The 506,653-nt window shown below is 38.8% G+C and overlaps 43 protein-coding genes and 8 long non-coding RNA genes across 65 annotated transcripts; 24 read left to right on the top strand and 27 right to left on the bottom strand.

The window, feature by feature from the left end:
* Window positions 1–6,982: 6,982 nt before the first annotated feature.
* LOC135800774 (rho-related GTP-binding protein RhoE-like) lies at window positions 6,983–7,611 on the bottom strand. Its single transcript, XM_065314093.1, has 4 exons — window positions 7,435–7,611; window positions 7,270–7,372; window positions 7,081–7,198; window positions 6,983–7,026 (listed from the first exon to the last, which is right to left on the bottom strand). The coding sequence occupies exons 1-4, from the start codon at window positions 7,539–7,541 to the stop codon at window positions 6,983–6,985; spliced, it is 372 nt and encodes a 123-aa protein (XP_065170165.1). The 5' UTR covers window positions 7,542–7,611.
* A 12,251-nt stretch (window positions 7,612–19,862) lies between these two features.
* On the top strand, window positions 19,863–23,027 carry LOC135801097 (uncharacterized). The gene is made up of 9 exons (XM_065314464.1): window positions 19,863–19,887; window positions 20,803–20,845; window positions 20,900–20,989; window positions 21,049–21,290; window positions 21,356–21,469; window positions 21,529–21,642; window positions 21,693–21,876; window positions 22,150–22,407; window positions 22,468–23,027. Exons 3-9 carry the CDS (start codon window positions 20,914–20,916, stop codon window positions 22,686–22,688), a joined length of 1,209 nt encoding a protein of 402 aa, XP_065170536.1. The 5' UTR covers window positions 19,863–19,887; window positions 20,803–20,845; window positions 20,900–20,913; the 3' UTR covers window positions 22,689–23,027.
* Window positions 23,028–39,689: 16,662 nt separating this feature from the next.
* LOC135800701 (uncharacterized) lies at window positions 39,690–46,521 on the bottom strand. 6 transcript variants are annotated; one of them, XM_065314012.1, is made up of 10 exons: window positions 46,360–46,521; window positions 44,634–44,662; window positions 43,947–43,989; window positions 43,803–43,892; window positions 43,513–43,733; window positions 43,157–43,279; window positions 42,339–42,452; window positions 40,863–40,953; window positions 40,529–40,792; window positions 39,690–40,207 (listed from the first exon to the last, which is right to left on the bottom strand). In XM_065314012.1, the coding sequence occupies exons 1-10, from the start codon at window positions 46,478–46,480 to the stop codon at window positions 39,993–39,995; spliced, it is 1,311 nt and encodes a 436-aa protein (XP_065170084.1). In that variant the 5' UTR covers window positions 46,481–46,521; the 3' UTR covers window positions 39,690–39,992. The 6 variants fall into 6 exon arrangements, with proteins under 6 accessions (XP_065170084.1, XP_065170083.1, XP_065170080.1 ...); XM_065314011.1 differs by having other exon boundaries at window positions 40,529–40,795; window positions 46,360–46,520; XM_065314008.1 differs by having other exon boundaries at window positions 40,863–41,025; window positions 46,360–46,519.
* Window positions 46,522–50,115: 3,594 nt separating this feature from the next.
* LOC135800703 (leucine-rich repeat and guanylate kinase domain-containing protein-like) lies at window positions 50,116–53,295 on the top strand. Its single transcript, XM_065314013.1, has 8 exons — window positions 50,116–50,300; window positions 50,354–50,652; window positions 50,750–51,158; window positions 51,214–51,422; window positions 51,493–51,969; window positions 52,042–52,488; window positions 52,541–52,698; window positions 52,768–53,295. The coding sequence occupies exons 2-6, from the start codon at window positions 50,534–50,536 to the stop codon at window positions 52,199–52,201; spliced, it is 1,374 nt and encodes a 457-aa protein (XP_065170085.1). The 5' UTR covers window positions 50,116–50,300; window positions 50,354–50,533; the 3' UTR covers window positions 52,202–52,488; window positions 52,541–52,698; window positions 52,768–53,295.
* LOC135800698 (UDP-glucosyltransferase 2-like) lies at window positions 53,279–54,905 on the bottom strand. The gene is made up of 2 exons (XM_065314004.1): window positions 54,080–54,905; window positions 53,279–54,028 (listed from the first exon to the last, which is right to left on the bottom strand). Exons 1-2 carry the CDS (start codon window positions 54,896–54,898, stop codon window positions 53,300–53,302), a joined length of 1,548 nt encoding a protein of 515 aa, XP_065170076.1. The 5' UTR covers window positions 54,899–54,905; the 3' UTR covers window positions 53,279–53,299.
* A 410-nt stretch (window positions 54,906–55,315) lies between these two features.
* Window positions 55,316–58,077, bottom strand: LOC135800697 (UDP-glucosyltransferase 2-like). The gene is made up of 2 exons (XM_065314003.1): window positions 57,352–58,077; window positions 55,316–57,293 (listed from the first exon to the last, which is right to left on the bottom strand). Exon 2 carries the CDS (start codon window positions 56,934–56,936, stop codon window positions 55,350–55,352), a length of 1,587 nt encoding a protein of 528 aa, XP_065170075.1. The 5' UTR covers window positions 56,937–57,293; window positions 57,352–58,077; the 3' UTR covers window positions 55,316–55,349.
* A 673-nt stretch (window positions 58,078–58,750) lies between these two features.
* Window positions 58,751–59,326, top strand: LOC135800773 (tigger transposable element-derived protein 4-like). The gene has a single exon (XM_065314092.1). The coding sequence runs from the start codon at window positions 58,751–58,753 to the stop codon at window positions 59,324–59,326; it is 576 nt and encodes a 191-aa protein (XP_065170164.1).
* A 378-nt stretch (window positions 59,327–59,704) lies between these two features.
* mRpL46 (mitochondrial ribosomal protein L46) lies at window positions 59,705–60,842 on the bottom strand. The gene is made up of 4 exons (XM_065314945.1): window positions 60,658–60,842; window positions 60,424–60,601; window positions 60,096–60,366; window positions 59,705–60,034 (listed from the first exon to the last, which is right to left on the bottom strand). Exons 1-4 carry the CDS (start codon window positions 60,707–60,709, stop codon window positions 59,765–59,767), a joined length of 771 nt encoding a protein of 256 aa, XP_065171017.1. The 5' UTR covers window positions 60,710–60,842; the 3' UTR covers window positions 59,705–59,764.
* Window positions 60,843–60,954: 112 nt separating this feature from the next.
* Window positions 60,955–62,943, bottom strand: LOC135801438 (UDP-glycosyltransferase UGT5-like). Its single transcript, XM_065314940.1, has 2 exons — window positions 61,888–62,943; window positions 60,955–61,817 (listed from the first exon to the last, which is right to left on the bottom strand). The coding sequence occupies exons 1-2, from the start codon at window positions 62,806–62,808 to the stop codon at window positions 61,068–61,070; spliced, it is 1,671 nt and encodes a 556-aa protein (XP_065171012.1). The 5' UTR covers window positions 62,809–62,943; the 3' UTR covers window positions 60,955–61,067.
* A 769-nt stretch (window positions 62,944–63,712) lies between these two features.
* On the top strand, window positions 63,713–65,497 carry LOC135801439 (UDP-glycosyltransferase UGT5-like). The gene is made up of 2 exons (XM_065314941.1): window positions 63,713–64,836; window positions 64,897–65,497. Exons 1-2 carry the CDS (start codon window positions 63,795–63,797, stop codon window positions 65,400–65,402), a joined length of 1,548 nt encoding a protein of 515 aa, XP_065171013.1. The 5' UTR covers window positions 63,713–63,794; the 3' UTR covers window positions 65,403–65,497.
* A 559-nt stretch (window positions 65,498–66,056) lies between these two features.
* Pi3K68D (phosphatidylinositol-4-phosphate 3-kinase catalytic subunit Pi3K68D) lies at window positions 66,057–73,563 on the bottom strand. Its single transcript, XM_065314937.1, has 17 exons — window positions 73,421–73,563; window positions 73,189–73,354; window positions 72,874–73,126; window positions 72,434–72,812; window positions 72,081–72,339; window positions 71,824–72,020; window positions 71,648–71,753; window positions 71,211–71,587; window positions 70,704–71,151; window positions 70,270–70,648; window positions 69,391–70,210; window positions 68,643–69,325; window positions 68,192–68,587; window positions 67,924–68,124; window positions 66,902–67,089; window positions 66,580–66,824; window positions 66,057–66,505 (listed from the first exon to the last, which is right to left on the bottom strand). Exons 2-17 carry the CDS (start codon window positions 73,352–73,354, stop codon window positions 66,320–66,322), a joined length of 5,283 nt encoding a protein of 1,760 aa, XP_065171009.1. The 5' UTR covers window positions 73,421–73,563; the 3' UTR covers window positions 66,057–66,319.
* Window positions 67,131–68,196, top strand: LOC135801447 (uncharacterized). Its single transcript, XR_010550370.1, has 2 exons — window positions 67,131–67,484; window positions 67,555–68,196. It is a non-coding gene; the product is annotated as an uncharacterized lncRNA (long non-coding RNA).
* Window positions 73,564–73,829: 266 nt separating the features above from the next.
* LOC135801446 (microtubule-associated protein futsch) lies at window positions 73,830–84,121 on the top strand. The gene is made up of 6 exons (XM_065314948.1): window positions 73,830–74,233; window positions 74,489–74,673; window positions 74,732–74,928; window positions 74,982–79,357; window positions 79,816–82,695; window positions 82,762–84,121. The coding sequence occupies exons 1-6, from the start codon at window positions 74,089–74,091 to the stop codon at window positions 83,322–83,324; spliced, it is 8,346 nt and encodes a 2,781-aa protein (XP_065171020.1). The 5' UTR covers window positions 73,830–74,088; the 3' UTR covers window positions 83,325–84,121.
* Window positions 84,122–84,877: 756 nt separating this feature from the next.
* Window positions 84,878–86,562, top strand: LOC135801440 (cytochrome P450 6a2-like). Its single transcript, XM_065314942.1, has 3 exons — window positions 84,878–85,901; window positions 85,958–86,203; window positions 86,269–86,562. The coding sequence occupies exons 1-3, from the start codon at window positions 84,878–84,880 to the stop codon at window positions 86,421–86,423; spliced, it is 1,425 nt and encodes a 474-aa protein (XP_065171014.1). The 3' UTR covers window positions 86,424–86,562.
* A 161-nt stretch (window positions 86,563–86,723) lies between these two features.
* MED14 (mediator complex subunit 14) lies at window positions 86,724–95,010 on the top strand. Its single transcript, XM_065314091.1, has 12 exons — window positions 86,724–87,199; window positions 87,280–87,412; window positions 87,481–87,780; window positions 87,837–88,210; window positions 88,266–88,911; window positions 88,967–90,040; window positions 90,098–91,129; window positions 91,189–91,614; window positions 91,676–92,932; window positions 92,990–94,021; window positions 94,079–94,504; window positions 94,567–95,010. The coding sequence occupies exons 1-12, from the start codon at window positions 87,030–87,032 to the stop codon at window positions 94,942–94,944; spliced, it is 7,248 nt and encodes a 2,415-aa protein (XP_065170163.1). The 5' UTR covers window positions 86,724–87,029; the 3' UTR covers window positions 94,945–95,010.
* Window positions 94,954–97,956, bottom strand: LOC135801436 (ATP-binding cassette sub-family F member 1). Its single transcript, XM_065314938.1, has 6 exons — window positions 96,864–97,956; window positions 96,355–96,804; window positions 96,057–96,294; window positions 95,821–95,995; window positions 95,579–95,757; window positions 94,954–95,518 (listed from the first exon to the last, which is right to left on the bottom strand). Exons 1-6 carry the CDS (start codon window positions 97,820–97,822, stop codon window positions 95,024–95,026), a joined length of 2,496 nt encoding a protein of 831 aa, XP_065171010.1. The 5' UTR covers window positions 97,823–97,956; the 3' UTR covers window positions 94,954–95,023.
* Window positions 97,957–98,052: 96 nt separating this feature from the next.
* mRpL30 (mitochondrial ribosomal protein L30) lies at window positions 98,053–98,894 on the top strand. Its single transcript, XM_065314947.1, is given in 4 exon segments — window positions 98,053–98,297; window positions 98,351–98,477; window positions 98,534–98,705; window positions 98,708–98,894. Coding segments are annotated over 4 exon segments (531 nt in total). The 5' UTR covers window positions 98,053–98,172; the 3' UTR covers window positions 98,815–98,894.
* Window positions 98,895–99,121: 227 nt separating this feature from the next.
* Window positions 99,122–101,018, bottom strand: aft (cap methyltransferase 2). The gene is made up of 3 exons (XM_065314943.1): window positions 100,359–101,018; window positions 99,996–100,308; window positions 99,122–99,940 (listed from the first exon to the last, which is right to left on the bottom strand). Exons 1-3 carry the CDS (start codon window positions 100,797–100,799, stop codon window positions 99,306–99,308), a joined length of 1,389 nt encoding a protein of 462 aa, XP_065171015.1. The 5' UTR covers window positions 100,800–101,018; the 3' UTR covers window positions 99,122–99,305.
* Window positions 101,019–101,167: 149 nt separating this feature from the next.
* LOC135801443 (uncharacterized) lies at window positions 101,168–103,120 on the top strand. The gene is made up of 4 exons (XM_065314944.1): window positions 101,168–101,304; window positions 101,364–101,600; window positions 101,681–101,865; window positions 101,921–103,120. Exons 1-4 carry the CDS (start codon window positions 101,240–101,242, stop codon window positions 102,481–102,483), a joined length of 1,050 nt encoding a protein of 349 aa, XP_065171016.1. The 5' UTR covers window positions 101,168–101,239; the 3' UTR covers window positions 102,484–103,120.
* LOC135801437 (E3 ubiquitin-protein ligase UHRF1-like) lies at window positions 103,001–105,403 on the bottom strand. The gene is made up of 2 exons (XM_065314939.1): window positions 105,320–105,403; window positions 103,001–105,259 (listed from the first exon to the last, which is right to left on the bottom strand). Exon 2 carries the CDS (start codon window positions 105,247–105,249, stop codon window positions 103,063–103,065), a length of 2,187 nt encoding a protein of 728 aa, XP_065171011.1. The 5' UTR covers window positions 105,250–105,259; window positions 105,320–105,403; the 3' UTR covers window positions 103,001–103,062.
* A 761-nt stretch (window positions 105,404–106,164) lies between these two features.
* On the top strand, window positions 106,165–107,273 carry LOC135800771 (uncharacterized). The gene is made up of 6 exons (XM_065314090.1): window positions 106,165–106,221; window positions 106,280–106,527; window positions 106,585–106,684; window positions 106,741–106,830; window positions 106,888–107,043; window positions 107,098–107,273. The coding sequence occupies exons 1-6, from the start codon at window positions 106,165–106,167 to the stop codon at window positions 107,164–107,166; spliced, it is 720 nt and encodes a 239-aa protein (XP_065170162.1). The 3' UTR covers window positions 107,167–107,273.
* A 12,292-nt stretch (window positions 107,274–119,565) lies between these two features.
* On the top strand, window positions 119,566–120,281 carry LOC135800710 (uncharacterized). Its single transcript, XR_010550215.1, has 4 exons — window positions 119,566–119,767; window positions 119,826–119,925; window positions 119,982–120,071; window positions 120,129–120,281. It is a non-coding gene; the product is annotated as an uncharacterized lncRNA (long non-coding RNA).
* A 464-nt stretch (window positions 120,282–120,745) lies between these two features.
* On the bottom strand, window positions 120,746–121,361 carry RpS27A (ribosomal protein S27A). Its single transcript, XM_065314018.1, is given in 3 exon segments — window positions 120,746–120,972; window positions 121,029–121,249; window positions 121,252–121,361. Coding segments are annotated over 3 exon segments (468 nt in total). The 5' UTR covers window positions 121,349–121,361; the 3' UTR covers window positions 120,746–120,822.
* A 95-nt stretch (window positions 121,362–121,456) lies between these two features.
* Ip259 (NSA2 ribosome biogenesis factor-like IP259) lies at window positions 121,457–122,878 on the bottom strand. 2 transcript variants are annotated; one of them, XM_065314015.1, is made up of 2 exons: window positions 122,794–122,878; window positions 121,457–122,312 (listed from the first exon to the last, which is right to left on the bottom strand). In XM_065314015.1, the coding sequence occupies exon 2, from the start codon at window positions 122,288–122,290 to the stop codon at window positions 121,511–121,513; it is 780 nt and encodes a 259-aa protein (XP_065170087.1). In that variant the 5' UTR covers window positions 122,291–122,312; window positions 122,794–122,878; the 3' UTR covers window positions 121,457–121,510. The 2 variants fall into 2 exon arrangements, with proteins under 2 accessions (XP_065170087.1, XP_065170088.1); XM_065314016.1 differs by lacking the exon at window positions 122,794–122,878 and adding an exon at window positions 122,428–122,449.
* An 85-nt stretch (window positions 122,879–122,963) lies between these two features.
* Orc2 (origin recognition complex subunit 2) lies at window positions 122,964–126,381 on the bottom strand. 2 transcript variants are annotated; one of them, XM_065313777.1, is made up of 4 exons: window positions 125,065–126,381; window positions 124,796–125,008; window positions 123,485–124,471; window positions 122,964–123,425 (listed from the first exon to the last, which is right to left on the bottom strand). In XM_065313777.1, the coding sequence occupies exons 2-4, from the start codon at window positions 124,986–124,988 to the stop codon at window positions 122,992–122,994; spliced, it is 1,614 nt and encodes a 537-aa protein (XP_065169849.1). In that variant the 5' UTR covers window positions 124,989–125,008; window positions 125,065–126,381; the 3' UTR covers window positions 122,964–122,991. The 2 variants fall into 2 exon arrangements, with proteins under 2 accessions (XP_065169849.1, XP_065169850.1); XM_065313778.1 differs by having other exon boundaries at window positions 125,154–126,381.
* A 138-nt stretch (window positions 126,382–126,519) lies between these two features.
* Mapmodulin (acidic leucine-rich nuclear phosphoprotein 32 mapmodulin) lies at window positions 126,520–128,214 on the bottom strand. Its single transcript, XM_065313779.1, has 5 exons — window positions 127,858–128,214; window positions 127,380–127,543; window positions 127,022–127,326; window positions 126,801–126,965; window positions 126,520–126,743 (listed from the first exon to the last, which is right to left on the bottom strand). The coding sequence occupies exons 1-5, from the start codon at window positions 127,903–127,905 to the stop codon at window positions 126,685–126,687; spliced, it is 741 nt and encodes a 246-aa protein (XP_065169851.1). The 5' UTR covers window positions 127,906–128,214; the 3' UTR covers window positions 126,520–126,684.
* A 1,229-nt stretch (window positions 128,215–129,443) lies between these two features.
* Window positions 129,444–142,303, top strand: Amph (amphiphysin). 2 transcript variants are annotated; one of them, XM_065314005.1, is made up of 7 exons: window positions 129,444–129,775; window positions 138,988–139,123; window positions 139,180–139,370; window positions 139,706–139,981; window positions 140,043–140,211; window positions 140,334–140,759; window positions 140,884–142,303. In XM_065314005.1, the coding sequence occupies exons 1-7, from the start codon at window positions 129,707–129,709 to the stop codon at window positions 141,105–141,107; spliced, it is 1,491 nt and encodes a 496-aa protein (XP_065170077.1). In that variant the 5' UTR covers window positions 129,444–129,706; the 3' UTR covers window positions 141,108–142,303. The 2 variants fall into 2 exon arrangements, with proteins under 2 accessions (XP_065170077.1, XP_065170078.1); XM_065314006.1 differs by lacking the exon at window positions 140,334–140,759 and having other exon boundaries at window positions 129,446–129,775.
* Window positions 142,304–144,638: 2,335 nt separating this feature from the next.
* On the top strand, window positions 144,639–146,632 carry LOC135800708 (ribosome biogenesis protein NOP53). Its single transcript, XM_065314019.1, is given in 4 exon segments — window positions 144,639–144,931; window positions 144,994–145,435; window positions 145,438–145,689; window positions 146,021–146,632. Coding segments are annotated over 4 exon segments (1,404 nt in total). The 5' UTR covers window positions 144,639–144,788; the 3' UTR covers window positions 146,588–146,632.
* A 51-nt stretch (window positions 146,633–146,683) lies between these two features.
* On the bottom strand, window positions 146,684–147,874 carry LOC135800706 (transmembrane emp24 domain-containing protein 5-like). The gene is made up of 2 exons (XM_065314017.1): window positions 147,561–147,874; window positions 146,684–147,503 (listed from the first exon to the last, which is right to left on the bottom strand). The coding sequence occupies exons 1-2, from the start codon at window positions 147,729–147,731 to the stop codon at window positions 146,970–146,972; spliced, it is 705 nt and encodes a 234-aa protein (XP_065170089.1). The 5' UTR covers window positions 147,732–147,874; the 3' UTR covers window positions 146,684–146,969.
* Window positions 147,875–148,068: 194 nt separating this feature from the next.
* Window positions 148,069–149,354, bottom strand: LOC135800704 ((3R)-3-hydroxyacyl-CoA dehydrogenase). Its single transcript, XM_065314014.1, has 4 exons — window positions 149,038–149,354; window positions 148,645–148,967; window positions 148,278–148,587; window positions 148,069–148,221 (listed from the first exon to the last, which is right to left on the bottom strand). The coding sequence occupies exons 1-4, from the start codon at window positions 149,210–149,212 to the stop codon at window positions 148,136–148,138; spliced, it is 894 nt and encodes a 297-aa protein (XP_065170086.1). The 5' UTR covers window positions 149,213–149,354; the 3' UTR covers window positions 148,069–148,135.
* A 4,276-nt stretch (window positions 149,355–153,630) lies between these two features.
* On the top strand, window positions 153,631–154,080 carry LOC135800709 (uncharacterized). Its single transcript, XR_010550214.1, has 2 exons — window positions 153,631–153,680; window positions 153,795–154,080. It is a non-coding gene; the product is annotated as an uncharacterized lncRNA (long non-coding RNA).
* Window positions 154,081–155,123: 1,043 nt separating this feature from the next.
* LOC135800466 (uncharacterized) lies at window positions 155,124–164,168 on the bottom strand. Its single transcript, XR_010550162.1, has 3 exons — window positions 163,834–164,168; window positions 163,662–163,703; window positions 155,124–155,275 (listed from the first exon to the last, which is right to left on the bottom strand). It is a non-coding gene; the product is annotated as an uncharacterized lncRNA (long non-coding RNA).
* Window positions 164,169–164,659: 491 nt separating this feature from the next.
* On the bottom strand, window positions 164,660–166,121 carry mRpL1 (mitochondrial ribosomal protein L1). Its single transcript, XM_065313706.1, has 3 exons — window positions 165,877–166,121; window positions 165,037–165,818; window positions 164,660–164,980 (listed from the first exon to the last, which is right to left on the bottom strand). The coding sequence occupies exons 1-3, from the start codon at window positions 165,893–165,895 to the stop codon at window positions 164,738–164,740; spliced, it is 1,044 nt and encodes a 347-aa protein (XP_065169778.1). The 5' UTR covers window positions 165,896–166,121; the 3' UTR covers window positions 164,660–164,737.
* A 303-nt stretch (window positions 166,122–166,424) lies between these two features.
* On the top strand, window positions 166,425–167,780 carry LOC135800464 (uncharacterized). The gene is made up of 4 exons (XM_065313707.1): window positions 166,425–166,584; window positions 166,835–167,067; window positions 167,128–167,295; window positions 167,366–167,780. The coding sequence occupies exons 1-4, from the start codon at window positions 166,575–166,577 to the stop codon at window positions 167,684–167,686; spliced, it is 732 nt and encodes a 243-aa protein (XP_065169779.1). The 5' UTR covers window positions 166,425–166,574; the 3' UTR covers window positions 167,687–167,780.
* On the bottom strand, window positions 167,693–169,031 carry Nup43 (Nucleoporin 43kD). The gene is made up of 3 exons (XM_065313708.1): window positions 168,687–169,031; window positions 168,396–168,629; window positions 167,693–168,335 (listed from the first exon to the last, which is right to left on the bottom strand). Exons 1-3 carry the CDS (start codon window positions 168,930–168,932, stop codon window positions 167,730–167,732), a joined length of 1,086 nt encoding a protein of 361 aa, XP_065169780.1. The 5' UTR covers window positions 168,933–169,031; the 3' UTR covers window positions 167,693–167,729.
* A 75-nt stretch (window positions 169,032–169,106) lies between these two features.
* Window positions 169,107–169,980, bottom strand: mRpL43 (mitochondrial ribosomal protein L43). The gene is made up of 3 exons (XM_065313493.1): window positions 169,733–169,980; window positions 169,557–169,663; window positions 169,107–169,504 (listed from the first exon to the last, which is right to left on the bottom strand). Exons 1-3 carry the CDS (start codon window positions 169,867–169,869, stop codon window positions 169,170–169,172), a joined length of 579 nt encoding a protein of 192 aa, XP_065169565.1. The 5' UTR covers window positions 169,870–169,980; the 3' UTR covers window positions 169,107–169,169.
* A 112-nt stretch (window positions 169,981–170,092) lies between these two features.
* Window positions 170,093–172,859, top strand: LOC135800964 (uncharacterized). The gene is made up of 3 exons (XR_010550258.1): window positions 170,093–170,224; window positions 172,231–172,338; window positions 172,455–172,859. It is a non-coding gene; the product is annotated as an uncharacterized lncRNA (long non-coding RNA).
* Window positions 172,860–175,932: 3,073 nt separating this feature from the next.
* Window positions 175,933–229,693, top strand: LOC135800294 (protein couch potato). The gene is given in 9 exon segments (XM_065313490.1): window positions 175,933–176,578; window positions 222,526–222,603; window positions 222,672–222,725; window positions 222,784–222,846; window positions 223,257–223,398; window positions 223,960–224,186; window positions 224,249–224,478; window positions 224,705–224,885; window positions 225,144–229,693. Coding segments are annotated over 9 exon segments (1,074 nt in total). The 5' UTR covers window positions 175,933–176,512; the 3' UTR covers window positions 225,177–229,693.
* A 297-nt stretch (window positions 229,694–229,990) lies between these two features.
* LOC135800516 (E3 ubiquitin-protein ligase RNF181-like) lies at window positions 229,991–231,018 on the top strand. The gene is made up of 2 exons (XM_065313774.1): window positions 229,991–230,505; window positions 230,570–231,018. Exons 1-2 carry the CDS (start codon window positions 230,313–230,315, stop codon window positions 230,812–230,814), a joined length of 438 nt encoding a protein of 145 aa, XP_065169846.1. The 5' UTR covers window positions 229,991–230,312; the 3' UTR covers window positions 230,815–231,018.
* Window positions 231,019–231,480: 462 nt separating this feature from the next.
* LOC135800517 (rab-like protein 6) lies at window positions 231,481–234,549 on the top strand. The gene is made up of 6 exons (XM_065313776.1): window positions 231,481–231,984; window positions 232,043–232,364; window positions 232,423–232,563; window positions 232,623–233,749; window positions 233,830–233,999; window positions 234,312–234,549. Exons 1-5 carry the CDS (start codon window positions 231,846–231,848, stop codon window positions 233,997–233,999), a joined length of 1,899 nt encoding a protein of 632 aa, XP_065169848.1. The 5' UTR covers window positions 231,481–231,845; the 3' UTR covers window positions 234,312–234,549.
* Window positions 234,550–236,560: 2,011 nt separating this feature from the next.
* Window positions 236,561–239,878, bottom strand: LOC135800592 (uncharacterized). The gene is made up of 6 exons (XR_010550187.1): window positions 238,806–239,878; window positions 238,582–238,735; window positions 238,345–238,510; window positions 236,939–238,181; window positions 236,716–236,869; window positions 236,561–236,650 (listed from the first exon to the last, which is right to left on the bottom strand). It is a non-coding gene; the product is annotated as an uncharacterized lncRNA (long non-coding RNA).
* Window positions 239,879–248,113: 8,235 nt separating this feature from the next.
* LOC135800770 (transmembrane protease serine 9-like) lies at window positions 248,114–251,179 on the top strand. Its single transcript, XM_065314089.1, has 13 exons — window positions 248,114–248,273; window positions 248,333–248,368; window positions 248,427–248,530; window positions 248,586–248,692; window positions 248,746–249,175; window positions 249,243–249,463; window positions 249,700–249,722; window positions 249,801–249,845; window positions 249,906–249,965; window positions 250,038–250,132; window positions 250,197–250,303; window positions 250,355–250,784; window positions 250,845–251,179. Exons 1-13 carry the CDS (start codon window positions 248,198–248,200, stop codon window positions 251,013–251,015), a joined length of 1,905 nt encoding a protein of 634 aa, XP_065170161.1. The 5' UTR covers window positions 248,114–248,197; the 3' UTR covers window positions 251,016–251,179.
* A 4-nt stretch (window positions 251,180–251,183) lies between these two features.
* Window positions 251,184–252,842, top strand: LOC135800853 (angiopoietin-2-like). The gene is made up of 3 exons (XM_065314190.1): window positions 251,184–251,639; window positions 251,691–252,551; window positions 252,603–252,842. Exons 1-3 carry the CDS (start codon window positions 251,314–251,316, stop codon window positions 252,730–252,732), a joined length of 1,317 nt encoding a protein of 438 aa, XP_065170262.1. The 5' UTR covers window positions 251,184–251,313; the 3' UTR covers window positions 252,733–252,842.
* RhoGEF3 (Rho guanine nucleotide exchange factor 3) lies at window positions 252,784–282,935 on the bottom strand. 2 transcript variants are annotated; one of them, XM_065314179.1, is made up of 12 exons: window positions 281,290–282,935; window positions 262,341–262,443; window positions 260,137–260,240; window positions 259,922–259,986; window positions 258,961–259,189; window positions 258,788–258,893; window positions 257,663–257,842; window positions 255,743–256,022; window positions 254,640–255,685; window positions 254,364–254,577; window positions 254,060–254,299; window positions 252,784–253,994 (listed from the first exon to the last, which is right to left on the bottom strand). In XM_065314179.1, the coding sequence occupies exons 1-12, from the start codon at window positions 282,612–282,614 to the stop codon at window positions 253,852–253,854; spliced, it is 4,035 nt and encodes a 1,344-aa protein (XP_065170251.1). In that variant the 5' UTR covers window positions 282,615–282,935; the 3' UTR covers window positions 252,784–253,851. The 2 variants fall into 2 exon arrangements, with proteins under 2 accessions (XP_065170251.1, XP_065170252.1); XM_065314180.1 differs by having other exon boundaries at window positions 258,788–258,890.
* Window positions 270,237–270,841, top strand: LOC135800856 (uncharacterized). Its single transcript, XR_010550227.1, has 2 exons — window positions 270,237–270,319; window positions 270,400–270,841. It is a non-coding gene; the product is annotated as an uncharacterized lncRNA (long non-coding RNA).
* Window positions 282,936–286,570: 3,635 nt separating the features above from the next.
* On the bottom strand, window positions 286,571–310,766 carry LOC135800769 (uncharacterized). Its single transcript, XM_065314088.1, has 4 exons — window positions 309,674–310,766; window positions 289,919–290,117; window positions 289,546–289,776; window positions 286,571–286,753 (listed from the first exon to the last, which is right to left on the bottom strand). The coding sequence occupies exons 1-4, from the start codon at window positions 309,718–309,720 to the stop codon at window positions 286,571–286,573; spliced, it is 660 nt and encodes a 219-aa protein (XP_065170160.1). The 5' UTR covers window positions 309,721–310,766.
* Window positions 310,767–311,074: 308 nt separating this feature from the next.
* Window positions 311,075–313,371, bottom strand: LOC135800852 (U3 small nucleolar RNA-associated protein 15 homolog). The gene is made up of 3 exons (XM_065314189.1): window positions 313,183–313,371; window positions 312,865–313,121; window positions 311,075–312,326 (listed from the first exon to the last, which is right to left on the bottom strand). Exons 1-3 carry the CDS (start codon window positions 313,369–313,371, stop codon window positions 311,108–311,110), a joined length of 1,665 nt encoding a protein of 554 aa, XP_065170261.1. The 3' UTR covers window positions 311,075–311,107.
* A 61-nt stretch (window positions 313,372–313,432) lies between these two features.
* Window positions 313,433–314,157, bottom strand: rtp (MORN repeat-containing protein retinophilin). The gene is given in 4 exon segments (XM_065314191.1): window positions 313,433–313,744; window positions 313,812–313,851; window positions 313,854–313,997; window positions 314,088–314,157. Coding segments are annotated over 4 exon segments (477 nt in total). The 5' UTR covers window positions 314,113–314,157; the 3' UTR covers window positions 313,433–313,476.
* A 122-nt stretch (window positions 314,158–314,279) lies between these two features.
* Window positions 314,280–489,161, top strand: Atg16 (Autophagy-related 16). Of its 5 annotated transcripts, none has more exons than XM_065314185.1 (13): window positions 314,280–314,499; window positions 314,601–314,877; window positions 315,018–315,269; window positions 315,441–315,494; window positions 315,941–316,079; window positions 316,705–316,807; window positions 316,875–317,017; window positions 484,264–484,384; window positions 485,233–485,412; window positions 486,595–486,679; window positions 488,046–488,192; window positions 488,255–488,405; window positions 488,562–489,161. In XM_065314185.1, exons 1-12 carry the CDS (start codon window positions 314,400–314,402, stop codon window positions 488,367–488,369), a joined length of 1,716 nt encoding a protein of 571 aa, XP_065170257.1. In that variant the 5' UTR covers window positions 314,280–314,399; the 3' UTR covers window positions 488,370–488,405; window positions 488,562–489,161. The 5 variants fall into 5 exon arrangements, with proteins under 5 accessions (XP_065170257.1, XP_065170256.1, XP_065170259.1 ...); XM_065314187.1 differs by having other exon boundaries at window positions 314,281–314,499; window positions 488,276–488,405; XM_065314184.1 differs by having other exon boundaries at window positions 488,255–489,161.
* Window positions 324,685–386,472, bottom strand: LOC135800850 (ZP and PAN domain-containing protein neyo). Of its 2 annotated transcripts, XM_065314181.1 has the most exons (8): window positions 386,000–386,472; window positions 375,972–376,007; window positions 362,273–362,311; window positions 345,238–345,595; window positions 336,142–336,343; window positions 327,780–328,116; window positions 326,861–327,526; window positions 324,685–326,795 (listed from the first exon to the last, which is right to left on the bottom strand). In XM_065314181.1, exons 4-8 carry the CDS (start codon window positions 345,578–345,580, stop codon window positions 326,250–326,252), a joined length of 2,094 nt encoding a protein of 697 aa, XP_065170253.1. In that variant the 5' UTR covers window positions 345,581–345,595; window positions 362,273–362,311; window positions 375,972–376,007; window positions 386,000–386,472; the 3' UTR covers window positions 324,685–326,249. The 2 variants fall into 2 exon arrangements, with proteins under 2 accessions (XP_065170253.1, XP_065170254.1); XM_065314182.1 differs by lacking the exon at window positions 375,972–376,007.
* On the bottom strand, window positions 481,522–485,028 carry LOC135800855 (uncharacterized). Its single transcript, XR_010550226.1, has 2 exons — window positions 484,443–485,028; window positions 481,522–484,353 (listed from the first exon to the last, which is right to left on the bottom strand). It is a non-coding gene; the product is annotated as an uncharacterized lncRNA (long non-coding RNA).
* Window positions 489,162–506,653: the final 17,492 nt, after the last annotated feature.

Raw genomic sequence — 506,653 nt, 5'->3', positions numbered from 1 at the left:
GACGTAAGTACAATTTAAAACTATTGTACTTTAGGGGTGTCTGGCTAGGGTTGGAACCATACCAGGTCTCTGGTAATGAGCAGCGCATGTTATAATAATGTTACTAACAAAATATGCAAAAATGGAGTTTGCTAAAATAACGAAACATAGGTCATCATTTGTACATCTTTGTTGGCTGTTAACTGCCAAAGGAACCACGATCCAGGTTTCATAATTGGGGATCGTTCTTACATGTGTTGGAGAAACACATGGACAAAATTTCATCTTTCCTCTTAGTCTATTACAACCATTGACAAAATATGAAATCCACATCATTTCCGTGCCCGTTTTATTCTAACCCTAATATTAATCTTACTATTATTAAATTCATCATTATTTTTATCTGGTATTATTACTGAAATGGTGAAGCCATTCCATTGAGAGACAGTACTGAATTGGTCCATTAAAGTGTCAAAAATTTGATATCCTTTTTGGTTATTCATTTTATAACTTTGCAAATATTAAGAAATTTAAGCTTTTTTTTAAACAAATTATCCTTGTAAAACTCATTTTGTGAATGAGATATGTTTGCCTCATGTGGCATCTTCAGAAACTTTTAAAATGAGTAAATATTAAATTAACTTTAACGAAAAAATAATTGATTATAAACATTAAAGTAAACCTTGTGTTTTGATGACCGTTGAACACTTTTTTTCATCCAAGTGACTATTTATCAAATCTAATTGAACTAATTCTAACAGAATACTATCAAAAAAGAGAGTAGCGTATCGAATTCCCATTCCAAAAAATCATTTATATAAAGCGATCAATTCATTTGTAAAACAATGCGCATCAACTTAATTAAATGATCATTTTACTTGATCTAATTACCATGATACAAACATATAAATTACAATATAATTTATTTGTATTAACTCATGCTCCCATAGAAAAATATTAGTACGAGCGGAGACACCGAAGAGAATGTTCCGATATACTGCAGAGTCGTCTATAAACTTGCTTATCAATTTAATAGCGACTATTCATTTCCACCCTGATCAGTGCATTGCGTACTACAATGATGAAACAGCAATTTTTCCACAGAGAATTTCACCTTTATCACAACAATTTCCCGTAGTTATAAATGACTACGAATGCAAACATGGTTGCCGGCAATACATCGTTGAAAATTCGTATATGTACGACATTTCAGAATATAATCCATTCGGTAACTGCATGATCCAACAAAGAAACACCGATATGAAAGTAATCATTATTCTGAGCGAAAATTCTCTTGATATGTATCGCAGTATGCCCGGTGACTTTGGCATCAACGTGGTTATCATTATACCAAGTGAAAGTTACTACTATATTATTGGTCACGAAGATCTCACACAAACAGGACTTGTTCTATTGAATCGCTGGTCTATTATAGGGCATAGATTCACGAATGAACCGGGTATCGATAAGTTTTTCGATGCTAGATGGAAGAAAGATCCTAATGCCTGTATTAACCTTGAGGTTCACGCAGGATATCGTCACATATTTTATAGTATATCAGACAGTTTAACGGTATATAGCGTGGATATAAATATTGTGTATCATTTTGCGATGTATTTAAAAGTTCGGTTTTTGATTACAATGATAAATGAAAACATTTTGGGAGTGGCAGATCAAAGAGAAGCATTTTTATTAGCTGACAGGACCTCGAATCAAGTGCAATTTCCACAGACGTATCCAGCAACCACTTTTTCATATGTATACATTGTTCCTAAACCAGGGTAAGTTGAATAATCTATATATATATATATAAATGAAACCCGATTTGCGTTGTCAAGCCATAACATGAAAACGGCTAGACCGATTTGGCTGATTTTTTTTTGGCAGTTTTCTAATACTCTGTAGTAGGTTATTACGGAAAAAAATATTAGGAAAATGTCTCAGAAAGATTGAAAAAAATAAAACCCGTTTCCGGTTGTCACGCCATCTATGTGTGAGATTTCAGAACGCATATATAAACTTCGCATGACTTATTTAGTAATCTGTGGTAATTTGTGACATACCCGCCGCGCCAACAATATTTACCGGTTGATGTTTTTGTTTGGAGAAGGAAAGTCGCTTTCTCTGTCTGCCCCTTTGTATGCTTAAATCTTTGAAACTACGCAACGGATTTTGATGCGGTTTTTTACTTCCGTGCGAAGCCGGGGCGGGTCGCTAGCGATGCGACTGGCAGAGAATGCCTTACGGCATTAAGTCCGCCTTTTGTACAATATTATGTTATTGTGTAATAAAGTTTAAATAAATTAAAATAAATAAGGCAGTACGAAGTTCGCCAGGTCAGCTAGTAAAATATACAAAACTAGCTGTTGCCCGCGACTTCGTTCCGGCAGTGTTTAATAAAAATGTAATTCGTTTTTACTCTCTTGTCCTAGACATACTCGTAGTAAGAGTCAATTCTATCAATAAAATTAGCAATTTTAATTTAAAGAAATTAATTATATAAAGTTATGTCAATAATGCACTTCAGCGCGCCATCTCGAATTCAACTACTTAACTATAACTATGATTGAATCTCAATGTCAAATTTTATTCTATAGAAAAGAGCTGGTTTGAGGATTTTCCCGGCAATTATTCAAATTTTTGTCACCTTTTAAACCTTCCCTAGACCTCCACGAATAATTCAAGACCAAGATAAGATAAATCCGTTCAGCCGTTCTCGAGTTTTAGCGAGACTAACAAACAGCAATTCATTTATATATATATAGATAATAAAAATGTGTTGGGTAATAATTTTGTAATTTTTTAAAATTAAATTTTTTTAGATTAGCCAATCATTGGTTGCAACTCATACAAGTGTTTGAAATTCCACTATGGACATTAATACTACTTTCAGCAGTATTTACATTGGGATACTTTTGCTTAGAAATATTTCTACAGCAATCTATAGCAAACACACCAATTCTGATGGTTTTGCGTTTGTTTTTATTGCAACCATTGACTAACTATGAAATACCACGTCATTTCCGTCCCCGTTTTATCCTAGCCCTTGTATTAATGTTAATAGTAATATATTCATCATTATTTTCATCGGGTGTTGTTACTCAAATGGTGATGCCTAAGTATGAGCCAGGAATTAAAACAGAAGATGACATTGAGAGACATGGTTTGATAAAAATCGCTTATAACAACTATAGTAGTTCGATATTTGATCAAAATAGACTATTGCTTGAAGTAAGTTGGCTTATATGTTCATTAATAGCATTTTATATTTAATTATATTTAGAAAGTGGATGCGCTTAAAAAATTGAATCAATACAAAATGGAAATTGCGCAGAAAATAAGGAGTGGTGCTCGATTTGCCGAGCAAACAATTGTATCCGGAACAGGATGTACGCAATATTATCATTTTTATAATTTTTTGTAATTTTTTTTGAAACGAGTTAATTTCAGTATCAATGAATAGCAAGACATTGTATAATAATTATCAACAGCTAAAAGATGGTAGTCAATGGGGTTATACTCATATTATGGCACGGAACAGTGCGTATGCTTCTTTAATTCCCGAATTAAATGATTTTATCTTGAGATGCAGAGAAACTGGATTAACTATAAAGTGGGAATGGCAAATGTACATGGCACGCTATTATATGGAGGAAATTTTAATGTTTTTAGACAATAGCCCGAAAGCAATCGAACCAAAGAAACTAACACTGGAAATCTTACAAGCGCCATTTTGGTTTTATGCATTGGCATGTTTCTTGCAACTTGTATTTTTTTGATTGAAATATTGTGTTGTTTGGTTAAACATGTCAAAGGCTTAATTATTATAACCATATAAAAATTTATTTTAATCAAAATTATAATCTATATATATATATATATATATAAATGAATTGCTGTTCGTTAGTCTCGCTAAAACTCGAGAACGGCTGAACGGATTTATCTTATCTTGGTCTTGAATTATTCGTGGAGGTCTAGGGAAGGTTTAAAAGGTGAGAAAAATTAGAATAATTGCCGGGAAAATTCTCAAAACAGCTCTTTTCTATAGAATAAAATTTGACATTGGGATTCAATCATAGTTATAGTTAAATAGTTGACTTAGAGATGGCGCGCTGAAGTGCATTATTGACAAAACTTTATATAATTAATTTCTTTAAATTAAAATTGCTAATATTATTGATAGAATTGACTCTTACTACGAGTATGTCTAGAACAAGAGAGTAAAAACAAATTACATTTTTATTAAACACTGCCGGAACGAAGTCGCGGGCAACAGCTAGTTATTAAATAAATAATTACATGACAAAATCAAAAATTAAAAAGAAAATAAAAATGTGCAGGTTTCCGTTAAACTAAGAACATGCGCTTAGCGTTGTATTTGCATATTTATTTCTTGAGATAATTAAAAGGTTTTGCATTATTTATCCATAATTTACACATTTTAATTGGATCATTTTAGGAATTACTGTCACACTCTGGCATTAATAAAATAAGAAAGTTACTATAACGTCTAGAACTGCAAAAATTAGGCAATTGGAACACAAATTAAATTTGTTTCATGCCAATATCACAAAATGTAAAATCTGTGTAAAAGAGAAGTTAAAGATGAACTCGTCAAACTGGTTTCTTTTTAGCAAACATAATTGCTAGAATTAAAAACAAATTACATTAATCTCTAAGCTATATCACAGCTGTATTAAAATAAAATTTCCAGAGCAAACAGTGAATGATATTCATTTGTGTAAGTTAATTGATTTGTTTGGTTTTGTTTTCATTGTAATTAACTACAAACTTATTTGAGTATTATTTGATGAAAATGCTTTCTTTCTTAATTCTAGTTGACCTCCAAAACTTTTGAACTTTTGAATTAATCAACAACGAAATTTTATTAAATTGGTAAACTGTTTTAGAGTGTTTCTGTGGTTGTAGACTACGATAGACTGCTGTAATTTGTTGCTGTTGGTGCATTGCAGCAGTTATTATTGAGGCTATTATGCAGTCTAATAAATTCACTCCGGAAACTTTTCAAACAGTTCAAGTATTTAAACTGGAAGTGAATGTAAAACTTCATCATCGTTTGTCTGCCGCCACCATCACAAACAAAGCACGAGACATTGACAAAGGGGGAATACTTTCAAAATATTTAGGAAAAGTTTCGTGGGTGCAAGATTAACCTTTTCATCTTTTCGTCTTCAGAACTTTAACTTTTGAGTAATATTTTGTTCTATATAATTCATTCAAATTGGATCATTATTTCATCTGTATAATGCCAAATTTCAAATTAAATTATTTATTCTTAAGTTTTTAAAATACAATAATACGGAACTGTTGAAACAAGATCGCTACCGTATCTCACGAGAATTACATGCATCTGAGGCGTGTGTATGCGATTAATAAATGTGCGAAAATTGCGAAATAAACGCGGATGCGAGTCGGCTAATTACCGCATAACGTAAACGTATTTGTATGCTCGCCAAGGTCGACTCGGGTCAAATAAAGATTTACGCTGGCAGCTCCAGAAACAATAAAAATTAAGTCGAAATTTTTAAAATTTAAAAATCCGTGTAAATTAATCTTCCTCTATCTCCAGAATCATATCTGTTACAAAATACTTACTAAAATTTAACTTTTTAATAGAAAATTTTAATTTTTTGCACAATTAATACCAGATTTAATAAAAAAAATATGTTTTTATGATCTGTTATGCTTTGATAGTACATTTGTTGGCGTGTAATTAGTGTGAGTACTGTGAATTAAAATTAATCATCGATTAGTCATTGACGTGTTAATTACGCACACTGATTGGCCTTGTGTGGCGCTCAATCAAGAGAGAATTTTCATAATTCAATTTCATTGTTTTGCCCGAAATCGTAAATTCATGTGATTATTTCGCATTTACTGCGTGCGGCGAAGAACACAATGACATTAAACTTTAGCATTGAAATCCAATTAATCCACGCGCTAATTAAGTACCAACCAAAAACCACAAAACGGAAGAAATTTAATTCATTCCATTGCCAATATCATAACTTATTTTTATTTTATTTTGCACAAAATGCATTCGCAATCTGGTTAAGGTATCCTTGGTGTTCTGTTAATATCAGAAATAAAAACATGTTCCACCATGCACATGTCAAGACTTAATTCCAGTTTTATCAATCGCACGGTAATTAAACAGGCGCATGATCACATCGAAATTAACATGCATGAGGCGTTGTATGCGTACACATTTCTTAATTCCGCACACATGAAGTTTAATCTCACTGCGAATCAATCAGTAGGAGTAGAAATATCTAATTATCAGTTTAATGCACCACGGCTTGAAGATATTTAATCGTTTTTCATTGATAAATTGCCTTGTTAAAAGCGAGCATGGTCAAACACTATGCATTTTACTACATAACGCAAGTAATTAATTAATAAGCAAGTATTTAATTGAACTAGACACAATTTTTAAAAATTAATTTGCAGGAAATCACTGCAATTGCATATCAAAATCAAAAATTATTTTGTATTAATTATTTTATGACTAGCTTTAACCCTTGGCTTCGCTCGCGAATATCTAAAATATTAAAGTTGCTTCCGTATGCGTCTGTAGTCACAGAAGAAGTAACAATGAAGTAGAATGGCGGGAAGTTTAAAATGGCTGAAAGTATAGTCTATGGAAGTATAGTGTACAGTCTCCATAGTGTAGTCAATTGGATTTGATGTTGACGTAGCTGTCGGTAATACAGTGTGATAATACAGTGTGATGGTACTATAGTACTTAGGTTTGAGCTTCATTGCTGGAATGCTAGATGGCGTTAAAGTAGTCAAATAGCCAGATGCAGAGGTATTATTGGCAAAACAATTTCTTTATTTTATTTAAAAAATAATTTTTTTTATTAAATAAAAAGTAGCCTATAACTATTCGGGGACCACTAAGAATATGTGTACAAATTTTCATGATGATCGATTAAGTAGTTTTTGCGTGAAAGTGTAACAAACATCAGGACTTTCGCATTTATAATATTAGTAGGGATATTGAGTCCAAATCATTTTTACAACCTGAAATTTATTGAATTTTAATGTTTATCTTAAAAATTATGAGTAAATAATTACCAACTAAAATACGTATTGCATTACCGCAGTGTTCTTTGACTTCCGGCAGCCATTTGCTTTTCAAACTATCTAATGTACCGATTGTAGCCAAATTAAAACAAAACAAAATGATATCAACCTAAAAGAACATTAAATTCTTTCATTAACTTTTCTGTTTCTTGAAAATCAATAATAATTATTGATTAATACCTCTGCGTATTGTAAGAATCTCAGTGACTTAAATTCTGGTAATGCTGAACAGTCCCGAATGTGTAATTCGTGGTACTTTGAATATTTAACATATTCATTGATTCTGTAAACAAGAAAGTATAAATTTTCTCAATTTACTTTTAATTTTTTTATAAAATTACTTACACTGTAGGCGAATGATTCATCAAAAACGTCTCTTTGACATATCGTTCAATTAGGGAGGTTTTCCCTACGGCTTCATCACCGATAACCAAAATTCGTACTTGTTTCATGGTTATTTTAGTGTTTTTGTTACATTTTACAATGAATCACAAAGAATACTGAGTAGATTTAGGTGTAAAACATACAAACTGCACTAGATTTATAAGATAAGATAAGAGAGATAATTATTAGTAATTGAGAATGATTGTAATAATGATATAATTGATAAGAATGCTTGAAATGTGTGAAATTCTGTTTTGAATTGTGAAGGACATTACAGAGTTTTGTTTGGTAGAATAGTATGAGACTTGAGCGGCAGAGGGCGCTGCATGTATCAGCTGTGAGTTTATTCGGTGAGTTTATTTCGTGGCGTGATGTCGAGTTTTATCTAACGTGCAATGTATCAAAACAAAGATAACAGTGAAAACAAAACACAACGAATGCAGATATATAACAAAACATAAACGTGCAGTGTTTAGTTTTTAAGACGTAGTGTAGACGTGAGTAAGACATTTCGTTTTAATTATTTCTTTTACAAAACTTAAAATTGCTAGAATTTAAGCAAAAATATGACAATAAAATTGTGCGCGTGTGTGTGGTTCAATGACAAATTATCGGGTTCAATTAGAGGCGACTCATCACCATTAAATGTATGTATTTCAATTTATTTCTATTTATCTCTTGAGTGAATTCTTTTTACATTGCGGCCGTGTCGTATATTGACTATTATTTCGTCTGAAATGTTTCAGTCTTCATGTAGTAGTAAATGGTGTATAATTAGTTGCATATCACTATGAGTCTAATAAGTCTGCAGAATTTAAAAAAATATGTCAACAATGATAATTTATATGATATTTATAATGACTTTTAGCAATATATTTAAAAGTAATTTTGTGATATTATCCGGTGAAACACTAAAAATGTTTTGTTATCAAACAAAACAAGAGATAATATCAATAATTAATAATTTAAAATTGAATTATTCTTAATTATTGATATTAATAGTAATTTTCATCACTTTTTTCAATTTTTAACTCACAATTGATACCAAAAATGACAAATTCTATAAATTTTCGTAAATAATTACTAAAAATAATTTTAACAAGCAGAAAATTTAATATATTAACCACAATTTTTCCCAAATCAATTTTTTTCTCTGTTAATACGCCAGGATAATGATCGTCTGACCGAAAAGCGCATTTATTTTCTTCGCTCCCTCGACGTCTAGCTGTTTCTAAACGATAGACGTCTTCACTCACTGCTAAGCACCGCTTTCCTTTTCGTTATCATCATTATTATTAGGTTTACGTAGTGCACATTCGCGTGGAGCCCGGATTCATTCAAACGACTTTTCGCTACACAAAAGATTCTTTGTTGAAGCTCAACGAAAATTCAAACAAAAGTGGCAAAGGTATTCTGATATCAAACCACATTTAAGTGACATTCCACGCAGGGTAAATGTATTTAGAATTGTATAAACTAAAATTTTATTTTATTTATTTGCTTCTCCCAGCGGTTTAGGCACATGTTGTGTAAACTAGGATTGTACCCGAGAGAGCAACACTTTTTGCGCACGTTTCGATGTTCCGATCGTAATTTCAATAAATAACAAAATGTCCAATGCATTATTTATGTAGAAATTTACCAGAACACTTGACTACAAACTTGACTATGCGAATGTAATTCTTTTATCCGACTGCTGCCAGGTAGATAACTTGGAGCCGTGCAAAATTTAAACTTTCTCATCTTTTACTCAGATGCGGAGATACAGCAAGCACCAGGTCTAGGAGTATAATTCCCGACACTTACACACCTTTATTCAGAGCGAAATAATGAAAGAACGAGAGCACTCGAAAGGGCTCAAACCTTCGCGAGGAGAAAATAAAATAAAAACGATCTCGCGCTTCACTCGAGCGGATAGATAAATGAATGAAAAATTTCGCGAAAACTTTTCTAATTATAAAAGACAAAAGGCGCCCGCTTTCGTCCAGACTGCCGCCGGCGTCATATTTCAATCCAGTTCTTCTGTAACCGACTTTTAAGCTGAAATTAACGCTGCGTAACGAGCAATTAAAACACAATTTCCTTTGCTAAATCCTCAACAGATAAATTCAACATCTCTAGAAAATAAAAATAAAACGTTTAAATAAAAAATATCTAAAAATATTCCAGAATAAAAATTTTTCTTACCAAAATGCAATTAAGTTAAGTTTGTTCAGTATTACTGAATGCATGGTGAATTATGATGAAATATTCTCGTTAGTCGAGTGTCGCCCAAAACCTCGCCCCGGATATGAAAACGTCTAGGCGAGAGAAACCCTTTCTCATGCTAAAGTAGTATCCGTAACCGGAGGGCAAGCAAAAATTGCTGCGTTAATATTATAACCTTTCCTTCAGCGCCTCGCGATCATAAAGCGCCTCCGGCGTGTTCAGCCCACGCCGTAGTTCATGACTTTATGATCCTCCCACTCGAGTGCAACCCTTCGTTACTCTATGATCCGGGCGCCTACCGTCGAGAGCCGGCGATCAACCAGCCGAAGATGCGAGCAGCGTCAAGATGTGGTAATTAACTTTGATAATCGCGTAATAATGTGCTCGTAAACACTGACATTTTACTTTCGCCTGTAATGGAAAATAAATTTATATATGAAGCACTTTTTTATCGCAAAACTTATTTAAATTTGATTTGTTTTAAGAGGTTAGGGACGGATTACTCGTATGTTACTCGTGATAGTTACGGATTTCTTCGTTTCGGATAAAAACGTCGCTAGTGTCGATTTTTACAGTTTCCTACTATTCTACTATTAATACTGAGAAACACATGTCATAAACGAAAGATATTTTAATTACTAATTAGCAAAAGGTAAATTAATGTGACATTCGCAGCAAAGAATATCTTGTTTACTCATTACCGCTTCACATTTCGCTTCCTACGTAAGTATTGACCTAGTTACAGAAATGTCACCGCTTTAAGCTCGACGCTCGGCTTTATCTCCACTTCAATCTCTCATTACACGTTGTTTACGTGACGCAAAAAATACAGATCTTTAGTATTCATTAATTGCATGCTTTGTATTGAAATTCTCATTAAATCCGTAATGAAGTTGCTCGTTAAAGAAACGACATTTAATAGTATCTTGATGATAATACATCAAAATACGTTTTATTCAAAAAAAATATTGTTGCCAATTACATTAGTGAATAATTTATTTAAAAGCAGAGTTTAAGCACGTTCCTAAAGCTAGAGCTCATCAACGCAATTAATAGGCGCTCGTTATTCGTGCATTTCAATGACGGCTAATTAGTATCCTGTACAGTGTGCAATTATTGCGCGGAATTTACGTGTTAGAATTTGCACGATCTCTCATTCATTCACTCTGAAATAGTATAATCAACGTTTTGTCAATTAATGTTTATATATTCGTAGGAATTAATAAATCCCTACTAATATTATAAATGCGAAAGTCCTGATGTTTGTTACACTTTCATGCATAAACTACTTAACCGATCATCATGAAAATTTGTACACATATTCTTAGTGGTCCCCGAATGGTTATAGGCTACTTTTTATTTAATAAAAAAAAATATTTTTTAAATAAAATAAAGAAATAGTTTAGCCAATAATACCTCTGCATCTGGCTATTTGACTACTTTAACGCCATCTAGCATTCCAGCAATGAAGCTCAAACCTAAGTACTATAGTACCATCACACTGTATTATCACACTGTATTACCGACAGCTACGTCAATATCAAATCCAATTGACTACACTATGGAGACTGTACACTATACTTCCATAGACTATACTTTCAGCCATTTTAAACTTCCCGCCATTCTACTTCATTGTTACTTCTTCTGTGACTACAGGCGCGTACGGAAGCAACTTCATTATTTTTGAAATTCGCGAGCAAAGCCGCGATTTAATGCTAGTTACATATAAATGTTGAGTGGGTGCGCTTTTCGAATGAAATACAAGTTGGAATTAAAATTAATTTACGTGTCTTTTATATTCAGCTGGAAATTAAAAGTGTTCATCTGCGGTTGGCAGGACGACGTGATGCTATGCAAGAATTTCTTCCATTTCTTCCCCATGCATTATCTGACGAACCAAATGACAGTGCTGGGCGCACACGAAGTGGATATATTTCTGTCCGACACGCTGCGCGCTCTGCGAAATGAAAAGCGGTCGGTGAAAATACGTGAAAAATTACATTTTAAATACGTTGCGTTTGTGCCAGTCGGGAGCGCTTTGAATTAGAACCAAGACAAGAATGAGAATAAGAACGGAAGGACGAAAGATCCTGGGTTAAAGGAAAAAATTGTTGAGTGTTGGAATGAATCAATGAGTACGTGCTTGCGACGGTGTGAGAAAAACCTAAAAACGAGACGTGTACGACTCAAGCACGCAGAAAAAAAAACGAGAAAAAGAAAACGGTGAGTGAGTGAACGGGCAGTTAAAAAGGACTTAAACAAAATTGAACAATGGTGAATACGGGCGTATGAGTGACGGACATGAGGACAAAAAATACACTTACATGCAAAGCGGAATAAAAGGGAAAACGTTGAAAAACATGACGTTTTTTATTATTTTTTGCGTTTCTTTGAGGATATATTGGATTATTTGTAGGCAAAAAGTCATTTTTGTTGAATTTATGAATAACTGCTAAAAAAATAACTTCTGGCATCGCGCGAGCCATACCCGTGACTAAAGTACTTTACTCACGTCTTTAGTCATCCGTGTGTAAAATATCACTTTTTATGTCTCAAAACCATAAAAATTAACGTTTTAAACCTGAAAAACAAAAAAAAATGATCTCTGGATTGTAGCCAACCATCTATAACTATTAAATATTACTATTAGCATATACATTGTTTGGAAAGCATTTTAATAATGAGGATATTATTCAGGATGACCGTCATTAATATTCTTCCTCTGCGCGATTAGTCTGTTCCTGACAGGCCCATTTTTAACATATAACTTTCCATCGTCTAAATATTTGGCTTCTAAATACGCATCATTAATTTTATATATTAATCATCATTTACAAAATCTATAGTTACAAACTTTTGCGAGAAAGAAAATTTAGTGATTTTCAATCTTGCGTAGTCGTATCTTTGTTGGATATAAAGTTAAACCAAGTTTAATACATTCAATATCAGAACAATGCCGAGCCAAAGCGAGTTAGGATCCAGTTGAAGTTCTGAAAAGTTTATTCACGACATATCATAACATTGTATGCATTGGTGCACTGCAGTACGAGTATGACAATTGCAGTTGCAGACAAAGCAAGTTGCATGTCGCGTTTCACATTTCATCCAGCATCGTGCATTCTGCAACTTGCACACAAAAGACATCACGTTTCAGACGTTATCTTTAACAAATAACAAATAAATATTTTGTGGGTTAAAATATTCAAGTTGTTATTGAGTTTGAATTTTTTGATTTTAATTAATTTTGCTTTCTCAAATTATAAGACAGAGATTAAGCATTTATGAATTTCCTTTACTCTAGTCTTCAACCCATTCAGAATCGTTAGTGATTTGCTGTTCGTTTTTCTTTCTATTTAGTTCGACGCCTCGAAGGCGAATTCCAAGCGAAATGACTCTAGGCGTGAAGCCAAAAGAAAGGCGGAGAGGCGGAAAAGCGGAAAGACGCAAAACTTTTCCAGCTTCTCGGTTTTCCATCTTTGCTGCTAGATCATATTAAAGATGGCATCTCTCAGCGGAGGCTCAAGCGACGAGTAAATTATCGTCACCAAGTCGATGAGTTAGTTAGTCTTCCAAATTTAATTAGAAAGATAATTTAAAGTTGAATTGAAGTAACGTGAAGTGAACAAAACAACTAATGAAAATAGATTACATATCAACTCTAAAAACTAATCAATCAAATAAATTTAAAAAGAATTTTTATTTTATTTTTACGTATTTTTATTTCACTTACTAAAAGCAAACGTAATTTTCTTGGTTGCTGGTCGATAGATTCTTATATCAAGAAAATTGCTTTTCTTTTGTATGTTGCACTTTATCGAAAAAACGTAATTGGAAATTGTCGTTCAGCCTACATTTGTTTTATCGCAAACAATTGAAACAAATGTTGATGTTATTGTACTTGTACAAAAATACACCGAAATCTTGTAATTGATTCGGAGCGTAGAAAAAAAAACGCACGTCGTTTAATGTTTTGAATGGAAACAGCGCGCAGACAGGACACAATTTTTTTGCTGCGCTGTGAGGCGCGAGACGCAGGTCCGTTCTCGTCCTGCGCGTTTCTGCTCACTGCGCGTTATCGCCACAAGCAGCAATCAGCGTCAGTTGCTCGCGAACCTTTCAAGGGTGTAGGCTTATTCGTGCTGAAATTTTCGAAGATTTATACAAACGTTCGTATTGGATCTCACTCGGTGTTTATTTAAACAACAAAAAAACGTAAATTAATCATTTTGTGGGACTTTGAAGGAAAATCTGGATAATTGCAGGATTTAAGGTAAAAAAAATATAAAAATAAATAAATTTAATTCCTTATAGTACAATAATACAACATAATAAAACGAACTATTTCTATTGAAAAGATTTTTTTTGAATTTTCTGCCATTGAGTGCATAGCCTGCTGTGCGTCAAACATATAAATAAAATATTTGGGTCACGAGTCAGGATGCGGTCTGAAAAATTCCAAACCCCTTGGAAGCCTAACGTGCACCCCGTCGAATGTGACGGTAACATATGGCGACGGCCATCGGGGCGTCTGGTTGAATTAATTATCACGCGCCGGGGACGTTTCAAGGACTCACTCAGCGACTGCTTATTGCTTATTGCTCGGCGACGCCTGCAATTTTTAAAATTCATAGAATAATTCACTGCTTGTCTCAAGGCGTAGAAAACCATCATAGTTTTATAATTCGTTAAATACTGCGTCAGCAGAAATAATTGACATGTTTGACTTGACTCAAGACATTTTCTAATTAATTATTTCACACATGAATTTTAATTACATGTCAGAAGCAACAGAGTAATAATTAAGTTCTATTAATGTGTTGATTGGATTGCTAAGAGTATAGGGAATACAATAATATTGATATTTTATTATTATTGATTTAATTAATTCAATTAAGAATGATTAGATTTATTTATGAAGTATCCTGTATGTATAGGACAATCTAGATCAATTCCCAAACACAAAGGTCCCGCTTTAATCAACATTTGGCAAAGGCCACACTGCACTGATCACTCACAAAGGTTCTCAAAGGAAACAAACATGTATTCTAATTTTGATTTAGGATCAAACTAAATATCTTTTGTATTTATTCTCTAATCACGTTGAAATTTACACAAAATTATTATTTTATTAGCTTTAACCCGCGGCTTCGCTCGTGAATATCTAAAATAATGAAGTTGCTTCCGTACGCGTCTGTAGTCACAGAAGAAGTAACAATGAAGTGGAATGGCGGGAAGTTTAAAATGGCTGAAAGTATAGTCTATGGAAGTATAGTGTACGGTCTCCATAGTGTAGTCAATTGGATTTGATGTTGACGTAGCTGTCGGTAATACAGTGTGATAATACGGTGTGATAGTACTATAGTACTTAGGTTTGAGCTTCATTGCTGGAATGCTAGATGGCGTTAAAGTAGTCAAATAGCCAGATGCAGAGGTATTATTGGCTAAACAATTTTTTTATTTTATTTAAAAAATAATTTTTTTATTAAATAAAAAGTAGCCTATAACCATTCGGGGACCACTAAGAATATGTGTAGAAATTTTCATGATGATCGGTTAAGTAGTTTTTGCGTGAAAGTGTAACAAACATCAGGACTTTCGCATTTATAATATTAGTCGGGATTGTTGAATGAAATTGAAACATATATTTTTATTCTTTTCTTTAAACTTTGCTCTGTTTTAAGTGTGTTTTCTAAACGAGACGTGAGAACTATCTGTTATCTATTATCCTGCAATCAGAAAAATGTCCTGACTTCAAGCGGCTTTCACAATGAATCTCGAGAAAGCGTTTAAAAAGAAAAAAAAGCCGACCGAAACAAGCGAAATCAAGGAAATAACGATCGCCGCAAAGTACTGAAAATTTACAATACAATGCTCAACTTAAGAATTTCTCTTCGGAGTATAAAGCGGTCGTATTTCGTATTATTCGTTTGTGCGACAAGCGTGTGACTCACGTTCATAGTCGTTACATGTTCGTTTGGTTGCTCGCTTACGGTTTAACTTCACTGCTACTTTTTTTTGCGCTTTGCGGTTTTTTAACTTTTCTTTGTGTAATTTTTTATTTTATTTGAGTTGAACAAGTATATTCGTACACAAAATATAATTCTATCTTAAATCATGGAAACTTTGTATTTTCAAATAATATTTTTTTATGTTTTTTTGTGAAAAATAAGAGAAAAAATACTGTTTTTAATTAATCTCGGAAATAAAGTTTATGACACTGCTTTCAATGGCAGTAAATTTTCGCGCACCGGCGAAAATTAAAGCAATCTGTTATTTTCTGATTTCTGTTTACTTCCAAACCGCCCCACGCGCCTGTGTGCGGTGAGCAAAGCTAAATTTAGATAAATCCTTGAGCATTTAATATATTGACAAAGTAAAGTTATAATTATCCCGACTTTACCCATGGTTGAGGTCGAAGACGGCTCAAGTTATACAATATAAGACGGGGAAGACGATCAACCACCAGCTCAGCTCAAGTGGTGACAAGTGCTCCCCTCGGCTTGGAGAACTTGTTGGCGGGAGTGTTCTACTCCCCATGGGCCGCAGCCCCCACACTACACAAAAGTCGTCTATACATACTCATGCATTCATTGTGATATCCGCCGGGATGAGGTTTCAATACTAAGCGTAATTCAAACTGAATTATTCGTGGACTGTATGCATATGATTGAAACTTATCTTGTTTGCAGTTTGGTACAAATTTGAGATCAAAATTTCGCGAATCAACCAAGTGGTTAATTACACTGTCTTGTTTTGTGTGGTATGCAAATTGTTGCATTTGCATATGCATTTTGTTGTCATTTTCTATGAGTGAACAAACCAACTGGAAGTTGGAGTTGTAGGTTTGCGTTAAATTCAGTTTAGTTGTAACTGTAACTTTGGAAATAGTAATTTGTTGTGCATTATGTGCGAGTAATTAGTTGAACTTTGAATTATTAATGTGAAAATAATTAGATATTCATTAATTAATGATTTGTATGATGCATAAATGGAATTAATGACTATTAGGGTAAAAAATATTTAATTTTTCAGTAATTTTTGATAAAAATTATTTTTTAAATGCTTTTCACTATTTTTTACTATAAAAAGTTTATTTTTGTGTCTGCATGTTCGATTTAGTTCGATTTTTGCCTTCCCCCAGCAAATTCTTTTAAATTCGCCGAGCTTTGAGTTTTGCGAATCCGTTATTTCGCATTTATTCACAATCTTAAGGTTTGCCAACTCTTGGCAACTCTTAGCAAACTTCAAAGCGCCGCCTCGAATAATCCACCAACACCGATGTGGGCCAGGGCGGGCGCCATGCGTTTCCGTAACTGGTTCGTTGCTCCAAGAACCGAACGGCTTCGTTTCTTGGCGTTTCTTATCTGCCGCGGAGGCAAACCGGCGATATTGAGTTACTCCCCTTTGAACTATTCGCGTTTCGCATGAAATCAAAGATCCAACTAACTCAGCCACCGCCAGGAAGAAAAAGAAAACTTTTATTCATTTTATTTTACAATCGAAACTTTACAAGTTAAAATGCACAGTAAACAGTTGCTTTATTTCAAATGCAAAACCAATTTCCTATTGCTATCGATGAGGATCATTAACCGCTAGACCGGTTTGCAGATAGGCACATTATAAAGTTAGTCCTTCCATTAAATTATCCCTGGCGCTGACCGCCCACTTCGATCTTGCCGGAGCATTAAATTTCGGTTTACCCACATCCCGATTCCATAATAAATCATTGCTTTATGCGGTCGACGTTTACATATCGCATCGATACATTTGTATAATGCGTTGCGGCATCAACAAAATTATTGCACAATGCATTCGAAACACCGTAGAATTTATCTCTTCGAAATAAACGTGGCAATAAATATTTACATAATAAACATTCACAATTAGTAAATAAATTCAATATAATTTTTCCTATTCGTATATTGGTCACGTTTATAAAACATCAGGTGGATGTCATCCAATGTGCAGATCACGTTCGATTGCAAACTACAGGCGCCTCCACCAGAATTAATTGAATAGCGTTCTTTGCATGCACGCGCTGCAGTTTCATTTGAATTAAACGCGTGGCGCACGTGGCACACATTTGCTGATATAATGTAAAAACACTCTTTTTTTAAATGAGTATAAAAACTATGAAATCAATTTTTTTTTCTTTTTGAGTTTTTAATGAAAGTTTAAAAGTTTGAATGAAGCAGTCAAAAGAAAATGACTCGCTGAGTACCATTAAAAAGTTTATATTTTGTGTATTTCGGCACATCTAAATGTTTATTAGAGACTTTCTGCAAGCCGGAATTCAGCAAGATATGGGTCAACCACACAACATTTCTGCTTTAAAATATGTTACAAAATGTTTACACAACCAAATAATATTTCTTTAAATGATATTATGTATATGGAAAGTATAACTGCGTGTATTAAAAAAATTATCCTGCAATCTCAACGATGGCGTTTTATTAAATTTCATAATACCAGCTGCGTAGCTTTATGACTTGCTGAAAACTCAAACAGTTTGTTCGTCTGCTCACATCCAAATCTTTTGTTTACAAATCAGACATTATTATCATCATCAAAGCAGAATATTGGTTAGTTGTTAGTTGTATGGAGTCTGAGATGATTATAAATTTATGTTTGGTTAGCATTTGGTGAATGCGCGCTAGCGCCTAGGTGGACGATCTCTCGTTATAATGCGTACAAAGTTAACACGTCCGGCAGCGTTACTACGTTTTGCTTTCTACGAGTATAACGAAGCGGCGGAGCGCACCAGGCGAAGTCAAGTGAGCAACTTGCAACTCGTTAACGTTTTGGCAAGCAGCGCAGCGCGTCCAGACCTTCAGACCACCGACGAGGGTTAATTGGGGGCTAGTCTTAGTTGGTTTTCCACTTAGTTGGCATTCCGCAAAGGACCACATATTATAGACATTTCTACTGAATGTACCAGCAAATCACTTTATTTAATATATTTTATTAAATTTGTATTAAATTTTGATTAGTTTTCAGCATTTTAGCGCTGAAATGTTTTAATTTAGATTCAAAAAGATATGGAGTGGATAAATACAATTGTTTTTAATTGAATTTAACACTGGATTTGTTTGATTTTATGATTTTTTGATTTTAACTGTGCAAAACTTGTTTTTCAATTTTTCAATTTCAAACTTTATATACCACAAAAGTTTTTTTCGGAAGTGAACATTTTTAACCGATCATAAAATGTAAAATGTCCAAAATCAGAGACAGAACCTTTTTCAGCGCTTTCCAATCTATGTGCTAGTTTTATGGCCAAAGTTTGATAACGCCGAATTGGCATATAGACGAATCCAAACTGGCGTGAAAAAAAGAAGCTGCGTTTGCTGTTTTTACCTCTCAAAAAATCAATGTGTATGCAAAACAACATTTCGGCAATAAAAATAATAAAAAAACATTTTAGTCAATTAAATCTTTGCTAAAATTTATAACATTTTTATTAAATTCATTTATTTGTTTGACTGTTGACACTTTTCGCATTATAACCACGCAATGCGGTGGGATTTTATTTCTTGAAAGCGCAATTACCTTCGCACAATGGGAACATCGCGATTGCACCTCGTACGTTTCATTGTTGGCAGACATATTGACAAACGTTCGAATGCGTTTTTCGCGCGCACAAAAGGCGCAGCTTGTTTGCTGTCTGCCCAAGTAAACGCAATTTATTGGAAAATGTTCAAATTGCAAGTGCAATCCATCTAAACGTTGATATAAACAAAAAACAAAAATATATAATCGGTAAACACCTAGAAATAAAAACAATTAACTTGCAAAGTGTATTTATTGATTTGCAGTTGAATACTTGGAAGCACTCAACGTTTGATGGTCCATTGCTTTACTAAATGCCCGCAATAATCGATGAACTGACGAAGCATTAAGCATTAAACACTGCATTAAGCTAGCACAGCTTTTTGCTGTAATTAAGTGCAAATTTAGCAAAATCAACCAACAAAACACATTACAAGCAAACAAAATGTTTTACGACTTTATTTACGACTAGGTTTAACTGAAAACAAGTCAGTTAATATTTTGTAAAGAAAATAATTTAAAATTTCGTTTTGTTTTTTATATTTTTTTGATCAAACACGATCAGACGTTTTATTGACACCGTTGGCGTGCTGGGCCCAAAGTACTAACCTACTTTTATTATTTCCAGGTTCCCCGGAGGTCGTCCCGGAGACACTGGTAAGGTGCCACAATGCATACTAATCGCTTGGAAACCTCCCCATTGCGTTCTCAATTCTCCACCCACGCACAACCCGCTCCCCATCAGCGTTGCCATGGCATATTCTTCACATGTCCGCATACATTCGCACCGTCTTGCTATTTTTACATACCAACATCATCTTGATTTCTATGTATCATCAAACGCGAGATACATATCGATTTGGGAAGGACATCACGCATGTCCTCTACGGGAATTTTATTCCAGCGCGTGCTCGGCGATGAGCTGTAAAACGATCGGAACGATCACAATCACCCTTCGATCGGCAAATGAAAGAAGACGTTTCGGAGCGCTCAGATTTAACTATGCTCGTGATGGGATGCATACGAATTGGTTTTATTGATTTTTATTACGCACGGGTTTTATGGTGTTTGTTTATAAAATTATATAATATTTTGTTTAGTTTTAGTGTTTTTAAAAAAAAAGTAAAGCCGATTGAATAGGATTTGTTAGATTTAAGCATTCGTGCGTTAAAAAGCTAAAAATCGTATTTTATTGACGTGAAAATCAATTTTTAGACTTTATATCTTCTCAACAGGAGAAAAAAATACTACAAAACTATGAAAACCCGGGAAAATTGTAAAAAAATTAAATTCAAGTTTTTTTAAGAAAATAATTTAAAAATTATTTCGTCGTGAGTAGATCGAGAGTGTTTCCGACTAAATCAATCGAACTCCGAGAGCATTGAACGAATTCCCGGAGACTAAACTGTTAAGCGCTCGCGGATACGAAGCTTTAACGAAGAATAAATGTTACAGCGCTGCTTTCTCGCCAAACAGCACAGAATTTAAGAATAGAAACAGCTCCGACGAATTCGTAATTAGTAAACTTTTCTTTGCCCCGCACCTAAAACCCAAACAAATATTTTGTTACAGGATGCAAATGTGCGTGAATTAGAGAGTTTGAAGCAGACAATCGGTAACAATCAATAAAACTATCAATTTAAACTTTAATAAACTAAGAATACTTTAGGTAAAACATTGGAAATGATGAAAAGTCAATCTGGTATCTATACAAATATAAACGGACACGCCGAAAGTCATGTGGATACAAAATCAGAGGGTTGGTAATATTTGCAGAGCTACAAAACGGAAATAAACAATGTTTTATTGCATTATTAGTAAAACAAGACGGGCGACTGGTTGCTGGCGTTGTCGAACATGTCGATAAAGAGCAACCGAGCGCTGATGCTCCGGCAAGCGGAAGTCTGCGCATCGATGTCGACGTGCCCGAAAAGAACATCCACAAGTCAACCGTGCAACGGCTGCTGCCCGACATCCGGCCGCATCAGGAACAACAGCAGCTGAACGTAAAGCGTGGTGGATCTACAAGCAGCGAGCAGGAGGAAGACGTCTTAGCCACGGTAAGTTAAACAGATCGTAATTCATTCTTCGCTTCACCTGCAACAATCCTTTGTATTTAAATCAGGATAAAATCGGCGGGATTCAGTATACACCATTGGATATGGCTCAGTATGTTTTTTGGACTGGTGATGAGAAAGGTGTTACGTCATCTATTGAAGAATTTCTTCAAGCAGGAATTGTATGCTTTATTTTAAAAAAATCAAAAATTAAAAAATAATAAATTTTAATTTTATGTAGATGACACGTGAAGAGGCTATTAGTTATCTACAAGAAATCAAATATAATTTAGAATATTTGCAAATTCATTATAATAACCAGTTTTGGTTTAATGGAAACAGCGATCGGTCAAAGGTTATTTTTAAAAATATCACAAATATTTATTTTTATTAAGTGTTTTGTAGACTAATGCTGAATACATAGCTCAAGAGTTATCGAAAGCAAGAGGATCTATTAAACAATTACAGGAACTGCAACAGTTGGACACATCACAAGACGTATCAAAACCTTCTTTAAAAACCAACTATGATTTGACAAAGTTTAGACTTCAAGCGATGAAAAAAAGCACGCCAGCGTTTGACACAACTGGTAAGTTGTACAAAAAATGTTTACACATCTGTAAAGCGTATTTAGATTAAAACAGTGTTTTGATGTTCTCTCAAACAAACCACAAATGTCCCATGTTAATAACCCGAAACGCGCCGGAAGTTAACAAGCTTTTAGCCCGGGTTATTATCGTCCAAGTTAGTAATCCTGTTACCTTTGTAGTCATAATCTACCCGGCCACAATTTAATACAGCTTTTTAAACTGCAAGTCCACCTGAACAGGCTTTATTTGTTGTTTTATGTGTGAATTTCCAGAATCAGATATGCAAAAATCAGACAACTCAGACTCAGTGGACAATGATGAACTCATGGAACGTCTACGGGTTGCTGACTTTTTATATACCGAATACTCCCTGGAAGAAATCATCTATCAACTTGCGAAAGTAATGTTCACTCAAGGATTGACCAGAGGTAGTGCAGAAGCACAGCAAGCTCTACAAAAATTCACGAAATTCTTAGAAACTGAAGCTGAACAAGGTCATATCTCTCGAACACTAGAAAAGAAAGTGCTTGGTATGCAACCCAATATACATAACCAAATATTTCGTCTGCATGATTTAATTTGATTCGCAGATGTATTGATAGCGTCCTTGACGGACACGCTCAGCGAGCATCCCGAGATACAAACAATCCGTGAGTATTCCCAGGAAGAGAATCGTCAGAAGGCGCTGCGGCAAATTATGCAAATGATCCCGCAGGAGAAAGATCCGCACGCATCGCGTGTTGATATTCAATTAAAGGACAACAGCCGTGATCCTTTTGTTGATCTAGCCAAATATAAAACAATACGTTAATCAACTGCAAAGGAAACTTATCATAACCAAAGTCAATTTTTGTTTTTATAAGTAATGAAGTAATCACAATGTGTAAATGATTGTTTATTAATTTTTAATTATTATTAAGAGTCAACAAGTCTGGTTAACAATATTTGTACTCGAATATTTCGTTGAAACTTGATTGAACTATATTGTGCTAAGTTTATGAAAGCGTATGCATATTATATTTATACTCAATGAATGTTGAAATGAAAATGTAATACAAAGGAAGAAAGGAACAGCCAAAGGAAATGTAAATGTGTACAAAGTGGCAAAAAGTAATGTACAAAATATATCAATAAATGATATAACCTGAAATGCAATGTGTCTGTGTTTATTTTTACAATCATTTCAGAAATAAAAAAATTTAAAAAATAAAATTTTAAAAATTTAAATTCCGCTTTTGACATTTAAAATTAATCGATTTATAATGACAATGCACCGAGTGTGACTGTCATCCATCTATCTTAACTATACATAATACTCTTCTAATACAGGGTGTTTAAAATATTTTACGTTTGTCTTTCCCTAGCTTTATGTGTTGTACCTTTAAAGTTTTTCTGATGACATGTTACGAAGTCTTTGTATACGTGAGCAAATTTTGTATGTCATTGAGTTTTTCCAATGATGCTTCTTCCTTACAAGTCAGGACGTGCGCATCACGCGTCCAATTTCTTGCCCTAAGCGCACTCCCCGTCGGATATAAATCGGATGACACATGGGGAAGGATTTATGATCGGGAAACATGACGCGCTATATTCGTCAATTTGGCAAACCGGCGACGACGACGATGACGATGAAGGCGCGCATCCGTGAAACGGTATCCTCGCGAGCGCGCCATGTTTGCTTTATATTGGCTGGAAACAGTCGAGACGTGAAAAGCTGGAAACATCGCGTGGCATTCTCGACTCGTGACATAATACACAATCGGAACGTGTGCGCTTTTGTATAAATATTCCATGCTCTCGAATTCAAGTAAAATAACACATAAATAAACGTTGATATGCAGAAAATAGCAGTATTTGTGTTTAAAGTAGTTGTTTAGCTCCGCCCAGAGTGTAACTGCGCATGCGCAAATTTTTACTTTATTGGTTAAGCATGGAATTGCTGAAATTTATGAATTTATTAAATGATTCATATTAATGTGAGTTAGGCCGTTATACAAACCTACTTTTAATGAGATTTATGCTCGAAACGTAAATATTTGTTAACGTTTGCGTAAACGTATTGCTGGCGAGCATCGACAACGAGTGCAATGCTCCCGACTTCCTGAATTGGAACACTCACAAATTGCGCATGTTGATTTATTTCACTTCAATTCAAACGTAACGAATTGCCGCAGGTTCATAAATGGCCGCAGAAAAAAGCACAATATATATTATAATAAAGCAATAAATAAAATTCTAACTTAATGTGAGTTTGGTTGCATCAAAATTTATATTAAAATAAAAAAATAAATTTTTTCTCTTTCTTTGAAATTTTGTTTAAATTAAGCGATATTTTGTGAAAAAAATCTAATTTAATGTTTTCTACATGTAGCAATACGATTTATCTTGTTGGAATCAAACGTGACAGCGATCAGAGTGACATTTTAATTAGTGCTTTTCACGAAAGCAGCGCTTTTGGAATCGGTGCGTGTTCCGCAGCCAGCGTGCTGATTTCACTCCGCTTTCATTTGCAATCGGTGTATATGGGTGCGTGTATGTCGAAACCAGCGGGTGCACACTGGCGACAACAGGAAAACGTAAATAATTAACGCCTTCGTTTGCGCGACCACGACCCACATCTACATGCCTGAACCATATGCGTTCGGCCACAATCGCAATTCATTCAACTTGCTTTTTGTTTCAATTTTTTTTCAAAAATTAAATTTATTTTTAGCAAATCGCTTCAATGAAATAAAGCTGCATGATTGCCTCAGAGTTTCACGCTTGAAGAGGAAAATGTGAGTTGCGAGGCAATAACAATCTTCCGGCTAAATTGAAGTGCGCCAAAAGCGCTTATCACGTTATTGCTTTTCAATATATCACGTCTACGCAGCCGACATTTTCTTCCTCCAAACGCGTGAAAAAAATTACAAACGACATTACCACGGCATTTAAATAAAGGTTTTAGGAAGTGAATTCATTAAAAATAAAATCCCGGACGGACGTTCATTAAAATACAGGCGAGTGCCGCCTATTAAAAGCCCACCACCCACCACGTCAAGGGTTCTTCTTTAAAATGAGTCTTTTTTTTTATTTTTAATGAAAGCGTACTTTTATTAAGCTGTCACAACCGTTTTTTTGTGTATGACTACAATGTTTTATGCGTTTGCCAACAAATGATTTTAATCCTATCTGCATCTTTTAACATTATTATGTACATAAACAAATTTAATAGGCAAGTTTTCCAGCGCACAGCGAAGTAAATGTTTGACTAAACTTGCGTACAATGCTGCAAGAAAATTTTGTTTACGCTCATTTGCCAAAATACATTATTCATTACAGTGAACAACTTTGAATAATGCTCGGGTTTCATCATTCTAAGCTTTAGTTAAAAACATGTGCACAGGTTTTTTTTGCATTCATTCGAATAGGATTATAGCTTGTTAATGTTAACACGTATAAATATTTCATTGCTAATAAAACAAAATGTTTTTTCTGTTGTGAGATACAAAAAGTGAGTAAAGTACTTTAGTCACGGGGTTTAGTCACGGGTGGAGCTTGCGCATGCGCAGTAGTCCACGTCTGATCTACATTTGTCTAACCTTCATCATGTAATTTGTGCAATGCTACTGTAAATCCACAAGGAAATAAAGCTTAGAATTTTTTTCTAAATTAAAGTAATTTTACATTTTTACAGTTCTAGTTGACTCCCCGAGTAATATCAACTCTGAGCGCACTCACCACATAAAATATAAACATTGCGGAGAGGAAAATAAGTGCAACGCAACTTGGGGAATGTTTGGGGATGTTTTTCGAGCTGAGTGGCGGTGGCCGAGACGACGCAAAAACGCTGGAAACTAAAACGAGTTGTTTATGGCGCGCGTTAGGTTTCCGCTTAAAAGCACTCCCGGGCAATTTCCGTCATCCGTTGAAATACGATTGCATTTTTTCCCTGTATGGATTCTAAAGCGCACTGCACTGCGTAAACTGCAAGCAATAGCAATGATTAAATATTTAAGACGCACGTGATGAGATGACCACCGTTTACACTAACCTCTCTAGCCTTTGGTGAGGAATGTAAGGGAGAGTTCAACACATTGGTGAATTATGTAATCGCCGGTTTGCGCAAATTTAATGCGAGCTCTGATGCGTTTTAATAACTCGTGCACACGCAGTATTCGCTGGCAAGAGGGTAATGTTTGTTCAGCAACGCGCGCGTTAGTTTTAATCAAGGCACGAGAAGCAGGAAGCAGGTAAACCGGCTTCTAATGGAACTAACTGAAAGTTAGTGCGTGTAAGTTTGAATATATGAGGTGAGTTAAAATATAAATTGACCTTTAAACTTTCGTAGAGGTTTTGCTAAGCAAAGTAAAGTTATTTGGGGTTTCAGAGGACTTTACTTAAAATATAGTTGTGTTTAAGTAATTTTAGTAAATTTATTAAGTGAAGAACTGGAAATTGGAGATTATTAGATGGGATGCAAGTTGTCAAACCAATAACATTGTAATGCCAATCATGGAAACTAATTCCTTCGAATACAAATGTTGATGGTTATATAATAGCATTATCAGAAGGGCTTACACAATTTGCGTAATGAATTAATATCAATCAATAATATGTCTCATCAAATTAATTTTGACAAAATGTATTAAATTACCCCAATATTTACACAAATATATTTTTTACAGTTTTTTTCAGTTTTGAGACACAAAAAGTGGTACTTTAATACTTTAGTTACGGGCTTTAGTCACGGGCTTTAGTCACGAGATGCAGCAAGTCACTGACAATTTATTTTTTATTTTTTAAATTTTTATTACCTGCCTTAAGGTCACAAAATGCTACATTTTCTCTACAGGCATGTAAAAAGTATTTAATGCTTTACTTTGCCGGTAGTAAATGGACTTTTACAGCTTAACAAATGGTAAAACTATGTCAGCGGTCTTAAAATAACGAAACATTGTTGCAATGCGCTTAGATATTGCATAGATCAATGCACTTGCAATCAATTTATATTGTAGAATAGCATACTTACCTTTATACTATCTCACTTTATCGATAACATAACTTTAGAACTGTAAAACTTTTAAAATATTAGAAAACATGAATATATTATAAAGCCTTAGATGAAATGTTTGTAAGAATATTTTTGTGCGTGTGTAGTTTTCGTATAAATCTTTGTAGTAAATTTTATCTCCTGCTGTAATTGAAAATTGTACAAATAAGTAGGTCAGAGTAAGTTTTCGGAATCCAAGAGCTTTCTTCTTCCAAGAATCCGACTAGCTTTGCACCAACTTGGTTCTATTTGCTTTCGCAGGGTGTGCATTTCCTGAAGGTATTTGCGGGACTTCGCAGAACTAAAATGGCAATTACTTACACCTTACATCGAAGGCTTTCGAAGTTTAGCGGGATAGATAACACCAAAATAAATTATAAAAGTAAACATCTACAATTTATATTATATACACATATATTAAATAAATATTTCCAAGTATATCCTTTCACAAATAGTAAAAATTGCATTTTTCAGTCGCAGATGTTCAAAAATGCAAAAATGTAAAATTTTGCCTTTCTCTACGATTAATGTTTATTTTTATACTTCCACCTTTAAATAGTCAGTTTTTCCACGGTTTCAAGACACAAAAAGTGCTACTTTAAACACGGACAACCAAAGCCGTGACTAAACTACTTTAGTCACGGGTTTTAGTAACGGGCTGGAGCTTGCGATTACTGGATACTGAAAATTTTTAACAAACATAATATGCAACTCAAAAGTATAATGCATCTAATGTTTATTTCATGTTAATATGCACTGCGTTTAATTCATATCACAAAACCAAATAACAAAAATTTTTATTTGAAGCTGAGTTTGTGCGTAATGTTTAAAAAAGCGAAAAAAGTTTGCTTTGACAATTACACGAAACGTAGGTAGGTCCACATTTTAACTTTTTCCTTTTTCCATGTTTCATGAAGGCGCTGTAATTATAAAAAAAGCTTTGAGCTGACAAATTAATTAATTAATTTAGCATGAGACTTGTCACCCTCTCTCGTTTTGTGTCAGCATTGTACTAATTGCATTATTAGGCGAGCTTCGCGAGTTTTGGAAGTTTGTTTGACGCGCAACTGTCGGAAGCCAAACATTTCAATTAAGCTAATTAAATTTGCGCATAGTATAAATGCTGATTAATTACTACACAACATAATTATTTATTTAAATACAAAAAAGAGTTTTTTTTTTCTTTTGAATTTTTTATTATAAAAATAAAAGATTTCCGATTGTATAGTGGAGTTTTTCGGTTGTCCGAATCCAGAGACTTTATGACCGCGTATTTCTCATACACGGAGAAAAGAACACAGTAGTCGGATGTGAAGAAACAAAAGCGATCGCCGGGATGGGATAAAGACGGACCCTCTTCATATCAAACAAAATGTGAATGGATGGCCAGCATACGCACAATCGCACACGCACCAGTTTATTCCGCAAAGATGAATAAATTTAGATTAGATTTATAGCCGCCATTTGAAGCATCCACATGACCTTTACGTTCTTTTCTTTTTTTATTTGGTAAAACCACATTCGGTAATATTTTAAATGGGCTTTTGTTGATACAATTCGTGATAACCACGGTGTGTTGGTAATGTAAAGCATGAGTTTCCAATTTTTGTTTTGTTTGCACGAAGAAAAGTGGTTTGGCAAGCGAGCGGATGAAGTAAAAGAAAATATACGACCCACGTGGCGTATACGTTAACAGGATAATGGCATTCGCCCCGTTTGCCCTTTTTTTTTTCCTTCGCCAGTGTATGCAACTCCGTTGCGGTTCCTGCAACTTCGCTTGCCATTCGAACGTTGCGTCGATAAATATTTGTTCAGACACTTTGCCCCACTAGTTTATCGGCTTATATAAAAAATACGCCACATAAATATAAGACACGCACAGGGTCTGAAGAACAATGTGTAACAATTAGTTTATTTGAAGTTTGAATCATGAAATCATTGAGTTTTTTCAACTTTGCGTTGTTTTAATGACTTTTACGAGTTCGAGTAGTTTACGGAGTGAATCAATTTTAATTCGACGATTTAATTACTTTTTCCAGCGTGTTGGGGAACTTTTCTCTCGGAGTAATCTTGGATTCTTTTAATCCCGGATTTAATGACCGAACGAATACAACATGAGAATGTCTCACAACCATTGCTGAATTTATTGTGTTTGTGAATGGGAGGATTTCGCCTGCGATGTCGCAATTCGGGTTGGTGTGGCGTAATGTCGAGCGCGAAATCCCAGAGTTCAGTAAATGCAGACAGCAGAAGAAAGATCGTGATATTATGTGCGCAATTACTGCGTGTTTCGGACTTGATTTTAAATTCAAGTCCACTTGGGCTTCAATTACTTAAAAGTGGGGCGTGAAAATTTAAAAAACAATATTTTTAAAGAAAAATATAAAAATTTTGCGCAAATTTTAATTTTAAATCAAAATTTTATTGTTATTTTAGAAAAAGTTAATCAGAAAATGATTGAATGGATTGGTTTGCATGATTTAGACATCATTGAAGTGTGTCTGAAAGGCAAAACTTCGATTGACTTGTGGTGCACGCGCTCGCTCAACGATTTACGCAAAGTTTAAGCGCCAAACGCTTTCGACACGTTTCGGCACTCAAAACTCAAGCAGCGAAGTATGTAAGCGGTATTAAAGTCAAGTGCTGACTATTTAAATCTTACTAAATCGCAAATCGTTGAATGTTTAATCTGCTTTCCATCAACTTCAATTTAATATGCTCCCGATTTTCTATTTTAACACCCTCTAGCGGTGATTATATAGGTATCTATTTTTTCAATGCAAAAAATAAAAAACTTTGTTTTTTATTACGTTTGTGGAGATATTGAGTTATAAAAGAAAAATATATGCAAAGGAAAATTGCAGAATATTTTGGTGAAAAAATCTGCTTCCTTGTTATTTGTTCGCTTCTTATTATGCCAGGAAAGTTTCATTGTATTTGTAAGCAACGTTACTTTATAAATGCAAATGTAAACCAAACCAAACCAAATAACCTCATAAAAAGCATCGCTTGCATATAAATTAAAATAAAACTTTTTCAGACCGTAATATATCTATTTTTAATTTATTTCATCCCGAGGACAATTATTTATCTGTGGTACTATACGTGACAGACAAGGATTACGACATTAATGGCGTCGTTTAATAACACATCTTGAGGCCGGCGATCTAGTTCCAACATGAGGATGCGCAGGGTTTATGAGAAGGAACGGAAGAACGCGCGAAGCAGGCCGGAAAGGTTTGACATTAAGATTTTTGCGCGCCGGAAAGGTCGTTCGCAATATTTTGGGGCGGCGCGTGCACTCGAGTCGGCTCGCAATCAAGTGCGGAGTGGTTGAGACGGGTCGAGCACGTTTTATTACATCCCTTTCGAGCACACCGACGCGCGACGCCTTCGAACTATGAGGTTGCCTGCGGGGATGTATTTTCCATTTTCAAGTTTCCCATTCGATTATACCGTGTGTTCCAGCTGATATTCTATTCGGTAAATATTAGTTCTATATAATATTAACCGCTTTTGGTTAACAGATGGCGCTGTTTTTAAACTTTATAGTAAATTTTATAAAATAAATGAATAGATTTACAGATTTGTTAAATCTAGTTTTTATAATTTCCAACTTTCGATTTATACGCGATTGTTTTTTTTCTGTGTCTTTTGTTCTTGCTTCGCTCTGGACGTTCGAAGTTGTTTACTTGAAAGCGTGAACTCGCGTCGCTAGGGAACAAAATCTGCATGAATAAGTACAGCGAGACGATGCACGATCGCGATGGGAAAACGCTGTGCGAATGGAAAAATACCTTCGAATGCAAAAGTTTGCGTGTGAAGCGTGTGGGTTAGGATTGTGCAGAATTGTGGTTTGCACAACGCATACGTTTGCGCTCGAGCTCGCGCCGGATTTCGCGAAAAGTATGTGAACGGAAAGCGTAAGCTCGCAAATGTAATGAGACAAGTTTTGCATATATGACTAAGTTATTTCTGTATCAAAATAAACCGATGCTCTTATTTGAAATGCTAAATTTAGACGATATTTCCGAAAGTAACTTTATTATTATTTTGAGAAAATCTGACAGAATGCAAGAGTCAAGAAATACGTTTTCGCCGAAGTGAGCAAACGCCGACGTAAAATATTTGCTGAGTAATCGAGACGGTGCACAGTGCACATGTTGAGCTTATCGCGCAATTTCACCGTCAATGCCTTACAGAATGCTTTACTAAACGATTCCTTGAGCAAATCTTACAGTTGGGATTACTACCCAGCAATATTATTATAAATTTGTAAAACGTAGATAATGCCTTTGCTCAAAATGGCCGAAAACAAAGTCCTGGTATTTTTAACAAGCCCCCTTGGTGTTTGTATTTCCCAATGGAAATTCCAACAAGTGCTTCAACGTTTTTGCTAATATCGATTTTTCCGGCGAGGTAAACATAGCGTTCGCAGAAACGTCACCGTGACGATCCATGGAGATTTAAATCCGGCGGTTTGTGCACATTTTTTATCCCTGCGTGTATGAAAAACGAATGATAGAGGCCGCAGAAAAGGACGAACCTGTGTTTTATGTGTTAAATTTTCCTAATAACTCACAAATCAAAAATTTTAAATCTTTTATTTTTTACCTCAAAACTAGAGTTGATGTTTGTTTTCAATTAAAGTAGAATATAAAACCAAAAAGCATAATCCAATGTTGAATGCGACGATGTAATCGCACATTTATGATTAATATGTGTACATTCATGGGCAAAACCAAAGTTTCAATCTACATCTGAATGAAATTAAACTCCGCAATGGTATAGTTTTGATCGCTTGGTCACTTTGGTGCTATAAGCGCTTATATCCCGGCCCCAAAATGTAGAAATTCATAAGCGTGACAAACTTGGCGCGAAGAGTGGATAGTGGAAACTTAATCCCGCAAATGGTTTCCTCCGTAATTTCCACATTAACCGAACGCGGCGCGTGCAAACAACATGGACGCTCGATGGGATTCTGTTTGTGACTGTCGTTAGTGTTTCATTTATTCTCGTTATTCCGCTGCACGAAACTCCAACGATCACATTCGTACATATGAGCCGACAACATTTCAGCTATAATTATATTTCATTCAATGCATTCGCCATTTACATACCAGGACAGACATTTAACACAAATATTCAGGAAAAACGATTAAAACTCTACAAATGTTTTACTTTGATCCTGTGTTTAAAATGATTGAATGCAATTAAAATCATGACAATGCACTAATTATTTTACGTCCCCGCAGCGGAACATTTAATAATTTTAATTAAAATTCCTCGACCTGAAACACCGCTTCGCATACCTCGAGTGATGAAATGTTGGATTATTAATTAACGCGCCTAGAGAAATGCCAAGCATTTCACTGCGTTTTCTAGGATGATTACATTAAATATTAAAAAATATGAAATAAATTACTCAACTGTTTTATATTTAAACCAACAGTGTGAAACCTTGGCGAAACTGAGCGAGAGTAACACGGTTGTAAACATCTCCGAATGCTCTTTAAGAAGATTTATTGCGATGTCGTAGGATTGGCGCTGCGTGTTTAAGTATCTGCAGGCGAATGCATCGGGCTCGACCCTTTGCAAATGCGGAATGAAAGAAGAACACAAAACAAACAAATCATTACAAAAAGAAAGTGAAATCATCTGGATTCCAAGAGTTTAATGCTGGCTATTTGTCATTCGTGGTGCATTTGCACAATCATTTGCTACTGTAAGCTTTTTTCTTTTATTTTTGAGTGTGGAAATTTTGTAACCAGGCGAGCGACGCACGATATGCGGACCCAATTCTCCGGCTTTCTCTACACCCCCGCATGCTTTGCTTGCAACCCTCAAAGGCACAAACGCGACGCAACGTCAGTCTGCTGGATGTGCCAAGGGTGCGGTTACTCGGACTCGCACTCACGAATACCATTTCGCCAGGTGCTTCAGCAACGGTTTGCACACCGCTTCGTATGATGTTTTGTCTTCGTACTTTGTAATTTAGTGCTAAGATTATCAGATTACAAGATTATCTATATACAAAAATAAGGCGGAATTTATTTATTTATTTAAAAAAAACACAGTAAATTCAAATATAAATATTTAATATAGCATTAAATACATTTTGATATTTAATAAAATCATTTTATTCTATATTTGCCCGGCGCCTCCACACTATACCACAATGTTTTAAAAATTACACATTCTAGTTACCTACAATTTATTATTCTAGCTATAAAATAAATTTATTAATTCAAAATTGCATTTATTACATGTTTCCCCAACTTCAAATAAATATAAACGTTTTACTTCATGGTATTTATTTTTGCCTACAATTAATGATTTTATTTCAGCTAGCTCGTACTTGCGACTTCGATCCGGCAGTGTTTAATAAAAATGTAATTCGTTTTTACTCTCTTGTTCTAGGCATACTCGTAGTAAGAGTCTATTCTATCAATAAGATTTACCGTTTTAATTTAAAAGAAATTAATTATATAAGTTTGTCAATAATGTGCACTTCAGCGCGCCATCTCCGTTCAACTATTTAACTATAACTATAATTGAATCAATGTCAAATTTTTATTCCTACTATGAAAAGAGCTGTTTTAGGGATTTTTCGGCAGTATTCAATTTTTATCACCTTTTAAACCTTCCCTAGACCTCCACGAATAATTCAAGACCAAGATAAGATAAATCCGTTCAGCCGTTCTCGAGTTTTGCTTAGCCAGCGAACCGGCACCGATTCCATTTTTACATAGATAGATAAGGTGGTAAAAGAGTATTTTGAAGTAAATTTTTGGCATCCTTTAATAAATATGTAATCATTAGCACTAGCTGATGCGTTCCCGTGTTATAAATTGAATCGTTGCGGAACGAAAGCTTTATCTTCTTTTGTTCTCATCTTCTGCGAATTCCACTGTAGGCACATACAATGAAAGCACACACAATAGACATATTTTGGATCAAGCATTGTGCAAGCGAAATTGAACGTGAATAACGTAATAGAAGTTTCCCACAAAAAAAAATAAAGAAAATAAATGGTTAAGATTAAGACGCAGCCGGGATTAATGCTGGATATATTTTTATATGAACATAAAATCACAAAAATCATAAAAAATATAAACAAACATTTAATTTGTGTCTGGTTATTTGTATGGGTAAACAAATTAAAGCTTTTATTTATCACGCAAATATATTTTCAATTAATGCAATGATATAAATTGAAATCGCGTGTTATTCCCATCCAAATATTATATTGCCTTATGAATATTGTATTTATTTTCATACACAATATCAACTTTGGAAAAATAAACAATTCTAATGTAACAATGGAGAAAATTACACAATAAAATAAAATACTGTTCAATATTGCTGTCGAATGCGCAGTGGCATTGGCTAGTTATGCATATTATAGCGCGCGGCATGGCAGGGAAATTAGAAATTAATAAATAAAAGCCCGCCGGCGACGGGGCGGCACAGCTGCGACTATTCCGCACGACTGCCATCCGCATGAGTCGAAATTGAATGCCCCGTACTTGCTGTACTCTTTCATCGGGTTCTTGCGAGTGAATATCGCGGGATATTGGCTGCCATCGCATGGAAAATTGGAAATTTCTGCATTCAATTCGAATTCAATTTGCGCGCTCATATTCGATATCTTACGCTCGGTGATGAAGGTTTTAAATTACCAAACTAGTCATTTATACTTTTTTTGGAATATGATAATGTGTATAATAATAAATATGTGTGATTAATGTTGGTATTAAATATGAAAATTTATGAGTTTGAGAGTGAGGGTAGAGTAAGGTAAGTGATTTACCTAAACCTCATCTTGCTTTCTCCTTGTAACTTTGAGACTTAGAGTAGGTCATAATTTAGAGGATTTAAGACGCTTCATATATCATACTCAGGTTTATCTAGCCAAGGTCTACATTTATAGGTGTCTATTTATAATTTACACTTAGTTTATTTAAGATATGTGTGGTGATATTGTCTTTCGCAAATTTAAATAAACTTTTTTTTAAATAAACAAGAGTTTTATTCACGAGATTGATTGAAGGGGCAAAATAAAGTACTTTAGTCACGGTTTTGGCTGCCCGTGACTAAAGTACAACTTTTTGTATTTAAAAACCTTGGAAAAAGTGGCATTTTAAAGATAAAAGTTAAAAAAAATTATTTTCCGAATAAATTGTTTAATTAAAATATGATTTAAAACAAAAATAGTGTTTTTCAACCAATTTTTCGTTTATATATAGAATAGAGACGTCAAAAATTTGTCCAACTTTGAGAACGTGTTCGAAACTTTGTTCATAAATGCCGAAATCCGAAAAAAACCAACTCGTTTCCCCGTTCATCCAAAAGAATTGCAGCAGCAAAGTTTGAGAGATTGGAAATCTCAAATATTAGAAAAGTTTTTTCGCACGTCCAACAATTTTTCTCTATTCGTTTAAAAGCACTTTAAAACAAAATATTTTGATATTTAAATGAATCCAACCTAACATGCAAAACATAATATATACCCACTATTGTTCCACGCGCAGTTGAAATGTGCACGTTTTGCATAAACTCGGTAATTGTGTGGGTGTTGAGGTAATATGATCGGGGAGCGGAAGTGGAGATGTGTTGCTGACACGTTATTACCACCACGCCACAGTCGCGCAAATGACGTCATCCAATTCATACGTCGGCTAAGTGCTCTCATCTGCTCATATTGCTCCAGTAATCTTGTCGGATTGAAAACAGGTGGGATACGTTGATTCCAACTAAGCTCCTGTCAACTGTAGTGAGCTAAAAATAAACATTCCGCTTAAAATGTCGCCCGTCTTGCGCAAATATTTACTTAAAAATATTCGCCTTGGAATGGTAATATTTGTTTGAGATATTTTTCCGTATTATGCACCGAAACAAATTACGTAGGGATTCGTATTCTTTGCACCGGAATTCAGCAATTTCCTCAACTTCCACTCGGTCGCGTCTTTTCTCTTTTCATAACTCGCCAGTGCTAACAAAAAGCTCGTCGTCATTGTTCTGTTTGTTTTTTTTTGCATTCTTTAAGCCCCGAATGAAGCCAACTTGTTTCTCACTAGCTTTGTCAAGATATATAAAAACATATTTCATATTTTTACGGCGTATTTAAACCGTAGGCTTCTTTGTTGTTCAGTTATTTTTTACACCTCATCAAATCCAACGCGTAAAATTAATATTTCCGAGCCTTATTTCTCAAAAGTTCAAAAATCGTTTTTTGCGCGCTGAGGAAGCTTTTGCGCATTAAACTTCCGCGTTGATTTAAAAGATTGTAGCCGCCGTGTAAACGCCGTGATGAAGTCAGCACGGAGAAAGTTACTTCGCAATTTGGAAAGCGTTTTAGGGAAATGTTCCAACCGCCTGACACGTTTTGCCACTTTTGGCACTCAAGCAAGGTATTAGAAAGTCAAGCGCTTCGCTGAACAAATTCCTACGACTTTATCGCACAAATAACAAATTCGACATTTACAAAGGTACTTATCTAAAACTCTAAAAAAAGCAATACAAATATTAATTTATATGAACTAAGACTCCTGACCTGATTCAGGCTAAATTTTCTAAATATAGTTGAATATTACTCCATGCGAATAGGGACGCAGCAAGTTTGCGTCGCGCATTAATTATCCAGCAATTCTGCGCGCCCGGAAGTTGCCATATTATCCTTTCGTAATGATGCTCGTGCATGCGCGCACCACCCGTTCGGCGGCGGCAGCTGCATTCGATGTCGTGCCGCACCAGGTTTGAACCAAGGGGTTGTAAGGCTCCGCGCCATTGTCTCAGTTATTAGATACTTTACTCGGGTCGGGCACGCTCTTTAAGAAACTTGCCTAAACTAAACACTGCCAACATTTACAGACACGTATTTAGAATATTTATCATCCTTAGGAAGAAAAAAATATTTTTTGTTTTAAAAATAAATTATTTTTGATAAAAATTAAATAAATTGTATTTTTGAGTATAGATATAATTTTGGAAATACAATTCTGTTAATCAAAAGTTCACATTTGAATTGGTCGTAATTCACACCCTTTCGCATAGTTGCATTTGCATTTTGTTATCCGGCAGCCAACACAAACAACAATAGTAACCCAAAACTGTAAACTCTACACAGCAACTAAAACAACAAGAGATAAAATAAATAATACCGCAGTTAAATAGTTGATCAAGTTCTTAAACTAATTTAACGTATGGATTTCAATTGTTTTCAATAATTTAATATTGCGGAATACGGCGTGGAGTCGAAAAACATTCAACAAATGGAATAATTTATATGCAAAATTTATTAAAGCAATTTAATTAATCCTCGGCGCGTGTACCTTAATCCCGCGACTGAATTCACAATACAGATAGCATGCAAATGTAAGGGAAGGTAATGGTGGCGTTACCGGAGCCGACGGAATGTGAAAGCGTCATTTCCGCGCCAGAGTACGAATGCAAATCCCGTGGATGTGTTCTCGCCGTGAGCCGAACTCATGCTTAAACTCAAGCGCACGCAACTTGGAATTGCATTAATATCCTTACAGAATTGTAGGTATTAGGTAATACCTGCCCACACAACCCAGAGAAATTTCACTCTGTATTTCTTAGAGAAAGCGGAATTTTGTTTTTTAATCAGTCGCGCGAGCATATTTGTTGTGGTTTACTATTGTCAGAGGTTTTATAATATAGGATAAACGTGGAAGGTGCATTTGGTGACGCTCCTCGCATTGTAGAAGTAATGAATGCTAAGGACTGATATGAATTATTCAACGCATTCACTTGCGTGGGACGCACGGCATCACTATTCAGGTACATTTTCTTAAGGTAGAAACGTGAACTTAAAACTTTCATGTTTTTTTTTTGGGTTTTTAGTATAACGATGAATAATAATAGATGTTAAAGTTGTTTATTATTTTAAACTTGTATTTGTGGTTGTAGATTTAACATTAAATAATCTATATATATATATAAATGAATTGCTGTTCGTTAGTCTCGCTAAAACTCGAGAACGGCTGAACGGATTTATCTTATCTTGGTCTTGAATTATTCGTGGAGGTCTAGGGATGGTTTAAAAGGTGAGAAAAATTCGAATAATTGCCGGGAAAATCCTCAAAACAGCTCTTTTCTATAGAATAAAATTAGACATTGAGATTCAATCATAGTTATAGTTAAATAGTTGAATTCGAGATGGCGCGCTGAAGTGCATTATTGACAAAACTTTATATAATTAATTTCTTTAAATGAAAATTGCTAATCTTATTGATAGAATTGACTCTTACTACGAGTATGTCTAGAACAAGAGAGTAAAATCGAATTACATTTTTATTAAACACTGCCGGAACGAAGTCGCGGGCAACAGCTAGTAATTTGATAAAATATTTGACTGTTGAAATAGATTAATGCACAAAACATGTCTTTTCATATCAACACAATTATTATCTTAAAATAGCTCGCGTTTATTGCTTGAATTTGCTATAGATGAATATTTTATTTGCAAAAAAAAATAGATTTTAATACATTACCTAATATAATAACACTCCTGAAAGTTTTGAGTGATTTTCAGGTTAAAGTTTGAGTAAATTTTCGAAATCCCGTAAACACAAAACGCAATTAAACGCAATTATGCGCAATTAAAACACTTTAACACAACACCCAAGTGGGAGTTATGGCGCAGCGCTGAAAATTTGTAAAGACGCAAAACAAACAGCAGTTGTGGAAAGCAATCAAGAAAACAACGCCAAACACAAACGCTAAGCTGGCGCGGAGGCGAGTCACAGAAAGTTCAACGTTTGGCTGAATGTTTCGGTTTTCCACTCGCCTCATTCTATTCCCTTAATATCAGCGCTTACATTTTCTATTTGCAACGGCGTGGCGAGGCACTTGAAGATGCCTTGAGATCTCTTAAGGGTTTTATTGCTCTCCAAACGAGCACCTTATTATTGTTGTTATTAGGTAATAACTCGGAACAATTGCTATAAAATGCAAATTCCAAACTACAGCACTCAAGGCATTATAAAACGCAAAAATATTTAGAAAAAATAAATGAAAAATGGCTGTAATATATTTGCTTTTTAAGTTTTTGGTTTTATTTGTGGAAAAATGAATGAAGTTGGGCATCATTCCAAATGTGCAGTTACTACTTTTCATAGTTTTATTTTATTTTTTGCTTTGGTGACGTTGAACTACAGAATTTTAATTTTTTTAACGGAATCCCAAAACATTAATTTTTACTCACATTGTGTGCTTTTACGCAGTCGATAAGAACATTTATACATCGGGGAGATCCGGAAATCCGAATGATAAACTAGCAGGAATAACCGCAAACGACGCCGTCGAATGCACCAATGTGCAGCAATGTGCAACTCTTGAACCACTGGCGTCGCCAATCGCGGAAAACGTCGCGACGCTCTTTTTCGACGAGATTTATTATAGTGTCACCGGGGAGCCCTAAATATACGCCATGTCTTCATGTGGAGTATGAGAAAAAAACACGAATAGTCAAAAACACCAAGAATTCTGAAAAAAACGGTAAAATAACCAAAAATAAATTTAATTTTTTATTATTATACAAACCTGTTAATTAATCCCACTGTGCTTTGTCGGAACCTTCGCCATCAACAAAAACATTTCGACCCTTAGAGTTAAACGACAAAACACTCGGCAAGAACACGCAATTAAAGTTGAATTATTATCAGCGATTAATTACACGGCAAACATTTGCATAGTCATCTATTTCTGTGAATTCACCAAAAGTCAGACATTCCAACATTGAATCAGAAAGCATGCTTTCAATTTCTGATATATTTCAATAATGTATTTTGTACATTACAATCTGTCTCTTTATACACATTTACATCTCGTTATACGCAACGTTTAGTATGGAAATGTTGATATTTGTTTATATAATTAGAATTTTTCTATAAATTGATAACTAAATTCGCAAATTTAGTTATGTGTATCCAGACTTTTTTGTTTCCTTATTTTATAAATATTATTATATTAATTTACAATATTACATACAACATATTTTAAGTTTTGCTGTTGTTGGTAATATTTATGTTTATAATTTATGGATTTGAAGAGAAATTAATCGATTGTTTTGTATTGGGTCAACGAAGAGAAGGGATGTCGACTTTCGCCCTCTAATTGAATGTCAACACGCGGTGAGTGCAGGCTTTTATCCTGCGGGATCATCTGCGCGATTTTCCGAAGCAGATTTTGGCGATTTTCATGTGGAATTAGTTGCTTCTCAGACTCAGGGTGTTCACTGAGCGTGTCAGTCAAGGACGCAATCAGTACATCTGTAAAACATTTATAAACATATCAATTACATTAATAAATTGAATTTTTAAGTTGTTTTTTTTGTGAAAAGTTCAAAGCATTTTTCCTATACGCTAATTCCCATGTGTGCCACGTGTTGTTTGCTGTTAGTTGTTAGCACATGTGTTGGAAATCAATGGCGGTGCTGAGTGAAAAGTGCAGCGCGAGAAAAACAAACGATTTCTCAAGAGACATAAAGTTGGAATTCTACCAGCGCAATAAAACCCGTTTTTATTGTTATCGTGGAATATTTATACGCCGAGAAAAATGTTTTTGTGCCAAAGTTTAGAATGTAAACTTACCGAGCACTTTCTTTTCGAGCGATTTTGATATGTGACCCTGTTCGGCTTCGGCTTCCAGGAAAGCGGTGAACTTTCGGAGCGCCTGCTGTGCTTCAGCGCTGCCACGCGTCAAGCCCTGGGTGAACATCACTTTCGCCAATTGGTAGATGATCTCTTCCAGCGAGTACTCGGTGTAGAGGAAATCGGCAACGCGCAGACGATCCATTAATTCATCGTAGTCTTCGTCGACGTTCGATGCATCAATTAATTTTGGATTTTCAGACTCTGCTATATGGAAACATGTTATGTGAGATATATTTTTGTTTAATAGAATTTTATAACAAAAAAAACTTACTTTTTGTAAGACTAGAGCTTATTTTCTTAACGGGCTGATATCGTATTTGTGTCAAATCAAAATTTTTATTCTGTTTTGGTCTGGTTAATTCCTGCAATTCATGAATCTGCTCCATTGTTTGTCTGTACTTCATCAAGTCCGCGGCGATATTTTCCGTATTCGCCTATAGTAATAGTAAACTTATGTACTATCATAGTAGAACATGTTTTCGACATCAGCGAATGCCATAAATATCAAAATTTTATACAAAATGCAATTAAAATCTTACGGTTAGATGCGGTCGCACAAAACGTGGACAGCAAATGACAATGCAAATCGAATTATTTTTTGCGTTTAATTGAGTTACGCGCACAGCGTTCGACAAGCAAAGCTCATAAAAATGCTCGACCGAAGCTCGTTAATATGCATTGCATTCTGGACGCCAACGTTAACTAGAATCTGTCGTAATATAAAATCGATGTTGCGCTAAAGGTTTCAAAAGAAGTAGAGAAATAAAAGAGGAATTGTGAGTTGAAGAGAAAATAAACAGGTAAAAAGAAACATAAGAATACACCTAAAAAAGATAAACAATAAAGCTAGATGAGTAAAAAGAGTCAAGAAGACAGTAAATAAAAAAACAAAAGGGAGGAAAACGAGAAAACGAGAAGAAAAGAGTAAAAAATGATATGAATTGAAAGGGAAATGAAGAACAGGAAAAACAAGAGGAGAAAAAATGCGAAACTTGATGCATCTGCATCCTAGAAAGAAAAAAGTTGAAGAAGAAAATGAAACAAAAAAGGAAGGACTGAAAGTGATAAGATCATTTGTATGTTTGAAAGTAGTCATCTCAGAATTTCCCATAAAACATGCAATACACCCACGAGCAACAAATAAAAACCTGCGGCTTAAATTAAATGTTCACTTCTCAATTCCAACGACGTTTATAAAGTCGCTAAGCGATTTCGAATTTAAAATGAAGCCAAAAGTGCAAGTACGCCGGAGATGTGACATTCGGTGTGCAGCTGGTGAATTATAAACGCAGTTACCGAAACGACCACGGCAAAACGAACTGCAGCGGCGGCAGGAGACGAAAACAAAGAGAATAAACAAAATCGTTGTGTTTCGCTTGGCGGGCGCAAATAAAAACGTTCAGTGCAGTGCTTTATGGCGGGCATAATTTTTTAGCGTAAAAGCCCGCCGGGGTAATTCCGCGCGTCTTCCGACAGCTGAAAAACGAGTGCACTTTTTCGGCGTTTGCCTGCCACCCACGCTTGTAGTAGTTTTTAAAATCGTCAGTCATTTGAATAATTAATTCGGCAGTCGCAGTGCGTCTCTCATGAATTATGCACCAATGGCTGTTTAACGCGCGCCACAATTTTCAATTTTACCAATGCGACTTGAACAAAACGGCTTGTTTACACTGCCGACATAATTAACATGAAATTCATGCGACTTTCAGGGTAATGTATGGGATAAGTTGAAATGCGCCTAAACTACCTTGGAATGTTCCCCAGCGCCGTTCAATCTAAGTTGGGTGCTGTAATGGTTCTGCAAATAGTCTAAGTTGTATTTGATTTCCTGCAGAAAGACGATTGCCTCCTCCCTGGTCATCTGCAAAGTAATTTATGACTATTTACCTAACAAACAAGCAAAAACAATAATAATAATCATTTTAAATCCTCATTGTTACAACACAGGCGCGCGTATAAGTCTTCTTTATACTTTATCCCGATATAAATTGCAGTATTTAGGTCACGGAAAGCTCTCCGGACACTGAAAGTAACCTATGGCAACTGGCATCAAAGAGTCTCAATGAATTAATTATATCTGATACTGGTAGACTTTCATGCGCTTCAACTCGTTTCGTGCGGTGGAAAACTCATCGAATCCTGATCGGAATTTCTTAACATAACCATTATTTATCTTCTTTTATCAGTTATAATTCAAAAAATAATTTAATTTTAATCATATTAAAGTTTTTATAGTTAAAATGTCAAGGATCAAAGCGTATTGCGGAATTTATAACTTAGTTTCAGAGTTCGATGCAAGGGCTTTGATCAATTTGTGTTTAATATGCACTGCAATAGCTTCCGAGTAAGCTGCGTTACATCAAATTCCCAATTGGTAATTGTCTCTGGAATGTTTCCGCATCGACGCAACGCATAGTTTTTTACATGTTAATGCATAGTATAAATTTGATTGTATCACAAGTTGCATAACTTCCAGAGGCGTTTAATTACGAGTATACTGGAAATGTATGCAACCTTTGTATGCATAAATCAAATATTGTAACTTTATACAAGCACGTCACTTACAAGTCCAGCTTGCAGGAACTCTTCGATTGCGAGCGTAACGCCCTTTTCATCTCCCGTCCAGAACACGTACTCGGCCATATCCGACGGCGTGTATCGACTTTTACCAAACTTTTCCAGCTGCATCTGTATTATTTAAATAAAATAAATAAAACGTTGAAGTTGAAATTTTTTTTGCTGTGGTTATATAAAAATTCATTATCATTAATCTTGGAAGATACAAGCATTAAAAGCATCCGTATCTCATGCTTAGTCTGTGGCTCTGTCGAAATGATAATTTAGCTTCCTTTGCAGGTGAATTAAGCCCAGCGTGCGAGGATTCGCGCGACGCGAATGAATTATGAGGTTGTTTAACTCACCGGCGCGACGTCTTCGTCCTGGTCTCCGGCGTAGCCACGCTTGGTGTTCAGTTGCTGTTCATCCTGATGCGGCCGGATGTCGGGCAGCAGGCGTTGCACGCTTGACTTGTGGATATTCTTTTCGGGAATGTTGAGATTTTCTCTTGCTGGTGCATCAGCGCTTGGTTGCTCTTTATTGATATGTATACCAATATTAGATATTAGTTTCTCATCTTGAATAGCTAATAATAAAACGAATTTCATAATTTTTTTTAATTAATTTTAATATAAAACAAGTTAAAATTACAAACCTTGAGAATTGGTATCTAAATGACTTTCTGTGTGTCCGTTTAGGTTGGTGTAGATGGCCGATTGACTTTTCATCATTTCCAAAGTTTTTCCTATCAAAATTCTAATTTAAAACTTGTTTTATTTAACTTTGTTTATACACTTACCAATTGTCTGTTTTAAACTTTCCAATTCCCGTACATTTGCATCCTACAATATAATTTTATTTATTTTATCTTAAAAAAAGAAGACAAACATTGTTTTATATATTATTTTTCGAATAACGTTGTTTCAACTTGTATTATATGCTCTAATGATTAAAAATCTCCAACTTGCCCGAAGTTGTTTAATCACGAACACGTTCGCCGTTACTTTCTTCCACATTCTTACTATCCTATAACATTGTTCAGCTTTCCGGGCTGTAACTAGCGTTCATCCATCGTTACGGCCCTACATCCGCTCGAGCTTAACCGTAAGTTTCCTGAACTACGTCAGTCCAGCTTCCGGTTCGATTGATTTTTCTTACAACATCCAAGAAAATTTATTGCGAATGCAATCGAACTGATATTTTCAAGAATACAAACAAACTACAAATGTTTTTTTTTTAATTTTCTGATGGAAAATAAAATAACGCATTGTTTTTTGCACGTGCAATGGCTTAAAATATCACACTAATTACGACAATCAATTTCGCATGAAGTTGTCGCATGCTGTCGCATAATCTGAGTGCTTTTCTTTGTTATTGCAGCTTTTTGTGTTCAGCTACACGTTTTTGTGCTTAGTTTCGGAAATATTTAGGTTAATTGTACTTATATGTAGTATTCAATCAAGTGAATATCCAGAAATACACTCACCAGTGTTTCCGGGACGACTTCTGGCGAACCTGAAAGAAATAAAATATTTTAATGTTGTTGGGAAGTGCGAGTAAAACCGCATTTAGCGGATGTCAGGTTAGTGTGAGATTTGATTCTGTTAAGACGTCAACCAACAAAACCAACCCCAAGCGTGGCATGTCAACACGAAATCAGCGAAAAGCGACTGCGACCTTTTTCATCCACACTTTTTTTTTTCTAGTTTACTTCGGCACAAAGCGACTGGCAGTCGTTTCCTTGCCACTCGCCCTCGTCGCGTGTTAGTTGGCACGCTTGGGGTGCGATGTTCGTTTTTCGGGCGCACTTTAACACTGCGTTAGTTTGCCGTACTTTATTTGGTGGAAATTGCACGTTTTTAATGCTGAAATGCGGGGAATGCGGTCGTTTTGACACCGAATAAAGTTTTTCCTGATTAAAAACAATTTTATTTTGCATTCAATTATATTTTATCTAAATAAACGTCACCGATATTCTAATCGTGAATAATATCAGGTTCTTTAGTGGCATTGTAACATTCGCAAAATATTTTTCATTTATTTCAGTTATGCTTATCTTGCTATTCAACGCGTTCTTTTTGTTTCGCCTTTTTTTTGCTGCGCCGCTTTGTTGGTTGCCTTTTTCATAAAAATACAATTCTATTCTTTAGCGTTTCTGGTTTTTGTTCAGTTTCTCGTTATGCTGCAGCTGTTCAAAAGTGATTCGCTATTTATATTTCAATTATGATAATTATTTTTTTGCACACGCGTAAAAAACAATTTACGAATTAGTAAAATCTAAATTCCTATTTTAAAAACTAAAACTTAAAGTTTATTAAACGTCTCTTTAAAGCTATTAAAATTAAAATAAATTTTTAAATGCCTCTAGAAAAGTTTGAAAGCAAGATTTTCTGTTGATAACACTATGAATGCCTATAGAAAAGCAAAAAAAAGAAAACTTTCTTACTTTGATTTATTAACTCACAACTGCGTCATTCAATTCGGATTATTCTCGAGAAAGAAAACTATTTTTCTTCAGCAAGCAATCGATGCGAAGTGCATGGGGTCGCTGTCGCTTACTTAGTTATTTATATCTGCGAGTAAAAATACATTTACGAAAATGAAATCGAATCGAATCGAATTGAATTGAACCAAATGGAATCGGAGTGCTGGATTGCATCAAAGAACCTACCTTAAATCAAAATCAATACCGTGTGCACCTTTAAGTCTGCATGGATAAAAGGCAAAGGTTCGTGCCTTGCGCATCATTTCCAGCCGAATAGTCAAGCGCGTCAAGCCTTTGTTTGACCTTGTTAGATGCGTCCTTAGCTGACCTTCTTCTAGATTAAATTTTCCGCTCACCGCGTTGACACTGTGACCTTCTCGCTGTTTCAGTGCTTCTGCCAACACAAGCAACTTGCGAGGTGCTTCATTTAGAAAAATCGATACGTTCGAGCACGTGCGTTATTATCTAATCAAGCACGAACAAGCTTATTAAGCAAAAAAGGCAAATTACTCTTTGTGTTCCATTTTATCAGCACGCAGCTACATGGATTATGAACGCAGCCAATAACACAAGCAATTGAATGCATTACTGTCAAATTAAATCATCAACATTTTGGGGTATTGAATTTTTTTGAGTATTCAAGTGTTATGTATTGATTTCTTGATTAAAAATACATAATCTCGTTCAAGTGCTCAATCAATATTCGGACTAATTGTGCGGTAATTACCTTTCGGAGTAGATTTTTGAATTTCAGTCGGGGATGGCGTCGGTGCAGTTTCCACGAAGCTTTTTTCGGATGATATCGTCACCAGTAGCAGGCACGGTAGCAGGAGTTCTAGTTTTGCCATGTTGTTGTCTAAAAAATTTAAAAAATTCAAAATTTTGTAAAAATAATTAAATATTTGTTTGTCCTATAATTAAATGTAAAAAATAGTAAACCACGATAATAAACATAAAATTCTTAACAATACTGACATGTAAACACATAAAAATTAATTAATATCATTATATAACATGATATTACACAACTATAAATTATTTTAATAACGTATAATTATGATTTATATATGTATGCTCCTAAATAATAATATCAACATAAATAATCATACATTTCGTTACAATGGCCATTATTTTATTTCATCAGATAGTTGCCGAATGAATTATGCACGCGGCCATTAATTTTAATAATAGTGTTTATCTAAAGGTTCCATTTCCTTTGGAAAAAGTCAATGCGCGTAGAAATATGTGGCAATAATGAAAGTAATGGCTCGCAGAGGTGCGCATTAAAGTCATGGAAAACATTCCAGTGCCCGCGCACTGCCACCATATCGTACGCCACATCGCCGCACACGTTCGCATTTACATCGCGTTCCGAATGCGTGTTGCACATTCATTCGCAGGGTTTTCACGCAAGCCGCGCATAAATGCTTTGCATTGCCATCGAAGATGCATTGCAAACTGCCTACAAATTTACATTACAAAATCGTTATCCATTATAAGCTAAAAACCAGTCTATTACGTTGATTGGTATTGATAAAATCGAAATGTGAGTTTAATTTTTACAGAAATAAAAAGTATTTATGGGAAATTTGTTGTTAATAAATTAAAATTTAAATTACAATTGTAAATTTTATCCTGGTGAAGAAAAAAATTTGCATTTTGTTTTGTATACAGTTTACTTTTTGTGGTAATAAAATTTTTTCTCTTCCCTAAAAAATTTAAATGTTAAAAACATGTTTTTTCGCTTAAATTACAAAAATTTAGTTAATACTACAAATAGTGCTGAAGAGTATAAAAATAAAAGAGGTTATGTATGCAATAAGCATTATAATCACTAATCTACAAACAAGTGTGCAAAGTTGAGTACACATTGCGCCTGAAGGATAATCCATTTCGACGCACCGAACGTGCGCTCTTCGCGCTTCGAACTGCGAATTATGGCAGTCGGAAATAATCCGCAGCGCCGCATGAATATGCATGTGGATGAGAATCGTGTCGTTACGGTAAACCGTTAATACCAGCCCACGTTTATGATATCACACGAAACAAAACTACTGACAAACAATAGATTTAATTCTATTGTGTACATAATAATATTCATCTTGAATTTTACGATTCTAATTTATTTTTAATACAAAATATTAATTCAACACTTGAATAAATTCTGAACGGTGACGTGCTTCAACTCTCCAAAAGCGGAGAACTAGCGAAGTGAAGAGTGTTAAACAAACTAGAGTAAAATTAATTTAAACTTGGCGTAAATCTACTTCAACTAAATTTGAAGAGAATAATTTTCAACTATAAATTTAATGTCTACGATTTAATGTTTATATAATATCTGATCCTTACAGCGTCTTAATCTACGGACCAATCTCATCGAACTAGGACGTTAAAAGGAAATCTGAGATAATTTTAAGTCTTAAGAAAGAAAAATTGCCAAGGGGATTACTTGATACTTTTTCGACGATTTTCAAAAATTCATATCTGCTTAAACTAAAAGAGATAACTACCAACAGGTACTGATTATGAAAGATTGAAAAATTCCTATCAGATAAAAATATAAAAGTAGGTATAGTTTCCAACTTGGTAAAAGGTAAAAAAGCCACTAAAAATTTTAAAAGTGACATTTTTCAATTTTAGCCCATTTATTTGGTGCGAATATCTCATCAAATTAATAGAAATAAATAAATTTACAAGTGCCAGAGTCTTAATCTACGGAAAATTCTCTATAAGATAGGCTAGTTAAAGAGCAAATGAGAAAGAGGTTTTTCCTTTAAAATTAAAGGAGTTGAGAATTTGAAGAAGAACGATTTTAAAGCACTTCGCGCATTGTTTCCAGAGATTTGGCGGCAATAGCGTGTTGTTATTGGGTATGACTCAGCGTATCAAAATCTATCAGAAACAATACAAATACTCTAACACTGACCAGATTATGACCCGATTTCCTGCAATAGAACATTTAAAATAGGGAAAATTTATATAATTATAGTATAATAATAATAAATTACTTATAAACTTACTAGTGCCTCAGGTTGTGTAAATAGGCTACAACAAGAAAAACAGGTGTGTTTAAGACTCACACTATACTAAACTTCTTTACGTCATTCAATTCGTTGACGGACTTGAATTATCAACATTGCTCAAGGAGTATCAAATTTGTATACATACCTCTTATTTCCAAATTCCCAGCATCGAGGATACGAAATTGCAATAATCGTCGGATCACTAATACACAAATGAACACACGAGTTCTATATAATTATTTTACGCGTAACTAATCGATACTAAAACACTGTGGATATACAACCTATCACTGACTTCGATATTTATACCGGTAATAATCCAATGGAAATGTATTAAATTCTAATTTAACCGGAATGAAGTTAACTACACCACACCGCGTGCAAACACTAACTGCAAGAGCGTACAGACGTTCGTACAGGCTTCAGCATAGAAACCAGTTCGAAGCGATAGAAAGTTGTTTACAAACAAACTTCGATAGCGTGCAGGATGAAGAACGCGAAACTATCGATATAGCAGATGTAACAACTTTATAAGGGAACAGAAATACGCATCGAATAAGTAAAGATTTAGTACAATGTTTTGTATGAGAGTAAAGTATTATTATTTTAATCAATTTGCAATCTGTTATTTTTATTTATTTTTTTATTATTTTGTCATATGGTTATCCAATTTTGTTGAATTGGATGCAAACAGGGCATGAGCTCAAAGTAATTTTTACATGTGTACAGCCAATTCATTGCTTTTAAACAATACTACAGAAGAATCAGTGGCTGATGAAAACTTGACGACAGTAAGTTGAGTAGCATCACTAAATTAATGAAATGAACAAATATTATTAAATATTATATTGGTTCGCTAGGTGTATATAAAAAATAGAAATACTGTAACCCTCACAAAATATCATTGTGAAATATTATAAAAACCTTTGCAGATCATTTATCCCTATTAATATTATAAATTGCAATAGTCCTGATGTTTTGTTACACTTTCACGCAAAAACATAACGATCATCATGAAAATTTGTACACATATTCTTAGTGGTCCCCGAATGGTTATAGGCCCATTTTATTTAATAAAAAATTATTTTTTAATAAAATGAAGAAATTGCTTAGCTTCAATATTACACTCTGCATCGTATTTGACAGCTTTAACATATCTATATTTCACAGCAATGACTCAAACCTACATTTTCACTAGTACCATCACACTGTATTATCACACGGTATTTTTAAACAGCTACGTCAACATCAAATCCAATTGGCTACACTATGGAACTGTACCTAACCTTCCCATTGATATATACTTTCCAGTCATTTTAAACACCCACATACATTCCTACTTCATTTGTACTTCTTCTGTGACTACAGACGCGTACAGGAAGCAACTTCATTATTTTAGATATTCGCGAGCGAAGCCGCAGGTTAAAGCTAGTATCTTATACTTTTGTTTCCAGTTGAAAGTGATAACAAGCAATCATGTGCATCATTTGAACTGACCAACAATAATTACCAACATTTCACGCAAAATTACCCTTTATATAATAATACCCTGTCCGACGAATTGATTGAATATAATTCGAATTCTATTAGCGCTACTGCAAAACCAGGTTGTTACACATTAACGCGCTGTGACCTATCAAAACAGGTAATTGAAAATGTATTTAAAATTAATCTATGTACATATTTGTTTTGTTTTAGGGATTATCAAATATTGATATATTAAGATACCACAAATATATTACGCATTTAAATCTATCTAGAAATTATTTAACGGATCTTGACGCACTTGGATATTTGCCATTTCTAAAGTATCTTGATGTTTCTCAAAATCTATTAACTAAGTTACTGGATTTTGAAACTCCTTTGACTATTAAATACATGGACTATTCTTATAACTTGATTGAAAGAATTCCTAATTTGAGTCACTGTTGGTCATTGGAGCATCTTAACATCTCACATAATTTGATTGCAAATATTTCTGGTCTTGAAAATTTAAGGTATAAAATTAATATTTTACTACTAAATTTGGAATTTATAATTTTAATATTAACATTATTTTTATTATTATTGATATAATAAAATATTATATTACAGTTTGGAGTTTTTGGATTTATCATACAACTACATTCGCTTTATTGATGGATTAGTTTCATTAAACATGAACCACTTATGTTTGGACCATAACGAAATCGAAACAACTAATTATACTTCAACAAAGAGCTCTCATACTATATCAAGATGCAAAATACTTTCAATAGCATTTAACAAACTTGAATCTCTAAAGCCTTTTGAAGATATGCACAATTTAGAAAAATTAAATGTACACGATAATCAAATTAGCAAGTTGTCGGATCTATTATATTTATGCAATAAAACTAATTTATATTGTTTGGATATGCGCAATAATCCAATACAAGAAAATGTGAAATATAAAAATACTGCAATTTATTATGTGAATAAACTGCAATATTTAGATGGGAGAAAAATTCATTTTTACGAAAAAGTAAGTTGATTTTATTTCCTGGGTGAAGAGATTGATATTATTTATTAATTTACAGGGAACTGTCAATTTTAACTTTTGCAACAGCAAGGAAGTCACTGCCAGACATTATAATTCAATGCAGAACGTGTTATATAATATGGCTACCCCGTCAATTGAAGATGAAACAACTATCTTTGAAAAAAAGCAACTAATAATTGTTCTTGTGGGGTCAACGTCGGCAAGAACCCAACACCTGGCAGTAAACATAAAAAACAATTATCCCAAGTATGTATAGTCACTGATAAACCAATAAGCTGCATCTAAACATAAGTAAATTATTATTTTTTTATTAAAGAAACAAAGTTAAGTTGGGATTGGTCACCACCACTCGACCGCAGTGTAGCCATGAAATAGATGGTGCGGATTATTATTTCGTGTCCAGAATAAAGTTTAAGCAAGATTTAGAGAAAGGCAACTTTATTACTTGCGTGAAAGAGTATGGTCAGTATTTTGGTATCAGTAAAGATGAGCTGCACGACACTAATAACACCCACGCTATAATATTTGCCGTGGATTTAAATAGTGGTCTACAATTAAAAAACAGATTTCAAGATTCTAAACTAATTTTTGCCATGCCGAAATCCAAGGAAACCCACCGATCTTGGTTAATTCAAGATTTTCACACCAATGCGTGGATTTCAACTTATATTCAAGCGTATAGTATCGTATTTCAAGGAATTGGTCTTGATGCATTAAATGACCAGTTTAAAGATCAGAAAATGTGCTCGGCGATATTAGAAGAAATCGTCGACTATGTTGAAAAGATGCATGAGTATGTTGTTAATTGAATATTACGTTAAATTTATATTATAAAAATTATTTAATTATTTTTATATATTTACAGAAGAAAGAGTCGTGAAACCGATGAAATGTCACAGAATACAAAATCAATTTCGTATGGGAGCATGATGTCACCAAACCTGATTGCATCAGACTCTAAGATTGCTAGTATATCATCAAATTTCTTCCTGGTAGACTTGATTAGTGTTCAAATTTGTACTTAGTTACTAAGACAATTTATTTTATTTATTTCCTCATATTTTTATTTTCAGCCGTCCGTTTTATTTTGCTCACAAAAACTTGTAGAGAATCGTAATTATATTGATGATAATCATACATCATCTCCTAAGGTTGAAAGTCAAAATCAATCTAAATCAAACCAAAAAAATTCGGATGATTCACTTAATAAATTTATAAAATATCAACCAACTTCCTGGTTGAACGCACCTTCGGACGATGGAAGCTTCAATACCGTATGCGGCAGCTATACTACTGATGGCATATCATTACGGTTAGTAGGTATAAGAAAATAAATCAAATTATCATTATGTTATTTATTTAAGTTTAAGGCGTGAAATGTCGTCGAATATTAACTCGGTAAGCGATGAAGAGTATACTGATTCAAATTCGTCAGTCGAGTTTACGTTAAACTCCACGGATGATTCACTCCAGAGCGATGAAACACTCGTAGCTGATAACAAATCTACTTTGCCCAAGTCAGGTGTGTGTGCTAAAGCAATTACATACAAGTACAGTGGTTATTTTTATTAACATATATTTTTGTTTCCAGACTTAAAAGTTCAACCAAAATGCTTGAATTTGTTTATAGAAGATCAATTAAAATTACGTGATATTTACATGGAAACATTTGTTAACAACCCCGGACTGCATTATTATCAGGTGTTTACTGATGAAATTGAAGAAGCGACTAAGCATGTGTGCAATGTAATTAACCAGTGTTTGCATAGCAGTTCAAAGAAAAATGAAGAATGGAAAAAGAAACTCGATAATCTTAAGTATGACGAGATGGTACTTGCAAGAGAGAAATATATATTTCGTGTGAGTTCTTAAATTTTCTGGGAATAAATCAAAGAAGAAAATCTAAAAAATAGAATTCAAGAATGAATTTACATTATTTTACATCGCGCTGAATTGGAAACAGCTAGAATTCGATTTTTTTTAGGTTGTATTCAAATCCTTTGTTCAATAATTATTAAACACTCGAAATCAAAAACTTTTCACCTTTTCACATTTTTAACTTTTAAAATTTCAATCATTTATTACTTTCAACATCAAATAAATTGAATCTAAACTTGTATTTTTTATTCTCTTTTGTTTTTACCTTTTTTTATAAAAACCCTCTTCCTACACAAGTTTCTAATCGTACAACAAAGTTTTACTAGTCCCCAGATTAAACCGAATAACATTACCCCAATAAATGCAATTATGTCCAGATAATAAAATTGCCACATTGGTATTCTTGCCCCATTCAAATGTTGAGCTCCCTTGTGTCGTAAAACATACTCAGTCCACCACACAGCTTTCTCCAACGGCTTCATTGGTTCATCTTTTATAATCTCTGTAAGTTGCTTTATTCTGATCTTATACTTATCATTAGTAGCAACTTCCAACACAGCTGATTTAAAGTCTTCAACAGTCAGTGAACGATGACTTACTTCCAGACCTAAACCTTTCCTCACCACACTTCTAGCGTTTGAACCCTGATCACCAAAATATGGCATAACTACAACTGGCACACCAACGTAAAAAGCTTCTTCTAATGACTGTAACCCTCCTTGCGTTATAAACAGTTTAATATTTTTATGCCGGAGGACATCTTGTTGTGGGACCCACTTCGCAATCATTACATTCTCAGGCTTATTGGGCAATTCATCATCTTCAAATTTCCAGAGTATTTTGTATGGTAATTGCTTTAAAGTCTCTAAAATCACTTTGCGAGTATCAGGATGAATATTTTTAGATTTAACATTTGATCCAAGACTAAAATAAACTACACCTTTGGGAGCACTATCCAAGAATTCTTTTATATCCTAAAAAATACAATTTAAAAAATAATAAGTTTACTATTTGAGAAGTAAAACCGTAGGTAATTCCGATTTAGGTGCTTCATGTAAACCTCCTGCAAGTGAAATTGTAGCTGGAGAGAAAGGTCTGACCGAGTTAAACAACGGATTACTATTTGTAAAAACCATGTCCACTTGAACTTCCTCTCTCACACTAGGATAATCCACTTCTAGGACCTCTCTAATAATTGCATCTATCTGTGGTGTAATTATATAATACATATATGCTCTCGAGATCCTAACAATTGCGTTTGTAAGCAATCTTCCAACAAAATCCATCCCTTCACCAAAAGGCAAAAAATAATACGGATACTGAATCATATGATTTGGATTGCCCACCATCTCATGAACATCCGGATGCACATCCAATGAAGACATGTAGATAAGTGAAGTTTCTGCAAATCGATGTTTAAAGGCTTTTACCCCCAACAATACTGTTTCCAGCATTAGCAAATCAAAATGTTCGTTGGGGTTCTTAAACAGTTGTTTTACTTCTGGGTGAGACAGAAACAATTGCGTCATTAACAGTCCTATGCTTTGTGTCACTCGAATGCTGCTGAGTTTGTTCACCTTGATGATATCTTGAATCGTAACGGTTTTCTGATAATCGTACACATTACTGATGTCGATTTCTCGTAGGTTCGTAATGTTGTGATCTCGCATTGGGTCTGTTGTAATAAGAACAACCTCATGACCACGTTTGGCAAGTTCTTTCCAAAGTGGACGGAAGAAAATTTGATGGCTGTAGGAAGCAGTTGGAATTACGGCTAATATTCTTGATGCATCAGCCAAATAAATACTTGTCAAGGATATTAATAATGCAAATTTTAGTAACATGATGGCCGGTGAGTATGAGTTTCAAACTGGTTCAACGACACTAACTGAATATACATTTAAAATGTTCCTCGTAGGAACTTTTTATCGGAAGTTTAAATTATCTATAAATAATAGGTTCTTAAAATTTATTTGAAGTACAATTGAACCTTTTTAAAGTGTGACAAAGTTACGTAAATGGTTATTGATAAGATAAGGCACGTGTGGGTTACGAGTGTTCAGTTACAACTTTAAAATATTGTCACTTTCCCATATTTAAAAACAAAAAATTGTGTTGAAACAATTAAAGTATATTAAGTAGCAAGTGGCTAAACGGGAAGCAAAGCGCTGGCGCAAGCTCCACCCCGTGACTAACACCAGTGACTAAAGTACTATTTGTGTTTAAAACACTAGAACTTTGAATGTGAAAATAGAAAATAATTTAATGGTTACTGTTTATTTTGTTACATCATAGTTATTCCTTCTTACTTTTAGACTTTTTTGTTTTAATTGATGCCTTCATGTTCTTATTAACCATCCCGCAGATAAATCTCTTTACATAGCATGTAACTTTAATAAAAATTAACAAAATAACCCCTAAAACTACTCCAATAACAGCAAAAACATCCAAATAATAATACTGCCATAATGGTATTTGTGGTCCCTTTAAATGCCCTGCCCCCTTATGCCTGAGAACATATTCAGTCCACCACACTGCCTGTTCCAAAGGTTTCATCGGCAGATCCTGAATCATCGAAGCAACTTCAACAACTCTGTTTTTATATTTCTTATTATGTATCACTTCAAGAATAGCAAGTTTAAAATCACTTTTACTCATAGTTTTATGATTCAAAGTCAACCCTAATCCTTTCTGTGCCATACGTTGAGCGTTGACGTCCTGATCGCCAAAGAAAGGAATTGCCACCATAGGAACTCTAGCAAAAAGTGCTTCTTCTAAGCTTTGCATACCTGCTTGTGTTATAAAGAGTTTCACATTCTTGTGACGCAGTACATCTTGCTGTGGCAGCCATTTTACAATTTTAACGTTTTTAGGTTGATTAGGTAGTGTATCAGCTTCAAATTTCCATAGAATTTTATGTGGTAACTCTTCAAAAGCAGCAATGATTTGTTGACGTAATTTTGTTGATATATCTTTAGATTTAACGTTTGATCCAAGTGAGAAATAAATAACACCTTCAGTAGCGCCATCTAGAAAATCCTGTAGATCCTTTGGTAATGGTTTTGTTGATGTTTCATGTAAACCACCAGCTAGGGAAATCGTCGCTGGGCTATAAGGTCTCACAGCATTAAACAATGGATTAGTATTTGTGAAAACCATATCGATTTTATCAAACATTTGACTTGATTCAGGCATTACTGATTTTTCATCTTGAATTTCCTCGTCTAATATTTTCCGTACCTCAGGATACACCCAATAATCCATGTAAGCAGTTAAAACATTCATAGCAATCACAGTCAGCAAGCGATCCGTGAAACTCATCGGATTACCAACCGGTAATAAAAAGTTCGGATACAAAATATGATGTGTAGGATTACCCATTGCTGCATGTATGATATAATGCGCATCCAAAGATGTTAAACAAATCACCGGCGCATCAAATCTATGCGCAAAGGCAAACGACGAAGGAAAAACACATTCGATCATCACTAAATCAAACGTGATGCTTTTATCTAGAAATAGATTCTTTACATCTTTGTGTCCAAAATACAACCGAGTGTTTTTGTATAAAATTTCGATCATTTTGTGAATGGCCATTGTTTTGTCTGATTCGAAGATCTCTTGCATGTTTTCATTTTGTTTGTAATCATAAGCAACACTGACATCTATTTCTGTTAAGTTTTTAAGCGTTGGATCTTTCATTGGGTCGGTTGTAACCAGAGTGACTTCATGTCCACGTTTTGCGAGTTCTTTCCATAGTGGACGGTAGAAAACTTGATGGCTGAAGGATGCAGTTGGGATCGCTGCAAGGATTCTAGATGCGTCCACTGCAGCGAAGAGAAGAACAAACGTAGGTAACACTTTAAACGCCATCACTACCATGATATTTAAGTTTTAGTGGAGAAATAATTTGAGATCAATTCTATTGATTTATATAAAGTTGGAATTTGTGTAAGTAATTGCAAGTAAATGATTAGATATCAATTTGATAAGCAATCTAATCATGTTATGTAATATTTTGCCACCTAAACTTTTAAAAACTAATTGAAAAATGCATTCAAACTTGTGTTACAACCACCTCGACGCCTTCCACAGCAACCCCTTCAATATTATTGTTAGTCAAAGACAATTCAGCTTCAGGCATTGGCGATAGAGGTCGTAGGGGGACATTGCATTGCAGTGTGATAGGTGATTCATGAATCTGTTGTTGTTGCAATTGCATTTGAAACTGTCCAGAACCTAAATAAATAAAGACACACCACAAAAAAAATATTACTTACTCTACCATAAGACTTACTTGAATTCTTCTCTACTCTCGACTTTCTTGATGATTTCTTTCCAGTTGGTTCCATTTTGACGTTTGGTGATCGCATGCGTGATAATCCTTGAGCGCAAATATCTGATGTGCATGAATAAGGTGCATATCTATTGTTGTTCTTAGGTGCGCACTGAAACATTCTTCTCTTTGTATCGTATAATTCTTTACAGCGTTTAGCATAAAGCAGACGGTCTACTGCTACGAAAAAATCGCTTTTGCACATTGTCATCACTGTATGCAAAGTTGCAGGATGCACGCTGGGGAAAAGCTGCATCAATCTCACGAAGTGAAAAAATTCACTTGAAGAATTTTTAAATTCGGCAGTCTTTGTTTCGTCTAGTGAAATATCTGATAATGGAGCTGATGTCGATGGTGATGATGTATCGGTACATTTCATGTGGTGTTTCGCATCTTCTGAGACTTCTGCGTCGATTTTCGGGGAGGCTTGATCGCTTTGGTGGAGATTATATTGATGAGGCTGGTTTTCGTCCATTGGACATTCCACGATTATCTCTATATTTGAAGTCGCCAGGATTTTAGATAATGGAGGGAATTAATAATTATTGGAAAATTGCCTAATTATTCTATGACACGTCGGTGGTGATTTATGATTGTTTTAGGTACAGCAACCTTGATTTTTTTTTAAATATTAGGTAATATATTAGGGCACCTAATATGCAGGTCAATGACTACATATGTAAATGAAGTCATTATTGTAGTAGTAGTGTAGTAGTAGTGTTATCATTATTTTGGTAAAGACAAATAATACTTTCGAAAGTAGATTGAAAAGAAATAATGGTGGAGAAACATTTCACGGCGATTCGTCGACGGTGTGCTGTACAACCGACAAATGCCGATCATGAACGTGTTCTCCCGACAACTATTGTTAAACTATTTGTTTTAAAATCATATTAAGGGGCCTGCAACTACATGCAAGATTTAGCCATGAGTAAAAAGAAGTCAGATACATCTTGAAATTTCTTTAAAAGTATGCCAATAACACAGCAATAAACGAAGCTGTCACAAATTGTCAAGATTTGTGTAAGGACAGCATTCGAGTATAACGGGACGGGAAGTGTCAGCTCACTGTATATTTACCTAGCTACCTGCATTCCATTCGGTTTTTGTTTGTTTTTAGTCGAAAGAAAATAGAAACTGCATACTTTATCCTGTAGATTAAATATAAATTAAATTTCTCATATATGTATTGTATTATGTTAAACATGTGTTAAGTGTCTCTTTCATCAATGACGAATTTTGCTTCACACAAATCCAGACACCCATTAATTGTATAAATTGGGACCTATGATCAAGGTATTCTAGTAATACGCACCTATCTTAAATGTATCATCCATAAACCACACTTGAGAGCCTCAAGATGGTCAGTAAAAGAAAAGCATTACGTGTTGACGAAAAAGTTTGTATGATTCGTGCAATAGAAAAGGGAGAGAAGAAAAGTAATGTTGGACGACGTTTAGGGCTGAGTCCTTCTACTGTTGCAACTATTTGGAAGAATAAAGATGCAATTCTACTGGCAGAGCTGCAGGGAGGGTCTTCTAAAAAACTAAGAAGGCCGAAATTCGAAGATTTAGACAAAGCAATGTTGTTGTGGTTGAACAATGAACGCCAGAATGATAAACCCATCTCAGGACCAATTATTAAAGCCAAAGCAGAGAAGCTAGCTGAGAAATTTGGCATAACTGATTTTAAAGCATCACAAGGTTGGCTAGAAAAATTTAAGCACAGACATAACATTACCTATGGTAAAATTAAAGCACAAACGCGAACACAAACTGTCGATACAAATGTGAAAGAAGAGCACAATGAAGATGTAGAAAATGATCAAACCGAAACTGAAGATGTTGAATTACCTCCAACACTTCAAGAAGCACTGGATGCTGCCAAAGTTATTGAAAAGTTCTTGATGTTTAATCACATGCAAAGGCATATATAAAATACTTTCTTAAGAGAATATAAAAGAAATATATAATGCATTGACATATGATGTCAGGTGAAGTTAACAGACTATAAATGAAAGAGATAAAGTTAAATATTATTGTTGATTCGGTTATTTTTCTTTCTTTGATCTATCTAAAATATTTCATGATTATGTTCTTCCATTTTATGTGATGTGCTAAAATAAAATTGTTACAATCGAACTGGTAGCGCCATCTGTTGTAAAATGAAAAGAAATAAATATCTACCGAATGGATTCGATAACTTGGTAAAGACAAAAAATGCATTTCATTTTGACTTTTCGCAATTATGTGATACAAAAAAGATATCTGTAAACTTATAAACCCATTATCAATCAAATGTATACACAATACCATTTAAAACACAAAAAATGTTTATAACTCTAATGTTTAAAGTTCTACCTACAAAATTACAATTATTCATCAATTAGAAACATTTGAACTGCCTTATGATACTTTTCAGGCAATTCTTTTTGAAGTTCCGTGCGATCCAACCACATATGATTAACTTTTTCATTAATCACACCTCCATTATGACTAGCAAAATAGATAAATACCTTTGCTCCCACAGATGCATTCTGTGCTTCTTTTGGGTATTTATATTTATAGAAACCTATAGGTGCATTACCATAGATCTGTGTTTTCAATTCTGTACCTAATTGTTCTTTAATCACGCGATCAGCAGTCTGAAATAATAAATAACATTACTGTTGTTATTATTTTATGAAACAAATCAATTCTATAAACCTGTCTTAATGTTTCTCCATCATTTCTCATCCCTTGTGGCAGCAAATAAAAGTTTTTATCTCCAATTTTAGTCTGTGTAACCAACACCAGATTTTTGTTAAGTTTTCTTAGTGTGCTTTTGATATCTTTTTTGTTATCAGCCTCTGTTACAACAGAACCAAATTGAAACTTGTTTAATTCATCAGAGCTCATGTCCACAAAATCCTGGGCAGTTTGTTTTAATGCCAAGTCTGATTCTATATCTCCTTTCTTTAGGAGTTCCATTTGTTTACTAAAAGAATAAATAAATAAACTGAAGAAATGTATTAATAATTTATAAATTGCATACACATCTCTCTCATGTCGGATTTCATGTGCAGATTTCCAGCTTTTCTCAAACTCAACACTTTTCAGTTGGTCATTAAACTCCTTTTGAATTCCTGTTAAATCCGGGACTATTTGTGGTTTCCTTTCAATGCACACTGCTGTGAGGAGATCCCATTTCTCTTTTCCTGTTGTAGAGTTAACTATAAAGAAATAAAATGAAATGTTGGAAACATAAGTTTAGAAGAATTTAACTTACAACGAATCAAGAAATTATTATTGGGTATGTTTGATAGTTGTCGGCGTAGCATGGTGAGACCAAAATTAAAATAGTTCTAGCAAATTATTGTTGGTTTAATTCATGTATTGTAAATTCAATTTTCGAGAAAATTTGATGGTTAGACATAGAAATTTATATGTACGCTCCTATTTACTTACTCAGAAATAAACGAATATTAGGCAACTATATCTACACATGCGTAATAAATAAATTCAGTAAATAAAATATAAATAAAATAAAATTATAGCAAATATGTTAAAAATAAAACGAATATAATTAATCACAACTAATTCGTTTATATTATTACAAAAAAAACTTTGAATTTAATTTTTTAACTATGTTAATCAACTACAAACAAAAAAAACATGTAATAATCTCAATTTAACGCGTTAATTATTCTTCTTATGCATTTTATGCTTAACAGTTTTAGTTTTCTTGCAACACACCATCCCACAAATAAAACTATAGCATTTCTTGCAAATAAAATAGATTAAACTTAGTAAAATTGCAATAAGGGCACCCAGAAATCCCAAAACATCAAAATAATACTGCTGATAGAAAGGTATCTTTGGTCCATGCAAATGTTTAGCCCCTTTATGCCTCAAAACATATTCTGTCCACCAAACAGCACTTTCCAATGGCTTCATGGGTTGATCCTGTACCAAATCCGCCAACTCCTGCACCTTATTACGGTACTTATCATTTTTAATGACTTCCAAAACTGCTTCTTTGAATTGCTCAGTGGTTAAAGTTTTGTGGTCTAACTGCAAACCCAAACCTTTTGAAACAACATGCCGCGCATTGGTTTCTTGATCCGCAAAAAATGGCATTGCTACCAGAGGCACTCTAGCAAATAAAGCTTCTTCTAATGATTGAAGTCCACATTGTGTAATAAATACCAATGTATTTTTGTGTCTGAGAATGTCCTGTTGAGGCATCCATTTTTTAATCATTACATTATCAGGTTTTCCTGGAAGAGTATCATCTTCAAACTTCCAAAGGATTTTGTAAGGAAGTTGCGCAAAGGTTTGCATTATAATCTCCCTGGTTTTAGGAGATATTTCTCTTGATTTCACATTGGAACCGAGACTGAAATAAATCACACCTTCTTTGGCATTGTCCATGAATGCTTTAAGATCCTGTAATGTTAAGTAAAAGTTAGAAAAACAATGTTTTATAAGAAGACAATGAATTTTGACAATAAATTACCTCTGGAAGTGGTTTCACTGGTACTTCATGAAAACCCCCACCAATGGATATAGTTGCAGGTGTATAAGGCCTAATCGGATTGAATAACGGATTTGCATTCGCAAATATCATATCCACATCTAGACCAATTGTCGCTAAACTTGGAATACCTTCTCCCATTGTATCCCTCACAATTGCATCCAGTGTAGGTATCATTGTAAAATACCCAAATAAATACATGTAATTATCGAAGAAAACAGCCATCAATCTTTCAAAAAAGTTCAATTTATCGCCAAATCCAAGCATGTAATTGGGATACAACACAGAATGAATTGGATTTCCTACACAGGAATGACCATATACAGTGGCATCCAATGAAGACACTCCTATGAAAGGCACATCAAATTTATACTTGAAGATATTCATGGTTGGGAGCAGATATTCAACAAACAACAAATCAAAATGTTCGTCTGTGCTGTGATATAACTTCTGCAGCTCAGGGTTTGAGAGCTCAATCCGAGAAATGTCGTATAGAGTATTAAGCATTAGTTTAATGGCACCGACCTTATCATCGTTCAGTTTTACCATTTCCATTACGCTTGCATTCCAGCTACTATATGCTTCACTCAAATCAATTTCTTTCAGATTAGTTATACTAGAATTATTGATGGGATCCGTTGTAACCAAAAGGACTTCATGGCCACGATTGGCTAGCTCAATCCACAGGGGTCTGTAGAAAACTTGATGGCTGTAGGAGGTGGTTGGCACGATGGCAAGAATCCGGGCTGATTCCACTGTGGTGCTCCAGTAGAAGAGAATACAGAAAACAACGCGTAAGGAATACATTATCACTAGGGAGAGATACAAATCTATACTAATGGTTATAAGCAATGTACGAGTATTCCAGTGTGGCGTTGAATGACGAAATAATAAGTATAACATCTTTAAAAATCAAATTGATAGATATATCTTATCAGTTTGTTGTATAATGGATGTACTTTGCCTGCACTTCAAAATCTTCTGTTGCAGCAGATAGTATTTTTATATTACCCAACATACTTAAAAAAACTGGTTCATGATGTGTTGAAAGAAAGAAGTTTTCTTCAAGTTCATCAAGCTCCTCTTGGAATGAAATATTTAGTCTCTTTTTGGCCATTGAACGTGAAGAACGTGTTTGTACACTTGTTTCAAGCATCATTTTACCTGGTAAGAATAAAAACAATGAATTAGACAATAAATTAAGTCAATTCAACTTATTAGATCTAATCAAATAGTAATTTTTCTAAAAATACTTACAAGGACCCAGACCCATTCACAATTTATCAATGAAATTATGCATATCCGATTGGTAACAAAAATGTTGACACAATTGTGATAACGACAGGAACAATTAATTAAATCACAAGTGTTTTTATCCGCTGAACGTAAGATAATTTACAAAATCTACAAAAAAAATTGATAAAATCTTATAAAATCATTATTAACATAAGGATCAATGTGCAATCAAATTATTATTACTTCTAAGATGCAATTTTCCAAGTTTATAGACCGAATATCAAAACAAAAAAAGTTTTTGATCAAATATTACTTAATATTTTTTTTGGGCCATTGCGTCAATACATTTATTAATTGTAGATTCAGCACGTTTCATTTTTTCAAGTGGGCTAACGGATACGGGATTGTAAGTCTCAAGCACCACTCGAATCTCCAATTACCATAGTATCACGCATTCATTGATCACCACAGCGATCATTGTTCAATGCTTATCTTATCGCCTGATTGCTGAATGAATTATTCTATTTGATTAGTTTGATTGGATTTGTATATAAATGACCCGTCGGACACTGAAACACGTGTAGACATTCTCTTAACGCCATTGTTCTCATAGTGTCTCCGTGTATCACAGTGCAATAGGTACAAATACAACCATGAAGATTCATCTCCTCCTGATGTGCGTCGTTTTACTGGCTGTGAAGAATGGAGAATCAGCAAGAATTCTGGCTGCGATCCCCACGGCTTCCTATAGTCATCAGGTATTCTTTCAAATGTTGTGGAGAGAGCTAGCAATTCGTGGCCATGATGTCGTCGTGTTAACCACGGATCCAACTCATGAAAACCTGACGAATTTCAAAGAGATTGATATGAGTTCTGCGTACGCCGCCATGAAAGGAGCTATTAAAGATGTCATTGCTTTGAATGATAATAAAATGAAGGCCTTTGCGAGGTTTTCATCAGCTTTCCTTGAAATGTCAGAGCATGAACTTGCTTTACCACAAGTTCAAGAACTCATTAAAGATGAAAATCAGAAATTTGATCTTGTGATGTTGGAGTATCTGTATCCATCATTCTATGCCTTCAAACACCGTTTCAACTGTTCTTTTATTGGTGTGACATCTTTGGAAGGTACAAACACTGCTCATGATGTAATGGGTAATCCAACTCACGCCATTATGTATCCTACATCTTTACTGGATCTTGATGGAGACAAAGGCTTCAAAGACCGCTTAGTGAGCTTCCTCTTAAATCAACTTATTTACTTCACAAGAGGTAAAACCGTTAATCTAATCAACGAATTAAACAAAAAACATTTCGGAGATAATTATCCGGATATACAAGAGTTAGCACAGAGTGTTGATATGCTGTTTGTCAATGCTAATCCAATGTTTGCTGAAGTCAGACCTTTAACTCCAAGCACCATCTCTGTATCTGGTGGGATGCACATGAAACCACCTAAAGACTTACCGGTTGAATTGAAGAAGTTTTTGGATGAGTCCAGTCAAGGTGTGGTTTATTTCAGTATGGGTAGTAATGTCAAAAGTAAAGATTTGTCCAATGAAACGCGTAATGTCATCATGGAGACCTTCTCTCAATTGCCTTACAACGTCTTATGGAAGTTTGAAGCTGATGATTTGCCTGGTAAACCTGAAAATGTCAAAATTATTAAATGGGCACCACAACAAGATGTTCTAAGTAAGTTTCATCAAATTGTTTTAAAAACCCTAAACTAATTACGTTTTTACTTAATCTTAGGACATAAAAACATCAAATTATTCATCACCCAAGCTGGTATGCAATCTTTGGAAGAAGCTCTGTTCACTCATGTTCCCCTTATTACAATTCCATTCCTTGGTGACCAGGACAGCAACGCAGCAAAAGTCGCCGAAAAAGAACTTGGACTTCGTTTGAATTATAAAACCCTACAAGTAGATGAATTCAAAGCAGCTATTAATGAAGTAATCACCAATCCTAAATATAAAAACAACATTACAAAATTAGCGCTGCAAATTCAAGACCAACCGATGACTCCATTGGAAAAGGCTGTTTGGTGGACGGAATATGTTCTCAGACATAAAAGTGGGCAACATTTAAAAGGTCCTAAGATTCCGACATATCAGTATTATTATTTAGATGTGTTGGCTTTCCTTCTTGCATGTTTAGTATCAGTAACCATGTCTACTTTCTATTTATGTAGATTTGCTTATAGATTTGCGATTGGTTTGTCGCAGAGAGTAACTATTAAAATTAAGAAGGCTTAAGTAGGCAAATATGTGATCTCGAAATATGTAGATACTTTAGATTATATTTTTTTATAATAATGTGTGAAATATATTGATTTAGTAATTGAATGTTATCTGAATGTTGTATACTTAATTGGTTTTAATGATCACACGTGACATAGTTGTGTCTCTCGAAATCACTGCACGTGGTAAATGTTTCATCAGTATGAAAATCGTTTACTTTTTTCCATTAAACAATAACTATGTAACCAAACTAAATAAATGGAAATAATTATCTTAAAGTGTTATCTATAATAAATACATTGTCTAAAACGAAAATTCATGAACAATCAAATGTTTCGTGTGTGTTTGGTTGCGTATATATTCATTTTCCAATTGTACTCTTCTTCAATGTACGGACAGTAAATAAGTATCAAAATTTACTGAATAGTTAAGGCTATTACCACGTAGTAATAATGCTTTTGTGCAAAGTTAATTAACGAACTAATCATCCAATTAATCAATTAACGCTTCAAATTATTAAATTAAACATTGCGAAAGCTGTAATTAAACCGATCAACTTTTTAAATCTACATTTTATGTAGATTCGCTCCAAATTTGATTGCAATTCTCTCCAAAATGGCTTCACTACACCAAAGAATAGGTTAGGTTATAAGAATAACTCCCACCGCATTCCTTGAAATAATAAATTCGACATATTAAATATTATGAGCCTTAAAAAATAAATTACATATAAAAGTCTATGTGTTACATTATTAATCAATACATATAATATAACCATATGACCGAAAAAATTGCCACCTAGGTGCTGAATAAAAGTAGTGATTACATCGATCCTGCGCGGTGATAAACACTAAATATGAAAATAAATGCTTTGGTATGATGCAAATGTTGATGCGATAAGCGACATAAATTAAATCTCAATAGCCCTGTAATTAAGGCCTGTAGCGCGGCACCTGCCCAAGCGGATACCACTCGCTAATCTCATGCGTCAAATCAAATTGATTCAGCTGCAATTCAACGCCGCCCAGATACTCATTCTCCTGGAGAAGGTCATAACTCCACACAGTCGCCGTTAAAGTGCGGCTTTTCAGAATTTCCAACGGCATACGATATTCCAACTTTGAACAAACCAAACAATCAAACAATCAAATTGAGCAATAAAGTATTAAATGTTTGTTAGATGAGATCATACCATTTCCATGAAACTAGGATGACAATTCCGCTTGACAATCTTTGTCTTGCGTTTTGTTTCCTTGGTTGGATCAGGATGTAGGTATACTTTGACATAAGTAGAGGGTTCCTGCGCATTGCTTCCAACCAATGACAAGCCACGCACGTGTTGGACCATCACGTGAAACACGTCCCGATTGAATTGTATGGAGAGTTTCAGCTGACCTTTGAGCTTACCTACTTCACAACGATCTTCTGCTTTACGCGCTGATTAGAAACAAACAAAACATACAAAATGTAAAAAACAACTTAAAAAATTAATTGTATTTTAAATTATTAATTACCTGTCCTGTTAGGTAAAGGATCTTGCTGATCTCTTAACATTGGATGAAAAAATGTGTAAACCAAATCTGAATGAGCTATTTCATCCGCTGTTTTGAATAATGAATAAATAAACTGCTTGATTTCATTGTGGCGTTTTGCTGCAACTTGTTGTACATTAGATCTGCCCATTTGTAATCCACTGCTGAGGCTATAATATAATATACAATCATAATATAAAAATTAATAAAAATCATTACATGGCGTTAAACTCAATAAATTATAGCAAACAAGCAATACGCATTCTTTAGAACGCAGTGTCTTATCAGAATGCGCTTGAATTCGAGTTAATTGCTCAGAGATAAGAAACTTTATCATCGGCCGGGATTTATAATTACAGCTCATAATGTTAGTATGCTAGAAATTCCCGAGATTTGCCTCTAAACCGCTGAATACAGTACACAGTACACGTTTCAATTGCGTATTCAAATATGTGGCCATTTACAAAAAAAGAGGTGTTAATTGTTGGTAAAGAAGAGCCCGATCCGGATTGGGAAGGTATTGCCGGCTTACAATACATACCGACATCGGAATTTAACGTTAAATGTAAGTTATAATAATAAATGCGTAGAATGAACGTGTTGATAAGATCAAAACTGATTAAAAATGAATTTAGATGTGCCTCCGTCTAATTTTCACCATCATGATGAACCCTCTTCGCAGCCTACTTTTGAAAAAGTCGAATTAAGAACAGAAACGAATAAAACACAAACACCGAAAGTAAAGGCACCTGAACCACAACAAAACCGTAAACATATTTTGAATCATGAGCCCGTGAATGTGTTTAACGTTGACCTGGAGACCGAAAATAGTAACCTAGACTATAGTGATGAAGAAAATGATCACGCTCACGAGAATATTGAAGATTTTAGCTTCGTCAAGCATGAAGAACCCACCGGACGCACTGTCAGGTATTCTCAAAGCGCTCACATGGCTAACGCACTATATTGAAGGAAATAAAATATTCGCAACCAAAAATCATTACCTGTGTAACTTTGCTAGAGGAAACTGCAGACACAACTTCTGGTAGAACTCATAAAACTCCTTGTATGTACGGTACATCTTCATCGAATCAGTTTGTCCTTCACGGAACACGCTCAAAATGTACACGTAATATTTATCCGGGTCGTAGCACTTTTTGTAATTCTCTACTTGAACTTCAACGATCCTTCCATCTGTTACCATGCTATATATTAAAGAATGAATGTATTTGTTATCAATTGGACTTATTTATAAATAAATATGAATAATACCTGTAGGTATACGGTACGAAACTGAGTGTCTCACCCCCTTCAGCGCCATCTGTGTTGAATTTGAGCTGGGCTAAATTGTGCAGGAAGAAATTAAACTGTGTGAACCAGCTTTTCAGTGAGCTTTGAATAAGGCGTGCAAAGTACGCAGCCGCTTCAGGGTTGGATTGTCCTAACATTAAAGCGTCTCGTAAATTTGACACAGCTTCTGTTGTTACACCCTTCATTCCTGAAGACGCCATCAGTGTGAATAAATATAACATCAAGTTGCCATTGTTGCGGATGATGTTGAACGCCTGGCAGCATAAATCTACGAACTTGTGGAATTTCTCCGACGGGCGGTCGCCATTGTTGATGACGTAGGCCATGTCAGAGGTTAATACAAATGGCGACCGATCACTAAATATAAAAAAAATTATTTATAAGATTTTTTGGTTAGTTTGTGTATGTTTACCGTTTAAAATTGCCAAACTTTTGTGCATCACCCAAAAACTTCCCAAAGTCAATGTGGAATAAATGTCCGGAAGTTTTAAGCATAATATTATCATTATGCCGATCACAGATACCCAGAATGTAGGTTACTACGCAGTATCCTGCGCAAGACGCAGTAAAATTCTCCACAGCTCGGCCATATTCCAATTCGGATGGATTATGCTTCGCCAACCACTCCGCAATCGGTTTATCCTTGAAAGAACCTGTCAAACCGTGTTCCACTTGTATTTTTCGCAAAGTCTCCGCTTTTGTGACTAATTCAATTATCCCCCGCCTTTTACCAGTTGGCACACAGCCATAAGCAACTATTTTCAAATCCAACCCTTGTTTCAACCATAGTTTATCCATCAAGCGGATAATTTGCAGCGTGAGCATATCTTGTTGAAGTTCATCGCCGACTTTAAAGATGGCGGGGATGTTTGAGCCGTCCTGCGCGAGGAAGGATATTTTCAGCGGAAGCGTGTATGATGGGAAGTAGGAACACGCAGAAGTATTAATACCACAAACGCGTAAAGTTGGACTTAAAGGAAGACTTGTCGGACGCTCTGCTAGGAGAGAATGCACGTTGCGTAAAGAACGGTCTAGGAGTGACAAACGTTGAGAATCCTTGGTGTTTTGCACAGAAACCGCAACTTCAAACAATTCCTGTCAAAAAAATAAAATGGCGGATGTTGTGCAATAAAAGTATAAGAATTAAAATTTAAACGTACCTTAACTAAAATTTGTTGACTAAAGAAACACGTCCGCAGAGCATTACCACAAATTGCAAGTAAAGCTCTTAACATTAATAATAACCGGCGATGATATCTAACCTCGGCGATACAAGTAAAATCCATTTCTTCGCTGTCATATTCGTAATTCTGCGGATTTGCCCCGGGTAGGTTATGACTCAACAACCAAAACAAATGATGTGCGACTCGAGGAGATATCAATGCGCGTTCCAACAAAAACTTGGCAAGCGGAGAATCTTCGAAGTTTTCATGTCGTAGCGCAACAACCAGCTGCGGAAGGTAGTCAACCAACTCATCACTAGTCATCGGTGCTATCCACTTCACTGCATATTTTCGGACTTCCATATCAGGGTATGTTGGTAATAACAATTCAATTGCATCCACAGGTTTCAATGGCGCCCAAGAACTGAGCATGCCGTGTAATTCTGCAAGTTTAGCATATTCCCAACTCAACGCAGCCAAGAGAACTTTTGTTAATGCACGGGGTATTCTAATGAGATAATAGCGCTTCTCCCAGAGCACTTCACGAGTTTTCACTGGAATCTTGCATAACATATCCATATCAATAGCATCTTTTAATTCTTTCTGTGTTTGATGGTCTAGACTGTTCAGATCATAAACCTGCTGGGGTTTTGTTGGAATGACTGGTGGGAATATAGTTTTCGACGGGCCATCCAATTGAATGCATAATACTGGATGGTTTGCGTTTGGGTATGTTCCGGGCGAAGGCGCAGGACCAAATACATAATTCAACTCCATCGGCCATATTGATAATAAATTATTACCAATTGCCATTACGCTATATAAATGATGAAATATTGCGATTTACTGAATTAAAAGAATAATTTAAAGACTTACCCTGAATAATCGAAGAATTGCATTGATGCCCACCCAATTTCATCCTCTTTGAACTGCGGCATGGGTTGTTTCTTCGCGCTGTCATTATTCTCTTGTTCCGAGAGACATCTACCGCGGATTACCAACACTAAACGTGATTCTCTCGCCAGCGACGAAACCGGAAGTTGCATATCCATCCAGCAGTTAAACAATACCCTTGGATACATACCTTTAGACAACTCCACTGGTTGTGAATGCTCCCATTGACCCAATGGCCGCGTACCATGAAAGATCCGAGCACCGATGACATAACTGTCGTAGTTCCACGCGTTCGACGGGCGGTATATCGCGCAGATGCGGATTACAACCGAATGAGTAACAGCAGATACTAAACAAGACGCTAAAACATTTTATAAATCATTAGATATTCATTATTTTGTATTTTGGAGACTTACAATTGCGATCATCGTAGTTTTTCAACTCAAAATCCACTCGAAATGCTTTAGAATACATCCTAATCAACATTTTTAAAGCATCTCTAATCTTCTCGCAATTTGAACTTATAGAGTTGCTTAAATTGCTCAGTTTCCATTTTTCTGCGGTGCATAAATAATTCTGACACGTCGCTTCGCAAATCTCCAACGCTTCCGAAATCTCAATGGTCTCCAACGCTCCCATTAATTGCACGATTAATTTCACCGACTGTCGCAGGCTCTGCGTTTGCAACAGCTGTAAATCTTTATCACCTCTTTCAATCTCATCACAAAGATGAACGATTTTTTCCACCTCGCTTTCGAATGTCTCTAATAAAATCTTCAAATGGTCGTACGATATACTAGGATTCTGCTCCTTGGGTATTATATGCTCAATCTTAATCTCTTTATCACAGTTATCATCTTGTAACTAAGAAAAATAAATTTTCTATTAAACCACAAAATTAATTTAATATATAGGCAACTCACAGTCCGTTTTAAGGATTTATCTAAATCTCGATCTGGTACCAAAACTAAAACCACGTCCTGCTCCAACTTAATACAGTTGTGTACATACTCATATTGAGAGAGGAGAGTGGACGGTGCTAGATACTCGTTGTATTGCCACACTTTAAGCGTATACTGATCGGTGGAAGGCGCTTCTAGATCCACAGTCGATTGTAATGTGACATGTTGCACACTGGAAGTGACGTCACACGTAAAACTAATCGGTTTGCCCATATCAGCGCCCTCAAATTGCGGATAAACACACAATTTGATGCTGGTGTCTTGTTTGTATTGATAATCAACCATGGGGCTCATCACGAGTCCCATGTTGGTATTGGGCGAATCATATTTGAAATTATCTAGTAAAAAATAAACAATTTAAAATTGGTTATGAAAAGTTTAAGGTTATGTGCAATTACTTCGTAATTGTTGCACCATTTGATAAAACCCTGTCAGCTCAGCATCTGGATGTTGTCGACGATTCATCACTTTGATACAATCAACCAATTTCGATGAACGTTTTGTCTACATATAATAAATAATAAATACTCATTAAAATCATGTTTTATTATGTGGTGTGATGTGTGTTGCCTACCCATGTATCAACCTTGTCTTCCTTCTCCCTACGTTCAAGAGTACGAGCAGGCGGCACAGGCGGTGGTGATGTAGGAGCGCTGATTACGGATGCATACAGCGGATCCGATGTGCTGTTACTCCCCGAACCAGAATAAATAAAATCATACGGATCGAAATCATTGTACACGCTGTCACACACCGATGCACTGTCGTCCACTATAAATAACATAACTACAAATTATAATCATGCATCAAATAATGTTTGATACTATTTACCTGAACAATCAGGACTTATTGTTCGTGCTCCCATATCAGCGTAGTCACTAGTCGTATTTGTTAACGGATCAAACGCTTCTAGGATGCTTACACGTACACTATTGCGATTATCAAGATGCGTTGGTGTCAAATCGATCAAATTCCCTGTTGATTTCCTTGGTTTATAGTGTGAACTGGTCGATGGTGGCACCGGAGGCGGCTCACGTGTTTGATTCTTTGGAGGTAGGACGGGCGGCGACGGTGCTGACGGTGTTAGAGGCTTCAAACACAAGCAAACATTACAAAAAGAATGAATGAATAGAACAAAGGAATCATATATGTAACAATTCGTGCTGAATACGTAAAATATTTACCCGTGGTGGGCGAATGATAGACACACTGGCAGGCGGTGGTAATGACACCGGTGAGTGATGCGCAAATTGCTGCGTGATTGAATTACTCCTGAAAGTCAATGCATGATTCGTCTGCTGCTGCATCTGAGCATTTACCGCTGGTTTATTAAACGCTGTTTCCGAACTCAAGCCTATATTGTTGCACAGCATAACATTCTTCAATGTATTCACGTTTTTCGGTCCCGGTGGCAAGGAATTATTGAATTGTACATTCTGCCCGTAGAGTGACCAGCGCGGTGAGTTGAAAAACTGGTTGTTGGTGGGCATTGGTTGATTTATATAAGGCATTGATGGTTGATGGTTAGGGGTGGTTGGGACCAATGCCTGGTTAAGATTACAACTGAAACAAATTTAAAATAAATTATTTTAACAAAAAAATTCATAAAAATATAAAATTTTACTTGTAAAGCTCCATAATTTCATTTGTTTGTGGTGGACTGCTAAATGATATTAAATCTGGATGGTCCCCATCTGTGCTATCCAATGGAGAAGTAGCAGTACTGTTGCGTCTTGTTGTAGTTGGCGGTGGTGCAATTAAACTTTGATTAATAGGATTGCCACCAACATTTGTGCCTGGCCTTGGCCTGCCTTTGATTTGCACATCTCTTTCAGGTCTGTTTGAGTCGGATTCATTCATAGATGACGCCCGCACAACTAAATATAAGCAAAACAATAAGAAAATAGCTACAAAAACTTATCACATTTGTAATTTTTACCTGGTTTGGTTATTTTTCCTGCATTACTGGTATTGTTCGATATGTTGCGTTGTTGCAGATGCCGCTGCTTGAATTTCTCCAGTGCGAGAGACTCCAGGCTGAGTGCTTGGGCCCTTTCTAGGTCTTCTTTGAACTTTCTATCAGGGTCAAGTGTGTCTTTTGCCATCTAAAGCAAAACAATGCGATGTGGTGAAAAGTAAAAGTAACGTGATGAGTAGATAGGAGAACTTACATTTCCAGCCCTGAATTCATGTATTCCGATTAAAATTGACAATAGTACATCGATAAATAAATAAATATGCGGAAAGTTAACTATGTTAACAATATTTTCATAAATTGTAACCTCATTTATAGTTGTCAAAGCGTCAGAGGCTGTCAAAATTTTGTTTCATTTTTGACAGCTTGTAAAGTTTGAATTTTTGAATTTTTCTTATAAAAAAACAATCACAGGATTTTAAAGTATGGTTTAAAAACATTTTTCTTAAGAAACATCGAATGTACATATTAATAAATTTAGTACACACAGATTTGGTAGCAAATAAAGTTTCACTAAACTGTTTTTCCTAATGTGGGGTCACTGAGGTTATGTTGATAAATGACAACAACTTTGGCTCGCCAGCGCCAGTACCACGCTCAGCGGCCGCCGTCACAACCCGCGTCATTCGCCGACGGCTTGTTGCAAGCGCAGCTCTTCGCGTCCGTGGCCCGTGATCCTCGCATCGATTCGATATTATGAACAAACCACCGGAATTCGCGTACGTGCAGCATTCGTCGACCGCAGTGTAGTGAAAATCGTGCCCGGCGGCATCCATTTAGCGACCAACGAGTCTCTGTCGACTTGCGGGCGTCTTCGATCCCCTGAGTGCATCCAGCACGAATGGTTAGCGGTGGACGACGCAAATGGCGTCCGAAAACGAAGCGTCCTGCGACGCGGACCCCAACTTCGCCGTCGTCTGCGCCTTCCTCGAAAAGTTCGGCACGGCGTGCGGCCTTCAGGCGGTCGATTTCGTCGACCTGCAGCAGATGCTGGAGAACGTGAAGGAAGGTAAGCAATGTTCCTCCCGCGGTTGCGCCGTGCGATCAAGGACAAGCAAACCTTCAATCACAAATCACAACAAAACAAAAACAAACAAACGTTACATGCCTCTATTAATTCTCCAATTCATTTTTGTATACGTAGAATAACACACAATATAATAATCATTATGAAAGCGTTAAAGAATATAAACAAAGTTAAACAATAACAAAAGTAATCAACACTAACCTCAAATTTATATTTGCGTATTTGCGGTGGTTGCAGTGTCTCCGGTTTTAATCGACTTGCATATAAAGTTGATGCGAAAAGTGAAGAAATCCGTCACCGCCGAGCGATGGGAGCGTGGAGTTGTGAAAATTTGTCACACTTACAGCAATCAGGATGCTTGGGAAATTGAAAGATTCGGCTATAAAAAGTCTCGACTCTCCGTTAAATTAAGACTTCTCAAAGTAAGTTTTTTTAAAACATGCAATAATCACAAATTAACTAAAAATTAATTAATTTTAGGAACTATTAGAAATGCAGTTTGATAATAACACATCTTTCAAGAATAAGATCAATCTTATCACTGCAAAGGAGCTGAGGTCTCATCCAATTGGAAGAGATAAGTTGGGCAATGCATATTGGTATCAAATTGATGATAGTTGTCAGCTTAGAGTGTACAAAGAAGATCCAGATGAAGAAACATGGGCTTTAGTTGCAAAGTAAGTAATTAAAAATTTATCTAAAACAAAATATAATTATTTTTATTCAATAGGGATAGAGAAGGATTAGTAACACTAATCTCCAAGTTGAATGACAACCAAGATTCATCCAGTACTGATGCTGTTACCAATGAAGACAGCAATAGCAACAATGAAGAAACCAAAACAGTGTTGGACACAGGACAACAAGACTCCAATAGTTCAAAGAAGTCCTCTTCAGATGATGACAAACCACCTCAATTAACACAGGAAGTAGATGATGAAGTCACCAAAATGGAAGGTAAAGATATCCACGCGAAAATGCCGGATTTAATCACGCCGCAAGAAGATAAAAAGACGGAGTTAAGCGGAATTAAAGAGAAATACATCTGGAGTGATAATTTTATACAATCTAATCGCAAAGCGGTGGAAAGTGCTGGATTCGTTGATATTGGCATCACTAATGTTGATCTAAAACGCCCGTTGGATGAAGACCTAGATGAACCCAGTCTTGTGAAACGTCCCCGGACAGCAAGGCCTACATTATTAGGAAATAAAAAGAAGCCTTATCAGCAAGATGAAGAAGATTTCGATGATGAAGAGCTGGAAGAAGAAGAAATCGATGAGGAGGAAGAGGAAGAACATGCGGATGATGAAGATGATGATGATGACGATGAAGTTGGTGAAGCCATTGAGGAACCACTCATGTTAGTCACCGGCAAAGGCGCTGGTAGGGATAATAAGTGTGGGAATCCAATTGTAGGGGATGTCATTGAAGAGGAGGTGATGTTTGTGTATGGTGAAGGCAGTGGGCGGGAGTGTGAGACTGGTAATGAAGAGAAGAAGGAGGAGGTTGCTTGTACGAAAGGTGCCAACAGTTCTCCGGAGAAGGGGGGTATTAGGTCACCCACGAAGAATAGCTTTAAGTTGGGGACAATCATTGATTCGAAGACTGATGGGAGGGATAAGTCCCCGACGAAAAACGCGGCATCACGCTGGGATATCGGTAAACCAAATGATAATGATACGAATGAGGCGGATAAGCAGACGGTGAAGAGTTTAGTGGATAAGTTTGAGAGTATTAACAAAGAGGAGGTGGTTGTTAAACCAAAATTTTTCTTTGGGCCTGGGTCTGGGTTTAGTTTTAAAGCACCGCCGCCGGTGAAGTCTTCGGCGTCCATGGGATTTGGAGCTAATTCTTCTGCAAGTTGTAATGCTGTTTCACGTCAGGAAGTGAATGAGAAGGAAACGGTGGAGAATTCGACATCTGTTGCGAAAGTTGTAAATACGGTAGATAAGTTAGAATCTAAGATTGACCAGGTGATGGTTAATGTTACGCCTGAGAATCTTACTGTAAATGATAAGGAATCAAATGAAGCGAAAACAAATGAAAATGCTATCGTTGAATCAGAAGTTATTGAAAGTAGAGAGGAGGGAAATGTAAAAAATGTTAATTTAGAGGAAAAATCGGAAGTTGTAGTGGATGCTACTTTAAATACTGATGAAACTGATAGTATATCATCGAAAACTAAAGAAGAAAAGATTAAATCTATAGACGAGGGAAAAGTAGATAATAGAATTCCCGAAACGAATCTTGATAGTCCAATTAAACCGGTGGAACCTTCATCTTCTGTTTCTGAAACACCTGAAGCAGTTAATACTACTGAGAAACCTCAGATTGAAAAGGATACAAATCAAATTTCTGAATCTATTGAAATGGACGCTGTTTCCGAAGTTGAAACAACTAAATTGAAGGAAGAAACTGAAGTACAAGTTGCATTACCTCTTGTTGATTCTCAGGGTAGTAATGAATCGAAATCTATAGAGTCGACAGATACGGACATTACAGGTCCGAATTCAGTTGTAGATAATGACGTTTCCCATCTTCCTTCAGAAACTGTGAACATTACACCTTCGTTAGATGCTGAACCATTAACTGACAATAAAGATGAAGAATCGAGTAAAGGAAAAAACGTTGCAGAGCCGTTACAAGATAGTTCACTGGTGGAAACAAATGAGGATTTGCCTACCAGAAAAACCGATAATATTGAAGAAAATTCTACGATCCCGGCAGTGGAACAAGACAAAGTTTCAAATGCTTGCGTAGAAAATAGTTCTGAAATAGATTCTCCTATGCTAACACCACCGAATGATAATATAGAAGATAAAGCCGTTGGTGAAGATGATTCAATGCAGATAGCAACTGAGGATTCAAAGGAGCCGCAGTTGCCCGAGGAGGAAATTATTGCGACTCCGGTCGTTACAAGTTTATCTCATACAGAAGAACAACGCACTGAACAAAAATCTGAAGTTTCTTTAATCCGAACAGATGAAACTGTCAGCACGGAACCACTTGACGATATTAAATCAAAAGCTGAAGTCCCGGTGGTTATTTCCGAAGAAAATATAATTCCAGATGATAAACAATCGCAAGTGCCCGTCAATGACAAGGAGGATGTTTTAGAGACAACAGAAGTGAAAACAGATAACTCACATCAATTGGAGAAAGGATTACCAATTACTTCTGAAGTTAACATTGCTCCTAAAGAAGTTTCAGAAACCAATACAACCCAAGACAAAGAACCTGTTGAAACACTAGCAGAAGTATGTTCAACACAAAAAGAGGTTACACTGGACACAGAGTTTCATACAAATGATGCTATGATTACCGGTGAAGTAACTGCAACCATCACTTCAACAGACCCAGTAAACGAAAAAGTTTCAAAAGATATTCCAATTGTAGATACATCAGAAAAACCTGCTGATACAACCAAATTAATACGTGAAGAGATCGAGGTTGAAGTACCAGTGCCACCTTCTCATAGTATCAGTAAACTAATAAATGAAGTGCCTAAAGAAACACAAGTGCGTACTACAACAAGCGCTAAATATTTGTCTCCGGATAATATAGTAAATGAATCAATTGAAGAGCAATCGCAAACAATACCCACGCATACTTCCATCATACCAGCGCCACTTGAAGAATATATTATCAAAGAAAATCCCTCGGAATACAAAGATCAAAACAAAAAAGAAGCTATAATTACAGAGTCTTCAAAAGAAATATCCAAAGAGCCAATCATTGAAGATAAAGCAAATCCTGAAGAATTATTGGATTTAAGCTGTAGTAAAGGCCCTGGAATCCAAACCAAAGCAGATCTAGATATTCCTAAATTACATCCTGAAATCGAATATGCTGAGGATCTCTCCAGGCACCAACCATCATATTTTCCCCCTGCAGCATTAACAATGCCTGCGTTGCCTATGGAGATGCCTAAATTGATTCACCAATCACTTATGGACCTATCATATATGAACAAACCTCCGATTCTACCAGAAGTAGTACCTCCAATTACCACCTATGAATCAGCAGAACAGATTGAAGAAATAAGCGTTGCGAAATCATTTCTCATGGAAAATGAAGACAATTCAGTTACAAAGACACCAGAAAATACAGAGGACACTATGGATGAACCTGTTATAATTCAAGAAATCGGATCAATGTCAACCAGTGGGTATAATAAGCAGAAACCACCGGATGAGAATAATTTGCAAGAAATTGGTATTATCGAAAAGCAAATTTGTCCAATAGGCGAAGAGGAAGACATCGTGAAAATTCGTCAAGCAACAAATGCGCCTTCCGTGCTGGAGATTCAAGTTCCTAAACCCGGACCACAATTATCTGTCGGTGCAGAGTTTGTGGAACGTCCATGTGAAAAGCAGAACATCGCATTGCTTGGTTCTGATGATGATCACAGTGATGGTATGATGTGTGATGATGGCAACGTTTCGGAACCAATGGATTTGGAAGAATCCAAGGATGGGGAGATAATAGAACGCGGTGAATTTACTGACAAGCAATCTGTTTCCGAGGAAGTAAAAACAGATCTCTTAGCAGAAACTAGAACTGAATCTGAAGATAAAAGTGAAGAACCCAAAAAAGCTTCTTTGCAGTCGTTTACTCTGGATTATACTGGAGAAGCGCCTGATTTGAGTCATGTGCATGCCTTGGCGAGAAGATCACTTAAGCGTGGTGCCATTGAAGAACTTCCCAAAGAGGAAGAAGATGAGGAAGCTGGTGGAAAACGTAGAAAGGTTCGAGGAAAACGAACTTTCGATAAAGATCTACGCAAGAGTATTGAAGATGCTAAAAATAAAGACATAAGTAGTAGCGATGAAGAGAAAAAGAAAGATGAGTCACCTGCTGAAAAACCGGAGAAGAAACCCAGGCAGAAACGGAAACGTTTAATGATGGGGTTGGAGATTCCCGAAGAGGGTGTGGTACTTCCCACTGGTTTAAGGCAATCCAGACGAATTGCACAAATCAAAATCAAGGAGGAAGCCGAACGCCGTAAACTCGAGGAGATCGCTTTGGACGAAATGAAGAAATCCCAATCAAGGAAAAACAAAAAGGATGAAGATAAAGATTACAAAGCCGAGAAACGAAAACGTAATTCAATTCCCACCGAAGATGAAACCACCAACGACACTGAAATGGACGATAAAAAGTTAAAGAAGAAAAAGAAGAAACGCAAGCATAAAGAATTCGATGAGCAGAACCCTTGGAGAACCAGTTCGGATTCTAGTTCAGAGGATTCACATGTTGAGGAAGAAGAGGAGGAAGAGGAAGAGAATTATATAGAAACAGTGAAATCAGATCATGAATTTTCTCCAGAAAGTGATTTGGAAAATGCCGCTGATCCCCAACCATTGAAACGTGCAAGAACAGTGCGCAAAGAAGATGAAGAACAAGAAGAAATCGATGACACAAATTGTCAAAAGTGTAATAAATCTGATCATCCAGAGTGGATACTCTTGTGTGATGGTTGTGATGCTGGTTGGCATTGCAGCTGCCTACGACCTGCGCTATTGGTTATTCCTGAAGGAGACTGGTATTGTAAGATAAAGATTACAAAGCCGAGAAACGAAAACGTAATTCAATACCCACCGAAGATGAAACCACCAATGACACTGAAATGGACGATAAAAAGTTAAAGAAGAAAAAGAAGAAACGCAAGCATAAAGAATTCGATGAGCAGAACCCTTGGAGAACCAGTTCGGATTCTAGTTCAGAGGATTCACATGTTGAGGAAGAAGAGGAGGAAGAGGAAGAGAATTATATAGAAACAGTGAAATCAGATCATGAATTTTCTCCAGAAAGTGATTTGGAAAATGCCGCTGATCCCCAACCATTGAAACGTGCAAGAACAGTGCGCAAAGAAGATGAAGAGCAAGAGGAAATAGATGACACAAACTGTCAAAAGTGTAATAAGTCTGATCATCCAGAGTGGATACTCTTGTGTGATGGTTGTGATGCCGGTTGGCATTGCAGCTGCCTACGACCTGCGCTATTGGTTATTCCTGAAGGAGACTGGTATTGTCCGCCATGTCAACACACCAGTTTAGTAAAATTACTCCAAGATAAATTGGTGGAATTTGATAAGGTACAGAGTAAGAAAGAAGTCGAACTGAGGAGGAAACAGCGATTGGCTTACGTTGGAATTAGCTTGGCGAATGTATTACCTGAGAAGACTGAAAATGACGCGGCGAAGGTGAAGAAGGAGCGTATTAGAAAACCCAGAGTTAGGATATCCGGAGATGAGTCCTCTTCGGATTCTAGTGACTCAGCCTCACAATCAGGATCAGAATCAGGGTCATCCAGTGAGTCTGGTTCGAGTTCTTCTGATAGTGATGAACCTATTTATAAACTGCGGCAGAGGCGACAAGAGCATAGTTATCAGTTTAAAGAATATGATGAGCTTATCAAGTCTGCTACACAGGAAGATATTGAAGTGAAGAAAGAAAATGAACCTCAAATTAGAGGAAAAGATATGGCGACCATTGAGCAGGCTGATATGCAGGAACAAACTGAACCTGTAGTGAAAAAGAATGAAGAAGATGATGAGTCTGATGAAGAAGATATCAAACCTGTAAGGAAAGTGCTTGGAAAGAAGAAACACCGGCGATTGAATAGTCTGGATATTAGCAGTGAGGAGGATGAAGATTCTGATGAAGATTTCAAAGGGTCTTCCAGTGAGGATGATGATGATGATGACGAATATAATGAAAGTAGCAGCAATAGCAGTATTATTGGTAGGAAGAAGAAGGGTCGTGGTTCAGTGCGTAGATCTACTCGAGCGAGAATTCGCCGGTATGATCGTGAATTCATCAACGATGATTCTGAAGATTCCGATCAACCACGTGGGAAACGAGGGAGATCTGACTGGGAGGAGAGTGATGAGTCCGAGGAGGAAAGCGACCGCTCTTGGGGTAGGAAGAAGAAGCGCACCGGTGCAGCTAAGCCAAAGCAAGTAAACATATCTCAATCAAAACCGAAGAAATCGAAGAAGAAAACCATCGACGATTCAGATCCTGATGTTTATAAGAAAAAGAAACCGAAAATTAAGTTTAGTGGGGTGGATGATGATGATGGTGGCAAACGACGGACCAGAGGCAAGAAAATAAACTATCTCGATGCATTAGGTACGGATAGTGAAGAGGAAAGTGCACGGAGAAGAAACCAGGTTAAAGATGAAGAGAGCGAGGATGAATTTGTATTGAATGAGGAAGAAGATGATGTTCAAGATGAAGAGGGTCGTGAGGATAGGTCCAGCGATGATTCCAATATAGGTGGTTTAGTTCCAGCGGTGAAGAAAGGTTCTAAAAAGGGAAAAGGTAAAGGAGGTATCAAGCGGATAAAGCGAGCTCAAGGTGAAGAAGAAGAAGCACTATTCCCTCCTCTACCTGATGCTGAATCTGGTGATACACCTACAATTGAACAAATTAACAAGAATTTGGAGGCAATGGACGAGAAAGAAATCGGCATGATGATGGAGGAGGAGGAATACGCCAATAAACAACTGCAGTTGGTTGCTGCGCAGTTGGAGAAGGAAAAACGAAGGAAAGAAATGGAAGCACGAAGGATGGATGTATTACCACAAGCACCTGCAGCAGTTCCAGTACCACAGGAAAGAGTACCCGTGACTGGACCATCGGTGATACAAGCAATGCCAGTGGTCATGCCACCCCAAATGATGTCGCAACTACATCAAATGCATCCGGAGCAATTGCAACCCATTCCACCAATGCATCATCAACTTTCACCTCTACATCATCAAAGTGGTCAGATCTCATCACAACCACGGCAACATTTACTCCAACCTACACCCCCACCACTGCAACATCCAATTCCGATGATGTGTACAGATACTCCAAAGAAACGAGGCAGGAAACCAAAGTCCCAGCTAATGTCACCGGAAGTTAATCCTACACCACCATATTTACCCACACCATCTACAGGTGATAAATCAGATGATTCCGAGATGAGTTTCAACGCTGATGGTACACCTAAAAAGCGACGTGGACGCGGTAAAGGGAAGAAAACCCTGGAGAAGGAAGCCGCTGCAGCAGCTGCTTTAGCTCAAGTGTCACCTCAAGGACAAGGACCAGGACAAATTCCTCCACTTCCACAAATATCAGCTAATACAAAATCTCCAGAAACGAAAGAACCTGTGGAGAAACCACCAATGGATAGCAAATTAACTGCTCCTCCTGAAATACCACCTATGGTTGGTGGTAAGTTGGGTGTTGCTTCCGCACCACAACCATTTTCACAAAGCCAACCAAAACCATCGGTCATCACTCGAATGTTGCAAAACCAACCATGTCAACCAGCGTATCCAGTTGGAGGTGTCACGCATAATTTTGGACCTGATCGACCCCCGGAACCGCGTCCTCCGGGGCATCCATATATCCCAGGTGGTTCTCTTGCTATTTCTGGACCAGGAGGTAAGTCAATCTAATGAGTTTTCTAATCAAATTAAATTATTAATTACATTTTAATGAAAATTTTAGTATTACCACCAAGAGGTCTACACCCAGGCGCATTCCGACCTGCTGCTAATCACTACCCTGTTATCCGCAGTGGCGCACCACCAATAAGACCTCCTTTGGTCCCACCGCACATCTTCCATCATCCAATGGAGAACTCACCAGCTGTTGGCGGCGCACCTCCGTTACCTGAACGCAGCTCACCATTGCTTACTTCACCCGCGTCAGCATCACCTCTGAGCAACAAAAGTGACCCTACGCCGCCACCGCCACCTGCGTATATAGTTCGTCCACCGATGGTGCGTTTCCCGCCTACAACAGTCGCACCACCAGCAGGTTTACCACCGCGACATGCGCAAATGTTACCACAGTTGCATCAACGCCCGCCGTACAACTACCATTATCCACCTCAGTATCCCGAGGGAGGTGGGCCATACCAACCAGTCCCACCACAACCTTATCAAGAACAACAATTTGCTGGTGATTCTGACGCTCCTAAAAACTACCAAGAAGAAGAGGAAAATGGCGAATTCGGTGGGTTGGTTTCGTACTTCTCTAGCCAACGCGAAGATGACCTGGACACGTAACGTACTATTTTCTCAAAGGATAAAAATACAGACCAAAAATAAATTAATCACATCTACTATGACAGAAAACAGGTTATGTCAGAGGTACGCGATGAGCAAGATGAATTTTCTTTACGTTTTATTTTACATGGAATTATAATCGCACTGGGAGGAGTAAGTTTAAGTTTTGAGACAAAGAATTAGGTTGCAACATAAGATACTAAATTATTTCACATTTATATTTATATTATACGCGGTAAGCATGTAAATATTAGTAGAATTTTATAGATCTTAATTTTCCTAGAGATTGAATGCATACCTACGACTAAATGAAGAATACAGAAAACTAGCTATTGTAAATAAATGTACATAGATAAATCTACTATATATCTAATTATCATTATATACAATATATGAAATTATATACATTTATATATTGAAAGGCGAATTGCAAGATGAAGATTATGCACATTAGTTAGGTGCAAAGTTTGCAAGAAATGAAAACTTAACGATTGAAACGAGTAACGTTTCACTGTGTGTTTATTAACAATTAAATTTAAACGTTTAGGTCTCATTGTCTATGTATCAAAATGTATAAACAGTCAGGAGAGACGTTTGATGATTTTGATTCAATATGAAGTTTAGTTTGTGCAATGCGTTTTACAGGTGGACAACTCACAACAAAGAATCAATTCTGTGAGATTAACGATTAATATCTCACGTTTTGTCTAACTATACTTATTATACTTAAGGTTTCTTGACGAATGCATTACATTAAAATGTTTATTTTAATAATAAAAACAAAGAATTTATTTTTACTCTGCTGGTCATGTTTTATTAGTAATATTATACTAATTATGGGTCGAAAACAAGAAACAAGATAATATCTACAAAATGTATTAATAAGTATTAAGTTTATATCGCGTACGTCATCATTTTGAGGTTATGACTAATATACTTTTGAGACAAACAGGGGAATACCAATATACATTTTAAATTACGCAGAAATTAATTTAATTTGCTGAGGTTGATTTCTCCCCAAATTGTAAACACAAAAAGCACAAAAATGGTAACTTGGGTAGCGTATAACATTAATCAAACGATTAACAACATAACATAATTGTAAATAGCTGCATTTTGTGTTTAGACTATGAAATGAGTCATTGAAATGTTTTCCTTTTTGCTTATTAACCACTATCAACGCTTCTGAGTTGGAAATCAAGGTTGTTGCATTTGACAGCAAATTGATTAGGTCAGTTGTATTGCGCAATATTATGCACTTCATTTTTACACAATTTTGTTTAGTTTAGTAGTATACTATTCTGTTAAACTGTATTTATTTAAAAATTACGTGCCTATATTTTGATCACATAAGCATAAAAAGTTCTAGACAAATTCGTTCTAGACAACCCGGGGAATACCCTGATTCGTGACATTTTTATTAATAAATCGATTCGCGCTTGATTCTCAGCGCATAATCGTTTTCCCGCACGCAAACTTATTTTATTATTGCATGTGCATGAAGTCTGTTCAGAAACTTCAACGAAATATTATTCACGTCTAAAAAGTTCAAAATGATCGTGGTATTAATTGTGATTTGTGTGATCATCGCATGGATTTTTTGGGAAATTCAAAGCAGCTTCAAATATTGGTCCAATTTCAACATCCCGCAGAGTAAGCAGAATATATGGGCCTACCTCACCAATTGGCGTGTATCCTTCCACATGATGCAATTGTACATGATGTGTCGCAAGAAAAAATGGCCGTGCGTGGGTGCATTTCTCATAACTCGGCCGATTCTCTTCGTGGCTTCACCGAAACTTCTCAAGGAAATTGCTTTCACGCATTTCCAGCACTTTCGTAATCGCGGAAGTTACCACAACGGGAAAAGTCTGGAAAATTTGAATTTGTTTAATATGAAAAGTGAGGAATGGTGCAAGTGGCGTAAAAGTGTAAATTCTTGCTTCGCTCCAAATAAAATGTCACAATATACCAAGATATTTAACAAAATCATGAAACAAAGCATAATTAATTTGGACATGGATTTTAATCATGCTGAAATAGATTTCTTCAAGTTTGCAAATGACTATGCATGCAGTATCGCGCAGATTTTGTTCCTGGGAGAAGCGCAAACACCTGAAGAATTATTAGAAACCGAAGAATTGCAAACTGCCATCTTTAAACCGACGTTGTGCAGTAAACTAATAGATATTTTGAGTTATTATTGCCCTCGTTTATTACAGTTTTGCAATGCACCAGAGTTTCCACAAGGTGTGCAAGATAGAGTGAGAAAGTCTTTAAGATATACTCTGAATAATCACACTTACTTAGATGGTACATTCCCTCAACAATTTATGGATTTCCGTGCGAAAGACGATACGGTACAAATCGAAAAGATGATTGGTGTTTTGAGCGCCCTCTTTATCGGTGGTTTGAAATCAACGACGCCATTACTGACGTACGCATGTTACGAACTGGCGAAGACACCCGAAGTGCAAATCAAACTGCGCTCGGAGATCCTGGATGCAATTGATGCAAATGGCGATGTATCATATGAAAATTTAAAGAACATGCCCTACATGCAATGTGTATTGAATGGTATGCAAAAATAATTAATATAAATAATCAAATAATATGTTTTTCTAATATTTTAGAAGTGATGCGACTTCATAATGGCGGACCATTGATCTTTCGAGAGTGTCATGAAACATGCACGATTGAATCTATTGGCTTGACGGTGGAAAAAGGAGTTTTGGTTGCAGGATCACTCAGGGGCATTCTAATGGACGAAGAATATTTTCCAAATCCAGAGCGGTTTGATCCTGATCGATTCCTTGACCCGTCTTCTACGCATCATGAAGCATTTCATCCTTTTGGGATTGGTCGGCATAACTGCATCGGTATGATCTAAATATATAGTTAATATTTTAAATAATTATTATTGAATGTTAATTTTTTTTTTCAGGAAACAAATTTGCTTTGTTCCAAGCAAAGATATTTCTATCATTATTGCTCTCTAAGTATTCTCTAATAGTTAATGACAAAACTATGAAAACTTTTAAAGATAAAAATGCTAGGTTAGCGGCAAATGCTATTTATTTGAATATTTCGCCACTATGAATTATTTATTGCTTTGCTTTGATATTTAATATTAAATTTTGCGTGTGATAACTAATAATATATTTATATTTACTATTTACTGCACATTGATTGAAACTGTAAGTATTATAAGCAACTGTGTTATTTAAAAAACTAAAAACTTGTTATTTTTTCATCTCTACTAGTATATTATAAATCCACTTTTTACGTGTTTAAAACCGAAAACAAATAAATTTTCCGAGAGAATATTCAAAATGGTGTAGACATCAAAGGTAGGCTTCCCATAATACACCTCTGATGCGGCCAATAGCAAAAAGATGCGCACTGAATACAATCAAGCCTACGTGCTGCGCAAGTTCCCTTAGTGTTTCTAAAGTTTTTACTTAATATATAATTGTGATAAACTTATAATAATAAAGCTTGAAGCTTACAACATTCTAAGCATAATTTAACAAGTTCGTTTACCGAAACTAAACATAATGCAATATGTACACAGTGGGAGTGAAACCTGCAGACGATAACCTCAATCTACACAGATATTTTGGAGAGTTATTTACACATAGCTCTCTAACATTTATTATAAAAGATAAAAAATAATTTATTAACTAGTGTTGATTGATCGCAAATATGGCGCCGTTACCTCTGGAAGGAATACAAACGCCAGTGGCAAACAGCATGATGCAGGCAGGAATGGGTGGTCTGCAAGAGGGCAACCGTGGTGGAATGATTTCACTTGCAATGCTCATTGATTTCATTGTACAACGAACCTATCATGAACTTACTGTGTTAGCAGAACTGTAAGTATTCCAGAATATAATTTAATAATAAATAATTAAATATTAATGTGGATGTATTCAAAAAATTCATATATTTTAAGACTTCCAAGAAAAACCGACATGGAACGTAAAATTGAGATTTATAATTTCGCTCTGCGGACGAGACAGTTGTTCGTGCGGCTTCTTGCGCTTGTTAAATGGGCAAACAGTGCGTCAAAAGTGGAAAAATCAGCTGTAAGTTGATTATAATGATGCAATTCTATGTTTTTGTTGATTTTTGTTTAATTTCTTTAAATTTCTAGCGTATCATGGCGTTCCTGGACAAACAATCGATGTTATTCGTGGATACAGCGGATATGTTAGCGCGAATGGCCCGTGAAACGTTGGTACAAGCAAGATTACCCAACTTTCACATCCCTGCAGCTGTGGAAGTCTTAACGACAGGCACATACGGCCGGCTTCCATCTTGTATTCGTGAGAAAATTGTTCCTCCTGACCCGATAACAAACTCAGAAAAGAGGCAAACTCTACTGCGACTTAATCAAGTTATTCAACATCGTTTAGTAACGGGGAATTTATTACCTCAGATGAAAAATTTAAAAGTAATTGATTGATAATCACTTAAATTTCATTTTAAATTATTTTAAATTATTTTCAGATTGAAAACGGTCGTGTAACATTCCACGTGGAACACGAATTTGAAGTTTCTCTGACTGTTATGGGCGAAGGTCAGAACATACCTTGGCGTTTGTTAGAAATCGACATCCTCGTTGAAGACAAAGAAACAGGCGATGGTAAAGCACTCGTGCATTCACTGCAAGTTCAATACATCCATCAAGTAATACAGAGCAGATTAGTGGATAATCCTACACCGCTGACGGAGGTTTATCATTGTCTGCACTTTTTTTGTCAATCACTGCAGTTGGAAGTGCTCTACTCGCAGACGCTGCGATTGATGCGTGATCGTTTGGAGAAACACATTCATGTAGATGAATATGTTCCAGGCAAATCACTTACGATTTCATACTGGAAGTAAGTATAACGTTATTTATATTAAGTTTAATATATTTAATCCAATGCGTTATAGTGAGTTAACAAGTAAAGGAAAAGATTCCACTTCGAAAGATCCACGCTCTGAACTTGGTTATCGACTTACTGTTCAAGTCGATCCGCACGACCCAGCGCGCCCTCTAGCGGTGATGCATATACCATCTTTAGGTAACAAAGAATGCGAAATAGCCGACCGCGCTATTCGTTCCGAATTACTCTCCATGGAACGTTTACTCGTGCATACTATCTACGTACGTACAAAAAACCGTCTGAGTGATGTTAAGATAGAATTGCAAGGTATGATGAAAGATGTTGACTGCACGCTGCAAGGTTCACCCGCCATCTTGTCCGTCGCCATTTTGCAACCGTGTTTACGCGCTGAACAGTTGTTGATCACCGTTGATACACATACTGGTATGCTGCAGTGTCAAGTGCCGCAGTACGAACCACCGCTTATTCCAGAATTGAGTAATGTGTTGAATGGCGACCACTCTAGGCTACCCGTATTGCTCAGCGAGTTGCGATATTGGATCACACAGCGCAGGTGCGAGAAAACTTTGCAGCATTTACCGGCGACAGCACATGAAAAACTACCGTTGCTGTATAATGTTGATCATTCACTGAATAAAATCGGTAGACATCGAATGTATGTGCAGTTACATCGACATCCTAATGTTATTTTGGTATGTATAACAATTTTAAAATGAATTTTGATTAAAAGTTATTTGATTTTTTTAGATTACTGAATTCAAAGAGAAGGAATCTTGTCAGTGTGAAATTGACTGTAATTTTTACATGGTAGTAGTGAAACATTCAAGCATCGAGGATAATCCAAACGATGATTCAATCGAGACCGAAATTCCGAAGGTATATCTAAAAGTGCAGAGTCTAATTGAACTGGATACATTCGTGGCGACGCACGGTGCGTTCACAAGCGTTGACGGCAACGAAGATCAATACGAACCAGGTGCAAAGCGTAAGAGTTTATCACAAGCAGGCAAATCCGAAGCAGTTATTCGAAGAGCCAAACAACCTGCGTATTTTATCCCGGAGTTAGCGCATGTTGTAGCAATGTGTGATGAACGTCTGCCTTTCGTTGCGTTGGCAAACGAATTAACACGGCGTAATATTTTCCATCAAGGTCTGCAAGTTGAAGCAAACGCCACTGGATTAGTCCTGAAATTAATTCAACTTCCGCCACCTACAAAAGAAATCGGACAATCAGCTGCTTGGTATTCTTTATTGAAACGTTTACTCTCTGTGTCCATCCGCGTGCAGACAAAAGGCATAATGAAGAGTTGGATGTGTGAATTTGTTTTCTATTCCACTCCGCTGCCAAGCACACATCCAAAGGAGCAAGGATCACGTCGTCCGGTTTATTTTCAATATGATATGGGTACTACGGATCAAATCGGACAATGTGTCTCGAAATTATTGTACGATTGGGCACAGATTGTGCATTTGTATTCCCTGGCGCATGATCTTGGTGAGTACATGCTGATTGAGAAGTATAACCTGTCGAGCATGTTCAGCGTCAAGTCGTTTAGTTATAATAAGTTGGTGATTTGCTACGGGCCGGAGAAGGGTGCGATGATGTCTATTACATGGAGCAGTAGTGAGAAACAGTTTAAATTGATTTTTGGTGCAACAACGGCGTTGAATGCGCATTCTATGATCAAGGAACAATTGGAGTCGCATTTGAATGTGTCGAGGAATCTTGCGCAGTTGATTCAACTTTTGTATGAGACTTATGAACCGTTGATTTCTATTAGTAAGTTGCCTTCACTTCCACAACTTGGCGTTCATCATAGTGTAAGTTATACATTTATTTTAAAAAGTATTTTAAACTAACAGTTTATATACTTACAGCGTCCCTCGGTACCTGTGCAAACATTCATCATTATCCCACAAAGTTGTGCGTTGATACGCATGTCATATCAGGGAATGTATTGTCTGGAGTTGAGAATACGCGGTGCTGGTTTAGTTTCGCTAAGAGATGGCGCTTACAGTCGATTTGACCGCAGTAATGTCGTCGATGAGTTTTCGCCAACGCAAGGACTCAAAGCTTTTCTTTCGAAGTACGTGGATGAATCCGCGGTGTTTCGTCGACGATCACAGAGTGAAGACGACAATCCCCCTTCTCCTATTTCGATGGAAGTTGAAGGAGGTGGTTTTTTGGGTCATCATCGTGGTCCGCAATCACCTGCACAAGGACGTGAGCCTGGACTGCGTTTTAATCATCCATTAACGCCGCCGCCGGGTTCCAACCCTCATACACCTGCGTCTCCACATATGGGTGGACAAGCTGCACATGCTAATTTTGGTTCCTCACCTGCCACTTCCTTTAGTCCTACTTCTTTACAGACTAATGTAAATCCTAGCCCGCATATGCCTCATCCCAGTCCGGGTGGAATAGTAGCAAATTCACCCCTTAACCCACATGTACCTAGCCCTGGTGGGTTGTTATCCAACCCATCACCGGGACCTGTCACTAACCTACCCGGACACTCACCTGTGTCTAGTTTTATCGGAGGACACACGGACGGGAGTCCATTTCCAAGCTCACAAAGCATGGCATCTCCCGCAGCGTCTAATTGGCCTGGTTCACCTAGTGTGCCACGGCCGTCACCTGCAAGACCCGGGCAGTCTCCTGGTGGGCCTATTATGCATAGCCCACAGGCAGATCATAAAACAGGCGCACATTTGTCACGTGTACTACCGCAAAGGTCATGGGCCGGTGCTGTACCGACACTACTCACGCACGAAGCCCTGGAGACATTGTGTTGTCCTGCATCGCATCCACAAGGGTTCAGTGGGCCTGAATTGGCTCCATTGGAGAGGTTCTTGGGGTGTGTTTACATGCGGCGTCAATTACAACGATATGTTCAGAGTGAGAGTTATGTAAGTTATTTTATAATGTTTGTCTTCCGCCATTTTTTAATATTACGTGTTGCCTATAGTTGACCGCCATTAACACCAATGAACCCGGAGTGATACACTTCAAAGTCGCCGAAACTCTACACTGTAGAGTATTTTTAAATCCGCAGCATATGCAATCGTTACATTTGAAAATTACACCGTTGCCGGACCATAAAGACATCTGGTCCGCTGAAGAGCTGCAAATATTAGAAAAGTTTTTCGACACACGTGCCGCAGCGCCACCTTTCAAACCAAACTCAATGTTTGGGTTTTGCTGCATGTTGAACGTACCCGTGAACGTACTTAGAGATTTTATACAGATTATTCGATTGGATCTTATGCCGCAGCTTGCTGCTGGTATGAAATGGGCGGTACAATGGACGCTGCGAATACCTCCTTCAGCCACGCCTATTGTACCAACAGGAATGGCCAGTATTTTGGTTTATAAAACCAAAATCCTCTTCTTCGTAAGTCTATACCTAATTAATTAGTGAAAAAAGAAATTTAATGATTTTTTGTAATGTTTAGTTGCAAATCACGCGAATTGGAATGCAATATCAAAACAACGTGGAACCACCCTCGCTAGTATTGCCCCTAGTGTACGATATCAGCACTAATATAACACAACTAGCAGAGAAGCGTGATGCTGGCCCAGCGCCGGCCATGACAGCCGCCAGCCTCCTCCTCAAACACTTCGCGCAGTTCCAGACCAACCACTCGGAGTGCAGTCTATACCCAGCCGTGCGTGACCTACTCTCGAATCTCACGCTGCCTTCCGAGTCGCAACAATCCAACACGTCAGTGCCCATGCCGCAGATCCAATCACCCGCCATGCAAATGGGCCAGGGACAAGTGCAGAGTCTAATTGAACTGGATACATTCGTGGCGACGCACGGTGCGTTCACAAGCGTGGACGGCAACGAAGATCAATACGAACCAGGCGCAAAGCGTAAGAGTTTATCACAAGCAGGCAAATCCGAAGCTGTTATTCGCAGAGCTAAACAACCTGCGTATTTTATCCCGGAGTTAGCGCATGTTGTAGCAATGTGTGATGAACGCCTGCCTTTCGTTGCGTTAGCAAACGAGTTAACACGTCGTAACATTTTCCATCAAGGTCTGCAAGTTGAAGCAAACGCGACTGGATTAGTCCTGAAACTAATTCAACTTCCACCACCTACAAAAGAAATCGGACAATCAGCTGCTTGGTATTCATTACTCAAACGTTTATTATCTGTGTCCATCCGCGTGCAGACAAAAGGCATAATGAAGAGTTGGATGTGTGAATTTGTTTTCTATTCCACTCCGCTGCCAAGCACGCATCCAAAGGAGCAAGGATCACGTCGTCCGGTTTATTTTCAATATGATATGGGCACAACGGATCAAATCGGACAATGTGTCTCGAAGTTATTGTATGATTGGGCACAGATTGTGCATTTGTATTCCCTTGCGCATGATCTTGGTGAGTACATGCTGATTGAGAAGTATAACCTCTCGAGCATGTTCAGCGTCAAGTCGTTTAGTTATAATAAGTTGGTCATTTGCTACGGGCCGGAGAAGGGTGCGATGATGTCTATTACATGGAGCAGTAGTGAGAAACAATTTAAATTGATTTTTGGTGCAACTACGGCGTTGAATGCGCATTCTATGATCAAGGAGCAGTTGGAGTCGCATTTGAATGTGTCGAGGAATCTTGCGCAGTTGATCCAACTTTTGTATGAGACTTACGAACCGTTGATTTCTATTAGTAAGTTGCCTTCGCTTCCACAACTTGGCGTTCATCATAGTGTAAGTTATTCATTTATTTTAAAACGTATTTTAAACTAACAGTTTATATACTTACAGCGACCCTCGGTGCCTGTGCAAACATTCATCATTATCCCACAAAGTTGTGCGTTGATACGCATGTCATATCAGGGCATGTATTGCCTGGAGTTGAGAATACGCGGTGCGGGTTTAGTTTCGCTAAGAGATGGCGCTTACAGTCGGTTTGACCGTAGTAATGTCGTTGATGAATTTTCACCAACGCAAGGTTTAAAAGCGTTTCTTTCGAAGTACGTGGATGAATCCGCGGTGTTTCGTCGACGATCACAGAGTGAAGACGACAATCCACCTTCTCCTATTTCTATGGAAGTCGAAGGAGGTGGTTTTTTGGGTCATCATCGCGGTCCACAATCACCTGCACAAGGACGTGAACCTGGACTACGTTTTAATCATCCATTGACACCGCCACCTGGTTCAAACCCTCATACACCTGCGTCTCCACATATGGGTGGACAGGCTGCACATGCTAATTTTGGTTCCTCTCCCGCCACTTCCTTTAGCCCAACTTCATTACAAACTAATGTTAATCCTAGCCCGCATATGCCTCATCCCAGTCCTGGTGGAATAGTAGCAAATTCACCCCTAAACCCACATGTACCCAGCCCTGGTGGGTTATTATCTAACCCGTCACCGGGACCTGTCACTAACCTACCCGGACACTCACCTGTGTCTAGTTTTATCGGAGGACACACGGATGGTAGCCCATTTCCAAGCTCACAAAGCATGGCGTCTCCTGCTGCGTCTAATTGGCCTGGATCACCTAGTGTGCCACGTCCGTCACCTGCAAGACCCGGGCAGTCTCCCGGTGGGCCTATTATGCATAGCCCACAAGCAGATCATAAAACAGGCGCGCATTTGTCACGTGTACTACCGCAAAGGTCATGGGCCGGTGCTGTGCCCACATTACTCACGCATGAAGCTCTGGAGACATTGTGTTGCCCAGCATCACATCCACAGGGATTCAGTGGGCCTGAACTGGCTCCATTGGAGAGGTTCCTGGGGTGTGTTTACATGCGGCGTCAATTACAACGATATGTTCAGAGTGAAAGTTATGTAAGTTATTTTACAATTTTTGTATTCCGCCATTTTTTTATATTGTGTTGCCTATAGTTGACAGCCATCAACACCAATGAACCTGGAGTGATACACTTCAAAGTCGCCGAAACTCTGCACTGCAGAGTGTTTTTAAATCCGCAGCATATGCAATCGTTACATTTGAAAATCACACCGCTGCCAGACCATAAAGACATCTGGTCCGCTGAAGAGCTGCAAATATTAGAAAAGTTCTTCGACACACGTGCCGCAGCGCCACCTTTCAAACCAAACTCCATGTTTGGGTTTTGCTGCATGTTGAACGTACCCGTGAACGTACTTAGAGATTTTATACAGATTATTCGATTGGATCTTATGCCACAGCTTGCTGCTGGTATGAAATGGGCGGTACAATGGACGCTGAGAATCCCTCCTTCAGCCACGCCTATTGTACCAACAGGAATGGCCAGTATTTTGGTTTATAAAACCAAAATCCTCTTCTTCGTAAGTCAATACCTGATTAATAAGTGTAAAAATGAAATTTTATGATATTGTGTAATGTTTAGTTGCAAATCACGCGAATTGGAATGCAATATCAAAACAACGTGGAACCACCTTCGCTAGTACTGCCCCTAGTGTACGATATCAGTACTAATATTACACAACTGGCAGAGAAGCGCGATGCTGGCCCAGCGCCGGCCATGACAGCCGCCAGCCTCCTCCTCAAACACTTCGCGCAGTTCCAGACCAACCACTCGGAGTGCAGTCTGTACCCAGCCGTGCGTGACCTACTCTCGAATCTCACGCTGCCTTCCGAGTCGCAACAATCCAACACGTCAGTGCCCATGCCGCAGATCCAATCACCCGCCATGCAAATGGGCCAGGGACAAGCGGGTTACGCGGTGAACATGCCCATGGGTATGGGTATGATCGGCCCGCAATAAAATGCACTGTTCTTATTTCAACGTTAAGCCTTTAGATGATAAAAAACAATTATAATCCAAAACAAAGAGTTGTTTACAGTTATTGGAGTACAGCTGCATTTGCTGCTATGCTAGGATTATTGATAACCTCGCCGAGGCTATCCAAGAGTTCTTTCCGGTAGTCGTCGAAGTCACCGTCCACTTCGTTGATGGCCTGGTCTTCGATGACGTACAGCGCGCATTCTGTGTCACGGATGAGACGTTCGTCGTGGGAGACAATAATCACACCGCCTTGGTAATCGTTAATGGCGTCCGCAAGCGCATCGATTGATTCAATGTCTAAGTTATTAGTCGGTTCGTCAAGGATGACAACATCCGGCGCCATTAGACATAATTCCGCTAGTGCCACGCGTGCTTTTTGACCACCGGATAAATCTTTCATGCGGATTGTATGCGCATGACTGGATAACCCGAATGTACCAAGTTGTTTCCGTGCTTTTTCATAGGGAAGATCAAAGAGACGCATCAGGTATTCCGAGGGTGTTTCTTCAGCGGTGAGATGCTCACCGGAGTGCTGGTCAAATCTTCCAATACGCTATGAAGAAAAGAAATTTATTTTTCGGTTTTAAATTAGTTTAAAGTTTGAAAAACTTACCAATCGATAGTTTTTTCGAACTTCACCTTGCGAAGGTTGTATATCACCGGTAAGCAGTTTAAGGAAAGTGGATTTCCCGACGCCATTTGGTCCTACAATCGCGACACGACTGCTTAAGTCAATACCAAAGTCAGTGTTGATAAACAACGGTTTTTGTCCCTCGTATGAAAAAGTCACATCTAGTAAAAACACAAGATAATCAACATAAGTTACTAGAGTATTAGTATTGAGGTTAAACATACTATGCAACCCGAGAATCGGCGGCTGTAATGGCGGTGGCTCGGGGAACGAAAACTTAACAATGTATTCTCGTGGCCTCTGGAGTAATTCGGTCATTTGTGGCTCGTCTTCTTGTTTCTGTATTTTACTACGATTTTTTTCTTGCTTACGAGTTAACACCTCTTTCTGCTTCTTTTCCTGTATTAAATATCAGTAAATTTAAAAATCTTGTTTGCATGCGGCGAAAATGTGTACTAACCGCGGCCTTCTTTGACGTTCCGTGCATTTTCATCTCTTTGATTTTCTTTTCTTGCTTCTCGTACTCCTTGATCATCTCTTTACGTTTTTGCACGTACATCTTCTTGAACATAGAATAATTTCCTTTATAGTAATACAATTTCTGCTGATCTAGATGTATGATCTCATTGCACACGTTGTCCAAGAAAGACTGGTCGTGGGAAACAATCAGGAGTGTTTTCTTCCATGTTTGTAAATAACTACAAAAAAGATTTAATACTTCCTAAAATGCATGAAAAAAGTGGTTGAATATCACTTACTTATCTAACCAAATAACAGCATTCAAATCCAAATGGTTAGTAGGTTCATCAAGCAATAATAAGGTCGGTTCCATGTACAAAGCACGCGCTAATGACACACGCATGCGCCAACCACCAGAGAAATTTTTCGTAGCTCTATCTTGCATATCTTTACTAAAACCCAAACCAGCGAGAATCCTGCGGGCTTTAGGCTCTGCAGAATCAGCACCAATGGCTTTTAACTCATCATACACTTCATTCAAACGTTCTTGTGACTCTGTATCTGTTTTATCTTCTAATTTCTTAGCTTCCTCAAGCAGTGAAGTTCTTTTTACATCCGCGCGTAACACTGTATCCACTGCAGTGTAATCATCAGCAACAACTTCTTGTTCACAATACAGAATATCGATGTTTGGTGGGATAGCAAACGCACGTTGAGCAATATGCCGTAGAAGTGTTGTTTTTCCATGGCTAAATTTATTCATTTTAGTATTTTGACGGTTTTAAATCAAATTTTAAGATAAACTTACCCATTAGGACCTACCAGTCCATAATGTCGGCCATTTGCAATAAGTAAATTGGCATTAACAAACAAATCATTGCCTTTAGCAGAAATAGTAAAATTTTCGACTTTAATATCTACTGCATTCTCTAAAGCAGCCATTTGATTGGCAGATTTTTGTGATTGTGATACTGTGAAGTTGCTATCTAGGTCAGAATGTCCTTGTCCACCTTTTTTAAGCATTGTTTCCATCTGTTTGTCATACTCCTGTTGCTTCTTCAACTTTTTCTTCTCTTTGTGGGTTAATTTCTTCTCTTCTACTTTCATTTCTACTACTTTATCAGTCAATTCAGAAACTGCAGCATCTCCATCACCTTCTTCTTCAATCTGATTAGTTTTTTCATTGTTTTTCTCATTTTTATTTGTTCCCTCAACTTCAGGAATATCTTCTTCCTCTAATTCTTCATCTTCTGATGCAGGTTCTGGCTCTGGCACTTCCTTTTTGCTTTTCTTATTTTTCTTGTTTTTCTTGATTGGTTGGGCAACTTCTTCATCAGATTCAATTTGCAGGTCTAACTTTGTTTCTTTTTCATCATCACTCCAATCATCATTCTTGCCTTTTTTGCTGGTCTTACCACCAACTTTTTTCTTACTTGTTTTGGAAATAGTACTGCTAGAATTGTCTGATAATTCTGCTTCATCTTCAATTTCAATATCTATGTTTTTCTTTTTAGATTTTTTCTGGTTCTTTTTGGATACAGGTGCAGGTATGGATTCTTCATCCACTACCTGCAGATCCTTATCCTTATCATTTTCGTCGTCGCTCCAATCGTCCTTCTTTTTGCCTTTGCCTTTCTTACCTGCTTTGGATTTACCTGGGTTCGAGGTTATCTCAGTTTTTTCTTCTTTTCCAGGCACACTGATTGCCGGCTCTTCCCAATCATCGTCTTGGTTTTTGTTTTTCTTATTACCCTTCTTTTTCGACATATTAGCGTAAAATCGAATGGATATTTAGAATATCGGTGTGATTATTTCGAAAAACGTGTAGACCGTCTGACATATGTCAGATTTGGGACACGGAGCCGCAGTGAAGAAAATGAATCACGTGGAATTCTTGGACCATTTTAACATGTTTTTATAGGCAACCAATTTTACACTGCAGTATACTATTGTACAAAAGTCTATGTATATATACGTAGTTGTATGTACATAGCTTTAGATGTATTACGATATATACCCCAGTGTATATACGATCATGAACATATGAATGTATAACCTCAAAATTCAAGCCGATTTTAACAAGGGTTTATTTCTGTGGAGTTATCACCGGCCGCAAAATGAGTCTGCTAATACCAAATAATATCAAAACATTATGTGTAAGAAACATTGGCATAGCCCGAGGACGAAAACCTTTCGTTTATGAAGGCGGCATAAAATACCCAGGCTTTACCTACTATCCCAGGTAAACATCTATATATTCTTAATTTTACACATTATAACAATTTTGATTTAAAGATATCCAGATTTCAAGGATCCACCTTATGAACCAACTAAATTATTCCAAGTTCAAAGAATAAAACCTATCAAAGGTACTCCCTACTGGGAGAGAAATATCTTAAAACAATACAATTTAATGGGAAAGGTAACCTGCCATTTTATTTTCTATACTTTTTAAATTATTTTCATAAATCATTTTAGTCTAGTGATATTGCCATTGTAAAAAACATCCCAGAAGACAATGCGCGTCTATGGCGCATCAAACACTTGATTAAAATCACACCAATCACCTTCCCAAATGGATTCCCAAAAGATTGCAGAGGTACATATTTAAAAGAAAATGGAGAACTTATTGTTGCACAAAAACAGATGGCTCTTTAACACAACTACAAGCTACTGAAGCTTTCCAAAAAGATCCTAAAAAACTTGATGGAGATACCCTAAGAAGACAATCCAGGAAAAAGTGGCTTAGTGGATGGTAAATAAAAAATAAAAAAGTAATTTGCAATAGTTATAAGTGACTATTGTAAAAATGTACACAATTAAAGTAGATATTATCATACACACATTGATCAACCACTTCTAATACATCATTATCAAATTCTTCTCTTTTGGTGATGTTAACAACAGCATTATTTATTGATATTAAGCATTCTTTTGTGTGTTCATAGCCAATACTATCATTTTTACTTTTCAAGTAAATAAGTCCATGTTGATAAAAAGTAAATATCATATGCTTGTGAAAGTATAAACAGCAGTCCAACTGTAAAGTTGGTAATCAGACTTAAATTAATAATTAGAACATTTTTATTGCTATTGTTCTTAAATAGTGATAGAATTTGTCGTAAAATCATATGATTCTGATAAGTCTGATGTAAGTTTGAACTAGAATCACATGAAATTACTTCACAGGACTTATTTATATGATTTTTACATTGATTAAACAATGATAACTCGTTTAAAATATTAGTTTTTATATTATCGCGTAGATCTTCAACTCGTGCAAATTTTGAATAGAAAACCGTCGTAATCTTTTTCCCACAAACAAAGTTACAATTAATTTTCGTTTGTTTTGGTTATTATATAATTTAAATAAACCAGACTTTTTCATACATCCATTGCGCAAACTCATTAGTTTTAGCTCATGTTCAGGAACAATACGCGCTTCAGTGTCAAGTGATTGTATGGGATGCAGGGTTAAGAACTTGTTAACAATTCCAGTCTGATACTGAAACAGTTTGTAATTGTATTGTTTCGACTGCTGCCCGAAACGATTGATGTTTTCATGGATAGTGGTGATTTGCAGGCGCATGAAATAATCAGCGCACTCTGTAATCTGATTGAGAAAACTATCCGGTATGTCTGATAAAGCAAATAAGGCTTTTGTTTTGCAAGGATTTTTATAGTGGTTTAGAAGATGCGGCCATATTGTTGTGAGATAATCAATTCCTTTGAATGTTTGATTAACAACGTAAGTTTCTGAATTGCCACTCTTTGAAGTGATGGGTTTTATTATACATACTGATGTGAAAACGCAGTTGAGGAGATAAAGTAAGCAGATAGTTGAGTCCTCAAATGTGGTGAATATTTTCAGTACAAAATTTCCTCCTAGGAAAAAGTTAGTTTAATAGTTATTATTATATCATATTAGAATGGTTTTTACCTGTTTTTAACAGAGATAAAGCTGTTATGACTTCACAAAAATGTAAATGTTCCACATGAAGTTCTTGATTGCCAGGATCACTCATACAGTCTATACTGCCATCTGCAGTTATCAGATCTAATTTCTCTGGACATTTTTCCAGCACTTCTTTGGTGATGTGTATATAATTGTGGAATTTCATAATATCACCAGTCTGATCAGCCCCAAACAACCAAGATTCTTTGGTGTGAGCTATCAATCTGTCATCTGGAATCATTTGATTTGTAGGATTCCCCTCATATGAAGGATTCAGAGTGTTTGCATACCAGTGCAACTAAAAAATTAATATTTGTATAGATGTATACTGCAACTTTTTTTTATTACCTTTAAATTAATATATTTGGTGTTTAGGTAATGATTTAGAGCTGATATGAATCCACCTGGTGCTTCACAAAGATGCATACTGTTTAATGTACCCTTTTCAATAGCTTTGGGAGAGATTATATCAAATTTGGATAAACATTCATAAAATTTACACCAGGCCTGAGTGAGCAATTCTGGATTGAAATTCTTTCTTATTGTTTTTATAATCATAGTGCTTGGATCCCTTTTTTTCGTATGAAATGACCAGGCACTCAAATCATAGTTGTTAAGCATTTCTTTTGTTGCATTTAATTCTTCTCTTTTTGCTTGTAGTGCAGGTATTTGCCAGTGATCATCAGAAAAAACATTCATGGGTAATGACCAGTTGTTGTTATTGAATTTGTATCTTTTATCAAAGAAATCAATATGGCTGTTTGTGGTGGCCATCTTCTTTCGCTTCATTTTTTAAATTTGGTATTTTGTTGTACCCACAAGTTTTGATTTTGTTATTTATTACGCGTAGTACATAGGTTAACCATAAACAAAGTATATAGGTAACAAGAAACGATTTCGAAGCACACTAGCGCCACTCAAAAATATTCCCACATTTTATATTCGAATTTACTTAATTAAAATATGCCTGTTTGGTAACTCATGAATTCCAATAAATAGCTATTTAATTTTAGAGGTTTTTTTGAAGATATTTGAAAATATACGCTTGTTTACTTTAAATTTCGCTGCAAATCGTGGACGTCAACCGTCAACTTTGGCTTCAAATCGTGTCTTAACCAGTTAGGTTATTGCCATGCTATCCACTATTTGTTATTAATTCAAAGTGTTTATTATTACATAGATCTATCCATTTTAGTCAGTTAGTCAGTGGTGCATTCAAAGAATTTGCCATGGTTTTCAGTTGTATTTATTGTGGTAATTTTGCCAATCCTGATGAAAAGATTTCTTTACATCCGTATGTAACTTATAAAGTAGTTCTTTATCTATATTTATTATTGTTAAATAACATTTCAGCTTTCCCAAACGTGAAACACCGCGATTTTCTGCATGGATAAGATTTTTAGATATGGAACCACATAAAATTACCAGACATTCAAGATTGTGCTCAGCCCATTTTGAAAATGAGTGTTTAACCAAGCACAGAGTGAAAACTGTTTTAAAGAAATCAAGTGTTCCTACAAAATTGCTCACATACAAATTAAGATGCGTGGTTTGTTTTAAGAAGAGAAACTCACCAGGCAGATTTCATAAGTATTTATGTTTGATTATTGTTTTTATTTCTTCATTTTCACAGATAGACAACTTTGCAAACTAAAACGTTTAATATTTAGGTTTCCGTTTGCAAAAGATGAATTGTTGAGGAGATGGCTTTCATCCATTCCAGAGTATTGTGATAAAATAACTGAGCCAAGTTTTATATGTTCTGATCATTTCACTGAAGATTCCTATTTTCCGGGGGGCCAATTGAAACCTTTTGCAGTTCCTACTATATTTCCAATGGTGCACAGAATTAAAGGTTGTAGACATTTTTTTGTTTGTACTATAACAATAATAATGATTTGTCTTTACAGAAGAAGTTGAAGAACCTTCTCCCGAATCTCATAAATATAATGACAATGATATTGACGTAACAACGACATATATTACCAATTCAGCGCATGTTGCTTTTGAGCACAAATATCACGCTTCGCCACAATATTTGAGTGCGCAAGTTTCAACATTGAGACGGAAATTACAAATTGCACGCAGCGAAAATGCCCTGTTAAAAAAGCAACTTGCGCGTAATGCAAAGTCAATGTCGAGAATGCGTGATATTATTGAAACTCTAGAAATTGAGGCAAATTCAAAGTCAAATGTATTAAATACGTTACCAAAGGGTGTTGACGCTTTCACTGCGGAATTTTTACAACGTTTCTGTGATAATGGCAGCAGGGAAAGTATTACTCAAGACAAATATCCATCCGCCTTGCGTTCATTTGCATCAACACTTTACCTCTATTCTCCAAAAGCTTATAATTTTATCAGGTCAAAATTGTCTCGTGCGCTACCACATGAATCTACCATTAGAGCGTGGTGTACCACTGCTGATGGCGAAACTTCTTTTACCGAGGAAATAAATAACATAACAACATAAAACAGGTTGAATAATTTGACTGTTTGACAGCTTGCTCTGATTGGTCGCGAGCTTTATATCCGGTAATTTTCATGATGGCCGACCTCCATAAGAATACACGGCTTGTAACCATGGCAACGGCAAGTTTTCTTCAAATAATGCGTTGACCAATCAGTAAAGAGAATGTGCAAAGCGGTAACAAGGAGGGTGATTTTAAAAATTCAAAAACTCCTACCCGTAACACATGTGCATATATAGAGTTTAATTTAAATTTTGGAATTAGAAAAGAGATCTGCGGAATAAAGACACCCGGCAAACACTTTTTATATTAAAGTTTTGTTGTGTAAGTCTGTGGAAAGAATTTGTGTCCTGTTTTAGAAGGACTATTTGGCAATGAAAGCTCCGCCTGTAAAGCTGCAACCACACTTACATCAATTCATATATGTTGAAATCAATTTACTTTCCGCAAAAAAACCAAATTCTTAACAACTGTGATATAATTAGTAACGAAAAACTTCGTATAAAAGAAACACAAGAATACAATATTAAAATGAGACCATATATTAAATTATTGAAGACAGAATCGTAAGTAATACAAGATTAACGAGATTGTTCATAATTAGGAAACATGAATACTAAAGCACTTCTTAAATTCTCATTGACTTTTCCATTGTACGCTTTGCCTAATTCAGCGCGACAATACGGACAAGTATAGATTTCAGAAGCAAACGAACGCTTCAAACAATTCCTACAAATATTATGAACACATTCAGTCGTGATGGGTAAATGAACAACTTCCTGGCAGCAAATGCAAATAAAAATGTCCTGCACTTTCTCATAAAACTTAATCTTTCCATCTTTTAATGAATCTTTACACTGCTGCCAGTATTTTTCATTCACGGAATCCGATTTAATAAACTTTTTCAATTCCTCTGGAAGAACATAAGCTTCAACCTTGGCTTTTTTAGAAGGTGTATTGGTCATTTCTGCAAGTATTCTTTTAGTTCCTTTCTTCTTTTCTTGTTCTTTACTTTTATTTTTCTCCTGTAATTCTTTATAGCCTGGAGGGTAAATCATTTCATACTCTTTACCACCTTTATGCCATGGTGCTGGCGTGTCATCATCTCGTTTCAAGTAATATCTCCAAACAATGAAACCAGAAAGTCCTTTCTCCGGATAATACTTCACAACTTTATAGATTCCATCATAACGATTGCCTTCCTTCGGCGCGTATTTCGAGTGCTTAGCACCTTTGTAATTCCGCACAACTCTTATTGGCTTCCCAGCCCGCCAATCTTTCGCTTCCGCGCCGATTTTATCATTGAATTTCGCATTGCAGTTCATTGCCAGTGCTTTATTCATGCGCGTCAACTTTTGATCACAGGATTGTTCATTCACGCGTTTGTTCCCTGATAAATCTCTTCCCCCTGAACCAGTGTAATAAAATTCGTCGCCATTGTCTAAATCATCTTCATATCCTCCACTTAGTACTATACTATATGCAAAGTGTTTCTCACTGCCATGAATACCAGCCACCAATGGTCGATGTATTCCTGCTTCCGAGACTTGTTGACGATATAACCAACATGTTCCAACTTCCACTCCTGGTACAGGACCCAAATGATCCTTTTTAGCTATTGTGCATTCTTTTGTTCTACCTACACAAGCCATGCCCTTTCCCCAGTCGCGTTTTGATGTACTTGCATTGGCGCTTGGCATTTTTGCCTTTTTATTACTTTTCTTCAACTTGTCTCCTGCATTTACAATTTCATTACAATCAATTTTACATTGTGGACAATACCATTCATCTTCCTCTGGAATTTCTGTTAGAGGTGGATTTAAACAACCAATGTGAAATCCATTGTTACATTCATCACATAACAGAATCAACTCAACATTATTTTTTCCATGACAAATTCTGCAACCACACTCTTTGCATTTTCTATTAATATCATCTTTACACTTTGTGCAATTGAATGGTATCTTTTTAGTTGGAATGTCTTGTGGAACTTCATCCTTTTCATTACTAGTATTTAAAACAGGTTTTTGTATTCTGTAAATTTCATCAATCAACTTAATACTAATATCTTTTAATGGTGCTCTGTCTCTGCCCAAGAATAATGTGCCTTTAATACTTCTCTGCATCACAACTGATATTTTGAAATCATACCAGTATCCTCTTTCCTTTGGTTCATCCACATTATAATTAACTAAAACAGTCATGCCAGGACTTAACTCTTTTCTTGGATAGATATAATATGCTCTTGGTCTAACAATATCAAAAGTACAGTCAATTCTCACTGGATATCCTATGTTATCTTGTAAGCATTTAAAAAGCAAGTCTGGTTCTTTTGAAGGAATGTTAATATCATCAACTGTATTTGGATTCTTCACTATCTTCTCAATTGTGGCTTCAAACCATGCACCATTAATGTCTTGCATTTCAACTCTTTCACCAGTTGTATAATATTCACTGTCACTTGCAACTTCTTCAAGTATTGTCTTGATTTTAGGTTTTTCTTGATTATCTGTGGTTGTTTTTGAATCTGGCAGAATATCTCTCACCATTAGTTGTATCACATCATTTAGTTGGACATCATAATCAAATAATGCGTGGTCGTCTATTAATAATTTGCCTTTATAGAATAAGCGTTGTCTTTCCACTCCAATATTCAGTTCTTTCTCAATCATTTTGCGCATTTCTTGAATTTTTGATGTTTTGGATAATGTGAGGATAAGCTCAGGATCACCTGGCTTCGCGGCAAGGTTGCGAATCTTGATATACATGTTATAAATTCTGTAAATATCACAAAATATAATAACAAATGTAAACACACTTTAAAACTAATTGCAGTACCTTTGTAGTAACGTTTACTTGGTAAAATAACCGCCAAAAAGTTTAGGTTAAAATTAAATGTTATGACACGGGATAGAAGCACAGGGCCAAACAAGAAATGCTACTAGTCCCCACCTCAAATTGTACCCACGCAATGCAACATTCTTCAATTTTAATCATCTATTAATATTCGGTCTTATTAATCGCAGTAATGTTGTAAATTAATGCAATATTAGCATTAACGTAAAAGTACATATTCGTTATTTATTTATGAACTATTATAACTATGATAGTTCATTAAATACGTTAATATTAGTATTTTCGTGGTACTTTTGATCTATTCATGATTGGAAAATGATTCCTTTAGTAGTCAGGCCCACATCATTGCTTACACAAGCAAGTTGGTCAAAATAAAACACAACTCTGCCCTTTTCCAAGATACCACGATGAATATTCCAATCAGTCCAAAACATGCATTAGGCTTTCAAATATTGGATAAATATTATTCGCATCACCCAAATTCAATTGTTCTTGCACGAGAAATCATATTCTGGCTCAGCACGTTGTTATTTTTCTTTGGTAATTTGGGTTACCTGTACAAGCAAATCCATGATGGCGAAGCATTAGGAACCTATTCAGTAAATCTAGGCGCGCTGTTATCAGCAACCTTTTGTTCTTACGCTGTTTACACAGCCAAGACTAGTATGAGATCTATTCTCAACTTATTGCAAGAACTGGATAACAATTTACATTTTATTGTAAAACAGGCACAATTAGCAAAGAAAATTAATTGGCAAAACCGTTTGTTAGCATGGATACACCTCTATTTGTGTTTATTTAGTTTGGTAAAATGCGTATATGTTGAAATGCACAACTGTGACATCAATTTAAAACCATATTCGTGCGGATACATGATACCCTCTGTAAGTAATAACGAAAATATTAATTCATTACTATCAATCGAATACTTTCTGCTTTCAGTATTTTTTCATCGATGTGATGAAATCACCTTATCGCATCACGTATAACATGTTCATTCTGTTCTTCATAATATATGTAGGAGCTGGCACAGTGACGGTTGTCTCATTGCTTTATACGATGTACACGTATTTAGAAATGTTCGTAGAGGTGCTTGAATCAACCCTTGGTGATGTCAAACGTTCTCAAGATAGGAACATACGTCGGTTTAAGCTGATGATCGCATACAGGCATCACATATTTTTACTTAGGTAAGTCAATTATATCAATATTCAATTGAAAAAACAATTTTTTTTAATTTGATGCAGATTTTGGAAGAAAATTGAAGAATATTACACGTGGGGTATGTTACTACACATTGTGTTCAGTGGATTGGAAATGGCGCTGATTCTAATATCGGAGTTAATTGTAATTTACTTCAAAATACTTCTCTTACTTAACACTTATTTTCACAAACTTTTCAGCATTTTGACATTCTATTACTTTGTCATCTTACCTTGTATCTGGTGGGGACGATATATGTGGGCACACTAGGCGAATATTTAATTAGTCTTGTATTTAACAACTAAAATTAAATATGTTTCCTTTATAATATTACACCTTTATTTCAGGGAGATAAAATTCAAAACTCCACGTTTTATGCATGTCCATGGGATGGGGATATAGAAACTGTCAAATACCTTCATTTTATGAATTTGAATTCTAGAAAAGGATTAATCTTACGAGCTGGGAATATTGCAATTTGTTCCAATGCACTTGCACTATCGGTAAGTAATAAATAAGAATTTTTTTTAATTTTTTTAATTTGTATTAATTTTTAGATGTACAAATTTGCATACTCTGTTTTAATGTTATATATTAATACACGTAAGTCAAAAGGAACGCTTTAATCCTCACAAGGTATCGTTGTTGGCAATTGGATAGCAATTTCGATCATTAGATCATCAGCACCTCTACTGATCACATACTAATGTGGCTAATCGACCCAAATTTTAAGCGAGAAACATGTGTTGTTGTGTTTTTATTGTTGCAAATTGACAGGCTCGACTTGCAATACTATTAAATTCTACTAAAATTTGTTAATGTATAAGAATCTAAGTGCATTTACTGATTGAGACGCTTATTACAGAATTTGTGGATTTTATTTATGTGTTTCTGCGTGGGTGTTACGCAAGCACCATGGATTACTTTTCCCTATTATTCATTTTTCCTTCTACTAAAGCGTTGGCATTAAATAATTTAGTTTTTGTTATTGTGAGTTAACGACGTGTCGTACAAACCATAGCGTCGGATCTAAAGATGCAGAATTAAATTCTCTATTGTATTTAATTGTTGCAAGAAAAGCGCAGATTCGATACGATTTATGATTTAATATTTGAAACCAACTAGTAATATCTTCACATGCGCGCCACACTGTTTGAAACACTTTGTACTTATTAGAGGTACTAGAAAGAGTCCTCAGATGGCGCGACAGTGCAGGTTTAACTAAAAATATTACTGCGAGTGAATTTTGTTTTGTTGCATCGGTGCGATAACGGCGAGCACACATTCCACACTTTCGGCTTGTGTTATTCTTTGTTATTTGTTCGGTAAATCGCGTTATATTTCCTGATCGCCGGTGATAATTAAAGTTAATAAACGTGTTTCATCTTTTATCAGCTATTTATTGCGTGTGTAATCTTCGTAATTCTAAATTTTGCGTATTTAATTTATTCACGTGTTTGTGAGTCCGTTGCCGTCGGACGACGACCGGTGGTGTTTTGTGAACGCCAATAATTAATGAACTTGTGAAAAACATTTATATCATCAGCAGATGGTTATGGACTAATGTCTTACCTGGTAAATATTGTCATTCCTATCATTATTATGTGAATAAATGAAATTTTAATTTAAAACTGGGTTCCGACGGAACTCAGATTCATTTCAACATGGCACGAAATGCTGTTACTAATGTTTTGTTTCTAATTTATTTCAGTATCTATCAACATGTCTTCGATTTACGGTTTTGCATATCTGGTAAGTAAAATAATTTTATTATTTATAGAAAGAGTTTGCCGTGTACCTAGATTTCAGTTTAGTTCTACGTTTTAATGTTTTTCTGCCATGTTACCAAATGACAAAGTTTTTTGAAGGAAAATGAAGGGAAATTTGAAGTTTTATTTGAACAAGAATCAATAAGACATATGCCTCAACTTCTAATCTTTGTAAAATTAATATATCACTTAAATATTTGATGTAAAATCAGGTAATCTTTCAGCATAACAATTTATAATTACGTAAATTGAATTTTAAGTTATTATTAATTTTAATAAGTAATTTAAATTGTGGGAATACTACTTGTATTATTTATAGATGGCATTAGCATGAAGTAAAATAGATTTGTATTGTTTATTTCTATATTTATCAGCAAACGCGGGCATTCGACACGAGAATTGTGTTTGTTTACACTTTTTTATTGCTGTGCGAATAGCAACGCACGAAATTGCCGTGTGTTCTTGTTGCCATCCTTTCACATCTCGCTACGTTTGTGTTCTAGTAGTTTAAATCGTGCAGGTTGCGTGCCATTCTTGCGCCGGTTTTACACGTTCGCGCAGTAGGTATTCTTATCATGAATTGTCGCCACCTTGTTTGCTTGGCATTGGCATTTTAATACTTTGTCTTATAGAGAATTACTCGAAGATTAATAATTCTAGTTTAATTAATAATAATAGTTCCTCTCTTCCTACCATAAATTTACGAAATATTCGCGAACGAAAAGACTCATAAAAATAAAAATATGCTCTTTTTTGCACATTTATACACGATTTCAGAACCTCTAGACCTTTAATTTTAATTATTTTGTTGTCATTTCATCGTGGCGTTCAGAGATACGGAATTAAATCCTCTGTCGGGTTGTATTTGTTTGTTGCAGGAATTCAACCTGTAACCCGGAAAATTTGCATAAAATGATGATTTTTGGCACCCTTTCTCATGAAATGTTTGTATTTTTTCGTGTTTGTAGGCAGGATCTAGGTGGCCTACTAGTTTCACTGGCAGACTAGAGATGCAGAATTAAATTCTCTGTCGGGTTGTATTTGCTTGTTGCAAGGAATTCAACCTGTAAACCTGAAAATTTGCAAATGATGATTTTGTCAAATCTTTTCTGTGGTGAAATGTCGTATTTTTTCGTGTTTGTAGTATGATCTAGGCGTGGCTCACTAGTTTCACCTCCAAGTAAGTATCTGGAGATGCAGAATTAAATTCTCTCGTCGGTTAGACGGTTTGTTGCAGGAATTCGACCTGTAAACGAAATCCGCGAAAATTTGCATAAAATGGGGATTTTGTCACCCTTTCCTCGTGAAATGTTTGTATTTTTTCGTGTTTGCGCGCGTGATCTAGGCGGCTCAACACTCCCCATCGTGGCGTCCAGAGTATGCGTGAATTAAATTCTGTCCGGTTGTATTTCTTTTGTTGCAGGAATTGACCGGGTAACCCGCGAAAGTACCTATATGCTGCAAGCAAGGATTTTTGTCACCCTTCGTGAAATGCTTCTGTATTTTTTAGTGTTTGCGCGGATCTAGGCGGTCTACTAATTTCATCGGCGTCCAGAGATGCGTGAATTCAAATTCTCTGCTTTCCTATTTGTATTTCTTTGTTGTAGTGAAGGACCGGCAACCCGGTAATTGCACAAAAGGGTGATTTTTGTCACCCTTTCCGTGAAATGTTTGTATTTTTTAGTGTTTGCGCGTGATCTAGGCGGCCTACCAATTTCATCGGCGTCCAGAGATGGAAATTAAATTCTCTGTCGGCTGTATTTATTTATTGCAGGAATTCATCGGGGTAAATCCCGCGAAAAATTTTGCATAAAAGGGTGATTTTTTGTTTTTCGGTTTGTTTTAGGATTTTGCACCTGAGTCTGATATCGTAGAAGGACCATTCTGTACTGTGATTGTAAGCAATTAATTCCTTTATCATTTTCTAAATAACTTTATGATTATCGTACAAATGCTTGACCCCAAAATTGCATTTTTAAGTGTTCGGAAGGACTAATTCTTTTATGGTTTGTGGATTTTGCACCTGAGTCTGACATCGTAGAAGTTTAATCCATTTGGTATCAGGATTGTAAGTAATTAATTCCTTTATCATTTTCCTAAATAACTTTTTATGATTATCGTACAAATTGACCCCAAAATTGCATTTTATGTTCAGTTGACTAATTCTTGCTTGTTTTAGGATTTTGCACCTGAGTCTTCCGACATCGTAGAAGGACCATTCTTGGCATCAGATTGTAAGTACCACCTCTTATCATTTTTCTAAATAACTTTATGGATTATCGTACAAATTGACCCCCAAAATTGCATTTTATGTTCGAAGGACTAATTTTTGCTTGTTTTAGGGATTTGTGGCACCTGAGTCTGACATCGTAGAAGACCCATTCTGGTATCAATAGATTAAAGTAATTAATCTCTTTATCATTTTTCTAAATAACTTTTATGATTATCGTACAAATTTGACTTCAAAACTGCATTTTTATGTCTGAAGGACTAATTTCTTGCTTGTTTTAGGATTTTGCACCTGAGTCTGACATATCGTAGAAGGACCATTCTGGTATCAGATTGTAAGTAATTAATTCCTTTATCATTTTCTAAATAACTTATGATTATCGTACAAGTTGACCCCAAAATTGCATTTTATGTTCGAAGGACTAATTTTTATGGTTTTAGGATTTTGCAATCTGAGTCTGACATCGTAGAAGGACCATTCTGTATCAGGATTGTAAGTGCAATTAATTCCTTTATCATTTTCCTAAATAACTTTATGATTATCACAAATTGACCCCAAAATTGTATCACTTTTATGTTCGAAGGACTACCTCTTGCTTGTTTTAGGATTTTGCACCTGACCCTGTAATACATCGTAGAAGGACCATTCTTGCATCAGATTGTTAGTATTAAGTTTTATTATCTTAAATAACTTCTATTCTCTTTCATTTATGACGATGCCTCAGGGCGAAAACATGTCAAACTCATTATATAAAATTGTAAACTAATAAAAAATCTTCATTACGCCGTTGAGCATTTATAATAAATAAATAAATAACTTTTGGTGATTATTACACAAATTGACTCTGCTACAAAATCTTCTATGCCTCTGGGTAGTTTCTTTTATTAAAGAATATGTTTAAGTTTTTCTAATTAAAATTATTTCTGCTATTTTCCTACCTGATCACATATTTAACGCACCCCAAACTTATCAGTTTTCCGAACTTTCGTGATCCTAATATTCAATCTTTATTTTGTCGACTTTAGAGCAAACGGACACAAAATTTGACTCGAAACAGCCCAGAAACTCCTTCAGGCTTGCATTCGGATCTAAGAAAAGAGGAGGTAAGTAAATAAAAAGAGGCGGTAAATCAGTAATGGCGGGTAAAATGAATTTCCGTTTAAAAAATTTTTATTCAGTTAAATTTGGCTTTCGAATTTTAAGCGACTTTGACAACTAAGAGGGCTAGTAAATTAAGAACTACATAATCTTGATCCTCGAAAATTCTCTCTATAAGGTAAGTAATTACTACTATTGAAAAATCATCAAATGGCAATAAAAATTTTTAAAGAAAGATTTTATTAAAAATGGCAAAAGATTTCTTTTTGGTGGTCGAAATTAAAAGTAGGAATTTTAAATTTGTTTTCGAATTTGATAGACAATTTAATTCTAATCAATTATTTTGGTATTTTTTGCTAGCATTAACTGCTGGCCCTATTTGGTGTAAATTTTTATAGAAAAATTGGAAAATGTACCGGTGAAACAAACTGGAAATAATATATATAATAATTTGGCGAGAAACCGTCTGGTGTCCAATTTCTCTGCGTCTTGGCCATACAGGCTGATGAGCAGCAAATAATTCAGCAAATTTCTCAAATAAAATCTTGTCGAGAAATCCATTGAAATTGGTAACAAAAATTCTTTTGAATATTAGGATCGCAGAGTGCAGTAGGTTAAATCTCCAGCAACTGAATAGCGGCATATATAGTTACTCGTGATAGTAGTCACTAGTGATACCTTTTAAAAATTAACATTGAGTTACAAAATAAAATTGATTTGAACTATTTTCCATATTCAGCAGTGACATCGTAATAAAGTTTACATGGGATTAGTGAATTCACTAAAGGAGTAAACTATTACGAGCCAGTTCCCGCTCTGGAACAAATAAACAATAAAAAATGTATAAAGGATAATCTTTAACAATGCTGATAGGTGGACTCATCCTGAGAGGAACTGTGTACCCCAATCATAGAAGGTACGCTACTACAAATCAAAGGCCAATATATCTTTACTGTTACTTATTCAATAGAATACATATTTAGATTATATAAGCTTCAACCAAATACGTGCCGCCAAGTTGACTTACGACTCAAGGTAAATAGCCTATATTTTCTAGGTGATTGTACCGGAAACAAATATACAAGGTGCTGCAAATGAAAAATTTAATGTGAAAACAAAAACATTTTAAACTACAAATATCATCTGACGCCGGTGACTGACGCCATGTAACTGGAATGGAATCACGAAATTCTCCCAAAATTTTGGTTTCTTGTCTCTGGGATAGATAAAATCTGTAACAAAAAAAAAAATATTTTCTGTATTGCAAACACCTGTGATCAGTAAGTAAGTAAAGATGAGAAACGGAAATAAAATTGGCATTAAGTTGAGCGGAAGTGCGGGACAGGGTGCCACATTATTTCCACGAGAAAAGGACATGCTGCCGCCAATAATCAACCTTTTATGCAAATTGAGGCTGTATCGGATTCCTGCAAACAAACAACACAACCTGACGGAGAATTTATGACCTGCGATCTCTAGACGCCGCGTTGACGTTAGAGCCGCCTGATCGCGCGCAAACACGAAAAAATACAAACATTTCCCAGCGGAAAAGCGGGTGATTTTCTTGATGCAAATTTGCGCTGGGTCTATACGCCGCAGGTACCTGGAACACGAGAGCCACTTATACCGTTAACCCTCGTGTAAGATAATCTGAATTGAGCCAGTTCTACCGCCAAATACATACAACCAATAGAGAATTTAATTCCGCATCCTAGATACCCGCAAGGAAAATTAGTGAGCCGCCCAGATCGCGCGCAAAACACGAAAAAATACACATTCATGTTGCGCGCGACAAATCACTTTGGCAAATTCGCGGGTTGCTGCGGTCGAATCTTCCGTACAATTAAATACCACCGGACAGAAAATTTAATTCCGCATCTCTAGACGCCCCGCTGGAGTTACTACGCCGCCTAGATCGCGTGCAAACCTAAAAAAACACAAACATTTCACGAAAAAGGGTGACAAAAATCACCCTTTTATGCAAATTTTCGCGGGTTACAGTTCGAATTCCTGCAACAAACAAATACAACCCGACAGAGAATTTAATTCCGCATCTCTAAACGCCGCGATTAAATTAGTGAGCCGCCTAGATCGCGCGCAAACACGAAGAAAAACAAATAATTCACGAGAAAAGGTGATAAAAATCACATTTTTATGCAAATTTACGCGGGTTCCAGGTCGAATTCCTGCAAGAATTAAATACCACCCGACGAAGAATTTAATTCCGCATCTCTAGATGCCGCGGTGTAATTAGTGAGCCGCCTAGATCGCGTGCAAACACGAAAAAACACAAGCATTTCACGAAAAAGGGTGTCAAAAATCACCCTTTGATGCAAATTTTTGCCGGTTACAGGTCGAATTCCTGCAACAAACAAATACAACCCGACAGAGAATTTAATTCTGCATCTCTAGATGCCGCGGTGAAATTAGTGAGCCGCCTAGATCGCGCACAAACACGAAAAAATACAAACATTTCACGAGAAAGGGTGACAAAAATCACCCTTTGATGCAAATTTTCGCGGATTACAGGTCGAATTCCTGCAACAAACAAATACAACCCGACAGAGAATTTAATTCCGCATCTCTAGATGCCGCGGTGAAATTAGTGAGCCGCCTAGATCGCGCGCAAACACGAAAAAATACAAACATTTCACAAGAAAGGGTGACAAAAATCATCATTTTATGCAAATTTTCCGGGTTACAGGTTGAATTCCTGCAACAAACAAATACAACCCGACAGAGAATTTAATTCCGCATCTCCAGATGCCGCGGTGAAATTAGTGAGCCGCCTAGATCGCGCGCAAACACGAAAAAATACAAACATTTCACGAGAAAGGGTGACAAAAATCACCATTTTATGCAAATTTTCCGGGTTACAGGTCGAATTCCTGCAACAAAGAAATACAACCCGACAGAGAATTTAATTCCGCATCTCTGGACGCCACGATGAAATTAGTGAGCCGCCTAGATCGCGCGCAAACACGAAAAATTACAAACATTTCACGAGAAAGGGTGACAAAAATCACCCTTTTATGCAAATTTTCGCGGGTTACAGGTCGAATTCCTGCAACAAACAAATACAACCCGACAGAGAATTTAATTCCGCATCTCTAGATGCCGCGGTGAAACTAGTGAGCCGCCTAGATCGCGCACAAACACGAAAAAATACAAACATTTCACGAGAAAGGGTGACAAAAATCACCCTTTTATGCAAATTTTCGCGGGTTACAGGTCGAATTCCTGCAACAAACAAATACAACCCGACAGAGAATTTAATTCCGCATCTCTAGATGCCGCGATGAAATTAGTGAGCCGCCTAGATCGCGCGCAAACACGAAAAAATACAAACATTTCACGAGAAAGGGTGACAAAAATCACCCTTTTATGCAAATTTTCGCGGGTTACAGGTCGAATTCCTGCAACAAACAAATACAACCCGACAGAGAATTTAATTCTGCATCTCTAGATGCCGCGGTGAAACTAGTGAGCCGCCTAGATCGCGCGCAAACACGAAAAAATACAAACATTTCACGAGAAAGGGTGACAAAAATCACCCTTTTATGCAAATTTTCGCCGGTTGCAGGTCGAATTCCTGCAACAAACAAATACAACCCGACGGAGAATTTAATTCCGCATCTCTTGACGCCGCGCTGAAAATAGAGAGCCGCCTAGATTGCGCGCAAACACAAAAAATACAAACATTTCACGAGAAAGGGTGACAAAAATCACCCTTTTATGCAAATTTTCGCGGGTTACAGGTCGAATTCCTGCAACAAACAAATACAACCCGACGGAGAATTTAATTCCGCATCTCTGGACGCCGCGATGAAATTAGTGAGCCGCCTAGATCGCGCGCAAACACGAAAAAATACAAACATTTCACGAGAAAGGGTGACAAAAATCACCCTTTTATGCAAATTTTCGCGGGTTACAGGTCGAATTCCTGCAACAAACAAATACAACCCGACAGAGAATTTAATTCCGCATCTCTAGATGCCGCGATGAAATTAGTGAGCCGCCTAGATCGCGCGCAAACACGAAAAAATACAAACATTTCACGAGAAAGGGTGACAAAAATCACATTTTTATGCAAATTTTCGCGGGTTACCGGTCGAATTCCTGCAACAAAGAAATACAACCCGACAGAGAATTTAATTCCGCATCTCTGGACGCCACGCTGAAATTAGTGAGCCGCCTAGATCACGCGCAAACACGAAAAAATACAAACATTTCACGAGAAAGGGTGACAAAAATCACCCTTTTATGCAAATTTTCGCGGGTTACAGGTTGAATTCCTGCAACAAACAAATACCACCCGACGGAGAATTTAATTCCGCATCACTCGTCATGCCGGTCAAGTATATGTGACGCCGTTCGCGCGAAATGATTAAAAAGGCGTACGTGCAACGAGCACGAATGTATAGAAGAAGCAAGTAATAATACCATACCAGTATTTTATGCGTTCCAATAGTCCGACAGGGGCTGATGCACTTAGCAACTCGACGACTTGTGAGTTGCAATATACACCTAACCGGCATTTACGGACAATAAAGATGCAAATAGTAAATAACATTATTGTAGTCGCAAGTTAAAACTAAATCGTCTATTGAGGATCGAATATAATGCAAATTTAAATAGCACAAGTACGAACAAACGATACGAGTTGCGAGAAACACGTCTGGATTAACCATGGACCGGCACGACACTAAGCGCAATCCGCGGATAGTGCACGCCGTAGCCGAGCAAGCAACGACGCTACGCGACAGTTTACGATAAGAAAGCAAGAGATGCGCAAAGGCGGCGGCGCGTCGATGGTACTCGACCTTGTGCGCGAATTACAATAGGCACAATACTCGCAATCTAAACTAAACTAGAATATGCTGCATGCGGCGTGAGGGGTTTGCAACGACGACACTTGGGAATCTCATGCGATGCATTCCATACGGCCGAAGCGATAAGAATTCCACGTTCATGCTTGAGCCATCTTTGAATGATACAGCAGAGAGGAGTCCCGGAATTTAAATTATTAAATTTAATAAAAGATTTAAAGATTTTACATTAACTATTAAAACGGTGTTTTGCAATTTGTATTAATCACAAAATGTCTGCTGGAAATACGTAATACCAAGCTCCCACAAAGAAACAAATATCATGTTATAAAAATTTAAAACATGAAAAAATAATTTTATTATTTTCTAAGTTGAATACGTAATCCATGGTAGTAATTTATAAAATATATTTATGAATATAATTTGTGAACTTTCAGAAGTTTCTGATGATGCCCACAGGGCGAAACATGTAAAACTCGCAAACAAAACTGTAAAATCCAAGAAAATCACAAATTATATTAATAAATATATTTTATAAATACTATCACAGTCTGACGCAGCGCGCGCGGTGGAACCCGATAAAACAAAACAACGGAAATACAAACAATGTACGACCTGCAGAAATTAATACAGAAATACATAATTGAATTGTAAACATACCAATGCAAACTCATGTAGGACTCCCAAGCCACGGTAAATAAAAGAACGTAAGAAACGTAAGTAAAACAAAAAATATTTCATACAGGAATTTATTATAATAATCACACAGTGGAGAAAAAACAAACAATATGTGCTGTTTAATTAAAGTATCAGTACTTACACCAACTGGTGGTCATCCCTAATACTATCAAATCAACATGAAGGGAATACACTAAACCGACATTTTATAGAAAATAAGCAGCACGCAAAAGAAATACTTTTACTTTCGTCACGAATTAAAATTAAATAGTCGATTGATGATGTAATGCAAATTTGGAGAGTGGAAGTCCGTACGAACAATACGAGTCGCGTAAAATACGTCTGGATTAACTAGGTACCGACACGAAACTGGCTGCAAACTGTGCAAGCAACGAGGTGACAGTTTATGATAAGAAAGTAAGAGGTGCGCAAAGCCGGCACGTCGACGGCCCGAGACCTTGTGCGCGAATTACATTTAGCACGTTATCTGCGATCAAAACAAAACTAAGATGCGGCAACGTGCGGCGTGAGGGGATCTCATGCGCTGCATTTCGGCAGCGAATGCGGTAAGAAAGTGTGAGTTGTGTTCAAAACAAACACAATTCTCGTGCGAAATGCCTACGTTTGTCGATAAATAAACAATACATGACTATTTTATGATTTTCAGTTCACAATTTAGATATAGTAATGAAATTAATGTTGGATTAAAATTCGATTTAACTAATTCTAAACTGAACTAAACTAAAATCTAGGTTCAGGGCAAACACAATCTATGAAATAATTTACTTACCGGTCTATCGAACCCGGTAAATTGACAGCCTATTGATAGATACTGAAATAAAGGAGAAACAAAACATAATAATAAACATAATAAACATAATAATGATAGAAATGACAATATTTACCAGGTAGCATATTAGCCCATGATCATCAAACATGGCCGTGCGTCGGCCGACGGCAACGGATTCACAAACACTTGAATAAATTAAACACGCAAAATTTAGAATTACGAGGATTACACACGCGATAAATAACTGCCAATAGATCAAACATGTTTATTAACACTAATTATCACCGGCGATCAGGAAATAAAACGCGATTTACCAAACTAATAATAAAGAATAACACAAGCTGAAAGTGTGGAATGTGTGCTCGTCGTTATCGCGCCGATGTAACAAAACAAAATTCACTCTCTGTAATATTTTAGTTAAACCTGCATGGCCGCGCCATCTGGGGACACTTTCTGGTACTTCACAAAAACACAAAGTGTTTCAAATACTCTGGCGCGCATGTGTAGCAGTTTTATACAGGGTTTTACAAGGCTGAATCCAACATTAAATCATAATTCGCCCCAACGATTCTCGAGTAACAGCCCAATTTCCATTGGGTATTGCGAAAATTCTAAGATATCGTAAAAGTTTGAAGGCGACTTTGAGGCACTTCCCGGGTAATTGTGGGGGTGGTGGCAATGTCACATCTTATAAATTCACTCTCGCGATATATACATTTGAAAGTGGTTTGCGTAACATGTCTTTCGCACAGCCTCCTTAATGATATCGTATCTTCGCATTGCAGCGTACTTCAATTTTAATCATTTGTAAATGTTCGGTTTAATTTATCGCATTTTGTGACTAATTATTTTAATATTAGCATTAACGTGATAGTACATAATCGTTATTTATTTATGAGCCATTGTTAATAATCCATAAAATGCGTTAATATTAGTTTCTTTTCGTGGTACTTTTGATCTATTCATTATTGGAAAATGATTCCACTGGTAGTCAGACCCATATCATTGCTTACTAAAGTACTCAAAATGAAATACGACACTCCTATTTCCCAAGATAATTCAACAAGCAGTTTAAAACATGTGTTTGGCATCAAAATACTGGATAAATGTTATTGGTATCACCCAAATTCAATTGCCGTTCTTGCCAGAGAAATTATATTCTGGCTTAGCATGTTATTATTTTACTTTGGTAATTTGGGCTACGTGATCAAGCAAATCCATGATGGCAGAGCATTTGAAAACTATTCAGTTAATCTAGGAATGCTGCTATCGGCCACCTTTTGTTTCTACAGTATCTATACAATCAAGACTAATATGAGATCCATTATCGTCTTAATCCAAGAGCTGGAAAACAATTTACATTTTATTGTAAAAGATACACCATTTGTAAAGAAAATCAATTGGCAAAACCGTCTGCTAACATGGATATATGTCTATATTTGTTTGTTTGTTTTGGCAACATTCGTCTTTGTTGAATTGCAAAACTGCGATATAAAATCACACTCGTGTGGATACCTGATGCCCAGTGTGAGTGATAACTGAAATATTAATTTGTTACTATCAATCAAATGCTTTCTGCTTTCAGTATTTTTTTATCGATTTAATAAACTCACCTTACCGTACCCTGTACAACATGTTCATTTTGTTTTTTATAATATATGAAGGAATAGGTACATTGACGGTACTTTCATTACTTTATACGATGTACACGTATTTAGAAATGTTCGTAGTGGTGCTTGAATCAACCCTTGGTGATGTCAAACGTACTAAAGATTGGAACATACGTCGGTTTAAGCTGATGATAGCATACAAACATCACATATTTATGCTTAGGTAAGTCAATTATAGCAGTATTCAATTGAAAAAACAATTTGTTCTTAATGTAATTCAGATTTTGGAAAAAGGTAGTAAATCTTTACAAGTGGGGTATGTTACTACACATTGTGTCCAGTGGTATGGAAATAGCGTTGATTCTGATATCAGAGTTGATTGTAATTTACTTCGAATTACTTCTCTTACTTTACACTTATTTTTACAAACTTTTCAGCATTTTGAGATTCTATCGATTTGTCATCTTAGCTTGTACCTGGTGGGGACAATATTTGTTGGCACACTAGGCGAAAATTTAATTAGTCTTGTATTTAACAACTAAAGTTAAATATGTTTCCTTTATAATATTACACCTTTATTTCAGGGAGATAAAATTCGAAACTCCACGTTTTATGCTTGTCCTTGGGATGGAGATATAGAAAGTGTCAAGTACCTTCTTTTTATGAATTTGAATTCTAGAAAAGGATTCAATTTGCCAGCTGGGAATTATGCAATTTGTTCCAATGCACTGGCACTATCGGTGTGTAATCAATAATAAATATTTGTAAGTTACGCATTTATATAAATAGTAATTTTTTCAGGTGTATAAATTTGCGTACTCTGTCTTAATGTTGTATATCAATTCAACACAAGATACATTTTTATCAATTAATAAGTGATAATTATTTTGCGCAAGGTTTTTATCAGTAAAAATGCACAAAAAATAAATTAATGCATAAAAAAAGATTTGTGAGCAGATTGTGCTTAATCTTTTTTTGCAGAACTCAGTGTTTGGGATATTGCAGTTTTAAACTTTTGAAGGAGCTCCTCCAGTTTGTTCTGTAATAATTTTGTGCTTGTTGCATTTGTATATCATGTAAAACAGATGCTATTAATAATCAAATATGATAGAAATCAGTTCCGAAAGATGATGTTCGAAGTGTCTAAAGAAATTGTAAATATATAATAATAAATATTAGTATTGGAATAAATATTTCCATATTCCTCAAACCTTGAAACAATTTATTTATCTCAAGTGTTTATTTTCTTATGTTTTTATACAATAACATATTCCTCACTTATTTATCCTCGGGCTTGGAGAAAACTAAGGTGTAACCGCACTTGCCGCAGTAGTGACGGTCCTCCATTGCAGCCATGAACACGCCAGCGCCACACTGCTTGCCGGGGCATTCCCTCCTCAATCGGTGGATCTTGCCATTCTCATCAACCTGTTACACGCAAAATTATTATAAACACTGTTTTAAATAAACTAATTTCAACTTACTTTATAATATTTAAGCACTGCAAGCTTGACCTTCTTCTTCTTGTGCTTGATCTTCTTGGGGGTGGAGTAATTCTTCTTCTTGCGTTTCTTGGCACCACCACGAAGGCGCAACACCAAGTGTAACGTGGATTCCTTCTGGATATTGTAGTCGGACAGGGTGCGGCCATCTTCCAGCTGCTTACCGGCGAAGATCAGACGTTGCTGATCTGGAGGAATTCCTCCTTGTCTTGGATCTTAGCCTTGACATTCTCGATAGTATCAGACGGCTCGACCTCGAGGGTGATGGTCTTACCGGTGAGTGTCTTTACGAAAATCTGCATTGTGGCGTATCAGCTGCAAAATCACAAAAACATTTTAATAAATTGAAATAAAATAAAACAATAAAAATTAACTAACAGGATAACATGATGAAATAATAGCCACACCACTAAGAAGGCATTTGTTTTATTAAATCAGACAATAATTATTTTGAGTTCATTCAGTTACACTAGAAGTACAGCATTAATACACCCATCGTTTTCAGGATTGTTCGTCACCTGAGCGTATTTGCCCCAAACAACTTTACCAGCCTGTGTTACTAAACCTAATTCGGAAATGTTAACTTCGATCACAGTGCCCTTGGTGATGACACCCAAACTGGTGAACATAGGTGAGCTGGGATTTTTCTTAACGCCAATGATGGGCAGGCAAAAAGTTGCCTTCAATTCTGGATGTGTAACATGCGCCTTCTTGAAACGTAACGCCATGGGTCTGATGAACCTCTCGAACTTTGGTGGTTTACGCGTGAAACCTTCACCAACAAAGGTCACCTTTGTGACCATACGTTTCCAAGCTTTCCGCTTCGTTTTGCCTGATTGTATTACTTTGAAGACTTCTCCGTCGGCCTGTGCGCGCACCTTTGGAATTGGAACATCCCATTTACCAGCTTTTTCCTTGCGTTTCTGCTTTATCATGTTAGACAAAACCTTTGCCCGTGATTGAACATCGCGGTCGAGGAGATAGACTGGCAGAGCACCTTCAGCAACCTTCTCAGTAGTTTTCTTGACCTTCTTTTCTTCATGCGCCTTAATCTTGCGTTTCATTTGAATCTTCTCATTGCGACGTTCTTTATTGAAGATCTTAGCTTTGATACCTCTCAAAGAACGTGCAACTTGAGCGCGTTTGTGCGGGGCGCGAGCCTCCTTTTTACGTTTACGTTCTTCATAATCCAAGCGCCGACCATGCAGCTTGGTGCTACGCTCAATATATTCGTTCTGTGGCATGGTGATGTGTAGTTAAAATGTACTGCAACAGAGTGCAATTATTAATTCCCACTGTGTGTATAGTCACATTCAAATTAGTTATTATTAACTGCTCTTTGAATATGACTATTACACTCATATACAAACGTTGCACTTACCTTGATACACATCTGACCATAATAGTCATATTCATTGAGACAACAAACACACTTCAACAAGTAAAATTACAATACATAATACCGTAATAACTAACGCGGAAAGCATACCGAATCAAAATATTATTTTCATAATAAATCTGAAGTCACATGTAAGACTCGAATTGCAGGCTAGAGTACTCGTAAAGCACGCGGTATCTCACCTTGTAACAACTTCAATCTTCATTGCGGAATGAACGAATTATTCGGAGTAATATTACGTGAATTTAATATTAGAACTAATCACGACCATCACAAACAAATATATCTTCTTCTTGATGTATTAAATTAACTAAAAACTAATAAAATCGGGAAAAGTTTATAACATACCTTCTACTCCACCATGACACGCCGAGAAAAGAACAATATTACAAATGGCCGCATGAACGGAAGATCCGCCACCGAGTTAACCCGACCCCTCCCCTCTGCCGCACGAGTATAAACGAACCATAGAACACTTGGTTGCATACAGTCGTAATAAATTCAAAATGTATGATTGTAAAATTAGTTTTTATTTTAAAACAAAATTTACTGGCCCTGTTCACTCAAAAACTGTTGCAACAAATTGTTTGCGATCGAAATAACTAAGTACTCAGCTCCATCCGCCGACCGCTTCAACCTGACCATTTTGTGATCAACAAATTCAGTTAACTGCGCGCGCAACGCCAAATCTGAGCTGACCAGAAAAGCTTCACGACAAGCTGCATACAAATCTTTGAACAATAAACCTTGATAATACTGATTGGTGTTGTGTTCCAACTGATATTTTATAATAATCATGTAGATGCCCTTTGAATTTGATGTTAATGATAAAAACACGTTACGCAATGAAGATAAAGCTAAGTTTCCAGTGCGTTGAACCATCATGGAACTTTCAAAAGATGTTTCATCCATGTACGGCAAGAAGGAAGTCACATCAAACCATGCGAAGTTAAACTGACTTAATTTATTATGATCCCAAACTGAAAATCAAACAAAAAAATGAAATTAAACATTGACTAAATTAAAATCATAAACTTACTTAAAGGAGCATTGATGTGATCAATCGAAGCAATCAAATGTACTTTGGGAATAGCACTAAGTCTGCTAAGCACATTTTGACTCTTGTGGTTCCTCAACATGTCTCCCTCGATATTATGTACGATGATATAAATATGTGTGTCCATGTACTGAATTTCCCGAGAGATGGCATCAACGGTGTCGTACACGTTCGCAGAATTTTCGTTTAAACCCATAAGATCAATAGCAATAGCATCCAAAATGTCTTTCAATGTTAAACTTGGGAAAAAACCGTTTATAACAATAACTGGATGATCGCATAGAACTTCAGTGTGGAAATCGTTAAGCAATTTCTTTTTGGAGCCTAGTCCATAGAGTAATATGTTAAAATTTTCATGCAATAAGCATAACCATTTGCTAAAGTTCTCTTTGCTGTTTTCAGTTGTTTTAACAACAGCTTTCTGGTGAACTTTTGAGAGTTTCATGTGAGAAAGCAGCTTTTGCAGCTGATCTTGATTGAGTCTTGGTGTTTTCAACTTGTCTAATGTATGATTTGATGTTACTACTTTGTTATTGGAATGTGAAAAGTATTCCTCTGTTTTAATGATGTAATTATGTGCGGATTTTGTGTTTGCTGTTGATTTGATTTTTGTATTGATGGATTTCCTGGTTTCATATCTTGCTTGAGATTTCGGTTGTTCATGCTCACTTTCATCAGAATCACTTTGAGTAATATTAACTTCATCTTCTTCTTCATCTGGGTCTGAAGAGGATGAATTTGAAGGAGAATAGTCACTAGCGCTTTCAGCAAACGGTTCCTCATCACTGGATAGATTTCTCATTGAAGATTTAATTCCTTTTCCCAATTTTTGACGAAATTGGTAAGGAGTTTTTGGTAAAAGTGGTTTGTCTCTACTTCCTTTTTGTGGCGTTGACAATAAGCGCTCATGTTTCTTCACTTTGTTGAAACTGTAGATATCTTTGCCAGCAATTGCAGAATTTGTGGAAACTAAATTAAAATAAATTGAAATTAGTAAAAGAATTTGTCATGTTTTTCATAAGATTAAATAATTAATGATAGTTTAAATGATGTTGCTTTAATATGTAGCAATATAGCTCTAAAAAAACAGTTTTCCCAATTAATTAAATTTTTTAAATACTTAACTACACGGATATTGTGCAAAACATGTCTAACTCATAGAAAAACAAATTATTCATAATATACCTAACTATATATTCAAATAAATGAATATGTTAATGGAATAATTGAACAATAATTTAAAATTTAATTATTAGAACCAACTTAAAGCTTACAAAACATTTTTTAATTTACCTGTATCAGTCTGTTGAATATTATCACATGAATCATCATCAGAATCTTCAGATGTTTCCGAATAGGCTGGTCTGCAGGATTTTTTGGGTGATCTGTATGAACTAAATGCATCAAAATCCAAAGCTTTTGCCGTGCTTTTCCTCGGTCTCAAACTCCTCCGTGGCTGGAAAACTTCTGGAGAACACTCACTCATTTTAAATTAGTTGATGAAACCTGCAAATTATATTTATTTTGATAAACTTGAGAAGTTAAGTTATGCTATAAATAACCTCAAAAGTTAATTTTCGCGGGTTTTTACTCAATCCTTCAAATGTCACAACTTGAAGTCGCTAGCAATGCGAATGGATGAAGTACCTACCCCGTTATACACGGTTAATGTGTTTGATATGTACTATGAACATACACATGAAGCATAGTTTTCTTCCTGCTCCCACAGGGAAAGGAAGGAATTTGAAAAATATAATTCCGTTATCTTTAAACTAACGCTCTATTTACTTTCATTTAAAACATTTCTCATTTGTTTATTCTTTTGTAATTTTTATCTTCAAAATACTCTTTTATTTTCAATTGTTTTAAATGTGTCAAATCCAAGCACTTACACTTAACTAACAAAAATATAAAGAATGATACAATGAATCAACTTGTTTGATAATGAATAGACAAGCTACTGTAAGAATAAAAACGTGCTCTTGTAAACATTCTTTGTATTCGGCATCAAATTAATCATAGATTGCTCTAGAATTTTTCCTTTGCATCAATTGCATGCAGAACAAAACGGCGCACGGCGGACAACCGAGAAAGTTAGAATGCAAATATTGGGCGATTTTCGCGATTAACTTCGTCTGCCAAAATCACTTATACGGTTAGAATATAACGATAGATATTATGTTAAAATTAAAAATTAAAATCGACTTGATGCACTTTTACAAAACATTGAAGCGCAAAAAGTATCAACATTAGATCATATACTACTCTCATGATTTGCCTTTCTTTCTTCTTCTGGTCATAATTTCGACGACAAAAACGATTACACTGGCTGCTACGATTCGATTAATTGTACAATTTCATGTCTAGCATACAAAACAACATAAAAATGAAAAACTTAATAGTATTACATTCATCATCTGTCACATCGGAGATGTCGCTTTTAGTTTGAAGATATTTTCAATTATTTATCAAAGGTTTTGTAGTAAATTCTTTAAATTTCTCACAAGTCGTAAATTTGACGCATGGTAATATTATAATGCCTTTATGGGTTTTGCGCTCTTGTCACATCAACTTCCAAACACGTACACCTCAGTTGTAATCAGCCTGAGGAAGTTCATTTGTGAGAACAGGTAAACAACAAAAAACAAAATCGGGGTTCGCGATTTCTGTATCTCACGGATTTATCGATCATTTTAGAATCCATACGCTTTTGTGTGCAAGTCGGTGCCACTTAGAAATCGTTTGTTAAGAGCGAATTAAAGGAAACAACAAAGTGCAACTCAAATGAATACCTGCGAGTGGAAATTTGGTTTGCGCGGCAGGGTGGAAAATGTCACCGCGTCATGTTCCAGTCGAAGGTATTCATTACGAAGAATTAATTGATTTGATTTTCTCAAATTTAGAGTAGCACAGCCAGACGTGTGTCATCTCACTTGTATGTTTCTGTTTGTGTGTGTTGTGTGTGTGTACATAGATGTGTCACCAATTTAAAAAACTAATATAGTTTAAATAATTGGTCACGTTATAATGCATTTATTACATTTTTAAAAAGTTAACGTTTTTTTGTTTGTTATGTAACATTTTCTGCATGTCTCCCAATGATTATTCTTAAGTATTCTCTTTTTGTAAGTGTCGTTTCAGAGCAACTTTTTTATCCTTTCAATATAAATCACGCGAGTTATTCAATTGTTTTCGGCGGCTTCGCCATCTTCGTGTTTTCTCTTCTTGCCTCTAATGTGAGCTATAAACAAATCATTCATAATAAAACAACAGAAATAAACGCAATTATAAAACTTACCTTTAGACGGCGAATCGGCATCTTCTTCCTCCTCCTCTTCAATGGCATCTTCATCCTCCTCTTCCTCCTCGCCAGCTTCGTAGTCTTCTTCATCTGATAAATCATCCAGATTCTCTTGGTAAACCGCATTCAAGCCGACGCCATCATCGTCATCATCAGATGTTCCTAAAAATAACCAATCAAAATTTAGATTTAATATTATGAAAGACTTTTAAGCTTACCGTCATCATCATCGGAATCATCGTCGTTGCCGTTCACTTCTTCCTCGCTATCCAGCTCGGAAAGTTCACCCTCGCAATCTTCGGCGTCGTAACCATCCAAAAATTTCAGGTTCGGAATCATTTTGAAGATTTTATCCCGATAATTTTCGATGCTTGTCGCCTCATTATTGAAGAGGTCCAGGGTCCTCAAGTGCTTGAACTCCTTCAGTGGCTCAAGTGTATCCAGATCTTTGATTTTGTTGCCACTTAAATTCAATGATGTCAACTTAGCGCTTGTGCATAATAAATTCAGACCATTGTTAATCCTGTAATTTACAAATAAAATTAATTTTTATTATAACAAAAATAAGAAGCTTACCTGTTATCACTTAATTCTAATTTCTTTAAATTGGGCAACTTGGGAAAACCTTTAAGTGATGTAAGTCCAACATTAATTAAACTGAGACTCTCCAGGTTGCAGAACTCGTCGGTGAGGCCAACAATGGTTGTGCTCCTGCAGTTGTCCAGGTTGAGTTCCTTGATCTGCAACCGAACCGAATTTTTACTCAATTTCAAGGTCAGCGTAAAATATCAAGCGCGGAAATTAGGTTTTTATAATTATGGAGGCAAAGAAAGCGTTTGTGCGTTGAGTGCATGTGCGTAGTAGCGAAAAGTAACGCAAAGTTCTTTGGTGGTGCGTTGTTTGGCGAAATGATAGGACGGTATCCTCGTATCCATTATTATGATTACAGTACGCGAGGTGCACGCGGGTCGGTGCCGTCCAGCATGAAATTTTCCTGCTCCGGTGGCGTTCTGCGGCGCGCGCGATGATCAAAAATATCAAAGCGGATACTCACATCTTCTGGATTCTTGCCTCTCCGTTCCAATTCTATCCGCTTTTCCATTGCGGCGGACAAACGTAGGTATTTCGCGCGTCGACGGGTAGCAAAGAATCGCTGCGCGATTCACATCAATCGAAATCGGTAACCTAGCCGATTCAAAACAGTTTACATCGAGCACTCACTGGCACTGGCGCAAGGCGGTAGCGGCGGAGCACTCGAAGCACTCGGAGCAGCGCAGCGCTTTTCCTCTCACAACTGGCGACAGGCGTGCGGGGCACGTCGGCGAGTCGTCGGCGTGTACGGCGTATGGCGCGCGACGAGCGATTGTCGAACTAGCGATTCTAGCGATGGAAGCGACGAAACGAGCGGAACTGAGCGGAGCGCGGGAGATCCACAACAATCCACAGCGAGCGTGCGAACGGAGCGAACGGACGAATGACAGTCATCGATTAGCGCACGCATACAAGCTCCAGCGCGCCTCGATGCATGTGCCGCGCCGTTGCAAGTGCCAGCGGGTTGAATATGTACGTCGTCGAGAAAGAGACGCACGCGGACACCGCGCGTCTAATCAACGTGTATCAATGCAAAGCGCCGTACAAAAGTATGCCGGGTGTGCGGCGTGCACCCGACGCCGATCGCAGCGCATTCATTGCTGGGCTAGAGGGGTACTCATAATAACACTGGACGAACGCCATTTTCGTATTGGCGGGAAATCACCAAATGCACCTGCAACCACCATTTCCAGCTGACTGAATAAATTTATTCTGATAATCAAATTAATTTCGTTGTAGATTTCGCATTAGCATACTTTATTAAAATATTTTTCTCTCGATTATCTAATTTATTGTATATTTCAATTTTATTCTATTAATAATAATATTTTAACAAGATTAGAAGACTTAATTGTAACGCACAAGCTCAGCAATACTAAAATACACTTCTACATTTTACTTTTTGCGGTTTTTAAGCTGTTTTCTAAAAGAACATGTTAATGTACACCAAAGTTTTAATTCAACTATTTGAAACTTATTTTGTTTTGAGAAGAACAAGGTTTTCTTTAATATTAATTCGATTTTCTTTTAAAAATTTCGCTTCGTTTTGCTTTCTTCCATATTAAGTAATGTGGGTTGCAGCTATTCAAACTGCAACTAATGCCGGCGGTTGAGAACGCGCTTCGAAGCGACACCAGCGCCACGAAAAAGTTTATTATTGAACGATAGATATTTATGGCATAAATGCTTAAACTATATTTTATTGGCTAAGCGTACAAAGTGGAGAATTAATTTCTCAATCTATAAAAATAATAAATGTCTTAAATTATCAAATTAAACAAAGTAAATTATAAAATAGCACAATTTCTGTTCAGAGTTGTATGTACAAAATACATAACGCAATACAAACTCCTACGACACTAACGCCATCGCGTGTCTAAGTCGTGAACTATTCGTCGTCAATTGTTCTGAGAAGTAGTGCTGGTTGCATATAGCAGTTAACAATTTGCAGAAATAAATGAAGACCAGCGACGATCCACGGCGATTTGCTTTGTGGGGGCAATCGCCGAGAGTAAGCGGCGGTCGGTGTGCGTGGCGTGCGCACGGAATAGAAACCTCCGATCTGACGGCGCGGACGAATCAACGGCGAGGCCGCGTTTGAGCGACGAACCTGGGCTTGAGCGCCGCCGAGCCGCACCAGCGCGAGAAGTGTCACGAGTGAGTGTGTAGCGGACGCACGCGATAACGAACGCCCGATCCGCCGAGCGAGCCACCGCCGCCGCAGCCGCAGGTTATTTTTTAAAAATAGGTGTCTAGTGCACGCAGATAGTGTCACCACGAAGCTGCGCCAGTACTACGAGAGATTCGCTGCGATGGCCGAGAGCAGAGGTTCGCTGATAGCCAAATCGGTGCAGAAACACGCAGGGAGAGCCAAGGAAAAGGTCAGTGACATTTTATTTTTAATGCGAGACTCTTCTTCCTCCGGTGCGGCAAGGACCGCTGGGAATACTCACTCGAATAATTGATGAATATTGCCCACTTGCGCGGACTTCATCTTGTTTCAAATAGGAACAGACTCAAGTGTACTGAAGTAGTGCGCTAATTAAATCAAGGGTGCTTGCTTTGCATGTCACGACAAATTGCATGTGACGTTGTCCTTAGCAACGCAGTGCAAAAAAGGTAATAGTATTGGCGCTACTGCCAGTTATACGCACTATTTGTTTAACATTTGCGCTCGCGCGCCGCGGTGCATATTTATTTTGTCAACGTTGAAGTTTACACTTGAAAAACATTCATTTGTTTATTACGATTCGTGGATGGCGCACAGCCCACATAAAACACCTTTGGTAAAATGAATAAGTTACAAAAACGAGACAAGTCGACGGTTTGCACAATCACTTAGTATTAGTCGTCCACACATGACTATAAAAGGTCGGCGCGATGTAATAACTTCATGTGTTAACAAACGCGAGGGGGATCATCGACAGCCCACACCGGTAATTCAACATTTCGCCATTGCTAATTAAATTAGGATTGTTTAAAATTAAATTTCAGGTATGTGGAAGCAATAATTAAGCATCGCTCGAAGCGATCGGTGGCCCAGTGCATGGTAGTCGCACTTGTTGTGCTCGGCGCGAGGTCGAAAGAAAGCATTTCCCTACTTTCGTGCGTCGAGAAAGTGTGTCGAGCACGCAGCGGTGTTCTTCGCTGACATCAAGGTGTTATAATATTTACCTGCTAGTATATTAGCAACTAAAATTTTCGCACACTTGGTTTCTTTGCGATTTCGACGCTAAGAAAGCTGCAATCGTGAGTGTCTCGATGGCGACTTGCGACGAGATAGTTTTTGGTTTATTTATAAATGCATGCGGCCGCCACGTTGCGCCGCCGCCGCGTTTCCTAAATTCTAAATGTAAATGCTATTTTCACTCGGCGGCGAAAATTCGCGTCGACGGCCAATTCCACCCGAGCAACGTACGAGTACTTTACTCACACAACTGTCGCTTTGATGCTTAAATTACAGAGTTTTACTCGAATTGTTGTCTTGTTAAATCGCGCAGTGCATTTGTGGGGTTGGTATTGGGATATTTGGAGCATTTTGCATTGAGTATAATGTATTTTTACGAGCGCGACGAACGCAAACACTCCGACATGACCTACATTTTATTTTAGGCCATTAATCACGTATTATTGCAAGCTTCTTGTGGCTGGCGCTTGAGACGTTCGAACACCGTGTTTCCTGAACTCTCACAGCCTATGAGACGTGTTTGCATCATATGCAAACCGACGCATTACGAGAATTATTTTTAATAGGATAATACCTATTGTAACGGAAGTTGGTGTAATTTTTCTCACATTCAATATCAACCTACAGAGGAATAATGACAATTCAATATCAAATGTCTTCATATTCTTTGACTAATAATGAATTGAACATTTTTAATTCAAATATTATTATATTGAAGAGGATTTGATGAAAATTTTACAGAATTATTCTTGCGATTTATCTTAACACCCTGTATGTAAGTATAAAGTCGAATCTCGTCACTTTATTAGCTCCTGACGAGTTTAGTAACCGTAGCAGTTGAGCATAAATTGAGAGCGCAATAATTTAATTTCACTGCACAAGTTGCAAGTCCCATGATGATATAACGATGTAAAACGAATTAATAAAGTTCACAATAACGTGTGACGCAGTAAATAAAATTATTACTCAAGTGCAGCTGTCATATTTCAGAGGCCTTCACGCTCATTTCGGTGTGGCGCGCATGTAAAAAGTAACATTTCCGCATAAGAAGCAGGTTGAAATCGTTTCGTCTGGTATGCGGAGAAGGAGAGGAGAAGTATTGTGTACGAGTACTCCACTTCGGTTCACGAAAAAACACATCACAGAAGTGGGACGCCGAAGTAGAGACCGAGATGAATTTCTAACAGTATTATTTCACTTTTTTCTTCATTCACATTCAACAAATATGAAAAGAAAGATTATAGAGTAAAATACTTATTGAATAATTAACTAATTATATCTTAATTTGAATAAATTGTTACAAAAACGTAAAATATTTTGTTATGTGAATTGTAAGTGATGTGTTTTTGAATGTGCGACTTGTGGAGTAGAACTCAGCCATCGAAATTATTAATAAAACTCATTGGGTACTCCTGTCAGCCAGCTAAGATAGCTTTGGCCTTGAGCTGATTTCTGCCGGCAACAAATTGCATTTTTGCAGCCGGGTCACTTTATCAATGTGAGCATCCGTGCAAGATGCGAGCAGCAATTTCGGCGGCATTGTTGGCAGCCATAAACTGAAAAACCTTTCGAATCGCTGTGTTTTAGCATTAGTAGTTCATGTATTAATAGAAGTACAGTGCGTTACGACTGACCACTTTTCCGTAAAAGTAATAAACTTGCAGTAATTATAAACAATTAGTCATGAGTTGGAGTTGGAGGCGATGCGGTGTATAAACATCAACGTGCTTACTTTGTCGAAGTGTTTTAATTTGTTTAGTGTTATTGATTATGGGTATTTTTACCTACAACAAATATTTTACTAGGATGATAATAGAGTGGGTGAGCAATTGACATAGTGGGGAGTACGATTAGACGTCCCTCGATGAGTTTTTGGGGGAAATGTCATTTTTATGCAATATTTGTAATTATTAGTTGTATATTAAGGTATTAAAGGGCTAAACGTGAGTTTTGGTCACGAAATTGAGTAATAGTGAGCGTAGTAAACGTTTAATTCTCCACCAGTGACTAAAACCCGTGACTAAAGTACTTTACTCACTGCCTTGACCGTCTGTGTTTAAAGTATCATTTGTTATGTCTAAAAACCGTGGAAAAACTGGCGATTTAATGTTAAAAGTAGAAATATAACATTTTGCATGTTATTGTCGATTTATGCAGATAACCACGCACTGCTTGCTTCTGTCGTGTATTCGTACGTGACAAATAACATTTAACATTAGAATTAACATGGCAGCCCAGAATTGATCCATAAGTGTCAGTTGCAAGTTGGGACGCAAACAGTTAATGTTGACTTCGTGCATGAACAAAGCGAATAAAAGCATTACTTATAATAATGCCGAGTTATAAATAAAGCGTGGTAGCTAGGTATCCGTAAATAACAACGTGTTTGTTGTTATTGCGTCCTATCGCGTGGTATTTCTCCTGAATTTAACTTGCATAGTGTCTCTTCGAAGTTTCCTGTAAACGTTCAAACATTTCCGGTATAATATACGTGCATTGCATGTCAACATAGACATTAGTCTATGGGCATGTTGGTGAGGTCGTACGCCCTATACAGGGATGCCTTTTACACGTGAAATTTGCTTCTGAAACGTTGGTTTTTTTTATATTTTTATTAAAAAAAAAACGATTTAATAAAATTTAATAATAAAAATGTTCTAGTGATTAAATATTTCATACTTTGGCATTTTTTAGCTGGATAATTTGTATTTTCATGCGAAATTAAAGAAATATGAATTTCTATTCCATAAAAAATATTACAAACGCGATTGCAGTATTGGTTAGCGCCTTGCTTAGGTAATCTTGACTAATTCACTCGCGCAACGTTCGACACGCGGGTTAATATAATACTTACTTTTATTTTTCGTCATGCGCTGAGGAGCAGAAAGTGAATTCACGTTATAGTTATACAGAAGAAAGAGTCAATTGCGCTCGACGTACTGAAAAATTACCCAAGTTGAATGACGCTGATTACTGCATTGTGTTCCAATAAGAGGCAAGCAACTCAAAACTCGTGTCTTTGAAGCATAGCATGGCATAAAACTAAATGACTTTTTGATCACTCATAGTGTTAATTTTTCTGCGCTTCTAATTTGTTCAACATGTGTGTTGAACATATGCCGAAACCTGCTTACTCGAATAAATTAAATATTCAGCGCGTAGCACTTGCAACACATGTAGTAAATGTATAAATTAATGCAATATAAACTTTCCTATTGTTTTCTTACAGTAGTTTTATTTTTATATTGTGACTAGCTGTTGCCCGCGACTTCGTTCCGGCAGTGTTTAATAAAAATGTAATTCGTTTTTACTCTCTTGTTCTAGACATACCTACTAGTAAGAGTCAATTCTATCAATAAGATTAGCAATTTTAATTTAAAGAAATTATGCATATAAAGTTTTGTCAATAATGCACTTCAGCGCGCCATCTCGAATTCAACTATTTAACTATAACTATGATTGAATCTCAATGTCAAATTTTATTCTATAGAAAAGAGCTGTTTTGAGGATTTTCCCGGCAATTATTCGAATTTTTCTCACCTTTTAAACCTTCCCTAGACCTCCACGAATAATTCAAGACCAAGATAAGATAAATCCGTTCAGCCGTTCTCGAGTTTTAGCGAGACTAACGAACAGTAATTCATTTTTATATATATAGATTACAATCAGAAACTTTGAAATATTTTTTGGTATTGCTTGTGAGATCTTAATGAAGAGTTCAAATGTTTACATAGTAGTTTAAATATGTTTAACGTAATTTGTCGATTCTAATTTGAAGCTGCGTGTGATTGCCTCCTGGGCCTAAATCACACATTGAGTTAACATGACACTTTGTGTAATGGATCAATTACCATTGATTCCATCAACTGCCGTTTCACTGGTCACTGTAAAGATGGACGCAGTCGATGTTGTAATTATGATCGCGTCGTTAAACGGAATCACATAGTAACTAGTAATTATACCTATATTGCGCACAAAATGATGACATGCCGCGTGTACGTATAGGTAATTTTGTCCTGTTTTGTCATTCATCAAGTTTTTACCTTGTTTTGTTTTTATACACCTGCACAAAGTTCATTGTCGATTAAATACTTGTTATGCCAGTGCATCGTTTTCCTGCGTTGAGTGAGTTATTTATCTACTGGAAATGGTCTAGACATTGTATACATTAACTTGATTATAAGAGCAGCAACTTGATCTGTAAATACGAGTAAATCAATGTGTAACAAAGTGTCCACTTTAATTTGCAATTTTTTGCCTTAGGTATAGGCCTGGATGCAATGTTTGATATTTATTTTTAGTTAATTTATCATTCCCCACAAATAAGCAATACATATTTCAGTTTATGATATATGCATGTGTGCAGGAATTAATATAATATCCAAAATACTTCCTTTCCATGTTTTTAATAAATCCTCGCAAACAAATCAAGGTCGCCTAGAATGTGTGGCTGCCGCCTACATGCATGTCTATTTGCGACAATAGACGGATACGTTCAAATGTCAAATCTAAAGGGAATATAGCTACGGATTGGTTTGAGTTAAATACATATTTGAATACATACAGCAATAAATATTAAAAATAACTTTCAAAATTGCTACAACTTTTGCCTTCTGCAATAATTAATATTATTACACAAGTATGAGCAAAAGAAAATAAATTTTTATAATATTTAAGTTTAATAATTGCGTAAAAACATAATTTGTGTCTTGCCCTACAGAACTTCATCATAAGAAATAAGAATAATCCCTACTAATATTATAAATGCGAAAGTCCTGATGTTTGTTACACTTTCACGCAAAAACTACCTAACCGATCATCATGAAAATTTGTTCACATATTCTTAGTGGTCCCCGAATGGTTATAGGCTACTTTTTATTTAATAAAAAAAATTATTTTTTAAATAAAATAAAGAAATTGTTTAGCCAATAATACCTCTGCATCTGGCTATTTGACTACTTTAACGCCATCTAGCATTCCAGCAATGAAGCTCAAACCTAAGTACTATAGTACCATCACACTGTATTATCACACTGTATTACCGACAGCTACGTCAACATCAAATCCAATTGACTACACTATGGAGACTGTACACTATACTTCCATAGACTATACTTTCAGCCATTTTAAACTTCCCGCCATTCTACTTCATTGTTACTTCTTCTGTGACTACAGACGCGTTCGGAAGCAACTTCATTATTTTAGATATTCTCGAGCGAAGCCGCGGGTTAAAGCTAGTTAATAATATTACTTAAGTATGAGCAAAAGAAAATAAATTTTTATAATATTTAAGTATAATAATTGCGTGGAAACTTAATTCTAAGCATTGACTCCATATAGAAATTAAATTTTAAAACAATTAATGCTTTTTCTTAGAGAATTTCATCGGAAGAAGTACGAATAATTTAAATATATTATATTATTTGATGAGATACAAATATGTCACTATCCAACTCTTCACTAGGCTTATAATCATAGATATTAAATTACCGATGTTTCCATTATGCAAATCAGACAGAAAATATAATTACATTCCGCTGTGTAACATAATTGCATTAGGCATGGCTTCGAAAGGAATTCACAATGAATGAACGCATTATCCAATCGCGGCGCATATCTCTCGATTCTCAAGATCATTGCTCTCCTCTTTAATGAATCACAATTTATAATAACATTGAATTATCACTCTAATTATCGCACTTAACTGCGCGTTCGTCTGCATTTGATTGAATTTAAACAGTCAAAGCCGAGCGCGATTTTCTATTCGCAAAGATGAAAATAGCTATCCGGGAAATATTTTTACCCAGCGCACACGTCCAGTTTTAAATAGCCAGACGGCGCACGACGTCTTCGCCTTTTGCTCGCGCTTACTTCATGACCACAGCGCGCCTAATGTTATTTCGGTTGCGACAAATAATAGAGCACACACACGCCAGACTATTAGCGAGTGAATAATTCAGCCGAGTCGATTGTTCATTGAACTTAATCGCTGTCTATTTTCAAACACGATCATGAAGGGCGGCATAGGCGGCGACTTCTTCATCTATATTTGATTAGTTGACATTCTATTAAGTGACATGAACCTCAACTCGCAGGATAAAGGGCAATAATTGATAGTTATTACCGCGTTATGCGAGGAGGCTATATCGTTAATATTTCAGGTGTATACCTGTTACCGATTGTGTCATATTACTTCATTTATCGTGTATTCTAGAATATCTAGACCACACGTGGGATGGACAACTTACGTGCCCACTCAATTGTTTAATGATTTTAATTAAACATTACGAATTGCCATACGGTCATCAAATTTATTTTTGGAGATTAATCCGATGTGTTTTCTGTAAACAGATTGATGTTATATTGATTGAACAGGAGAAAAAAATGTTGTGTGAATGTTCGAAGAATTTCCATTTAAGATTTGATCGTGTAGCTCGGGCTCAACGTTCGAATACGGTATGCAAAGTATTTCGTAAAGGCCGTGTGGGTATCATCGGTTGTGGGTAAGGCGCATGTTCACATGGTCACCATATCCAGGTTGATTAAACAATGCAGTATGTTTCACATTTAATTAAATTGAGTATTTTTTGTTATCACAATTTCATATTGAATTCTATTTTTAGGCTGGTAATGCAGTAAGTGATAATCCTATTCAGGATTACGACATAAAGACGTTCACATGTGTTGTTAAGCTGTAAATGACGTGTCGGAATAATTGCTTCCTTTTTACGTTACGCAATAAATAGCAAGCAACTGAAAAGAATTCGCGAAGAATGCTTTCAGATTAAGATTAAGACTATCACTGCTATGGGAAATGTGTCAAGACCTTGAAGTTGAAGTCCTGTTTCTTTATCAATGGATTTTCAGATGTATTATAATCTGACCTTGATTGTGATGTAATGATTTATTTAGTATTTTGTGTAATATTTTGAAATGTTTGAGTTCACTGACATTTTCTTTTCACATAGCGTGCGTTTTTCTGCAGCACTCCCTGAAATTCTTTCTCTTAAACTTTAGCGAATGGCAGATCACGTATAAACATTTATGCACTCCTCTCGGTTTCTTGTGCTCTTCGGCGAAGAAAGGAGCTAAAATACTTGTTGCTACATTGTGCTGATTTCAAACGAGTTGAATGGAAAGTACGCGCCATGATACTCGTGTAATCTGCAAGTGCATGCGAACACAAACATGTTGATTGTCGTGATGTTGAACAGTTGAAGCCTTTTAGGCTATTATAGAATGCAAAAGCATCGAATCGCCATCTTCCTGGTTTGTTTTGTTTTATTTTATTAAATTATCGTAGCTTGCTGACATTTACAACTCGCAGATGTATTTTTGTTTGGAGTTGAAGTGCACTTGTTTAAAGGTTGCAATCATCTTCTCACATTCACTTTATACAACTTTTGAAGACGAGCGGTGTCTTCTTGGAAGAGTAGTACAAGTGGAAATATTCGGCCTATCCTAAAACCTAGCAACGGGACGAAAATTGTGAAACCCGCCGAGGAGCAGGTTCATTTGCATTTTCAATGGCGATTTGTGTCGCAACACTTTTGCTGAATGTTGCTCATGGCACACCGGTGTATATAGGATGTTCTAAAACACGAAAGTATGAAAAAGTGAAAAAGATTTAAGCAGGAAGTGATTTTTTAATTTAAAAAATTAACATTTTTAGAAGATTTGAATATGTTTTGGAAACAGCCCAAGTCTTAGATGCAGGAGGCAGTTACGCGAGTAAAACTAGCATGATCGTAAACGGGTATTTTAATAATGCATTTAATTTACCGTTAAGGTGCACATTGCTTTCAGCCTTGCTGCAGACAAGAAATTCCAATGCGGCAGGTTATTTGTACAGTTAATAAGAACGCGCGGTCGACTATGCTTGGCGCTGTTCACTTGGCATACAGCATCGTGGAATTATTCGTGTTTATTCTCCACTCCACTCAAAAATTACGCAATCAAAGCATTGCTTTATTCGATCTTTTTTTCTACAAAATTGTATTTGTATTATGGTTATGTCTTTTATAGATGCCACCCAAGACTTAACATTCATCGCAATTCGCAATTTATAAATAGCAAGCATGGAGAAAGAAGATGGTTAATTCAGGAAAACCATGCAAGCCGTAAAATCGGCGGATATTGCTCGAATATATAAATGTTTAAACTGTGAATAGTGTCCCTTGCCGGTTTCAACAGAGACTTTTCGAAACGTTGGCGTTCGTTTGCTGTGCTTGCCAAAAAATAAAAATAAGTTTCGACTCGGGCAACGCGCTCGCATTTATTTGTCAGCGTCATCTACAATTGAGTAATCCGCCTCCAATTATTGTGCTGCCTTCATTTACGATATTCTAATGCATAGCTTTTATAGTATCCTGAAATTTCCATTAACATTGATGTTTTTGTTTGCAGATTTTACAAAATCTTGGCAAAGTCGACCGCACTGCGGACGACATCTTCGACGAACATCTGCATAACTTTAATAAGCAGCAAACCGCTGCCAATCGCCTGCAGAAAGAATTCAACAATTACATTCGATGCGTGAGAGGTAGAATTTATGATTTTGTTATACCGGGTGTTTATGTTAATGCTGTGTTATTGCAGCCGCCCAAGCTGCCTCCAAATCATTTTTGGACGCCGTCAACGAGGTGTACGAGACCAGCTGGTCCGGTCACGACCTGCTCTACGTCCAAACGCAGTCCATCGACATGATGTACCAGGATTACAGTCACAAACTTGGCGAGCAGGTCCTCCTGCCGTTGAATACCTACCAGAGCCAGTTTCCAGAAATGAAAGTGAGTTTTCTATTCGAGCGTGTGTAGCAGTAAATTTCACATTTGCGACGTTTCGCGTAATTTCTAAAAATAAAGAAAAACAGATGAAAAAAGTGGAATATCTTGATTAAACTGATTGAAGTGAAATCTAAATCTAAAGAGAGATTTATCTTAATAATAATAGTTTTTCATATTTAGTTTTGAGCACGTTTACATTACATAAGTAATTAATGTCATCATAATGAGAACCGAACAAGGTCAAGTACGCACACGAGCATTGTTTTTGTTTCAACGCACCGCGTTATTATGAAAATTACCCGGAGTTATCTAACCATTGCATGCTATTGTTTTCACAGAAAAAAATCGACAAACGCGGACGAAAATTAGTTGACTACGATGCTCAGCGGCACAATTACCAGACACTGCAGGCGAGCATGACGAAGAAGCGCGACGACGTGAAATTGGCTCGTGGCAGGGAACTCCTCGACGAGGCGAAACGAACCTACGAAATGCTCAACTCGGAATTGCACGATGAACTGCCAGCTCTGCACGACTCCAGGATATTGTTTTTGGTGACCAATTTGCAAACGCACTTCAATACGGAACAAGTCTTTCATGCCGAAACTGCCAAAGTAAATCACAGCTTTTTAATTACTGAAACAAACAAAAATTAAAATGTTTTAATATCCATAGGTCTACAGTGAGCTGGAAGCAATCGTCGATAAATTGGCCACCGACAGTCAGAGAGGATCCTATACAATCAAGAAGAACGGCGCGAGCCTGCCACGCAAAATCACCAACGACAACAGCAACACTTTGACAATGAACAGCATCTCACCTACGAAGAATATCTTGAATATGCGTAAGTATACTTGGTTGCATGAATGTGTAGATCGTGAAGCGTTGGCTTGTTATTGCGTAACAATATAATCATTAATGCATGGCGTGTGTGTGGAAACGTGTGGCTACATTAATCGTTTTCAGCCGCGCCGGACTCGCCGGTCACCACCCCCGCGTCTCCCACAACGCCGGTCACGCCGACCAAGTCACCGACGCCGCCTAAAGAATTATCCACCCCCACAACCCCCGACGCGCCAACACCGAACGACTCTGTCGCAACGCCGGACTCGAGCAATTCCCATCCCAATCCATCCCCGCCGGCGACGCTCGAAATTACGCAGTCGTTGCAGGCGCAGCCAAAATCCGAAATGAACGGTAACACGGCGCCTGGGCGCACATCTCTCAAAACTGAAATCTCCACCGACAATGACGTCGAGAACTCGAATACTACTGACTCGAATGATTTGCCAAAGGGAAATAGCGAATCTACTACTACCACTGAATTGGTAAATAACGGCACCGCCGATACAAAACCTAAAAATGTTGAAGAATTATATGATATTCCAGTGGGTGAGTAGCATATGCCATTAACAACTTACTTTTACTCACAACCAGCACGTAGTTGTGTTAGTTTTGGTTTTATGTAATTCATTTGTTTTATCGATCAACTTGATTATGTTTTTGATGGTTTTAGGGGCGAGCACTGATAATCTACCACCAGGTGTGCTCTACAGAGTGAAAGCCACATACAAGTACAATCGCGAAGACGTTGACGAATTGTCTTTCGATGTTGGCGAGATCATCCAGGTGATTGAGTACGATGATCCCGAGGAGCAGGAGGAAGGATGGCTGATGGGCCAGAAGGACCACACCGGCGAGAAGGGCATGTTCCCAGCGAACTTCACCAAGCCCCTTTAAGCATCCGGCAGGTCGTCCTGCGTTAAGAACATCGCGATTCTCGGGCGGAATGAGCTCCTGCGTGCGCGCCGCGATTCATTGCTCATTCATGGATAACTGAAAGAGTCAGAAATAAGTGCCTTATGTAATTTTAATTGAAACTATGTTACTTAACGTTTAGATGACGCGGACCGGTGTACGGAGGGATGAAATCTAATCATTACATACGTATTTGCATGCGAAATGTTGTGCCAAATCGAACATGAATACAAAAACAGAAAACTGACGTGGTTAGGCTCAAGTATGGTTTTTGACAATTTTATACTTCCATCTTGTTATGTCTAATTAATGGACCATTATATATATATTGAAATCGAAATTCTATAATAACCGAAGTAAAACTGAACGCTAGGAAATAATGAATTATATATGTAAATAACTCGAATGTTACGTGAATCCTCATCATGTAATACTCGTTTTGCTTTTATATCGTATTGCATTTCGTATTTAGGACGACTAAACAATTTTAATTCTTATTCTGAATCAGACCCAGTCCATGAAGAAATTTACTCTACGACGGAATGTAATCATTTACTTGGTTGTTAAACAAATTGAGCATATACAATTAAGAAGTGAAGCAAATGTTATATATTATTATACAATGTCGATTGATTGTTCTATTATTTTGTTGAAATATTTTATCTTATGTTATTTATACTCTTTTAACTCTTACTACTATCAATACTTTGTAGTTAGGTACTGACTAAAGTGTTAATTTTATATTGAACCAGTTGAAATGTCAAATTCAAGTTGGGTGTGCTCCGCATGCGCAACATCTTGCGTCCGGATTCATTACAAATTGAATTTCCATTTGAAAATGAATAATTTATTATTGCTGCTATCAAGTGTCTCCCGATTATCACATAGGAAGGATTGTTTGTTGTGTTTTACTTAGACTTTATTAGGAGATATCAATTGTATTACGAAAATTTGAAAGTACTATTATATTGAACTAGGTATTATGTCATCATCGAATTGCAATATTGATTTTTACATATGTTTTTCGCGTCTTGCAGGAAGCCTATCATTTCACTCTGTTTTGCATCATCTGCTCATTCTCTATAAATCAGTATCTGAAATTTACTATTATGTATAGTATTAATAATACTATGTAAAATTCGATGAAGTATAATGCATAATAAATTGTTAATTATTTACTTTGTAGAGAAATGTTGGAATTCTTTTAAATCGGTAATGAAATTACCATCAACTGAAGAAAGTTTCCATGAAGTCGAGAGGAATGTGGCTTTTAATTCCCTTCAACATAACTCAATTTTCATGGAATATTAAGACACTGAAGAAAGTTGAAAATGCAAAAATTGGGCAGCAAGTTCTAAGAATGGTTTAGATCTATGGAAGAACCAGAGATAAGATTATAACCCAATTTTTTTAAAATATTTATTTTCCCTTCCCAGAATACATTTTATAATGCACGTGCTGTATGAACTCATTAACATGAAATGGGTCCTTATTTTATGTACTTAAATCTACTCACTCATATGCACTCGATAACGGTTCAATGTACGAGTATATTCAATTTGCGGCGCACATTGATTAAATCTAATTTACAATACCTTTCTAATAATAGGCCCTCAAGGCATGTTACAATCCAGGGATATAATAATGCAAAAATCGACAATCTATATCAGTATCTTATTGTAGTTTTATAATCATTTATTGCTATTGTGCATTATTATTAGAACTCTCCAGGCGAATATCATACCACCACATCTGTATGTAAAATAGAAGCAATTAAAAAATTATGTTTTTGTTGTAAGTGACGCATACATTGATCATTAGTCAAATGCTATAATTATTGATTAGGTGTTCAGATTCTAAAATGTGTTTACTTCTATTTAAACGTTCATGTTCATGATAACAAAACCGGAATTTCATTTGATCTTGATGTTTGACTAATGCGAAGAGTTTTCTTTCGTGTGTTGACTTTTTTAAGTTTTTCTTCTCATGAAATGACAGGCATTATTCAATAGGTTGTTGTTCAAGAAAAAAAAAGAAATATTTAACAGTTAAAAATATAACTTTAATATTAAACCATTATTATTATAATAACATAATAAATTATTTGAACACCGCTCAAAATTTGAGCAGCAGACAATAATTAGTATAAAATAGGCGACCATTAACAATAAATAAATACTTAACGAGTAAACAAACAGTAATTAGCAATTTACATTATTTGCATTTGCTATGATTAATACTTTTCAAACACTTAGTTGAATTTAATGTTGCCCATGGAATTGTGAGCAATCTGGGCCTCTTGGATAGCGCGGCCTGGCATTTTCGACTTGAATTGAAGAGTTTTCGATACCTTGATAAACTTGTTCGGTTGTTCTGCAGTCTCCCTCCAGTACACAGTCTGCACGGCGTTGCGGCCAGTGATGAAGCGGGTGGCAGAACCAACAAGGACTTTGGCACCAGTCATGATGATTTTTGTTTGTTTTGAAGATTCTAGTTGATAGTATTTAATATGCGCAAACTTGATATGTTCAAGTTCGAGTCTTGTGAGTAGTCTTAGGGTGACTGTGTTTAAATTAGCGAACGAGTTGCGCTTATATACTATCTCGGCAGCGAGAGATTGACGCACACTCATTGATAAGGATAATGGATCGCCGATTAGTCTGGGGCGAGCATTTGTATATAATTTGTTTACAAACTCACAATGGATGATATTCTATATTTGTCATATGGCGTGCACACTAGTGGAATTTGTAAAAACGGCGTGAACATGAGTGCGCCGCGCATTTTCACGTGATCGATTACGCTTTTTTTTGCCAGACTATTGATACATTTGCGCTCTGCGCGTGTTGCGTGATGATATGAGATATGGGAAATAAATATGTCGAATGGAAAAAATATGTGTGACATTTTTTCCACAACAATTTTTTAAATCTTACATCACGCGTCAATATTTTTATGGAATATTTTTACTTGTCCTGTTCATGATTTATATTCATGTAATTATATTCGCCTTGTGATTGATTATTTGGTTATTACTTGTTTAAAAGTTTCTTTGAGCGACTTAGCTCAAAAAAACAATCGGAAGATTCTGTCATACAGAATTCCTAACAAACCCGTTAGGAATGTAAAAATATGTATTTTACAACGCAGAATAGAACACGCCGAAACTGCATGCATTTCGCACGTTTATAGATATGTAAATATTTCGAAACCGATCAAAATATTATTATATTCGGTGAAAACTGGTTACTATTAATACATTTTATTTTCTACTCAGTCAGATAAACTTTACTGCACACATCTAGAATTAGTATATGCAACCCAATAAACAAATTTAATATAAATTCTTATTACCAACACTGTTTGACAAATTGTTCTTTAAAATTTACTTATTTACTTCAATATATATTTAAATTTAGTTATAAATTACTACTACATGGCCATGGAATCTTTTTAGTCTTCTTTTTCAATGCGCGTTTTTTTGTGACACAGAGAGGAAGGGGTTGACAAATGTATGTACATAATGTCAGTCTGTTCCATATACCTAACCTCCATGTTAACGTTACACGTGTTTCCAATGGTTTCGAATTTATTCATTGAATTCACTTATTAATCGTAATAATAGATAAGTAAACAATTGATACTTAGTAGCAATTAAGCAAAATGATTGCGATTAATGAAAATAAACCGACTGGTACAAAACGAAAACGTGTTTCGAAGAAATTGAAAAGTTCTTGGCGAAAACATGTTGACTTGACGGACGTAGACAACTTCCTTGAAGAACAGCGATTGACCGAACGTTTGGGGTATGTTAGAGCTTCAGATGAAATAAGCAGATATTATATATAAATATATTTTTTATTTTTAGTGATTATGCCAAACTTTCAAACAATGAACTCTTCACATTGGATACTCAATCAGTGCAGCCCACAAAGCTGACATCAAAGCAAGCATATCGCGAGAAACTCAGAAATGCCCCATTGAAATGTCTGTCACTATTACAACCATTGACTAAAGTACCAGATCCTATTGCTAAAAGAAACAGAGTTAGAACTAAAGAGGAAAGACAACATCCTCTTATAAAACAAAAGCAAGCTAAGCTTAAGGCACAAGGAATTTTTAAGAAGTCAGATTTGGAAAGAGTGAAAAACATGCAGTTGGAGAGAGAAAGAAGGGAAGCAATGGAGAAGGAAGGCAAGTTTGATTTCAGTAAAGATATTTGGAGTAACAATGTTAATACATTGTTACCCCACACCAAGACTTCTGCTGAAATTGATGCAGTGGTGGCCAATGATGAGTGGATCCAGGGGATGCTGAAAGGCACATTAGACATGGGCCTGGCAAATTACCAAAAGGCCCTCCAAAGAGCACTCATAAGAAGCCTTATCTCTTGAATGCCATTGAGCTTCCTCATCCTGGCATGTCCTACAATCCCAGCTATGAAGATCATCAGGATTTGTTAAATCTTATTGCTGAAAAGGAGAAGAAGATTATCAAAGAGGAGGAGCATTTGAAGAGGGTCACTGAGCTTATGTTTAAGAAAGTTACTCCTGCACAAAGAGATGTAAGTTTTTTTTTTATTATTATTATTATTAATTTGTACACAGAAAAAAAGTTTGGTTTTTTCGGTACACAAACGGAAATGTAAGTTTTAATCGTATTAATTGATATCCTTATCAGATATCGTGTTGTTACATGTGAATAGCGTGATTTATAGTGGAATTTGCATCAGAGGTTTTTTATTGATAGAAATGAAAGTGAAATTTAGAATGACTAGGAATTCTTTGTGATCTATCGTTATAAGCAGTAACTAGTTCATATTTTCCCCGCTAGAGTTCTTCGTTATAACAAAAAAACTTATAAAAAGTTTACAATTTTTAAATTTTTATTAACAGGCTAACTGGTTGGTAGAAATGACTGAAGGCCTCAAACCAGACATTTCAAATGAAGGTGTCAATGAGGATGATGAAGAATATAAACCTATCAACCCACCAGTTAAAAACAAGGAAAAATCAACTAAACAACGTCGTAAACAGAGGGAACAACAACAGTTACTCGAAAAACTTCACCAGGCAAAAATTGAGAAAAAGAAAGTGAGTGATTTGTACCGTCTTAAGGTAATCAACAAGGAGATAGACCGCGCTGCCAAGAAAACGAAGAAATTACAAGAAAAGCGTCTGAAGAAACAAGAGTATCAAAAGTATGAAGCCAAACGCCTTGGCTTGAATAAATATGAAGAACCTGATATGGAATTCAATATGAAAAAGGATATTTCTGGTAACTTACGCAACCTCAAGAAGGAAGGCAATCTGCTGAATGATCGTTTCAAGAGCCTTCAGAAGCGCAACATAATCGCTCCTTCGATTATCAAGAACCACAAAAAGGCGAAGGTTAAGGAGTTTGTCAAGAACGGCTATAAAGAGGACACGTGGAAAGCCGGATTAAGCAAGAAATTATCTTAACTTGTTGTGAACGCAGACGTTATTAAAGGCATTGTTTGAAATTTATTGCAGCTTTGCTCATTGATTTTAATGGTGGGTAATAATCATACGCCAGCGTTCTGGGCATTTAAAAAACGAATTTAATTGACATCAAGCTAAACTACAGGTGGTTTCATGGTTTAATATGTACAAATTTAACTTGCATTGATGACTAGCACATGGTATTTAGCTTATCAGTCGTTTGCTGATAAGCAAAATCAATCTTATCAATTTAAACAGAACAATTCTCTCTCTTTCTCCCAATAAACACTATTATTGCTTACTTTATTAGAGCAAGTCATGCCCATGTGATTCATTCATACAGTATTTGGAATTTGCTGATGCTAAAACTGATTGGGTAACATTATCTGGCACCAGGCATTTTCTTCCAGATACCATGCACTTTGGACTTATCATCAAATAGACTTCTCACCATGACTACTTGCACAATGCCCACAGTGGCCATCACAGCAATCTGCACCCATGAGAATGTGTTTACTTTGAAGTAATTCTCTTCTGCAATGTTTCTGTCTCTTGCCTCTGTTGATTTAATGGCGTCCTGTAGGTGTCTGATGCTTTTCAAGTTTACACGAACGCGATTAACAGCCTCTTGAATCTCCTCCACTGTTAATTCATAGGTTTCCTCTGGGATATTGCCTAGATTGGATGGGTTCTCCCATGAGTCATCATTATCTCTGTCAATAATCATCTCAAAGAAAACAGTCTTCACATTGAAGCTGCTGAAGGTGTTATCAAAGCAGAATTTGTAGTCGCCGTCCAGTTCGGCGTCTACCCGATGATTATTTTCGGATTTTTTGTAGTCTGCAGCTAGGATGCGGCCGTTTGGATCCGCCAGCAGAAAAGTGATATCTAAATCACCTAGACCTCCGTCAATAACCTACAAATTTAGTTCTAGAGTGAAATTCACGGTATTAACACGTAAAAATTAGTTTACCTGGTATTCTATATCAATTTTATCACCCACTTTTACATTTTGAAAGAAGCAATCCTCCTTCCGCGGCTCAACGTTAACCGTCATCTCGCGTTCAAGACATTGTCCGGTAAATAAGCAAGAAAATATAATAATTAAAGAATAAATAATATTGTGTAGTGTTTTGTGAGACATTTCGAGTGGATTCAAACTACGAACGCCTCTAGATGTAAAATAGCACAGAAGTATGTACTTTTAACTAAATTAATTTCACACGACTTTGGCAGGAGCAATAAGCGCAACTAAAATAATATAAAAACCGACTCTACGGGGATACGCAGGTAAATTGCGTTACATATACGAAGCTGTAGTTCAATTCCTATTGTATAGATGGAAGCATACATACCGTTTTACAGACTGCCATAGATAAGTGAATAACTTTCAACTTTGTATTCTTTAAAATTAAGAAAAAAACCTTTGCACAACATTTAGCTACATTTTAAACCAGTGGTCAGCCAGGTAACAGATGAAATATTATATAACTGAAGATTTTATTAAACTATTTATAATATAAATCAAGGAATAATTCTTGTGTTATCCTAGAAACCGCCAGTAACATCAATAGAGGCGCCATTAACATAGGAACTTTTCTCTGAAGCAAGGAATGCAATAACTTCGGCGATTTCTGTCAACAAAAAATTATAGATTATAATAGAAGCTTTATAGAGTGCATAAACTTGCCTTCTGGGGAAGCAAATCGGCCCATAGGAATCAGCGGCATGAATTTATTCTTAACTTTATCTGGCACTGCTTGTGTCATTGGTGTGTCCACGAAGCCTGGTAGAACAGCGTTGCACCGAATTCCCAGCCTTCCCAATTCTTTGGCTGTAGTTTTCGTCAAGGCTTCCACACCGGCCTTACTCGCCGCATAATTACTTTGTCCCATATTGCCGTACTTGCCTATTATACTCGCTAAGTTTACAACCGATGCGATTTTAATGCCGTGGTTTACTATCGAGTTACAAAATGTTTGCGTTACTAGGAATGTACCCTAAAACATAAATAGTTTCTGTAATTTCTTGAACAAAAATTAGTTATGTAATTTTACCTTCAGATTTACACTAAGAACATCATCAAAATCAGTCTCTGATAAAGATAGCAAGAAATTATCACGTGTAATGCCGGCGTTGTTAATAATAATTGATGGCGGTTGATTGTGGTGCTCCAGAACTTTTAACAACGCATTGCGGACAGATTCATCATCGCTTACATCAATTGATACTCCGGTGTGCTTCTGATCGCCGTGGGCAGTCATGTTCAGTTCTTTAATTAAATGTGCAATTCCTTCGGGATTTCGATCCGCAGCCACCAAAGTCGCACCCTTGTGAGCCAAGAGACGACATGTTGCTTTACCAATACCGGAAGCGGCCCCTGTAATATCAATAACTTCTTTAATATCGGTCACCAAGACAATGTAAGTATAAATAAATGTTGTAGTCACCTGTTACTAATGCAAGCCGTCCTGCTACCATTTTGTTCCTGCTTTGTTTTAATTTAAATGATACAATTAATAATGCTACGCAATATTCTGTACCAAAATCTTTCTCGTAAATGCCACAAAATGTGATACACACGTGCAAACGACCCGCAATATGTTTATTTTGCACGCTACGCATTCATTTCAACAAACAATACTAAACAAACTTAACCGGTTTCAACGGTCAATGGGCGGCTAAATATAGACTGACGCATGCGTTTCGATGTTTTGATACTGTTTTTTACTGAGCGTCCTGAGAGTTGTAAGCGAAGCAGAGGTGTACAATCTACCGTTTATGCGATTTATGCATCATGAGCAGTTTATAAATCCGTAGTGCTATATAAGTACTATGTATGTACCTGTAGGTGCATACATATAATGTAAACATATTTTATCGCTGGTGACCTTGATATATGATTTTTCAACAATACAAAACTCCTTAAAACTAGAGATAGCGAACCAACTTATTGTCTAAACACTCGGTGGAAATTTGGCTGTAACTCTAGAACCGTTGGGGCGAATTATGATTTAATGTTGGATTCAACCTTGTAAAACGCAAATTTAAATTTGAACACTTTGTGTTTTTGTGAAGTACCAGAAAGTGTCCCCAGATGGCGCGGCCATGCAGGTTTAACTAAAAAATATTACAGAGAGTGAATTTTGTTTTGTTACATCGGTGCGATAACGACGAGCACACATTCCACACTTTCAGCTTGTGTTATTCTTTGTTATTCGTTCGGTAAATCGCGTTTTATTTCCTGATCGCCGGTGATAATTAGTGTTAATAAACATGCTTGATCTATTGGCAGTTATTTATTGCGTGTGTAATCCTCGTAATTCTAAATTTTGCGTGTTTAATTTATTCAAGTGTTTGTGAATCCGTTGCCGTCGGCCGATGCACGGCCATGTTTTGTGCTCGCCAGTGGGCTTGAGAAAAAACATTTTTATCATCTGCAGCTGCTTATGGACTAATGTCTTACCTGGTAAATATTGTGATTCCCATCATTATTATGCGAATAAACGGAATTTTAATTTAAAAAACTGGGTTCCGACGGAACTCAGATTCATTTCGACATAGCACGAAATGCTGTAACTAATAATTTGTTTCTCATTTATTTCAGTATATACCAACCTGTCTTCGATTTGCCGCCGTACATATCTGGTAAGTAAAATAATTATATTATTTATAGAAAGAGTTTGCCGTGTACCGAGATTTCAGTTTAGTTTTACGTTTTATGGTGCTATTCTGAGCAGCACCCGAAGTGCTATAGTTCTGCCATGTTACCAAATGACAAAGTTCTTTTTGAAGGAAAAATGGGCCGGAAATTTTGGGGTTTTGTTTGGACAGGTCAATGGGGCGCATAGCTTCCGTCTTGCCGGAACACTATATCCTTTATTATTTTGCGTGCAAAATTAGGTGTCTTGGCGCAAGACTTACGTTTGCCGATTTTATGCGTTGTTTTGGGTGTGTTTGGCGGTATTTGGTAGAATTCGCATTTGCGGGCCGACGTGATGTAAACCGTTTTGGCGGGCTTTATCAACAAACGCGGAAGCATTTGAGCGCGGTGGCGGCGACTTTACGCGACCTTTAGCTTGCGTGCGTGGTGCGACGCGTAAACGCATCTCTTCACGTTTGGCCCGGTAGAAATTCCCGTGCGGTTTGGGCGCTTGTTCTTGCACCGGTTTTGCACGTTCGCGCAGTAGGTAATTCTTAGCATCGTAACATCGTCGCCACCGTGTTTTGCTTGGCATTGGCATTTTAATACTTTTGTCTTATGAAATTACTCGAAGATTAATAATTCTAGTTTAATTAATAATAATGGTTCACTCTCTTCCTACCTGCGCCAAATTTACGAAATATTCGCGAACGAAGAAAAGACTCATAAAAATAAAAATATGCTCTTTTTGCACATTTATACACGATTTCAGAACCTCTAGACCTTTAGTACTAATTATTTTGTTGTCATTTTATCATTGGCGTTCAGAGATGCGGAATTAAATCCTCTGTCGGGTTGTATTTCTTTGTTGCAGGAATTCGACCTATAACCCGGAGAAAATTTGCATAAAATGGTGATTTTTGTCACCCTTTCTCATGAAATGTTTGTATTTTTTCGTGTTTTGCGCGCGATCCTAGGCGGCTCACTAATTTCACCGCGGCATCTGGAGATGCGGAATTAAAATTTACTCTGTCGGGTTGTATTTGTTTTGTTTGCGGGAATTCGACCTGTAATCGCGAAAGTTTGCATCAAAGGGGTGATTTTTGTCACCCTTTCATAAATGTGGAAATGTTTGTATTTTTTTTTTTCGTGTTTTGTGCGCGCGATCTAGGCGGCTCACTAGTTTTCACCGCGGCATCTGGAGGTCACAGAATTAAATTCTCTGTCGGGTTGTATTTGTTTGTTGCAGGGGTGGGCCTGTAACCCGCGAAATTGCATAAAATGGGGATTTTGTCGCCTTTCTCGTGAAATGTTTGTAATTTTTCGTGTTTGCGCGCGATCTAGGCGGCTCACTGTAAAGATTTCACCGCGGCATCTGGAGGATGCGGAATTAAATTCTCTGTCGGGTTGTATTTGTTTGTTGCAGAATTCGACCTGTAACCCGCGAAATTTACCATAAAATGGGAGTTTTTGTCCGCACTTTCTCGTGGAAATGTTTGTAATTTTTCGTGTTTTGCGCGCGATCCTAGGCGGCTCACCTTAATTTCACCGCGGCATCTGGAGATGCGGAATTAAATTCTCTGTCCGGGTTGTGTATTTTGTTTTGTTGCAGAATTCGACCTGTAATCCGCGGATTTTGCATCAAAGGGTGATTTTTTGTCGCACTTTCTCATTGAAAGCTGTTTGTATTTTTCGTGTTTGTGCGCGCGATCTAGGCGGCTCACTAGTTTCCGCCGCGGCATCTAGAGATGCAGAATTAAATTCTCTGTCGGGTTGTATTTCTTTGTGCAGGAATTCAGCCTGTAACCCGGAAAGAATCTTGCTTTCTTGTGAAATGTTTGTATTTTTCGTGTTTGCGCAGTCTGGGCGGCTCACTAAATTTCACCGCGGCATCTGGAGATGCGGAATTAAATTCTCTGTCGGGTTGTATTTGTTTGTTTGCAGGAATTCAACCTGTAACCCGGAAAAATTTGCATAAAATGATGATTTTTTGTCCGCCTTTCTTTGTGAAATGTTTTGTACATTTTCGTGTTTTGTGCGCGATCCTAGGCGGCTCACTAGTTTCACCGCGGCATCTGGAGATGCAGAATTAAATTCTCTGTCGGGTTGTATTTGTTTGTTGCAGGAATTCGACCTGTAACCCGCAATTGCATAAAATGGGGATTTTGTCACCCTTTCTCGTGAAATGTTTGTAATTTTTCGTGTTTGTGCGCGTCTGGGCGGCTCACTAATTTCATCGGCGTCCAGAGATGCGGGTCGGTACTCTGTCGGGTTGTATTTCTGCTTTGTTTACGCAGGAATTCGACCTATAACCCGGAAAATTTGCATAAAATGGTGATTTTTGTCACCCTTTCTCGCCCAGAAATGTTTGTATTTTTCGTGTGTTTGCGCGCGATCTAGGCGGCTCACTAATTTCACCGCGGCATCTGGAGATGCGGAATTAAATTCTCTGTCGAGGGTTGTATTTTGTTTGTTGCAGGAATTCAACCTGTAGCGGAAAATTTGCATAAAATGATGATTTTTGTCACCCTTTCTTTGTAGAAATGTTTGTATTTTTTCGTGTTTGCGCGCGATCCTGGAGCGGCTCACTAATTTCACCACGCGGCATCTGGAGATGCGAATTAAATTCTCTGTCGGGTTGTATTTGTTTTGTTGCGGGAATTCGGCCTGCAATCCGCGAAAGTTTGCATCAAGGGTGATTTTGTCACCCTTTCTCGTGAAAATGTTTGTATTTTTTCGTGTTTTGTGCGCGATCTAAGGCGGCTCCACTAGTTTCACCGCGGCATCTAGAGATAAGAATTAAATTCTCTGTCGGGTTGTATTTCTTTATTGCGGGAATTCAACCTGTAACCCGGAAAATTTGCATAAAAGGGGTGATTTTTGTCACCCTTTCTTGTCGAAAATGTTTGTATTTTTCGTGTTTGTGTGCGCGATCTAGGCGGCTCACTAGTTTCACCGTTTGGGGTTTGGGTTTGTGGCGTTGGGTTGGACGGTTTGATCGCCTGTTACGGAAAAATTTGCATAAAATGATGATTTTGTCACCCCTTTCTTGTGAAATGTTTGTGGCACTTTTCGTGTTTGCGCGCGCGCGATCTGAACATCACTAATTTCATCGTGGCGTCAGGATGCGGAATTAAATTCTCATCGGGGTTGTGACGCACATTTGCGGGAATTCGACCTACCGGTAACCCGCGAAAATTTGCATAAAGGGTGATTTTGTTTTGCTTGTTTTAGGAGTTTTTGCACCTGAGTCTGACATCGTAGAAGGACCATTCTGGTATCAGATTGTAAGTAATTAATTTCCTTTATCATTTTCTAAATAACTTTATGATTATCGGTACAAATTGACCCCCAAAATTGCATTTTTATGTTCGAAGGACTAATTTTTGCTTGTTTGGGGATTTTGCACCTGAGTCTGACATCGTAGAAGGACCATTCTGGTATCAGATTGTAAGTAATTAATTCCTTTATCATTTTTCAAAATAACTTTTATGATTACATCATTACCAAATTGACCCCAAACTTACATTTTATGTTCGAAGGACTAATTTTTGCTTGTTTTAGGGATTTTGCACCTGACCCTAACATCGTAGAAGGACCATTCTTGCATCAGATTGTTAGTATTAAGTTTTATTATCTTAAATAACTTTTATTACTTTCATTTATGACGATGCCCTCAGGGCGAAACATGTCAAACTCATTATATAAAATTGTAAAATCCAATAAAAATCACGTTGACATTTAATAAATAAATAAATAACTTTTGTGATTATTACACAAATTGACTCCCAAAATGTATGCTTCTGTGTTTTCTTTAATAAAGAATATGTTTAAGTTTTTCTAATTAAAATTATTTCTGTTATTTCTACCTGATCACATATTCATATTTAAGGTCCCTCAAACTATTTATTTTGAAAAGTGCATGCTAGTGCCATCTATCAACTAGAAACGACAACAGCCAGAAAGTTTTGAGGCTTTCGGTCCGTCGCCACCAGAGGCAACTGCTTACTAGTTACCCCAAATCTTTCAGCTCCTCAACTTTCTGCGATCCTAATAGGCACAATCTTTATTTTGTCGACTTTTTTAGAGGCAAAGGGACACAAAATTTGGACTCAAACAGTCAGAAACTTTCGGGTTTTGGTATTCGGATCGCAGAAAGGGTGAGGAAAATATAAGAAATAAATAAAAGAGGCGGTGACTTAGTAATATGAAATAAAAATGAATGTTTAAAAATCTTTATTCATCAAATTCGGTTTTCTTTCTTTCGGTTTCTTAAGGATCTCGACAACTAAGAGGGCTAGAAAATTAAGAACTACATAATCTTGATCCTACAAATTTGTCAAGAAATCCATTGAAATTGGTAACAAAATTCTTTTGAATATTAGGATCGCAGAAAGTGCAGTAGGTTAAATCTCCAGCAATCTTGAATAGCGGCATAGTTTAGTTACTCGTGGATAGTAGTCACTAGTGATACCTTTTTAAAATTAATATTGATACAAAATAAAATTGATTTTGAACTATTTTCATATCTAACGCGGTGGGCATTTCCATTAAGAGTTTAAAGAGTTAGTGAGATTAATTAGAAGGGTAACCATGTTATTTACGAGCTATGTTCCCCGTTTGGAACAAATAAAACAATAAAAATGGCACAGGATACCTTAACAATGTTGATAGGTGGGATCATCCCCTGGGAGAGGGAACTGTACCTATAATCATAGAAGAGAATTTTTACAAATCAAAAGTCAATATATCTTACTGTTACTTTATTCAATGAATTACCACATGTTTAGATTATACTTGAGTCCAACCAAATACACATTGCCGCCATGTTGACTTTACGACCTCCCTACCAAATAGCTGTTTTCTAGGTGATTGAAAATGGAAACAAATATACAAGGTGTTGCAAATGAAAAATTTAATGTGAAAACAAAAAAACATTTTAAAACTACAAATATCATTCGACGTCAAGACTGACGCCACAACCGGAATGGAAAATCACGAAATTCTCCTGGAAATTTTGAAGTTTCGTCTTGGACAGATAAAATCTGTAACAAAAAAAAATATTTTCAGTATTGCAACACTCAGATCAGTGTTAAAGATGAGAAAAATTTGGAAATAAATTACATTGTTGAGCGGAAGTGCGGGACAAGGTGTCATTATTCATTTCACGAGAAAGGATGTCAATAATCAACCTTTTATGCAAATTTTCGAGGTTGCAGGTCGAATTCCTGCAACAAACAAATACAACCCGACAGAGAATTTAATTCTGCATCTCTAGACGCCCCGCTGGAGTTACAACGCCGCCTAGATCGCGTGCAAACCTAAAAAAACACAAACATTTCACGAAAAAGGTGACAAAATCACTTGTACATACAGAGAGCCTACTTGGGTTACAGTTCGAATTCCTGTAACAAACAAATACAACCCGACAGAGAATTTAATTCCGCATCTCTAAGCCCGCGATTAGGTGGTGAGCCGCGCCTAGATCGCGCGCAAACACGAAGAAAAACAAATAATTCACGAGAAAAGGTGATAAAAATCACATTTTTATGTAAATTTACGCGGGTTCCAGGTCGAATTCCTGCAAGAATTAAATACCACCCGACGAAAATTTAATTCCGCATTCTAGATGCCACGGTGTAATTAGTGAACCGCCTAGATCGCGTGCAAACGAAAAACACAAGCATTTCACGAAAAGGGGTGTCAAAATCACCCGCTGATGCAAATTTTGCCGGTTACTGGTCACGAATTCCTGCAACAAACAAATACAACGACAGAGAATTTGAATTCTGCATCTCTAGATACTTGCGAGAAATTAATTGAGCCGCCTAGATCGCGTACAAACACGAAAAAATACGAAGCATTTCACGAGAAAGGGTGACAAAAATCGCCGCTTGATGCAATTTTCGCGGATTACAGGTCGAATTCACTTGCAACAAACTAAATACAATACGACAGAGAATTTAATTCCGCATCTCTAGATGCCGCGGTGTAATTAGTGAGCCACTTAGATCGCGCACAAAACACGAAAAAGAAGTACGAAACATTTCACGAAGGGGTGACAAAAATCATCATTTTATGCAAATTTTTCCGGGTTACAGGTTGAATTCACGCGGCAAAGAAATTCAACCGACGAGAGAATTTGCAATTTCACCAAATACTCCAAGATGCCGCAGTGAAAGCTTAGTGAGCCGCACAGATCATACACAAGCACGAAAAGCTGACATTTCACGAAGGGTGACAAAATCGCAGCACGATGCGAAATTTCGCGGATTGCAGGTCGAATTTATACAGCAACAAATACAGGCGACAGAGAATTTAATTCTGCATCTCTAGATTGCCGCAATTGAAACTAATTGAGCCTAGATCGCGCGCAAACACGAGAAAAATACAAACATTTTACGAAAGGGTGACAAAAATCACCCCTTTGATGCAAATTTTCGCGGGGATTTACAGGTCGAGATTCCTGCAACAAACAAATACAACCGACAGAGAATTTTAATTCTGCATCTCACAGATGCCGCAGTGAAACTAGTGAGTCGCCTAGATCGCGCGCAAACACGAAAAAGCCACCGGTATTTCACGAAAAGGGTGACAAAAGGAATGCCCTTTTATGAAATTTACAGGTGGTCAATTCCTGCAACAAAACAAATACAACCGACGAGAGTTGTTCATACGGATGCCGCGATGAGAAATTTGTGGAGTCGCCTAGATCGCGCGCAAACACGAAAAATACAAACATTTCACGAGAAAGGGGTGACAAAATCGCTCTTTTATACAATTTTCGCGGGTTACCGGTCGAATTCCTGCAACAAACAAATACAATACGACAGAGAATTTAATTCTGCATCCCTAGATGCCGCGAGGTGAAACTAATTGACCGCCTAGATCGCTGCACAAACACGAAAAAATACAAACATTTCACGAAAGAATTTGACAAAAATCAGCATTTTATGCTAATTTTCCGGGTTTTAGGTTGAATTCCTCGCAGCAAACAAATGCCACCGACGGAGAATTTAATTCCCGCATCTCTGGATGACGCGATGAAATTTGCGAGTCGCCTAGATCGCGCGCAAACAGGGAAAAATACAGGCATTTCACGAGAAAGGGTGGCAAAAATCACCCTTTTATATGCAAAATTTCGCGGGTTACAGGTCGAATTCCTGCAACAATAAATACAACCCGACGAGAGGTACGAATTTCCGCATCTCTGGATGCCGCGATGAAATTTGTGAGTCGCCTAGATCGCTGCCTGCTTACGAAAAAATACAAACATTTCACGAGAAAGGGGTGATAAAAGTAATGTTTATGCAAAATTTTCCAGGTTACAGGTTGAATTCTGCAACAAAAATACCACCCGACGGAGGGAATTTAATTCCGCATCTCTGGACGCCACGATGAAATTAATTGGGCCGCCTAGATCGCGCGCAAGCACGAAAAATTACAAACGTTTCACGAAGGTGACCAAAATTTACCGCGCATGCCAAATTTTCGCGGGTTACACAGGTCGAATTCCTGCAACAAACAAATACAACCCGACGGGAATTTAATTCCGCATGCTCACGGATGCGATGAAATTGTGAGTCGCCTAGATCGCGCGCGCAAACACGAAAAGAAAAAGAGCCTGACATTTTCACGAGAAGGGTTGACAAAATCCGCATTTTATGCAAGTTACGCGGGTTACCGGTCGAATTCATCAACAAAGTACCACCCGACGGAGGAATTTAATTCCGCATCTCTGGATGCCGCGGTGAAATTGTGGAGTCGCCTGAATCCTGCGCAAACACGAAAAATGCAAGAGCATTTCAGAGGGGTACGGTAAAAATCACCCTTTATGCAAATTTTCGCGGATTACGGGTTGAATTCACTCCAACAAACCAAATACCACTACGACGGAGAATTTAATTGCATCACTCGTCATACCGGTCAGAGTATATGTGACGCCGTTCGCGCAGAAATGATTAAAATGGCATTACAGCAACGAGGCACGAATGTATATGAAAGGAAATAGTAATAATACCATACCAGTATTTTATGCGTTCCAATAGCCCGACAGGGGCTTATACTTAACAACTCGACGACTTATGAGTTGCAATATACCAACAGCATTTACGGACAATAAAGATGCAAAATAGTAAATAACATTATTGTAGTCGCAAGTTAAAACTAAATCGTCTATTGAGGATCGAATATAATGCAAATTTAAATAGCGCAAGTACGAACTTGAAGCGATACGAGTTTGCGAGAAACACGTCTGGATTAACCATGGACCGGCACGACACTAAAGCGCAATCCGCGGATAGTGCACGCCGTAGCCGGAAACAACAACGACGCAACGCGACGGTTTACGATAAGAAGCAGAAGTGCGCAAAGGCGGCGCGTCGCTGAATACTCGACCTTGTGCGCGTTACAATAGGCTGTCCCGCAGTCTGACTAAACTATAGAATATGCTGCATGCGGCGTGGGGTTTTGCAACAACGACGCGGGAATCTCATGCGATGCATTCCATACGGCCCGGCGATAGGAATTTCCACGTTCGTAGCAGGCTATGCTTTGGATATTCAAGCAGAGAGGTCCAGATTTAAATTAGTAAATTTAATAAAGATTTAAAGACAAAGAAACAAATATCATGTTATAAAAATTTAAAACATGAAAAAATAATTCATTACAAATAATAGACATTTTATTCAATCGCGAATATCTCGTAAACTAAAGATAAATAGATCGATCGCAGGGGTTTTAATCTACGAACTATTCTCTATAAGATAGGCTAGTTAAGAGCGGAAATCAAGAAGATAGAAATTTTCATTCATAAGAAAAAATTGCCAAGGGGGTGCTTGATACTTTTTCGGTATTATCAATATAATAAACTAAAAGAGACAAAACCAGAATCCCCAATCACCCAGTGTTTTATTCTACGAAATTATTCTCTATAAGATAGAAGCTGGTTAAAACGGAAATACAGAGATGAAATTTTCATTCTTAAGAAAAAAAATTGCCAAGGGGGGTGCTTGATACTTTTTTTCGACGATTTTTGATAATTCATATCTCTTAAACTAAAAGTGATAGCAACCAACGATCGCTGATTGAAAGATTGAAAAGGTATATAAGATAAATATAAAAATAAATATATTTCCACAGTAAAAGGTCAAAATACGCGACTGAAAGTGCTAAAAAGTGACATTTTGCAATTTTTGCTTATTTTATTCAATCGCGAATATCTCTAAAGCGTAAAGCTAAAAAGAGATAAATAAAGAGGTCTGATCGCAGTGTTTTATTCTACGAAGTATTCTCTGCAAGAATAGGCTGAATTTAAACGGAAATCTGAGAGATGGTACTTCATTCTTAAGAAAAAATTGCCAAAGGGGTGCTTGATACTTTTTTTCGACGATTTTTTGATAATTCATATCTCTCTTAAACTAAAAGTGATAGCAACCAACGAATCGCTGATTATGAAAAGAATTGAAAAAATTCTCTATCAGATAAAATATAAAATAAATATATTTCCACAGTACAAAAAGGTCAAAAAACACTGAAAGTGCTAAAAGTGACATTTTGCAATTTTGCCCATTTTTATTCAATCGCCGGTATCGTAAACTAAAGATAAATAAGATCTGATCGCAGGGTTTTAATCACACGAGCAATTCTCACATAAGATAGGCTAGTTAAAACGGAAATCTGAGAGATAGAAATTTTTCATTCTTAAGAAAAAAAATTGCCAAGGGGGTGCTTGATACTTTTTCGACGATTTTTGATAATTCATATCTCTTAAACTAAAAAGTGATAGCAGCCAACTGAATCACCTTTGATTATACGAAGATTGAAAAATTCTCTATCAGATAAAAATATAAAATAAGTATATTTCCCAGAAGTAAAAGGTCCAAAAAACGCGACTGAAAAGTGCTAAAAGTGAGCATTTGCAATTTTTGCCATTTTATTCAATCGCGAAGATATCTCGTAAACTAAGGGTAGTAGAATCTATTGATCCCGCAGCGTTTTGCATCTACGAATATTCTCTATAAGGTAGAGCTAGTTAAAACGGAAATCTGAAGATGAAATTTTTCATTCTTAAGAAAAAAAAAAATTGCCAGGGGGGTGGCGATACTTTTTCGACGATTTTTGATAATTCATATCTCTTAAACTAAGTGATAGCAGCTAACGAATCGCTGATTATGAAGATTGAAAAATTCTCACAACCAGATAAAAATATAAAATAAATATATTTCCCACAGTAAAGGTCAAAAACGCGACTGAAAGTGCTAAAAGTGACATTTTGCAATTTTTATTTTATTTCAATCATAGCGAATATCATAAATAAACTAAAAAGAGATAAATAAAGATCTGATCGCAGCGTTTTAATCTACGAACTATTCTCTATAAGATAGGCTAGTTAAAACGGAAATGCAGAGAGATGAAATTTTCATTCTTAGAAAAATTGCCAAAGGGGGAGATTTGCTTGATACTTTTTTCGACGATTTTTGATAATTCGCATCTCTTAAACTAAAAGTGAAGTAGCAACCAACGAATCGCTGATTATGAAAGGTGAAAAATTCTCTATAGATAAAATATACGAAATAAATATATTTCCCCACGGTAAAAGGGTTAAAAACGCGACTGAAAGTGCTAAAAAGTGACATTTTACGAATTTTGCCCATTTTATTCAATCGCGAATATCTCATGTGAAACAAAAGAGATAAATAAGATCACAGTCGCAGTGTTTTTATTCTACAGGGTACTCTCTCATAAGATAGGCCTAGTTAAAACGGAAATCTGAGAGATGAAATTTTCATTCTTAAGAAAAATTGCCAAGGGGGGTGCTTGATACTTTTTTTCGACGATTTTGGTAAATTTATATCTCTTAAACTAAAAGTATTGTAACCAACGAATCGCTGATTATGAAAGATTGAAAAATTCTCTATCAGATAAAAATATAAAAATAAATATATTTCCCACGGTAAAGATTTACAAAAAACGCGACTGAAAGAAGTGCTAAAAGTGACATTTTGCAATTTTGCCCCATTTTATTCAATCGCAGATATCTCGTAAACTAAAAGATAAATAAGATCTTTGATCGCAGCGTTTTAATCTACACTATTCTCTATAAGATAGGCTAGTTAAAACGGAAATCTGAAGATAAGAAATTTTCATTCTTAAGAAAAAAATTGCCAAAAGGGGGTGCTTGATACTTTTTTTTTCGACGATTTTTGATAATTCATATCTCTTAAACTAAAAGTATTAACAACCAACGAATCGCTGATTATGAGAAAGATTGAAAAAATACTCTATCAGATAAAATATAAAATAAATATATTTCCCGAGTAAAAGGTCAAAAGCGCGACTGAAAGTGCTAAAAGTATTTTTTGCAATTTTGCCCATTTTATTCAATCGCGAATATACTCGTAAACTAAAGAGATAAATAAGATCTGATCGCAGCGTTTTAATCTACGAACTATTCTCTATAAGATAGGCTAGTTAAAAAACTATGGAAATCTGAAGATGGTACGGACTCTTGTAGGAAAAATTGCCAGGGGAATTAGCGATACTTTTTCGACGATTTTGATAAATTCATATCTCTTAAACTAAAAGTGATAGCAACCAGCGAATCGCTGATTATGAAGATTAAGAAGAATTTCTATCAGATAAAATATAAAATAAATATATTTCCCACAGTAAAGGTCAAAAAGAAACACTTGACTGAAAGTGCTAAAAGTGACATTTGCAATTTTGCTACATTTTATTCAATCGCGAATATCTCGTGAACTAAAAGAGATAAATAAGATCTGATCGCAGCGTTTTTATTTACGAAGTATTCTCTGCCAAGATAGGCTAGTTAAAACGGAAATCTGAGAGATGAAATTTTTCATTCTTAAAAAAATTACCAGGGGTGCTTGATACTTTTTTTCGACGATTTTTGATAATTCATATCTCTTAAACTAAAAGTGATAGCAACCAACGAATCGCTGATTATGAAAGATTGAAAAATTCTCTATCAGATAAAAATATAAAATAAATATATTTCCACAGTAAGGTCAAAAGCGGCTAGAAAGTGCTAAAAGTGACATTTTGCAATTTTTGCTTATTTGTTTGTCTTGAATATCTCGTAAGCTAAAAGAGATAAATAAGATCTGATCAAGTGTTTTATTCTACACGAACTATACTCTATAGGGTAGGCTGGATTAAGGCGGAAATCTGAGGATAGAATTTTTCATTCTTGAAAATTGCCAAAGGGGGTGCTTGATACTTTTCAGCGATTTTTGATAATTCATCTCTTGGCTAAAATTATTAGCAACCAACGAATCGCTGATTATGAAAGATTGAAAAATTCTCTGTCAGATAAAATATAAAGAAATATATTTCCCACGGTAAAAGGTCAAAAACACTGACTGAAGGGTGCTAAAAGTGACACATTTTGCAATTTTTTGCATTTTATTCAATCGCGAATATCTCGTAAACTAAAAGAGATAAATGAATCTGATCGCGGTGTTTTTATTCTACGAACTAATATATACTATAAGATAGGCTAGTTAAAAACGGAAATCTGAGGGTAATTTTTCATTCTTAAGAAAAAAGAATTGCCAAGGGGGTGCTTGATACTTTTCGACGATTTTCCCGATAATTCGCATCTCTTAAACTAAAAGTGATAGCAACCAACGAATCGCTGATTATGAAAGATTGAAAAATTCTCTATTAGATAAAAATATAAAATAAATATATTTCCCACAGTAAAAGGTCAAGAAACGCGACTGAAAGTGCTAAAAAGTGACATTTTGCAATTTTTGCCCATTTTATCAGTATGAATATCTCGTAAACTAAAAGAGAGATAAATAAGATCTGATCGCAGCGTTTTATTCTACGAAGTATTCTCTATAAGATAGGCTGGATTAAGGCAGGAAATCTGGAGATAAAATCTTCATTGCCCAAGAAAAATGCCAGGGGTGTGGGGGTTGCTTGATACTTTCTTTTGACGATTTTCGACAGTGAATATCTTCTAAACAAAACCTAACAGTTAATTTTCAGATGCATCATCCGGGTACGCGACTATCTGATGTATTTGCAACACGCGGTGGAACCCGATAAAACAAAACAACGGAAATACGAAAACGTGCATTTAGCACGTTATCTGCGATCAAAACAAAACTAAGATGCGGCAACGTGCGGCGTGAGGGGATCTCATGCGCTGCATTTTCGCAGCGAATGCGATAAGAAAGTGTGAGTTGTGTTCAAAACAAACACAATTCTCGTGCGAAATGCCTACGTTTGCCGATAAATAAACCAATACATGACTATTTTATGATTTTCAGTTCACAATTTAGATATAGTAATGAAATTAATGTTGAATTAAAATTCGATTTAACTAATTCTAAACTGAACTAAACTAAAATCTAGGTTTAGGGCAAACACAATCTATGAATAATGAAATATTTTACTTACCGGTCTATCGAACCCGGTAAATTGACAGCTTATTGATAGATACTGAAATAAAGGAGAAACAAAAAAATTAGTTATTTCGTGACATGTTGAAATGAATCTGAGTTCCGTCGGAATGCAGTTTGTGATTTAAAATTCCTTTTATTCGCATAATAATGATAAAAATGATATTTACCAGGTAGCATATTAGCCCATGATCATCGGTTGATGATGAAGACGTTTTTCACAAGTCAATTAACTATTGGCGTTCACAAAACATGGCCGTGCGTCGGCCGACGGCAACGGATTCACAAACACATGAATAAATTAAACACGCAAAATTTAGAATTACGAGGATTACACACGCGATAAATAACTGCCAATAGATCAAGCATGTTTATTAACACTAATTATCACCGGCGATCAGGAAATAAAACGCGATTTACCGAACGAATAACAAAGAATAACACAAGCTGAAAGTGTGGAATGTGTGCTCGTCGTTATCGCGCCGATGTAACAAAACAAAATTCACTCTCTGTAATATTTTTAGTTAAACCTGCATGGCCGCGCCATCTGGGGACACTTTCTGGTACTTCACAAAAACACAAAGTGTTTCAAATACTGTGGCGCGCATGTGTAGCAGTGTTGATTTGTCTATGAGTCAGTGAGGTGTCACGCACTTAGATGGTAGCGTCCGTGTGACACACGTACGGGAAAGTGTGCGTGCACTACCCTATCTAAATGAGTAGCAGTTTTATACAGAAATGCAATAAGTCAAATCTAGACGAGGCGTGATATTCAAATTTAAATTTGCGTTTTACAAGATTAAATCCAACATTAAATCATAAATCGCATTGTATTAGCGTTTGTCTTGTAATAATTAAATACAACCCGATAGAGAATTTTATTTTGCATCTTCAGGCCCTGCGCTCAATTTGCACGAAGCTTCGTCCCCACGCACAACTGTAACAGAACCTCGGTCGGAGAGTCGCACTTGTTAACAACAAGATTCAACAAGTAAATTGTATTTAAAGCAAGTTTATTACCTAGATATTTTCTATAACAAAACATGTAATTCCTGTACGACTATGAATGATGGCTCATTGAACCACTGCTTCTTGAACTTCATCTGAAACTTCATTACCAGACTGCTGACGTTTAAGTTTCTTAGTTTCTTTAATGTCCAAGTATTGTTTGTGATCAACTTTCAACTTCTCATTACTGGGTGGACTCCATAGTAAACACCTTGTAATGAAAGGGCCTTCCCGTTTCGGCTTAACACTGTGAATGTCTTTGATTAACGATATAAAATTGGCTTCCAGATGATGAGGCTCCATATTTAACTGAAAATAGTATAAATTTGTGAAACACAATAATATAATAAAGTATATAAACTTACATTTCCAATGACAGTTTTAACTTGACCAAAATCCTTCTCATATTCATCTTTAAGAGCAGAATAATTAACTCCATTAACAATTCTCTCCACCACCATGGTTACATCATCATCCAAAGTGCCTGCATTTGGGTTGGGAAACTTCCTCTTCATCAGTCCCCTTAAAGACACCAGCTCAGGCAAAATGGTAGGTTCTGCCACAAAATGCTGAAAATCTGTCAGCATAATGGACCCATTCTGAATATCCTTGATCAGTTCCACTCCTCCAGCCATACCAGCACCTGCAGCTCTTGCTGCTTCTTGTTTAGCTACATCTTTAGTAAAAACCATAACAGTGCGCTCCTCTCCATGATCAAACTTATGTGGGATTGGTGCAATTCTGTAGAAATTGTCATGCATTCTATTCTTTTTCTCACCCTCCATGTTTAAATCAATGTTGACATGCACATTTGCATTGGGTTGATTGTACATGTCAGGATGATTGGTCTCCTTAAGACATTGAATTGCTTCAATGAAAGGATACACTGTCCACTGGTAATATTTATGAGGATATACATTATCCAGAGGCAGTTGCTTCCAGGAATCATCAAACTTCAGCTTGGGTCTTGAAGCTAGGAAACTCGCCAGGTCTCGTTGATTGTGTGGGATAAAACCGACTTTCTGAACTTCTACTTTTACCTTTGACTTTGCACGCTTGGCTCTTGTACCTTTGCGAGCTGCATAGTTTCGAATGCTGACCAAACCAAATGGAGTTAAATTTAAATGATTGTATACTACTCGGATGGCTACAAAAATATGGTATTAATGTAGTGAAAGACATTGTGTAATATAATGTAAACGTACTTGTATCAAATAACGGCATTTTATTTATTTTTAAAGAAATGTTTGAGAGAAATGCGCGAATAGTAAGGGGTTATGTACTACCTGCACCTATGCCTATGTACTTGTAGGTATGTCAGTTACGATATTTGACGAACCTATTTCAAACTGTTTTATTGTAGCGCTGTTTTGTTAAATTATTAACATAAAAAGAAAATCTACATTCATTTAATAACAAACTAGGTATGGTGTGAACATAGTGAAAATTTTTAAAACACATAGTACATATTTATATTTGTAGGGGGCGCACTTCATATCAGATGTGATCGTGGTCTAACATGTAAATATCGTGAAGTTCAATTGTAATAAAATAAACTAAAATCTAGTTTACCAATGCATTATACAATAAACCATTGACGAAAATATTTTAGCGCGAAATTAGGCAAGTATATGAACAATGTCTTATACTACACGACTATCTCACTAATAACACATAGCAACAAAAGTTGATGTCGACGCTCGTCGAACGCTGCAAATGGCCGCGATCCAAGCCAAGGAGAGTGGCTCAATATGGCCCGGCGCGTCCATTTGATCCTCACTTACATATATTCTATATTTATCGCTTGATAATTATGTGAAATTTAATGAAAATTCTTGTTTTTTATGCACAGATTTGTTGTTAATATTGGTTTTGGAAAGCGAAGAAGCATAATAACAAGATCATGCGTGATTGTAAGTCTATAATATTTTTATGTTAAATCTTTCTTCTTTAAATAAAAATTATAAATATAAAGATTATTGTAAATTTAGTAAATATTAATATATTATCTTCTCATTAGCTTTTAATAATAAAAATATTGCCGATTTAGTTTGGTCTAAAACGTGCCTGCGGCGAAATGGCTGACGGTGAACTGGCTTCGAAATCTTAATCTCAATTTTACAAATTTAAAGATTTATAGTTATTATATCAATTTATTTTTAGTAATGACAACAAAAGGCGGACAGGCCTTTTTATTGAAAATAATTGAAATGTATCGTGATAGTCCGTGCCTCTGGTATCAGGGAAACTCAGACTTTCGTGATAATGCAAAACGAAATATCGCACTAGACAAAATACTGGAATTCTATAAAACAAGAGACCCTTCTGCCAGTCGAGATACAGTATTTAAAAAACTATCCAACATTCGAAGTTCTTACAAAAAGGAAATGAGAAAGGTAAAATATTTTTCATAGTATATACAAATATGTAGATGATCATGTGCATATAATTTGTAGGTATATGCTTCCATGAAGAAAGGTTCTGATCATGTTCACGTTCCAAGACTTTGGTACTTTCGCCATCTTCATTTTCTACAAATCACGAACGAGAACAAACCCATCAAAAATACAGAGAACATAGAAATTGAAACGGTAATAGATGAGTTACCAATTGAAGAAGACACGGTATGTGTTAATTAGTGTAATTAACGTATAAACGTTTAAATTTTTAATTTGAGTCATGAATCATTTTCAGAATGAGAGCAGTTTAATGTTTGTACTGCAAACAAATCCAGATTCCAGTCCAGTCGCATCGCCTGTTTATGAACCGCTACAAAAACAAGCGAAAATTGAAATAGAAGAACACCGTGACACACTTATATCGAAACCAGATATAAGCATAAGCTCCCCTTCTCTGCCCCATGAATCTTATGGGAAACACATAGCTGAAAAACTCCGATCAATGCCACAAGAAATGGTGCCCTATTGCCAAAAACTTATCAATGAGGCAATCTTCCAGGCGGAAATGAACTGTCTAAATATGAGCACCAGGATAGTCACCGACGATAGTACATAATATAGCTTTTATACAAAGATGCAATAATGCAATGTTATTAAAATCAAGGCGTCTCGTTAGGATACAAGTTATAAACGTTGACGTTTTCTATCAAGTACATCGCCTCATTATCAGCCCCGCACAACATTTTATCCCTGCTCAAATCAATGCTGTTTACGGGTACAGGCAACTCTGGCATCAATCTATAAATATCATATTTGTTGAAATCACCTGCAAGTAGATACCATAGGCCATTGGTGCTCAAGCTGGGCTGCTTCAAACTTGTCCATTGGAAAACGTCCCCTCCGCCACAGGAGAAGAACTGATCCGGGCGGTCTTGATGGAAGACAATTTCAGAGATGGCGTCTTGATGTTGGCGCATCACGTTCAACGGGTGCGTGTTCTGTCGTAGATCCCACACTGTTATGGCACCGGTGTCATCACCGGCCATTATAATGTGGCGTTGTGTTGGGTGGTAGGCCATTGCAGTGGGACCAACAATGGCATCATCACGGAGCAGAAAGGATTGCTCTGCTTTGTTAACGTTGTTCCGAAGGTCCCAAATTTTTAAAATACCGCGTTGATTTGCGGTGAGAAGCTCGTTATAGCGCAGGAACTCCACACATTGCAATGTGCAACTGTCTGCTTCTTCTAACAAAATAAATATTATGTTATTAGTATTAGTAGGTGAGATTTTAAATATTTAATGTACCTATTGTTGCTGTGGGATTTGACTCTCCACAGATAGCAAATTAATCTTTCCATCTTCTCCAATAGTTGCAATATCACTATCATAAAGTGCAAATGATGTACAGCTGCTGGTGAAACCATTATCCAGTTTGTGAATCTGCTTCCAGCATATTTCCTGGCTTATATCTATTTCATAACCTTCACTAGAAGTTATTTTAAATAGGAAGACATCTCCATTTGAAGTTGATACAACAATTGCATCACTATTGATGAACTAAAGTGAAACAAAAATTATTTAATGTGATTTTGTTATGATTATTTAAGGATATACCTTTAATTCTGTGATGTCACTATCAAAAGCAACATCTCTAATCTCACATGGATTAATTTCTTCGTCATCTTTAATCTCCTCATCCTGTTGCATAAATCTTGGACGAATTTCCCACAAACGAACATTGTTTACATGATTATCCCAACTGGCAGTGACAAAACTATTAGGCTCATTTAATGTACTTGGTCTCCATCTAATTTTTGAAAGTTTCTCGGATATATACGTGCAATGAATGTTTCTACTCATTATAAATGTTTCTTTTAATATTACTTTAGGAAATAAATGATAAACACGCACAGAATCTATGAAACGAACCGCACGATACGAACAGTTAACCTCACTTTATGCACTAAACAAAAAAACACGCGCCGGTTAAAAACCAACAATATGGTGGGAAAAATGCCAAGTAGAGTTTAAAAGTTTTTAAGGATAATATTGATTTATTAATAACTACTACAACTATATTTATGAATTTTCATTAATTCATTTAGCCCTATTTGCTTCTAAATCTTCAATTCTTGGTTGCTTATTCAAAGCTTGTTGTTCTTTGAAAATCTCAAGCAGTCTATCAGTAGCAGTTTGTGGCAGTTGAGCAGGTCTTGATTGTTCTGCACTTGGGAACTCAACCAAATTCAAAGCTGGTTCTCTGAAAGTGTATGGTGTCCAAGGTCCTTGAATAGATGGATGTTCAGTATGCCACATTTTTCTGAATCTAACATGTTCATGATTCCCAGACTGTGTCTTCAAAAGATGTAACCATTTTGATATCACATCACCTTCTAAATTACGGCAATCTACATGTTGTTTCTCTCCATTCACTAAGGGACAAACAAAATAAGTAATAATTATGTAAACTTCCATAAATCTTACAGTATTCTGCTACAATAGTAGCACCTCTATGTCTTCTTGGTTTTAGGTAAACAACAGTTGCAGGATTTTCTTTTGCATAGTTTACAAGATCTGATTCAATAAAATCCCTGTAATTATAAGTAGGTATTGTTAAACTATCAAATATATTACTTGCAGACCAGTTTTGTGTTTTATACCTCATTCCTCTGCTAGCTCCATGATTCTTACAGAATTTTAGTGTAACTCTCTGCAGCTGGCAAACATAACGACCTACGCCGTTCTGCAAGGGTGCGTTAACAAAAGTGGATTTCAAAAAGAGATGACTGTTGGACATTTTTAGAGGTTTGCTTCTTTAATACTAATTATTAAACTAAGATTTCAATAATAAAACCAGGTGAAACCAACATAAAATAAAGTTGGGTTAAGCACTTATTTATTATGACATTACAGTTTCCTACTTTTTGTTATGTTCAGCTTTAGTTAAGTGCTGCTACCTGTAATTTCAATAAATCCTGTAAGAGGGAGTAAGGGGGTTTGTTTCAAAGCAGAGCGCCACTTAAAAAAGTTTTTGACATTTTGACACACCAAAATTAACAGAAAAAAAGAAATATTAATCTTTAACACTAAGAACATTTAAACTTTGTAGTATTGATGTACGCAACCAATCATCAGTTCATCTGCTATTTTGGGTATGGTTTAATTCATTATTATTTGCATAAAACGCCTAAGTTTTCAACAAAACTGTAATATCAACAAAAATATTAAATACACAGCATTGGTAAAAACGCTTTACGAAAGCTCTCCATTTAATAGGCATTCGCTTTAAAAATCTGCAGTGTTTTGGCAATGCAGGCACAAATGTATCGCTTTAAAACCCGCTCTTATCAATAGGATTAAATCCTTTGAGCGGTGAAAATAAAATAAGTATAGTCATAACTTTATTATATTTAGTTCCGTTTGGCTCAGTCGGTGTTTCAGTAATCGATTGAAACCGTCAAGAATGTTTGTATTCAACTCTTGACGAGAAATATGCGTTGGTTTTGTATATTTCTTGCGTCCTTGGAGGGTTTTATTCCACATTTGAGTAGTTAAAGTTTCACCAATCAATGTGGGAACAATGTATAGAAAACATTACAATTACATTAAGTTATTAATTACATTATAAATGAAATGGGGGTTTTAGAACTTATTACGTAGCATGTTCAAATAATCATACTTCTTACTTCTCTTAATTAGCAGAGAGACAGTGTGTGATGTTGGTATACTGAACACATACATAAAACAATCGCGCAAACATAAATTCATATTAATTTGTTTACTTTATACAACATTATTAAGCAATTTAAATATGGTAGAACTGTTGACTGAGGGAATAATTCTAGAATATGACATTGTTTGGTTAGCAATCTTCGTAAAAAATAAAATAATATTTATCCTCGTGTGTTGGAGAAAGAAAACAGAATAAAAACGATTTTACAAACGTTTTATATTATTAGCATTTCATCGTAGTTGTTTATATTAGTATTATTGGTAAAATAAAAGTCTCAAGAAGAATAAAACATGTATTTCATACAAGTGAATATAAATTAGCCAAGAACGGAAACCAAAAATCAGATTTTTATATTTGATGGCTAAATATTTGTATTTTCTTAAAATAAGAAGATAAAATAGGAAATTTGTGGTAGGAAGAGTAAATTGATGCATCTTTTAGTTTAGGTATTCATACAGCGATATTTCCTTTAATAAAATGTGAAAAATAACAAATTTTCCTTTGAGAATCACTTTATCAATACAAAATGCCAGTAGTTTACCTCTGTAATTTTCTTCAGGATATGTAACCAATCCGAGCAAGTAATACACAAGTCAATTATTGATAGAAATTATTGATTTTAAATTTCGTGGAAGCCGCGCCACTGTATGTTGTGCATCCTTTCGTTACTTGGTTACCATCGACGTTAAGTCTCAATAATTAATCGGGTAAATACAGGAATACAGGTACTTATGCGTGTACATCGATTTATCATTTATCGACTAATACTTGAATAGCATGATGGTTTGTAGCAATAAGCACACGATAAATACAGAAACGTGTTCATAAACTAATTATGTTTTTGATGTAAAGTTAACTTGTACATTTCCAATCCAGTTAGGAACAAATATTAATGGGGTTAAAAATTCACATAGATGAAATATAAATGACGTAAACGCGATACCATAATATAATATTTAAGAATAAATGAGAACATTGCATGGTCCAATGAAATATTAATGAAATACTAGCGCAGAGCGCCGAGAAAAGGCGAGTTTATTTTTACCCCTTTCGGAACTGAACAGATGTTTAATGTTTAATTGTTTTTCATGAAACTGAATTATTGTGTTTCTACAAAATGTAGATATGTACTCACATATGCAGAGAATAATTGATGCTTGTGTGGTGAATAATTAATTTTATATCCATCAGTCTAACATTTCATAACTTAGTTGTAGGTTATAATAACTTTGAGGTTATGCATTATTTTTCTACGTGCACAACCTCACTTTTAACCTAAAACAATTTATTTTATATTGATGCGTAAATAAATAAACTGTTTCGTTTACGCTAAGTGTTTGAACGCTTCATTTGTTACCGGCGTGTAGCGCAAAAGTATTTCGATGATTAAATATTTTATGAAGAAACTTCTCGCCTACTTTTCAGTGCTGCAGACGTGAGAATAAGACGATCCCAAGCATCAAACCAACACAACTAAAACCAACGACGTTGGCCTTGCAGGTCATCTGACACCTTTCACCTTTCTTGCCATTGGTAAGTGTCCACAACATCATCCTCCAGGAGTGTTTCGTGACCCGACCGTCTCACGCCGGCTCCCGCCGCCCTGGAGTCCATACGTAATGTGAATTATTAATTCGCATCGACCGCAGGACTGCCCAAGCCGAGTTCGTACTATATTAAAAAATTGAAGGCCTAGGAAGAGGTATAGATCCGGGTCAAGAATTTTACTCCAAGCTATATGAATTTCAAAACTTTTGTCATGCTTCTGTTGAAGAAAATATTGCCAGGGATTGTTTGTATTGGCTACATCTGTGGTTGAAGTTAGAGGTTATCGAGTATCGAGTTAAGTTTTGAGTTTGAGTTTGGTCCGACGCTGGCGTCCCTGAGAAAATTCATTCGTGGTCGGTCGACCGAAGGGTTTTCATAATTTATCGGCACGATACAGTGAAAAGCGGCAAGTCGGCAGCACGGGGCCAAAGTGCACGCCATATTCGTTTCACGCGTCGGAATTGCTACATCTGTTCGACTGTCGAACTGTTGGAACCCGGGAATGACATTCGATTGGAACCAAAGAATAGAATTTGTTGGCATTTTGTCCTAATAGGAGATATATTATCAGGTATCTTAAAAGAGATTCTAACGTAAAAAAATATTGAATTTTTTTCATAATCCTTAAAAATTTCCATTTTTCATACACGTATAAAATATATAAAATGCCAATGAGTAAAACAATGAGTTTATGTGGTATTGTATCCCTGACGGGATGGTCAGTTTTATATAAAAATTTGCGGATAAAATCCAAAAGATATATGACCAAGGAGTGGCGCCCCATAATGCTGGGCGTTGGAGGCTCCTCCACTGTTCACAATAACACGTGTAACACCCGCGTGTTATTACTTTGCGTGTCATTGATACATTCAATGATTCATCACTTTTTTTTATCTCCTGGGATGAGCAAGGTTCAATTATGGTAAACACCAAAAACATTCAAACATTGGGAACCAAGCCTAACACCCGAACTTTCAATTGAACCTGCGCCACGTGTATTTTTTATAATTTCAACCATAATTAGGATTTCTTGAAATCCACAAACGATAGAAAAAAATTGCGTGTCTTGCGAAAAGCGGGTACAAAATCAATATTGTGATTTGTACGCCCAGATGGCAAACTTATAACGTGCAGGAAACCCTCAGTAATTTCCTTCTGCGCATTAAAACTTTGAGCATTTTATCGTTTTAGCATTGTGTCAAACACCTGAGTTGTTTAAAGTGCACACATAACGCGCCACATGCGCAAATTCAAGGCGGAAATTGAAAAAAATTCCAATATGAAAAATACAAACACAACATGAATAACTCACAAACGGGGAATATAACTTTTGCTGCTAGAATTTTCCGTTTCAAGTCTGAAGTCGTGGGCGGTTTGGAGGTACACGATCGATAAAGTGGTCACTAATCGTCGCACGTCACGCACCGACTTATAAAACTTCTAATACACTATTCTAAATATTTTATTCTAGTAAACGTCGGACACTGCCTACCAACGAAATATCAATACTGTTTAATATCGGTGTCCATTTGTCGCGCAACACCATTTCGTTTAATTAACGAGCTTAATATTTAATTTCATTAAAATTCTCTTTAATTGCCGGTTTGCGAGCTGGGCTAATGCAATGCGTTCATACTAACGACGTAATGAAATTACAATGTCCGCTAGAAGCACGAACCTGGACAAAAGAACTTGCAAGTCAACCTGGTGCACGATCCGCGCTTGTTTAAAACGAAGTAACGCGCAGATAAAAAACGAGCCGAGGACGCGATGGAATTCAACAATTGTCGGGCGACTCAAGATTTAGTAAATATGTGTAACTGTAGCATTTGTAGTAAGTCGCCGGCGTAAAAAGCCTGGGAAACACCTGGCTAAGAGGGAAGCCAGTCGGACCTATTAATTCTTGAGAATTGGCTCATGAAGGCACGATTCATGAGCGGGCGATTGCGTAACTTTTGAAAAGAGACTTTTATCATCAACGTATGCTCGCATTAAGGAAACTAAAAGAAAAACGGTGTCAGCATCAAGTAGAATCCTGAAACAGAGCAAAACTTAAAGAAAATGATTTTATTTTTGTTGGAAATGTTATTGTGCTTATTTCAATCAATTGATTTTTACGTAAATGCATGAATTTAATAGCTATTTGTGTTTTTGTCCAATAAATCATAAAATTTGTATTTTTTTCAGAATGCGGACATGGATGCAAGTGGACTGTCAGAGCAATAACACGGCGGTGGTTGAATAATCTGAATATTTACGAGCGCACTCGAATGGTTCATTTTGATTATGGTTTCTTATACCCTGCAATTCCGACGCGACCTGCTTGCCAATGCGCACGGCGGGGTATAAAAACTTTTAATTGTATTAATTGAGCAGGTTAAATATTATTTACTATTTAGTTTGGGTTCCTCTTATCTGCTTTTGCAGTTATTTTATGTTAGGCGACTTCAATTTAATTCTTGAGAATTGGCTCGTGAAGGCACGATTCATGGAGCGGGCGATTGCGTAACTTTTGGAAAGAGACTTTTATTATCAACGTATGCTCGCATTAAGAAAAATAAAAAAAAAAACGGTTTCAGCATCAAGTAGAATCCTGTAACAAAGCAAAACTTAAAGAAAATGATTTTATTTTTGTTGGAAATGTTATTGTGCTTATTTCAATCAATTGATTTTTACGTAAATGCATGAATTTAATAGCTATTTGTGTTTTTGTCCCATAAATCATAAAATTTGTATTTTTTCAAAATGCGGACATGGATGCAAGTGGACTGTCAGAGCAATAACACGGCGGTGGTTGAATAATCTGAGTATTTACGAGCGCACTCGAATGGTTCATTTTGATTATGGTTTCTTATACCCTGCAATTCCGACGCGACCTGCTTGCCAATGCGCACAGCGGGGTATAAAAACTTTTAATTGTATTAATTGAGCAGGTTAAATATTATTTACTATTTAGTTTTGGTTCCTCTTATCTGCTTTTGCAGTTATTTTCTGTTAGGCGACTTCAATCTGCAAAATGATTAGTTTACGAAATCTTGTAGAGTTTCATACGTGTTGTGTGTGATATGCGATTGTGCAGGATGCGCGCGCGGCGTCCAGCTTTCGCGATCGTTTCGCAACGCTCGTTATCGGCGGCGCCCGTCAGTCTGAGGCGAGTGAGCGCCGGCGACACGATCGAGCACCCACCCACACCCCCGTCCGACACGACTTCGACCGCATGCCGCACCAACACACACACACGACAACGACGACGACAAACATCGCTGGCTGGTTTGCCTACTGAAACACACCCACTCCAACGCACACACGCACCCCAGGTGAGGCGCCGCTTTACCTGTATGCGCGCGCCCCACCCCAGAATACAAACACACCGGGACAGGTGCGCTGCTGCCACCGCCGCGCGATTACGGGGTGCGCGCCGAGGCGTGCGCGTGTTGGTGGTGTAGGTAGGCCCCGTGCGGCGCGGCGCACCTGCATAGCGCCGTCTTCCATCTTGCTCTGACACGCGCCGCCGGCGTGGCGTGTTTCCGTGCAAGTGGGGGGCAGCGCAGCCGGGCCCCGCATCATACACCGTTGCCGGCCGCGCGCTCTCTATCTCTTCAGTCGAGCTGCGACCGTCACGTCGTACGGGTCTCAACTTGGCCGTTCGTCGTTTGCATTCTCCGAAAGTCAATAAAAAACAATTCGCCGCTCGCTCCGCAATAAATCACCCTACATTCACACACACACACACACGCCAGTTTATTTTCACCACAAGGACTGATAACGCGCCGCGTGCGTTTCAGTGCAGCGCGCGCCGAGTGTTTGACGAGTGTCGTCCTGCGGCAGCAGGAGCAGCGCGAAGTATATTGTTGACGGGGAGGGCGGCCGATGTGCGTGCGTTGTACACCCAGTTGCAGACAGCGGTCAACTCTACGAGGTTGATCTTGTCGCAAACGTGAACACCGTGGAGACCGCCTTCAGTTCCACCGCCGGCGCCGCCACGAAGAGAGGCCGGCATCCGCTGGTTGGCAATCTGTCCCCGCCGACCGCCGCCACGCCGCCGTCGCTGAAGAGGCCGCGTCACGACCACGCCGTCGAGTCGTCCGCCGCCGCAACCGCCGCCGGCAGTCCTGTGATCGCAGCCGCCGCTGCGTCTCCGACCACCGAACTGGATATTATGGAAGCGCCGCTTACGCTCAGCCAGAGCATGGACTCAGTCAACACGGCCACCGGTGAAGAAGAGGTGAGTGCGGAGGATAATCCTATTATCGCTTCCCCTATTATGTCATCGGAAGGCGTACGCGCGATTGACTACATCGGGGGCAATTATTAGGTTTCGTAATCGTCTCTCGATATCGCAATTATGCGCGGCGCGGAAAATTGCTCACTTTTACGACTGCTTGTTTACTATTCCGACTAGCCGTAATCACGTCGTGCCGAGTCGAGCACGCAAGAGGCACGTTTTCGTAGGAGGAATCAAATCATTCATATTTCGATTACAAAACGTACAAAACATAAAAACTCCCGCAGGATCACAAAATGGTTTAGAGTAATAATTTCATAGTTGTTGTCGCTTTGGCCGAAACACCTTGCTAGTGGCGTCTTCCTGTTGTAGCCGAAAAAAAACATCGGTATTTCTTCGGCGCTCGCGCTCCGCATCAAGCCAAACGCATTTATTATTCTCGATAGACACGCACACTTGTTGTGTAGTTGTGTAATCCGTGCGCTGCTCGCCATTGTGCGAGAGGAAGCACGGCAAGTGCTGAAGAATCGTAGAAATCGTAGGAACAAAGGAAGAACGCGCGAACGCGCTGCGGTGAAAACGTTGAAGAAACCGTAATAGACTTCCTGTTCGCTCGACGTAGTCGGTGTGTATTCTTTCGTGCAGTCAGCCATCCGTCTACCGAGGCGGGTGCCTTTATTCATTCATGATGCGCCGCGCTAAAAAACTTGCATTTATCAAAAAACTATGGCACATTCAGTTGGCAGACAGGTTACAATTTCTCAACTACTGAAATAAGCACATCAAAAATTTACTATTTATCTACTTAGTTTTTAATAAATTTAATTTCATCACCAAAATCATCAGTTTGCATAATAATTAAGTTTACTTTCTACGCATTTTTATATCTAATTGCACATGTTCATTGCCCAACATATTAAAACCACCTAATTGCATCTGAAGCTATTATTACGCTCAAACAATGCACACGCACGCACACTGGTAACTTACGCTACATAAATTTAACATAAATTCAACGCGCGCACATAATATCTAACATCTAACAATAATGAGCTCGCTTTTTTGTAACATCCTATAAAACTATAAAGCATTGTCGGTGAGCGCCAGTGGCGCATTACGTCAGAGTCACACCAGCGACCGAGTCATGCGGCCATTTGGTTGTCGCAACAATAACATCAACAACAACAACAACAACGAATAGAACAGGCAAACATCAAACGGGGAATAGAACGCAATTACTCCATCACTTTGTTTCGTTCGAGTTACGCGATGAAAATGTGACAAAAATAATAATGGCGCGATAAAGCCACGGCCGCCGGCCATTGTTTGTATCGTGGCGCTGCGGTGTAAGTTAACTTAACTTGCACGAAAATAGAGGAACTACGCTGATGGTAGCACCGTTTCACCTGTTTCACTCACCTGGGCTGCGTGTTTGAATGTGTGGTGGGCATAATGGACGATATAATAACGCACGAGCTCGCATTGGCGTGCACCCGAGTTGGCAACAACAATAAATATCGTTCTTATAAAGTAAATTATATCGTGCGGCGCTCGTATCGCATGAAATTATAATAACGGGCCCAAGGCGGCCGGAAAATGTACGAATAAGGTGGAAAAACAACTAGCAACAATTTCTCTTTGCGTTATTAATTAATAACGCAGGAAGAAATGAAATTTGTTCGCCCTGTGCACACAACTGAGGCCAAGAAATGGATTACGATACGAATGCAATAAAATAGAAATGATTTTGCTGTGACTGAACTTGAAGCATTTTGCAAAACACGAAAAATTGCATTTTGAATGCTGGAATTTTGTATTTAAATTGCCACATTGTTTTGTTTTTTCCTGCAGAAATCGCACTTAAAATGCAATCAATGGGTAGTCGAATCCGACGATCAGCCATTGCATAACCTTGGCTTGCGTACGAATTTTTCATAACAATCGACGCGAGCATTGTTATTGTTGTTGTGGTAATTATGTGCACAGATTATGTCGTAGGTATTGTTTGGTAGGTAACATCAACAATAGAATTACTGAATAACTTTTTAAATTTGGCTTGGCCTCAATTTTTATCACATTTTGACATGTTTCTTCTAGGTTTACGTAATTGATAACAAACATTTACATTTTTTGGTTTATTGACGCGTTTGTACATTTACCGAATAGTTTACTGCATTCAGATTATTGATAATATTATTAATTATTTGATTAAATACAAAATTTTGCAATTTTTGCATTTTTACATTTTGCAAACGTAATAATTTCCACTTAGAATCACCCTTATAGTTTAATGCATTAAGAGTTAATTAAATATTAGCTAGTTTCATAATTGTGTAAATTGTGTCATACACGGAAAGCCCATTAAGCGAATGATTTTCCATATCATTTATGCATTTATAAATTTCCCAACACCATACATGCGTGTGTAATACACATATTTGCGCTTATATTTTTCTGGTGACCAAACAAAAAATACCTGTGCGTGCTGGCAACATCTTGATGCTTGGGTCGTGCGCTCATTTCGTGTCGTTTCGTCCATGGGTAATAATCCTTATCGAAATCGTCCACCCACGCCAGTTTTCTATACCACAACAACGTAGAAAGGACGACGATGCAATCAAATTTATAAAATGAATATTATAGTTGTATTCATGAATAGCGTATGTACCTAACGTGTATGTAGGTATATCTAACCCCCACCCCCCGGTTCTACGGGAACACGATAATAGTTATATTTTGTCTCTTGGATATCGTTCGGTAGTTGGTACGAAGCGCACCAACAACGCTGGTATCTTTATTACATTTCCCATTACGTATTAAGTTGTGTCTGTGATGTTGCATTATCCAAAGCGGCGACATTAAAAAATACCTAACATGGTGGTTGCGATCGCTGTCCATGGCAACGCTGCACACATTTTTTTCTCTTAGGCGCGCAACTTCAGTCGGTAGTCGATGGCGTTTCATAATTTATGGATGTGTGCTCGTGCGCACCTGTACGTGGCACAGGCCCCGACATTTTATATTTCCACCCTGGAGGTATATTGACTAACAGCCATCACAGGGAAAATATACAAAACGCCAATATGTCATGTTTGCCACGAAGTTACACGTCGGATATTGTCATTTTTTGTTGATAAAAAATTCCCTGCTCTCGAAATTATATTGTCATTAACCCAAATAACGAATTCTAGCGGTTTTGATGATCTGCGTGCGTGTGTTCCGGTTTAAACATTTTGGCGATGTCCTTCAGGGTGATTTAATCCGATCTTATAGCATGTAAGTTTGAAGTGTATGTGTGTGGTATGTTGGGTTCACCTCGTCCTCGCGTTGCCATGACGGCGTTCGATGTATACACACGGGGGCGGCATAGCAACGTGGCCGAAACACCAGGCACGCCATCGCCGCCGCCACCGTCGCCTCGCGGCGTGTGCTTTTTGCTCGCGTTTCGAAATTAAAGTTCATTCCGTGTGCTCCCTGCTGGCTGCGGTGCGCTCAGTCTTTCGATGCTTTTGTTAGGTTATAATCAAGCGTGCAGTTTAATTCGCACAGCGTTCGTGATTAATATCATTGCCGGCATGTTGATTTTGATTTACCATCCAATGCCATTTGTATTTTATTTACGCTTTGTTATTAATGACATTTTGTGGATTATTGTATTGTATAGAAAGCTTTTATTTTAGTGCACGGGGTTTTATTATATTGAATTCAGCAAAGAACACAATTTGGTAACAAGGTGTGCAAATTATAAACATGCGATGTAGAACAATTTCATCGCACCAAATTGCGTTTTAAAAAATGTTTTTATTTTATGATTAATGAATCTTCGTTGGTTTTACGAATTGCTTATGAACGCGGTTAACTAGAGCGTTTAGTTGGATAAAGTCGGCGTTTAGCGCACTGGCGCGCTTCTTGATGTGCCCGTTTCTCTGCTTTGAGTCCAATTTCAACGCTGCGCAAAGCTGTTTTTTTCATTGGTTTTCTTTGCGTTGAATTGTTGCTTTTCCTTCCGGGCCTGCGGTTACGCTTGGTGCGCAGCAAATGACTATGAATTTTCTATAACTGTTAATGTTTAACTTTTCTGCGTTCAGTGGAAGTTGTCGAGGTATACTATCATTAGAAAAGTAAAACAGAGCGCATAAAAACGCGGCTTGTAGGTAGATTGATTGTGGACTATTCAAGTAGCAAATGCATTTTTTGCTGACGCTTTGTTTAGGGCTTTACGCTTTGTACTACACAATTTTGATTAGCCTGTTAGATGTCCTGCCACACGGGTAAAACTCAACTAACGACGTAACGAATTGAATTGATGCTTGGCGCAAACCGCAAGTTCACTTTTCACTCATCGAATGCGCGGCGCAACGGGTAACGGCAAAGTGGCAAAAAACGAGAACAAATCCGGCGCGAAGCGAACAAAAACGCCAGCTCATGAACAGAGCACCAAATAGAACGAATTGCTTCCAGCTTGTTGGACGTGCCAGCGTCGTGGAGTAAATTCATTGGGCATGTGATTAAAACAACGCTGGAACAAGATACGTTTCACGTTTACAAAGTGCAATAATATACTATACATTGAAATTCCTTTGCTTTCTCATCTCTTGTAAATCTTATACCAAACTCAAATGAGAACCTAGGTACTATCACATCAGTTGAATGAATATTGTAACTTGGCAGCCTATGATTGTTCTATTAAAATTGAATTACTCCGACGAACGGTGCAAAAACTTGTGTGGAACATACTGGAACAGGTGCAATGCAATCTGTTTTGGTCGGTGCATTCGTTTATCGAGGGCACACGCTTTACATTCCAAAACTACGCTACAGTGTTATACATTTGACACTAAAACTGCATTAATTGAACTAGAAACAAAGCTTCACCACAAAAATCAATTTTGTTAATTGTTTCGTAACAATAATTATTATTTACTGCACAAATTCAGTTTATACACTCGTATTGCAAAACCCACATTAAAATTGATTTCGTATCGCTTTAATGCTCGCTGCGTGTTCGTGAATAGAATATCCAACCCACATGGTTTATTTATCGATGCCATTAGAGGCAGCGCATAGGTGGCGCTCACCTGAGAACCCGCACTCGGCGCACATTATCGTGTTGCCAATGGCAACAATAACGTAAACATTACCGACGCTCGTCCTTAAAATGACAGGGCGAACATAGCGTACACACATTCGCCGGTTTTGTTAGATTGTGTGCTTATTTGTCTGGGGCATATTTATTGATTTATTGGATTCGGCTGAACACGAGCGTGTTTATAATTCATATTCAGATAATGTGGATAATGTACGAATTAATTCAACCCTAATGCAGGATTCTTGTATCATTTTGGCATTGTATTGTCAATGTTAATTATTACATTCTTTGGGAACATAATGTGATCGGTTCAATTTGATATACTGTAATTACTTATTCAATAATTCAATAATTCGACATACGAAGCTTGCGTTAAAAATAAATTAGATTGGTTCTTTCCTTCTGAACACTAAAACTTCCACTAAACACTACCTACAATCAGTAATAGATCTGGTTGCGGTAAGGTCTCGTTTATTGATAGCCCTAGCAATAGAGATCCGTGCATAATTAATCGCCTCCGCGGTTACAAACACAAGACTCCATGAGTCGGGTCGGATAATGCCTTGTGATGATGACAATAAGACTGCGGGAAACGGCCTTCGATTGGTTGTCGAGCTGTAGGAAGTCGTAGGTTGGTGTTTTAGTCGCTATAGTTGCGGCATTCGTGCGACACAAACAAACCTCGACTCGAGTCGAGAACTAGGTACATAATTTATACATGATTCGTGAAGCATTGGAAAATTGCATTGTTATTACATCAATTATAAAGCAGATAATTAGCGACGGTTAATTCATGTGGGGTTTTAAGGTCTCTTGTTCCATAAGTGTTCTATCGAGTATCGCTTTTACTTTGTATTTTGCTGGAGAGAATTTTTAGGTAGGCGATTGCTACATATTTCATGTGTGTGTCTTATGTTTTGTGCATGTGCACGCCGGTAGCGTGGGCAGCCAGCTCGGCCTGCTGGTCTAATTAAGGTCTCGACCTTATCCACGCTAGGCACACACGCACGTGTCGCTTTGGATGCCATTTTCGAAATGTCTCATCACGCGTAGGTACTGAAATATTTCCTATAAGTATTGATTGCTTTCTTTCGTATACATTGAAATTTTTCACCCACGAAATAATCACAATCATCAGCGCGTACAAAGGCGTGTGTTGGTAATAAGATTATGTTAACTGGAAAGTAATAATATCTGGTAAATTATGCGCTGAGAAATATGTGTTGCCTTTTCGAGAATTCGGGCGTAGATACACTGACTCTCTGACATTACTGCTTTGCAGTCTTTGTTTTGGGTTCAAGTTGCTAGTTGCACGTTACGATTCGATCGTTTGTTCTCGGCTGCTCGTTTGTCTACACGGCTCTACGCGTTCAATCTTACATCAACGCAGTTCTTTGGTTACTCGTGCTAGTTTCGCGTTGCTTGTTACTTTGTTTCCAGCTAGAACTCGCTCGGAAAAGCGCACGCTTGGAAACTGTGCCATCGAGAGATCAAAACGACGCGATCTAAACAACGCGATGCCGTATTTACGTCGCGCCATCTGATCGCATTATGATATTAAGTCGTGCTGCTCTTACTACCAGCCTCCCATCATACCAGCGCTGCTTTCTGTGTTTTTGTCTACTGCCAACTTCATGTGCCTCTTGTCTAGTTCAACGTTGCGCAATTGACGATAAACCAGTTTATGCATAGTGAAATTCGTATGAAAATTCAATTTTAAATGCATTATTTCACTTTATTCTATAAATCATCAAAGGTCAATCAATCATCTTTCAAATATAAAATAAAGATAGGAATGCCAATAGTTTAATATCATTAAAGTGGTTAAATGAATGCAAATTGCTTTGTTTTCTATGTTTGCAAACTCGGCACTTTGCAGCACATTTGAATATTTATCTAAGCATTACTGCAACGAGGCAACAAACACAAAAATCTACACTTTAATGAAACCAGAAGCGACATTTTAACGGACATCTGTTGATAATTAAATGTAATCGATTTGCGTTAATCACGCCTCGTCATTATGTAGAGTAGCGATTTAAATTCGAAATTAATTCCAGCTCTGCTCCAGTTTTAGGTTTTATCTGGATTGGATATATCAATCTAAATGCTCTAAACACTTGCACTTACAATTTTCTCTTCCAGTTACTCGCGAATTAAGTTAAGTTAATATGCATATCATGGCAATGTGGATTTGTTCTTTTGTAGATATGAACAAACGAAAGTATGTTGAAATCAAGCCGCGCGGAAATCTAAAACAGCGGTGAGCGAAGCAGCTGATATTAACGCCAGGTGATGCGACAGCCGGACAGGTTGTTTTATCGGTGTGTCTGTCTACCTTTCCTACCTTACTTAGTTACCTTTACGCTAGTTGCGTGTTGTGCAGAGTGTACTGTTGCACATGGCTTGGGCATTTTATTTTAACAAGCATCTGTCGCATATTCCTAACCAGAATATAACCATTTACCCAATTTTTTTCGTCTTCTCAAAATTTTGTTAATATAATAATAAATACTGTTTTTCTATAATAAATTTCACGCTTTATTTGTTTCTTTGATGATTTTTCTATATTTTATCCATCATACGTTGAAACATCCGCTAGCAGTAGATCATAAAATATTTTCTCCCAACATCGACTATTTTCAAATATTTTTATAATTGAGACACATCCACGTTGAGTTGACCGACTTGCCCAACGGATAAATACACGGCTTATTTTTATTTTTAGTTCAGGTAGTGTTTTTTCGGCGCGCTTTGAAATTATGATATAACGCCTTTTTACGGAAGACATCTTTTAGATGTTTGTAGAAAATATTTTGCTCGCTGGCACGAAAATTAAATTATTACTCAATTGATGCAAATTTATAACTTAATAGATTAATCTAGTATCTGTTGACAAATTGGTTATTTTCTCAATGGTTCAAGGTATTTACGGAGATGAAACGTGCCGAATCTGATTTGTTTCTTTTGTGCACGTCGAGGAAGGAGCAGCAGCTTCTGTTTCATTTGTTTGAGCATTAAAGCGTCTACGCCTTACGATGCTTGCTTTTCCAATCTGTGGGATTTTGTAGTAAACGAGTGTTCGTCGCTGGGTGGTGTTTGTTTTGTTTCGTCTTTTTGGTGCTTCTTCAAGCTTCTGCAATAAAACTTCTAACCTCTGCGGCAGGCGCAAGAGCAACGCAGAACTTTATATATACATGTTCCTCATATCCAGAACCGGATTTAAAACTTGTAATTACAATCTCGCAAAATTAAGCGTTTCTAGTTAGTTATTTTACTGAAAAACCAAAGAAATAATGTTTTGTCTTATTTTTGGTTTAATAGTATGTGGTACAGCCCTGTTGCACTAATGTCACTAGTTTTAACTAGTGTGTTAGTAGCAGATGAGTTTCGTCTCATTTTCTAGCAGTGAGCCTGGTATGGTAGACTCGCGCGTGCCATCACCGCACACACTTAATTCTCGCTCATCATTCATCTCGTCCTCATCTGCACGCGTTCCCCGCATCTATTTCTGTTTGCACTTTTTGGTACTCGCCACGACCGGCGTGCCACAAGTAATCGTGATACTTGTGATGCATCGATTCGAATTAAACATCGCGCGGCGACTGCTCGGATTAGCCGGTAGTGGTGTGTTGGAAACAGCGAAAAACGCGGATAATGCAAACATCCCGAGCGCGACTTATTGCCCGCGGCACGCGCTTGTCAGCGACTCGATTTATTTTTATTGCATATTTTCTGTGCCGCGCGAGCGACACACTAACGCCACTGAGAATAATAAATGAAACCAGCAGTTAATTGGGTAATCTTCTGGAAGAAAGAATAATAGTAATATACTGATTGTTATTTGACATTTGACTATTTACTTTGAGTTTGTTATTGTAACACAGCAAGTTTTCCTTGTGCACCGCATAAACTACTCGAAATCATTGGATCATCGGTGTAACTGCGTTCGGGAAAATAAACGAGAGGAATTAGCGAAACTACACTTAAACTAAGTTTCGCATTACTTTATTCTACTATCCATCTCGCTTGTGTGTATGTAGGTACTTACTCTTGCTTGACTCGCGGGTCGAGTCGCGCGTCATCGTCGTAAACGTCGCCCGTAATTGCGATTAATTGTATTAAGTCATTTGGGTCGTTAGAGTACGTATTAAATGCGCTTGGCAGCGGGGGCGTCCGACAAGCGGCTAACTAACCAACCGACCAACTAATTGTGCACCGCGCGCGCGAACACCAAGCGGTGACGAGTTTTTGTCCGGCGCTTTTCCGAGTGAATCTCTAAACTGAACCTTTAGCCACAAGTTGTGACTCAGCTATGAAAAACAGGCGATAATTAAGTAGCGAAGCGAGCGAGAAAGACAAATAGGCACGCATAAAGCGTGTCTTTATTTCGACGCGTTAATAAACTGCGTTGCAAAGAAATTCCTCGCGTACGCAATTCCGCACAACCGTTGCCAAGATGAAATCATACTTTAATGAGCTCCATTCCGCGCCTAAGGCAATAAATGCGGTTATTTGTTTCAAGCGTGATGTTACAATTTAGCGATAAACAAAACGAAATGGATTTCTTCTATAGAAACAAAATAAAAATATTTATTTCATAATACAACAATTAAGACACGTGCATAAATGCTGACTATTGTACATGTACATGGGGTCCAGTGTTGTGAGTTTGGAATGCGGTAGGAGAGGCGAACATAACGCGAGCGGCATTTAACCGAGTGTGAATTGTTAAGTGTAACAAGTAGTCAAGAGCGAACACAGACTACTACTCACACTTGTGTGTGCTACACTACAAGGTAAAAGGTAAAACTAGAGCTGCGAGTGGAGCACATGTGGACACCGCAAAACAGCACGCAACAAAAGCAAACAGTGTGTGGGATAAAACGAGAGAAAATGAGCATCGCTGTGGGAAGGAAATGGATGCAGGATGCTGCACGCGGGATGTAGAGACACCTGTTCGTAATATGCATAATATTCGAGTCGTGAAGTCACTTTCGAAGTAGAATTTACTCTAATTGAGAAAACTTGGCATTAAATGTCTAATAACTTTATTAGTTTCACTTCTTGACGTTTACGATCTGAATTAATCATCCTCGGAGACTATTACTCATCATCGTCTTACACTTCGGAATCTTAGACTCTAGACAATGTTATTAAACTGAACATTTGTTTCTCCAGCTTTCATTTTATTGATTTATTTATTGAATCAGCTCGCATGCAACGATTCAAACTTTCAAGGTCATGTATATCGTAGTAGTTATTATTTTGTACTCGTTAGTGAATAAATTCCAGTTGTGATTGCACTTGTGGCGTGTTACGATTGGATACAACTAGGAATATTATTAAAATTGTATACAATATGGTTAATTTTATTTTAAAGTTGAATGAATTTTTCTCTTATAAAGGTGTGGGGCGGGTTGGTACCTTCTTTAAATAATGTAATCAATGTTTATAAATACTTTGAGATTTGTTTACATTCAACTGTATAAACTTTGCGTGGAAATTGTTCATCTAGCGGAGTGCGCGCGCGTTCTGCAGTTTACGGTGATGGATAATGATGATGATGGTAATTTATTATTGCGTTAACGTAAGATGTGTTTATGTTATTTTCTGCGTTGTGCCCGGAAGATTTCCTTTTTTTATTTCTTTTTGAAAGCAAGTATTTTAGGTCAAAAATAAAATTTAAAAGTGTAATTATAAATATGTGATACTGAAAATATTCTACGTTTTTCTAATGATATTATTTTATTTCAGGTGAGTTTCATATTTTTCCCAGTAATCGTGGGCGTTCAAGGCATACACAAACAGTAAGTTTTAACTTTAACATGAACTGGTGCAAAGAAGAATCTCTCATGATTTATTAGCTAATAATTCGTCGATTCAGGTTAACCAAAAACATTCCGTCAATCAGACGTAGATGATTCGCGATTTTAGCGATTATTATTAGTTTTGCGTGTTTGCGATGTGCACGAATTTGATTACAACTTTATACGACGTAAGATATAATTTATACTTAGATTTAGTGGGGAAGGATACAACTAAAGTTGATTATTATTCCATCATGCAATGTGGGATATTGTAATTTAAAATATACGCATTTTGAGGCGACCTTCGTCAGGTTTTTTAAACTATATTTTTCGTAGCTACATAATTATAATCTAATGTACTAAATACGAAACATATTTGCGTTAGGTTTACTATTTTAAATTTATATTTGAATGCAAATGCAAACAGAGTTTCCTTTTGTAGCGAATTTCAGCAGAGTTGGTTATGACAATAATGAAACGTTTATTATCGCAACTATTATGGAATTATCTATGTCGTTTTGCATCAATTTTAGTTCTCAGCTGAGGCATGCACATTTTAGCAGACGATTATATTTAGCAGCCGGAAGGAACATCCGGTTCTAATGCGACCTTTCATCGAGTCACTCGCAGACATAATTTAAACAATTGTTGTGGAACTAAAAATATCACGATGTGAATTGCAAGTTGCATTTCCACATTTTATTATTATTATGATCAACTTATTGATGAATTAGTCGAAAACTGGACGAGCTATGTTAGTAATTTTTGGAATATTACGAGAAAAATTTAAAACATGAGGATAATATTTAATTGTTGCGTGCCAGAACCTAAATCTTATAAGATAAATTACAAAAAATCAATTTTGTGATGTATTACTTACATACCACTAAAAATATTTGGATATGTGTAACGTGTAACTAAAATACATATTATTGAAAATATTTTCATGTGAAATTTAATAATTGAACCGATGCCAAATTTCGCTAATAATTCTATTCACGTCTCTTTTAATAATCACAGCCACGTCGGAATTTAATATTTTGACATAACTGTGTATCAGTTAAATATTTTACTATTTGTTGCAAAACTATCATTAGAATTTGTGAGCTGCGCAAACATAATGTTTCATTATTGGCGGTGTGTAATATTATTTATTTGACAATTGCACCTCTGTGCCAGTACTTGCACGAAAGTAACAGTATAATTACAAATAATGCAGTTTTCATGTTTCGCAAACAAAATAATATCGAAAACTGTTTCATCATTCAATTACAAACATTGCACGAAACGCCAACACGTTCGTGCAATTACGAAGTTTGCCGGCGATCGGGGGCGCATCCTCTATTACTTTCTATTTACGTTACATTTCGATATAAATACGTAAGTAACAAGAGCAATTATGGAATTTCATAAATTTCATATTAAAATTGCCAACTACTGAAATTGGAATTGATGCTGCCGGCGAATATACATTTCAAAGATAACAGTTATAATTATAAATTTTATTAACTGGACAAATATTATTTTCAAATTAAATATGATTATTTGTTATGTCTTTTTATAAATGTAATTTTATTTCAAATCAATATTGTTATTTAATTCGCTATATTTGGAAATTTAATTAAGTTGTACATTAATTTATAATTTGGAATATTTTTATTTCAATTATTGTAACACTGACCACTTTTTTACTCCTCCTCTATCCTCAAAATTTATATTCAATGGAATATACATTTAAATTTAAATTTATGGCATTTCACACAAAACACAAGACATGTGAACATTAAATTTGATTAACAAGCAGACATTTGCATGTTTGTTGCGACCGAAACACGCGACATTATTGAGATGTATGTTACACCAACGATTACACGCACTTGATGTCCGACATGTTTGGACGTCTCAAAGCGTAGGTGGATTGTAAACTTCAACCAGATTTCAATGTGTAAATACACGGACAATGTTAATATTTGTACGGGAAACGACAACATGAAAGATGCGAGCGATGCGACTTCTTATTGTTTAGAAATTCTCAACACAGCAAATAAAACACGGATTATTTTCACGTTCGGAAGGCGCCGATGTCACCACCGTTCGCTGTTCACTCTGACAAACGTGCAGCGACTGAAATGTTTGTTATTATAGTAAACATGGAAGTTTGTAGCGTCGTATCGTGGATGATAAAATAACCTATTTTAAACATTTTCAAATTGTGTACATGATATTTGAAATATTTTTAGGTCGACTGGTTTGCAACTTAGGCAAGCAAAGTGTATAGATCCGCGCAAGTCACTTTTGTATTTTTGATTTAACTGTAAACATATACCTACTAAATCATTTGTTGTTATGTTTCATGGTTAAAGTGGCAATCGTGGATTATTCTTACATATGTAAAAGGCCTCTGCCTTCATTTATACCAAATGTGTTTTTGCACACACTCATACACTGAGCGATTAAACCTAAGGGAATGTGTAGCGAGCGTGTAGCCGTCCGGATAGCGGCGCATTTCTTTGTAATGCAGTAATGCAGAAGAAACCGGAGAAAGTCGCTTTCCTTTTGGGAACGCGCGCGCTCCTCCAGTATTACTTTTTCCAGCAAAAGAAACGCTTGGCGAGATGCTTGCGAAAATTGAATGGGAAGTGAGCCAAAAACTGCACTCACATTTGAATACAGGCTATCGCAATACATTTTTTGTAATCACAAAAATTAAAATTGGATTTTTTTCATATGCTGTAATAGAATTTTATTTTGTGGGATTAATTTTATGTGCTTCTGAGTGATTGAGATACTGATGCGATTTCGTTTTGTGTACACACTTAGTAGATATTTAATTTCCAGTGCACATTTGCCAAATTACTCTGATGTTGGATGTTTAATACGTATGCAACAAGCAATCTTGTTATTCCCCGACTATGTCGGAATAATCTACGATTCGCAATATGTGCTAAAGTGTTGCCAAAACCCTTTCCAGTTATCTGCCTTTAAATGACTGTTGCTCTACTGAATGGATTATTTTTATACATAAAAGTGTATTCTTAACCTCGTTGTACTCGTAAAAAGTGTGTGATTCATCCGTCCATCAGGCGTTACGTTAAATCATCCGTTCATTGCAAGCTAATGATCCGCAAATTATACCCACTATTCTTCAAACATAATAATATGTTATATATATTGTTGTTTGCTGTTGCAGTGACACTCAAACAGTGTTTTTACTTCTCAAGTTAATGGTAAATTTTGGTTGTCGCTGATATACTTGTAGGTTTTCGTGATATCGCATACGTTAGCGGCATAGGTAGATGTTCCTGCCAACTATCTCACGACGTGGCGGCGAGCACGCGCCTTATTTATATAGCGCAATAATATACTTATCCGCAACACGAATAGGAATAGTGGAAAATGCGTACGTTAATATATCTCGGTATCGCGTCGAATAATCTAAATATAATGCGGATTTGTCTATTTTCACAAGCGGCGAACACTTTCGAAGTGAGATGCGCATGTATTTTTAAACGTCTTTGCGCACTGAGTGATCGAGTAGTGAAAGAAAAATTATAAAGACATTTATATACATATTTTATAAAACATATTAATTCGATAATTTCCACTTTATTGGTTGATTTTTATTTGACTCGTATATCAATCAATTTTAATTAAAAATTATTATATTATAATTATAATATTTGAAAGAATTTTAGAGCTAAATCATTAGCTTATTAAAACAAGTTTTTAAGACCCTTTAAAATGAAGGCGTTTGTAAGCTTCTTAATGTCTTTTTGTCTTGAAGCGTGTCAGTTTTGCACCGCGCCCACATTGTCTTTTTTATTTGCTTCGAATTAAACTTAATTAACGAGAAATAAGCGCATTAAAGTGCATTAAACTATCAGGAAGTGAGCTGACTCACACAAACAGAGTTGTACCAGTATATATAGACTAGAAAAAATATCTGGTGGTGTGTCTATATCAAAGTTGCGGAAAAAATGCATCATAAACTGCACCGGTAACAATGACGGCGCAATAAAAGGGTGTGCGCCTTTTTTTCTCTCCTCTAAATATTTGCGCTCGATGAATACGTTACGTTCGCTTCGACGGATTGAGTTGCTCTCTTCCCGGAGCGCCGCTGCCGCCGCCGCCGCCGCCGCCAGCAAGTCAGTCGAGCATAGCGCAGTGTTGCGAGTCGGAATCGGACGGGGAGTTTTACATCGACTGCGGTGGCCTGAACATGTCTGTTATGTGCGGCGGCTTCGCAAAATAAGCTGTTTGTTTCTTCATTCGAACTTCAGCATTACCCGGGAGTATTTCGCCATGTATCTAGGGGAAAGCAGGCAAAAAATGCATCAAGCATTTTTATCAGAGAGGGTTTTCAACTTGTATTGTTTGCGTAAACACAAAATAAAATACCGCGGTGTTTTGTTTGTGTTGATAAATAAATCTCCCGTTTTCGCTTTAATTTTATTAAAACGCTGTGTTTATTGTATGCGGCAGCAGTGGTGCTTCAGGGCACCGGTTTGAAGCAATCCTAATTCACTGGGAAACGACCACGACGGCGCAATTATGCGCATTGCACACCGGCGCTAACTGCTGCTTGTACGAACATGTGCCTGTTTTTTTACATTTTCATCAGCGCTCATTGCGGACTGCATCCTTCAGCCCCTTAAGAGCGCGCATTAGCTATTTATTTAATTGCAGGCGCCTTCATTGTTTCAATTCACTATTCGTTTATTACATGATTTTTTATCATTAAATGAAAAGCATTAAATATTTTTTTTGTTTCGCATAGCATTTTCATGTTTTCGGACGGACGCGTTAATTACGCTCTTGTAACACGAGTTGTCGTGTGTGCGAAGTATAATTATTCCGTTGTCGCCTGCATGTTATCTCTGTGTTACGGTATGATTATTATTATTATTGTCAGGAATTGCAATTGCAGCAGTATTGTGTCCGCCAATTATAAGCTGTAAATTGGAAATAAATATTGTTGTTTGAGTTTTCAAGGTCGTATACAATCTACTTATACAATTAGTACAGATTTATTTAAATTAAATATACGAATTCTTCGAACTAAGTAAAAGTTAGTTTTTTAATGCTTAAATCCTGTATTTTTATACTTAAATTTTGTAAATAGTTGCGTACGGTAAAACTTCACGAAGATGCTTTTACATCTGTCTAAACATTTCACCGTAATCACATTAGTTTAGCGAAGATTTTTCATCGTTTCTGTTTTCATGTCCGTGGGTGCGTTAGGCTTGCATGATTTCTTGGCTGGTGTGCGTGTAATTTTAGGCATTCCAGGCTGCACGCATCACCATCGATCATAAACTTCTCGCCGTGTATCTAAACATTTTCACATTCAAAGCATTACTTCTGGTTGTTGGTGGATCCTGTAACCCGCTCGAGTTAACTAACATTGCGGACTTGCGTGTGTTTCATTTTAATTAATTAAAGGAGTATGAAATATCGTGTTGCATTATGTGCCAACGGAAGAAATGAAAACAATGTCCACGAGTTTTAAAAGTAATATTCACATTTTTTAGAGTACAAAAATAAATGCATTTCTTTCAACACTTTAGTTTAGTGGGAAGATGGGAAATATTATTTATTTTGTTAATATAATCGTGGAATAACCACAAATACATATTTTTTAAATTACAGCCGTGTTACAAGAAAATTAATTCGCGTGCGCACGCTAACCCATCTTTAGACTCACAAGATTATTTCATTTTTTTACTTTACGAATCATTATTGCGATTGATCAACACTGGAAGTAATGATAACAAAAAGAAAGGCTGTAAATAAACAGGAAACCGTTCACAAACCAAGCTAATAACTTGTTTCAATCAGATAGAAAAAGTAGCGATATCTAATTAAATTCATAGCAATAAATAATTTTTTCTCTTGGCCATTTGTGTGCGTTCTAATTATTTTCCGTTTTATAATTCAAGTTTAAGCACTCCAACAACCTTTATGTACAAGGTTTGTGCTCAGTCTGCCAGCAACTTCTATGCCTTGTAATGCTTGTTCTTATTCTCGTTCTTGAGATTCTATTCATTTTCTACGTGCTCATAGCAAAAACGACAAGACTGGTAAACTAGTAAATAGTAAAATAGAAAGTATCTCTCGTATACTCTTCTTAAGTCTTGGTTTTTGTGCGATAGTGTGCTGGTTGTGTGCACCGTAACGGTGTTACGGTTATCTCGAACGAGCAGCGAATAACGAAACGAAATACGAAATACTAACTGAAATACGAAATAAACGCGACGTGTGCATTTACATTGCGCGGCATTGTGTTTCGTATCTCGGCATTGCGTAACAGAAAATTGAAATTGGGTTAGGCCATTACTTACGGTGCACGGTGTGGAAGTCGATTTAAGTCGGACTCAAGCAGCTGATTGAAATTTTAATAAATTAAAATTAACCAAAAATGTTTAAAACGGTAAAATTTATTTAAATAATTTTATCGAGAAAATTCATACCCTGACAAATGGAAAAATGCGATGCAAAATTTAATTGTACGCATTTTATCATTTTTATTACGTTGAATATTTTGAAAATATGTTCGTATATAATAAATGCGAATAGCATACCTATCATTGCACGGGACATTGTTTGTCGATAAATAACGAGTGATGTAATACAAATACGAACACACGAAATATGGGGCATGCATGCTCGCCATCCATGAGCTTTCTGCGCGTTTTTGTTTGTTGTAGTATAGGTGGGGCGGGTGGTGGCTGACGGCGGCTCGCACCCGTCGCCGACCAGTTGGCCCCGCTTGGTTAGTTCGATAAATAATATTAAAGCGTTAATAATGGAGTCACGTACATAATCGACTTGCGATGTAATGACGATAATAACGATCATCATCAACTACACTGCGCTCGTTTTTTGCTAAATTTCCGAGCACGAATCCAGGCCAGCGGGAACAACCGATGAAAGCAATGTCTGAAACGTGAAGACATGAACCTAGATTAGGCCTTGGGCGCATACAAATTTTAACATTAAAAACAAATCATTATAAAATCATAATAGAATTACTCTACTTTTTTGTTATCTTTCCACAAAATTATATATTAAAAATATGGGAAATTGTGTCACTGGATGAAAAACTGCAATTGCACAAAAATATTTAAAAATAGTAGAAGTGAATGTTTAACGTTGTCTGATTTGTCGTGGAATAAAAAAATATAGCGGAAATTACACAAAATAAAACTTATGCCGACACAATTGTAACGACTTTGCCTTACACGGGAAACGAAATAGACTAATTCCACTATGAATAATTTCACTACTCTGAGCATAATTTTGGATGTTGATAATTGATAAATGAAGCTTGGAACGCTTGTAAAATGCCGAAACAAATTGGCAATTTCAATCACCAGCCGCGTTCAGCGCTTCTTATTAGTGCATCGTAAATCATTCGTCAAATTAACGCACTTGCTTGGTCCTGAGTGGTGCACCGTCATTCATGGCACGCCTCTCACTTCAAAACCAAACGCAATAGCTCGTAACATATCTATAACACTGCATTGACACACATAATTTTCATTAAAAACACGCATTAAGTTTTTGGTGATGAGTGATAGTCGCCGAAGAACTCGTATGTTATAGTCAATAGGAAATATTTACTCCAATATGTGATTTGTGTTCGGATGCAATCAGTAATTCGTAATTCGAAATGATGTGATCCAAAATGTGATACTTGTTAGTTACGCTGACATCACTTCTCAATGGCACATGTCACATGAATATTTGCAAATTAGGAATGCCTCAGTGCACAAAATAACTAATTCCGAGCATAATTAAATAGATGCTAATTTAAACCATAAAAAATAGCCGTAAATAGTATCCAAAGTGACAGGGAATAATTAAATTTTTAATTTATTGTGGATTTATCTGACCGGAAGCGACTTCTAATGATGATTAATCTCGAATTAATGATGCGTCAATACAAATACGAACTGTGCAAATCCATTGTTTACCTTGTCAACCAATCCCGATCCAGGTGGATGCGGTCACCACAATTAAATCGAATTAAAATACCAGCATATCATGCTATCTATCTATTGTTATTCGGTTGTTCCGGGTGAACTTTTTGCTATTTCCAACAATGTGTATAAACCTTGATAAAACTCTCACATCTCATCTTGTCATGCTCGGGCAACTTTATTGTCCTCCATCGCATTATGTCACCATGAGTGATTATGGTAGATTTTAGATTTTCGAATCTAATCAGTTATTGTATGATGGATATTTCGGTACATTTCAGGCATAATGTATAATGTTTGATTATGTGATGTTTGGTTGTTAATTCACAGCGAGGCTGTAGGCTGGTAGGTCCGATTATTCAGATTGTACACGTTAATTTGAACTTTAATTACGGTCGAGAGCGTGTCCACATCACGCATTGTTTGCGTTTAATGTACGTACTCGTAGACCACTCATAACTCGGATTTGCATTTTCGTTCACATTAGCATTTTCTGGACGCGATTCTAATCTGGCACATGTATATAATTTTTGGCCATTATGATTAATATTTATTTTTTGGTGGTGGGGCCAACGCAGCGCAGCAATTGGGCCGCTTGTGGATGGTTTACGGACGGATTATTCATTTGTTTTTTACTTGTTTTCTTGGTATATATGTGCTAGACGAGGACACGTTCGTCCATTAGGTTACGTTCGGCCAGGTTGTTGAGAACAATGGGTGCACAATGGTTGAGTGACGTCGCCTCGGAGCACCACTCCGGTGGCGTTCGTTCGTCTCGCCGCCACACATGACCAGCCATGCATTAAGTTTTTGGGATCGACTTCCGTACACAACTTGCTAGGCGAATGTGCGCTGGCACTCTGCTAAATTCAACTAACTCCTCGTATTACAACAACATTGATGCGTGCCTGCTTCAACTTCCAACAACGCATGCTAAAACTACGTACGTGGCATTTTCAAGATGCTTATTATTACGTAATTTAATGTTCTTCTGAAAGGTTTTGTTTAGCCGTGGATGATTCGTTTAGAACACCTGTTTTACCTCTTTGCCATGCTATTGAATGCCGCAATAGAATTAGCTCTATGCGAAATTACATGAAATTAGGTAAAGGATTCACGCAAACTGTGCAAAGGACGGCCGGCGTGTTGTTGAATGCTTACGAATGAAGCGACGCCGGGCCAACATAAACGCCAGAGAACTACCTCCTGCGGATGCTTTCAACGCCAGCCAGGCGCCTCCACCAGAAATTCCTTGCTACCGCGAGTAGCACATTCACGGCTCGTAAAACCAAGCATCGAGAACAGACAATGCACACAATGCGCAACACATCTTTCTACATTGTGTGGGTTTCTTCGTGTTACTAATATGGTAGTTTATAACTGAGTTGCAGTTGCCCCGGAATGTAGTAATTTAATGAATCATGAGTTTTGTCTATTTTTTAATTATTTACTTATACCAAAATTTGCTTAGTAGTATTCTGCACGTACATGTTCGTCAGGACACAAGTTGTTTCGCCCGCCTATGCTCCGATAAAGAGGAAAGTTTGCGGAGGTAATCGATATATGTACGTGTTGACAAATGGGACTCCCACTAACGGAGCCGCCGAAGGAAGGACGAATTTCGCCCGTCCGTAAAGTTAAAATCTAAACAGAGATTAAGTTTGGATTATTTAGTTTGGTTCACTTCACTTGCCACACAGAATGCGGCCGTCGGCAACAATTTGTGATTTAATTTAAAACTTGCGCCGAATTATTTTAACCATTTTCGTTTACACCCGAACGATACAAGAGTTTTATCATTTAATTTTGGGTTGCGCCATTTCCACAATATAAAATGGTAAATTTCTTACTACCTTCAATATGGCTTGATTAAATTTAGCTTGGTTTGTCTTACATACTACTTATGAGCTGATAATAATGCACCAACTCTACGGGAATCTGCCGGGAGCGAATATTTTTACAATAAGATTTTGCGTTTGAACATGCACTGCGGAATTCATTAAGATCAGTTCTTTCGTTCACCTTGTTCCCGTTTTAATTAAGTTCTAATGTGCTTGCCTTACGTGCGGGGGCTCATAATTTCTCATAAATTTAACTAATAATTTGCGCTTGTTTTGTATTCAGTTTTTTAGCTCCCACGAATTTTATCAGTGGAAGCATAAATTAAATGCTAGGAGAAGAAATTTGTTCATTTTGCGAGTCTGACGTGTATTAATAAGATGCTAACAAACTGATGAATTTAAAATTGTATAATATTGGGAATCCAAACTTAATCAAAATTATTAGTTTATTAAAGCTAGTGTTGTTAAAAAAATGAAAATTTTACTTTTGCTCTCTTTACGCTTTGTTTCCATCTTTAGTTTTATGTATGTAGGCGTGTGAATACTGACGCAGAAGTCTAGCGGACATAGGTTAATCCGATTTACTAAATCGAGGTTAAAAGCCATACGCTTCTATTCACAACTTACCGCCGCTTCGCGACCTTTTTGAGTTTCCTGCCGATTCTCCAACTGGAATTTGCCCGCTGGCATGCTGTTTGTACGCCCGCTATTGAATTGGATTGTAAAGCCGCGAGATGCAACTTTGTAGCACTTTGGGCTTGTTTTGTGGGTTAACTTGCCGTTGTGCTATTTGTAAACGTGTTGAAAAATGTTAGATTTTCAGATTTTGCTTCAATGTTCACTCGTGAACTAAATATTCAGTTTCGTTATGCAGATGCCAATACCGACAACTGACATTACAATATTGTTTGTGTGAAATTTGTTAAATTTGGAGTGAAGTTGAAGATGGCGTACAAACACGTAGGGAATAGCTGAATTAGAATTAAGACAAAGCGTGGCTGAGAGTCTGCCAGTTGAAAGTCGAAGAGTGGAAAGTGGAAAGTTGAAAAGGGGAAATAAAAACAATAGTCACCGCCGTCGGCTGACGGGCGGATGTTGAGTGCTGCAGGAGTGGCAAGACGGTCGAAAGAGGTCGAAAGTGAAGCACTTTTCGAGGATATGTGAATATCCTATGTTTTTCGAGTCTCCCTTTTGTCATACTGCTGATGTACAGTATGTTTAAACAAAATTGTTTGTTGGAAGATTAGTAAAATTGAAAATTAACGCTATTTTATATTGGCATGTTCTGCTTTAGTATAGTTAGAATTTAAATTAAAGTGTTTTGGGCAACTCAGGGTTAGAATTACAGGATGCGTGAATTTGTCCTTTCTGTCGGTTGGCGATGAAGAGTTATTTAACTAAGGCGACATGTTAGGGAAGCCCAGCTAATGTAAAACTTGGACTTGTCTCCGGCTACCAACTACCACTATTGCTATTGCGGCAAATGCTTCTGGTGGTGCGTTTGGCACGAGCGCATCGAGCGGGAAAGCGAACTTTGCGAGACGCGCAAACAAAGCAACTGCCGTTAGGGGTTGCGCCGCTTGCAACCTGTGTTTGTTGCGATAGACAAGTATCATCATGCCAGAGGGATGTTGGGGTGACTTTGGTGACTTTACTCACGCATTGGAATTATCATTAAAACAGGTTTTATACCTTTGTTTAATTTATTTGCAACTTCAAACACAATTGATGTTGAAATTATGTGGAACCTTATTAAGCAATTTGCTTCGCCATAAAGAATTGATTGTAATTACACAATATTGCAACATTTTATTGTTACATTGCCCGTTAATTAATTCAAAAAATGAATTGGATGTGCAACCATCCTATTATATATTTATTTAAATTTGTTTTATATGGTTGTTTGTTGGTATTCTATTGCTTTTCGGTCATTACTCTCTCCGTATTTGATTGATCTCACCAAAAGTAGTAAGTAAGCAAGAAAATGGATTGGTTCAATTTATTTGCGAAGTTATGAGCATTATGATCGCTACACGAGTTAGGAGCCGGGCTGTGAAGGATTCGGCAGACAAAGTGACTTATTTCGGTTCGATATTTTCCTCGTGGGGTTGGGCAAGTCGTGCTAGTGGAAATGGGAATGCTTGCTCGTCCGTAAAATGGCGTCGTAGCGTCTCTTCTACACCCCCGCTACCCTCTTCCCTACGTATTCGTTCGTACGACTTTTGCATTGAATTCCTTCTCCTTTCTCCACCCGTTTTTTGCTACTTTTTCATCAATGTTATGACTAGTGCACTTTGGTGTCATACTTGTGTTACGAGAGTTTGTGAATCTGCAGTTCTTCAAAATTTTCTACTATTTTGTATAGGATCAAAACGAAGGCGATATCAAGTGCAAAGCATAACTCGATTATTCTTGTGCAGTTTGGTTGTCTTTTATTCCAATTTTGCATTTGAGGAATATGTGTGTGTGTGTGTGTGTATCGCGTTCTTTCAGTTCGAAGAGATGAAATTCAGCCTGTCATATTACAACGCAACGTTACTTACGGAAAAGCAAGTTTAGCTGCCGTCTATATATCATAGAGGGAATTCTTCATTTTTCATTTTCGTTCGTTTTTTTGCGGAATCTTCGGGGTGAAAAAAATACTACCCGCATCCGAATGTTTCGATTTATGCTCTGCTCCTCCACTTCCAAGATTCCTTGCCTGTTCATACGTTATGAACCATTTCTATGCCTCAGACGAGTTTTGCTACCAGGGTCTATGAAATTCAGAGCCATCGCAGTCATGAAAGTCGCGAACGTTTGTATGACAATTTTTCAGAATCTAACAACAAACGTTCCTGCAGTTATTTCATATTTTACTCTTTCACTCCAAACCCAGTTGTGTACAGACAGCATCAGTGAAACAAGATTTCTATACGAATTTTGCATTTCGTGTTTCATGTTTGGCGTTTTTGGCCCGTTCATATTGCGATGTAAATTTTGCAAGATACATGCAAGGTTTCCTGCAATTCGTCGCCGAGACGTTTTCAATAATGCATTTCCGTATGCTTGCTAGCCATTTTGTTTTCTATGCCATGGATTGTGGAAACTACGAAAACATTTACGGGTAAGCTTTTGAGAATTTCCCAGCGTTCTTTCTTCGCTCGGTTTACGTACATCTACAAGTACACTACCTGCGTATGTAAGGGTGGGTGTTACTGAAGTCGTTTTATGTAGGCAGGCCCGCCCTCGCACGTGTCTATTTTTATTCATTTTTAATAAGACCGCTCTACTAGTGTAAGATGTAGTGGTAATCCCATTGCCTGAACACACGGTTGGAGGGATAGAATGCTATATCGGAGACGATGTTTTTATATTGCCACCCACGTTTTACATCGCCCACTTTTATCTCTGCATACACTCCACCAGACGTGTGTCGCGCCAGTAGGGCACAGGTGAATAATTAATGCGTATGTGCAAACTACCGGCGCGACGCTTGCAAATTGCACGCATGTTAAGTACGGTCGCGCAATACCGTAAACCAAAAAGCGCCCAAAACGGAACTGCAGGGTCAATTAACTTATAATTTATTTACTGTTTTGAAATTTCTATTTATTTTTTGATATTCTGCCATATTTAATATATCATCGATCGATGGAGTGATAGTGATAAAATTGTAAAACCTTTTTTGGTGTTCGCAGCTTATGTTATGTGTCATTGGAAGTGGGATATTTTCATTTTAAAGTTCATCCTAGGGTGACTTCACACGCAAAGAGCAAGTTTAAAGTCGCCGCTTATTTTTATGGGTTGCGAAACGTCTTCTTTAAGCGCGTTACGTAAACTCGCATAAAACGGACTAACTAATAGCCGCATCGTTTTTGAATTGCTTTATTTCTACATAGAGCTCTCAATTACACCATCAAAAAATAAAACAACTAATAATAAAAATATATTATATTAAATCAGTTTAGTTTTCAGTGCTATTATTCTTATTTCTCAGAATTTCATGAAAGTAATGACATTCTTCTGCGTGATTTTGATTAACTTTGTCTTAGCCACGTTTCGATTTATAGGTATTGTCGTCTTGGTTCGTAAATGTATTCAGTTTCGTAGGCGAATCTCGTCCGCATCGAGTTTGAGTAAGCGCCTGACATGTTTATTATGCATTCCGGAGAGTAAATCGCGCCGCCGACGACACGCCCGCCCCGTAATCACGGCCGCATTCCTTCGGGTCAGATGAAAACCACCCCCTGACGCCGCGGCAGGGCGAAACAAACGCGGCACGCTGAAATGGGAGCTTATTTCGAGTCGAAAACGATGCGTCGGCGCTCGTTCTCTCGCCTCGTTTAGCAGCCTCCGCAGCGCATATCCACAGCGAGCGCTAACGAGCCTGCCCGCTACACAAACGTTTAACACAACACATACATTCCTATACACACCCACGCACATTTATGTTCATCAGGGAAGGGAAAATTTGAAAAATGTAATGAAATTAATAACAACCTTCATTTTAGTGAATGTGGAAATGTTGAAGCTACAACCCCTTTTTGCTTTGATTTTCCTCGGTTTACCAGTTTTATTTTTATTGTCAGAGATTTGCTTGTTTGCGACGCAGGTACCTCTGAAGCGTTTTATTTTGCGTGCGGTGGCGACGGCAAACGTGCATGACATAACCGAGTGAAAACCGAGCGAAACATCAATCACTTGCACGTCGACGGCAATTATCTGCGCAATAAATATTTTCGCAAGCGCCACCACCGTCACTGTCGCTGGCGCCCTCCTAAACCATCCGGGCGTCCTCCGCAGGGGTGGAAAGATTGCGAGCGAATCCAGCCCCGAACTCAATTTATCCCCCTTTCAGAATTCCGACATATAATAATTTTAAAGTCTTACTTCACACACATATATTGTAAATGTCGATTAATAGACATCATTATTACTCAAGTCAACGACGAGACAAAGCGGTTCGAGGACAATGTCTACCGACCCTTGAATAGCTATCGTCGGCGTTATACCATAACTGGAAAACCATACTAGTTCCGATATCATTGTATTTAGTTTGTGGATGACTTTCTCATTGGGGGTTTCGCGCTTCCGGTGTGGAACGGATTAGGCCCTATACTAACGCGTGGAAGGGATGTACTGCATACAAAACACGTGAAATATGGGCGAAGCTTTTTTTACATTAATCTTTGTTGGATTTCGCAAAAACGTGAGATTTTTCATTTTTGTGATGCGCATTTCTTACTATCTCTCTTTTTCTTTTCTTTTTTTTTCTATTTGGCTGCGTGTTTTTTGTAAATATATCTTTATCAACCAGCGCGCGGTGTGAGTCATTCCTGAAATGGCGAAGTAACTCGGACGGAGTCGCTAGTCATCTCTCTAAAGGGTCGTATTTTAACTTTTTCACACCAATAACCGGCATTCAGGACATGCAGCAATACCGTAATGTGCAATGCATTTATATTATGAATACAGTTTCAGGTATTTTCTGCACAAGCTTAATATCAATCAAATACTTTTGCATTAGCATGATTTTTAGGTCCCAGATTCTTCTTTAAATTTGCCATCACGTTGAGGTAGCTTACCAAGTACTTTGCTGAATATAATATGAGGAATTACGATTGCGCTAACCGAGTTTGTCGTGTTGGCAGCACTTCTGGTGAGAGTCGGGTGGAGTCAGTGTGCGTGTATTGTTTAATCGCTGACCGGATGTGCCGTCAGCGGGCGGCGACGCGGAGCGCACGGCACCGGAACCGCGCCGTACAAGGCACAACTTCCACCGAGTGTTCCTTCATTTCTATAAAATTTCGATTAGTCGGTTGGTATATTCGCCTTATAACTATGTACGGAATTTTGTTTCATTTGATTCATGCAATCTTGCGTCATCTTCCGGTAGAAAGATGGCATTTACAAAGGCAGGGCATGTCGGAGCACGTGACCGACCTGTCCGAGCGTGTCCGAGCACTTCCTGTTTTCTACAGCTCGTTCCCGGCACATACACACAAGCTTACACCGTTAGACTGCAACAATATGAAATGTGGCGTCTCTAGTGACTATAACTGTGTCGCAATTTAGGGTGTGTGTCAGGATTGAATGCAAACGGGAAAACAGCGGAACAGTGGAGACATGATCTGCGCCTGGTTCTGTTTTGTTTTTATATCTGACGTTCTTTATATCAACAATACGGTTGCCGGAAAACGGGAAATGTGGCTGTATATTTAGTATTTGAACTTGTATTTTGAGAACTGCCAGTCTGGTGTGGTCGCTTTGACGTCATTTCAGTGATGGCGACGCTGACAAATTTTTGTCTCCCATGGTCATTAGTTTGGGCGCGCCGCGCTATCATGCTAAACAATGACCTAATTATTCATATAATCTTCAATGGAATTTTACATTACATCTGCACAGTTGAAAATACGTAATGCGTGAAACATATCCTCAATTTTTTTCAACACGTTGTTAGAAATCATTAAAAAAAAGAAAAGTATGAAAAACACATTTTTGACGTTTTACCTCATATTTTAATTTATTTCAGTATATGTCAGGTTGTGGTTGGATTTATAAATAATTTCCTATTTCTGAAATATCCCAATTTTGTAGGCATTTCATGATTGTTTGAATGCAAAGGTATACATCATGCAAAAAGTCTTAGGTACATTCTTGTTTTTTTTTGTTCATCCCAGAGGCGCGTTCTGTATTGTAAATATTTAATGGCATGAATAATGTCTTCCTCCTTGGCGCGCGTCCCGTTCTGCTTTCTTGTATCAAAACTTGAAACGCCATAAAGCACTGCCAGTCGTTGAAAAACACTGAAAACGCTAGCGATATATAAAAACGCACAAATGTACAAATGTTCGTGTTAAAAACAGTGCATATTACATGCTGAAAAATAAAAATATACTAATGGGAAACTTGGTGTTTTCGCGCACAGTATGCACCAACACGTGAATATAATTCAAAAATTCAATATTTACATGCTCACACAATATGCGCATGACATAATTCTACAACAGGATTCGTGTTTATTTTTTTTGTATTTGTTTGCATGTTTGTTTTTTGTCCCTTTTTAAGTTGTTTCATTATTAATCACTTGTACTCATAGAACTGGAACTGGACTGGAAATTTGTCTCATCGCCTTCTCGTGTTCAGCGCCTGTAACACTATAATCACGCTGTCGGCATTGTGAGTGACCAGGCAGGTCGTATTTATGCGGAAATTTGAATTCGTCCGCAATTAAATTGCCTACTCGCAGCTCAGGAGTGTAAACGGGTGCGGTAGTACACTCCCGATTGTATTATTTTATTATTGGAATACAACGCATTGCCACATGATGTGCGGCCATTGAAAGAATTCTGCTACAAACAAATTCAACTCGGCATTGTGTAGAAAATAAAATGTGCATCATGCAATGGTCGAAATATGACTATTAAAATAAAAGATAGCCATTGTTCCGGCTTTTTTCTCGTCTGGTTTCGCATGCCGCTTTTCAACAAATTTAAACATTCCACCGCATGCGATGTTGCGTGCAAAACGTTACCGAACTGTCGAAAAGTTTTATGATCACATTCTAAATTAAAAACAATATTACATTTATTATTTTGTTACTTTAAAATTGCGAATAATAAATAAGTAGAATTAATTTTCTCTTCTATCTTTTACGGTATAGGTCCATTGGGATTTTTTAATTTATAGTATACTAGCTATCCCGGTAAACTCTTCTGATTAATCGATTTTAATCAATACCTAGCACAGCACAGTTAGCACTGATTTTAAATACATTATTATAGTTTCTTGGGTTAAAGATGTCTATACTAATAATGAAAAGCGTATAACCGGAGAATGGGAAAACTACAAATGTTTGTTTCGTGTTTACTGATGTGCATGTACGATGGCAAAAGAGAAATGTTTGCAAATGTTGGAAAACTGAAAGTTTTGCTTTGGCGAGCTGGGTGCGTAATGTCTACACGTCTCGAGAGACGTATAAAGCGACACGCGCGGACGCAACGCCCTTTTATAATAATATTTATCGTGGCGTTGACTCCGCATTCGCTGCAAACTATGTAAACAGACCTTAAGAACAACTTTCCGTATTAACTAGAACTTACGAAAGTGTTATTACACGAAATTTACAATTAGTATATGTAACCTACTTTGACATTTAAGACCTAAGTAAATAATTTAATTATTCTTAAAATTTGCCCTGTTTAATATGGTGACAATTGTAGATCCTTCAATAAGATCATTTTGTCATTTATGGTCTTATTTATTATCTGAAATTTTTACGTCATCATTTTGCGAAATAGGTTTGTGTCTTTATGCCCGTTGGGACACCTGAGAAATGAGGGTAAATTTACGTCCGTTTCATGTCCGCATCGTTAGGCGGATGTACAATATGACCATAGCAGACATACGCTATTTATAACTGGCCCACCCAGCTGGTTATTAAATTTTTATGTCGTAGGTATTACTTTTTCAACGATGTTATATTCCCAAAACTTTCGATTCGGGGAAATATCCTAACCAGGCTGTAGGATTAGGTACTGTTACCTATATTAACCCAGTAATATTTGTACTAGTTTTATCAAGGATTACTTTTCTATTCAAATCTTTTTGTTTACTTCCTTCTTGGGAAATTATGTGACTGGTTAATGACCGCTTGAAGTATGCTAGTCTTGGCTAGTACTTTAGTTACGGCTAATAGCATTTTAGTCACGGCTTAATTATCGTTTTAAATACTCTTTACAACATGCATATGATATATAATGATATGGCATGCATATAAGTGCTTTAATCATTTGGAAGTGAGGAAACTTGCTTGTTTTTATTATTTTGAAAATATTGTGTGGAAAACGAACTACTATATTTTTTTGAGTTTTTTACCACCATATTATTATTTCTGATACGTTTTACACGATGTATATATTTTAATCCACTAAACCTTTCGAAAGTGCCCTAAAATGACTTAAACATAGGCTTTTTAAAAAATTTAAAAACATGGCGGGAAAATCTCCTATATCTCATAAAATAAAACACTTTTTTGACTTTTTTATCGCCACTTTATAGTTTAAGAGATGATCTACACGATTTACGTCATTTCAACCCGCTAAACATTATGGAAGTCTCCTAAAATGCCCTTCAATCAACGGCCAATTTTGGTAAATTTAAAAACATGCTGTAGAAAACACCCTGTATCTCCCAAACTAATATAGTTTTTTTGAGCTTTTCACCGCCAATTTATAGCTTAAGAGAAGCTCTACACGACGCATATCTTTTTAATCCGTTAAATATTTTGGAAGTGCCCTAAAATTCCTTTCAAACAACGGCCTTTTTGGAAAATTTGAAAACATGGAGTGGAAAACACTCTGTAACGTGCAAACTAATACACTGTTTTTGAGTTTTTCACCGCCATTTTATAGTTTAAGAGACGCTATACACAATACATGCCATTTTGATGCGCTAAACATTCTGGAAGTGCCTTAAAATGCCCTTCAAACATCGGCCTTTTATAACATTATAAAAACATGTTGTGGTAAACACCCTGTATCTCGCAAACTATTGCACTTTTCTTGAGTTTTTCACCGCCATTTTATAGTTTAAGAGACGCACTATACAATGCATGCCGTTTTAATCGGCTAAACATTTGGGAAGTTCCTAAAATGCCCTTCAAACAACGGACTTTTGGAAAATTTTGAAAACATGCTGTGGAAAACACCCTGTATCTCGCGACTAACACACACTTTTGAGTTTTTCACCGGTGGCGCAGATTTAAGAGACGCTCTACAATACATGTCATTTTAATGCGCTAAACATTCTGGAAGTGCCTTAAGTAGCTGCAGAGCTTTATCGGGCTTTTCATAACATTTTGAAACATGTTGTGAAAGCACCATAACTGTCTCTCGCAAACTAATGCGCTTTTGGTTTTACGCGTAGACATTGTGAGGCGCTCTACACAATACATGCCATTTTGATGTGCTAAACATTCTGGAAAGTGCCTAAGTAACGCTTCAAGCATCGGCCTTTTTATAACATTTTGAAAACATGTTGTGGAAAACACCCTGTATCTCGCAAACTATTGCACTTTTCTTGAGTTCACCGCCATATTATAGTTTAAGAAGACGCTCTATACAATGCCATTTTGATGTGCTAAACATTCTGGAGATGCCCCAAATGCCCTTCAAACTTATCTGCCTTTTGGGAAATTTTGAAACATGCTTTTGGAAAACCTCATAAGGGCATTTTAGGGCACTTCCAGAATGTTTAGCCCATCAAAATGGCATGTATTGTGTAGTGCGTCTCTTAAACTATAAAATGACGGTGAAAAACTCAAAAAAAGTGTATTAGTTTGCGAGATACAGGGTGTTTTCCACAGCATGTTTTCAAAATTTTCCAAAAAGGCCGATATTTGAAGGGCATTTTAGGGCACTTCCAGAATGTTTAGCGGATTAAAATAGCATGCATTGTGTAGAGCGTCTCTTAAACTATAAAATGACGGTGAAAAACTCAGAAAAAGTGTATTAGTTTGCGAGATACAGGGTGTTTTCCACAGCATGTTTTCAAAATTTCCAAAAAAGGCAGATGTTTGAAGGGCATTTTAGGGCACTTCCAGAATGTTTAGCGCATTAAAATGGCATGCATTGTGTAGAGCGTCTCTTGAACTATAAAATGACGGTGAAAAACTCAGAAAAAGTGTATTAGTTTGCGTGATACAGGGTGTTTTCCACAGCATGTTTTCAAAATTTCCAAAAAAGGCCAATGTTTGAAGGGCATTTTAGGGCACTTCCAGAATGTTCAGCACATCAAAATGGCATGCATTGTGTAGAGCGTCTCTTAAACTATAATATGGCGGTGAAAAACTCGAGAAAAGTGCAATAGTTTGCGAGATACAGTGTGTTTTCCACAACATGTTTTCATAATGGTATAAAAAGGCCGATGTTTGAAGGGCATTTTAGGGCACTTCCAGAATGTTTGCCGCATTAAAATGGCATGTATTGTGTAGAGCGTCTCTTAAACTATAAAATGGCGGTGAAAAACTCAAAAAAGTGTATTAGTTTGCGAGTTACAGGGTGTTTTCCACAGCATGTTTCTAAAATTTCCAAAAAATTGCCAACTTATAAAGGGCATTTATGGGCACTTCCGATGGGACTAGAGAATTTAAATAAAATGCATTGAAGAACAGAGTCGAACTTTTCATTTATTTTTTTGTTCGAAAAACAGGGCCGACCTTTTTAATTAAAATTTTTTTTGTTTTACCTTGCATTTTCGTTTTCTAGACGGAAAATTTACCAATTGTGAATTTATAGCTGCAATCCATATCGTTGTAGGCGTTGTTCTGCTGCTGTATTATCCTACCTTCCAATGTAAGTACTATCATTTCAATTCTGTTTCATTATCCGACGGGTGGGAGCGAGAACGAGGCATCGCATTACGAAACAGCTATTATAAATGTCAGAACCTTATTATATCTTGTTTTGTTTTCCCTCCACATCTGCTTCTCTCTTCACTTCATTGTGTCTCGTCTTTGAATTCAATTCCTGGGCGTATTATGACATTACGTGGATATATTGCTGGACGTAGATCATTTAAATCGTCTCGACGTATTAGCGTAATCCATTGATGTATGGCACCCCTTTTTGTTTCGTTGCGTCGGAAATAAAACGGAAATCATTTTGCGTGCGCATGCTAAAGAAATTGAATTACAAAATCATCTTCTCTTATTTGACAAGCGTAATAAATTAATTGCGTGAAGGTTTATCTACTCTGTGCTAATCATCGACTGGTACCGACCCGCACCCGCTCGATAATGATGATTATCATCGACTCATCATCATCGCTGATGATTCCATCGTCAGCGATGCGTGCTTATAATCAAACGAAAACAAGGGCTTGTCACGAATGTCACAATAAAATAATAAATCCATCTGGCTTCATACTTGGGCTCTGGGGATGATGAATGAATAATTAAATATTAATATAATAAAATAAACGAAAAACAAATTATCAGAATTTTACTTACAACAATCAAGAGCGACTAAAGTTTGCATTTCACTTTGAACTCGATGTTCCTATTTTGGTTTGTTGGTAAATTCTGCCTCGGGCGTGTTTGCCTCCTCTACGCGGCGTTAAAACTCCTCGAAATTACGAATTAATGCATTCAAACGGCCACCGTCGTTGGGGCAACCTTTTTAGTGAATTTCGGGCTCGTTCTGAGCCGTCGTACGCACGCGAGAAAGGTGTGCTCACCTTAGCAGCACAGTCATAGCGCTTTGTGAACGATCGAGGGCGAGGGCGACGCCGCTCCTCGCATTGCCATGACAACGGGGCTCGTACACAACGGTTGCTGTTGCCGCCGCGCGCCGGCCTGGCGCCCGCCAATGCGTCACGGCATCTACTGCCTGTTTTTCCTCACTTACGAAATACTCGAATTTTCTGCATGTATACCTACGTATATTGCCATAAGACTTATGACGGTTTTATATTTATTTTGTGGGACCTATGTTGGTGGCAAGCGTTTTTTAGATGTTGAATTTGGTCGATCTGTTGTTGCTTTTTGTTTCTAGTCATTTCGTTACGCTGGTCGAAGAACATAATGGAGGCGCCTATGTGGCACAGTTACGTCCCGCAAATGGAAAATGACGGCCGGCTCGTGCGCGAATTCCGCCGCTTCCTTCCTGCACAATTCGGTTAGAACTGCTCTTCGCTCGCGTGTACATTTATTAAATATTGTTTTGTTTTACTTGTAAACACACGTAACACCAGAACTCGCTAATTTCCATTAAGATTATTTATACTTAATGCACTTTTAATTAAATATAATATCTAACTGCGTCTAATTACGCTAAGAGTCACAAAGCAAGACGGGTGCGGCTGCAATTACATTTCGCTTTCAATCGTATTCAATTGTCTTGAATTACTTTAAATTTCTTCTTAAATCATTTCAAAAATGTGTAGCTCTTAATGTGTGGTGCTGCGAATCCCTGTATTTCAAGGGTATGTGTAATGCTTATTTGGACAGGTGTAATAATAATAATGGATGTTTTGGTGGCAGCACGCGCTGCCACAATCTATTTACCGTTAACGTTCTCGATACTGGCGAGCGCGTATTTATTCCGTAGCACACGACAGCTATGTTTCTGGCATTCGAACCCCCCTAATGACATTACATTGACCGCCAATTGCGGCAGTCCTAATTCGGTTAATATACAAATTGACAGAATAACAATACAATAATGGAAACGAACTGCGAGATATCTAGATTCTGCGCACACCAAAAATCTATGAATTTACTACCATATATGCATGGTTTTGACGAGTTGGACGTTCTGTTCTATGTTTACACTGCCTATCGATGCATGTCTAGTGCGCGCCACTCAACGTCGAATTAAAATTGGAAAATGGAATTGGGGTTATAGTTTGAATTTGGGATAACATGATATTCTTGATAAATATGTCCGATTTCACGCCAGTTTTGGTTCCGTATTGCCCAACATTCATATATTTCGTACCGGATTATTGATTGACTGCGGTATTGATTGTTTTGTTCTGTCCATGAATAAAGTCATCAATCTTAAAATCCAAATTTAAAGCATTCGATGCTCTGAAAGCCTCCGGTTGAGATTGATTTATTTGGGTCCTTTTTTGTATAAATCCGTCTTTTATTCTACAGAATATTTTACACGTTCAATTACCCAATCTTACTTAATTTCTACCTTTACTGATGGCTCGTTGTCTTTTTAACTAGATTATTAGCACCGGAGTCACTTTCCGAGAGTCTTCGCGTACCGGAAAAGATCGAATAGCGGGATGAAAAATGAACAAAACTCGCTCGCCTCTCTATATTGAGTAGCCGAGAATGGAATAGCTAATCGCCTTAGGTGTGCCCTGCAGACACACTTTCCTCTTCGTTGTCTTTTTTCTGCGCTTTTCTTTCGTTGTAACTAATTTATCGAAGGAGTGTTCGAACAGTAGGTACTTTTAATTAAACAATCACCCGCGTCAATACCTGTATATCTGAATGTTTCAATTTTTTTTTTCATTTATACCACATTTTTTATTCATAGGAATTTACATTGCATTCCCGAAACATCATAATAATCAAAGAATCGAATTCGGTTGTCCTGGCCTCAAGGAGAGAGTTTTTTTTTTGCAAGCATACAAGGATTATAATTTGTGGGTTGAATTCATCAGCTGCATTCATAGCTTTTGTAATATATTTGTTAGAAATGCAGGGTATATATTTTGCATGATTTGTTTAGTATATTCTTTTTGGTTCCTAGTTTAAAGTTGTCAAACTTACCAAGTTAGAGAAGCTATTGTTACATTCAAAGAGATAACTAAAAAAAAGAGATTAGTTTCTCACGGTTTTGATTACTGAAAAGTTGTTTTTATTTTTGCCTTAGCTATTTTATTTTTATTTTGTAGATTTACTATTTTTATATTATTAAGAAATAACGTAAAACAAACATGGATCTCACCCTAAGATCCTAACAACCCAAGTTTAATTTATGATTATAGAATTTTAGGCTGTTGGTTTTAATTTAATTGTTATTCTTTCATTAGGGCCATCACCCCAGCATTCTATACGTTGTGCGCTCATTTATTTTGGTTCATAATTGCTGTAATACTGAGTATTTTAAAAGTATATTTCCGAAAAAATATGTATTTCTGCGACATTTTTTCGTTATATTTATTATAACAAGGATATAAATCTTCCTTAAGCCGATGAAATTAAATACGCAATACTAATCTTAAAAGAATTTTCTTTATATTTAGATTTAATACAAATGGAAAGAGTTTTTTTGTAACAAGATATGATATTGGCACTTGTCATGCCCTGTTTGTGCTATTGCCGCTTATTGTTTAGCGATGAATTAAATTTTACTCTAATAACACATCGCTACATCAACACACGCGGAAACAATTAGTCTGACATTTCGCCAATACTTTTATTATTACTGTTATTTATTGTTAATACTACTAGAGTATGTTATTATATAGAGTATATTAATATTATATGTTTGCTCGTTGACCATTATCGTATTTATTAATTATTATTTTCTATTACAGGTGAGTGTGCATAAATCCACTTTTGTAATTTCTGTTGAAATTGGCCAATCAGCCGGCGGTTCCGTGAGTAAACAAACAGACTATTTTGTGGATTAATGACTGGAATAATTAATTTCCATGTTAGCAACAATTTGCTATAGAAATCCAAACTTGTAAGTTTACCTATTGTTTTTGGCAAGCATGATCAATACGGTAAATTTGTACTTGTAGCTATTTCTGTGAAACTGTAAAGCTTTTTAGTTTGGAAACTTGTTATTTATTCGGTAAACGATAGATTGATATGAGCTGTAGTTGATATGAGAGAAAAGGCTACGAAAGTATTTCAGTTGATTTTGCTAAATTTGACTAACCTGTGTTAGTGGATAGGCGTATGAGTATATGTAGGTGTGTGCTGAATGTTGGAACTCGTTCGGTCGCAAATAATTAATTTTCGTATCGACCGGGAGCGCGCGGTGCGCGCGATGGATGGATACACCAGGCTCATCGACGTTAACGACCCGAAACGCGTACCCCCACACGGAAGAGCAGCCCACGCGACGGGCGGTGCGAACCCGTCGTAATTGCGTTCCCTGTTCCGTGTCGTCGGTGAACGGGAACTACCCGCGTTTCTCATGTTCGTTTACTTCGCCGTCCTCTCCTCACACTTTTCATTTACCTTCGATTTCTCCAGCACTCTTCCCAAAAATAAGGTTTCCGATACTTTCTGCAATAGGTTTTGTTGCACCTGCTGAATGAAAAAGTGCAATTTGCAATTTGCACTTGTGTAGGAATGTTCGAATGCGCGTTCCATTGTTCCGTCTAACGATTTTCAGCGGATGTGTTGAGTGTTTGACTGACTAGTGGCGCCGGCAGCGAACACCACGCGTTAACGAGATGCACAAAGGTGAGGTTATGTATGTATGCAATGTGCGTTCTCGGCGCGCATGTGAATAACGCCGCACATCCGAGCAGCATACATATGATGTCATTAAAACAATAGTTTCATTGTGTGCCTAGCACTTCGCCTCCGCCCGAGTCTGACAGGAACGAAAACAAACCACTTGCAATTTGATCTATTTTTTTTCTTAAAATGAATAAGTTTTTATTTTGAAACTAGATGAATCTATTGTGATAATTGGAAATTATTACCAAAATTTGTATTAGCAATGTGGGCTTTTGATGAATTGACGTCCCATCGTCTTCTGGTGTATCATCAGGGAAGGGGTGTTTGTTCTCTTTCTGATGTGTCTATTTGTCGATTTTGGATTTCCGATTTTCCCGTTCGCAATCGTTTGGCTGCATTACCGACTGGTATATTCCCAATCCCAAGAGCACTTATCGTCCGATGTGTCGACACTAACCCAAACCAATACGCTAAGACGTTAAAGCTCTAAAGTGCTAGTGGAAAATATAACCGATATTGCATTCGTTCCTGCAGCAATCCGCACAAAGCAATTTTTAACAACTTGAAAATGGCTGTTCAATCGATACCAATTTTAAAGTTCTTTTTTTGTTTTTGCTCATCACTGAGTCCTTTGCTTTTACCTGCATATATTTTAAACGAAGACTTGTTCGTCGTTGTGGCGAGGAGTGTACATAAAGTTGGTTGTATTCTTATAACGTAGGTGGCGCGTATATAAATATTCATTTTCATTTTTACGATTTCTTCTGATTTTATTATGAAAATTATACACTTGAAATGTCTTTCTTTCCTACTTCTTGTTAAACAGTGTAACTTTTTTGTGAACTCCCTATTGGGGAATTTGTGAGGGTGAAATAATTGGTCCTGTTTCAACAATTACAAGATTACAAAACTAAAAGCATGAGAAAATCTTATTTAATATTTAATCTCAAACAACGAAGCAGAAAACGCACCCGTAGACAGTGTTTGGCTTAAGGTTTTTGATTTTCTCAAAGCAGTAACATTTATAGCTGTTAGTTCTAAGGTGCGGTACTCCTACGAGACATAATTATTCCTTAATTTGTCCTATTACTTCATTGTTTTTATTCATTTATATTTTCTGGTAAAATACTTTTACTGTTTGTTTTACTTTTACTCGGAGTTGTTGTATTTGGAGCTTCACTGCGAATAAAAACTGAACTGCGAATGAATAAATGAAATTAATATTTTTCAGTTCTCGCCGGGCAAATGAAAACATTATGCGATGCGATGAATAATGATTACAATTGTTTTAGCTTACGGATGGTGGATTTTTTTACACTTGTAGCGCGCCCATACACGCGGACATTTCGGATAAATTTGTATTTACCGAGTGCGCACCGGCGGAAAATGGGCGACAAACGCAACCGGAGTGAGCGCAAACGCACGCTTTGGTGGCGGCGCCGGGCCCGCCATAATAAACGAGGCATGTTCGCTTGTTTGTAAGGTTGTTTTATTCGCTTGCGCTTACGCACCCCTCACTGGAAGGTTTATCCAACATGCGGTCACAACGATGACATTCGCACCCCTCTCTTCAGGAAGCACAGATAATGAATATGTTGCAATTCGTTTCGTTTTGGTTTTGTCCGCCAGAAAAATTCTAAAACTTTTTCGATTTAGTGGAATAGCGTCAATAATTTAAGATTTTTCATATTTATTCTGTCACATATCATACTTTTTTTACAGGATGAATTTGCATTTTTATTTTGTTGGCTTTTTATGTTATTTCAAAACTTTTGACAGGTTGGGGTGGTATGAGCTTGCAGGATTTATTCGGGCCGATGTCAAGTTTCCGGTCAGCCATCCATAATATATTAGGCAAGGTTAATGGTAGTTTCAGGTAAACGTCAATCCGCGACCGCCGCCGCTGACAGCCGTGCCTACTCTGCTGCCACCTCGACTCGAGTGCATTTATAGTGTCGCGTTAGAGCGCACTACCAACGTGACGTTGTGCTCTCGCGGAATTCAATTATTAATAAATCTGCTGCACATACAAAATGTTCTAACTTATTTTTGATCAATATCAACAAATTTAAATTTTTGTTTCAAAAAAAGTTTGCTTCTTAAACAGTTTCAAATATAGCTCTTTCAAGACTCTACAATCCAATTCGTGTTTAGGAAACAAAAGTTTGAACCTTTGTGTATACTGGATCATTATTAGTTGATCTGTTGAAATTTCACCGTCTGACGTGTCGCTCTGCAAGCGGGAGTTGGCAATAGGTGCATTTACACCGATCGCCACTCTGCTAGCCCTTAATTATTTAAAGCGGCGCGACACTGCATCGGCCCGACAAAATGTCAGCGTCATTCCGTAACGAAATTAATAAATATTCATGTGCTCGTCTCCCTTTCCTCTCATCTGCTTTCTCACTACATCAATGTGTTTCCGCTGCAAAATTCCTGCCTCATTGTTTCTCGAAATGAATGACAAAAAAACCAAAGCAAAGTGATGATATTTTTATCTAGGCATTTCGAACTGTTTATCCGGGGTAACATTTTAAAATTGCTTTTTGTTGGATCAATAACTAGCATGCTTTAATTAATTTACAGTTGAATTTGCAATCGGATACTCTATGAGTCAATCAGTCATTTATCGTTATTAGATCAGAATCTCACTGGAATGATTGAAGCGGGAGGGTTTGGTTGCTTGCTGTCGATCATTCAACCATTTAAGTCAACCATCCATCAAGTATTTGGCTGTTAGTCCGCTCCAAGTCTGAAGCCGATGTGGTTCAATTTGGATCGATGTTCATCGTTCGCGGTTTGCTGGCGTTGGTAGATTTCGACGAGTCAGTCTCGTTTTATTTTCAGGACAACATAGAGTGAGCTTTCGTTTGCCACCTCCAACTTCTTGGATTAGAACCTTCTAAAGTGCGCATGGGTTACAAAGTCATCCATTACTTAGGAAGTAGATATATTTCTACCTCGCCTTTCTAAGTTCTTACTTTGTAAACAGGATAAAACATAATTGATTACTGCATTCAATATTTTATACCGATCTTTATTTAAAACTTATAATTGTCATTTTAAAATGCTTTAAAGGTTTGGGCCTAATGGAATTGTACCTGAATTTTACTAGCGACCGAGCTCTCGAATCTTTTCGTGCTTCGACCCTTTTTTGACATTCATCCTTTTGTGTTCGGTCTAACTTCTGGGTTGAGAACGCGGTTGGTGCGGGTTAAGGGATGACAGGTTACACGCTCCGCTCCCTGCGCACGGCAGTTGAGTGGATGGATATTTTACGTATTTAAGGAAATTCAATTTTCCAACTTGCGCGCACACATGCCTAGCGCCGGTCTTGGACTTATCTCGTCGCGAACATCGCTTTGCCTCTTTTTGGCGCGTCGGTACGACATCGAATCCCCGTCGATCCCCGGATTTTAGAATCGAACGTGTTCCACCACTCACTGTATCGGTTGGGGGAGCAATTGGTGTAGGCTGCAATTTCAAAATTTCAATCCCTATCAGTTTTTATCGTTGGACGATATCGCAAAATCAAGCAATATTTTTATATCGATTTGATTTTGATACTTTCCCGAAGTTTAAGATGAAAGTAAGAACTTAGACCAGGAACTAGTGAAATTTGGGTCGTTGAGTAACCTCGAATTTTATGAGTTCAATGTGCAAATATGTTTTGTATCTTGCCTTTATCTTGATAGTGCATTCGAGGATATTTAAGGCTGTAATCTCAAATAGCGTCAGTGCGCCTGCTTGCGCGGCGGAAGCCATAAAGAAGCCTAAATAATTGAATACACCCGAATCAGGAAATGGCAAAATACGGTGCACTGAGATGCCGACGAATATTAAAAATTGAACGGCACCTTCTGCCCTTCTATCATATTAAATATGCTTAGTTGTTGCTAGGCGTGGCTATGCTACCGTGAAATAACGACTTCAACAAAACCACCATTGCTGCCAGTGGGCTTGCGAGTGCGTAACACCAAGACTATAAAAGCTCCGGTTACTCATTTCAGGCTCGTTTCATATTCATTTGACTTTGGAGGGTTCTGTTTCTTCGGCAAATACCTGAAACTATCATTAGTGAATTATTCAGGCAGCAATTCAAAATATAATGTGATATCATCAAAACCAAGCGAATTAAAATGTATAATGCTTTAATTTTTTACCTTTAAGAAATAGTTCTCCAGAGGGTCTATTTTTCTATGTCATTCATGTGTATATGCATGTAAACTACGCTTAAACCTAAAATCAGTCAAGCACACGATGCATATGTAAAAATTTGAAGGAATCATGGCACCGACAATCTATTGTATGCTTAAGGTATGCCCTGTTATGTTATTACTGTAATTCTCGAGGTTTTAAGTGTGTTTTCAAATACTAACTAACATTTAACAGGTTTCTTGATATCGATGTTTACCTCCTTCCATAGATATCCCACTTTTAGCCATACTCGGATGGTTGAATTCGTTTACATATTCGGGTTTCCGGTAGCCGTAGTTTTCCTTAGCAATGGATCATGCCCTCTCGACAAAGTAGTTCATTACAACGAGAATCGTGTTACATTCACTTTCCATGATAGGCTTCTGTCTTTCTCTAAGTATACCTAGGAAGAAACGGGTGTTTGTGTATATATGCTTCTTTGCTTTTCTGTTTGTTATGCAGCACGTGTTCGGAATGATTATTGGTGCAGTCCTTGGAATGTCGGTAGAGGAGACATCCTCTTTGCATATATTGAACGCCCGAGCCACTTTCAGCCTTAAGAATGCATTTAATAAAGAAGGACCAAGTGGAAAATGCGCGTAGCCCTCGTATTTAAAGTGGAGGCGGCTGTCACCACGTGTTGTACTTTCTTTCAACCCTTAGCAGAATAGCATTTCTGCTGTTTGCTGTTACAAAACTCTCAACGCCAAGAAGTTTGGCGCTATGATGTCGCCAGATGCTGTCCAGCTGCAAGAAGACGCATTAGGTTTTGTAATAAAAGAAGAAACGAGCCTGGCCTCCATGTCTATAAATTTCACGCAACTTGAGAAAAACCGTATGCAGATAGGCGGATAATAATGGGATTGTTAATTACGTCCAACCTGACCTAATTTATCAGTTACCATTACTACAAATTTAACTCTATTGATTAAAGTATTTATTTCATGCAAGTATTTGAACTTTGAACATCAATTAGAAGAATAAATTTAAGTTTTAAAAGAGTTGGAAGTCTCCCCATGGTCTCGGCAACTCAAATATCCCAGAAATTCGCAGTTTCGTAGTATATTCCTTTAGTCTTGTAGGTTTGGCGTTGTGTTATTGTTTATAATATCCCGGGGGGTGTCATCCGAGCGAGGCACTACTGCTAAGTGTGCTCGCAACATGCATAATAAATTGAAGAAGTTTTGCTCTCGCATAGTGGATGACTTCTAGTTTTGGTCCGAGCTTTCTCACGCCTCGAACGTTTCCACCCGGAAAGCTCTTCTATAATTATGACATATGGTCTGAATAAACTAAACGCGTTCACTATTTTGAAACTACATAGGCGTATGTCATTAATTTGGATATATGTGTTAGGTGGCAATCTTTCTACTTCCTAAATTTTGTGCACGCAGGATGGAAAATATTGGTATCCCCATCATACCTACATTTTGGGATTTATAGAGGGGCTTGCTCAGTTGTAAGGTGGTTTTGCGGGTTGCGTGCGGTTGCACCTTTGCCGCTACTGTCGACGACTGGTGAGTAACTCCCTGGGCCGCGGATCAATATAAGCGCTTCTCTCTCGCTCTCCAATTCACCCTTATCGCCTTCACCTCAAACATGAAGTTTTGGTTAGAAGTTATGAATCCCAAGTTTCACCTTGGGTGGTAAACGTGAACGTCGTCAAAGTAAGTGTCGTGCCGAGTGTGGACCTTGATTCTTGAAGGTGGAATGCGATTAGCGTCCACCATTTGCGCGCACAAAAGCCATTGCCTAGGTGGGGTCATCAACACCTCCAAGAGAATTATGTAAAGTTTTTTAGTAACTAAAATTGATTCAGCATGTGTTTGATGATGAATGGGGCAATCGTGGCTCGCCCACGCAATTTGTTTATTAGCATGGCTGATTAGCATCTAGGCCTATACGCAATAATTTTCGTCCTGAATTTTTTTTCGAAATTTGTCGAACAAGTGAACTTGTAATTTAAATATTCTTGTGGGTTTGTTAAAGGTTTAGGGATGATAAGTTATTTAGTGGCGCGTTAACCAGCGGCCATTTGGGTCTGCTCCATTGATATTCTTTATCACAGAACTGGGGTTGCTCGTCGATGCTGTAAGAAGCCGCAAATGTGTGGGGGGGACTAGTTAATGTTCGAAAGTAAAGAAGATTAGGTGGAAGTTATTCGATTCGAAAATATCTGGCAGATAAACCAAATGGTGCGTAGGCAACAAATTATTTCGCATAATCGCAATCAATTTGTAATTTTCTGCCACATACCTCTTCGCTCCCCACACATATTGGTACTGATGCATTATTAGATACCGATCCTGGTTCCTTGTAAATATGAATTCAAAATGACGCATTCGAGGTATGGTTGAATGTCATAAAGGAATTCAAATTAATCTTTCTAAAGTTAGCCACTCACGCAGCTTACGGGTGAAATTGTGGTAAGTGTAGAGAAAAATTGTTTCAGATGCTGCTAAAGAAAAGTTTATTTTCCTCTAAATTTTGTGTAGCGTTGAACATTTTTGACTTGGTATGGCTTAAAACGAATTTAATAGTTTGTTCAGTTTTTGTGTATTTTTTTCGTTCAAAAATTTGGCAAGTTTATGTACTGCCGTTGTTTGGAAGTATAAATTAAGATTTCCATCAACATACGCTCGGGCTGCAAAGTGAAACAAAACTGGCGTATCGCTATATCCCACCAAAAAAGTAATATAACTTTGAAAGTTTGCAAGTCGGACTTGTTACCTTATACTTTTGCCATTAACTTTTGCCAACTTTATCGAAATAACTTTATTGGTCGTTATTTCGCCGCGATCAAGATATCAGGATGTCTCACGCAATAATTATAAAAGTAAATTTACACGATATTATAAAATGTTTTTGCTGCTTCACAAATTGAAAAATTGAAATAACAAGGATTCATTTGTAAACACAAGGAAAGAATGAGTGGGTGCTTGATATTTATTGTTCTTCTACGCTGAGTATGGGCTCATATTGTTCTTCTAGCAGCGGGGGGTGGTTAATATTTTCAGCGCAATTCAAAATATCTTCATACATTTTCACAAAAGAGTATGGAGCGTGACGCCAGTGTCAACCAGCTTTTCACTTCGTTGCGCTGCGACGCCCGCCTGGCGTGTTTGTTCTTCTATCAAAGCGTTGATCTTCACTTGTTTTTTTATTGGTCGGCCGCTTGCTGTCGATTTTCGTATTTTATGCTTCATTGTCATCATCCGTGTTCTCGAATCTAACCCTATCTTTATACCACTTCCCCAGCGTGTCAGTGTCGGCCTAGCCATCCCTGTTTGCAATAATTACTTGGGAATTCTGGATAATTGAAAGCGACTGCTTCCGGACATTTGGGCACTGTATACAAAAAGTCGTATTCCATCAAATTTGGATTTATGCTTCCGATTTTACGTATCCATTACTCATGTGTGATTGGCTCGCTAGCGGTTTCGGATATTAATTAAAAATAACCGATTGCGTTTGGAAAAATAACGCCGATCATAGATAACGGTTTGTCGGCAGCTCGACGCGTAAATTGGTTTGTCGACTTTATGCGTCAGCGAACTTTGATTTTGGTTCTCGATGATTTGTTGTTTCAAATTACTTTTGTCGCTTATCGTAATTATTTTTTACCTCCATGTGCACGAAATAAGGTTCTGAATCAAAAAATTAGTCCTGGAAATTTGAACTAGATATCGACAAATATATCACTAGTTATGAATTTTCATATATTAAAAAAAAATAACTTCCGAACGACCGTAGCGACAACATGGAAACGTCCCCATGCAGAAAACTTCGGTTTCGCGCACAACTTTCGGCAGGGACCTGCTATATAAAAGTTTTCTTTGGAAAACGGCGCTTTGGTGACTCTTCTTAACTCTGCGCGTAGCCATCGGGGATACGGGCATTCGAATACAATGGATGAACAAGTGCAAGTTGCCCGGGAGTGCACGGAGATATATCGTTTTCATTAAACTTGCTTCAAGTGGGGGTTTCGCCGAAGAATATGCTCAGAGTTTTGTATCGCGCGGGGTTTACTACTGCTAACTGGGCAACTGAAAGTGCAGCATTAATTTCTTTTAGAAATGGGGACATTGCAGTCGATTAAGAAAAGTTGCGCGCAGACTTTATCTAATTGCAAATCAAGGCACACAGTCAAAATTATAATTAATTGTGTGTTATTAGCAGTGATGTGAATGTTATTCTGCTACAGGGCAAACATTGACAGCTAAATTATTCTTCGCAAATCAAAGAATCAACAATATTATTTGGAGATATTTTTTACTCCGTTGTTTTTTGTGTCAGCATAAAATTTATAACGTATTGTTGCATATTTTATGTAGTTAAAATTTTAATACTACCTAGTAGTTTTTCTGTGTTTGGGGTGGTTTTATCGTGGTGGTGGTTGCGTTAGTCCGATAGCGTGCGTGCGGTGGAGTGGTTGGGGTTGGACCGATGTTGGGGTTAAAACAATGGCATTTCCAAATTGCGATTGCCCATTCTGATAGGGCACGTTTTCCGTAAGTTCTTTGTACGCCGCACCGCTTTGTACGAACCTCGCTCGCATGCCGTGCGCTTAGAACGAAATAGAACTCGCGGTGGTCGCAACCGCCGAAGTAATAATATATACTTACGGACACACAGCCGCGAAATGCTAACGCGAACAACTCGCAGCTTTTTGCAGAAATTTTAATTTATTATTTACTACGTTCAAGTGGATGACCGATTATACTTTAAGATATATTAGACAAGATTTTTTTTTGGTTTGAGAGGAGCTGTTGTAGCTTTATTTCACTTGAATTTTGGTTTCAAGAAGGAATCCTCCGGAATTTTCGAGTCGCTGAACAATTACATGGGGTGCAGGAAGCGATGGTTGACTTTGCACTTGAAATAAATTAATTAACGAATCAAAGTCAAAGCGTTTCGAATGCTCGCCGCATTGAAACGTAGTGATACTGGGATTCAGTGGGCGGTGATAACATCAGAAAGGTTTGATTGTTGCTCGCACTCAGTTCGCATGTACATTCTACAGTGTTGGTTTACAAATTCAATATAATTCAAGTAAATAAGAATTTGCTAACCTTTTATTCATTATAAATATTGTTGCAGGTTCGGACTCTCTTTGTCAGTGGTTTGCCGATGGACGCAAAACCCCGCGAACTGTACTTGTTATTCAGAGCATATGAGGTAAGTTAATCTTGAAAATTGAATTTTTCTTTGGTTGTTACATTCATTCTATGTAATTGATTTCCCAGGGTTACGAAGGTTCTCTCTTGAAAGTTACCAGCAAAAATGGCAAAACTGCTTCGGTAAGTCCTTCAAATGCAGGATTGTTATAACATTTATGACTTTATATTAAAATTCTAGCCGGTGGGCTTTGTAACATTCAACACACGGGCAGGAGCTGAAGCAGCGAAGCAGGATTTGCAGGTGCGTACAATCGATATTAATCGCCAACTTTTTTCAACTTAATTTAATCGATAGGAGCATATACGACGATAAGTTTATGCGCGGTGATATGCTATAGATCCCCCTTTATAAATAGCACCGGCACCAAACTAACACAGCACGTGTGCTGCCTACATCCTCCCTATGATATCAATTAGGCCTGATTGTACTTGGTTGTGCTTTCAAGTTTGGCTCATATGCTACCAGGTTAACAACAAATTCGAACTCTCTTAACATTTTTGGACAACATATGCACACAACTGCTAATGATTTTTGAAGATGGTATTAGTTGCTGTAGTTTTTGAATTTTTATCAACATCTTCTTCTATCTTGATTGAGTCCAACAAAAAAAAAACAATCACACCAAATCACTTTTGTGGGCAATTTTGCAGCAGGGCGTACGGTTTGACCCCGACATGCCACAGACCATCCGGCTGGAGTTTGCTAAAAGTAACACCAAGGTTAGCAAGCCCAAACAGCAAGCCGCTAACGCCGCCAACACGCACCCAACTTTGATGCACCCCCTCACCGGACGTAAGTACACACCGAATCTCTCTTTCTCTTTCTTCAACTATGCGCGTTCCCACTCCTACGCTGTTAATCGTCACATCCAAATACTGACCTCTATGGAGTACCTACCTAGTGCCTCAGTACTTAGTCTTTTCGTGTACATATCATCTTTTGACTTAGCTCAAGCTGAAAGCAACTGAACACACTCGATCGCCAGCGCGGCGTGAGATGAATGTCAGCAAGTGTCACAGCCACACATCACACAAACACCTAACCCCCACCCGGGTTGTATTCACCACCTCCACTCCCTCACGACGGAAAGCTTGCCAAACCTCCCATAAACAAATATTAATACCTCGTAGCTACTAGATTAGTTTAGATTGGACTTGTTTGATGATTAAGTACTGATGGCCCTGAGTCGTGGGCTAACTCATCTGCATGGGCCTATAAAGAATTTGATAGGGACAAATGATGTTTTTGTACGTTTATGTATATCTTAACTTTCATACAGATGTTGTGTACTTTCTTTGTTGTGTTCAATGCTGGGGGACGGTTGGTGATATTGAGCAATTGTGGCTATTATAGATCTGGGTGCACCCTTCTTCCCAGGAGGTCCAGAGTTGTGGCATCATCCGCTGGCGTACTCAGCCGCCGCCGCCGCGGAGCTGCCGGGTGCTCTCCAGCATGCAACGCTGGTGCATCCGGCGCTCCATCCACAGGTTCCGGTTCGTTCCTATCTTTGACTATCTTCAGCAACAGACAAAACTTTGGACTCGCAGCTGCAGCAGGCCAACGCTCAAGTCCACCACCATGTACGTATATCGTTAGTGAGTTAGTGCGACACATAAATAATCGAAAATATTGTTGATGCCAGCAATCGCTATCCCTGCCGCATCCGACCGCACTGACGTCGGTCCATGCCGCGGCGGCCGCCTCTCTGCCTCACTTTTTGCCCAGTCCAGCGCTCGCCTCACCTGTAGGATCGTCATCATCGCAGCCGAGCGGTATTGGCACCGCTATGACTAATCCGCCCTGTTCGACGCTCTTCGTCGCCAATCTGGGTCAGTTTGTCTCCGAACATGAACTCAAGGAGATCTTTAGCAGGTAGGCCCTATGATGACTTGCGAGTGATACCGATTTGTTTGCAATCACGATTTACTCCATGATTTGCATGAGGTTTGCACTTTCTCACCAAATATTACAACCACCCTACCGAATGATGGTAAGACTAGTTGTGCGCGTTCGTGTCTCTCGAGTAGCAACCAGTAGTGGCTCACTCACTGAATGCGCATCACCCTACACACACGATATGGTTGTTCTTGTTGCACAGCTTCCCCGGCTTCTGCCGCCTCCGCATGCACGCCAAGGGTGGGTCGCCTGTCACCTTCGTGGAGTACCAGGACGTTCTCTGCGCGGCACACGCGATGACTTCGTTGCAGGGCTCGTTCCTTCTTTCGTCCGATCGCGGCCCCATCCGCGTCGAGTTCGCCAAGAGCAAAATGGCGGCGGAGGTCTGTTGTAATACACACTCTCACTCACAGTCTTCACCAATTTCACCAATTTGTTTGAATTAGTTTCTCCACTGTTGCCCACCGAGTATGACACTGCTTTTTTGTTTCTCGATTTCGTTCTCTTCATTTGGTTCAAGCAGACGAAGACGTGTGTGTATTTCATTGACAACCCTTCGAATTTACGTTTTGCGTTTTTCGTTCTTTTCAGCAGCTATGATTATATGAAGTCGCACTAACGCTGAGACGTGACGTTTTTAGGGAACAAAAGGAGAGGAAAATGGACAATCTTAATTCTTATCTGCCCCTCAGTACCTGACAACGAACTACTAAAGTGGTGCCGATCTACTGCTAAGACACCGGCGGTGGCAGAGAAATGCCTTTCACCAGGGGTGATCCAATGCGGAACGGGGGATGTTTTGATCTGTTGTTTCACAGCGAGTCCGTGATATACTTCAATTCACACACAAACAAAAATACAAAACGCATTGTTGTTGTAACCTGCAGGTAATTTATTCATATCAATCGAAGGGCGTCGCATCTAGCGCGCCTCGATGCAAAACAAAATAAGGTAACAAAAATAAGCAAGGAAATTTTTGCATTTTGCATATAGCGTACGCGAAAACGTTTTAAGTATAAAACAAGAGGATAATTTTACACAATCTATATACACATTACATACTTATATACTAAAACAAATATTTAATAATTGCTTGCTGCGTGTACGGTGAGCCACAGTGTATTATATATTGAGCATATGGAAAAGAAAGAAAACACATTTAAACTCAAATTACCAAGATTGATAAAAGCTAAAACCAAAGGTGCCCTATATAAGTATATTGATTATTACCTAATTAATTAATTGATAAAATTATGGAATGAAATTTAAGCAAATGAGATGAGAATCAGTTAAGTTTTAGAAAGTATTCATTATCACAAGTATTATCTATTTAATCAGTTAAGTGTGTAGTCCTGCCGACGGCCGACGGCCGACGGCGATCGTTTGTTAATAATTTTTAAATGTATTCATTTAGTTTGAAAACTTGGAAAATTCAATTATATACCTCTACGATTAAAAGAACACTAAAGCAATAAGGATTGAAGTAAATACGAAGATAACACCTATAACGATGCAAACCGAAACTTACACACAAATCATGAACAAGCATTAAATAAAACAAAAACAGAGTAAAACTAAAGTAAAACAATATTAATTATACGTCATGTTTGGTATGTATTCATCTGGAAAACGTTGTTTCCTTGTAGTATCGCTAAAGTAATCTATTTATATAAATGTGTATGGCGCCGCGTTTGGCGAATCGAAATCGTAGAAAACTAATCGCATCCCAAAACGCAAGGAGCGCCGGGATGGCAGAGCTATACTAAAGAAAATTAATTATTATAAAATAGAGTAAACTGAAACATATCAATCAATCTGTGTTACGCTATACCAAATATGCCTGAAGTTTGGAGATGCGGAAGGAAGCTTCTGTTTCACATTTCAAAAATCGAAATATGTTATATTGGCATCGGCTCTCTCAAGTCTGTATTGACGACGCGTGTTATATAATGGCTGATACGAAACATAACGAATAATATAACTCTGGTTATGCGCTCGCCGAAACAATTACCGCAAACCACCAACATTAGCGTTGCAAGGAAAACAGTTTTATCAATTAGGTATGCGGCGGAGCCCGAATTCTATTTAACAACAAAGTATTTATCTCTATTAAATTATACACGATTTACACGTACTAAATATTTAAAATAGAAAAATGTATTTAGATAGGCGTCGGACGAAAGGAAAACAAACTATACCAAGTTAATTCAAAACCAAAACTAACCAAGGTGAAGTCTTATAAGATGATAAAATAGAAATTGAACATAGCATATATATTTAATAGTGGTACGCTATTTGATAATTTAATGAGGTAGGTGTAACAACCGATTTTCAATAGTAGATTTAGAGTAATTGGGATTAATAGTTTGCGTTTTTATTGAGGCAACTTACGACGAAGGATTGATTCAAAGTATAACGACATTTGCCGTCCCGATTATTCATTTTAGCTTTAATGGCCCGAACCTTCATTTCCGTCTGCTTTGCTTCATTTGATTTCATTTAACGTGCATCGTAAGATGAACAGACAATCTAAGAAAATCTAGAAACCATGCTTCAATTTGATCAACGGGTACATTACTAAACGCGCTGATACAAACATAAAACTGATTGTGAATAGGAAGAAACAGGATAGTGTCACAGAGTATAATTTTTATATGATTAATGCAGACCAAAGTTTTTTTTATTTAATTTTTATCAGTTTTGTTTGATCTAATCTATACAATAATTGTAGAGTGATAACAACTTAACTGGTTTGATGCACTGATATGTCAGTATCTTTCGATTGCGATTATTGTAGTTTTGTGGTACGAGTACATCACATTTGTTTCGTTTTTATTATTTGTGTATTTATAACCTAATATACTAATTTTTTGTCATATAGTAATTGTTTGAAGCTACTTTAGGAAATTAAAGTGGAGCGAATTTAGGTAATTTTGAATGGTAAGATCTAGCGCTTTTTGTGTGAAGTTCTTGTGATATGATTTGTTTACTGACTTTAATGTAATACAAGTAGTTGTTTGATGAGAAAATTGATGAAATCACGAAAACACAAAAAAGTACTGTAGTGGTCTGATGAAATGACAAAGTAGATATGTAGTAGAAATGTGATGCGCGGATAAAAAAAACTATACAGGCGTCGATGTGAATAATGTTCATCTGCGCATTTATAGATCGAAAATGAGGAAAAAAACATAATGAAGTAATCTAATGTATAAATATCTATGGTATGTTTTACTTGTAAGATTAAATGAAGAGTCGTAGTTATATTAGACATTTAGGCAGTTTATCCGCGGTGTCTCGAGCCGCGTTTGTTTCCGTCCATGGTGCGCCTCGCGGGGCGCACTCGATTGCTAACGAGCTCAACACAAAACGAGCGCATCGTCTTTAAACGAAATTATTACACTTAGCAAAACAAGAGAGTGAACTTAGCGCGAACACATTTGAAACTACAAAATTGTAAAAAAAAACCTACGACAAGTCAAACATAAAACACATTATTGTGTTGCAATGCTTGGAAGCGTTTTTTAAATTATGTGAATTTTAAGCATATTAACTTAAAAATTCAAAATTGCCATCGAGTGGGACCGATGAAAAGCTAAAATTATCTTCATATGTTGGTTCCTGTGAACGTGCATTCTAAAATTTTTGTCCTGTGAAAATCAAGGTTCGCTAATAACATCCAGTGTGATTTTTTCTGTATCTCTTTCTTTATACATCGCATGCATATCATGATTACAATTACCAAAAAAGTGCATTCACTACAACAATCCGACCTTACTAAAAAAAAAACAACCTGGACAAGTCTGTCGCGTTCGGTTTATATAGGTAGTGGCTTTTGTGCGTTACTATCGAAGGTTAAATTTGATCGCTTTCAACGCCAGTCGAATTTTATTGAGAGAATATGTTGATATTGTCGGCTGAATCGCCTTCGCGCGTTCAAAGAAAGATCCACTAGTGTTCGAAAGATGAGAAAAGGTGAAATTCCTTATAATTCGGCGACAAATTAAACTTGCATACTACGACACAGAAAACTGCAATTTCCAAAACGTCGACTAACTAATATTAGATATATAAGTCAAACACCACTTCTAAACATATCATGATCTGTGCCCCATTTGTCAAATGACGATTTTAAATTACTAACAAGTAAAGTAACGATTAAAATTTAAATGAATATTATAATTAATTGATATCATAAAGTACATAAGATACATAATTGCAAATTTACTACAACTTTCAAATATGATAGAAAAGTTGCATGACATGAAGATGGAAATAAAAATTGCCTGTTTATAGATAGAAAACCAAGGAATAACAATACTAACTAGTAATCAATACAAACTTCTACAACAACAAAACCAACCTTATGAATTTATGTTTATACGATTAATTAAATGAAAAAATGAGAAAATTGCAAAAAAATTAAATAATACATAGTTCTATATGAATAAAATATATATATATATATATATATATACTGGATAATTAACTGTAACAAATGTAAATTTAGGATACATACTTTTAACATAATTATACAATATCTATATACTGCGTGCATACCATTTGATGATTAACAATGAATCCGAAGAAACCTACCGAACCACCATCTCTAAAACTAACCTGAAAATACGATAATGCATATGATCACTTGATTTATAAAACGTTGTGAATGATAACCGCTGGAAGTTAATGTGAATAGCTTCACAGCGAGGGGAGACTCTCGTTTGACCGGAAGGTTCAGTGGCTTTCTGCGCGACGCGAAAAATCATCGCCTTAGTTAAATGTATCTTATGAGATCGGGAAATGTATATTCACAATATTCATATTGTTGTTTATTTCTGTCGTGACTTTAATATAATATTTGAATTTTGCTCGCCCAATCGGCGTGCAGTACAGGTAGTTTGATGATTAATTTGTTGATATTAATGCTTCTAGTCTAGTGCTAGCTTGATTTGAGACAATGTACATGACGGACATGACTTCATTTATAATTTACCGTTTTCTTGCCTCGACGATGAATCGACGTTTTAAAGTTCTTTGTACTTTTCCGATTGATAACAAAATGAATATTGATATTTGATTGTAATAAGCATTCCATACAAATATTATATTACCTGACAACGTACTTAGATATATTAAAAAAAAAACATTGTATAGGGTCCAAATGATGGGAATAAATATGTATAATATTTGTGTTTTGTATTTATTAACTTTACCTAACCACTGAATCCCTTATTGATTAAAATCATAAATCTTAGTAAATTTTATTTATTTAGAGTTAATTACACTCTCCGTTTTAACGCGCCTTTTTTCACATACAATCTTTTTGAATTATAAACAAAGAGGGGAGTTGTCGTTCTCTCTATATTTTTTTTAATCTATGGGTCAAGAACTTTTTTTCGCCATTTTGTTAGCTTGATCTTTTCCCCCTCCTAACTCTCTCGATGGGTGCATACTGTCACGTTTGCCTTGTTTTGCTGAGGGCCCCGCTAGATGTCGCTACAGTTAGCTCCTCGATGAGACCAAAACAACACTTTTCAAGAGTATGTGCAACGCGTTCGCAACAAATTAAATATTACTCCTTTGAAACTCCCCTAAAGTATTCATTTGAATTATTGTTGCGGCTACTGCCAATACTTATCACTTATAGAACCGTATTGCGTCGAGATACGTCAGACATGTCAATTTAGGCATGAACCAGAGAATGTTATATGCACATACTAACCTATGAAAACACCAGCAAGCAACAAAAGTGATTCGTCATACGTCTAGTTCAGATTAAAATAGAATTCAGAATTTAAAAAGTTGTAATGGCAAGTTACTTTGAAGAAATGGGTTGGGAGCCACTACAGGAAGGACAAGCACCAAATCATTTTTTGCACCTAGCAAGACTCATGCAAGATATGAATATGTTTGAAGAACTTGGGATTGATAAGAATCTTCCACCACCAGCATCTGCAGCTGCAATTGCAAGTTTACCTGATGTTACGATACAAAAGTCTAGTAGGATTTGACCATTTTGAACTCATTGTAGCTACAATAACTAATAATGCTTTTTCTGTAAAAGGTGTTCAATGTCCCATTTGTCTTAAGGAGTTTGATACTGGGTTACAAGTGAAGGAAATGCCTTGTAAACACATCTTTCATTCAGAGTGCATCTTGCCATGGTTAAGTAAGACAAATTCATGTCCACTGTGCAGATATGAACTACCTACTGATAATGAAACATATGAACTTTATAAAGCAGAACAGATTAGAGCAAAAGAACGTGAGAAAGATCTTGAAAATTTACATAATTCCATGTTTTCTTAATAAATTATGTATGTAAAATAATGGTCGACCCTAACTACTTGTCATTATGATTAAAAATTAGTTATTATTATTTATAACTCTATATTGTGGGTGATTGGTAACTAGATAAGTGAAGGATAAAGCAGAATAAATCAAATGAAATACTTACTTGAAAATTTAGAAATAAGTGTAATAGGGATAATAAATTCAGATGTACTGACAAAAGTGGTAAAATCCATATATTTCGATACATTTCTGTCCCTCGATTTAACGACACTTCTCTAAAACAAGACTTTTGTCTTGGTTCTTGATTTGTCCGGTTGAGGCGCTTCAATCACCACTTTTAATTCTGGACAACTGAGTGACTAAAACTTTCTAATTTTGCTAATAGAGTAAGTGTAGGTATATTGTATAAAATATCATGAATCTGCGCAAAATACTTGCTAATAACCAAAAAATTCAAATACAGGTAAAAATTGCGATTATTTGCATTTGACCATGTACTGATATATCAGAACACCAAACTTCAAGTTTTAGTTTTGCGTGCTTTCGTAAATTAACCCATCCTCATTTTGATGTCAGAAGATCCTTTTTGTGTCTGTTGTTGTTAACGGATTTCAAATTGACACTATTCTATTAACCGTAAAATGCTACTATTGGTGCCATCTGGGAGTGTTTAAAAACAACCGTCCTTCTTGGTGCCGCATATTGTATATACCATGGTTCTACATACATTTTCTCTATATACCTAGCTAGCTACATGTCTAAACCACAGTAGAACCATAAATGGATACTGTTGACAAAGTTATATATTGTACCTTGCTCTGGCAATTTTAGTTGCTGTTATTTTATTGAAACAAAAGCTCAGTGATGTGGCGATCGATAATCCGTCTGAATGATCATGTAAATATAAACGCGATTTAAGCTGGCATTGAATTTTGTTCTTGCACAGTGGTAGTTAAATAAGTGTCCAGAATATATATGTAGGTTACCTACATCACAACATTACAATATTAACATATGGTAAAATAGATCAACTTTTGCCTGCAAACATGTTCAATGCAATCAAGAGACTAACCAGCAAGAGTGATGCACCTGCACCATCAAGTGCTCCACTGTCTAAGGCCTCCACTCATCAAACAATGTCCACATCACTGCAAAAGAAATTTGCAAGAGGTGTACAATATAACAGTAAGTCTATAACTTATTCTTAACAACTACTCATTATTTGTGTGTTACATACTTGCAGTGAAAATTATAATAAAAGGTGACAGAAATGTTGGTAAGTCTGCATTGTTTCAACGTCTACAGGGAAAGAAGTTTGTTGAAGAATACATACCAACTGATGAAATTCAAGTAACATCAATTCAGTGGAATTATAAGGCCACAGATGATATTGTTAAAGTAGAGGTTTGGGATGTTGTGGATAAAGGCAAGAAGAAAAAACACTTTGAAGGCTTAAAGTTGGAGAATTCTGAGCTACCTGAGGAGGCAGCCTTGGACGCAGAGTTCTTAGATGTGTACAAGGGTACAAATGGGGTTATATTTGTAATGGATATAACTAAATCTTGGTAAGTAAATAGGTATTTGTATTTATATTTATAGTTATATTAAATACAATATTTTTAGGACCTTTGACTATGTCCAAAGAGAAATGAGCAAAGTTCCTCCTCACATTCCTGTTATAATTCTAGCAAATCATTGTGATATGTCTCATCACCGAACTGTTACAACAGATCACATCACATATTATATTGAATCACTTGATGGGTAAATATGCAAAACACATCCAAATATTGTCTATATTAATTTGAATATTTTTTTGGCAGAATTAGAACTGCCCAGGTTCGTTATTCTGAGTCATCAATGCGGAATGGTTTCGGTCTGAAATTGCTTCACAAATTTTTCAATCTACCATTCCTCCAGTTACAGCGTGAGACACTTCTGAGGCAGTTGGAACGTAACGAAGTAGAAACATGTGCGACAATTCAAGAGTTGGACGTGTATGCCGAATCTGACGAAGCCAATTACTCCAACTTCCAGGAGACTCTGAACAAAAAACGACGCGAAATGGCCGATTCGAATGCAAACATTCCACCCGTCTCCAATTTTCCAATGTCAACGTCCAGTCAACAACTGGCAGCGAACAAAATTACAACTGATGTGAAACGCTCGCAAAGTGCGTCGATTATAATTGGCGGGGGCAAACCAATACCTTACGGAAATGCTGCTGGTTCTATGACTGTTCCATTGCGTGTTTCAACCTCGCAAAGCACGAGTAAGTCAAGCAGTCAAAGCTCTGGTTTTGTTTCCAAGTTCGGTCCAAAAGATCGAAGTGTGGATGATGGTCTTCCGGATCTTCGAAGATTAGAAGTTAGTCCGATCACATCTGTCGAGGAGTTCTGTCCTGATGGCGGTCAGTTAGATAGAAGTTTCCTTGACGATGTACAGACTAGTTATCCTAGCGCGTTGAATGATCCCGAAGACTCCGAAAGTGACGGGGATACAGGTAATCCACTAGTGTCAGAATACCAAGATGATTTGGACCTTGAGGAGGTTAAACAAAACTTTCCCAAGAACGGTGGCAGTAGTGAGATGGAAATGGATATGAAGCAGACAATCGACGAGTTTGACTCCACAATCAATTCGGAGATTTCAGAACTTACCTCAGATGCTTTTGATACCTGGATGGGGGTAGACACAAAATGGAGGAGGTCTCCCGAAGGTGGTGAAGATGTTAGCGCAATTAGTCAGACGTTAGATTATAGTGGAAGTACCGTCTATGATGATAGTACTAGTATCACTTCTTCAAATGTGCACATGGAACTGCTCAGCTCGAAACATAGCATTAGTCCGCATCCCAGTCAGACAAATAGTGATGATGAGCAACCTGCTAGTTTAGCTGTTTTTAAAAAGGAACATAAAAAAGACAAGGTAACCAATAAGCATAAAATTTGCATCAAATTTAGTATACACATACTTTAACTTTTACTAGGTCGAAAAAACCCAAAATTAAAAAGCAGAGAGATAAAACAGATAAAGAGAAGGACAAGGATAGGAAGGAGTACAAATGCGATCGTGACAAGCGCAAAAAGAAGAAATCAAATGAGGAATTTCACGGCTCGCGGAAAACACGCGACGAATTGGAGGAATTTCTTAATGGCTCCTCTAGTCCAGTATTGGATGGCGCTTACGAAGCTATTTAAGTATGATATCATTGGATATAATTGCTTGTTAATTCTTGGTAATCTCTAAATTGTTTTGGATAAACTCAGTTATCTCTGCTTGCAACATGACTTACGCACTTATTACGTCCATGCTATATATTAAATATGTGGGTATGCAAGAGTGGATAACTAAAAACATATGTGGCACACAATGGATGCAAGTTCTGAATGTGCTTATTCGATTAAAAGGGGCTTACGTGAAAATCTATTGATCGTTCTTGTTATTTTATATCTCTATGACCTATGATAATATAATATTGTGATACTTATTTTATTACGTTTATTTTCCAGGAAGTGAGATGGAAATGAATTGTTGCTAGAGGGTTGCAATCAGTAATGTTTGAATGCCGATGCAGTGTAGAAATGCAGTTTATATGTAGCAAACTTATTGCTGAATTGGATTCTCTTACTCAGCCTCGGTTGCCCATCAACATCATGTGCAAGTGCACACACCAATTTGAAGAAATATATACCACTTTGTGGACAAACTTACATTTATAAGCAACTGGAAATACTTTACGAATGCAAATTGGGTTTCAGAATTTGACTACCCAACTATTTTCAGTTAGGATTATTGAGGGGAATTTTGGTTAACTTATTGAGGAACATTTTCTGACGAAGTTGTTGGGTAGCTGCTTTCGTAGTAAAGTGCTGACATAGCATATCTAAAATGGAAATAACGCAAAGAATAATAATACGCCCAAAAAAGGGCGCGCCGCCGAAGGGCATTTTAGGCACTCCAAACGTTTTAGAGGACAAAACAAGTATGAATTGTGTAGAGCGCCTCTTAAACTATAAAATGGCGGTAAAAAAACTCAAAGAAAGTTTGCGAAATACAGAGTGTTTTCCACACCATGTTTTCATCAATTTTTTTCGGCCGAAAAACAGGGCCAAACTTTTTGGTTATAATTTCCTGAACTAAAAGGGCTATCCTGGTATCTATGGTAGGCTTTATAAATCGATTCGATAATAAATTATTAATTAAATTAATTGTTAAAGTTGTTTGTAGTTGAAGAAATTCAAACTGATTGTCATTTTGAATCTGGTAACTAAGTTGAGGGCGTCACCGCTTCATTCTCAACACCATCTTTCGTTTGGACGTTTAACACCTCTCGCTCTTCCTTTGTAAAGGGTCGAAAAACGCGGTGGTAAAGCCGCCAGCCGTCGGACCTGCAGTGCCCTTTATATTATTCAAGGTTATATATACAGGATGTTACGGTAGTAAGTTTTAAGTAGGGTCAGTTTTATTGTTATGTGCAAGTCTGCAGGGTAGTATTAAGTACGTGCCGTACACTTAACCGGCCTCTTCTACCTGCTACATGCGACTTGCCCTGTATTCTATATAGTTTCGAAAGTTCAGTCAAAGTGCGGAGAAGTACGGCAATGCTCCGAGTTTTGAACGCGGCCTGCGCATTGCACAAGTCTGAGAAATGTGCTTAGCCCAAAAACGCGACTAAAAGTGCTAAAAAGTGACATTATTTAATTTTTGCCCATTTCATTCAATTCAATTTGATACTTTTTTTCGACGATTTTGAAATGCATATCTCAAACTAAAAGCCAGAGCAACCAACGAATTCGTTAATTATAGAAGACTGGAAAATTCTGTACCAGATAAAAAATTTAAAATATATATATTTCCTACAGTAAAGGGTCGAAAAAGGCGACTAAAAGTGCCAAAAAGTGACATTTTTTAATTTTTGCCCATTCTATTCAATCGCGAATATCTCGTAAACTACCAGAGATAAATAGGCACAAGTCGCAGAGAATATCTCTACGGACTAATATCTATAACATACAGTAGTTAAAGGAAACTGAAAATAAAATTTTACTGCAAGAAAAATTGCCAAGGGGTACAGTTTTCTGATACTCTTTTCGACGACAGAAAATTCATATCTATTAAACTAAAAAGCCAGAGCAAATCCAACGAATCGCTGATTATAGAAGACTGGAAAATTTGGTACCAGATAAAAACAAATATATATATTCTACAGTAGCGTCGAAAAAGGTGACTAAAAGTGCTAAAGTGCTATACTTTTTAATTTTTGCCCATTTCATTCAATCAACCGCGAATATCCTAAACTAACAGAGATAAATAGGTACAACTCGCAGAGAATATCTTCTACGGACTAATATCTATAACATACAGTAGAAGTTAAAGCGGAAATTGAAAACAAATTTTTACTTAAGAAAAATCGCCAAGGGGTGCTTGATACTTTTTTTCGACGATTTTGAAAATTCATATCTCTTAAACTAAAAGCCAGAGCAACCAACGAATTGCTGATTATAGAAGACTGGAAAATCTCTAACGATAAAAAATTCTAAAATATATATATTTCCCTACAGTAAGTACTAAAAAGGCGACTAAAAAGTAAGCAAAAAGTGACATTTTTTAATTTTGGCCCATTCTATCCAATCGCGAAATATCTTGTAAACTAACAGAGATAAATAGGTACAACCGCAGAGAATATCTCTACGGACTAATATCTATAACATACAGAAGTTAAAGCGGAAATCTGGAAAATAAATTTTTTTACCGAGCCCTGACCCCCAAAGGCTTGGTCTCGCTGAGAAGCTGGATACGTCAGGATCAACCGCGGCGTGGATGGAACTGTTCCGCACCTGCTCTCCAGCTACAGATAACATTAACAAAATAAATAAATAAACACTTTTGTATTAATAAATTAAAAACATTTACCTCAGTTTCTTTCCGGCTTTCTGAGGGTAGGAACCCATTCCTTGATGGGTATACACATCAGGCCCTGACCCTTAGGGGTAGCTGGAAAGCAGACTGATTTGGGACCTTCAGGATCGTGCTCGACGGAGACGGATAACATCATCTTCTTCGGCTTCTTTTAACAGTAAAAATAAATAAAATTAAATATTATTGAAACCAAAAATTAATTGTTATTGTTACTCACTTCAACTTCTTATGATGAATGGAAGAATCTTCTTGTTTCGCATTCAAAAACAAAACATAACAACGTGCAACATGACAATCAATTCAGTGACTATTAATTTTCGTGCAGTTAAAAAATGTGTATAAACTGTTGATGCATCTGTAAAGAAATTATTAAATATCTCAGAACTCCCGCACTGTATTAAAACACTCGCGCACTCCCGCACTAACCCTTGCTTAACTAAACGCACAATATAATTCAACACTTGCGCACTATAATACACAATACTTCACTGCACTGCACATTCTGTTGTCATCAGCATTTCAAAATTTCCAATCTCATTTCATTTCTCAATCTGAGATTTATTCATTTACATTTTCAGTTGATGATGAAATTCCTAGTTCCAATATCTGTTATCCTTCTTCTGGGGGTTTGTCTTCTGTTTTCTACGTCCTGAACAGTTGTTAAACAGTGACACTGAAAAATAATGATGCGCACTTATATTTGAACACTACTGCACTCACTTCACTGCACTGCACTGCACTAATATATCTAATATATATGTTATTTATGATAATGTGTATTATTTGTTGGTGATTGTGTTAAAATGTAAGGTAAGATATGCCGAAGCACACCAATACCCAAGAACCCTGACAATGATCATGAACAGGGCAAAAAGTGTAAATGTGTGTGTGTAAGTGTATGTAATTGTTTTCACTCCCGCACTATGAAACAACACTCGCGCACTATAATTCAGCACTCGTGCACTATAAAAAACACACAAACACTATTATTTATCACAGTTGTTGTTGTTATTTATGTTCATTCCAATATCCAAATTGATTTCTTGCTCTTCTCAATTTGCTGTTGATTCTAACTTGATGTTTTAACGTAGTTTCGTTGGAATTCTTGATTCTGTATATGACTGTTAACTGATAGTTGCCTGATTGATTCTACGAAGTTCAGTTGAAATTAAAGTAGATTCCGTTTACCATTTTATTCGTTTTCCAATAATACTGGCTGGTCCATGGTTGCTTTTCCATTTAAATAACTTTTTTTCTTCAATTTTCCCATTCCCATATTTATTTCATACGATTTAAGATCGTCTTCTAGCATTGAAGTTCTTTTGAAAAAAACTAAGAAAACAAACAAAAATATTAAAGCGATTAAAAATTCATTAATTGTGTGCATGTTTATGCCCCTTGCTCTCTATACTTGAAACCTCATCTTCAATTTCTAAGGAAATGATGTCATCATCCAGCTCCTGTAAATAATTATATAAATATTTATTAGTACGTAATCTATTTAACATCAGACTAATAATTCAAATCATGTATAATATTAAAATATTATTTAAAGTCTCTAATTAAGATAATTAATAATATTGGGAGCAGAATGTAATTAATTTTGATTGTAATGACACTCACCTCAGCATCTTGGCGGCTGTTCATTCATCTGGAGGCAGCAGCTCATTCCTTGATGGGTATACACATCGAGCCCTGACCCCCAAAGGCTTGTTCTCGCTGAGAAGCTGGATACGTCAGGATCGACCGCGGCGTGGATGGAACTGCTCCGCATCGGCCTCATCTCCAGCTACATATAATATTAACAAAATAAGTAAATAAATAATTTTGTATTAATAAATTTTTTCTTATAACATTTACCTCAGTTTCTTTCCGGCTTTGCGAGGGTAGGAACCCATTCCTTGATGGGTATACACATCAGGCTCTGACCCTTAGGGGCAGCTGGAAAGCTGGCTGATTTGGAACCTTCAGGATCGACCTCGCCGGGGACGGATAACATCATCTTCTTCGGCTTCTGTTAACAGAAAAAAATAAATAAAATTAAATATTATTGAAACCAAAAATTAATTGTTATTGTTACTCACTTCAACTTCTTATGAAATGTTCCTTATTTAAATAGAATGCGTTATCTCATCTTGGCCCTCAGGATGGAAGAATCTTCTTGTTTCGCATTCAAAAGCAAAACAACAACGTGCAACATGACAATTAATTCAATGACTATTAATTTTCGTGCAGTTAAAAAATGCGTATAAACTGTTGATGCATCTGTAAAGAAATTATTAAATGTCTCAGCACTCCCGCACTATATTGCAACACTTGCGCACTCCCGCACTAACCCACTTGCTTAACTAAACGCACCATACAATTCAACACTCGCGCACTATAATACACAACCCTTCACTGCACTGCACATTCATTTCCAATCTCATTTCATTTCTCATTCTGAGATTTATTCATTTCCATTTTCAGTTGATGATGAAATTCCTAGTGCCAATATATATTATCCTCCTTCTGGGGGTTTGTCTTTTGCTTTCTGCGTCCTGAACAGTTGTTAAACAGTGACACTGAAAAATAATGATACGCGCACTTATATTTGAACACTACTCACTCACTTCACTGCACTGCACTGCACTAATATATATGATATTTATGATAATGTGTATTATTTGTTGGTGATTGTGTTAAAATGTAAGGTAAGATATGCCGAAGCACACCAATACCCAAGAACCCTGACAATGATCATGAACAGGGTAAAAAGTGTAAATGTGTATGTGTGTGTGTGTGAGAATGTATATAATTGTTAACTAAAGCTATTTGAATTTCACTCCCGCACTATGAAACAACACTCGCGCACTACAATACACAGCATTTCATAATTTCTATTCTCATTCCATTTCTCTTTCTGAGATTTATTCATTTCCATTTTCAGTTGATGATGAAATTCCTAGTTTCAATATCTATTATCCTTCTTCTGGGGTTTTGTATATTATATTTGAACACAACTCACTCACTTCACTGCACTGCACTAATCTATATGTTATTTATGATAATGTGTATGTGTTGGTGATTGTGTTAAAATGTAAGGTAAGATGTGCCGAAGCACACCACTACCCAAGAACCCCGTCAATGATCATGAACAAGGCAAAAAGTGTGAGTGTATGTGTATGTATGCAAGTGTAAAACTGATGAAATTCGATTTTCACTCCCGCACTATAATTCAACACTCGCGCACTGCACATTCTGTTGACATCAGCATTTCATAATTTCTATTCTCATTCCATTTCTTCTGAGATTTATTCATTTCCATTTTCAGTTGATGATGAAATTCTAGTTTCAATATCTATTATCCTTCTTCTGGGATTTTGTATATTATATTTGAACACTACTCACTCACTTCACTGCACTGCACTAATATATATGTTATTTATGATAATGTGTATGTGTTGGTGATTGTGTTAAAATGTAAGGTAAGATGTGCCGAAGCACGCCACTACCCAAGAACCCCGTCAATGATCATGAACAAGGCAAAAAGTGTGACTGTATGTGTGTATGTATGCTGAAGTGTAAAAACTGATGAGGAATTCGATTTCACTCCCGCACTATATAATTCAACACTTTCGCGCACTATATTGCAACACTCGCGCGTTAGTAATTATAGACAACACTGCACAGAAGTTGATATATTGAAAATGTGATATGTAATGTGTAGATTCTGATTTGCACCATTTTATTCGTTTCCATTGAAAACTGGCTGAAATTCCATGTTTGCTTTTCAATTTAAATAACTTTTATGCTTCAATTTCCCATTCCATATTCATTTCATTCGATTAAGATTGTCTTCTGGATTCTGAATCTCATTCTAAGATTTGTTGATCAATTTATTTGCTCTGTTGAAGATGTGACCTCCTCGATTACAATAACTCGTCTTCTAGCATAGAAGTTCTTTTGAAAAACTAAGAAAAACAAACAAAAATATTAAAACAATTAAAAATTCATAATCTGTACACATTGTTATGCCTCTTGCCCTCTATACTTGAAACCTCATCTTCATATCTAGGACATGATGTCATCATCCAGCTCCTGTAAATAATTATATACATATTTATGAGTACGTATTTAATAGTATTGCGGGGAGCAGAATATAATTAATTTTGATTGTAATGACACTAACCTCAGCATCTTGGCGGCTGTTCATTCCCCTGGAGACAGCAGCCCATTCCTTCAAATGGGTATACACATCGAGCCCTGATCTCCAAAGGCTTGGTCTCGCTGAGAAGCTGGATACGTCAGGATGGAGTTCGGCGTGGATGGAACTGCTCAAATCGGCCTTTTCTTCAGCTGCAGGTAAGCATTAACCGAAATAAATAAATAAACAATTTTGTTTTAATAAATTGATTCTTATAACATTTACCTCAGTTTCTTTCCAGCTTTTGCGAGGGTGGGAACCATTCCTTGATGGAATTTATACACATCAGGCCTGACCCACAAGGCGGAAGATAGCAGAGCTTTCGAGACTCAGGATCGACCTCGGCGTGGACGGATCACATTTACTTCTTCGGCTTCTTCTTTTAACATTAAAAATATATATGAAAATAAATATTGTGCCACAAAATATTTATTGTAATTGTAACTCCACCTCAACTTCTTTGATATTGCCTTATATCAAAGAACGCCTCATCATCTTAGATACTCGGATAGACTTTTCAGTGATATTTAAAACTGTTGATGTAAAATTATTCATCTTTAAACCTCCACTCACTTTTACTAACACTTGTATAACTTGGCCCGCACAATATACTTCAACATTCGCACACTATTAATAATTCACAACACATCACTTTCTCGAGTTGATATCAAGCATTTTAACCATTTCCATTTTTTATTTCATTTCTCTTTCGAGATGTATCCAATTCCATTTATTTTCAGTCTTCATCACTTCTGTAACCACAAATAGTTGTTGATTATTTTGTACTATACTTCACACTCCGCACTATATAAAACACCTCCTTTTCTTAAAAACACACAAGGCACATTATTTATCACAGTTGCCATTCATATCCAATTCTAATTTTCAATCTGATTCAATTTTTTCCATTTTTTTTTCTCGTTGTATCTAGCTTGAAGTTGATTCTGGTTGTTACAGTTAGTGTTAGGGTCCATTATATCTTCGATTTCTTTGGTGCAGGTCTTCGTTCAGGAATAATTCGGTTAGATTAATCCTTTTCATTTTCGGGCTTTTATCTTATCTTTGGGAAAATTCTCGATCTGCTTGGTTTCTTCGGGTCTTATTATAAATGATGCAATTTGAAGTTGGTACTTTTAAATGCTTTTCCCCAGAAAAATGAAATCTAATTCAATCTTTTGGGTACTTCGGTTTCTATTGATGCTAACCCAATGTTGTATTGTTTTAATTACGGATTTATTTAGGATGATGATGATGTAAAAAAATGTGTAAGTTGTGTTAAAAATGTTAGGAAAAGCTGTGCCGAGGCAGAGCAATACCCTGGCCCAGTCAATGATCATGAACAGGGTAGAAAGTGTAAGTGCATGTACATGTGTGTGTGTGTGTGTGTGTGTGTGTGTGTGTGTGTGTGTGTGTGTGTGTGTGTGTGTGTGTGTGTGTGTGTGTGTGTGTGTGTGAGTATATAACTGTTGACAATTGACTCTAAATGTTTTAATGCAAATTGAAATGAAGTCAGTTGGGGAGTAAAGCAGTTTGTTTACAAATATTAACGAGTACAAATTTCAATTGATACAGACTGGTTCTTGGTTGCAAATCCCATTTTAAAAGAATTTTCGACAAATTTCTCATTTCTACAATTCCACCCATTTAAAATCTTCCTTTCCTTTGGTATATTGCAAGTCCTTTTCCCGTCATATTAGAATCCCGTTTCTTGAATTATCTTCTTTATTCATAGTTGAATAATGATGGATTGACATTTGCAGCAACAAAGCATTCAGCTTTCGAGTTCACTTTAGGCAGTTTTTCCATAAATTTTAACAGACACAAGGGACTAGTAATAAATGATTAATACACTCATATCTAGCAATGAGGATTTCTGGTTCCTGGCTTGCTTCAGATACCTTATCAAACAAACAAGCAAACAAAAGGTTGTGACTAGTAAATTTCAAAGAATAGAACATACCAGAAACGGCATAGAGCATCCCACAATGGCTTAGCATCAGGATCCTGCAACATAAATTAAAATGTGGTTATCAATTCGACAAACGCCCTGAAAACATAGAAGAAGTATGTGATTAGTACGTAAAAGTGCTAAAAGGAAATACATAATTCATTAGTGAGGGATTTTTTGGAACTCATTTCACACACACAAATTAAAATAACAATAACAAATACGAAAAATAATAAACAAATGTCACCTAAAAAGAAATAAATTTGATTAGCACACACACTTATAAATTGCTGTAAGAAAAAGACATTAAGCTATGAGGATAAGGAAGGCCTAAAACCCTACCTAATGACAACCAATAGCTAATTTCCGCGATTATCCTGAAAGCGGAAAAAGATTAGTACACAAATTTCTAAACAATATTCATCATTCACACAGCTAAGAGATGGGATACTTATATATTTTAATAAGACCTGCCTTTGTCCCTACCTAAGTACATGGGAGGATAGCTTAGTGAGCACAAACCGCTTATAATAAAAAGAGCGCACACCTAACCCGCAGAAGCGCGTTTGGCGTTTGTGCTCAAAGTGCAAAATGGTTTTATGAATATAAAACAAAGTGACCAAACTGCCACATCCCAGCGGCAGCAACCGGCTTTTGGTAGACCAAATTTAACACGACATACACAAATGAAATGAGAAATACAATACAGTGCAACACAATCATACAAAGTAATAATACATTCAACAATCAATCCATTCATTCTTAAAATTGTTTACCGTTGCAGATTTGACTCTGCCAAAAATGATCGATACGTGATTTAATTTGTGTTATTTAGTAATTGTTCTGCGTGAACAAGAACGTGTAAGTGTTAATGTTGAGGAATGTAAGGTAATAATAGATATTGCCTAGACACACCAAATACCAGAACCCGTCAATGATCATGAACGGAGACCCAAAAAGTGTAAGTGAGTGTGTGTATGTGTTTAGTGTTTTTGTATGGTGTATTGGCAAGATTATACGTGCGATCGAACAAAACGGAAAATAAACAAAATTCGGATTTGCTACACGAATTAAATTTAAACAAAGTGTTCTCGGTGACACATATGAGTAAGTTGAATGCAAATTGTAAAATAAACTGTTCGCAATATTACTTTAGCTTTGAAAAGTGATTTTGACTTTGAAACGCGATTGAATTTACCGCGATCCGCGATAGGTATAATAAGGTAAACTCACTACTTATAGACATCCGGCGTTTCTAGCAATGCTGGGAGGGATTAGTCGAATGACCAAGTACTGGTTTCACGCCACCCCAGATACAAAGGTGTGACGTACGTACGCCAGCCTTCTGATCGGTGACATCACCCTGCCTGCCTTGAAAATCCCACATTCCTCGAAATGTCGCGGTAGCCAGGTTTGTGCAACATTTCGTAGGAGATCCGGAGGATTGGAAGAGATTGGTTTGGAGGTCGGGCCATTCCTCATCTATCGGGTTATCCTTCTTTCATATGTCCATGCTCCATTCCATTTCCCTCCATCACCTGGTTTCATCTGGTGTGGCATTGCACAACACTCTAAAAACAAAAAATTTTAATTATTAAAAATATTACTATCGAAATATTTATTAGTATTGCATGCAGGTAAATAAAAGTGTAAAGTAAAGAACAGTATAAGACAACTTACCAAAGTCATTGGGTCATCTTTCTAGCCCCTGATGTTGGTGATGGGTTCTTGCGTTCAGTTGATTGTTGCAAAAGATAATAATATTGGCAATCTAATATGACTGTTGTTGTGAACGTAATATCTGCTCATGATGACTGTTGACTGATTCTGTAAATAAAAGTAGATTTTAAAAATAATTTTCATTTTACAAGAAACATTTTTAATAAGTTTTTAACTTTTAGTTACTCTGAGAAAAAAATGTTTTAAAATGGATAAATTACTCACCCTTAAATTGTACAATACGTTGTGCAGGCTTCATTGGTGCAATCTAATTGTAAAAAAACCGTTATGTTCATGGTTATTAACCGTTGAGCATCATATATAGTGGCGTCATGATGTTCCGACCAATCACGAAGCACCACTGTGAACGTTGAAAAGATTTTGCGGCCATCATGGAAACTGACTGCGAAATCGGGTTACAACCAAATACGAAGCCCCACGCTGTAAAACAAAAGCGTTAGCCGGCCATTTTGAATTTTTATGGCGTCGTTTCGGTTTCGACCAATCACAGAACACCACGCCGACGCTTAAAGAAAATTTTTTTCGGATGATTGAAAAAAAAATGTTTTACTCTAATTAATCGAGCCATCTAAGACTTGTTTTGTGTAACTGAGGGAATAATTGATCGATTGATTCGACTAATTCATTAAAAAGCAATCTGAATATATGAAATTAGGAGCTTTTCTATTACCGTTCTTTGTTTCAGCTACTTATGTCATGACTGTACTTTGCTTTAAAATCTATTAAAAAGTATAAATTACTTACTTGAGCGGCAAATTGTTATTTCACGCGTGTTGATTAACTATTTCTAGATATTCTAACTTGAGTTCTTGATTAAAAAGAATAATAATTTAATTTTTGGTAGATGCAACTGCAGGACCGACGCTTCAAACGACCCGCACAGCACGACGACCAAACCGCAAATGGATTATGGCCGAAGCTGCAATTCCTTCTTCCTGTAGACAAAGGGGTGGGGGTAAAAAATGTCAACTTTTGACTCACTATGTAATTAGGGACTTCCGATAATTTAAAATTGGTTGAATGTGACAATAACTTATTTGATGATTTTTTCCACAATTTTCATAATCAGAGATGCAATATTACAGCTACAGTTTAAGTATTAACCCTTACATGTTGTTATTATCGGGAAACATTTATTTCTCAAAAAATTATAACTTACGACTAATCTTATTTTAAATTAAGAGAATCAAGCGCGCTTTTCAACGGTTCAATGGAAGGGTGTGCTTCTAGGTCGTGTCAGATTTTCAATTCCGCCCGAAATCACGACATTTGCAGCAATTAACGTAGTGTAAAAATCTATTCAACCACTTCTCAAACGTTAACTCCGATCTTAAAATCAAGTTCCGCAGGTATTAAATTGTCCCAGAAAGTGTTATGTTCAAAAATGTAATATTATGTTATTAATTTACAGAGACTTCAATCTTGCGCAATCTTCAACAGGTAGTTTCATAGGAAATTTACGGGTTTCCTGTAAAGAAAATTACAATTCCACGACGGCCAATCGTTAGATCGTCTAATAAGCTATCGATATCGATGCTTTTATGGTGCTGACACGTTTTGTGGATGATGTGATCCATGTGGAAACACGCGGTATCTGAACCTCAATTTGCAACATTGTTGTGGGCCTCCACAAGTGAATTGCAACTCAGAACCTGCAAAATCTGGTAAAACTTGTGTGAAAAGCTTAAGGAATAGTTAAACAACAAACTAGTTTTTAAAATATGAATAATTGAGCTTTATTTGCCATGATATAACATAAAAACGTTTAAACCACACTCTATTTGTTGTTATTTGTTTAAAACTATAATTTATCACCGAATTTATGTTTAAATATATAATCTGAACGTGAAATAATGTTTCAGATTGTTTTTACCCAAGATTCTGTTTTCTAAGTCACATTTTTTTGTTGCAGACACAATTTAACACCTGATATCTGCTCTGCTGCTATTGGTGTTAATAACAATGAAAGAAGAGGGAAATTTGCAATTCTAACTGCAGGTGCTTCTTAAACAAGATAAGATACTCCTAGAAACGTCGTGGTTGCATTTATGGCTGACTAAATTTGGTTTTAATTGCAATGGATTGACTGGATTTGGTTCGCATTATGAATAATTCAATGTATTTTTGATGATAACTTTTGATGTGATGAGAATTTCAATATTCTGATTGCTGATTTGGATTCAGCAGGTATAAATACCGGTGAGGACATATGTAAACAAATTTCTAGTTGGTTTCTAATTGGATTTGCTTTAGGTTTGTAAGGGGAGATCGTCCGCCATGTTTCAAGTTGGAACATTGGAACGCCTTTATGTATTCTTACCTATCGGCAAGGCCCCTCCTTTGGAAGTACTTACTGGTACATGCTGTAGTAACAATCGCACATGAACCGTCCGACTTATTCTTATCAATAGAGGGGTTTGGTTCGAGATACCTGGCTGTAGACCAAGGCAGCGGCTAATATCTTTGCCAAACCAAGCTGGGTTTGTTTCTTTGTTGTTTCCTCCTTCTTTTTCTTGTTTAGTTTTGTTTAAAATTACTGTATATTGAAAGAGGTAAATTTTATTTGGAACAATTGTTGAGTTAAATGTTGCAAATTTTTTATTTCTTTGATTAATATTACGCTGTAGGTTCTTTATGTTTTTATTGTTTAATTATATTTTAAATTACTATACACTTACAAATAAATGAAATTAGCTCTAAATGTAAAGTTAAGTTGTATACAATTAATTTTAAAGTATTAAATGTAATAAATTCTTAATTATTATTTTATAAGTCACCACCACTTTGTGCATTCGTGGGCTGCAGCCCTACTCCCACGTTAAAACAGCCCAGAAAAACAAACACTTTGTGCTGTTTAGTTAAAAGCACGTTGCTTAAACCTGGGTCATCCTAATGATTAATGAATTAACATGGGCACAATATGTATCCGATTTACATAGCAGTTTTTCTCTCTTGTGAGTTGCAATATACATTTATAATACTGGCATTTATAATATTACTATAGTCGCATACGTCTTTATCAACAAGAGATCCGCACGAAACTGGCGGCAATACACGGATAGTGCATGCCTCAGCCAAGCAGGTAAGAAGCGACAGTTTATGATAAGAAAGCAAGAGATGCGCAAAGCCGGTGCGTTGATATCACGCGACCTTGAGCGCGAATTGCATTTAGTTCCTGCGATCTAAACTAAACTAAGACGCGGTAACGTGCGGCGTGAGGGGATGGCATCGTCGACACACGAGAATGCGATAAGAAAGTGTAAATTGTGTTCAAAACAAACACAATTCTCGTGTCGAATGCTCGCGCTTGCTGATAAATATAAAAATAAACAATACAATTCTATTTTATGATTTTTACTTAACGCTAGCGACATCTCCCGCAATTTAGATTAGGTGCACAAGAATTTTATTTATTTATAACAAAAACGTTATAAATTATTACAGGAAACAAAGTAAGAAAATGAAAACCGGTTTTTTAAATACCTGCGTAATAAATCTTTGTTACATTATGCTCGGGAAGTATTTAATTATTTACTTAGTCGTTTATTGGCATTGAGACTGCAACAACATAAGATTTAATGAAAATCGCATTCTTGTAAATAATGTATCTAACACTTAAATATATATTAACTTTATCTGTGACATTAATACCATTATTTGATACATGTACAACCGCGCGTAAGTAGACAATAAAAGCAATTAAAATATATTCATATTTGAAATTGATTTAATTATAGCAGCGCGACGCAAAATTGGAGAAATCAGCAAACAAAGTATGTGGATTAATCAGTGAATATCCCAGAAATCTACGAGTATAATACAATGTTTTAGAATGCAGAGAAGTTTATTTACACAGATATATTCCTCCAGAACCTGAAGTGTGGATTATTGGCGGAGGTGGATATGATGCTAAAGCCAAAGAATATCCACACATGGTCAGTATTTATGAATCTTCACGTATTCTATCAAAAGCAAAATATTTTTTTATAGGCTGCTCTGGGTTACGGTGCATGGAACAATTTAAAATGGGCATGTGGAGGTTCTTTAATTAGTGAAAATATTGTATTGACAGCCGCGCATTGTATTAACACCACAATGTAATATGCAAACGCGTAAATTTAGACTTAGAATTAAAATATGAATATTTCAGAGGTCCTTTGACGTATGTCCGCTTGGGTGATCTTAATCTTCAAAGCTACAATGATAACGCTGATCCTCAAGATTTCAACGTAACCCGCACCATAATCCATCCAGATTTTAATCCTCCATCAGCATATAATGACATTGCCTTGGTAGAATTAGATCGTCCATTTGAAAGAACCAGAGAAGGAGACTTTATTGCACCAGCTTGCCTCCAAACAGACCGAAATATTACCAGTGGTAATTGGACCGCTATTGGTTGGGGAGAGACTAGTTTTCGCGGTCCAAACGCAGCTCATTTACAGGTGATGGAGTTAAGTAAAGCAGAGCACAGTGTATGCGATGAAGCGTACTCAAATTCAGGGAAAAGAAGGTTACTGAAAGGAGTTGATGATGATGGTCAGATGTGTGCAGGAGACGGACATATTGATACTTGTCAAGTAAATAATAATCATGGAAAAGTGGTAGATACTAAATTAATTGTTATTAATGTTTTGATTTTTATAGGGTGATTCTGGAGGACCACTACAAGTGAAAAATGCAGAGTATAGAACAGGTTACACAGTAATTGGAATTACTTCTTTTGGAAAACCTTGTATACTGACTAAAAAACCAGGAGTATATACAAGGGTCTCACATTATATTGAATGGATAGAATCTATTGTTTGGCCTGAATCAAACCACAATAATACTATAACAACAACAGCAACATCAATCATTAATTTGGAGTAAATTGTAATAATTAAGCTGGTATTGTAACAAATATTCTTTTTAAATAAAAAAGAAAATTTAATCTATAATATAATCTCTGTCTACAGTAGAAAAGAAGTGACTCTGTTGAAAAGTTTTTAATCCATTTCCTAGTAGCAAATAGCAAAAAACTGGTTTTACTTGTACAGGAATAACAAAGTAATTAAATATGTGAAGATTAGTAGTTAACACTATAGACGTGGTTTAATTGCAGATTGACATTGAATCAGTGCAGTTGTAAACACTCAACTCAAACTAGAGTTATAATAAAAGCGTTAAAAGTTTAAAGAATGTACGCGCATCTGACAAAAATAGTAATTTTGATAGAAATTATAATATTAGCTAATGGTTTACCCAACGGTAAGTTGAAACTTTTGCAAGTATCATGAGATACAAGATACAATTATCATATGATTATAGATGAATGTAATCTCGCAAATTGCACTAGTGTACGAGAAGTTGGCGAAATCAGTAAACAAAGTGAGTATGATTTTAATATACACGTAAATAATTAGTGACATATAACATTTCATTCTTAATCTTTTTTTACAGAATGCAAGGAAGTGTATTTGAATAGAATTAGAATAGTGGATAAAATAATTGGAGGCGGTGGATATGATGCACAAGCTCGAGAATATCCCCACATGGTTTACATCGCGATATTTTTATTTTTAACTAATATAACTCATTTTTTAACTAAATTTATTTTAGGTGGCATTGGGTTATGATCATGATAATGAAGTAAAATGGGGATGTGGTGGATCTTTAATCAGTGATAAATTTGTTTTAACTGCTGCTCATTGTATTGATACTGCAATGTATGTATAAACATATCAATTTTCCAATCTAATCTAATCATTATGTTTTAGTGGTCCTGTTAAATATGTGCGTCTTGGTGCACTGAAACTTGTAAATTTCGACATTGATCTGCATGATTCGAATCCTCAAGACTTCAACATTTCTCAATTTATTATACATCCAGAATACAAACCTCCATCAGCCTATAATGACATTGCTTTGATTGAATTAGACGGTGTTGCAAAATATGGAGAATTTATTGCTCCAGCATGTCTTCAATCGGAAAGAAACATTACTAATCCTCGTTGGACTGCACTTGGTTGGGGTGAGACCAGTTACCAAGGACCTATGGCAGATCACCTACAAGTGATGAAAGTAGATAAAGCAGAGCACACCTTGTGCAATAATTCATATGTAAGTGCAGGGAAAAGAAGACTACTTACAGGAGTCAAAGATGATTCTCAAATGTGTGCAGGAAATGGAAAAATCGATACCTGTCAAGTAAGTACCTTTATTACTTCAAAATTACACTAAAAAGTACACGTGGATATTTTTATACAGGGCGATTCAGGTGGTCCATTACAAATACGAAATGCTGAGTACCAAACCGGTTATACAATAATTGGAATAACTTCCTTTGGAAAACCGTGTATCCTCACGAACAAACCAGGAGTTTACACACGAGTTTCACATTATATCGAGTGGATAGAATCCATTGTTTGGCCGATGTAGTTTTTTGCGGTTTGTTATGAATGATATCCGACATAATGCGTATTAATTACTTAAGCTTCTGTTGCTTTAAAATCTATTATTACTGTAGCAAAGATGAAAGGTCAAGCACAAGCACACAGTAAAGATCAATATAATATTGTAATAAAAATGTTATTCACACAACATATCTGTCTCTCATATTACTTTTTGCGACACATGTTTAAGCATATGTAGACTTCATCCTTCAACGAAGAGTTCATTTATATAAAGTTATTCGCCAGTTGTGCATCTGACATCTATAAATTTCTGTCTGGTAAAAATGTGGATTTTATCAATCGTTATTCTCATCATTACGTGTGTTTCAAACATCTATTGTGCGTCGTATCGCGGTAGCAATCAACTGGAGGCAAAACTTGACGAAATTCAGGCTGATCTGCGTGACATACCGTCAGTTCTATTGATCACGGGGAAAAATAATGAAATTCATCAACTGGTTCAAAATACCGACGCAATCTTAAAAACTATTCATGATCAATTTGTTGAGCTTCAGAAAAGAACTGAAATTTGGTCCACTCATGAACATTTTATAACTTCTTGGTTGGATCAAATCTCCGCCGTAGATAGAAAATTGGATATAATAATAAAGTATACTTTTATTAAACTTATTTAGAACATTAAACTAATCGTTATTTTTAGGGGTCAAGATCGTTTGAATAAAGTCGAAACTAAACTGAATCTTCTACACGAACAAGTCAATAAAATTGATATAGACAAATTCGAGAATTTGATGAATACTGCTGACCACCTTCTCAAAACAAATGATCGCCAAAAAAAGTCCCCAAACAATGAGTTATTCTCCTTTATAGATGAGTATACCACTCGAGGTGTGCTCAGTACATTGAACCGCATTGAAGGTATACTTCTTCAAAAAAGTAAACAACAATTGCCAGAAGATTGCGGCCAAGTAAATCGTACCAGTGAAATCCTGGAAGATATTGCTTCTAAAGTTGATATAATTGTGGACAAGTTGACTGTACCAGAACCAACAGTTGAACAACCTGTAGTTTTTGACCCTAAACCCGAAACAACTACGAGTACAACAGATTCAGTTCTAAAAGTCTCAAGATGCAGTTTGAATCAAATGCAGGACCGATCAGTCACTATTCTAGACCGTCATCCAATTAAATATAATGCCACACATTTGATTGAAGAATACTTAAACAAAAGTTTCGTTGAATATGAACAAGGTTTTGATACGGATACCGCAAACTGGTGGGGCCTTATCAATATGAAAGATGCAAGCGCCGAATGCGATCTAAGACTTCGTGTTGAACTCTGGGACTTCGAAGATAACTTTGCATGGGCTGAATATGATACTTTCAAGATTGCTGATGATGGCCTGTATACGTTAACAGTAGATGGATACAATGGTAACGCAACAGACTCTTTAAGTTCCCTGAGTGGATCACCGTTCAGTACTTACGATAACAACAACGACCAGGCACCAGAATGTTGTCCATGTGCCATTACTTACGGTTCCGGCTGGTGGTTCACTAAGTATGATTTATTTATTTGAAAAGCAGTCCAATTCATTTCCTTTTAATCCAGGTGCTTTGAAGCAAACTTGAATGGTCGATACACCTATGAAGATATCGATTATTATAATGGAATTATTTGGGAAGGATGGCTGGGAAACTACTCACTTAAGCGTGCCAAAATGATTATTACCAGCAAATAATGCGGTGGTGCTTCTTCCTTTAAACGAATAAATTATATATATAGATATATATTAACGCTGCATTTGTATATGTATAATTCGAGTATGAAATAATCAACAACTTCATTGTCTTTGTGTCAACGTAAACAAATGTCTGGGGCAAGCGTGGAATTGAGCGCCACGTGCACTGCCAATCTTCGTAGATTATAACAATAACATTTACAGTGTATGTAACTACTAACAGTTTTTTTTTTGTTTTAATACCAGATATGAATACGTGTTAACAATCGCACCGTGGGTCGCCAAAAAACGGTGCGCTTTACATCAGGTCGTGTAGGAAAAATACAAAAATATAATTCAACCGAAATCGTGTCACAATAATGGAACACCATTATCAAAAATTAGGTCTTTTCTAACACTATCAACAGGTCAGCTACAACTACTATACACAGTGTACTGTACACCGAATGAAAAGTGATATTTCCTCAATGTTTCGAAGCACTAGAAAAAACAAATAAATAAGAAGTGTTTCGAATTGCGAGGGCGCTGCGCAGTAAATAGAATACTTCATCTCGGTCATTGACTAGCTTGGTTTGTTGTGCAGACTGCCGACGTTAACGCCGTGTGTTCGTGAAGTGTGGACGCAACAACGTCTCTACTACCCTGTGTGGTTTCATCGAAGTCAGTTAGGGCACAAGGTGTGCAGTTCTAATACTCGCTCGGTTCTCGTCGCGTTGAGAAATAGAGTTTATGTACAAATAGTTGGTCACATTTATCACAATAACAGATATAATTTTCAAATCGAAAAATGTTGACTTGTGCGCAGTTCAGCAACAAACAGTAACACGCGCGCCGCGTATCCACAAAAGAGTTCGGTAGGCCAAGTAGTAATAAATATCGAAACGTAGGCCACCGGAAAATCGATCCACAGCGCGGCAACAGTTGCCATTTCATATCACTAACGTAAGTTTTGATCGCTACTCTCAGATATTGCAGAATAGTAGTGTCGTAGTCGTAGTACTTCTGCGTGTTACAGCAGCGCATTGCAGTGGCGGACATTTTGGCACAGAATCCTATCACGATTTATGTACTACGGTATCACGAGCCGGGCACAATGTACTACAGTAAAGTCGTCTTGTCTCAGGACACATCACGATGGCGTGTCTTCTTATTGCCGCCGAACGTAAACCACGTGCCGACTTTGCGTCCCAACGAATTCGTGTTCGCTCCGTTCAGCTGCAGGCTCGAACCGAGGAACACATCACGTTTGTAGTTCTCTTTATCTGCAAAATCAATACACAGTTATAAATTCACCTGTACTCTACTGGGAGATAAATCTATAACTTACTTCTAAGTTTGCGTGGTGGTCGGCGTTGACATCGCGCTGCAATTTTCGCGAGATGTCGAGAGGATGCTGGGAAATCCATGCCGTCACATTCGTCCTGGCTGACCAGTCGCCGCTCTTCGGCGAACGCCTGCAACCATCGCTGTTTGTCCAACACGGAGCGACAACACACCAGCAGGAATTTGTCCCGGATTAAGCTGTATATCTTAATTGCGTGGCGCAAATTCACCCCGAGGTGCGGATCTGTGGGAGAAAATCAGTTATTTGCGTTCTAATCACCACCACAATGCTGTATTTATCCATTTACCTTTCCCGTCGGGCATGTCGATCACTTCGGCGGTATTCAGGCATATCCGACCTTTGTACATGTACGTATTCCGCTTGAGAATGTCCTTCTTGCAATAGACTAGCTGGTGATCAAAGAGGAAGAGCATGATGTTAGACGTCCACAATCCAGTCGTCATGCGAACCATTTCGCCCTGATGAATCAACTGCGTGCTCACCTCAATAAGATCCTCGCCCTAAAATGAAACAATAACAATGTAGATCGTTGTTGCTTTCCAACCAAATAAACCAAACGTACCTCCCACCCTTCAACGCGTTGCTGCCACGCTTCGATCTTTTCCAGGCTCTCCATCCGACGCTTCCTTTCGTTGATCAACACAGCGACCCCTTTCATCGCCTCCAACGCCTCTTTGATGTCGTTATAGTCCGCATGGTCCGCCTTGGAATATTTAAGTAATTCGGCCAACTGTAACGGGTATTTACATATTCGCTGCACCGGAGTTAAAAGGTAACCGTCGAGCGGAATTTCAATCAGCCCGCGCATCAGCCGACATGCCTCGAAGAACTTGCTATAGTTATTAAACTGATACAACTCCTGTAGTGTGGCGGTTGCCATCGGATGACTATTACAGTAATCCGAGTACATTTTGAACCCGTCCTTGTGCCTAAGGAAACAGCTCCCCACACAGCTCTTGTGCGGTGCTTCCCAGTCTATACAGCTCTCCAGATCGCGGAGAAACGCAGTCTGAAATTTGAGTATCTCCTCCAAATTGATAAAAATTGTGTCAATTTGTTCTTTAGTGAACATGTCCTCGCGTTTGCGGCACTCGGCCACATAGCCCTCGGCAACATCCTGCAGCACTTTAACAAAATCCCGCTCGGTGTGCACCAATTCGCGCACAACACTAGTCCGCACTTGATCGTTGCTCAGTAATGAGATGCTGGTGCGACGGCGGATTGCATTCGGCGCAGGTTTACCGGATGCGATTGACGCTAGACAATCTTCAACTGTGTCCTCCTGACTTACTCGCAACCGCACTGAGTTAACCGGAAACCACCCGCTTTTACCATCCGCCGAACCCCACCACCAGTCACGATTGTTGGTGTCAATCACTTCCACGACATCCCCGGCACGAAACGCCAACTCCTCGGCATCTATAGCCACGTGATCAAAGACAGCTTCCGCTAGAATAACAACGTCTTCATCCATGGGTAACTCTAGAGACTTTTTACGTTCGCTGAGAGATGCCAAGGAAGACTCGGAGTCGGACATGGTATCCTCGTCGGATGTACCAATGCGCATGTCGTTTTCGTCCTCACTGGCCACACTTATCACCTTCATGCCTGTAGAATATATAACTATACAACTATTCAATGATTTTAATATATATATTACGGTACCTGTTTTGGACTTCATGATGGGAGACAACTTGTCGATGTCGAGCGGCTGGCTCAATGATCGACGCAGCTGTCCGCGACGGTACAGCGGATGATTGCGCATCTGCACATGCGGCGGGCCGTCGGGTGGCTTCTTGCGCGGGCTCTGAGGGCGCGGAGACGAAGACATCGTTCCCCGGCCCGATGCAGACCGGGTTTCCCAACGGTAGATGCGTTGCCCGCCTAGGTCGGAATGTGTGCGCCTCACGTGTTGGTGTCGGTTGGCGCGTGTACGGAGCTCAGCCTGTAAACAACCGCAAGAACAAACAGCTTGTAACACGAGTTCTTCGATAATGGACAAGTTGCAACGAATGAAAGAAGACGACGCGAAGCGAGCGCCGTCTTCGACTGTTTCGCGGAACACGAAACGACAGCTGCGCCCGACATAAAAACCGTAAGGGTGCGATTATGTCGGCGACACCCTTACCAGGCTACCTGCAAACGTTCCGTAGACGGCACGAGCTCACGCACACGTCCGGCCCCTTCAACTTCCTGACACACACGCACTCCCCACACTCAACTCAACTAAGTAGTAACGTAATCAGTAATCAGCACACGCATAAAAATACAATGTGACGAACGCTATTACTCATGAAACAATTATACACAAATTCATCAAACATTTCTACGAATGGTACGTACACATGTTAAACACTCCGAAATGTGGCTATCAAAACGATTAGAAGCGTACTGCCATATTTCAACGGCTTCCCAAATCGCTAAATGTGCGCGTAGAACATTGATAAAACACTCCAGAAATAGCATGAGTCTCGGGTCGCGCGCGCAGCCGCCCGGTGAGCACAATTAAACTGATATTAGGCCGTAAATGCCAGCCAGCGAGAAATATAGGGATTAGCCCAATTCGCCCGCTTCTGCTTCTACCACTTTCACCTCCGCAAGCACGCCACGAAATGAACCGGCAAAAGTCTAATTCGGCGTAAAATCCTTTCCCAAATTACCTGCACAAGATAATAATCCGATGAGCTGATATTTTCGGTGCGTCCCAACATGCAAAAACATCTTACCGCGACACGAACGTCAGCCGCTTAGGTCCCCGCCGTTAACTAAAGGTTAATTAACGAATCACGAATCACGAATACACAAGTCTCGGGCGCGCGCGCCGCGTACGACGCTATTAAGCGGTTTTCATACAACTACAAGTTGCGAACGGTGGGACTTACTGCGAGTTTCGCTTTGCTTCTTAATTCGTGCGTGATTCATAACTTATACCGCTCGTCATTAAACAGTAGCTTCTAATCAAATCCACTACTGCCGAGTTGCTTTGTGTATTACGTGTGTTTTTTTGTCTGGTTGTGTTACGCTGCGCCGGCTGCACGCTGTTGTGTTCACAGTGATAACCGAATCAATAACACCACGGAGCAATGCGAAGAGAGCGCTCTTTCCACGCGCACTGCACACCCACACTGAGCGCGCGACGGAGAGGTTTTGATAACGCGAGAGCCAACGCGCCGCGCCGGTTCGAATGTAGTGCACGTGCGCGCCGTCTCCTTTCAGCCAGAGGCAAGAAAATTGCATCGCCATAAGTGCCATTGGGCACATGAGTACTGCAAGGACTACTACAAACAACCAGCCAGAAAAGAAACAAAGCTTCCTTACTACAGAAAACAAGATGTTACGTGATACTACGTAAACTACAGAGACGGATTAACAGATGTATCTAAGTAAACTACAAGTAAACAACAGTGTGTAAGATTCTGATCCACCTCTGTAAATATGTGGCTTGGAATGAATACAAATGTGAAAATTATTCTTAAGCAAAGTACGAGTAGCATCTATCGATCCAAAGCATTCTCCAAGCCTGTAGATTGTGAATGCAACTGGTCGCATGCGTGCGGAATGCTAATGATTCGTGTAAATACATACCTTAAACCGATCAATGAGGATCTGATTGAGCAGATCCGAGTGGGGTCGAGGGGTACAACGCGCATGGCCCCCGCGTCGACGGACAGCCGGCGGACTGTCGAGATCGTCGCCCTGGGGGTCTGTTTCACCGTGTGACTCCGAGCTATTGTCGCCTCCGATGCCGCCGCATCCCGGGGCCATCTGAAATGTCATCGCAATGTTAAATTTAAACACCAACCATTGATACAAATTCGCACACCAGCAACAAATTTCGAATTTTGATCAAATTTTAATCAAATTTTTGATCAGCATACCTGTGCTTCGGTAAAGAATTTTTAATTTAAAATTCCATACTCCACTCACGCAATAATGTACATATTCCAAAATCGGTTACAAAAATATTAGACAAAATCAGTTAAGCTTACGCACAACATCAAAGAGTAAAACCACAAATTTATATAATAGTCGAACACATTTGAAGAACACACCTGAAGAAGTCTGTTTCTAAAGAGACTACGTGAGCATAATGATAGAATGATTGTATACAGTTTGGTGTTGTTGTGGTTCGAGTGTACATGATGCAAAAACAGGGAAGAGATGAGAATTAAAACCGTGATGTTGATATACTCGAGGGCAGGGATATGTATTTACATGACCAATCAAAACAAAAATCATGATGGCAATCACAAAACCAACGCCACTACGCAAACCGCAGGGTGATAGAACAACAAGATGATGTATCAAAACGTGATATCGTTCAAATATACGCAATAATATTTATATAAATATATATAGATATACTTAGATATACTTAAAATGTTTATAGCATGACAAGTATCTTACCAAGCTATTCTAGCCGCAGTCTAGTAAAAATTGATGAAAATTAGTCAGTCATTAAATCACGGAATTCATTGGTTCAAATATGCAAGATCGTCGTTTAGAGGGTTACGTTAAATTCGAATGGAATTTGCTTCAAAATGGAAAGTGCGCGTCTCACAAATACGCAAATGGACGTCGTACGTGTGCACTTGTTCAAAGATGTAAGCAAAAAAGGGATCAATGTGTGAGAGTATCCAAAAGTCAAGAAGAAATGAGAGGCAACATCAGGAGAGAGGATGAGATTCATTGTGGTACAAATAAACTCACCTCAATCTGGATGCCGCTATCGCCACTGTTGCACTTCATACTACGAGTCGCCTTGTTCATCTTCTTGCGTTCTTTACTCGAGCGCCAAATTAAAGGACCGAACCTACTGGCGAATCAATAAGTTACACGTTCAGATAATTCCAATATTGATTCTGCAGTGGGTCAATGTTTACCTGTGTTTTTGTTCGACGGGCTCAAAGACATTGGCGTCGATGGTGCTGGCGGGCTGCTGGGCGCGTTGTGGTGAGGTCTCTTCCTCGGAAGGGTGGTCGCCGGGCTCGGCGAAGCTATCACCAAAGTCCGCCGACCCCCCGCCGCCATCCTTGCTGCCCCTGCTGCTGCTTTTCTGGAAACGCAGCGAGAAGGTTTTGCGAAATTTTTGCAATACACTTTCGGCATTACCTAGAACATTCAGGACATAATCGGCGTCAAAACAGCTTCTAACTATAAAGCGGGTTTACAAGTGCTATTGTTATAATGTTGTTTTACTTAAGCGTACTACACTATAACATCACACAGGTCACACACAACACTAATAGCTTAAAACTATCTATGCAAAAACGAAAGAAAATCAAGTGAGTGATACTTTTGCAAAAGCAGCCCCGGTTCTCGAACACCTCGCACGAATTGTAGATCTCGAAATTGAAGCCATACATGTTTTCACATTTCACATGAGACCATAGACGTAAAATGTCTGAGAGGTTGTGTTAACGTTAACGCGAACAACAACTGAATAAACTTGAGATTGAAAAGAGTCAGGCGCGTGTGTTTTGAAGACAGAGTGGCCTTTAGAACAAGAACAACAAACAATAACTGCTCGAGGGTATTTAACTAAAGTAACTTTAAAAGTGTTAGTCCTGCACTGTTGTGCAGTTTGGTGAGATTTGTTGTTTATGCAGCAATACACGCTTCGGTCGGGAACAGCGCAACATTCAGCTGTAATTCCCGGGCTTAATCTTTGCTGATTCGTGCATTTAATGCTTCAATGCCACGCGACTCTTATGCTATTGCATTTCTCTAACAAATCGTAAGCAATTATTATTTACGTTTAAATTTTAAAACGCACCGCTTTTGCTCTTTGTTCTATATTCTGATTAGTTCCGAGCTCGTGCTCGTAATTATTCGACAACTCACCGGAAAATTGTTTGCGGTTTTCCTTCGCCTGCGTCTGGCCGGTGTTGTTCGCGTTCTTGTGCTTCCTGCAAGACGATTCAAATAAATGCAACTAAAATTTGATCTATCGCAAGATGTTATCGATTTCCATCAATAAAATCTCATTATAAATCAAGAGCAGCGAATTGCCAGCCAAAAAAAAAACTAGCTGCAGAAAACCGAATGAAAAATCCTACCTTCCATCGCGTTCCTTTGCGTCAATCAGCTGCGGGGTCGAATTCGCTTTGGTGCGACGTCCATCACCAGAAGGCGAACGTCTTCGATTGCCGTCGTGTAGGGGCTGTAAGTAAATTCGCACATCACTCACTGACATCATATTGCGCACAAGTTGAAATTGTTTTTATAATTTACAGCGTGCTTACGCAATGAATCAATGTCACCGCAGTGTTTGCGCGCACGTGGCGTTAATTAAACGTTATCTATGCCAAATGTGTTTGCACCCGCGCAGCACACCCTTCAAGAGAAAGGGTTGTTGGGATGCATTCATGATATCAATTATTAGCGCTTTGATTAATAAACCGTTTACACACAATTATCAATTATTCGCTGAAATTGAGCACGTGGGAGCGGAGCATTACGTTTTGTTTCCGAGGTATCGCGGATTGTTTGTCTAATTTCGCGCTCGGCGCGTTTCTCTGATTGCATTCCACGTGATATATGATATCACGTTGTGGCTTGTAAGCAAAATGCTTTTTAATTAAAGCGACATTTCCAACACACACTTCACAAAATGGCAAATCCCTACTAATATTATAAATGCGAAAGTCCTGATGTTTGTTACACTTTCGCGCAAAAACTACTTAACAGGTCATCATGAAAATTTGTTCACATATTCTTAGTGGTCCCCGAATGGTTACAGGCTACTTTTTTATTTAATAAAAAAATTATTTTTTAAATAAAATAAAAAAATTGTTTAGCCAATAATACCTCTGCATCTGGCTATTTGACTACTTTAACGCCATCTAGCATTCCAGCAATGAAGCTCAAACCTAAGTACTATAGTACCATCACACTGTATTACCGACAGCTACGTCAACATCAAATCCAATTGACTACACTATGGAGACTGTACATATACTTCACTACTACATATACTTCCATACACTTCATTATTTTAGATATTCGCGAGCGAAGTCGCGGGTTAAAGCTAGTATTAAATATTTCTTTGATAAGTAGAAAATAACAGATAAAATTGAATACATACAGCGTAATAAATAATCATCTGTCAATGAGTCGTATTGGTATTTGTTTCAACGTAAACGATTTATGACTTTACTGATAATATATACGCATTGTGATATTAAATCCTTTGATGCACAGCACACACAAAACACAACACCAAATTGATATCGATTGTTGATCGATGTTTGCTGTTTACCCACGCAAAGTTCACACTTGACTGGCCAAAATGCAGCGCAAACATGGCCGCCAGCTTTGTTTCGCCGCAATTCACGATTTCGAATTATAAAAGCCTTTGCAGGGAACACCAACGAGCGTAAGCGCCTTTCAATACAAGCTTTTATATGTATTTAGGTAAGTGGATTCGAATTCGAACGTGATCGGCAATTGTAATGGCGGATTTTTTTGTTTAAATAGTTTATTGACCGCTCAATGAATTGAATACACAAAACTTCCGTCTGATATGTTAAACAAATATCATGCTATCATAACCTAATTTAACCGCTAGCGAAATGAGGTTAGGTTTATTCTAATTCGTAATCTGCACGTGATATGCAACTGCATAGTCTTGTCAAGAAAACGCATCAGCATCACCAACTGCATCACCAACTGCCAAATCATAAATCCACACACAGAGTTAACCGACGCCCTGCACCAGAACGTGCAGCGAAGCATCCAGAAAGCAATAGATTCTCTGAATGCAACATCTGCACTTGACAAATACAACGTGATTATTGTAATATGTCTCTCGGCGGTGGCAGCGACACAATGAAACAAGGAGAATACGTGAATATCTAAAAATCGCTTTAGTTGCTTGAACAATTCAATACTGGAATTGCCTATAAATTCAATTAGATACAAATCCACAATGTGCGTGCATAATGTATTTCCACAGCCAGTAGGTATTGTGTTTAATGAATATCTAATGCATCAAAATTTGAATAGAAATTCTGAATTTGCTGCAATTGTAGTCACGCCAATAATGTACGTTTGGTTGCCTACATCAACTATAAAACTATATCAATATCAACATCATTCAGTATGAAACTAAATTTAAAATTCAGTTCGCGCTGTGTTTACGTTTATAATAGAAAATTTATCGCTCAAAATGCCTCCGAAATACTTCATGTAATAATATTTATTACTTCACTATGCATGAACACATAGATGTGAAAAATCGCTGCTATTCTTTAGTACTTACCGTGACGGGCGCTGTTTGCGAAGTTTCGATCGGCGTACGTCGTCGAAAACCCGGCGAGGAACCGAGACTCTCCGTGCCGCGACGCCTCCACGGAAACTGACCTCTGGAACACACAAAAAAGCACAACATGAGCAAAAGGGGTCAACCAGGGCAGGAGACTAGGTGAGTCGCTATTAATGCAAGGGTTACTCCAGAAATAATACGTCTAAACCCCAAACCGCCAACATGACCATGACGAAAATGGGTAAAATGATGGTCGGCTCTAATCTTCAATAATAACAAACGACAATCGAATAACCCAGTAGACTAAACGTCCAGTTTTATATCCTTCAAGCATTTTCACAAATATATTTGAAATGAAATTGAATTTTCCTACATTAGGGGGCGGCTGGTAATTCTCCGGGCAGCCATTCGCATTGACAAATTGATCCCCGTAGATTTCAGTTGGCGTACGTGAGGCTAAATACGAGCGGCAGCACTTAGTGCTTAGAGAATTGTGCACGCTTTGTAATTAAACTAAATCAATACCTGGCAGTCTAAATAACAAAAAATATTTTACTGTAAATACATGCAATTTATTGCATTAAGTCAAATTGTCTGTTGAATCTCTAAATGAGACATATGAGAAGGATTATGGCGATTGGTATTAGACGTAGGTAAGCCTAATCGCATTGTGAGCTTTTGGTAATTATTGATAACGTAAGCGAGACATTGGTGTTCTCATCCACTAATTCGCCATATATCCCTATTTAGGATATAATATAATATGCAGAATTGTGTGGCCTGTGACGATCAGTATTCGAAAATATTGTTAAACGTAATGCAATAATCGTCATTTGGCGAAAATTCAATGAAAAACGGAAACACACAGGAAAAGAAGGAAGCGATGCCCTAAAGCCGACCGGTTTATTCAAATCAAATTACACGCTAATCCGATTTGTATCAGGAAGGTATCACACGCAAACGCAAAGTGGAAAACTGCGTACAACAAGCGTTTTAAAAATTGAAATGAATGCTAATTGAGTATTATACAAGCACTGGCACATTCTGCATCGTTAAACAACCGTGCGCAGAACTCATTTTACAGCGTTTTAAATTAAAAGTGCCTCATTTGTTCCTGGATAACTTGATATTGTTTATTGCGTCGTATATTAATTTAATTTGCCCCAGCGCCATCTACACCATTAACATAACCTATATTCATATGAAAATTAACCTAAAATCGATTTATAAAAGTATTATAGGACATTTGTTATTAACCTGCACTTTTTCGGTATTTAAAATTAGGTTAAGTTATGCAGAGGTACTATTTATAACGACAGTCAAAGTGCACTCACTCGAGAACGCTCGTAAAAGAAGACATACAGTCGACACATGGCACCATGACACTCCGCTTTAATCATCTCTTTGATCTTGCTACCTATTTATGCATTCACAATCATGCAAATGATGTAAATAAAAATACCAAAAGCATGTGTAAAAGTTATAACTCAAAAATCGCCGATAAACACGACGAAAAAGACAATAATTCGTCTCTGATCTGGTGTTGATAAATATGTCAACGGACTAAGTAAAGCAATAAAACGCTCTCACACATCTAGATACTTTCTTTTCACGCGCGTCGCCCGTAAGAAAATGCCACTTTTAGGATCACGAGTTTGATGTTTTTTTTTCTGCGTTGTTTTCGAGTAACGCAATACATTTGATGTAATAAAACGCTTGAGAAAATTCCTGCGAGGCACGAGACGCGAGTAGAAACAGGAAGGACGCGGCATATTGAAACCGAATATTGCTGAAAAGCTATGCGAACTTAGCGAAATCGCTCACGGACTCACAAACATGACATGAACGCGAAGAAAAAAACATCGGGCTAATTTCATAAATATTCGCGACAATTTACGTATACATAAAATTTACATTTGAAATTAAAGTAATGCTTAAATTTTAAAAAATAGAAAAATATAGAAAATATTATTTTATCTAAAATACACTTGTAAAGGTAGATTCAGCAAAACATAAATTAAAAAAAATTAAAATGAACGGAGAAAAATTATTTTCATAAAAATATTTTGATGTGATGCAGAAAATGCGAAGAATGCGCGAAATTTAAATATTTTTGATTGTTGTTCATGACAATGGTAATGAAATCCACAAAAAAATCACTTATTTTATAAAATACAGAATATGAAAAAGAAACTATTGCATTTCACCGTTACAAGCGACATTATCGAATACCTGGTATTCGTACAAATTGCAATAAGCCGTTTTACGTTTTTCTTCAGCTTTAAACGATGCAAAATAAAACAAGCCTCAATGGAAAGTTGATTGTAGTTTGTAACGTTACGGAATGTACAAAGGGTATTGTTCGTCAGCCATATCGGTAGATAATTGGCCGTGCCGAAAGCGCACTGGTGCATCACCAGCCGATAAATAAAAAAAAAAACAACAAAATCGCGATAATGATTTATCAACCACGCGCAGTGAAATTTATTCGCTTGGCACGCAATCTAACAATGCATTCAATTTGTTATGAAAATATGTATTTGATTGCCTGACAACGTGAGGTACAACACTCAAAGTTAAACGTTTGCTTTGTACAGATGCTGATTGTACTCTCAAACTACAAACAGCAAGCAAACAGTAATGTCACATATCACTTGCGTTACTAGATTTATTTATAGTTTGTTCTCCGACAGGAAAACTTTCGTTTTGCATCTGTATGCACACATTTGTTATTCTTTCTTTCTTTGAAGTGTCATTTTCAGCCGGTTTCCCACTTGTTCAAACAAAAGGAACAGCAGTTTGGTTGCGATTGCAAATAGGCACGGTGCGTTTTTATTTTAATGGGTTCTATGCGATGCTGTATTCAAAGGAAATTTCATTGGAGATTGGTATATGTACATGGAAGACACAAAAAGCAAAATATCGGTTTTTTTTTTATAAAAAAATTTATTTTTCAGAATAACCGAGAGCAGAAAAATCGTAGTACATAAAATCATCAACTGTGATTTATGTCTTATGCAGATCTTACATTTTAAACAACTTGCAGTATTGCAGAATGTGCAAAAATATGAAAATACCGTTTATAACCGTTCCATGCATCGTCAACAGCTGACGGCAGATGTGCAATGACTATTGACTCAAGAAAATTGCACCTTTCACTTAAATAAACAAAATATTAAAAAGTCTACATACACTAATTTCAATGCATATTTCAATTCTTATTGAATGTGTATTGGGTTGCCTATATTCTATAGCTTATTTCTAACGCTATTGAAATGAAACGTACCGAAATTTGTGACTTTTACTTTGACGATTCAATGTACTTTACGAATGCAGCCATTCACATTCAGATGCTCGCTCACATCTGCCGCATTGTGACGCCATCAGATATTTGTGCGAGCAGATAAGAGGAAAACGGTGGCACCGACGCGACAAAAACTATTCTTGCTCAACGCGCATTATTCATTCATCGAACGCCAGCATATCTCACAGTCGCACTTCCTATGAATACCTGTTATACCAGATCAACAAGAATAATGGAAGAAAAGAATGTGCCGCACACTAAACCCAGCAGATGCGTACTTTAAGTGAATTTATTTTTAGACCAAACTCTACATTTTGTGAGTGTTGTTTGAAATTTAGCAACGACAGAGTTTGAAAATGATTAAACTCGTTAAACACTTAATTTATGCGAGAGGTGCGTGCGAATTGCGAATTTTGAGTTTTCAATTAAACGCCTTAGACGTTTTCTTAGGGGGTGAAACGTCGTAGTTACGCAAATTTACTTCCAATTCGAAATAGAAAGTAAACATCATCAACACTAATTGCAAGTTAGTTTAAACTTTGCAAGTTTATACCAAATAAGCTAATTATCAAGTTAAAATTACGCCGTTATTTTGAAGAAAAACAATTTAAACTGCAAAGTAACTGTTAGTAACAAATAGCAAAATAAAAACCTGTCGACTTTCATCGATGGGTGGGTGGGTCGTGGAAATTTATTTTATTCGCTGCGGTGTGCTATTATAATCGTACGTCAATTTTAATGCGTCCATTAATTTTACGAGCCCGCCCCGAAAACCTCTTCGTCGACAACTCCGCGCTCTCTGCAATTACGCCCGGCGACTTTTACGATCATTCGATGCGAATTCATTTCTCATTCGGCGCTGTTTAGAAACGCATGCATTGGAGGCTGAAATTTGCGAATGGCGCAGAAAATGTCGTGTGCTCGTCGTCATAAAGCGTGCTCGTTACGTATTATAAGCTGTCATAAAGCGACCAGGTGGATGTCGCATTAAGCCCACAGACGAAGATATTTCTAATACAAATAAGTGTTAATAATCTACATAATGCGTATGTGGAATATAATCATTTATCTCCTAGAAAGTCATTACATTAGAAATTGTCATTGTAAGGCGTAAACTCCACCCCGTGACTAAAACCCGTGACTAAAGTATTTAATCACTTTTTATGTTTAAAAACCGTATTTACCTATAATTTATTAAACATTGCATGCGTTCTACCCAAAATATTCCACTGTACATCAATAAACAATTAAAACACTCCTCCCCATTAATTATAATTCATATTTCGCATCAATAATACCTCAAATATTATTAATACACACACACATGTTAAGCATACCGTCATTGGACCACATGAAACAGCAAGCAAAACCGAAGCGAACCGAACACTTTTACCCGCACGCTAAATTTCGATTAATTAAGCGCCGTAATTAGTTTTTGCATACATTTATGGACGGGCGCGAGCGCTCGCACATTTATTACCATTTTCGTATCGAATACTAGCGCGCACGCGGCCGGCCGCAATTAATCTCGCTTGTGAAATCGATGTTACTGCTTGCAATGTATGCGCAAAGTCGTGAGCACGTTTTGTACAACCACGCGTGCCATCGTAAACAAGCACCAGGCAGACGCAAGCATTATTATTACGTTCGCACGCACTATTTGTTTACCGGTTGGAATTTCAAACTGGCCGACCGCATGACGTTTTAATAAGCAGTCATGTGTGAGCGGAGTAAAATGTGTGTGCATAATATTTGCCTAGGATTTCGCTATGTGAAGAAATGTTTAGTGTCTCAAAGTTTTAATTTTTCGAAAATTTTACGCCAATATCGAGTGAAATTGATATTGAATGCAGAAAATAAGCTAGTGTGGTGTAAAGTATTTGTTGATTGCGCTTTTGTCTCATTTTAACCCTAAATGTACATCCCGCAAGCGAGTTTATCCACAAAATTTAATTTTTGATTCAAAATTTGCTTTTTAAACAACTGAACTTGAATGTGAATAATCTGTTATTTCTACCACTAATATCCCTACTAATATTATAAATGCGAAAGTCCTGATGTTTGTAACACTTTCACGCAAAAACTACTTAACCGATCATCATGAAAATTTGTACACATATTCTTAGTGGTCCCCAAATGGTTATAGGGTACTTTTTATTTAATAAAAAAAATTATTTTTGAAATAAAATAAAGAAATTGTTTAGCCAATAATACCTCTGCATCTGGCTATTTGACTACTTTAACGCCATCTAGCATTCCAGCAATGAAGCTCAAACCTAAGTACTATAGTACCATCACACTGTATTATCACACTGTATTACCGACAGCTACGTCAACATCAAATCCAATTGACTACACTATGGAGACTGTACACTATACTTCCATAGACTATAGTTTCAGCCATTTAAATTTCCCGCCATTCTACTTCATTGTTACTTCTTCTGGGACTACAGACGCGTACGGAAGCAACTTCATTATTTTAGATATTCGCGAGCGAAGCCGCGGGTTAAAGCTTGTTTCAATATATTTTCAGTTCATTTGATCTTTTATATATTAATTTCACTAAATTTAATCTACACTGGCTTTAAATTATCCTAAGCCTTCAATTTGCTCAATATTATCCACTTTTGTAGTTGCTGCATTAGTGAAAATCATAGCTTGCACTTTGAAGTAAAAAGATAATACGGAAATGGAAAACTACCGACAACAAACGAAGCTACACAATGTGCATAATCAGAACAAGCCACCCTGGCTATCTTCAAATCAACATTACGCAATTGGCTCCCTTCAACTTTGCTGTAGTGCAAACGAGTAAAGGAGCAATTTGCACATTGAATCATTGAATGCGTTTTTGTTAGCGTCTGCTTGTCGGGCTTCTCTCCGTTTGAACAGTTTGAATGCAGCATAACGGGAAGCACAGTATGCACATCAAACATGCCGCGCACAAACTCATTTCGTATTCATTTATTTCGGTGCAAGTTGCACCGTCTTATTTGTACAAGTAATTGCTATTCATTATTGTTGGCGGCATGCTAAAACAACGACTTTGCGAAACACTTTTCAAGAAAAAGAAAAAATTCACTGCGCGTTTTCTTGTGCTTCGGTCAAGCGTAGCGTAAATTACCAACATAAGCACACAAAAGAAGATTGATGAACAGCAATCGAAGAAACACAAACGACAAACATTCGAACGGCTGAGATGGTTCCAGCGATTAGAGATTAATTAGGACCAAAAGTTCCCGCTACATCTCATAATGCCAGGCCACTAGACTTGGTTTGATTAATTATGATCCAATTATAGAGTTGATGACTTAATGATATCATCAAACAGCTCGGGCTATTTCGATTAAAAACCGCTGCGGATGCTTTTATTTTAACTTCCTAGCGTCGATCTAATCTGAGACGAGAGAAAAAAAGTAATAAAGTTATTAACTTTATATCACACACCAGGTTAAAGTAAAATATCTAGGTGAATTATTTCGATACATCATATTTTACACAATTTCGCATAAAACGAAAACGTGCGGCGTCGAGTAAAAATTTTTACCATCGCTAAAATGCCAGTACGTGAAAACAACATTTTTACACAGCGGATCAATAAACAACGTAAATGTGTCATGAAGACGTGCGAGACGTGCCACACAGGAACGATATAATTTATCAGTAACAAGTCAACTTGGAAATGCATCAAACAAAAAACCGTCGCGAAAGAAAACCAAGAAAACAGGTAATAAAAAAAATGTTTAAAAACTTTTCGCCCCACTGCGGAAGAAAATCAATAACAAGCGGTCATTTCCAATCGCGAAACGCACCATTTGCGTCAAAACAAAAAGCTCTTCATTGGCAATAGTTCATTATTATAATTAAACAGCTGTCAACAAAGCGTAATTGGAAATAACAGAAATAATAGACTATATTGTATTTTTAATCACAACGTGGAATCCATATTGGCAATTTCAACTGAATGCTCTGCATTTCGGCCTTTTGAATTACATATTATTGAAATTTATGTAACAAAATGTTTTTAATGCTTTAATTAAAACCAAACTTTAATCTATATCGGCACATCGTAAGTGTATTTTTCGAAATGTAAAATATTCGCGCTTGAAATTTTTTACATTATTTAGCAAGTTGATAATACAATATTTGTGAGGTAAATTAATGGTTATGAATGTTTCGCGACCATTTGCAACATTTTTTCATTTAAAAATAAAATAATATAATTTTTTTTCAACCAGAATTATGGTAGGTAAATTATTTTAATAACGCATATGTACGTAACCTCCGGATAAAAAATAAACGCTGTGGGACTTTTTAACATTTAAACATTCCGGCGTATTCAGCTCGAAAATAAATAAACTTTTCCGTTTATCATTCAACAAATCTCGCGCACATGTCGTGTCAACAGGAGTTTATCTCTGGCGCAGACACTGTCCGCGCTTTGCTCTCCATTCTTCGCTTGCCGGCAGTCTTTACACTTTACACTCTTTACAGCCTTGGTAGGTATATATTTTTATGATGCCCGGGGTAATAATGTGCGGCGTAATATAAATTTGTTGCCTCGCGTAACTTTTTTCCAACGCAACTCTTCCTAAGCACCTGGGCAGCTTCGAAAGCTTCATGCATCATATATACACGCTCGGTGTCGAGTTAATACCTTGCATTAAATTGTGTAAGTTTCAACATGAAGCTGCAAGTGAAAGAAAGAGTAAATGAATTTTTGTGTTAAACTCTTGCCTTTGTACTTTGTAGCATTTTATAGAACATTTGCTTTGTGATACTGGGCCGTAAAAAAAGTGACTTCCGAGAAGAGCGGATAATTATTGTTTCGGAGGCTGTGTGAACGTGACTGCTGTCACAGGGATGGGCCCAGGCCAAGAAGTTTATAATGCAGCTTGAAATTGGGCGAAATCTACCTGGGACCAGCTGAACAACAGGTTGGGCACAGCGGGAAAGATTAAAAAAAAAATCAACAACATGGACAGCTGTTAATTTTCAAAGAAAAACGACTAAAAAAAATTCTAGAATTTTAAATCGCATTGGTGGCTTGTGGTTATGAACTTGGCCTGATTTAGATGATTGTACCAATCAATTGTAGTTCATCTCGAGATTACTGATATCAATCCATCTAATTTCGCATCAGTTGAGTTTCAAATGTCAACTAACATATCTATTAATAGATGATCAAACTTCACATCACAGCCTTGCAGCCCCTAACGATCGATCCTAACCTGTCACAATAGAACAATGCGAAAGCATCAATCTAACTAATCATAGTCATTATTCCATGTAAATCTAATGCTTTAAAGCTTTACTATCATGATTTAAATATATTTAAGTCTAAATTCCAGGAAAAAACGTCGTAATTTTGAATTTCGATTTAGCGTTATCAGTAAACCCGCAAATCTAGGGTGGAATTTCTGGTTTTAGGCATTACCCAGGGTATATACAAATTGTGACCGCAATCGAATTGCCAAAATGCGACTGAAACAGCGGGGACAACAAACGAATTGCTTGCCCAGCGGGCGCAATTTCCGTGAGGTCATCCCCCATCTAGTAAATCGGTCGTTATTGGTCTACTATGGCTTTTAATTACGTGCAACAGACAATAAACATTGTCTGCCTGAATCACCCAACGTAGACAATTGAAGCATTTTTCCAAAGTGAGTTTGCGTTGAGTATCGTGCAACTCTTGCGCCTGACATTAATGCGTTTTATTTATAGCCGTTCATTTGCATTTTCGTTTGTTGCTTTCGTTGCATTAGCTGCATGTTAACTTAATCTTCTCTCGAGCTTTCTTCGTGGAACGCGCACGTTTACATTCATTATATTGTCCCCGCAATCCACAAATTTCCTGTCTCGTGCATATGCTAACGTAATTTACAGCCAAGTAAACAAAACACACAAAAAGGTAATTTTTGAAGCACAAAACACAAAACGAAAAGTTGCTTACATTGTAGCCCTACGTGACGGTTTCGGTTTCTTGTGTTCAGCAATGATATTGCGCGTCATCGTCATCGTGGTGCAGATTGTCTTCGTGGTGGACGCGAGGCAATCCACAGACGCGCAGCGAATGCCATTCTTCACGCTATCGTTCCGCAACGAATACATTTTAATCCGAAAACATACCAGGCACTTTTTTCAACCAAATTTTCAATGACCAGCTGATTCCATTTGCTTGAGATGAGATTCACAACGTGCACATTAAAATTTCCAGACCGCAGCGCATGCACTTGATTCACGTAGAAAAAAATTAATATTACATCATCACCGATGTAATGATAGGTGAATACACTGCACGCTCGTGCAGCTCAGATGTAGATTGAACTTTTTCCTCTTGATGCTCGTTTTCTTGCACTAAATTACACCGCGGAACATTCCCACTGGGCGCAACTAAGCACTATTATTCTTGCGCACTACTCGGATTACTTGACTCAGCCGGTTGCCGCAACGAACCGAGCCGCGAACACGCCGAAGAAGAACTGAGCCAGGCGGCTCAAGCACATGCCGGCTGTAGCCTCGCATTGAATTACGTTTGGTGGTGCTATGTTTAGAGATGGCAGGCTTAGCGGTGCGTGGTGGAAAGGTTTCCGTGCACAGATTGCACCTTTACTGCACCAGCTGACCGAAAACGATTTAATTTTATTTTTCTGTGCGGTTTTTATGGAAATTTCGATGGCCTCGTTAGGAACGACGATTCGCCAACCACCAGGTAAAATCGAAAACTGCGCAAATTCAGCACAGGCAGCAGTTGGAAATTTTCGTTTACTGAAACCCTAGCAACCGTGACACCTGCCCAATTAGAACAGATTGCAAACTGGTGTAACACGTCAATCCATGAGCCCTTCCACTGACCTGCACTGCTAACTTGCTTTGCACTCATTAATATGGATGTGTTTACTTTTCAGCTTTCAAAGCTGCTGGTAGATGTGTAGATCTGTTTGGGTCATGAACTGGCCATGAACCAAATTAAATATTCCGGTTGACAATATTGACAAAATAATCCCTGGGCCTGTGGCTTTAGAATAAATTGCATTTGCTGCGCAGCAGTCAGGTGACTGTCACACAGCTCGCAGATTACGAGCAAACAAACCTGATAATTCTGCAAATTTTTCATAGAAACCCAGAAGACGTTCGGGGAAAGTAGACCAAACCTCCTCCATTATTTAATTGTCTGGCAGTCTATGCCTCTTCTATGGAGCTTTCCACTTTAGATTCCTCCCTCGTATTTTCTCCTTTTTCGTTTTCAAATATTGATATAAGCAGCTTCCTGCAGAGGCACAGCGATGCATGTGCTTCTGGAGCGGAACTTACCAAGTTCTCCTCTTCACTTCGCTCTTTCAACATCATGTTTGTGAATGGGAATGTGAATATAAGTGAACATAAAATCCCAATCTCTGGGGCGTTTTATAATTGCCTCGAACAGATGTTCGCGAAGGGAATGGGGATGTGAATGTATACACATATACAGCAAACAGTAAGGAGCAAAGAAAGAGACCAGAGGAAGCGCACAAGACGTACGACTCTTTTGGATATAAAACGGGGGAAAATGTTTATGTGCACAGTGCACGAGAATTCGATCAGGGAAATGTGGAACTCGAAGCTAACATAAAATGATCGCCGAATAGATTTGAATAGATTTGGGTTGTTTACGCTCTAAATGCACCACAAAATGATCGAGAATTATTTAACAAGCTATAAACTAGATAGTTTCGTGAGGCACTCTGATTAAAGGCGACTTTTATCGGGTTTTGGATGACATTTTACACCAGGAAATGCGAAATTTATTTGGGTGACCACATCATCATAATAGGAATATTTCCTCGGTCTTAGTAACAACTTCATAATTTATGCGGTTGCGTCCATTTGTTACAGTTATACGAACACAACACTATATCAATGATAATAGGCCATAAGCTATGTCTCGACCATCAGCTGATGGGCCTAGTTTCACGTGCGGAACTGAATTGATCCGGTTTAGCAAGGCGGTCTTTTGAATATGATTTATGGATGGCAATTTGGGTGTGAGAGAGCTGTGAATGTTATTAAAATTTAAAGACCGATCGCTGTCTCGACGCAGTCCGACGCGGAAATTGTGTTCGTCATGCGGCATTCAGACCGCATTTGCATGGCGTCGGTTCCGAAGTGTGAATTCCACCTCAAAGTTGTGACAACGCTGCGGTGCTCGGCGATTGGCAATTTTCGAATATTTATTGCGTGTTTGCGACGCGGCATCAATATTTATACAGGTTTTGATACCTCTTCAAAATATGGGACTTTTTCATCAGACAAAAATAGAATTTTCTAGAGAAATTTAATGCGGTAATGTTTGTTTTGTTTGCTTGGCTGGCTCATCCGGATTCCGGAATGGAATCACATGCAGCGATGCGCTCCAACTATCGACGGAAATCGCTGATGGAAAAAAAATATCGACCGGACAAAAAGCGATCGAGGGCTCGCGGCGGATGGAAAAAAGCGAAACTATAAAATGCAGAAATGCACAGCACAACCACCACAGGGCAAGCCAATTTATTCCGGAAGACTAAAAACTATAAAACAAAACAAACGCGCTGCATCAAAATACCGTATCATTAAAAACACTTCAATTATTGTGCACAATTTGTTGCAGGAAATCTAGAAATAAAAAAATGCACGCTGTGTGGTCTTATAATTTTACTCTTCCACGTAAACAATTTGAGCTATATATTGTGAAATGTTACAAAGTGCAAGAATATGATACGCTAGCGTTCATTACACCCAACAAAGGTGCAATTAATTTCTAGTTACACATACAAACTGTGTCGTAGTGCAAGTGTGTTTAGTTTGTTAGCCTGCGGACACGTTCACCTTCAGTCGGCCGCAATTAATTCAATTAGACAATTAGAGAACAGAGATCTCTACAAGCATACCAGCGAGGTGAAGATGAAGAGAAACTACCAGCTGTAACTAAGGAGCCTTAATGAATGATGTTGATTTACTTAATTGCCGCTTGAATACCGACTACACATGGCAAATATAAGCACAGATAAGAAGTGACAATGTTTGCTTGTTGGATGTGAAACTTTTTTTGAATATCTATTTAATTTCCGAGCGACTGAAATGTGTATAACGCTCGACTGAAACGCAAATAGAAGCCAGACGAATACGAATGAATGAGTGCGTGATTAAAACGGCTTCGATTTCATTCACTCATTTCATAATCGCCAGCTAGTCGTGACCATCGCTCGCGCAGCTTGGCACGAACTGAATGACTGACGCATTAATTTCGCGAGCCGTGTAAAAATAAAACGGAAAACGCCAACACAACGCACACAACTACTCTGAATGCCTGCGCTCAGCCACAACAGGAAAATTGGCAGAAATAGAACGCGACGAGTATAAATAATCCGCTAATTAAATGTTCGTACGTAAATAAACACCGGGAGCATCAAGATATCCCTACTAATATTATAAATGCGAAAGTCCTGATGTTTGTTACACTTTCACGCAAAAACTACTTAACCGATCATCATGAATATTTGTACACATATTCTTAGTGGTCCCCGAATGGTTATAGGCTACTTTTTATTTAATAAAAAAAAATGATTTTTGAAATAAAATAAAGAAATAGTTTAGCCAATAATACCTCTGCATCTGGCTATTTTACTACTTTAACGCCGTCTAGCATTCCAGCAATGAAGCTCAAACCTAAATACTATAGTACCATCACACTGTATTATCACACTGTATTACCGACAGCTACGTCAACATCAAATCCAATTGACTACACTATGGAGACTGTACACTATACTTCCATAGACTATACTTTCAGCCATTTTAAACTTCCCGCCATTCTACTTAATTGTTACTTCTTCTGTGACTACAGACGCGTACGGATGCAACTTCATTATTTTAGATATTCGCGAGCGAAGCCGCGGGTTAAAGCTAGTACTTTTATAAATTAAGCAAAGAAAATTTAAATAAATTTTACATCAGTGTGTTTATTTCATATACTGAGAAATGAGTTCATTTTCTGTAGAACTGAGACCGAAAGTAAACACAAACAAAATGTGAAAAGTCAAAGTAGAAATGAACTCTGTGTACCAACATGCGAAGTGTGTGGCTGTTCTATGCAGAATGCTGGAGGGATGTGTAGTACTCGTATTTTGCTCTTCAAAGCAGCCGGTGTGGCAGGTGCTCGCCATTTGTCAGTTCTGGTTATAATTAAATTGTATTTCGCAGGTCGCTACTTCGTAGATTATGTTTAAAATAGGCATATAAACACATACAAACTACATACAGTGTGGTCAAAGAACAAAATACTCAAAGGATGGCTATTCTTGTTATTTAACAGCAAACAAACTCTTTTTAATTAAAATTTAACAGTTTTGTATGACATAAAAAATATAACAATGTCATATTTAATGGAACGAATAAAATTATGAGCATTACCTGTAAATAATGTGTTATTGCCATTTTTAACATTAATCCACTTATTGTTCTCTTTCATCCATGCTTCAAATAGCAACTGATAACACGAGTATTGTAATTTTATATATCGTTTTTCGATGTGGGAATTTTACGCCGTTTAAATTTGAAATAAAAAATTTATTATTATATTCACGCGGCTAAAAGCGTTTTCCTGCCAGTCGCTTCATTTAATATATTGTTGTTGCTGTCCGATAACAATAATACAATTTTAATCAAGCCGTAATAAATTATTAACCAGCGGCTGTGGGTTCTGACAGACACTCTGTAATTGAATTTTTCATGCGCTAACGACGGCAATAAAGCGCTTTGCACGTTGTACTCGTTCATTGTAACATAAACGCTATGCGGTAAAATTGTTATCCATTCATTTGTCTTCCGCAGGGAAAACTTAGCTAAAAGCTTGTGTTGGCATGAAGTCAGGAGACCTAGAGACTAGAGAAGGGTGAAGTTCCGACTGCAGGAAAAAGGCAGTTGTGTTATTCTACATTGTCACGCGCGAGCAAGAGATGCGATGTGATAATGAGCGCGTCGCGACGCCGACGACGAAATATAGGTCGAACTATTAAACTTATCTCGCCGTTGCTCGACACAACCGACAAGCATTCGACGGCATTAGACGCACCGCGATGCGGAAAACGTGTGTGTTTTAAACTAATTAGCGCCAAATTTAATTTTCTACGCACTTTTAATTGCTTTAAGTGAACACACGCACTTCTTCAAACATAATCTTGCGAATTATTTAGCGTGCACTCCAATTTCCATTTAAATCAACTAAGTAATTTATATTCTCACTTGGACATACATTGCGAGTGCTTGGAGTTCCCAACGGCTTGCGGACATTGTGGTTCTTCGGCGACACGATGAGGTAATCTAATTGGGAGCGGAATTGTTGCACCCGGGTAGGATTTGCACCATTTGGAGCATGTAATGCGTTGCAATTCGTGGAATTGTTGAAAGCGTCATTTTCGCGCGTTCATTGCATTCTGAACAATATTCACTTAATATAAATCAAATTTTTGATTATATTAGATACGACAAATAACAAAATAACAAAATAAATTAATTTAATTAAGATAATAATTATTTTACGAATATTAAATTAAATTATTTTGATTTTTTGTTTTGTGTTGATGATAACTATAAAACTACTTTAAAAGTCGACGATTTATGAGTATGCACCCACAGAAAATGCCTTTTGGTAAGTGCAATCAGAAATGCATAGCGTTCGGGTGTAAACCGCACTTCATTTTCATAACAATTTGCACTGAATTGAAATTTTAATGGACGTTTACAATGCCGGCGTATTCCCACACTCAAAGCCTCCATGCATATAAGAAAATCACAAAATAAACTCCAAAAAATCATTTACAAGTACTTTTTGCACAATGTCATTAAAAAAATTTCAAGGTGCTTAAAATAAAAACAAACTTATCCTCCCACACGACGAACGAAAAGGATATTAAAGCGACGGAAATCAAAAAACTTTCGCAGACGAAAACATTGAAAGAAGATTTGAAATAAGCACATTATTTCATTACGCTGTCGTTTTTGCCTGGCGAGGTAATAACTTCAGCAAGTTGCGCGGCGTATTCAACACGCTCCTCCGACTTTTTCATTCATTTCATTCATCGACAGCATCTACATATAGGCAACTTTCATTACACCGTAGCTACATAACTTCTCAACGTTGAAAAAACCTTAAGCGAATGCGGGTTGCCTGCGTTCAACTCACAAAAGTACTCTCCATCTTACTCCTTCATCCACAGCAGTCGTCTGCAATAAGTGTTTACGAATATATAGGCACATTCAAGTTTTTGCCGGCGATACTTTCCGCCTTTCGTGGAAAATCTTAATTAAACTTCTTTCCTTTCCGAAGAGACGATCGTAAAACAAGCTAGCGTCTCGTGCGACCACCTTTATTCTCCCCAGGTACCCTCAGTACTTCTAGGCGGCTTCAAACCATATGGCAAGCTCTCCTCCTGCAACTTTGTGTCTCATATCCGCATTTCAGCTTCTTAAGGGGCAAGGACACTGTGTTGCCTACATACACATTCATGTATTTATGGGCTTGTGTTGCGCCTTTCAAGGCGATACGGAGTCGAGCAAATCCTTTCATCCCTTCAGCTTCCTATTCCTTCATCTCTTTAGTAGCCTTACACTGCGCCATAATTCATATTACACCGCATACAAGTCATTTTAGGCACACTTGAAAAAATTTATCACAAATTCACCTCAGCGTAATATAATAAATTAAAAGCATTCAGGGTCGGTGTTTAAAAACGCTCTCACTTTGATAATAACTCAATTAAAATTGAAATTACGCATGTGGTGTGTAATTCAGGGCCTTTTCGCTTGGTTTAACCCGAGATTTACAACTCAAGATCTTCAAGAAGTGAAACACTAATGAACCTGCATTGTTATTCGTCCTTTTAGGTCCTTATTTGTCTCTACATATTTTTTATGGTATTGCACATACAATATGTGTGTGTATTTTAGTTTAATTTAAATTTTCATTAATTTTGATTATAGTTATCTGGTGAAATAATGTTTACCTACGTGCATGTATCAACTTTAACGATTTAAAGCTCGAAGCTTTCAGCGAAGTTATAAAGCGCGATACACCATCGCTCTATACTCTATACTCTATGCAACTTTGTTTATAATTACCTTAATAAAATTAAAGTGCATGCGCAACGAGCCATTTATTATACCTGCTAATATGTTCAGTTTAAGATTGAATTATTTAAAGCATAAAAATGGATGTTAATTATTCATGCGTTAACGTGCATTATGACCATTTATTCAATTTTCTCCGCGCTGTTGCAACAAACTAGTTTGTATTGTTATTGTCTGAGCTTGTGAGTGGTCCAAGGGCAGCTACACGACGCCATATGGTTCAGAAAATAAACAAAGTGTTAAATATTTATACTCTGTATGGATACGAATAACAAAATACGACCTTGAAATATTAATTGAATTAATGTCACAATTTATGATATTTTAGGAAGTTTTAGAAATTGACATTTATTAAGTGTTGACCTTTTGAGAATTAAAGTCAAATAAAACTCTGCAACTGTTTTGGACGCAACGCAAACATCTGGAACAAAATTTGCGGCTCCTTGAGTCTGCTATAATATTAATTTCGAATGTTGTTTATTTTTATTTTTATGTTTTCCTTGCTTTGTTTTCCATATTGTTCGGAATACAATAAATTGCGATTTTTTAAATTCAGCTCGTTTTTCATGCACAATTGTAATTTATTTCTCCATTTTCCTACACAATTTGACAGTTACCAGATACCCGGTGGCGTATAAAAGCGCGCACAGAAGCACATTTGCAATTACGATTGTTATTGCAGCCAGTTTCAGGTGAGTTTGCTCACATTTGCGCTCGTAAAGAAAATGAAGAAGAAAAATAAATTACAATTCCACTTGAGAGATGACATTTGGGTGCGCGCGTAGGTTTGTTTGCTATATGCTCACCGCAAAGTGCGCAAAATGAAAAACCGGAAACACGGCGATAATTGAAGATAACTCAATCTTTTATTCGTCCGTATGTTAAGTAGCTAATTAGTTGATGACAATTTGTATTTTCATGCCTTTTATTCTCATATCCCTACTAATATTATAAATGCAAATGTTTGTTACACTTTCACGCAAAAACTACTTAACCGATCATCATGAAAATTTGTACACATATTCTTAGTGGTCCCCGAATGGTTATAGGCTACTGTTTATTTAATAAAGAAATTATTTTTTAAATAAAATAAAGAAATTGTTTAGCCAATAATACCTCTGCATCTGGCTATTTGACTACTTTAACGCCATCTAGCATTCCAGCAATGAAGCTCAAACCTAAGTACTATAGTACCATCACACTGTATTATCACACTGTATTACTGACAGCTAGGTCAACATCAAATCCAATTGACTACCCTATGGAGACTGTACACTATACTTCCATAGACTATACTTTCAGCCATTTTAAACTTCCCGCCATTCTACTTCATTGTTACTTCTTCTGTGACTACATACGCGTACGGAAGCAACTTCATTATTTTAGATATTCGCGAGCGAAGCCGCGGGTTAAAGCTTGTTGCTAATATAATCTAAATCAATATATTTTAGTTTACATAACGACCGTTAGATATCGTTAGTAAACTTGTAAAAGTAGAATAATAAATAAACTTTTATGTCAACTTTTGTTATGTGAAATAATCGCACAACAAACTCTCTACAAACGCTAAACATGTAACACAAAGTTACGTAAAAATGTTTCTTTATGGTATTATAGCAAAGGAATGTGAAAATGTCAACGGTTGCATCATCAATAAATAATTTTAAGCGGCTGTAAGAAATACGAAATTTTTAACGATTTTTGCGTTCCAAAAATTTAATTAAAACGCCATGAATTAATGATAAATTCAGCACATTGTTAACCATGTTCAGGAATTAATTAGTTCCAGAACAAAACATCAACCACCGCGTTGCAGTCATGCGAACATGATGATGAAAAACGCAGGTGTACACGAAATAAATAATAATCCATTTTTTTCTTCTTTTGGTGGTGTTCTTTTGACCATTTTCATAATTTACGCCAACCTGGAACAATTTCTTCCCGGCTACTTTGTTTCACTGTTAGTATTGGTGAATGCCCACCCACTGTATTCGCTTTGATGCAATCATGTTGTTGTTGATGTTGTCGGCTATCAAAGCGTGCTTGGCGCAATGTGTAGTGTAGTGGCGTGTGAAAGAGATAAAGCACTCGGAGGAAGACGCTTTCACTAATTTATTTTCTCCGCGTTTCGATTGTCCGATTGTGCGATTGTCGTCGACACGCCTGTTGTTTGTTTTGTTTTACTGTTTCTTATCTGACGAATTTTCTTAGCAATTGTCAACCGAAAAGGTTACCTTGACATTTCTGCTTCCATTATACCGTTAATTAGACGCGTAAGTTAATATTAATTAGTTATATATTATATTAATAAGAATAAATAGACTGCAAATGATATTGGCTGGGTCACGTTGGCAGACACACTTTGCGGTTTGTGTAAGCAAGTGAAAACTAGTATTGGAATGTTTCTAGTTTCTAGGTGTGTTTAGCACGACATCAACTATGTCTTCATTGGAAACCTCGACACGATTTTGTAATTTATTAAATGTTTTGACTTACCCTTGTCGATGTGATAAAAATGACTTTGGCAACGACATGGAACGCTGAGAACTATCCAAAAACGTGCCCTTGTGCGATGCCTGTTGATTCCCGGGCGCACTGCCTGGCCGAGTGAGGATCACTTCACCGCGCGCACAATTGTTCACGTTCAGATGGTTCGGATCTTCAAGGGGCGTCGAAGCCCCGGAACTTTTCGCACTGCGCGGCACGCGAATTTTCTCCGGAATGATTACGGCATAATCGCTGCTTGATGATGAACTGCTTTTAAATTTAGGACTGCTTCGACGACGCTCGTCCATTGCCTGCAGCATATTTGGCGAGAGGCGTCGAGGTTCCATCTCATTAGGTGAAGCACGACGGACACCATCTTGACGTGGTACTCGTTTCTTATAAGGTTCCCGATCGCGTTCACGATCACGTTCACGATCTCGATCCCTGTTCCTATCACGTGATGCATCAACATCCAAAGACCTCTGATGAGTTGGATAACTCTGTGAGGACCTCATCATTGGCTGCGGTGCTTGACCTTGAATATTAGGCCCTTCACGGTCTCTTGATGTGTATTGACCTGTATTCCAATACTCAGGTTTCATACTGGTTTGATTGTTGATCGTTGGTGTGGTGGCTCCTCTTTGAATGGTTTTTGGCGGGTTTGTTTGTGGTTTATACCCGTGACCATTCTGGTCCTTCTTGTCATATCTTGACATTAGTAGTGCTTGAGCTGCAGCACGACTGCGACTTCCGTATATGTACCCGGTTACTATATCAGCTTCCCGCAGCATTTCCTCGTTCAATTCGTCCTCCATGTGAGTACGCCTGGGCACCTGGGAGCGATCCATGCTCGTGCTCTGTGGGACTTTAATTACGCGATACGTTGAGTCTGCTTGTTGTGGCGAGACGCGCTGTGGCAAAAAGTTTGTTTTCTTATCCGGTAGCTGCAGACTCCTCGAGCGGCGAACTTTAGGGTCCTCTTGGGGTGGTGGATGTTGATACTGCCTTGGAGGTGTCCTACGCATTGCTGTTCCTGACGGAGATCTCGATGGAACAAACTCCTGACTTGAAGAACTCGACGACCCGGGTGAAGCTGGTTTAGTGTCACTTCCAACTGGGCTTTTACGGGTCACAGCCCGGTAAGGGAGTCGACTAGTTCTACTTGATGGAGATATCTTTGAGTTGTTAATGCTCATCATTGGAATAGCAATAGGTTTTGTTGTTATGCTCATGTTAATTGAAGAACTATTGTTATCTTCATCATCGGCGTCTTCGTAGACATCAATTGATGAGTCTGTGTTTTCGGAGAGTCTGGGCATAGCACAACGGGGCATGTAACTATCTAAGCTACGGAATTGTTGAGAGGTCTGACTCTGGCTCTGGCTCTGCGAGCTGGACGAAGAACTTTCGTACTTCTGGCTAAACTTCGTTCGCCTATTAGCTGAAGTGTCTTCCAAGCTCTTAGTCTGTGGTATACGTGGATACTTGGGTGTGTTGTCAAAGACTGGCGATGGGGTTTTGGTTTTACGCTGGGTAGAAGGATGAGGTTGTACTGGAAGCGAAGACGCCTTTACATTTTTCCAACCGCCGGGGGCAGGTGAAGGCGGTGGGCTGACGTCACTGTCGATGATCGCGTTCGAGCGCGGTAGAAACGGTGCCTTTGCAGTTGGTGCGCATATAAATTACGCCGGATCCCTCCGCGATGAATGAGATAAACTGGGCACGCCGTATTTATAACTGGACGTTGGGAAATTGAGTGATTCTTGTTTAGGCAGCGGCGGGCCGCCGGTGATGTTCGTGTTGGTGCTGCGGCCAGACGAGAACGAACGCGAGCTGCCTGTCGACACTGAAGTGAACACGGAAGTCGGCGATGTCTCCCAAGGTTCTGACGTGCTGCGCAAATGCAACACGGACACATTCGGCCCTCTGCAAGAAAAAGAAAAACAAAACATTGCAATCAAATAAAAACTAAAAATTTAAAATTACTAAATCAACATCGAAATATCTGATGTCCTAAATAGGTAGTGACAAGTAGGCGGATTAACATAATAAGAATTTATGCAAGAATTTATAAGAGTTGAGAGCAATTTGGAAATCGTGCACAAGTGCCAAAAAACTTCAACGGTGGACAATATATATATATATAATAATATATCGTTCTTGGTTCCTATGTGGAGTATAGAGCCTCACTAAGCGCCTCCAACGGACTCTGTTTGGCAACTGCCTTTGCTTCGTTCCAGCCTTATATTTTGGTTTCTGGAGTTCTCTATTGTGGATTCTGCCAGGTATTGGCCGGCTCCACAACCTTCTCTTCCCCTGTGGGTTCCATTCTAGCGCATTTCTGGCGATATCTCCGGCGTCTCTTCTCAAGATGTGCCCAATCCACCCCCATTTTCTCTTGCGTATTTGATTTATAATGGGAGTTTCATCACATCGACGGTGCAACTCATCGTTGGAGATTGTCATTGGCCAGAATATGCGCAAGATCATTCTCAAGCACTTGTTTATGAAGGTTTGAGTTTGTGTGTGCTTGAGCTCGTTGACCTCCATGTTTCGCATCCATATAAAAGGGTGGATTTTACATTTGTGCGGAATATGCGCAGTTTTGTTCTTAGTGTATAGACGCTTGACTTCCATACTGTGCTCAGCATTCTGAAGGATTGCTGGGCTTTTATTCTGTTGTTTATATCTGCGTCGGTCCCCCCTTTTATGTCAATTATACTTCCTAGATATAGGAATTCCTTGACCTCTTCTATTTCCGTATTATCTATTTGGAGTTTTAAGGTGTTGTTTGTATTTATACGCATTTCTTTTGTTTTGGCAATATTTATTCTTAGGCCAATTTTACTTGCCTCCCTTGCTAATGTTGTTAGCTGTCGGCTCACGCCTTCGAACGTATGTGACATCAGGCAGATGTCGTCGGCGTAATCCAGGTCGCTGAGGTGCGAGGTTAGTGTCCAGCGCAACCCATCCCTGTTCTGGTCTACCTTTGCTAGTATGTAGTCTAAGGCGATGTTAAATAGTAATGGGGATATGAAACATCCTTGTTTTACTCCTCTGTGTATCGTAAAACTTTCGCTTTTTTCACCGTTGTGTAACACACTGCAGTTTGCATCAGTGTAGAGTTCTTGCAGGATGCTTATTATCTTTGTTGGTACACCTCGCGACTTAAGGATCCTCCATAAAGCGTCGTGGTTCAGGCTGTCGAATGCTTTCTCAAAGTCGATGAAGGCGATGAATAGTGGTGATCGCCATTCTACTGATTGCTCGATAATTATACGAAGGGTATTGATATGATCGATGCATGAGCGATTCGGCCGAAAACCTGCTTGGTTCGGGCGCAGGGTGTTTTCTATAGTTTCCGCTAATCTTGTTTGGACGATTTTCGCGATAATCTTATTAATTGTGTTTAATAGCGTTATGCCACGCCAGTTGTTACACTCGGTCAAGTTACCGTTTTGGGAAGCTTGAAAATTAGCAATCATTTTTCCACATGGTCGGAATCTTGTTGTCGTTCAATGACGCAATAATACAATATAAAACGACAATAAAAATCCATTCGTCGTTTACTTTAGCTGTTACGCGTTAAAACGCTATAAGCTCCTGCTGCTTTGTTGTTAAAATGCGTTTTTATAGCTGCAGTTTTCTCCGCGAATGAAGGCGGGTTCGAAAAAACGTTCAATTGTCTACCTGTTATTCTCTAAATCGCAGTTAATTGCTCGGCTGTTTGCTGTATTACGTCCGAATAATGTTCCTCCATCGTTCGAACTGCTGTTTTGACGCAATTAAAGCGGCGTGCCGTTTTTTGACTTAATGAAGCGTTCGTGTAGAGCAATTTCAAATGCCAAAAACTTAATGAGGTTGTAAAATTCTCTCGAGTTGTTGTTATGCATTGCTTCTTACGCGTTAAAACGCAGATTAAAGCTCATAAACGTGCGTTTGTCTAAAATAGCATCCTTTTTGACCGTATGGCAAAGGCGTGTGTACTCTAACTGTGCTCAAGCGCAATATTCTTGAAAATAAAAATTTTGTCGTTTTATGCTGTTTTTACGCGTTAAAACTTCTATAAAGGCAAAACGTGTGTTTTCGCTAATCCATTCTTTCCTTTGCATGCTTTTCACTCCAATTGTTGAAATGGCGAATTCAATGATGTTGTCGGCCATATTTTCATTACTTTTGCGCTGAATTTTGGTTTATTGAAATTTTGCTTTTTCGCCTTGAAGGATTTTGCAATATTTTGAAATGCGTAGCAGTTTCTATATTTAGTTTTAATCGTTTCAAATCGGCTGGTTGCTTGTTTTATGCGCGTTTTATTCGCAATATGCCAACTTTTACGTGGTGGTCACTTGCTAAATCAGCACCTCTTTCGTTCCTTAGATCTGAATAATGCAAAAGATCGCAATTTAATAGAGATTGTGATATAATCGATTTAGCTGTGGGTTTTCTGTTTTGCGAAACGCACGTTGTCTTGTGAATCTGTTTGTGGCTAACAGCGTAAATCTATTAGCAGGTTCGCGTTGGAGTTGAAATGTGTCAAATATGTGCCGTTTTCGTTAATCTGCCCAACGCCGTTTTTTTCCATAATTACTTCAAATTTTCGCTTTGAACGCCTACTTTTGCATTAAAATCGCAATATTAGAATTTTATGTCACCGCTGTTTACGTCTTTTATAGTTTTCTCAAGGATGTCATAGAATTCGTCTTTATGCTCTTTAGCTAAAAAGTATTGGTTGAAGCGTAACATTTGATAAAAGTTACTTTTCAAAACCTGATGTAGAATCTCTTTGCTGTGTTATTACTCTAAACGTTTATTGGTGTCCATGAGATTAGACTCTTTTAGCATGTTTAAACTGAATAGAAATCCTAAACCGCTTTCGTAAGTTTATGATTCATTACCACTAAAAGTAGTCGTTCTCCACATTGTGTGGATGTTCTTCATTCCTCAACCAACGTATTTCTTGATATACCTAAAATACGTAGATTATATTTAAAGAAATTAATTAGTTACCTGCTGCAATTTGGAGCTTCCGTATAACGTTTGCACGTTCCAGCAGCCAAAACGTATCTTGTGTTTAGTATTAGCTTTTGGTTCGTCCTCGTATTATCCGTCCGCAGTTTAGCTGAAGTTTCGCGTTTGTGCAATAGGTTTGATTTAGGTGAATAGGTTATTAGCCTTCTGAACCTGAATTTGGCGCTTAAACTGCCAGCTGTAGCGTTAAAACCCGCCAAAGTGTACCTGCATGTTTGAAGATGTTGTTGATTTCAAGCAATTTTACGTGTTGAAAGTTAGGTTATAACGAATAATATTCGGTCGCCTTAGCCTCGTTTGTCGAAATTAAAACGCACCGCGTAAAGCGCAGATTGTTGCAGTTGGCACCCACGGCCCTTGCCCCCCTCCTGCTGCTCGTGCTGCCCGCGCTGCTGCTGCCGATACCGCTGTCACGCGGCGTCTCCAGCATGCTGTCCACGCTCCGCTGCAACACACGCACAAAGCGCACAACGCTCAGCGAAAGAATGTTAACTGCCTCTGATTACGTCAATGATCTTCGACTGCGCAGGTATGTGTACGATAAAACTTGTATTTCGCCGCCAGTGCAAGTTTACGACGCTTTTTGTATCAAGTAAATTGCAATTAAATTAAATTACAAACTAATAACTTTGACTCTCGACTTAAATTGCGAGTAAATCTCTGCATCGTTTTTCTATTGCTTTCTGCTCGCGTTAATTTATTTTATATAAACATTTTCCTACGTAAACAGAAAATAATTCTTTGTCTTTATGGTCGATGATGTGTCAACTTGAACTAAACAAAGTTTCGTGCGCGTAAATTCACCAAAGAAAAGCAAATAAATGAAATCTGATTTGGTCTACAAATATGAAAGGGGTTTTCAAATAACCTCTCTAGCTGTAGGTACTCGTAGTTATATTTACAAGGAGTAAATAAAATTAAGTTGAAGCGAGTGCTCGCACATAAATAAGAAGCGCCGTGAATCACCCAATTTCCTTCCGCAGCATCTCTCAACACATTGTCGCCAAGATTCGCCCGATATAAATTGTCTCTGTTTACACGCCGTAGCAGCAATTGCTGCTGTCATTACCCAGGCTGGTCAGCGTCAAGGCACGAAGGTCACCTAAATAAAGTAGAGTCGAGTGCGGCCTTGGACGAAGACCCGAGAGAGTGGATCTTGGATGGACCACTTTTCCTACCTCATTTCTCATTCCTCAAACCAAAAACCCCATTTGGAAAGCAAAAGTGTTCTACATCCCGGGTTTCTTGAATGGAAAGTTCACGAAACTGGTCAAACTAATCAAATTATTGTTGAATAGCTATATTGATCTTCAAAACCATCATTTTAATGTAATTGCGAGGTTTGCTTTCGTTTAAAGATGATTTTCTCTCTTGTACTCTAACCCTATTCCTTCAACTTCAAGGGCCTCTTGACCACTTCAACTCAAACTAATCGGACTTCATAAGTTCACAAGTAGAAGCAGTAGACGTGGGCTTGAAGTTATTCTGAGAACGTATCTGGGTGCAATTTATAACCGGGTGCATGACATGAGCAAATGACAGGCACGTAATTCTAACTAAGGCCGGAAATGGAAGTTGGATTAGAATCTCAATCTTGCACAGAGACTTAAGTAAGTCACCAAGTTATGATGATGATGAACAGTATCATTACTCAATTCTTCCACGTGTAACTCTTACATTACATTCTATATTCAACAATTCAAGAAATAAATGTAAAAAAACACTTCGCCCACTTTGATGGATTACAATGAGTTTTGATTGATACGATGCTAAGTATATTGAAAAGTTGCTGAACAACAAAAGTGTCAAGACTTAGACAAAGTCTAAGAACTTTTCCACAAAAGGTTGAAATAGAAGCAATTTGGTGGAACAAGAAATTTACCCTGTAATGTTGAATTAATATTTGGTGGCGGATGTTTTACCTCGAAGTTAAGTGAAGCAAATTTGATCCTACCAAAGTTTATCAGAAATGATCCGTTTATTTAAGACCCTCAGAAGGTCACAATATAGCACATAATCATTTATTCATCACTCGCCAAACTAATTTCATTATTCCATCGAACATTAACTCTCCTCTACCGCAAAAACAGAAAACAATTTGCGATTATAGCCACGCCCATTGAACACTGAAAACACTTCCGGTGTAATTAAATCTCAATATATTGTTGCAAATATAAAGTAAAGGGCTTATCTCGAAAAATATCAGTTCAAACGCGTAACTTGTTTGTTTTAATTTTATTTTTCCAGCGAGTGGGAGGCAGGCTCACTTCGTGGTGGTGGTGCTTAGGCGTATTATAAAAGTTAGGGCGGCACAGCTGGTTTCCGTTTACAAATTGCTGCAATATAATTTCCCACGAGTAAAGTACTCGTGCTTACTTAGATATAAGTATACAAATACGCACCGAAGCGTCTTATCATATGATGACCTAAAACTCCTGCCTGAAACTGATTGTAAATAACAAATAAAAAGATTTTTTCATTTCAGGAAAATAATTATTTTACCATTACATAATAGGCTATTAATTGGTTTGCAAATGCGTTGTCCCTTATTTAAAAATTAATTTTGAAAATTTGAATGAAAGCGGAATATAATTCCATACAGTGCAAGAAGTGTGTGTGCCGTGCTCATTTAGCTAACGAATGTATCAAATTTATGCAAATATATGCGTCCTTTTCGCACAAAGGCGGCGATTTCATTACGCTGCGCCCATGGGACGTGTGGTTCTTTTCAGTTGATTGAAATAACTAAAATTCCATTTATTTTTTGCATCCCTCCCGAAATATATTTCCATTAAATATCTAAGCCTAATGCCGTAGTAAATTACTTAAAGGTATATATTCAGGTTATCCCTTAAATCTAGAATCAATACTTGGCTAAACAGGAAATACGCGAAACTTGTGTAAACTTGAGTGGGTGGTGTTTCACGTATTTGCCGAATATTCTCAAATATGAAGTGAATCAGTAGCTTTGCAAATGAAGCGAATTCTTGCAAAACGCATTGTTCTCGCTAACCCTTATCTTTTGCACGTCAACAGCGTGGGTTTTGTATTAATTCCCTGCCGCTAAATTGTGATTTGTTCATGCAGAAAATGTATACATAGAAAATGAAAACTTTGCACCCGATATGGAAACTTTGTCAACTTCATTCGGAGAATACTAATTCGAGATTAATTTAAATTGCGTTCATTTTCTGAGAACACAAAACTAACGGGACTAAAGTCGATGATGATACTTACGTTGATAGCGACTGCGGCGCTCGCCTTCCGGGTCGATTTCGACGTCTCCCTGTCAGCGGACCGTTGCTGGAGGTGACGACTGAGCGCAAACATTTCAGCAAGTCGCGAGCGCGTCTTACTCGCCGAAGATTGTATAATTGCGGGCGCGACCTGTTGAGGATTGCGCTTCCGGCTCGGAAACACCAGGTGTTCGATGTCCGGCGTATAGGATGGATCCATTCGCACGAAATCCTGCAAAGCGGCCATCAATCACACCGAGACTTGTAAAATCTGTTATATTATTGCGTATTATATTAGTGCAGTTTGATTGTTTTGCATACCGAGTTGTCGTGCGAGTTGTGTGTGGATTATTTAGTTTTGTGCTCCTTTATACCTGCATACTAAGTTTGCCGCTTGAGCCCTTCGACATTTGCTTAGTGATCGACTTGCGCTTGACGTTGAACGGCTTCGTCGACTCGGCGAGCATGATGAGTTTATCTCTGATGTGCGACTCGTCCCTGCTCATCATGCACACGGGGGACGCGTCAAATTGCACGCGTGTGATCCTCGGGTCTTCGTCGGACATTATCGATCTGCAACATACGTGAAATGTGGTTACAAATTCTGTACATGTCAGTTAACCACATTTGTAATTTATTTTACAATATATAACCTAAAAGTTCTTTTGTTTTTTTGTAGGAAAAAAAAAGAAAAACAAAAAAGGGAAGTGTTGTTGAAAGAATCAGACCTTGGGAATTTGCTAAGGGTTAAATGGATGCCTTGAACTAACGCAATGTGCTACTAACTCGCACGTGGAGTCTCGAATAACCGACCTTAACACGTTTACTGTCCCTTTTATCCGTTCCCCAAACTCACATAGTTTGTCTTTTCGGAACGTGCTGCTATTTCGCATGTATTTTTTGTTCCATGCAAAATTTCAACAACAACAACAATAATGTAGTTTTAATATAAATTAAAATTACTTTACAAAAAAGTCCAAGCAGCACATTTTCTAAATTTTAGGAGCTCCTTTACATGAAGCATACCTACTTTAGTTTATCCTAAATTACGCACGTTCCTCACCGAAACAAAAGTTTACTAGTGTTTTCATAAAAGCGATGAACTTTACACTACCGACATAAAAGCGCCTGGTTGTATTCACTAATCACATTTAAACAACAAAGCGCTTTTTGCTCCAACAAACATTAACATTTTTTATGCTTTAATTAACACTGTGTAACATTAGCGCAAACGTATCAACAATATATCACGAGACTGCGTAAGTAACGACATAAAAGATACGCTCGGTTTGCCACAAACAAGATGTTAAAATGAAAAAAATGGCGATTTTTCACAATGCTCTCAACGCATTTCGGGCATGTCAGTATTAACCCAGATTTTCTCATTTTATTATTCATTCCATGCGTGGGGCACGTTGAGCGCGTCTTGCCTGCTCGCTGAACGTGTTGTCATCAACTAATCTTTTACAGTAAACTCAACGGAAGAGGGAAAAGTATAGAATTAATGAAATTTTTATCAAATTGAATTTCAATCACAAATAAACCAATCGCATGGTCGAATTTTGGGCATTTGCGCATTGAAAACACTTTTCAGTTGGGGTTTTTGTTGTGGTTGAGGATTGAAATCGGATGATTTCAGATAACGCCAGCATTGTTCATCCAACGCGGTTGGATTCATATGAAAGCTTTTGTGCGTTTTGTGGTTAGTTCCAAAGTTGGATTGTTTTTCCCCTTTTGGACGCAAAGCGGAATTTGTGCGACCACTCAAAATGAACAAAATAGATATCCACTTGTCATATAAATGTTGAACATAGAACCCAAAGTACTACTATCATTAATTAGTTTGTTCACTTTGAAATTAATTCTGTGTGTCTGTCTGCAAAGTTGCTGTCGTTGTCAAACCGGCAAAAAACTAATTTACTAAAAGCGTTCAAAATTGATTATTGTGCACTAGCTACTTGTATATAAGATGCACGAAGCTAACGCAATTAGAAATCACTTTGCAGGCGCTGTAATTCTGGGCATTATCGATGGTGATAAATCATGCGCGCTGAATAATTATTTAAAGCAAAACACACTCTGCGGTCCCATTTGGTTAATTGTAACATTATGACACGGTGCACGCCCACGAACCGCACAGCACCCACAGAAGATGCTAATTTCCGCGCTCGAAGACACCTTCAAACTTATGCGCCCCGCCGGCGATAACGTCACCGCATTAATTAATTAAGTAAAACTTTTCCAGCCCCCGTCTACGAACAACTTAACTAAGCCTATGCGTGTTGTTAGTACAAATTGAGATAAAATTGTAGCAAAATGTTGCGGGATTTCAAGTTGGAAGTAAATGAATTGTGTAGTGAAGGTAATAAAATGTATACAGTAAGAAGAAAGTTCTGTGGCAGTCGATGTGGAAACTGCACGGAGCTTACTCGCATGCATAATGACACTCTGTAAGCTTCGTGTGCAATGTTGCACATGTGAACATCTTTTCCCGTAGCTGATAGACGATGCTGTTTGAAAGTTTAACGCGCAATCATCCGGTTAGGTAAACTTTCGATAAAGCTACGTGTGTCTGGAAATATTTACAGCTAAACTTCAATTTCACTGTTTTAACATTTTAGGTTTTTAATCTAACTGCAGAGGAAAATATTTTTATTTCGGAAATAGTAAAATTAAGATCTAAAAAATCTAAAAACCCAAGGAAAAGCTGTTTGTAGTAAAATCGTAGTAGAAGCCGTACACGTCCCGCCAGTTGATAGTAAATTCGGTACGCTTCGTCGTGAGCGTTTTGTATTTCCGCTTCCGCGAGGATGCGCGCGTCAACGTAGCAGCGCGCCGCGAAGATTTCGGTCGATAGGATCGTCGGCGGCGGCGGTGGTCGCTCCACCAACCCGCTGGCGCTTGCGTTTTCCCTCAAAACGTGCGGAAAACCATGCTGCGAAAGAGACGCGACAACGTCTGGCTGACATTCCTTGAACGTTTTTCAGCTTTTGCATCTCGCGGCGTTACATTATGATTATACTAACACAACATTATTATTTATCTTCATTGCGGCAGCCTCCGCAACGCAAGTTTTAGTCAAATCAAATTTCTGCCGAGTTAAAGATAAATTATATTCTTAACTCCAAGGAATATAATTTTTGTTTCATTTTTTGTTGCTCTTTTTATCCGTATTATGAAATTATAACGTGTTTGCAGGGCAAATGTTTATGTTGCTTGCGATGGTGATGAATATGAGTTAAAGCATTTAATTCGAGCACTCGAAAAGTTGAATACAAGCGAGTGCTATTAGTTATTATTAGACTGCATAATCCGGGAATGCGAAAAGTTTGCACAAATGCATTCCTTGCGCTGTAAACTCACAGGCCAAGCCAAAAACCGCACGCCGCCTCCGAAACTAATTAAACATGCCAAATCGCATAATTCAATTTCAGCACGTTTGGATCTGGCCTAAACCGGCAGCTTAAAATATCAGAATCGTATTAAACGTGTCTTATCTACTCTTCAACATTAAGAATATTTGTAAAATTTAATTGCGCCATTGAATTAATTTATATCTTAAGAAAAAATATTTAATTACTTAATAAATTAGAATATTAAATGTTAATACACTCCTGTTGTTGACTGTGCAATTCGTGCAAAGCACTGCAAATGAGAAATGTCTTTATCGATATGAATTCGCAATCAGCATTCGTATTTTGACGGCGTTATTAGAAATCCGAACAGCGGGACGATGTAGATCTCAAATAATACGAAAATCACAGAGGTCTTATTTGAGTTTATGCACTTTCTCAGGGTAAACTAAAGCCGGAAAAGTAGAAAAGTTGAAAATTTAGTTTGTTTGCAAAGTTTTCTTATTAGATTTGCGTCTGTTCAATATTTAAAATTGTGCTATAAGTGTAAACTATATTCTTCTACTACCCAAAAAGTTTAATTAAAAACTTGATCGCAAAAGTGAATTTTTGAGTACATTTTTTAATAATCCATAAAATAAAAAATATGATTTCTTTTTTTCCGCACGAGTTGCTTTCCACGGAAATGGCTCATGCCTTCGCATATTTCATGCGCGAAGTTAATAGACCCAATATTTCTGGTCTTGTTTGAACGCATGGACAAAATGCGATCGTTGTTCATGTGTAATAACCCGAAACCTTTCACGATTTGATGACAGCTTCAGCTTAGAATATTTTTTCTTCATTTAACAAAGGATTAATTTAATTCATTTGTCTGCGTCGCGCGGCTGTTTTTATTTGACTTTCGTTTCTCTACTGCAACATAAATTGAAATTGAATTCGCGTACCAATTGAAAGCTGGATGCTGATGGGTTGAAACACACCCTGGGCAGAAGAGGAAAGCATTTGTGAAGCAGCGAACGATTAATCTTTACGGCATTTTCGGCAGCCGGATGACAAAACGAGGAAATGAAGCGGCGCCGTTGCAAACTTTCTGAACCAATTAAATTCAACGAATTGCGATTTTATGCGAGTATGAAATTTTGTCGTGCTTCAACAGATGTGTGCGCAAACTCATACCAATTACACACGCAACTTTTATAACATTAAAATGGAATATTAGCTGAAGAAAAAAAATGGAGAAATATATCTGCAAATATGATTTATGTAAGTTTGATATAAAGTTTTGGTGGAGGCGCCGTGACTGGTGGAGGCGCCGTGGGAAATTGTGTTTTATTATACATAAAATGTATCTATTTGATGACAACACAAAATTTATCTAAAAATGTTCAAACCACGTTTTAAATTCTTATAAAATTCAAAATTCAAGTTGAATTTAAAATTAAACATTTTATTCTCTTAATACTTAATTTCAATTAGTCGAAATTGTTTCGCTGCCAGGTCCAAAGACATAATTTAAAGTAAACATTTCAAAATTCACAAAACTCAAAAGCTTTTCCGCCTGGCTTGATTAAATGACGCGAAAATTTACAGGCCAAACACAGTTTAAGCATTAATGGACTTGAAAAGTCAAGTATTTATTCTGTCACACACAAGTGGCGTGCAATTAATAATGTGATCATAATATCGTTTTAGGTGTTTTGGTCAAGTCGTATTTCTTTCAAGTCGTAACTCGCAGCCGGAAGTTTGCTAGTTGAAAACGCTTAAACTAATTAGAAAGTTGTTGCGAGTTGGGCGTTAAGTGGCAGTAGTGTAACACGGTTTCGTACTCAATCCAAAGAATGCGAATTGTGCACACCTCGCAAATGGAGTGCGCGTAACCACGTTAAACTACTTCTTGGAAAGACCTGCGATCTATTGCACTTACCGGCGAGTTATTCTAGTTTAATCGAAAAAAGAAGTAAAAAATATCGCATTGGAAATTTTTTAAGTGCTGCAGTTGTCAAGTGATTCACGTTTTAATTATTTACTTTTAATTAAAAGGTTTTAAACTATAATTTATTGGCATTGATAATAAAAATTATGTCATATTTTTTTTGGTGGAATTTTCCGAGTATTTGCAAACAGATTTTTATATTCTTTCACATTTTGTAAGATTTTTTGCTCAGCCCCGAAAGTAGAGCGAAGGTCGCATCGAATTTGACCTCCTGAGCTCTCCTCGAACGTTAAGCCTCTTATCAATTTGTACGGGGCGCGTTTTCGCGTTCACCCATTTTTGGGGCTCGTACACAAGAGCCGCCCAATCGGAAGGGCCTCTTCGTGCCCTCTTCACAGTAGCACTGGCGGAAGGAGAGATGATATTGATTGATAATCGCACTTACCATAACGGTGAGATATTATGATATTATAAATGAATATGAATAAGACCACTCACGTCGCTTTGCTTACACCATCAATATTATTTTGTATTATGTGATGTGTTGATCGTATTGTGATGTATTGTGATGTATTGTTAAAAAAAGAATGCCAACAACAATATTTGCATTCATTTAAACTCGATCAATATTTGTCACGTCAACGGTGAAATTAGATTGATATTTATTCGTTTCAAAATGCATTGTGTTTTCAATTTAAGTGTAAAAACTTTCCAAGTATTTGGATTTCATTTTATTTAGACCGCTGGTGACGTGGATTATGTTCATAAACATAAGCTTATAAACCAACTTTTGTTTTTCTTTACCAAAAGATTATTATGGCATAAAAAACAACACCATTCAACGTAAAATGTTTAACAATCTTTTTGTAACTCAAAACCTTTGATAATAATTAGATTTTTTACTTCCACCTATTAATTACTTTAGTCACGGGTTTTAGTCACGGGTGGAGCTTACGCCTGTGCATTTGCTCTGGGTGAGAGCGAATTTTGAAGATTTAAAAACAAAAATAGCGTAAAAATCACATAACTAAATGTTTATAAACAAAACTCCCTTTAAGCCACTTGATACTTAATATTCTATTATGTATGTTAGGTTATGTATGTATTTTTTAAGGTTATATAATATAAAAACTGGATATGAAGTGAAATTCAAAATGGTGGTGATGCTGTCGCCCCCAATCCGGTAACCATCTTAAAATAACATTACAATAATTGGGAAAGACGTGTTCCTGTTTTTCCAAGCGCGCCGAGAGTATGATAACAGGATGAGACACAAGCGAGTTGGGCGCACAGGTGTTGGTAGCGCTACCGCTACCAGCAATGAAGTGGAAAGTGGAATTTTCGGCGCATCGATTTTCACATACGACCACAATACCTAGTCGTAACATGCACAAAATGTACCTCTACTCCAATACATTATACGACTACCTGTATTATACGCCTTCGTTCAAATACGCATGGAATGTTTTCTTTATTCTGCGAGGTTTTTCCGTCGCTTTCGTAACTGCGTCCAGAGGGAACCTCGTTATAATCGTTTTTATAACAGCTTTACTTCCTCTATCTACTCGGGTGTTAAGTCTATCTAAGTTCATTTGTTGTTTTTTTATAACATAACACCGAAAAACTCAATTTTGCTAGAATATAAAAACCTAAAACAATTTTAAGAGTAACTTAACCTCAATAGTTAACTTTAATCAGGAAACTGTCGAAATAACAAAGTTAACTCAACACGTAATTATGAGTTAACTCATAGTTGTCCTAAACAAATATCAAAATATGTTGCAAAGTACTCAACTGCTTCCAATTAACAATCTACGAGTAAGCTTCACTACCTTCCGAATTTGCTCAAATAAAGTTCGGTTTATTCTGTTAATTATAACCAAGTCAGAATCAAGTGGTAAAATTAAATATTATACGTGGTGTTGATTTTCTCCAGGTGCATATTCCGCTGGAAGCTAACTTGGAACAATATCATTGTTTATCACGTCACGTCAACATTGTTATTGACATCAATATACTCATCAACTCGACCGAAATAAAGCTATTTGTGCGAAGACATGCGTCGTGCTGCATTGTTGTTCACATACAATGCACGCTGAATATATGAATGCAAAGGTGGTATTGTCAAAGATTCATCAAAGACGAAAATATCGCGGTGGCGATGTAGTGTGAACGGCTTCAAGCTCGCTTATGAAGCGGAATTGTGGAAAATGTCACAGCGTTGTCATGCTTTTGTTGTGCTTTTGTCGTCGGTTCAACAAAGCTGTCGTCATTATCCGCGGATTTGAATTCTTTCATCTACGTTTGTTTTTTTTCGACCGGCAAATGTTTACAAAATAACCAATAGTACTCGTTTTAATATCGGTAAGAGAATTGTATGTTTTATCTGTTATTGGTTTTGAGATAATCGGAATGATGCTGGAGAAATAGTAGTACAATGAAATAAACATAAAGAAACAATGAAGCTTTAAGATCGAAAGCACAGCGATGATCTTTTATAGCTACGAACGTTTTATTGTCTTCCAAATTGGATTTTCCAACGACTCAATTAATTTTTATTCATTTCAGCAGACAATTACTATTAGAACCGCATTGTTTCTAAAATTATATTCAGTATTATATTATTATGCTCAATTGTGTCTTGTACGAGTATTCTATCGATTTTTGAAGACAAAAATGTATAGACATTGAATTTCCATATGAAAATCATAAGATTTGGGTTTGATATTTGTATGCATCTTACAGGCAGTTGAAAAAATGTTAATATAAATACAAAAAATAGTGATTTACCACATAGATAGTTTTGTAAAAAGTAGTGTTTTATTTATGACTCAATTCACAAGGATTGAACGCGGTGGAATTGTGGAGGTGACGGGCTCAGGAATTTCTCTAGACTGATTTTTTTATCTGAGTTATTCTCAATGGCGTTACCATAGTTATATATACCCATCTAATTTTAGAATCAAATGTAATTTTATTAAGTTAAATGTATTTTTAACTGAATTATTAAATTTTATTTTTTAAATTTCACTATCGATTCATAAAACTTATATAACCTTTGCATATTTTAGCACAAGTTAGCATAATATTCCGATAAATATGCCAAAAGTAGAAAGTTGAAATTTCCGAAGATATTTTGAGCTTCGCTGCAAGTCTCTGCAGTCTTTCAGTTGTTCGTTTTCTGCGCCGAAACACACGAACATCTTGAAAGAGTCGTTGAAAACTTTAGAACTTGAAAACTTCTACACTGCCCAGCCCCTCGCACTTTATTTCATTTAATTTTTGTTTTGTTTTCCGCATGGGGTTTTACTGTCAAATTTATTTGTGCATCGAGACACGCGTGCAACAAAAATTCTAATAACTAGGCCAATTCACTCATGAATAATGACAAAGAACCAAATAATGGAAAAACTCAATGGGATGTCACGCGCGCACCAAAAGAGTCACTCATCCGTGCTTTGATCAATGTTTGCTTTTTTGTTTCATGTCAGGATATTACAAAACATATCCTAACTTTCAAAAATTTGTGTCGATTTTTTCCACTAAAAACGTTTAAAATGAAATTTAAAAGGATGATTAATTATTCGAATCAAATTAATAATTCAAAATTAATTTTTGCGCAACGTTAAGAGAGCAATTTGTAAAAAGCCGACAGTGATTATTCACTTCAACGTCAATGAAAAGAAAAAAGTAACAATGCAGATAATTGATAGCTTCTTGAATTATTTGTACGTTTACACTGACAGAGAATGAAATAGCTTAAAAAAACAAACGTCTATTTACCTGTCGATATTGCGCGATATTTATTAGCAAAATAGAGATATGATAAATTTGTTCATTCATCACTATCACTTCGCAATGATGAAAAAGTTGGACAAATAACACTCAAGCGATTTTTAAAATCGTTGGTGTATCATATAAATCATGCAATCCAAACAGCACAGCGCGAGTACAAATAGAGTGAAAACGTTATCGACCGCCGCCCCCAGCTTCATCCCCGCCGCTTCTCTCGCGACTTCTGAATTGTCGAGCCGTTTGCTCATCGCATCAAAAAGCAGACAGCACATCATGATGCCCACCGAATCTATCTGATGCCCTATATAACTAATAAAGATAGTGTGATATTTTGTGGCTAGGGACCAGCGCCATTCAACGTTCGATATCACATATAACTCATTTGCAGATTGAATTTTCCCCTTTTTCCATTTTCGAGTTATTGTCATATATTGTTGGAATGCGGTCGGTGATATCGAGGCGCGCAGAACAAATATGTGTTTTTTTCGACTCACAAAGGATGCCAGATAAAATTGAAAAACAAATTTCAATTTTGATTATTGCAACTGATATTACACAGGAAAATAAACAACGTAAATAAATACCTAAACCTTCAAGTGACGTATTTTCAACCACATTTTAATTTCAAAAATTTCAATTATGTATTAAAGTAAGTAGGTAGTTAAAATACGTGCAACAAGGCTTTTGTTGGTGATACTTTGGTATTTATGCAGGCAGCGCTGATGATATTTATAAGTTTTTAATTAAAAGCGATACAAATACATAGGAAAAGTGTCTCCATTGAAGTGATTGATGTAATTAGCAGTGACCTTTACAAGCTTGTATTTTATGCAAATGTGAAAGTTTACCATATTATATAAAAACTTGGATTATGTCCAAGTGCGATGATAAACGCTAAACGATTTCAATTTAAAAGAATATGAGAAAAATATAAAACGCTGCCAAAAATGTTAAAATTTTTGAGAATCGTGACTGTTTTCCGCTCATTTTGTCAGAAACTTGATTAATTGTGACAAAACAAAAATTATCAGCACTTTATAAAACACATAGAGTGACCGTGTCATAAATAAACGCCCGTGGACATTAAGAATTCGCTTGGATATGCGCAAACGTTTGTTCCATATTTAATGCGGACGCGCGTATCATTCAACGAAGAGAAAATTTGCATTACGCGGCATAATTTTTGACCATTTTCACGTTTGATGGATATTATGCTTAAACGACAAAAGCCCAAAAAAGCCAAAAATTTTCTAAAAATAAAAAAAATCTGCTGATAGGTCAACCTACGAGTATTTATAATATGGTAAATAATTAATAATGAGATGCCTCTACGGCAAAAACAATTTTTCCCACAAAAAATTTAATTTTTCATTGTGTGTTCATAAAACCAAGCCAAAATTAAATATTATCTTTAATATTTCATAGAAAAAAAAATGCCTGATACAATTTCATGCCGCATTAATTTGCATTTCGCCGCGTTTTCGACTTTCGCGCGCATTGTTTGGCCAAAGTGTCGCGCGAAGGACTATTCAGGCCATTTCAGGATAGTAAAGCGCGTCGGTCCAGCTTTGTCGAGTTGGCGTTGACAGCGCGAGCTTTTAAAACCTCTTATTGAACTTTATATACCGCGCTGCCGCATTGCCAAACGAATATAAAATGCCTACACACTGAGCCCTCCCTTGCAAACGTCCCAGTAATGTCCTGCGGCGCTCAAGCCTACCCACTCTGCCCCCTCAAAAAATATATTCATGAACACCTGTAAACACTCGGCACGGTTCCCACCGCGCGTTTTAAAACTTAAAAATGTGCGTGTTTTACATAAAACATTTTTACATTCGTACTTATGAAAATAATTGCAATTGGCCAAATTTGACATAAATAAATTATTTAATAATATTTGGGGAATATTAATTTAATAACAACATCAAAAGGATACTTTTTAGCTGGTAATAATAATTTTAAAAAATAATTAAAATTTCATTAAAAACTTTTTTAATAAAACGCGAAATAATAATTAAATATCTTCCGACAGCTGAAGAAATAACCTCGATTATACTATTAATTTTATTTAATATTATTTTTATCAATTTCCGACATTCTCACTAAAAATGCAACTTTTAATAATTTGACACATAAAGCAGTTATTTTATAATACATCCCAATCGGAATCCACCACTGAAAATCCCCGTAAAAGATACAACAAAACAGTTTCCACACTGATTTCCTTATCCGCGCGTGAGCAATTTTAACGTTTCTCGTCTCTGCGCCCGCGTGCGCTATTTCCGCCCTCGTTTAAGCGCTTTTTATTGTCTTAATGTGTCGCCCGGCGCCTGCACCATTGCTATCGCAACCTGTATAAACTTTCTGCGTTTTATATCGAACTTTATTAGCTTCCCTCGCTTATTCTCAACCAACTAAATGTGCACGTAGTTATTTTCTTGCTTAATTAAACATAAAACCGTTTTGTTTACGTTTCACAAAATAATAAACTAGTAAAAAATAAATGTTTGGACCAGAAATATTCGGTCCGAAACAAAGAGCTCACGCACAAGTCGCGTTGTCGCGCTGATGGGAGCCGCTAGCCGCCACACAGTCTGCTGCTGTTGTTCGACTGGCGCTGCGTTCGTGTTACGCGGCGGTCGCGGAGGCGGCGCGCATCGCGCAATCTCACGAATACTCTCCGTTTCATCGGATGCTGTATGATTAAAATAAATAAAATATTTAATTTCAACGGTATTTTAATTCCAAACTTTTTTCTAAATGAATTTATTGTACTCGTTTTTCTAAACCCTGTTAGATAATAATTCTTCGTTTATTTTTAGCTTTTTTTTAATGGCAGAACGGTTTGTAATACTTCGTTTCTTTGATGTCATCCTCGTGCGACATTTTAGTCGTTCCTTTCTGCATTTTATACTCGCCGTCGTTTTCTCCAAGTTTTTAAATTTTTAATTAACACGTATAATTGGTACCAAACGCACAAAAAAGAATTTCCACTCCAATAAGCATATTAATTGGCTTGTTTGCATAAATTAGAAAATCTTATCGTTGACTTTTCCGGCAATTTCAAAAAAATGTCTGTTAGCTTTTATAATAACAATGAAATTAAACATATCTTGGTGGCATACGTTGATTACGTGAATTGCATGCCACATAAACTTGTTTCATATTGATACAATGTTACTAATCATAACTCGAACTCCCATGAAACTGTAACTTTCAGCAGGCTTGTCATTTCCTCACCCACACTGTCGCAGAACCCGCAGTTGTGTATATTATATGCGAACATGTCGATCGGGGTTGTTGAACTCGTGGTGCAGCGTGCACCGTCTACGGGGGTGGTGGCGCAATGGCACAATGCAGAGAATAGCGACTGCGGATGGTCGTAGATGCTTTTATGGATTTGCTGCGAATCGCGTTAAACCACAATTTTCTTTGTTGAATAACGTTTTGTTCGCAAAAATATATAAAAATACGACCTTCTCAACAAATTTTCTATTTGATATAAATTTGGCTTTGATTTTGACATTGACAACGAATAGTTTACTTTGAAAGCAAACTATGTAGCCGCAGATTGTTTGGTTGGCTGGTTCCAGCAACGCCTTGAAACTTGTCCCCGTAGCAAAAGTCTCATCGATCAAAGTGAAACTTTTTGATTATGACCACAGCGCGGCGTCCTAGTCCGAGGAGCAGTACGAAAAAAGAAAAAGGTCTTCAAGCGTTGTTAAACACGGTTTACGAGTGCCGTCACTGCGCTAATATATTTGAAAGGGTAGACTGTCAAAAAGTTGGCCATTTTACCCAAAGTTTGTGTTGTAGTTTTCACTTTCTATCAGACCAAAAATAGTTTAACTTAACTTACTAACACAATATTTAGTGGAAAACTTTTTTTTATTCTTGTAAAAGATCAGTTTTAATATTAGCAGAAGAACAAATGAAATTGTGCGCAATAATTAGATAAAAAAACGGCCTCGAATCGGCTTTCTAATTAATTGGAAATCGAATGAATATTGCGTTGTGAGAATTTCGTGGAAGAAGTGCATCAACATTGATTGCTTAGAAATGTGTACACATCCGGGTGTTTCTTCGAACTTTTTTTTCAACAATTTGCAGAAAATTTTGTATTTTTAAAAATTAATTATAATGGCTTCCCGGATCATAACTTTTCTAGGATAATATGTAATTAATACTGCGCAAAACAATATTTTCTCTTGACCGTGAATTTTGAAAAGTCAAGTCATCCTTCAAAGCTTATTTAAAATCCAAACCATTTCACAAAAGAAAAATGAAGAATGATTAATGTATCGAACGCATCGCACCAATGAAGTGAACGTTGAAGCGGAGATTTAATGGCAGCTCGGCCTGAAAGAGAAGGGTGGAACGGTTATAAGCAATAACAAAATCGCAGCGTCTAAGTTTTGTTCGCGTTTACATTCACATCCAACATCCATACACACACAACCACATCCACATCAACTGTCGACTTGTCGACTCGAAGACGTTGAGTTTTCGAATCCTGTCTGCTTTTGAAAGGGATGTTAGCAACCAGAGCAGTCGACTACATTTGACTATATGGGGCATACTGCGAATTGAGTGGAAACAAGATGGTGGTTGACGCATGTTTCTTAGAGGCGTCAGGACAAGAATTAAGTTCGTATCTGAGGTGTTGTGTGTGTGTGAATGTGTGTTTATTGACGTTAAGAAATGCGCGAAACGTGCAGATTTCAGACGCGTATCGAGGGACAACTTCAACGTCAATGTCTTATTCAAAATTCAATTGAATGAAATGATTATTGAGAAAACTGTAGAATAAACTTTATTTAATGTAATTTTGATCTGTTAGATGTGCAATGTTTGTATTTACACGTGCATACTTCCGGTAACTAACAGTAATTGCAATGCTGGCACAGAAAATCAGTTTTTGCTTGCTTGAACTAAGTTCCAAGCTGAAGTTTGCACGTTAGTGATGTGCAGAATTCGATACGCTATTTAAACCTGTATTACTTGCGCACGTGTAAGCAAGCTACAACTTATGCCACTCATGCAAATGCAGACAAATCAACTTCAAACTTGGAAGTGCAAACAAATCACTTCTATCTCATATTGTATGCTTATACTAAAGATTTACAGGATACAACTTCCTCGTTTCGAATAGAAAATTTATCTATCGCCTCAATTATTTGATTTCTTCACCCAAAGCTAACGTAATTAATTAGTTCGGTTATTTCATTTTATTGTTTTATTCTTGTTGTCGGTAATTTAGCGGTATGTTCACGAATGTTGATGACTTGGTACCAGTCGAAATAATTGTCTGTTGTTATACAATTGTACGTTGGTTTTACGGTTTTATATCCGTTCCATCGACGCGCAAACACGTGTAGTGTGTAGTCGCAAGTTATTTAGAAAGCACTGCACGCCGAAAACGAACAAAAACTAATTTGCAAAGCCAATTGAATTGCAGATTGGAATTTTAGCGCATTTTACGAGCGCGCTTACGTATTTTTTATTGATGTAAAAAATTTAATTAATTTAAGAGAGCACAATGTTTCTCTGCTAGTACGAGTATAAATTTAATTGCGAGTTAAGAATTGATTAAATATGCACACGCCTGCATTGCAGCCAAAAGTAAAGAGAAAATTTGCATTACGCGGCATAATTTTTGACCATTTTCACGTTTGATGGATATTATGCTTAAACGACAAAAGCCCAAAAAAGCCAAAAATTTTCTAAAAAATAAAAAAATCTGCTGATAGGTCAACCTACGAGTATTTATAATATGGTAAATAATTAATAATGAGGATGCCTCACGGGCAAAACAATTTTCCCACAAAAAAAATTAATTTTTCATTGTGTGTTCATAAAAACCAAGCCAAAAATTAAATATTATCTTTAATATTTCATAGAAAAATGCCTGATACAATTTCATGCCGCATAAAATGGCATTTGCATTGCCAAGTGTTTTCGACTTTCAAGTGCGCGCATTGTTTGGCCAGCGTGTTTGCGCGAAGGACTATTCAGGGCCATTTCAGGATAGTAAAGCGCGTCGGTCCGGCTTTGTCGAGCTGGCGTTGACAGCGCGAGCTTTTAAAACCTCTTATTGAACTTTATATACCGCGCTGCCGCATTGCCAAACGAATATAAATGCCTACACACTGAGCCCTTGCAAACGTCCTGCACGTCCTGCGGCGCTCAAGCCCACCACCGCCCCTCAAAAATATATTCATGAACACCCAAAACACTCGGCACGGTTCCCACCGCGCGTTTTAAAACTTAAAAAATGTGCGTGTTTTACATAAAACATTTTTTTACATTCGTACTTGGCGAAAATAATTGCAATTGGGTCAAATTTGACACAAATAAATTATTTAATAATATTTGGGGAATATTAATTTAATAACAACATCAAAGTGATACTTTTTTAGCCAATTTTTGTAATAATTTTAAAAAATAATTAAAATTTCATTAAAAAAAAACTTTTTTTTTAATAAAACGCGAAATAATAATTAAATATCTTTCCGACAGTTGAAGAAATAACCTCGATTATACTATTAATTTTTATTTAATATTATTTTTATCAATTTCCGACATTCTCACTAAAAATGCAACTTTAATACCCCGACACATAAAGCAGTTATTTTATAATACACGTAACATGGCGTTCAAATGTTTGGCCAGCCGAATAGTTGTAGTCAACGGTTTTTACTGGCGAGTGCAACAAGAGCTTGTTATAATCGATAAGAGGACGTTGAACCTAGTCCAGTATTTTCCCTCGTAATCGTGCAAACGCTGGCACACTAGCACATCGTTTGTCCCATTTCGCACCTGCACGTACACGCCACACGGACAGACATGATTGTGCACTTGCTTTTATCGCGCGCATTTACTATTCGCAAGCCGCGATGAGAATTCGCATGCAAACGCTTCCGCCCGATGAGGAAACAAACGGGCGAGTTTGAATCCAAATATGAATGTCCACTATGAATACAACAATGCTTCATTGGAATTTAAAGTCGTGGATTAACGAATCGTGAATCGTGAAGATAAACTAAATAATATTTATATTTAAATTGAATTTCATTTAATTTCTGTCTCTATCATTGAAAAAATTGAATATTTTAACAATAGATTTCATCAACAGTCACTGCCAATTGTTTCATACCTTTTGTTTCAAAATTATATCATTATGTGATTTTAATGAGCATTACTGATAATGAAATAAACAAAAATGAGCTGATTCATTCGTTAACCGTCGTTTAAAAATTCAGGGATATTTAATACTTGAATATTTATTAAAGTAAATAGTTTAAATAAATATTCCTACTAAAATAAATCATAAAATCTCATGTTTGGCTTGTTGATCGTTATTTACACGAGTGTAAATAAGTGCAAAGCTTGCACTTTTACACGTTTGTGAAATGCAGCGTGCTTATTTGGTGTGGCAACATCAGAAGTATTTGCTTTCACTCGAAAGCTTTTCCTATAGTTGCATTTCGCATAAACCACAAAATCAAAATTTTGATTTATACGTTATATTATGTAATTTTTTACCTTTATCTGTGGTGGGTAGAATCGGAAATCCCAATCGGAATCCACCACTGAAAATCCCCGTTAAAAGATACAACAAACAGTTTCCACACTGATTTCCTTATCCGCGCGTGAGCAATTTTAACGTTTCTCGTCTCTGCGCCCGCGTGCGCTATTTCCGCCCTCGTTTAAGCGCTTTTTATTGTCTTAATGTCGCCCGGCGCTCGCACCATTGCTATCGCAACCTGTATAAAACTTTCTGCGTTTCTGGTATCGAACTTTATTAGCTTCCCCTCGCTTATTCTCAACCAACTAAATGCGCATCGCAGTTATTTTCTTTGCTTAATTAAACATGTTCCGTTTTGTTTACGTTTCACAAAAATAATAAACTAGTAAAAATAAATGTTTGACCAGAAATATTCGGTCCGAAAGTCGTGCGAGCTCACGCACAAGTCGCGTTGTCGCGTTGATGGGAGCCGCTAGCCGCCACACAGTCTGCTGCTGTTGTTCGACTGGCGCTGCGTCTGTGTTACGCGGCGGTCGCGGAGGCGGCGCGCATCGCGCAATCTCACGAATAATACCTGTTTCATCGGATGCTGTATGATTAAAATAACAAAATATTTAATTTCAACGGTATTTTACTCCCAAACTTTTTTCTAAATGAATTTATTGTAAATTCCTGCTTTTCTAAACCCTGTTAGATAATTCTTCGTTTATTTTTTAGCTTTTTTTAATGGCAGAACGGTTTGTACTACTTCGTTTCTTTTGATGTCATCCGTGCGACATTTTAGTCGTTCCTTTCGCATTTTATACTGCCGTCGTTTTCCAAGTTTTTAAATTTTAATTACCGTATAATTGGTACCAAACGCACAAAAAGAATTTCCACCTAACAAGCGCTTATTAATTGGCTTGTTTGCATAAATTCAGAAAAATCTTTATCGTTGACTTTTCCGGTAATTTCAAAAATGTCTGTTAGCTTTTTATAATAACAATGAAATAAACATGTCTTGCGGCATTACGTTGATTACGCGAATTGCAGTTACATAAACTTGTTTCATATTGATACAATGTTACTAATCATAACTCGAAACTCCATGAAAACTGTAACTTCAAAGCAGGCTTTGGTTATTTCCTCACCCACACCGTCGCAGAACCTGCAGTTGTGTATATTATATGCGAACATGTCGATCGGGGTTGTTGAACCTGTGGTGCAGCGTGCACCGTCTTACGGGGGTGGTGGCGCAATGGCACAATGCAGAGAATAGCGACTGCGATGGTCGTAGATGCTTTGCGGATTTGTTGCGAATCGTTAAATCCGCCACTCTTTCTTTGTTGAATACGTTCGCAAAAATATAAGAAAAATACACCTTCTCAACAAATTTTCTATTTGATATAAATTTGGCTTTGATTTTGGATATTATTGATAACGAATAGTTTACTTTGAAAAAGCAAAACTATGTAGCCGCAGATTGTTTGGTTGGCTGGTTCCAGCAACGCCTTTGGAAACTTGTCCCCGTAGCAAAAGTCTCAATGATCAAAGTGAAACTTCTTTTGATTATGACCATTGTGGAGCGGCGTCCTAGTCCGAGGAGCAGTACGAAAAGAAAAAGGTCTTCGCTGTTGTTAAACACGGTTTACGAGTGCCGTCACTGCGCTAATATATTTGAAAGGGGTAGACTGTCAAAAAAGTTGGGCTTATTTTAACCCAAAAGTTTGTGTTGTAGTTTTCACTTTCTATCAGACCAAAAAATAGTTTAACTTAACTTACTAACACAATATTTAGTGGAAAACTTTTTTTTTATTCTTGTAAAAGATCGTTTTTTAATATTAGCAGAAGAACAAATGAAATTGTGCGCAAATAATTAGATAAAAACGGCCTCGAATCGGCTTTCTAATTAATTGGTGAATATTGTGTTGTGAGAATTTCGTGGAAGCAAAGTGCATCAACATTGATTTCTGCTTAGAAATGTGTACATCCGGTGTAAGTCTTTTCGAACTTTTTTTCAACAATTTGCAGAAAAATTTGTATTTTTAAAAAATTAATTATAATGTGGCTTCCCGATCATGTGTTTACCAAACTTTGCTAGGATAATATGTAATTAATACTGCAAAACAATATTTTCTCTGACCGTGAATTTTGAAAAGTCAAGTCATCCTTCAAAGCTTAAGTTTAAAACCAAACCTATTCACAAAAGAAAAATGAAGAACGATTAATGGTCGAACGCATCGCACCAATGAAGTGAACGTTGAAGCGGAAAGATTTAATGCGCTCGGCTTGAAAGAGAAGGGTGGAACGGTTATTATGCTACAACAAAATCGCAGCGTTCAAGTTTTGTTCAAGTGTTACATTCACATCCTCAACATCCATACACACACAACCACATCCACATCAATAAGAATTGATTAAATATGCACACGCCTGCATTGCAGCCAAAAAGTAAATTGAATTCAAAGCGGAAAATCAATTACAAATGTAATTTAATTAAATCGACTTAATATTTTAATGTTTCTTGAGTTTAATTAATCTATGAATATGATTTTTAGTTTATGCCCACGTTTCTCTTCGGTTTGATAAATATTTTAGTTCCGAGTGAGCTCAAATATGCAAATGCCAAAGCAGACGTGTTTTGATTTGAATCGTTTCGCATCGCGTGCGTATCATACCTCCACGGGGATTATCCTCAATCCTTCAAATTTGAAAACAAAGATGCGCAGCTAACTCGCCCTAAATCATTCTCCACATTCTAATTATTTTCGCGTTGGATGTATGGGTATGTGATAATTATCTTCACGCATGAAGATAATATCATTTATAAATTTATAATTTGCAAGGTGAAATTCAGATAAGTTGATAATGCTGATATTTAGGAATATTATAAATGAAATAATTATAATCTTATACCAATCAAGGCCCCAGAAGAATCTCAAATTACTAAACACATATTCATGTGTATTGATAAACAACTGTCAAAAACAATTGTGATATAACAATAAAACACATTGTTTAGTGTTATTGAAAGGCTATAATGTAAAAAGTTTATTGATTTCTGCAATTTGGTATAGTTTGAATTGTGTACACAACTAGAGCGGTTACACATGGTGATGCCTTTTGTTGCAACGCATTTTATGACCGCAACCAGTTGTTTGGATGAGTTTGTTTGAAATTCGGTCGGAAAAAAACAATTGAAACTAGCGAAACAAACGAAACCACGAAAGCAGAAACGCCAAAAGTTCCACTTGCGCTCACGATTCCGCACATTCCGTGCCCAAACATTTATTTCGGCCTGTCTTACCGAGTCTTTGGTCCCTTCTTACAACATGTTACGCTATGCTATTCTAATTTCTACTTAATAGTTTGAAGTGTCATTTATTCTCGCCTTGCGGAATAATTTGATTCGGTATTTGCACTCAAACATAAATAATAACTATATCTTCTGATATATGAAGTAATATGTAATCACTTAATAAATGTTTTTAGTTAAGTTTAGTTATGATTTGCTTGGTTTTCTAAATGTCACGCTTACCTTTTGTTACAATCGAATTTTGAGACGTTGTGGAGTACATGTGCCATTAATTTAACCAATTTTGTGTAAGCGTGGTGAGTTCACTAATTGCACCCACATTCGTTGCTACTGATGCAACTGTATATATGGATACAGGAAGCAACGAAACGTGGAAAGAATAATGCGAAATACGTGTAACAGGTTAGATTCTTTCGAAACGATACGAAATAAATCAATACACGACTTATAACACAAAATTGGTAAAACGGTAAAGTGTTTTCCAGTTTAGGCAGGATTCCGCTTGTGGTCGTTGAATTGTTCAAGAGCGTAGGAGAGCATCGCACCAGCGCGAGAGTTAATTTACTGGAAAATCGCTACCGTTACCGCATCTCGACTTAAACTCTCTAAACGCCCGTATAATGCGCACAAGATTGAACAATCACACTTCACATTACTGGCCACATGTGGTAACAGCATCAAGCGTGTAATATAGAATATAAATTAAATTTTAAGACACTGCCGGCGGAAGATTCCATAAAAAATGTAATACAATAGAATATTTTGACACTGACCTACGACGACACGAAACGCGTGCAATCACCGCCGGCACGCAACTATTCCAACAACGGAGTGCATCCCATCAAATGTTATAATATGTTAAACACATGCAGATTCAGGCTCATTCCATGAATAGCATTAACGTGTAACAAACCCACAAGTACACGTGAACATTTACGTGCGAACGTGCACTTCTATGACTGTGATGTTCTCGTGAATTAATTAATCGACCTTGCCTCGCCTCCAGCGGCGAATTGCTGCATACACGCGTTCATACCTTCGTTGATCTTTTTTCCTCGGCGCGCACACATTTACACAGTCAAGCTACCGACGGATGTGCACAGGTGGAATGCACAAAGTTGGTTGACTTGCAAAAGTGGGAATCATGTGGATGGCAATATTTAATGCTGTATGCAAATGATGCAAGCAGGCGCAGTGATGTAATGTGTTGATACGTATGCGCATATTAAGGTTCTTTTGACAGCTAGATCAACTAATACCATTTACTGTATGAGTTTGTAAAAAGTTTTAAACTTACTTCGATATAAAACGCTATCCTGATCCGTTAGATAGTAGAATAACTCACATTTTAACAACAATGTTAATGTTAACTTAAATTCACTCTTTAATTCGATTTTAGAACGTTTTTTTTTTGTATTATGTGGTAGACGCTCCGTGGTAACAACAACTTTTACTAATGTTCGCTGCGTTTCAAATGAAGTTCACTTTTATTGAAGAAAAACTCTTCAGCCGGCACGACGCGGCGCGCCGGCGAAGTCGAATACAATGCGCAGTCGAAGCTTAGCGCAAAACTCAAGTAGTGGGAGTACTTCAGCAGCATACAGACTGGTTTTATAGCACTGATTTTGATATACTTACTATATTATATTACTTACATTATGTCAAATTAACAATTAGATTCTTCTGTGCCTCTGCACTAGGCATCAGATTCAAACTATGTGATTCAGTAACAGACTCAACATCGGCAGCTGCTGCTGATGCAGCCAATACCAAATCCATGCTTCCCTGTAGCGCTGCTAAATGTTCACCCAGCTCACATTCATTCTTCAATAATTGATTCAAGTTACTGAAGAGTAGCACAACATCAGCTGGCATATGCGACTTCTCTTCATACACGTCCAGCAAAATATTCATTACGTTGATTAAAACCCTCGTAAAACGATAATCGGCAATGTTACGATTCAAAAATCGTAAAATCTGAGCCAGCGATTTATCATCTCGATCTTTTAGTGTCCTGGCTAAAGCCTTGCGGCGAATTAATTCTTGCATCACTGACACAGTCACCTCGGGCGTTTTGTTTGCTACATAATTAAGCAATACCAAATCCAATGCTTTGGAATACTGGAATTTACGCAGCGCAATGTCGTGTTTGCTTTGTTTTGGTTTATTTTCTTCAGGGATGATTAAATCAACCTTGGCATGCAAGTTCGTAGCATACTTGTAGTTGACAACTTTCTTTTCGCTCTCCTCGGGGGTTTTCTCAACTTCCCGGCGTGAAATCGACACCAACCCATCGACCAAACCCGCAACTACGGTGTCGTCATTCTTGGAAACTCCAAGACTTAACACTGCATTAGGATAGTCTAAAGTATGCACCACTTTAAACGTAGAAACATCGTAAATCTTCACGTGGCGATCAAGACTACCGGAAAGTAATCGTTTGTTGTTTGACGCTAGTCGCAAGCAAGTGATCGTCTTGTGATGCTGTGACATGCACCCAAGTAGTTTCCCGCCTGCGAAAGTGTCCCAAACCTTAATATCCGTACCACCAGCAGATAAAAATATACCCCCCGATGGTAAAAAGAGAAGTGATTCAATTGGCGAACCATGATCAACCGTTAACAGTGATTGATTGGTCCGCTTGTCATACATTTTGACTTTATTGTCATACCCGCCAGATAGAACTATATCTGACACTACTGGAGAAACTGCAGCAGCTCGGATGTAATCTGTGTGCTCGTTGAATGTCAAAACGTCTTTTTCTGTTGCAATATCCCAGATTTTCACGGTTTTGTCGTCGGAAAATGAAGCAATCTGCGGTTGGTCGGCGATAAATAGAGTTCGATGCACAGCAGCTGTGTGACCTTTGAATAATCTGCAAAATAACAAAAATGCCACTCAAATTTAAAAAATAAGTTCGCTTGACCACGTTAAACCATATGAAACCACTACCCAAGCTGATTTCGTTGCTAAACCTCATAGTTTTGATCCAAATGAGAAGTGGAGAAATCGATTCAGAAAAGAAGGTTTGATTCCGGATTTGCTCTTCGGTTATGATCTTAATAAATACAGGGAGAATTTCACAACCACAAGTGATTTAGAATACAATTGGTTGCCTAAATGTTCACCTGAGAAATGCAAACAACCATCAGGTTTACTGAAAGATTATGGAAACTTAACAAAATATGGATTAAAAGAGCAAAAAATGTATGATTGGTGTGGAGAAAGGCTTGATCCAAGAGCTACACTTGACACAGAATACAAAACAATCTTCGTAGAACATGAATTGCCAACAAAACCAGCACCAATATGCAAAACTGAATTAAAATGTGATATTATTACATGGAAATGTAAATAGTTTGCATGAATCCGACAAAAAATTTGCAGTATTCACTCTCATGAGTAGATCTTACCTAAGTAAACTCTTTGATGCTACATCAAATAACTTCACAACTGCTTCTTCACCACCTGAACAAAGCAACTTGCCATCACTTCGAAAAACTGCTCCATATGCATTTTCACGAAATCGGGAGATATTTTTAACGACAAGTTTTGTTATTGGATTGTAAACTTGCACACGGACAGAGCAAGTCACTGCAAAGTAGTGTGGTTCAATGGGTGAAAAGTCTACATAATCAATTGCACCAAATTCCTTGACCAGTACTGGAACCTGAAATTTGGGTAACAAATTTTAATAAAAGCATATAACGTTGAAATAATGGTTTACGTACACCTAATTTCTTCCAATAAATATAATCAGGGGTGATAATGGGACCACTTTTTTGGTAAATCTTAGTATTTAACTTTTTAAAAGACATTTTGTCTGATTTCTGCACTTTGTAAATATTTAGGGTTATATATGAAGCACATGGCGCCACATTAAAAATCTTCCTTGAATTTATGCAACTAAGTATACACATCAGCAAAATTTAAATTGAATTGCAAATACAATTATCGAATCTAAACGTTAAGACGATGAAATTTTGTTCTTAAATGTTTGATTTAATAATTAACTAATGTTGGTATTACATTGAAGTATCAAACTGTTGGCGAGCCATAAATGTTACTTTCTGAGCACGCTGCACTATTTCTGGGCATTTTTTCTTGCGTACAAGACGACAATCTTGAAAATATCCTTCACATCTTGGAAATCCGTTAGTATTGTCTTTGAAAGTTGTTAGTCCCAAACCCCAGATCTTTCCTCCACGAAATTCTCCCTCGTGTTTCATTCCATCAGCACGCCAAAAGACACCAAAACCATGGAACCATCCATCACTGAATTCGCCTTCATATCTACGAAACAAAATCTTTCAATACTTACACATATCGTCTTTTAAAGAGAATTTGAGAAATCATGTACTTTGACTCATCTGGAAATCGTAATATTCCAATTCCGTGAAAAATCCATCAGTAAAACATCCATCATATCTGGTTCCATCAGAAAGAAGTAAGTGGCCAATGCCATCTCTTTTACCAGAATTATTCCAGCCTCCCACGTATGTAGCGTCTCTTTCATAACGATATCCACCTTCTTTTGCAACTTTTGCTATAAATATTAGAGTAAAATGTTCAATAATAACCCATTTATTTAGCGTGATTTGTAACAGATTTTATCATATACCAAATAAAAACTTACCCAGTGTTAAATCAGTGCTTGCCATTTTTATATTAACTTACCGAAAATTAAGTACGTTGAAAAGCTGTAGTTTAATTAAATTAATAATTAAATGAAACCTTAAGAATGTTGAATTACCTTTGAAACCAACCAGTAACGCCCCCTGTAGATTGTTATAGCAACTAACATACATTTTGGTTTTATACACACTGTCAGATGTCGCTTAGCTCTTCAACAGAAAGTAATCAAAACATTTCTGCAAAACATCTGATCGCGTGCGAAACTCGTAAATGTAGATAAATATTGAAAACTCATCACCAACTCATTTTAATAATGTCAACGATAGAAGATTTACCCTGGCGCAAGAGTATAATTCAGCAATTGCACGAACGAAACAAGCATCAGCACACTTTCCTAGAGCTTATCGCACAAAGTAAGTGTTCCTCAAGTTTTTAAACATAACCTCACACATAACTCTTGTTATCAATGTTATTCCAAAATGTACAAACTCATGCTAAATTATTATACTTGTAGATAATAAACTTTTTGATAACGCAAACATCTTGCGGGTGGAGAACGTCCAATTAACAGTGCAGAATGAGCAACTACGAAGCAGCTCAGGGATGGCAGTTGGGTCCAAAGGTGATGGAAAACAGGTGGAACGTATTCAGCATTTTGAGCAGAAACTGCTTGCCCAACAAGAAGAGCTTACAGAACTACATAGGAGGAAAGGGGATCATGTGCAACAAATTATTGATCTTAATACTAAGTTACAAGAAAAGGAAAAGTTATTAAGTAGTAAAGACTTAAGGTATGTTTCATGTTTTTTAAATTTTCATGTTGTGAAATTGCCTCAAATGAAATCTTTTTTGTTGGATCTAGTGTATAAAGAGAAAGAGTTGGCAGGCAGAATGTTTCATGTTATTATTTCATGTATAATTTATGTTTCAGTTTAAGTGAATCTACAAAATTAAACAATTCCCTAAGAGCTGAGATAACAATGTTGGAGAACAACTCAAAAGAATTGCTGAATTTAAACCAAATGTTACGTGATGAACACCAAGCTTTACAACTTGCATTCACCTCATTAGAAGATAAACTTAGAAAAGCACAGGATGAAAATGCTCAGTTAGTGGCGCGACTTATAGGATACAAGGCAAAAGATGCTGAGAAAATGAATGAAGAGAATGATAATTTCCTCAAGTAAGTTTTTCACACCTGACAAATACATACATTAATTTGACTATAGATTACACACAATTTGTGTTTTTTTTAAATATTCTGTTTAGATTTCTACGATTGTTTAATTTTTGTTTTGTTTGACTGTTGTTTTCTGACTGTTTCATACTTTTGTTTGGTCACATGAATTTCTAGCGACGCGAGCAGGCAGCTAGCGACAATTACAATGAGTGCATTCGGTCGATTCAGGTATGTGCGATGATCACACATGATACAAACCAGAATTAAGAATCAAGAAATCATCATCCTGCATGCTTGAAGCTATCGAATTGTCGAAAGTGCAGCTTATTTGTGGAATGTGTTCTTTTTTTTATTGGCTTCTGAATTTTTGATACAATGTACTAATCTATTAATGTTGGAAGTTGGAATGTCCTGCATCGCGTTGCTAGATACACATTTTGGGGATCCGGGCCATCGGAAGCAACAAACCAACATTACCATTTTTTATCATGCTGACAAACATGTTTATATTTATAGATATTTATTTTTACTTGCTACACATATGATACTTTGTTTAAATAACAATGTTTTTATAAAAATAAAAATGTATCATGTGTAGCAAGTAAAAATAACACTAATAAATCAACGTGTAGATTACTATTATTAAGATAAGTTACTTTTTTCTGTTTGTTTAGGAAACGCAATGCAAAAATGCAAAAAGAACTGGAGGAAGCATGTAGAGATATGCGGGGGTTATCACCCGATGATTTTCGTGATGGTGCGGGACCAATTTACGTCGACTCCAGGGTGCCAACAACCGCATCGTTGAAATTTGTAAGTACTGATTAAACATTGACTACAGTTGCAAAGTTTCCCATCAATGTGTTGTTAAACTTGACAAACAGCTCGAATTCTCAATTAGCTTCTGGGTAGTTTTAGTTGTACTTAAAGACTTAAATTATTGGGTTGTACTTAGTTAGCATTAGCACTAAGTTATTAAAATATATATTTTAGTTCTCACTTTAGTTTTTTATTCAACCCAACTCCACTCTTATATCAATTGGCTGCACGTGCGCAGCAATCACATTGCAATTTGCAATTATCGGGCATTCCGCTTATAATTCGCGCGTCATTTGCGTTGGCGCGATAATTAGTTCAAGATCGGTAATGAGGGATGGCGGAGTGCAGGTGAGCTGCACCTGCGGGAACTAATCCGGGCGCGTCCTTGGCGCGTGTTTGGGGCTGTTATTAACATCCGAGGGAGCTCAAAACTAGACGCGTAATATTATGCAATGGTGATTAGTTTAATCTGCATATAAGTTGGGAAGTGCTCGGGTGCACCCGAGGGAATGTTGCGCCGACAGGATATCAAATGTGCTCACCAACACAGCACACATGGCAATATTATTAATAATGTGCATTTGGCGTTGATGAAATTTACTAGAAATATGTTTTCCAGGATGCGCACGAAGGTGAAGTGTATGCGGTGAAATGGAGTCCGGATCGTATGCTTGCCACCGGTGGCGCGGACCGAAAAGTTCGACTCTGGGATGTATCAAAAGGTGAATGATTAAATTTTCATGTTTCATGTTGTACTTTTATTGTTTTTATTGTGTGGTTTGGCTGCAGGTTCACCGGACAGTCGCGGTGTGCTTCAGGGTAGTAACGCGGGCGTGATGTCTGTGGATTTTGACAGCACCGGAACTCTTCTCCTCGGCGCCTCCAACGACTTTGCCAGTCGCGTCTGGTCGGTGGTGGATCAACGTTTAAAGGTAAGCGTAATGCATAAATTAATATGTAATTGTTAGCGAAAAGGCTTGGCTAAGCGTATAAATTGAAAGTAATTGCGCAACGGAACTAACAACGTTTATGAAACTAGCAATTTATTTGTACCTCAATTACGGTGCGGAACTGCCAATTTTACTGCCGCAAAAGTAGCGTTAGTATCGTTCCAATATGTAAAACGAGCACCCAACTGGACGGAACACGAACGAAAATGAACGCCGGAAACGAAACTGAGCGTGAATCTCAATGCTTGGTTTCATTCTTTGACTTCCGAAGCAAGAAGAAGTCGAAGCGGTAAGTGGATTCACTGGCAAACGGTGAGAGTTAGCAGAGTTCGCGGGCGTTTAGCCGGCCGGCATCGAGTTCGGCGTGATTACCGCGCGGTCCGTGCGTACGTTAACTCATTATTACCCGGGCCGACAACAATGATAGCAGCGGCTTGATTACCGTTAACGGGAAAAACGTATAATGGCATCATTAGATGCCTTTTAAACATGCAACTTCTGCGCGTTTCATAGCTGCTTTTACATGCGAGTTCGAACACCGGTGAACTTGAACTGTAAATAATTACCGAAATATAACTATCAAATTTATTATTTTCCTTATTGATGTCATATCTCGCGCGCAAGGAAAATGTATGAACAACGTGTGTGTAACAAACGGTATCTTGTTAATTAGTGCGTCATTAAGTTAATTATAAGACATTTATGTTTAGCGAAAAGAGTACGCGGAAGTTTCCTGCCGCGTTTGGCGAAATCGAAATTTCCCTCCTGCTGCTCACGAATTGCAAGCTGGGCGCGCAAAAATGCACACAATACGTGGCTGGAAACTACCATTTCAGTATGCGGCCGGGCGAATGCGAAGGCTGTTATTGAATTGTTAGTTATCACATGATTGATTGCCTGAGATCTTTAGCCGCGCTTAGCTAATTTCGCAGATAACAGGCATGAATTAAGATAATGCAAGACGCATCTTTCGAGCTTTTCCTCCACCCGGAAAAAAAATCCGGTGCTGCGAACCTGTTTCGCTCCATTCGTGTGCAAATCTGCACTTGTGCGCTCGCACGCCCGGCTTCATAAGCATACCGCGGTGGAGCCAAGACATGCCCGGTGTCTGCGTGCGCCTATAATAAATAATGGACGCCCATTCGTTTCCGTGATCACCCTTTTTGATATAATAATCGGCCATCAGTAGATATAAATTCGTGCCCGAAGGCGGTCGTCGCCGTCGAGCGTGTGCACTCGCTGCTCGTGCACCGCGAAAGGCGCGCATCTCGGGTATCAGCTTTCCGAATGATAAAATGCCATTCGGCGGTTTGGGTGGAAAAATGCGGAACGACGACTTTTTGCATTAAACTTCACTGAATGATCAAAAGAGGAATACTTGTATGTAATTAGCCGGGAATATCATTTTGATGTTTCAATTGCAGATTCAAGCGCGGCGCGTAACTAGGAAGCAATTTCAATCGCGCGAATGTGTGCAATAACAACTAAAATTGTTGCTGGTCTAATATCCCCGTTCCCGACGGCGTATTTTTATAGCTTTGCGACACCTTCCTTCGTTCCTGCCGACTTAGATTATCTTTGGCCGCCGATGGGCGATTATGGCATGACGTGCGCGTTTAATCAACGTGTGTGCATCCTTGGAGATGCGCCGGAATGACGATGATGAGATATGATGGCTGGCCGGGAGATCACGTTCGCGAATTTTCGGCTATAAACATTTTATTACCTTAATCACGTATGTTCTGCGACGAGATTGCAATGAGCTGGATCGATGCAATTTTCCTCCACAGTTTTTGTTCTTTTGGCTTTGGTTTATTTGTTGCTGCATCGGAATGCATCTCATAATTAATTATTTTTATCATCAGTCAGTGAACGGGTAATTTCGTATTTATCATGGAATTTCGATTGCTGTAATAAAAATTTCCAAGGGTGGAGCTGAAACTCTTGTGTTGGTTGAATTGTAAAATACAAAGTGCTGACGTGATGGAAGGTATTGTTTACATAGCAAACGAGCGCGATTAACATATACGGTAATTGTTGTTGATTTAGTTAAATTTCAAGATAAGCCATCAAATTGAGGCTAAAGCACATTTATGCTTGCGCGCCTCGCGTCCGTCTTGCCTTCTCCACCTTCGTCAGCGCGGCGCAACGCACGCCAATCCTCTAGTCGCGATTGCATATAATTATCACTTTGGTTCTCTTCCTTTTCTCGTTTTCGCGAGATGTGCGATGCGCGCTGCCGTTATTCTACATTCATGTATCACAACCCCGCGCGCGCGCGAGCATAGTCTTTTGATGGAAAACAGTTATGTGCGGCCGGTGAAAAGCTACCTGCGCACAAAACCACGCCAGGTGAAACGCGCTGCTCCAAGTTGGTAAGTAAGTACCCACCGAAAGATTAACGATCTCCAATGCAAATACGTTTTATTGTAACGCTACGTTTTCCAGCCTTTCGCCGTGGGTCACAGCGGCGAACCACACGTGTGTGTATGGATGGATATTAGTAAATGGTGTATTTCGCACCGCCGCTGCCGCCATTCAATAATCATTTTTATTGCGCTATTGAGCTATTAGTTATTGCAGATTAGAGTAGATCCAATCAGGCGTGTATTCACATCACACCGACGAAAACATATTTCATCATTTTTGTCCACGTCGCGCGTGAGATTTTTATCCGGCTTATCTCTCGCGTGTATGTATCTACCTATACGCCACAGCAAATCACATATTGTCAAAAGTTTATTCAATTTACGTATCAACATTCTGATGACTAGGCATAAAATACTTTCGATAAGTAGTCTTCACGAAAGCATTCAATTTATTCTTCGCATCGCAATTCGAACGTATTAATAGTCGAATATTATTGAGTTGCATAAAGAGTTTATGTACTCTATGACCGGCCGGTGAATTCATTGGCCGTGTGTGTACGAAGCTAGAAGCACTTTGCGCTTGCCTTTTAAACCGCTTCTCTGCCTCTGATATTTCTTTCGATGCGGACGACAATGCACGCCTTGGCATTAAAACTCAACAAGGCCATAAGACTTTAAAAGCCTTCGCTTGCGAAATTAAAATAAATTTACACATAATATAAGAAAACGAATAATGTACACACACACACACACCAACCAACATAACATTGCGAGCGAAGCTTAGAATTTGCGCGCCTGCAAAAACTGAGCGAGTTGTTTCAGCCGCGCGCAGTTCGTGTTCTTCTAACTTGCCGCAACGGGCAAAGAAAAATGTTATTCGCCTTTTATGGAAAATTCAACTATATTACGTAAATGCACGCCGGTTGTTACAGCAGCATTCACTCGGAAGATGAAGAAGTCGGTGGTTGCAATTGAAGCTCAAGTTGAAAAACGCGCCGCCGATTTTTTATCTCGCGATAAATATTTTTGCATTATTCAATGCTGCTACCCGTGGTAATTGAATGCATCAAAACAACTTAATAATATTGAGCGATACTTTAATTTCCTATCAGTTGTGTGTAGGAATTTACGAAACTTTTCTTCCCTTTTTCATGGTTTGATATTACTTGTGGGATTTTGACAACGGTGGCTGTGAGGTCGTTTTCGTTTTCATTTACGTTTTAATGCAATAATAAACTAAGGGTGGACGTTGGACGGAATGTTATGTTGCGCTGTAAAAACGAAACCGTCGACGGGGTGGTTTTAATGAATACGATTTGCATTTTACGCCTTTTAACGCGTCGACGTCTCCTCGGTAGTAAACACACCAACAGCGCTGTGTTTGGTGCGGCGCCTCCACGACCAAGTTTACGTTTCTAATTTCGTTCATTTCGTAGCGTATTATGCGAATTCGCAGCGAGAGCGCACACGCCGCCGTCGCGGTCGACTTTAAAGCGGTTGCAATTCACCATTAACGCCCACTGCGTGTGTGCATTGTCTCGCGCGCGCGCGCCACCATTTAAATGCAATTTTCTTTTAATAAGCGCGCGATTGAAGAGTAAGTGCAAAATAATGCGCTCGGCGAGATGATGCGCGAGTGTGCGGAAATAATTTATTAGTTTCGGTTTTCGGTACGGTAAATACGAAATTACGCTGGTTTTGATGATGATACTTGACTTTTACTTGCACTTTGGCTCCAGTGATCGACGGTAATGAGAGAGTTGTTTTGTTGATTATACCGTAGTTATATTTATATTACGATTTTGCAGGTGGAAATATAATAAAGTAACGTAGATTGATTGCGCGCGTAATTATGGGTCAGGTATCTATGCTTTCGAATGACAATTATATTGATGGTTTTAGAAATTACAAACAAAGATCAAATTTAAATCGATATTAAACGAACACTCACATTGTTTGCTGCGGAAATTATAGATTATATTACATAACGAGCTCTTGAACACAGTTATTACTTTATCATCTTTATCACAATTATATCTAAATAATCCGAGTTTATATTTGTAGCCATAAATCATGGTTGTATGAAAATTTTCATTTTTTTTTCGTTTCGTTTTAAAACACTATGTCAATTCTGCATGTTCTACGTCAATAACTCGGAAAAAATATTTATCTTTTCTCGTGGTCTCACACGATTCCTGTAAATTTGTAACCGGCAGTCCGTGGCTGTGTAATATGTCTAACTACTGCTTTTGTTCTCGCATTGGCGGCGTGCACCTTCATTATTTATTTCCACTTTGTGCAACAACCAGCGATTCTACAATTCGCCATTGTATACGCACGCATCGTGTGGTTGTAATATTAGTTTGGTATCTTCGAAAGTCAGCAGCGGCGTAACTTTTCTGGTATGGGAATGCTGCGCTGCTGGTGTTTTGGTCAGCGGCGGCTCGCAGTATTATTAAGACCTTTCCGCTGCAGCTCGAGGTGTGCTCATTAATTATCCTCTATTATATTTCGCGTATTGTAGAGGCCTGCAAGGGGTGAAAGAGTAATCTTTGCAGGTTAAGACAGGAAAGGATGTCTTACATTTGTAAACTGATAGAAAACATCGTATTTTATAATTGCGCGATTGAATATTTACGTGAAACTGATTTAGACCTACAAATTAAAAAATTAGTTCTTTGATAAGCATGAAGCTTGAAACAAAAAAATCTGTTTTCCTTTTTTATATGATCGGAATGTAGAAACATATAAATATATTCTTTGAAAATTCAAGAGAATCCGACAAATACTTTTCGAGTTATTCAACAATAAAGGACGAGCGTCAGGTCGTTGATAGGTTTACGAAAGATTAAGATGAGAATAATTTCACGTTTAATTTGTTTCGTAATAAACACCTCGAATTCAAAAATAACTAAGATTACAAATATGTCTTGACACGGTCGGTACTTAGCACGTTCCCGTCTTTTAAATGTAATTGCGTTTTAACTTTTATCTAAATGCAATTACGTCTTAATACTGCATACTTCGTAAATGCGGAATTTAAAAAAATTAGAAATTCACAAGTTTTTATAATAAAAAAGAAACAAAAAACGCTTTTTTTCCGAAAAATTCAAAATAAATAAATATAGAAGTTAAAACTACCAAAAATTTAGGAATATAAACACCCAATTATAAGTTTACTATGCCATTCGTTTTTCTACTATGTAAATTCCGTAATTCAGCGTGTAATGCAACATCGCATTGAATACCTAATGGAATTTAATCACAATCGAATAAATCATCATTCTGCCGGCTGCAGTTATTGAATATAATCGCTGCAAGAAAAATAACTCTCGCGATGTGCGCGCGCGCTCTCGCCGGCGATAACTGTTGCTTTCGATTCGCGAAATGATGAATTCACCGCGGCGTATTAAGGCCGCGCCGCGAACGTTATCGAAACCGTTCGGAATTAAGATTCCGATGTCAGGCCGAGTCCGAGCCGCGAATGGTTTAAGTGCCGGCCAATTACATCCGAATGACTTTGTCATGCGGACACTTGAACGGCAACGCATCAAGCACCACCACCGAGTAGCAAACAATGCATCGAGCGCAGAAATTTGAATGGTCGATTCACTTTTTTTGCCGCTGCTGCTGCTGCTTCCATTCTGGTTCAATTTGCTTTGATCCATTCCTTTTACTCCGATTCGGAAAAAAAGTGAAAGAATGTTGATGGCTGCCGTCGAATTGAAATTGATCGTCCACATGTCTTCAGAATGTTATAAATTTTACATCGTATTAGTGTAGTTTGTAGTCGGTATGATTAATGTCCAGAATGCTTTATGATGCACCAAAATGCGTATTGAAAATCATCGCCATTTGCATATCTCTTGCAAAATGATCGGTCTGTCATTCGTGTATGTGTGTCTCATTAAATCCAATTTCGTATCACGTGTTTCCGCACAATTTGACGTGGACTTGGATTCGGCCTCGCATCAGTTTCCAGCCTTCTTCACCCGACGTTATTCGAATTTCGTATCGTTCGCTTGTTTATTTTGTCTCTTGCAGCGCAGAACACAACGATATTGATTAAGACATCACGTCCGAGGAACGCGAGCTATGGGCTCGAAATCGTCGCGCCAGGCTCGGCCGACGTAATTATACTCACGCTGTACAGTTATCTAACGACGAATTTTTCCAACTCGCGACTTGCGCGACGCATTGCGAAGCTGCGAGAAACGAGCGACGATTGCGTGTGACGTCTCCGCCGGTCGTTATTTTTCCCAATACGAGCGCGAAGCCTTCGCGCGCTCCTTCGACGAAACCCTGCTTGCTGCTCCTGCGGTACGAAAAAATGCCCGCACTGCGCGCCTAATGAGTTATTTAAATGAGCATCTCATTCTACGAGTGCTTAATGAGCTTTGATAGTGTGTAAGCGAAAAGTTTTGCATCTGCGACGTACACACACTCACGCATACAATCCCACGCCGCGTTTGTTTGTTGGCTGCGTGTTTTTTCTTCGACGGAAAGTTTGCGAGTCGCGCTGTGTGCAAATCGCGTACTGCACCGATTTGACATTGCTAAGTGCGCGCGTAAATAAGGCACGGGTACGTAAAAAGCCCTCAACTTGTGCGGAACGACGCGCCATGAACTAATTAAGGGTCTGAAATGGAAGCCTTGTTCGAGTAATTAATGTAATTAGACGCTGTTGGGGATTTATTTTCGGATTGAAAATAAATGTCATGATGAGGTTAAACGAAAATGATTCACGCCTTCTTTACTCATCTAACTTCCCTGTATTAAAAGTAGGTAGTTATTGAACTATTTTTGCATTACGTTGGTTTTGTCTCTTGAAATTAATCTTAATTTGGTTCATGGGCGCCCGAGACGCTTCGTTAAATATTCCGTTAAAAGAAAGACCGAGACGAAAGTTCGGCTGAAGATGAAAGTGTTTTTTTAAGATTTACGATCATTTAAGTGCTAAGATATATTTAGTACCATTTAAAACTCTAGACACATCGGACTGGTAAATGTGCTAATTGCAAATAGCATAGTTTTATCTATTCAACATACGCTTTTTCATCCGACGCAAGTCTTACAACCAAATTCCACTTAGTAATAAGCAGTTTTGTTTTAATGAAGCTTGTAAAATCTTGAAAATAAACTACCGCAGAAAACTTCAATTACTTACTTCAGTTTTTTAACTGTACTCTGGCGCCGATGTTTTTCTTAAATGCAAGGCCATCACGCAGGTTTAGGATGGAAAAAGTCTGCAAACGAAATAAAATAAAGCGCAGCAGAGAATAATATTGATTCAGTTTATTTTCTTGTCGCTTGTGGCATACATAAAAGAATACGATAAACACTCTTATTAATCTTAATCTTATCGGGTACACAACTAAATTTCTCCGCACAAAAATAAAACACACGAAATGAAAATCGCCAAAATGAAATATGTGGAAAACATATGGAAACGGCTATAATTTATTTTTATCATAAAATATATAGTATAATAATGATATAAATATAATTAATTCGAATAATAGATTCTCGCTTGTCGATATATTATTGTATTCTTGAAATCAAATAACATAGAGTAATACATCTAATTATAAATATATCTCGTTCTCGCCGCAATGCGCAAGTATCGTATGTAAGTGTCATAGTATTCGTTTAAATTAATAAATTTTAAAAAATAATTCGGGCGCCGGTTTTGCGGTTTCTTCATTTGAGAACGAGCAAAAGCAGCGCCGCTCAGTTCGCGTCGTCTTGTATATCGTAAACGCATGATAAGGAAACCAGGACAAGCATTTTTTAAATTAAATAACACACTCGCGCCAATAGCACACACATTCTCGCATCTTCATGGAGGGCATCATTAAATATTATTATATGTATATTTATATTATATATTAATGTTTCGATGCGTCTCACTTCATTATGTTTGAACGAGACGCGAGGAAACTATGCGTTAAATATTAAACTCGACAATAACTTAAAAAAAGTTCAGCAATCGACATTCATTCATCACGATCGTCCTGGCATCCTCGTAAAGCGTCATACTTTTTTTGTTATGTATAATATGTATAAAATTAAATAAGTAGTAAATTTAAATCGCGCAATTTCGATTGCGGCTTTATTAAAAATTAAAAAATTGCAATTAAAAGGCACTTATCGAAATTTTTCTTGTTACGGTTTGTTGATGTTCTAAAATTGTTTTATTGCATTTTTACCACGCGTCTCCGTTAGCGCAATGTTACTTCCTGTGCGTGAACTTGTTCACATGCAAATGACGCTGGCGTATGTGTAAGAGTTTTATGTCGCGCGACCTCTTTGTGCGTTATTTAGCACGTCGCACGGTGGCTCTATGTCTCTGAACGGTTCGCGAACGGTTAATTAACCGCCGCTGGCATTCGTCGTTGTCACAACGTGTCTTTAGTCGACACGAATCCTGAGAATGCGAGCGGTGGTTTCGAATCGCACGCGCACACGCAACGAAATATGATTAAAGTGATTATAGAGTTAAAATACAGATGCGCTAAAAATTGATTGCATTGCATGTCCGACCTTGGCCCAGAGTTTGTTTATATATGTGTGTATGTCGTGTGAGTATTTGTGTTGTTCGTCGCGGCGACCGTGATATTCTCGCTATATGCGTTACAGTTATGAATGCACGACGCATTTCGATACCACTACGTACCCTAGATAGAAGAAGGCTTCTTGCTTGACTTCATGGCAAAACTGGGCTCGGAAACTGTGTTCATCAGATGGTCCTCTTCGAATGTTGTTCTCACCTGTTTACCTGGTATATTGGGATTCGTTGATATGAATTATGGGTTTATGAGGGGCTTGTATGGACGGCAATGGGTTTAGAAGCGACGCGAGTGCGCGTAGCCATTGTTATCATACAGCTTGCAGAGGCTGTCGGTGCGATTCGTGCCGAAAGTCGATGGCAGGCTGACGCTCACTGATGCAGAGTCGTTGAGTTTGGAATTCAGCCGCCTTCGCTGCCAGACAAACGTCCAGGCGGCGATGATGGCGAGCTGCGCGGCAAGGAAGACTGTGGCGGCGACTATCAGGCCGGCCATGTTCACGCAGAAGCCTTGACTGTCGGGGAGGAACATTGCTTCGCGACCCAAAGTGGTCGTCTTGTTGCCGTCCCGCTCGAAACCGAATTTGTCGGTGATCTGGATGGTCTGGACCAGGAGCAGGTCATCGTTGGGGTTTGTTGAGCTGCTCGTGGAACGACGCCTCCTGCGTTTACCGTATGAGATGACTGAACGCAGCTCTCCTGTGGATTCTTCTTGGTCACATTGAACTGGCTCACAGGAGGGCATGCAGGGTGTAACCAATGCACGGAATTGTACTACTTCAGAACTGGGGAACTTGAAGGCATCAAAGTGCGAGAGTAGAATCTGTCAAAACAACAAACAATTTGTTATTATTTTTCTGTAAAAAAAATTAGGAGGAGATTTTGTACCTTTCCGGACTCCGCTGATTTATACAAAGGTCCCATAATGAAATGATCAGTAGGGCAACCATCAGAGTCGATGAGGACAATTTCACTGGAATCTACTCCGTCCATAGCAACCAATTCCCTGACGAAGATCTCGTACGGACTGTTCTTGTCCAAGATCTCAAAGCGTAGTGCCAATGGGTCGCCAACTTCGGCCGTGGGCATTACATCGCCACCACTGCGATCTGTGATCTTCATCGCCACGTTGGGCGAGTCGACGGTGACTTCCTCGCTGAGCGCCGGTTGGACATCGCCGTGCACTCCCAGGTCCACCTCGTTGGTAACGCTCTTGTTGGTGAGATCGTATTGGCAGGTGACAGCCAGACCCAGGTCCGAACTGGTGACGATCTTGTCGTGATGCTGGATGACTACGTCGTTGACGTAGCGACCCAGGCCGTTCTTGCGCACATTGCACTCGAGATTATCGTAGGCCATTTCCAGCTCGAACTCGAGACTGTTGTTGACGTCGCGCACGCAAGAGTTGGGCGAGCCCTTCGCGTAAATCTTGCCGTCGAAGAGCTTGCTCGTTTGGATGCGCGCGACCATATCGCCGGATCTGCAGTCGATGCTCACGTTGTAACACGAGCTCAATTCGTACGTGGCCGCTTCGGGTACGTCGAGATACGGATCCTGCAACACGCCGAAACGGAAAGACCATTGAGTTTCGAGCTCGTTTGCGGTTTGCATGTTGCGCACATTTTTGTTGGTATTTTTTTTTTGCGTCCGCGTGATAGTGAGCAAGAGAGAATGGTGTGGTTTATAGCTTGCAAGATGTTTAGCATGCTGGCTAACACGACAACATGCTTACATCTTGTGTAACAAATTGGTGAGTCCCATGGGAATCTAATTAATGTTTGAATTAAATGAACGCTTTGGTACTGACCTGAATATCGGCTAGAGTGGCGCGGGAGTGATGGCTCAAACGACAGACCATCTCACCGGTGTCACCATAGTCGTACGAGTGGCACCTGTACGGAGAGTGTAGGCACAATTCGCGGCACTCATCCAAGGAGCCCACGTCTTGATAGACGGAATCCACGGTTTTAAGAATTCGGCCGGTGAGCTTCTTGAATTCGCAGAGCTTTGCCGGCTGCTCGATGCAGTTGTTTTCCATGTAGTCGTAGCCATCGGCGGCTTGGAAGGCGTTGCTACCAGCAAGCGTGATGCGGTCCATCGTCGATAGCTCGCAATCACCGGTGGCGTTGTTGTAATTTGCGGATCTGTAACAGCAAAAGAAAAAGCGGTTGAGAAAAAAAAAACAACTTGAAAGTGCAATTGAAAAATTAGGTATTCAGCGCACGCGAATACAAGAACGCCATGAACAAATCTCAATAATCGATTGCGAATTGATCGAATTATGCAGTTTTTTTTTGTGATGCTGTGCGCTTGCTTTGCGCAATGAAAAACGCCGCCGCGGTGAAAAACGTCGAGTTGGAAAAGAGTCGTCGAACACATAGCAAATAGACCATAACTCGCCCCCTTTTTCTTGTTCTTTGACGGACGGCATCGTCGACGATGCGGCAGCGGCAATCTGACTACACACACCGGCAAAAGACGAAAGAGACAAGCTGAAGCACATTGACAGATTGTCCCCGGCTAGCGGATGGTCATTGCGACGTGCGTTGCGATGCCGCGCGAGTAGGTCGGCATCGGTGGATTTGTTGTCGTCGATTGACAAGCAGTAAAACAAACAAGTTATACGCGTTTCGATTAAAAACCGTTCGGTTGATGCATCGCAATGCCAATGAATAAGGCCGCGGCAAAAGCCACTCGCCGCCGACGACGTAATCTTCAGAATTGTTTGTCTACTTTGATGCTGGATTTGTGCAAGATGTCTTTTTTTTTCTTCGCCAATTTTTGCTTTCGTTTATGTTTGTTTTTGCAAAATTCTATAAGCGGTGAGATGTAACTTGACAGATCACGCTTGTTTTCTAGTCGAATAATATTTACCCACGCGAATGCATTACACCTATCATACACACCGGAGTCCAGAGAGTGAGAATGAATAAACAATTCCAGCGAACGCCGGGCGTGTGAAGTCTCGAGATTGTCACAACTTGAGTCCTCGTGGACGTGACGTGGATGTTTAGTTGAAATTTTCAGAAAATCGAATTTCTCGGACCTGATTTGCATGCGCACAGATTTTGATTGCGTTTGATATTTTTTTTTGTGTTAAAAGACATATTGATCTGAACGCACATCAATTTCCATTTAATTTTGCGCTTCTCATGGTGGCTCTGGCGGTTTCCGCATTGCCTGATTGCCGGCGTGTCCTCGACACATCCTCACAAGCAAAGATCGCACCGCTGATCTAATGGGCCCTCAGGCCGGCGCACGCAACGCACCGATTCCGCACCGGGGTCGATGCGATACGTATTTACGACCGAGTTGGCTAATTAATAGAAACCCAACTAACTAACTAACGCGCTGCCGCCGCGTATGAACCTGCGCATGCATATGTGCCACATGCAGAAATAGGAACAGCGGAATAGATTGCATTTTCTGCGTTGTTCCGCAACGTTCTTTATTATTACGGCGAGGCTAGATCATTTCCTGAACGCGTGGGTGGTCCAATAACTCGACGCACAAAAGTCTGCCGCCGTAATTCAATTACACTTGCGTTTCTTCTCATTAACTAATCGCGGCTGGCGCTACGGGCGTTAATTTATTGAGCGATGTGTTGCTATTACTTTTCCATTTGTTTGCGCTGTATTTCTGTGTGGCGAGTAATTGAATTGCGCAAAGCTTTGTCCGCCGCTCGTCATCTCCTGCATCGCGCGTCGTGTTTCATCATTTGATCTCGAAACCGTTTTGGAAGATTAAAAATTGCGCTACGTATTAGGTGGCATTAGTATTGGAACATTCTTCGACGCACCGAAACGGCCGAGGCCGAGCTCGGTTTTATTCCGCGCACGTAGCCGACGTATGCGTGCGATAAGTGTTTCTTTGCAGCGCGAGAAAATGTTCGGTAATAGTTTAGACGAGTTTAAACTACGTGTCGTCCTATATATTTTCGTATTTTTCCACGTGTTGGAATCTCTATAGATATGCGGGTGTTGCGAGAATTTTCTCATATACACAGCAATGCGGGTTTAAAAGACCCAGTGTGGATTATCTGACGCGGGGGATAAAGTACATTGCGCGCGATGACTTGCTTTATGCCCAACATGGACGAATCTAACAGGTTCCCCTAGTGAGTGTGTGCCGTTTTTGCCACGACGGCCGCAAAAGGTAGAAATTGCCGAAACAATGAGGCGTGCTCGCCGAGCGCCCGCGACTTTTGAAGCTTAGTTATGTGCGCATCGAACTATCTAAGGTCTCGGGCTTCTCTCGGGCTTCTCCTAACAGTTACGCATTTATTTATAACAGTCTGCTAGTGGTCGTGTTATGCAATGCCGACTTGTATCGATCGCCGCGTTTCACTTTTAATGCCTAACCGCTACCGAAGCGGGCTGCGTGTATGTTTATACAGATTGCTTGCAGTTTATACAGTTCTGCGTAGCGTCCTTTTAAACATTGCGAGCTATGCGCGCGCTTGACATTTATACGCTCCACGATTGGTAGATGGACGGACGTGGTGTCGCTCGGCGTATGCCAGAAAAATATATTAATTGTTGCTACCATATCGGGTGGACTCGCCAAGCGACTTGTGTAAATGTGCATTATTTGTCGACACGAGACGTACATGAGGGAAACAAAACAATTCCAAAGCGGCGGCATTACTACATTGACTAACATGAGAGTTCCATTCTTTGCGTTTTGTCTTTCTTTTTTTTCGGTTCGATTTGCACGCGCATCTTTTATATAATGATTGATACGACTTCTAGTTCTACGCGGCACTTCTATTTATAGGAGATTTATTAATTGCGGCAATTTGCGACGCATTTTTTCGCTTGAACCTGTACGCTTTTTATTGGTTGTCCTGCAGGCTTCGCTAATTAATTAAGCATGGAGAGTGCATCGGCGCGGTTTGACTCTTAAATTGCGGTCGTTTTATAGCGAAATAGTTATTGTCAATTAATATAATACGCCTTGCTCGTAAAGTGGTCGCATTGGTCGCACATTCTTTTTTCTCAAATCGCATGAATAAAATTCAATTCGCTACAGTTTGATGGAATTTTACGATGTAACGCGAATAAATGTCATATTGTGGTGTATAATTAGCGGTGTAAATATTATTATTATTTTCGCTATTATTTTTTGTTTGTTTTTGCATTGATTTTGCATTGATGTCACAAAGATAGCGTAAAGAAAATGCAATAAATAAATTATAAGCGTAATTGGCAAACGCCGTTTTTATTAAGTTTCCGCGCGAGTATACGCGGCAAAAAGCTGTTTTACTGCGCGGATATTATTAAAAAGTGCGTATCAATCGGAAGCATTTGCAATTATCGAGGTGTTTTCTTGAACTAGAACCGCGCCATTGTCAACTCTTGCAGCGCACAAATTGCCGCAGCTGTAAAGTGTGGCGTTTCTTGCGTGTCCGGTTAGCGTGTGGCGAAATCGATGGATAGGCATACAAATGGAATATTTACGACGTATTTTACTCCATATCGCACGCTCTGGATCGCGTTCCCTTGGAGAATTAGAATTCGAATGCGCGCGTGTGCGAGCGCTGGTCGAACAGGCAACCAATTTAAAATGCCATTTATATAAAGCCACCGCGCGTTTCTCACACCTTTGTGCGAGATGCCAAACGCGTTTATGCATAATAGAACATACGCGCTGTGCAAAGCTGTGCGTTTCAGGTGGTGTAGGTTTTCACGCCAGCTCTTCCACGACAGATATGTACCTACATTATTGGTTAGTAGTGGCTTTGTGCATGTGTCGAGATGATCAGGGCTGGTTTATCGCGCGTATTACTTCGGTAACACGGAAATGAGGCACTGATTATTGAATACTTTTATCTGTTTGATTGGTATTGATGCGGAGATAGCATACACAGGATGTACGTTAATTAATATTATTTTTGTTAAGTCAATAACGTTGATAAGCAGACGAAAAATAATAGAAAAGATACATTAATGAATTTGTTGTTGGTGTACGTCTAAATAAATTAACTTTACAACACTACGAGTGCGATAATTAATTCACGCTGCCGCCATTTGAATTATTGAATGCTGAACGATGATGTTTGATGCTTAATGCTTGTGCACACATCGGATGCAGGTACCCCTGAAGGCGGTGCTAATACACAGGTAATAATGCGATTTTGCTGGCGGCCGCATTATGCAAATCTATTAGTTATTAGTACTATTAGTGCGCCGAGGACGATTGCTCTTAATTAATAACACGAACATTGTCTTCAACTTGAGTCTTTCCTGCGCTTCCCACATTTTGCGTCCCGTTACGTTGCAAATTGCAACATCGACAAATTTGAAAGCGCAATAAATTTAATTTGAATAAGCTCTATCAGATTCTATGCTGAGTCCTTCTCGTAGCATGTATGTATTTATAGGCTTTGTTTTCGAGATGTAATTTAATGACGATTTATTAAGTTAAGTTGCTTATACCGGACGTGTGTTTTTATGAGCGTGGTTTATGTGCGCATACAACCGGATGACAAGCGGACACAAGAAATTCCAAATGGTTTCTTTTTATTTAATTGGCAGTAAAGCGGCTTTTTAAATGTTTTATTGTCGAAAGGACATTTTTAGTGATGTTTAACGCTGGTTTCTTCTTCTTTTTTTTTTAAACATTCAACTAAAGTACATAATGGCTGGGTGGAGGTAGGCACTGCGTTTTTTTTTCTGCACGCCACTTATGCGTTTTTGTTGGATTTTTATTGTACGTTTTCCTGGACTATTCGCACGTCAAGTATAATTGGGTATTGCTGGGAATAACGAGCGGATGTGCCAACATCCAGGCATCTTGCAGCTGGCGATGTGACATCTCCATTTGTGATGATTTTTACATACGAAAGTTTTTCCCGGCTTTTTTCTTCTTCTTAACTTGTGTCAATGCAAAACTAATGCCAGAGTAGTAGGCGCTTATATTCAAATATTTATTTGGTGTTCCCGCATTGAGTGGAATTACCGAAAGCCATTAAATTAGTCCCGGCAAACATTACACGATCTCGAACCGGACGCTCTCGCTTGCTCCTTGCGCAAAGTTCCGAATTGGTCAAACCTTTTAGCTATCGCGTTGGAACGACGACGACATTGCGGCGATAATTACCAAAGTTTAAAGCGCGCGCGATTCCAGTTTGTAAGAACGAAAGGGCCGCCGCAGAACCAGGAGGATGGGGTGGATTGGCCAGACGTTGAAATGGGGGGGTGGACAGGGCTAAGAAAACGTCGCCACGGAAGGAAGCGACGCGTGGAGTAACTAAGGCTAATGTACTTTGGGTTCCTTATACTCGGGAAACTATGTGGGCGTCTAGTAAATCGACTTTCTTGTTGTACATGTATGAACTTTGGTTTGGACGGTGACATTTCTCCGGGTCAAAATCGGGGGTTAGATGGTTTTGGATAGTGCGTGCGGATGTGGGGGGGTAGAAGTTTCCTGCAAACGGAAAGGATAACGATAAGAAAACTACGCCTGTGTTGGTGGTGTTAACCTTGAAGCAAGGAAAAAATCTACTATGCCGAAAGTTATTGGTAAATGCTGGCCAAAGAGAACATAAAGTTTGATTATCTCAAGAAGCGGTTGTTAATCCCGAAATTAGTTTCTATTAAAACCACCAAACGCAAGAGTGCGTACTTTTAATGGGCACATAAAGATAGGCCTCTACCTCAGCAAGGGCGCACCCGGATGGCTAACCTATTGCTTTTCGTCTCAATTCGGAAATCGACCTTTTGCCCTTTTCACAAAAGGCCAATCGTGATACCGTTCGCACCGGACAATGTTTTCTTCGCATGCCTCTGTCCGCACATCTGCGCATACCAACCAAAATCCTCGTATTGGGTGTGCGACGAAAATTTATCGTTTGCCACTGATTAATATCTTTCGATGATGCACACGCACTTTGACACCACCATGCTTTTCGCACCTTCGAAATGAAAGATCGCCGCACATTAATTACTCACGCATTTTTCGGTTGGCATATTAATAATTGTCAACCTTTAATCTCGCCTGTAGTTCGGCGCGCTTAATCTCTTTCATTGCAGGCGAGATGCAGCCGGAGAGGAAACATCTCGAGCGGTATTTATTGCATTATCACGAGAGTTCTCTTCTCGCAGACGCAATCGATAAATAAACACGACGATAATAAGCAATTAAGATCCGCACGGATTATTGCAAAAATTAATTGCCGTCCCGCCGGTGGGTGGATCGGAATGCGTGTTTGGAACGCTCGCTGTCGATGCACACATTGTACTTGTATATAAGCCTTTTTTGTTGTTCATCATATTTCGCTATCGCATCTCGTCCCATCCCATCCAGGCGTGCATCGATCGGTCATGCCATCGCCGCACGCCGATCGTTTATTCATTCCATGCATTCTCATTCCTCGTCGTCAGTGGTTTTTGCCAGCGTCTTCGTTAGCGCTAGCAAGCAGCGAAAGTGTTTCCCCGGCCACGAACCCTAATAATTGTTATCGGTAAACGGCGTCGATCTATCTTGTGTCGGCAATGCAAACACGAAGATGAGGTAATAGTCCGCGCGCGCACTCGTAGATCACGTTAAATATTGTCGGTATTAAAGTTAATAATCGGTGTGGCGCAAAAACTCAAGACACATCATATTCGGTCGAATGTGAGCGCTTGCTGATGGCTGGAAAATAAAAGCAGCCAACAGTAAATTATCGCCCCGATGCTGTGCGCGCGCGCGCGCGCGCAATTAATTATTATTTAACGAGCCAGGCGACCGACCGAACGGTTACTTATCAGGGGATCTTTTGTGCGCGCAATGTGTGCGCGCACTGCGAGCGGGTAAAGCGCAATGCGCTATCGACTATCGACGATTTATTGTAATTTATTGTTTATAAATGGCGAGGCGTTAATTGTTATTACCCACCCGAGCCCGTAATTAAATAGGTTTTAAGTGTTTCGTTGCGGCGCGTCGATAGATGGAATTTGCGCAAATTAATTAGTAGATGTTTGCGCTCGATATGCAACGACCACCGTGGCGGATGCGAGGATAGTTTTTGTTTGGGGGGAATCGGCACTTAGCCGCCGGCACACTTAGCTGCCGGAGGGATAAATTTTGAAAATATCGTTACGACTCGGGCGAGAATGGATGTGCTTTTTAGCGAATTTACGATTGGGACGGTTCCAATCCTAAAGTACACACATGCATAACATTTTTTTTTCTGACAGCCCTGTTGTTTTGCTGTTCTAATCTATCTAACAAACTCAATTAATAATTGACTTTCGATACCTTGGCTTCACTTTTCTGATTTTTTTTTGTCTGTGTTTCTTGAAGCGTTGGTTGTTATTGGAAGAAAAATATCGGCACGGTTCGTTAAACAACTCGAAAGAAAATTAAGATAAACACGCTGCAGTCTCGATATTTGTTCCTCTCGCCGTTTACCTTTTCCCAGGCCGAGTTTCTTTGCTTGCTTTGAAATGCCTAATTTACTGTCGAACATTTTTTCCCGCTGCTTGACTCACTCTTATATCATCATTAATCGAACGAGCGCGCACCGGCGAAAAATTGGAGCAAACAAAATCAATTTTTCTACTCGGACTTGATCAATTTGCTCTCTTTCTCTGCCAGTTCTCTGCCAGCGTGTATCGAAATTGAAATTATGATTTATTTGAGGCGTATTTGACTTTGGGGCTGTGCAATTACGTAGTTTACGTGTAATTCTATTATCTGCGTTAGCGGGAAAGAAGCGGCAAGACGGGAAAAACGTGTGGCCGATTGAATGTTGTCTATGCCGTCTACCGTTACGCGCCACGCAAGTGTCCGCCGAGGCCCGGGTCTCTCGGTAAGTTAAGTAGGTACGTAACGTTTGTTTTGCGCGAGTTGCACGGCGCACGACGACGATGGCCGCAAGAAGAGAGGAGAGACCCGGTGTCCCCAGAGGACACAATATAAATTTTCCCGTTTTTCTATCTCGCGACATCATCGCTCGATGCGCGATTATTTATTGCGCGTTTGTTGGTTCGCACACACATTGTAGTAGTGCGGAAATTCCACCGGACAGGCGAATACGTCAAATTGCATTTTTCCATTTCGACGCATTACCACCTTTTGACAGCGTAAACTGTTGTTGTGTTGCCCACGAGGAAGCGCGACCCGCACGTCTTGTAGCGGGGGTAGCGTTGAGTATGCGCTAGCGCGCATGCGTGTTTACTGACCTGCATTGAAATTCGTTCTCGCCCAGGCACAGTTCCAGACATTCCTGCCTGGAGTTGACCGCCTGATGACTCTTGGCATGCCCGGAGAGGCGGTAGTTTTGCACCCTGTCGATGCACCAGGCGCGTTCGCACGGTTTGACGCCCAGGCAGCTCTTCTGCGCGTAGATTGTGAACACCGGGAACTGGGACTTGGTCAGCGCTCCTGCAAACAACAACAACAACGGTGCACACATCAGCATCCACGTATATAAATCAAAACATTATCAAAAGCTCGCGGTCGAAACGGTCGCCGCTGGCCGTTGCATTCTCTTTCTCGATCGCATTCCGTGGCGGGCGCGCACACACTCTCGCTCTTTGCGCGCACCGATGAAAATTATTACTTCGGCCGGCCGAGTTGACTATAAATGCGGAAATTCGCGCGCGCGCGCCGAAGGTGTATCTTTAATGCCCGAAAACGACAACAAAGTTAAGATTTATTAGCCAATAATGCCACACGACGGCGACTCCGACTCCGGCATAAAACAATTTCGGAATTTCGCTTTTCAGCGCGCGCGCGCGCGCAAGGCGAACGCATTAAAACAATAAGCCGTTTCCTGCGATGTGTGTGCACAGTGCACAGTTACGTTAAGTCGATTGATTACGCAATTTCCTCGTCAATTTCAATTGCGCGACGAATGGAGAAAAAAACTCCATCTTCTTCCAACGCATCCATCTCTCATCTCATGTCCTGTTATCATGCACACTAATGTCATAGGCTGCGTCTGTTTGTTCTTTGCGGGCGAGTGAAATTCGCCGGCGATTTCGCACCTTCGCGCATGCATGCACACGCTTCGCCTCCGCGGGTAATATCATTAGGGCCCCGCGCCGCTTAATTGAAACATCTGTACCGTTAGCATCTAATCGCGACGACGCGCGCGTCATAAAAGCGCCATCATTCGCGCGCACGAAACATATTTGATGGGCGCGTTATGATTTGCAGCGCTGGGAAAGCTGCGTGCGGAGGAGGCAAAAGTGCAGCTAGCGCATTCCGCGCGCCGAGATCTTAAGTAAAATAAACCCAGGCACGACGGCGCTAATCTAATCGAAATGAAATTTCGAGGCGGGTAATTAAAACTGGAAGGCCAAGGTGACTTCATCATCATCATCGCGCCTCCGCGGCGGTGTGGTGGAGTCGACGGGCAGCACGCGCCGTATAAAGCAAACTTCAATCCGATACACCTTCTACGTGCACGTCGAGAGTGAGATCATTAATTTATCATAACTGTTGTTTTCCAATCCCAGCACGCAGGGAAATCGGGAAATTACTTTACAATTATGCCCGTTTTGGGCTGTGTTTCATTATTTGCAAATATTTGCAGATCATTAGAGTTTGGTTTTCATTAAGTTCGATTATTACGGAATTTATTTAAACTTTTAGTTCATGACGTAGTTCCCTTATGAAAACAACGCTTAAATTTGAAATTAATCAACTACGAGATATTGTAGGTAATGTATATCGGAGCCGAAACTCAAAACTCGAAATTGACTTGATGATAGGTACCGACGGCCAAACAATATTTTCCTATACTGGCTGGGCAAATATGAGCAAAGAGCCGCCCCCGGGAAAGGGGAAAATGAATCTGGACAGAAATAACATTGCGCCGGGCGCAAATACCGCACAGATCATATCATAACATGCAGATGAGGACCGCGCATCCACGTCGCATCGGCCTCTGATGAGACTTTAATTTAAGCATTTCTATCGCCGGCCCGGCGGGCATCGCACACTGATTGCGCCCGGTTTCCGCGCGCGCGCGCCTCCAGAAGATATTTGATTCCGAGTGGATTTGATTTGCGATGCGCGCGAATCAAACGCGAGCAAATCTAATTGCCCGTCGGAATGTGCAAAAACAAAAGAGCACACACCGCACAGCATCGAGACTTAATTGGAATTTTACGAGTCGCGATAAGAGGCGAAGTGTGGTGTGTAAATCGGTGGAAAAATCACGCGTTATTTCCGCGCTAACAAGATTTTATTATTTATTTACATTATTAGCATCGGAACGGGCAAGCCGACAAACGCGAGCAGCGCGGCGGTAACAAATGTAATGTATTTGGATATTAAAACGGGATCATAAAACGGCTCATTTAATTATTTATATATTAATATATTTTTAATTAGCGCCCGATGCGAACGCATGCTGCTGGCCAGCGTTAACATTGATGACGGTTTGGTTTGCTTTGCTTTTTAATAATCATTTCGTGCTAGTGCGTTTGGGGTTGTGCGCGAGCGTTAATTAGCAAAATTCACGGAGCGAATTAAATGGAATTTCATTGAATTTATAAAACGCGCTCGTCGTAAAAGTGAGCTCGCTGGGGCAAATATTAAGGATTAAATCGTCGTAAATCAACTTGTTAGCGGCGACGCGAAATAAATTCACATCCAATATTAAAGCAATACCTACACTGCGGCATTCTTTGCTTTTACTTAATGTTTACTTCGTATTTACTACCATTTTGGTGTGTCTAAAGAAAACTGTGCGTTTGTCGTCCATGCCGACGATTGACGATGATTTTTCAGCGCCGTGCGTCGCTCGTTTACGTTATTTTTTCGGCAAACATTTACCTATAAACAGCAGACGTTCCGCTTGGCAAATACACGGCGCGTGTGTTTGTCCTGCCTGATTTTCTGGATGCCACGCGAAGAAATTTGATAAACAAACTAAGTTTGTGTGCAAATAGTTTACTTCTGCTGCACAGGAATTTACGAAAAGCAATGTTGTTTTATCGTTCCTCTTAGTTTTTCAACGTTTGACATATTTCAGCATAGTTTTCGAGCGTTTCCTTTGTTTCATTCATCATCATCCGCGCCAGTTTTAAACTAACTTTCTGATGCCGAAGTTGGTTGATTGCTCGAATTAGTTTCGTCCAGCATTGAATGCTGGGTTGCACACAAAGAAGTTTGCGTCGCACATGCGGCACCAAATGAACAGTACAAGCCTACGTGCGACATCGGCGATCGCGTATTAAAAGTAATACCCTACGTGCCGGTCGACATTTAACTACCCGGCGCGATTGCGTGCCGCTACGGTTTTTAAGAAACGACATTGCCGGCATTCGTGCGTGTAATTTGGCCGCCACAACGGTGTTTTGACTGGCGTTTGGTGACCAAATGCAAGCAAATCCACTCAAGCATTTTGGTGAAAAATGGCACGTTCATTGTTGTTTTTTTTTTGAATCCCAAGACATCTCTAGTCATCCAAGAGTTTTGAAACAATGTGTTGCAATCTGTCGATCTATGGATGTAGCAATAAATGAGCACGAAGAAGCAAAAAAGAGACGCGAATCGACAAATCGTTTCTCAAAGCGTCGATGATGAGTTCGTGTCATTGTTGCGATGTACCTGCAAGACTACAAGTACACACACAGACAGACAGACACTTGAAGCATTTCGCAGCGTATCCACTTCGCAATTGTGCTTGCCGTTGTGTGGCTATTATGGCAGCGGCCGCCCCGAACATCGCCGCATCAACATTATGCACGCCACGATGATTTGCATTATGCAATCGTGTTATTGTGATATTGCTATCACAATCGACGGGCCGCGCGCGGAGCTGAAAAACGCACGCGGGAGGCATACCGAGGAAAAGTAGCTTTCGTTTATTGGGCGTACGTATTAGCTATTAGATGCCACAATAACCAGTTGGTAAGTATGCTTAATGCACTCTCACCGGCGTCGGTGTGCGCAAAACGATTGATTGCGCGACTGTTGTTGTTGTTGTTGTTGTTCCAGCAACACAACACACAGGCGCACACCGTCCAAGTCGTGATGATGGATATGCACGGACGCGACGGCCGTGCAATTTGAGATAAACTGCGCGGGCTAATGTTCAGCGTGTTATTCGCGTGTATCGAAAAGGCCTCGGCGACGATCGGACGAATTTGCGCTGCTGCGATCGTTGCGTGATGATACGCGCGCTTGCTGCTGGTGGAAAAGGCTTTTTTCCGCGCATCGCATTCAAAGCGCTGAATATTTAAGTGTATCACGTTTGAATCTGTAGCAAGCGGCCTAACGACGACGACGGTTTCTATGCCGCTTTTGCATTTGTAACCCTGTGAGTATTGTGTGGTTCGGTGTGCGCTGGTCGAATCATTACTTTCATTGCGCGTTTACCTTTTACAGGGATTTTCTCAGCGCGCCGCAGAGACTTGAAAAAAGATTGCTTTTGCTGTTCGATTTGTTGGGATGTGATGCGCTCGGCGCGCGCAAATTGAATTTTCACGTTTTATCTCGCATGTTTATGGCCTTGGTACGAATCAGTCATATCATACATTAGCGCATGTAACCCGCCAGATCCACCAGATTGAATGCGCCGGATAAAATTATTAATAACGCATTCGTCGCACGTATTTCATTAGCAATTAAGCTCCCTGATTTCTCGCGTGTGATGCACTCGCGCAGGTAGCAGCATCACGTCATGAGAGCGAATTCGCGTTGGCCGCGCTCTGGGTTTAATCTCGAGACACAAATGTGTTTCACACCTCCTCGTTCGTCATTTCTCAGCATTATCCACCCATAACCAATCTGAGCACACTGGTTGGTACCTATATGTGTGTCTTCTAATCACCCTGTGTGCGTGCATGTGCTGGCGATCCATTAGCCCATTAGACCCTGTCGGTTCGCGGTTCATCTGATTCCGCATCGCGCATCTTGTGTGCTCCTGCACTTATTTCACGCTTGGTGCAGCAATGCGAGATACGTATTTTGCCGCTTCATCATGCGCCGCGCAGTCGCGCGCAATCGAAAAATCATATCGATACACATGCTTCGTTCTCTTTGAGCCGAAGAGGCGCAGAAATTGCATTTGCCGTCATCATCCAATTTTCGCAATCACAGCCGCGCTGCTGTGTTTCTTCTTCTTGTCCTGGTTGTGTTCGGACGATTAGCAGGCCAGCAGAGTAGTCGTGTGTCACGATACCGCGCGCCTGCTGTAGTGCTGGTGTGCTCGCGATAATAATTAGTAAACGAGAGCACATCGGGCACATCGAGCGCATCGGTAATATCGGCAATTCGCGAGCGTAACTACAACCAACAAGGAAGACGCTCTGCGCTGTGTGGTGGAGTCTCCGCGCGCGCGGTTATCTTGTTCGCACGTCGAATCACGCACACGTCGCCGGACGTGTACGAACGTGGACAGATCGCAAATGGAACGGACGGACTTGGACTTGGACTTGGACTTGAACTCGTTCCATCGACTTTTCCGCAACTGGCTGGCTAGCTGTTAATAGCTTATCGTTTATTTTTCACTGCTCGCGTGTTGCGCGCACAAGACACCAGCGCGCATTGCAATTGATATGCAGATACAAGGGTTACCCGTACTCGGAACACACTCCAACTATTTTGCATTATTGCATTCTGCGCGCTGGTCGAAGCGCTAACAAAGTGGAGAACAATCGGATTGTAGATATTGCCGTGTTGGTGTGGCACAGCATTCAATGCACGTCGATTCTCTTTCGCACATGCATGTTGCTGTTTTCTAAGAGCAAACGTTTCAATGAGAAGCCAAACTAGTATATCACTCGATGGCATTCATTATGAACGCGCAAACCATTCGCCGATCTCTTCTTCCTAACTAACTGAATATCTTCTATTTAAGTTTTGTTTTAAGTGACGACGAACACGACGGCTTTATCCAAATTCGGACGAATCTCGTGTGTGTTGTACGCAGGTAATACCTGGAAGGCACTCTTTCGCTGTGGTGATTTGTTCCCACGCCGCGCATTGCGTACGCACACGGTCGTGCGCATACGTAATCACGGAAGGACGTACAGAACTACCGATATAATAGTCAATGGTGTCGTTTTAATTAAAAACGGAGCGACCCATCATCACGTAAACAACTCGACCAAGTAGCGTTATACCTCGTATCTTACCATTATGTTGACTGTTGACATTCCAGTTTTAATTAATTCTTAAATAGCGGCTGTTTTGTTTTTATATTTATTATAAATTTTCTGTTTGTAAAAATTGTTTGATATACGTTCGGTTCATCTTCGAGTAGAAATATTTTCGCAAACGTGCGTGCAACGTGCCAGTGCAAATATCTCATCAGCAGCTCGTGCCTTTTATGCGCGCAAAATTAAATGTAACACGGGCACACGGGGCATTAATGGCATTTCGCTGCACACAAATAACTAGCGACAAGTCCTGCGTCCTTCGCGCGCGTTTCTTTCATGTCGTTATCGGAGCGTAATATGCACGCAGTCGGCAGAGGCAGTTTCGTGTCCGGTTCGCTTTAAAACTAAGGCATTTTCGCGTCGTGTCCCTGCAGACTATGAGCGATATTACGACCGCTGCTATCTGGCGCTGCAAAATGCGCTGTTTGTGTTGCTGCTCTCCTCTCCAGTGGAGGAACGCCTGGCTGTCAGTGGGTTTGTGGACCAGCTTAATCGCACCGACAAGCGACATGCACCTTTTATGAGCGCCGTCGTATATTAATTCGCGGGGTGCGCGAACGCATTATGCATTTATCGCGAATGAGATACAGCGCGCCGGTGCCGACACAATATATCGACAATTTCGCTTTTTATCCGCGCGGCCCCGCGGTTGCAATCTGCATATTGGCATCGCGACATAAACGCCGCTGTGGTGGCGGCGGCGCGTCGTTTAGATTCAGTTTGATGGTCGTTACAATCCTATCGCAATCCGCTTGTATGTTTTTTTTTTGCTGTTGCTGTTGCTTGGCTAGAGGGGAAGAAGCACTTTTGCTTTCATGCTTTCAATCAACCGGCGCTGCGCCGGCGATATCGGGTGACGAGCGGCGGCTTGGCTTGACTCCGCGCCAAAGATATGAGAGCCATGGTTCCCGTGTTCATATTCTCGCCGACTCGATATCTCGGCCGTGTTGGGCATGTCGAGTATGTCGAGTACATGGGAGCGCATGTTCACGCGCGTCGGATTTCTTCCACATCTTGTCTTGTCGTTTTTTCCTCTTCTATCATTTTCCATGCCTAGTACATGTGAGCCGCCTGCTCGTGTTACGAATGACGCTAATGAGTTTCTGAAGTGCATTAATGAAAGAGATCGAGTCAATTAATTTTGATAATGTCCCGACTATTATGCCGATGATTTATTAACCCGAATCGAGCTGGACTTTTTTCCTGCGCTAATTTATCATGTTCTTTTGCATACCATTTACAACTAACCAGCTAAAATCTGTCATTTTGCATTTACGATCTTTACCTTTGAATGTGATTAGGATAGTAGTAATTTGGTATTGCTACGCCGCCATCGATCTGCACGACGCAAACCAATAAAGTATCTTAATTTCAAGTCACTAATGAGATTGTAAATTGGGTTTAAGTTCTTCCTTATGGTCCGCATTCTTTGCTTCGAAAGCGCGCGTTTTCCGCCGGTTGCGGGCCGCGATCACGATTATGATTAAGATTTTCATCAATTATTCGCCAAGCGTCTTATTATCTCGAATGGTTTACGGGATCGCCATATAAAGTGCATCGCGGCGGCGCACAGCGTGGAAACCGGACAATATTCAGCGTTTCCCTTTCAACCGAACTTTTCCACGCGCGTTGCACGCAGTCGGATGGCGATGATCTCGCTCGCTGGGCAGTTCCTAACAGCCACACACACGTTTTGAATGTGCTCTTGCTCGTTTGGTGCGTTCTGCGATCGAATGGTATGCGGCAGAATTTCGATGCAGCCGCTAGTTTTTGTGCGAGTAGTCGAGTATGAAAAGCGAAAAACCGTGAAAGAGGTGCCGTGGAAGTGGCTTTTTGTCCGCGTTACAGGCTGCAGTCGCGGATTAGCCGCGCTTTCCAAGCTGCGCCGGTCTCACCTTGGCCAAGATGGCCAAGATCAAGAACGTGTACTTGAATATGCTCCATGCTCGAAGGACGCGCTATCTGCCGACGCATCTATGCGCCGCACAATGGCCGCCGCCGCACGGTAGTGATTATAATGGCTCGACGATGATGGATACAATAACGCAACGAGATACACGAAAGATGCGCGAGCGGAAATTGAATATGAAAATGAAATATGGCGAGAGATGCGACATTGTGTGTGAGGGTATCGCTAACCCAGGCAGACGAGGAACTGCGCCTCGCCGACACATCGCTCAAAGCTTTTACTTTACGTACGCGTACGTACGGCACGTTTAACGGTACGCGGTATAACTCAACCATCTGGGATAACCATGCGTGTATGTGAGTGGACCACAATGACGAAAGACGGTACACGATACCCGAGATGAGAGAAAGCTCGCTTCAAACTTATGTCACGCGATGTGCATTATTGGTCGCTGCTTCCTGCATACATGCTCAATGTCTCATTAGCAATTTACTAATTTATAACACTTTTACTATGGTGGTACCCAAGCAAAAAAACCAGCGAAAACAACAAAATTGGTTGGGTTGGGAGGGTCAACCGAAGGGGTCAACCACTCATCTCGTCGAAGGTTCTCCTGACAAGGTCAAAATTCAAATTGAAAGCGATTATGGTGAGCGCCGTGTGTACCGTTAGCCAGGCGGAGGGTAATCCGTCGCTGGGCGAGTGTGTGACCGCAAATCGTAAATAGGCGACGCACGAATTTGTCTGCCGAAAGGAGTTGAAGGAAGTTGGCGAGCGCGCAGGCGAGTCGTTCGTTCGTTGTGTGGTGCCCGATGGATGCGAAAAGGAAGCGCGCACGTTTGTCGGAGCTATTCATCAAACTTTTGTGTTCGACGCGCTGCTCGTTTGCTCCTCTCGCGCGCGCATGCATCCATGTGGCAATTTAACGCAACGCCGCAACGCCGGAGCAATAACTGTAACCGGTGGGATTAAGTGAAAATCCATACGGACAATTGCAGCAGCAAAAACACTTTGCGTTTTCGCTCTCTTGCTCGACTACGGGCAGCAATTGTGTGTATGTTTGCAGAGGCATCAACGAATTACGCGACATGAAACGAGCGCGATGCGAAAATTGAGAGTGAGAATGCAATCACGGAATGGATAGGCTAACTGTAATTCTTCTTCTTCTTCTGGCGCGCTGCTCATATTCCTCAATGAGTTTTTAAGCCGAGTGAATAGATTAGACGTGTGTGTGTGTGAACATCACATACCTGGTAGTGCATCCGCGTTGGAACTGAAGAGGACGCACAGACCGGTCTCGTAATTCACAGCCTGACAGGAATCATTACCCTGGCAGGTCTCCAGACAGTCGGTGAGCATCAACGTGCCGGGGATGGAATCGAGGACATTGCCGGGTGCCGAGAAGACATACCCGGTGATTAGTTCAAAGCCCACTTTTTCGGGATCACAATCATCCAGCGGGCTGGGCGCTGGTGCCGGATACTTGTCGGGCGCGTCGATGACTTCCGCTTCCGTGTCCTCATCGGCGGCATGCGTGCTCGCCACGGACAGGACGATTAACGCCCACGTATACCAATGCATTCTTGAATTCATTCCAGTTGTTGGTATCTGTAATGGAAGCGACAAAATTAGTTTCACTTTTGTTTTCGTTTGCGCCTCGCGGACTACATGTGATCTATTACGATATAGTGTACTAAATACCAGTCGATATATGGTCAATGGTCAAGGACCTCGGCGTTTCACGATGCGAAATTGCATCTATATCTGTAAAGATATTGGATGCGGAACGAACATCGCATGCCCGCCAATGATACATGACTTTTACCTTTGAGGCATGAAGGAACGAACGAAATACAAGATAAATGCGTAACCGGTGGTATAGGCCCGGCGCGATGTTAGATGGTCGTTTTTTGTCTGATCTATTACCGTCGATAGTTTTTTTTTTCTTCTTCGGTGTGTGTGCTTACTTTCTGCGTGCGACCAACCTCCCGTGGGTTACTCCGCCGTGTCGTCCTTTACCATAGTTAGTCAAGGCACATCAATGCGAATGTGTCTCGCGCCGCGGACTTCCTAGTTGCGCCTTTCTTCGCCGAAGTACCTTATAATTACCATGCGCTTTTGCATCGGCGTCCCATCCCATCCCAGTGCCAGCCAGTATCGGAGAGATAATGGATGTGCTCAATCAAGACAAATTGTGCCTGAGTCACTTTATCATTTCTACATCTATTGCTGGCGGAGGCTTGCTTACTTAGTTAACTTGGCGCGGAAAATTTACGCAAAACATTAAGAATTCATCATCATCAGCAACCGCGCGCGCGAGAGAGTTTTGTTGTTTCGACTCTTTGCTCGGACATGTTGTAAGACATGCTAGCCACTCTCGCGGTGCCTTCTGGTTGACGTGATTGTTAAACGCTTGAGATTAAGATGAAATGCCCCTGCGTCCCGACGATTTAGGTGTCAGATAAAGGTGATGAATAACATAATGTTTTAATGTGGCGGTTGTGTTATGGCAACGGCTTAAAAAAGGCTTTTCTTTAAAATCCGAATGGAAAATAAATAATTGAGCGGTGTATTCATCGTGTTTATGAGCAAATTAAAACCTCAGACGTCGAGCACTTTGGCATTTGATGAAATTGCTTAATAACACACGCGAGCGTTAAAATGCAGGTAATTTCAACATCGAGAAGCTGTGCTGCAACTGGATGATTTACTTGTCACTCAAATTCGATTTCAGTATGATGTATTTAAAGTATCTTTAAAAAATTGCCCTTGAATGCCCTGGAAATTTTCGAGTTTAGCAATGCCGGCGATAATTACTATAGAGCTATAATTTTAATGGTCACATGAAAACATTGTTTGCATTGCGGTATGTTTGGGAAGAATGGGATGCGGCATATACAGTTAGTATTTGTGTGGGACTCGGTCTAATGGTACCCTTATGGGTACCGGCCGAGCTTTTATAATTGCGAGATATACCTCGTTAATAATATAATGTTGCTCTCGCTCTCGTGGTTGTATATTATTTCGCGTGCATGCATCCGAGGCTCTGCGTTTATCGATGGTGATTTATATCGATCTAACCCGGTTACTTGTTTGTATTAATAATATTCGAACCCATTGCCTTATATGTTCACCCATACGGGGCCCTTAATGTTATCGCAAACATATTTATTTGAATTGCGTTCCATTCAATAAATTAATGTTTTATTGTATCTACGAAGAAGTTTCTTGCAGTAGAAACGATTAAAATCTCATTGTAATTACCTAATTTGTAGCTGCTCCCAATGATACACTTGTGCAGTATGTATGTGTTTGTTTGTTAACATTGATTGTTCTGTGGATGGCGCGAGGAGCGACAGTAACAATGCGCGCTCACTTCTGGTGGTTTTAGATTTTGATGAATGTTGCCGGTTTATTGATCTTAATGACAATCTGATTGCCGTGCGTTACCGTTCGTCTATTATTACGCGCGCGTACGGCGAACGCTATTAATAAATCAAATCTGTCATATTAAATACTGACGTTTTGTTTGCGGTACTAATAGCTTCGGCGCGCGCATTGTTATGAGATGAACAGCGACAATCTGTTGGATGTTACACGATTGGGAGGAGGAATTGATCAACAAACACATTCGCGGCATTCATCGCGATTCGTTTTCGTTGCGGAGCGTTTCTAATTGCGTTGATTACTTTTGATTGCTGGCCAAATCGTTGATAATAAATAATAATCGTGTGTGCATTTGTTTATTTGTTCGCAGGTGAGTTGCTTTGGATTCGCCACGGCCGTCTGGCGCGGATTGTTGATGAGTGTGAGTATAGAGAAATGGTGAATTGAAATTTGACGCGTGTTTATTTGATTCGTTCGAACGGTGTCACCGGTATTTTCGCACCGAAATAATGAAATGAAATTCCGCGCGCACGATTCAGAACTGGACGACTCAAAAATGACGGCACAATAGCTCGAGAATGCAGCTAACAAACAAACACATAAATGCGAAACATGGAAACTGGCGTCAAAGAAAAGAATTCTAGCATTAAGTTCATCTTTTCATCGTTTTCGCATGTGCGGCGTGCAATTTTACGAGCGCGCGGAAAATGGAACAATGTTATGCCCGTTTTTATTCGACTTTTATTCGTTCATGTCGCATATGCCTCGCGCGCGCGCCAGCACTACAACTTTATAGTGCACTCGACAAAACGGTTAACAACCGCGCTGTACTGACAAACCGGCAATTATCGCAATTAAAGCGCAGCGAAATTACGCAAATTTTTTGCAAAGTCGAATGCACATGACGCGCGCGCGCCCTGTCTCATAAAAATCCCGATTCGTTGTGGGGCTGTATTGTTTTAAGTATGTTTACGCTTAAAAATTGAGCGAATGTCAGTGAAAGAAAAAAAGAACAACAACGTTATAAAGCTGCGTTACGCCCGTGTGCTTATAATTATATGGTAATTTATATTGTTTGTTCGTTACGTAATAGCGATACTGCTATGATTCTCAAAGAGCGCCAGCTCTCATGCCGAGATTAGTGCGCGGAGATTTTTTTCTTTCGCATCTCCTGGTATCATCCGCCGTTATAATTATTTTTGAGAAAAAATTTTGCGCATAATGAATACGCTACTGTCGTCACAACTTTATAAAATCACCAACTAGGAGGATTTTCTACAATCAAAACGACATTCATTAAAATTGCATAACATTACGAGTATAATAATTGTGATATGCTCGAGTTTTATGCTCGTAGGTCATTTGATGTTTATGTTGAATAGAAAATATTCTTCTTCGCTTGGAGCGCGTATTGAAATGATCCCTGTGTAAACTTTGAAGAATCTTCTCGAGCACGCGTAAGTTAAGTGCTGCAAGGGAGCGTGCGGGTTAATTAATCACCTCATCGAGGCAAATATGCGCGCGCGCGCGTGATAAATGTACTTAGCACGTGTAATTACGTCCTGCGCGTCCTTTGATTGCCGGCGCACGACCATTTAGTCGTCGCGGATTTTTATCACGTTTTGCATTACGCCGATTTTTTTTTCGGCGAGCGATCGCATTCCTCCACGCGGCATTTATAAAGAGATAATGCACGAACGACGAGTAACGAGCGCGCGCATTAATATCGGTTTTTTATGCAAAACATCGGTGTGTGTCCAGCCGACGAAATCGTCGCTGGTAGCCCGAAGAAGTCGCTGAGTCATGGGGCCGCTGGTACTGAAAAACTTTACACTCGGCGGCTTAAAAGAGTCACGCCGGCGTGACGAGCCGACGGAAATCGGCTGAGCATTTTTTCGCGCCTCACCGAACCGCCTATTGTGGGCGCAAATGAGCGTTAATTGCTTTTCGTAAACAAACATTTTACTAGAAGATGCGCGTGCTGATATCGTAGGTAAACGATCGATTGCAAAATGTAAACCTCAAAAATTACAAGGCTTGGGTGCACGACTTGCACGTTAAAATTGAATTTTAACGAGATTTGCTTTTTGCCCGCGCCGAACGAAAACATTAATAAAACACGGTCGTGCGGATGGCGGCGGGATGGAATTGTATCCGAGCGAAGTTTACAAGTTTCCTCCGCGTCATGTCCGAACGAGTTCGCGTTCGCTTTCATTCGCCGTGACGCATTGTGCACGCTCGCGCCAATTAAGTCGGTAACAAATAGTCCTCGGACACATCCTTTGGCGCGCGCGCACTCCTCGATAAGACCGACCTGCGCAATATTAATCTTCCGGACGCGCGCGCCATCGCCAATGGTCATTTCTTCATTCAGCAAGCCAATGCAAGCCTGCTCTCCTCTGCCTGCCTGCCGTCCTTTATTCGCCATAACTATTATATTATCTTTATTATGCGCGCGTTTGGCGTCTAATCGTAAATTTTATGCTAAACTAAACCGAGCCACGAAGCACATTTCGTTCTTCGCTCACAGCCAAAAAAAAATCTATATTATATAACATAATGAAATATAATAAAGTGTAATAAAATCTAATAAAAGTCGGCAGGCTTGCACGCGGCGTAAAATTATCATTTTAATTTCGAATGCACGATGCACGCGCGCTTTTCTTTCGCGGATAAATTCATAAATAGTATTCATATAAAATTATTACGCTCGGCGTTATTATAGAAATATTTATGGAGAATCATAAGGGTCGTTAACGTACAACATAATTTAACGCTGCGACAAATTGTCAACTTTAATGTCTCAATAAATTGCGCTGCACGTAGTCTCGCATTGCAATCAAACACGAATTAAAACATCAAATCATAAACGGAACAACGCGCGGAATTGTCGGCGTAAGATTTTAGTAGGCGTCTTGTGAAAATGCAGCAAATTGCAGCGCGGCGCGCTCACTGGAAAAATTGTGCTAAATATGCACAAAACAAATACAGCGCGCGTGTAGCGCACAATTAACATTCCCTTTTGCATATTATTACTTGTACGCATTCTTGAATTGCACTTATTTCGTTCGGTTTTTATTTTACGTTTTGTTTTCTATTTGCAACGGATTTTGCTTTGCGTTCAGTGCTGTTAGTTTCTACAGCCGTAATCTCCTGCAAGTTGTGAAATTGCACGTCGCGCTGAAATTACGTTTAATTATTTATTTATTTGCTCGAGCAGTTTCGCTTCAAAGCGCTCGGCGCGCAATTTGATTATTACGGGGTGTGCGGAAATACTGGCATCGCGTTCATCGCACTCTCATTTTTTCTTCGAGTGCCGCTAGTTTTTTTTTTGTTGTTCAAATCAAATTAAAAATTATTTGTGACTTGGTGCAGAGGTGTCACTTTAACTTAGGACATCCGGTGAGATGTGGCTAATATCGAACGGTATTTAAAATTAAGTTTTTATAGCGTCCCATTAGTTGAAATAATTACGGTCGTCGATTTCGTTAATTTATGATAATTCGATAGAATTACAACTCGATAGTTTCAATAGTTCAATATAAATTATAATTAAATTAGAGATGCTTTTATAGCAGTCAACGAAAATGTAATAAAATGGTGTAACATGTTCAAATTAGTTTTTTTTTCGAACTAATGTAGCTTCTTAAAATAAATTTGGTATGATGTGAATGGTCGGGAATCTCTCATGCTCGCATAATATGAATATGTATAGCGTCATCATCTTAATTCCCAACGATGTGGAGCACAAAAAATAAATGAAATACTTGACGATTACGTCGATGTATGCGTAGCGTTTAAACTTAAATAGTTTGCCATAGCAAATGTTGGCAAAGGTCGTTGGACTTTTTGTTATGCAAATCTCGTATAATTTATTGGTTTTCTTATGCGCGCGTCTGACTTGAAGTTAATTAACCGACTGAATTGTGTGCATAGCTAAATTTTATTAAATCGCAATTCGCTGGTTTTTAAACAGATTAATTGTGTAGAATTCCGAAAATCATGTATGAAATGATAAATTTATTGATTGTCCTGTAAATGCAAATTTTTTCGACTTGGTATAAGTAGGAGCATAAGCCATGCACGTCCGATTAATAATTAATTACTCATTGCAGCCAATTACGCTCGTGAATATTTTAAATTCACGAGCCGAACAAACATGAGCGCTAATGAATGAATTATAAGTATGATATTCATTCCCACTCGATGTTGTTGGTAGATGTTTTAAAAGAGGCTTTTCGTTCACATCACACGCTTGAAATCAATTCGAATTTGAATACATGTGTAATTAAAATAACGACCGTTTAGTGCGGCGCGCACTCGTTAGGATCTAATTCGCGTTGATTTATATGTCATTGCATAGATATTATTTGCTTCGATGATGCACACTCGCCAGTCATCCGCACAATAATTTCTCGTTACGTAATCCACATCATCATCGTGTGAATGCCTACAAGCGAAAGGAAACAAAAAATTCAGCGGCACGGAAGAACGCGGAGGCTTTTCGTTTGGATCGTTACCATCGAGTAGTGCGTTTCGCTGCATTTCATGTGCGTTTGCATGTTCATACAGCCTTGGCTGGCCTTCCTCACGGTTCACAGTCATGATCGCAATGCTTCCTGACTTTTACTCTCGCATATCTTAACTGAATAAAATCGCGAATTTTTTGAATATAAAATAAAAATAACCGAAAAAAATATTCAACCGTAATTTGTTAGCAATATCAATATGTTGAGTAGTGCAAGTCCGTGAGTCGCGCATGTTGTAGTCAAGTTGAAGATCGCGATCGCGATCGCGTTCAATGTTCGCTCCGCATAGAAACGGTGTAATTAATGCAACACTAATAGCGGTATTGCGCTTCTTATGCATTCAATACGCGTGTTCGCATGTGCGAATGCTGCAACCGCTGAGAGACACAGGAGTAGCTCTCGTAGCTCTTCTGATTGCTGGCGTTCTTATTGTGGAGCTTAGGAGGCAGCAAGCCACCACACTACGGTTGTCTACCACGCTATGGCAGTGGTATTATGTACTTGTATAGTTTGAGGTCGTCCCATATCGTCGTAATACTCGTACAACCCAAGTGCGTGTAATGCCACGGAGTGTGCATCATGTGTTTTCAAGGTTTCGCGATGCGTGCCATGCTTCCTGCAACTTTTTCTGCGAGTACTTTTTACGCAAGTATCCGTTTCGTGCTTTTACGCACGATGCCTTTATTATCTAATAGGTAATTCTAGGTTTTTATGTTTTTCTCATATAGGGGGTTGGTGGATATTTCAGGAAATGTGATGTGTACCGTTAAATAACAACTTTGTTACAATCAGTTAGCGTAGATAGCAGTTATCTTCTGATAATTACCATAAAATTTATTCCGATTGAATTTGGGTCGATTTGCAAATATAATTTTATCATTGATCGTCCTGGAATTCCATTGCAGCTGACGGTGCTTCAAGTGAATTTAGTAATTTGCGCCACTATAGCACAGTGCGCAGTTTCATTAACTTTAAATTGATGAATATAAATTAAAAATTACATCTACGGCGATTAAACAACAAACTGTAAATATTGTTAATTCGTTAACATAATTAAATTTAAGGAGAAGAAATGATTCATTGAGCACCAACATTTACGTATTATGATCATTACCTTTGTTGTTTTATTGACTCGCTTGATCATAGTATAGTTACTTAGTAGAATTTATGGTTCTTTCATGGTTGGTGCTCGCGCGCGCGCGCTGGTCGCGGTTTACGATTGTTTAGTTATGTTTGCCTAGGTATTAACATAAGTTGTGATTATAGGTATCATTCGCCGAGGCGCCTGTGGCGACGCTCTGTGGATATTTATAATTATTGCTCCTAATTTAATTACGTGTCATCTACGCGAGCAGGATGCGTAAACTATACTTAAGTTTTCAATTTGCGCCACGCACGCGTATATGTGTAGGTGCATGTGTGTTAATGAACCTTGGCGCTAAAAATTTAATGAACGACGCAGGTGTCATTAGCGCTGATGTGTCATTAGTTTAGTTTTTGTTTACATCTCAAAATTTTACCAATGCGAATTGTAATTAAGGCGGGTGTTTGTGCGCGCAGAAGTGCGAAATTGCTTGGTTGCGGTAAAAATCTGACGTCGATGCCGTTGGCTGCATTAGCATCTTATTGATTAATTAATTAACCACGCGTCTAGCCATCTGTTCGCGTTATAAATATTTACACTTTACGCTCGAATTCATCAATTGCGCAGGCTGTGCGCCGTGTAATTACAACAGAGTATAAAAAATAACTGTTGGGATAGCCTTGACCCTGTCATCTGTATGAGAAGCTAACTATAATCGCGTTTTCTTTAAATTTTGTTTAGAAATTACAGTTTTGTGGTTTATCAAAACTTTTACATAATTTTAATAGCAATGAAATTACGCTGCATGTGATTTGTCGGCACGACTTTCATTTTACAATTCATTATTTGCGTGCAGTCGCGTTGTAAAGTTGTAAATGAATGGAGTTTTTACGCATCGCGACGCGCGAATCATAAGGTGGTGTGAAATGTCGAAATCTCCGCGACGGACCGCGAGAGACCAAGAAGGTCAATGAGAGAGGTTCCTAGATGCGCGCTGTGCACCGCGCAATGGATGTTAAAGAGTGTTAACGACCTCATTACCAATTAACATCGACTTTTACTCTCATCGCAGTACGACAACAAGCAGTCTGCGTATTTTCTTTTTATTTCTCGTTTGCTTGTTGCTCGTTTAATATATTTTCATATTCAGTTCTCAGCGCGGTCGTAGCGCTTCCTCGTTGATGTAATAATGCAGGCTCTGGATCTCTTAGGTGTGGATATTTTCATTTTCATTTCGAAACTTTTTATACGAATGCGGCACTGACGCGAACGGTGTGAAGAAACGCGCTGAGATTTTGCTTCATTACTTACGCTTTCAGCATGAAGCCCACATGCGCATACGAGTATTTTCCATTTAGCATATCGCATTTTACAAATTTGCTAAACGCCACGTTGAGTTAGAGGCGCGACGCTTGAACACGTACTTGAACAAGTACTCGGCGTACACACAAAAAGATCGTCTGGACATGGCGCGACGTGGTGTAAGACGCAACAAATATTGGCAGGTGATTGATTGTTAGCTGGATTGCCAGATTGGTAAAACATTGCAAAACGCGCCGGTTTTGACTTCGAGCTCCGCGCTGTTGTTCTTGTATCGCTGATGAAATGCGAGCGTCGCGTTCGGTTCGCATTAGATCGAACTATGATGCAATGGCGATGCGAAAAGGTCTTAATTCGCGCCGACAATCGAAAATCGTGTAATTCGAAGCGCCCGCGGGCGCTGCTTTTCCACTCGACTTGCTATCGCTCTTCGTGCTGCACAATTTGTTCGTGTATCTAACGCCGGTATCTAATGGTGAGCAAGAGTGCAGCTTAGCTGAAAATCAGCTTTTGAACCTAAGTAATTCGAAATGCATCCACCAGCCATTCAATATCCGACATTGTTGTGCATAACGCAACATAAAATATAATTCATGTCCTAGGATAGATTACTCTTACACTTGCACTTACACCAATATTACAACTTGTAAGCAACAGAAAACAACGACACGATTTTGCAAAGTGTCGTTTTACCAGTGCCAGGAGAATCATATAGCCATCATGCAACTATAAGTAATAGCGCAGCGCGCAGGAAGGCAAGAAACTTAATCTTTAAACTTGAGCAACAAATTTCTTGTCAGTCGTGTTTGGAAGCAACGTGCGAGGCACCTTCGCGTTATAGCTTCATGCCGAGTTGGCAACATAATGGTGATTGACATATTATCGACGGAATTATTAACATGTAATATGACATTATGGTGGCCGCGTGTTTTCGCGTTTCCAGCTGCCGACGGGCACAGAGGAGAATAAAAAAAAACCTAAATGCCAATTCATTATGAACGGAATGGCATGGAAGAATGAAGATTGAATTTGTAGGTAGTACGCAGACCAGACATCTCGGTGAGCATAAAACGTTTGATCTTAGGCCGGACGGTTGCAAAAAACGCTGGTAAGAAGTAAATTGAATTTTAATTTAGAAATAAATCTAAAATTCGTAACACGTTTCACGTAAATATAAGGCACAGAAATGGTGTGGATAGATTACACAGAAAATTATTTTGTAACTTTTGATTTAATTTTTTTTTCTTTTTTTTTAATCCAGAAATGAGAGGAAATTGAAAGTTCAACTTTAAAGTTTCCTGAATAGGGTTTAACTATGTATGGATTTACCGACAATTTGCGGAATAAATGTGCCAAATTGGCATTTCCGGTGAATGTTTGCGCTTGTCTAATTAAATTTTCTACGTTTAAATACCACTTTAAAGTTTTCTGCTGCATTTAATAGTTTTCTGTTAGTTTCCATAATATTGCAATGACGACGCAATAAAATGACAATAAAAACAAATGACTGAGTGCCCTGGCGCATATACAGCTCTTCACGCGAAGCATTGTTTAAACATTTTTCCCGTTTACGGCGGATTTCTGCATTTTACGCCTCTCTTAACTAGTACTTGCGCAATAAAACAACAAGTGCTTTCGCATTTCGTTCGCTCATCTCCAATTAATTAACGAGTCGCGACGAATGTAGAACGACGGGCGATTGCCGGACGAAAAGGTGTTACTCTTGTTTGGTTCCGATGTGTTATACTCGTAAATCCGACTTTAGAGGGACAAAAAAACAAAAAAAAATAAGATTACGTTTTAGGAGTCGAAAAATACGTTTAATTATTATCATTATCCGTCACAGATAATAAACACATGATAATGTAAATGGACAGGGATGCAATCGAAAGTTTATGTCTTCCAACATGTCTTAAACTGCCTAGATGAGCCCGCGGGTGTTAATTATTTGTCGCGAAGGCCAATATTAAATGCAGACATTACGCAATGGTTATACTCGTACACTGCGCGGAGACTTGAACTCACGACTCTGTGTTATTGCTTGCTCAACTTGCGCACTTGCGCTTCTTGCACTTGAACTTGTTTCGCAATTAAAGTGTGCAATTCTACACGCGCGCACCTCGAATACGAAGACGCGGCGATTCCGAGTAACAGGTTCGCGATGCGCGCTGCCATGAAATAACGTAGAAGATGCGACATTAAACGGTGGCCAAGATGGAAGAAAAAAAACCCGATGCTGTCATGACACTCAAACAACATCTTGATGACGATCGTCCAGGAGCGGCACTTGCAGCATTCGAGCAGTTACGTCAAAAACACCGAATATAAGTTTTTATCGGTTGATACGGACCTGGTGTAATTAACTAATATTATGGCGAGACATTGAACACGAATTGCATAATTTATGAGTGCGGCCGCGGGCGCGAGATTCATCTAATAAGTGAAATTTACTTTTAAACGAATGGCTGCCTCCACACGCTTAACTACCGGTTGCTCGGCTGATGTGCATGATGTTGTCATGCTAATAAACTACTTATCGACAAAACGACAAGATTGACATGGAAATATCTGCATAAATCAGGTTTTTCTAGTGTTTTTTTTTTCTTTTTCTGCTGCGATTGAGAGGAAGGGACGAATTGGTCGTGGCCACAGATATTCGTTTTTGTTGTTGTATAAGATTTATACGGTTAATGTCCTTCCGTGTCTGGCGTAATTTGCCGTTGCGGCGATCGAGTTCGCATCGCTGACCAGTGTACATCTTCTTCCAAGCGGGCGCACTCGGATCGCATGCTTGTGTAATCCGCAGGCCTTAAGTGCGGACGGGCACTGGTACTAGATGAGTCTTGCCCGTCTCATCGTGCCATCACCTTGCCCAACTAATTAGCTGAATTATTTCTGCACCGTTGCGCGACTTTCATTCGGCGTGCAATTGCAGTAAGCGCAAGTTGCAACTGTGTTTGCTGCGTCGAGATTGCTAATATGACTTTCGAGTTTGGCTCGTGTCGAAAAAAAAAAACGCACACACGCGTGCGCATTGTGCGCAAAACAACGGAAATTCCTTCCAGACACCACATGCGTGTGCCGCACGCAGCAGCATAACCGGTACGTCATCGTACATTGTTTCCCGCATGAATAGTTTAAATTAAAATACATTCACGTCGCGCTGGGCGTCCCATTAAATGCGATTGTGTGCCGCCCGGGACGCGGAAAGTAACGTACGCGTGCGCACAATGGAGGAAACGAATCGCAGCGCGAAAAAAGATGCGCCACGAAAGTCAATCCATTGCATAATACCGAGAATAGCGCAAGAGTGCATCGCAACCTATTACCGACCGACAACGGCGTCGGAACGAATTTTTAACTATTTTTCTCAACTTCAGTCGATCTTCCTGTCTACTAAGGAGAACCTCAGGAGGAGGACGAAGGTGCATATGCGCGTTGTGAAGCCTTTCAGAATCGTTTAATACGAAAACGACGTTTTGCCACCACACGATTACCGAGAAAAGACGACTAGAGAAAAAAAATCGACGCAAATGATGCAAAGGAACTGTGCGATTCTTCCTTTTTTGTTCGCGCTGCTGATTTTAACTATGCATCATGCGCGTGTCTCGGCATCTGTGAGCACAACAATAAAGGAGGCGTGCTTGGAATGTTGTGTTCTATGCCCGCGATGTGTGTTCGCCGTTTTGCCGGAGAGAGCAGCGTGTGTGCACTTGTTACGATATTTATAGCAATTATACATGCCTGATGGATGGATGGAGTTTCTGAATGCGACTTCGTCGAAAATTTTGCATACAACACCGACCAGTAATAAAGCATGTTTTGAGGCGCGCTCGTTAGTTAAATTTCTTTGCAATTTACGTGCGGTGCCTTTTTGGTTGAGCATTAGGACATGTGTTGGCTGCTGCTCGTAAATTATACGTTTGGGCGGGCGCTAGATTTTTATTGAGCAAACACGTTGCACATCGTTAAAAATCATTAAAAGGCGTTTTCGTGCGGTGGTCTTTTTTCGGGGGGTTTAAGGTAGTTTCTATGAGTGCGCAGGTTAGAGATCATTCATTATTAGTAATAAAATACGTTTATAGTAGTAACCAACTGTAATCATAGTTATAACTTATGAAATTAAAGCCGAAATCATTCAAGCATTGCGCTAAATTGCGTATTATGAATATATTTAGGTACGAGTCATAAAGCAACTCGAATGTTTTCGGAGACATTCTACCCACGATTCTTCTTATTAATAACTGTGTTGGCTAATTTAATGTTTATTGTTGTCCCAGTTAGGCGCGTTTTTCGTAAACCGAGTAAACTGTTAATATTTATTAATACTACAACAGTTTCATCTTTTAATTATATAAATTTACTGGATGATTTATTATGAAAACATTCAAGTTGGTTGACCCTACAACTGGACTTGATCGTAATTGAAGTGAAGTGCGCGCGCGCACTCTGAAGATGCGTTCATTTTGCATCGCATTATGATTCATTGCAAGTGCAGTGGCAACGACATTGGCGAGGTGTAAAGTGCTCTGGTAAACTTGCGCTTATCGAGAGAGTTCTGCGACCTTCACTCTTCTGTGCACACAGTTCACTTCTTCTTTCATCGGCGGCACTTCCTAATCCGCGTTGTAATTGCGCCAGCAACACTGTAACCAGCCGGGGCACATCGAACGCGCACGAAAAAAACTAGTACGCATGCGCGCTAGCGCACAACTTGCACTTGCAGGCGCGCATCCGCATATTTATAATATCTTTGAATGAGTGAATGCTTTGCTTCTCTACAATGCACACGAGGAATTACGACTTGAGCATCACCATCACCACGATTTGACGTTCTGATTTCAATGATTGCTTCGAGTGTTTGCCAGTGCCTGAAGGAAGCGAGTTGGAGTTCGAGGTGATTGACTGTGGATTCATTTATTTATGCGCTTATTTGGTGTTTAATTGTGCTTAACGTTTTAGATTAAAACCACAGACTAATAAAACACCAAATTCGTGTGCACTTTTAGTTTTACTGGCGTATGACCATAACTGCACTAATTAACGAAATAACATTACGTCGGTAATTGCAGCGTTAATGAGAGCATGTATTATTGTGTCTTTATGTCATCCTGCCTTTTACAATAACGCGACTAATGCGTTCGCTTTCGTTCGTCGCGGCGTAGCAGTGCGTTTGATCGTAATTAGACGGGATCATGCTTGTTACCTGTCAGTTTCGCTCGTCTTAAGTTTGTTGATTGAGCCCCACAAGCTTTAACGCTGCCTTGGAGCTCTGCACGAGAGATTTTCTTTGCTGCGAAGCAGCCAAACTTTGAGCGCTTCGAGCCGCGGCGGCAGCGCAGCAGAGGAAGTGTATTAACAAATTAGAAGTTAATTATCATCCGCTTTATTATATCCGCTTACAATTACAAGTTTTCGAGCTGGCACAGCAATATCATGGAAAAAAGCCTTAATTATTTCCTCTACGCGTGCCATTAAAGATTTTATTTTGTTTTACGGAAATAAATATCCGCAAAGAATAATATATTCGATGTAAGAGTTTAATTGAAGAGATGTGATTCATAGACTAGAGACAGAGAAGAAAAAAAAATTGTTTCGATGATGTGCAATGTGACATTGATGAATGAGCTTAAAATTGTCGACTAGAGTGCAGCCGACTTGAGGATAATGCGATGAGTTGAAAATGAAATCCACCGCGCTCGCGCTAATTGTGATTCGTAGGCTGGTCCCTGGTTGAAATTTCGGAATCAACGCCGCAGTAGCTGCATTTTCAAACTCGCTTTCGAGTTGAGCGAAAACGAAGCCAATTGGAATTTCTTCTTAGCAGCTCATTATCGTAATTACTGACACGATGTGTGCGCGCAGGTTGCCTCTCGGCAGCCATGTTGAACACGTCTGGCTACAGCGACATCTGGAAGCTACTTCTATCTTCGCTTTTTTTTATTACAGCGACTACATTATATTTTGTATGCTTCATAAATAATATTTAATCACTTTATTATATTGTGTATATATGGAGGTATCACTTTAAGGGTACCGTTTCTCGGAGATGTTCATCAGTGCTAACGAACTGTGCACTCGATGTATGTAAACTAAGCTGGCGTTTTGTTTAATTTAATTAAGCGCGTCGGTATAATTGTGCCCGTCGACTTGTTAATAATTTAATGGCGTACACCAACGGCCGGCATTCGTCGTGCATCTTGCACTTTTTGCTCACGACGTGCAAACACGTCGCGACTTCTTTGCGCCTTTTATCAACACTGTGCATATTCACACTTCTTGCAGCTCACGCTGCATCTATCCAGAACAGAAGTTGCGCGCGGTTTATTTTTAGATTTAGACATTTTCCTCCAATGTTGTGTGTGTGTGTGTTTCAATCGACGCATCAATTCTTTAGCGTGTGTAAGCGAGTATCTCTCTGCGGCGCAGCGTGTGACAAGTGTGACTGGAACAAGTTGTGTGTGGGTTTGACGATTTGACGATTCCTTTATATCGCGATCGTTCGCCAGATGATCCGCGTGCCTGATCAATACAAGAAATCGCACACACGCGCGCTTCGCTCGTCGTCCGTCCGACCTCGTGGCAGTTAATGGTCGAGCTATCAATTGGAATCGTCGCTTAAAGTGCCAATTTACCACACTTGCTATCGACGCCAAGTATATTTTAATAAATTAACGCGCGTCTATAAAACGCACGTGAGGATAATTTACATCGTTGTACATTGTACTTCAACCGCCGCCCTTGTAATTCAACGCAAAGCGTCGAAAAAAACTTATTTAATTTCCGGTGCGGCGGAATTTATTATAAATGTAAATATAAATTGTGTTTGCTGGCTGTGCAGCACATCAGTGTGATAATAGGCTAGTTAAGTTGAGTTTTCAATCACCTGGGAGAGAAATACTAGCCTACTTTTGGACTCATTTCTATTACGTGCTATTACGTCGCCGACAATCTAAAAGTATAAAGGACGAATGTGGTGAATTTAGTTTACAGCGTGTTGTTGCTGGTGCGCTCTCACGTCGTCAAACATTGACTTTAAAGACGCGCGCGCGGGCTTGCGGATAACTCTTCTTCCTAATGGGCGTTATTAAAATCGAACTTGGAATCGAACTCGGTCGCGATCAGAGAGGACTAACTGGACATTACGGAGGGACATCCATACAAATACGACATGAGACTGCCGTGCCGCGCGCACATTAGACGTAAATAGGGACTAACTAAGCAATAAGTAAGGTCCGAAGGCATAGCACTACTAGTAGTGTGTGTATGGTGAGCCGCACGTAAGTGGATTTCTTTAAGACGCTATAAATGGTTTGTAATAAGTAAAACGTATTGAATTTAACATTAGATTCGACTCGCCTCGCCGGCGGTAATGTCAGCAATAGATAATGATGCCTGATTTAAGTGTTCAAACCGGGAAAATCTTTAAATGTGCAAAAATCCATGCACACTACGAAAAAATCCTGAATGAATTCGCACACGCAAGAACACGCGTTTTTCCATCCAGTCTAGTTTTTCCCTTTCACTGTGCCGCAGCGAATTCAATGAAAAATCACGTGCATCATGCGCATGTAGTCCTTGACTTTGCATTCATCACGACCGCATTGAACTGCTTGCTGGTGTGTATATATGTTTGTGCGCGTCGTGCATCCTCCCGGCCGAACATTATGACTTCCTCGTATACATTCAGAATAGTGCTCAGTCGAAGAACAAGTGCTTTTCTTTCACTTTTAGCTCGCGCGCGCGCGCGCGCTGCGCGAATGAATAATCGCCGGCGAGAGTGCTCTGACGTGTGTGTTGACTGTGCGCTGAGTGGTCGTTACCGGTCGTCATACATTACTTCGTGCATCTCGTTCATCTTCATTTTCAATTCATCGCGAGCTTATTTTCTATTTCTACATTTTCCACCCCCACAATTGCATTTTTTGTTAATAATCGTAATTAAAATAGGAATTTTGAGCTTACCTTATGCGCAGATAGTCTTGGCTCAGCAACTCAGCAACTCTGGAATAAAATAAATAATTATAGAATGCGTTCAGCGGTATATCGAATTTTTCGCGTTTTTGTCATTCTCTCGCCGGATCTTTACATCTACGGGTATCTCGTTGACTGCTGTTCTGTTGTTGCGGCACGGACATTATTTATCGATATTATTGTTATTAATACGACGTTTGGCGACTGCTTGCATATCGCATGCGCTGCGCGCCGGGGCCCGTTTCATTTACCGCAAGTGCTAGTGTGTATACCGTTCGTTATATTTAAATAATATCATAATATCAGTTAACGTACTGGCTGTGTACGGCTCTGTGTGTGCTTTGTACGCGGGGCGCATTGGATAAATATTTGTATAAATTTAAATTGCGTGCTTTTTGTGCGCCGGCAGCTACAAAACAGGCGGAGGACACCGTCACCGTCATCCGCCGCCGCCGCTAGAACAAGTCAACAATCATAAAATGTAATTTTTCAATGTGTACAGCACGCAAATGCTCTGGCGAATTTCTCCAATTACATGCTGCGTTATTCAACTTGCATTGTTGCATTGTTGTATTTTTCAACTTGCAAGTCAAATCAGTTGTGTAGTTAATCACATGTTGATAATTACCCAGCGTATTGCAGGAGCATCACTCGAATTAATCATGCCTTAACGAGCAAGCGCATTGCTCATTCTGTAATTTTTCTGCTTCGTCTCTTCTTCTCTTTTCGCTCGCACATCAATATAAGTGTAATTAATTTAGTTATTAAGCGAAATGGAAAAGCAACTGGATGTGTATCAAGGTACGTGCGTCTCGTCTGCGATTCGAAGAGGGAAAAGTCGTTTCCCAAACGTTAATGTCAAACGGAAATTGTTTTTAATGCGTTCGCGGAGTCGCCGTGAGATAACCGCTGGTATGTAATCGTCTAATAGCTTAATGCGCGTCGTAAATGTGTGCATGTGCGCCTGTACGCCGTAAGAATTAAGGGATCGCAATGCTAATTCACATCACACATCACGCATCCAACGGTTTAAAACGCGAAAAAAATTGCGAACGCGTTCAAGGAATTGCGTAATTAATCGCCAAGATATAAATTCGACGCGAATATTTTCATCAGACGAGTCAGGAAGGTATGAATTGTAGACTAAGGAGACGAGGAGTCAAAATGGAGAGTGTGCGTTTTCGCAGAAGGATGATGATGCTGCTCACGGCATGCCGCGCGTCGAAAATGTTTGAACCCATAGAGAGAGGCCAGTAGAGAGGCTCATAGTGCTCACGGTGATGCGGAAATGTTTTATCTCGGCGGTGTGTGTTGTTGCCGTGCGTTTGTTTTTACCGGGCGGAGGACTGCCTTGCCTGTTCGCATGGTCGTCGTGTTGTTCGGACATGTTTGTTAATGATCTGCGTTGTTACATGTTATACTTAGTAACATCTACAGGGTATTCAACAAAATATTACTAAGTGTAGAAAAGTTTCGCAAAACTTACTTAAATGTTAAATATTTAAGTGTTTAACAAATTTTACTTTTGACATAAAAAATTAATTTTTATGGGTAATTGATGATTTTTATTGTGTATTGAAAGTTTGTGCATGGAAAGTATGATTTCTACATTGTTTAGTTAGTGGTTGCACTTGTGCACTTGTTAAACGTTGGCGGTATGACCACACGCCGGCGGCAGTCGGACGGCGTGCCCAGGCCCAAGACTCGCTTTCCGCTCTCGCCCTCGCTTTGTATATTAACATATTACGAATGCACCGTTTTTGTCTGCACGCCGCCGGTAATGCACCACATGCGCCATCATGTCCGTTTGATGTTTTGATGTGTTTACTCCTTAGCTCTTTTTGTGCACGAGTACACCACACATCCATCCGCGCCGGTCAGCGCGCATATCCATTCGTAACCATACGCGAAGCGAAATGAGTGCATTGACAGCGATAATTGAACGATAATCTCGTTACACAACCGGACGGTACATACTTACGTATCCGTATATTATGCGCTGCGAGAGCAGCGTGCGGGAGCTTTTGCCATTTTGAAGTAATGCGCGCACAGAGGATGAAAATGGGCAAGAAGTTTATGCGCCGCAACCGGTAAAACACTCTTGTGATTTATTTCACTGATTGCCTCGCCTCACCGCCGCGTTGTTTTATAAGCGGAAAACTAAACACGCGATTTTCATCAAGTCATAGTCAACCTACGCAAATGCGCTGTATAATAATTATCTGTATTTTTTATCCTAAAGAAAATTGTTTTTTTTTTCTTCAAGTAAAGCTTAAATTTTATTTAGTCCTCGCCGGGTGCACATTCTAGGCCATCCTAATTTATAATCAGCAGGAGTATCGGTTTCAGTTAGCCTCGATAGTAATGGGCGGCAGGTAGCACGATAGCCGGTGAATACGTAATGCGACCTCGATAAACCTCCTCCAAGATGACTCGCCGGAAAAACCCTGTTTTCGGCAAACATCGCCGCGGGTAGGAAAAACCTTACAACAACCGAAAGATTAAATACGCCGATCCAGGCAGGGAGAAAAAATTGGTTTGCCTACGCAACGCATTCCATTGATCTCTCGAGAAAATGATCATACGATTAAAGCGCTTGTCTCATGGCATTTAATAAGCATTATTACGCTTACAAATGAAGCCCGCGCCGCTCGATAATCCAATTTTCATGCGCAATTTGATAGCAATGAATATAACACCATTTCGTAATGGTATTAATTAAAGTGCGACGATTTTATTTGCGCCCAAGGCGAAACTGCGTCAACTCAGCTGCGCTTCTCAGGCATCAAACACATGTCATTAAACTATTAGCGAGAGCCGATCGCGCAGCTCGATTGCAATTTTCTTTGCGCGGCCTCAAATCCCACATGCATATCTGATATCAGGTACATACATTATCATTGCTGTTTGTTTTTTCCAGCTTTGTTATAACTATATTTACATATCTGGAGGAAGGCTGGCCGTGCGAATGACGTTGATACATAATGCCTCGTTTACTGGATAATTATGTTTGCGTTATTGATAGGAAGTTGTGACAAAATTATACCTGTTGGTTTTTTTGCAGTTTGATTCGTTGATATCGAGTAGTCGAGTACGCGGAACGATGAGATTGCAGAGTGCCGCGATGCGGCAATTAGATAACGCTCAATTTTAATGCTTATAAGCGCATTATAATGAGCTCGCCTTATTTAAATATTTCACTTCCTGGCACAATTAAAGTGGATTTTCGCATGTGTTGAAGGTTGAAGTGGTCCGCGATCGATGCTGTTCGATTGCGTATGCGTTTCGCGCGTCGCACCATCAATCGCGCGGCGCGCGAGATGCGAGAGATGTGTACTTGTGCATGCGCACCGTGCATGCATACATTTCCTATGTGCACGACATTCGCTTCGGCATGCAGGAGGCGCAACCGGCGATTTTCCCATCTTTTCCCATCGCGCCACTCGGCCGCAATTAACTGGAATTCGACGTTTTCGAAGTTGATTTTAATGGGAATTAAATTGCCTCTTTTAGGTATTCGTATCGGGGCGATTCGTTTCGTTTATTCTTTACTTCGGTCGGCACGTCTTATCTTGTTAATGAAAATAATAGAAATTTCATGTGTTTAACACATGTTAATTTTATGTTTTTTAAACATTTTTTAGTGTAGGTAATAATCTTGAGGCACAGATATGAACAAAGTCCAAGTCGTGAAAAATGCGTGTCGTGCGCCTCTGCGGCACTGACCATTTGTTCGCCATTTATCATTTCGCTCGATGCATCGCCTCCGAGTCAGGATTCGATTCGTTTGAATTATGCGAATCGTATGCGCGTGGATTTGGCCGCGTTTTTCAATCAACTCTTCATCATTCTAGGCCTGACGTGAAACAATTTTGTCTCGGCGGCCACAGCCGCACGGTTTATAGATTATATAGACTCGGGGCTTTCTTTGAAGACTTTTCAGCTCTATTGCCATAATTCTGCACTAATCAGTTTGTTCCGCGCGCGCTCTAAGCAATATAAATATATTTATACTCGAATTCAATGCAATATGTATTTGTATAATGTTATTGCCGAGGGAATTTTATTTCGCTCGAAAATCGCTTCGAATTTAAATGAGATTCGCCTTTGATTCCGCGAGATATGCGCTGGATAGAGTCATTGCGTTTTAATGTACTTACAGTATGTTCTATTTATTTTTTGCGGTATAACGGATTTTACTGTGTTTTAAATAAAAAATGGAACTATTTATCGGTTTAATTAATATAAATAAATATATCTTGGCTTTGCCCTGTACAGTATTACAGGTACTTAGATTTTCTCGGGAGTGCAATAAAATACACGCCATTATAGCGCAAACAAACAAAGTAGTTTATTTTAAGGTCGGTTAAAGTGTCGTCTTTATATGGCCGGGAAGTTGTCAGGAAGCTGTCGCGCGTTTGGCGTAAATGCCGTTGCCGCGCGAGCGCGGTGCTCCATTTTGCATAAATTAAATTCGCGACGAGGCAAAAGCCGCAGATTTGTTTACGTTGTGTGTGCGTACCTGCTGCCTGCCAGTTAATGAGCGCGCGCGGAAAATTTGCTTCATTTATTACACTTGGCCGAAGAAGGCGCTGGCAGTTCTCTGGAATAAAGTCACAAACCGGAACAATAATCCTGATGATGATTAATATGCGTGCGCCTTTTCTCATCGATTTGTTACAAATTGACGCGCGCGCGCGCGCGGATGTTACGCATTAATGAGGCCTCTGGTTTTACTGGTTGTGCTTACATTCCGGCTGAGCGCGAGTGGATGAAAACGCACCCGCCAATCCCGTTTTTACCGTTAGCGCGCAAGCAGCAACTCAACTCCAGCTTGTTAAATGACAAATTATTTCGCTCGCGATTAGCATGTGAGAGCAGCAGCAGCAGCAGCACATGAGTCTACCTTGCGAATCAACTCTGCAGCGTGTGGGAAAATTGAGCTTCCGACCGACCAGACCGAAATGTACAGCTACTTTTATGTATTATGCAGCAAATTCGATCTATCGATGCGCATACGTGCATGCATGGATATACCGGCCGACCGAGGGAACATCCAAAGATCTTCCGACCTTCCGTGCGAAGTTTGCCATTATTTTCGTTAACGCTATTCAATTGCAGCGCGCCGGCACGGCATGCACAGTGCACGTAACACGCTGAAAAGAGCCGCTACATTCGACACATTGGCGAACAACAAACTTGCAAGTTACCTCTTCATCCTGACTCCTGACTAGAAGATATGGGGCCGCGCGTTATTAATAAGCGCAGCGGTGAGCGTTATTAATCTGTCGATTCGTCGGCGCCTGACAGACGATAATTTTCCGCTGGCACTCAAAAATCTGCAACGATTGCAGCTTTCTCCTAGCGCGCGCGGTTTTCACACGAAGACTGAATGTGTGTGTGTGTGTGTGGCGGCGGAATGTGCGCTTCCGCGTGTATCGAAATGGTGCACGCCGCGGCAATATGGGGAATTCGTGATTTCGGAAAAGCCACGCTCGCGCGCGAACACAGAGCGCGCCGATACCATAAACTTATCCCGGGACATGTCCGCAGGTTTGGCGGCGGCGGCGACGAGTCCGGCCCATATACGTATGTGCGCAACCCGCGCTCAGCCTAAGCCGGCCTACGCCATTACGCCGAACACGGACACGATCTCGGCGCCGAACATGCCTTCGTATTTCGTATTCGGTTTTGCCCGGACATTTACACCATATGTGTGTGTGTGTATATGCCTGCGATGGTGATGGTGGTGCGATGGAAAATTTACTATATCGCACCGCACTTAAGTGTGTTTAAGGCCGCGCGCGCTCGCTGGCTAGAATAAAGAGATTATATTCTTGGTTATGCGCCGGTTATTTCGCGAGGGAATCGGAAATCAGCGGGTGAGATGCCTGTTTTCATGCATGCATAATAATCAACCATCATTCAAGCGATCACGATGGCGGATGCAACATCAAATTCCCACATGTGAAATCTTGCACGTATAAGTTTAAGTTTATTCACTAAGTTCATGTGCAGTCGCTTTTTTATTTGACACATTTTCCTGGTTTCTGCGCCTTGAAAACCAGGTTGCATACAAATTTGCCGAAAATATATTATTCACCTTGTGTGCTTGATTTTTCGGACATTACGTACACCACGCGCATACGACTTAAGCCATTTATGCGCATCTGAATTTGAATATTAAATTCAAGCGCATTAAACGCTCACGATTTCAGGCGCGATACAAACGCGTTCTCGTTTGTTATGCATTTTATTCATCATTTGATCATTGCCAACATCCCAAACATGCGAAACACTGTATGTAAATATCGCGGCCTCGGCAAAAAGTCGAAACTTAAGCGCGACATGCGCCTACGATATAGAAGTCCGCGCGGCATGTTTCGTCGCCTCGGCAAACGAGCGTGCGGCAGCTGCTAAATGTCTTGATTTTCGGCCACTTCATTTGTCGCGAACTTGACCCAATAAATCCGACCCACCGAAAACACCTCCAGATTCAAATCGCGTCCGTTGTTAGTCCACACCTGTGGAGAATCGTAAATTACGCGGTCGAGTGGGATATACAAGCAGCAAACAAATATCTTTGTGATTGCTGCTTCTGGGCAGCTGCAGTGTTGTGTATTGTGTATTGTGTTGCGTATTATATTTGTAAATATCGCGCTATTATTTAATAAGACCTCGTGCGGCTACGTGCCGGCGCGCTCCAATATGGGTATTGACCTCCTGCGGCTCCCATCCAGCAGGTCGGGCGATGGCTAAACGATTTCGCCGATAGGAACTCGCGGAACTTGCCCGCGCCCGTAATTACGCCTCATAATCGAGCATCGCGCGGGGCATTATTAACTTATCGCTTTTTTACGCGCTCCCAATCTCGGTACGCGCATTATTAACTCGTTTTTGATTAAAATTTCATTTCGCTCTGTTTGATGTGTAACCTGTCTTCTTTTGCATATACTGTTAGCGCTCGCGCACTCGTAGGTGACGCAAACAGTTGGAAAAGTCAAAGCAATTATAAATAAATTACCCAGCTGCTGAAAGTTGCACCCAGCTTGGCGTTATTAGTTACTACGGCGAAGACAGAGAGAATACCACATGCAACAACAACTTCGATGTCCATTTTGTCCGGGTGTCAGTCAGTCAGTCAGTCAAATAAGTCGCGATTGCTGCTGAATGGCGCTTTGACGATGACGACTCAACGACGATATGAGAAGTAACGGCATCCCATTTGCCTCCTCGGAAATTCTCCTCTAATTATCGAGATTGCACGGGAGTGAATTATTTACGACCTCTGTGTATCCGCTTGAGGAGTGCATATCATCTACTGATATGGAAACAAAGTCGTTAATTGAATTTTTGGTTCGCCATCAAAATTCTCCATCTTTCCTCGTTTGTAGGTTGGTATTCCTTCCGCAAAGGAATCTGTATTAAGTCGTTTGTCAATACTATGCGTTGAAGACCTTTGCTAATTCACATTATACGCATTATGTTGTGTGTAACTACTCTCCTAGGCTTCTAGGCTTCTCGACGTATGACATTTGGTTATTGCAATGCGTCGCATGCTACCAGAGTTACCAACTCGACACGGCGCAAAACCACCGACCGTGTAAATTCGAAATGTTCTCATTATGTGATGCTCGATCCCGAGAGTGAAAGTCTCTCAGTGAGCGCGCGCGCGCTCACGACGATTAAGCATTCACGTGTCGTGGCAGTCACCGTTTAAGACAACTTAACACCAACCGACCACGGAGAGCAGGCTATCTGTGGATTAAGCGCTGGAACGAGTTGATATTTATTATCGCCTTGGTGAACATCAAAACATCCGGCTGTGATGCAAGTCGACTCCTTGTATTTTCGGTGTGGTTCTCACGAGAATTTCTCACAAAAACGCTGCTTCCTCTTTGATAACGTTGAATGAAGCAATCAACAGATAGACGCACGAAGTGTTGTGTCTTAATTAATATAATGTCACATTGATAAGTCTACGTTTGCATGGCTGCTGTGCGCTTAACGACCTGCATGCGTTTATTTATTAATGGTCAAGTTCTGCTTTTATCAGCATGCCGCGTGTTTGTTGCGAGAGAAATAGCTCAATCCGCGTAATCCATCATGAGCGTCGTGACGAACGGTTTTTCTGCGTCGGCCGTTTGCTTTCTTGGTCGTTCTACTGAGAAATCGCTTGCCGACGACCAGCAAAGCTACCAAGCCTCGAAGATATGCCTTGCGGGCATAGGAAGGAGGCGAGAAATGGTAAATCGAAAGAGTTTCGCGGGAAAAGGTGTCATCTGGTCAAAAGGCGGCAGGTTTTTTTTTCAGCGGTGCATAAAAATTGTCTTTGACAGTTTGTAGCAGAAATTACGTAAACACTTCGCGCCTGGCGAAATGTGCCTGCAAGAGTGTACAGTTAGACATCGGGATTAGCGATCACGTTCCGGCAGCTACTTACATATGAATAAATAAATATTCACCGTTTGCGTTCGGCTATTGGTTCTGGGAGCTTGTTAGGCATTAACATTCGTAATAGGTTGCGTTGTTTCGGGAGTTTGTTTTTGGCCGATACGTTTACGACACCTGCCGCTCTGCATAATATGCATTTTAATGTGCGCAAAAACATCCGTCCTTTAATGCATTCATCTTAATGACTTGCTGCCTCTTTAGAGTAAGGCATTGTATGCTTTCGCGAATATAATCTATTATTATTTTTGTCCAGTTTCGCTTGAAAACCCATCCGGGCGCGCATGCCGCAACAGAACAATATGAAAAGAACTATTTATGTCTGCGGACTTATATGCGGAGATGAAGCGGCGCACTCTGTTTTGATGGCTGTCGTGGCGGCATTGTGTTGCGAATCCAAGTTGGACTAGGAGGACTCTTTGCTAAAAGGCACAACGGAAAACTAGCGAAGGTAACAAACGCAAAGCCACCGCGCTCTTAAACACGTTTATTGAGAGGAGTAGCGTATTCGTCTTTGCTCTCCACTTGCAATAGCTGTGTGTGTGTTTGTGTGTGTTGCGTATCGTTTTAGTCGGCAATCATTCGGATTTCACTTCCTTGATGGTCTGTCCTAGTCGCAGTCGTCGTCGGCGTCGTCGGCATCGACGAAGATGCACGTGAAAATAATTGGTAATAAATATCCCGACGGCCGCTGAAATAATTCATCAATTACAGCTCGTGCTTTGAACGCTCAGCGCTGAATTCGGACGAAATGCGAGCCGATGAACCCGTTGCTGCAATTGGAGTGTTTTAGTTGAGTATTTAGCCAGCCTTGTGGTCAGTTCCTCGAACCCTAAAAGGGATTCAATGAATAATTGAAATTGCGTCCGCAAGAATCTATACCGGGCGGAAAACTGGTTACGCGGTATTTGTTGCGAATATGTTTAGCAGTTTTTTAATTGAAATGAATTAATGGTGAAAATGAGATAATTCGTTATTTTCGAGGGAGAGCCGTGCAGGTTTGGAGTGCCCAAGCGGCGGGATCGATCCAAACAAGATTTATTAGCATCGCACGCCATCTCATTACCATTTTCAATTTGCCGAAGTGTTTCCTCATACTTTTCCGATCATGCCGTCGTTATGGTGCGCGCCGGGGCCCGGGTGTCTGGTGGTGGCGGCGGGCGGCGCTCGCTACGTGCACCTCTACTATTTCGCCGAGCGAGCACGACGTCGAATCATCATTTTTCTCGTTCCGCACACACTCCGCACAAAGTGTAGTAAAGTGTAGCGAATCTGCGAAACCGACGCCCGCCGGTTTGGTTACATTGCGAAAACAAATTTCTTCATCATGAGCGCTTCTTTTTTCATTACTTTAAAATTACCCCGATGCCTCCAGCAAGACCAGCCAGGTACACACTCTTACTCCACACACACACACAGGCAAACGAGAGGAGAGGAGCTATCGGTATCCCATTTACTCGTGGATGGAAATCGATAAGATTCCATTTTCTAAATAGCCGGTTAAAATCGCTTGGCTAGTAAATTCTCATCGCGGGGCCAAAAAGAACTTCAAGATGCTTAAAAATCTGTTAATCTCTTGAGACTACATTTGCCAATCGGTGCAACTTAGGCTTGGCCGAGTTGGTCGCGCATGTCAGACCGTGTGTGGCAAATAAATGCGCGACCATATCTCCAATGGTCGTAGAAAATCATTGTGTGCGCACGCGCGCTGAGCAAACTAATCATTGCCCTTCTGTAATTGCCTGACCACCTAGAAATACAATTAATTGTGGGAATGAGAGGGCATCGCACACGTGTGCAATACGACAATCGCCGTATCGCTATTGCGCTTTAGGTGCAATTCTAATTCCGATGATCTTTATTGCGTGGTAACCGTTTCGTCATTTGCATCAGTTGCAGTCCATACTTGTTGTGGGCATATCATCAATACCACGGGCAAATACATTACAAAGTCTAATCACAGTTTTAAGGTGTGAATACAACGCATATTCTTAAATTCTTTAATAAAATAATACTTTGATTAATGTTTGATATTTGATGGTTTTTGTGAGATTTTGAAAACTGTTCTAGAACATGTGGTATGCCGATGCAAATTAATTAACAATTAGTGTTTTGCTATCTCGCCAGACGAAGCACAATTGTTGTAACAATCGAAACGACCACCGGTGCCATTACTATTACTTTCGACATTATCTTCCTTGGGCCGAACCCATCCGGTTACTTTATGACTCGGATAGCGACTTGACTGGATTTTGTTTCTCTGTGCGAATCCTACCAGCACATACTCGTTCCTCCCAGTGCAGCTTATATAAATATGTTGACTATGTCGACCATGCCGACGATGATGATGATTGTCCGGCCGCGATTATTATTTATTTCTGTTTTCATCTCCGGACGTCTTTGGTGGCTGAGCGCTTCTCTGGTGCGGTTGGCGTTCCGCATTTATCATAATAACCGCGGCCGCGCTAACGGTCCACTGTTTTGCATACCACAATCCATTATTATTGCAACATCTATATAATATCGATATTAATTCGCGCATATTTCTGCGCTCGGCGTGCGTCCGTAATTTATGCCGTCAGTCGCGGGAGTTTTTCTCCCAGTTTCCAGCTACTGCGCGTCGCACGAACAAGATTACGCGATATTCGCTGTGCGTACTAATAAGAATGATAAGCGTTTGCGATATTTCGAATTCTAATAGTATGGAATAAATTGTTGGTTTGTTGTTTGATTATGATTCGCGCTGGGTGTTCCACGCTTCTTATCACCTTTTCCCGCTATGGCGCCGGTTGCATCATATACCGTAAAGTCGCATTGACAAATTATATCTCGTATGCTCGTCGTGGTGGAGAGAGGAATATTTGCGAGAGAGGAACATCAATCGCTCATAAATTTTGTTAATCAATTGTCTTGCTTATTTATCGTAACATTAATTGCATGCTTTTCAATTGGTCGTCAGAGCGCCGATGGCACTTTGATTCTATTCCAACGGACCAAACTGGTATTGTCGGTGCTGATTTATTTCCTTGTGCGCGCTCACACCAAGTCGTAAACCAACGCAAATAGTTTGTAATAAGTAATAATTGTGGGTCTGATGCTTACTTTGCTTTGTTTTGCAGGTATGTTCCGATGTTTCATTTCCTCCTTTCGAACGTTACTATGAAGTTTCTGTAAGTATTTTCTTTGGGCGACAATTTTTGTTAAGTAATGAATGAATGCGTGTTTATGACTCGTCGGTTTGTTTTACTCGTCTGTCCGTCGATGCACGCGCATTTTTGCATCTGAATAATTTCTTGCGCGCGCGTTTCACACGCTTGTGCCGATGTGTAGTATGTGTGTCTAAGGATGTGCTCTACATTTGTGGTGGCCCGAACATGTAAAACTTGTTTAATTATGCATTCGTCGTTGTCGCTGGTGCCGGTCGGCCAGGCGCGACGTAGTGCATGCGAAATAATTATTTTTCGACTAATGAGTTGCATGTTCGCATTCCTTCAGTGCGCGCTGGCTTTGATTTTAGTGACAATGCGACCACAGGCTGAAATTGTTGCGTTGCACAATTTAGTATGCGCCAAAATGCAAGAAGACGACGTGAGAACTAGACCGTTTATTTTATATCTATTTTTTGCTTACAATAATTTATATTTTCTGATTTTTCTTTAAAAGTAAATTTATTGCAAGAAATGTCCGCATATTTTACAATTTTACAACCGTCGTTAAATGTGAGCGCCGAACGTGAAACATGAATGGATCACCAGCGCCATGAAGGTGTAACCAAAACGTAGCTAATATCATTTGGTGTGCTGTTTGGTAGCAGGTAAAGTCACGCGTCGTAAAGAATCGAAGGCACTTTAATAAATAACCGCCGCGTCGGCACGGTGTCGAAGCGGAGATCACCGCCCGACGATATACACGCTAGCGAGCTAAGCGATCTGTTTCCGCGTTGCGCCAATTGTAAATCCATCCATGCGACATCAGTATTGGATACGCTTTTTCCGCGCGGCGCGCATTTCATCACCCCGTCAGTCGTGATTCCTCGCCGCACTTGCGTACGTATGAATGAAACGCGCATCCAGTTGATGATAATGTAGTCATAAGGAGACGCTCGTTCCAGCCATGGGAAAATAATTCCGATTATGCAAACGAGGCGAGCGTATGCACGAGCTTGTCGACAACAACCGGACGGGAATCTTTAATGTTGTTACATGGCTGCCGGGCGTATACGCAGTAGATTTCTTTTTCATTTACTGATTGTCGGTGAGATTTCGTCTGCGCTGCCTATTTTGATTAATAAATCCACTGACATTATCATGGCTTTTGTGCGTCTATCAAAACTGAATTGATTTTTAAGTTAATTTTTAAATTTTTAACCGGTTGCCCGGCGCCTTCACATAGGATTTTCAAGTGTATCGCAAAAATCGGTAAATTTGAGAACATCACGTGTCGGCTCCAGGCATTCTTGATTCGACACGGATCGTATGCACGAAGAAGTCTTTGTGCTGTGTGCGCGCTGCTTCAATGTCAAATGTGTCGCGCGTCGTGCGCGGGAGGCTGAAAATTTTTAGTAGGTTAATCGATCAATCTGCGCGATCGAATTTGGTACTCTACGTGCAGCATGCTCGCGACATCGTTATCGAATTTACGGTCGTGCACGGTGCACGAGGATGTTTGATTCCGCGCCGCTCATGATTTTCAAAGTAGGCAGGCAGAAACATGTACCTACGCTGTGTACGCTGTACAAACGTCCGTCCGTCCATTCGTCCCTATGATCGCATCGACAAGGCTCTGACCTATTGAGCTTATAATGCATTTCGCAATTCTCTGTTTCATTCTTTCGCATTTTCTGCACGTTGGCGGACGTACAGGAAAGGTAGAAATACACAAAATCTTTTCGAATGTTGGCGGATGCGTGGAAAGCGATCGTTGCGCTAAAAGAAGCGTCGGGGACGTATTTATTTCTATCGGCCGAGAGAGATTGTGTGCGCACGCGGTTTTTAAGCGCAGCGTCTTATTGTTTCTCGCATTGCGCACGCGGTTGCTGAGGTCGCCATAAAATTCGGCCTAACTGTACCGCGATGCATGGCGAAAACATATGGCACCGGATTTATCGGCGCATTGTTGTCCGCGATCACGCCGCAATGACATGAAAATCCAGGCAACGTCGGAAAAAAATCACATTCATACCCACTATTTCTAACATTAATTAAATTTATACATTTTCCATATGTCTAAATTTACTTACCAACTATATATTTATTATATTGAAGCGTAGAAGTACCTGAAACATATGAAATATTAAATTTTAATTAACTAATTAAAATGATATATTAATTTAACGCTAGTTATGCTCATAATTCAAATATATGTATATGGAGATGTGTCAACATAAAATGCGATGTGCAATGAACTATGAATTGTGGCCTATACGGACGTGCCCGTTGCTAATTGACAATTAATTTAAATATTTGAATAGTTGCACATATTGCATATTAATTGGTTCACATTTCAAAAGTAAACTTTTATTTAAATTAGTTTATTCGCTGCTGTAATGCAATAATAACATTGTTATTACGGTTTAATTGAATTTCTCGAGTGTCGACGGGTGAATTATTTGCGCATTCCTCAAACAATTTTCAATCCATCGATCGTGCCCGATGTCACTCGATTTCATGCACGTTTTCCGGCGCATTTCGCTGCTCATTCTTCGCATTGTGCACGTTTTTCGAAACGGAGCACAAGCGATTTGCACAGTAAATCAGCCCAACTCTACTACAACGTTCACCAACACCTCGAAGCCTCGTTTCTGAGGTGCATACATAAACGTTTCAATCATTCAATCATTGCAAGTTCAACGCACGTATTATTTACGTCTGGGGTATTTCTCATGATTCATACGCAGTATATCGCACGATTGCAGCAGTCTCGGGGCCAGAGTCTTAACTGATCGCATATAACCGTTAATGCGACCGCGTAAAATGATCAAAACGATCGATCTGGACGCAATTAGGAAGCGCGGTGGACACCGCCTGCAAAGCAATTAGAATAAATTGGGTTTATGACGTAACATTCCGACAATGAGCATTAAATGCTTCTTAAATCACTTTTTTGCACAATCGTGCATCTGCATTAACAATCGATATCTCGCACCGTAACTTACACTAAATTTTATACCCGCTCCTACTTTATGGCTGCGCGCGTGTGGCGATTAAATCCAATTAAAATCTAGACTTAATTACGCGTTGATAGTGTTTTGTTGCGATTCGGGCGGGCTACGTTGGTAAATAATCCAGATGATGATCTATACGTTGCAGGATAATAGCACTAGGCACTACAGCGTGCACCTAGTGCGCATAAGTGCGATGCATTATCGCCAGACACAATCCGGGATATCTGCATTAACTGCTGGTATTGGGTAGGTGTGCTTTGCCGAGGCTAGGCGGGGTGTTGATGGATCGCAACCGGAGAGCGTGGGTAATACAATTAAAAGGAATTTATTCGCCATTTAAACACGCGCTGGTTTGCAGGCGCACACAGTTGTCAATCTACCGTTTGGAATTCGCTGGCTTTTAGTTTTGGGTGACGTGCGTCGCGTTAATGATGAGATTTATCGCACCGCATTCTATAATAGTTTAATTGTGAAACTATATTATACTCTTTCTATTTATGGCAAATGTAATAAATTGAAATATTCAACTGTGCATGATTCATTAACGGTATAATTACGGTTTACGGTGTGTTAAGGACAATATTTGACGAAAAAGTAAATTTTCTGTGTGGACATTTTAAATTTTTATCATTTACGTAACGAAAATGTACGCTTAGTGAACAACACTGCACCTGGATTATATTTATATCCACAGCCATCATGATCCATGTGCGTTCACGTTCATTAGCGCGCATTGTTCTATCGAATCATCGCACCTAACAGCTCAGTATAATACCGCTGATAGCTGAATGTGTCGATGTCGGAATGCTCGAATGCGCTTGCTAAACGGGGCATTTATCAAAGATAATATAACAAATGTGTGCAGTACTCAATTTAACGTGTATAGAGAGGGTCAAATATCCGCCCACAAAATAACCAAAAGAATAAAATTAAATTTCAAATTTACATTAATATTCAAAAGATTTGGTTTAGTTGATTGTAATGCTAATAAACCAGTTAGGTGAAGATATGAGCAAAGCCGCCTATAAATAAACACCATAAATCTAGAAACTAGTAAAGTCAAACTATCGGCGGCCACCACCATATGCGATGGCGATGAGTTTACGAGCGCGTACGCGCGCATGCAATTCTGAAATATGATTGCCAATGTCTGCGCGCCGTGGTGCTTGCTTACTTGTGCAATGCTGCTGCACTTTGTAAATTCCGGTTGCATAATGAATTTACCTACTTCGGGCGCTGGCCTGTGCCGCGTCGCGCATCGATTATGCATACGCACGTTTATGGCCGCCGATGCGGACAATGTGCAATTGTTGCATTACGATAAATTCCGATTTGATCCGAGGAACTCAAGCGCGCATGCCGAGAATCCACCGACACGATCCGTAATTAAGAACTTTTCTATAAAATTTCTGCCTGCCCCACGAAATTATTCAATATTACATCTCTTTGGATATTTAAAGTTCGAATAAGTTTGATGTTCTTTTGTTTATTCTTTACTAGTCTGGCTGGTTACCTGGGATGGTATGTGCGTTGCGGTGAACTCTCTGTATGTTAACGTCATTGTTTGTTTTGTCTATTATGCGGCGTCTTTTTTACGACTCTTTTTAATCGCGTTGAACGTTATGGCACAACGGCGCGCAGGTTGCGTCGAAGCTTTGGAGCGGTCGTGAATTTTCGCCGGGCGTTTTGTTGCTCTGTTAGCACACAAACCTCCTAATGGAATTAAAAGTAACACATTCCCATTCGGTGGTGGTGTGTGCACGCTATGCTTTTGCCATACATGTGTATATGTGTATGTGTGTGCTCTCGATTGCATTCGGTTTCGATTCATTTCGTTCGGTTTTATTCCATTTCGCATCGATTCCGACATCGAACTTCCCACATCGTGCGACTCTTTGTGTTTTCACGTGGCCATGTTTATTTTTTACTATCGTGGTTTACTTTATTTCTCATTGTACGTGCTACTTTTAAAATTAAACGATTCATTTTCACTATTTTCGTGCCCTACACCAGAGTTTATGTTCCCAGCAAAAGAGAAAAATAATTTTGTCAGAGCTATTAGTGTCGTTAGGAGTCGTTGGTTGGTTGTGTTGTCGTTTAACTTGACAAATATACGAATCAGGCAGCCGTAAAAGAAGGCGTGTTGTGTGTCGCCGGAAAGTTTTTTGAACTTTTCTCTGTCAATCGCCGCCGCTGATTCAAAGCAAACACATTACACACTCGCACGACGCTGGCGACCTGCTAGTTTGTTGCTTTATTAAATTATAACTTCCGCGTGCACGTGGGCACACATTTGTGCCGCCGCCGCCGCGCAGCAGCGATGTGTTCCGATTACTGTTGTTAACTTTTTGCCATGCGTAAGTACTTTCAACGAATGATCGTGATATGTCCAAGCGCGCGCTCTGTCATCTAACATTAGACGCACGACGTAACCGCGAATTATTTCACAATTATCTCCCGTCTAATTGTGAGCGTCTCGGCGTGTTGCGTCATTAATTCATAATCGGCCGGCCTCGAGGAAAGTGCGGAATGCCGAAGCACGTTGGCTGGATGTAGACCCGATGTTTATTCAGCTTTGTCACTTTGCGGCGTTTTGCGTTCGCTTTTGTGGACTACTTCGGCGGCGTCGTCAGACTTTCGGTCAATATTTGCCAAACCAAAAGCGACCCGAGTGCCTGCGTCCCGCGTGAGCATACACGTATCATAAATATATGTTTATGGATTTTCTTTTCGTCGTAACTCGCGTATTGTTTGCTCGTCTTGAAAATACCGAAAATGCCCAAGCCATGAGATGAGGATAATATTGTGCGTTTGCTTCTTATTGAATTGCGTAGGGCATGGTATGTGGACGCATTTAATTTTTCTCTGCTTGTGTGCGTTTGGTTTGGGACTTTTGGCTCGTTTTCGAGCTGTGGCCGCCACACGCTTTTTTAGGTGTCACTTAATAGGAAGTTATTGTTTCCTATATGCGGCACAATAGCCCGTGGCCAATATCCGTTATTTATTGGCCTCTTTTATCGCGTAAATATCGCTTAAACATTCCGCAAACGCCGGGCGGGCACTTTCCTCCGCGCGCGGCGCATTTCTCTTTCCAAACCGACAAATTTATGACTTTTCGTCGTTTGCGGCCGCATCGAATATTACATCAAAACATTCCACCGTGCACGAGATTAAAGCAGAATTTTATTTCTAATTGAAAACTGCGCATGTTTTGTCTTTGTTTCGAACGATTTACGGGGCTCGAAATAAACGCATTAATAATCTGTCGATCAAGGCGTAATTAAATAAATTGCGCTGAATAGCCACTTTTCAGTAGCGCCGCATGTAAAATGCAAAAAAATTTAAATCACTGCCCGTCTGCGGGCATTTAACAACTGCTACAAGCGCGCATGCTGCTAAGCTTGCGCCACTACAAAAACTCATTTTATATTTATTCGTTATAAGCAAATTATGTTCGTAAAACGCGTGTAACCGATAAATATTCTCTCTGCTGCCGCCGCCCGTACCTGTAACTTTTTCCTCCTTTTATCCACTCTTCCGCTGCTGGCATCGCATGTTAATATTTATCGAGATTATGAGCAAAGCGCAGTGCTTGTTGTACCTGTTCTCGCTCGCGCGCTCGCAAAAAAGTTTGCATTCGTCGAACATGGTGATAAAAAACTTTTAATTTTCAGTTTTGTAGTCATTTTTCAGAGCCGTGCAGTCAACCTATTAACCCCATGAATATGTGTATGTATGAACAGCGTTATTCGTTCGTGGAACACACACTCGTCGTTCTAATATTCATTAACGATCAGCAATCATTAATTACAGCTGATATAGTCGCACCTACAGTTACTCAATGAACCAATGTGTCTGCCTATTGACATGATAAACGAGCATAAATACATTTGTGTGTGCTTTCGAGTAGGCGACAAATAAACACACACAGTTATTTTTTATATAGTGCAACAGCAAAAAAAATGACAATCATTAACGGCATCATCGCTCATCGCAGGCATAATCGCGAAAAATGTCGGTGCACAGTTAGTGCATTACGGCGTTGCATAATTGTAACAATTAATTAAAGATTCTCGTTAAGCTAATAATAGCTGTGTGCTACAAAACGCAGGAAAATAAACTACAAATAGAATACAAAACAAAGAGAATACACTGTTGTTGTGAGTTGTAAAGTTAATTGTAGTTTTTTGGCTATGTTTACACATGTGTGATTTCAATCCCTCGGCGTGTGTTTAGCGGAAAACGCAGTGTGCAATTGCGGAATGCGCGTAACCGCTGAGAGTTAACTGTCCGCCGTGTATTTCGTCGTCGCCGCGACGCGCATAGTGCGATTAAGTTCCTCCGTCACTGAGGCAACAGTAAAGTCGAAGACGTACGCACGCACGCACGCACATCGAACATGTGGGCATGTAGTACTCGCACTTGCCTACGAACGCACATCGTCGCTTTGAGCCGGCCCGACGCAGAAATTGTCGACGATGTCGTTCGTTTGTCGCGTCGGCACTTGTGTGTGGTGGATGCGCGAGGTCAATCGGACGCTCGACGCTTCGTCGGTCGGTCACCGAGGACGACGCATTCACACTGCACTCGCACGGGAAAAACTCTAATTGCGCACATAGCGAGCGGCGAGTTAAGAAGTTAAAAGGTCACTTGGTCAACGCACATTGCGAGTGTTATAGCATGCAATCAAATGCAGCTAAATTCCAGCGATGACAACACCTTTTACTCATTTATGCACATTGTTTATGGTGAACCACTTAAGAAAAAAATTCGGGTGGTCCGAAGATTTTTTCAAGTTATTTATGACGAAACACGCCATATTTACAACACGATAACCGTATACGAATTGAGCAAATAATAACGGTGCGATGTCCGTTTCTGTCGTGTGTGTTGTAATGCACACCCAGGGTTTAAGTCGATCTCGGGGTCAATGGTACAATTCGCACAACTTTTATGAATCACACACGTAAGGCATTGACATTGACACCAACGCATAATACTTAATTTATTTAAGATAAACCAACAGCTTTAGCTGTATTAATTCCAAAGTGATGACTCGTTTGCTTTTCCGTTCAACTAAGCGATATTTTATGCGCGAATTTTAATTTAAAAAGACCTTTGCTATGTTTATTGGGTGTTTGTTTATTCTGCGAAGCGTTTCACACGTTTGAATTGATTGAAAAACCGTTTAATCGCGTTCGGTTGCAAATTAAATACAAAGTTAATACCAATAGCGGCCGAGCTGTGGAACTTTGCATAATTAACCGTTTTTATGATGACTTGATAATATATTTACGAATGCTTAATTTGTCGTCGCGTGTTTTAATTAACAGCTTGCTTGACATCCACAATCATTCTCTCGATGTGTCGACCGAAAGAAATTGAAAATGTGCCAATTGGGAAAAACACGAGCATGAAATGAAAATGTTTATGTAAATTCGGAATGCATTCGGTATTTCGGCATTGTCATTCGTCATTCTTGCGCGATGTGAATATTGCCGGTTACCGAAAGAGATAGTTTACATGCCGATGCGAAATACGACTTGTGTTCGCGTGTGTGTGTGACGACATGAAATATAAATGCAATATTGTATTGATGATGTGACAATGCGCGAGCGTCGAAATGAAATATACGCGTTCGAACGCAAAATGGAAAAGCGTTAACATTTGACACTAACACACATCGCACATATTTGCCACTATTTTTTGTTTGTGCGCTCTGTGCCTCTGCCTAAATAGAATTGCGAGCTGGAGTATGCGTGCGTTATTGAATTATCCGTCAAATGGACGAGCGATTTATGCGTTTTTCCAAATTTCAGCGCATGCATTCGTTGTTGCCCGCATTGTCTCCACAGCTGGCGCAAAACAAAGTGATTATCTACTTGTTAGCGCACCAAAAATATCACGCGCGCTCACCCCGGAACTAATCACGAAATTCCGCGGTCCGCAGCGAAATTCACGCACGACTACAAATATTAATAAAGTTTTCGAACGAATCAAAAAGTAGAAAACAACAACAAAAATTGCAATTGAAATTGTAGATGCGGAATAAAAGTGTAACTGTAAGCATTTCACCGCGCAGAAATATTACGTTCGCGAGATGCATAATCGCAAATTGTTTTCTCGCCTCGAGGCGGCATTATAGAGCCGGGCTCTCGCGATTGCAAATTTGATGCAATCACATGACGGCGGTGACGGCGACTAATCATGAAAAATTGACCGAATCAAGCGTGATGCGTAGCGAGAGAAATATTTTTTGCCTGTAAAAAATCTAAAATTCGCAATGTTGCGCCAAAAAAATGTGATATAGAATTATTTTTTGTCTTTTCATAATCAAAGATTGAATTTAATGATCGCTGCTGCCTTCAAGTTTGTTGGTTTACCCCAGGCAATAAGTTTAATTATCATCAGTGGAGTCATTACCTACATCGTCGGTGTTGCGCTCGCGACTGAAATAAAGTTTAACTCCAGCGATAATCTCGCGAATCGGACGCGAGGAATTATGGCAGGCGTTCATTTGTCCATGGCGTCCTCCGTTGTTGTTTTCAGCGCTCTCGCGCGCCGCATCGCACTAAAATATAATTAGTGAGCGCGCACACACGTCGTGCGCGGGATACAATTAGAGTGTTGGCGAGATATGATGGTCGAAGGTTTTCGCAGGGCCCGGTAACGATCTCACCGCGGCGGCGGCGGTGTGAGAACGTGTGTGCGCGCCAAGTTTGTCCGGCCGTAACTGTAATTCAATAGCCGCGAGTATTGAAAAGCTACCAGGCTTAAAGTAATTAAGATAACGATATTCGATGTTAATAAATGTGTTTGCTCGTTTTGTCCGCGTGTGTGTGTATGTGTGTGTGTATTGCGCTCGTCTTCCTCTTTGTTGGCGATGGCGGCGATCAGAACCGCGAACTACATTTCGAATCCCGGCTCGGAGCTAACTCAAAGCGTTAAATAAACGCGCGGAATGGAGGAAGAAAGAAGCGTTTCGCTTTTAAACTCGTTTCGTTTCGCGGGCATACGTCGTTTGTTTTGCGGGGGTGGAGGCGCGCACGCTTTTCCGCGTGCATCCATCATGTGATGGATAGCAATCAGAGGAGCCGCGCACGAGCGCGCCCGGGCTCCGTATAAAGTAAAAACAGCAGACATCAAACGTTTTCTTCTGCTCGGGACGACAAAATCGCGACGAGAAAAAACGCGATTGTACAAACACTTTATTTTATTAAATATCAAACGCACCCAAATAAAAAAGTGTGTCGCACAAGTACAGAAATATATTTCTTCTATTTACCGCTATTACCGCAACGTATTTTTCTGAAAATCTTTTCAAATAACAAAAAAAAAACTGTATTTTCGCATTGTGTTGTTTATCTCGCAAATTAGCGATCAAAACTATCGGCGGGCGTAACGTGTTGATGCTCGCAGATAGCGGGCGCGCATTAATTTCGAAAACAATGCTTTCGGTCCCGAGCCTTTCAACATTCAAGCGTCACACGACGTAACTTGTGCACGCGATTCGTATCGCCTTCGGTATAAATGAAGCAAGATGAACCGCGGACGCGCGGAAGGCGTGTGAAGCCGCCTAATAATTAGCGAACGAAAGCAAACGAATGCAGATAAAAATGATCATCATTATTAGTATAATGTGTAATACATTTATAACGGTCGGGCGCGATGAAGTTGTGTCATCCTGTGACGTGCGAAAGATGCAAAGTGCCGTTGTGCGCCGCCGTGAACTTCACTTGCATTTTACTCCGGGCGTAATGTAATTAATAATCGTGAATTATTTTTTCTCGCCGCCGAAAATTTCATCAGGATAACAAACGGATTTTTTGCCATTTCAACGCATTGTTTACTTAAATCTTCCACCAGTAATTATATATTTTATATTTAATTATATTCAAACCTGGAAATTTAATTACTGTTGCTTTTGTGGATTTTTCCCAGCGACTGACAGAAAAAATGAACAACCGCTGGTGATATTCCAATTTCATGATTTGTAGTGTTCTCGTGCAGTTGTGCTCGTTGTGTCATGTTTTATATTACATAATGCCCTGTGGCAGTCCGCAGCCAATTATGTAAAGTGACATGCGGAACTCACTTTCATTGAGGCATTAATACGCGCGCTGACGAACCGCCGCGGCGTTTAGCGAGCCGGTTTTCGATATATTCGCGAAGTGATGCGCGCTGCGCGCTTGCAGCTTTTGATTCTCGTTTAACGTCGTCGACATCGCGCCTCCCGTGTGCGTACATTAGCTTCCGCGAGAGGTCAATGCGGCCCGCAGGATAGTTCCGTCTTGGCGCGATTTAATTACACTATAATTTCGCACAAATTTTGTTTGCCTCTAACAATGACCCGTGAACTGCACTTGTATTTATTACCCGTTTATGTAACGGTTAAGTAAAGAAAGTAGAGTTTCTTGAAATAACTAATAACTTTTATAAAAAAAATGTTAATTAAATCCATTGTTTCTTCCGCCTGTTGGAAATTTTATTTGATCAAGAGGAATAAAAGTTTTTTGACCCCTGGGCTCGTTAGTTGTAAAGATATCCGGTGCGAAACATTTCATCAACAATTAATTCGCCAGCCGGACGATTTGCACGGAATTTGTTGGTTTTCGTCGTTTCCGGCTTTTCGCCGGCGCTATTACGCATAACTTACGGCCGTAAAACGTATGTCGGATGCCCTCTCAGTTTAGCTGCTTGTAGTACGCACGCATTACGGCGCGACTTTGGGTTTATTAAGATGTAACAGCGATAAACATCTTTTAAGCGGTGATTTATAAGTTTTTTTGGCCCAAGCGAACAAGGGCGCCTGCAAAGGTAGCAACTCCTTGCTTGCGAGATAAAAGCAAGCAGATATTTATGTGTGCATAGCTTTTTTTTACTTTTTTCCATTCATTGACTGCGGTCAATCTTTAACAAAAACTTATATGGCCCATGGTTCAATTGGCGCTGCCACCAAAATTTATTTTTTCAATTTTAATTTTTATCTCGCTGGATACTTTGCGCACTATTGAGCGGTTTTTATGTGGCGTAATGTGTGTGCTTGCGGTTGGCGATGAGGAAAAAAGCGAGTCTTGTCACTCTCGCCGGATCATTGCACCTACCTGCTGCTTTCCGCGCTGCGTGCACAACTTTGACGAGTTGAAGAAGCGTTGTCGGATCTCTCTGCGGTGGCGATGTCTCCGCGCTCGATTGGTATCGAAACGAGGCGCGAACAGTCTCTTTCTTGATGAATCTCTGCGCGCGCGCAACTCCCGATTATCTCGTGCACGCGTCCGCGCAACGAGATGCAAAATGTGAAAACTATTCGTCACACTGTGCACACTACCGTTTTTCTTCGACACCGCGTTTGGCGTACACACACACTTGACGTGCCTGCGTGATGAAAATCGCAATAGCAGCGCTGTCCTTGGCCTTGTCTCTTCGCCGCTCGTGTGTGCGGAGGAGACTTAACTTTCAGCTACTACTTGTACTTGAATGTCTAGGTTGGCTGGTGGTACTCTCTCGCGTTGCGTGTGCGACGGTGCGGTGTGCGCTTCTGTTGCGTTCACGGTCACAACCGCGATAGAAATGCCTCGTCGAACGACGAACTGCTTCTTTTCCTCTTCGCGGAGCTGGTGCGCGCCTCTTCTTCTTCTTCCACACTTTGCACACTTACACACACATAGCCAGACTCTGTCAGAAGGGCATTCATGTGGCAGTCACACGAGCGTAGGCAAGAGAAGAAGGATCCTCTTCTTTGCGTTGCGGCGGTGGGGTCGCGAGTAGTGGTACCATCGTCGTGGTGAGCTCTTCCATCGGCAGGTGGAAGCGGCATTGGCATTTGTTGCTCGGCCATGGCGCAATGTCAATGTCGGCGCCGACGACGTAACTCAACTTACGTCACACGCGCGCTTGTTTTACTACTTCCTGTGCAGATTTGCGCACACGGCTGAGACAAATTTATCTCGGCGTATAATCACACCCTACACCCTTTCAATAATTTTGCTACCAATTTATCTCTTGCAAACACTATCGTTACGTACCCGTAAATTTTCTTATAGCGGCTTTTTTGTGTGTTAGAAAATAACTAGCTTGTGATCTGAAAGGAAAAGTTTTGCGGTGTAATTTCTTGCTCGCGCTGTGCTTGTGTGTGTCTACGTGGCCTTAGCTGAAATTCGAAACCTAACATTTTTCGATTCGCTGAAGACGCCGTCACACAATGGCGACGGTGGTCAGCGTCCGTTTCGTCCAGATGATTCCGAACGGCGGCGCTTCTCTTGGTAGCGCGCGCGCATTGTTGAGTTATGTGCAAGTTGTACTCTCGCGCCGAGCGGAATACACTTTTCTGCTTTCCGCTTCGACGTGATGCGATGCTACCACGCGGATGGGCTATTATATAAATGCATTTCGAGTTCCTTGAACTTCGGATGTAATCTATCCGCGCACGATGCGTACGCTCATAGAGTGCAAGAGTTTGCGCTGTTTTTTCTGCTTCATAATGGGCCAATGTTAGTTTTATCGATTCTAATGTTAAATTATATTTTATCCATGAAAGTGAAAGGCGAGACTGTTTGTCTATAGAGATATGCTGTTATTTTTGGACTGCTGCATGCAAATAATAATTTGTGATGGCGTTGATGTTCGTTGAGATCTCCATTGCGAATCCGGCGCATTTGCATTCGCAGCAGGATAAACAATCAAGCAAGCGCCCGCTGCAAGTCCCACATCGGGCTGGCTGCCTGTGCCGATGGGTTCGATTCGCATTCATCGCGTCGGGTGCCGCTCAGGGCGAGCGATTGGCACAACAATAACGCAACAACAATATCTATCGGGCGGTAATTTACGCGGCGCGCTAATGTAATCACGATGCCCCGACGACGCGCGAACCCTCGCTCAGCCGGGACGTGTTGAATTGCAAATTTCCAATCAGCGTCCACGCATTAAAACGACAACGGCGTGCGTAACAACATTTTGACAAATTATAATCCCACTCGCATGGGGCGCGCACAAAGGGAGCGCAACTATTACGCGCACAAATATTGAGGTTTGATAGGTACAATATTCATTTCTGGCGAAACATTTCGAAACCTGCGTTTTAATTTGAATAATGTGCATAAATTATAGATCAAATATAACCGGAGGCTTCTGTTGCAAACATATCACATTAGTAAAACTTTAGAAATTACTAGGAAATTATTTTAGGCGAAAAATCAAATTTAAACATTTTTTCGTTTACTTTGCCCGGAATGCATTTGCAAAATTCCATCCACTTTCGAGAGAAGCGGGTTCGTAGGTAATATGTGTAATATGTTTAATCCCGAGTTCCGTTTTAATATTATTTGTTTTAAATTTCAACCGCCGTGCACACACACACGAACGGAAGAATTTTAATACCGCGGCGCGCGCGTTCCATAATGGCTTTTAAAACAATTGCTACCGACTGCGTTGATTCCGCGTTGAAAATCGGACGTTATTAAATGAACTTTTCATCTCTGCGCACACTGTGTGTACAAACTGTTACCGTCAGATCGAACAAGCATACACTAATACACCGCTCGCAGAGATGTACAAAGCGAGAAACGCCAAGTGTTCTCTAATTCAAATATTTTCTACTGTTTGCACACACACACATTCATACATCAATGATTTTAATAGAATCGATAGTTATATGGTATCTTTTCGAATGCAAATGCGTTCACCGGGTGCATGTTGTTGACTTTTTGATTTGAATTTGAACATGATTGCGGCTTTTTTTATTGCGGCCTGGGCGAACGTGTAAAGGTTTTAAAGTCTCGTATTTATCAATTAAATTACGACGTGTGGGTGCATCGCATGATCGCACCGATCGAGCGAGTGCTTTTTATGTAAGTGCGAAATGCCTCGCATGTCCTTGGTAAGGTTGTCGGCCATCGGCGTCTCGTTATTCTAACACATTCACTCTAACATCGCATCTAACAAGCTTTCTGTCGCGCGCGCGCTCGCTCCGCTGGACGAAAAGCGAAAGATAAAACAAACATGCAACATTCGCCCGTTTGTTTTTTATACTTCTTGGGACGCTTGGGCTGGTGTGGTACTTACTAAAAGCTGTGCAAACGCCTTGTAGACGCTATACAAGCACACACGCATTTGGGCGTCGACAAGTTTGTACCGTGGCGCGACAAGACGCGAGTTTATAATGTTATAATGCGTGGTGCATCTCAATGAGCTGCGTCCCATGCTAATTGTTTGCGCAAACAGGTACATACTTTGTAAATTAACTGGCATGTCGCATGTCAGACGAATCCTCAAAGTTGAAATGCGTGTGCGTTAGGCTGAAACATGAAAAATGTGATAAAACCTAAGCAAATGCAGCGTGGTGGTTAATTAAACGAGCAGACCGCGGGCGATTGGTGCTAAAACTATTCGAGGAACATGTGTACGAACTCAAAGATACTGGTTTATATTTATATAATGAACAAATTTTGCCGCAGATTGTTATCGAAAGGCGGCAAATAAAGATGTAAAAATTTCAGATATTTGTAAAAATTCACCGTGCATGAAAAACGCATTAAAAATAAAGCACCAGCGTAGTATCAGATTGCCCGATTAACATTTGAATCTGACTGCTCTATCAATCTACGGTGACCATCGCGCGCATAAAGCCGCATATCGCGAATGTTTATGTGAACATCTACGCATATCAGCTTTTTTGCATATATGGCCGACGAGTGCGCCGCCATGCAAAGAAAGAAACGATGGTGAAGATGTGCGAAGTCAGGAGATACGAACCAGCAGAAATACAAATAGGCGCGATATGTAAAAACATATGACTTTATTAAAGTGCCGTCTGTGCGTTTGGGCATGTGATTCTTGAAATTTTAATTGCGCCCGCTGTACATTTAACAGAAATTCTTACTCTAGTATGAAACTTAATTATCCACCTTAATTTATTGTGGTTTTAACGTAGACACCGAATAAATCATGCGATTGCTGCCCGAAAATACATTTATCACCGGTGTTTCACTTTCCGAAGAAATGCTGGCTTGCATTGAAGCCGAATCGCGAGAAATTCCTATCTGGTGCAAGTGCAAGTGGATGTACAAGAATGTGTACTCATGCTGGGTATTAATTCTTCGCTCTACTTGAATGCGCATCTGCGCGTACGTGCGACGATTTGTAGCGCCATTTGCCATGTTGACTTCCGAGCACAAATCTATTCGACCGACGCCCCGACATTGGCGGAGAAGAGCATATCGCCGATGCGTTCTCGTCCGATGGCGGCAATTCCACAAATCTACGATTGCAGACGCAATCGGACGCCGCATCCTGAACGTCCGTAATTTAGATTAATTTCCTTCGTGCTACCGATACCATCCGATCGCCGATCGAAACTCTTCATGGACCATGATCACCAGTTCACCATGTAACTAATATCATGCTGATTTGTCCAACCCTGGCATCTCACTGGTAATGTGCACGTGTTGCACATTTACAAACTTAAAACAAAAACCTTTTCTCGGAAATTACATATAACTGTCGGAAAAGTAATGAATAGTTAAAGATTTGCTGTTTATCTATTGTAAATTTACAGTTATTCTTGGTTCTCTATTGTTTCACACATGTGCACTGTTGACATTTCTCACTTTCTTCTGCGTAACTTAACAGATTTACGATGCCGCTTCGCGTTATTTTACACTTTCGCAACATCGGTAATATTAGTAATATCATAATGGTTATATTTGATTGATATTGCTAATTTCGAATGAGAAAACATTCGTCTGACTTAATTAAATTTACATCATTTACAGCGTTGGTGCATCCAACGCACACACATTACAATACGTGAAAACGATGAAAAAAGCGCACGGAAGAGCTTAAGCCGCGAGTATATCTCATTTCGTGCGAATCTCTCGCAGTTGCTTTTCCATTTCGTGCATGTGTTGGTTGGAAGATATGCGAATAATCGCTGTACACGAACGCTACTAAGTGACGCGTTGAATACGAGATAATGCGCTCGGATTATGTTCACGCACATCAACCGATAATAGCTTCCAACACACACATATAGCGATAAATTCAGCATAAGGCACAACCGGATAAAATGCGAGACCACGAAAAGACGTAAGTCGCTGATTTATGTCAACCTAATCACAGTGCATGGATATTGTGTTGCCTATAGTGATGCAACGGATGTGTGCTACCGCGCATGTGCATTAAACACACTCTTCAGTTGAGATTTCGTATGAAATTTTTAATGAATCATACGCGCTATAATTATTTCGGCTTAATTAATAGCCGATTGTTATCTCGGTGGTGCTACGTGCGTGTTTTTTCCGTCTGTTTCGCGCAATGTTACAAAATGCTCATCATTAACGCGCACGTCTCGTGCGTCTGTCTTACGGACGCGTTCCTGGAAAAGTTATTCAGGTTCATGTGCGGCGTCTGCAGCCGCGTAAGAAAGCCTCCACCTGATAGGCGAAAGTAATGATGAACGCAGATTGGATGTCGATTGTTGTGCGATGCCATAGCGAAAAACTAAACGTGCATAATTTCGAGACGAGACGTGTGATAAATCACAACATGAATTTTGTTTTTCATTGCGCTTACCTAACTTTCCAATGTGGTTCAAGCAAAAGGTGATGGCGCGCCCGGCGGAATGCTTGTCCAATAAAAGATTGGACACACGCAATAATACACCAGAGTGTTATATTGTCAATTACACGTAGAAATGTGCGATTGTTTGTGGCGCATTGTTAGACTCGCGCTGCGATTTCTGTGTGTGCGAGGAGCGGACGAACACATCCGACATCTCAGTTAATCAACGCTGATTGCTGTTAATCATCACACGCGGTGGCAAAACGACGAGAGGTGTCGAGTGCCCGTTACACAAATTTCATCCGTTTTCGTCGCTTTTCGATTTGTCCGATTCGATTCGGTCGCGTCGCACGCTCGCGATCCACACAGAACAAGGTCCTCCAGCATCCGCTCGTTCGATAATAGTTACCAACGGAATTTCTTCACGTGTTTCATGTGACAGTAACCACTCATCAAATACTTTTCCTACTGTAACTAAATTTTAATTTTTGACTGCGTTATCGAAAACTTCATTAATTCGGTTTCTGCGTGGTCAAAGTTGTGAGACGTGAAATGAATATTCCCGAAAGCTAAGTACTTAGGTGCGCACGCACGTAACTATCGAGTTAATGAACTTGTACCTTAATTGCGCGCACTGAGTTTACACAAAGTACGCAAACGCGAAATTTCTGTATGATTTTTATGACGTGTTCCCGCACATTATTGTCGAAGTGCTCAATTTGTTTGATGTTTTATTGTTTGAAACTCATGGCATTAGTGAACGTTTAACGATCTGGCTAATAAATACAGGTGTACGTGTAGGTAGGAAAAATGAGTCGTAAAATTAAATTATTGTATTTCGCATAACAGTAAGCGACCTACACACAATCGATGGACGACTCACGATTTTTTTTTTTGAACGACGGTCAAAAATTTTCGACTTGACACTCAATAGCGAAGCGAAGTTCATAAAATCTACCTGTTATATAGTAGAATAATAAATGCTATTAGCTATATACCGATGGTCTTGATTACACAGTGACTTTAATTAAATTCCCGACGCTAATGTTTTTCTTTGCGTCATTCCGAAATGCATTGCGTACTTTTTGTTTCCGCAATTAAGCGCTAGTCAGACGCGCTCGGCGGCTGTAAAAATACGACAGGGAGTTTAATTTTTATATTCATCAGAGTTCCGTCGTTCAAGTTTTATCTTATTTTTGACCTATTCCCTTCAATTAAAGTCGTTGTAAGTATTTATTAAATTCAATATATTGCTTAAGCCATGTCAATTTTACTTTATAGGAATTTTTATAGTTTTTGGTTTTGTCATTGAAGTTTAACGTCGTAAAACTAATTTTATTAGGACATTTTTTCGGAATATGAATTTAATTTTTATTTTAGGTAAAGCTTTAAAAATTAATTAAAGTTGTGGCTGCAGTTTGATATTCCAAGTCAGTAAATGACATTTTTATTGAAATGTTTTACTTTCACATTACGCTTTTAAATTATATTTTTATTGATTAGTAATTTAGGTATTCGTGGCAAAATTATTTTGTTTTATTTTTTTTTAATATTAATTTAGTTGTCTTGTGTTTTCTGGTTCTATTTTAATTCCCACTTTGAACTTGTGGGAAAAATTCGAATTTTTATCGGCCGATGCGTTCCAATCGCTGTTATTTCAGCTACTTAAGTGCTTTTATTCGACATTTGTCGTCACGCATCATTTCACCTCACCTCTCGATTTTTGAACAAAAGCAACATTCGTAACACTTGTATTACCACAGATGAATTGATTGCGCGCGCTCATTTTGATTCGTATTTTTTAACTGCTCCGCCGCCTAACTCCAGTTATATTTGGTCATTTTCACACTTCGTTTTCTCATTACTGCGTTTAGATGTTTCGCGATGCGCCTGCTTTTTGTTGCGTGGGCCGAACAACGAGTTCTCAGTCGCAATAATACACATAAAACACAATCGCAATCCGGCGGCGGCGGTGGCCTCAGAGCTGGCTAAGCTGGTGAAACGAAACTGTGCACTTGGGAATCCGGCGTTCATTGAATTTTATATACTGTTAACTGTTTTATTGTTTGCGATGACGACAAAAAAACAAGACAACAACAAACGCACACCGCACGAAGAAAAGGAATGTGCTATAATGTGATGTAATGTAATGCAGCGCAATGAATGAAATAATACCAGTGCGAAGAGCACACGCCGCCCGCAATGAGATGAACTCTAGCAGTAAGCACTACGTTTTATTGTTTAATTTGCTAAATCATATGTTTTTGCGCTTGTATAATGCGTTTACCTTTTATTATCATGTTTTCTTTCTTTTCTGTTGGCCTTTGAGTGTGTGTGTGCGCGCGCGGTTTTTATTGCCACTCGCAGTGTAAGTCGGATGGCGTTAACGCGAGATTTCCCACATTCGGCCACGAGACAGAGACGAGTCGAGAAAGAAGAGGCACTCGACTTGCGGAAATCAACTTGTGCGCGCGCTCGTACTCCTCCGGACACATGTATGCACAAGTTAATCATTTACACATACCATTTGCCATTGTGCGAATGCCTTCGGTGGCGGTGGCGGCAGTGGCGGACGGCGGGAGAAAAAGTGCGCTGCACGCCGAGTTCAAGTGCCCTCTCGCATATACTCGTATGCGCGCCTTTTAATTCCGGCCGTATATTAACTTGTAATTTCAATTTACAATCGCCCGCGCGATAAGCGCGCATTACGTGGAAGAGCCTCTCTTCGTTTCGTGCGCGCGTAATTTTCGTAGCGTGTTTAATTCATTATTACGTAATTAAACGAAATGCACTCCGGTTACGTGCACAATGCGCATTAATGTTCGCTGCGCGCTCGAACTTGTGTTCATGAGATTTCTGATGTGTATCTTGGGAGGAATTTTTTAATACTCGTTTTATGAAAATTGCGCTTTTCATTTTCTGCGAGCATGATTTGTTTAAGACGAATTTCATGTTTGCATCGTCTCACAATATATTTTGAAATTACACTCATACAGATAATTCCTAGAATGAGATATTATATTTTATGTGCGCGAAATAGGTCTTAGTGCCACGTGGAACCCACAAAAGTTCTTTTCGTACTTAAAACACAAATGATTTATTCCATGTCATAGAAAATACAAGCAAAAACATTCCGAAGGGGTTTTTACGGCATCGAACATGGAATGGGAAACTCATTAATGGGGGTCTTAAGACATACAACTTTCCTATATTCAAATTGACTATTTACCGCGTATGTTATATGTTTATACACGATTCTTACACGATTATGAAACATGACGGCTGTAAAAATAATATACATCTATTATAATATAGATATTAAAGGCAAGAAACGTGCAATTGCTTTCGGTTCGAATTTGGGCATGCTCCATAAAAACACATCAAATTAGATGAATGAAAATTGCAACAATAAAAAACAATCTAACGATATATAAAACACGACATAAGAAGGCCTCACTGGTAGACGGCGCACACAAGTTAATGTCATTATTATATAGATGTAAGAGGTGAAAACTTGCGTATGTCATAATTAAGCATCAAATACTACGATTAAATATAAATTACACTCATCATGGTAGAGTAAACAAAAAAAATTATGACGTCAAAATGTTGATGAGCGTGCGAGGAAGCGAATTAGATGTCTAATCTACGTGAATTATATTGATGAATTGTTTTTATAATTTAATTAAGGTGGAAGGTGGCTGGATTTGCAAAAATCACACTATAAGTCTGGATTTTTGTCAAAGTTGATGGACATTGAGCGATTAAAATTCACTCGTCGAAAGTTGATTCAAAGTTGAAACTTTGCGGCGCTTTATCTTCTTCATAGTCTGGATTTTGATATTTTTTGTGCGCCATCATCGTCTGGCAAAGTTCCGTCTGCGGTCGAGCAAATCGTGTGACATGTAAACAAATTTAAGTTTGAAACTTTTCCAACTCGAGCAAATTTATTCCCACGCGCATCTTTGATTGATTGATTTTATCAATTTATTGAAAATATATTGTATGTTTTATTTTTGACGTTGTTAAATTTTTAGTATTTTTTCTTCTTCTTCGTTGATGTCTAAAAGCCGGCAGTCCTTTTCGTCGATTCAACAATTCGTTTCTGACTTGCACACTTACCACACTTAATTATGTAAGTTTACGCCGGCGCTGTTGAAGCTGTGAGAAAAATAAATTTACGCGCCTTGCTGAAATTACGCGGTCGTATTATAAACATTAAAAACTAATTAGAATTACAAACTTTTTAATGTTGGAACATTTGTTTTCGGCAAAATATCGTATTCTTTTAGAGTTGCCGAGAACGTTTTTGCTGATAGTGATGCAAATCTATTATTATTATTTCGGTGCGAAATTTTCGTATGTTCTTACTAATTAATAATATTAACCGCACTTGAACTCACACCGCGATGGGCAATTAGACGTATTTTGCTAATATGCACATTACGACAACAAATTATAGAGTATATCATCATACTCGCGACTTGAGTTTAGTCATACTCGGCATATTAATACATTAATATTTATTTATATTAATGTGTATGTGCAAAAGTTCACTATTCACGGTCATGTTGTGAAACTCGTCGATGTCGTGTGTTAATAAAGTTCAAAGTTTCAGTTTAATTTTTATATTCTTCTTTTTTTTTCGCCTGTCATGACTCATTGGCCATCGGCGATTTTCTCTAATTTAGGCGTTTGACGACAAGTCGATAAATGTTTTACGGCTTACTATCAAATAACCATTAATATGCTAATTCTTAAGCTGATCGGGTTCGTTAATAAATTCATTAATGAGATGCGTTTCCGCGTTTTTATTGATGCGTACTGCATAAAATTCGCATTCGCGCATATTTAATAGGATGTGTAAATACAAGTGCGATTAAAAAACGATTGATAAAGGACACAATTTATGATCGCAATGCAAAAATAGTATTAGGTAATCGAAGTGAGCAATTAACACACTGGGTGTTAAAATGGGCAAAAATTGAAAAATGCCACTTTTTAGCACTTTTAGTCGCGTTTTTTGACCTTTTACTGTAGGAAATATAATTATATTATATTTTTATGTGGTCGCTGCAGCTTTTAGTTTACGAGATATTAATTATCAAAAATCGTCAAAAAAAAAGTATCAATCACCCCCCCATTGGCAATTTTTTCTTAATAATTAAAATTTCACCTCTCAGATTTCCGTTTTAACTATCATATCTTATAGAGAATAGTCCGTAGATTAAGACGCTGCGATCAGATCCTATTTATCTCTTTTAGTTTACAAGATATTCGCGATTGAATAAAATTGACAAAAATTGAAAAATGTCACTTTTTAGCACTTTTAGTCGCGTTTTTTGACTTTTTACTGTTGGAAATATAATTATTTTATATTTTTATCTGATAGAGAATCTTTCAATCTTTTCAATCTTTCATAATCAGCAATTCGTTGGTTGCTATCGCTTTTAGTTTAAGAGATATTAATTATCAAAAATCGTCGAAAAAAAGTATCAACCTTGCCAATTTTTTCTTAAGGATCAAAATTTCACCTCATACATTATTCATATAGTAGTGCAAAATTCAGTTAATCATGAACATTCAGTTAATATTTAAATTACGTTAAAACATGCACTAGTTTGCATCGGAATTAAGCCCGATTTATATTTAAATTAAATTTAAAACCTTTGGAAACGCTTCAGTCGGTTGGCATTTACGTCAAGTTTGTTTTTATTTTTGGATCAGTGCATGTGCAAGAATGACATCTCTTCACCCGTGGAATCATAGTATAGTTATGCATCACATTAGATTAGATGCGCATCTCTTTGTCGCTAGATGGTGATGCACACCTCACGATGGATGCGCATCGTGTGAAGAGCAGCGATGAAGAGCGCGCGCTATCGGCGCAAAGCGATCTTGAGATCGCGTTCGGCGGCGGCAGTTTTGCCATGTCGTACAATAAATTTCAATAACGCCTTTTGAAGAAGCAGAGCAGGTCGTAACGTGCTTCCATTTTCTTTGCCAACTCTACATTGTGACTATTTCCTCTGCTATTAACTTATTTAGTAGTTTTTTTTTGTGTTTTTGGCAAGAAAGCAGTAAATAAACGTAATGCACGCAGAGAGGCAGCAATGGAAGTTGTTGATTTTATTTACTACTGGCTTCTTTGTGTTAAAGCTTAGGAACTTCCAGTGTCTTGTTTCTTGCAGCATCTTCTTTATACATTTGTGACAGCGGAAACATTAAGTAATTTTTCCGACACTAAAAGTGACTGTTAAGTATTTTACCTGACCGCTTGGTACAAAGCTAACACCGTGAAACATATTGCACGGTATCAAATCGTTGTGGCGTTCCATGTGCCCAAATAAGGCCTGCGCTTGGGCACTTGCATTGCGGTTTCACCTATGGTCGGAGAGTCAGGAAGACGTCGGGAGAAGAAAATGCTCTGCGATAATCCACACTCCTAAATGTACTTCCAACTCGAGCGTGGACAATACCGGCGCGCGATTCCGTTTTGAATTGTCGTGTTGGCCAAAGCAGTTTTTCCGGATCGTACATTAGTCTGCTATTAACCGCAAAACCGAACCTTGCTTGGGAGATCGCACCGATCGATACGAATTTAGCATTGCTGCGGTTGTGAAAGGTGTGACAAAATGTGACCATTCCTAACGGGGTTGTTAACTGGTCAACTTCGGCCGCAAATATTCGCGACTCCATTTGTAGCTCTCTGCCTCCGCTGGCTCGCCGGAATGAGATGTTTCGACTTGTTTGTGCGCTCTGCGAGCTTAAGTTACTGAGGATGTGTTTTAACTTCTTACAAGCGCAAATATTTCCGATATACCTGGTAGTCATAAAGTTAAATGCTCATTAGAAAATAAGCGAAAAATGCTACCTTATGTTTTTATTGCTCTGTATAGGCGAAATTTTGTGCTAAACTTCATTCCTACTGAAATCGAACATGAAATTATGCAGTTTAACGATTTAGTGCGCACGCGATTCATTTGTTTCATTTGTGCATCGATTGCTGCAGAGCAACTTGTTGAGGAGTGCGTTGACGCATTTTAATAGTGTTCCCCACGCCAGTAGACTAATTACACGCGTGTTTCCCGCGATATCTCGTTCGTCCTTAATAGTGCGTCTAACTAAATTTGAATCCTTTGCGGTGGCAGTGGCTGGAAATTGCATAACATGCGCACCGACTTAAGCTGGGGCTATAAAATTACTTGAGGAATTTTAAGTTGTTTTTTGCAGCTCTTTTTATTTATTAATTTACTCTGCTCCGATTTACATGCTGATCACTTCAAGTCTAGAATATCTATTTAAGCTTTCCGTAGATGATACATTACTATTGATAAAACGCATCAAGATATGAAAATGAAAGCTTTCAAAATTATCGTATTCAGCTTAAGTGTTAATTTTGCAAAATTCAAACTCTCGACGTTATTCTGAGCGATCCCGTATACGCATACGCTTGAAGTATGGCGATTATTACCAGATTATTATCAATTTTCGTCCATAACGAAGCAACACATTATTCGCTTGTTGCCTACGTCCGATTATACCGTCAAATAAATCATTTGGTCATGAACATACCGTCAAATCAAAGCGCTAAACACGATACGATAAAAGCGAATGGAAAAAAGAACGAGCAACGATTTTATGCGTTTCGATTACATCAGGAACGTCATGGGCGTGTTATGACTTTATCAAATACGTCGTCCATTTGGACATCAGACATGTCGAAAATTATTTCCAATTAGAAAATTATCACAAATTACACACACAGTACGCATGCTAGTTGGTATGACATTATGCCATAAAACAGGTAGGTTTTTTTTTACTTACGCTTGCTTTGTTTTATGATTTTTTTTGGTTGAGCTGACTTTTCGGTAATTTCAGGCTGTTTAGTAGCGCGTTTCGAAACAAAAAGCCACCTCGTTAGTTACGCAATATATTCTCTAATTGTTGACATATTCTTCGTTTTTGTCGTCGTTTTGTCGACACACGGGCACTGTGTGTGTGAGTACGCTCGCGTTTATTCCTTTCCACGGTTAATGCACTGAATCCTCTTACTTTCGGCGCTGCACATCTCATCACGCTCACTAAAATTCGTTAATTTCGATTTCACGTTCGTTTAGCGTTTAGCTAAATGCATAAGTTTAGCATATATTCATAAATACTTCCTCATGTCACGGACTGAAATTCGTTAAATGGCTACCTACGCCGACAATGAATTATTCTGAAGTTTTGCAATATCATTACACTGTTTTCATATTAATTATTTCTTTAATATGTCGCCACATGGTTGGCACCTTAAATTCTTAATCATTTTGTTGCTCAGTTTTTACGTGCTTTGCAAATATCCAATTATGCAAGCCGTGGTTTTATTTAATGATTTACAACGTTTAAAGTGATTTTATCGCAAAAATTCAAACTGTACTGGCGTGCACCTAGCGCTACTATAATCGTAAAAAGACAATTGCGTAATTACGCGTTGATTTATCGCGTGCGATGCCATATAGGATCATTCGAGCGACTTTTTCGCAGTGTTAAACGAATACTTGCATTCCGAGATTTCCTAGCCGGTGTTGTGATGTTGTTGCGACGCCCGGCGACAAGCCGAACCTGGGGTCGTCTCTTGTCCGCTTGTCCACTTTCGATGTCGAACTAGTTCAGCATCGCTGCATGGTCGCATGCCCTGATGTTAGCGAATCATTAAACGTCGCCCGGACAAGTCAGGCCAGCATCACTTTTACTATCGACGTCGATAGTAAACTTTACTATCTGCAGTTTCACCTCAGTGACTTTAGTGGAGATTAAAATTTCTTGCCCTACAATTACTCTTGACGTGACATAACACGTGAGTACGTGATTTTGCACGTGTGACATTGACACTTGTTACCCTTTCAGTTTCTATTCGTTATTTGTTTTTAGTTCAGTAAATCGCTTGAGTTTTAGCACGATTTGGCGATAAATCACTGACAACCAAATTAAATTTTATTGTTCTTTCCGCACTTTGCATGTAGACGAAAGTCAAAAGGTGACATCCTTGATTCTGCAGCACACGAAGATTTTCAACTTGCTCATTCTGGGAAATAAAATCAAGTTTAACAAATCACGTGAGCAAAATGAGAATTCCGACAAAAAGATATTAAATAATGATTCAAATGATGGAAAATATATTCCTATTGATCAATAAGTACATTTTTGATTTAAGGGAACTAAAGTGAGCGAAATTAGTGCGAAATGTTAAATACCACATCAGTTGTGATGTTGGTTGAGCATTTTTCTTGCCTTGGGCACTCGCAATTTAGCTTTTTCGTGGTAACTTGTTGCTTCTTTGTGAACGCGCTCGCACCGTTCGGTAGGTGTTAGCGCTCCGCACTCAGCAATTACAAGTGGCGGCCGGAATAAAATTAAGTAATCAATCTCGGGCCGTTTCGCGCGCCGTTCGCCTCTTCGTCGTCGCTTCAATTACAAGCACGCAAACAAATGTCAACACTTGAAACGGTGAGCCATCGGCAGGCCCGCACGAAACGAAGAAGCGCTATCTGCTCCGCGTGCCATTCAGGGATTTCTTTTCCTCTCCTGGCGCGCCGCTGCCGCTGCTGCCACGGAAAAGAACATGATCGGCGAACAAACGACGACAAATGCTCGGCGTCATGCCTTTTTGCTCGCCGAGACTCGCTACAGTTTGGTAAGACATTTGCATAAAACACTTCCTACTTAACTGCTTCGTGGATGGCATTTTTCATCAGACGAAAGCAGTCAGCAGCAGTCAGGCGAGCAGCCAAGCGGCGAAAAACTCTGGGGAATTTTGTGCGCTTGCCGATTAGCATTGCAGTGTATTGAGCACAATGCAATACGGTGTGCATCATCCGCACAAACGATGCGAAACACAAACGGCAAACAATCATACATCATCGACAATTATATCTTCTGGCGCAGCCGCATCGGGTTGTTGCGAGTTGGGAGTTATCGAAGTTATGCATTATCGCCATTATCGATGGCCCTGGCTGCGAGCGCGACGGACGAAAAGCGAATTTTGAAATATCGACGAATGCGATTGCGAACTCGTCATGTTTGTGGATACCTACTTGCGTGCGCCTTGATTACTCGTATCAATAACCATTATCCATGACGTGTCCGTAGTCCACTGTTTCTGGTTTAACCATTTGGCGACGAGTGAAAAATTGTTGCTTTGCTGGTTAAGTTATCGCACGCGGATTATCTCGCTATTCTGCTGCTTGGTGGAAAAGGCGGTCGAGATCAAGCGTTTAGATTACTGTAAGTATTAGTCAAAGCCATCATATAATTTTTCACTCATAAAGTGGAATTTAATATCTGTGTGTTTTCGTGTTGTTTGGCGTTGTTTCCTACAAGCACACATTGAGGAATTTCTTACACGATACGTTGCAATTGCAGATTGTGTTAAATTCTATTTGTTTTCATCGTGTCTCCGTGTCGTTATGTGGCACTCGTTGCTTTCGGAGAGATTTGTTGCGATTTGGTATAGCTCCATTCCTTATTTGTATAACTTTATACGACACCGGCCTCCAAAGGCGACGGATGGCCCAGGTACACCGAGAGAGCACTCCATCGACCGAAGTGTGGATGATGTCGACGTGTTATTTCAACGTTGAGGAGAGACGTTCGCGACGCTCCACCCAATGTGGCGATGATGTCGATGATGTCGTCGATACGAGGCGATACACATCTACACTTGGTCGCCGCCAAGAGTACATTCCCGAAACACGAACGGCGAGCTAAATACCGCCGTGCGGGTGAATAAATTCCGCCATTTTTGACTTGCCTCATGTTAAGACAAGACACTAACATCTATGATGTCACAGTATGCTAAAATATAATTTGTCCTGTTTTTTGTTTCTCATAAAATGCAATTAATTTTAACCCAGTTAAAATTACGATTGCAATTTGAATTTATGTGGGTTTGTATGGGGAGGTGGCGCTTGAGTTATGAGTCCTACATGGCGGCATAGAAATTTTAGGGTAATGATAATATTGTTTAATTTCGTTATTGTTCGTGTTTTGTATCTTGATGTTGGCGATTCTTTGCGGCGCAGGCTTTGGTATTTGGCACAATAGATCCGTGCGTGTACTTTTGCGGATCTTTTGTGCTCGTCCGGGACATTCCGGGTTACATATTGTTTGAATGCGCGCATGAATTAACGTATTCGCGAAATGCGGACAAATATTTGCGCAACGAGTGTGTGAAAATGCCAAAAAATAACGGCCATCTTTTAATCGCTTGTTTCAAATTAACGAGTTTGCTTTTTAACACCGTTGCCACTTGGTAACATATAGAAATTAAATCAATGCTTATAAATCACATCTATTTGAATTTTCTGAACTTTTTTTGTCTTTTGTTAAATTTTAGATTAATTGACGCAATATTTACATAGCAATTACTTTTTATTAATGAAGTAACTACTCGTCGACTACTCACTGCTCATAAAAATGACTAGTCTGCAACTAATACAAAAATCTAGTTCCAATTGTACTTGATCTCATTTTAGGTAAATGAAATTTTGTTGTAGATGTTTCCGAAATTCTTCACCTCCCAGATCCATTATTCCACATATCCTACCGCATCTCCCATCTGCAAACCTCTAACGGTGGTTCATTCTTTCGGATGCACATAACATGTACTTACTCTCGGCACGCCGCACCGAAACTGGAAACATTTACAAGTTAAATAAGCGCCCCGGCGATTTAAATTAGATAAATGGAACAAAGCACCGAAAAGAGCGCAGAGACGAAAATGTTTAAAAAACAAACAAAACAACAGAAAAAATAAAACGTTAACAAAATTGTTTCTTGGCTCGCTTCTTCCGCATCTAGTTCCACAGACAAAATGTACTATTTTACTTACAAACAGTCGGTACAATTGAAATGTAATGCGAGCCGAATTGTATTCGAAACGAACATCTTGTTGAAGTAAGTATTTTTTCGTTTGTTTCGGACGGAATTTAATGTTAATTGCATTACGCAATATTTACTTTGCCTGCCGTGCGCGGTTGAGCATATCCGAGACGAGCGCCGATGAAGAAAGACCTCTAGATAAACCTAGTAGGTGTATATACTAGAAAGAGGTAATTCCAGGCGATTACAATTACAAATGAAATTACAATAAATGTTTTCCTATTCCTATTCGGTTTCATCTCGTTGTTAAAGTCTCGTGGGAAACTGTTTTGTGTTATTCATTCATTCATTCATTCACGCGAGCATATGTGTTTTTTTGCGCCGGCACAGTTTAATTCGTGGTTTTTGTTACAAAATTGTAAAAATAACCGGTGCAATGATACGAATTACGTTCACATACGAGCGCGCGATAATAAAAAATGAACGAGACTGGGGCCAAGTAAGGAAAGCAATTGAAAGAAATAAGAAATTAAAGCCGTTCGTCTATTCATTTTCACAACGAAGAGTGCGTGTTTTTTACTCCCAACAGTGGCCAATTAACGAGGCTCATTAACTAATTTCATTCAACGAGCGTAGCAGACTGAGAAATAAATTCGAATTACGCGAATAAGAAAAAAATTGGTGCTAGAGATAAACGTTTGGACCGTTAATAATGCATAAAACGGTGTACGTTTGTTTTTTTAATATGTTAATCATGCGACACTGGCGAGAGGAGAGAAAAAATCCCAACCAGTCCTTTTGTAAGTGTGCTTCCTTGCATTCTCCGTGAAATTCTGGCTGTGGTGTTTCACAACCGGTCGACGTCTTCATGGTGTATGTTGTATTTGCCGTGTTGGCACGGTGACCACATGTTTGTGTCAAAAATTTATCAATTGATGGCGGCAGAGTGCCATTCAAACAAACCCGAGACTGGAGCGGACAGTTATGGCATAATTTCGATCTCCGCATTTGATTCATGCCCATCTCCAATTTTGGTTGTTTGTGCAACCAACTGTTTGGTTGCTGTATTTGGAATCGGTCAGAAATTAAGTTCTTTTAGCCCACACGCATACTGTGATTTGCAAAAAAAATTTTATTTACTTATGCAAATATTTTTTAAAGCAACTTCCTCGAGTATCATACATAAACCAATTCGTATGCTGACATAATTTGTCAGCGCGTGTTGATGCAATCGTTATTTCAATATTGTGCGGAGCAAATTTACATTTTGCATTATGGTTTATTATCGGATATAATCATTCGGCAAATATGCAAATATTATTTTAGTGTTCTCTTTGGTGCGTGCACGCATAAAGTGTTTGGTGGAGGCGCCCGTAGAGTGTTATATTATATATGCAAACGAATATAATCAGCGGGAAATTAAGGAGCTAATGGAATTTACACGACGTTTACAATGTTTTTCGACTCTGTGGTCATTTAAATTCTGCGCATTGTAGGTAGTCTGATTTATTTGTCGCCTTTTAAAAGAGTTTCTGTGCGGCAGCGAACCGGATTTTGTGTACGTAGCTGTAAATTCGTGGGTCATTTGTCGTTTTTATTTATTTAACTCGAACGGCATGATGATGGTAAACGCACTCGTTGGAAACGGCAGACGGACTGACGGACAGATGGGACGATGCGTGGCATAAGCCACGCGAACGTCTCATCTCTCTAATTCGTGTTGTTCGAGGCGAACGTTTGCCACTTTGCGGGTTTCGGTCATGGTATCAGCGCTGGTATAATGGCGATGGGCGTGCGAGGTTGGTTCGTAATGAACTCGCGACGCGGGCAAGCGAACACAAACGCTGGAGGTAATTGATTTAATTCCGTGCGACCGAAACGACGCCGGCCACGGCAGAGACCACCGAATTCGAATCCGCCGCCACGCCACCGGATTGAAATGATGAATTATTTATTTCAAGTGTTTTGACAAATTGAAAATACATAAAGCGTGCATGTTTCGCTTAGCAATCTGATGATAGCTGGATATTTATTCTAAACTTAAGTAGATATTGTCGTTTAACCTTTAGTTTTATTTCCAGGTAAGTGATATGCGACTTGGGAGACCGTTGACCCGACAGATGTTTGACAATAGTACACATCGAATGAAATCATCGCGAAACACGCCCAACATGAAATTTACTTCTCACTCCGCTTATGTGAGTCAAACCCCCGAAGCGTTTGTTCGAAAAGGTAAAGGTTACTTTGTTAATATTTAAAAATTAAGACTCTGTGCAAATTTATTTCAACAAATCGACGTTGTTTGCATTGCACGATGGTCTCTTAAATAATTGGATTTTATTCGCTTCAAAGTGGATGTGATTTATGTAGGGAACAATAAAAGTGAGTGATTTTGAATGTGTAACTGGCAATAACCATAGAGCCGTCGAGTGTTACTCTCTCGGGCATTCAAATTTACCGCGACCGACGCCAGCGAATTGCACTGCAACGCGTGTGCAGCTTCTTCTTTATGCGCCCGGCGATAGATAAGCATCTCTGGGTTCACATTTTGACGGCGCTTTTCTATTCGGATTAATTGCGCTTTTTATGAACATGCATGAATTATTCAAGAATGCCGACCATTACGGTGATTTACGAGTCTAGTTTCACTTTTCGATTCAAGTAACTGCTCAACTAAAATTCAATTTAATTTAAAATCATCGTGTGGGCGCTCGCAGCCCGAGCACAAGTAGTTAATTTTTTATCCTCGGTGGCGCGATAACTCCCATTCAATGATTTCACCCTCGTTTTAATTTTATTTTATATGGTTAATTTCAATTTCTCAATCGCTCGTTAAACGAAAACGATAACGAAAATAAATGTTGGAAATTGCTTTTCTTTGGACGGCGAGCGCGCGCGCGCGCCAGCGTCGTCGTCGGTTTTAAAAGTTTTAATTGGAATTTAGTTGATGCTGTGCTCGTGGCTTGCTTTTACTTGCACGGTGCAAATAAAATTGGGAATTGAAAATCGTCCACTGCCGCCTCGATTTCCATTCGACGTCGGGGCAAAATTACCAGTTGTAATCCGTTAGTTTTAACCTGTTTTTTTTTGTGTTTTCCGCATCTCAAATATTTATTTGAATCGAACTGATTTTATATTATACTTCTAAATTTATTATATATAGAGTGTGTGTGGGTGTTACTTTATTTTTCATTCGTTTATTGGCGACCGCTGAGCAATGCGCAATTCATGCTCGAAATTCCGCCAGCGGAATTGCGGAACAATGGAAACAATTAGGCTCGGGTGGTATTTCAATTGTATGACTTACAATAAACGTGTAGCCTAATTAGACTTAAATTCGGATCCCGACTAAAGTGTGATTGTTGCGCGCTGTGTTCCAACATAATACGTAATTTATATCACTTGGGGTCAAATGCTAGGCTCTTAATGGAAATAATTCACTCGTCAAGGATTTCCTCACAACTTTCAACACTTTCTCATTGATTTGCACTCAATTTAGACTCTCTCATTCATTGTTGACTTCATTCATAAATTGAGCGTCCACCTAAGCAGACTCGGGGAGCAGAAAAGAAGGCCAGAAAATTTAATAACATTCCGTTCCGATTCAATAAATTTCAGCCAGTGCGCCAGTGCATCAGCCCGCACGAAATTATTGGTTATCGACGTTCCTCTGCAGCGGGCGCGGAATGGCATAGTTACTTATTGAGTTTGTTATAAATCCATATTATTAAAGCCATTCCAGAGTCTGCAAGGACTCACAAGTCGCACAAAACCTGAATTCGTGCATTTTCTGCACTTTAATGCCGATTAGATCAATAATTACGCATTTTTTGCTTACGCACATTGATTTATATTTGTGTGCAGGAAATTAGATTGCGAGGAAACATAAAGTTTCATTCAACAGGATGACCACGTCGTGTGGCCATCGATAAGCATTGATGGTTTTTCCACGAAAATAAATTTATATGAGTTTCGTTGTCTCGCACATTGAAGAATTATGCATTTATGCATCGAATTTGCATGGCATACGGGCCGACGACTATAATTACACAACTAAAACAGTTTCGTGTCTTTTTTCTTCGTCTGCGAGGCGCAGACCGCACCGATGTTTATTATCCAATAATATAATACGGGATTTTGAGTTTTTTGCGAATTCCACCGACGACGAGTTTCTCGGTTTGCGGTCCTCATGCGAATGTGATAATTTATTAGTACCGCGACGTTCATTATGTTATTGCAATTCATGTGAATAATGCCGCCACCACCGCCGTCGCCGCCATTTCTAATTGTGGTTACCTCTTCTTTCTCTTTAATACTCTTTAATTCCGCAGCGCCGAGATAAGACTCGGTGGATATTTTCGTCGTGTGGCAATCGCGAAACGCGGCGCGATCGTAAATCATTTTCAAAACGGAACCCACACCGGCGCGCATGTTGCAATCTTGTGCGGCTCAAGACTTCCTATGGGAGTGTACTTGTGCTGTACTTGACTCAGATCTTTGGCGATAAGATGCCGGTCACTGGCGGAGCGAAAATTATGCACGATTTGAAAAAAGGCGCCTTCATAACTCATGCCACGATGGATAAATGAAGCTGGGTGGATTTTTGTGTGGAAATTAATACGTTTCGAGCAGTACTTGCGTCCTACACCCGCGTTGCCACCTTAAGTTGTATAATACAATCTTTATCGTTGTGTGTTCGTTTTTTTTTTCCTCATTCTCTTGGTCGTCGTGTCCATGTCGGTTGCGAAGTGTTCAATGTTCGACACTTTGAGTCCGTGTCGGAGCTGAGAGAGGAATACCGCAGCGATGCAACAACGAGCAACCACAAAATTGAATTTATGATTAAATTTTATTACGCCGCGGGCTCGAGGAAAAATGTTGCGCAAAAAAGCGCAGCCAGCGCGCACACCGAGTTACACCGAGATAATAGTCGAAATAACGCGGCGGCGCGTACCTACAGATAGACATCCAAAACGAAAGAGTGCGCGCGCCGTATGCACACGAACAGAGTTTTACTTTATTCCACACGCAGATAACGCAAGCGCATTTCGGAATTCAATTAAGAAACAATTTCAAGGAATTTTCACTCGTCCGGTCGTACACGGACGAGTGCTGGAAGAGGTAACTTGTGCGCGCTCTGGTTTGCTAACCAGCAGCACAGAACAATTGTTATCGAATCGAGGAGAGCTGAAAAGGTTCTTAGATTCATTCAACAATTGCAAGCTATGCATCGAATTTGTTTGCATCAATTTTTTTCATGGCAAACCGCTTGAGCAACAAAACCCTCAGAATATAATATATAATTTTTTTGTTTGTTTTTAATTTAATTGCGGTTTTCATTCGAGCGATTAATGTTTTTTTTTTCTCAGTGTTGGATATTCCCAAATCGGATTTGTTCCTAACTTAATATTCTCCGCAATTTATCGGTTTGTCTGAAAAAGTGATGCGGCAAACAAAAAAATGTTTATACCTTCCGAGAGTTTAATATTGATTCTTCTCAGAAATAAATCGTGCGATTGATATATGCCGCTTTGAAAAACCGCTCGCTTTTTCTTCAGCTATATACGAGCTGACAACTAATTTAGCGCCACATTATCTAATTGATTGATTCGTACGATCCAACAATGAAGTGTATGTGTTGAAACAAAATCTAATTAGATATATAAATGCATTTTAATGTGGTGTCAAATCGACATTGCTTTTATCGTGCGCCGGTATACACACCGAGAGAATTAATTGCGAAGATTGTTGCTCATTTCAGTGTGTTTATCTTTCGGTTCGTATACGAATGTTATGCGAGGACTGTAATGCAATATTAATACGTGAAAATCCAGAACACCAGCAACTTTTCACCGTTTGTACTTTCACAGTGTTATTAAAATAACTAAGTAACTAAAAACAAAGGACCAGCGCAAAAATCGTGTTTAACGAACGTTTCGGTTTACTTTAAGAATACGATTAAATCGTTGAGGAATCAATTATAACCGTAAAATTACTAACTTATGGTGTATTCAATTGCAAGGAGTTTTATAAGTTTTATGCTGTGTACACGAGAGGATAATTGAAAAACGATGGAAAAAAATCATGAAAATGTTCGCGAACTTTTGGCTCGGCTCACATTACAAATCGTGTTTTGTGCGTCAACGAATAGCTGTTTGGCTACAAATAAAAATAAGCTGGTTTTGTAAGGGATTAACGGATATTTAAGTGATTTTTGTTCACGAGTCACAAGGTTTCACTGGCTAACGGATATAAATTGCGAACATTGTAAAAATGCCCGGGTGGCGTGGAATTTCGTCGTGCACGCTCAATTTCAAAACATCAGAATTTCATACTTATTAGAAAATATATGGGATGCCATCGAGCGTTTGTATGGACTAGATATTTCAACACGCTCCAACATATTTTGATCAATCCGATTGTGTCCTAATTGATAGTTACACAAATTAATTATCACTACAACGAATTGGTGGTGCAACAAAATTGAATATGGAAGCGTAGTGTGTTTCACTGCTTGTTTTTAACGCATTCCGGCGGGGATTAGAGATGTTAATTGATCATTCCGGAATTGCCCAACAACCCAGCCGCAGCGCAGCGTCCAGCATCACTGGGAGGCAGTGCATATTGAATATTGAATATATTCAATTCGAGCATGAATTATCGTGTTTCGGATGGGGGCCCGCACTGGGCGCGCATCGTTTTGTTCGCGATTATCTCCTGTTTCAATCGATTGCCGCTCACTCTTTAATAACCATTCTTCGATGTGGTTCAAGAGCAGCCGAAAATCACGCGCATCGGCTATCGGCGTGTCGATCTATGAGAGGTGTAAATGCTAGCGCGTCTCGGATGAGATTCATCTTCACCTCATGACATTCTGCATAAACATGCGCTCAAAACTATATTATGAGATCATGGGAATATGTTAAATATTATGAGTCTTTGAATTGAATAACTTATACATGAAAAATTATTATTTTTCATCGTCTGCAATGCATGTCTTGTAACATAGTGAATAAAATCCTTTTCTGATTAGATTAATCATCATTTCTTAAATATTTTGCATAAATCGTACATTTCTGGATTTATTCTTTATTATTTTTAAAGTTTCGGCTTGATTTTAGTATTTTTTTCGCTTTATATAAAAATTCATTAAATTTCCATTGGCGTCTTGTCATATTAGGCAAAAGAAGCATTGAACTTGAGTATTTCATCTTCAATTATCAATCTTATGGCGACTTTTATTTGTCTCAACGGTTTCCAGCGTTTTTAATGATTCACCTGGCGTGCGACGGACTCCTTGCTGGGTCTACAGCGTGAGGATTTCGTGTTTCGACTTCGTCCCTCGGTTTTAATTTTAAATAATTATTATTAATTTATTTATATGGTGTGCCACACGTTCGTTCGTACAAAATGTGCTGCGAATTTAGAATACTCTCGTCGATAACATTTCGTAAATTACCATCCCGGTGTGGTAATTAGTGAATTTAGCTTGTAATTTATTTCCGACGCGTATTTTGAAAATTTTTATTTCATAATAAATTAATTGATTTATACGGCTGTTATTAGCCGTATATTTAGTGTTTATAGATGTAAATGATGGAAGACAAAAAAAATGATAAATTGCACAATTTTATTCTTGGTATTTTTGGTAATCACTTCGTCGAAGAAGAGATCCGATGTCATCATTTGCATCCTCCTGGCATCAATTTGCCAGTCATCAGAACAAAATACTGTTTGCTATAGTTTGTTATTTCAGCGAAAACGGTAGTGGCTCGAATTTTTCACTCGCGCGTCTAATTTAACGCTAATCATATAAATCGGAGAATTTCGGCGCGCAAATTGGCATGTAATTGAAACTTTTTAATTGAAACGCCGCGGTTTTTTCCGCGCCTGCTTGCATCGCCGATTGATCGTTCAATATTTGGCAGGGAATGCCGTTAATCATATTATCTGCGCAAGTTTTTCTCAAACATTAATAAAACAAAAGCAAAAACCATCTACGATGTACATATATGCTGAAAGTATGCTTATTTATGTACGTGTTTATTTTAAATCAAATTAAGAGCCACTTCTTTTCTTTCACACACTGTGTTTGATTAGGTTGCAATTTTTTGTACATCGACAAATGAAGTTGTAAAGCCTGATGTTAAAATCATAATTCCGCACCGTTACTCGTGGTTTACACTTTAAAAGACAAACTTTTTTAATTTAACTTTTCATAACTCCACAGCGATGCGAAGCCAGCGTAAATCAATATTTATCCACATGTTGAAACGTTTAATTTAACAAGTTTGCGAATAAAAATTACCAACTAAATTGATTAATATTCACACACAGTACACTCGCACGGTGTTAACAGATGTTCACTTCATGTAAATTATAAATTACTTGAATTACAGATAAAGAAAAAATCGAATAAAGTATTCGAAAGTTTGAAGGCTTGAACTAAAAATATTCTCAATTTTGAAGCACATGTTGTAACCTGTAATCACACGCGCCCACGACACGACATTTTACGATTCAACAATTAAACGAGTTTTAATTACAAATTGCCGCATTGAATGGCTTGATGCCCGAGTCTTGATGAAATAGATATGGCGTTCAGATGTGAAATAAATCACAGAGATAATGATGAGGGATCCCACTCTCTCTCTCTGTGTACGAATGCGTGTGTGCCATTATACGCATTAATAATTGTAACCGAGACGATGTGCACACTTGCGCGCCGGAATCATCGCAAGAATGGGAATTGAAAATGAAAATTGAAATTGATTAATGAGCGCCTTTAAAAAAGCGACGACGCCGAAGTCTGGGGCGCTGTAATGCAATTAATGCCATCGCCATCGTCGACGAGAAGGAAGAATGCGCACGCGTGCGCCTAGGCGAGAGATGCATTCGCTTAATTTTTCTTTTCATTAGATAATTAATTTTTACGCAATCGCACATGCAGGCATGAAGGCGATCGCTAATGAAGCAAGGCACATCTTGTTAGTCGCGTTAATTGAAAAATTTCGGGATGCAATTATTTCAATACGAAACGGTAATTTACCGTAGATATACATTTTGTGCAAGGTGTATTAATGACTTGTGTATGCGCCAATCCTGCAAAGCCTTCTTGCGATTTGACTTAAATATGGCGCGAAGTCGATGCAGCTAATTGAAACGTCTATTAATCGATTATACAATCGATTATCATCAACATGCATTGATGGTGATGTTTAACGGTGTACATTCAGATATGTGGCGCATTTTTGGCGCCGCACGTGCCTGGTAACACAGGAAGAGGTAAAAAACGCAGGGTGTCGGAGATGATTACATAAATATTTATTGCCGTATTCATTATGCAGACATGTGTAACAACTGCGCGGCGCGCCGACAATGTTGATTATTTTACAATTATTCGCTCCAATAAACTCGATCCTCGGCGAGCGAGGAAACGCCTGGACGAAAGGTTTGCTCACAATGCTGATGATGCTGCCGCAATGAATATTTATTGCAACGCGTGCAGTTTTACATTTTTGTCGATGCGGGAGAAAATTGCATGCCGGATATGCAAGATTACAATTACGATCTGAAATGGATCAAACGGTAGTCGAAAAATATTTTGATCCATTTTCTTAATTTTTTGTCGCGAAAATTACTTAATCTTTGTTTTTTTTGTGGATAAAATCAATACGAGTGCAATAAAACGCTCTTGCGTCACATCCTAGGCCGGGATAATTTCGTTTTCAATGCGTGACTCGATCCTCGATTTATTGGTTCATTAATCGAACACTAAAACACAAAATAACTTTACTAATCCCTGGCGGTAGCCCCCTTGCATCGATCGAAGACGCTGGCGACGCAGAGCAGAGTTAGTAGTTAGTAGTTTGACGATATTTTACGCGCACCGACAGAGGACCGTCACGACGTCGTAAAATCTAGATCAATCCAAAACGGCGACATCAAAAATTTAGAAAGACACCGCGACAATTAGTTTCAGTTAGTCGCAACAAATCGACGCGCATCAAGTACTAATTCGTGCACGGGCTGTGCGCTCGTGCAGGCCGTTAATTTTTTGGGTCCAGAATACTACGCATTCATTTCCTTCGCGGGTTTGCGATTGCGATAAGATCGTAAAAAGTGAAGTGAATCAATGGGTGTGTGTGTGTGTTTTTTCTTCTTTTTCTTTCCTCAAGCGCATAGGCGGCTGACAATCAAACACATCGTATTCAATTTGCTCCAGCGTTTGACGTCTTTTGAAATGAATTTATCGCAACAGATTTGAGCGAGGAAGTCATGCGATCGGTCGATGAGGAATGTGTGATGTGCGCGCGGAGGTCGAAGGGGCTTCGAGTTGAGATTTTCGACTTTTTGAGTGACCCGCAAGTCGATTTTATCTTTTTAGCAGGTCACGAACACTTCGAATCGAGTGTGTGTGTTTAACAGTAACACCATGGAATGTTATGCTCATAATCACACATTACCAAAAGAAGCCGGAAAAAATATTCAATCAAGCACGAGCAAAAATTAAACGTTTCAATGTGTTTTTGCGTTATAATTACACCTGAAACCTATAATTAGTTCTAATGTTATAATGTGTTGCACAACAAATTTTAAACAGGAAAAAAATTAGTACATTGGATTAGTTGCTAGCGCTGTGTGTTGTCGGACAATGCGGTGCAATTACGTGTCTTGGACGTAATTAATTTTTCAACAACGAGAAAAAAATGGGCCGTCCGGACACGTCCGATGCTGCTTGCTTCTAGCGCATTCTTATCCGCTCCCGGGGACTGACGCTAATGAACCGACTACTTGGTTACACCGAAAGTCCATCGTCCCGCTTGCTGTCAATCAAGCGTTTTTGGTCTTAGTTTTCGGGGCCCCGCTTCGAGCGCGTTGCGAGAGAGCTCCTAATTCGCTTTAATTATTATCATCAGCGACTAATCTAAATCCCTCGGACGAGGTAATAATCTTTTCGGCGCTGGACCGATGGATGCGATACGGATAGCGACTGGTCGAATTACGGGGTCCGAATTACGATATCATATTAAAAGATTAAGTGCTATTATATGATTTTATTATAATTATTAGTCAATGTGGCTGGTTAATTATATGCTTCGAAATTGTTTAACGATCGAACCGACGAGGAGGAGATTAAGCAATTTTATTTTCGATTGTATTGAAGTGATTTTTTTTTGTTTCACGATTCGCTAATGTGTAAAATGTGGAATTTTAAATGCCTATAAAAAAGTTTTGCGATTTTATTTATTTTAGTTATTTTGATGATCAAGATCGTCTAATTCAATTTGATTGCGCCACGTCCTCCGACGCCGCATCAGCATGTAATTATCAAAAACTATTAATAAAAGCGGCTTCACTCCAGCGCGAGCGAAATGCGAGCAAACATCAGTTAGACGTGCCGGAGAGTCGTCGTCCGCATCCATCGTGCGATCTAATCACTTTCGGCTTGTTACGCGATCGTTGCCGGCCGGCCGGCGGGCGCATCAACATCATCGGTGGCATGCCAAACAACTACGGCGACTAATTACGTGTTCCCGCACTGAAATGCACGCTGATAAAACTAGTTTTATCACCAAAACGGACGCGCGACATAACTTCCCCGCCATCAACCCATTTATAACATTTATTTATTAAGCTCAACTAAATATTAATCTAAAATAATTTTGTATAAAAACCGGCATTTGGTTTTTATTCCGCTCCGGCTGCAGCAGCAGTGAGAAGGAGCATCGGTGACATAATGATGATTTATTAACTCCGGAGGTACACGCGCTGTAGTGTCAAAAGAAGTGTTGGGAGCGCCACAACATGCCACAACTTCACCGAGGAGCAGCGAGCTGATCAACGAAACGTAACACAATCCAGACTATCAAAGCCAACGTGAAAAAAAAAACACACACATCGAGATACATTAGTTTACCATCGGTATCAGTCGGTGTTTCATTCATTAGCACTTGTTAGCAGTGCTTCGAAAAACTTAGATATGTTATGATGCATCGCCTGCTCCAGTATCTGACTAATTTTTGACGTTAAACTAGTTGGAATTTTTGATGCCAGCAGAATATATCTCAAACAGTTAGAATTTTTGATTAATGACGCTTCTTTTTCATTTCTGCTGCATGTAACTTCGTAACTTGCAAGTTGCATGTCCGGCGATGTTTTGCGAAATGCGCGGCCAAGTTACATGCGTAACGTGCATCATACCAGTTGGCAAAATATTGTAAATCACCGTAAAATGCTGGCGCGTTTAGCGTGATGCGGTAGTGTAGTAATCCTTTGATATTTGATCGACGCCGCCGTGCACGGATGTAAACGAAGCCTTTGCATGTTACGTTTGTGTTCGGCAATCTTCGTGCGCAGTGGAATTTTGAAATATATGCACTCGAGATAACTTCGGCTATAAACATGCCTCTTATTCAATTATTGTTGTATTAAATTTAAGGAAGTAGCCTATTTCGTTGCGATTTTTATTGCTCGGGAACTTGTAGCTCGAGTGCGCTGGAAAACAAGCTGAATCTGCTGAATTGTTGTTGCAAAAGATGCAAAAGATGGCCGAATGCAAAGAGATTCGCGTTCGCCAGAAGAAGTCGCTGGAACACGAGAACAAGAACGAGGAAATCACCACCGTAAACTCGGCTTCACGAACGAGCGATATCCATATCATATCGCATCGTACGTACGTATCGCAGTCGCGTATCTAAATCGCTTCATACGTCTGCCGCGCGAAACGCATCGAAACGGTCGCGCGCGCGCTTGTAAACTTCTTTGCCAGCGTAGAACGATCTCGATTTCTGTGCGCCGAAGGTGCGCTTGTACAACAAGATAAACAGAAGGGATATCGGATGGATGTGCGCGTTATAATAATATAGAAAAATTTATTATTGCAGATACCGAAGATCGAACGCTGGTACTTCAATGCTCTTATATTACGTCTTGGGACGCGTATAAACTTGTATAAAGTTGGAGACTATTCAAAGTTTGTCAGTGTATATATGTGTGTGTATGTTGAGATGAAAACGTTTGGACTCAAGGAGGAGAGCTTTGAGTGGAGGGAAGCGATCGAGGAAATCGCAAATATTGCAAATGCTGCTTTGCTATAAAAAGATGCGTGAGCAAACAGATGCTTATTGTATATTCTCAAAAATATCAAAAATATTTTTTTTAATATTTAATCGAATTTATCGTGTAATTCAACATATATCACATTCTCTGTTTGTTGCTATTTGTAGGTATATGTCCGTTTGGCCGATTCGTGACCATTTGTTCTTGAAAGCAACGGTTGTTATTAAATGCAATCTCTGCTCTTCTGAGGAGCAAACACCGCGCGCGCTCCTATCAAAAGCTAACAGAATAAGACCGCGAGACCGCGAGGAGGTTTTGTTTTATCGCGCACGCATGAAAAGCGTAGCCCAAATGAAGAGTACCGACACTCTGCTCGCGATCGCAAAGAGTTTTCCACTGGAGATATGGAATGTTCGTACCGATTCAGATGGAGATTATCGCAATCGCTAAAGATACTCGGCGCAACTCCAGCTAACTCGCACGGATAATATAAATATAACGGACTTTGAAATCAACTTTTATATACTTCTATATGTATTTGCTGTGTGTAAGGGTATTGTCGATGGGCTTATGAAAATACCGGCCCGCGGGTCGAAAGTGGACACAAAGCGTAAGCATTGGGAAAAATCAAAGAAATCGTGGAATATCTACGTGCACCAGGAATGTTTCTATTTCTATATTTAGTGCGATAAGATACGGGACAATAAGTTTGGCGTGTAAAGTTCGTTTGCGAAAAGGAATAAATTAACGGTTCACGGACGAAACCGTGCGCGGAAAAATGTTGAAATGTTCACTTTACGCGCATATAAATATTTAACGATAAAGATACCTAATAATGATGTTCATTGATTTAATACCTGACCTATAGAATAATATACTGAATAAATTTAATTGCTCATTATTACAAATATTTTGCCTCTATAACCTCTTGAAGTTACTCTAAGTGATCATCAAAATTTCAGTACCAATATATTCGGTTTTAGTGCATTTTTTAAAATAAAATTTGAAACTTATGTGAAATATTTAATGTGCCGCTTTGTTTCTTGAGTTATAAATTGACGTGCCCTTTGCTTGCTCAATGCCTACTGACTTTACAACACTAAATACTAATTATCTACCACAAAAGGTTCGTTTTCCACTCTGCAACTGGCAGCAAAAGCACATCTTATGCGTAAACATAAATTTTTGATTCGTTCTACGCGAACGCAAAAAACGAAGCATTGAACGTGTCGAACGAACGGCTTCCTCATGATTTAATTAATTTAATTAATTAGCAATATCCGCTCACATCGTGATTCGCTATCTATTAATGAAGCACTGTTTGTTATTTCGTTTTGTTGCGTTTGGATTCGCTACGTGTTAGCTAACCTCGCAACGCGTTTGACGCGCTCGATTCCGTTCAATTAGCTAATTAGATTTTTTCGATTTTACGATTTGTGAAATTAAATTTACGTCTCTCGTAGTAGTGTGATGGTTTTGTCGGCTGAAAATGCCCGCGCAATGTAAACTTGTTGAACGTGTTCGAACGCGCGCGCGCGCTCGCTAATCAAGAACTAACTAGTATAATTGTTAAATAGCTATGCTTAATGGATAACATGGAAAAAGAGTGACCTGTCGAGAAGGAAGTAAATTGTGCGCGATTGTTGCACGAAATGCAAACCGCCGAGGACGCGCGTTCTCCTCCCTACTTTGCATCTAGCAGTTTAAGTAGCAGTTTAAGTAGCTTACAATTCGATTTAATTGTAATGAGAAATGTTTTATGCCGTTTCGCGGATAAAAGGCATTTTCGTGCTCGCCGCGCGCGCACTCTGCTCACGTAATCGTAACGAACGTACGAATGGATGTGGAATGAGGCGCAAATAGAAGAAGAAAGCGATTCGAAAACGAACCGGCCGGGTTCCATTACACATGGGCCTGCAAAACATGGCATAATATTGTTATGTGCATACCGTTATAGATTTTACACGGATAATAAAATTTTAAACGCACATTACGAAATTCTTCAAACAATGTCTACTTTTATTACTAATATTTTTATACTTGCATCGGAATTTCTTTCGCTTTTCGAGCCGCCCCGTATGTTTTATAGTTGCGCTTTTTTTTTTCTTCGTCAGATGAAACGTGAAATGCTCGTTTTCTCACCAGTGGCGCACGCGCTCGTTCGCGGTTTTAAATGCGAATTGGCGAAGGTTAATGCCGCGCATTTTTCGCGGGCACTCGCTTCGGTTTGCCATTGTGATGCTCTCGTGGGCGTCTTATCAACTCGTAATAATCATTTGGAAAACTGGTTGACAAGCGTTGTTATTGTTGCTTTGGTTTGTTGTTTGGCGCGCAACTAGTTCGCAAGCAGCGAGCTATCTAATGAACCGTCGCATTGTACTTTTCCTACCGTTTGGCGAGCACAGACTAACTTGATATTCATTTGTATTCAATTGCAGGCCAACAAATTAAAATTGTTGAAAAATATTTCTAACTTGCTATAAGTTTGAAATTATGTAAATTATACGTGATTTACAAATCATTTCAATAGAATTATCGAAATATTTGCAAAACTATAAATAATTTAGTGATGCGCAAATGGAGCGTTAATAAATCTAAACAAACGGTGCTTTTAATACGTTTAATGCGCATGCAATTGTCCGCCCCGTCGTATTGAATATGAATCGGCGATATTTGCGTGTTTAAAGCCGCGGTCCGAATGTCGTCTCGTCGATATGCGATTTTATCGCCACTTTAACTAATCATAAATAACCGCCGATAAGTGTTTTAGATTTAAGCACACACGAGGCGCTGACCCGCGGCGAGTACTCTATGTGTGTGTTTATCGACGCGCATCCGCGGAAAATGACCAGGATCCACAGGACTGTTCGACGTGTGCGTATTTTGTTCTGCTTACGTCCCAGCCGCGACCGCGAGAAGACACTTATTTCAGGCGCGTTGCGGTCGCTTGATTTATCTGCGTCGAGTGCACATTTTCGCATTCTGTGTCGCTAGCGCGTCGCCATTCGTTAAAATTATCGCCGCGGCGATTTATGCTGCTTATATACTCGTGGTTCACAGTTTGGCCATTACGCCATAGTTGAGTTTTAAGTACTCACTCGAAATCGCATGCTTTCTCTAACTTCTTGCCATGTTATACACACAAAAAAGACATATAAAGTCATTCAACTAAATAAATTAAATTTTAACTATATATTTATCTTAATATAAATTTTTTCTCGCGGCTTTTGTTTTTGATGATTTAAATTTAAAGGATATCGATAATTAATCGTCGTCTTAACGTCGAAGAACTTTATTATTTTAATCACTCGTAATAACACATTTACTAACTCAAATATCGACGCGCGCTATTAAATTATCGCCGCCATAAATCATGCGCAGCTCAACATTTTTATCGCGCATACTTTTGATCCACGCATAGTCTTTTATGCGCAAATATCTCATTAATCTGATTGCAAAAAAAAAACGATCACGACTCGTGTTCATTCCTCTACCTATCTATATGTGAGTGTTTTTTATGGAATTTTGTTGGCACTTTAAATTCCCATTGCGTTTCTTATGTTTTCATACCTGCAAAGTTCTAATTAATGATCTTTGAAGTATTTAGTGCCGAGAGATGAAATTCTATTTGATCGAAAATTTGCGAATAATGTGAGGCACGCAGCGACCCGAACGCGTCCAGCACAATTAATGGTGCCGCTAATTAATCATTTAATAAGCAAATAAAATGACTGAGCGTGAAGCAAAAAAAAACACAGACGCAGTGATTACGTGCAAATATTGATACTGACCGTGTTGGGACGTTGCCGAACCTGCAATTATGACCAATTATTGTGTATTAGTCTTGTAAATATTGCGAGAATCTTCATGTCGAATCGCTTGTGTGATTAATTAGTTTTTTTCCTCGCAGCTAGTCAAGTTGAACGATCTAATAATTTCAGTTTTACTTTCGGCATGCGCACGATTAGCATGTGATTTATTTCCGTTCGTTAAGTTAATTCGATTTATGAATTTGATATGTAAATCATGCAGATGTAAATGTCTCGTGAAGCACATAAGGAAATTAGCGTAATTCCCATGTGCATTACGCTCGCGCTGATATTAAAATGAGCAAAATTATGGCCAGCATCATCGGGTGAAGGCTTAATAATTAAAACATAATCGTTTGTTGCCAGTTGAAGAGTGTGAGAACGTCGAGTGTTTACTGTATTCGCGTTCGCGGGCGCGCATAGTGCGGAAAATTGCTGTATCAATAAGATGCAATCTTGAGGATCTAAATTGTTCTTGCATATTGCCCGTTGCGCTCCTTCTTGTATACATTACGGTGGGTTTGGTGCGCAGGAACGCTATGCACTCGGACGGACGTGATGTACCTCACATCGCATCTTTGATCTGCGCGCTAAATGTGGCTTTACGCGATCATATAATTAATGAAAATTGCCGCGATTAATTTTCACTCGATGGCACACGATTTATGAAAGTATGTGATGTTTTGTGTATGATCCAAATTCCTGATCGTATTGAATAATAACAAAAACACCCGTGACGTCACCACAAATGCTTGAATGTTTGTTACGCAATCGATGGATTGAAACGATCGGATGCTGGGCGATGAGAGGCAGTGTGAAACGCAACCGGCAAACCAGCATCACTGCCATCAACGCGCACAAGTTACACATGTGTTGATCCATTAATTTTCCGATTCGTACAGCCTGCCAGAAGGCAATGGAAATATGTAATGAGAATTACGCACGCGTATGCAGCTTGACTCTCTGCGTATTCTTCTTCCAACGGCGTTCAACTCGAGACGATATCGATGCATCCGCGTGCGTACCGTGCGTAATGTTAATGTTAATGCGGTGCGAATGATCGCGGCAGACGAAGGCATGAATGCACACCGCACGCATCCTCTCATGCAGGTAGGATACCTCTATCTCTTTGGCTTGTGTGTGTGTGTGAATATGCGCGCCGAAGTGTAGATCGGTTCATTCCACCCGCGACCTTCGCATCCCTGAAGCGGCCTTGCCCCCCGCTCCTTTTCTTTGCTGGCAGCAGAGCGGCTCATGCGCGCTTGCTGAGCCAAGACGATGATGAAGAGTTGAGGAGAGTATGCGCGCGCCGCGCGAGTCACACACCAAGTGAAACCGTAAGCTGTGTGTAAGCGTGGCTCGCATGTGCAGAACAGTTTATTTTTTGTTTCGATTGGGTCATTTCGCTTTCAATCGGCGATTCCGATTCGAAATTACGAAATAATCACTTGACTTGAAGATATCTTGATTACTAACAGAAAATTTTATTACATTTCAATGAAAAATACAAAAAAAAAACTTAAAATTTAAAGTAATTTTACGAAATTTTTTAAAATTTTATTTTACAATATATTTAAAGTATTTTTAGTCCATATTGTGAATACTTTCGAACATTTCCTATTTCAGCACTTAATCCACATTTTATACGAACTTAGCTTGTGATACGCACGCACGTACGTGGTTATTTGCATTTTTCGCTCGCGTCCGCTACCAGATTTGAAAGTTTTATTTTATTAATCGCACGCCCTGCTTCCGAGTCCAACGCTAAGCAAGCACTTAAAATCTGCATAATATTCAATTACCTGCACGGCGCAACAAATGCAAGCGGCGGCGACGCGCGCGCTCGCGCTGATTAAGTGAAAAACGAGCAGCGCGACGTGAGAAATGACGATCGTAAAGCCGGCACATTATAAAAATCACCCGGCTGGTTGACATTAACATTTCTTTGCAGGCGCGCCACACGCAGGAGCACACTGCAGGGGTGCACAGCGCATGGAAGACGCGTAACTTTGCGGTGTGGTCCGCAGCGGACAAGTGACAACTCTTTACTACCCAAAGAAAAAAGTCGGGAATTAAGAAAATTATGCACGCTTAGTAAAAACAAAATAATTACACCACGTGCTTGTTAATTGTTTTGTTTTTATATTTCATTTTATACGTCATTCTATATTTTTTAGTGAGTTTTGTTGACGAATTGAATTTTTTGGAATTTTTCACAATGTTAGAAGAATTTTTGATATACCTGCGTGCTGAATATAAGAAAATTCGAAAAATGGGTTTCCAAGCTCTTGTCCAAAATATCGCTATATGGATCATTCACTCCTATGTTGGTTATCAGGTGTTTCGTATCATTTTGGACTACTTCTTCAGCGATGATTTTCAAATGCCTCCGAATTTGAAAAATTGCCGGTCTGATGAAATTGGATTTTAAGCAAATTGACAATTATCACTTTCTCTGCAATTATGACAGTCGAAAATTTTGACACTTGTATATTTAATGTGAAATTTTGAAATAAACCCTTCCAAAATGGTGATCATCATTGGGCCCTTAGCAGTTCTCACATTACTATTGTGCTGCTTCATCTGGGGTCCTGTGTGTATAATTTAAAGTGTAGATTAGCAACAAGCACTAGGCGTATCACGTGTGGATGGATCTGAAAAGAACTTCGATTCTTGATGTTCGTGCCTCGTTTTATTTCTCGATTTACTCACATAATTGCCGCGGAGGATTACAGGCCGCTAGTGAAATGGCAAAAGTTTTATTAGGCATTACAATAATCGTGACACAAAGCATCCCGGCGATTAGTGCGTGCGCGGTTGAAGAATGCCGGCGCGTTGCAGGCAAAAAGTGCTGCGCCGAGCGCAACAAGCAATAGCAAATCGCACAAAACGCCAGAACAAATCATCCACATTCCTACCGAGTGCATCGCATTGCAAAAACCTCCTCTTAGCCGCTGCTCTCGATGCTAAAATGAAAAACTGAACAAGTTACATTTTCAATAAATCCTCTTAATGAAATATTCAAGTATTTATTTTTTTTTTGTAGATTTAAAATCTCAATATGCAGATGCATGTCTGAGCTACAGGAAATCATATCCGACATTAATTCATAATACGATAATTATCATTAGCCATGCATTAACGCCGTGCGGACCTTGTTGTGTGGGTTAATTAAGGCCACAATCGCTTTTCGCACGTTGGGCGAAAACATTTCTTCTGCATGCCACGGCGGCGGATGTACGTGCAAATTTCACGCCGGTGTGTTGAAATCGCGTCGCCGTCGCAAAGAGTAAAATCCCATCCATCCATCTATCCATCCATCCGTTCTGACGGTGCGCGTTCGGCGCTGCTCTAGCTCGACACCATCCATCTACAACCCGTACATGGATGCATGCCGAATCGCCATGGGTATTGGGTGTTGGCTTCTCGATGCGCTCTCGTGTACAGGACGAAAGCTAGCTGCGTGCGTGTGTGTGTGTGTGAGCATGAAGGACGGCCGAAAGTCCGTCAATGATTAATGAACGACTCTGGGGCCATGTGCCGGATCACTTTACGTTTTCCAAAGACATGAGTATGGGTAGGAAAAAAGGAGGTTTCAAAAGTTTTCCAGCTGCAAATTTCTTTTTGCTTGATATTCAGGTCGAATATTTGAATAAATTAAGAATTTGAGTTTTATTTTGTTTTTTGTTGTTGAAGTAATGTTTGTGATTAGCGTGAAATTTAAAATACTAATCTTCTATCGCTCGCCTTCATCTTTCTCTATATGCGTTGGTTATCGCACATTCCTGAGCAAGTAGAGTTCTCAAGTTCAAAGCAGAGAAGTGCGTTCATTATTAAGCGCGTGCAAATATTAGTACGTCGTTAAAATTACGGCATATGATACCTCAATCTGTGAAAATACCACAAACCTAAGTTGTTGATCTTTTTAACAAAAGAAAAGAAACTTAAAAGGCATGTTTATCAGTCAACTTCACGTTTTCAAAAAAAGTGCCCGAATATTCGGCTTACTGAACTAGTCGGCGATTAGCCGCATATTTTTTATTATAAAAGTAATTTTTATTAAATTTTAACCCAAACTGTTTTCTTTTTATCTTCGTGTCTACCATGGATGTGTTAAAGTAATTGCGCGTGCGGTTTATACCTTACCGTTGTCGAAATGTGCAAAGAAATTAAGTTGAAATTGAAATGTTATGCTTCGATGCGTCTGGCGAAGAAAACACACACAACTTTGATGCAAACTGCTTGCAATGTGTACTCATATTCGCCGACGCTCACCAGAATACCAGGCATTCCCCGAAATCAGTCGTTGCCCAGACTGACTACAATCCAAACGCGGAATTTCTGCGCCTTTCGCATGCACGGCTCTTGGCTCTTTTAACGAAACTGCAAGTGCGAAACAATATCTGCGCGCTTGTTTGCTTGCGAATTTCAAGTACGAGACCGAATTGTGAAATGCGAAAATTGAAAACATAACACATACACATAGCGGCTGCATTAACATTCGATGTAAATATTATCGATGCGGTCGTATCGCGTCGCTCGAATGTAAACAGATTCTATTTTCGCAAAGCAAACTCATTCGCGTGTCGCGCCGTATGATGCAAGCAAAATAAAAGCAAATAATGAATATATATTTGATCGAATGCGTTGGTTCAAATGTGCAATGTGCAACTAGAGTGGAGTTCTGTTCCATTTTATTCAAAATATATTTTCTTCGAAACATGTTTGCAGTGCACCAAAATTCTGAATGGTTGAGTATGAATTAACTGTACTTTAATTAACTTTTAATTCTGGCGCTCAAGTAGGCAATAATTTAATAAAATTTAATTAGAAAACAAACACACTCACATATACGCTCAACATGAGCGCACTCAGTGAGATTTATCGTGAACGCGCGCGTATATAATTTGATTTTTAGTGGGATTGTTTGTGATTAGTTTTTATTTGCTTTGCTGTGGCGTATAGGATGATGTAGTGTGCTGGCGCGCACCATGTGCGTTCTTCAGTGCCTGTTTTGGAGTCGAGAGCGTAAACTGGTAAGCATGGCAGGTAGCAAGGCGCGTAATGCGCACACTTGAGACGCGATTTTTCGAGAGCACTCCCGGCGCCGTTTCCGTGGAATCTTCTAATCGGACAATCTGGTAATCTAATAATTCATCGCAGCATAGATTCACTAAAGCGAATAAACGAGGCTGGACTCTCGAGAAAAACGAAAGCTCTTCGGAGACCAATAGTTTCACGCTGGTCGACTATGTGTTATGAATTATGTGGTTATCTATGTTTTACTATGTTGAAAAATACTCAATTAAGCAGTCATAATTGTGAAAATCGCAAATATTCATCTTTTTAATTTTATGTTGCGTTGTACAGTCTCAGGTAGTTAGCGCGTTTAGTTAGTGACTGGCCAATAGTGTTCCCACATGTATGTGGATCACAATGGCACAATAAAAATACGAATCGCATGCGAACTGCACCCGTCCGAGTCCGAGCGCATTCGTAACGTAACGTGCATGTGGAACAGTTTAAGTGTAATTTGGTCTCACATTTCTCAACTTGTTGCCACGTTACTACCGCACTCGGTGAACTCGACGCAAAGAAGTCGTGATGTTTCGCGACTAATTAACGCAGCCGCTAATAATTTATTAATTAATTAAGGCTATTGTTGTCGGGGCGTTTAAGCGCGTAGTTTTGTGTCATGTGAGTGACTCCACGCCGTATCTTCGACTTGTGCAGTAATTGCACTTTTATTTTCAGCCGCAGTCGAGATCTTCCCAACGCGTCGTCGACAAACAGTCGTAAAAACTAACGCTCGCCGTGTTAGGATCGGCTGTGTGCAGGATCGGGAGTGTTTATGTCGTAACAAATCTGTTATTTGCATGCTCAACGTTGATGTTCGAGTGCAAGTGAAGTACGAAAATGAAACCTGTGTTCGGCCGGCTGCCCGTATTTGGTAAAACGTTTTATCAAAACGAACTTACTGGCCGCGCGGTGGCCGCGAATGCCGAGGCGGCCGAGCGCATAGCGCAACGTATTTCCTTATAATTAGATATGTACAAACTTGGAATATTTTAATAACTATTGCATGTGTTAGTCGCTCGAGTGCGCTGCGCTCTTCTGTGCTGCCACAGCCCAACGAATTATCACGTTGGTAATAAGTAAAGCTAAAGTTCAAAATTCTCGAGCGTACTCTCCACCAAGTAGTACTTGCCTACTACTTTACTATCTAAAAAAAAACATTTTAAACGCAGATTTTGCATATTTCGCAATATAATATCAGTGTGTTTGCTAAAAATTTGCGCTCACTTTTTGTGGCGCTCGTTCATTTGACGGATCTCCGTCAATTTCATTGCAAGCGGCTCATCAAATCGTGGGCTCTGGAATCGCTGTGAGATTATCCTTTAATGTACTCCTACCGCGCAACACAGTTTCGAATGTGATACATAAACGCGAGCTAGACTTAATGATGGCATTTTGCCACCATAATGTTCGCAATTACACTCATAACGTGCAGCAGCCAGACGCTCGACCTTTATGCCTCAACATCCACTTCAGGCATCGACTTCCAAGTTTCTGAAATCTTCGCGGGTTCAGACCGGAGATATTTTCGCATTAGATTTCATACTTTGTGTTATAATGAAAGACGTTTTCGTCGCATGTGTTTCTGCCTATGTGTGTGTGTGTGTGTGTATGTATGCACGTTGCGTTTGAACTTCCACGAGTCCTCTGAAACGGCGTGATGGATTTTATATGAGTGGCGATTAAGAGTAGAAGCGCGACGAATTAAAACACGATTATACATTTTGTGTGGTCTCTAATTGTGGCCATAAAGTATAAAACAGCGCCGATATACATTCTGGTGTTTTCATCCACGCCGTAAAAAATATGAAATTATGGAAAATCCACAGTGCCTGAATTGAAGAGAAAAAAAAACACGTTAAAATATTAATGATTGAGACGGCGACGATCATAAAACTATTTCCGCTATTATTTCGATATTTCCACGTGTCTTACATCATTAGGTCTATGTCGCTAGGAAAAATATTAAAAAACACCACGAAAAGTGAAAGTACGATGGACGTCTAATGATGGTCGTCAATTTGAGTCATCATTAAATTGAAAGTGTTTTTCTCGGTGCGTTTGGACCAATTTTCTGTGTGTGTACTTTTATGACCTGTGCTTTTCGTGTTTTGTTTGGATGATTAGCGAATTCCACTCGGAATTTATGTACTATTCCGTATGCATTGAAAAAATGCTGTGTCTTGGACACATGCACATGCCTTACGAGTACAAGAGCGAACAGCAAATGATTGCAAGCTTGTTTTGCTAATTTATAGCGACTAGCGATGATGGTGTGCGCGTGTTTGTCGTTTGCAGGTCGAGGATGAGCCATTGGCGTAATTACACTCTGTGTCGCTAATGAACCATCATAAATGTTATCCGGCCATGGAACCTTACTATACCATAGAAAAATATATAGTACTCGTCATAATGTCATCAACTTTTCCTCTCTATGTTAATGCCGAAAATGAATGCTAATTCTTTTTTTGTTTCTTGTGTGTTTACAGGTGAGTCAAGTCAAATTCACTTTCGTGCACGAAGGCATGAAGATCAAAAGGCATAAGTCATGCGCCGTAACGCTTGAGAGCGGAACGTGCGCACTCTCCGACACGCCGAAAGTGTCAGAAAGTGAGGCGCCAGAAGTGTAAGTTGTACGCACACGTATACAACACCTACTTTTACCGTGCGCGCATTAACCGAGCGTAATGCAAGGCATTATTTGTCCAACTCTCTGACTGGGACGTTATTGTCGATTGTTGACGCAACACGCGTTCGTTCTTTGCGGCTCTTCGCACACGTCTCATCAGCTTCCTTTGATCGTTGCACATAGTACGTGTGCTTAGGAGTGCACCAGGCGTACACCGTGCGTGAAGCAACACGGGATGCACTTTGACCTGCAACTTGTGCAGATATCGTCTTGAAAAAATTAAAAAACCATGCGGATTTGTCGGTTTTACCACCGCAATACAAAATATTCAGTCTGACTTTTGTTGTGGTTGGAAAAATGTGCCATGAAAGTTGTAGAATTTGGTTTTGAGGCTTTTTTGATGTGGGTTCTTTCGGAAAGTAGCCGAATTGACGTTTTCCGCCGCCCCCCGAACACCCGCCCCTCTTGTCCCGATGAGAAATGCTCGACCCTTTTATAATCGTTATGTAGTCGAACGCTCTTTGATTTGTGTATTCAGTCAACATTCTCGTTCACTCCCGGCTGCCTGGCTGGCTGGCATCTCTTCGATCCATCCAGGCGCGAGCAATAAAAACGGAACACTTTTTTATTCGCGCCGGCCTCAACCTTATAAGAGACGCGTACGCGCGTGTAAGTAAGGATTTGGGAAAACATCCGGGAAAGATTTAAATTTTGAGTGGTACATTGGAACGGCGTACGGCGGAGTCCTTCAATTTCTTCTCGGCGCGCACATCCATCGTCGATCGAAAGAGGGGACCCTATTTTCTTGCTAAGCAGTCTAAGCACTTCGTCTCGCAGCCCTGCTACGAACCATGGCTCATAACAGCGAAAGGCGTTTTACTTGTATATGTATAAAGCGTCATTCTTTATATTACTACATCACGAGGGGCGATGGTGGCAGCGCAGCAGCAGCGGTATGAAAGGGGTTCGTGCGCGCCGAGTGGATGGCTTTGATTCCTGCTTCTTCGCCTCGAGGTGCGCGTTTTATAGGCACGACGACGAGAATGCCTGCGAGCACGTTTTCCTACTAACATGCAACGCCACTACCCACTACACCTACCTCCGCCTGGCCGTCCCATTGCTTTGTTGCTTCCTGCGACTTCCTGCGAGTGCTTTCCGCTTTCAAAGGAGCCACCACTCCCGGAATCGATCCGATCATCGGCTTGAGGGGTGTATATTTAATATTTTGCCCCAAAAATACAGCTCAAGAGTAAATTATTTTATCTGCGTGGATAAAAACTGCAGCTAATCAAAGATGATTTGTAGTCGCATTGAAAGATGTTTGAAATGCTTGCAGCAGCATCTCGCGTGCATCTCGTGACGTCCTTGACTGGTCGGAATCAGAATGCGGATAGCGATCGGACGACTCTTTGCGATTGCTCTCCTGCTACCATCGCGCGCATAACAAATCTATTATGGCGCGTCACGGCCGCTGCATTTGTGCTGCATTTATATTTGTACGAATGCACGCGCGCAGCAGCGACAACGCGATATTAATTAAGAGCGCGCTCCCGATTGTCAAGTCATAAATCACGATCGCGATTATTAATGCTCGCCGTGTGCGCGGAGCGCGCCAGCACCACGATACATACATCTTGTTTCTTAATCGTTTGCTAATGCCTTGTGACTTGTCGATCTGTCGATCATCTATACGCGATTTTTGTGCGCACGGGCGCTGTAATTAATTTGTTGCTTGCGAAAGTGTGCTTTGTTTTGTAATTGTACGCCGGGGCGATGATGGAGCCGTTAGGTTCTGAACTGGAGCGACTTTTGCGTCGCTTTATTAATAGCCGCTGGAATTCGGTAGCGATTTGATTGCGTTTACAGTTAGGTCGCACATGTGCCAATCACGTCTCAATTAAATTTAATTTCCGAAGAAGATGGAACAGCGCTCGCTATGTTTGATTCTTTGATTATATGCACGCGCAGGCGAGGAGTTGTTTGTCTAATAAATAAGCAATTTGTTCGTGCCCGACTTCGGGCCACACCGCCGGGAACTTCACGCTGTGCATCGCGTCGAACGCTCATTTATTTATGTCAATCAGACCAGGTAACACTTATATTATACAAGGTCGAATATTATTACATTTTTTTTGCCTTTAACAAGATTTTTTTCTATAACAATGTTCCGTAAACATTGTTGGAAAGTGAAGAGAATGAAAAGTTCCCAGATGTGCTGATCCCAAATCTAGTATTATCAACACAATAATTCATTTGAAATTACAATTTAATTTTGCGCGGCGTCGTGCGCACAGGCAATTAATTACGAGCTTAAATGAAGCATTAATTATGCCAGCCACTCGCGTTACTTAATAATTGCGTATCGTGTTTGCGATGCATTTAAATTTTATAATAAAAGCACTGCACACATTTTCTTATTGTTGTGTCTTTGCTGTTGCAATCGATGATGTGATTTTTACGCACATTGCTCCGTTATGTTTACTCATCGGAAAGTGCATTTAATGCGAATTAATTCACCGCGAGATCGTATTAAAAGAGTTATAGAAATGGAAATTTAATGTTGTGTTTTTTTTTTTATTTTCTTCAGTCGTTCCGATACCAGTAGTCGGCAGCTTGCAAATTAAAAAGACATTAATATTAACGAGGAAATTATTTAATTATACGTGGAAATTGATAACGCTAGATAAGGAAAGGGAATTGATGGGAAGCTCGGCGCGGATTTACATGGAATGCTCATTCTTTGACAGGAGAGGCTGTGCATTAATTACGCGTTAAAAATGTTAATTTCAGCTCACTTACAGGAATAATCGCGTTTGTCGAACGATGTTAACAACATTCTCAACCAGCGCAAGAATGCGACTTGCATTAATGTGGAAGCACCTTTTTTACGATGAGCATTTTCTGTTTGTTTAATGGTGTTGTTTGTGCGCTGGGCTAACCAACGAATTTGCACCGAGAGTTCGCAGTTGAGAGAAAACGCCGAACAGCCGTTTTACCTTAATTAGAATGTTTGCTTTTGACAGCCAATTATTATCGCGAGTTGGCGGCGTTGTTGTTACCGTTCGCTGCCGGGTTGTGTTTCACCGTTGCCGCGCGCGCCCGTTTGTTTCGAAGGATCGAATATGCATGCAATTCACGCGCAAACAACGGCAACGTTTGCGAATTGTCTCAGCGCAAATACAGGCATATCTCGAGTACCAACACATTTACTTACGACATGTGTAATATTTTCTTTGTTTTATTGAGTTTAAATTTTAATTATTCAGTGATTTCTGCAAGAATTATTAATTTAAACCTAAAACTTTCTTAGTTTCTGAACTATCTGACTATAACACTGGTTTTTAAATAATTTTAACGATAATAAACATTACGCATATTGCGGCTGTAATGGTCCAATATTTTTTATTGTCTGTTTTTGACTGTTCACAAATTAAACTCGCTGATTCGCTTTTGTCCCGATTTTGAATCGTTTGTTTATGAGGTCTGGTTTTTTGTCTGTGTGTGTGTGGCGTTACCTGGTCGCTTGCGCGCGCGTTTTTACTGGTTTTATTCCAGTTTTGTGGCTTTAATTACTGTTTGCGATATTTGTTATTCGTATTACTGAAATTGTGCCGATGGACGCAACGGGCATCGCACAATGGCCGGGCGTTTTCCAATTAAAAACGAGAGGAAAATCTCACGAACCGCAAACGAAACACACAAAAACCAGAGAGAATGAAAGAAGGCAAAAGTCGACAAGACAAAAACGCGCTGCAATTAGCGGCGACGCGCGACAAGCAATTAACGAACTCACATGCAAAGCGTTCGCAAAATACCAATTACGCGCACAATGTTGGATCTTTATTTATGTCATCTTTGTTTGTACAATTTTCTTCTTAATTTTTGACTGAACAACAAACACAAAATATAAACTTTTCTGAATATTAAAGAAGAAGATAACCTACAATTTTATGAACCACCTGAAATTTGTAATAAATATGCAAATTGCGTCGGTCACTTCTGAAACGCTAACGGCTTACGACTAAGCAACACACGTAACTTATTAATTGAACTTTGTCGGTGCTTTGCAAGTCGTCTTCTTTTTTCGGTATGCGATAAAACAATATCTGCACGCTGACTGAGCGGCAGACAAGCATGTGACATGCCATTTTATTGATCGTAAATCGTGTCCGACTATAATTTAATAATGATATCAGGCGCACGCAAACCAGAGCGACTAACTACTCGTCTATTTTCGTCGAGAGTCAATCATGCCTGCGCTGCACTGCAATTAATTTGTTAATTGAAATTAATAAATTATTGCTTAATTTATCTATCAGCGTCAGTTGAGCGCGCGGGCCGTGGCTAATTAAGTTAATGAGCTGCTCGTTGCGCGCCGCGTCATAGTTGAATAGTTTCTGTCAAGAGTTGAAAATTACAATCGACAGGAGTCGTAAAGAATTTCACGATCCATCCAGAAACGCACATGGACTCGTGCGTGTGTGGTGGCTAGACACGAGTGGACACGAAGTAAAAGTGACATAATAAAAGCAAACAAAACGATTTGCGATTGAATTCAATTAAACGCTCCCTATCGCTTTATTGGACATTGAGGAAATCGCTGGTTTAATGCTTGGTTTGCATGATGCGAGGAGTCGTTTCTCACGCTAATTGGGCAACATTGGCAGCAATGTGTTTATGTATCACGTAAATAGACATAAATTTTAGTGTTGTTGTAGTGTTTTCGTAATAATTTAGTTAAATATTAAATTTTTTACTTTTTCTTTACGTTTTGAGTCTTGTATCAATGTTAAGTTGAAGATAAATTTATCTTGGACTTTTTATTGCAACGCAGCCTTGATTTATTACTAGTTTTTAAGCCAGGTACGCTTGTTTCAATTATTTTGCTTTATTTTAATCTTCACCCCTTCAATCCTGCGATGCTGCACGTATAATGGGGCAGCCGCTGTATGCTTCGCTGGCTAATTAAGTTCATTAGGGAATTTTATTGCTGGAGCTACTGCGCTGTGATTTTCGCTTTGTACGCTATGCGAGCATACCAGCGACCAGCGAATGAGTGAAAATAAATATGCAATATGCGCGCACACCTAATGTCGCATGGCGAATCACATCCACTTTATATTTTCTATTCCAGTCCCAATTGTATTTTTACGCGTCGACATTCATTCGACACACATGAACGATTTTTATTTCAGTTTAAGTCTCACAATTTAATTAGCAGTTACCCTGGCGTAATTGTTGCAAGTCACGTTTTTCTATTTTCCGAAGGCATTAAATGGACAACAGCACTAAAATATTTTCAAAGCATGTTAAGATATTGAGAAATGTTGATTGCGTGTTGGCGATCTCTTTTTTGGTTTGGTTGCGCTGGGGTTAAAATTGCTCTATTTATCGATAATGTTGGGTTTTATTTCGCGCGCATTGTTTTCCGCCTTCCTGCGTATTTGTGGTGCCCTTGGGAGCTGGACGCCGGGGCGGTTTGATGTGCGCGCGGGTCGATTAGTTCAACGAGCTATCGACGAAAGCCGGTCGTTATCAACCGTGTACCGTGTGTCACGTAACGCGTCATTATTGTATTATATTCCCGTGGGAATAAAATCGCGATCTGCATATTTATAGTGCATAAAGTAATTACAACAATTACGCGCCGGTCGGCACACATATTCGCGTCTCCACCGACTTGTTTCGTACGATTTCCAGCCCGTGTGCAATTTACCACAGACTTGTTTTATAAACACGCCGGTTTTTAATGCAAATAACCGTGTTATAAGGTTTTTTTGTTGGCTGTATACACGAAATTTCTCTACAATTTACAAAAATACAACTACAAAGAACATATTTTATATTGTGTACTTACTGGGTCACTTTTACGTTTTGTATTTGCTATTATATTGTTTAATTTCTAACTGTACACCATGTACACGATGTACGCGGTAATAATTCCGATGAAATACTGAGGTAAACGTTTCACCCGCGACACAATGTCAAGGTTATTTATTATTAGCCACGGCGCGCGAATGTCGATTAATAGGGAAAGGTAACGGTTCGCTTAATTAAAGAAATCCATTCGGTCGATCGGTTATTAATAAGGAAATCGTTGCGAGATCGCCGCAGCCGCGAGTCTCTCACCGCACGCAAGTAATAATTTCCTATGCAGCGATTCAAATTGTTCGCCTCTGCCACACCGCAGCGTGCTTAAGCGATGCTTAATTAATAATTAATTTATCAATGTACCAATGTAGGCATGCATATTGCATGAGGTTGTGCTGATTGGTACTAGACGATTTGTGATCGAGTAAGAGGTTACATCAAAACAACATCATACATGCGCATCAAATCAATATTATATGGAATTTATTGTGTAATCAACAATTTAGAAATAAAAATTGTATTTCCGGTAAATAAATTTAAATTATCATGTTTTTGATTATGTTTAAAGTCTTAATGAAGTACGAATTAAAAAAAGTGTTTGGTGACCAATAGCACAACATTCGTAAGTAATTAATTGCGTGCCGTGGCGGGAATTGATTTATTGCCATCGCGTCTTGTGTGGGAGCCCACTAATGTTTGATTCTTCCGCGCGAGCGAGCGTCGCGATTAGATCAGAAATTAAATTGATACCGATGCATATGGAGGAGGTGGGATGCGCGCGGGCTGTCAAATTCACGACTTTTATTTATGGCGGCAAACGCGCCGGAAAGATTAAAGATTCGCAATTTGTCATTCATTCGCTGCGCTGATTGACAAATGAAATGACGAGAGGGACGGATATGGGCATGGAAAATGAAAAAAAAATCGCCGGCGATATTAATTCATACGTCGCGCATAGTCTCCTAAGTTACTTTTGCTTTGCATGAGATGAAAAATGCGCGAGTTTGAGTTGACGTTTGAATGTACGTCGTGTCACGCTAATAAATTCAATAAATTCAATCGATGTCTATGCGTGCCCGCGAATAAAATACATATCGAAATATTCTATTCGTCTTGTATTTTTTTATTTTTGATTTGACTCTTTAGCTTTATCTATTAAAGAGATTTATTTTTATACAGCGTAGATTTTTATAATTCGAAATGTGTAGGTCGGTGGTAACCAAATATTGTAAATGCATAGCACGCAACCCAATCATCTCTTAAATAATCCCGTCCTTTCGGGTTAACCCTAACCTGGCAAGACGATGTCTCGCACAATTTCGATTCGTGCGGCCGGGACGTGGTTTGCTCGGCGGACGATAAAACTGCTGCTTTATCGCTGGCGTCGTCTGTGAATTAACTCAAATTTAGCGATCGTCGTATGCTATCGTGTGTCCTCTTCGGATTTCCGGCACGCTATCATTACGTATTCCGTTTGGTAAGATTTTTTTATCGAAAAGTTACAATTTGGTGGAGGCGCCCGTTGCGTAGGATTTTCAATTGAGTTGATTAATAATATTTATTCTGTTTTTGATGCTTGATGTGTCGAATAGTGGTACACTGGATGCCGTTTCGTCTTGATAAATTTCACATTTATGATACTTTACGAAGTCGTTTACGTAAAACGCGGTATTTGTTACCTTCGGTGCGAATTTATCGTCTTGGTTCCGGGAGCGTGAGTTCCATAGAACTTTAAAAAGTTTGCCAGCCGACGGGTGAACCAAGAGAGCGAGAGCGCGTGTTGTGCCGGCCCGCGCGGATACACAAAGTAAATATGTGCTAAGTTGAGCTTGTAGAAGGACTCTTGGCCGCCACTTTTAGTTTATATTTATTGACTTGTTACCAAAGTCGATAACATTCGCCGCCGCTGCTGTTGCTGCCGTCGCAGATGGTGCGATGTGCTGCTCTGCCTCCTTTGGTTCGATTCAGGTTGCAGGTTCTTCCGGGAAAAATCCAAGGAACAAAACGTATACACCGCGGGGATATTTCATGACGTGATTCAAATACTTCGACATTGCATCAGGTTGTGGTTCAGGATCATTTTTCTTTTGCAATGCAAATACAGATGGCGTGGCTGTGTGCAAATTAAAAAGAATTGGTTTTATTCAGATTTTATGTTTCGAATGTGTCGATGTACAATTTATTGTTGCACTTGAGGGTGCCGACAATAAAATGGTGAAATAACGTTGTGAATCAGGATTTGGTTTGCGCATTTTCAAGAGATGATATAAATTGCATTATTTTTTTGCCAGTATTGCAACGCGTAGAACATAAAATCGTATTTATTTTGCTTTCTGATTGACTGATGATATCTCACCGAAACGGCTCATGCGAGCGATGGAATAGCATGAAAAGTATGTAAATAGGTGAGACGAGACCATATGCCGCCGCTACCGGCGCGCAAACGTACCGAAAACGAGATTAACACTACATTATCGCGTTTGTTTAGCCTATTCACATGCGACGACTCTTACACGTATTTGGTTTGCTATTTTGTTGGCTGGTTATATGAATAAAATGCCCGTCTCTCGCATGGCATGCGCATCGCGCATTATGGAGTTACCGCGCGCGCTATCGGCACGCGTAAACTTCCGATTAATGAGGCCGGTGATAACTAACAGCCATCCTCGCAACCGGGGAACGCACACGAAATGTTAATTTTAATGCGCAATTTGCGCGTTTTGATTGTATCGCGAAACTTTCGCATACTCGGCTAAGTAAGACGGAACCTAGTGGGACACTTAAAATGGAATACGCATCTCTTTTGTTGCGTCTTGGGTTAGGAATGAAACCACAGCAGGTCACTTCCCGGTCATTTCGAATTCTCCAAGCGATGTGTTACGTTATATCTGCGTTTTCTGTTTCTACGTGCGTGTGATTTTTATAGAATTTTATCAAGAAATTTTTAAAATGCAGTGTTTTTGCACTGGATTAACTGTTGTTAACATAAATGATTATGCAAATCAATTTGCACATTCATATCCGTTCGATGTCGTCGTGACGCTACGTATTTTATAATCGGCTTTCTTTGGCTCATCGCCGTGCAGGAAACCGAAAAGATTTTCAATTAATCAACGACAACTCGGCACACATTCAACCCGCCGTGAGGAAGTTTTCTTGGACGCGCGCTCTGCTCGGAAGTTTTCCTTAAGTAGAGTTACATGACACGACGGCGCGAAAATTCTGCCTTGTTGCATTCGGACGGCGGTAAAAAATCCAGCCTGGTGCAACAAACGTGCGCGTTGTAGTCGGCGTTGATGTTGATGATGATGAAGGCGAGCGATGGCTGCGGTGCCAATCATGCGGCGCTCGCGTAGATTAAGTGATTTTAATTAACGGTACTTTGACGCCTGTTAGATTTAATTAACAATTTTTGAGCGCGCTTTCCTCCTTTGCGACGCTTTGGAAATATTCAATTTTTTTTCTGCTGATTTTTTGTTTTCGCGCACTTCTCTTTTTTATCGCTGATGTGGGGAGTTTGGTCCCCGATCGCGTGATGAATTACGCGTATTAATTAATTAATTTCCGGCAAGCGAACCGTGGGGAGAAAAAGTCGCGCGCGCCCGCGCCCGCCGTTCGCTGACTACACGAAAAACTCATTTCTATTGCCGCCGTCGACGAAGCGGGACAAAAGTGAGGATTAATCGCTTTTCTCTGCGCTCGCACTTCAATATCGCGGGCGCGTCGAATTCCGGCGCGAAGGCGTCGGTGTCGGCAAACGACTTTTGTTTGAAATTGTTGAAAACATCACCTATTTTCGGCACTTTGGCAAACATACCAAAGTCGTAGCGGAAGAAAAAAACGAGGCGTGGTGGAGGAAATTAATGCCCGGGACGAAGTTATACCTTGATATTTATTAAAGTGCTCTTGCGACTAAAGAGCCGAAAAAGGGAAACACGGAAACAAGAAAAAATAGCGATGAAATAAAGTAAGAAGCTGGTTTGGCGCTGGAAAACAAGTGTGCCAGAAAAAGTGCGCATGTGCTTTGTTCGCAGCGCGACGTCGTGTAAAGTGTGAAAAGTCTGCAAACTTGCGAAAAACGCGCGTACGAACTCGAACAACAACGCTGGAAACTTTTTGAAGCTTATTCTTGTTACATAAACTAGTGTAAAGACTGGAAACGGAGTTCTACAAAATCTACAAATTATGTTTACTAAATACTGAATATCTGCACCAATAGGAAAGTTATGTGTATGGCGACTGCCACCATTCGATTTAACTTGGCAGCCGGGACAGTTGTTGGCCATAATTACGTTTTATCAAACAATTACGAAACGGGCGCGCAGCGTGTCTGAGGACATGTAAATCTTGCCCGCTGCGCACAATCTGCACGCGCGTGTTTTGTTTCAGCGCACAAGCAGCTTCAACACTGGGGAACCCGGCGAGCAGAGACTTGCGCCTTGTCTTTTGATCCGTGATGGCAGGCGCGACGAAGCCGGCGGACGCTGCACGTCGGCGATAAGCGTCTCTGTGGTGGCTTCCTCGCGGCCGGACGGGCAACCGTACAAATCTCCGGTGGATATATTCGACGGGCGGCACAACTTCGCCGAAGTCGCGGCACAACTTAAAGTCGTTACTATTAGCAGTAGGTGTAATATGCTCGAGCACGCCGCTCATCCATCAGCGGCTCCTCTGCTCATGGAGTGAGTGGCGAATGCGCACCATGGCTAATGTGTCAACACATGCCAACTTAATGTGATCTTCCTTCCACTTTAACTCTGACAAAACTAGCCGTTGGTAGTAGTGCAATCTCAATCTTCACATCACAAGTTGAAGGAGAGACTTTCAGGAAGTTTCATCTCGATTTTTTTCAGTTAATAGAAACTAATAAATTTTTATGATGCCCGCAAGTCAAGTCGCGTCTGGTTTAATATTAGCACGGGGATGTAAATATTTCGGATTGTGCAATCATTATCGGTCGTTATTTCGCGCTCGGTCACGCTCGGTTACACGTTCTAAGATGCGTTTTTTTTTTGCAAAACAAGTGTTTAGCAAAGTATTTAGCAGGCGTTCGTGGCGCAGTTGATAAATAGACGTTATCGTACTTCCGACAGACGAGCACTTTTCGCTTTTGTCGCCCGCAGTCGAAAGCTATTAAGATTTAAAGCTCCGCTTGCTTTTTGATATATTTTAATGTATCGATTTTCATCACGAAATTGCCTCGGCCATTTTCGTCAGTAATAGGAATATGATGTGCAAGCGGCGATGTGATCTCTAAGCGGAGCAAGCTTAAATCAATACCGACGACGGTGTGGTCAGGGTTTCTCTCGCTTGCCCGCTTGTCTTGTGATACCCTCGTGCACACGTCGATGCAAGCGATGGTGTGGTTATTAGGGCGCAAGCTGATATATGCGCACATTCCGCCGATTAAACGAGCGTGGGCGCATTTTGGGTCTGCTATGCGCGCGGAGCCATCAACATGCGATATAATAACTACGTACACCATTCTGCATGGGGGCGGCGGTGTTGGAGCATTCAGTAGTCGATATCTAATATGCGGGTGGACAAGCGACGCGGGACCGGACCGTGCGCTGCGCTGCCAATCGATGTATCGAACAGTCTGCGCGAGCCCATTTCGCCGGAATTGGGTGGTGCGGTGCGGTGGTGGACGACGAGTGTGTTGGGTATTATTGGCGATGGCGCTGTAGAATTTTGTGTCGAATAGGCCCATATCGCATCGTACATGTACAATAACAAGGCACCAGGTTGGTTATTATCTGCATACATAGTGTAGCAGGACTTTTCTGCGTTTAAACAAATTTTATTCACCTGAATAATTTTGTGTTTCATAATTTAAGACATTTTTGATAATATTTTTGGTATTATTCTAAGCACCCTGTATAATTTTTGAAAGAGTAGATTTGGTGAAACATTCCAATTCATGTCTGGTATAGTTATCAACTCGCAGTTGCTCGTTAAAATCGCGCTAAATTCATACAAATCTCTCAACAACATTACATCTGATGCGTGCGCGCTGCCCGTTGTTCGATGCGGGCGATGCGAAATTCCCTCGTGTGCCGCTCCGGGTTTACTGGCTTTTTCGATTAGTGCGTTTAATACGTTAATTGGTTGGCAATCGCGTGTGAAATCAAGTAAATTCTCATATGCGCTGCGTTCAAACAACCATGATAACGATATTTGCATCAAATTTTCTTAATTTCTATTGCTGCAAAGTAAATTTTAATTTTTAGTGAATAGAATATTAATAGTACTTAATAAAGTAGTACTCAGGTATAATATAAATTATTTCATTTAAATAGAATATATGCTAGACTTCACGATTCATGATTATAGTTGGTGTGATAATGCGATAATAATATATCATTTGTTAACTACAGTTTTCCACCGAGTTGCACCGAGAGCTCCGCATCGCGCTAAATAACAAACGACACAATCAGAACGTCGCCGGATGATTTATTTAATTAAATGTTAATCCAGTTTTGTTTATTCAAATATGCAAATTGTAGCGTTTCTTATATTAATTTACGGTGCGCAATTTTGCGACGCGTTCATCTCCGATTATTTATGATAGCGGCGCGAAAGTTGCGAAACAAAAATATATAACTACCGCCGCTTAGTGACTTAGTGACCTTGAAACTTACATATTTATCTACCACTTTGCATAATGATTATGTGATAATAAAACTATGAATTGATAGCAGTCTTAGTCGTCATTAAATACGCGCGCAGCTGTAAATTTTAATTAAACTCTTTGACAACCGAATCCGGCGCGAGATAATAATTTATTAGCGATTCAATAAATCGATTGATTAAGCCACTACCTATGCTAATGGCAATTTATCATCAACGATTTAAAAATGGGGTGCACTCATCGTTCGTGGTCGTGCCAATATTTATTGCGTTTATTTATTGTTTGACGAGCAATTTGCATTGATGGTATCGTCGATTCGAGGCGCTGAGTGGAGCGTATATTAACCCGTCGCGTAATTTATGGTGCGAAAACGACACCCACTTTTCATATTCATCTTTCAATTGGTTTTTAAATTAAAATTCCCGAAGGCGTAAAAATCAGACACACTGTATGTGATCGATAGTGGAAATATTTGTGGTGCTTGGGATATTGAGACACACCGCAAATGTTTATGTTGCGCTTTGGTTTACCCGCTTGCGCTCGTGCTCGAAGGTGTTTTTCGTGCCGAAGAATCGAGTCCTGACCTAGGTGGTGGCGGTTTTCATCCCCGACCACAAAACCCCTTCACATGCTGCCACGCCACCGCGCTCCCATAAACAATAACCCATCCGAAAAGGATTTATGACGTTCGGTTATTGCTCTTGGCTGTTTGGGGTGGCGGTGGCGGCGCTAGTTTTCCTCGCACAAGCAAAACAAGCCCAACACCTTTGCGTTGCTTTATTGGTCATCTCGTACAAAAGGTCACCCTTTTAGCTTCGGCGTGACCAAACACACAGCGCCACCAAAAATTATAACACTTTGTATTGGATTGTAAATTTGGACACGGCGGTAGCATGTAAATGAAAGCGTGTTGTGTCGAGGCGGAAAGGGCTCATGAGGGGCGGCGGCGCGCAAATTGCGATGTCCACACCGGGCCACTTTAGTATTATGCCGGCGGCGGCATACATGGGGCATGTATGAAGCACCACGCATGAAAGTAGTTGTACCAAATTCGAGCACAATATACGCCTCGTTAATTTATTTTAGTCACGGGTATAAATCAAAAGCCAAAGAGGGGTACCAAAACACACATATCAAATCTAAATACCCAGCAGCCTCTCGACATGCACACACCATAGAATTACACTTAGCTATTTGTATTTGTAGCTCAAAAAATAATTTAAGACACATAATTTGTGCTTTTTAATTTCTACCTCGGCTCGACTTTAATCACGCTCGCAATCGTTGTTTTCTGCGCTTTGGACGATCCACACAGGCGGTGAATATTAAGTTATTTAATTGCTCGACGGCTAAAGATGCAGATGAAGAGTCTACCAGCACAGGCGGGTTGTTATGTCTTAAGCAAATGTTTGGCTTGAGTAGATGCGAGAGAATCAAGAAGAGGAGTTTTATTTACGTCTTCTTGAGATGGCGGACAATTTAATGAAAAAGCCATAATAATTAGAACTAGGAGTGGCGCAGATAGTGGAATAATAATTTTGTCATAAATATTGTATCACACGGGACGTTTTTAAGTGCTAGCAGTCTATAGATGGCGCTACTGGCAATTGAAAAATTAGCAAACAACGATTCGAGAGTGTTGTTTCGGCTTCGTGCCGACCTGCAAAACGATGATAGGTTAATTTAAAACGTTTCCGAGCGTGCGGCATCATAAACGCCATCCTGACACGCTAATCACTGCCCGCCATGGCAGGACTCCTCTCGGCAGGATTGTCCGGGGCGTGGTGTGCGCCGCGCGCGTCGGCAGTGTTTTAATAACTGACCGTGTCCGCATCATAATTAAAATGCAAATAAAACGCTTCGCTGATTACGAAAATCTCGTCGTCGTCGTCGTCGTGTGTATTTTTACATTTAATTTTATACACTGTAGAGAACAAAAAATAAAGGATTATCTGTCATAAAAAGTCGTGACTGACGTCAAGAAAAATACGCGCTGGATTTGAAATTCTTGTGATCTTTGTATTCGCTTGCTTGAAAATGGTTTCCTCGAGTGTGCGTTTGGTGTATCGTTGTCTTCGAATTTGAATTGTTTGCCAAGCAACACGACAATTGTTGCAGTCCCGCGCTGTGAACAGCGAACACGGTTGGGCGGGATTCGAACAATGCCAATTACTAGTTCTAAGCGTTTCGCACGTCGCGCGTATCGCGTTTATTTATCAATGTGCAGCGTCGGCCGGTGTGTTCGCGAACGCATCGTCCGTCCAAATGAAGCCTCTGAAAGCAATGTATCATTATCGCTTGTTAGGCGCATCTTCCTTATCGGCGTTTAGACGAGCTCTCGCTGCGGTGCACAAGGCGTACTTAGTTATACATTGCATTCCTGCGCAGGACGATCTCTCGCGCCTTGCTAGACGTTCAGCGCCAAAACAAACATTCGGACTCTTGCCACTTCTACGTACGATCGCGTGCGACCGCGAGCGCGAGCGCCGTGCAGGTTGTAGGACATTGAAGTCCGACACACGTTCGCAAACTTCAGACAGGCACATAGGGATTGTTTTAATTGCTTTTACACTTGGCTGCGAATGTTGGCATCGATGTTTTCGCGAACAACGCGAGAGATGGAGAAACAGTGGTAAGACACGTGTCTATTAAGTTAACATCTGGGATGTGTTGATATAAAACGGCAATGAGGTAAAATTAAAGAAATTCTATTACACATTTAGCGAAAATTGATTTTTATTTCTAAAAATTTGTTTTTATTTAAAAATTGTCAATGATGCGATGATGATTTGCATTCGTTGATGTTGAAAGAATGAAACTGAAGAATCTAGAGCAATCTTTCTAATATCGCATGTCCTTTTGCGACTGACTGTGCATCGTTAATTAATTTAATTACAATAAGTGTGCTAAACGTGACGCTGATGCAATTCGGTGCTACAGTTTATCGAGCTGCGAGACTCGCTGGAAGAGTTATAACGTACCGCTTATCCTGCTGATTATAATGATAATAATGAACGTACGATGTTAGTTAATTACGGCGGCAGCCTTGCGTTTCCGCGGTTTGTGTAATGTGCATTTACATATTCGACATGATACTGACTTGGGAATTCCTGTCAATTTTGCCTAATTTAAGATTTATATATATTTGTTGAGTGCTACTACTATTTTAAGCTGAAATTGATATTTGCACACGTTTTGAAAGTTTATAATGAATTATTATTATTTTCGAATTTAAATTTATTTTAAATTTATTCTATTGGTATCACAATTAATTCCAATAAACATTAATCGACACAAATAGATTTATGTAATGACACGCTATAATAATAATGAATTATTTAAATAACAGGACATTATCTAAGAACTCTAAATAGGTAGAAAATGTGCGTGGTAGACACGGTTTAGCTTTATCTTTGTCCTGGATATCATTTAGTTTTGTTTTCATTTTGTTATAGCAACGTTATAACAAATTTGCTTAATGCAAAACCAATAAACATTAATTTTCTACTTCCACCTTTAAATTTCCAGATTTTCCACGATTTTGAGGTACACAAAGTGGTACTTTAAACACGGCCGTGACTAAAGTACTTTAGTCATGGGTTTTAGTCACGAGGTGGAGCTTGCGCTTGCGTAAAAAAGCATATACATCAAATCGCTATACGTTGTTAATGTACGTTTAGCGCACTTGATACTTAATATACTATTTTGTTCCTAATATGGGAAGTAAATATTATAAACGTGTGAACAACGATATTCTGGTTTTTCCTTATTAAGGATTCGCATTGTCACAGTGTGCGCCTCTGACCGTTATGCTCCAAGCCAACATTTTTACCTCCTCTTCACCATACGGCAGACAAGCATAACAATCGACCAAATACAAAATGTACGCGAAGACGACACTGTTATTACATATCTTCGGATCTTGCGCAGAATAAGCGTTTCGGAATGCTCTCGGTCATGGCACAAGGAGTAGGTATGCCGTGAGTGTGACCCAAATGAATAAAATAAATACACGCGAATATTTGTGCTTCTCGTGCGCCGATTGATAATATTCAAATTTATGCGCACGACCATCGTGGCTTTATATAGCCAAGGATGAGCCGCCGCTCGGTATTGCCATATCAGTGAGGATGAGGATGCGAACTTATAAGCGGGCGCACTTTTCTAACGTGCCGCGCGCGCGAGCATTATTTATGATTGTTTATTAATCCTCGTTATCCATACACGGAATGTTGGACGAAAAATGCACGCTGGCCTTTTGCGCATTGTTAATAATATATTGCGTCCGCGATTATTATTGCTACAATAAATACTCGAGCAATATAAATTAAATATAAATACTTACTCATGTTTTTGTTTGTTTCAGGTAAATATTTTTATTTTTTATTCGGTCGGAATTGTGGAGAAGCTTCACTTGACGTTGACTTTGATGTGGCTGTTCCACGTTTACATTTCCTGTTACATCATCTCCAGCCGGCTGCATCAATAATCTTCCGAGGAGTGTACTCGTAAGTGGCGAACATGAGTATTTTGTTGAAGACTCCTTCGACATTTGATCGTTATCTGCTCATCGCGAGCGCGTATCTTGTTGTTTTTTTCTCTTTAACTTTCAGTTTTCACTCTCCAATGATTTTAATTTATTCAATTTCTCACGTTGAGTAATTGCATTAATAGTACAACAAATCCGTTTTAATTACTTTGTGTGATTAATTCATAATTAAAATTTTTGTTTTGTTTTTTGATTGTATACGCTGTAGATTGTGGAGAATTGTTGCAAAACTTTTACCAATGGGTAAAATGTTGCAACATCATTTCTTGTCGATGATGATTATCGCGCTTGTCGTTCGGTGCGTCGCGATATCGGCCGCATTTATCGCACAACATCCTGGGAGTCGCCCGATTGCGGCGCTCCTAATTGCTTAATTATTAATTATACGCGCTCGCCGACTCGCCGCAAGTGGAGCGATATTTATTTCGCTTCTTTGCAGTGGCGCATAATTAGTGCGTACATCCATTAACGACATCGCGTCGATCTGCTTATCGGCGATGTGCTCGATTTCAGCTGCCGGCGCGCGTCAATAAAACTCGCATCGTAAACTTTTCGCTGATAAGATTCTCATGCAAAATTGCATGTTAATCATAGCCGATCAATGTTTACGACTGCCTGACAGTCCCGAGAGAAACATCCCGGAAGTGGAAAATTTCTTCGTTATCACCGGACTAAATTTAAGTTAATGCAATAAAAAAAACAAAACATAATCGTCGTAAATATTTACGTGTGATTAATTTTTCGTAATGTTTTATCAGCAAAAGTTTTTTCTCTCTGCCGGGCGTAGTCGTGGCGTGTGTGCATTCACAGTACACGGTATCCAATTTCGTACAATTATGTTTATGCACTTAAACGTTCATACTTATCTATAATATTTATAGGTTTATAGTTGTGCGGAATACGTGCAACACCGGTGCATAACATAATAACTCGCGTTCCGAATGCGAGTCGCGTTCTTTTTCGGCGCAGCGGCTTCTTCTGCATCTCTCCGGCGTGATGTGTGCGTGTATGTACGTTTGCCCTGCGCATCGCATAACTAAGTGCGCATTGCACGGCTAGATATTTTCAATTTATGTTTGCATCTCTTTACCCCGGCTGTATGTGCGCGCGCGAGTGTAAAACGCTCAGGTGTGTGTGGTGTGGTGTGTACATTACGTTGAGATGAAAATCGCGCGAGGTGTTAAATTATGGTCATCGCCGGGCGCGGACAGATGAAAGAGAGACGCGCGCGCCGCGCCAACGAGCATTAGAAAACAATGAATAATTGAAATATAACGCCATTGAAATGCGGCATATATCGCATAAACGTCAGCACGCCGCGAAAATGTGAACGCGCGCGGAGTTAACTCAGGAAGAAAACTGCGCGCCTTGCACTTGAACTGCGAGTGAGTGGAGTCCGACCGTCGAGTACATAGACAACCAACGCGGACAATTTAAATCGTACCATCGAGTAAATACTTATTCTGTGGCCAAAGAACTAGAATCTTGAACTCAAAGAGTAGTTTGTGCGTTTGCATCGTATTCAAACGAAGAATGTTTGTGATTTTTATGAAAATTCAAACAAATTTTCTCATTTGAAAAATTTCTTGCCAGGTAGTTGTGTATAGTTCACGCGCTCGCAGATCTTTCGCAAACTCTTGGATTGGGATGCTCGGCGATGAATTTATGCGCGGATGTCGCTTGCGCGAAACTTTAGCTCTGATAATTGAAATTTGCACACAACTCGCACACACCAGTCTCAGCGTCTGCGAACTTGCACAACTTGCAATCTGGGGATCTTTTAGAATATTATGGAACTAAGTTTTGTCGCACTTGCGACGATGTCGCTGTTTGCGATTTGTAATAATGCGCCCAACGTTCATAACCCTAATGCCGTTACAGCGCGTTTATTGTCAATCAAGCCTCGATTATGTATGGTTGTAGATAATTAAACGCGGACGAGAGGTGTGTTGCGGTGTCTTGTGGTAACTATACTGATTTGTTGCTTGAATGTGAGATATCATTTTTAAGATTTTTCCTTTCGCGACGCTGTGGTTGTCGCCTTGTGGTTGGATGTTAAGATGCAGTCGCGCGAACTCTAAAGTAGAATTCAAATGAAACGATGAACTTTGCATGCGGCGTCAATTTCTATGCTAATTTCCTATTTCTATATCCCGAAATTTTCATCTACCTCGCTTCTCGCGCTGAATAATTACGAACGCGAGCGCGGCGAAACAAAACGAACGGCCGAAAGAAATGAAAATCTTATTGAAACGTCAGCGCCGCGCGAAGAGAAAAAGTAATTTCTCGCATTTCTGCAATATTATTGCCCCTTTTTGCATTTAGACTTTTTTTCTCGACAAACATTTCATTAAATCTAAAATTAGTAATAAAGTTGCATTTGTATTTTGCTTGTTTTATTTCAAAATTAACAACACTCGCAAAATGAATTCTTATTAATTTTGTTTTTGTCTTTTCAAGTGAAAATACGGCTTGGCAAATGAATATTACAGAATATTGTCTAAGTAATACATTCCTGGCTAGATTATAAAACAATTTATCTTAACTGCACGCATTCTCGCAACGTTGTTTAGTTAGTTATAGATATTAATGTATTATTAGAATTATAATTACATTTTAATTATTATAAATTGAAGCAATTAAATTAAACAACCGCTCGTTACGTGGTGCTCTCGATCGACAATCATATTAAGAATATTTCCTTATTATACTGGGCGAGGCAATAAAATTAAATTTAAGCATTTATTATTTATACGCATGAAAACGTTTTGCTTTATTTGATGAGAAAAGTTGGCATTTTTCGCATTTCCTGAAGTCAATTTGCAAATTCCACACCATAGATAAATATTATATAACATTTTGTAATTACTTTTAATTACATGCTCGGCTTTAAATCACGAACCTCCAGCTCCTTGGAGCATCGCATAATTGAGATGTGCTTCTCATATTTATATTGCGCCGCGTCGATACATTGAGGCCTAGGTTATTGCATCGCATGCGCTCTCACACTTGAAACGTTTGAAATTAAAAAAAAAAGTTATTTACGATGGAAAATAAAGCGTTAAATATAATGAATTAATTCCTGTTAATTCATATGTGATGATGCGAACACGTTTTTTTGATAAAGTTTGTTAATAAATTTTTTCTTCTTTTCTTTGTGTTTAATTAAAACACACATATCTACTGTTTAATGTAAGATCAAGCAGATGGTAATACTTGTTGGTGTGATTTACAAGTCATGTCAGTTGAATAAAATACTTTCGCGCAGCGTAATGTCAAATTCTCTTCCGCTGCGCGTGTGCAACAATAAAACAATCAACGCATTCTTCACTTTTATTTTCGACGATTATTATATGAAGCGCGTTTTACAGTTGCGGGCGACCAAGACCTCATCTCGATGGTAAATTATTTGTAAATTATTGCGAGTTACCAACGATGAGTCTACAGAATCTCGGCTGGCGCCGTTTTTCCGTGAAGATTGAAAACCAAAATGCACAGTTAGACAACTCTCACTTGCACCTCGACTTGCATTCTCTTTGTTCTCTAAATGTGCGTGCGCTTGTTTCATTGCAACTGTTCGCGGCCACATTATCGAGAGTACACTTGCTTCGTACTTTTAATTTCATGCATATCATTTATGTTTATCGTATGTGGTTGTGAAACATGACAAAAAATTACGTTATGTGAAGTATGTTCACACTAAACATTCAAAGAAGCAGAAGCTGTTTTTGTAATTATTTAATTGCCGAACAGTAGATGAAGAAAAGTTGAAAAAGTTCAACTTTTTGCTTTTTTATTTTATTCGATCCTCAGAAAACTCTCCTCGGATGCATCTCCAATCAAGTGCATTATTTTGACATGTTTCAATCGACAAATTACCTAATCAATTAGTCGATATCGGTCAATTAATACACGCTCGCCGACGTCGTATGCGTTTTTTGTACCGATTCGTGTTTACATTCTTGCAGTGTATGCGTTTATCACATATCCAGTTATACCGCACCGCCGTCGGCCGAAACAAGTTTCCATCTGGCTAACTATCTGCGTCTCTTCGCAAGAAGACGCTGCGGTCACCGGCGAGTGCATGCTGCGTTAATTATGAAATTATGTGAATTATAATTATGTGAACCGATTGATAATCGAGCGTCCGCGCCTTGTATCGGCGCTTTTAAATTGAAATAATCAATTAACCAATTTGTTTTCTTCGGCAAACAAAGCGCTGCAGATTGGATTTAAAAGAGGCGACGATGAACTTGTGTTGATGTTGTTTTTTACTTTTTATTTCCTGCGGTCGCCAACTTCAAGCAATTGTTCGTTTTGTTCAGTGCGAACAATACGCTTATATAACTTTAATTCAATTGCTTCTCGATTAATTTCGCATTGCTAAAACAAGGAAATGCCATTAGGCAAATTTGCTAGTCGGTTTTTTTCAAGTGCCTTAACTGCGCTGGAACATGATGTGTGCATAATGAATTCTTATTGTTTAAAATTTGCGCGCGCGCGGCGATCCTTAAATAATTTGCTCGCTTTCCTTTTCCTGTTGAAGCGCCCATCAAATAAAAATTCGCACCTCGTATGTGGATGACCATTTGGAGAAATGTGTACGCACGATGATATTTATGAATGCATTATGTCACACGGCGGCTTGGGTTTATGCGCGCAACCGGCCATTTTGGCGTTATTAGCCTGCGCATATTAGTCTCTTGACCAAACTCTCCTCTCATCTCATCGATGCGTGCTGCTCGCTGTGTGTTGTGATGTCGCGTCCCGCGTTCGGTCTGGTTTTGGAGTTGAAGCACACGAGTTGCATCCGACCATTGTGTTTGTTGGTTGTTTGTTGCTCGGCGTGTGTGCGGCGTGTGCGCTTCCCTGAAGAGGATTCGAGTATGTGCATAAATGGGACCAGCCCGAGCGGATAAGTATGGCCTCAGCTATACGTAATTGAATGCAAATTTCGTTAATTAATTAGGTACAAAACATTGTTCGGGCTGATGCATCGCACGCCATTATTACTTTGAATATCAGTCCAAAACTTGCAAACATGCGAGATTACAGTCAGTTTCGACAATATTTTCTGCATGTATTTAGTATATTATGTAACATCCTGTAAATATGTATGGTATCCCTGGTATCCGGATGGTGCGCACAATTTAATATCGGTGTTTTCGCATCGTCGGCTGTATGCTGGTCATCTACACATCTGCGGACGCGCGACTCAACCGCGCTCGTTGTACAATTGTGCATTGTTCCGATTATTTATATTGCAATCGTGTCGGAAGGGCTTATAAGACCAGACGCAGCGACCACAAAAATGTTAATTGTGTCCATTTTATAATTGTACGCCGTAAAATATACTAGTGCAAAACGGGCGATTCTCGAACCAATATTGCTAGACAACTATTCATGCACTTTATTGTATTGTTGGTTGCCTAGATACATACTAACTAGTCGTTTGTTGTTGCTGGGTTGTTTATCGGTAAGAGCGGCCGAACATTGATTGGCACAACAATCGCGTACATGCTCGTCACCGAGAGTTTCGTGTCCTAATGTTCTCACATTTGCGTTTTATAATTCGGCTAATGAACGTAATTGATAGCCGTTTTGCGTTCCGTTGCCGTTGGGCGTGCGCGCGTCGGGTTAAATTACGCGGGCGTTTAAAAACCACCGCGGAGTTAATGCGCATATCACATGTGTGCAATTATAGGAATTAAAATCACAACGCAGCAGCGGACGGAAATCTCGGCGCGTTCTAATAGGTTTGCCGCTTTTGGCGAAAATTAAGTTTCAATCACGCGAGGAGCGGAGACGAAGATTCCCAAAAAAAGGATAATTAATACGCAAAATAAACGATGATGAGACCGCACGGGATAACGAATGTGAATCCTGGAGTTGTACATTTATAATGGTGCAATAAAAACGAGCACCGCGCGTAATTGAATTTTTATTTAATTATAATTGATATGCTCGTGTACTCGTGCACGTCATTAAGTGCTCATTACCTAAATGCAGTGTTGGGAAAAAGCACCTGTATAACTATGTTTTTGCGCTAGCCAACCAAATTATCACAGCCAGTGAGAAAAAGCTTGATGAAACGCTTTTGTTAAAAATCTGTTTCTCTTTCACCATCTAAAGTTTGTTATTATTGTGTTCAACTTCTCTTCTCCTCGACGGCGCGCGCGTTTCTGTCATTCTTGTTCTTGCTTGCAAAACTGTTGCATAGTTTACGAAAAGTCTTAGAAAAACGCGCATTTTCCGGCCGGAACGATCTTTGTGTGCGCTCAAACATTGTTCATACCTTGCGTTCTAAAAGAATGGCAAACGACGCACAAAGAAAGCGACTTCGGGGGCGCGTGTTTTTTCGTCGACGCTGAATATAAACGCCAGCACGGAACTGTGGAGTACTTTATGAGCGGAGAGAACTCTGGACGCTGGAGTCAGCGCGAGGAGGTAACGCGACGCAAACTAATAAGAAAACTTTTGTTATTTTGCGATACTTTCAATTCCTTTGGATGCCGAGCGTTTTGCATGCTCGAGCGTCGTGGCGGAATTATGCTTTGTGCATTTTTCACATTTCTTTATTTGCGTTCTGCTACAAGGTAGCAAAATGTTTTGAGTTTCATTGCCTCGTTGATGATTAGGATACTTTTGACCTGGTTAACATCCCACAAGTATATGCATATTGAGTTATCTATTCTTTCAATTTTATTCAGAATCAATTCGATTGCAAGGTCAGAATCAATAAGAAATCAATCCTGTGCCCATTATAAACTCGTAACTTAAGCCTTTACTTGGTTTGCACTGCGATGTCCAGCGATACGACTCCGCTGTAAACAGCTTATTTTTATGATTACACGTTCTCGCAGCGCAGCGCATCGCAGCCACTTTAATTCACATTAATTTTATTGTTATCGATGGGACAAATCTATGTTCGGTTTTGAGTTGTTTCGTTCTTTACGCTTGTATACAAAGTGTTCGCTTGCCTCGAGCTGCGCCTAATTATAATCATTTTGTGCGGTTGCGATGCGCGCGTCTGGAATCACTAGATCATGCGTTATTAAGATCTAAATGAAACTTTAATAAGATTCGAATAGAAAACAAGAGTACGCGCTGCTGCCGTGTGCTTAGTCGCGCGCCGGGACGATAATTTTCGATGATATGGAAAACACGATTTTCATTTTCGTTCGATTTGGTAACGCGTAATACGTGTAATACACGTACGTTGTGCGCGTCTCAACTCTAAAATAATATTCATTTAATATGTATTATGTGAAATTTATAGGCTGTGGAAAAATAAAACATTGAAAAATGACCGGTGTAATATTAAATTGAAAGTTGTTCGGTGCGGTATGTTCGAGGAAAGCAGCGTTTAGCGATATTTTACAGTTTGTAATTTTTATTATTTATCGAAAAAGAAATGTTTGCGGTGCAAACAGAAAACGGTTGTTGGCCGGCCGCAGGAATGTGTCGCGCGCGCAGCACGGAATATGGGAAATTCGTGCCGTCGTCGTTCGCGTTTTCCGGCAAAAATCGCGCGCGCAGCGCTCCGGCGTTTAAAGGAGGTCGACATTATTCAGAACGGCCGCAAACAACAATGTAAGTAATAATGAAGGGGAAACGACGGTCTCATATCTCACCGGGAGTTCTGTACTGCGGACTCACAACTCTGTATGAATGCACGCACCAACACACACACCACAACGTAAACGAGCAGCAAAGACTCAAAGCCTCAAAGAACCCAGGCGAATTGCGAAGTAGCAGAGTGCGGAATGAGACTGGACGTCGTTTAGTTCCCGTTCCTACTACTACTATGTATCTATGTACTCTTTTGCTGAACATGGTATAGGTTGTTACATAAAATAACATTGATCTTAAAAATTGATTTTTCGCGCGCGGGGCGCTGTTTCCCTTCAAAGATAAAATAGACCCCAGCCTACTCGAATTCCAGCAAAACAACTGTCGCCCGTTTGTCGCTTGCTGGTTTGATTGTCGGTGTATTGTCCGTGGACATAGCAGTAGTTGCAAGATACTGCGGTGCGCGACTTGTTACTTTGTTATACGACTACTGATTGTTGTACATTTCTTGTGCATTCGCTTTTTATTTCGGTTGCTGGCCGCGTGGATGTCGTGCGCAGCAGTAGTCTATGCCAAAGCAGGAGTCTATGAATGTGTCGGTCGGTGAGCTAAGGACGTGGCGATTCTTTCCGATATAACTGTAAAAACACGACTCGGCGCTCGAATGGTCGTGGCCGGCGCTGAAGATTCCGTTGTTTCCGCGGATTCTACAAACCTACATCCCCCAGTGACCTCTGAACTGTCTTCGGCTCACTCTCACCGCTTCGCCCGATTCGTGGCCGCACGTTTCTTGCAATTTCCTACTTGCGTCTTGGGAGCAGCAGCAGCTTGAAGAATGAGACATGACCAATATAACGAGTATATTCATCAAGTTGCATTTTTGTGCTGTGCGCCAGCGACGAGGAATTGTGGGATTCTGTTTTGGGCGAGATGAATCAACGAAATATACATATAATGTAGGTAAACTGTACGCCGCGGCCGGAGGGAATATGTTCGCTGCCGCTTGGTCGGCGAATAAAGAACCTAAATAGCACACAAGTATTTCATTTGTTTGCTTGTTCGGTTCGTGATGCGCACAGACAGGCCATTCATTTGTCAACCGACTGAGTCGACTTCGCATGCACATTTTGCTACTTTATTCGCCTCACATCTGCAATCTTCCCAGCCGGGTCGCCGCCGCGGCATTAGGCCCATCGCAGGAATGATGTGACTCGCTCTGACGTCGAATAAATTGCCTGCAGAACAATAACCACCACGGTAAATCCAGCAAAACTACAAATTTACATCGATCCACTTCGATGTACTCGGTTTAATGTTTTAATCCGTATATAGTTAATTAAAAAACGTTGGCAATTTTTATTATGTCGATATTCTTCCGGTACGGATGGCGGAAGTAGCGAGATGGCGGTGATGGCGAATGTCATCGTGCACGAGTTTTGTAGCCGCACTTGATGGGGCCTGGCTGGCGCTACATTTTTATTAAATTTTCTCGCCTTCCGCAAACCGTTCCGGCGGTTTTTCGCCCCGCCAGCGGCGGCCGCTTGGCTTCTGCATTATAGTAGTTGAATGCACGTTTTTATCGCCTCGACCTACAAAAGGTGACGGCGGCTGCGTGCGCGGCAACGTTTTACACTTTAATAAAAGTGAAAAGCGGGCGAATCTCATTATTAAATGTGCGTTGTCATCGAAACCTTTATTCGATTTAATTTTCTAAGCTTTGCAGAGGTAATCAAGCCGCAAAAAGATCACATGTATTAAAACTCTAATTAGCTACTTGATTCTAAGTAACTCTTAACTCTAAATTAAAAAAAAATCATTTTGATGAGACATTTTCGTCACACTTGGTCATAGTTTTTGTAAGTACAATTCATATCGTTGATTTTATTGTACTTTTTGTTTCTTTCTTTGTGCGGCGATATTCTCGAATTTTCGTGAAGGACGATGTGGCCGGCTTCGCCTCGGACTTTTACGCCGTTAACTTTTTCATAAGTCGAGAGCTGTAAAGGGGTTTTTATGCGCGCGCTTTTTTGTTACCACCAAAAACTCGCCGACTTATACCGGACGTTCGAATCTACTCGGACAAACTCAATATGCATGCTGGATAATTTTTAGGTGCGTTTTTTCTTAATACCTAGTAATGCGATTTCGCGTAAGAATCCTATCGCGAAACAAACTCGTTCGATGATTTTCTCATTTCGCTGAAAAAGAACTGATGTAATACAATAGGGATTGGTACTAAATCCTTTGCGCATGTATAATATTCCAGAGACCCTGTTCTGTATGTGTCCTGCTGTGGCGACTTCTTGAGTGTGTCGTAAAGAAAAGCAATAATAGTCTATATGTATATGCAACGACGTTTTTCATATTAGTGCCGGACCTTAGAATGTCGATAGCGTATCGGTCGTGATTGCCTTTTTACTGAAAGCCAGAAAAATGTGAAGAATTGCACTTTTTTTTCAGTTCTTACAAAAATTTCATCAGACTATAAAAATCACATTTAATATGGTATACATGCTGGTGAATTTTTAATTAATTGGCTTTATTATTTAAACAACAGTTTTACATGCGTACAAATGTATGTTTTTGGGTGGCGTTTTGTAATTTAGTACTTCTTTAAATTGTCGCCATATTTTTTCGCTGAAATACTCTCCGGAGCACCATAAACCGACTTTTATGCACTTTTATTCATTGTGTGCTTTTATTTCGCTTCGTAAATAAAATGTTCTGTGCACATTTTTCCGGCAAACTACTTCGTAAACACAAAACAGCCGACGTGAAATTGAATGATCAGGGGTACAAAATGTTTACTCACAGTATTTTTAGTATTTGTATAGGTAAATTAAAAGAATGCTTCAATTACATAAATTTAAACAAGTCGGTAATAAAGTATGAAGTGTGATTTAATAGTATATTAAGAATCAAGTGGTTAAACGGGGGTTTTAGTCACGAGTGTGTATAAAACCCGTAGAAAAAGTGGCGCTTTAAACGTGGAAATAGAGAAGCTTATTATTCTAGTATTTGCAAATTTTACGCAAACAGTAGAATGCATATTGTATAAAATGAGCTGATGTTGTCATTGCATATGAACAGAATTAAAGTTGGTTTTAATGCAAGTTTCGATCGAAATTTGAAATGTTGTCGGTGCTACAAGCTGCTAATTAATATACATTCCGCCGTAACATTAATAATATGGCAAATTCGATGTTAGCGACGGATTCGTATTCCTTTGTACTTACAATTGTCTTTACTCTCTGCGCCCATAACAAACATGCCGCTGCGTAAACACATATCAACATCATCGCTCTGATCATGGCCGGCACAATTCAGTCACGAGCAAAGCGACCACATAAACGCATGAATAAATCAATAGCCTGGATTATGTGCTACACCTGCATCGACTATCAACAGCTTTAAATCAAATCAACGCGCCGATGCTGTGATTATATGATGATTTCGTCGAGCGCACGATGCCAATCTTCACCTGGGGACGGGATGCATTTCAAAGCGGCGCGCGATTGCGCTGAGAAACAAATCAATAAAAGCTCTCCCAATGTTTTTAATAGAGACGTAATACAATATTGCGTATTGTGCATGCTGGCGAGCTGCGCGCGGATGTTGTTCAATTACGAGGCATGCGTTGAAGGCATGAATTAATCGAATCAATGCACGATTTCGCTTTCGATTATGTTATTATTGGTAATAAAACGGCAACGAGTTTAGTGGCTAGCTTAGTTTTACGGCAATTGAAGTGTTATCATCCGATACGTTTGAAAGTTTTGACAGTTAAAGAGTACTTTATGTTGTTATTTACGTTCCTAGTAACATTTAAGTGTTTATTGATAGAAATGTAACTGCTTGCAAGTTTATACCAAACTACATGCTCACTTTATTTGTTTGCCTGTTGTGAAAAGCTCCAAAATTCAACGTTCAATGCAAACTTCCGCTACCGCAAAAGTTTTCTTTGACTTAAAGATTAATTATGGCTGATTAGTCAACGACGCGAAGGCTTCCTGTTTACTTTATAGTTTGCGCAGAGCACTTTGGGGTAAATCACTCCCGGAGGTGCGAAGTGTTTAAAATTCACACCTCAGCGATCATTGACATTAACTTCATTTTTATTCTCTTTATTCTGTATTAATATTTATTTGTCGCCAAAATGATAAATAAACGTAAATAAAAAACACGCCAGTATTTCATGCGGGGTGCACTCCAGCCGCGCAAAGTTCTTGGTCGTAAAGTTCTTAAATAAATTTGCCTCGGGGATTAGTTTTAATTTTATCGGCGCACTTTAAGTCTCGGTGCTGCTCGTCGACGACGCGATGGTGGAGGCGCGGAGCACGGTATTCACCGGCACCTCCGCCATGGAATGACTGGCGAGTTAAGCAACCGTAGAATGTCGGGATAATGTAGCAGTTCATGGGTGTTAATGCAGTCTTTTTTCTTTTCGAAGGTTTTAATCCGGTTTGCCTAGACGGCGCACATATTTCTTTATTTTAAACCAGTGTGCCTTTAAATTTAATGTGAAATTAACGGAGTAGATACTTGTTTCATGTTTAACTAAAAAGGAGAAATTGTCTGCTGTACGAGCAAATGATGGGCATAACGGAATTTGTCTTTCGGTGTGTGGACGCAAATTCGTCTCGATGAAACGCCTTTCTTCTTTTGGTCTAATCCAGCACGTCGCTTCACGTTTCACGCGGTAATTACCCAAGTTTATGTACGCACTCGTTTTATTAGCCATATGTTTTCATTGATTTACCACGCTGACATAAAAATCTCGACGACATACAATAACATTGCTTTTAACCGTTAATTCATTCAAGTATTCCATAATCAGCATCACTCTGCGCGCATAAATTAGCAAATCACATCGCAGCATCCCAAGAGGTGGATTTTGTGCATTCCATTACGCGCCTCGGAATTGATTTCCAGTTTATCTGTTCATCTGTCGTGCTGGAGCAAACACACACCACTGTGTACGCCATAAACACAGCGGGCACAATGAATGCCCCACCGCGCGATGATTGCGCACCCCTTCAGCCCGAGGGTTATTTACGACGACACTTAATCACCTCATTACTTAAACAAATACCTCGACAACCCTATGCATACAATCCGGTTGGCGGCAGAGGCACACCGAATCTGTTAATAAATTTGTCCGCTGTGTATACGCTGATTGTGTTTGCGCGTTAATAATTCCGCTTATTAATTTCGAATTTCCTTCTCGTCAGGATGACCGATTGACTGAATGGCCGAAACTGGCTCGCACACAATTAATGCTGCGGCGTGAATGTTAATTTTTCGACGCAATCAACATTCTTTCTTTTCTCTCGTTGGTGGGTACCGTACGAACATTAACAGCTAAACTGCATTCGAATTTCATCACGTCTGAGGCGCTGTACTATCATTAAAAATTAATCAAAAAATTTGTCGGGCGTGTTACACCTAATTACGTACATACAGTGCGTCTGACCAATGATTTCACACATGCTGATGGATGAATATAGGAACGGTTTGATTCGAATATTCGTTTTTATTCCGATGCGTAAAGAAGTTAATTCAAAATTGAAAAAGCGATGAAGAATCTCGAAGAATGCCCATAACGCAACGCTGCGTGTAATTTTTACACGATAATTACATTTTGCCCATCGCACTTTGATATTTCTTTTTGTGATCCACGCTGCATTTCATTTTTAATCAATTAACCGTTTCATTTCTGCTTTGCGTCTGAGGTGTTTGCAATATATCAACAATCAAAAAAGTAAATGAATTAGTGTTAGCTTCGTATTGAATTTGATACGCACAGCATGTAGTTTCTATAATTTTTCTAATCAGATCTTGTTTAGTGAATGTACATTGATTAAATTTTGCCTGCTTTGAAGTTTTCAACTGCATGTAGGTCGCGTAAATTTATTGATTTGGGTCACAATTTGTGATACACACTTCTTGGGGCCAAAAGTGCAATCGAACATGACGATCGCGAAAATCTCGGCGTGACATGATTTCGTTTGATTCATTGCGAATTGAAATTAACTTGTAACGCTTAGCGCCGGCGGTGCGCGCGCGCGTTTTGCTGGAAATTTGATGAATGACCGCCTAATAAATCGGAAACTTGTCATTTTCGTGCCTGACCTTTGTTTGGGTGCGCGTTTTGGCCGAACTTTGGCCCACTTTGCACGTGCGCCACGTTTTGCCATAATAAATTAAACGCTGCGTACCCGACCGGGCCGAGAATTCAGCTCAGTGAGTGTGGATTTTATCCCATGATTCTCTTCGAACCATACTAGACAAAATCGTGTTTTTGCTATTCCACATTTCGTCGCCGCCGCGAAAGTCTCATTATGCACGGCATCGGGCTGCACGTTTGCCTGGTGGAAGGTTATGTTATTACGTCAACGCTTTGAAGATGCACCCAGCAGTCGGTAATAAAACTGCAGCACGAAAGACGCCCCGAAGGGAGCGCACGACGATGCGAGACATTTGAGATCGCTCTTCGGAGCTAATCGACCCGGAGGTTGCCGCCATACGCGGCGTTACGAAATGAGTCATTGTGTCATAGACAAGCACGACCACGAACGCCGTCGTTTTTGCTCATCTACAAGACGATAACTAACTGAGTGGATAACCGGCCGAAAGCATGCGCATCGAAATTGAAATTGCACTTGCAAGTTATTTTGAATAAGATTAACGACGCGAATGTAATTGTGGTGCTTTGCCACTTGAACGTGTCGGAGAGTTGTTTTGTATATCTTGCACGGCTTTGATTCTAATTTGACCGACAATTTGTTATAATTAAAACGAAAGCACGCGGCGCACGCAATGCGCACACCACGCGGTCGATTATTATTTATTACATGGTCATCACATGCGACAAACGACCGATGTCCAAGAAGATGCATCTATCCATTGATGTTGAAAATAAACGCGCTAGTTTTATTTGCATATTTCGTATCACCAAGTAAAGGAAAAGGTAAATAATTAAATTTTTCGAAGGCGTTTTTGTAGTTTCTTGCATTTTTGCTATTGATTAGATTTTTAATAGGCTGTACTAATGTGGTAAGCACATAGCTGACGACTTCGTTTTGTTCGTTGGGCCTGAAGCTCATTTGGTGTTTTCGTTGCGCGGTTGCATTATGTATGCGGTCGCGTGCGCCTCGGAAATCAATCAAAAAAGCGCCCGCGAGTGATTGAAGAACTAACGATCTTCTTACAGACTCAGTGGTTGCCTTCCGGCGAACGCACAAACGCACGTCACCCGGTTGTGTTAACTCTAACACTATTTCATGTTTAATATTCCGGATGTTAGTATTTTATAATATCAGGTATTTTATATTATTTTCCTTCTTATCTTGAGCTGCTACTTTCGTAGTGTGAAACATTGTCTTTTCGGTTGAATACAATTAAATATTTATAAATCCAACGTGAAAATATTGAAACACTTGATGCGTTTTGGCTGTTTGTGCATAATGTCAGCGCTGGCAATTTAAAACGCGTTCGCGCGCCGTGCCAGCGTCACGATGTGTTTGGGCGTGACGGCGATTACTCAACGAGAAAATTCAATTTGCACACGGGCTATTAGATAGAGTTCGTTTAGCTATTAGGCGCGCGCGTTCATCAGTCGGTGCTTTATAAATCTCTACACATACGCACGTGTGCATGCACTCGTCGTCCAGCTGAACTGCTGCTCTCTCGCCTCCACCACGTGCGGCGGTGGATGTGAGCGGCGCGCGATATCCGACAGCCGACGCATGCATGACATTTGTCCCTTTTCGCTCAAGAGCAACACGCGGCGGCGCTCGTACGCGATGCCGGACACGTTCCGCGCCTTTTTTCTGCACATCGTGGATGTTTATCTCGGCACAAGACTATCCTCCGCGGAGGACGTGCGTGCGAGATCTTCGCCGATAGTGAGCGGACACGCTTTGCATTTTGCACGAGGAAAAACGCCACCGGAGCGAAATGAAGAAAAACGTATCAGGAGGAGCGAAAGGCCACCGGTCAAGATGCATAGTTAAGGAAAGTGTGAATTTTACGAGGATGTGAAATGTGAAAAAAACTCAATCTCAAATCCCAAACCTTGTAGTATGTATTACTTTTTTAACGTTTTGTAAAATCTGTGTTTTATCACACAATTTTACACAAAAAATATTGAACATTCAGCATTTCGGATTTAATTGCAATTGCGCTGTGCAATTATTACATAGTTTTTTTCTCTATTTACACCGATTTTAATCTACCTGAACAAATTTTTCAAAAGCTAGTCATTTCGTATTTTAATTACAACGTTCAGCCATAAAACGGCATTCAAAGGAAATGATTAAAAATTAAACTTTTGATGTTTTCCCAACGACGTTCATGTAGCTAAAACTAAAAACCATCCAGGTACTTACTTACCAACTTACAAGGATGCTCAATGTGTTTGTGCGCGCCTGTGTGTGCGGTGTAGGACGCTGTGCGCGCGCCTGGAATACGGAATGGATCATTTCGTTTTGTTGAAATTAATAACTTCATACACGTCCGCGCGCATTCACACCGACGCACGGCAACATCGAAAATAAAGCGAAATAAAAACGAGCGTACAAGCGAAGTTATCATCATGGTCGCGCAAGGCGGCGCTGCCTCGCGCCGCGCGGCGTAACGTAATCTATCTTTCCATCTAATACATCAAGAAGTTACAAGAACGATAATTAATGAGTAATTTATGATGGCTCGTTACACGTGTACGGAGCAATGTAGATGCATACACTTGTTGTGTTTTTTTCTTCATATTATTATTTCGCTCCCTCTTGGACGGTCGAATGCCTGATTGCGCGCAACATCTTCAGCCTCCCGCCGGACAAACCAGCGTTTTTATCATTTTTAATTATTACGAATTTTCTCGTTGGCACACGCTGCTCGAAACGGGATAATTATTATGATTGTTGGTGTTTAATTAAATTTCTAATGAATTATGTGGATTTGAATTGGAAATTTACGAGCACCGGTTTGGGACGGCGCGCGCGCGCGGTGCGTTATGACGCGCTTGGGGATTTTCATTTTCCTTCGGCTTGGACGTCGATTGTCGAGGAAGTGCTCAGTGAGCACGCACGGTACACTCCACACAGCATGCTCTGTGTGTGCTCACTGTACAGAAAATGAAAATGGCCAGGCGCATTATATCGAATCTAACGGCACGAAACGGTCGAACACGTCTGTGAACACCCGGAATTCTATGCGGCGTGCTGTGATTACACGAAAGTGAACAACCTGCTAAACTTTCCAAAGCCGCGATATTCGTCTTGTTCATATAAAGTTCAATAAAGGTTTGATTTAACTATTTTGTTTTGACACGATTTAAAGCAGCGAATCAATGAGGATATATACGCGAAGCAATCTTCTAGAGTGGGATGTGTTTCCCTTTTCCGATAATCCTTCGGGACTTATAAATTTGACTCGCCCACGCGCAGTAAGCAACTAGGTAATAGGTAAGTACGAAAACGAGCGAGGCAGAACGCCAAGAAAACGCGGAATGATAATGTAATATTTATCAACACTATATAGACGCCACGCTCGGCAACGCTGGCACCCCGAAACTCTTGAGTCTTCTTTGAGGGTTGTCTTAGTTACATGGTTGGAATACCTTTTCTGAGTGTATGCACCACTTGCTTCGCGCGGGAATTGTCTCCTTTAAGCTGGGCTAACGTTGTGTACGACGTGTACGCCGTGTATACATGCCGCCTTCAATGCCATTGCGGCAGCATAACGTCGTTTTCTTCATTTTCCGGGGTGGCAGTTTGCACTTTACCACAGTTTTCACAATTTGCGAGCGTTTTAGGCGGCGCTGGCTAATGCCGAACTGGGTTTGGGCAACGGCAAGATCTTCATTTCACCAAATTTATGGTTATCATCTTCTCTTCCGACTTCTAAAATTGAGTTTTTGTATTTTATTTAAGTTTTGTTAAAGAGAAAAGAACGTGAGTGCGATATTTTTGCATGGATTCTGATTGGGCTTTCATTGGAAGTCTTGAAATGTTTGAAATGGCTTGTTGACAGTTTAAGTACGGGAATAAATCGGCAAGTAGTTGACGCGTCACCAACGACGTTCTGGCGTCTCTTTGTGTCAACCTGTTGTTTGACGTCATTGTTTGCGTGTAATAAATAATCCGACGAGATCAATGAAGAGTATGAATGATCGTTTGATACGATGGCAATAACAACTGCCTTTATATTCAATGAACATTGTTCATCCATATTCTTAGCCGTTGACCGATCAAGAAATTATTCATTATTATTAGTAAAAAAAAAAATTAAATGTGTTCGTTTATCTGATAGAGAATATTCCAGTCTTTCATAATCAGCAATTCGTTTAACGCGTTTAGTTTAAGAGATATTAATTATCAAAAATCATCAAAAAAAAAGTATCTACTACCCCCCCTTGGAAATTTCCGTTTTAACTAGCCTATCTTATAGAAAATAGTCCGTACAATAGTCTGTGCGATTTGAACCTATTTATCTCTTTTAGTTGAATAAACTGGGCAAAAATTGAAAAATGTCATTTTTTAACACTTTTAGTCGCCTTTTTCAACCTTTTACTGTAAGAAATAAAATTATTTTATATTTTTATCTGATAGAGAATTTTCCAGTCTTTCATAATCAGCAATTCGTTGGTTACTAACTCGTTTAGTTTAAGAGATATTAATTATCAAAAATCGTCGAAAAAAGTATCAAGCACCCCTTGGCAATTTTTCTTAAGAATTAAAATTTCATCTCTCAGATTTCCGTTTTAACTCGCCTATCTGATAGAGAATAATCCGTCGATTAAGACGCTGCGATTAGATCCTATTTATCTCTTTTAGTTTTCGAGATATTCGTGATTGAATAAAATGGGCAAAAATTGAAAAATGTCACTTTTTAGCACTTTTAGTCGCGCTTTTCGACCTTTTACTGTATGAAATATAATTATTTTATATTTTTATCTGATAGAGAGATAGCATTGTTTTTCATGCGAATATGTGTGACTTGAAACCTTTAGGCGATAAGAGATCTTGGAATTAAAGCTACAACAACTTATAGTTGCACTTAAGAAGCTGACTGGATAGGGTATTGGATATAATGCGATGGTGTTATGATGGCGGCGTGTTATGGCTGTGCCGGGGTGCTTCGTTCTCCACCTTGTGTCGTCGGCGCTTGCCTTGCAATAGTCATTTTTTACGAGCAGGTGTAATTCATAATGCGCGCAATAAACGACTCGCCCGGCGAAAACTCATAAGCGCTCCGAAGCGCTAATTGACGCGGCCATGCTCCATAAAATCCACGATGGCTCGAGCACCGAGACGTTAAAAATGGATTTTAATGTTTACATATATTTCGAGCTAACTACAAAAGCCGCTTGTATTATATCTGAGCTATCTAAAGAGCTTCAAGTTTATGTTATGATTATAATCACTTAAATTTCCCATCTCACAATTTAGTGTTATTGGCAAAGCAGGTTTTTTTCTTTTACATTTATGTTTTGTTTGCGATGTGATTAATTTCGATTTTGTTGCCAACGTGCCGCCAGCAATAGCTTTAATTTTAATTTTCTGCCCGGGCTAATTCCTCCCGATGTTTGCAAACATTTTTGACGTATTTGATGTGGTCGCAGACTTAATGTCCACGAGCGGGAGTATTTTGGATGATTTTCGTCCGAGCTTTATTTCCTCATCAATCCGCCTTGCCGGTGCGTTCGTATGTGAAGTTAATGAAAGCAAAATTTAATTACGACCGCTTGTTAGGCATCGAAGCGCGCCGCCTCTGCTGCTGCTGCCGCCGCCACCCATCGTATATACACACACACATATTCTCTCACGACCTTTTTCCCTTCTTCACTTCTCTCGATATCGCCTGCTGCCGGCGATGATTCCAACGTGTTCGATGCTGGTCATCTGCCCGGCCGTTACCGATGATGCGAGAGTACTGTTACATTATACGGAGGCAACGCTCGGAAATTATACGCCACGCGCGCGAGCGGAAAGAAGCAGCAAACAAGTCGAAAATTACGCGCTTTCACCAATTCGACGTACACGGAGAATTAGGCGATATTTATGTGCGTTTGTAGCCGGCATCAGAATTCGAACGTGCATTGAAGGTTTATGAACCTTATTAATGAAGTTTGTTTGTTTATCTTGTGGCGGTTGATCCCCGAAGAGGATATTTTCGAATATTTTCAAAACGATTCATTAAAAAGTGCTGAATAAGGCTTTAACAAGCCGCTGGATATGCCACGAAATTATTTATTGGATTAGATTACTAACTGCACTTGTTATTCAAGTACGCATTGATAAATGTGATAAATGCGTACATTTCTTTTTGTTCTGCTCACAAAAAAACGTACTTCTACATCTCCATTCCATCATTTATTCGGCTTGTCTTTAATTTTGTTCCGGAAGCCGCACTGGTTGGCATCTTGCATCTCAAAAGAAACGCGCTGGCTTGGTGAGTCTTAATTAATTAAAGTTCTGGCCAAATTGTGCCCGCGATTAAGAAGGCTATTATTACCATTTGCGAATTTTCGGCAGCACGATTAGAGACCGGGCGGCGTGCACCACGCCGAATTTCAAGCGTCGACTCGACGACGCCGAGGGTTCATTTTAATTGTTAACTTCGAGATTAGTCCGCAAAACGGACTGATTATAAGTTTCGTCGTGATAGTTAGTGAGCTCTTTGACAAGTCGATTAGCAGCTTAATTTGAATTAATTGTAAAAATCACACAAAAAGACACATTGTTTACGCACACACGTTTTACAAGCACTGATGATATATTATATTTCGGGTTGGCGTTGTTGCATTGAACGTGTTTAGTTTGTCTGTGAGCGTGAAACGCATTCTATTTATGCATATTATGCGAATTCGAGTGCTCGCAAACGCGCGCACAGAGCAGCGCGCAGGAAATTATGTGCCGTTTATTGCCGACATCACTTTTCACAAGATCCATCGTGGAAATCGTGTTCCGCAGTTATATAAATGCAAATGCGGGGCGGCGCAAACTTGCACGTACGCGCCACCTACACGCACGCGTGCCGACGCGTGCACGTGCGAGACGTGTGCTTCATTTCGGCCCGCCGCTTGTTTCTCTGCTGGCGACATAAACAAATATCACAAACACAGAGAGAGAGAGAGAGAGAGATGCTTGTTTACCACGCGACAGAAACCATCGTTTTTCCAGCGAAGGTAATCAAACTTTCAATAATCCCAATAACCGCTTTATTACCGATTTGCAATAATTTATGAATACATATTTAAGATTGCCATAAACGCAATTGTTTACGAGTATGTATCTTGATTTTATTCGCGCATAACGACCGATTCCCGTCGGAATCACATCGGCACATAAATAATTAACTCGCTTAAAATAGGAATTACCCAAATAAAACGATGATTTTATTGCTGGCAATATGCGCCTCACCAGTAAATACAATTTACAAGAAGTAAAGAGAGCGCATAACTGTTAAGTTGTTCCAAAAATTATTTTTAACTTGCTGCGATCGTTTTTGTTTGTTGCTTCGTTGAATCGTTTATTTTGTCGCCCGTGCCAATTGTCGAATTGTCTCCATAACTGTATACTGACTGAGTACAAGCAGTTCGATTCGTAATCGAGATGCTTGCATTGCCGAAATGCGACGTGCGTCCGTTATCGTAATCACATCCTATTATAAAGCACACACAACGCGCTGCCGCCTCCCGCCACGAACGTTATTTTTTAATGACTCGTCATGCTGTTCCGCCGCTAATACGCACGTATTATTAAATTCGGCATCGCGCGCTTTTTCTACAATCGCATTTCTGCGATTCGTTTCTGCCTACAAACTTTTTTCTCTGCTGACTTACATACCACATCGTAATTTTATAATTAAATGTCGAACTTTCGGACAGTACGCACTACTATTTAATAATTTACCATCTGTCTGGTACTGGTTCCGTGTTTAATTAAAAATTTCTTTTGAGTGAAAAAAAAGCACCGACATTATATGAAATCAACAAATATTGCGCTTAATTCGTGTAATTATTTCATTTATTAGTCGAAAATAACGAACCTGGTGGTCAATTAATAATTCGTTCGCTATAGGTATAATGAATTTATTAATTTAAATTTATTACCATTGCACCGACGATGTAAAATATGAAATTATTTCTGGAATAAACATGATGAAGACTTGAAAATGCGCAGCGCGCGCGACGAACCTGTTTTTCGAGCGCTGAGATATGATAAACACATTTGCGTACAAGATTGGATTGCAAAACAAGCTGAATAAATAATACGTAATTAAGTAAAACGACGGGTTAAATGTTGTATAATGAATTTTTACAACGCGCAATTAGCTGCGAGAGATTATCACAAAGAATCAATAATTTCCCACCGGTTTGGCATCGTGCGTCGAAAGCAAATGCTAAATAATTAACGCCCGTTAATATTGTTTCAACATGAAAGCAAACTTTTTAAAGCTTGTTATCGTCAGCGCACGAAATCCTAATCGCCGATGAAGGTGAACTTTGGCAAAGATCGTGCGCCCCGCGGAAATTAACAACATCTATTACTTATTTAAAATACATTAATAAATTAATTAACGTTGAAGGGATTGGAGCGGGAAAATATAAATAATGTAAGGTAATAGGATTTGGCCTGCTTGTTATGGGAAGTTGGGTAACTTTGTTTACTAGTTCCACATCACCTGGCGAAATTTCTGTCATCAAGCGGATTTTCAATTTACACACATTATAGTCGCACACGGCCTGAGAACCCTTTCATCATCGCCCAGCGACATCTATAATGCAGTAGGCAAACTTATTAGCTTTAGGAGGTTTACATTGTAGGTTAAGTTGTTTGATTTTTTGTGGTGAGCAACCAGCACGTCTCTATTTTTGTTGGTATTACCAACATTAATCTTAATAATTGGTATTTTTTCAATATTTTTCATTTTTCAGTCGGAAAACCAGCCGATTATTTCTGAAACCGATTATTTTCTGTCAAAAGACAGTGTCGAACTTTTTTAAAAAAATTATTTTCTGTCGAAGACAGCAACATGGGCTCTACCAGTTCCATAGGAATAGTTCCAGTTCCTTTTCAAGGACTACCACCGGGGACTCCAACAGGTACAACGGACGTAGCGATGCAAATCCTTACAATAAACTTAGCCTAAGATAATTGTATAAATCTTGTGAGAATTTACAATTCTAAACTGATTCAAGAATAAAGGAAATCTATGCATTAAAAAAAATTCTGTCGAAAGGCAGAGTCGAACGATTATTAAATATTATTTTCTGTTGAAGGACAGGGCCGAACTTTCTTTAAAAATTATTTTCTGTTGAAAGACAGGGTCGAACTTTATTTCAAAATTATTTTCGGTCGAAAGACAAGGTCGAACATTTTTTAAAAATTATTTTCGGACGAGAGACAGAGTCGAACTTTTTTTCAATTATTTTCTCTCGAAAGACAGGGTCGAACTTTTTTTTTAAATAATTTTCGGTCGAAAGACAGGGTCGAACTTTTTTTTAAAATTATTTTCGGTCGAAAGACAGGGTCGAACTTTTTTTTAAATTATTTTCGGTCGAAAGACAGGGTCGAACTTTTTTTAAAATTATTTTCGGTCGAAAGACAGGGTCGAAGTTTTTTAAAAATTATTTTCGGACGAGAGACAGACTCGAACTTTTTTTAAATTATTTTCTCTCGAAAGACAGGGTCGAACTTTTTTTAAAAATTATTTTAGGTTGAAAGACAGGGTCGAACTTTTTTTAAAAATTATTTTCGGCCGAAAGGCAGGGTAGAACTTTTTTTAAAATTATTTTCGATCGAAAGACAGGGTCGAACTTTTTTTAAAAATTATTTTTGATTGAAAGACAAGGTCGAATTATTTTTTGTCAAAGGACGTGTACTTCCAACAATACTTAATTACCGATTATCTCGGGAACGAATAGAGATAATTAAAAACTGAAAACGGCATTACGTACAGGGCACAATTCTACATTTAATAAGAGTTTTAAATTTTCACTTTTGAAAGAGTGAAAAACAATTTTCCGACGCGATTTTCTCAGAAAGTAATGAAGATATGAAAGAACTTATTGCACTTTCTTCATGCCATGGTAAGGATCTATAAAATGGCAGATTCAGTTTTTTGATTCTGTGAAGTTGACAAAAACTCCTCGAAAAGTGTTAAGTGGTTACACTTGACTACTTTTAGGCCCAAATATTATATTTTAAGCTAGGAGAAAATGGAAAACGCTATTCGATAGAGAATTGCAATGCGATGAAAGATATGCAGTCAGTTTTCTGATAACAGCAATAATTCCCTAATTACTAGTTAAAATCGAAACGGACCAAGAAGAACCACAGCTCAGATTTTCTTCAAAATTTCCAATCTGATGTAGAACGATGCCTAGAATCCGTTTATATAAGTTTTGTTCCGATAACTTAATTAGTTTATGAGTTATACGCCATTTTCAATTATTTCATAAGTGCAGAAAATTTAATTTTTTTTTGTGGTACACGATGTACAATTATGTCCTGTATCCAAATATGAAAACCGTTTTTCTATATCTTTATTAGTTTGCGATAAAAGTAAGATAAACTGGATTTTCACTTTTCACTTTTAATCCGAAAAAAAAAATTTTATTCCAAAATTTAATTTAATCAGTTTAATGCTTTTTAAGCTAAAAATTAAATTTCGGAATTTTGAAATTTTTTTTCGGATTATGATAAAACAGAACGTTTTAAATAATTTATTTTAGTAAACTTTTCTTCTACAGCCATTATTATGGGCCCTATTGACAATGTTTGATTTGAACAAAATTTACCTGTTTTATGCTGATATCTTCTGAACTAAAAGCCTAAACAAAAAATGTTACTAAAATATTTTGTTCAAATTAACTTTATAATAATCAACAATAAAAAATTTAAATTTACAATTTTTATTTTTCTTATAAGAAATGCTGGAGAAAACTGAAAATCCAATTTATCGTACTTTTATCGCAAACTAATAAAGATAAAGAAAAACGTTTTTCATATTTGGATACAGGACATAATTGCACATCATGTACCATGAAAAAAATTTTAATTTTCCGCACTTATGTAATAATTGAAAATTGTCAATAACTCATAAACTAATTAAGCTATCGGAACAAAACTCAGATAAATGGATTCTAGGCATCGTTCTACATCAGATTGGAAATTTTGAAGAAAATCTGAGCTGTAGTTCTTCTTGGTCCGTTTCGATTTTAACTAGTAATTAGGGAAATATTGGTGTTATCAGAAAACTGACTGCATATCTTTCATCGCATTGCAATTCTTTATCGAATAGCGTTTTCCATTTTCTTGTAGCTTAAAATATAATTTTTGGGCCTAAAAGTAGTCAAGTGTAACCACTTAACACTTTTCGAGGAGTTTTTGTCAACTTCACACAATCAAAAAACTGAATCTGCCATTTTTTGGATCCTTATCATGGCATGAAGGAAGTGCAATAAGTTCTTTTCTATCTTTATTACTTTTCGAGAAAATCGTGTCGGAAAATTGTTTTTCACTCTTTCAAAAGTGAAAATTTTAAACTCCTATTATGTGCAGAATTGTTCACTGGACGTAATGCCGTTTTCCGTTTTTTATTATCTCCATTCGTTTCCGAGATAATCGGTAATTAAGTACACGTCTTTCGACGGAAAATAATTTTTAAAAAAAGTTCGACCCTGTCTTTCGACGGAAAATAATTTTAAAAAAAGTTCGACCCTGTTTTTCGACGGAAAATTAAAAATAAAAATTTGACCCTGTCTTTCGACGGAAAATAATTTTTAAACCAAGTTCGACCCTGTCGTTCGACCGAAAATAATTTTTTTAAAAAGTTTGACCCTGTCTTTCGATTGAAAATAATTTTTAAAAAAAGTTTGACTCTGTCTTTCGACGGAAAATAATTTTTATAAAAAGTTCGACCTTGTCTTTCGGCAGAAACTAATTTTTTTTAAAGTTCAACCCTGTCTTCCGACCGAAAATAATTTTTAAAAATAGTTCGGCCCTGTCTTTCGACCGAAAATAGTTTTAAAAAAAGCTTGATTCTGTCTTTAGACGAAAAACGTTAGGTTGGCATGTACTTGTACGTAATTTCAAAGTAATTGCTAGCTCAATCGCCCCCGAGCGACGAAATATATATCACGCTCACAATGGCGGCGCCTGAATTGTGGACATGATACTAGCCGGCAGTGTTATTAGTTGTTAGTTATTAGTTAATTAATAATATTGATAGGTGAAACGACTAACGGCGCTTTTCGATGCGTATTTGCGCGAAAAATTTGATCAATTTTAATTGCCGTCAGGTGTTTATACAAATAGAAATTAATTTGTGGAATTTTGTTTTCAATTCTGCATATTCAGGTTAAATATTCGTAATGGTGTAACTGAAAAATGTTAATTGTGGGAAATTTTAAGCGATTTACAAATTATCAAATATCTGTGTGTGTTGGAATGTCGGTTTATTTGCCAACAATAAATTAATATTATTAGCTCATATATGCGCCGCTTGAAAATTTCGTTTGCGTTTAAATTATGGCGGTCGTGTTTAGTTGGCGGGCTTGCAATAAAGCAGGCATTTCAGCCTTGCTGGACGCTAAATACATGACATACCGACAACGAACAGTGGCACTCGATGATAAAGTTATTGCCATGCAGCGGCCGGGCGTTATACTTATACTTTGCATTGTAATTAATCCAACGGTCCGCATCGGTCGTTCGACGTCTTCGATTCCGCCGATTCGTGCATTCCTGCGGCCGGTGGCCGATGATTTACTTGTTAACCATTTCATTACAGTTTTATTTATGTTTCTCTCTTTGCCGCTCGTTATACTTGCATCGTCGCTTATGCAATTTCTCTTGATTTATCGATATGAAATTAACAATTTGTTAACGATTTGTTTTCAGTTACTCATAGCATAATTAAATGTTTTTTGATTCATGTTGTGGCATAAATTCGTCGTTAGATGATTATTTTATCATATTTTGTAGTAAATTATATAAATTTCAACTCGGAGTTTTCAGGAAAAAATATATATTTCTGGCTGCGAACTCCCACATTGAGCCGGAAATATTAAACCGAAATCTTCATAATAATTAGATCACCCAAAACGCGTCGCATTTCTTTGGAATAACATGTTTCAATATACCTTGTCGTTTTTAATGAAGGCATCAGTTTTTAGCGGTATTGAAGCTGCAATTGATTGTCAGTTACTCGACCGCTTTTTATCTGCTCGAATTGCGAGCGTTTACGAGCACGCAGCGGCGGTGTGCGTAAAACACGGAATTGCGTCAATTAAAAATCGATGGAAAAAATAATAGAATAACGCATGTGTTTTTCGCATATGCGCGGCTCGCATCATTGATGTACGAGCACCGCATCAGCATCCGCGTAACGGCGAATTGCAGCATAATAAACTGGCTCGTGCGACAAGTGCGCGCTATTCGCGCAATTAATCCATTAATCCCTCTTTTTCGGCGGCGAGACGTGTGCGTACGTGCGTTGCGTAAAAATGAAATCGAGTTTTTCGTCCGCAGAATTTTCAACAATAAAATTGTGTCATCGCTCATTTTCGGTCTCCGGTTTCAATTACACGCACACACACATATCACCGAAAGTTAAAAAATGAAAATTCTCCATTTACTCGTAAAGGCAATTTACAATTTTCTACATGCATGTAATATGTGTGTCGTCGGCGACGTCGCATCATGGACCATCTGCCTGAGCGGACGGGTCGGATGCATGCATCATCCCGATAATAATAATAATCGCACACGCGAGCCGAACATCCGTAACGAGAAACATGACTTTAAACAAGCGAAAAGCCCATCCGATGCAACCTCGTGCGTGCAACATCTCGTGCAATGTAAGCCGCTGTTTGCGCCAACTTGGATGTGCATGCAGGACGTTGTTGCGAATATTCCGACGACGAAGACATGAGCCCAGATAAGAACTTGTCCCACTTTTGCACCAGCAACACACCAACGAGTGCATGTCGTGGCGCATCCTTCGCGTTTGCCGCGGCTTTGTATTTATTTATCGCATTTATCCGGCACGCTGATTATGAGCATTAAACGTTCAATAATACATGCAGCTATCGAGATACGAACTGGAGAGTGAGTGGAATCAAGAAGTAACAGTACGCAGCGCTAGAAAATTCACGTTGAAATTCTTGAATTTCATGTTGGATATTGGGTCATTGCGTGTGTGGGTGACAACGCGTCAAGCTGGAGGCCTTCAGTATTAAGAAATGAACGCGGTTTTTCAGTTGGTGCACAATTTGCGGCGGGGAATTGTTTCCCTATTGCGCATGAATTACCCGCTTGCATAGAAATTGATCGATTGATCAAGCAGATTAACCTCGTTGCGTTGTAATTTGGTATTTTGCACTCGCACAATTTATGATTATTTAAATTCGCCTCGCAAATTTGTAACGCAATAATCGTTTAGCTTCTAACCTAGACAGCCACTTTGCAAATGCATTACGACGGCCGTGTTGCGAATACGTATTGTACGATTGCGGCAGTTATCAACGATTGTTTCGCTCGTTCGTCGCGAAACAAGCCTATCGCAGCGCGTAGCTACCGTTAGAGCTTCTTGGGGCGTTGGTTGCTTACTTCATCAGATAAGCTAAAACGCGTTGTGGAATAATTCACGTTTTCGGCTTCCTTGTGCGCACGCACCAGCACTCGACAAGTCAACAATTCACTGCCTTTATTTACTAGGAGCCCCGCAAAACCGGCTACAAGTTATAACTTTTTCATGTCAATCAATTTACTCATTTTCCTTGTTTTTTTATCCCTGGGCGGTGGCGTTTGATGTATGCTCCCCGGGAGTTGTCACTTTGGTGTCGTGCCGAAACGACCGATAGGTTTTCATTCCAAGTTTACAAGGTGTGGCGGTTATTTCTTTTTTGTTCTTTGTGCACCAGCTAGGTTTCGTCTTTATTTCTCGTTTGTTCTCGCGTGTATGTGTGTGTTTTTGAGACGTCCCGAGTTGGGTATGCAGGATACGTGGATTTTTCATAACGGAAACACTGGCAGCGATATTCGCCGCCGCCGACTTTGGTGGCACGACGCATTACGTGACGAAACTACCATAATATGCAATACGAGCAATAGAAGCGCCTGGGCAGGCCAGCCAACGCGAAAGAAACGAGAGTAATCCTTATAGACTCGTGCGGGGGATGACATTCGGGCGCAGGAGTCGCGGAGCTGAGGCAAAAAGATATCAATTTGTTCAGACGAAATATTACTGCGAGACGTCACACAAAAAAAAAGATGTGTGGGTGGAAGTGAAACTTCCGAATTCGTTGAACAAAAGCGCAGAAATGTGAATCGCGAAAGCGTTCATAGAAAACCAGTCACTTTTTCATTCGACAACGTCAAAAGCAACGTTTATCCGCAATGTAAACTCGTTTTAAACGAACATTGCATACATTGAAGTATGTGTCCGCATTACGTGCATAAATGTTAATTAAACAAAGCGCGGCCAACTGATTGACCTATCTATGGTGTTAGTTGGCCTGCGACGACGTGGCTGGCGCAGGCGGTTGGCACGCGTGGGCGATGCATTTCTTCGACCGCTCTTTTTCTCCACATTTAATCCAAGACCTGTGTTCTCTGTAAATGGCATCCCGTCGCATGTCGCCGATTGTTTCGCACGCACGCAATTGTTAATTTGAAAGAAAAAAGTAAACTAAATCGCGCTTTATGTCCACGAACAGTGTTAGTTAATGAACTCGGCGATATCGACGTTTACGAAAAGCATTTAGCACCCACATTCCACTGCGTTCGCAGCTGAAACTAAACGTGTTCACTAACTAGGTAAACACTGCAGCTGTTAGGCTAACAACAGAATCCTGCACACTAACGCGTGCGTTGATGTCTACGCAGGCGAATCGTTAGTTGATCGATTAGGTCCGACCCTCAGCAACCAGTGAGAGCGTCTCAATCGCAGTATTTAAGGACATTAATCACGCTTACGCTTCTGGTAGATTCACGGCGGCGGTCATCTTGTACCATTATCTCGGTTATTAAAACGTATGTATCAAAAATTAAACGTTTTCGACTCGTGTTTTTCCACGTCGGCAATGTTAAATAATATAATATTGTAACAGGAATTAAGTCTCGTCTGCTTGGCTGCTGTCCGCTATTTGAAAAAAGCGCTTGCTTGCTGGGATTGATGAATTATTTAATACTTTGCGAAGCTTCGCGTAGGTACTCGGCGTGAGCAACCTGTGTGCATCCTAGCCACACATGAGTTGCCTTAAATTATATATCGCTTTGCATAATCTGGAGGCATTCGCGCGCGGATTTATCACTTTTAATGTCTTTCGAATGACGGCTTGCTTTCGCCTCGCGCCGCTGCACCATGACCATAAAGGTGTTACGAAATAATTACGACGGCGCGTCGTGATCCACATCATCGGGACAATTTCATAACCCCAATTTATTTATTTCATTTGGGTAATGACGTCGTACGATTTTCATACGCGTACATAAAAGGAAGTCGTCATTTTGAAAGGTTGTTTAGTACATATACCTGGAATGAAAGATAAAATTCTTATTTTTGATCATTCACCAATAGCAATTGCTTAATTTCTTGCGACACTTTGATCGCAGGCTATAAAAGTATTTTTGGCACTTTGATCAGATGACAATTGCAATGTGAACTGGTTGCTTTTATAACGTCGTGTGCGAGCTGCCGCATCGTTGACGTTAGAAAGAATACACTACGACGCGCTTAACTGTGTTTTCTTGTCGAAATGGGAATTATTGGTTTGACATCCATTTAGTTTTTGCTTTTACTTTGCGGTGCTAAAAAAGCATTTCACAGTTTACTGACCTACAGCGCCATATTTTTGATTTTATACACGATTCTATTAGAAATTCTACTACGTAGTTTTTAGATAAATTCGCGATGTTTACTAACAGGACGTCATTTGATATGTCTGATTATTAACACGTTGTTAATGCCAAAAAGAGACACTACCTTTGCTATGAAATTTAAAAGGAAGGCGGTGACAGTGTCTGTGCAATGTTCCCTGTGCTTCAATGAGGTGTTTGCGTTGTCGTGTGTGGTTGAAGCTCCAAATCAAGAGTTTGCCGCCATGTGGGTGACTACACGGCGAGTGAATGCTTTTTGCATAAATAATTACACTTGCGCCGGACGAATTGCGACCTTTTCAAGTTTCTAACTGACAAGAGTCAAGTTGCTGACACTAGCATAGGCGTGTTTTGATTGCCGTACAGGAAAAGTATTTGTGTAAAAGCAGTGACGTCACCTTTTATGAAGTAACGCCATCTGTTGCATGGTAGAACTAAAAGTGTTATTTTTCGATATTACACTCACTCGTTGAATACGCACACCTGACTGTTTGATCACAATAATTCAACGTAAATTAATATTTTCCAATATAGCTGTAAACACTTAATGCCGCAATTAATAATGCGCGAGCACGTGAGCGTGTAAACGCGTTGCCTCGACGCGAGATTGAGTCGAAAGCTCAAAATCTGGCAGGTGCTAATGTTCCATCCGCGTGCGCGTTGCGTCATAAACTATAAACCGCGCAACTAGGTATATCTTTGTCGCGCATTAAAACATAATTCGCATGTGTCGCGGCACGAGCGCACGTTTGATGAATGGAAATTGCGCGTTTTCGCAGAAATTGTGCATTTAAAACGTAGCTGCAGCGCTGGAAAGAAATTAAACAACTTTGTCCAGCCGGTAAATAACATCGCTGCTCGCGACCAAGTCAAACAGCATATTTATATGCGCCGGACAAAATTAATATGATGCATTAAAATCGTAAACTTGTATTTATATTTCATATTGAAATGTTACTTACATTTATATATAATTTTTTCTACTTCCACCTTTAGAACCATAAAAGTGGTAATTTAAACACGAACAGGCAAGGCCATAATTAAGGTACTTTATCCACGGGTTTTAGTCACGGGGTGGAGCTTGCGCCTGCGCATTTGCTTACAGTGCAGCACAAGACCTTAAATTTTCCAGTTGTGTACAAGCGAAGTTTGAAGATTTAAATTGCAAAAGTTCAAATACAAAAATACAAAACCAAAAATACAATAACTTTGATTAAATGCTCACTCTTAATCAATCTAGTGACAAAAACTTCCCTTTAGTCACTTGATACTTAATATACCATCATCATGAGAGTGTTTTTTGATGCAAAATGATCAAAGAAATTGAAATATAAAAGAGTTTATCTTATTGACAAATGTGTAGACATTTTATATCGTGATGTATTGTACATGTTTATTTGTCGATTTTATTATTGTTACAAAAATGAAAAAAAGATTGCTACACAAAACAAGCTCGCCGTGCTCTAGGGCATCACGTCACGTCGGTGCTATTTCACATTCCATCAAGCATTACACGCTTGCGCGTTTTCGCATTTTCTCAGCATCGCGTCGAAGTCGAATGAATTTATTTAATACAAAATAACAATTTGCTTCTCTTTACACACAGACAAGGGGAAAAGACTTCGCTATCGCCGCGTGGCGCCTTGTATGTGCAGCTCGCGTTACGTCAGCGACTGCTGCACTTCGCGATGCACTGTGTTTCCGTTCATTGTTTTCCAAATTGAATTCTGACATTATACCTAATAGCATTTCTACCGGATGATTCGCTAAATCCGAATTTCTCTGCTTCATGAATAAATTATCTTTTTATAAATTGTTATGCACTACGAATGAAATAAATAAATAAAAATTGATTGTTTTCGCATTGTAATTTTTATTTTTTAAATGTTAGTACAGAAATAAAGATTCATTCGATCAATCGGTATAATTTTACTTTATTCGAGTAAATAAAACAAGTGCTTATAACAATTGCGTCGTTCGCGCGAAGTGAGTGAGTGCACTCCTCCTCGTAACGTAATACATACTCGCAGACATCTCCTCGGCGCACTGTCAGCTCATGTATCGGTCCGTGTTAATATTTTCTTATTGCGGAGTTTGTATTACAACCTAAAAATTGACAAGAATTTCTGCGGGGAAAGAATGCACTCAACGAACAAAACAAATGTTGAAGAAGAAGCATCAATAAGTGAGATTATGTCTTATACTGTATTAAATATGTTTTCCGAGTTACTTTAATGCGATTTTAGTGGGTTGTATGTTAGTTACTTAAGGATAATGCGCTTACATGCACTCGTTGCTGCTTACCTCCAGCGTGTAATTTCACACCACCCTCGCAATGTTCACTCAAGGCGAGAAAAAATACTAATGTTCGCATACGTTACTCATAACGGCCATTAATAGTTACCATCACCATCGTTGCGACGTCTTCTCGTCTAGGCGCATCTCTTGCGTGTGTCCGGTTAAATTTGCTCATTTTAACAAGCGATGCTCTTAAGAAATAAGGAAGAAATTTCGAGCTACACCGTGCAACGATAATGTCCCGGCCATTACATATGCGACGGTAGGCGCGCGCGTCTAATGAATGACAACATTAATTAACTACCTAATTCGTTCGAATTATGCGTAGCTGACTTCTAATGAATTTGCCATTCTTTGCGCTTTGTGCGTGCGGATTTGCGGAGCGGGTTTCAATTAATTGTGAAAACCACAAAGCGACATTCGGCGTGGTTTTCCTTCGTCTTAGGTTGTTTGCGTTGTGCGCATGGTATAGTTATGTAAGTTATGTTTTCGATTACGCGTGCCTGTCGCGTATACCACTGCGTCTCGTAGGTGCACGTAAATGGACCGACCTCCGGGCGGTTTCCGCGATGAGCGATGAATGGAGCGAATTAATTGACTTTCGTTCTTCGGATGTAAATTTTATTGTTATTGCGAGGCGACAGGCGACGGCGACGTTCAAAGTCGTGACCGCCATTCGCTGAATTGAAAATTAAATTCCCATATACGGCGCTGCCAGTTTGGTTTGCAGTGCATCTAGACTGGACTATAAACTATTCGCATAACTTTAGTGCTCACTGCATTTGGAGCGTGGTTTAGTGGCTTTGAAAACGCAGTGACATTTTACACAATTACAAAAATACACTTTCAGATGATGATGAAAGATTTTATTAATATAAGTAAATCTCACGATAACACAAACCTATCATTAACGCCTCAACGCTGGCGATGTTGTTTGTTCGTCTTCGATCTTCGGAGTTGGAGTGTGCTCCGGGCGCTGAATCAAGATGCGTTTCGTGCACTCGCCCTCGCACGGAAGGCGATAAAAGTCCTCCTAATGTTTATTGTTCTGGCGCGCTTTACGATTCGCTCGGCGCTCTCTTCTTGCGCCATACCAGAGCGTCGATGAACGCACGATGGCGGCGCTGTGATGATCGCAAGATTCACAGCTATGCAAGAAATAAATGTAACGAACACGCCAACAGCGGATTCCGGCGTCGACACTTGAGCACACACTCGAATAATCAAACTTTAAGACTTTAATTTATGTCGAAAGCGATGCTCGTGAACCCCCTTGGGGAATACGATAAAAAAAAACACACAAATAAAACCAGTACACGAGTACCTACTACATAAATATTTGTTTCAACAATATCTTTCTGCTAAAGCATAAAATGTAACACATTTGATTGATCTTGATGTGTGTAGCGTTTTATTTGCTTTATTCTGTTATTTTCTCGGTTTGTGTTGAGATTTATAGTCGCTGATAAATAATTAATGCAACGAAGGCGCATAAGTCTGTTTTGTAACAAAAAAAACATAAGAAATGAAGCAGTTGTAGTAGTACCTAGTAAGAAAACTTTATTAATTTTATCTTAATTCAATCTAGCATTTTTTCATTAATTATTAATTATGGAAAACCCTCATCATAGCAGTTGATTTTTTATTCTCTCGCACCCTCTTTGCCTCATTTGACTGTGAGTAAAAAATGTATATTAAAAAGTTGAATAAAGCGATGGCGCACGGCAAGGGCACATTGAAAGAAAAGTAGATAAATCATTGTGTGAAGACGCTTATAAGTGGCCGGGGTTAAATGTTAACGTGCGCGATGACTTTGGCACAGTCAACCGGCCGGCGCGACTCCTTTTTTGGAGCGCGCGCAAATTGAATTTTCGTTGTTCTCTTCCTCGTGGCTGGGGTTTGGAGGGTTGGCGCACTGTGCGCGAGAAGAAGCAGCCGAGGAGTTTTAAGTCGTCGAGTATTATTAGGTCGTCGATTCGAAAATGAAGAATCGAGGCTAATAAATCGCCCCCGCCTGCGCGTGCGGCGCTAATAAAATGACTTTTGTCGTTTTGCCATTTTCGTGTCCTCGTAGTTGTCGTCGCGCGACGAAGAAGCATTAAGGGAGTCGACGGAGAGTTTTGGCCGCTTGCCGGCGGAATTGGAAGAGCCCGGGACTCGGGAGATGAATGAACACACTCTAAGGCCGAGTTTCTCAATGCTTGAGAGTTGAAAGCCGAACGACGGAGTCGCAGTGCGTTTCACTCTCTTTGGGGGCACTTTCCATTGTGCGTCTGTGGATGAAAACAACAATAAATATCAATATCAACTTTCGGCAGCTGTTCATCACCTGATGGCGCTTCTAAATGCCATCAGTATCTGCTGAGCGTCGTTTAAAACAGGAACTTATATTTTCCGAACAACGTCAATGTGTTGACCTTAAATAAATTGCAAGATTTATTGCCGGTGAATTGTGGTTGAACTATCATGAAAAACGTGAAAACCACGCCAGACGAAGAAATATTAATTAGAATTTATTGATATGCGCGCAGGTAGAACGCACGTCCGCCTGATTACATAATGAAAACGCTCCCAGTCATCTCTTAATCTCGCGATCCTGTGACTTTGCTTCATTGTGGTCTCTTCTGGTCTCCACATGTAATTTTTCCGCCTGTGCGTTTCTCGTGTTGCCCCGACGCGATGCAATAAATTTCGTGAAATAAAGCAGCATCATTGCCACGCAATAATATCACAATATCGCATACCGGTAGTGCCTCCACGCGTTTATATCTCTTACAAGAGACAACGAGAAGATGAATGGCGATCGTGCGTTACGATTTTTTCCCCTGGCGCGCTCGTCCGTTGACTTCGTCAAACATTTCAATGGCGCCCAAAACGTGTGACCACCCACGCGCGGTAAGTGAATGTTGCCGCGCAATGAATGCGCACAATTTATGACCACAATTAAAACGTTCGTATAGTTTGTTTTCATATTCGGAGTACGTTACATCCTGGCCAGACTAACACACACACACACTCACTGATACAAGCATATCTAATGTTGCGAATGCGGCAATCCATGCGCAACCAAATAAAATAACATACACTTTCAAGCGCTTTGCATTCCGAATGGGATGGTTGCATAATGTACAAGATGTGGCCGGAGTTGTGTGTATGTTTTTTCCCGCGGTGGTTTCTAATTAACTGTTTATATACGGCCGCTTTGCGTATTTTTGAATCGTCCCCATCTGATCGCCAGCATGCACACTCACTGGCGTCGTGGTGGTGGAGGCGGCCGAGGCACATTTGGCAAAACTTTCGATTACACGACGTGCGTGCTCCCAAGTCGTTTGCGAGCAGGAAACTCACGCCGACTACAGCCGGGGACGCCTTTTGCTATTCGTGGTCACGGCCGATGCCGCACCAACAACGAAGAACATCTTCCTAATGGCATGCTCATTGCTTATTAACGAGATATGTTTATTTCATTCGATATTTGCAGGTGCATGTGTTTCTATCAAGTTACTACTGCGTTGAGCACTATTTTATTGTGCTTTAATTGATACTTCGCACAAATGCCACAATAAAATCACATTCATCAATGTTTTGTGCTCAAATTACAAATGGAATGTCGATCGGCTTCTGTTTCTAAGTACAGGCTAACCGGCCCCGGCCCTATAGGTTTTATGTATAAACATGCCTATTACATCAAATTAGTGATCCGACATTTATGTTAACCACTTTATCTTGGAATAGCTTGGAATTGTTTACTGCTTTATAATGAGACATATTTAGCCTTTTACGCATGAAACCAGAAAGAAAATAATGAACCTTAACTAAGTGCACTTTTTTATTGTTATAAACAAGTTGTAACACATTATTATAACATACACTGATTACATGAATATTTCATAATTCATGTTTGATGTGAGCGAATATGAAACTCCCTCGACGCACTCTATTTTCATGTGTACCGACAATATTCATTCCCTCGGGTCAACTCTTCAACGTTTGCTGGTCATGTCGATTTTTATGTTGAACATCGCCAAATATTGAGCATCGAACAGTTTTACATGATATTGGCAGTTGATGATGCCTATTCTATTTTTTGTTCCATGAAACTTGTTTTTTACTTTACTATTTTTTCCTATTTTATTTTGAATTTACTTGTTAATCTGGTACACTTGGTATAAATATGCTTGTTTTGAGTTTTTGCAAGTTGGCCATTCGGGTTTTGACGATTTCCTCATTTAAATTTGCATCGACATCCCAAGAGTCTTACAACAAAGCACCGCTGCTTCCAATTTAAATGTAGATTAATAGCTGGAAAGCTCAAAACACCTTTGTTTTTCTGCCAGAATTTATGTAGGCGTTAATTCTTTAGAAAAACATATTTTTTGTGTATTGTATGTTTTTAGAATATAAATATGCAATTTTCAATTTGAACTGTTATTGAAATGAGTAGGTCAAAATCAAAACAATAGGCCACCAAAACATAACAATGCTAACCGTTCTCGTGATGAAGTTTTAATGAAGATATTAATATTAAAATGTCAGACTTACTTGGCCAGCGATTTTCGGCTTTTAACTTTGAAACTTCACTTTTGGCGGCGTCGACGGTTGTTTTCGAAGCGCTTGTTTTTCATTTTCGCACACTTTTCCGACTAATGCGCATTGTCAAATATTAATTTTCGCCGCCGCCGCTATCAATATAAGGCTTGAACAAATGGCTAACAAAGCGACCAGGATTGCGAATGCGCCGGGATTTCGAATTTTGTTTTAGATGATGACCAAACTGGACGTTTACGATCGCCATAGGGATCCTAGTTGTGTATGTGTGTTAGAATCGGAAATATTTTATTCCCGATCCAGATGGCGATGGAAGCGATAGCATGTCGCTTATGCACTACGTGCCGCTATGAATATTCATGACGGACGGCCGAACGAAATAAAATAACGCTTTTCGGAAAAGCGTGCGTTTATAAATCGCCGCCGCCGTCGTGGCGCGGCCCTCGCGATTAAAATAAAACCGGCTGTTTCAACCTCGAATGCAATTCCTGCTCCCGCGCTGTATCCCGAGTGGTGCGATATTTATTAGCGCGGGGGCGTCGGGAAAATATTTGCATTTTGTCGGCGCGCAGCAACAATAACAAGGATGACGCACCCGAACCATTTCCAGAAGTCGGGCGGCGGGGGTGTAGCATATTCAATTTCACACAAGTAGGTATGTGTATGTTTATCATGCGTACCGATTGAACCCGCTGATATTCCTCGGGAAATTTATTTTGCAGAATTTTATCGCAAAAATGTAAAATGGTGCAAGTGTTGAAAAGTTTAGTTAGGGAAAATAGTGCCTTCGTTTCATTCCTTCTCATTATAACAGAAAGTTTTAAATTTAATTACAACAATAATAACAAGCGGCGCGACGTAGCGCCGCTCCGTACAAACACATTTTATTTAAATTGTGATTAATTTTAAAAGTTTGCGTGGGAGTTCGCGAGAACGCGAACGTATTTCATCCCTAATCCGAGACGGTGAGTGTGTTTCTTTCGCATTTTCACGCGCCTTTCGGTTTATTATTCAATTGCGATGGGGGGCGAGAAGTTGCCGGCCGCCGCGTAATGTCGCGTAATTGTTGGAGTGAAATTAAATATAAAGTTTAAATCGCGTTTCGAAAGACATCGCCGTCTCCCGCAACTGCGCGTCCTCTCGACTAACTTTCCGACGACGCACAAGTATTTTATTGTGCATTATATTTACCTAAGCATAACGACATTACATTAAGTTAGATTGTGACCTAACGTTATCATCAAGTTTCATGATACGCCATTCCAAATGTCAACATTATTGTTTGTGTATGCCGAGTTTTAGCCGAAGTTGTTTTATAAATAAAATGTAAATTTATATTGATTTCGCTTGTCGTGAAGATGCATTAAAAGCCGGATGCGTGAAAATGTCACGTTATTAGATGCTCCAGTCGGAATTCGGAATTCGTGCTGCAAGCCAGAGCTTTTAGTTAAAAAGAAAATTGCGCGAAATGCGATTGCTGTTATTGGCTCGCGTTATATAGTTCACTTAAACCCGCCGTCCCGTCTGCCGAGGAGCTAGTAAATCACGTCGGAATGGACGTGTTCCATTTTAAAAATACAATATTGTACACGACTACCGCGCGCGGCGGCGGCGGAGGCGCCCATCCTCCGGTTGTTCATCTCGCCGCTTCGCTGCGTCCGCCGCTGATTTCATCCCCTGGCTTGTTCCTCCACGACGAGAGGCGAGTTTCCAATCTATTCGTCGTGTTCGGTTGTTGTTGTTACGTACACAAGCCGACGCGCGACCTAAAAGGACGGACGATCCGCGTGTGCGGCGGGAGTATTTGTCAACGTCGTCCTCATCGCGAACGCCAACGCTCATCGAATGCAGGAAACAGGCAGGTTGGAGTCGTAGCGAACCGAGAAATGCTTTCTTTCTGTTTTCGACAATAGCGAAGAACACTTTCTTACGTATTGTCCTGTCAACGACTCAAATTCCACAAACAATGTGTATACTGGTTAATCATAGAAATGTAATTATTTTTTTCAGCACACATTGACTGGACATTCTGGGAAGGTTCTCGCAGCTAAGTTCCTCGGCGAGGCATCCAAAGTCGTCACTGGGAGTCATGATCGCACGCTGAAAATTTGGGATCTCAAGAGTCGAGCTTGTAAGTAACATTTTAATTGTTGTAACTAACTGTCCTCAGTTAAGCGTGGGTGGCTTACCTGGTGGTTGATAATGTCTTAGCTTATTGTTCAGCCTTCCGAATGCGTCTGCCGACGAAGTTTTGGATAGTTTCATAGTAGTATGACGATAATCGAAACGTACGTGAAGCCAGCGTTCTTCGCGCTACCTAACTCGAAGCTCTTCGGTCTCTTGCACTCGCTGCGCTTGGCACGGAGTGCGCCCATCTATTGTCGCAATTTCACGCTTCATTTGCACACTCTTCATCACTGCACATGTTCAATGTGCGCGGGCTTGTTCCGTAAAGATTATCAATGTACAATACGACAGAATTTGCTTTTCTTTTAATACTAAAACTAGTATATTCTTTTTTATCGGATAAAAACAGTTTTAAAAAGTTTTAATCGATTTAATCGAGGCTCTCAGCGCGATGACACGTTTTTTGCATGTGCGCGACTCTAATGCGACTCAGGCCGAAGGGTGGCATGCACGCGCGACGACACGCCGCATGCGAAATGCAGATAAACCCGTGTTTGAAAAAATGTCTACTCATAATTTAATTTAAAATCAATTTGGCCGGAGGAGCGCGCGCGCGCCCGCTTCACAATTGAGTGACGCGCGATCGCGATCGGCGGGCGCTGACATGAATGCCACTCGATGTCGCGCTCGACGTTCTCGACGCGACGCGAAATAATTGCCCCGCTCACGGCTCGAGTACATCATCAAATACATCACACCATTATCACCTTTTAATACGGACATGTTGCATGCACACGAATCATATAAATTGCCAAATTTCCACGCATTGAATGCTTGATTTGTTGTTTGCAGGTATCGAAACAAAATTCGCCGGCTCCAGCTGCAACGATCTGGTGACGGCCGATAGCGGGGGTTCGTCGATAATCAGCGGACACTTCGATAAGCGGATACGTTTCTGGGACGCTCGGACCGACGCCAGCGCCAACGATATCGTCCTTAACGGAAAAGTTACATCGCTGGATCTATCGCGCGGTGAGTGCACGTTTTATTTCTTTTTCCAGGCGAGGTCCTACCAGGAAACTTTCTCGGATATCACTATCACATTTCTTTCGTTTATTCGGGCCGGGTCGATGGAGTATTCCAACGGTTCGGACATTTCGTCTTCTCGTCTTGACTTGCAACGTCAAACTTTTCCGATAAATGTACTCATTCCGCTAGATCCGTGCTATTCCGATACGCCGGCTAAGAGTTTAAGTGAATAAATAATGCGGATTGGAATTTTTCGGACCGAAGAGTCTAATGAACAAGACTGGTCTTTCAGAGTGATGTCTTTTGCTGAAAACAACTTCCAGGACTATTTCTGCATGACCATGTATAATTTCTAATGGAGGAACATACTGCAGCTCCGCTCACGTTGAAACTAGATGAAGTGATTTCCTGCTTTTTCATTCTTAATTATTCACTAGATCACTAAGCGTGTTGTGAGGACATCGCATCCTTGAAGCTCTCAAGCTGACTCCAACCCCCTTGCCGCGCATCTCCACCGCCCCGTATACGGTAAATTATTTACAGACGTTATAGTTCACCCTCGACAATAACGATGCGAGCGATCCTCGAAGTGCTGCTGCTAGTGGGCTTGCTGTTAAGTTTTTCACGACACAGCTGCCGGTGCGCAGGTTCGCTTTTACTCAACCACTCTCGTATGCTCTTCGGAAAGAACCCCAAATTTAATGTCATTATCATTACTTTTCATTGCGCCTGGCTACACACCTTTTTAGCCACGAACGCGCGCGCGAAGATATATTCGTAACATCTGTGTCGTATTCGTGCGTTACGACAACGCGTTCATCGCCCATTGTGCGGCGGCGGGCGCGAGAGCGAAGTACGTTTAACTTTTTTTTACAACTTTTTTTGGTTCTGTCGACGCCCGGCCTCGAAATGAATAAATTACGACCGGTGAAATCTGTTAAGCAAATTGTGAATGCAAATTTTCTATGCGGTGAAGCGGGTAACACAAGACTTGCGGTGCTGGTCGCCTCTCTTGTGGTCTTTTTCCGGTTTTCCGGCATCGCCGCAATTGAGGCAGCGGTAACGTTAAATTACATTTTCAATCAGTGTTAACGCATTAAGGCGACACGCAGGTGAAACTCTCAGTGAAGAAGACTAAAAAAGATTTTGGCAGCGGAGTAATAATTTTTCTGTTTTAAATTTCAGATGGAAAATATTTGGTGACCTGCGTCAGGGACGACACCCTCAAAATTCTCGACCTGCGGAAATGTCAGGTAGTACTGACTTTTAGGTAAGTTCTATATTTTTTGTTCAATGATAATATTTATTCGGCATACAATTTCCATGTGCAGTTTGTAGACCTGAATATTTTGGTTATAAATCAAAATTTAATTCACTACACAATTCGAATGTTTGCCTGCGCCTTGCACAAACCTGAAATTTCCATGAAAAATACACTCGCGGTCGACTTTCACATTTCCTCCGCTGCACATTTTATAGTTCTCATCCGTTATGCGTTTATTTTCCTTTTTGCATTTGCGCGTCTCGGAATCCAATAAACATCTTTTAAACAACTTATTTGCCGTCATTCCGGCGACTCCGCAGTCTCGACGGTGGCTCGACTCGTAGCACGAAGCAAATTTGTTTATTTCCATAGCTATAGATTTCTTTCTCCCAAGTCGCTGCCGCGGCGGCGGGTTTCCGCGTCCCCGGCATGCGAATTTCTTTCTGAGAGATGCACGCCTGGTACTGCATCATTGCGGCATGCCGACACAGGCTGGAAACCAGGACGAGACTCGATTGTCCGCAACGAGCATGCTTTGGCTTCCGACCACCAACCCCACAATCTCCTTTGAGATTAGACTAACTTTTCCGATTTGTTCTTTGACCGTGTCTTTGAATCTCGGCGTCTTGCGTTTTTCCGCGAAGCAAACATTTCTCTTCTTCATATTTTTCCGCTCGTCGCGGTGCAGATATGCGTTTCCGCAAGGATGCCCACCGAGCGAATGGCGTGTTTGATGATGTATTCCACTGTTGTTTTTTCCGCCGCGCATTTTCCTCTGCCGAGGCTTGTGCACTCGAGTTATCATGAAAAAGTGGGTTAAGTAACGAGGCAGCGGCAGCCAGCGCTAGCTGCGAGAAATAACCAACAGGTCTCCGAGATTAAGATAAGCGCGCGACGCTCACTTCTTCTCTTCGGAGCAAAGCCGGTGGCGGCGGTGGCGGGCGACGACGACGCGCGTCTTGATATCACCATAAAGTCATCTTTTTCAGCTATCGTGCGTCATTAATCTTAAACGGGGGCGTTGCGAGCGCGCCGAGCGTATTATGTTATGTTTTCCAGGCATCGCGGAGCTGAAGAAAGCGACGAGCTCGGAAAAGATGAGCGAATTCATGTGAAAATCGCTCATAATGCATAGATGACGCGAACGAATGTCGGGCGACAGGCGCGCTTTCTCGGCATCGCCTTTATTTGATGAACTCCTCGCTTATAAATTTCAAGTTTTATGAGCTTTTTTAACACTATGTCATCGTGATATTAACGTTGTCCCCACCCAGCGTCTATTCACATTTACTTAGTTTGACGATAATAATTAAGATTATGCTTTTGCATCAACAAAGTAATCCTGATCCAAAAATTGATTACCTTTTTTTAGCTGTGATGGATTTAAGGTGGGCTGTGACTATGCTCGTGCCACCTTCAGCCCTGATGGGCAATATGTTGCAGTGGGTTCAGCCGATGGCAGCGTCTACGTCTGGAGCGTGATGACGTCTAATGTAGAGACTATTCTCAAGGAACATACGTAAGTAGTCGCAGACGTGACGTCGAAATTTGTTGATTCGTGTCTTGCAAACCAATATATAGATCTCATGGCATCTTCTCCAGGTCAGCAACGACGGCGACCGCATGGTGTCCTTTCGGCCATTTTCTCGCCAGCGTAGATCGTTCCAGGAAGGTTGTTGTCTGGGGTGATCATTGAAGGAACACAAAGAGAAGCTAAGAATTCCTGTAAGAGGTAAAAAAGTGTTCATATTTCATTGGAAACGCAGAAACAAATTAACACCATTCAGTTCATACTCAGGTGTAAAATAATTGTAAATATTAGATTTATACAAGCTTAGCCAGTTTGGATTTTTATTTTTAATTTGTTTTCTCATCACATACGTTTCAGATAAAGACTCAATCCACTCATTTTAATCATAATTCAGATATCTTTTATGTTAATAATCAAAATCAATGTATACACGATATACCAATCAAAATGGTAAAGCCAAATGTTTTGTACATCACTAGATTTGTTAAGATTTGTTACAAATGCTGTAAAATTTAAAAACGCTGCCCTGATGTGGTGCCATTTGTGAGAATCTAGTGGATTCCACTTCTTAGCGTGCCTTTTAATTCATTTCCTATGGATAAGGAGTACTGGCGTAATAAATAAGCGAAACAATTTATAAGAATGTGATGCATGATTACACTGCGAAATTATTCATTTAGCCAGCGATAAAATAGGAATGAATATAAAACAATACTTACTTTGATATTTAATACGAATGCGAAATACGTGTTCGCGTTAATGCATCATTGAGTTTTCATGGTAGAGCGTCCATAGTTTATTTACAGCGCTTTGTTTTTGTTGTACTCTGTTTGCATTGCATTGCACAGCGAAAGCAAAATATGAATACTTCCATCTTTTATATTGTAAATCGATTGTAATATCCCGGACTGAATGTTTCATTATTCCGAGCGATTAAAAAGTTATTACTTATTGTAATTATTATGTTGATATTTATTTTACCAGATTTATGTCTGGTGAATCCTGTTTTCCAGGTCATAGGTTTAATGTAATTGCTTAGTGTGGACTTTGACTATAGGCAGCATTAGTTGCAGCAAAGCAAAGTGACTTAAGTGAGTTTGAGCTTCGCACGATTCTGTGCAGATGACGCCAGCTGTTACTGATGATGGTACATTTGAATTTTAAATTTTATTAATTTATTTTATCTTACATGAGATATTTAGCGCTTGTGCGCCTGGTAAAATGTGTAAATGAAGATCTATTGAGAACCTTCGCTGTGGGTGCGCGTTCTCCAGTAGTCGGGAACGACATGCATTCATCTTGAGAACGGTTCCAGGTGGTAATCATTGAACGTCCTGACTGATGACTAGACAACAAGATTCTCCGCTGGAATATTAATTACCCGGCGCTCGTCGACGCCGGCGAAGTTTCACTTCGTGCCTCCGCCGCCGCACAGACTCCTGATATATATCTCGTTCACTTTCAATAACTCATCCGCGTTCATCAGCCACCTCGAGGCAACGGGACGCGCCAAGACGCGCACTAAAGTCTAAAATCTAAAACTACACCAACAATAGTTGAACTATGGGCTGATGCAGCAGCTTCCTTCAAGAGTAGTGCGGCGCGCATGGAACAAAACAACGAATTAATAATTTTCTTAATTTAATATGCCAAAGTATACGAACTGAGAAAGTCTGGGAAATGATGAACATTGGGTTGTGCGCGTGCTGTGGATGGTGGATAGACAAGGAGAGAAAATGAGAGGTACGTACAAGATTGCGTGAAGTGGATTAATTTGCTATTTCCATAAATTTGCCTAAATTGCAAGCAGGCGGCAGCCAGGATGCGTATTGCGCGCCGCGAAAATAAATTGGTTCATCAAAGACATAAACCCAGGGACAAAACAGCAAGGCGTCAGATATGCCTGCGCACGGACCGATGTAATCAAGCAATTTCTGGGTAGTGGCAGCGGTGACTACTGCGCCAATATATTTCAGCGCGTATTGTGTTGTGTCGGGCGTCACCAGAAGGACTTCATTACATTTGGCGTGTAATTAAAAATTCAGGAGAATTGAAAAAGTATGTGAAAATCGGAAAAATATGTCTAAACCTTAAAAACAATTTAAAGTGTTTGTTTATAACTAAAAACTGGAATTTTTGTTGGAAGTGTGACATTAATTTCCAACACTTACCCATAGGAGTTAACATAAACGCCTGTTAATGGTCAAATCGCCAATTAAAGGTTGTGTGGGTGAGCAGCTGCTGCACAGTACGACCCAGTGTAGATAAAGTGATGCCGCAGACAACACCTGCGCTCTGCTCTTAAAGGCATTTAAAAGCTTTTACCCCTCCTCGTGATAGCTTTACAACTTAGGGTATACTCCGCTGCATATCTTTGAATTTTACTTATTTTATGTGGTTAGGTGTAAGGAGTCTTTTTTTGTGTTATATGCTAATCATAAAGCTATTTATGAGTGATTTATCAAATAATAGATTCACTATTTTCTGATTCCGAATTCCCTGAGGGCTACATGCTCATTCAAATCATTGTTTACTGTTATCGAATCAAATATTTAGCGCGTTCGTGCACTCACCACACGAAATGTTTTCTTCTACCTACGGCTTTTCACAATGTGAGGAAGTGGCAAATGGCGTCTGATTTTATACCGCAACTGCTTCCGGCCTGGTTAACTTTTCAACGCGCTTTGCGTGTTTGCGGTCTTTGCTTTTCAACATCAACATGGTGGTGATGCGGTTTATACGAAACATTGATGATCTTCTTTTCGGTTAACAAAGGAGGTAAACGCAAAGGTTATAGATTCCTATTTGGGAGACTGAGAGAAAAGAGATTCTTTTGTACTCTTTATTTCATCATTTCTAATTTTCTCTACTAGTCCTCCTCCCATACCCCTTTGACTTTGGACCCCGCGCGGCAAGAAAGACCAGAGAATTGAAGAACTTTGTTCGGATTGAAAACAATGCAAAAGGTTCGAAAGCGCTTTCAAAGACGATGGTCGAGAAGCTGGGGCCGGAATGGGGGAAGACTTCTTTACCGAAAAGCCCGACAAAAGTCAAAGTCAAAAAAGTTCTTATAACCCCAGCGCCTTTGTGTTTTACACGAGGTGGCTGCTGTCGTGCACGTTGTTGGAACGTAAGAAAATTAATTTTGCGAATTTTGAGATTTGCGTTGATTTTCACTGGCGTTGGCGTTGCGTGTTCGCTTGTTATGCAGATGACGAGCATAATGCCATAGCAATACGACAACAACGCGACTAACGCAACAAAACAGCCAACGGGACGTGCATCGGGCGGGGTTTTGCGTTTTACGATCGCGGACGCGATTTCGTGCATTTGAACAAACAGGCGAAAGGGGTGGTTTTGCGTTTAATGTTAATTGTAAATGTTATTCATGTAAACTTTGCGCTCGTAAAGTTACGTTGCCCAACAGTTGATGGGAGATTTATAAAGATTTCTATACAGGAAAAATATAATTAAATGAAAACATTTTAAAGCTCCATTTACATTTGCAGCATTACATCACATGAATTATGAGCAAATTGAATCCAGTTGTCGGAATCACATTTTGTGCAATTTTCGAATTTCAAAACACACAACCACGATTTTGATTAGATTTTAAAGAATTATAAAAATTGTTACATTGCGTCACGTGGATGATAATTATCTTAAATTTTGGAATTTTGAAATTTTGTTTTCGGGTGATGATAAAACAGAACGTTTTAAATGATTAATTTTAGTAAACTTTTCTTCTACAGCCATTATTATAAGCATATATCTTCTAAACTAAAAGCCTAAACAAAAAATGTTACTAAAATATTTTGTTCAAATGACTGCACTTTGTAATAATCAACAATAAAAAATTTAAATTTGCCACTTTTATTTTTCTCATAAGAAATGTTGGGGAAAACTGAAAATCCAGTTTATCGTACTTTTATCGTAAACTAATAAAGATAAAGAAAAACGGTTTTCATATTTGAATACAGAATATAATTATACATCATATACCACGAAAAACATTCAAATTTTCCTCACCTATGCAATAATTGAAAATGATCAATAATTCATAAACTAATTTAGTTATCGGAACAAAACGTTGATAAATGGATTCTAGGCATCGTTCTACATCAGATTGGAAAATTTGAAGAAAATTTGAGCTGTGGTTCCTTTTGGTCCGTTTCGATTTTCACTAGTAATTAGGGAAATATTGGTGTTATCAGAAATCTGACTGCATATCTTTCATCGCATTACATTTCTCTATCGAATAGCGTTTTCCATTTTCTTCTAGCTTAAAATATAATTTTTGGACCTAAAAGTAGTCAAGTGTAACCACTTAACACTTTTCGAGGAGTTTTTGTCAACTTCACAGAATCAAAAAACTGAATCTGCCATTTTATAGATCCTTATCATGGCATGAAGAAAGTGCAATAAGTTCTTTCCTATCTTCATTACTTTCCGAGCAAATCGCGTCAGAAAATTGTTTTTCACTCTTTCAAAAGTGAAAATTTAAAACTTTTATTATATGTAGAATTGTGCCCTGAACGTAATGCCGTTTTCCGTTTTTAATTATCTCTATTCGTTTCCGAGATAATCGGTAATTAAGTATTGTTGAAAGTACACGTCCTTTGACAAAAAATAATTTTAAAATAAGTTTGACCCTGTCCTTCAGCCGAAAATATTTTTAAAAAAAAGTTCAACCCTGTCATTCACTCGAAAATAATTTTTTAAAAAAGTTCGACCCTGTCTTTCGACCGAAAATAATTTAAAAAAAAAATTAAAAAACACATAAACCCGATTTTGATTTGATTTTCTAAAAATTGTAAAAATTATTATAATGCGTCACTAGGATGATAATTATCTTAATTTCAAATGGATGCATAGTAGTTTTGCACCGCTCAAAATGTCGAAGCTTGTCTTTCCTTGCTCTGCAACAAAATGACATTGCTAATTAAACTCCAAACAGTTCGCTGCGGGAAGAGAACAGCGAACGTCGCATGGCAGAGTGAAAATCTAGGAAAATTTAATTATCCTAGCAACATTATTTTTCAAGATAAATTAGCTTTGATAAAGCGTATTCGGGCGGAAATAAAGTACGTAAATTACGTAAAAGTTTCAGCTTCAACACCGCCATATTCCAGCAAGAGAGGATTTGCAGGAATAAGATGCTCGAGAAGGACGACGTGCATTCTCCTCTCGGCGACAAGTCGTCAACCTAAAACTTCTAGCCTGATCAAAGTTCACTTTGAAATCAGGTGGACGAGGACATCCGCTTCCTTCATTGATTGTACCTAGTTAATTAATTTAAAGATTAGCGCTGAATCAAGCGAGCGGTGAGCTTATGGAAGCAAAAAGCTAATACAGAGAAGAAATAAGTGATATCCGGGTGCGTAAGTCCGTAATGCCTCCGGAAGCGGGCGCATCCTGGACAACAACATAACGCTAGACTTCGATTGCGAAATAACAAGCAAACAATCGAAAAACAAAACATGAGCGTTGCCATTTTTAGAATTCAGTGTAAAATTAAGCTGCTACTTGAAAAGTACGTTTGATGGAGTGAGAAATGTGGAAAAAAGTTGGAAATTTTGAGCGGCAGGCAGCTGACGGCAAAAGCCGCAACTGGGCCATAGCAGAAAAAGTGCAAACCGCGTCGGGGATGGGTTGAGCATGGTGGCAGGAGGGTGCAACCAGTCCGTCTGTCAGCGACAGAACGAATGTTTGTTCGCGTTTTGTTTGTCGTGCGCCATGCCGAGCGGTGTCGACCTTCGCACCCACCGAGGAGAGAAATGGAAGTAGCAACAGAAGCGGATGCCGCGTTGATTTCCATGCCAAGCCTGCGGTTTATTATTATAATTTGCGCGAGCGGACAAAAAGTCGTAATTTCGAGGAGCGGCAAGCTGCGCATTTCCTTTTCGTATAACGCACGAGTGCCGGAGTCTCGTCCGGACGTCACCCGCAGGCCTGTACTTACAAACTCGGCCACAAGAAACCACCCAACACATTTTTATTCGAATATCACCGAAACGAAATCATTAAATCGTTTAATTTTGTTGTCCTTCTTCTGCATTTGGTGGTGATTCGTAATAGTTGCTGGATGGAACAAGACAAGTTATTTATTCGCGCAAATATAGCGCTGGTGGCGTGCTTTTGTCATTTTCGGTCGGCTTTTGATAAATTAAGGGCGCCAACCCGTCGGTCTCAATGCCGTCGCATCGTGTTACTGTGTCAACTCGGTCGTCCTTTGCTCTGGAGCCTTGAAACCTGCGGCTCGACAATAAAGAGTGCTAAAACTATGTGACGAAGGTCCTCACCTCGTCTCTTTATTTCGGCAAACAACTCATTAACCATAAACTTTCATCAATTTGCAAACACTCAGGATGAAATAGGTCCACGGGCCACCCGTCTCGACAAAAGCGAGTAATGGGACCAAAGAGGTCGCGTGGCCAGCGTTCACACTTTTTGTCCCTTTGTGATAATTTGTAACACGCCAAGGTATAAATGCTGTGTGGTTTTGCAGTTTACACTTTCGTCGGCGAATTTCGCGTCGAAAGCAAAAATTTCGTCGATTTGCGGTTTTTGCAAATTGTTTGTACTTTCCCAGAAACGCCGAAGACGTACGTCAAGGCATAAAGTGCAGAATAAAGCTGATGAATGCGGAAAATAATATTAATCGCGTGCGTTTTCTGTTTGTGTTCCTTGGTAACTGCCCAAAGACTGGCTGCATGCGAGTTGGTTGCTTGGATGCTTTTAAATGAAAAGCAAACGATGTTACATCATCATCTGGAGGAGCATCATCTGGAGAGATGAAAACGGAAGCATAATTCGTAATAATCATTATTTGAACGCGAGTGCAGAAGTAAAATACGAGTTGTTTGCCTCTCGACGCGCTGCTCAACCTTTCTGAAAACGAGAAAAAAACAAGTTCATGGAAATTCTGTAGACGTAGCACATTTGGAACATTATTAAGTAGACACGTTATTATCACTTTGTTTTTGTGTAAAATTTTTGTGACTCAATAATTCCATTTTAATACAAATCGAAATGGACGCAGATGAGGATCATGTAAGAAAATTGTGTGGATGTCATCACATTCGTCGCAAAATATCGAAAATATCAGAAACGTTCAAAACGATTTCAAATGGTTAACGTCCGATTGAGTATATTATTAGAGTCCGAATGGATGGAAGCGAGCGACGGGCGATTTTAAATCTCCTCACGAGTCAATCCGTGCCCCATGCGGCGTGTGCCGGTCATTCGAACGCATCGCGTTTTCGATCGATCCATCCCGTCCACGGGTATCTGCGCGAAGGAATTTGTCCAGTAAATGTCGAATTGATTCGCTCTGTCCGCACACGAGCGCAGCGTCGATCGAGAAAGTCGCTGCGGTCAATATCCAATCTCTAAGCGATGGCTTCAATTTCAGCGGATTTTCTTCGCTGCGTCTTCGGTCGTGTCGCGGACGTCCGCCGCCGTATATCCGCATCGGCCGAGGGGATTTTAGGCTCGACCCTGATGAGGTCCCAGTCGAGGAAGCGGCCGTCCGGGTTGTCTAAAGCCGACGTGGCGCACGCCGAATCTATGGCTATTACTCCAACCCAGCTTGAGGAGTGACCTCATCTATCCTATTTAAATATCTATCGAATTTAACTGGATAATCTACTTACAACTTTCAGTAATCCACTAGAATTTCAAAGACATATACAGCAAAAAGGACGAATTTTTAAAACAAAGAAAATTTTAAGGCTGTTAAGAGGCACATCTTAAGGAAAAACTTCTTGAATACAATTTTCTACCCTTCTTGAGTAGTATTTGGTGTTTGATATTCTTAATGCTTTTCTAGCTAAATAATCTTCTCCTAGGGGAGAATACACAGTACGTATTGAATTTGAATTAAGGAAAATCGTCTTTGCAGCTATCGCAATCACTGCGTGTGCCGACATACGATACCCAATAGTTTAGTAATCGCTCGGTTTGGGGTTGGGGTTCGGGCAGATAAGACATTAAATTTTCATTGGCGTCGCCCACCGTCTATGCGGTTAGTAGTCGTCTATAATCGCGCATCTCTTCGGAGCGAAGGCAATGCGTCGTCTGAATTCAGTTATTTCGCTCCGATCGCAGCAATGCCATCCACCAATAATTCAAAACAAGCGCAGGCAAAGTCGCAAATTTGTGGCTTGTACTGATATTACAGCCGCACGCTGTTTAGTCTGGTGGTACTAAGCATTGCGGGCATCGAATTGCACGTCATAGAGGCGGCGATGGTGGCGGAGGCGGCGCGCCATCCGAAACCGTGCACAATTTCCATCGGTTCCCGATTTAGTTTAGCAACTTTAGCTATTTGAAACATCCCGATAAACATCTTATTAAATCCTCACTCTCTCCGACAAGAGTTGCTTTTGCAGCATGCCAAGCACCCATACCAGCCGGCAACTGCTGCGGCACCAACTTCGTTGAATCTTTGGGTGTTGAGAGAAAAGCACGGCGTTTAGCTAGGTTTGGAGAATCTTTATTGCTCAATGCTAATGCAAGCTTTAACTGAAAAACGGCTTGTTTTCTCCTCATTGGATGTTTGCTCGTTTGTCGACTGCTGCCGTAAATATTTGTTTATATTTTTCTCTCGCAATCAATGCCCGTGCAAACATTTGCCTCGTCTGATCAGCATCGAATCAAAAGAGCATGTGTTTGCGTGTGAAAAACTGCAATACTATAAATAACTTTTCCTAAAATTAGCAAAATTTTGATATTTTTGTTTTACACTGATTCACCTACTGATTTGTTATTTGAATAAGTAAAAGCAATGATAAATAAAAGCGAGGAAACAGCAACTTGAATGGGAAATTCGAGTGAGTGCACCCGTGTTATGTAAGTAAGTGCAAAACGGAAAGATGAAAAACATGCAAATTTAGCAAACACATTTTTCTGTACGCTCCAAATATCACTAGTAAATTTGCAACTTAAAATGCAGACTTCCAGCCAAATACTATATGTATACACAAAACATTTCAAACATATACTAGAATAGTTAGATACTTAAACACTGGAATAAAACAAAATTGAATGCACAAAAAACGGATCAATATTTGAAGATTTGGTAGATTTTTAAACTGTTTATTTACAGCCAACATATTTCAACAACATACTATGGTACGGCTTATTAACTTTTGTTTGAAGTGACGAAAAAGGACGAAAGAGCTGACTTGCTGCGCATTTTGCAGGAATCCTTCGCCATTGCATCCACTCACGCTAACTGTTTGTCTTGGAGTGGCAGAATTGCTAGACGAAGAACAGAGAAAACAACTTGTGTAGTAAATCGCATGAATGCACGGACAATAAAGCAAAGATTGTATCCTTATACCTTCAGGGTACAGGGGACAAGATGGATTTCTAAAATTAATAAAATTAAAAAATATATTTCTTACACTAAAAAAAACCTAAATTTTTAATGTTAATTCAATAGATACTTGCTAAATACTTGAAACGTGAAAGTTCCTTAAACATCCCGTATTTTGTCTTACACCATATCTTCCGCATATTCCTCTTGTTCTGTGCTCATATCAGCATCTGCGGATCAACGCCAATGAAGATTCGTCTCTCAGTTTCCTCAACAACGACAGAACTCTCGCACACAACAGCAAGAATCCGTAACATTTGTTACAGTCGTCGGCTCGCAAGAGTTACATTTGAGTTACAGCCCCGCATGCACAGTTTCGCTTATCAATAATGTATGAAGAGACGCGGCACCGAGTGCAAGCGATACGGTTGTGTGTGCGAGAAGGCGGGTAGGGAGTGTTTCGAGGAATGCCGGAGACGATGATGTGTAAGCAAAATACACATAACAAACACACATACAAATCATCGCCATTAGAATTATAGAATTAATTAGCGATAAAGTATTCCCATATGTCGCCGCACGACCGACTTGAGCAGTTTCCCAAGAGGATAGAAACCTAGACGGGTATTAACATACATTTCGGTCACGAGATGCTCGAAATTTCCCAGAGAAAATATCAGTTTCGGTATATACTCGTAAGTAGAAGTACAGCAACATTCTAAGTTTGGAGCAAACCTCATAACGTTCCAGTTTTGTGACAACCCTTTACGCTCCTCCAAGCAATGTAAACCGCAAATATTCTACCTTCATACAATTACCTTTCGTGTATGTTTACTACCTTCTAACGCCCCATTTGAGGTCTAGCAATATTCTCAGCCACTCACCCAAAATATGCAATTTTGATCTAGCACATGCCGTAAACCTCACACGACTACCGTCAAAACTAAGCGCTGCTAATTATAACGATTTTAATGTGTAATTAACTTTGTGTCATCTCCTCAGCAGCGACATTTCCGAAATACAATTTGTTGGCGACGCCGGTATGTCCATGTTGTCAAGGCCGTTAAACCACCCTTGGCGTATTATCCGCGTCGCTATTAACTTAAACCTTTCACCACCTCCGCGCATAAACATGCCCGCAATCGTTGCCATGTGGCAATACATGATGTGTACGTACCGGCGGCGTGCAAGAAGGAAGTTATAAGTGTCCGCAATAAGGTTTCGCAGCGCGAGCCAAAACCGTACCGAAATTCGAGTTTTGAAAGTCGTATAAACAGAAGGAAATGATAGCGCAGCAGCTGTGACCGTTAACGTTACGGGTGGTTGCCACCAGGCACGTGGTCTTCTCTCACCTAGAGAGATACAACGCCTGGGAACACTCTCTGTGAACACAACGTTTTGCTCTTTATTTGCTTCTATCTTGGACGAAGGAATCTGCCGAGATACCAAAGCGCAAGCAAATTTCACGCGAGGGTTTGCCGTTTACATCGAACATGTTCATTTTACGACCGGATACTAAAAGTTCCCACTGTAACAATTCCAGCTGTGTTTCGCGTAAATAGTTACTAGAACAATGTGCGGCTCAAACATTTTTTATCATGTTTAAACGTCAACTTACGCCTATAATTATTGACGATTGGAAACATTAGATTTGCATTTTGATTGTGATGATGACAATTCAACGATTTTTGGCAATTTTGACGATTTTGGGCAGTTAATATTCAAATTTTGAAATTGCTCCTGGGGCTCAGACCTAATGAATTTTTTCCGCACCTATTTCCGCATTGTTATTTTATAGAGTGCTTATGCGCATATCGGAATAGCCCAATATTGGATTGGGATGATGCGGCGAAAACGCATTGGTTTCATGCTTCGGGATCGTTACGGAGTTGCCGCACACGTCGTCATCGGCTGCGTCGGCGGTTTTCCGTGGTGATGTGTAGTCATCACCTCATCACCGAACCTGCAGTTGATTTGAAATGTGCGAAGTGAGCCGACTGCGGATGTAATTCAATCGCAGTCGGGATGGTCGCATTTCCATTACGTTTAAAGCGATATTTCCGTAAGCAGGCGATCAGTTCATTACCTACCTGGTCCTAACCTCAGATGAAGTTTACACGCACCAGGAAAGCAAATAGTCATTAGGTTAGGATATATCCAGCTTACCAGCGTCCTGCTTATCATTTTGTAGCTATCCTACAATTACCAATACATTATTTAAAAAGTCTTAACCTGACGTTGCCCTAGATAAATGGAGAATACGCTTCTTCAACCCTAGGAAAAAACAAAAAAACCCACAAACGTATTTCCAGAGTGTCAGCGTTCCTGCACCTTCCGCCACGTTCCCCAGAGTGTGCTTTGACTTAATTCCCAACTTCTTTTTGTATTAACTTTTTTGCCCATTGTGCCTCAGCTGGAGCAGCCCACTACTAAACAATGTAAATCTAAATACCGCCCTCTATTCTCAATTTGCTCACTCCATCGTAACAGATGCGAGATGAATGATGCAATTTTTTGCCCTTGCGGCCAACGATTTGCCGACCATTGTGGCTGGTGTGCAGATGAATGTAGGACATTGAAACAAAAACTGCACTTTTAATCAAATCATGTACCCATGACCGCGTGCCGCGTGCATACAGGGGAATGCACTGAATGCTCACGCATGCAGTGTTCGTGGGGGGCCTGCGAATGACGGCGGAGTAATTTAACTGTAATTAAAATATACACGTCGGAATTGAATTTTATGCTTACATGCGTTGATAGACTCAACTCATTCATGTTCCTTGTTGCAACAGTCACTAACATTACGCATGGACCGTTGAATTGTTGATGTTGAGTTTTGGTACATCAACTGCAATTTGATTCAATTTTGACTTAGTAATAATTTTCTTTAGGTTTTGTAAACTGCGTCAGACATCTACACAAGCTGCAGTCATGTAATGAGGCTGTAAGTAGTCAGCTTGAAATGGCTTAATTGATTTGTTGCAGCGGCAAAGTGGTGCCAACCGCACGACCTCCTTAAACATCCTTAAACACGCCCAAAACTACGCGCGCTCGTTAGACAAGATGTACTCGTGCCGTCTCCGAAGCGAGATGAGCGTCTTACACAAGTGGCACGAAGACGCGCAGATCGGCGTGGTGGTGCGGGTCTGAATTAGTTGGTTACGGAGGGATTTGCCATGTTGTACCGATGTACGACCACCGCCATCGCCGAGCGAACGTTTACACACTGCTTACACTCTACTTCCGCATCGTCCCGAGGTTATATCCGTCATTCGAGACGAATTGCCTCGACTGCTGAAGTGGTAATGTAAATTAACTGCTAGTACTTGATTGGTACAAAAGGACAACCCGGTCGCTAGTGCAAAGGGTGAACAGATGATCAAGTCTACAACTTAAATAGTTGCGAATAGGTCAAGGTCTTATATAGATTTTCTCCTGATATAACAGAAACATTCGGAGGGAATTTACGCGAACACCTTGACCCAATGTGTGGTTGATGGTTCTAAGCAGTTGATCCGAGTAGGTATAGCCAGGATAACTGTGTTGATTCTGACTGCTCACGCCTTGCACCCCCCAATGTGCTGGTTGATTTGTGGTCGGGACAGCGCGAGAGACAGGAATTACCGTAAGCTGAGCGGACCCGGTTTTCGCTCCGTTCAGCTTCGAAACCCCGCTGTCTGCGGTTAACTGCCTCGTATGATTTACTGGCCGCAATCAATTCCATCGTGTGTATGTTGCGCGCGTTTCGTGCTCTTCCACCACGTGGCTGGCAATTCCATTCGCCTCGATTCACCCACCAGTACATGGGAGCATCTCACGATGTGGCTACTAAATCGCGCGCCGAGTCTGATGTCGAAATCTTGGCCTAACCCGGCAGCAGTGAGTAAGCCAGAACGAGGCCTTCAACGAAACACATAAATACAACACACGGGCTGAACTGATCTATCCTGTAAACTGCTAGTTTCCATCGCATGGCCGCAGGCACGTCGAACGTCCAACCAACAGAGTATTAAACATGATAAAACCTAGCAAACACGAAACGTCCGAGCGAGGGTGGATCGAAGGCGAATGCGGAATCAAAAAACGAAGCACCGAACAGAAAAAAAAGGAATAAAGAAAGCGGGTGGAGATGGGCCCACAGACGGGTTGGGTGACATGACGCAAATGCTACTGTTCTCAAGGGAGCCAATCAAGCATCGACCGCTTTGCTTCCAACATGTTGTATTCAATATATATACATGTACTACACAGATACAATTAAGAATATCCTGCATTTTCTTTGTTTGTATTATTTTTAGACAGTAATTTCACTGAAGCTTGATAACATGGTTTGTTGGTAAACTAAAAGCTAGCATGCTTGTTCATAGTTAGGTTCAGCGGGAAAATGACTTTGATTTTGATGGGAATTCTCGAGGATTATAGTGCCACATGTCAATGTTTCCATTACTGGGCGCGGTCAAGCTAAGAAAGACCTATCAACTCCCCGCTGTCCAGAATAGATACGATAACACTATATCAGTGTTAAATATGTACTAGGTGCGCCGTGAGACAAAATTTTTATACTGATTTCTAATTTATTATTTGTGTGGTGGTTAGTATCGGATACCATTCAACCGCAATGTGAAGATTGCCAACAGTGTCTGAAATTAACCACACCAACCCGGGGTCTATTGCCGCTGGATGGCAATTCGACATTCCGTTCACTTCTGTCGTCGGGTCGAGCCTGGCGCGCTTAATGAGCAAAGTTCCGCGTTGCAGTTGCGCGAATGCTTGTCGCCAGCGTTGTCGATGCACAGGCGGCCAAAAACCGCTTTTATTATGAAACTTTAGAGTCGGCTGGTGGATAATCGGTAATCGCCACTTTCCCGAGCCTCGAGGTGTCCACGGCGCTCCGGCAACGCCGGGGGACGGAATAATTCGGCCGCAGAATTGCGACATCTGCAGCGCATAAAAGGTCGCCGCATGCGAGGAGTACAGCCGCTGCGTTATGAACTCGAACTTTAAATTATCTCGCTAACAAGCCAACTAAATTGCGACGGATTTAGCAAACTAAATCAGATCCGCATTTAAACTCCAACATTTTAATCAATTTGTTTATATAAGAAATAATTATTATATAAATTTGTATTTATGTTGAAATAATTAATACTGTCCTGTATTAACTTTAGTTTGACGGTTTTTAGGAGCAGCGTAAGTTAAACCTGCAAAATACAAAAACCAGAAGGGAAATGCCCGGCGCCTGCACATGGTACGCTGTATCACAACTTTTCTTCGCCAATAAAACTATTCAACAGGAAAGTAGTTAATTTAAAAGCACTCGTAAAAAGATAACATTTGCGCTATAAATTTAATTCCGTCTGTAATTTTTGTTTCGCCAACTTTTAAAAGCTTTTTTTTATCTACCATGAATTTGTTTTTAATTATAATTGAATTAAACTAAATTGAATCATTCCTTGTCTCTCCAGGGAATAAAAAACCAATGTCTAGACGAGATCTTAAACGTCTTAATAATTTAATCAAACGACAATACTGATACAACCAAAACCGTATTGAAATACTATTAATTGTCTTTTAGGAGACAATACTCGTTTATGTAATTGATTATAATCAATAATTATTGAAGTAATACAAATAAAACAAAACTTTATTGAATATCATAATTTATTCTCTAAGCCTTAAATTTGCTGGAATAATATTCTGTGAAACCAATTATTTTATGTTTTGTACGCTTAAATGACGGTGTAAATTTCGTTTATTTGTTTAGCAAGGTCGTCCTTAATTTACGTCTAGACAATAAAGTAAATAACAGTGATAATGTTTTCTTTACCCACAAATGCAGCACTTGAATTTAATACCGACTTTCTCATTCTTCGTTTAGCCGAAATATTTTTTTCTCGGATTTGCACCGAAACCCATATAAAAATTCAATATCATTGTTGTTTTTCGCAGACAACGATAGAAAACTTTGCGCAGACTTTTACCCGATTAAAGTGCTTTTCTATCCTAATGGCAATCGACGCGTCTCAACCGCAAACTCGATGAGCGCCCGCCGCCGATCATCAATTGAAATCGACGCCTGTGTACGCACTCACCGATTCCTTCTCCCACAATCCCGGGAATGTTTTCGCATGCGTCTCGTTATAACTCGCTATTGGCCGATATTTTATTTATTGCACGTTAGTATCGTTGGCGGTCCGAATGAATGTTTATTGTGGGCCGCGTTTTTTTTCCTCTGTGCGCTTTATCTATTCGCATGTGTGCGTGAATATCAATGTAAAATCACCGAATTCAATGCGTTGGTTGGAAAAAATAAAGGGTTGCTCAACAATAGGCTTTTGGAATTAAAAGCAGAGAAAAATTCTGAATGGCGGAAACGAACAGCGTGGCCTTTGGAATTCACGATTCGAGTTTCTTAAGCTTTCCGTAGGAATCCATTAAATCGCCAGCACGTACGTGCGCTTTACTTCCGTATTAAACTAAATTGATTATGAGTGTATTTAATTTATTGGATTGATTTAACTTAACGAACTCTAGTAATAAAGTTTAGCTATTGTATAACCTGAATGGGAAAAAAACTCCGCTTTTGTTTAAAAAAGCTTGAAAACTTAACAATCCGCTTTAATTATTTAAATTTGCATAGAAAAAGTTTGTATTCGAACGCCCTGGGGCAAACAATCGTTTGTCCGTTAGACAAATTGTTTTGTTATTTTAATTCTTCGCGCATTTAGCAATTCACAATACGGCGCGACGCCGATTTAAAACAAACGCCCAAGCACAAATAAACTTCGAGGCGGCCTAGCGAGACAATGAAAAAGAAAAATAACCAGCCCAACAGACAAACAGGGAGCAGGGCGCTGAATACGAAGAAGTAAATCTATGGAAAGGTGTTGGAGACGCGCGGCGGAAAGCTTTTAATTCTTTCGTTTTATTTTTTATCGCTTGGCACATTCGCGCGCGATGGCGCAGCCAAGACGGTACCAGTGGGTTTGTGAAAACAAGACACTTAATCGAATTTCGTTTATTCGCCTGTCGAACATTCGTTTTGTGTGCGCTGAGTTGCCTCTTGTTTTTTGTTTCAGGTTTCACACGTTGGCGTTGAATTTAAATACACCAACGACAGACAAACAAAAACCTTATTAAACAAATAATATTATGTGTATGATTTAGTTCAGGAGTGAAAATGAAGTATCACCGCAAATGCGAAAAAATACACTACTCTGACAGAGCATTCGGTGGTCACACAAATGCAGAGCACTTCAAGGGGAGCCGAATTTCCCATGAGCCATAAATAATTCATGAGGCGCGCGGCATAAACGCAAGTTCCAAGTCATTTTCGCGACGCTGAGACAATGCCACCCACATTGGTCGGCGGCGGCGAGATGGAGAGATGATTACTTTATGGTTAGATTACGTCGCGTGCATCTTCGGGGCCGCACGGCATTTATTTCTATCGCTCTGTCTTATTTACTTTCAAGATTTTCATAGTAACAGCAAAAAACGAACACTTCTGAAATTTTTTTGCTCAGACGCGCTAAAAACTAAAAAGTTTGCGAACTAAAATAACTGCATTTGATTAAAAGTAGCAACGCGAGCTAATATTGACGTAGCCAAATTATCAGCGGCTGGCACTAGTTTTCGTCTGCAGTCTGCTTGTCGTGGAGCGTTGCAAAACAGCTGACGCTAAAATATTCCGAAAATTATTAACTTCGAGCCGCTTAACATTAATATTCGATTGAATATTCATGGCAACATTGTTCGGTTTTACAACACATGTTAAATTTTCATCAAAAATGCTTTGTTATTAAAACAGTAGAAAGCTATTTGCTAAAATCACTTTCATGACAAATTCAGATACTAAACACCAATATTACAAGCAAAGCACATTTTGCAAAATTTCCCGTGAGTCTCATTGCCACATTTAATCTTCTAATATTCAAAACTTTATAATCGCGGCTTCCCAAAATACTTTCCCAAAATACTTACGGTATATTCAGTTGCGTTAACCTATAATAACTACTCGTACTGTAGCATTCATGTTTTCTTTTGAGTTTTGGGTTGGAGTAATGGCCCAACATGTGTTTATATTAATTTCCCTGTATTTAGTAACAAAATTAATTAAAATAATGTATTGCAGGCTGGTCTTGTGAATGCATAACAATTAATAGGAAAATTGTAAAGTGTTTGCTTTAAATTAAACTATTCGCAAAGTGAATGTTGATTTTGAAACTGAATGACTCTACTTAAATATTAGGGTTGTGAGTAAAACAAGCAAATGTAATTATAGTACCTACATTAGAAGATTATAAAACTAAAGGGTTTTTGTGTATCTGATGGAAAAGTATAAGCAGTTATATAATACTCGTTAAGTTTGTGTTTTTTCTGAAATTGGGTTTGATTTACCGCTGCAGACAAAAAGCTTTCACAGTCAGATTGTTATAGGAGTGAAAAAACTCCTAATAAAAATTCCCAATCAATTATGCTGCTTTTTTGTTAAACCATTACGTTAATACAATTCTCTGTTGGCTACACGCACGAATATAGAAAAAGTATAGGATAAGTAAGTTCAGCTTAAATGTAAAAAGTGTGCAAAAAAAAGAAATCCTTTTAAGTTTTAAACGATTGCCTACACCTATTAATCACACTAAGTATAGGGCTTAAATGAAAATATAATTTTTGTTTTTTGCAGCTAGCCTCCAACAGATGTCAGATATGTGTTCAGTACGAATCTAAGAATTTAATTTGTAAACCGCTATCTATCAGCCGTCGACAGTGCATGCGATTGTTAAAAATGTCTGGAATTTTTTCACACCCCCAGCAAGATTTTGATGAAACTTTGTACCTGAAAGCCTTTTTAACTGATTGGCACTGACTGACACTACGTCGAGGGTGTCGAATGTCGAGGATGAACATCAATTGGAAGCAAGTTGAAGCAAAGAAAAACGATTAAACATTTCCAAACTTCTTTAATTGTTTTACGTCTTTTTAATTAAATTCACTTCGACATGGATGACATTCCACGAATACTTCCTACAACTGATTTTCTACCATTTTAAGATTTTCCCTTGGTCTTAGACGAATCGAAATTAATTTTAATGTGATTTATCGCAAAAATTTAACTGTTCTA

Source organism: Atheta coriaria, unplaced genomic scaffold (genome assembly GCF_025399875.1).
Source record: "Atheta coriaria isolate IRGN ID8LTWV9N9 unplaced genomic scaffold, Caltech_Dcor_3.1 hic_scaffold_10_pilon, whole genome shotgun sequence".
NCBI classification, from domain to species: Eukaryota; Metazoa; Arthropoda; class Insecta; order Coleoptera; family Staphylinidae; genus Dalotia; species Dalotia coriaria.
The sequence above is the reverse complement of the archived record's forward strand: the minus strand, read 5'-3'. Positions and strand labels throughout refer to the sequence as shown.

What these genes read in the sequence shown, in the direction of transcription:
- LOC135800774 (XM_065314093.1), bottom strand. Translation starts at nt 7,541, where the DNA reads ATGAAACAAGTACGAATTTTGGTTATCGGTGATGAAGCCGTAGGGAAA. An exon ending in ATGAATCATTCGCCTACAGT is followed by an intron (nt 7,373 to 7,434) that starts GTAAGTAATTTT and finishes TCTTGTTTACAG; the next exon opens with AATCAATGAATATGTTAAAT. An exon ending in TGCAATACGTATTTTAGTTG is followed by an intron (nt 7,027 to 7,080) that starts GTAATTATTTAC and finishes AATAAATTTCAG; the next exon opens with GTTGTAAAAATGATTTGGAC.
- LOC135801097 (XM_065314464.1), top strand. Translation starts at nt 20,914, where the DNA reads ATGATGAAAAGTCAATCTGGTATCTATACAAATATAAACGGACACGCC. An exon ending in TGTGGATACAAAATCAGAGG is followed by an intron (nt 20,990 to 21,048) that starts GTTGGTAATATT and finishes TTGCATTATTAG; the next exon opens with TAAAACAAGACGGGCGACTG. An exon ending in AATTTCTTCAAGCAGGAATT is followed by an intron (nt 21,470 to 21,528) that starts GTATGCTTTATT and finishes AATTTTATGTAG; the next exon opens with ATGACACGTGAAGAGGCTAT.
- LOC135800701 (XM_065314007.1), bottom strand. Translation starts at nt 46,480, where the DNA reads ATGGCAAAACTAGAACTCCTGCTACCGTGCCTGCTACTGGTGACGATA. An exon ending in AAGTTTAAAACAGACAATTG is followed by an intron (nt 43,893 to 43,946) that starts GTAAGTGTATAA and finishes GAATTTTGATAG; the next exon opens with GAAAAACTTTGGAAATGATG. An exon ending in GCTCGAAAAGAAAGTGCTCG is followed by an intron (nt 40,208 to 40,528) that starts GTAAGTTTACAT and finishes AATGTTTTACAG; the next exon opens with ATGTACTGATTGCGTCCTTG.
- LOC135800703 (XM_065314013.1), top strand. Translation starts at nt 50,534, where the DNA reads ATGGACTATTCTTATAACTTGATTGAAAGAATTCCTAATTTGAGTCAC. An exon ending in ATAAAAAACAATTATCCCAA is followed by an intron (nt 51,423 to 51,492) that starts GTATGTATAGTC and finishes TTTTTATTAAAG; the next exon opens with AAACAAAGTTAAGTTGGGAT. An exon ending in TATGTTGAAAAGATGCATGA is followed by an intron (nt 51,970 to 52,041) that starts GTATGTTGTTAA and finishes ATATATTTACAG; the next exon opens with AAGAAAGAGTCGTGAAACCG.
- LOC135800698 (XM_065314004.1), bottom strand. Translation starts at nt 54,898, where the DNA reads ATGTTACTAAAATTTGCATTATTAATATCCTTGACAAGTATTTATTTG. An exon ending in CTAAATCGGAATTACCTACG is followed by an intron (nt 54,029 to 54,079) that starts GTTTTACTTCTC and finishes TGTATTTTTTAG; the next exon opens with GATATAAAAGAATTCTTGGA.
- LOC135800697 (XM_065314003.1), bottom strand. Translation starts at nt 56,936, where the DNA reads ATGGTAGTGATGGCGTTTAAAGTGTTACCTACGTTTGTTCTTCTCTTC.
- LOC135800773 (XM_065314092.1), top strand. Translation starts at nt 58,751, where the DNA reads ATGGTCAGTAAAAGAAAAGCATTACGTGTTGACGAAAAAGTTTGTATG.
- mRpL46 (XM_065314945.1), bottom strand. Translation starts at nt 60,709, where the DNA reads ATGCTACGCCGACAACTATCAAACATACCCAATAATAATTTCTTGATT. An exon ending in TAATAATTTCTTGATTCGTT is followed by an intron (nt 60,602 to 60,657) that starts GTAAGTTAAATT and finishes ATTTCTTTATAG; the next exon opens with TTAACTCTACAACAGGAAAA. An exon ending in ATGGAGAAACATTAAGACAG is followed by an intron (nt 60,035 to 60,095) that starts GTTTATAGAATT and finishes TTATTATTTCAG; the next exon opens with ACTGCTGATCGCGTGATTAA.
- LOC135801438 (XM_065314940.1), bottom strand. Translation starts at nt 62,808, where the DNA reads ATGTTATACTTATTATTTCGTCATTCAACGCCACACTGGAATACTCGT. An exon ending in CAGTGAAACCACTTCCAGAG is followed by an intron (nt 61,818 to 61,887) that starts GTAATTTATTGT and finishes TTAACATTACAG; the next exon opens with GATCTTAAAGCATTCATGGA.
- LOC135801439 (XM_065314941.1), top strand. Translation starts at nt 63,795, where the DNA reads ATGAAGATTCATCTCCTCCTGATGTGCGTCGTTTTACTGGCTGTGAAG. An exon ending in ACCACAACAAGATGTTCTAA is followed by an intron (nt 64,837 to 64,896) that starts GTAAGTTTCATC and finishes ACTTAATCTTAG; the next exon opens with GACATAAAAACATCAAATTA.
- Pi3K68D (XM_065314937.1), bottom strand. Translation starts at nt 73,354, where the DNA reads ATGGCAAAAGACACACTTGACCCTGATAGAAAGTTCAAAGAAGACCTA. An exon ending in AGGAAAAATAACCAAACCAG is followed by an intron (nt 73,127 to 73,188) that starts GTAAAAATTACA and finishes GCTTATATTTAG; the next exon opens with TTGTGCGGGCGTCATCTATG. An exon ending in AATGGTGCAACAATTACGAA is followed by an intron (nt 71,588 to 71,647) that starts GTAATTGCACAT and finishes ATTTTTTACTAG; the next exon opens with ATAATTTCAAATATGATTCG.
- LOC135801446 (XM_065314948.1), top strand. Translation starts at nt 74,089, where the DNA reads ATGGCGTCCGAAAACGAAGCGTCCTGCGACGCGGACCCCAACTTCGCC. An exon ending in GCTGGAGAACGTGAAGGAAG is followed by an intron (nt 74,234 to 74,488) that starts GTAAGCAATGTT and finishes CGGTGGTTGCAG; the next exon opens with TGTCTCCGGTTTTAATCGAC. An exon ending in CAAAGCCGAGAAACGAAAAC is followed by an intron (nt 79,358 to 79,815) that starts GTAATTCAATTC and finishes TGTAAGATAAAG; the next exon opens with ATTACAAAGCCGAGAAACGA.
- LOC135801440 (XM_065314942.1), top strand. Translation starts at nt 84,878, where the DNA reads ATGATCGTGGTATTAATTGTGATTTGTGTGATCATCGCATGGATTTTT. An exon ending in CATGCAATGTGTATTGAATG is followed by an intron (nt 85,902 to 85,957) that starts GTATGCAAAAAT and finishes CTAATATTTTAG; the next exon opens with AAGTGATGCGACTTCATAAT. An exon ending in TGGTCGGCATAACTGCATCG is followed by an intron (nt 86,204 to 86,268) that starts GTATGATCTAAA and finishes TTTTTTTTTCAG; the next exon opens with GAAACAAATTTGCTTTGTTC.
- MED14 (XM_065314091.1), top strand. Translation starts at nt 87,030, where the DNA reads ATGGCGCCGTTACCTCTGGAAGGAATACAAACGCCAGTGGCAAACAGC. An exon ending in CTTACGATTTCATACTGGAA is followed by an intron (nt 88,211 to 88,265) that starts GTAAGTATAACG and finishes AATGCGTTATAG; the next exon opens with TGAGTTAACAAGTAAAGGAA. An exon ending in AAACCAAAATCCTCTTCTTC is followed by an intron (nt 94,505 to 94,566) that starts GTAAGTCAATAC and finishes TGTAATGTTTAG; the next exon opens with TTGCAAATCACGCGAATTGG.
- LOC135801436 (XM_065314938.1), bottom strand. Translation starts at nt 97,822, where the DNA reads ATGTCGAAAAAGAAGGGTAATAAGAAAAACAAAAACCAAGACGATGAT. An exon ending in GCTGTTATTTGGTTAGATAA is followed by an intron (nt 96,295 to 96,354) that starts GTAAGTGATATT and finishes TCTTTTTTGTAG; the next exon opens with TTATTTACAAACATGGAAGA. An exon ending in GCCGATTCTCGGGTTGCATA is followed by an intron (nt 95,758 to 95,820) that starts GTATGTTTAACC and finishes TGTTTTTACTAG; the next exon opens with ATGTGACTTTTTCATACGAG.
- aft (XM_065314943.1), bottom strand. Translation starts at nt 100,799, where the DNA reads ATGAAGCGAAAGAAGATGGCCACCACAAACAGCCATATTGATTTCTTT. An exon ending in CCAAATATATTAATTTAAAG is followed by an intron (nt 100,309 to 100,358) that starts GTAATAAAAAAA and finishes TTAATTTTTTAG; the next exon opens with TTGCACTGGTATGCAAACAC. An exon ending in TTTATCTCTGTTAAAAACAG is followed by an intron (nt 99,941 to 99,995) that starts GTAAAAACCATT and finishes ACTTTTTCCTAG; the next exon opens with GAGGAAATTTTGTACTGAAA.
- LOC135801443 (XM_065314944.1), top strand. Translation starts at nt 101,240, where the DNA reads ATGGTTTTCAGTTGTATTTATTGTGGTAATTTTGCCAATCCTGATGAA. An exon ending in GAAAAGATTTCTTTACATCC is followed by an intron (nt 101,305 to 101,363) that starts GTATGTAACTTA and finishes ATAACATTTCAG; the next exon opens with CTTTCCCAAACGTGAAACAC. An exon ending in AATGGTGCACAGAATTAAAG is followed by an intron (nt 101,866 to 101,920) that starts GTTGTAGACATT and finishes TTGTCTTTACAG; the next exon opens with AAGAAGTTGAAGAACCTTCT.
- LOC135801437 (XM_065314939.1), bottom strand. Translation starts at nt 105,249, where the DNA reads ATGTATATCAAGATTCGCAACCTTGCCGCGAAGCCAGGTGATCCTGAG.
- LOC135800771 (XM_065314090.1), top strand. Translation starts at nt 106,165, where the DNA reads ATGCACAACTGTGACATCAATTTAAAACCATATTCGTGCGGATACATG. An exon ending in GCGAATATTTAATTAGTCTT is followed by an intron (nt 106,831 to 106,887) that starts GTATTTAACAAC and finishes CCTTTATTTCAG; the next exon opens with GGAGATAAAATTCAAAACTC. An exon ending in CCAATGCACTTGCACTATCG is followed by an intron (nt 107,044 to 107,097) that starts GTAAGTAATAAA and finishes ATTAATTTTTAG; the next exon opens with ATGTACAAATTTGCATACTC.
- Ip259 (XM_065314015.1), bottom strand. Translation starts at nt 122,290, where the DNA reads ATGCCACAGAACGAATATATTGAGCGTAGCACCAAGCTGCATGGTCGG.
- Orc2 (XM_065313777.1), bottom strand. Translation starts at nt 124,988, where the DNA reads ATGAGTGAGTGTTCTCCAGAAGTTTTCCAGCCACGGAGGAGTTTGAGA. An exon ending in TATTCAACAGACTGATACAG is followed by an intron (nt 124,472 to 124,795) that starts GTAAATTAAAAA and finishes ATTTTAATTTAG; the next exon opens with TTTCCACAAATTCTGCAATT. An exon ending in TCACATCAATGCTCCTTTAA is followed by an intron (nt 123,426 to 123,484) that starts GTAAGTTTATGA and finishes TTTGATTTTCAG; the next exon opens with TTTGGGATCATAATAAATTA.
- Mapmodulin (XM_065313779.1), bottom strand. Translation starts at nt 127,905, where the DNA reads ATGGAAAAGCGGATAGAATTGGAACGGAGAGGCAAGAATCCAGAAGAT. An exon ending in TTAGAATTAAGTGATAACAG is followed by an intron (nt 127,327 to 127,379) that starts GTAAGCTTCTTA and finishes TGTAAATTACAG; the next exon opens with GATTAACAATGGTCTGAATT. An exon ending in TGATTCCGATGATGATGACG is followed by an intron (nt 126,966 to 127,021) that starts GTAAGCTTAAAA and finishes GGTTATTTTTAG; the next exon opens with GAACATCTGATGATGACGAT.
- Amph (XM_065314005.1), top strand. Translation starts at nt 129,707, where the DNA reads ATGGCCGAGAGCAGAGGTTCGCTGATAGCCAAATCGGTGCAGAAACAC. An exon ending in TTACATTCGATGCGTGAGAG is followed by an intron (nt 139,124 to 139,179) that starts GTAGAATTTATG and finishes GTGTTATTGCAG; the next exon opens with CCGCCCAAGCTGCCTCCAAA. An exon ending in GAAGAATATCTTGAATATGC is followed by an intron (nt 140,212 to 140,333) that starts GTAAGTATACTT and finishes AATCGTTTTCAG; the next exon opens with CCGCGCCGGACTCGCCGGTC.
- LOC135800706 (XM_065314017.1), bottom strand. Translation starts at nt 147,731, where the DNA reads ATGTCTCACAAAACACTACACAATATTATTTATTCTTTAATTATTATA. An exon ending in AAATTGATATAGAATACCAG is followed by an intron (nt 147,504 to 147,560) that starts GTAAACTAATTT and finishes CTAAATTTGTAG; the next exon opens with GTTATTGACGGAGGTCTAGG.
- LOC135800704 (XM_065314014.1), bottom strand. Translation starts at nt 149,212, where the DNA reads ATGCGTAGCGTGCAAAATAAACATATTGCGGGTCGTTTGCACGTGTGT. An exon ending in ACGGCTTGCATTAGTAACAG is followed by an intron (nt 148,968 to 149,037) that starts GTGACTACAACA and finishes TTGATATTACAG; the next exon opens with GGGCCGCTTCCGGTATTGGT. An exon ending in CCGATTTGCTTCCCCAGAAG is followed by an intron (nt 148,222 to 148,277) that starts GCAAGTTTATGC and finishes TTTTGTTGACAG; the next exon opens with AAATCGCCGAAGTTATTGCA.
- mRpL1 (XM_065313706.1), bottom strand. An exon ending in TTAAAACTGTCATTGGAAAT is followed by an intron (nt 164,981 to 165,036) that starts GTAAGTTTATAT and finishes TACTATTTTCAG; the next exon opens with TTAAATATGGAGCCTCATCA.
- LOC135800464 (XM_065313707.1), top strand. An exon ending in ACAAAAAGGAAATGAGAAAG is followed by an intron (nt 167,068 to 167,127) that starts GTAAAATATTTT and finishes TATAATTTGTAG; the next exon opens with GTATATGCTTCCATGAAGAA. An exon ending in TACCAATTGAAGAAGACACG is followed by an intron (nt 167,296 to 167,365) that starts GTATGTGTTAAT and finishes AATCATTTTCAG; the next exon opens with AATGAGAGCAGTTTAATGTT.
- Nup43 (XM_065313708.1), bottom strand. Translation starts at nt 168,932, where the DNA reads ATGAGTAGAAACATTCATTGCACGTATATATCCGAGAAACTTTCAAAA. An exon ending in GTGACATCACAGAATTAAAG is followed by an intron (nt 168,630 to 168,686) that starts GTATATCCTTAA and finishes GTTTCACTTTAG; the next exon opens with TTCATCAATAGTGATGCAAT. An exon ending in TGCTATCTGTGGAGAGTCAA is followed by an intron (nt 168,336 to 168,395) that starts ATCCCACAGCAA and finishes AATACTAATAAC; the next exon opens with ATAATATTTATTTTGTTAGA.
- mRpL43 (XM_065313493.1), bottom strand. Translation starts at nt 169,869, where the DNA reads ATGTCCAACAGTCATCTCTTTTTGAAATCCACTTTTGTTAACGCACCC. An exon ending in GGAGCTAGCAGAGGAATGAG is followed by an intron (nt 169,664 to 169,732) that starts GTATAAAACACA and finishes TTATAATTACAG; the next exon opens with GGATTTTATTGAATCAGATC. An exon ending in TACTATTGTAGCAGAATACT is followed by an intron (nt 169,505 to 169,556) that starts GTAAGATTTATG and finishes TTTGTCCCTTAG; the next exon opens with TGAATGGAGAGAAACAACAT.
- LOC135800516 (XM_065313774.1), top strand. Translation starts at nt 230,313, where the DNA reads ATGGCAAGTTACTTTGAAGAAATGGGTTGGGAGCCACTACAGGAAGGA. An exon ending in TGTTACGATACAAAAGTCTA is followed by an intron (nt 230,506 to 230,569) that starts GTAGGATTTGAC and finishes TTTCTGTAAAAG; the next exon opens with GTGTTCAATGTCCCATTTGT.
- LOC135800517 (XM_065313776.1), top strand. Translation starts at nt 231,846, where the DNA reads ATGTTCAATGCAATCAAGAGACTAACCAGCAAGAGTGATGCACCTGCA. An exon ending in TATATTGAATCACTTGATGG is followed by an intron (nt 232,564 to 232,622) that starts GTAAATATGCAA and finishes TTTTTTTGGCAG; the next exon opens with AATTAGAACTGCCCAGGTTC. An exon ending in AACCAATAAGCATAAAATTT is followed by an intron (nt 233,750 to 233,829) that starts GCATCAAATTTA and finishes GAGATAAAACAG; the next exon opens with ATAAAGAGAAGGACAAGGAT.
- LOC135800770 (XM_065314089.1), top strand. Translation starts at nt 248,198, where the DNA reads ATGTATCTAACACTTAAATATATATTAACTTTATCTGTGACATTAATA. An exon ending in TGGAGAAATCAGCAAACAAA is followed by an intron (nt 248,369 to 248,426) that starts GTATGTGGATTA and finishes ACAATGTTTTAG; the next exon opens with AATGCAGAGAAGTTTATTTA. An exon ending in ACATCAATCATTAATTTGGA is followed by an intron (nt 249,464 to 249,699) that starts GTAAATTGTAAT and finishes GTTTAATTGCAG; the next exon opens with ATTGACATTGAATCAGTGCA.
- LOC135800853 (XM_065314190.1), top strand. Translation starts at nt 251,314, where the DNA reads ATGTGGATTTTATCAATCGTTATTCTCATCATTACGTGTGTTTCAAAC. An exon ending in AAATTGGATATAATAATAAA is followed by an intron (nt 251,640 to 251,690) that starts GTATACTTTTAT and finishes CGTTATTTTTAG; the next exon opens with GGGTCAAGATCGTTTGAATA. An exon ending in TCCGGCTGGTGGTTCACTAA is followed by an intron (nt 252,552 to 252,602) that starts GTATGATTTATT and finishes CTTTTAATCCAG; the next exon opens with GTGCTTTGAAGCAAACTTGA.
- RhoGEF3 (XM_065314179.1), bottom strand. Translation starts at nt 282,614, where the DNA reads ATGCCCCGTTGTGCTATGCCCAGACTCTCCGAAAACACAGACTCATCA. An exon ending in ATAGCGGCATCCAGATTGAG is followed by an intron (nt 257,843 to 258,787) that starts GTGAGTTTATTT and finishes ATGACATTTCAG; the next exon opens with ATGGCCCCGGGATGCGGCGG. An exon ending in CGACATGCCCGACGGGAAAG is followed by an intron (nt 254,300 to 254,363) that starts GTAAATGGATAA and finishes TTTCTCCCACAG; the next exon opens with ATCCGCACCTCGGGGTGAAT.
- LOC135800769 (XM_065314088.1), bottom strand. Translation starts at nt 309,720, where the DNA reads ATGGCACATGTACTCCACAACGTCTCAAAATTCGATTGTAACAAAAG. An exon ending in GCGGCAAACTTAGTATGCAG is followed by an intron (nt 289,777 to 289,918) that starts GTATAAAGGAGC and finishes GCCGCTTTGCAG; the next exon opens with GATTTCGTGCGAATGGATCC. An exon ending in GCGCCGCAGTCGCTATCAAC is followed by an intron (nt 286,754 to 289,545) that starts GTAAGTATCATC and finishes CGTGTGTTGCAG; the next exon opens with CGGAGCGTGGACAGCATGCT.
- LOC135800852 (XM_065314189.1), bottom strand. Translation starts at nt 313,371, where the DNA reads ATGTGTATACTTAGTTGCATAAATTCAAGGAAGATTTTTAATGTGGCG. An exon ending in TTTATTGGAAGAAATTAGGT is followed by an intron (nt 313,122 to 313,182) that starts GTACGTAAACCA and finishes CCCAAATTTCAG; the next exon opens with GTTCCAGTACTGGTCAAGGA. An exon ending in GCATCAAAGAGTTTACTTAG is followed by an intron (nt 312,327 to 312,864) that starts GTAAGATCTACT and finishes GTTATTTTGCAG; the next exon opens with ATTATTCAAAGGTCACACAG.
- Atg16 (XM_065314185.1), top strand. Translation starts at nt 314,400, where the DNA reads ATGTCAACGATAGAAGATTTACCCTGGCGCAAGAGTATAATTCAGCAA. An exon ending in TTAAGTAGTAAAGACTTAAG is followed by an intron (nt 314,878 to 315,017) that starts GTATGTTTCATG and finishes TTTATGTTTCAG; the next exon opens with TTTAAGTGAATCTACAAAAT. An exon ending in ATCGCTGGATCTATCGCGCG is followed by an intron (nt 485,413 to 486,594) that starts GTGAGTGCACGT and finishes TTTAAATTTCAG; the next exon opens with ATGGAAAATATTTGGTGACC.
- LOC135800850 (XM_065314181.1), bottom strand. Translation starts at nt 345,580, where the DNA reads ATGAATTCAAGAATGCATTGGTATACGTGGGCGTTAATCGTCCTGTCC. An exon ending in CAACGCGGATGCACTACCAG is followed by an intron (nt 336,344 to 345,237) that starts GTATGTGATGTT and finishes TGTTGTTTGCAG; the next exon opens with GAGCGCTGACCAAGTCCCAG. An exon ending in CCACTCTAGCCGATATTCAG is followed by an intron (nt 327,527 to 327,779) that starts GTCAGTACCAAA and finishes GGCGTGTTGCAG; the next exon opens with GATCCGTATCTCGACGTACC.